This window comes from Papilio machaon, chromosome 18 (assembly GCF_912999745.1).
Source record: "Papilio machaon chromosome 18, ilPapMach1.1, whole genome shotgun sequence".
NCBI lineage: Eukaryota > Metazoa > Arthropoda > Insecta > Lepidoptera > Papilionidae > Papilio > Papilio machaon.
In genome coordinates, this window is record NC_060003.1 from 5,731,047 (window position 1) to 6,307,762 (window position 576,716).

The 576,716-nt window shown below is 33.7% G+C and overlaps 24 protein-coding genes, 1 non-coding gene and 3 pseudogenes across 31 annotated transcripts; 11 read left to right on the plus strand and 17 right to left on the minus strand.

Annotated features, from left to right (window-relative positions):
• The first annotated feature begins 1,977 nt into the window (after window positions 1-1,977).
• Window positions 1,978-42,561, plus strand: LOC106721769 (semaphorin-5B). The gene is made up of 20 exons (XM_045682194.1): window positions 1,978-2,385; window positions 17,708-17,815; window positions 21,007-21,109; window positions 31,662-31,869; window positions 32,113-32,267; window positions 32,926-33,085; window positions 34,301-34,500; window positions 34,766-34,927; window positions 35,634-35,931; window positions 36,353-36,563; window positions 37,003-37,158; window positions 37,869-38,072; window positions 38,307-38,546; window positions 38,629-38,705; window positions 38,780-38,996; window positions 39,370-39,528; window positions 39,675-39,821; window positions 40,189-40,311; window positions 41,485-41,618; window positions 41,966-42,561. Exons 2-20 carry the CDS (start codon window positions 17,722-17,724, stop codon window positions 42,185-42,187), a joined length of 3,270 nt encoding a protein of 1,089 aa, XP_045538150.1. The 5' UTR covers window positions 1,978-2,385; window positions 17,708-17,721; the 3' UTR covers window positions 42,188-42,561.
• On the plus strand, window positions 40,940-41,029 carry LOC123721995. Its single transcript, XR_006756374.1, has one exon. It is a non-coding gene; the product is annotated as a U6atac minor spliceosomal RNA (small nuclear RNA).
• A 1,815-nt stretch (window positions 42,562-44,376) lies between the features above and the next one.
• LOC106707711 lies at window positions 44,377-48,393 on the minus strand (annotated as a pseudogene).
• A 1,134-nt stretch (window positions 48,394-49,527) lies between these two features.
• On the minus strand, window positions 49,528-55,170 carry LOC123721934 (annotated as a pseudogene).
• A 3,584-nt stretch (window positions 55,171-58,754) lies between these two features.
• LOC106721771 lies at window positions 58,755-59,898 on the plus strand. Its single transcript, XM_045682237.1, has 4 exons — window positions 58,755-58,842; window positions 59,011-59,073; window positions 59,335-59,433; window positions 59,692-59,898. The coding sequence occupies exons 1-4, from the start codon at window positions 58,770-58,772 to the stop codon at window positions 59,793-59,795; spliced, it is 339 nt and encodes a 112-aa protein (XP_045538193.1). The 5' UTR covers window positions 58,755-58,769; the 3' UTR covers window positions 59,796-59,898.
• A 3,067-nt stretch (window positions 59,899-62,965) lies between these two features.
• On the minus strand, window positions 62,966-64,862 carry LOC106707709. The gene has a single exon (XM_014499117.2). The coding sequence runs from the start codon at window positions 64,694-64,696 to the stop codon at window positions 62,984-62,986; it is 1,713 nt and encodes a 570-aa protein (XP_014354603.2). The 5' UTR covers window positions 64,697-64,862; the 3' UTR covers window positions 62,966-62,983.
• A 247-nt stretch (window positions 64,863-65,109) lies between these two features.
• On the plus strand, window positions 65,110-68,146 carry LOC106707712 (mitochondrial pyruvate carrier 2). Of its 2 annotated transcripts, none has more exons than XM_014499119.2 (3): window positions 65,110-65,351; window positions 65,424-65,464; window positions 67,839-68,146. In XM_014499119.2, the coding sequence occupies exons 1-3, from the start codon at window positions 65,267-65,269 to the stop codon at window positions 68,058-68,060; spliced, it is 348 nt and encodes a 115-aa protein (XP_014354605.2). In that variant the 5' UTR covers window positions 65,110-65,266; the 3' UTR covers window positions 68,061-68,146. The 2 variants fall into 2 exon arrangements, with proteins under 2 accessions (XP_014354605.2, XP_014354604.2); XM_014499118.2 differs by lacking the exon at window positions 67,839-68,146 and adding an exon at window positions 66,049-66,338 and having other exon boundaries at window positions 65,117-65,351.
• An 865-nt stretch (window positions 68,147-69,011) lies between these two features.
• Window positions 69,012-76,941, minus strand: LOC106721772 (septin-interacting protein 1). The gene is made up of 13 exons (XM_045682143.1): window positions 76,908-76,941; window positions 76,704-76,815; window positions 76,444-76,587; window positions 75,872-76,071; window positions 75,193-75,312; window positions 74,807-74,976; window positions 74,090-74,273; window positions 73,135-73,338; window positions 72,453-72,670; window positions 72,019-72,215; window positions 71,079-71,297; window positions 70,165-70,328; window positions 69,012-69,457 (listed from the first exon to the last, which is right to left on the minus strand). Exons 2-13 carry the CDS (start codon window positions 76,807-76,809, stop codon window positions 69,059-69,061), a joined length of 2,325 nt encoding a protein of 774 aa, XP_045538099.1. The 5' UTR covers window positions 76,810-76,815; window positions 76,908-76,941; the 3' UTR covers window positions 69,012-69,058.
• A 466-nt stretch (window positions 76,942-77,407) lies between these two features.
• Window positions 77,408-89,918, plus strand: LOC106707695 (FHF complex subunit HOOK interacting protein 2A-like). The gene is made up of 13 exons (XM_045682145.1): window positions 77,408-77,546; window positions 77,632-77,772; window positions 78,241-78,462; window positions 79,058-79,480; window positions 80,835-81,028; window positions 81,883-81,988; window positions 82,123-82,285; window positions 82,894-83,015; window positions 83,698-83,852; window positions 85,475-85,600; window positions 88,402-88,492; window positions 88,955-89,523; window positions 89,767-89,918. The coding sequence occupies exons 1-13, from the start codon at window positions 77,502-77,504 to the stop codon at window positions 89,876-89,878; spliced, it is 2,469 nt and encodes an 822-aa protein (XP_045538101.1). The 5' UTR covers window positions 77,408-77,501; the 3' UTR covers window positions 89,879-89,918.
• Window positions 89,919-94,676: 4,758 nt separating this feature from the next.
• LOC106707713 (phosphatidylinositol 4-kinase type 2-alpha) lies at window positions 94,677-107,437 on the minus strand. 2 transcript variants are annotated; one of them, XM_014499121.2, is made up of 11 exons: window positions 107,090-107,437; window positions 102,235-102,353; window positions 100,250-100,450; window positions 99,918-100,043; window positions 99,460-99,557; window positions 98,995-99,136; window positions 98,174-98,322; window positions 97,312-97,387; window positions 96,906-97,045; window positions 96,397-96,499; window positions 94,677-94,883 (listed from the first exon to the last, which is right to left on the minus strand). In XM_014499121.2, exons 1-10 carry the CDS (start codon window positions 107,313-107,315, stop codon window positions 96,412-96,414), a joined length of 1,365 nt encoding a protein of 454 aa, XP_014354607.1. In that variant the 5' UTR covers window positions 107,316-107,437; the 3' UTR covers window positions 94,677-94,883; window positions 96,397-96,411. The 2 variants fall into 2 exon arrangements, with proteins under 2 accessions (XP_014354607.1, XP_014354608.1); XM_014499122.2 differs by lacking the exon at window positions 107,090-107,437 and adding an exon at window positions 106,636-106,722.
• A 3,966-nt stretch (window positions 107,438-111,403) lies between these two features.
• Window positions 111,404-112,487, minus strand: LOC106707714 (hornerin). Its single transcript, XM_014499123.2, has one exon. It carries the CDS (start codon window positions 112,434-112,436, stop codon window positions 111,474-111,476), a length of 963 nt encoding a protein of 320 aa, XP_014354609.2. The 5' UTR covers window positions 112,437-112,487; the 3' UTR covers window positions 111,404-111,473.
• A 2,635-nt stretch (window positions 112,488-115,122) lies between these two features.
• On the minus strand, window positions 115,123-116,368 carry LOC123721936 (stress protein DDR48-like). Its single transcript, XM_045682247.1, has one exon. The coding sequence runs from the start codon at window positions 116,281-116,283 to the stop codon at window positions 115,207-115,209; it is 1,077 nt and encodes a 358-aa protein (XP_045538203.1). The 5' UTR covers window positions 116,284-116,368; the 3' UTR covers window positions 115,123-115,206.
• Window positions 116,369-118,892: 2,524 nt separating this feature from the next.
• LOC106707715 lies at window positions 118,893-119,957 on the plus strand. The gene has a single exon (XM_014499124.2). The coding sequence runs from the start codon at window positions 119,080-119,082 to the stop codon at window positions 119,941-119,943; it is 864 nt and encodes a 287-aa protein (XP_014354610.2). The 5' UTR covers window positions 118,893-119,079; the 3' UTR covers window positions 119,944-119,957.
• A 7,146-nt stretch (window positions 119,958-127,103) lies between these two features.
• On the minus strand, window positions 127,104-152,729 carry LOC106721775. The gene is made up of 9 exons (XM_045682290.1): window positions 152,475-152,729; window positions 150,836-150,985; window positions 148,800-148,873; window positions 141,749-141,809; window positions 136,007-137,100; window positions 129,505-129,619; window positions 128,626-128,747; window positions 127,679-127,759; window positions 127,104-127,190 (listed from the first exon to the last, which is right to left on the minus strand). The coding sequence occupies exons 3-8, from the start codon at window positions 148,846-148,848 to the stop codon at window positions 127,680-127,682; spliced, it is 1,521 nt and encodes a 506-aa protein (XP_045538246.1). The 5' UTR covers window positions 148,849-148,873; window positions 150,836-150,985; window positions 152,475-152,729; the 3' UTR covers window positions 127,104-127,190; window position 127,679.
• A 1,439-nt stretch (window positions 152,730-154,168) lies between these two features.
• Window positions 154,169-157,824, minus strand: LOC106713396 (polycomb group RING finger protein 3). Its single transcript, XM_045682289.1, has 5 exons — window positions 157,602-157,824; window positions 157,033-157,185; window positions 156,236-156,378; window positions 155,618-155,761; window positions 154,169-154,610 (listed from the first exon to the last, which is right to left on the minus strand). Exons 1-5 carry the CDS (start codon window positions 157,711-157,713, stop codon window positions 154,485-154,487), a joined length of 678 nt encoding a protein of 225 aa, XP_045538245.1. The 5' UTR covers window positions 157,714-157,824; the 3' UTR covers window positions 154,169-154,484.
• Window positions 157,825-158,378: 554 nt separating this feature from the next.
• On the minus strand, window positions 158,379-163,694 carry LOC106721776 (zinc finger protein 660). The gene is made up of 8 exons (XM_045682331.1): window positions 163,423-163,694; window positions 163,042-163,327; window positions 161,429-161,524; window positions 160,760-160,925; window positions 160,172-160,296; window positions 159,731-159,850; window positions 159,459-159,600; window positions 158,379-158,828 (listed from the first exon to the last, which is right to left on the minus strand). Exons 1-8 carry the CDS (start codon window positions 163,552-163,554, stop codon window positions 158,459-158,461), a joined length of 1,437 nt encoding a protein of 478 aa, XP_045538287.1. The 5' UTR covers window positions 163,555-163,694; the 3' UTR covers window positions 158,379-158,458.
• A 264-nt stretch (window positions 163,695-163,958) lies between these two features.
• On the plus strand, window positions 163,959-169,499 carry LOC106707416 (protein phosphatase methylesterase 1). Its single transcript, XM_045682188.1, has 10 exons — window positions 163,959-164,195; window positions 164,335-164,536; window positions 164,926-165,035; window positions 166,174-166,331; window positions 166,791-166,881; window positions 166,963-167,028; window positions 167,274-167,693; window positions 168,491-168,648; window positions 169,198-169,262; window positions 169,372-169,499. The coding sequence occupies exons 1-10, from the start codon at window positions 164,122-164,124 to the stop codon at window positions 169,468-169,470; spliced, it is 1,443 nt and encodes a 480-aa protein (XP_045538144.1). The 5' UTR covers window positions 163,959-164,121; the 3' UTR covers window positions 169,471-169,499.
• Window positions 169,500-174,244: 4,745 nt separating this feature from the next.
• On the minus strand, window positions 174,245-243,640 carry LOC106721778 (calcium uptake protein 3, mitochondrial). Of its 4 annotated transcripts, XM_045682219.1 has the most exons (11): window positions 243,359-243,637; window positions 179,646-179,787; window positions 179,266-179,376; window positions 179,126-179,173; window positions 178,753-178,835; window positions 178,029-178,094; window positions 177,372-177,446; window positions 176,329-176,505; window positions 175,591-175,933; window positions 174,739-174,896; window positions 174,245-174,420 (listed from the first exon to the last, which is right to left on the minus strand). In XM_045682219.1, the coding sequence occupies exons 1-11, from the start codon at window positions 243,632-243,634 to the stop codon at window positions 174,349-174,351; spliced, it is 1,551 nt and encodes a 516-aa protein (XP_045538175.1). In that variant the 5' UTR covers window positions 243,635-243,637; the 3' UTR covers window positions 174,245-174,348. The 4 variants fall into 4 exon arrangements, with proteins under 4 accessions (XP_045538175.1, XP_045538176.1, XP_045538177.1 ...); XM_045682220.1 differs by lacking the exon at window positions 178,029-178,094 and having other exon boundaries at window positions 243,359-243,640; XM_045682221.1 differs by lacking the exon at window positions 177,372-177,446 and having other exon boundaries at window positions 174,246-174,420.
• Window positions 243,641-245,887: 2,247 nt separating this feature from the next.
• LOC106707691 lies at window positions 245,888-247,868 on the minus strand. The gene is made up of 2 exons (XM_014499093.2): window positions 247,520-247,868; window positions 245,888-246,802 (listed from the first exon to the last, which is right to left on the minus strand). The coding sequence occupies exons 1-2, from the start codon at window positions 247,784-247,786 to the stop codon at window positions 246,209-246,211; spliced, it is 861 nt and encodes a 286-aa protein (XP_014354579.2). The 5' UTR covers window positions 247,787-247,868; the 3' UTR covers window positions 245,888-246,208.
• A 2,666-nt stretch (window positions 247,869-250,534) lies between these two features.
• On the minus strand, window positions 250,535-374,229 carry LOC106707687 (fibroblast growth factor 10). Its single transcript, XM_045682223.1, has 3 exons — window positions 373,977-374,229; window positions 273,884-273,987; window positions 250,535-253,407 (listed from the first exon to the last, which is right to left on the minus strand). The coding sequence occupies exons 1-3, from the start codon at window positions 374,227-374,229 to the stop codon at window positions 252,907-252,909; spliced, it is 858 nt and encodes a 285-aa protein (XP_045538179.1). The 3' UTR covers window positions 250,535-252,906.
• Window positions 374,230-429,818: 55,589 nt separating this feature from the next.
• LOC106707719 (MYG1 exonuclease) lies at window positions 429,819-433,023 on the plus strand. The gene is made up of 4 exons (XM_045682210.1): window positions 429,819-430,024; window positions 430,191-430,441; window positions 430,978-431,544; window positions 432,838-433,023. Exons 1-4 carry the CDS (start codon window positions 429,926-429,928, stop codon window positions 433,001-433,003), a joined length of 1,083 nt encoding a protein of 360 aa, XP_045538166.1. The 5' UTR covers window positions 429,819-429,925; the 3' UTR covers window positions 433,004-433,023.
• A 138-nt stretch (window positions 433,024-433,161) lies between these two features.
• On the minus strand, window positions 433,162-439,329 carry LOC106721779 (tRNA pseudouridine synthase A). Of its 2 annotated transcripts, none has more exons than XM_045682171.1 (8): window positions 439,190-439,329; window positions 438,699-438,764; window positions 437,615-437,843; window positions 437,080-437,246; window positions 435,773-436,046; window positions 435,148-435,247; window positions 434,128-434,283; window positions 433,162-433,593 (listed from the first exon to the last, which is right to left on the minus strand). In XM_045682171.1, the coding sequence occupies exons 2-8, from the start codon at window positions 438,736-438,738 to the stop codon at window positions 433,168-433,170; spliced, it is 1,392 nt and encodes a 463-aa protein (XP_045538127.1). In that variant the 5' UTR covers window positions 438,739-438,764; window positions 439,190-439,329; the 3' UTR covers window positions 433,162-433,167. The 2 variants fall into 2 exon arrangements, with proteins under 2 accessions (XP_045538127.1, XP_045538126.1); XM_045682170.1 differs by having other exon boundaries at window positions 439,112-439,329.
• Window positions 439,330-439,534: 205 nt separating this feature from the next.
• Window positions 439,535-440,392, plus strand: LOC106707705 (protein tipE). The gene has a single exon (XM_014499110.2). It carries the CDS (start codon window positions 439,564-439,566, stop codon window positions 440,308-440,310), a length of 747 nt encoding a protein of 248 aa, XP_014354596.1. The 5' UTR covers window positions 439,535-439,563; the 3' UTR covers window positions 440,311-440,392.
• A 4,743-nt stretch (window positions 440,393-445,135) lies between these two features.
• LOC106721780 lies at window positions 445,136-450,583 on the minus strand. Its single transcript, XM_045682275.1, has 6 exons — window positions 450,207-450,583; window positions 449,805-449,918; window positions 448,111-448,282; window positions 447,291-447,572; window positions 446,619-446,775; window positions 445,136-445,618 (listed from the first exon to the last, which is right to left on the minus strand). Exons 1-6 carry the CDS (start codon window positions 450,312-450,314, stop codon window positions 445,141-445,143), a joined length of 1,311 nt encoding a protein of 436 aa, XP_045538231.1. The 5' UTR covers window positions 450,315-450,583; the 3' UTR covers window positions 445,136-445,140.
• A 1,121-nt stretch (window positions 450,584-451,704) lies between these two features.
• Window positions 451,705-468,660, plus strand: LOC106721781 (actin-interacting protein 1). The gene is made up of 13 exons (XM_045682276.1): window positions 451,705-451,720; window positions 451,835-452,047; window positions 457,564-457,711; window positions 458,260-458,440; window positions 459,106-459,225; window positions 459,800-459,958; window positions 461,081-461,288; window positions 462,183-462,311; window positions 464,704-464,810; window positions 465,491-465,593; window positions 466,837-467,009; window positions 467,589-467,739; window positions 468,496-468,660. The coding sequence occupies exons 1-13, from the start codon at window positions 451,705-451,707 to the stop codon at window positions 468,603-468,605; spliced, it is 1,818 nt and encodes a 605-aa protein (XP_045538232.1). The 3' UTR covers window positions 468,606-468,660.
• Window positions 468,661-470,955: 2,295 nt separating this feature from the next.
• On the minus strand, window positions 470,956-474,104 carry LOC106707694 (protein tramtrack, beta isoform). The gene is made up of 5 exons (XM_014499096.2): window positions 473,720-474,104; window positions 472,644-472,784; window positions 472,136-472,312; window positions 471,593-471,896; window positions 470,956-471,305 (listed from the first exon to the last, which is right to left on the minus strand). The coding sequence occupies exons 1-5, from the start codon at window positions 473,768-473,770 to the stop codon at window positions 471,043-471,045; spliced, it is 936 nt and encodes a 311-aa protein (XP_014354582.2). The 5' UTR covers window positions 473,771-474,104; the 3' UTR covers window positions 470,956-471,042.
• Window positions 474,105-476,711: 2,607 nt separating this feature from the next.
• LOC106707699 lies at window positions 476,712-481,200 on the minus strand (annotated as a pseudogene).
• Window positions 481,201-540,987: 59,787 nt separating this feature from the next.
• On the plus strand, window positions 540,988-552,690 carry LOC123721931 (chitinase A-like). Its single transcript, XM_045682112.1, has 2 exons — window positions 540,988-541,149; window positions 550,907-552,690. Exon 2 carries the CDS (start codon window positions 550,915-550,917, stop codon window positions 552,586-552,588), a length of 1,674 nt encoding a protein of 557 aa, XP_045538068.1. The 5' UTR covers window positions 540,988-541,149; window positions 550,907-550,914; the 3' UTR covers window positions 552,589-552,690.
• The last annotated feature ends 24,026 nt before the right edge of the window (window positions 552,691-576,716 follow it).

Below are 576,716 nucleotides of genomic sequence, written 5' to 3' on the forward strand. Positions count from 1 at the left end.
CATATTTAAAACTAAACGTTATAATTTTTCTTGCAAAAAATTAATTTTGAACAAAAGACCAACTGGTGTTGAAAAAGGAAATAATAGTAAATATTTATGTACTACTTACCTATATATGTTAATAGACACATCTTACGTAACACTCGTAAATCCAAATTATCAAAATTAAAGAAAAAATGTATGTCTCATTATCTGCATGTACCGTTTTTAATGAAGCTTATTGCACTACTGGAGCTGGACACTATTGCGTAACCGTAGGATAAAGCATTATGCGAATCCATCCTACGAAACAGTTACATCGAAAGATATGTCTTTAAGTTTCGTTTTCTTTTTGAATTTTTCTTTTAGCGCCTTGGCTGCGCGTATAACCTAAGCTTAGACTGTGCCTATGAAATCAAGTTTTTTCTGACTTTTTAAACAAACAAAAGTATTATTAAGGATATGTTTTGGCATCAATTACAGAACTTTTATTCGTAGATTTGTTGTTAACGTTGCGAAAGTTGAGTTTAAAAGTATGTCGTTGTTAATCGATGCCCGTATACGTTTTAAATCTGGCAACCCTGGTAGGCGAGAATATTACGAAAATCCAAATGAAACGAACGACCATATGTTCGTAATATAACGAAGTATTATTTTTATATCTGTACCAATCTTTTTATTATCTCAAGGTAAAGTAAAATAATACAATAAAATTGTCTGTTTAGTATTTCATTTTTGACATATATATTCAAATTAGCTGTCGCCCGCGACCACGTCCGCGCGGAATTAAAAAAAAACTTAATAAGTGGCCTATGTGTTCTTCCAGACTGTGGTCTTCATCTGTGCCAAATTTCATCAAGGTCCGTTGAGCCATTCCGAAGATACCTTCAAACAAACATCAAAACATTCGCATTTATAATATTAGTAAGATTAAATAATTGAAACAGACTTTAAAAAGTGTAGATTCCGTTTCAAATTGATAGTGTTCACTGCTTGTTTATTAAAGAAGTCCGTTTATGGCAGCTTTTTCTACTTCGAAGTATAGAGAATGGTGATGACATTTTTTTAATTTTCATTCATGTCACTTGAGTCATAATCGTCACATTTTACAGCCTAAAAAAGTACATAAGTAGCGAAATGACTCAGAAGTTCAGAATTAACCATGTAATGGATAGCCATATCTATCGTAACCTGGCTTAAAGTCATAACAAGGTAAGCTTTAATAAAAATAACAAAACTTAAATGAACGGTTAAGTGAGAAACAATAAAAGCTTTATACCAAGTAAGCAATAAATTTAAAAAGGTGATTTATAATCTGATTTGCGGTATTACGTGGCATTGGGTAATAATTTTGTTTACAATTTCTATCGTAAGGCAAAGGCATGGTATGGTTTGGCAGAAGGTTAGTGTTGTAACGCGGTCGCTGGCCGCAAGGACGCGGCGCGCGGGCGGAGGCAAGCTTTCCAGCAACGAGAAACGTGTCGATGTGTGCGTGTTTCTTGCCTGCATTAAGTTCGGCGGGAAACTAGAGTGTTGCCAGAATATATTTATATCTTCCGAAATTAGTTTAGAATTTTTGTTTTTCTTCATAAAAACATGTTGTTTACTTTCACTTAATTTTAACAAAAGACTTATTAACGCCGATTGTCTTTAATAAAATAAAAAATAGTTGTAAATCTTATATTTTTAATAAAGGAAAAATAATCGACTTTTTATGTCATATTGTTCCTATTAGTGTAATTTGCTTAAGGATTGAATTTAATTAATTATTCATTTTTTCGCTGGTGCTTAAAAAATTCATGTTGGTTTATTGAATTTTCAGTCTTTATTGTAAACTGTAAACCGGCAGTGTCGTCAAAAGTTTAAATAATTAAAAATACTCATAAATGAAATAAATAATTGTTCAAGATTGTATGGAAAATAAATTTATCTAGTGATAACACCGACGTCTTCTGAGATCGTCGCGCTACGGGCGGCGCATAATCATTCACGCACACTCGTGCGTCGGTCGTGTTGTGAGTTGTGTTGCTCCGCTTCGACTTAAAACTTTTGTTTTTTTTTCATCCTGCGGGCGAGTCGACCGCTTGCCTTCTACGCTTACCTGCTAGAACGTCGTATTATCTATAAACTTTAAATACATTTGTGTTATTATTTAGTGAACATCGTATAGAATTATTAAATCATAGTGTTAATGTTAGCGTTCGGTCCAGATGTTAGTTCAAACGGCAACAACCTCATTTCGTGTCAACAAACAAACATAAACAGTGATCGGAACAAGTTATAATTTCGAACAAAAACTTATGTGAATTACAATGACCTAAACTGGAAATCCAGGATGAGAATGGGTTTCGTATTCTTGTGTCAGAACGTGATTTTCGTTGCAACTTCACCCACATAACGTATATGGTAAGTAAAAAGTTTCTTGTTTTGCGAAATAACTTTTTTGTTGTACTTTTTTTGGAGTTTTTTTATGTACTTACAAGTTTCCGGATGTTTTATTACATAAAACTTTTATTTTAAGTCATTTTTTGTCATAGTAAATACAGGTTTTGTTGGTTTACGAAATGATTGCTTCTCGTTAGTTCCTGCCCACTCAAGTTTGTAATTTAATAAATTAGTTAAACAAAGTTTTACGATGGTGTAGCTACAAAGTTAGTAAGAAACTATACCTACTTATTGGGGGTATTTTTAATTTTAATAATAAAGCAGGAAGAAACATTTTTAAATATTATTCCAGTTAATTTGATCTAGGTTAAATTTTGTCAGTTTACAATATGGCTTAGGATTAAATTGACCAAGTTCAGAAATTGACTGCAACAAATACCTAATAGGAATTTCATTATCCTTCTTTCACAATGTAAAGAAAGGGACGAATTAAAGTCCTTTTTATGCAATAGTTTCTTAATAGACGTTTTATTATTTACCTATTAATATACCTGTTAAAATAATCAAGACATTTTCACAGCGAATTGGAAAATAATTGAATTACATTATATTTAATATAATATTTCTTGCAATCTAGTTCTTAGAACATAGTCCGGAAGAACACATAGGCTACTTATTAAGTTTTTTTTTATGTCGCACGGATAGAGTCGGATGCGACAGCTGGTTTTTTAATATTTGGAAAGGAATGATTTTGACATTCAAAAATAACGTCATAAAATTACGAACAGCGTATATGGTGTTAAGATCTTTCTTTATTTGTCCTCACGTACTCTTGTGGTTCACAAATTTGCATTTTAAAATGCAACCAGCCAGTGTAGAGAAACCAGTTTTATTTCTTTAAAGATTATCTTACCGACTCTAGATCATGGATACGCATAAGTAGCTAACTCCTTATTTAAACTTGTATGATTTGTCTTGCAATCGAATAGTCTCAAGTTTTAAGCGCACTTACGTCGAAAAGTGTTGTATGTGTAAAATATTTAAATAAGTTTTTAAATAAACAATATTTTTAGTATTTGTTAAATGTATGTACTTGAGTATTTAAGTTTAGTTACATGTTAAGCTTTTCTAGATAGGTATTTGGTTTATTTTTATTTTTTCGTTTTTTGGTATGTCATCTTTTTTAACCCAAATGAAATGGTATATGTATTTAACTTACTCATAGTAGTTAAAGACACTAATCTCACCCTTATTCCTAATCTAAACTAAAGGGGTTTATGAAATCATTAAACTGCTCTAAATGCAGCTTTGTCTGTCTAATTTGATCTTAACAAATTATCAACAATCAGGGTATTCTGCTTAAAAACAATTATCTCTGTCCACCCCTTAGTGTTAAAGCGTGACAGCCTATAACAATGTTTAAGCATGTAATCTGATCTGACAAATGATCAATAACAGCATCTCGAATGGGCGAGACTCGCTGCCTACCGCGTTTTTTGCCACAACACTGAACGCCGGATCTCGCTGCAAAAACACGAATCAATCATCACAATCCAAAATGGCGGACGGATAATTTTGTTTTTTATTATCTGTGATGTTGAAAAAATTATGTTCCGTGAACTCCGCTTTCGATTTAGCTTTCTTGAAATTCATTTGTTACGAATGTAAACAGATTTAATATTGAATTTGTTTAAAGCATAATATTAAGTTAGTATCCTATTCACCTTGAGTTGTTTACAAATATGTTATGATATAAATTCTTTTTGACTACCTCAATTGACGTATCGTAATTATTTTCTACCTCAGTACTTTTATGTTCATTTTCCTGCACTGTTTTTTTCAACTTAAAGGTAACGTATACAAAACTTTACGTTCGCTGTTAACGGTTCATGTTTAGCATTTTATTTGGGACATTACACAAATTAGAGGCGTTCGATGTCGATTCTCATAGTTTTAGAAACAAATGCTGAGTTCCGGTGAGATTCGAACCAGTGTAAATATTAACAGTATCAATTGTATTGTTTGTAAAATATTTTAAAGTAAAGGTGTTTACCCATTATTATATTGTATGTAACTGCGAGTCTTAACACTTATATTTATACATATTCTGTACGGGTGTGCGAGACGCGACGCGACCGCGAAGTCTTCGGATTAAATACTCGCCCTGAAGATGGACCCCCGATGGGTTCGAAACTAGTCGGTGCCGTCACCGGACGATCAAACGTGAGTTAAGCCGTTTCTTAATTAATTAATTATGATGTCTCACGAAACTTTAAACAATTTAATTATATTCTGTTCTCTTTTTAATTGAAGAGAATATAAGGGATGGCAATATGTTTGACCAATGTCACGATAGTGGAGTTCTTCGTTAAGTTTTAAATAATGATCATTAGAGGCGGCATTTGCAAAATATGATAGTTAAAGATAGCAATAGACTTCAAGATAAATATAAAAAGAATTTGCAAATGAGTATACATTTATATAACGGAGTCAAAAAGATCTATGAAATAAAGTAATGACTTAAGTCTTTAGTCTTCGTTTTTATTTAAAACTGACAAGTCAATCCGTATAATGTGACAAAAAGTGTAATCCAAGCTGGTAATTGATTACGTATTTCCAGGATTTTGTAAAATTCGGGACATATTTCTATGGCTTCTTTTATCATGAATTTGTATGTGTAATGAAGGAAGGAAATACACTTCACGAGTGATTGTAAACGGACGGAAGTATCGCAAATAACTTCGTTCAGATAAACGTTCCATTTAAATCAATAAACAACATAACTGTACATTAATTGATATTACATTTACGTGCAGGATTGTACAGAGAACGAAAGTAAAGGAGATATACAATTATATTAAACTAGCTTTTACCCGCGACTCCGTCCGCGCGGAATAAAAAAATGCACACAAGATAAAAAAGTTCCTATGTCCGTCTCCTAGTTCTAAGCTACCTCCCCAACTATTTTCAGCTAAATCAGTTCGACCGATCTTGAGTTATAAATAGTGTAACTAACACGACTTTCTTTTATATATATAGATAACAAAATGCATAAGAGGAATTGAATATTAGTTGCAGCCAAACTAATGAAACTAAAAAATGAAATAAATCGAGAAATCACAGTAAAAGATGGATTCATACATTACATGCATACAAAGTATACAAGTATAGTTACTACAACATGTAGTTACAAAGAAGCTACTATTAATACACATCTATCCTATATATATATAAAAGAAAGTCGTGTTAGTTACACTATTTATAACCCAAGAACGGCTGAATCGATTTGACTGAAAATTGGTGGGCAGGTAGCTTAGAACCAGGAAACGGACATAGGATAATTTTTACCCAGTTTTCTATTTTTTATTCCGCGCGGACGGAGTCGCGGGTAAAAGCTAGTTGCTAATAAATGAAAAAGACATGTACTCAAGTACAATCGTTATAAAAAATCTATTTGTAATTATATTATAAATAAATAATTAATTAGGCAGTAAATGTTAGTGAATTAAATGGGCTCTCGCATCGTTAGTAGAAAATTAAGTCGTAAAACATAATCTAGTCTAAGAGTTTACTTTTATGATTTGTAATAGTTAAAAACCGTTAGCTACGAAATAAGCTATTGAATTACTTAACGTAAACTTACACAAACACATGGAATACAACAATTTAAGTCAGGGGTGTCAAACTCGATTTTCCAGAGGGCCATATATTAAATTTTGAATACGTATGTGGGTTAGATTGGAAATTAAGAAAAAAACAAAACTTAATTAATGTAACATTTTATTTATTAAATTAGAATCGAATAAAGTCTAAAAACTCTAAAAAAAACATGATTCTTCTTTCTGTGACACGACTGATTTAAGTGGTCCTTATTTAGTTACAGAAACCTCCAGTAAAGGTCGCACTTAGTAGCCATACGATTCTGAATACGGAAGTAAAACCCTTGAATTTATAACCTGTCTCATAAAAAAAGAAAGGGCTCATAAAGAGGGCTGTATATTAATTAGAATATTTCGTAAATAAGCTGACAGAACCTTGTTATAGCGTCCCATGACAGTCCTTGAGCTAATTCAAAGAGGTTTTCAGGGTAAGTACACTCGACACTGGCTATGTCGCAACTCAGCGAAGCTGCTTTAAAAATACTGTTGTGACGCAGAATTTTGTAGACACAAAAGACTTTCAACACATAAAACAATAGACAGGACAACAAGAATTAAACTTTAATACATGACAAGGTACCAAGTATAGTTTGACACGACCGCATGTGATTGCTCAGTAGTAATCAGTCAATTAAATAAAGTTTAATATTGTATTTGTAGGAAAATATTTCTTATTGTGACATTGTAAAATGCATAGATAAAGCAATGGCTACCCACAGTTAAATATTTCACCTTGAACTGTAATGTAAGGGTCCACTGTGGATACCAGTTAGCTTTATTTAATAGATACCTTGGTCAGATGACCTTATTTAGCTTTGACTTAGTTTCTATATAAGGAACACTCGCGCAAGCTTCGGGGGCGGTTAATTATCCACTAAAACTAGATTTTCGTTGCATAAAACAGATAGGACAAAAGTATAAAGTGTTACAACTTAATAAGACATATAAGGTAGTTACTGTAGCACTTAGAATAGTTTAACGATTACTTAAACATATCTGTAATATCACACTAAATCTAGACTTAGTGTTTAACTCGGAGAACGGGACCACAAAATAAAACTCTTGATAGAACCTCACTGCTATATTTAAATTTTTATCTCATCATCTAATCAGTGAAATTTTCGAATAAAACACCACCGTGATTTAAAACACTAGTAGCTCCATCTATTGACTAGCTTTAACATTTGGTGTACTTCAGTCATCTACCAACTATCAGTGACAAATTAGGTCTTTGATTGGGACAGATAGAGAGTTTTTTTAGTTTAATTGGAATAACAAAATCCCTTCTATGTTATCATACAATGTAAATAGAATCATCTTCGGATAGATTATTGTGTTCAACCATATGTTAGCTTTTAGCTGATTTCTCTTGTTACATTGAAAATGCTGTCGCCTGTCATGAAATATATGAAACCAGATATAATATAAAGGAAACTGGGTTTGTGACAATTTATATATTTGCTCGTTACCAACAAGGTAAACATAAAGCCTTAACAAGCACGATACATACAGGGCCGCTCAACCCGTAGGTCGCGAATGCTTTTAGAAACGATATCGGATTTTGTTGCATTTGAAGTTTACGAAAATTGTGCAAATGGCTTCTTTTATTTGTACCATAACGGATATGCAACAACACAATTATATTTATATTAAGATATGTATTTATTTATGTAAAAAAATGTAAAATAATAAAATATTTCCTGACGTCAATTTTTTTACAAACTCCGTAATAACTGCTACTTATTTAATCTACATTTAATAATGATTCCTGTCAATTGGCGACTTCACGCCATTCTTTACACATTTTTTTAATATTTAGCGACCCTAATCTAATCACCCCTGGTATAGGAATCGACTCGTTATTGTGATTTCACCAGCAACCAATATTGATACTTGACACCTTTTTGTTATTACAGTCTTCTCTAATCGAGAACTTTTAATAATTTCAAATTATAGTTCCCAAGTCAAGTCACTGTAATATTATGTTTCAATTTACGAACAGATAGATTTATATCCGTATTTTAAAGTGTCGTCGTAAGAAATTAAAATTTTAATAATCTCATAATATTATCCTTAACTTTTAGATATAATTGTCACCGTAGCGTCTCGACCTATTCCAAGAAACAGTAGCTTTCTTATTTGCGCAAGTCTTGAGAGAGTCCATTGTTCTTGTATTTATATGTTATACTAGTTATATTTCACATATATATTTATGTCTATATATGTTATAATCGATTGTAACTTACATGTTTAAAGCACGTAAACAACTATACTGGGTTTAAACGTTAATATATGTGTATATATACAAAAATATTTTGTCTTATTTGTTTTAACAGAGATTGAGAGAGACAAATATATACTTTTAAATGTTAATATGATCCTAAAACATATAAAAAAAACTTGAGAGGTGTCAAGGGACACCCGGATGGAACGTAGTTCCTTTCTATTAATTAGTGAAGGAACCAATGTTTAAGTCTTCACAAGAAGTACATTTTATTTCTATGAATTTTCGTTATATATTGTCACGTCGTTGCCATGGTGATATAGCAAAAAGTGTCGTGACAACTTTTCGTAAGAATTTTTTCCGTCTAGCCCCCTTTCACAACGCGCGATAAGGAACTTCGTTCCAAAAGTTTTAACATATACTTTTCAGAGTGAATTTTTCTCTATGGCGAGGATTTTTTTTTCGTTTTGGTAAATTCACTGATGCTAGTTTCTGTTTCAAATTGGGAAATCTCAACGTCTATTCCCGCTATAGGACACCTCCACCTGATCTTCAGTATCTATCCACCTAGACTGCCTTAGGAATCTCTAGGAAAGAATTCGTTATTTAATAATGATCAGAATAAGTAGTTATTTTTTAATAAAATATAAAAAACCTCTGTCACTGAACTTTAACAAGAGGTTATCGATTCTTCAAATATTGACGTCGTACGTTTTCGAGTGTTCGTTATAATTACTTGCAAGTAACTGATAGTATATATCAGCTAATCAGTTGAGACTTACTACCGCTGAGTTATGTGTGCTGTTATCAAAACAGGTCAATCGAATCGATATGATATCAAACATAAATAACTTTAAAATAAATCGTTTAATCCATAAGAGATTATTTAGTTATTTTTTATATACTTCGACCTATATTTATTAACAATTGTGTTTTGCTACATATTAGAGTATGTACTAAAAATTATTCATACATATTTAACCAAGTAAGAATATTATGTATTCAAATTTATCTATCATTTACTTAAAATGTTAGAGACTGCGACTTTTATAACGACCAAAGTTAAAAAATCAATTACTTTATAAATAACTACATGTCGCCCGCGACTCTGTCCGCGCGCTATTAAAAAAACATAATTAGTAGCCTATGTGTTCTTCCAGACTATGATCTACATCTATGCCAAATTTCACAGAGATCCGTTGAGCCGTTCTTAAGATACCTTCAAACAAACATCCGTCTATGATATATGAAGTATATGGTGATCACTAACTACTAGCGACAAGAGTTTAAAGTTTTTCTATTTATAATGTATTCTTATTTTAGTTTAGTTAGTAAGTTAGGACTTAGTTTTGATGTACTATTAGAAGACATTTTAAATTATTTAGTTTATATTATATTTCATTTTAAGTTATTCCTCCCAAATAGGGTTGTTAAAAAGCAGGCGGCCGGCCGTAAAAGCTTAAGCTAAAACTTTAATGTTTATAAACACCTAATGATTGGAAAAAGGCCAGAGAGATGATGAATATATAAATATAAAATAAATCAGATTGAATAACATAGAAATATAAGAGGCGTGTACAAATTGAAAATCATTCCAGCTCCTTTAGGTCAACAGCGTGACAGAATTTAATATCAAGTTCCAAGTAGAATTTATTGAAAACACGGCGGTTATCCGCAGTGTGATTGACACAGAGGTCAGATTGGTGTTACCTGCTTGAGGTCAAACAATGTTAATCCGGGAAATGGAAACAACGGGTCGTTAGGGTCTCAGCCTGCCCACGCAAGCAAAGGATAGACCTCGCCCCTGAGGTCAGATATAACTTTAAACTTAGTCTAAGTTATTTAATTTGAAATATTCTTACTAGGTTTTAGGTAAACTTTTGTTTATAATTGTTTTGTTAAATGGAATAAAAAAAAAGATCTATTATTCTTTCATATTTTTATCATGCAGCGGTTCTGGAGATACATTCAAACAAATATCCATCCATCTATCCATCCAAACATTTATAAGTAAGATAGTAATTTATCTTTGCAAACAGTATAATAGTTACAACATCGATGCAAGAAAAAAAAATCGAGTGCATCAATAACGAAATTAGAACGTTAATATTTCTTATCACAGTTACAACCACTTCAACTGTTTTAGACTCGCCTGTAACAGAACATACGGAAGCGTATTTAAAATAATTTATTAGACTACTCTTAATTTATTACGAAATAATACGCATTAGTATATTGAATAGGATTACAAGTATCGGCTTCCTTAAGTCAACGCCTCGGTAGAGTTTCGATTTACTTTTATAGTTTACTAGTCGACAGTCGACTCCATCCTCGCGTAATTAAAAAAAATATTTTTATTACAGATTATCTTCTACATCTATGCCAAATTTCATCAAGATCCGTTCAGTTGTTCCGGAGATACCTTCTAACAAACATTCATGCATCAATATAAACTTTCGCATTTATAATATTAGTAAGATAACCAAATAAAAAAATGAGACATTTTTCGTAAAAAAAAAAATAACGAATAAGCAATTGAACAGTTTTGTTACGTTCTTGTTACCAAAACTTTTAACATTCAGTATGTATTCGCCATTAGAGTTTGAATGTAGGTCAAAATAATTTAGAACACGGAGCGCAATTACGAAGATGAGTGGTTGTACAAATACCAGTTGACCCTTGCTTCTGATTGTAGCAAATGTATTGGTCTTAGTTTACATCTAGTGTTTTAAATCCATAGACTTGTGATTGTACAGTTTTACTAGCGGATCCATTATCTTTAAAGCTAGCTTTGGTTAGTTAAACCTTTTTGTTTTTTATCCGACTGACGACTGACTTTTGATGAGTGAGTTGTCTGTTGATTTGCGTGTGTGTCCCTCGTAAAATGACAACAGACAGACAGGTTTATTGATTTTTGAAAATTTACAATCACTTGTAAAGAAATCTTCTTGAACAAGTTGACAGCGCCATCTGTCGGCTTTAACTAATGTTATTGAACGCCATTTTAGCATACACTATTTTGATTTTTTTTTTTTGTTAAATTAGATTTAACATTATTTATAACTCGATAAGTCGTAGCGGAAAGAAATTTAGATGGTTCTTAATTAGAAACCTGTTTCCTGTAGACTTGTCTGTCGTCTATGCAAACTCACAGACTAAATCATTCCGCTATATGAATTTAGTATTAAAAAAGACTAAAAACCTATCTCAGTTTTTTTATTAGGTTCCTAATGGAGAGGAAATTCCCACGATAATATTCAAATATAAAAAAATTAACGTATAAGTTTAAGAGAAGTATAAGTAAGTAGAGAAAGTTTTCGGCGAATATCCTTAAAACAACCTACAAACCGACTCAAAATGTTTGAATAAACTAAGGAAATTATAATTTTTAGTGACCGTTCAATTAACGATTAAAAAACCACGACTCTGAGTGAGCAGTAAGACTGATCGTCTTTAAAAGCTAAATATATTATATGCCTCAGGAAAACATACAGCATTGCTTATGAAGACGCATTGTATACTTAGCTTAAATTTCGCGGTCTTTCGCCGTTGACAGTTGGTATCAGCTACGGTTGGTACTACCTGTTCTGTTGCTATTTCACTCGCCAGCCAGGACGAGGCAGCCGATGTCATTTGCGGAGCTCATAGCGTTGTGTACTTTCGTACAAGGCGGTCGTCACTGTACTCAGTAATAACAAATGTTTAATAGCTAAACATTTACTAGTGTCGAAGTTCATAATTCGAATAAAGCATTCTAAAAGCTCTTTCTATTGCTTAAGAGAGTTTAAAATTTCGAAATAGTCCAAAAAGGTAGTAATGGAGCCGTAGATGAAACCACCGCCGAGATGTCGGGTAAATATTTTACGCCCGCATACAGCATAAGAAGATTCTTCGTGGCAGAGCAGCTCATCTAACAGCGATATAAAAGAAGAGGGGGGCCGACACACAAAACGCAAACAATCGGACCACCCTCACATCGATGTATCTAAACCCAGGTTAGTGGGTAGTCTTTATATGAATATAATGCTCTAATAATTTGCACGTAACAAGGGCGCAAATAGCACTAACGTTTTCTAATAAACACAGCCTCAGTCCTAAAAGAACTCTTAGATATTTTGGATTAAATTAAGCGTGAATCGGCAGACGAGGAACGCTTCGATAGATTTAAATTTATTGAAATTTAATTTGTTTACCTAGTAGGTAACTAGTACGTCACTTCTTCCTTAGTACAACGTAATTACCAACAAATTACCACATTAATGAATATGTTAACTGTCCGGGACCTTTTTGTACCTAAAAAGTAAGAGTAATACTATTTTGTTCCTTTCATCCTTATGTTTTGGCAGAACTTATGTTCATATCGCTCGAACAACAATAACAAAGAAACAAGACGCACATGTAGGTCGTTATATTAGAATTTACATTACTAACTAATTAAAAATGGCTTTACTCAGGTAGGATTATTTACATTTACATTGAATTCGTCAATAGCACATCCAAAATGGTTAAACAATACCACAAATAAATCTAAGTACCTACGAAAACTTAAAAAAAAAAAAAAAAAAAAAATAGCGGACCGTGGGCCGTGAGTCACTGCTGTATATTTTGGCTGAACTATTTTAACAATTTGTTTTCAATTAAATTCAATTGAACCTTGACCAAGGTGCAAAACACTAAATTCCTTAACATGCTTGGTCGCGGAGACCTAGCGTGAGTAGGTATGTCGTGCTAGTCTACCTAGACGACTTCCTTCCGGCCTGTAACGTAGGTGCATCACACCAGCTTTGCGGAGTATTAACTACTAATCGCCGAATTGGCGCAGCCGGGTTGGCGCCAGCGCCTGATCTGTTCTTTCCTGTAACACGCTTTTTCGCGGAGACCTAGCGTGAGTAGGAATGTCGTGCTAGTCTACCTAGACGACTTCTTTCCGGCCTATCTGTTCTTTTCCGTAACATGCTTGGTCGCGGAGACCTTGCATGAGGAGGTATATCGTGCTAGTCTAACTAGACGACTACCTTCTGGTCTATAACGACCCATACAAGTTATGTCTCAGACCGCGGAGGTTGTGAGGCACTTGTATCACCTCAACTGACGCAGCAACCATCAAATCGGTAACTTACATCGACAAAACACTTATCAAGAAGCAAGAGACAAAGATAAACTATCGCTGCTAATGAACAGTAACCTAGAAGAGATGCAGATATGTTTTACCTGCTTAATTGTTACCTTAGGCCAATTAAACCTTAATAGAGAAGATTATTTTACGAGAAAAAGACATAGATAAGTCAAATGGCTGTTAGCAATAGTTGCAAAATTATTTTGGAGCCTATCTACTACAAAAGCGTTGGATATTTCATGCTACTTTGTGAGCACTCCTTTGGAACACTCAGCACCTCTTTTTCGCAGTCTTCTAACAACATACACATCGTAACAAGTTCAAATTCTCAATACATAACCTGTAATTGCCCAACAACGGATATTTATGATTATTGAAAAAGTTATTCATGACTTAAAGCAATCTTTCCGTCAGTCAAAATAATAATAATAAATGAGTCATCATTACATACTAACCAGACTTGGTTAATTTTTAAGCCGCAAAATCGTCTGTATTCCTTTGACATTGTATACCGTCCAAGCATTATTAACGTTATTGTTTTTCTAAGAAAGAAAGCTATAACTATGATAATCATCGAATCTTTTCTTTTAATACCTATGGTACATTGCATATTGCACATTTTATTATATACTAGCTTTTACCCGCGACTCCGTCCGCGCGGTATAAAAAATATATATAAAAAATATATATATATATAAAGTTTATATATATATATATATATAGTTTAAAGTGACATAATATATTGAATCCAATTATACAAAACCTAATTACACTTAATTTAAATAAAATATGAAAACTAAAATATGTCATTAAAAGGTGTCCCTTCAGGCAAGGTTCCAAAGATACTGGCATACATATATATTACATTGGACATAGCTTTTAAGGTATAAAGTTATTGGATTATAGAAGTAGTTGTCATTTCTTGAGAACTAATATCACATAATACATCATAATTCAATGATAATATTTTATAATTAACCAAAAGAGGCTTTGGTCATTATGGAAGATATTGAACATAGCAGTTATGAAAAGTATGAATTGAAGTGAAAATAAAATAGATGATAGAGGATGATAAAGGAGGCAAATGACTAGAACATGCTAACCAACATTGATTTCTCAATTTATTATAAAAAGAGTTCAGAAAACAGATTGCCGTTAAATGCACTTAGTAGCGTACCAATTCAAGCTTAAGATTTTTTTTATATGAGAAGATTCCACAAATAAGGTATACCTTATAGTGATGAAGGAGCATCTTGCTACATATAACCATTCTTAATGAAAAATAAATGTTTTCCATAAAAATCCTTATAGTGCCTTAACTCAAAAGATTACAATTGAAATATTATATACTGTTACACTATAGTAAACATGGAGGATATGTAAAAATGTATGAAGAAGAAAGATATGTAGTGAAGAGAGATAAGAAATACAACAATATGTATGAACAAAGAGAATAATAAAGTTAAAAAAGGAAGTTTTGTTTTGGAAAGCTTAAATCAATTCAGATATAAATCAAGTATGGAATAAATAAAGTTGACGTGCAATCTTCTTTATAAGTTGTATATATATTTACAATACTTTACAGCAGCAGCAGCAGCAGGGGCCCGAACCCTAACGCACCGAAACCCATTTCAGTGACTGGATTCATTTGACTCCAACGGTATTTTCTTATTTACAACATACTATCATCTTCTTGCCACATCCAGGAAGGTATGAGGAAGCCTCAACTAACGAATATATTCAACCATGTGCTGCGACTGTCATAAACAGACAATGACAATACCAATACCTTGGATAATACAGCGTTTCACCAGCTTCGGGAGATGAGTTCAGTTTAACACTAACAAAAACAATTTGTTATTTCTTGATATTCGATGTTCTGCTGACATCGGAGAGAACATTTTGCTGTTATAAACTATCAGCCTTCGAATTAAACACTGATATTGACGTCAACAGCAAGCTGTATGAAATCTTTCTTTACACTGTGCTAAAAGTATATTATGTCACGCCATGTCAAATTCTGATAGGGCTATAATGAATCATTCAAACAAGTTTTTAAAGCCATTCTAGTTAGATTAGTTTATTTATTTGAATTTGGATCCAATCTAATAATTTGAATCGCATTCTTGCACTGACCATCTATCTAGATTCGAATCTAGAATTTAGAACTGATACTTGGTTCTGACCACTATAAGACATTGTTCAAGGTTTGTTGTATGATTATCTTTTTTTTTTTTCTTGTGTGTTTCTGAATGAATTTTTTACCACCGTGCAACACGAATAAAGACGCATCACATAGTCAATCAATGGGTCTTCAGAAACATCATTTCAAACGACAGTTTAACAATTGAAATTCTATCTAGGACTTCCTCAGTCACAATAGTCTTTAAAGAGAAATCCATCAGGAAAATAGTAACTTAACAAGACCCGACCTTAATGGTTAGGTTCTAAACGATTATAACAATATAGACTTAAGCTATCTGACCCGGTGGTCATAAGTAAAACTGGAATGGGATGGCTCACTAGCTCCCTTACTTTGTACCATTTCCTGTATCTGTGTCGTGGCTCGATGTAGGTTTTACATATATTAGTTTCCAATCAAGACTTTAAGTTATGTAGGTGGTATTTTTTATGTATAAATTAATTTTAACTCTTACTCAGATGTGTAACTTTTTTTTTCAGTTGTAACGTGTTCATTAAGCTGTTTTTTTTAGAAAAACAACCATGCAATTAATCATCATAGCGTTGTGTTTTACATGTATTTCACCAGCAGATAACAAACACATCGTCTTCATAAGCAATGCTGTATGTTTTCCTGAGGCATATAATATGACGGTTTTACATTACAATAAAACCGATATTATGTGCCGAGAAAACATACAGCATTGCCAGAAGTTCTTCCTGGTGAAGACGACTATGAGCTCCGCAAATGACATCGGCTGCCTCGTCCTGGCTGGCGAGTGAAATAGCAACAGAACAGGTAGTACCAACCGTAGCTGATACCAACTGTCAACGGCGAAAGACCGCGAAATTTAAGCTAAGTATACAATGCGTCTTCATAAGCAATGCTGTATGTTTTCTCGGCACATAATATCGGTTTTATTGTAATGTAAAACCGTCATATTATATGTAACTTGTACCTAAATCTTACTAATATTATAAATGCGAATGTTTAGATGGATGGATGAATGTTTGTTTGAATCTTTGATCTTGATGAAATTTTACACAGATGTAGAAAGAACATAGTCTGGAAGAACACATAAGCTACTTGTTACGGTTTATTTTTAATTCCGCGCAGACGGAGTCGCGGACGATAGCTAGTTGTAAATATGTCTAGATATACAAGTGCATATAATGTACATTTATAACCTTTGAGCTTATGTTTCAAGTTACAAAGGTCGTAAATAAGCTATGAAGTGTCAAGGATATCAAATAGCACACAAATGAGCATGCATTTCATAGAAATACATAATATACTAGCTTTTACCCGCGACTCCGTCCGCGCGGAATAAAAAATAGAAAACGGGGTAAAAATTATCCTATGTCCGTTTCCTGGTTCTAAGCTACCTGCCCACCAATTTTCAGTCAAATCGATTCAGCCGTTCTTGAGTTATAAATAGTGTAACTAACACGACTTTCTTTTATATATATAGATATAGATTTTATTAAGCTTTGTTCACACTATCAAATTAAATGACTCCTTTTTAATTAACTATTAGAATTTAATCGTGAATTTCATGACATTTGCATACGACCACTGTCGCTATCTCTGTTTTTTCAGAGAGAACGAAAGGGATGGCAACATTTTTCTAATACATGTGTTACAACAGTGAAGTTTTACAGTATCTTAAAGCCTATCATTTCTTCAATTTTAACTAAACAGTCAGACAGTTCAGTTAAATCGTATCTGTTTAAGCAAAACTGTACATTTCTCAGTTTCCTACACACCTGGACTGTTTAAACTGGTTAAAACTAGTTAAAACTAGGTGTGTAACTGTCTTACTGTTGGTTTCTGAGACCACAATCCCAATATAACATATCGTCATCCGTGTCATCTATATATATAAAAGAAAGTCGTGTTAGTTACACTATTTATAACTCAAGAACGGCTGAATCGATTTGACTGAAAATTGGTGGGCAGGTAGCTTAGAACCAGGAAAGGGACATAGGATAATTTATACCCCGATTTCTATTTTTTATTCCGCGCGGACGGAGTCGCGGGTAAAAGCTAGTCTTTGATAAAACAGAGATAACGATATGTTTTTAAGGATTTTGGTATCACAAACCCACGATTAACGTACTTAATTACATTAGATTTTAATTTTTCTTGTGTTTTCTTTACAGATATAATTACAAAGATGTTTATATACAAAGTGGCGATACTGATCGTACTCGGTGCTCTCATCAAAGGTGATTTGCCCGAAGATGACTTCAGGATAATAAACCGACAAGGTGAGCCTTACTTTATACACTTTATAGTCCACTAATACTATGCTACGCAATACTTCGCTCCAATATATCAGAATATGTCCTATTGTTTTACGCAAAGCTCATAAAGATTTTTATGGTGACGCAAAATATAATCTATTGTTAAAGTAACAATTTTTTTTGTTTTAAAGAACACAGGAAATTAAAAAATAATTTGCAACACCTACGATGTTTAAACTCTGCTATAAACTTTTTGACTTTATTTGTAACTAGCCTTTACCCGCGACTCCGTCCGCGCGGAATAAAAAATAGATAACGGGGTAAAAATTATCCTCTGTCCGTTTCCTGGTTCTAAGCTACCTGCCCACCAATTTTCAGTCAAATCGATTCAGCCGTTCTTGAGTTATAAATAGTGTAACTAACACGACTTTCTTTTATATGTATAGATGCATGTAGCATTTTAATCTAGTTTAAGTAACTTGTGATTAGCTAAGTAAATTACAACTTTTAACTCTCTCTTTCATTACCTTATACCTAAAGAGTACGACCTCTCTTTTTGGCTATTTCTTGGTGTGTCTCCACATTGTGAGATTCTTAGTGATGTGGATGGCATTATGCAAAGCAATACTATGCATAGTTATAAAATTTGAATAACATTTGTATTGTAATAATTGTTTATTATTTTGAAATTACTTTAATAAGGTTCTCAATTCTACTATTTTTTTATTACCTTTTCTTATGGCGTTAACAATTTTCAATTTAACAAATAGCGTCCGACATTGACCAATATTTCGTTTAAGATTTCATCATTGGGGTCGTCATTTCAATTGCTATCAGAGGCCGAACGCCCAAAATAACCGATCGTTTATTGCAATTATTCTTTCTATAAGTGTTTCGGTACAATAGTTAAATATAACACAACACAAAATAGAATTAAAAAAAAAACTTGATTTCAAAAGTAAGTTATCCGTACAATTTTAACGGTTAACAGTAAAATTTTTGACATGAAATGCGACCGTATTTGTTGCATTAGAAATTTGAATATCGTCTTTTTGCAAAATTTCTAACAATTAAATAAAATAAATAGTAACTTAGAATACATGAAGCGGAAGTAACCTAATCACGTACGACCAAGTTTACAAGTAGATCTCACATGTCAATAGAGGACAGCCCATAAGTTATGTCAACAATTTATACTAGGAAACATTACAATATTTATTTAAAGAGCGTCGGTGGCTCAGGGGTTAAGCACTTGACTTGCAATCTGCAGGTCCTCGGTTCGAATCCCGCCATGTACCAACATGTTTTTCGAGTTTCGATTTACATATGTATATTTATCCGACCTTCTTACGGTGAAGGAAAACATCGTGATGCACCTGCGCATATCTGAGAAGAAATTCAAAGATATGTGTGAAGTCAACCAACCCGCAATTGGCCAGCGTGGTTGACTATGGCCTAGTCACCCCTAAGTTAGGGTAGGCTCCGAGCCCCTCAGTGGGGACGTATAGTGAGCTGATAATGAAGATGATGATGACCACATTTATAGTAAAATATTATTTATACGTCTGTATGTAATAACTTATATTTGCGACTTATGATCACGCTAAAATTTGACATTGATGTAACATAGCCTGGAATAATACCTCGGCTACTAAATAAGTTTCGTTTCAATTACGCGCGAACGGAGTCGCGTGTGACAGCTAGTAATATGGTGCTCCCACATTGCCGTTATAAAATGTTTGTAAACATTTTATAACACCAAAACATTTACTAACAAATGTTAACAATTGTTGCACTTTGTTAGAAACTGTTACATGTTATAAGTGCTCCTACATTGATGGAAAATGTTTAAACATTTTATAACATCTAGTATTGGCTCGCAGTTTGGTTTCGCCTTCTGAGGGCTGAGGACGTCTACACGAAAATGGAAGAAGATTTGCTCATTGGAATAGCTTTTATTTTTTGTTTAAAAAAGAAGAAAAAGCGCTCTTATTGGATGCGCCAAACGCTAAAAGCTAGAGGAAAATATAGTGCCACAGACTATCTCAAGGATTTAGGTATTGATGGTTGCTTAAAAGATTTTTAAAAATTTTTTGTTATAAAATGTTTACTAACATTACTAAACATTTTCTAACATGAAAATTTATTTGTGATTAAATGTTTGCTAACAAATGTTTACTAACGTTATTAAACATTTTCTAACGGCAATGTGGGAGCACCATTACTTTAATATTTTCTAGTGTGTAGGTAAAAGACATTTTTCTGTGAAAATATCAAATCAAATGAATTCGCTCTAAATGTAAGCGTAAAAATTTCAAATTGATGTCACAGACGGCCATTAAAATACGGACTAGAGGCCGAGCGTTTTACCAATGATGATAAATGACCATAAAGTTGGACGTACAAACACACAGGCGTCGCTATTTAGCAATACATTAGCTTTAATGTGTTTGCGTTCGCGTTTTCACTGGTTTTGTTTGTAAAAAACAAAAGACAAATGGCTTTAATTAAGGAACAACACCGTCCGCGTCGCTCAGTCAATATGCTTAACATAGAAATTAAATGTACTTTTACGTGCGTCATTTCTCAGATAGCAGGCGTAATGGTCCTACTATAGTCGGACTTTATGCTCTTGATAGTAGATAATTTATAGTGATATCACATTCTAAATGTCCTTCGCCTAATTGCACACGCAAATAGTGCTGGGTTTACATTATTCCAGTCCAGCAAAATCAGCGCTGTATTGACACTAGAAAAATTAAAATCCACACTGGTACCTAGGGCATACCAGTGCGACTACATTCCAGTTGTCATTCAGCGCTGGACTGGAACAATATAAACATCGCATTGTTAAATAATTACTATAGTAAAAGCTTTCATCAGAACGCGATTTAAATGTTATAGTTCAAAAAGCATATAAAAGGTAGACGTATATTTTTCTTTATAGTTTTGTGTATATATCAAAAAATATCCATAATTGTTAAGTAAAATTGCTACGATAGAAAGAGTGCGAAAACATGACGTGTAAAGTTTATCTTTCATTTATTACAATACAAGTAAAAATAAAAAGATAACAATGATGAGTACATTACCAAAAAGATATAATAAAAAGATCAAGTAACTGTTTACGAAAGTAACAAGGAATATTTGCCTCGATATTATGTAACTTATCGGTATATTTCTTTACGTTTATTGATAAAGGTTTTATTTTGCAGACCTGCTGGCGACGGACAGCGATATATTCGAAGATAAAGAAGCGAGTGCGTTCTCTCAACTGCTATTCGACGTTGCGAGAGATCAGGTCATCGTTGGGGCCAGGTTAGTAACCAAATTATGTCATACAAATTAATAAAATTCTGCGACTTTATTTCTGCTACTTTGTCTGACTGTAAATTACGTAAAGATTTTATGTGTATGTACAATGAATGTCCATAATACTATTTAAAAACTTCCTATAAGTGACATATCGAATCTTCCAAGAAGTTTCGAAGGTATATAGTTTGGCTATTTTTTTTTTCAACTAGTCTAGTCTTGTCAACAAGTCTTCAACTAATAAATAAATAAATAAAAATAAAATAAAATAACTTTTATTTCGGACCAGTTACACAGTTAGGAGAGAATTCTTTACAATGTTCAAAGTTATAACCAAAATATAGAGAGTTATGAAACGTTTATAGTAAAACCTAGCTATGTTACAAATATGAATGTTATATTTTCTATTGGTCGTTAGTTCAGTTGGTATCACAAATTTTTATATCAACCACAATCTGACCCAGAAACTCGAGTTAGCCGCAGCTAGCTGGTATTGATTACACACGGGCCTCATTTTATCGTTTGTACTAATTAGATCAAGTATCACGTTTTATTCCGCGGTTTCACTTATATCCTAAGGGTAGTAGTGTAATTTTCAATTATCTATAACTAGCTTTTACCCGCGACTCAGTTCGTGCGGAATAAAAAAAAATGCACACAGGATAAAAAAGTTCCTATGTCCGTCTCCTAGTTCTAAGCTACCTCCCCATCAATTTTCAGCTAAATCAGTTCGACCTATCTTGAGTTATAAATAGTATAACTAACACGACTTTATTTTATATAAATAGATTTTTTTTCCATAATAACTAGGCCGTGTATTATACTTGAAAATTCGATCACAGGTTAGTAAGATTAGTGTGTTTTAAAAAAAAAATGTTTCTTTTTTAAATGGTGGCTACCATGTGCTGAAGTTGAATTTTTTATTAAAGAATATTAGGTATATATGCCTTGAACTATGTCATAGACAAATAGATTATCTAAAAAGTTTTTCCAAATTGATTTTGTTTTTCAAAATTGCCAATGAAAATTTAGGAGAAATAAAAAGTAAATAAGCAGGCGTTAATCTTTGCACTTTAGCGGCGACACTTAAGTGCTGCCGTCTATATTTCGCACCCGTATTCCACTGGTGTAGACAGAAACTACGGATATCCGTACACTTACCACACCTTTCTTGATTATATTTCATACCTATCAGTATCTAGCACTTTTATTAACTTTCTTCGCCACAGGCGATGTATATTATATAAATCTCACAAAGGAAGTGGTCCATCAAATAATATGCCCACGGGGATAGGAACAACCCATGTATGATATATTAAAATTCACATAAGAGCGTGAGAACTATGTTATATATGTCCAATCGCTTCAGTATAAGGGAAAATTTCACCATAATCACTACCTCAAAATACTTCTGCGATATAGTTGAAAAGGTTGTTGCCATATTTATGTAAAAGCAAATGAAAAAAAAAAACGAAATTTTTATTTATAATGTTGACGGAGAACTAGTGTTTTTAATATAAAATAAATGAAGTTTAACAAAAATTATTCGCCATTTGTTCATATATAAAATGAAATTCAAAATAATAATTACGATACAACAACTTCATATCTATCATAAAGTAATTTAAATTTTGATAACTTAAGTAAACAGCCTAATAGCCCTGCATACAAATACCTGAGTCATTCACCTGCTCAGTTGATACCAAATAACGTTATCACTGCAGGTTGGTGACGGAATATTAGGACTGTAATGCACTATCATACCAACATTCAAATATCAACCTTATTCAATTGTAATAGTTTATTTAATACAAGAGTTCATATATAAACCGTTAAATACTAAATAAATACGATAATGATCTTACTACTCATAGATATAAGGGTGCTATTTGCATTACTATGTAATATATTGCGTAAACCTTTCGATAGTATATAGATTAAGATTTAAACTTTGTATCAATATTTAAACTTTGAATCATTATTTAAACTTTAAAAGTCATGTTTGACTACTGTAAAATTTGTTTGAATAGCCCATTTTGATATGTCAATTTATTTCGATGTATCCAAAATCCATACAACACTACTAGTATACTTTAACTAAATCTTGAAGTCAATTTTGATTATTATTTAAGCTTTAAACATTGCCAAATAACATTAAAAAACCTTGTTAGTTTTCTCCATTCAAAGCTCTGAAGCAAATCTCAAGTTTTCTGAAAACTTTCTCTTTTAAGAAACACTTTTTACTCGGAACGTCTAATGTTATTAACACTATAGTTAACTTTTTAATAACTAAATAACGTCTTAATTTTACATTTATTACATAAAATAGTCTGTATGAAAACGCAAATCAAATTAGTTGCGTATCAAAATGGGTACAGTCACTAGCCTGCGTTTGCTCAATAAATGCCTTTCCACACTTGCAGGTAAACGAACTCATAACAAGGTTTAATTTGACGGCACGCGTCTGTTGGGCCCAACATTACCTTACGCGTGTTTGAAACAGTGGACCTAGCACGAATATTTGTGACAATCGCTATCGCCAATTAAGTCAAATTGTATGAGATTTTTGTACTTTAAGATATACATACAAGATAGTCATTAGCTCACTATACGTCCTCACTGAAGGGCTCTTAGCTTATCCTAAATAAGGGGTGACTAGGTATTAATCGACCACTCTGACTCAAGGCAGGTTGGTTGACTTCACACATATTTTTGAATTTATTCGCAAATACGTGCAGGTTGCATTACGATGGTTTCTTTCGCCGTAATAATGTTGGATAAATGTACATATTTAAATCGAAAAACATTGTGCTGCAAACATTTTAGTGCAAATTTTTCGATTGCAATACGATGTCGTTTGTCACAAATATTCGTGCTGGGTCCACAGATGTTGATTACTTTGATTGTCACGTCTCGTAACATAATGATTGCGATAAGTTGTTTGTGTGTGTGAATGTCCACTTTACATTTTGTTGATGATGTTATTAACTAAACGAATTTAAAAGTCAATATTATTGATCTTAGTAGGCGTGTCTTTTCTGTGACGTTAATAAGGTGACGACGAAATGTACGTAAAGTAAAACGAAAACATTATTTAAGCCATAAAAACTTAAAGAAATCTAGATTTGTTAAACAGATCACAGAAGCTCATGTAGCTGAACTGTTAAAAAACAAGTGTAAAAAAATCCCCCTTCGAAGCCAGACACAAGCTAGTTGTACTTATAAAACATGTATTGTAGTAGACACGTCTTTCTTATATTAGTGGGCGATCGGCTTTTGCGGTTAATGGTTATATTATTTTACAACCGCCTCCGTACTGAACACGTGTGCCGTTATTAAGTGTTGCCAGCGCCCAGTTTGGTGGAACAAGGCCTTTAAATTAGAAAACAACCGTGAGAATCTACTTTAAAAAAATCATTTCATGGAGACTGAGAACGATGGGTGAATAAGATAATGTCTTTTAAGTACTGTTTTGGTAGTGGCAACATACCTTATGTTATGAAAATGAATGTTCTAACACTGCGAATTGATTTTGTCAGATTGTCAAAATGTCAAAATTCTAGAGTGTAATTTAAAAGACCGTCACGTTTGTTACGTGAATGAGACGATAGAAGAAATCTTGTCTCTTTTCTATTTAAGTAAATAACTATGGATAAAAATTCGATTGGAACTAATCTATCTATCTATATATATAAAAGAAAGTCGTGTTAGTTACACTATTTATAACTCAAGATCGGTCGAATTGATTTAGCTGAAAATTGATGGGGAGGTAGCTTAGAACTAGGAGACGGACATAGGAACTTTTTTATCTTGTGTGCATTTTTTTTTACTCCGCGCAGACGAAGTCGCGGGTAAAAGCTAGTCTCTTATAATTTTAAATCGATCTATCGTGATCATATTTAAATATCATATCATTGAAATTAGAAGTAAATTGTATTTTATAACAATAATGACCAATATAATGTCAGTCTAGGTGGTCGTGTCATTCTCGGCATCAAATTATTCTATTACCCACGCAGATTCCAGCGAAGTAGCGGTAAGTGTGTGGCAGGCGAGCATATAGTCCAAGAGCCTAGGGTTCTCAGACGTTACTTATTTAACTTAGAAACAAAACGTACTACTTTTGGTAGTGACCTCCGACGCAAAAATAAGTCCTAAGAAATGGGCTATTTTTTAGGAAATGACTTCATTGTAAATAGTAATTTTTTTACTTGTTTATGTTTTAATAATATTACCCGGATCGATGATTTTTTTAAAATTAACTTGCATTTATGTACCAATTGTGACGTCATGTAGTTTTAAGACCAAGGGAGATTTTAATTCTTACTGAGTGTACGAACTCTCTTACTGTGTTAACGAAAAATTTGTCACTTGTTTTTAATAATCTGTAATTTGTCAGATGCTGAATTAACGTAGATATTTTTGTCGTGTTTTAATACTTGTAAAATAAGTAAGATTTGACGACCCTGGTATCTTTGTATTATGTTCGCTAATGCGTCTGCTCAGCACAATCCGATACCTAGTACTTATATTAATTTCACACGAAGGTTGAAGCAGAGCAGTAGTCAGTACAGTAGACAGTGCATTTCTACTATTGGTTGAACGTTTTGACAGTAAGTGTGCAATCAAACTTGCAGTACTGTCTGTACTGCCGCACTATTCTACCCTCCTGAGAACGTAACATTAGGATGGAATATGCACTAGAGCTGTAATTCTGCCGTCACTACTTACAGACAGTCGTTCTGATGGTAATAAGGAAGGCATTAGTATAAATTACCTATAAACTTGAAATTAACACGGGTAAAATGTGTCATTGACAAGCTATTACGATTACCGTAATGGTGTGGTCAGGGGGATTTATATGTTTTACTTATAGGGTAGAAGTAAGATTTCTCATTATTTGCGCTTTATTAAACAGTTATGCAAATACATTTACTGGAAACATGCTAAGTACTAAAACGAATTTTCCTTCTTTAAGACAAAATATACCTATTTTTTGGGGGGTTAAAAGTACTAATAACTCTAGCTAGAAAATGAAGTTGTTGAAACTTACTATGTAACGTTTATTATTTCAGCTTTAGTACTTTTAGTGTAATTGATAATGTAATCTTAGTTTTGAAGTTAAAATCTTTAAGCTTACTTTAGTAAGTGATCGTGGCTATGAGCTCGATGTCGGTGGTTTCTATCAATTATTGACCGTAGCAAATGTGAAATGCCGCTTCGAAAGCTGCCTCACAGCTTATAACTTTGAAACGTTAACCGAAGGCTTACACTAGCGAAACACTTGTGCAAAATTTTTATCTAAGAGTGGGATGACATTCTCAATTCCTACCAACTGTTTCTATGATTAAAGTCATCATCACCATTCATGTACTATTCTTCCATGCATCTCTATCAGACGTTATATCTGAATTCATTCCCTTCTTATGCATATCCTCTTGTAGCCATCACTTCAATCTCTACTTTCTTATTTATTTGAACTTCCTCTCTCCGCATATGTTCATACCACGTTAACCTTTTACTTATCAATTTCTCCTTCACTGAAGCTACTTTCAAACTTCCTCTTATAAACACATTCTTTAACTAATATTTAAACGGCTAAACACTCACGTATTTGTCAATCAGCTCAGTGGACGACGGGCCGCTTCCGTGAAATATCAGTTCCACTCACCCTGATGAAGGGCCACCGATGGGCTCGAAATTTACATATTAGTTTGTGATAATGTCTCACGAATTTTTTGCGGTTTTTCTGCAGAGGAAATCAATGGTTACATTTTACTATTGAAGTTATAAAAGTGTTACTTCAACAATAAAAATATTGTCCACAATTTTCGTAGCTTAGTCTTCCTTCTATAATTTACTGAAATAAATAAATCACTTTTGCACTAAATGTTAGCCTTCTTGTTATTTATTCTAGTACGTGTTTAAACACTAAACCGATGTTCTACGTGCGTCGACTGTAAACACGTGTGTTTTAACAACTGGCAATACGCAGTTTGTTTTATGTTTTAAATTATGCTATTGTAAATGTTATAGCTTGTAATAGCATTATTTATTGAGGGTTTCTAAGACCATAATCCCCATTTACAAACAATAAGGATATTGTTATCCCTGTTATATTAAATATTAAGTCACGGATGGCGATGTGTTTTATATTTTGGTCTCAGAAACCAACGGTTAGTGGTTTGAACGTCGAATTCGACTCTCAGGCAATACAAAATTTTATGACATTTTTGAAATCCGGTGCCTAAATAAACCTTACGTAAAAAATTGTCTTAAACCCCTTCGCACACTTTAGAAACAAATATTGTATCCTTGCGTCGCGAATATCACGGGTTCCGTACACAACGTTCAATCGTCATCGGCAGTTGTCTATTCGGTCACGAGGACTTTTTCGCGACAATATTGACAAACAGGTTGCGAGCTATAGTGACGAAAGAACAAAACTTCAACCACGCATGCATATGTATGAAATTTTATATCATTGTATCGCGTAAGTTGCTTAACGACTCAAGTTACCAAGATTCGAAAATTTACATTGCCTTGTGTATGTGTGCGAAGATCTTTACTGTGTAAGAAAACATCGTGATATAACCTGTACATTTAAATCTAAAAGGAATTTCGATTTTAGATTAACTAGTTCGATCCAGCATGGTTGACTAAAGCCTAGTTACCACTCATTTATGGTAGACTGGAGCCCCTCAGTAGGAATGTATAGAGTTGACGAAAATACCTTTGCTTCTTCCGATTGTTAATAGAAAAAATTCATAACCAATCAACAACACAACCACATTTGAAGGTACTGAAGTATATTATACTTGTTTATACAGATTTTACTCCCACGTTTTATTTGAATTTGGATCTTTCACTTTTAAAGTGTGAAATTTACTCGATTGCGTTTCGTATCCATGTGAAAATGCGGCACACATCAATAGAGAATGAACTTTACATCAATAGCCCTTTGTGTAATGTTTGACCATTGTAAAAATGTATTTGAACAAGTGCCCTCCGATCAAAGGTCTTTGTAACTTGGTAGTGTGTGATGTGTACTAACCCTAATGTGTTTTACGATTATCTAATAATTTTAAAGCTCTGACTGTTTGTTTCGGCCACCAAAATATCCGCTTAAAACATACTACTTAATCATAAGACTATTTTTAAAACATCATGGATAAAGGCAGACAATATTAATCTAAAAAAAAGATTAAGATGCACATAATGTCAAGCCTCAAATGTCAAGGTCAAGCCTTCCATAAAATGTAACTGACTAGTTTTAAATCTAAACTTCCTAGAATTTCTTACATTCATCTATTCTAGCATGTAACGGGTGCATGTCTGTCTAGATTGTATCAGATCTCGATCGCTTCTCCGGTTTCAAAAGCGACCGCAAACAAAATCTTGAAACTGTCACTTCGCTTCACAGGATTTGTACATGTTACAGTTAGTTCGTGGACTTCGTCAGTTGTTAATCTGACTAGTCAGTATTAGAGTAACGGAAAATTCTAAACTTGTACAATCATATTTTGCCATTTTTTTAAATAACAAGGACGTCGTGAAATTGTAAACTTATATTTTACTGCCTTGTTAACAGTTAAGTTTGGAGAATTTATAAAATGAACTAGCTGTCGCCCGCGACTCCGTCCGCGCGCAGTTAAAAAAAAATGAAAAATAGATGTTGGCCGATTCCCAGACCTACTGAATATGCTCACAAAATTTCATGAGAATCGGTCAAGCCGTTTCGGAGGAGTACGGGAACGAAAACTGTGACACGAGAATTTTATATATTACGAGTAGATATAAGTTCGTTTGTGAAAAAGAAAAATCTTACGTTTTTAAGTACCTAGTGATATATCAAACTGCCGATGTTTACAAAGTGACGGTGACATGATTTATAGTCTGGTACATCAGGCTAGTCAGGGTCCACCTACATACAGTTATGACGGGCTAATAATAGTCGGGCACGGAACGGGAGTACGATACCCTGAACATTCCCTCAGAACCTTATACGGTATTGGAATTAACGGGATATACGTTTGATGTTTTTACTACTACATCGATAAATCTGTAACATAATTAATTAAGACTAACGGTAAGACTATACCTAGTAATTAGGAGATCTGCAGTTCGTCCGATATTAATAAAAAAAATTATTACATGCGTACGTACGTTTCTTCTGTAATCTGACCCTTACTAATCTGACGTGTGAACATTTGCCCACTTTTGGTAAGAAATTAGAATTTCTGAAGAGTAGAATTATTCTTAAAAATGCAGAATTATACATATTTTACTAATATTACAAATGCGACTGTTTAGAAATTAGATGGATGGATGTTTGTTACAAAGTATCTCCAGAACGGTTCAACGGATCTGGTATAGTGTAGAAGAACTCATATGTTACTTTTTTTTTAATCCTCTGCGGATGAAATGAATTGAAACTATACAATTGTGGTACCCCTGTCTCCTAGTCAACCTTCCTTTTAAGGTTAAATCTTTACCCCTACTATTAAAACATTGGCATACCTTTATCGATATGTTAGTGTTCAACTTCCTAGTATACGTCTAAGGACGACCGTACAAGGTAAACTTCAAGCAGTCGGCGCGGCGTATTGTAGCATTTTTAAGGGCGACAGCAAACTACAGTTCGTAGCAAATGTAATCATGTTGAACGCTTGAAACTGTCCGTGTATGGTAGCCATTATGAATATGTTCATTCATTCGCAATTCGCGCGTAATAAAGAATGAAATCTGAGACCTCGCAGTGCAATCATGTCCTATTCAAATATGTAATGTATTTAAATTATACATTACTTAACGCTACTGGTTAAGGTAAGCTTCCACTGTAACTTGATCAGACCACGAAGTTTATAACTATGTAAATGAATTAAGTATAATTTTGTTTTTCCTATTTAATTGTTCAATGCAAGATTGCTATATAAAAATATAATTTAATATAATATCCTTTTATATTATATTTAAGATAGTTGATTACATTAAATATATTATTTTATAAATAAATGACATAAATGTAAAAAAAAAAAGTATCACATTTGACTTGATTTGATTTTTTTGTATGTAGGTATATATTCCATTGAGTCGAAAATAACTGCTATTTCAGGCTGTCTACAACTAAAAAAATTCAATTTGATACAGACAAAATTGCAGGCTCCATCTAGTCTTAAACATGTTCTAGAAATGTTCCATAAACTTTCGTGCTACTTTCTAGTATTTTGCATTAGAGTTATAAACACTATCGACATTCATATTATCTAATCAAGCGGCAATAATATCCACAGCACTACTGATTAACAATTCAATTAAGACGTGTCTAAGTCTTAACCTACTATATTTAATTGTTTACTTAAGTTAGAAGAGAGTGCGTACTTAGTGAAACTTGAGTTATGTTTATACACACAAATAAACCTTATATATTTAGGATAGTTCTTTAACTTATTTCAACAAAACATATTAAACTTACTATTTTTACCATTGAGGGTAAAACTTTTATAAACTTTGAATTTTATATTTATTTATATGAAATTAACAGCCTAAAAAATAAGTTTAAAGCTTCTTACTGTAAAAATGAGTACACTTGCATACAAATTTTCACCTCCAGTTTCAACCCCATACAACTATTTTTTCACGTTAAAAAAGTAGCCTATGTCTTTTCTTAAGCTCCAGAAGTCCAGACTATCTCAGGACCAAATTTTATTTAAATCGGTTCAGTAGTTTTAACGTGAAAGTAAGACAGACAGAGTTACTTTCGCATTCTTAATATTAAAGTAATAGTTACACTATTTATTATTTTTGTCTGTTATATTAGAAACTTTAATATAACATGAAATGAATTTAGTACAGTGGACAGAAAAAGTTGAATTTTTCATATGATTTTTTAACATCAACTTTAAAAATCACGTATTTACGTTACTATATAAACGCTACGCATTCTTACTAGTCAGATGTTGAATAGATAGTATCTATTAACTTTCAGAGATAAGATTAAAAAGCGTAACCATGAAATCAATAATATTATCTCGCCAGATTGACGTATTAACGCACATCGACCAACAAGTAATATATGTTCCGCTAAAACATGTTCCACTTGGAACAAGTTACGACATTATAAACGGAACACATTCAGGTTTAGTTACTTACAGATTAGACTCTGCACTTAATATGTCAATTTATTGACAGCGTTAATATGTTAAAATCTCGTCGAAAGATACATCATCTTAAATACGACTTAGTAAAAAGTAGTTACATTACAAGTATTTTTATTTAAAAAAATAAATTCGATAGCATGCAAAAGTATTGCTGCGATTTTGGTATTAAGAAAAATGCGGCCACACTGTTGGAGGGTAGTTGGACATAATATCTCGCGCACGAACAATAGCGGGAAGCGAGTGAATCATCAGTCAGAACTGTAAGAACCACCGTCGTGAGCGGACGTCTAGCGTGGGTATTTCTAAGCTAGACTTCCTGGGTATTACTAGCATATAAACTATAACATTTGTAAACTATGCTTTTCTATATAATATTTGAATGATGATACTTGTTACAGAGATACATTATACCGATTATCACTACGAGGACTAAGACCTCTAGAACGTTCGGAATGGCCCGCAGCTCCAGACAAGACGAGGTTGTGCCAAGTGAAGGGGCAGACAGAAGAAGATTGTCACAATTATATCAAAGTTCTTCTGTCGTACGGTCACAAACTATTCGCTTGTGGAACCAATGCCTTCAGTCCGATGTGCAGTTGGAGAGAGGTAAATGTACAATTATATCTATGTACATCTAAAGCTAATATTGGTTTTTGAGATGATTAGAACACTAAAGATGTTAGACCTATCCTAGGTCTTAACATGGAGAAAAAAGGGTTGTTATGTAGTCGGTTTTTTTTGCTATATGGTCCATGAAAAAGCTTTCAATCAATTTAACTATAACACTGCCAATTCTAAAAGACCACTTCCGAGATTATAAATCATAGCACTTAATTACCCGTAAACTAGATCGAGGAGATAAGGAACGTGTCAGAATGGCTGCCGGGTGTAGTGCTCTGTCCTCACAGTCCACACTCCAATGTCACCGCATTGTTGGCCAGCAACGGGGAGTACTACGCCGGCACGCCCACTGACTTTGCTAGCTCCGATACTACTGTATCCAGGTATTGTACATTGCTTTATTGCGAGCCTTCAACTCTAGGGTCAGGTAACTCTGAGGTTACCATGAAGCGAATCGGACGATATTCATGCATTTCATCTGATATTAGTCTTAGGCCTACACTTAGGTATCCTCCATTGAGCGTTAAATAATGTTAACTTACCATACCATTTACAGATACTTTGTCAACTTTTACTTAATAAAGATTAACGAGAAGAGTGTACCTACTTTCCTTCAGCAAGAAGGAAGTTTTTCAAAAAAACCACCAAGTCAGGCGAAACGCCTAAGTACAACTACATCTTAACTATATTTTCCCGAGATCGTGGTACTTCTCTGCTTCAATAAACACATTCACAAAGCGTTTGTGTCCAAAAGAAAAAAAGAAGTAATTTCTTTATGTAACTCTATTCATTCCAAACACTTAAGAAAACTTTCCTTACAAACGCAACACTCACTTTCTTGTGACCTTTTACTTTTTTCTTGTATTATTAAAGTTTAGAATTCGAAACACGTTTTGTGTACGTGAAAAGTCTCGTCTATCGATTGTTTACGAAATAATTACCTTACATAATTGCGATTACATTTTAAAAATAATTAAGTTCGAGGTTAGATTGTCGTAAAGTGTAGTCTCTCTTAGTGTAATCTATGTTTCCTTCAATCAGGAGTCGCGGTGCAGCTGCTGTTGACACGGGAATGCTGCGTACAACCCAGTACGACTTAAACTGGTTGAACGAACCTCATTTTGTGGGCAGTTTCGAGGACGATTACTACGTCTACTTCGTGTTCAGAGAGGTCGCTGTTGAACATTTGAATTGCGGCAAGGTGAGCCATATGAATATATTTTAAATTAATTATGCATCGACTGACATTTTAAGAGTTTTCGTAATAATTTGAAAGCATATATAAACTATCTTATAACTCAATAAAATTGCAGATTAAATAGTAAATATTGTATAACATGGAATAAGTTCTTTGAATGATTGGATTGTACCATTCATTCACCACAACTAAATAAGGTATATAGCTTTTTCCCAATAACTTAATAATACAAATTTAATATTGATTGTTTTAAAAGAAAATATTTAATTGAACGTAAATTTCGTTTTTACGAACATTAAATCATGTCAATAGTAAATTAACATTAATGTAAAAAAGTCCAGACTTAATTACGACCAAGTAATAAAATAAAACAGTTTATTGACATTTAAATGGTGATAAATTATTATTAGTTATATTAATATCCTACATTAAAACATTAATACTTTTAAATCAAATTGTTTCTTTCAATTACCATAACATAATATTAGAAAACGATTTATTCAATCTTAATTAATCGGAAACACATTATTCACAGTTTAAAATACTTTGATTTATTTATTGTTGGAACGAAGTTCCTTATCGCGCGTTGTGAAAAGGGGCTAGACGGAAAAAATTCTTACGAAAAGTTGTCACGACACTTTTTGCTATAGTTAATATGTTAACGACGAATGAGCGCTACTTCACCATGGCAACGACGTGACAATATATAACGAAAATTCATAGAAATAAAATGTACTTCTTGTGAAGACTTAAGTTTTTTATTCATAGAATAAACATTGGTTCCTTCACTAATTAATCGAAAGGAACTTCGTTCCATCCGGGTGTCCCTTGACACTTCTCAAGTTTTTATTTATTTCTAATTATTTATTGCAAATTAGCAACCCGTTTACAAATCAGTTAGTCCCATAAATAAACAACTAAGGTATAAATAATTTAGTTGTACAAACGTTAGTTGCCACTGTCTAAAATATTTTGACAACCCTGCCCTTGACATACCTGAGATACTACTTACCTCATTATATAAAACAATAGACAGTGTTCAATGAAATTTTATCATATACTATCTATTTTTTATTCCGCGCGGACGAAGTCGCGGGTAAAAGCTAGTTACAAATAAAAACTTCATTAATTCATCAAAAGCTTTAATCGTTCACAAAATTTGAAATAACTAATTCGGCAAAACATTCAATCATATTACACCTCATCATTCATTCACAGACGATATATTCAAGAATAGCTCGAGTATGTAAGAACGACTCAGGCGGGCACCGCGTCATGAGACACAACTGGAGCACGTTCCTCAAGGCACGACTGACGTGTCCAGTGCCCGGGGACATCCCCTTCTACTACGACGAGGTGCAGAGTGTAGAATATATACCACAGGAAAAAATATTAGTCGCTACATTTACTACTCTTACGTAAGTGAAAACTTGGATCTCATATTTTCTATAACTTTCATATCTTTTACCATTGTGACCACTTGTAGACTAAACTACTGAACCAATTTTGACGATTTAGGTGTTATTCTATTTTGAATCTTCTGCACTTTGTCATAAATAACATATCATCTTAAAGCACATGTTGTAGACGTAGACTAAATATCAAGTAGTCAAAATCGAGTTCGAAACTAGTGAGTTGTTTTTTTTATTAATAAATATATTTTTATATTGTTATTCCTTACAGTAACAGCATAACTGGTAGTGCTGTGTGCATCTACAATATGTCGGACGTACGAGCAGCGTTCGAGGGTCCTTACAAGGTGCAGACCTCGCCCTCCGCCGCCTGGGAGCCGCGCGCGCCTTCACACGAGTCCAGGGAACACTTCAGATGCGCAACTGATACCAGGTCTGTCTTTCTTTTTCTCTTTCTCTCTCACTCACTGTCACTCTCAATTTGTATCTCTCACTTTTCGATTCGGAAGCACTGTCATGCCTCTAGCTTTAATCTCTGTTTTGAATAATACTCTCAACTACAGCAATTATTTATTCTTGGTAATTAGCTTTTAGATTCTCCTGCCTCCTTTTTTTATATTACAAGTTGGCAAACGAGCAAGCGGCCATATGAAATAGCGCCCGCACTTCGCCATTTCGGCGAATTCCCATAGACATCCACAATTGCAGATATGTTGCCTACCCTCAATCGACGTTAGAGGAGACGCACAAAAACATAATATTTATCCTTCCTATGCATTTCGTCCTATATTAAATCCACCTCCCCTTCCCATCCTTTCCTTATAAGAAAAGGGGTGGGAAGGGAAAGAGGACTAAAATTAGGCCTCTGGCACCACACTCATCAGACTGTACTTGGAATTACTTCCACTTGACGCCTGTCTTCTGTGAGGTCGTGATATTTCACTGAGCGAGGCCAATTCGTGCAACACATGTTGTTGTTGCTGGCGTCTACCACTGTTAAAACTTTATACTTTTCCATAAAACGGCACATAATATGGGACTTTCTTACGTACTAAGACAAAACATATAAGCCCACGTGTACAATATTACCAGTAGGATAAGAACGTTGTTAAGCATAAAATATATTCATTTTCCTACAGAACACATGAAACAATGGAATTCCAAAGGTACCAATTGATGTACGAATCTATACGTCCTATATCCGGCGAGCCAGTCTACAAAGTGACGTCACAGCGCTTCACTCACGTCACCGTTGACGTCACCAAGACAAAACAGATGGAGAAACAATTGGTCGTGTTTGTTGCTACGCAGAACAGTGACGTCATAAAGTTGGCCATATTGCCCAGATACGAAGGCGCATGTTTGGTAGAAATATGGAAACTGAAAGATGCAAATGGCGCTATAGATATATTGACAATGCAGTTTGTTAAAGATACGGTAAGTAAAGTTATACGTAATATGGAAACTGTAAAAAAGTGTTTCACAGAAAAATATTGCTTTATATCTTATTTAATCTTACTAATATTAATGCGAATGTTTGGATGGATGGATTGATGCTCAATAAATTTTGATGAAATCTATATATATAAAAGAAAGTTGTGTTAGTTACACCATTTATAACTCAAGAACGGCTGAATCGATTTGACTGAAAATTGGTGGGCAGGTAGCTTAGAACCAGGAATAGGACATAGGATAATTTTTACCCCGTTTTCTATTTATTATTCCGCGCGGACGGAGTCGCGGGTAAAACCTAGTAGGTACTAATTGGCAATTTTTTCGAATTCTAAATAGATTATAAATATATCACTGTATCAGAGAAGACCTGTTCGGTTGTAAATTTGAGTATGAATTTGTCCAGATGTCGGTGTACATCGGTAGTGAGAGTGGAGTGTTGCGTGTGGGCAGCGAGCGCTGTGCCCGCTACCGCAGTAGGTCTGGCTGTGTGGCCGCCACAGACCCGCACTGCGGCTGGGACGACGCCCGCGAGCTCTGCGTACGCGCAGCACCACATATACACGACTCTTACTTCACACAGACCACTGCCACCTGCCCCACTGTTGACACCCCTGGTGAGTACTTGTACTGTCTTCCGTTATTTTTATTTTTTTTAATATAGGATAAATAACTTCCACAATACCAGAGGAAATGCCTTACCAGAGTTGTGGTTAAAAAGTTGAAAGAAGGAGTTTGTTTGTGCATTTTACTGGCCTTTATACGTAATTGAAGTTAGACTTTGTAACTTTAACAACATAACTCACGCCTGTAACCCAGAGAGATAGGCAGAGACCACAGACTTCCATTTGTCGCGGTCCTTACACACCTGTTTCGCTTCTTTTACATTAGAAATAGTTTCTGTTCTGTAACTTGTCGGATTAAACGCACCATATCTGAAGTTATTCAAAATAACTACTTACTTCATTCATATAAATCAAGTATCTAAAAATAGTCAAATATTTATTTACCTGTCAACGTAGTCTGTGATCGATAAGTGACATAATTTATGACCAGTGGACGGTGGCTGGTCATCATGGTCGGGATGGGAGCGATGCATGCAGGAGGGCACACCGGCTGCTGCATATGCAGACGACCAGCCCGACATGTGTCTGTGTCGTACACGTCGCTGCGACAATCCAAAGCCAGCTAATGGTGGACAGCCATGTGAAGGTAAACATTAATAAGCCAGGAAATGTATGCTAAGAAAGTGATAAAAAGTAATTTTTAAAGGATCTAAAAAAATCATCTTACTTAATATTATAAACTAGCTTTTACCCGCGACTCCGTCCGCGCGAAATAAAAAAAAATAATAGAAAACGGGGTAAAAATTATCCTATGTCCTATTCCTGGTTCTAAGCTATCTGCCCACCAATTTTCAGTCAAATCGATTCAGCCGTTCTTGAGTTATAAGTGGTGTAACTAACACAACTTTCTTTTATATATATATAGATGTGAAAGTTTGGATGTATGGATGGATGGTTGTATATAAGAAGGTATCACCAGAACAATTCCATGGACGCAATTTAGCATAGATATAGGACACAGTCTGGAAGAACACCTAGGCTACTAATTATTTTATTAATACCACGCGGACGGAGTCGCGGGCAAAAGCTAGTATACTACTGCTACTAAGTTACTGTTATATTCAATTAGGAGGAACAATATTAATGGGACTGCAAATTAATGGTCTTATAGTGAGTGAATGCTTGGCCTCGTAAAGGACGGAGTCAAATATGAAAAACTGAACGCCAATCTTTGCTAGTCTCAGAGACACCTCAAGGAGAAGTATGGATTGGGAACTATCACTAGATTAAGAAAGGGAGTGTTTCGCTGATAAAAATATGAAGGAGCGTTGATGTATAGCCCGCAAACACTTGCAGGCGCGAGTATATCAGTGGCGAACTGCACGACTCACGGCGGCTGGTCGCCATGGTCGGGCTGGTCTGAGTGCAGCGCCTCCTGCGGCATCGCCGTCAAGTCCCGCCGCCGCGCCTGCACCGCGCCCGAGCCCAAGCACGGCGGCCGAGTCTGCGTCGGCGTAGACTCACAGGACGTCTACTGCGGGAACCTGCCTCCGTGTCCAGGTACTGTGCCTACAAATCTCAATTTCAATTGTAACTTTGCATACTCATTAAACTCACAAGTCTGTAATCAGGTCACAATTGTAACGATTTCAGGTGATTTCTAAATTACCACCTATTACGATAAAAAAATATGGGATGTCAATATATTTTTCATAACTTCTGCTGCCAATCTTAAGATACTATTAATTCATTCTAGCTTCTACTAACATATTTAATTTATTAAAATATCTCTAGACCCAGCACTGGCTCCTGTTGACGGTGGATGGTCACCCTGGGGGTCGTGGTCGGCGTGCAGTGGTAGCGGGTGCGGGCCCAATGCTGGGACCCGCGAGCGGCGGCGGCAGTGCACGGACCCCATACCGCAGCACGGCGGCGCTGACTGCGAGGGTCAAGCCACTGAGAAGCAATTATGTGACCTCAGGCAATGCGAAGTGAGGAAGGCCACCGCGTGGACCCCCTGGGTGCAAATACCTAGTAAGTTTGATTAAATAACTTCGAAATTTCAGAAAACTGTTGATTTTTTTTAAGTATGCTAAATGCGTGCATTTTGTTGCAGGCAACATTTCTGACGGCAGCTACACGGAGAAACGTTTTAAATTCTTATGCAAAGCGCCTTCACCTGAACAAATAAAAGTAATTTATAAACTTTAAAATGAAATTATATTTGGATCCTTCAAGTCGGATATTTTAAACGCTTTTAATTCTAGCTGTCACTGGCCCGTGAAGAAGAGAGGTATTGTAACGCTCTGGGCACCTGCAGCAGCACCCCCCTGGAGGAGGAGGGGTGGGAGGCTTGGGGTCCTTGGGGGTCGTGCTCGGCGGCGTGCGGGGGCGGGCAGCAGGGCCGAGCGCGCCGCTGTCGCCGCCCGCCCTGCGCCGGCGCAGCGGACATGTTGCGCGCCTGTAACACGCACGCTTGCACAGGTAATACATTGCAACTAATTCTTTCCGATATCGGTACAGATTCGTGGGGGGTTTTTCTGCGTTGGATTCGCGATACGCCTTGCATACTAGTATATCTTATTTTATAATCTGTCGAATCTGCAATTTTTACAATTAACTAGCTTTTACCCGCGACTCCGTCCGCGCGGAATAAAAAATAGAAAACGGGGTAAAAATTATCCTATGTCCATTTCCTGGTTCTAAGCTACCTGCCCACCAATTTTCAGTCAAATCGATTTCGACCGATCTTGAGTTATAAATAGTGTAACTAACACGACTTTCTTTTATATATATAGATTATCACCGTGCATAAAACTGTTTATAATCGTTCGCATTCACACATGACATGTAATAGGTGAGTGGTCGTGCTGGAGCGAGTGGAGCGCGTGCAGCGGGGAGTGCGCGCGGGGCGCGGCGGGTCACCGCACGCGCACGCGCATGTGTCTGTCGGCGGCGGGCTGCGCTGACGCCGGCGCAGCGCTCGAGCGCCGCGTCTGCGTCAACACCTGCCCAGGTATGTCATCCTGGTACTTGTTGCAAAACTACACGACAATAACTCCCAGTTTCCAAGCTTCAAACATTATTTAATTTAAAATGAGAGAAGAAAGGTTGTTTAGTAGCGTTAATTTGATCGAATAATAAAGGTAATTGTAATTTCAGAATCAGAGAGTGGTTGGGGGTCTTGGGGGTCGTGGGGGGCGTGTTCTGGTGGCGAGCGGGTGCGCCAGCGCAGCTGCGAGGCGGGCGCGTGCAGCGGCGCGCAGGTGCAAGTCGCGAGATGCTCCGATGATACAGAACTGGATAATGGTACGTTTACTATTTGGTCCTTCGAGTCGGATTTATCAAATGTTTTACAGTATATTCATCCTAATGTAATGTAGCTTGAATGCTCTTTGCAACTTTGAAGTATTAGATGATATACTATTTAGATTTCCTGGAATGTAATTTATAAAATAAATAAAATAAAAACTAGACATACGCCTATAAATAGTATCTAATTGTCCCACTCAGTCATTAATTAATCACTAGAAAACTCTTGAGTACACCGGATACAAGTTTGCTTTTTTATTTGTATAGATAAAAAATTGCATTGTTTTGTAACTTTGGCCATTCATTGCCTTCTAAAATTCTTGTATTTGAAGGAAGGTTTAAAAGTAGAATTATTCTATTTCAGAATTGTACGCAATGCCGGCGTACAGTCAGAACGTAGAGATGGCCTCATTTGTGACAGGATCCGGGAACGAGTCCTTGAGCGTTGGTGCTATTGTAGGCTGTGTGGTGGCCGCATTCGCTATGGGTCAGACTATTTCAAAATTAACTAATGTCATTCATGTTTAAATTAGTAACCATTGGTTTCTGAGAACAAAGTCTTTGTTTGAAACATATCGTTATCACTGTTTTATCAAAAATCATAGGAATGACGATACGTTTTATAAAGAAATGTTGGTCTAAGAAACCCACTTTAAGTGGTTCGATCGAAATGTTTACTAAAATCTGAAAAATGAGATTTGAAAAAGTAATTTCATTTACTCCCGATAGATGGTGTTGTAAATAATCCAAGCTATCTCATAATTTTATTTTTGGACAGGAAACAGGACGTTATAATTCTACATTTTCAAGCAAATTTTTTCATCCTCAGTATTATATTATATCTATCTTTTTTGAATTGAAGAAAAAAATTTTGTTAAATTTTTCTCCTCTTTTGTGTCGGTAGATGGCGCTGTAAAATTTAAATTTGAAAAACTAAAAAAAGGAATTTAATTGTTTTATTTTAGCCAAAATATAATGAATTTCATAAGTAATTTTTTCCTCATAAATATAAAAATTCCGGAACATAAAAACAAAATATTACAAAAAGTTCTAACACACGCTATTAAAGTTTTTTCAGTTGTTTGAATAAAAGTAAAGTGCGCCATTCGCCAATTGTGTCTATTGAAAGGAGAGACGGTTAGCACTCCCCTTGACAAGGATGGAACACATAAAATGGTTAAGGCACTACTTGACCACATTTTTTTCTTTACAAAAAGAACCATTATTTCAGAAAATTTGATTACAAAATTTATTTTTTTCTCTTTACTGTCTTAAAGCCATTGCTTCATAGTCGGAATAAATATTAATTGAAATGTTGTCTTAAAACTTTCTCGCCTTCTATTATAATCATTGTGAATTTGAAAGACATTATGCCAGGATAGTAGTACAGTAGCGCTGGCTTGACATAAACTGTTTTGGGCGCTACTGTCCTACTGTACTGGCGTAATACAAACCAGATTAATCGCTGGTTTTATGTAAGTTCTATTTTAACGAGTCCAACAGGCGACATAATTGAAAAAATTCTAAAGTATTAGAATTAAAAAAGATAAAAATTAAATAATTCTTTCGTCATTTAACCTGTATTACTTTCTTGTTAAATATTAAAATATGTTTAAAAATTGTATATTTTTTAAGTTATAAAATTTTTTTTATTGTAAAGGTTGCCTGGTGTGCTTGGCGGGGGTGATATTCTGGCACCGGCGGGGGGGTGCTGGTCGCGGGCGGGTCCCCTCCAGCCCGCACTACATCACCGCCAAGCAGAATAGCTACGTCACTGTACCACTCAAGGACGTCGTAAGTACCGACATTACGTCACCCACATCATTGCAGGGTTACCAGAAATGACAAAAAAAAGAAATTTTACAAAAATATCTAAAGTGATTACTTTAATTTTGTATAGTCGAGTAAATAACACACATAAAAAAAAATTCAGTCGAATTGATAACCTCCTTCTTTTTGAAGTCGGCTAAAAATATAGACAAAGAACTGCTTGTGAGCGTGAAAAAAGAAAGGCGATTTAAAGTAAGAATACGAAATAAGTGCAAAGAGTACTATAATTTCAAGCTGCATTATATTAATAGTAAAGTATTTCTAGATCTAGGATATTATGAATCATCTTAACACACTTAACCTTTCCACAGCCGCGCAAAGCTAAACGCCAACCATCGTTCACTGGTATGAGCGGACCGAGCGTGCTCCTCTCAAAGAGCAACAACATACCCGCCAACAATCACAACACAGGGCTCGCGACACCAAAACTATATCCAAAAGCAATCGCAAATGAATACGACTCGGGCACATTACGGAGACATTCCAACCAACCGAAGAATAACCTCGATATTGAAGAAGATAAGTTCTACTGAACAGAACAAATTGCTGTCGAAAGGTTAACCTTTTTATTGGTACAAAATATGTTTGAAATGACAGCAATAGCTTTCTTGTTTCTCGAATGAATAAATATAAAGGCTTTTAATCGGATTCGATTAAATCAGATCCCATTTTCGAGAATTTTGACTTTATTGTGGTCTTAATTTTGATTTTAACTCTATTGTGCTCCTCTTCGGAAGTTGGTTCTTTGAACCCAGTGAAAACAAATATGACAGGCTAAATATGTTAGGCTAAAGGACTCCGATATCCATTGCCTTAATAAATTAAAAAAAAAAAACAAATATGACAACTAGTGTCTAGTGTGACATATGTCAATCTGACAGCTGTCAAAAATACTTTGTTTTAGAACATAATGAATCAATTGACGATTGTTTTGTTAAGTTTTAGTGTTGAAATCAATTAATATTTTAGCAAACCTATTTCGGTCTTGAAGTTTAAAATTATAAGTGACCATCTAGTCGGTTTGTATTGATTGAAAAAAATAATATTTTTGTACTGTTTTTGTATCGTAATATTGTAAGATATGTGATTGGTCGCTTTTAGGTTAGAAATCTTAGTTTTAGTTCGTCCAGTGCCATTGTAACTAAGATTGTAACATATATTTTATATGTATTTTTTATAACATTATATATAATTTAAATAACGATACATAATAATAATAATATAAACAAGAACAAATACAAGTGCCATGTAAATAATAGAATTTTTTATAATTTTTCCAGTATTTAGTATCAGCATCCCAAGTGCATATAAATGTTTTAAACGTGCTAAGATAATATGAAATTTCAAATGTTTATGTTATGTTAAGATAGTTGAACATATTTCAACATAAATATTGACTCATGTTGAGTCTTTGTGTGTGTGATTGGTATTTTTATATGCTTTTTATTAAATAGGATTATGACGTGTATGTGTTGTATTTTTTCTAACTTCTATATACACAGAATTTATAATAATGAAATTTATATTTTGAAAAATATGTATGACTAAGCTGGCTTTGATCTAAGCGCAGATGATAAAATTTTAAAAAAAGGACTTTTGCAGTCAGTAGATTTCATAATTTTTATTTTTTTATAAATTTAAAATTAAAAATATTTGATACGAATGTTAAATAAATATTTCGAATTCCCGGTGATGTGATAAGATATAATGTGCCTTATAGTGAAGAAGTTAAAGTATCTTTTGCATTGTATATTTATATGGATTTTAAACATTTGAACATTACCTCTCTGAAAATTGTAAAATTAAGTTATAATTTCACAAAATAACTTCAGAGAGGTAAAGTTAAAATAACTCGTGTATTTGTAAGAGGCTTTCTGTTTAACTCACCGATAAAAAAATTGTAAGTTATGTTCTTGTGATCTGTTAGTTATATTTTATGTTTAAATTACTGATGAAATTCATTTCTAAATATATTTTATTTGTACACTTGAAAATTGTTTTATATACTGTACTGTTGTTTTTTGAAACTAACGACGTAAATAAAGACTGCCATTTTAAGTTTTCTTTTATTTGGTTTATTTCACTTATATTAAATACTAGCTTTTACCCGCGACTCCGTCCGCGCGGAATAAAAAAAAAATAGAAAACGGGGTAAAAATTATCCTATGTCCGTTTCCTGGTTCTAAGCTACATGCCCACCAATTTTCAGTCAAATCGATTCAGCCGTTCTTGAGTTATAAATGGTGTAACTAACACAACTTTCTTTTATATATATAAGATAGATATAGAAGATAGATATATAACTTCTCCTTCTCACACTTATCTGTAAAAAATTGATAGAGGAGGGGACTAATCCTGGACTAAACCTACTTCTGTGGGTAGGAGATAGCTTTTGACCGCGACTCTGTCCGCGCGGTATTAAAAGAAAAATTATGTGTATTCTTCCAGACTATGATCTACATCTGTTTCAAATTTCATCAAGATCCTTTGAGCTGTTCCGAAGATACTTTCAAACATCCATCCATCTAAACATTCGTATTTAAATATTAATAAGATGTATATTAATATATATTTTTAAATAACTGAAACAGGAAGGAAATCTCCACAAAAGGGTAATTAAATAAGTACAAGTAAAATAAATTTTTATGTACGATTTTATTATGAACAAAAACAATATGTAAAAAAATATTCTTACAAAATTCACATTTCTTATAACATCTTTTTCTTTTCAATTTTTTTTCCAGTACATAATTTTATTACATAAATGGTACCAAACATGACTACAAGTACCAACACTAGTAGATCTAAATACATTTTCTGGTACCAGGGCACTAGCAGGGCGACGGAGCGGTAGTGAGGGGCGCCGTTGGTACGTACCACGTGCTCCACCCAGTGTACCAATAACTTACCAGGCGGTACGGGACGGTGATGGTAAACGAATGATAGCTCCTTCATTTTCTGACGGTATCTGTATAAAATAAAATTAATTTAAAACTGTTGCTGTGATTCATTAAAATAATAAAAAGACATAATTATAGTGTTTATCATACTAATATTATAAATGTAAATGTTTGGATGGATGGATATTTGTTATTACTAATCTCCAAAACGGCTTAATGGATTTCGCTGAAAATTGGCACAGATTTAGAACATAGTGCAGAAGAAGACATGGGCTATTTACTAAGCTTTTTAATTCTGCACGGACGAAGTCTCAAGCAAAAGCTAGTTATGCTGGCCTGACATTAACTGTTTAGGCTCACTTGCGCCAGTTGTTTTTTGCATTATTCCAGTTATACAGTACTGGAATTATGTAAGAGATTAAACTTGACAAGAAGTAATCATAAGGCTGAACCCTATTGTACGTACTTAGGATTTTCCATCATTTCCTGTATCGCATTCTTAAGATCTATATGACAATTCTCTGATAGCATCACTTTGAGACTGATTCCACGTCTAACAGCTTGATCTACATTGAAGTTTTGATCAAAGAACACTGGTATTCCAATAGACGGCACTCCGAAATGTACTGCCTCAGTTGTCGAGAGTAGACCTCCATGTGTTATGAAGAGAACGCAGTTAGGATGAGCTGGATATAATTCAAAATCGTTATTGTTTCCACCACACAGTCAATATTCGATCCGAAAATAATTTAAAATACTTTATATGAAACTGAAAAACTTACCCAAGATACTTGTTTGCGGTGCCCATTTCAAAATGTGTACATTCTTAGGTAAGTTTGGCAATGCCTCTTCGAACTTCCATATTACAGTCTGTTTCAATTCACCAAACATTTTCAACAAATTATTTTTAATATTATCTGGTAAATCCTTGCTCTTCAAATTCGATCCTAAACTGAAGTATATAACTCCATTCTTCGCGTTGTCCATTATTAATTTTAAGTCCTGATAACAAAGGAATTTTAAGAATCTTAGGATGATTTTAACAAATAATTCCTGTCAAAATAATCAGCGTTTCACTGCTTAATTGGAGATTGCGAAATTGAAAACACCAAAGACTTTATTTGGCAAATAAGCTCTAATTAGCTTATTCAAGACTTCTCGGACATTATGTAACAAGCCCTTAGTATTTTTTTCATCAGACCATTCCTTAAGAAAGCCAAAAACACCTCTCTGATTCGTATTAATTATATTGTCATCCCTTACAATCTCTTTCATAAAACAGAGACAACTTAATGTATGAAAAACATTAACTTGTTCTACAAGTCAGGTCTACACTGTCTTAACTCTACCTCTGGTAATGGTGTGACGTCATCAATATGGTAGCCGGCGATGGGCACATAGTTCTGTGGCAGTCTCACCGCCTGTCCGAGGGACACGTGTGAGTTGCCAAGGATCATAGCAGCGGAGTATTTAAACTCATTGTATGGCTGTAAGTGTCCACCGCGCTTCGCGACTATAGACTTAAAGATACTTTCGTATACGTCGCTTTCGATTTTTTCGTAGAATCTGGATAGAAAGGTTAAGCAATTTATTGATAGTAGTGTAACAGTGGTGAAGCAAATCGTGTGTATTAAATAAATGATCATCTTAAGCCCGCTGTACACCTTCAGTTTTCATACAGTCGAATTGTACAGTTAAAACTGATGGTTTTTAAGCGGGCTTTGTTTGTGCTTCACCAGCTAATTGTACATTAGATTTCTTTCTTTTCTCAGAATACTGAGATTACAATGTTTTATAAAACTAGAAACCCATAAAATTATGTGACTTTAAATAAATTTCCGGTAAAATAGCAAAACCACACAGAAGACAGGCGTGAAGTTGACGTAATTCCGCGATTCGCCTGAAGAGTGTGTTACCGGAGGCCTAATTTTAGTCCACGTTCCCTCCCACTCTTTTCTTATAAGTAAATGATGAGAAGGGGAAGTGGATTAGGCAGAGGCTTAGGTGGTCAGAAAGTGAAAATTTCCTCTTTCTGTGCGTTTCTTCATCCGTCGATTAAAGGTAGGTAACGCATCTGCAATTGCAGATGTCTATGGGCAGCGGTCGCTTCACTCTTTCGGCGAATTCAGACGGCTGTATGCTCAAGTATAAAAAAAGTACTTACAGAAAATACTTCACTCGATGCATTATCTGAAACCATAGCGCAAAGACACGCTGTGTGAAGGTGAAGGGTGGTACATCACTGAACTGTATGTTGGCGGAGTACGCGGGATTACTCGGCTCGTCTATCAGACTCAGGCTTACGAAGTTTGGCTCGTAGGGTAACGACCAGATTAGAGGACAGTTGAACACAGCAGCAACACTGCAAGTTAAGGGATTGAGTAAAATACTTACGAGTTATTTATGTATTAGTGAAAACTGAAACCCGAACTATACATAAACTAGCATATAAATACCCTTAAAATAAACTTTTAGAACCAACGGGTTTCGATAAACAGTTGGTCCTAAAAGCTCTTTTAAAGAATATTATTTTGTTGCTCTAAGTTAAGCAACAATATTTTGAATTAAAGATTCGTTTATAACCCGCTATATATTTCGTTGAACATCCACTCAGCGATCACCACGTCAAAGCGTTCAGATGCGTCGTTGAGGAGTTTCTGTACTGCCGCATTCTCAAACGTCTTCTTTGTAACATTCACCGCCATGTGGAAGAGCAGATCCTGATCCATTTCCACTTCATGCTTCATCAGAGCTTCTATGTCTATTGCCCGTGCTATAATAAAATGAGACAAAATTTCATTTTATAATATTGGTATCTTACTAATATTATAAATGCGAATGTTTGGATGGATGTTTGTTTGAAGGTTTCTCCGAAACGGCTCATCTTGATGGAATTTGGCACAGATGTAGAACATAGTCTGGGAGATCACATAAGCTACTTATTATTTTTTTTTAATCCCGTGCGGAAGGAGTCGCGGTCAACAACTAGTTTTTTTAATATGTTATAAATTAATCTACAGTATTTTTACTACAAGTGATTCAAAAGTGGAAACATAACGTGAGTAAAAAGTTTTAAACTACCCACCATTCAGTGCATGAACATTGTCAGCAACGCTTATCTGTCGAAGATTCGGGTTCGAATTTTTCTTCGGAAATGGTGTTATATAGGTGACCTTAAATACAAAAATTTTATATGATAATATTATGTGATATTAAACTTTCTTGACTATAATTGAAAAAAGTTATAGCAATGAAAAAGAAGTTATGGCGAGCGAGATTTGAACTCGCTCTTTTCATTATTTCTTTTAGAATAGCATCTCTCATGTCCACTATATGTTTTGTGGCGATGTGATATATCCTATGACATTCCGGGGAAGAAGCCGAATCGAATGACACCTCAGTTGTCAAAATTAGATCAGTCATTTAGACTCTAGGTCGTTACAATGACATTTACAAACCTACATACGCAAGAAAAACATTACAATCTTTCTCAGTCGGGTAAAACAAATCGTTGGACTCGTGAGGCATAACTCTGATACACGTTATGTTAGATTAACCCAATATATAATTGTAATAATACTAGTAAATACCTCATGACCGGCGTGGAGCAAATGCCTGACATATCCATCCCCGAGGTTGCAGTGACTGCCCGCAGGAAACGGGAATACCACCAGGATTTTAAAAGCATCACAAAATGTCAGACACAAACCAATAGATATAACAATTAGATTTATTAAAGTCACCATTTTATAGAAGCGTCTAGAAGATTTATCAAGAAATTTCTAATTATTTAAAATGATTCGTATAATCGTTTCGATCAACCAACACATACGTTTAGATTATTTTAACAACTTAAAAAATAAACTTAAACATTAAAAACTGTTATAAAAATGAAACTGTAAAAATAAATTTAATTTAAAAACTATAAATATTGCACCATAAGATGTCCGCACTCTGTGTGACATAACATCTTGACTAAACAACTTTAAGATCAGATCAAAATGACCTCGAAATGTCTACATGTTAACCCATTATCAATTAAACCACAGAGTTGTTTAAGTTATACAAATGCTAATGATTTCATAATGAAAGAAAATATAAAGTAAATTTTTATGACGATAGGTCGAATCTAAGTTATGTTAGTACTCGTACATTAACAATTCATGATGTGATAAAAAAATCACAAACAAACATGCGATTAAACTCGTTACTAATTAGTTACTTATAACCAAAATGCTATGTGATATTGAAGGAAAAGCAAAGGTTTATGCCAGATTCAGCCAGAATAATGTACGTAAAAATGCTGCTCGAAATTGGCATTTAAAAAGCTATCATATAAAAAAAGTTTTCGATTAAAATTTCATTCATAACTCTGTGGTAACATTATCTGATGTATTTTACAAAGAAATACGTTAATTAAAGTACACAATAGCGAGAGAAGCATTGTTTGAGTTACAAACAGGCTCATTTGACATCCGATACGTAGACTTATTATTTAACAGATAAAATGTTATCTACACTTTACGTAATACCAGATTATTCTTGACGTATGTAATTAGAGATCTCCTTTAAATTATTCCGTTGATATTTGCCTTCGAGAACTTGATTTAATTGCGGAAAATGAGAGATGGACTAATCGTGGACTAAACCTACTTCTGTGGGTAAAAGATAGCTTTTGACCGCGACTCCGTCCGCGCGGTATTAAAAGAAAAATTATGTGAGTTCTTCCAGACTATGATCTACATCTGTTCCAAATTTCATCAAGATCCGTTGAGCTGTTCCGAATATACTTTCAAACACCCATCCATCTAAACTTTCGTATTTAAATATTAGTAAAATGTATATTTTTAAATAACTGAAACAGGAAGGAAATATCCACAAAAGGGTAAATAAAAAAGTCCAAGTAAATTTTTATGTATGATTTTATTATGAACAAAAACAATATGTAAAAAAAATATTCTTACAAAGAAGCAACACAAAATTCACATTTCTTATAACATCTTTTTCTTTTCAATTTTCTTTCCAGCACACAATTTTATTACATAAATCGTACCAAACATGACTACAAGTACCAACACTAGTAGATCTAAATACATTTTCTGGTACCAGGGCACTAGCAGGGCGACGGAGCGGTAGTGAGGGGCGCCGTTGGTACGTACCACGTGCTCCACCCAGTGTACCAATAACTTACCAGGCGGTACGGGACGGTGATGGTAAACGAATGATAGCTCCTTCATTTTCTGACGGTATCTGTATAAAATAAAATTAATTAAAAACGAAAAACGAAAAACGAAAAGAGATTAAAAATTGTTGCTGTGATTAATTAAAATAATAAAAAAGACAATTATAGTGTTTATCATACTAATATTATAAATGCAAAAATATGGTTGGATGGATATTTGTAACTACTAATCTCCAAAACGGTTTTACAGATTTTCATGAAATTCGGCACAGATAGAGAACATAGTGCAGAAGAAGACATTGGCTATTTACTAAGTTTTTTAATTCTGCACAGACGAAGTCTCAGGCAAAAGCTAGTTTATAATATATTTCCTAAAGTATTGCTGGCCTGACATTAACTATTAAGGCTCACTGGCGCCAGTTATTTTTTACATTATTCCAGTTGTATGCTAGTGCGGATTTGAGCGCTACTGTTCTACAGTACTGGAATTATGTAAGACATTAAACTTGACAAGAAGTAATCATAAGGCTGAACCCTATTGTACGTACTTAGGATTTTCCATCATTTCCTGTATCGCATTCTTAAGATCTATATGACAATTCTCTGATAGCATCACTTTGAGACTGATTCCACGTCTAACAGCTTGGTCTACGTTGAAGTTTTGATCAAAGAACACTGGTATTCCGATCGATGGTACTCCGAAATGTACTGCCTCAGTTGTCGAGAGTAGACCTCCGTGTGTTATGAAGAGAACGCAGTTAGGATGAGCTGGATATAATTCAAAATCATTATTGTTTCCATCACACAATCAATATTTGATCCAAAAATACTTTATATGAAACTGAAAAACTTACCCAAAATACTTGTTTGCGGTGCCCATTGCAAAATGTGTACATTCTTAGGTAAGTTTGGTAAGGCCTCTTCAAACTTCCATATTACAGTCTGTTTCAATTCACCAAACATTTTCAACAGATTATTTTTAATATTATCAGGTAAATCCTTGCTCTTCAAATTCGATCCTAAACTGAAGTATATAACTCCATTCTTCGCGTTGTCCATTATTAATTTTAAGTCCTGATAACAAAGGAATTTTAAGAATCTTAGGATGATTTTAACAAATAATTCCTGTCAAAATAATCAGCGTTTCACTGCTTAATTGGAGATTGCGAAATTGAAAACGCCAAAGACTTTATTTGGCAAATAAGCTCTAATTAGCTTATTCAAGACTTCTCGGACATTATGTAACAAGCCCTTAGTATTTCATTTCATCAGACCATTCCTTAAGAAAGCCAAAAACACCTTTCTAATTCGTATTAATTATATTGTCATCCCTTACAATCTCTTTTATAAAACAAAGACAACATAATGTGTCAAAAACATTAACACTTTGTTCTACAAGTCAGGTCTATACTGTCTTAACTCTACCTCTGGTAATGGTGTGACGTCATCAATATGGTAGCCGGCGATGGGCACATAGTTCTGTGGCAGTCTCACCGCCTGTCCGAGGGACACGTGTGAGTTGCCAAGGATCATAGCAGCGGAGTATTTAAACTCGTTGTATGGCTGTAAGTGTCCACCGCGCTTCGCGACTATAGACTTAAAAATACTTTCGTATACGTCGCTTTCGATTTTTTCGTAGAATCTGGATAGAAAGGTTAAGCAATTCATTGATAGAAGTGTAACAGTGATGAAGTAAATCGTGTATATTAAATAAATGGTCGTCTTAAGCCCGCTATACACATTCAGTTATCATACAGTCGAATTGTACAGTTAAAATTGATGGTTTTTAAGCGGGCTTTATTTGTGCTTGACCAGCTGATTGTACATTAGATTTATTTATTTTCTCAGAATACTGAGAATACATTTCTGATAAAATAAAAGGACCACACAGAAGACAGGCGTGAAGCAGAAGTAATATAACGTTTCGCCTGATCAGTGTGTTGCCCACGTTTCCTTCCCACCCTTTTCTTAGGAGTAAATGATGAGAAGGGGAAGTGAATTAGGCGGGGACTTAGGTGGACAGAAAGTGAAAATGTCCTCTTTTTGTGTGTCCCCTTATCCGTCGATTAAAGGACGGCAACGCATCTGCAATTGCAGATGTCTATGGGCAGCGGTCGCTTCACTATTTCGGCGAATTCAGATGGCTGTATGCTCAAGTATAAAAAAGTACTTACAGAAAATATTTCACTCGATGCATTATCTGAAACCATAGCGCGAAGACACGCTGTGTGAAGGTGAAGGGTGGTACATCACTGAACTGTATATTGGCGGAGTACGCGGGATTACTCGGCTCGTCTATCAGACTCAGGCTTACGAAGTTTGGCTCGTAGGGTAACGACCAGATTAGAGGACAGTTGAACACAGCTGCGACACTGCAAGTTAAGGATCGAGTAAAATACTTACGAGTTACTTATATGTGTCAAAATGAAAACTTGAAGGATTTAAAATCTTACTAATATTATAAATGCGAATGTTTGGATGTATGGATGGATGGGTGAATGTTAGAAGGATCACGCTGAAATTGGGCAAAGACATAGTCCGGAAGAACAAATTGGCTACTTATTAAGTTTTTTATTAAATTCCGCGCGGATGGAGTCGCGGGCAACAGCTAGTAATCTAATAAATATATTACATCGGTATAAACTATCAATAAGCTACTAAATAAAAATAAATCTACAAGACAAAAAGGAAAAGATTGATAAAAGTTATTTCTGTTATAATCAAAAACCTTTGGAGAGATTTTAGAACCAACTGCTTATGAAACCCTCTTAAGATAGGCCATATTATTTTGATGATCCACAGCTCAATTTCAAGATTTGTAACATATTTTGAACTAAAGATTCGTTTATAACCCGCTATATATTTCGTTGAACATCCACTCAGCGATCACCACGTCAAAGCGTTCAGATGCGTCGTTGAAGAGTTTCTGTACTGCTGCATTCTCAAACGTCTTCTTGGTAACGTTCACAGACATGTGGAAGAGCAGGTCCTGATCCATTTCCATTTCATGCTTCATCAGAGCTTCTATGTCTAATGCCTGTGCTATAAATAAATTGAGACAATAGTTTTATTTTTAAAAATTGTTATTTTTTAATCTTATATATAAAATATATAACGTTTCGGAGGAGTTCAAGTTCGAACAAAGGGTTCGAACTTGAACTCCTCCGAAACGGCTCGACCGATTCTCATGAAATTTTGTGAGCATATTCAGTAGGTATGAGAATCGGCCAACATTTATTTTTCATACCCCCCCCCCCTTTAGTTTTTTTTAACTGCGCGCGGACGGAGTCGCGGGTGACAGCTAGTATATTATAAATTAACGTATAATATTTTTGTACAAGTCATTAACATTGGAAACGTAACGTGAGTAAAAAGTTATAAACTACCCACCATTCAGTGCATGAACATTGTCAGCAACGCTTATCTGTCGAAGATTCGGGTTCGAATTTTTCTTCGGAAATGGTGTTATGTAGGTGACCTTAAATACAAACATTTTATATGATAATATGAGATATTAAACTTTCTTGACTATAATTGAAGAAAAAAAATTAGCAATGAAAAAGTTATGGCGAGTGAGATTTGAACTCGTTCTTTTCTTTATTTCTTTTAGAATAGCATCTCTCATGTCCACTATATGTGTTTTGTGCCGTTGTCATACACCCTATGACACTCCGGGGAAGAAGCCGAATCGAATGACACCTCAATAGTCAAAATTGAATCAGTCGTTTAGACTCTAGGCCGTTACAATAGAATTTACAAACCTACATACGCACGAAGAACATTACAATCTTTCTCAGACGGGTAAAACAAATCGTTGGAATCGTGAGGCATAACTCTGATACAGGCATAGGAGGGCATTAACTCGTTAATCCGTTAATCAACGAAGTTAACATTTTGCTTAAAGAATTAACTTTTAAGTAAATCTCAAAAAGTGTTAACGCTTTGTTAACTTTCATTAATTCAGTCCGTTAATCGTTACATAAGGCACTTGGAGACGTGCTGTAATTTTGTTTAAACTAGCGACCCGCCCCGGCTTCGCACGGGTGCAATGCAAAATATACCTACTACAGAATAAATGCACAATTTATTTAAGGTACTTAAATGGATAAGGATTAATGCTGTATTGTTTAAAATCACTTCGTAAAAGAATAAAAATGGTTATGCTGGGTTATCCCTAAGAGATAGACATATACCATCGCGGACTTTTTTGTTGAACTTTTTAAGGTGAACAATACTGTAGTACATTATTTTGGTCTATCTCGTAGGGTTCAGCCAGCGTTTGCAATATAAGCGCAAAAAAACGTGCTTATTTACGACATCACATTAGAAAACTTTAAATTTATCAGTGTTTCTCTACTATATTATGCATTTATTATACATACAAACCTTCCTTAAGAATCACTCTATCTATTAAAAAAAACCGCGTCAAAATCCGTTGCGTAGTTTTAAAGATCTAAGCATACATACGGACATACAGCGAAAGCGACTTTGTTTTATACTATGTATTGATGATGATGATAACGCGGCATGCCACGCTCGTAAGGTTAGCTATGTTCGGCGTCTGTTAGTGAGTCGAATTGTGAACGAACGAGTTGGTAATGGATATATGTGAAGTTCGTGTGCAAATGTGATGCATAAGAGCGTCCGTGAAAGACGTGAACAACTGGACAAAACCAATAGAAGGTTTGGAAACACTTTACTGCATTTATACTTTTACAATTTGTCTAATACTTGAGATACAAATGCCACTAACAGTTTCCAGGTTCTATTGCAATCAAAATAATCAAGCGTGAAAAGATAATGTATTTGATAAATAAAATTAATACGTATATTATAGTGAAACTAAAAAGTGAAACAAGTGTCGCCACAAAAAGTAATTTCAATTTACACAAGTATGTTCATTTCGTGCATATTGTGTTATGAAGAGGTCGAAATAAATAAATGTGTGTTTAAATCATTTTTTCTACTTGTTTTACTTATTTTTCTCAGCTTCAAAAGCAGTACAATTTTGGTATGGTTAACCTTTAACGATTAACTTTAACTTGAGTCCAATTTTCGAGAATTTAACGATTTAACGATTATCGAAGTTAACTTTTGGATTAACTGTGCTCACCTGTGGATACAGGTTATGTAAGACTAACCCAGTATATATCATATTTATGATTGTAATAATACTAGTAAATACCTCATGACCGGCGTTGAGCAAATGCCTGACATATCCATCCCCAAGGCTACAGTGACTGCCCGCAGGAAACGGGAATACTACCAGGATTTTAAACGCATCACAAAATGTCAGACACAAACTAATAGAGAGAACAATTAGACTAATTAAAGTCACCATTTTATAGAAGCGTCTAAACGATTTATCAAGAAATTTCTAATTATCTAAAATGATTCGTGTAATCGTTTCGATAAACCAATACATACGTTTAGATTATTTTAACAACTTAAAATAAATTTAGACATTCAAAACTGTTATAAAAATGAAACTATACAATAAATGTAATTTCTAAAAAACGATTATTACGTTTCTTATTTTAGTAATATATAAAATTAAAAACTACAAATATTGTTACTTAGTTTATTTAGCGCCTACTAGTTTAGTTTATCTACTACTCTGTATAGGTCCCGTCACGAGTTAATAGCGCTGGACAAAAATAGTGGGGCAGTTTGCTCACATGTACAATCGCGCTCATTATAATTAAGCAATTTTTTTTGGTCGGGCCTGGTTGTGATGTGCCTAGCTGGATTGAATAAAGAGTTTTTCATTGTAAACATTTATTATATTTATAAAATTGTGAAACGATTTTGCATGTTAGTTTACAGCTATTCGAACATTTAAATAAAATTATGGAACTTAATTTAAAAAAACACATTTTTTAAAAGAACACTGAATAATTTAATGGTTGTCTTTCGGTTTACACCAGGAACTACACCATTATCGGTTAATCATCCGATAATGGTGTAATTCCTTCCAAGAAATCATCTTCGAATAAAGTTTTACTAGAAGGATGAGGTTGCCTGCCGGAAGTGCTGCTAGAGGGCATTACATAGCTGTCATCAGAACCTTAACTGTCATCTTCTTCATCTTCATCTTGACTATCTGAGCTGTCGTCGTAAACGCGAATAATAAAATGTTCTGTTTCACTGCCAATAATGTGGTCACTTCTTATATATGTACTCTTCTTCTATCGATTTTATTTTGTTGCAAAGTACCTCCCACACGTTTGCTCCCATCATATTAATCTTTTCCTTTACGAGCTCTTTAGCAATATTAATGTTCCATTTGACATTTTTGCTGCCAACGTACTGTTTTATAATAGACCATGCCTTTTCAATAGGATTAAGATCTGGATGATACGAGGAAGTCTCAAACAGTTGTGACCTTCTTCAGCCAAGATTTTATCGATGGGGAATGTTTTGAAATGTATTTTGTTTGCTTTTATAAGCTTATATAACTCTGTATTCTATCCCTTTATCTAAAAGCCAGGCTTGCATATCAGCTTTCTTAGAATTTGATGTGGGTGCAAGGTCGTATTGTTTGTTGTGGTATGACGCATTGTCAATTACCACTTCAGAATTTGGAGACATTAGCTGAGTGCGTATCCATTTTTCATAAATGCAGAATTCTCTGCTTTTGTCACAATTTGTCTCACTGTCGCCACTGATGTTTTTGTGGCAAACGCTGTACGTTTATAAATTTGATTTAAATTATTTATAACATGTTGTAATTTACTAACACTATGTATAAGATTTATGGACTTCTCGTTGACTTTTAAATATTTTTTAATATTTCATCTATCAACAATTTTTTCAGTTGCGCTCAGTCTATTGCCAATCACATGTAACGAAATGGCAATAGATTTTAAAAAAAATTGTATGACAATATATGTTGCAGCTTTTTTTGATTTTATAAGTTTGAGGTCGGCTCCTAAATCAATTGATTCTTTTTTGAGGAAAAAAATCACGTCGTATACCATTTTTCTTGTTCGTTAGCGTTTTGGCATTTTTAATATAAACTATTAAAACAAAACAAATACCAAAAAACGAGTAAATGACAACACCAATCGATCGAAAAAAAACACCATGTACACGACTGTACTCGGGGAGAGTCAAGACGTGCGCAGGGAAGCGGGACGAAGGAACGCGACTGACTACCCAATACGATGCGCCCGCGTCGGCCGCCCCCGCTTCCCGCCTCATTCTTCTTATCTGTAACAACCAAAAATCGACTTCTGCGCATTCTGTTGATTTGTAATCTCAGATTAAACATACTCTTTTGATGTTAACTCTGACCTGTTTAGTTTTTTATGTATCATGTTTGAATTACTTTAAATTTGGAATATCCGTTTTGTTTGGTCAGATTGAATTGTCATTATTATAAATTCCGTTAAAATCGCTTTATGAAAGAACATGTCTAGTTATCTGACTTAACTAATTTATCTTTATTAATATTTCATAATGATCTCGTTTCATCAAAATTAAACTCAAAATGTTTAATTTGAAATAAATAATTTTAACAATTTATAATCAGTCCTACAAACTAATTATATTACAGACATACAAAATAATTTTGTTCGAAGTTTCGCTAGCCTGTATGACATGAGTGACATCTCGACTAAACAACTTTAAGATCAGATCAAAATGATCTTGAAATGTCTACATGTTAACTCATCAATTCAACCACAGAGTTGTTTATGTAATACAAATGCTAAATGATTTCATAAGGACCGCAAATAATTGAATTAATTAAATTTTTTGTATGTTATCACATACAAAAAACGCGTTTAAATATAATTAGTTACTCAAAACCAGAGTGCTATGTATGCCTATTTATAATTGAAGGAAAAGCGAAAGGTTTATGCCAGAATCAGCCAAGATAACGTATAAAATGCTTCTCTAAATTTTCTTTTAAAAAGCTATCATATAAAAAATGTTTTTGATTAAAATTTCATTCATAACTCTGTGGTAACATTATCCGATGTATTTTACAAAGAAATACGTTAATTAAAGTACACAATAGCGAGAGAAGCATTGTTTGAGTTACAAACAGGCTAATTTGACATCCGATATGTACTTATTATTTAACAGATAAAATGTTATCTACACATTACGTAATACCAGATTATTCTTTTGTAATTAGAGATCTCCTTTAAATTATTCCGTTGATATTTGCCTTCGAGAACATTCTTAATTTAAGTGCGGAAAATGAGAGATGGACGAATCTTGGACTAAACCTACTTCTGTGATTCTATGGATAAGGGATAAATCATGTCGCATCTTAAAATTCCGGTGATATCGTGAAGAACTTCAGTAGAAATAATACCATGAAGGAAGATCTTAAAAACACCCGGTGCTGATATGAGAACGCAACCCGGACGTTTTATGACAATTTGCCCTTCCCGAAGTAAGGACCTCTTTAATAATAATAATAATAATTTTTATTTCAAGACTACAAATGTTATGCTCATAATTTTGTTATTGAAAACACTTATTAACTATGTTAGTAACAATATAATTGGATACTACATACAATTATTCACCGCCATGTGGAGCTTCAGGCAGTGACTTACATATTCACAATCTAGCCTACAGGCAATCATGTTGAGGATGTTGTTCGGACTGGCTCGCATCCTACGCACCAGGGATGCGCATTTTTTCCGCATTGTGCCATAAAAGCAGTCTTTAAGTCTTGTTCTCTGAGCTTGCATTGCACGGAGCCTCAAACTTTTGCGCCATAAAACCTTACTTATTAGTCGCTAACCTAGAACCTGGAATTATCGTCAACAAATTAAGTAGCCTTTTAATTTTCTGATTTTTATTAATACCGGTAGCTTTGCTTACTAATATGAGTGGCATTATCAATAGGATTCAATATATCAGCAATATTGTCCCGTTCAAATTAATGAAGTCCATATCTCGAGTGGGCAAATAAATTCGATATACAGCTTAATATAACAACTTCAGTTTTCGTTATAAAAGAATCGACATTATTGGAGTAACTTCATTCGAAATTAGGAACCCACTGGAAAAATGAAGTCGGCAGTCATTTTCTGCATTTTCGTAGCTGGATGCAATGCTTGGATGGACAGACCACAGGCATTCGGTAAGTATTGTTTTTAGTTTTTCTGTTTAAAAGAAAAACGTTTGAAGAAACTTATTGTTGAATTCGGATTTAAAGCAACGAAAGGCATGTGATTTCCAATTCCCTTACTACAAGATTTCTTCTATAATTGTCAATCATGTTTTTCTTTTATAATTTCTACTTTTTCAGGTTCACAAAGGTGCGTTAACATGTGGGATGAAGGCTGCATCAACGGTCAATTGCCAGGATCTGGTAATGATTAAATATAATGCCATTAAAATAATAAATTTTAACCATAAACTATGAAATAAATGGTGGCTGTTTAAACGCATCATCCTCTAAAAATACCTTTGTCTGTTTCAAATACAGATATAAAATGTTTTTGAAGATGCAAGACTCACGGTAACAGGAATTTAACACTATTGCTTGTGACTCCCTGTCGCCTAAACGATTTTACCCACGTCGGTAAGATTTTTTTTTATTGATTACCACTTCATTTAATAATCTGTACAGGAGGCGATGATGACTACCTTAACGGTGGATTCAATCCAGGCAAACGCTGCATTAACATGTGGGACGAAGGATGTATCAATGGTCCACTCGGAGGTTCTGGTGAGCGTTTAACATATTTACTTGGAGTTAACTCTACATGCTTGTAACAAACGATATGAATCGTATCCTATCTGTCTTAGGACAAAGGGATATTGTTGTTCTTCGCAGCATCTGGTGTGAAATCGCGAGTCGAATAAAGTTTGCATGGCACTGTATTAGTTTTGTAGAAACTATTGTAATGATTTCAATACCACAAACATGATATACTATCTAATAATAAATTATGCAATATTCCCATTACAATTGTATTTTTTACAGGCAGCGACGACGACTATCTAAACGGCGGATTTACCCCCGGCAAGAGATCTCTGTACGAACGCCTTCAAAAACTGCGAAAGTATCAAAAACATCAAAATGTTTGAATCCATTTTTAATTATTTCAACTATTTATTTAAATCACCATTAATAATTTACAATCTAGTCTCATCATAATGCTTCTGTGCCCTGTTTATTTTATAAATACATTGTTTTCTCTTCAATTCGTATTATTTTAATTCAAATGCCGTTAAATTAAGGTTTATATATGATGCGGGTTTTTAAAAAATTGCGTAAAAAAACGTATTCTTTAACAAAAACAATAAAAGCAATTGCAATAATAATTTATTAAAATCTGTTCATTTGACAGTTCTGGATATTAGTGCGTTAAAATTTTTAATCTGTAGTATTATAATTATTTAGCACACGGTCAAGTGAATTGGCTTTGCCTCAAATATTGCCAAGGTCAGTGACATCTAGCGAAATTGTACACTACAAAAAAGTTATTAACCTCGTAACTCGTTATCGAAGAAATGCAATTGCTAGTGCATAAGATGTAAATACAGGTTATGAAATAAAAACAAAATATAACTATCAAACTTTATTAGTATGACATAAAACTGTGCCTTACGCACCGCAGTTAAAAATAATATATAAAAATAGTCAATATCGTTTTAATTTCGCAATACAATAGCAACTTTCAATTACTTATTAATCTAATAATTTATTTCCACCCATATTAATGCTAAAAACCAAAGACTAACATATTTCTAATCTCCGACTTACAGTCAAGGGAAAATATTTTTTTAATTGTCCTCTATTGATAAATATTATGAAATAAGTGACAGATATAGACAATACGTATATAAAAATACTTATAAATCTGCCTATACCCTTTCCCTGACTTCAAGCCCACTAAAACTATATTAATATTACAAATTACTGGACGTTAAACACATCAACTTTTAGGCTTTCAATTGCTTGGCAAGTTAAAGTTAAGTTACAACTATGTAAAGGTCAAATTACAACAGTCGAGTTAAAAAATAATTTTTTATTAGTATACTATACAACATGGCAACCCACAAGGTAAAGTTTGTTAACAAATTATTTACCACAACTTTTAAGTTATTCTACAATATTTTCTGGAACTAACATTATCTTTTAACAATTACTCACATGACATATTCATGGGTAACTCAACAAAAGTTGATGACCTGCAAATCAACTCACGGTTCACATGTGTGAACCAGATCAGTGAACCGGCTCCCAGCTCCACTCAATTTTTACTTGCATAGAATGATGATTTATATATCGATACTCACTAGGTGGCTCCTCGACACACATAGACATAGTACATCGCGCTGAACCGTGAGCTGCCAATTTAGTTGTTGAGACGCAACTCAACGGTTCAAGTCTAATTGATCTGAACTTTGGAACCGGTTCAGAGCTAATTTACACAAGTCTAGTGAGGCAAAATTGTGTATGTGATATGGATAGGAAAAACAATAAGATAAATAATTATGAATGAAAAAATAAAAAAGATGTATTTGGATTTTAAGAAAAGATATACAACTAAAAGCTGGATGAAGAAGGTATAAAAAATACATAAAATAATAGTTTTTTTTAATGGCAATACCCGTAACCAACAATCATGAAATTAAATAAATTTCTGCTCATACTGATGGGTCATGGGATGAGTATTTTATTTAATACAGACAAGAATTATTAGGCATTAAATACATTTTCTTTAATTCATAATGTTAATAAAGAGCCTTATACGTATATACAAATAAAAAAAAGGTTAATTGATTTTGTGGCAATTAAGGTCAACTGATCACAGCAAGTAAATGCATACTAATAGTTTAATATAATAGTAAAAGAACTTTGTCAAAATTGTCTGATAATCGGTAGGCAGAATTATACATAGTTATTTTGCGATACAAAATATTTGGTGGTCATTTTTATGAATAATAATGTCGCCCGCGACTCCGTCCGCGCGCAGTTAAAAAAAAAAAAATGAAAAATAGATGTTGGCCGATTCTCAGACCTACTGAATATGCTCACAAAATTTCATGAGAATCGGTCAAGCCGTTTCGGAGGAGTACGGGAACGAAAACTGTGACACGAGAATTTTATATATTAGATTTAATTGTTTTCAAATATGCATCGTCAGAATGGCGTATCAAGTAAATTAAAACTTCGTGTAAGCAATGTAACTCTGTTGCGTAATTTGACACCATTAAAGTGAACAATATAAACAAATTTATGTTGGCATTTGTTGACTCATATTGATGAACAATCACAGTGAGCGTAACTACGTACTGTTTCTATGAATACGTTTTGTTACATTTATAAAAGACAAAACAGTCTTATGGCATAATATTTTATTTGCTATAGAAGAATAGATCTTGATGGACAAAAATAGAGGCAAAAATGGCAAATCACTGGGCAAAACATTTGATAATTAATAAACCAAAATATTTTATAAAATGGCAAATGCTTACAGACATTTTGACAAAGATTTATCAAACGGTGGGACATGAAGCATTGTACTTTAATTAGGAAAAACTTACAATATAAATTCGGGCAAAGTAAAAAACACAAAAAAAGGCTAAAACACAATTATTATAAAATAAAGCATAATTTAATCTAAATCTATACTGGGTGTTAAAATAACATCTAATTTTGACCGGAAAAGAGTAACAACTCATAAGAAAAGTTACTTTATTCTTGCACGGATTGATTTATTTCCCCTCTGAATATTAATAGTGGATTTAATAAACCCCCCTCATTTCATCTATTAAATTTTTTCATCATTATAGATATGATTAGCATTTCAAAGCCAAAACAGTAGTTCATCAAGGAACTCTATTGTTTACTATAACTAAATCTACACATGGGTTTCCGAGACACAAATCTCCGTGTAAAACATATTGTTTTCTCTGTTTAATAAAAAGATTTTGTTCTCAGAAATCAATGATTACACTATCAATTTATTGACAGCAAAAATCTCATTTTAATAAATATTTAATGTTTTTCAATTCAACTGAAAGTTTTTTATAATGCTATCACAGGTCTAATATATACATACTGATGTATAAAAATCATTTTTTTTCTGTAAAATTCAATTGACACATTGTAATCTATTCAACCTATGTAAAACTAGAGATCTGATTTATAATCTATATAAGTACCTATGATTCAAAGAATTTTCGTTTTTAAAATATATCTAATAATAAAAATATTTATTAAACATGTATTATAAATAATGGTTAGTGACTAATGTCATCTAATTTTAATTAATTTGTCCATGCCAGTGTTCTTGGCTAAATTGTGGCATATCCATTGGCACTTTATTGTAAGCTATGTTCATATTTGGTGCCGGAGTAACTGGCGCCTTTTGAACATTCGCTTGCCTGAATTTAGTTGAATATTTATAGAAATCGGACATCTCAAATGGTTTCGTTTCCTCTCTATATGGTATACATTTACCCTGTTCTATAACAGTCATGTTTTTCGGTGATTCTAAGGAGACTGCACTAGGAGATAAGACCGGAGGACTGTGCGGAATCAAATGAGGACTCTGCATTGCCGAATGCCTACCTGATGCGATCATTACTTCATAGGTCTGTGAATTGCCAAGACTGGGTGTGCGTTTCAAACTAGATGTCTTCTTTAAAAGTGGCATTTCGGGTTTTGTTGGTGAATCCAGAGACGTCTCATACCATTGTTTTTCTTTAACTTTACCATCGGCTTGCGAGAGTGGTGAAAATTTATTCATACTTACAGAATCAAAGTTACCTTGAGAGTAGCCTGACATTTGGCTAACGGGACTTAAAGCATCGGGGTAATTTTTTCGATCTTCAAAACCATAATCATCTGTAGATACTTGCAGTTGCATGTGAATCGGATTTCTTATAACATTACGTTCTCGTAATGGTAGAGAATTTGGCACAGTTGCTAATCGTTCAACAGGGTGCATTCGTTCCGCTGGTTGTTCCTGCATATCATGTTGAGATCTGTGTTGATACACAGGACCTGGTGGTCTGTATGCATCGGACATGTTTTCTAAATGTTGATTGTAGTCACTATGTGACGTAAGGTGATATGTTTGCGTCCTTTGTAATGTGTTCCGGCGTACACCGTCGTTTCGTCTTTTCGATTGCATTTGCATTTGATGCTGGTACGCCAATGCACCTAAATGTTGACTTTGAGCCTTCAAATGAGATGCATATTGATAAAGTAGTGGTGTATTTCGTACACCATTTTGCTGGGGAACCGGTTGAGGAGCAATTGTGCCATGAGTGTAGTGTGTGGTGATGTCTGGATGACTTGAACTGAAATGTGTCTCTCGTAATCTTGTGGCATTGTGACCCTCAATAGGATTATTGTAATACATGCGGTTTGTATACTCAGTTGTCATAGTATGGTGTCTGTAGACAGGACCTTGCTGCAACTCATTCTGTATGTTTTCAGACGGAGCTGAGTCATGGCGGCCTGCTAGCGCAGGATAGGTGTGTGAAGTGTGTATTGAAAATGTTTCAGGATACCGCTCTTGCGGTGGCGACGGAAAGAAATTCGAACAACTAGTTTCGGGACGACGCAATTGTCTAGAATGCGAGCTTTTAGACATGCCAGATATTGACGGTGTTGATAACCTATGACACATATTTTTACGAACATTTGGATCACACTCAAGTGTACGATCTGCCGGCCCAGTTCGAATCCGTCGTGATGAGGTATCCGATCCATCCTGAACGTCAGTGCCGTCTGTGGACCTTTCTGTACTTCGAACGCTACCCAAACGTTCTCTTTGTGGCACTTCAGGACTTAGAGGCGCTTCCGGTGGCATAACACCTGTTAATTGAACTTCTTGAACACATAATTTGTACAATTCCTCATTTTTTGATAGGAGCATTTGTTCCAATTCTTTCTTTCGAGCTTGCAACTTCAAAAGTTTGTCCTGCTTATCAGAATGTAAATCACTCCCCATTGTGCTGGTACCCATATTCACAACACTACACAACACATTAATAAAACTGAAAAGTTAATCTAAGTAAAGTAAAGTTTTACTTATAAGAATAAAAAAGAAACATAAACAAAGAAAATAATTAAGTTAAAACTTTATTGACACCTTACATGGTTCACGCCAAAGCAAAGATTATAGCATTCACGCTTTTGGCCACTTTTGAGTTTTTATTGAGTGTTGCCAAGTGCTAAAAAACACTAATTGATTCACTAGAAAAACAAAGCCCTAACATTACTCTGCAGCTCTGCACATATATTGCTATTAAACATAGGGGCAACTAGCCATATTAATGGGCAGAAATTAAAAATTAACTTTTGAAATAGAGATCTTAATCTGTCGCATTTATAATTTTAAGCATAAATTGACATTGTTTTGACGTTGTCATGTTGACATGAGACAAGACAAATCAAAATGATAGAAAAACTGACAAATTGGAAAGTGCCAACCAGTGGCAATACAAATTTTAATTTTAATGACTTCTATTATATCTTAGTAACTGATACCATTCCTGATAGTTGAACATTAAATTTACAGCAATATACTGTGACAATGTCGAAAATATATAAAACTTTGATATCGGCTACAGACAAATTTGTCCCAGCTAAACTTCGTCCGCTATGGAATCATGAAGCTGGTAAGAATGTTTAAGGTTCTTCTCTTTATATGATTTCTTAGATATTTTTTAACATTTGTCATTTTCTTGCAGGTCCTAAAACCATATTCTTTTGGGCTCCAGCATTTAAATGGGTATGTATGTCAATATATTAGACGTTTCAAGGTCAGCCTATATTTATTTAGACCTTGTCTAAGGGCAATGATAAGTTATCTACGTTGTTAGAATACAACGTAACAAATGTTATAAATTATATTAAAAATAGCTGTATTTTTGTTAATTAAGTTTTGGTATATTGAAAATTCTCAACAGCACCAAGTTTATTTTTATGATAAGGAATTGATATTTGACCTTCAGTATATTTTCAAAAATCGTTTTAATTATGAATTTTTATTCATGAACTATTGGAAAAACAATTTTTATCTTTATTTATAACTATTTTAAATTTACAAATTTCAGTGTTAAGACAATTCTAATTCATTCATCCAGTTACTATGTAACCACCATAGTGGACCACACTTAAAGGAGTTTTTCAAGAATTTATCAAACTATAGTGACATTTCTGCAAATTAATTGAAGGACATTATGAATGTAGAAATTGATTTTAAAGTATCATGAAAATTTTTATCATTTCCATAACTTCACAGCATGTGTTCAACAAGTTTCCATCGATTCAGGTGCTGTGGATAACATCCTGACATCATATTCATCCTTCCAGGGCTTGGTGATAGCAGGTTTGGGTGATCTAACTCGACCTGTTGAGACATTGTCCATACCTCAGTCCGCATCACTAGCGGCGACAGGAATTATTTGGTCGCGTTATTCACTTGTTATAACACCGAAAAACTACAGCTTGTTTGCGGTCAATGTATTTGTTGCTATAACTAGCCTTTATCAAATCGGTAGAGCTTATAAACACCAATCTACAGAGAAAAAGGAATAGATTTCCTCTAATTTATCAGGTCATGGTTTAGATTACTGGGAATCATTTGTAGTTGAAACAAATAGGTAATTTAGTTATTTTATGACTAGATTTTTATGCGAACGATACAATTTATAGAAGTGAAACAAAAAGATTTGAAAATATTATTGCTAATTTCAATATATAGTTTAGTAATGTTTAAAAAAATCGTAAAATGTTATAATGGTGCTCTTTTCTTTATAAGTGTTAAGTTTCAAATAGAACAACTGTGATACAGTATGTTTAATGATAAATGTACATAACATACATATTGACATTTTTAATCTGTGATGTATAAAAGAAAAATAAATCAGCCAATTTTATTGACACTGGCTGTTTAATTTTCTTGTTCTATTAAACAGATTAAAAAAATGACCAGCATCCAGTATAGTACATGTAGGCACGTTGAGCAGAGTTGTCTTGGTCATGGCGTGCCAAATTAAATGCCGAGTACTATGTTGGAAGTATATTAAAAAACACAACTGTTCACATTATCACGGGTATTGTAAATGATGTTAGAAAAAAAATTAAAGTAATATTGTTAAAATTAAATTGTCTATTTTTATATGTACGCCTTTTTATAGTTAAAACAATATACGAATCTATTTTTATCATGTTATCCTTTCTTTTCTTTTTTTCATCTTCTCACTATCCATCTTTCGTCTTATATGTTATTTTTTATTATTAATAAATTATTATAATTTATTTATGGTAATTAAAAGGTATTCAAGTTCAACAAAGAAGGTAATTATTGCATATAAATAATGGTTTGCATGTGTTTTAATTTATGACTTATTTGAATGCAACATGCTTCGTAACTAATATGATATATTCTATTGAATTTATAATGCATGGAAAATAACATTAAGACGCATGGAATATTATGCAACTGATCTCAATAGATAGCGCAAAATACCCACTAGTCGTGTTGCGGAAAATGGAGGCAATGCAACTAAGTTAATAATAAAGCTATGCATTCTTTAGTGTTTATATTATTCTGTATTGGTTTTGTTATATACTTCTTTATATTCTAACCGAAATAATGGAATAACGTGTGATTTTTTTTTAAATTATGTTGCAGTTTTTTTTTTGCTTTTACGTAGTGTATTTTAGTAGTAGTCAGTTTACTAATATATACTTTTTTAATATTGGTACTAGAAAAATTATTTATTTTGATAAGTTGTATGGCTTGATTTATGTTTTTTAAAGGTGTATCGCTTTTTGTAGTGCTTATAGCTTATAGTTTTTTTTACTAGAATTCAAATATTAGACGTATGATAAAAATAAAAATCTATATTCGAGTAAAATTTTTTTATAAAATCAGTTATTTCGCTGGCCCCAAAATTTAAGAATCTCTGAAATGTTTGTAATCTTTACAAACGTATTTTTTACTTATCTCACTTATTTGAACAGAACTTTACAAGATTGAAACTGTAAAGATAAAAATTTATACAAACAAAAAAGTCTAGACAATCTGTATAGATAAAACGTCTGATATCTGAATTGAAAAAAAAAATAGATAGTACATATATTTTTTTATTTTCCAGGCTCTCGTGGCTGCATCTATAGACGATTACAGACGTCCATTAGATAAGGTCTCTACCACACAATCGGCTACGCTATCCGCAACAGGTCTTATCTGGACCCGTTATTGTCTAGTTATTAGACCTATTAACTATTCACTGTCTATATGTAACTTCGCTTTAGGATTAGCGAATGGCATACAATGTTTTAGGGCCTACCGATACCAGAATTATTTGAAAGCTTGAAAGTTGATAATTCTAAATCAGGGATTCCCAAAGCATTGCTAATTCTCACTCTGATTTCTTCTATTGACCTAAGTCAAAATTAAAAATGATAATAACTAGCTTTTACCCGCGACTCCGTCCGCGCGGAATAAAAATGATCCTATATCCGTTTCCTGGTTCTAAGCTACCTGCCCACCAACTTTCAGTCAAATCGATTCAGCCGTTCTTGAGTTATAAATAGTGTAACTAACACGACTTTCTTTTATATATATAGATTGGGGGGGTCTGAGGTCATGGTTCATTTTGGAAAAGGGGTCACTTGTCCAAAATAGTTTGGGGATCCCTGATCTAGATCAAACTATAAAACTCCACTATTATATCGAATATAGTAAATATTAAAATGCTTATGTATAATTTTAAGAGGCTACATTTGAAAACATAATAAAAAAAAATATTATAGATTTTTTTTTGTTTTGTTATAAAAAAAATACTTTTATTATTTGTAGTATTATATATATACTATCCGAATTTCAAGTATACATTGTTTTATGCAGTATTTTATCAAGAAAAAACATGTATAAAAACACACTCCACTATTTCACAAGTGCCATTAAAAACCGAATTTATCTTAGATTAAGTTTATTTTAATTAATCTAAATAATAATAATAAAAAAATATTATTGTATTTAATAAATACTTGCCTGTTAAAGTTCAAATTAGTTTAAGAAAAAAAAAAACTCCACTTACCATTATACAATTAATTTTAATAAATTGTTATGTATTATTTTTTGTTTTTTTTTATTATTAAATAATTATTCGTCTACAATAACATAATACCTGAGCGTGGAATAACAAAAATATTTGTGTAGTCAAAAAAAATGTTTTTTTTTAATGTTTTTTTTTAATAAATAAGTTCGGTTATCGAATCTAAAGAAATTATTTTGATGTTTTTTTTTATTCTACATATTTCGATTATTAATTTAATCAATAAAATAGTTTACAATTAATAATTTACATATTTATTCTTCAACCATATTCAATAATCTGTCCATACCAATCGGTCCAAAAGATCTGCCACCATCTTCCGAGTACATAATAACATTTCTTATAACATAACATTGCATCGCTCCAATCTTGTACAATGGTCTTCCTTCTCTGGTCTTCCCCGGTATGGGTACAAAAGTTATCCCCTTTTCTATACACCTAGTTTCTAGAAGTTCAGAGAAACTCTTATGTGGGTTGGTAACGGCTAATATCTCGTTGATCTTTGACACTTCTTTGGTATCAGGAAGGGTAAAGCGAGGAGGAGGGGGAGGCTCCACGGTGTCAATGTCAGTACTTCTGTTCATCATATCTAACGCTTTACGGAAAGCGTCACGAACAGCTGGCTCTTTTAAAACCTCTTCGGGGAACATTTTCTGGAAAAATTTACATTTTATTTTTTACCTTAATTATCTTACATATAATAGATAAAGTTATATATACCAATATATATTAAAAGTATTTAAAAAAGCAAATAAAAAAAATGAAACTTATTATTGTAATTTAGTATAAGAAATATGTGCAAAAAATAGTACAGACCAAGAGTTTGGAGATGTCGTTTATCATAATAATAAAAAAAGTAAATAAAGCAGTATCAAGAGGTAAAGATGATAACACAAGAGAGGGATGACTGAAAATTGTTCCATCGACAAGGACACCATAGTTCATAGATTTCCAAAAACAATCTAAATCAGGGATCCTCAAACTATTTTAGACATACTTTTCCAAAGCCAAATTACCTAATTTTAAGATCAATTATTGTTATTATTATTATTTTTTATTCTGACTTAGATCAAAAGAATTGATATCTATTATTTATTTATTTATTTATTATTATTACATAAAAAGAACAAACCTAGCCTGAGGACAGAGTGTGAATTAGCAATGCTTTAAGTTCGATATCAACCACTTTGGGAATTCCTGATCTAAACTATGGTATAAATACTAATATATTTCAAAATATTAGCAGATGTTTGAAATTAATGTACCAATATTTTTGTAACTATTCCAAATAAGCTTCAATGCTTATGTTTTAAATAGTACACTTGATTGCTATAGTGTGTGGTGTGAGGTGCGAGCTGACCTTGAAGTTGGTGTAAGAGTTGAGTACAGTGGCGTGCGGCGGCGCAGTGTTGAGCCACGCGGCGAGCGCGGCCAGCCAGCGCGGCAACAGCGCGCGTGCAGCCAGCGCCGCCACGCCCCCCGCACCCGCCACCTCCACCCACTGCACGCACCACGACCACGCGGCTGACACACAACATTCACTTATATTATATATATAACTAGTTTTTACCCGCGACTTCGTCCGCGCGGAATAAAAAATGCACACAAGATAAAAAAAGTTCCTATGTCCGTCTCCTAGTTCTAAGCTACCTCCCCATCAATTTTCAGCTAAATCAGTTCGACCGATCTTGAATTATAAATAGTGTAACTAACACAACTTTCTTTTATATATATAGACTAGTTTTTACCCGAGACTGTCCGCGCGGAATAAAAAATAGAAAACGGGGTAAAAATTATCCTATGTCTGTTTCCTGGTTCTAAGCTACCTGCCCACCAATTTTCAGTCAAATCGATTCAGCCGTTCTTGAGTTATAAATAATGTAACTAACACGACTTTCTTTTATATATATATATATATATATATAGATATAAGGCTTGAAAATATTGATATAGAGTAATATATCATTACTAATTGTCGCCCGTGACTTCATCTGCATGGAATTCAAAATAGTAGCCTATGTGTTCTTCCAGACTATGTTCGACTATATTCCTTGAGTCTAATATCTTCTAACATCCATCATAATTAAATTAGTAAGATTTTATAAGCAACCAAGATACATTTTAGGCTCAGTACTTTCGTGTCACTAAATTTAACAATATCTTCTCCTTTCTCAAGTATAATGCATATATTTTACTGAACTAGCAAAGCAACTGAACTTGTTAAGTCATAAAGTTGTTCATTGAAAATCACTTTCAACAAGAATGGTGACTTACTATTCTCTCTGCCGACCAGTTCAATGGGTGCATGCTGCAGACAGTGTTCCAGTTTGGGCAGCACGTGATGCTGCAGCAGGGGGCGAAGCGCCGGGCCCCAGGCGCCGCGCCATGCTGACAGCAGCTCTCGGGCAGACCCATCAGCTGGATGCCATGCTGACAGCGCAGCCGCCAGACGAGACCGGATCAGAGGATATGTGCTCGTGTTCAACTCACTACCTGAAAATGTCACCAAATAACAGATGTAATAACTGATTCTAACTCTTTGAGTCAGTTTGGTATAGTCATATTCAATGGAAATTTGAAATTAAATTTACACACGACATTAATTTTGAATTTAATTATATATCCTGTGAATATTACCTTACTCTTTTTACCTACAATCTGGGTGCGATCAAACAGTAAGGTGTTCTGAGATATCTTCATCATCAGCTCACTATATGTCCTCACTGAGGAGCTCGGAGCCTACTCAAAGTTAGGAGTGACTAGGCCATAGTCAACCACGCTGGCCCAATGCGGTTTGGTTGACTACATATATATCATTAAATTTCTTCTCAGATATGTGCAGCATCACAATGTTTTCTTTCACAGTAATAACGTTGGAAATGCACATATGTAAATCGAAAAACACTTTGATACATGGCAGGATTCAAACCCAGGACCTGCAGATTTTGTTTGAATGTATCTCTAGAACGGCTCAACGGATCTTGATGAAATTTGGCACATTTCTAGAACATAGTCTGGAATAACACATAGGACATATTATGTTTTTTTTAATACCACGCGGACAGAGTCGCGGGCGACAGCTAGATTTTTAACAAAAGCGTTATATCAGAGAAATTTCACAGTAAGGCTCTATTTCCTTTAAAATAATAGAAGCAAGATTTGAGCCTTGAAGAAAATTGTATATAAATAGTGGAAAAAGGGTTTAATCAGTTACCGGCTAGCTGATGCCAAGGTAGGACCCAGTGGTGCAGCGGCTGGGTGTCCCCTGTGGGGTCCCAGGCTCGCACAGCGGCCAGCAGGCGCGGCACCACACTGCGAGCTGCACACGTCTGCAGGATCCACTCGGGGCACGCCGCTGCCCACCGCTCGAACACCGCCAACATCGGCTCCGGTCTTCGGGGGTTCCACACCCTGCAAGTATACACAAATATTAAATCTTTACCTCATTCTTCTTATTTCATACAATATTTATAAACTAGCAGTTGCCCACGACTTCATGCACACAAAATTAAAAAATGTCACCCGGGGAAAGTGTAACTTCCCAACAATGAATTTCGAAGCCTATTCAATACAAACAAACAATCAAATAGATAGAGAATAGTGTAGATAACTTTAAAAAATAAAAACTGAAAAATTCGTCAAACTAACTCAGCTGCAGACGTAATCCTTGGTATAAAGTGTTGCCAGAGCAGACTGTTGTACGCTGGTTCTGTTAACAACTTCTTCCACTTGAGGAACGCTGGTACAGGCTCGTCAGGACACTGCAGCGGCTCCCACTGAGCCAGCAGTGCACTGATCAATGGACTCACTATAGTCCCACCTATTGTACCCAAACCGAACATTTCGTATTCCAAAGGAAATGATTCCTAGAAACAAAATTAACATAATATAGTATAGCATTATTCAAATATCTTGGCATTTTAAAGTCATCTGTGCGCTGCGCATCCCTCCCTTTGCGCAACAACTTGTACTTGTAGTACGATGTTCTGAGCAGTTAAGATATTTGGAAAATACAATACTAAACAAGTAGTATATAAATTTCACTTAGCAATGCGTCTAATGGACTAGAGTGGCAATACTATCTTAGACTATAAGAGTATATGCAGAAGCCTTAAAAACAAACTTAAAAAATATCTTAAGCATTTAAAAAACAAAATTTACGTTTAGAAGGTCAAAGTACAAAGAAATTAAAATAATCCTCGAACCAATTATTAACTTCGACCAATAGATTTTATTTTCTATATAGTTTACTTTTTTATCTACCCTCAACTCTTATAAAAACAGTCGACGTGTAAAATCTCTGATTTCTAATGAAATTATGAAGACATACCATCAAATCTTCTAAAACTTCATAACATTTCTCCAGAGATAGATCAGGTTTGTTCAACTCTTCTATCCTGTGAGTGATGGCTTGCACTTTTTCTATCACCACATCCTGCTCTTGTAACTTTATGTTGCAATCTTCCAAGTCTCTTTCTAGTACTACTATTTCATCTTCTGCCGCTTGAAGTTCACGAGCATTTTGGATGATGTCCTATAAATATTACTACAATATATACGATTTCACATACGTTACACAAAAATAACTATAAACAAACCAGAATATACTATCTTTTGCTAACTAAGTAAAACCAACAATATATAATCCCATTTTTTCTATATTTAAGCCCTCAATTTACATCAAATGCTAAGTTGAAGCCGCAAGCGCAGACCGTTTGTACGGGTTTCCACGAATTAATAATAATAATATCCCATTACTATTTATGGCACTACTGAACCATACCATACTAAATTGAAGTCAAACACTTGATCTGGTCATGTTCTTCTGGAAATATTGCTTACTGAAGGAGGTTTTTACCTCATTTCCTGCTTTTTTTTATATTACAAGGTGGTAAACGAGAGCCACATGAATTCGCCGAAATGGCGAAGCGACCGCTGCCCATAGACATTCGCAATTGCATATGCGTTGCCTTCCTCCTACGACGAAAGAGGAGACGCACAAAAAGAGAATATTTAACCTTCCTATACATCTCCATCAAATCCACTTCCCCTTCCTATCCTTTCCTTATAAGAAAAGGGGTGGCAAGGAAAAGAGAATTAAGATTAGTCCTCCGGTACCACACTCATCAGACTGTAGTTGGAATTACTTCCACTTGACGCCTATCTTCTGTGTGGTTGTGGTATTTCACTGAGCGAGGACAATTCCTGCAACTGATGTTGTTGTTGCTGGCGTCTATCACTGTTAAATGTTAGATTCTAATAGCATGCCACTAGATTATAGCTACCTGTTCGCAGCTATCAACGACGAGCTGTAAGTTGTGTGTGAGCTGGGGAGCGGCAAAGTGTCTCAGCTGACGGCGTGGCTCATGCTCGTAGCGAGGTGCGGCGGCCGCCAGCGCGTGGTATCCACTCAGTACACGCTTCTGCTTACCCGTCATATCTATCACTGGTACACGAGCCAGCTCGCTACTGTGTACCAATATGTATAACGTCACATAAGTATCAGTGGAATAAACTAAAATGCCTGAGTATTCTTACATACCCAGAGTAAAGCACCATCACGCTAACCATGTTGATAGTATGATTCAAAATGTAAAAAAAATTAAAATTGTAAACGTTAAAATTAAATGTAAAAATGTAACTGTAAAAATTTATAAAGATGTAAAAAGTCTCCGACCAAAAATGTCAGGGGAAAGAGAGAGCGACACAACGCTGTAAAAAAAAAAAACTAAAATGCCTATCTGTCGTACTCACTTATACCTAGAATCCTTTTGTGACCAATTAACCTCTCTGAGTGCGGTAGCTAGACTTTAAGGATGTTAGAAGATCATATAAAAGGTCAATGGAAAAGAATAATAAAAGCAGAACCTAAAAAATTAACTCCTTAAAAATTTATAATTCTTTTGCAGTTTCTCTATGGTTAATACTCATATAATGCATGCATTAGAAAAATTATTGTTCTTCTCTCCAAAGACGCTGATAATGAAATATTTTAGAAGTACCTGCCAATAGTATGCATCGTAGGTTTACCCTCTTGTATCACATCTGCTGAATCTCTGTAGAAGTAACGTCCCTTGTGCGACTTCTTCCAGTTGTAATTCTTCTCTGAGGTCCCCTTCTCTTGATCTTCTTTCTCTTTAAGCCGTTTTTCCTCTTCTTTTTTAGCTTTTTGCTTAAAAAAATAAAGTAATTCTAAGTTAGATTAAATAATATTTATTTTATCTATATCAAAAAATACTAAAACCTAACTTAGACCTAGGATTTAACACCCCAATATGTTACTATTCCCTTAATAAACACATACCACAAGAATTGAAAAAAAATATATACATATGCTATTTCACCCAAGTAATAGAATTGAATCTTAAAATGTAACATTTCTACTTACAGTTGATTTTTCAGGTCCATAAGCTCCAATAGCACCGCGCCCTTTCCTTACAGTCGCCTCCACTGGTGCAGAAATACCTTGAAGTTCTTTACCAAGACCTTTACCCGGTTGATAACCCATCTGTAGAGAAATTATTAATACAATTTTTGGTTAAACTCTAAAGTTTATGTACCGTCAAGTTGGGGGTTGCAACTTTTATGGCGAATAGAGTTATATCTAAGGACTTACTAGCCAAACTTAAAAGTTGCGGTACTTCACAGTTTAGTTATTGAATAAATATAATAAAGATTCTTTAATGCATCAACAACATCAGTATCGCCTTGGCTCCTTAATTAGGTTCACCTGTATTTAAGGAGCCAATGACCTCCCTTTCTATTGCATCATATAAAATAGACAATGAGTATAACAAATGTAGCATATCTAAATCTAATAAAATCTCTTATAATAGGTCAGATTTTCCACTACTTTTGACGTAACTTTGACAGTTTTATTTAAAAAATGGACAAAGGCTTTACAGTCTCACGTCATGTATTTTACTTAAGTAAATTTCAAAAATACTCTATTTAAATTGATTAAAGTTTTTTAAACCAAATATCCTATTAATTTTGATTTGATTTTTTTTTTTGTCAAAAGTATTTTGTCAAAGGTATTTTGGTTTAATGAAAGATACTCTTATTACCTGTAGGAGTAGTTTAGCACCAATGCCCTTAGTATGTTTTTCCCATGCTCCAACACTGCCACCAAGGTTGGCTGGTTTCAGTCCTTGACCTTGTCTTCTTATTCCAGCAGTGTCAGTAGGTAATGGTTCATCATTTGCTTCTTCATCAGAACTATCAACTATCAATGGTCTGGATGTTGATGCTTCTTTAGATTCTAATTCTGTGAAATGAACCAGATATATTTATGCCATAAAATTAAATTAAGGAATGAATTTCACTTTAAAAAGTCTAAGCAACATGGTAACTATTAAAAATTTTCAGTAATTTTTAATTAAGGTTATAATGTTTTTGTTACAAATTATGTTAAAACATAAACAAGTGTAATTCTGTTTTTAGGAAATAAACTAGCTTTTGCCTGCGACTCCATCCACGGAATTAAAAAAAGATCTCTATAAGTAGCCTATGTGTTCTTCCAGAGTATGTTCATTTGCAATAAATTTCATCAAGGTCCATTGAGCCAATCTGGAGATACCTTCAAACAAATATCCATCCATCAAAAATTCGCATTTATAGTGTCTTAATTTGAAGTTACCTTTATTTGGATCTTTCTTTTTTCCTGCTTGCTGTACCCCACCAGCCACAAACCCAATAGGTGCTGTAAAATCTTTTTGTTTACGAGACCTTTGCCTTATATTGTCTTCATTGTCTTCTTCATCACTGTCCTTTGCCCAAACACCTAAAAATGCCAATGTTATGTTTATTACTGAAATCTATATCTATACAGAAAACAAATAACTTTGAAACTTTTTATGATAAAATTATATCAAAAAATGTTGTATCTTATTGACTTACCATAAATTTGATGCTCTTTTTTAGCTTTTCTCTGTCTATTCGGATTGAATTCATTGTCCAGATCATAATCAGTTATTTCGAAACGTATTACTTCGTCGTCAGACATCTTGCACTATATTTTAAAAACAATAACAAGATCAAGAAGTGTTCATTAAAATATATATTTTATTTTCTAAAACATAATGGTAGTGTGTCCACACGTACAGGTCAGTTACTTAATCTTAATTTATAACTACTTGGAGTATAAATAATGAATACTAAAATACTAAATATTTAGTGACGTTAGACTAGTTATTATTAATAAAATTTAATTCAATGTCATTCACAATTACAAACAACACTTGGTAAAACTCTAGCAAAATTTTAATTAATTGTTATGTATCGTGTATCCTATACTGTCATTTTTTAACATTGACAATACAACAAACAACAATCAACAATGACATTTTGATAAAATCAAAGCGAAGACTATCGATACATACTGCCACGGGCCCCAGCGCATTAACATGGATTTTGTCCAGATAAATATGTATTCTCATTAATCTATTCTCTTTAAAGAAACTTTAAATATTATTTTATTTTACTTTATTGTAAATATTAAACTGTGAATAAAATAAATAGAAATCATAAAAGTATTTCTTATTGGATACTGGATGTACGTTCCATTCTACCATTTTGTCAAGTTTGTGTTCTTCGATTTTGACGTAATAAAGTAAAATGCTGTGAACCAAAACATTTATTAAATTTATTCATCTAATAAACAGTTAATTGTATGTAATGTAAATTGCAACAGCTAAGATGCTTAGCAGATTTTCCGATGTTTTACAAACCGCTGCGGACGTAGTAAGTTTCATTGTTGTTGAAAATAAAAGTAATTTAATTTTCTATCGCCGAAAGGACTAATACCCTAATTTTTTGCTCATATTAGCTTGCGCCACCGGCTTCTAGATTAGAGGACTTTCAATACCATTGGAAAATGATAATTCATTTCTATCAGAATTACGACGATTGCAATAAAATCCATATAGAAGATACAAGGATTCCTCATCATTTCCATCAGATGTTGCAGGTTTGCTTATTATTTGTACTTCATGGTCATTTCCATTGTTTGATCGACATTCGCGACCTTCATCTTTTACCTAGTTTATTATGCAACATAAATTACATCTTAAAATATTTGTGGTAAATATTTCCTAACATAAGTATTGGCAAATATGTCATAGTGAATGTTTTATAACATTAAATACTAACCACATCTCTGCAACCCAAAGTAATTTTTTATGATAAGTTGTTATTCTAAACATGTCTTTGTAACTATTTACTCTCATTTAAGGTAACTCTAAGCTCAGAATAGTTTTATTCTTAACAACACAGTAAATATATTATTACCAAAGTTAGACATATTGTCTTTTAACCACATCCAACACTTTTCATGCCATTAGATTTTTTCATATACCAATTTTTTATAACATGATAAAGTATACTTACCCCTAGTTTATGTGAATTAAGTTGTGGTAACAAAAGCATTTATTTCTAGCTTATAGTAGATGAAGAGAAGGAACAGCAAGGTGGTACTGTTGGTCCATGCTTAGAGGCTGTAGTGCAGAGATCAATATGCTGGTTGGATGCTCTAACAGCACTTGCAGCGGCCGACAGACCACCTGGGGCAAGGTCACTAGCCTTGACCACTGGGACTGCGTTACTCAGACGGACAAGACAACCTTGTGTTAATAGTGCACATGTGTTTAGGCCTTTACAGGTGGGTCACATTGGATTACTTGTGTATGGTAGTTTTATAATTGTATAAGATTTATTTTATACTAAATGATTCAACTTCATAAGCGTGGAATAAAAAAAATTGTAACCTATGTCTTCTTCCAGACTATGTTCTACATCTATCCCAAATTTCAGCTAGATCCATTCTCCTGTTGTGGAGAAACCTTCTAACAAACATTCATCCATCCATTTAAACTTTCTCATCTATATATATAAAAGAAAGTCGTGTTAGTTACACTATTTATAACTCAAGAACGGCTGAAATGATTTGACTGAAAATTGGTGTGCAGGTAGCTTAGAACCAGGAAACGGACATAGGATAATTTTTACCCCGTTTTCTATTTTTTATTCCGCGCGGACGGAGTCGCGGGTAAAAGGTAGTTTATAATATTAGTATGATAACTTTATTTTGTTTTTATTATATAGTTAAAAACCTTATTTAGACTGATACATTAGACTCTTTTAATTTCTTCCTTATTGAATTCAGATTTTTATTTCCTTTATATTTCTAGTGCTAAGGAAAAATCTATAATAGTATTAAAAACCAATAAATATTTATTATTTAATCTAATTTACAGAGGATGTTAATACAATGCAATGAAAATCCTGCTTCGCCTACAGAAAGAGAAGAAGTAGAACTATTACTGACTCTTTGTGGACTTGTCAGGAAAGAGCCCGGTCTTGCTAATATTTTTACAACACCATTTGTAGAAGATAAATCAAGTTTATTAAGCATACCTGAAGATATACAAAAACTTATACCGTTGAAAAGCAAAGTGCAAATGCCAAAAAAGAATCCGTTATTTGAAGTTGAAATGATGCCAAATCCTATGAGAAATATATCTATAGTTCGAAATAATTCTAAAGAAGATAGTGCGGTTACGAAATCTAATAGTTCTATTGCCGATGATAATGCATCATGTAAAAGTCAGAAAACGGTGTACGAGGATAATGATAAATTTCTATTGATTGATCTGTTGCTGTCTTATTTGAATAGTGCTGTAAGTATATAAGATTATATGTTATTGTACATAAAGATAATTGCTTGATGTTAAGTGACAAACCATAGACATCTAACATACTAGAGAAGAGATGATAAACCTTTATATATCAAAGTGCCATTTTTCTAAAGTAATTTTTAATTAAATCATAGGTCTGTCATATATAAATCTTAACTTTGTTATTACCTATTTTAATTATTTAGTTTATCACTAATTTTTGTCCGCAGGGAATAAAAATACTTGATATTGTCTATGTGTTCTCCCAGACTATGTTCTATATCTACGCCAAATTTCATCAAGACCAATTGAGCTGCTCTGGTGATACCTTTTAACAAACATCTATACATCCAACTAAACATTTTAGTGTAATATTTTTTCATATAAAACAAGTTATATCAATTGAAGAATAGTAGTGTATTTCCGTTTGTTTCACATCAAAGTTACATGTTATATGTGAACCTTATCTTATCTTTTGTCATTAAATTTACAAGTTTTGTAACTTGATAACAAACAGTTTATATTTCAGTATTATGAAAATATATCGTAATTTCTTACAAATAACTGTTAGATATGGTTTTATTTATGTATTATAATTTCACTGTGATTTCTAAGCAACTTTGAAAACCAGTATGTTGTTTAATTTGTATTTAATAAAATATTAATATATTAAATGAGAAAGTTTGTGTAACCAAATGGCTTACCAGATCTCTAGAATATGTAGAACATAGTCTGGAAGAATGCATAGGCTTACTAAGTTTTTTTTTTTAATTCCATAGTCTCGGGCAAAAGATAGTAGGGTTATAGAGTTAGATTGGTAGTCCAGATTCCAATAATTTATCCTTGTTGACCTGCGTTTCTTCTTAAACTTGTGAACTCATAATTTTATCCCTCCATCGTAGAACTCTGAAGGGTTTTCCGTAGGCCCCAGGTCTCTGGACCACTTTGCAATGCCCTGGTCTAAGTTGATTTATTAAACGTAGCTTTTGCCCGCGACTCCGTCCGCCCAGAATTAAAAAAAACTTAATAAGTAGCCTATGTATTCTTCCAGACTATGTCCTACGTCTGTGCCAAATTTCATCAAAATCCGTTTAGCCGCTCCAGAGATAACTTCAAACAAAAATCCATCCATCCAAACATGCGCATCTTAATATTATAAATGCGAATGTTTAGATGGATAGATTTTTGTTTGAAGTTATCTCTGGAACGGTTCAACGGATCTTAATAAAATTGGCCACAGATATAGAACATAGTTTGGAAGAACACATAGGCTACTTATTACATTTTTTTAATTCTGTGCGGACGGAGTCTAAGGCGACAGCTAGTTTATAAATTGTAAGATTGTGAGATGTTTTAGGACAACCAAGTGGTCTTGCGAGCATGTGAGGGTATAATGATAGTTTCATCACTGCCGGAGGATGATATAGCCAACTTGGTGACAAGCTGCAGCCCAGTTTGTGAGACGATCATAGACAAACTGGCTGAGAAGTACAAGAGTATACCGCCACACGTTGATCCTAATGATGTAGACCATTTGAATATAACTTGGGCGTGAGTTTTTCTATATTTCATTGTATTTTTTTATCAATAAAACAATATCTATGGACGTATAATTCACAATTTTAGTGGCTTTTGTCCTTCGAGTCAGATTTTAACTTTTAGGTGATGTTCTTAAAATTAATCTTGGATAAGTATATGTATAATCTTGATAAAGGTATAGGTGTAAGGCAAACCTTTAATTGACAGAGGGGACGCACAGAAAGAAGACATTTCCAATGTCTTACCCTTTGTAAGGCCCCCATTACTTCTTAACAAGAAAAGGGTGGGATGGGGAAGAGGTTTAAAATTAGACCTCCGGCAAACACAATTATAAGACTGTACATGCAATTACTTCTGTATGGTCGTGGTTTTCCATCGGGTGGTATCCATTCGTGCAACAGATGTTGTTGTTGCTGGCGTCTATCACTGCTATTTTTTTAGCCGACTTCAAAAAGAAGGAGGTTATCAATTCGACTGATTTTTTTTAATGTGTTACTGCGAATCTCCGCCCCTGGTGGTCCGATTTTGATAAAAATTATTTTAATCGAAAGGAAGTGCTTGCAGATGGGTCCCTTTTTTTTTTTTTTAAATAACTAGAAGACTAGTAGATTTGGAATATAGCTTCAAAATTTGTTGCGAAAATTAGGGACATTTTTGCTTTCAGCGCTTACGTAGGCTAAACTATAGGACCTACATAAAAATGATGTATGGCGAATTGTAGCTCTTTAAATGTGCTAAATAAAAGTCCGCGATAGCATATATCTATCTTTTTCACAATAACCATTTTTAGTTATTAAGTTAAAATCTGGGAATTACTTTTAATTTTCAAAGATATGTGAATTTGACATAGTTTTGTTACTTGTCAGGTATGTAGCGCAAGATTTTGGTGACAAAGGTTACAATAAATTCAATGGCTACCGTGAACTGACAAGTTTCTTCTCGTGGCTCGACTACTGTGATACATTGATGAAGGTAAATTATGTATTCTTGATATAATTTGATAATATTAAATATATTAATTGACTATATACTTTGATAACTGTTCAGTTTTCTAACAGTGAGAGATGTTTCGTGAAGATGTATAGATAGTTTTTTTTTCGTTTCAGGAATGTCATCCATCTATCGCAGCACATTTGTCTAGAACATTCCGTGCGCAGTTCCTGGAGGCTGCAGGTGAGCTGGCACTGGGCAGTGCTCGCAGCGCCACATTGGCGGCCGCACTGCTCGCTAAGTGTCTACGTGTCGTTGATTCACAGGAATTAATCAATGGTAAGTGTATTTGTCTAGATTCATCTTACTAATATTATAAATGTGAATGTTTAGATGGATGGATGTTTGAATGTATCTCCAGAACGGTTCAACAGATCTTGATGAAATTTGGCACAGATTTAGAACATAGTCTGGAATAACACATAGGCTACTTATACGTTTTTTTTTAATTTCGCGCGGAAGAATTCGCGGGCTACAGCTAGTTTAATCCGGAATTACGAACAATGCTCGTCATTCACAGAGCGAGATAAACTTATGTATTTCCTATATATTTGTCTCTCTTCGAATCTTAACAGAGGTAGACGACAGCAACATCTGTTGCACCATACAGAAGACGAGCTTCAAGTGGAAGTGATTCCTCATACAGTCTAATGATTGTGCATACTGGAGTACTAATTTTAGTAATATTTCCCTTCCCCCACCACTTTCTTATAAGGAAAGAATGGGAAGGGGAAGTGGATTTAACAGAGCTGGGAAGACACATAAGTAGAGAAAATATCCTTTTTCTATGCGTAATGAAAGATACGCATTTGAAATTACAGATATCTATGGGCAATTTCGCTATTTTGGCGAATTTAGTTGATAGAAGTTAAGGCGTGTTGTTACAGAGTTCTCTAACTGGTTGGTTGGTGAAGGTGAGATGTTGGAATGGCCGCTGTTGTTGTCTCTCATTAACAACTGTTTAAGTGAAGATCATGATCTTACTTTGGAAACATTGAGATTTTTCGAGGTAACTCTTTAAGTAGTTAAAAAATATACTATGATAAGATATAATATGCTTTATATTTGTACAAATATGTTCGTTATTACTTCAAAAGCTTGTTAGACAGAGGTCTCTAGCTCTATGTGTATGTTATGTTAACAGTTTATCACAACTGTCATTGTAAAATTTTAAAAAAATCTAGAAATTGTAGCCTATGTCATCCAGGTATAGTGTAGCTTCTTAACATCAATATCACAGCTCACTATAAGTCCCCACTGAGGGGCTGGGTGTCTACCCTAAGTTAGGTGTGACTAGGTCATAGTCAACCACAGCCCAGTGCTGGTTGACTTCACACATATCATTGAATTTCTTCTCAGATATGTGCAGCATCACGATGTTTTCCTTCAACGTAAGAACGACGGATAAATGTACATATGTAAATCGAAACTCGAAAAACAATGGTACATGACGGGATTCGAACCTATGACCTGCAGATTGCAATTCAAGTGCTTAACCCCTGAGCCACCGACGCTCTAACTCTAGCTTTCCAACAGTGATAGAATTTTTTCATATCGTTACAGTAGTTTCAGAGCTTATTACAAACAAACAAACAAACAGATAATCAAAATTTTTATTTTGTATAATATCACTATAGACTATAAATAAAAATAATAGAGTAAATTTAATTTAAAAATTATATTTTTTCCAGACAATAATAGAGAAAGGAACAGAGCACAGTATCAACAGATTGGTACTTTCCCGTGTGTGTTCAAGAGGATACTATTCACCTCAGCCTCTTCTGGAAGATGACGAGAGAGATAGACTGAATGATCTGTCATTGTCTAGGGAGAGGGAGAGGAATAGGTAGGAATTATTTTAGAACAATAGTAATTTCTATAAAGTAGTTAGTGTGTACTTATGTTAGAATTAGGCGCATTTGGGCGACAGCTCAAGGCGCTGGGCGGAAAAAGGCGCCTGACGACTGCGAATTACACTGTCTTACCCTGTTAACCCTCCCCTCTACCACCAAAAGTGGGCAAAAAGTGGAAGCTATAGAAATGTCTTCCAAGACTTCTCTGTCTCATATAACCGTGTTAACTCCCCCCCCCCTCCTCCCTCCAAAGTACGCAAAAAATGGGTGCCATAGAAATGTCTTCCAAGGCGCTGACATTGACTTTTTATTTCAAATAATTGTAATTGTAAGTTGTGTTTTTCAATCGGAAAGATTTTTTTATGATTATCCATTGAGTTCGTTTTTACTCAGTTACAAGCTGCTTAAGAAGTGGAAATCTTATTTACTATTATAAATGTGAAAGTTTGGATGTATGGATGAATGTTTGTTAGCAGTTATCGAAAGAATGGCTCATCGGATCTGGATGAAATTTGGCATTCAGAATATAGTCTGGAAGAAAACATAGGCTACTAATTAAGTTTATTTTTAATTCGTTTCGGACAGTCACGGGGTACACCTAGTGCTAAATTAAATGCTTATAAAGGGTGTCTCAGTAAGAGTGCACTTTTTCATTTTAAAATAAAAACAAGTATTTTATGACAGAGTTGTGATATTTTTATTGTATTGTAAAGAAGACATGTTCCGATTAAATATGGAATAAAAAATCTGGCAAATGACCACCACGGCTCCGATGACAGGCCATTACTCTTTTCATGAATTTTTCCATGACTTTTGCACAGATATGTGGCTGTATCTCACCGACGACGATGACGAGACGACATTGGTTGCGCCGTCCTGCTGAAACCACATGTTGTCCAGATTCATACCGTTCATTTGAGGCCACAAGGAGTCCGTAATCATATTCCTGTAACGAATGCCGTTCACAGTCACTGCAATTTCGGCCTCATTTTCAAAAAAGTAAGGTCCAATCACGCCGCCTGACCAAAATCTGCACCAGACAGTTACTCGTTGTGGGGTGCATTTGTTTCTCATGGATTGCATGAGAATTTTATGAGTCCCAAATTCGACAATTTTGTGTATTCACTAAGCCATTCATGGATCCATATGGATCATCGGAGAAAATGACTTTTTTCGAAAAATTGTGAAATTTTAAGTTGTTGAGAACGATGTTGTATTGATGTTTTCGGATTTTCGGCGACACTCTCGTTTACAGCAGCAATGTTTTCAGAGACCGACCGGTACGTTGCGCAAAGGATTCTTATTATCATATCAATTTTTTGATCACTCTTCGAATGGTTGACGCATTAGGTGCACTTTCTCGGCTGTAATTTTTCCTCTTTTTTGTAATAAGTTTTCACAATTATAACGCGTTGTTCTTTCGAAAAGCGCACCTTTTTTAATAATCGGAATAAACAGAGGTGACAACTGTAAAGTTTCAGACTCGCCACTTGCACGAAAAAAAATATATTCCAATTTTAAAAAGTGCACTCTTACTGAGACACCCTATAGAAAGAGCTCAAAGTTAGTCGCACTAATGAAAAACGGATTTTAGTCAATAGACGTTGTATTTCAGGGAGGCGATGAAACAACTCCAGCATGAAGACCACGTCAATGAGCAGATCAATGACATCCTGCAGCATGAGGGAGTTGACACAAAAGAACAACCCGAGATGGAGAACATTCACAGAGTTATTAATAGGTAAGATAAATCTAATATATAAAATTCTCGTGTCACAGTTTTCGTCACCGTACTCCTCCGAAACGGCTTGACCGATTCTCATGAAATTTTGTGAGCATATTCAGTAGGTCTGAGAATCGGACAACATCTATTTTTCATTTTTTTTTTAACTGCGCGCGGACTGAGTCGCGGGCGACAGCTAGTCTATCTATATATATAAAAGAAAGTCGTGTTAGTTACACTATTTATAACTCAAGATGGGTCGAACTGATTTAGCTGAAAATTGATGGGGAAGTAGCTTAGAACTAGGAGACAGACATAGGAACTTTTTTATCTTGTGTGCATTTTTTTTTTATTCCGCGCGGACGGAGTCGCGGGTAAAAGTTAGTTTAAAATAACGTTATATTGAATATTATTGCTATCTCTGTTTGTTTCACTAAAAATAAGAGAGATAGCAATATTTTCATACAAGTTATAATAAAGAATATTAACCGTTACAACTTTTATCTGTGCTCGCATTTTTTTTTACCTTTCAGCTCGACTCCTAAGCGTAATAGCGTGATGTTTAACACATTTTATTCGTTTTTTACTTTTTGATATTTACGCTTTAAAATATACATTGTATATGGTATTGTTTCCGAAATGTCATTTTTGACAGCTGTCATTAAAAAACGTAATGAAAGGATCGTAAGTCGAGTTACTCGATTTTCACGATTAATCGATTAGGAAATTTTTTACCTAATTAACAGTAAAAAAAGATATAAAATTTGTTACGGAACTCGGACGTCATATATATATGTTGTGTTTAAATTTTTCTAACTTAATGTATTAAATTATAGCTAGTTTTATTATTAAAATTCGGATCACAAAAAAAATCAATATCATTTTTCTTTTTACTAATATTATAAATGCGAATGTTTGGATGGATGGATAGATGGATGTTCGAAGGTAGGCTGTAACGGGTCAAGACATCTTGATGTAATTTGGCATAGATCATAGTCTGGAAAAACACATAGGCTACTTATTTTTTTTTTTAATTCCGCGCAGACAGAGTCGCGAATAACTAGTATAAAATAAAAATACATCTAAATATATGTATGTATGTAAGATAGAAAAAAATACAAATAATTTGAGAAACCTCTTCTTTTTGCTTCTTCCGTTAAAAAAATTCATCCGTAAATATATTGAATAATTTACTGTATAAATCACAAAATGTAAATTTGTACTAGCTTTAAAACTACTAACTTTAAAATAACATTAATTAGCAATTAACTGCTTAACAAAACTTTTTTACAACTTCTAGGCGTCTTGAACTACTAAAACTACGAATAGAAGAAATAATGGCGGACGAAAATACACAAAACACCACAGATAATATTACCATAGAATAAATATTTCATAGATTAAACAGAGGCTATAATTTAAAAAAAACTTTAAAATACTTTTTTTTATTGTGGTTCGGGGCAAAAAATTAACAAATAATTATTTAGGGTTATATCGTTTGTAAATAATATTTTACAGGATTTTCTTGCTCATATTTTTGTATAACATTGAATTTAAAAAAAAAAGTTAAATGTATGTTATTTATAAGATAATAATATAATCATTTATAGGTAGTTAATTTACGTAATTTACGTAAAACTTTTTTTTTTGTGATATGTGAAGGCATTTGCCTTATACAGTAAGAAAATATTGGCCATTTAGTTATTAATAAAATTTAATTTTTAGTACAAAATAATTATTTATAGAGTTTGATAAAATTTATGTTCTTAAGCCTATTGAAAATAACATATTACGTATAAAAATATTGGGGGTAAGAATCAAAACTGATTTGTGATGAATTTTTGAGGTATATTTTTTTTTATAAAAAAAGAAAACTAATTTACAGTGATTTTTGTTATTATTTGTATGTTCTCTTTACAAATAAAGTTTTTATGTTTCTTTTATTTTTTATGCACTTTTTTTTTAGAAAAAACTAACTTTAAAAGTTTATAGTTTAATTATTTGCCACAATTCGCTTATTATTATTGAAACGTAATATAATACTAATTAGAAGGTAACATATCACAGATTTATAAAAAAATTATAATATTTAACACATAACGAAAGTTTCTTGTTTTTTACTTTTGCTTGTTTTTTTTTTTCATTTTACATTATTTATTAATATAAATTGACTTTTATGATGATCTTTGCTAAGCCATTATGATGGAATATAAATGCGTTTATTATGCAATCTAATTTTTGTACGTTAATAAATTGTAAATGAACTTGAGATGGATTGCAAATGAACTTCAGATGAATTTCAAATGAACTCGAGATGGATTTCAAATAAACTTGAGATGGATTGCATACCAACTTGAGACGGATTGCAAATGAACTTCAGATGAATTTCAAATGAACTCGAGATGGATTTCAAATAAACTTGAGATGGATTGCATATCAACTTGAGACGGATTGCAAATGAACTTCAGATGAATTTCAAATGAACTTGAGATGGATTTCAAATAAACTTGAGATGGATTGCATACCAACTTGAGACGGATTGCAAATGAACTTTAGATGAATTGCATATGAATTATTACTAAATCTAAATGAATCTTACTAATCTATTTTTAACCTACAAAATATGTAGAAATATCAAAGATCATCATAATGTCACAAAATTACTTATTACAAATGTCATAAATGTAAATTCAGAGTCACAAAAACATAGCAATCTTTTTTGGAATTTGCTATTTTGATAGTGTTAAGTATTTGTATATATGAAGATATTAAACAGTTTGTCTGTAAGTCTGTAGTTTGATTGTCCCGTACATTTTCAGTTTCCTGTTGCTGTTGCCGCGCGCTGTGCTGTCGGATCCCGTCGGCGCTGACTACGAGCATTACATACACGACGCTCAGAGACATTATCAGGTATCTTACTAATATTATAAATGCGAATGTTTGGATGGATGGATGGATATTTGATCGGTTTCTTACATCTTCGGAACGGATCGATTCATGAAATTTGGCATATATGTAGAGTATAGTCTGGAAGAACACAGTTACATAAATACCAATATTTTTTATTTAATTCCGCGAGGACGAAGTCGCGAGCGATAGCTAGTAGTATATACAGCCCGGCTTTGCTTAGGTATAAAGCCTATGTTACTTGATGATAGAAGAGCTTATCATAGGGTAAAGAATTTTTAAAATCAGTTTAGTAGTTTTTGAGTTTTTACGCTACAAATTATCAGTTAGTTTTTTTTCTTAAAAATATTTTTAGTGATATTAAATAGAAGTAAGAACGGAAGAGGAAAATGGTTAGTTTTAAGATTATATAAAACTAAAAAAATGGATAAAAGAGTCACATATTTTAATAAAATTTATTTTTAGCTCTGGCTAGAAATAACATCAACATTCAGTTGGCCAACGGAACATAATATAGATAATACTGCAAGTTCCACACACAGCTATGATAGCAGGCCTGAGGCCGACATACATCTAGACGAGGCATTCAGACCTCTGCATCGGACCATAGATAATAAGGAGCCTTGGCTCAGAGACAACGGCGATACCAGAGACAAGACGGAATGTTTCTCACAAAAACTAGTCATTCGTTCACGAGATCTAACTTCATCGGTGACGGAAGAAGATTTCGATGAAGGTCCCTTCTTTAGAATGCTTTTTAAACTTCTCTCGGAAATGCATCTTCGACCATATCAAGTGAATTTGCACCTTACGTCTATAATATCAAAGTTGGCTTTGATGCCGTATCCATATTTACATGAGTATTTATTAAATCCTATGTTACCTACCGCTAAAAAGACACAGACACTGTTCAAGACTTTACAAGATCTAGCTAAAAAGTTGACTATGGAGATCCCTCGGATAAAGAATTATAAAAAAGTAATTGAAAATACCAGACTTCAACTGATGAGTGAGGATCCTAGTTATGATGAGAGGTTTGTTTTTTTTTTGTTTTCTATCTTAACGTGACTTCACATTGTCATAGACAATTTTTTTAATGAAATATATTTAGAAAATTTGACATCCAGTTATTGGCTAAAAACTATTCAAAAAATCATATTTTTGAAAACTAATGAATTGAAAACTGAATAATTCAATCCATAGTGACTTTTCTTAGATCAGATGTGTTGCCAGTTACGAATAAATAACAGATAAGAAAAAAAACTTTTTTTTTCCAGCGGTGACCACAACCAACTAGTTGAAAGTTTAATAGTTCTAGAAGAGTTCTGCAAAGAACTGGCCGCTATCGCCTTCGTCAAATACCAGCATGGCATGCATATGCATAGATGAAAGTGTTACCATCATAAAATATAATCGAATATTTATTTATTGAAATAAAAAATGCATTAAAAAGTACATTATAGTTATTTGCAAGTCGAAATTTTTGCTTATAAAAGTATTATCGTTAGAGCTTTTTGTATATTTTTATAAATATTAATGACTGCTTTTAAATTATTAAAATTACGTGAAAAAAAATCATAAAGTTTTCTTGTAAAAATTTTGACATAAATTTGCATAAAATTGCTATAAAAAACAGTGTAATTTTAATATTAAATATTTATGAAAGATATATTTACGTAATTTATGTCTAATTGTAAAGTTTGTTGTAATTCAAATCAGAAAATATTTATTAAATGGATGCTTTAATTTGAGAAAATTAAAATTGCTTTGTTCACTCATTATGTTTCTTTATTTATTTTTTACTTGGCAAAAACTGTGTAAAGTCGAACCTAGATAAGCGAGAGTCAGTCTCCTGACTGTCTCCGTAAGCGAGAGAACTCAGAAACTTTTTAAAGCGAGAAAAATATCACCGTCTCTTTAACTGTCACTTGTACAGGTTAAATTATATTTGTTATTGTTTTAATTTATTTAAATTTTAATATTTATTAATAATTAAATTATCTAGTAAAGTAATGTAAATAATTCCTTATGAATGTGTGTTAAAAATTACGAAAAAGTTATGATGTAGTTAACAGATTTTTTCTTATTGGCTATTACAAATCTGAAATATGTTTTTCAAGAATTTGTAATCATGTTAGGCTGTGTATATTTATCTTTTTAGAAATAAAACACATGTAGTAATTTTCTAGTCTAAACCAATTGATTTTTTTTGTTAAATCCTGTACATATGTTATTTTTTCTTTAAAAATATGACAACGTAATAAATATGGCAACATTATTTTACTATCTGTGCTTTTTATGTGGATTATTAAGTTGAAAAAGTAATGCTAAAGGTTTATTTTATTTTATTGTAAAGTTTAGCCTGTTTTCATCTTAAACAGCTTTTTTCAACTCTATATTGGTTTTTAATTTTTATATATTAATATAAAATATAAATAAATGCATTTATAATTTAATCTAATTTAAGTAACATCAATAGAGAAGTTATTTTGCACAAAAATGTTTATTGTTCACAGTTTAATATAAAATTGTCTATGTTTTATCCGTTGAATAAAAATATACGAAATAATAAGTTGTTTGATTTAAAAAAAATCTGTGGTCAATTAGATTTTTTTTTTATTTCCAGAGATGGTGCTCTAATCGCGAAATATTTGAAACCTTATTTTATTGGATAATTAAATAATACAACATTAAAATGCAATGATGATTATATTTTCTCAAAATTAAATAATGTATTATAAACACGTATTCATTAACCTTTAAACAAAAAAAACTGTTAAAACTATTTACAAACATGGAATTCTTTACGAGTGTCTCACTTCACGGGAACAAAATGATTATATTTGACGCCATTTATAAATAAAAAACAAGTTCATTTAAAAAAAAATTAAAAAATAAATATACGATGGTATCTTAGATTAGGTCTTGAATGTCAAACTAAATCTGTCACAAATTTCGAATCGATTTCTTATAATCGAATAGTCTATTTTCCCATTTTAAAATGAATCAATAATGTTTTATCTGACTTAACACATTCAATGCCAACGATTCAAGTTTATTACTTAAAAGTCAGCAGTGAACGTGTTAAAAATATTTGTAAAATGGCGTTAACATAATAATTTCCTTCTCCAAGCCTCCTGCACTCAAATCACAGAACGTACCTACATAAATATAGTATATAACATATCTATATACTTAAAGTTATTTAAAACTAGCTTACATTAGTTTTAAATAACTCTCGTAAAATTGTTACTACTTGTTAACTATAACAGTCGAACCTGGATAAGTGAGAAACTTTTATAAGCGAGAGAGAGATTTTGTCAGTGGTAGATCCCACAACAACAACATCTGTTGCACGAATTGTCCTCGCTCAGTGAAATACCACGACCTCACAGAAGACAGGCATCAAGTGGAAGTAATTCCAAGTACAGTCTGATGAGTGTGGTGCCGGAGGACTCATTTTAGTCCTCTTTCCTTTCCCACCCCTTTTCCTATTAAGTAAGGATGGGAAGGGGAAATGGATTTGGCGGAAAAGTGGATGCAAAGGAAAGGGAAATTCTCTTTCTGTGCGTCCCCTTCTCCGTTGATTAAAGGTAGGCAACGCATCTGCATTTACGGATGTCTATGGGCAACGGTCGCTTCGCTTTTGTGGTGAATTCAGGTGACCGTTTGATCGTTTGCCATCTTTTCATATAAAAAAAGGTATTTTCCGGCTCCATAAGCGAGAAACTTAGGTTACAGAGAGACTAAGCCAGAGAAATATTGTGGTTCTTTAACATCTCACGTATACATGTTCGACTGTATTTACTTTAAACAACATTATATTTTTTTAATTACCAGAATAAATACAGATTGTACTAACTATCAGAAGTTTATAAAAAGACTGATCAGGAATATAAAAAAAAATATATTATATTTTCAGATATGGAACTAATTACTTTGAGTAGCAATAAAATAAAGAAACCAATTGAACCGCACCAAGATCAGAATTTTCAATATTCTTGGTTAGACTTTACATAAAATTTTACCCATTGAAAAACATTAGGCACTTGAATTCAATTTAATGTCTAAAAGTAAGAGTTCATTGTCATTTTTACAGTAAGAAATAGTAGCGAACAAAATCGACAACCCAATTCCGGGCTGCAGTAACTTGATAAATATCGGTTAAAATGACTTAATATTCTGTCCCTTTTATTATAACCGGTTTTAATTATTTTGTAATTTTATTCAAATTTAATAAATGTATCTAAAATGGATGTTTATTTATGAAGTTATCGTAACATTGACTAAATGAAAGGAACTTATGTTAATTTTTCCTATTTATAGAAAACTTGAAATATGTTGATTTCTTATATTTAACTTTAATTATAATATGATTTTTGATATATTAGTTATTTTACTAGAAAATCCCTTTTTTAACCAAATAAAAGTAACTTCGAGAATAATTAAAAATGGGAACATATAACTGATTTAAAATAAAATATAATATATGATTGAATAAGTGAAAATTTTGTACTTTTTTATATTTTCAAGTGAGACTGATGATGTTATATTAAAAAAAAATTAAGAATCCATCGAAAGTTAAGTCGGAATAGTTTATCTATTGAAAAATCTTAATTTCATACATCTACAAAATTTCAGAATTATTCTGTAACAATTTATTATAAACCAGAAAAGAAATACTAAAAGCAAGAAAAAAAGTAATTCTGTCAACAATTTAACATACTTTTGTATGTTTAAAATTGGAAAAAAAATATTATTAATATATATTTTTTTCAAAGGAACTTAAAGTATCAGGGAATTAATAATTATTTTCAATATCTAAATTCTTTTAAATTAAAAAATTCAAGCAATAATCCTTATTTCCTTTGCAAATACTAATCTGAGATGTTTTTTTTTATTTAAATTAATTTTAGGAAAAATTCAATAGGATTAGGATATACAAAATATGTTTTTCAAAAAATGCAGTTTTGAAAACATAATAAAATATCACAATAAAAGTTGTTAATTTTGGCTAAGCATTTAAATATTTCTAACATCGTAAAAGACAACAATCATTATTTTTAACTGAGATTTTTATAGTATTTTAGGAAAATAAACAAAAAAAATCGTATTACAAATTGATTAAATTTAACAAAAAGTTATACTTTATTATTATTTTTTTTTTAAATTAAATAATTTAGAAAATGATTTCCGGCTAGATTAAACAAGCATTTAATAGACGTTAAGCCAATTATCCTATAATTAATTTTAAATACATAAATTAAGACACAATAAGCAATATTTTTATACATTATAAAATACGATAACATAAAATGCCCAGTAAATTAAAAATTGTCAAATTATTATTTAACATAATTTATTTTATTTTGTCTAAGAAATTAACTGTGTCAATGTTTTTTAATTACTAATTTTAAAATTTTCTGTTATTAATTATTTTTATAAATGAATTTAAAATTAAGAATAATTTTAATATTTATTTCACATCATTTTTTAATTAACTTTATTAAGTTTTTAAAGACTGAGAAAAAAAACGTATATTAAATTTGCAGATTTAACTTTCGTAAGAAAGACGTAATAATTATTTTTTTTTAAAGGAATTATAGAAAATAGTTAGGAAAGTGATTATAAAAAAATGTTTTTTTATTTAATTAGTAAACAGATAAGTAAATAAATAAAAACATCTCAGACTGGGATATTCAACACACGACTAGCTCCGACCAAACTGCAGTATTACTGTCACAGTGTAGTGCACCAACAGACAAATCAGTGTTCAAATTTAATAGATTTTTCATATATTTTTTTTAATTACTCTTCATAATAATAACATTTACAAATTGATTTTTCATATTTAATGTTGATTATTATCTATTATTTAATTTATTAGAAAAATTTGATGTCACAAGTCGTTTCATGTCAATTTAATTAGATTTACTTACATATAAATGTAATAAACATAGTTTAAAAAAGGAATAAAATTATGAGAAAAAAAAAACCACATACAGAAAAAATGGAGAAACTACTCCTTTTTGAATTCTGCAAAATACCTAAAAAAATACCTAAATCAATATCGACTCAGTAAAAGATAAATGAATCATTTATCAATACATTAATTATACAAAATATTACTAAAAATAAATATTTTTTTTATTATTCCATGAAAATAAATAATTTGTACATCAATTTGTTTATATTATTAATATAAGTCGTCATTAAATATTCAGATGTAATAAAACATTGTAATTCTGACATGTCTGCCGGCACACTACACTGTGCTTCCGCATGATAAATAATAATTTGAAAATGTACTAATCTACAATTACATACATACATACATACAATTATTTTACTATTTATAGCAGCGTCACCACGAACACATCGCCGTACATTTTGTCTGGAAACAAAATTTAAAATAATTTAACAAAATAAACTCCTATAACTTAAAATACAGTCAAATCTGGATAAGCGAGAGTGGATGAGATATTTTTCTCGCTCCTAGAGGTTACTCTCTAACATGAGTTTCTCGCTCCTAGTGGTTACTCTCCAACATGAGTTTCTCGCTCCTAGTGGTTACTCTCCAACATGAGTTTCTCGCTCCTAGAGGTTACTCTCCAACATGAATTTCTCGCTCCTAGAGGTTACTCTCCAACATGAATTTCTCGCTCCTAGAGGTTACTCTCCAACATGAATTTCTCGCTCCTAGAGGTTACTCTCCAACATGAGTTTCTCGCTCCTAGAGGTTTCTCTCCAACATGAGTTTCTCGCTCCTAGAGGTTACTCTCCAACATGAGTTTCTCGCTCCTAGAGGTTTCTCTCCAACATGAGTTTCTCGCTCCTAGAGGTTACTCTCCAACATGAGTTTCTCGCTCCTAGAGGTTACTCTCCAACATGAGTTTCTCGCTCCTAGAGGTTTCTCTCCAACATGAGTTTCTCGCTCCTAGAGGTTACTCTCCAACATGAGTTTCTCGCTCCTAGAGGTTTCTCTCCAACATGAGTTTCTCGCTCCTAGAGGTTACTCTCCAACATGAGTTTCTCGCTCCTAGAGGTTACTCTCCAACATGAGTTTCTCGCTCCTAGAGGTTACTCTCCAACATGAATTTCTCGCTCCTAGAGGTTACTCTCCAACATGAATTTCTCGCTCCTAGAGGTTACTCTCCAACATGAGTTTCTCGCTCCTAGAGGTTTCTCTCCAACATGAGTTTCTCGCTCCTAGAGGTTACTCTCCAACATGAGTTTCTCGCTCCTAGAGGTTTCTCTCCAACATGAGTTTCTCGCTCCTAGAGGTTACTCTCCAACATGAGTTTCTCGCTCCTAGAGGTTACTCTCCAACATGAGTTTCTCGCTCCTAGAGGTTTCTCTCCAACATGAGTTTCTCGCTCCTAGAGGTTACTCTCCAACATGAGTTTCTCGCTCCTAGAGGTTTCTCTCCAACATGAGTTTCTCGCTCCTAGAGGTTACTCTCCAACATGAGTTTCTCGCTCCTAGAGGTTACTCTCCAACATGAGTTTCTCGCTTCTAAAGGTTTCTCTCTAACATGAGTTTCTCGCTTCTAGAGGTTTCTCTCCAACTTGAGTTTCTCGCTCCTAGAGGTTTCTCTCTAACATGAGTCTCGCTCCTAGAGGTTTCTCTCCAACATGAGTTTCTCGCTTCTAGAGGTTTCTCGCTTATCCAGGTTCAACTGTATTTATATAACAAAAAATAAAATCTTGTATGGAAAAAAGTTCGTAAACAGGTATATCTTTTAACAACAATTAAACTAGAGTTTGACCACGATGCCATGTAAAATTTAATGTGAGACCATTATTATCTCACTTGTCAAGGTAATAAAGGGGTAAAAAGGAAGCAAAACAAATCTAAAAAAATGAAGATAACATGTTTCAGATGTGTCTCAGCCAGTGTAAACTCACCAGTTTGTGTCGTGTTCACCACCAGGAGAAGAACGGCGACTTGTGTTGGAAGCGCTGCTGGAAAGAATCGAAGAAACGAGACGACGTCGTGCCGCTTTTGGACCTGAAATTATAAATAAATCATTTAAATTAAATATTTAATGAGTTATTGCTACACCCAGAGTCCTTTAAGGGGTACTATTAAGTAATCTACTTAATAGTACCCCTTAAGAGAGATTAAATACTGATTTAAGTCAGATTATAAACCGATTGATCGTTAAACTGTGAATTGAAGTTGAAATTGTTGAGTTAATGAGTAGTGAAATTGTTGAGTTAATGAGTAGTGAAATTGTTGAATTAATGAGTAGTCAAATTGTTGAGTTAATGAGTAAGATTAATAAGATTTTAAGATTTTTAAAATCTTAAAATCTTCTCTACAGTAACTGAAAAATTAATTGAGATTTTAAGTTGTTGAGTTTATCGGTTGTTTATTTTATGAGTTAATGAGTTGTTGAGTTTATGTGTAGTACCTCTCAACGATGACGGCTGGCATCTGCACGAGCTGGACTGGGCTCTTGTTGTCTTTGAGAGCCTGCGTCAGATTGAGAACTTGTCCGCGCATCACCGACATCTGTCGCTCGAACAGCCCCTTGTCGAAACCTTTGTCTTGCTGCAATACACCTTTTATATAATACTAGCTTTTACCCGCGACTCCGTCCGCGCGGAATAAAAAAATAGAAAATGGGGTAAAAATTATCCTATGTCCGTTTCCTGGTTCTAAGCTACCTGCCCACCAATTTTCAGTCAAATCGATTCAGCCGTTCTTGAGTTATAAATAGTGTAACTAACACGACTTTCTTTTATATATATAAAGATTAGTTAGAATTTCCTAAAGTAATGGAGGATTTTGCTAAAATAGTTTCGATGGTGACTTACTTTGAATAACAAATGCAGTTCATCGCATAATTCTTGTACGAAATTCATATCGGAGAGCAGCGGCAGCACCAGTTCTCTGTATACAATGTATTTATTATACAATACATCATCATCAGCTCAATATACATCCCCACTGAGGGGATCGGAGCCTACCCTAAGTTAGGAGTGACTAGGACATAGTCAACCACAGTCAAGTGCGGGTTGACTTCACACATATCATTGAATTTCTTCTCAGATATGTGCAGCATCACGATGTTTTCCTTCATCGTAAGAACATCGGATAAATGTACATAAGTAAATCGAAAAATACATTGGTACATGGCGGGATTCGAACCCAGGACCTGCAGATTGCAAGTCAAGTTTAACCCCTGAACCACTGATGATTCAACCTCATACAATACATACATTTAAAAAAATGTACAAAGCAATTTCTTAAGGTAAGTAAAAGATGAGTAAAGAATTACGTATCTGAAGTCTTTGGTGGACAAAACATTAAGTATTGTTACTTAGAAACGTCAGCTTTTACTTAATTTCGACTTAAACGTGCCAGTTAATGTTACAAACAGTTAATTAACATCTCTGAGTTCCTCTAGAGGTCTTTAAATTGCATACTTTGGACTCAATACACCGTCTGTTGGTATGATTGTAAAGTTTTACTAAATTTTGTTAACAAATGGACTGGAATACTGTTTATATAAAGTTTAGATGGATGGATGGATGGATGTTTGTTTGAAAATATCTCCGGAACGATTCAACGGATCTTGATGAAATTTGACACAGATGTAGAACATAGTCTGAAAGAACACATAGGCTATATATACGTTTTTTTTTAATTTAAAGACACCTAGGTATATAAACATACTTGGTCTCCTGGCTGAAGGGTCTTTTGGCCTGTGGTAGCCAGGCCCAATGGTAAGGATAGGCACGCCATGAGTCTGGATGCTTGAAGGGAAAAGCCAGACCGTTGTCAATGGCCGCGATACGCACCTCCACATTACCACCTGACCATTCCTGAAAATATAATAAGTTTATTTAATTACTGTATTTAACAGATTCAGTGTTCAGTGTAATATCAAGTAAAATATGTATATATGTGGTGATAATTTTTATCTGTCTGTCTGTGTGTGTGTCCGCAAGACTGCGTTTATTCCAGATAATCTTAGGAACCGCTGAACAGATTTTGATGGGACTTGGACGGATTTTTTTTTATTTTTCCGTGCTGACGAAGTCACGGGTATTAGTTAGTTTTAATAGTGTGATCAGACAATTGCTCATATTTTAATTTGAAATACGTATACTAATAAAAAAGTTAGATGTATGTATATTTGTTAACTATTTTGGATGGACGAATGAATGGTGTAATCAGAACGACTGAACAAGACTAAACGACGACTGAACTAAATTACATATAAGGACATTTGATCTCGTAAAAAATGTACAGTTTCTGTGGAACATTTTGATCCCCTTCCCACCTTTTTCTTATAAAGAAAGGATGGGAAGCGGATTCAACAGAGGAGAGGACGCATAAGAAAAGAGTAAATCTTGTTACTGTGCGTCTTCTTTCATCGATTAAAGGTAAGTAACACATTTAAAATTGTGGAAGTCTATGGACAGCAGTCATTTCGCTATTTTGGCGAATTCAAATGGCTGCTTGGTGGTTTTTTTTTCAATGTTCATATTCACCGTAGGGTCCGTCATGTTGATAGGGTCTGAGTTGGTGTTGGCGCTGGGTGCGTCGTATTTGATGAGCCAGTTGTCGTTGCCGCGGTCCGTATTCCGTATTATATAATCCAGCACAACCAGACGCTCGAACTGTAGCTGGAATCTATCATATACATATATCTTACTAATATTATAAATGCGAATGTTTGGATGTTTGAAGATGTCTTCGGAGACTCAACAAATTTTAATGAAATTTGGCACAGATGTAGAACATAATCTAGACCAGGGATCCTCAAATTATTCTGGACAAGTGACCCCTTTTCCAAAATGAACTGTTACCTCAAACCCCCCATGGCCAAATTACCTAATTTTTAGATCAATTATTATTATTTATTCTGATTTAGGTTAAAAGACAGAGTGAGAATTAGCAATGCTTTAAGTCCGATATTATTAAAAAAATATATTATAATAAAATATGTAACTGACTTCCTCATGAGATGCGGCGGCGGCGGCTCCTGCTCGAAGCGACGCAGCCAGTAGTCAGCATCCTTGTAGCCCTCCACAAACAACTGGAATGAACCAACCTGCACACACAAACATATCCTACATTTTTATATATATATACCATTCACTGCCATCAAAATAAACATTTAAATCGTAAAGTAACAATAAGGACAATGTTTTTGTTTGCAATAGTGTGAATGTGAAACAAAGTTGTAAGCTCTCTTGACTCTAATGAAATGAGTATGTAGACCATTGAAAAGACTCAGTAGAACTTGTGATAAAATTAGCACGAAGGCTTATTGATTGAAGACCACAAGAAGACCATTACAGACTTGTTAATAGACCATTATAAACTTGTTAATAGACCATTGAAAAGACTTGTAAATAGACAACTACTAAGACCCATTAGTGGACCTCTAAAAGACCTATAAACGACGTACCTTAGGCGGCAGTCCCATCCTGTTGAAGCGCAGATTGGGGAACTGCTCTGTGATGGCGCGCTTCAGTCGCGACCTCTCGCGGTCTATTCGCAAGTAGTTGAATGTTTCCGATACAAGTTTAACTACCTGCAACAACATTACACTCTATTAAAACAACGCCAACAGAGTTTATAAATTTCTATTTTTTTTTCTTTCAAAACTTGGTGAAGATACTTTTTAATTATTTTGTTACAATCAAACTGATACGTAGCTAATACTCCTGTTAGTTTGATAACATTTCAACTTAAATAAACAATGATTAACTACAAATCAATTATTTTATATCTTCTCACCCTAGTCTTAGGCACGACTTTGAGTCCAATCTTGGAGTCGACCAGACTGGCGCCCGCTTCAGATAGATATCCCTGGTTGGGGATGAGACAGGAGCGGCCGAAGCAGCAAGGACAGCACAACTTGTGCATCCATTTCGTCCATTTAGGGTTCAGTCTGCCGTACGGCTCTTCGTCTTTTGGCTTGAATACGCCTATTATTTTCTTTGAAAAAAAAAACAATTATAAATGGCTACTGTTATTAATAACAACATATTTTAGTTCACTTAAAATCACTTCATCATTGTTATAAAGACCCTAAATGGTAAATAAGCATCCCCATAATATGCAAATATCTCTCAAATTAAACTTAAAGCGTCTCCCTTTGTGACAGTGGACGACTCTGAGTATGGAATTTATTTAAATAAATAAATGTCTCTTTCCCACCAAATGTAAAATCTAAACTTAAAGATTTTACAACCCCGAGAAAGATAATAATCTTAGCTCTATACCATTCAAGTTCGTAGATCATATCCACTGTACATACGATATTACGTACTTAATAATTAGTAAAAGCTGTCTACCAACATAGTAAGTTGTTAATTAAACTATGAGTTTTCACTGACAAAACAACAGTATTATCTCAGAACAATAAATATGACAATGTTTTTCTTTGATTGCAACAGTGGGAACCCACACTAAAATTTCTCCATATAATTCAACTAGCTTTTACCCGCGACTCAGTCCGCGCGGAAAAAAAATGATGAAAACGGGGTAAAAATTATTCTATGTCCGTTTCCTGGTTCTGCTACCTGCCCACCAATTTTCAGTCAAATCGATTCAGCCGTTCTTGAGTTATAAATGGTGTAACTAACACAACTTTCTTTTATATATATAGATATAGATTTACTCTAAGATTCTGACAGGCTCTTAAAACTTAGTTTCACAAACGTTATTTCAAACAAAGTAAGTTTTTTCCAGCCAGTGTTCAAGACAGTAAAGCAGGAGAAAGAAATAAACGACATAATTAAAATATTTATGGCCAGTGAGTCAAGAAACATCTGTTACGTTTGCCTCATTTTACGATAAAAGAAAGTAATCACAATCTCATTAGTACATATATTTTTACATTCTGCCAGTAATACTATAATTTAAAAAACAGGTTTGTTACAAAACATGTGTAAAATTTCGAAAAATATTGTAATTAGCTTTAAATCTGTTATAACTGGTTTTGTGGAATTTCAAAACTCGTTATTTACGCACATTGTATTACTATAAATGTATAAGGTCATTGAGTACTCTTGTACTGAACTGAGATAAGAAATACATATTAAGTTATATAGTAACTTCTGGTTACTATATACAGAAGTATATAAGTACTAACTGTCGTCCGCGACTCCGTCCGCGCAAGATTAAAAACGTACATAATTAGAGGCCTACGTGTTCTACCAGACTATGTTCTACATCAATACCAAATTTCATCAAGATCTGTTTAGCCATTGGAGATACCTTCAAACAAACATCCATCCATTCATCTAAACATCTTCTTAGATATAAAATTCTCGTGACATGGGGTTCGAATTTGAACTCCTCCGAAACGGCTTGACTGATTCTCATGAAATTTTGTGAGCATATTCAGTAGGTCTGAGAATCGGCCAACATCTATTTTTCATACCACCCCCCATTTATTTTTTTTAACTGCGCGCGAACGGAGTCGCGAGCGACAGCTAGTCTAATATATAAAATTCTCGTGTCGCGGTGTTTGTGGTTAAACTCCTCCGAAACGACTTGACCGATTTTCATGAAATTTTGTGAGCATATTCAGTAGGTCTGAGAATCGGTCAACAACTATTTTTCATACCGCTATTAAGTTTTATTTAACTGCGCGCTGACGGAGTCGCGGGCGACAGCTAGTATATTTATATACAGAAAATGTTAACTTTGGTGGAATACATAGATTAATTAATTATAACAATTAATAAAATGAATCAAATATATAAAATACTCACACCACCAGGATTCTTAACAAAGTAAGAGCCACTGGAGCCCTGGTATATCCTCTCAGGGTAAATGCCATTGTCGATGGCCACCTCCGCCTGCCACACCAGCTCACTGAACTGTGGGTCATCTGGAAACCAATAAGTACAAGTTAAAAATAAATTCATAAACATTAGTGTGGAATTAAAACAAACTTTTACTAGGAAAATAAAGATATTCAAATATAATACTGGTTATAGAATGGACGTTATACTTTTCTACAAATATTTTAAACAAAACGGCATATAATTAACTGTACTATTTGTCACAAGTGTAAAAAAAGACATCCTGTACCAGTAGTACATCATTTTGGCATATAGTTTGGTTCATAAAGTTTTGTTTCCTAATAAATATGTTAAATGTCTTGGTACAAAAATGAGAATTCTTCTAATTCTGTGATATAAAATAGATTTAGCTTTGCAAAAATACTTTAAATATTAGTATTGCTGGACATACGAATGTGACAAATATAAATAAAGGCAGTTGTTTTTTTTTTTCTGAAAATCTCCAGTAATGGAATCTCGAATACTGTTACTCTTCATTTAAGTATCACTATGACCATAGACCATTAACATATAGAGCAGTGGTAAATCGAAAATTTGCTTTAGATATAGAAAATAGTAATTCTGCGCACACGGAGTCGCGAGCAAAAGCTAGTTTTACAATAAATCAATGTGACATCTATTAATTTCAACTACTCTCATAAATGTTACATTACAAAAACATCAAGATATCAAAACACGATATAATTCATTTACTAATGAATTACGTGATATTTTAAATTATCATTAATTAAAAAACCTTATCATTAATTAAAATGTCATTATTAAACACAATACAAAAGTCGGTACTATACATGTACTAAAACATGACTGGAATACTGTTAAGTCCCTTTTTGTATCAGGGGGAAAACCTTCGTAAAGCACCCCGCCCCTTGGGGGAGAGACATAGATATGTGAGAATCCCATTCAGAGTCCTGGGATCTCCAACGTAATACACCGGGATCATGCTGTAATGTCCTAGCTAAGTATATCTTCTTAAGCCCTAATAATCTACACCTACAATGTCATGTCTGAACACATCATGTGCACCATACTTTTTAAACTTTAACAATGTCAAATAAAACTTTTCAAGTATCAATAAAACCTTTTATACATATACATTTCTACAGTGCTATCCAAACTTTAATCTCGCACGCAATTTCGTGACACTGCGCAGTAGTTGATATTTTCCTCGATCCGAAGTTGGCCCATCATATAACTGCACTTGCTACTAACCAAGCCTTCGTAAAGTTTTATCCTAATAGTACTGCACTTGAACCCAATGTCATTGTCAGTATTATTATTAGAAACATAAATGATTTGCCATCAGTATAATGAGTTTTACTTTATTCATAACATCAATGTCAATGCTATTAATAATTTTTCTTTATAGTAAACAAGTACACAATCTTATTGCAAGTAAATCAGAAACATTTACAGTATGCTTTATAAAGAATTAAAACTAGTGAATTTTATAATCTATATCTATAAAAGAAAGTCATGATAGTTACACTATTTATAACTCAAGATCGGTCGAACTGATTTAGCTGAAAATTGATGGGGAGGTAGCTTAGAACTAGGAGACGGACATAGGAACTTTTTTATCTTGTGTGCATTTTTTTTATTCCATGCGGACGAAGTCGCGGGTAAAAGCTAGTTTATAATAACATCAATACAAGTGAAAATAGATCTAAAGAAATACTTAACCAATAAACAATATATATGTGCGTAGGATTATGTATTCAAGGGCAATTGCATACTTTACTAGTCTGTAGGAAAACTTATGTTATCTTTTACCCTTATACAAAGGTCAGCCATGATTATTTCTCTAATAAGGAAAAAACTAGAATATAACAGATAAATTTGGTTATAAGTATGATAAATAATATGTAAGCTTATTTACACTTTTACGAACCAAAGTTACTCTGCTTTTAGTTTGCACTCTGCCACAACACCATTATCCATATAACATGTTTTTAGTGAAAATAGACTAGATAATACTACAGTCAAAACCGTTTATGGCGACATCGTTTAGAACAACATACCGGTTAAATTGACCAAAATCAAAGGTCCTGGCTGAATGTTATATACATATCTTTCCTATTAATACCTGTCACCGGTTGTTACAACTATCGGTTTTTACGACTCAATATGAGTAGTCCCTTCGATGTCGTTATAACAGATTTTGACTGTACTTATGTAGTTAGCATCAAACTGTACTAAAACCTATATTTTCTATATTGAAATTATATATATACAAATATCTACATATATAAAAGAAAGTCGTGTTAGTTACACTTTTTATAACTCAAGATCGGTCGAACTGATTTAGCTGAAAATTGATGGGGAGGTAGCTTAGAACTAGGAGACGGACATAGGAACTTTTTTATCTTGTGTGCATTTTTTTTTATTCCGCGCGGACGGAGTCGCGGGTAAAAACTAGTATTTGATAATTGTAGTTTGTTAAAAGAATCGTAGCTTTGCTATTACACTAAAAAAGTTAACCCGAAACATTTATCAGTTGTTTGTTGAAGAGAATTTCATTTGCATATGCACTTGTTTGGCCTTATCAGAAGTGGGTCTATGAAATTTGCATATTTCCACCATATCTCGATTATGTAACCAAAGTTACACATGTGTTGGTACAAAATACTGTCATGTAGTTTAGAGTAGAGTTAGATAGGTGCTTAATCTTTTAAAGGGTTATTTTCACTTGGGACTAATAAATGAATTAACACATTCAATGCAACCAAATTTCATTGGAGTCCATTTTAATACAAAAAATTGTGACATGAATATAGTATATTAAGGTGGAGGAAAACTAAAGAAAGTATGGATGGATTGTGTGAAAGCGGATATGCTTAAGAAGGGGGTGAATTCAGATATGACGGCTGATAGAGATGTATGGAAGAGTATTACATACTTTGCCAACCCTCCACTGGGATAAGGGCAGGTTGACGATGATGTTGGAACACATTTTAAAATAAATCTTATCATCCCTCTCATACTGTTAGCAAAATAGAGTAATAACAATATGCTTTTATTAATTACTGGCTTTTACCCGCGACTCCGTCCGCGCGGAAAAAAATAGAAAACGGGGAAAATTGCCCTATGTCCGTTTCCTGGTTCTAAGCTACCTGCCCACCAATTCTGTCAATTCGATTCAGCCGTTCTTGAGTTATAAATAGTGTAACTAACACGACTTTCCTTTATATATATAGATATAGTTTTTCTGTATTAGAAACTCTTGGTAACATTTTATTTCATGTAATGAACAAAATTTTGAGTTTAAATGTAAATACACATATCATGAGTACAGAATATCTTTATAGAAAACAAAATTTAAGAAATTAACCACAATGTTAAATACATAAGTATATACACAAATGGTTAATTAACGTTAAGAATAAACAGTATAGATTTCCCAGATAAGATATAAATTAACAATTTGCATTAAAAACAAACATGCTAAAAGTTAAATCTACATTTTATTTAATCTATTTTAATATTTTAACAGATATTGTATGAAATATCAATATTTATCTACTATGTGCTAATAGCTTAATTATGAGTGTACTTACTGTGAAAAAATTAAAGGTTTCGGGTTTGAATCTAACATAAACCGAAGCCTAGTTGGTATAGTAAAATAAAAATTATAAATTTATGTCTATATACTTTGATAACTTTATTATAAAAGATTAAAACACTAAGAGTGGCGGTACACTAGTAGTCTTTATATTCTGCAATTCTATGTCTAATGCAGATTTTGTGTATTGAACAACTATATCAACCGGATGAATAAAATTACATCTTATATCTAAACCCTATATAAGATGTAACTGTTCGACTTCTTTAGAGTGGTCTCTATAATAAAGTGGCATATAAAAACAGAAAATATAACTTTATCGAGTTTGGTATTTTATTGGATAACATTATCCTAAATTTCTATCTTTTATTATCTCATATCATATAATTGAAGGATATAATAATATTTATATGAAATTCATATGTAAATCAATAAAATATTTTATAATGCAGATAAGGTAATGTAGTTTACCTCATGAAATTTTATGTCTATATGACTAATAAAAATCTCTATCTACATGATTTTTTGCTGAATCATTTAGTTGTTTTATTTTGGTTATATATGGACATTATACATATAACTTACAAAGTTGTAATCTTAAAAAGAAACATTAAGATAAAAAGTAAATGCTACTGGTATGGTATGGTAACATATGGATCATTATTTCTCATACTTATTCTTTGAGGAATTGTTTTATTTCAAAATTAAATTATAAAACATACATAATAGATGGTAATAAAACTTACCACAACTAAAAGTAAAGTCCATTAGTGTTTAAAAAAATTAAAGAGCAGTAAACAGTTTTCACACAATTGTTATGCTTGACTGAAAATTGACGTTAAAAAATTTCGCCTTGCACCTACATTCAGGCAGGTAATATTTTCAGCTGCTACACAATTGATAAAGGTATGAAGTTGACGCAAATCAATAGCAACTACAAATAATATTTTGAATTCAAGCAATTAAACCGTCTGTTTAAATAATTTCTACAATCAACTACGTTTGTATGAACGTAATTGTGTACGTATACATTTGTGTTTAATTTCGTTATCTATATCAATCGAAGCCTCACAACTGCGTAAATGAAGTCGAACAAATGGACGTAAGATTATCAATATCTTTTGTAATACCAACGTAAAACATTGAAACATTTTATGATCGTCAATGCGAGTATTGGTATAAAGTTTTCAAGGTAATTACCTGGAAAATGGTTAAATGATACTTCGAAGTCGCCACGGCCGCTCAAGAGCGGCTGCGACTCCCGGTTCAAGCCTGGGGAATCCACGTTGCCCTCGAAGCCGACCTCTGGCACTAAACAAATGTCCTCGGCACTGCTGGACAATGATACCACGCCGTCATCAGGAGGCGTAATTGTTGAATTTGGTTTGTCGAAATCGAGATTCAACAGAGTCTCTTCCGTACTCATGAGTAATGTTAAACAGTGGTCCTCCACCGAGCCTCATCTATTTCACGTTGTAAAATTCTTTGTTCCACAATCATTTACACAAACACTTTTTCGATTCATTCATCTAGGGCCATAGAGCATAGAGTAAAATAATTTGATTGACAGCAAAGATGACATTGTAATACCATAAACAAGTCTTTGCTTTCTAGATGTATTTAGTCGCAATGGATACAGGTTTCGAGCAAAAAGCTGTTCATACATAAACCTTAATTAAAATACTAAAGTGAACTTTTATTTATTAACTATTGATAAAAATTATATATTATTTTTTTAATTCAATTAAGCTTATATGAGTATTAAAGATAACATTAAACTAAACGAACAAGTGGAAAAATGGTTTAAGTTTTGGATAATTAAAATCCAAGATTTCAGACAAGAGATTCTTGCATGATAGTTTAACCACTTTATTTGCAGTTGTTTTTATCGAATTTCGAATTAAAACGATGAAAAGAACTGAGAAAATGTTTAATTTAAATGAACATACAATTAAAAATAATTTTAGTTGTAAAATTTCGGGTCATCGTAATTTATGTTAAGGTCTTTACTGCCTCGGCGAGATATAAATTCCCATGGACAAATTTCACTTAAAATGATGTGGAAATCTGAAAGGAAATCTACATTAAATCTTCTTCTAATATATAAAATTCTCGTGTCACAGTTTTCGTTCCCGTACTCCTCCGAAACGGCTTGACCGATTCTCATGAAATTTTGTGAGCATATTCAGTAGGTCTGAGAATCGGCCAACATCTATTTTTCATTTTTTTTTTTAACTGCGCGCAGAGGGAGTCGCGGGCGACAGCTAGTATGTTATAAGATTTTCATTGACCATTTCAACATTATTTAAGAAATATGAAGATGATTCATACCTGTATTGTATCTACAATTGTGCTTTTTAGTGTCACATTGATTTTTAAAGGTTACAACATTCCCCGTTTTATAATTGCACGCACAAACTGGTGTGGAAGTTTCTTGCCGGGTACATTTTAGTTGAGAACATGCTAAAGCCTTTTGACTGTCGATATTCTTCAACAATTCGTCGTCCACGTCTATTGGAAGCGGTGACAACATTCCTAAGCCTTTTCTAAACGAAAATTCGGTATCTTGTTCAGCTGCTAAAGATTCTGGACGTAAATTATCTGTGGCCAGTATCATTTCTTTTAACGATTCTATTTGCTCTATGGTGTCATCACTTGGTCGGATCTTTTTTGATCGAAGTGCTGCATCTCCTTTCAATATTAATATGAATACTGCAACAATAAATAAATAGTATCTAGCTCTAGGCTAAAGTTCAGAAAATTATACCACTACTGTATCGTAAATTATCTTTACTAAATCTACGTAATAGTCTCTCATAAGTCTAAGACAACGAAGAAAACATATTAACTGGTTTTAAATAAAAATAATAACGCTTTTTAAATTTAGAAGATAAAAAGAAAACTATAAAACATCGAAAGTATAAATAACTTACCATACATATATAAGTAAATCACTTTATTATTTGCCATTTTTGCAATAATATTACTTGATAATAAATGTACACGACATAAAATGTAAAACACATTGAAAATAATGGTTAACTCTTTAAATAAATGCCGGCATCGGATACGGATGTTAAGATTGTAACTTGATTGATTTTTTACGCCGCTCTACTTTGAAATGATTTACTGCATGTTTTTTTTATAAATCTACTTACCACAATCTAATATCTAGTTAGAATATAATTATATGATTTATTACGAAGAAAAAATAGACAAATCTTGTTGGTAATTTGTTTTCCTTTATTCTTTTACAAATAATAATATATGTAGATAGCAATTTTTTTGAGAATATAATTATATGATTTATTACGAAGAAAAAATAGACAAATCTTGTTGGTAATTTGTTTTCCTTTATTCTTTTACAAATAATAATATATGTAGATAGCAATTTTTTTGTTGTGGCAGAGATTCCGTAGTGGAAGACTACGGTTTTTAGTAACATTACATAACATATTCGTTCAATTTACTTATGATTCTTTGTAACATTTCGGTGCCCATTCAAGCCAGTAGCAGGCCAATGTCAAAGCCAATAAGTAAATAATGTGTTTTTTTCATATTGAAGATCTTTTGTTGGTTATTTTTTGCATTGGAAGTAGGTTACGACACTGACATACATGAGATTTGTTTCATTTAAAAAAACTAATAGTCAAGGCATGATTTTTTTTTCTTTTTTATAAATAACTACACTTATTCTTACTAGCAACTGTTGGCTATGGTTTTCGATTTAAAAAAATAATCAATTAAATTATGTTTCAAACGCCACTCAAAACTAATCATAAATTAACTCATGTTTGTTGTTATATTGCTAATCGTAAAATTCCGACATATTATACTTTAAGAAATTACATTGTAAGATATATTACTTGGTTGGAAGAGGCCAATCGATTGAAATAAATTAAATCACAATGCCCTTCAAATCTAATAGATGCATCCGTCCGTCCTAATTCTTAAGATTAGAAGAGGTTTCGCTTTATTACCTACTAGCAATTGCTCGCGACTTTGTCCGCGTGGAATTAAAAAAATCTAGTAATAACTAGTCTAGGATAGTGTTGCTTCCTAACAGTGAAAGATTTTTTAAATCGGTCAAGTAGTTTCAGAGCCTATTCAATGCATACAAACAAATCTTTCTTTTTTATTATATTAGTATATAATAAGTTTTTTAATAAATCTGCTAGATTCATTTATGTGAACGCATTCTATATAAGGTGGCGCAGTGGAATGAGACTGGACTGATAATTTAGATATCTGGGTTCGAATCCCGCCATACATATACATATCATAAGTTTTTACGGAATAAATATCTAGAGGAAACTACTCATATCAGCGACGAAATTCAAAGATATGCAAATCAGTGAGCCAGCGTGCTTGACTAAAGCCTTGACTAAATCATCCGAGATTGTGAGCTCATTTAGACAAGCCGGAATCGTATGAACAACGCTCGGCAGTTGCTTCAGAGCGAAACAAACTTATGTATTTCCTGTATTAATTATAATCCTGTATACATTATGATTTTGCCGGAATCGTAGTGTTGGTTGTACGATTCCGGCTTATGTCTAAATGATCCGTTAGCATATTCTCGAGCCCCTCGAAGATTGTTTTGTGATCATTTAAACTTTTTGTGTTCTATTTGCCTTCTTTATTATCATCTTTTTCTAAAGTGGGCAAAATTAATTCTATATTTTTCCGCAACATGGCGAGTATTTTATTTCTTGTTAAGCTTTATTATAAAAAAACATACCGTTACAAATGTAATTAGAAATATCTATAGATCTAGAAATTTGTACAAGTTCAGTTATTAAGCAAGAAATACCAAAAAGTGAAACTCAAGGCGGCTACAGTCTAGTGAGCTAACTATTATGTCCTAAAATAACGTTAGTTGAAAACCTATTGGATAGCAAGCATTACACTTATTTCAACTTTTTAAAGAATATGTCACAACAAAGCTAAAGTCTATTGTTGTGAACCAAATTATAATGAAGTTATTTGCAAGTTCATTCACCGTGGACCGAAAATATAATTATTTTTAATAGCAGTGGAATTGTGACTTTTTTTTTGTTGACGATTTCGTAATTTGAAATTAATTTTGTAACGGTCGTTTGTCGATGACTGTACGCAAAGCGGAAGGTCTTTTGATTTTTTAATAATAGATAAATAGTTATTCGATAAATTAAGTAATTATAAACTGCAATTATCGATTTCTTTTTTATGTTAAAATTTTATTCAGTCCTAACTTGTAGATGTACAATTTCAATCAATTTAGGTGGGGATTTTGGCGGTATTTTAATTGACTACTAGCAAAATATTTTATTTTAGTTCTCAAATTAATGTTTTTTTTTAGTTGACAGATCGATCTTTTTTAGTCACCAAGAACAAATGACTCGCTTCGTCTTCAATTCCTTTAGTTATTACATATCTATTACCCTAAACACTGCCTTTTTTTAAATAAATAAAAATATATCATTTTATACGTAATTTATATATTTATGCACTGTAAAAAACAGCTTTCGTATATCAAACATAACAAAATTATCAATTGAAATAAATAGTTAACAGATATTTACAAGTTTTAAAGGTAGGTCGTTCATTCTTTGTCGTCATCATCATCTCCATCGTCACTGTACGCGTACTCCTTCTCGTGCTCCGTGCCGCCTTTCTTACCGTAGTCCTCACCATGCTCGTAATGACTCTCATCACCTTCCTCAGCAGAGTGACCCTCGTGATCATCATCAACATGACCCTTAGCATAATATCCACCTTTTCCAAAATCACCCTTGTCGTAGCCAGACTCACCCTGTCCACCCTTCTTGTGACCGCTCGCCTCGGACCCGTGATGTTTGTTCTCGTAGCCGTGTTTCTTGAAGTGACCACTTTTGTCCGCTACGTCGTAGAAGTCGTGGTCCTTCTTGAACTCGTCCTTGTTGAACACTTTGTGGTAGCCGGTCACCTCCTCACCCTTGCTGAAGTGCTTCTTGTGTCCGTGGTCTCCCCCTTTGTATCCCTTGCTCGCTTCGTAATGCTTGCCGTGAGCGTCGGCCTCGTCGTGGTAGACTTTCTTCTTGCCATCCCCTTCCTCGTAGAATCCCTCACCGTGCTCCTTGCCGTAGCTGCCGGACTGACCCTTCTCGTGGTGACCTTTTGTGCTGAAACCTTTGCTGCCCTTTTCACCGTGCGCAGCGTGATGTTCTTCTCCATAGTTACTGCCGGCTCCTTTCTCGTATCCGATTCCATGGCCTCCGTTGTATTCGGCTGATTCCTCATCTGAGCCTTCGTCATCTTCTGCGTCTATAACTGCGATAGGTTTAGCGGCTATGTAAGGTAAGGGTGCCGGCACCAGGTCGTAAGCCTCGAGGGCTTTAATGGGTTGGGCGAGGGGCAGGGGTGCGAATAGCTGTGGCTGCTCGTAGCCATGAGCTCCCAGCTGGACGAGGTTGCCGGGACCGCCATTGTCACTCCTGTAGATATAGCTGGTAGCTGCCGGTGCAAAGCCCACCTGCACCGCTGCAGCGGACGCCAGAGCGAATACAACACCAGCGATCGTCTTCATTTTGAGATGTGTTCAGCTCAGCAAACTGTTTCGTTATACTTTACTCAGCCCGTTGCCCAATATTTATATTTGCTCGAAGCACGAAGGAAGGACCGTGAGTGTTTTGTGCTACCTTTCTTGTAGCCATGTACCAGATTACTTATTAACGAGGTTATAGGTGACAAAGACATTGTTAATGAAAAAATTACCATTGTGAAACCGCGGCGCGCCTCGACCACAGCCAAATCAGCGTGAAATGTTTTTTTTTCTTACTCGTTTGCATTATTAATATTTAAATTGTTTGAAGTTATCATTCAATATTTACGTATGTTTTCTTATGATGTGTTTGGAAAAAAGCAATAGAAAATGCGCCTCCTTAAGATGTTACATAAAACGTATATGTTATTTACTACGAATACATAACGTATGAGTAGATATACTAATATTATAAAGAGGAAAGATTTAATTGTTTGCATTGAATAGGTTCCGAAACTACTGAACTGATTTGAAAAATTCTTTTTCTTTTGGGAAGCTACACTATCTCCGGGTGACATAGGCTATATATATTACTAAATGTTTTTAATTCCGTGCGAATGAAAATGGCCATCGGCCACTTTGTTATAAGAATAAAATTGACTATTTCGTGATTTTGTCAGACATCTGATACCTACTGAAATTTATAGTAGTCCTCGTAATTTAATCTACGAGTATGTACAAAATTAGGTAATTTTACAGGTAATTTTAAATTAGGTATTTTAAAGGTATAGGTATACCTTGTTAAAATAATTACGGGGTGGTTGAAATCAGCGCGGCCTTCAGTGACAAGCTAGAGGCAGCATCAGCTGAGCCTCTTACATAAGCGAAGAACTATTTTTTTTCTCTATAATTCATATCTTTTGTAAGCGTAATTTGTTTTGTTTTATAGATAATAAACTGTATTTTATTATTTTGTTTATTTTTCTTATTTACTATAATAACTTAAAATGTTTTAACATAGTTTTGTGAGCGTATAAACTGGTCGAAAGTCTGGAATTCAAATGCGCGTTCATAACTGGTAACAGTGTGGTATGAAGTTATGAAGAATGAATAATTAATTATTATATTTTCATTAATTATTTAATCAAAGAGCGGCGCGGGCGGTGGCTCAGAGGTTAAACACTTGACTTGTAATCTGCACGTCCTGACTTCGAATCCCGCCATTTACCAATGTGGGATATACCAGGAAAACATTGGAATGCAACCTGCATATATCTGAGAAGAAATTCAAAGATATGCGTGAAGTCAACCAACCCGCAATTGGCCAGAGTGGTTGACTAAGCAAACCCCTAAGTTAGTGTAGACTCGGCCCATCAGTGGGGATGAATTGTGAGCTGATAATTATTAATTATTTTTTTTAATAGTTGCTTATATTATATTACCTACTAGCTTTTACCCGCGACTCCGTTCGCGCGGAATAAAAAAAATAATAGAAAACGGGGTAAAAATTATCCTATGTCCGTTTCCTGGTTCTAAGCTACCTGCCCACCAATTTTCAGTCAAATCGATTCAGCCGTTCTTGAGTTATAAATGGTTTAACTAACACACCTTTCTTTTATATATATAGATATAGATGTTTAGTTACTACCAAAACATTTTATATATATACTAGCGATCGCCCGCAGCTACGTCAGCGCAGAATTTAAAAGAAATCAGCAGATAATATTCAGACATAATTTTTAATAAAAATTGGTTTCGCTATAGTTAAATTATATATTATTATTTTAATGGTTTAGAAATAGGTTAAGTAATTACTTAGTTAATTCATTTCATTGTAAAAATACTTAAATAATTATTTAAATAACAACATAACATCTTCAAAAAATGGCACATCGAAAAAAAAAACACTTTCAGACATGGAAAATTAAATACTGTAATAGAAACTTGGAACTCGAATTTCAACAAATTCAAGACATAATTTGGAACTTCAAGGATCTTTACTTTTTACATTGGTTTACTACTAGCCCGAGGAGAATCAAGATCTGCGGTTAACAGTCGTATAGTTTTGTGTTTTATAAATAAAAAAAAATAAAATAACTTATTTCGGACCAGTTACATCCATATAGTGTTAGTGCAAAATAAAAATAAAACAGCCGATCCTACGACTATGTTAGTAAAATAAGATATCTTTATCTCAACTCGTTTATTACTCCTTTACTACCACTGATTACGAGTATATAATCCGGCTGTACTAACACAGTCTCTACATAACCTTTGGAATTTTAGCTATAGCATAAATGGTACAATTTCCTTCACTTTTCACAGCGCTTCACTCCTTTGACCTATGTGAATGGCAAAATATTTCCTTTTTTGTAACTATGTTGAACTATACTTAAAGTTTACAAAACAAATAGGAATGTATGAACAAAGTTATGCATGTGAATCGGACGTTAGTTCTTGATATGGTAATTATAGTGCTCTAAGTTTTTTTTTTACCTTTTTTACGTAGCTATTAATTTATTTTTGTACCATAAATATTTAGTTGTAGTATTATTACAAAAATGTTAATATTATAAATAAAATATTGAAGCTGAATCAATAAAAACTTCATATAAGATGGCGTATGAGTGTCATTGACCTATCAGTATAATAAATAAAATAACAATATTAAAGAACAACTTAAGGTTTTTTTTAAAGTATAAATTAATAAAAAATTAAATACATTTGGTTACATGCCTTATCTTTATATCTACACGTACATATTTACAAAACTCTACTATAAGTCAACAAAACTATAACAAATAGTAATATTCTTTCAGTGCTTGACTTCGTAGCCGTAGCTCTGGCCCTTGACTGCGTCGCCCTTTGCGCCATTATCCTCGTTTCCATGCTGCTCAGATTTTCCTCCTGTCTCGGCTGAATGCCCGGCATCGTGGTCTGCACCAGATTGCTTATCGAAGTGTCCTTCCTTACCTGAACCTGATTCCGTATGTCCTGAATCATGGGATTCTCCCTTTTTATTCCCTCCGTCATTTGTTTCATGGTGCTCGTACCCTTTGCTGAACTTGTTGAAGTCTCCCTTGTGTCCTTCACCATCATAAAAGTCATGGTCTTTCTTGAATTCGTCCTTATCAAAGACCTTGTGAAAGCCTTCGACTTTCTCTCCTTTGCTGTGCCCTTCCTTGTGTCCATGATCTCCCCCTTTTTCTCCGTGACCTTCTGCGTAATGTTTACCATATTTATTGGCTTCATCGTAATCTTTCCCATGACCACCCTTTCCTGTTGCGTAGAAGCTTTTGTAATTCTTATTGTGGTAATCTCCGGCGCCTCCTTTGCCATAATAATTTTCTGTGCCATAACCTTTGTATCCTTTATCACCATAAGCATGATGATCATTAGCTCCATAGCTGTCACCTCCGCCATATCCTTGATAGAGTCCATCTTTGTAATGTTTTAAGCCGTGTAGATATTTCTCAAAATTATTTTTATAGTCTTCATAGCTATCATAATTCTTCGGATATTCATCATCGGCTATGCCGTCAATGTGGCCTGCGTTTTCCTCATGTTTCTCGACAACAGGTATGACGTGCGCTTCCTTGCGTGACTCCTCTTTGCTGTCATCTGCTTCACCCTCCGAGGCGGCCTCTTTATCGTGAGCCGCGAACACTTTCGGATGATCGTAGAACTTCGATAGTTGTTCTAATATCTCATCCTCGTCCATTTTGATGACACTTGCAAGGCCATCGTTCTGTTTTTTGTAGATGTATCCGGTTGCCGCCGGTTGAAGGTCAGATCCTGTAGTGCGGACCATGACCATCCTTTCGACAGTCTCCCGCATCTCCATGCAGGAGGCGACGGTTACTATTAGCAGTAAGGAAATGCGCCGCATCATGTCGGCTTCTTTGACGGTAATGACGATCGAAGGCTGGACTAACTTTTATATAGCGAGTAGTTGTGCCTGTTTAGTTGACATTCGTAAATGACCCGATTCTATAGCACTCTCGAGATTGAGCAACGCTCTTCTGTGTCAATGATAATGAAAAACCCTGTGTTATTTATACGGTGCATTGCCTTTGATTGATTGTCACAAAAAAGCGCGCGTGCGCGAATTTAAGTTGTCTCAATTATTAAGCCGAATAATAGCTAATGAATTTTGAATATGTTTTTTTAATTTTAACTTTTAAAATAAATATTGAACAATGAAATATTGAGTTAAACCAAGTCTCTGCTCCGTGTAATGGAAAATGTTATTCTTCGAAAAATTGCAAAATATAGAGTGTTGCGGAACAATATAAATATATTACAATTATTATAAGTAAATATATTTCTCGATCGTACCATTCTACCCAGCTCGTATTCAACAAGGTGTTGAAATTTCGCATTCACTTAATTTCTTCATTGAATAAATAATACACGTTAAAGGCAATATATAGGGGTGTATTTAAAAGTGTACAATTTTTACATATAATATCTTAACACAATGCTTACATGTTATTTTTTTTCACTAATCTATTACTTATATTTGGTTTTTTAAGACTCACATAATAAACTGACAACACACTTTCAAATCTTTGGAATATTCATTTTCAATATTTTTCCAAGCAAGTTCCAAGCAAATTATTTAAAGTTCCTAAAATTAGAGAAATTTTTTACTTTACCATGTATCCTACCACTATTAGAATACTTTCTATAATTACTTTTGCTGTTTTCTATTTGGTTTTCGGAATTCATAGTCGCTTCTCGATCCTTATACAAACTGTTTGTGCGTTCGTCTTGCGCATTCATGACCATATAGCCGTCTTGTTGATCTATTATATCAGGACTCATTCTGTAGAATACTGCATATGGACTATTTGTTACGTCAATATTTTCATCAGCTATATGTTCCATTAATCCTTGTTCGATAGGCGTACGTTTTAACGAAATCACATTGTCTAGTCCTGTATAATATTTGTTCTTTTTACCATACAAGTCTGTTTCTTCATTGACATTGGTGTCTCTTTTCCTTCCAGTCTTCTGCTGTATTTTGTCCGTTAGTTTACCGCCTTTGTCGTAAACTCTTCTTATTGTTGGTGAATTTTCATCATTGGTTGTTGATTTTTGAATGGCTTTATTTATTTTTAATTGAGGTTGTATTTTATGTGTGAATCCTGACAAGCGTTTCCCAGATGGAGAATTTCTTGAACGTTGATTAATATTAATTATATTCTGACTTTCACTATATGACGTTATATAATTATCTTTACGATCATACATTTTACCGTTTGTATTCCTATAAACACTTTCTTCTAATATATCAGTCGTTGGTTTCTTTGTTGCACTTATATTTTTATTGTCTTCAAGAAATGAATTCTCATGTGACAGCATATGTTTCGTATTGACAGCATCTTTAATTATCTCTTCACGTAGATTTGCAGGCATTGTGAACTTTTGTACATTACGTATTTCTTCACCGTTTATATTTGAAATTATAGGATTTGTGAAACCAGTTTTAACGACTCTAAAATGTGTGTCGACGGAACGTTCATTCATGAGCTTTTGAAATTTAGGGTTTCCATTGGTGATAAAGTATTTCTTGTGTCCATTCAGCTTGGGTCTTGGGTACGATATGTCTTCGTGAGTAGAAGGTAAGAAGCTTGCAACATTTTCAATCTCATCGTAGATATAGTTTGTGAGAACTTGCGGAAAATAGTTGAAGTAGAAGAACAAACTGATACATTTTAATGTGACTCTCATCTTGTTGGTCCGCAGAATGGCTGGAGCAGTAAATTGGTTTTACTATTTTATAAAATGTTTTGTTTGCGAACACGTTGTTTGTTTACGAAGCGGATTATAAACAAGTACACATTGTGTTCAAATATATTATTCATCGAATATTATTAACGTTTGTTTATGTTGATGACTTTAGGTATTAATTTTTTTCGTAATCCTGCACATTATAATGGTTCTTTTTCAAAGTTAAATTCCCAAATATTCAATAAAATAATAAACAAACTAGGTATATTTTAACTTTATGATAGATATTTCATGGCCTGCAGGTCTTTTGTCTAATAAAACATTCTTTATTTGATGGGTTATATTGCTATAGGCGGGATTTTTGCTCAAATATTAATACCCTATAATTTTCTTCACTTCACACCAATTTTCAGTCGAATGCTAACACCTAGGTAGGGTTTGCGCCTGCTAAAATATAACAGCACTATTCTGTACATTGCCAACCCCGAATTTTCCATTCACTAATGAATACTTAATCTATCTCTTGCTAAGCAAAACTGTAAGGGGCAAAAAATAATTTCATGTAGTTTGAATCTTTTTATTTATGCAGTATTTATATCTGTGAAATTGTCCTCAGGACTGACGTTTTACATTTTAGTGTTGTAGTTTAATATTTTTGTTTTTCTCCAATCAAAGATTTAAAAACAAGAAATGAAGCAACTAAATAAAGAGCAAAACTATTAGTTTAAAAATAGCAAAGGCGACGGAACCCTAATACTTACGATGTATCTCATGACAATAGTGATTCAACATAGTTATAAAAATATTGTTTAATACTCAGCGTGTATTTGTACCGAGACTACATTGTCACCGCAATGACAGATTTTAAAAACATTCCTTGTTTATAATATACTTTGAATCAATACTTTCCCACTAGTCGTAACACGGCCATAGCAACTTACAGAACGTAGCAATGAAAGTTATAATTCTCGTCTACATCGCGCTATTCTGCCTCCTTAAGTGCCGAGCACGACTGCTAGCAAGGACCACGGAAAGAGCCATTGTAGCTAAAAATGACGATTTCAAAACTGTCTCTATAACCAAACACTGTCTCCACGACCACGAAAAACTTCATCGGAAAAGCCGCTCCTACATCGATTACACCGTAGATCAAACGAACAACGTTAAACGATCCGTAGAGAAAGGAAAAATACCATTAGTAAAAAAACCAATACCAATGTACGTCGAAATTAACTACGAAGATGATTATCAAACAAGACAAGTGCGTTGGCCAGAAAAATACAGAGATTCGAGTGAGAACGAAGATGAAGACTTTAATGTGGACGATTACGAATTCGACGTTAATCATGACGAATTCGCATCGCGACGAAAACCTCTTGTACCGAGAATGAAACCGGATAAAAACTATGGTGAAGTTAAAACGGCAACAATGTCTGAAACTAAATCTACACCGGCTGAAATAAAAGGTAACGAAAGGACACCAACACCGTCCACTAAGAACAAACGTGAAGACAAAGTGAGTGATAAAGCTACGAATAAATCTAAACTAGAGGATTACTATGATGAATTGACATCGAAAATTCCAGGAAAATTGATGAAACTTGTTTATTCTCAGGAAGATTTAGGCGATGACACGGATGCGAGCGGCGAACGGGAGCGAAGAGGTTCTATTAGAACAATCAGATCCCCCTGGGATATAGGCATTTACATGGATAAATTAGGAGAAAAGACTTCGCTAATAGTAGACAAAGTTCTCAGTATCCTGCCGATGTTCCCACAACTTCCAACACGGAAAAATGATAGATTGAAAAAATAATGCACCAGTGAATATCTTTCACGAATGATTAATTCCTTATTTTTTTGTCATTGTTTACTTATTATCGACTTCTTTCAACAAAAAGGCTGAATTTGAAATATGTTTGCTATAAATGTAACATTTAGGGATCATTTTTATTTTAATTTCTACCTATATCCTATTTTATGTATGTTTAATACTTTTTAATTTGTCAAATAAATAATAAAATACATTAAGGTTTCATTTACTTCGTCGTCTTTGAATATTTTCCCCTAAAATTGTCAACATACTCATAATGTAGTACCAAGAAATAAAATTACGAATGGTGTATACCATCACATTAGAGTTAGATTCTTCACACTTAACACTGTCGTCTTAAAAGGAATCAGTGGGTCTAGCAAGAATATCTGTGGCAATCGCCATCATATCGACATGATTTGTATTTTTGTACCAGCGCCACTATCAGGCGTAAAATACACCAAAAACATCATACTAATTTTGATATAATTGTTCTTGACGATACGAAAGCCATTGTCAGAAATATTCGTGCTAGGCCCACAGTTGAGATTTAATTTATCTCATATCCTTTCACTTTGTAAATGTTTGTTACTCAAGTTAAATAGCGTGGCAGTTAAACATAAGGGTACAACGTTTCTCAAGCGAGCCACGCTTTTAGAGCAGCTGGTCAGATTACTAAGTAAAAAAATCAATTGTTTTAAATACTCAAGCGCAAGTCACTATAAGATAATTATATTCAGGAAAGTCTATATGTCAAATTTTATCGCGGTTGTCAATGTCAATGTGACGTTATTTTCTTGCAATTTTGTGACTGCCTTTTCCTCATGTAATGTGCATATTTTTAAATAATTGAATTGTAGACTTATCTCCATGTAATTAAAGTTAAGTTTAAAAGCCACGCTCAAGTAAATCCCGAAAACCAGAGACTACTTATTATTTGAAGAGTTTAATTGAGTTTGTTCGAACATTTGGTTCCAAAAGTATGAAAAAAATAAAAGACGAAAAATCCTTTTATAAACATATTTTCATGTGAAAAATAATAAAATGTACAATAACAATGTCCACAAGAGTAAAGAAAGTAAAAACAAAACGTATAAATTCTTTTATCACCATGTTATTATGAAAAAATGTGTAAAATTACAAAATACGTCACAACAGACCTAAGGCTAATAATTTAAAAGTTTTTACTACTAGTAGCACACATCGAAATGTAAACCAAGCGATTGGTTTCTGAGATTACCAAATTTCACTTTTTAAACAGCATATTTTCTAAAGTATCAACATAATCTGCATTATTCACAAGTGCAACATTTTTGGCGACATGTCTGAACCGACTTAATGCATTTGGTATTTCCTTGTAATCATCTCTTCGTGTTTCAGAATGTGTTTCATGTGCATTCATAAACTGTTCAAATTCACTTAAAGTTGTAACATTTTCGTTTTCATTTTCTTCTACTTTATTTTCGTTATTGTAATTGGCCACTAATGCTAAAAGTAGTTCCCCAGCTTCTTGGTATTCATCTTTTTCCTCAGTTATTAGGTTATTTCTATTCATATCTTGCCTTTTCCTTAAAACCAAAGTACCATTGGTTCTATTATTCGATCCGAATTTCGTAACAAACATGTTGACAATACTTTTAAATTCCTTATGACTGTCGGAATCTTTTTTAATAGCTTTTGCTGTTAAACTTTTAATAATTTGTTCGGCCTCCATAATATATTTTGCTTCAGTTGTATCAGGTGTCGTTGTTTCTGTACTACTTACTGGTATGTAATAGTTTTCTAAACGTCTAACTCGTTTCGCATCACGTTTAGCTGTTAGTTCCTTATCAAAATCTTTTCCCCAACGAACATCCTCCATTAATTTGGGATCATCTTCAATATTTCTATCAAAATAATCATTTAAGATAAATGAAAAGAAAGCTTGGTCACCGAATACAGGATTGTCAGGGTCACTACCGTATTTCGAACTTAGATAAGTGATTCGTTTATTACCAAATGTATCGCTTGTTAAACGTAAAGGTACAATTTCTTCTGTATAATACGGATCTCTGTACATTTCTAGTTCGGAATCCTCTTCGTGTACAGGTTCATATGTCTGTGAGTTATAAACCCAACTAGGCTTGATAGGACGTGGAGAAGTCAATTTTTGTTTGGATAATTTAGGATGTACCGTTTTTGATGGTGGAGTGTTGGTCTTCGATTTTGTTTGATTGAACTGTTTCACTGTGGTATTACTTGTAACCTGTTTATTTGCTTTCGTTGTAGATTTTTTGACGTGTGGTTCAGTTTTTTTCTTTAAATAAATTATTGATTGTGGCGCTTCAGTAAATGGTATGATTGATTTGCGTACATCTTTGTTTTTCTTCACCGTTTTTTGGTACAACTTGGTTTGTCCGCTTCTTTTTCGTTGATTTTCTTTTCTTGTTGTTCTACTAGATGTAGGAGAAGACGGTGAGCTGATGCTTTTAGTTGATAAAGTCGCGGATACCGTTGAATTGATAACTCTGACAAGATCGTGTGTTATGCTAGGTCTAGTCGAGGTTTCCGTCTGTGTGATCGTTACAAATGTCCGTTTTAAGTTGTAAGATAATTTTCCTTGCATTATTAACAACAGCAGAAAGACAACACGTAGCATAGCTACATGAGGCCCGCGTCCGGTGACGATGGCTACTGATTCTGCTAACAATGTCATTGTTATTTGTTTATATTAAACATATTAAAATTGTTTACATTACTTATTCAAACAAGATTTGTTTTATTAATACAAGTTATGTCTTGATCTCTGAATCAGTTTATTGATGAATCGGATCATTGAAACTGTCGGTTGTGTTAAACATCGGTTGATAACATTTACGTTGGACGTTTGTAAAGTGTATACGAAATATAGTAACCATGAATACAACCAAAGAGAGACGTAGTTTTCGCTGTAATCCAAGAAAAATTCATAAATTTAAAATGCAGTTGACGAAATACAAAGAATACTTTCAGGTAAACTTTATTATAAACTTTGAAAGATTCTGTTGTAATAGGAACGAATTACTTCATCTTCGCAAGAACTTAGCTAACATTCGAATGGATTTTGTCTCACAAATAGACAAACCATTAGAAAACCAACAACGATTTCCCATAACCATATTCCAAAACTCTAACAAATGCTTTAAATTCTCAAGAAAAAAATATTGCAGAATCAATACATAGTATAAAACAAAGTCGCTTTCGCTGTATGTCCGTATGTATGCTTAGATCTTTAAAACCGGATTTTGACGCGGTTTTTTTTAATAGATAGAGTGATTCTTAAGGAAGGTTTGTATGTATAATAAATGCATAATATAGTAGAGAAACACTGATAAATTTAAAGTTTTCTAATGTGATGTCGTAAATAAGCACGTTTTTTTGCGCTTATATTGCAAACGCTGGCTGAACCCTACGAGATAGACCAAAATAATGTACTACAGTATTGTTCACCTTAAAAAGTTCAACAAAAAAGTCCGCGATGGTATATGTCTATCTCTTAGGGATAACCCAGCATAACCATTTTTATTCTTTTACGAAGTGATTTTAAACAATACAGCATTAATCCTTATCCATTTAAGTACCTTAAATAAATTGTGCATTTATTCTGTAGTAGGTATATTTTGCATTGCACCCGTGCGAAGCCGGGGCGGGTCGCTAGTAAAAAATAAAACATAAAAAACGGACAAATTCAATTTTATTCCAAATAGAATCTCAAGATGTTACAAAAATAATTTGCATCTCTTTGTACAGACCAAGCCTCGTTGAATCGTTAACATTTCATATACAATTAGTCGACAAACCTCACTCGATACGGGATCATAAAATTGTTATATATACCGAAGTCGAACCGGGATAAGGGAAAAACCGTCCGTTTTCCGATCATGACGGACAACTCGATAAGCGAGAAATTCGGGTTAAAGATAAACCTCTATAAGAGTGAAAAATATCGCGGTTTCTTTAACTTTCGCTTATCCAGGATTCGAACCTGTATTATTCAGTACAAATGTTACTAAAATAAGTAACAAATTTATGATCACCGATATAAATCTATGACTTTATTATATTAAAAAAATATAGATAAGCCCTTAAAAAATATCAAAAATCACAAAATTCGTGTATAAGAAAAATTTCTCTAATTCAAAATCTAGAAAATTAACTAGTCTTAATTACATTTAATAACGCAATCGAGGGATAAAATTTTGGTAAGTTTTGCCTTAAAATATATTTTTCAAATTCTTAAAAAAACATAAAAAAAAGGTTATCTCTAGAATTTAGTCAATTTTGTATTCTATAAGGGCTTAACATACAGTCAAAACCGTTTATAGCGACATCGTTTAGAACAACATACCGGTTAAATTGACCAAAATCAAAGGTCCTGGCTGAATGTTATATACATATCTTTCCTATTAATACCTGTCACCGGTTGTTACAACTATCGGTTTTTACGACTCAATATGAGTAGTCCCTTCGATGTCGTTATAACAGATTTTGACTGTATTTCTTTGATATTTTTCAAAAATATTTATACGCATGCATTTACAGCAATTGCTGTCAAGTGCTATAGAGACAAAAAAAGGACAATCACGTGGTCCATTCAGTGTCAACACTTAACCTACAAAAAAAACTATATTTCATATCTATAACAATTCTAGAAATGTATTGGACGAGAATATTGCTCTTATTTTGTAATTATTTGATAATGTGAGCATTTTTGTATACTTATAGTACATAAATATATCCTCCACCTTGAAAATTATAGATAAAATATTTTTTAATCCGCCTCCAGAAGGACCAGAAAATTTTTTCATCCGTCCATTCAGCCTCGTAACGCCCACTGCTGGGCGTAGACCTCCCCCAAATATAGCCACGATGTCCTTATTTTTTGTTTTTTTTTTTCCATTGTGGTGTATATTTTTTTTTTAGAAATTACAAATAAAAATCAATAATAGACACAGAATTGAGTCGCCATTTTTATTTGAGCCTGATTTACTAAGCATTTTTATATCAGTCTTATAAAAAATATATATTTCCAGTTAAATAACATTTAATCGTCCAAATACATTTCCAGACATTTCAAGTCACATTAAAACCCATTTTTAATGTCAAAAGAAACTAATCACAATATCACTTAATCTGTAATTAGGCTAAGTTTCATATTTTTTTTATTTTATAGCATTGACTGTCAAAATGGGTTTATAACTTTGTGACAGATTTAAACACCCTGTGGTTTTTAATTGTAAAACACCCTGTGGTGTTCAATTAAAAACACCCTGTGGTGTTCAATTAAAAACACCCTGTGGTGTTCAATTAAAAACACCCTGTGGTGTTCAATTAAAAACACTCTGTGGTGTTCAATTAAATATAAGCGTGGATTTTGGGTATTTTCTAGCAATTTCGATATCGTCATTCATAATACATAAAAGAATTATGTTATTAAAAATAATATATCATTCGTTGGTTATAATATTACTTCATTTAATCGAATAATAAACTATTATTTTACTTTAAAAAAGAAAGCCATATTCTTAAGACATTTAACAATCATGATTTTGAGATTCTTTTGCATTTTTTGCATATTTCGGAACGTACTAATATTTTTTTTATATAATAATTAACAAAATTTAGAAGATGAATATTTTAAGCTGTAAAATATTGTGATTGAAAAAAAATATGAGGTAAAATATTGCACATGCGATTGACAGTAAAAATGGCGCCAAAATGATAAATCAAAATGGCGATTAATGTTCATAATTATGCATTAAAGTTAACCAATATTAATTGGAAATAAACCATTTCTTTACAATATTTATAGAAATTAGTTTTTAAAAATAAAATCATTATTTGTTAGTGAAAACAAACAAACATACAAAAACACAATTTTATATACTACTAGCTTTTACCCGCGACTCCGTCCGCGCGGAATAAAAAATAGAAAACGGGGTAAAAATTATCCTATGTCCGTTTCCTGGTTCTAAGCTACCTGCCCACCAATTTTCAGTCAAATCGATTCAGCCGTTCTTGAGTTATAAATAGTGTAACTAACACGACTTTCTTTTATATATCAATACATAGTATAAATCAAAGTCGCTTTCGCTGTATGTCCGTATGTATGCTTAGATCTTTAAAACTACGCAACGGATTTTGACGCGGTTTTTTTTAATAGATAGAGTGATTCTTAAGGAAGGTTTGTATGTATAATAAATGCATAATATAGTAGAGAAACACTGATAAATTTAAAGGTTTCTAATGTGAACGCTGTGAACGTTGTGTATAAGGACATTCTGTAGTAGGTATATTTTGCATTGCACCCGTGCGAAGCCGGGGCGGGTCGCTAGTATAGTATATATACAGAGATCCTAATATTTTTTCATGTCCCTTTCAAAAATTTATTACTTTCATTAAACCCTTTGTTACATTTCTTTTTCAATTTGTGAACGGACCTCAGAAAAGTCAAACTAGACTTTAGAAATCACGTTATTCAAATCTCACACTTATATACATCAAAATAAAGTATATTTATGAATGACGATACATTGTGACGTCACCTCAGATCAACTCTGGGCAACTAATCTTTAACTAATTTAACCTAAAACTAAGAGGCTCCCAACAATTAGACTAGACACAAAAGGCACGAACTCACAACAAAATAAATATAAACTAAATCGCTTCGTTTCCTTATATATTTGGTATTTAATATACTATGCTATACGAACACATAGCGACGTTACATAATTACGTCATTTCACAAACTTTTTTAATTTCAACTATATTTCTGAATAAATTAAAAATGAAAATAAAAAATACATTTTATTTAAAAAATAAAAACGCATTATAATTTTAAATTTAAATGCAGAAAAATGTTTAATTTATTAATAAATCTGATTTAAATGTTGAAAAAAAAATACCTTGAATAATCAAATTTTCGATAAAGCATACCAATGCAATATGAACTTTAACTATATTGATTTAAAGAACATTTTACAATGTTAAGTATAGAAATAAATAATAATAAAATGAATTAGAGGTCAAGGAAGCACAAATATCTTACGCTACATAGAATATTAAACCTTACGACTGTAGACATAAGGACGGGAGCCCCTTATTATTTACTAGGCGATTGTTTTTTAGAAAAATATTTATATATATCTAAATTTTAAATTTGAGAGCTTACGGTCAGTATTGAAGTTCAAACTGGACCTGGAAGTTATACACCTGGAGAAGTTTCAGACCACCTGGAAATATTAATGATGTGTTATTTTGGTCTGGACTAAGTTTTCCTCGATACAAGGTTTTGAAAATTTCATCTGTATGTATAGTTCTTTTCAAACATCTTAGCGGCCCAAGGTCATCGGTAGGGTAAAATTGTTAAGAGCCGCTAAGATATTTGAAAACTATTGTACTTCTTACAATTTTCCCTTTTTTAATTGTTTCTTTATACAAGTTAGGCAAATCAGAACATTTCCATGTGCATTTCTAATGAAAACCCGTGAACTTGCACATTATTATGACGTCATAGAAAATTGTAAACAGCTATTCAGCAAATTATATTTGATCAGATAATATTTTTAAACAATTACCAAATTCAAAAAGTACTCATTTGTGTTAGTTTTTTTTTGAAAGACACAATAACTAGCCTAAGAAATGACGTCATATAACGACTGAAAGTACATTCAAATATGATCTGTATGTGTATGAGATAAGGTGTCATATTGTGTGTCACCTCAGGAGTCATGTACGGACTGGTTGGCGAGAGAGCCGTCCCAAGCCGCCTCCTTGTGTAGCGCTGCTTGACGCTTTTTCTCTGAAATACAAGATAAAATCAATATTAATGACAATCTTTTACAAGTTTTTTTTATATTACAAGGTAGCAAACGAGCAAGCGGCCACATGAATTCGCCGAAATGGCAAAGCTACCGCTGCCCATAGACATTCGCAATTACAGATGCCTACCCTCAATCGACGAAGGAAGAGACGCAAAAAAAATTAATATTTAACCTTCCTATGCATCTCCTCCTCCATCAAATCGACCTCCCTTTCCCATCCTTTCCATATAAGAAAAAGGGTGGGAAGGGAAAGAGGACTAAAATTAGTCCTCCGGCACCACACTCATCAGACTGTACTTGGAATTACTTCCACTTCACACTAGTCTTCTGTGTAGTTGTATTACACTGAGTGAGGCCAATTCATGCAACAGATGTTGTTGTTGCTGGTTTCTACCACTGTTAAAGTTTATCGTCAGATGGCAACAGTGCTATTGTTAAATTAATTCGAATAAAAAAAACTTTAATGAAAACCACTTAGTTCCTTCGTACACAAGGCGATTTGAATCGTTGACGCGAATCGTCTATTCTGACCAAGTACAGTCGTTGCGACTACATGTTAATTGTAAAGATTTGCTCCGCCATCTTAAGTCGCGACAACTTTACTCACGACGATCATGATAAACAGTTTGCGAGCGACTAACTTTGGCGACAACGAATAGAAACCTCTATAACATTGTATCGCGTAAGTCGCCAGGTTTCTAAGATTTATAGGTACATTGTTTGTGTACGAAGGACTTTAGTGTCTACAAAACTGTGTGTGTACATTCTTAGTGTGGTAAATTTACACTTAGAGCCTTTATTAAGGCCAATCGTCGAGTCTGAGTGTTGTTGTGTCAATGTGTACCTCTGGCGATGGTGATGAGCCGGCGCTCCTCAGCGCGCTCCTGCCGCGCAGTGCTGAGCCTCACACCCAGCGCGCCCGACACCAGTCGCCGCGCCAGCGCAGTACACGTCTCCGGACGCTGTCTGCAATTACATCACAACATGACACTACCAACATTGGTATATACATACACCTTGTAAGACTTACAGTTGGTTTCTGACACCAAAATCTCTACAAAACATCATCATCTCTGTCATTATCTTTAACAAAGCATATCGACGCTGGAAAGCATAAACGCTGTAACCCTTGAAATCGCGAATATGTTTTTCACACGTTAATAATTTCAACCATTATCAAACGATAATGATTTTATTATAGGTTAGCACAAACTACACAACATTGCTAAATACCGCATGCTTGTAGGCGTATCAGCTCACGAGTTATCATTTTTTGGCTCTCCTGTAAAGTTCATACTTTCGGGGTTACAGCGTTTACGCTTTCCAGCGTCGATATATAACAGGATGTTTTAAACGGGAATTTCAGTCTCAGAAATCCACAGTTAATGTACATTCATTTAGTAATCCTACTTAGGGGTTAACCGCACGCTAATTTGGATATTAGGTATGATACTAAATTGAATCTAAAGTGTTTAAAGATTTATCTTCTTCTCCACTTAAATCGAACACTTAGCATATTTTAAAGATTTGTATTGAGAAATTAATTGAAATTAACTCACGTATGATCGCCCGGTGACATGTCAATTAATTAAGCCGTTCTTAATTAATTTATTACAATGTCTCACGTAAATTTAAACAATTTAATTATCATTGAGATGTAAAAAAAGTACTTGGTTTTATTGAAATCTGGAAACACGATAGTTATAAATCTATATAATCTTACCTATACGGTTGAAGGAATTCCGCGCATTTCTTGGCCTTATTTCTAGATTCAAGTGTGGCGGCGTGTAGAGGACGACACCGAGCTAGTGAGCGCTGCGTTGATAGAACTTCAGCAGCTGGAAGGATAGACATTTACTCTATATTATTTGTCGTGCCAATGTTTTTATTATTGTCTTTTAACAGTGATAGACGCCAGCAAATAACATCCATTGCACGAATGGATCGACTCACCCGGTGAATTACCACGACCACACAAAAAAACAGGTATCAAGTGATCATTTACTTTCATATAAAGCAAGAAAAATTGTTCACTAGTTATCGCCTGCGACTCCGTCCTCAAGGAATTTAAAAAAAAAACTTAATAGCCTATGTGTTCTTCCAGACTATGTTCTACATATATGCCACATTTCACCGATATCTGTTGGGCCGTCCATCCAAACATTCGCATTTATAATATTAGTAAGCATCAAATGTTGTGAAAAATACTTGTTTTTTTATAAGAGAAGGGGGCACACGAGCAGCGGGAACACCAAGGTGTTCATCGACGCCCATGGACATCTGCAATACCAGAGGGATCGCAGATTCGTTGCCAGCCTTTGAGATGGTAATACGCTCGCTTCTTGAAGGACCCTAAGTCTTAGACTCGTTGACGAACATTTACATTATTTAGATATGATGTACTCCAACTTTACTGTACAGTACAGCAAACATACGGTATTGGAACATGACACACCATGTTTTAATGCAAACCGGTCGACATCCGTCGCAACGGCAATGACCCCCGCATTCGACAAACATGCGACATTTGGCGATACTCCAAATCCGAATACGCAAGTATTGTGGGTATTATTAGAGGTAAGGGATAAAATAATAATATACTTGAATTATACAAGAAACTGGGATTTAATGGTATTTAATCTTACTAATATAAATGCGAATGTTTGGATGGATGAATGTTTATTTAAAGATATCTCTGTAACGACTCAATGGGTCTAGATGAAATCGCAGATTTAGAACATAGTTAGGAAGTACACAAAGGCTACTTATTAAGTATTTTTAATTCCGAACAGACAGAATCGTGGGCGACAGCTAGTGATTAAAATTTCGTTATTAATATGCAACTAAATTGTAATCCATGTAAACAATTCGAATCAAAAGAGCCTCCTTACACTGCTTTCTCGACGATACCCAATGTATAATAATTCATCACTAGCTGTCGCCCGCGACTCCGTCTGCGCGGAATTAAAAAAAAACGTAATAAATAGCCTATGTGTTCTTCCAGACTTTGTACTACACCAGTGTCAAATTTCATTAAGATCCGTTGAGCCGTTGCGGAGATATCTTCAAACATTCATCCATCCATCTAAACATTCGCATTTATAATATTAGTAAGATTAAAGAAGATTTTCAATATACATAATCAATCCTCATAATTAATATCATATAGACAGAAGTAAGACAATACAAAAATCACAAACTGCACAGCCTACTTCCCCGCAGTTCAACGTCCGCGCTGACGCAACAAGAAAGTGGGCCAAAGCACTCGCTGCTATTATGGTCACATCATTTTATAACTTGCATCACTTAACAGATAGATTATTCGATATAAAGGGTGCTGTTATATCCATGACATAAACTAAGAAAAGACTGAAGAGATTGTAAGCGTCTTTGTCTAATTAAGAAAACGTCTATTTCGTAGCAGGAAAAGGACAACAGAGATAGTTAACCGTTTATATATTGCATTAAGGTTAAAAATTAATACATCATCATCATCATCATCATCAGCTCACTATACGTCCCCACCGAGGGGCTCGGAGCCTACCTCAAGTTAGGGGTGACAAGGCCATAGTCAACCACGCTGACCAAGTGCGGGTTGGTTGACTTCACACATATTATTAAATTTCTTCTCAGATATGTGCAGGTTGCATCACGATGTTTTCCTTCACCGTAAGAATGTCGGATAAATGTACATATGTAAATCGAAAAACACATTGGTATATGGCGGGATTCTAACCCAGGACCTGCAAATTGCAAGTCAAGTGCTTAACCCCTGAGCCACCGACACTCTCAAAAAATTAATACGCTTATTTGAAATTAGATTAACCAGTTGCTCATAAAGTACCATTTACTTCATAATAAGTGGTAATTTCGAATCACAACGACCCAAATATGGCGGTCAAGACGACAGAAAATGATTAACCAAAGAACAAAGAGAATTAAATGACAAAATACTATAATTATACATTCAGGATTTGTGTTATAAAAATTCTGGTCCTTTCAAATACAATATGTATAGGTAGATAGTTGGATCATAAATACAATAATGCAGCAACCCACTTTCCAGCTGTAGGTTTAAGGAAGTCCATTCGAGTGCAACATTAGGTAACATGATGTAACGATGCTCGGATAACTTCAGCAAATCGACCATAACCGTTGCATGTTACCGTAATCCCTAAGAGGGTCAGCAGTATTGCATAACATCGACCTTTTGCCAATCATTTGCTCACTTCCATAATAGTTATTGTTAAATTACCTCACATGCATACATTTATGGCAGTTTGGTAAAAAAATTGTTTAATTTCGATTAAAATCCGTGTTTTTTGTCTAATTAATCTTACTTACATTAAAATAAATGCGAAAGTTTAGATGGATGGATGGATGTTTGTGTGAAGGTACCTCCGGAACGGCTCAACGGATCTTGATGAAATTTGGCACATATAAAGGAACTTAGTCTGTAGAAACACATAGGCTACATAGTCCGTTTTTTTTAATTCCGCGCGGACGGAGTCGCGGGCTACAGCTATTTAATCATATTTACAATATGATATCGATCTATGTGTATGAAAATAGTTACATTTCTTATGATTCATATATGTGACTCTTTTCATTGTGTGGCTTCATATTCTTTAGTAATAATAAAGAAGAAAAATATTACTGTTCGTTTGTTTGCATTATCCCCGGATGATGGCTATATTTATTACTACATTTTTTTATTCCGAAAAGACGAAGTCGCATGAAACTGCTATGAGTTATTACTATGACTAGCTCCTGTAGCATAATGATTTATTCAGAAAGGAAAATAATCAGAACCGGAAGAATTAATAGAACATTGACATTTCTGAATAACAAAAAAAAAATTCTCGTCACAGAAAACTCCTCCAAAAGTCTAATAAAAATTAATTTGAACCTTAATTTCCTCTACCTACTACCTCCTATATCTACTAGAAATTATAGATAAAAAACTATATTCACAGACGTTCACAATACTTTGAGAACTTCCTCATAGTGACAGATAGTAAAAAACATAGTAGGAAGAACAAGTAACAATCTTAAGAAATGTCAATGATAAATAATACAGCGTGTAATTATCTATTGTTATGTTTTGATTGACGCACATCTTACGATAGTTTCCTTAAACCAGTAATAAGTTGTTCAACTTATGTATGGAGTAATTTTTTTCTAGTACTAATTTCATTTCTCAAATTAAACAGTATACGTAAAATTCCGGAGTAATCATACTAATGTTATAAATGCGTTTAGATGGATGGATGGATGTTTGTTAGAAGGTATCTCCAGAACAGTTCAACGGATATTTATGAAATTTGGCATAGGTATAGAACAGTCTGGAAGAACACATAGGCTACATATTACGTATTTTTTATTTCCCGTGGACAGAGCCGCAGGCGACAACTAGTGTTAAAATAAGTTTTAATAAATCTGCCTTACACTATAAAACAGTTTAACTAATCGTTGATTTCTGAGACCAAAATGTTTAAAACATCGTCAAAATATTATATAATGCTCTCATTATATTTGAAAAACACAGAGATAATAATAATAATAATAACTGATTTATTGTAACACTCTTATACACAATTATGTGGAAGCCTTGGTTCCTGAACTAGGGCAAAGCCCTGTGTTTCAGGAGCCAATCCCTTCCCCCATTATCATCATTAAATTAATTTTACATTTAGTGATAAAAGAAAAGAAAACAATCATTTATCATTTTCAAAAAAAAAAAAACAGAAATAAAAAAAAAAGATATAACAAACTTATTTTCGAGAGATAACAATATTTTTATACAAGGATTTTGGTTTCAGAAGCCAACGATAAAATAATCAATAAATAATATATAATATAACCTGTCTGTATGTATCTATCAAACATATATTTCTCGGAATGATATATGATATGCCATTAGAATGATCTAACGAACATCAGGTTGCGAACGGCGGCAGTATGAATACGTAATGAAGAAAGCGGCAAAGTTTCAAGTTCAAGGCGATGGATTGTGTTTCGCATGAAAATATTGTTTGTGAAATGTGGAACGCGCTAACGAAAACGAAAGTGATGTGTGGTACAAGTTAATGGAGATAGGATTTTTTATTTACACAATAAGACAGTGTAAATGTTATAGAAGCCAGTTTAGTATAACCTGAAAAATTCGATCAATTTTTAGAAACAAAGAAAATTCTTCAAACTTTCTTACTCAAAATTGGTAAATGCTTACGTTGTTTCTAAGAAAAAAAATATGCAAAAATATGCATGCAGCGAATATCATTTCTAGATTAAATTAGTTACAGAACTTTGCTATCATGTGACATAAAATGCAGTGATTTCAACGTCCAGTAACATATACCAATTCCAAAAAACTTATCGGACGTTCTTACGATGAAGGAATATTGTGATTCAACCTGTACATTTTTGAGAGGAAATTCAAGATATGTGTGAAGTCAACCAACCCGCACTGGTCCAGCGTGGTTGACTATGGCCTAGTCACCCCTGACTTAGAGTATAGGACTTGGATGTTTATTACAAGGTATCTTTAGTACGGGTTAACGGATCTCGCTAAAATCTGTGATAGATATAGAACATAGTCTGGAAGAACAAATATGCTAGTAATTTTTTTTAATTCCGCACAAAATTCAGTATTCAAATGCATACTTAAAAATTTGTAATAAACTTTTAATGATGTACACGTTAAAACATGCAATTTTCCCCGCTATCGCTTATAACTTAAAGCGGGTACATGACTTGCTAGCGATATCGCTACAACGACCTGAGCGCACTTGATCTCGATCCGATCTTTACGTAACTCCAGCTCTGCAATACAATTGCCTCAGCCAATGCAATCCTTGCATAATGCCTATACCAATCTCAAAGTTGTGAAATAATTGCTTTGCGACAAAGGATTGCGCATATTAGTAGAACAAAAGACCCAGGTTCTTATAGGGTAAGATATATGTGACACGCACACAGAAGAGACATGATCTTTCTGCATTTTGCCCTTATCCCTATGGAGGGTCGGCACAGTAAGTACTACTCCTCCATACATATCTATCAGCCGTCATATCTGAATTTACCCCCCTTCTTACGCATATCCGCTTTCACACAATCCATCCATACTTTCTTTGGTCTTCTCCTACCTTTATAGCCATCCACATTCAATAGATAACTTATAATATTATATAGGAAAGTTTATATGGATGGATGGATTGTTGTATGTTTGAAAGAATCTCCATAACGGCTCTATGGATCTCGATGAAATTTGGCATTAAAGGAAAAAAAAGTTTGGAAGAACAAGGCTTTTTTATTCTGTACGGACGTAGTCGCGGCCGACAGCTTGTAATACTTAAGTATTATTAATGTTTATGCCATCTTCAACAAAACACAACAACACTATTATTTCTTTGCATAAAATCCACTAAAATTATTCGATAAAATAGATTTATATTGCAATAGTATAATAGTTATAAAATCGTAAGTCAATTTCAAAAGACAATTAGCATGTTGATATTAATGCGGTCAACGTGTTTCGCAAACTAACAATATTATTTATTACATGATACATATTAATGTGAAGCGAAAGGATTTTTTTTTTCATTATTTTATTGTTATAAAGTTAATCAAGTTTAAAGACCTTTATAATGGAAAATAATATCGATCTTAAAAGTAAACATATTGTAAAAGACAGCTTGAATATGACGTGAACAAATATGAATTAAAGTCAATGACTTGTTCTCATTGTATTAATAAACATACTAATATTATAAATGCGAATGTTTAGATGGATGGATGTTTCTTTGAAGGTATCTTCGGAACGGTTCAATGGATCTAGATGAAATTTGGCACAGATAGTAGGCAACATAGTCTAGAACGCAACTCCCAAACTATTTTGGACAAGTGACCCGTTTTCCAAAATGAACTGTTACCTCAGACTCCCACATGGCCAAATTACCTACTTTTAAGATCAATTACTATTATTTTTATTATTATTAATTCTGAATTAGACCAATAGAAGAAGACAGAGTGAGAATTAGCAATGCATTAAGTTCGATATCGACCCGTTTGGGAATCCCTGGTCTAGAAGAACAGATAGGCTTACTTATTAAGTTTTTTTTAATTTCGCGCGGACAGAGTCTCGGACGACAGCTAGTTATTAATAGGACGATCATTTAAAATACCCTCAACATAGTTAAAAAAAAAACAATTAAAAGACTCACCAATTTTAGCGCTGCTGAAGACAATAAGTGCATGCGTGTCATCAACCCATTTGATTTCAAAGCCAGTATCCTTGTATTCACTGAACAGAGAGAGAAGATCGTTCGTTTTAAACTCGCTGGGGAAGTCGTACACCTCCACGACGTGCGCGAACGTCTCGTCGTAGGGCCCGTTGAACAACGCCTGACCACGCGTCTGATACTGGTCGTAGTTATTCTTCGCTTTGGTTATATGAACCTTTCCCACTGTGGAAGTCAATTCTTCAAGAAGGGACGGATCCAAACACTCGCCGCTATCATCGTAAACAGTCTCCCAGTCGTTCTCGTCGCGTTTCAAAGACACCTTCGCCTCCAATTTCGGTTTCGTTTTCTTCTCTACAACTTTCTCCTTCTGTTCGATTTCAGTCTGTTTCACTTTTTCTTCTTCTACCGGGTCCGATATCACTAGGACGTCAGAATCGAAACTCTGTTTTATAATTCTCTTGGTACTTCTATTTATTTCTTTGGATGCTCGTTTAAGCTCGTTCTGTTCATCGTCTTCGTCCTTGCTGTAGACGTAGTCTCCGTCGATGATCCTCTGCTGAGTGTCCTCCATGGTCACGTGATCATTTGTGAACCCCTCGTCGGCGTAACTCTCGAGGTCCCTACTATCGTACTCGTAGTATGTGGGGTTGTAGAAACCCAGCTGTCCATTTGCAAAATAATCACCAATATAAAATGTCTCTCCTACTTCTACTTCGTTATAACTATTATCACTAAAGGATATTGCACTATCACTATTTGGCACTGGGCAGTCCGGGAGCGAGTCGTTGTCTTCTGGAGGCGGAGGACTGGCTATGCTGGTGTGAGACCGTTGGTTCCTGAGGTGCGGTGGAGTATACACATTACAGAAGTTCTTGTCTATAGATCGCTTGGGCGTGCCATGAGCCGACTTGTCCCTGCCACTTGGGGACTTGGGGCACTTGGGCTCCACGCTGCGGCTGCTCCTCCGTTGGGGGTCGGCCTTCGCCTCGTCAGAGGAGCTATTGTCAGCGCCACGTAACGCTCGCGGTACGTACACAGCACGGTCCGGTCGCCTCGGTTTCGCTGATCCTGACCTGTTGAACAAAATAAAATCACTTACACACTGATCACCAGTATTGATCATGGACCGGTAAATATAACCTAATTCGATGGGTCGCAGAAGATTTTGAATACCCTAAAAATAAACTTTTTGATGTGAAACATCTATAGGATCACTTGTAAACTGAATTGTTGGCGTGGCGTCACTTGCCGTGGCGACGGGTCGCCACGCCATACTGAGGTATACATTATTATTATTATTATCATTATTATCATTCTTGTCATTATTATTATTATTATCATTTACATTATTAATATTAATATTATTATTTATTTAATTATAACATTTAATATTTTATGCATATTACTTGTACACACACGATGTTTCACATCTGCCAGGCATCCCATGACGGCTCACATTTTTTTTTTAGATAAAGGGGCAAACGAGCAGCGAGAACACCAAAGTATTCATCGACGCCCATGGACATCTGCAATACCAGAGGAATCGCAGATACGTTGCCGGCCTTTGAGATGGTGATACGCTCGCTTCTTGAAGGACCCTAAGTCGTAGCGGTTTGTAAATACCGCCGAGGACAGACCAACTAGTTGCAGCACAGATGGGTTCGCTCAAACAAGGAAGTAAACAAGTCTTTACATAACAGCGTCAAGAAATAACTAACATACCGACTCTGTTTTGTAGAGCATGAAGGCAGTTTGATACTTTGTTACTGGTGAAGATTCTTAAGATATAACTCTTTAACGTTTCTATAATTAAACACATTAAAACAGTTATAACCATTAAATAAAAATATTTTTAACCATACTTTGAACAGCTAAAAGCAAACAAGATTAACAAATATTAATCTTATCGCTCCATGCGGAAATTTAGGCCCTCTGATAATGTATGGTTTAAAATAGATAGTAAATTCGCAACATCACTTTATTAGGCGTATTTTTTTTATTTTCAATTTTTGAGTGACGATAGATTAATGTCTACATATCTGTTATAAGGTATATTGTTTTTGATTAATATTTTACATTTATAAAATGGTTAACATATTTATTTTATGGTATTTATAGCGAAAATATTTTATTACAATTTGTACCGGACATAATCTTACGCCAATGGTATATAAATTTTCAATAAAATAATAAAGTAAGTAAGAAGTTGATCTTTCTGACACCATCAATGTTTAATCTATGGCCACAGGGGCAATTACGATACATTAGTGTTAATGGTTTAAAATAAATATAACATCAGATATTAGATTTTTATCTTTCAGGGACCCGCTGTGGTCTTTTGAAGATCCTGAGGGGGTGTACGATGGCGGACAATAAAGTTCACAAGTTGAAGAACAAGGATTTTGAAAGTGTCTATGACAGTCATTTCAAAGATACAGCCCGCGATCGCAATGTGTCACAGAAAGAAGAATCATGTTTTTAGAGCTTTTAGACTTTATTCGATTCTAATTTAATAAATAAAATGTTATAATAATTCAGTTCATTTTTTTTTAATCTAGCTCACCTACGAATTCAAAATTTAATCTATGTGTAGTGTATTGAAGGTAGTTATGAAAAGTAATAAATTAGTTGGCATCCGACCGCAGTGTTTTTCGCCCTCTGCAAAATTGAGTTTGACACCTCTAGTCTATGGGAAACGAAAGATTCGATTTGTTTTATATCTATCGTAGACCAGACAACGCCAAAATCCAGTATTCTCTAATAATGAACAATAGTTTAGGACATGCCTTCATTGCGTTAATGGAATTTCCCATGTGATTAGTGCGCCATAGGTGTGCCAGCGGCGTGGTCCGTGCCCACGGAGACTATTAACCACCACGTAATACCGCAACGGGGACAAGGTCGCACAACCAAATTACCAGCAACCTCTCACTCGGCACACTTTCGATCATTACAGTGACCATGACATTAAAATCATGCGGATAAAAATATTTTTGTTTTTTATTTACAACAAAAAGTCCTAGTTTTTATAGTTTAATGTTGACCTAATAATAAACGGAATGATAACACTTTTTGCTTAGTAGAAGAATATTATTGTCTCTGATTATATGCTTCTGGCGTAAAACTAAGAAATTCACCGGATGACCATTTAAACATTTATAAAGAAGATCAAGTGAGGAAAATAAATAGTGTATTACACAAATAAAAAACTTATACTCTTGAAAGGAAGTTTTCCGTATTTTGAAATAAATCATGGTGTTTGTAGTAGTAGCCGACATTTGTGCTCTGAGGTAACTCAAGAATTCTTTGTTTATTTGCTTGCTAGACTGCGTCCGGGCAGATTTGTTGCGAATCGAACAATAGATACGTTTTTTTTTTTATTTTACTTGTATGTTACGTTATTTTTTCTGTAACACTTTTTACATTCCTGTCATATTACAAATTTTCGCAAATTTTACTCTCTTAAATAAGGCATTTAAAAGCTAATTAACCAGTAACAGATTTCTTAAACTTGAATATTATAAATTTTCTAACTGCAAAGATTCAGAAAACACATTGTCAGAAATCAACGCACGTGCATTCAAAAAGAAATACGCGTAGAGCATGTGAATAATTTTTAATAGGTTTTAAAGAATTCGTTAAACAATTCGTTTATTTATTTTGTTCACATATCGAATGCAATGTTTTTTCTTTCGGTATTTACCTGAAAGAAATTCTATTGTATAAGATAGGAATAACGTTTACAATGAACATGATTCTTGAAAGAAGAGTTCCTAAAGAGAGGTCTTTGATAAAAAAAACAATAAGTTGTACCTCACTGTTTTAACCTACCCTACGCTGTTAAATCGTAGTTGTTACAATGTTATGAAAACAGAACGGAAGAAACATAAATTCTCAGTAATGAACAACATTTCATTGTAAACACCGTAAGCGCGTAATTTAAAAAAAAAGCTTAGTAACCTCTGTGTTATTCCAGACTATGTTCTACTGTTCTACTGTAGAACTTCTACATCTGTGCCAAATTTCATCAAGATATGTTGAACAGTTCTGGAGATATCTTCTATCTAAACATTCGCATCTATCTATATATATAAAAGAAAGTCGTGTTAGTTACACCATTTATAACTCAAGATCGGCTGAATCGATTTGACTGAAAATTGGTGGGCAGGTAGCTTAGAACCAGGAAAAGGACATAGGATAATTTTACCCCGTTTTCTATTTTTTATTCCGCGCGGACGGAGTCGCGAGTAAAAGCTAGTTTATAATATTAGTAAGAAAATAACTACATTCTACTATCAACAAATAAGAGCAGCAATCAAAATGCCAGAACTAGACTTGCACATAATTTAGTACTTCCTACATACATTGCGCAAGAGTACCCGGAAACATTTTGATTTCAAAAGAGTACCCACAATAGTTTAGTTGCCTGGGAAATTGCAACATTAAATGCAAAGCTAGGCATTGTGATGTTATGCAAATAATATCCGATTAAATTCATTTTTTATTAGAAGAAAAGACATAATAACTTGACAAAACATTCCAGTTTTAAAAGAAGAAAAATTGAAGACATAAGAAGGCAGAACTACTTTCTGCCTTCTTTTGTCTTCTGTCTTCATTAACGAGAATCAGAGAAGATAAAATTCTAACTCTAAACGTAAGTTATCCCTGCTGAATACTTGTACCCAAGATTTTTGCAAGATTAAAAACCCACAATCCGTCAGTACATCTTAATTCGTATCTATATGTCAATATAGAAGATGCAAAATTACCAGGAACTTGCCAAATAAAATTTGTTAACTCTTTTTTTTATAAGAGAAGGGGGCAAACGAGCAGCGGGAACACCAAGGTGTTCATCGACGCCCATGACATCTGCAATACCAGAGGGATCGCAAATGTTGCCGGCCTTTAAGAAGGTGATACGCTCGCTTCTTGAAGGACCCTAAGTCGTAGCGGTTTGGATACCAATCTGATATTCAAATAATCTATGTACATGTACTTTTAAATAAGCAACTGCAACTATTCGATGTAGACAGCAGTTTTGTTTACGATACACGATAAACGGGTCGTGTAAAAAATCCCATACAGGAAAACCGAGAACGTAATCAAAGCACCGAACAAAAACGACACAAAGTAACAATTTGTCATACCTTTCATACACTTGAAAAATGTTGAGATAACAATATGTTGTTATACAGATTTCTCGACAATGGAAACACAAAGAAACAATTCAAATGATGGCGGAATTTGTCATTACATTTTTACACTCAACGAACTTGATATTGACGTTTTAAAGTTAATAAGAGCTCTCATTATTTGCCATTGATATGCTGCTTATTTACTACCTTATCTTATCTAAAATAACTAACGACAAACAAATTTAATTAACATTTTAATGAAAATTACCATTCTAATATAACTTATTGTTTAACTTTAAATAAAGACATCATCTGTGTAAATGATTTAGAAGTAATTAAACAAAACATTGAACCTAACCATAAACTAACATTAAACAAACACTACAATTAAAATGAATGCATATTAAAATCATTGCTCAACTTACTCTATATTAACGTCATTCAATTCCAAGGTTATGATACGTCCCTTTATTACATTCACAAAACAATAATACACAATGTTCACAACACAAATAAAGAGCTGTTTCACAGACGTGCGACCACGTCCGCGGTCGGCTCGCGAATGAAATAGGAAGTGTGCACAGACCTGATCTTTTCCTGAGGCTGCCGACGCTGCGCTTGCGCAGGCCTGCACTCCGCCGCCGCGCCTGCGAAACATTTCTTACATAAGTACAAACGATTTTGTCATCGAGACTGTTGAGGATTATCGATTGCATTTTGCATCGGATTGAGACTCTGAACGTTAAAATGTGACCTCTTGATAGCGCAATATTAACGCAACAGCGGTTTGTGCCAACCGTAACAGATTGCTTAAGATTTTTCTTACTTCTTTATCTGAAATTAATGTTAATTTTATTACATGTAGATTCTATATTAAGTACTTAATTTATGTATTCACTGGTTTCTTTTACTTCAAAATTTATTTAAGTTTTCATTCAAAATTAGATTTTATATGTTATTATTTACATTTCGAGACAACACAACTGACTGACAGACATAACTTGATAATTCTTATGAATGAAATGAGAAAATATTTTAATCTTACTAATATTATAAATGCGAATGTTTAGATGGATGGATGTTTGTTTGAAGGTATCTCCGGAACGACTAAACGGATCTGGATGAAATTTGGCAAAGTTGTAGAATATAGTCTGGAAGAACACATAAGCTACTTATTACGTTTTTTTTTTAATTCCGGGCGGACAGAGTCGCGAGCGACTGCTAGTTTAATATAACAATGTCGACACCGACATAAAATTGCGCAATTGCAGAATATAGAAATACAAAAATATTTTAAACATAATTATAATATTCCACATAGTTCACACATACAGCTGTATGTAGTATGAAAATCTGCCTTAACAGTCACATTTTTACCTACTTTTCACAAAATCTATGTAATTTATTGGGTACTAGCTGTCGCATATATAATATTAGTAAGATTACTCTAAATGTTAGAAAAAGATGGATGGATGGATGTTGGTTTGTTAGAAGGTATCTTCGGAACGGCTCAACAGATCTTGATGAAATTTAGCATAGATGTAGAACATAGTCTGAGAGAACACATAGGCTACTTATTAAGTTTTTTTTTTTAATTTCCCGCGGACGGAGTCGACTTCTAATAGTAGATATGCAATATATCACTACTACCGGCTTTATCAAACATAATATATAATACGGAAGCCCTACAACCAGAATGTGGATATCAACGTAACTCGAATTCTTCTCAACCAGTTGGTATCAACCAACACGACTTACAACATTTTAGGTACCAGTTACACCAGACTACACAGATAAAATAATAGTAGCAAAGTAGTTATTTAAAAAGATAAAGCGCATTATAGTTTAGGTTATTAGGTAAGAATTTTTAGAATTATAATCCACTTATCATGGGTTTTTGAGACCGAAATTACCATTTAAAACATATTGTTAATCTCTGTTTTGTCAAAGATGACAGGGATGACAATGTATATTGTTTTATACAGAAAACTTGCTCTCAGAAACCCACTGTTAGTTAACGTTAACTTTAAATTACGTCTTATTACTTGTTTTAATTTAAACACTAAATTAATTTTAAGTGTTCATTTGTGCCATTATCAATTTTATTCACATCGATTGTTCATGACAGATATATATTTCGAAAGATTAAAACAAATCGTTACGACAAAAACAGCGTTGTATTTACGTATTTCATTATTGTTTGGATGACGTAACAATCGCACATTCACTACCGCTATATCGTGAGAATTTCTTACACTTTACTAAACGTAACTTGGTTGTGAGATAAAATCAAGCAATGCAACGAAATGAGTTACATCTCTTATGAGATCCCTTAAAACATGTAACCCTTTTCATTGAGTGGATTAACTTCTGTAGATATCATGCATAAAAGTCACGACTGTGATACGCTTAGATATTTTCATATGTTACATTTTTACTAGCTTTTAACCGCGACTCCGTCCGCGCGGAATAAAAAAAGGGAAACGGGATAAAAAGTATCCTATGTCCGTTTCCTGGTTCTATGCTATCTGCCCACCAATTTTCATTCAAATCGATTCAGCCGTTCTTGAGTTATAAATAGTGTAACTAACACGACTTTCTTTTATATATATAGATACTAGCTTTTACCCGCGACTCCGTCCGAGCGGAATAAAAAAAATAGAAAACGGGGTAAAAATTATCCTATGTCCTATTCCTGGTTCTAAGTTACCTGCCCACCAATTTTGAGTCAAATCGATTCAGCCGTTTTTGAGTTATAAATGGTGTAACTAACACAACTTTCTTTTATATATATAGATAGATAATATCAAATTAAAAACAACTGAAATATACCTAATTTATTTCTGTACAAAAAAAACATAGAAAACACATAATTTATTTTGCTTGCCATTTTCATTATCAACTCTGACATAGCTCAACCATTCTAAAAAAAATTCTTTCACTTTAAAAAAAAAATCTGAGTTATTAATTTTAGTATACATTTCTGAACTTTAAACTAACGGTAACATTAAATTTGTTCACATTTGTTGTATTGATTCTAGGAAGTAATACAATAGTCTATCATCATCACAATGATTCAGGTAGACCAAGTACGTACCTGTCTTTTTCTTAAACCATTATTATAAAAAGCTGTTCCAGGAAATATTAACTAGAACTAACACAAGCCAGAACAAAGTTCCTGTTAATTATGTCATGTTTTTTAATCATTTACGAATGACAAGATACTTAGAGACTTTCGCACTTTTTAGGTAACTAGATGTCGCGACATCGTACGCGTGGATTAAAAAATAGTAGCCTATGTGTTCTTCCAGATTATGTTCTACATATATACCAATATCATCGAGATCCATGCAGCCATTCTGGATATAACTTTAAACAAATATCCATCCATCCATTCGCATCTATCTATATATATAAAAGAAAGTCGTGTTAGTTACACTATTTATAACTCAAGAACGGCTGAATAGATTTGACTGAAAATTGGTGGGCAGGTAGCTTAGAACCAGGAAACGGACATAGGATAATTTTAACCCCGTTTTCTTTTTTTTTTTTTTTATTCCGCGCGGACGGAGTCGCGGGTAAAAGCTAGTTTATATTATTAGTATGATTGCATTGCATTGTTGTTATACAAGTGATGCCACAGTAGAGACCCAGAGGTAGACAAAGATGAAGATTATATTCCAAAAGTTATACTTTGTTCACATATGAATGTAAATACAATAAACACTATTATTTCAACTTATTTATAATAAATCTCGTTTCATAAATATCATTACTGGAGGATTTTTAAATAATCTTTAATAGTCTTAAGTCCACTTAGTGATTGATTTAATTATAAGAAATACGCTTAGCATCGATCTCTACTTAAGAAACCCTATACACTGAGGCCGACAATTACTTGATTGACTTCTTAATGTTTTCCTGAACTACGTCTGTCGAAGCATGCGGAAGCTTGTGGTCCTACATAGGGTGTGGTTAGGGATTGCAATCCGGCGTCATTTTCAGTCCGGCCGGATACGACCGGATTCCCATCAATCCGGCCGGATCCGACCGGATCCGACCGGATTGATTAAATCAAGATGATTTTCGCTTTTTAGTATAAAATAAGTAAGTTAATCAAGTGTCACACTTATATGTAGGTAGCTTATTAAAAATAAATCACAAATATATAAAATCGACTTTATTTCTTAACCAATGTTAAGACAAATAGACAACAAGAAAACAATTAAAATTTAGTAGTGTAGGTAACTAGTAATAATTTTACGACGTAACGAGTAGCTTAGTCTTTCTAGATTTCACTTTCACAGATAGATCAATTTATAAGTAACAATATTAATTATCAAGTAACTATAATATCTAATAGATACAATTAACCTTACGTAATTAACTGAAATGAGATCAAAATCATTATTAAAGTATTTGAGAATGCTAACTAACAAGTCTTATAGGTATTTATGATTATAACAGATACCATCATGATTTGATGAATCTGTCGAACGAATGAATGGCAAAAATTATCACAATAATGAGTTTAGAACTCTTTAGTTTAATCAACTTACGATGAATAATTATTTTAAGTAATAATTGTAAAAAAATATAAGTATTAAAAGAAAATCAATATTGATTTTGAAAATAAGATCGTAGAAAACAAATATTGTTAATTGTGTCAGCAGCTAAACGACTTCTAATAGAGCTGCAAATATTATATATACGCACAACGCATTTAAAGTACTCTACTCATGCAACAGCTACATTATTTTCCCACAAACTGCTAGCACCGGATCCGGTTTTCGGATCCGGTATATTGGTACCGGATCCGGTAACCATTAAATGATGCCGGATCCGCCGGATTACCGGATCCGTTTTTCCGGATTGCAATCCCTAGGTGTGGTATGGAACTTGTACGTAATCGAATTTTCTAGATTACCAACGCTTAGATGTTAAAAAAAGACTCGTATACAAACAAAAAAAAAACTTCATCTTCCTCTTTTAATTTATGATTAGACATATAATATAGTTCTTTTGCAATGCCGTCCATTGCATGGTGTCTTTTCGCATAATTTTCCTTATCTATGCATTATCGCCTTTACCTAGATAAAGCTTTTGTTCCGCTTTGCGAGGTTTTGAATCTATCATAGCAAACTACAAAAGATCTTGTAACACATTAATTAAAAAGATACTAATAATACAGGACTCTATCTTACTTTTTACTAATATTATAAATGCGAATGTTTGGTTGGATGAATGTAAGAAGATATGTCCAGAATGGCTGCATGTATCTCGATGAACTTTGGTATAGATGTAGAACAGTTTGGAAGAATACATAATCTACCTATGATCCCAGAAATATGTACGACTTTGTGGGATACGTTTGATTCACACATTTATAGGTACTGAATAACTCCTCAACGATGCAACACATTGAAATTTGGCACAGATTCAGCTTTTTTTTTATTTCTGCACAGACAAAGTCACAAGCAAAAGCTAGTTTAGTATAAGTTCCCATCGGAAATTTAGTGGATGACGAAAACACGTGCGTGACAAATAAATTTGCTCCAAAAATCTCTGTGATAGTGTTAATGAGTACTTAGAATTATTGAATCACGCGGTCACGAGTGACTTTCGGCGTGTACTGTTAAGAGTGTATTTTCCTAAAATTTTTTTTAGCTCCCACTTTAATTACTTCTGTGATCAATATCTTATTGTTTCAAATACCCATATACTTAATCTATAAATAACCTAGCGGTCGCTCGCGACTTCGCGAGTCAAGAATAAAAAATAAAAACCTAACCTATAATTTGCTTGCGTGAATCAACTAACTTCCCGTTAAGGTCCCGTCGAAATCGGTACATCCGTTCCTGAGATTACCCGAAACACACACGGCCTTACGGACACACGTATAAACAAAAAAAATTAAATTGGAGATAAGACATCCACGGAAATCTCGGATTTGGTAATAACTTCATTGAGCCGAGGGCTATAAAAAAAGAGTATAAACAATGGGGAAGATGGAAAGGGTTATATTCCAGTATCAACTCTTTCATTAGTGATTAAGTTTATGGGAATTTTAGAAGCATATATGAATATCTTAGACCCTTGTGAGGTATATGAGGGTCAAACGGTCATATTTCCACACAGAAGCTTGTTGCGGGCATTGTACTACTTTCACTACGGCCCACATAGCGCGACCCGCTTACATCAACTATACCAACCATTATGTCATACAACACGACATTGTGAAGGACGAATTTATACATATAATTAAAACTAGCTTTTACCCGCGACTCCGTCCGCGCGGAATAAAAAATAGAAAACGGGGTAAAAATTATCCTATGTCCGTTTCCTGGTTCTAAGCTACCTGCCCACCAATTTTCAGTCAAATCGATTCAGCCGTTCTTGAGTTATAAATAGTGTAACTAACACGACTTTCTTTTATATATATATAGATATAGATAGATAAGATATAATCAAAATTATACACTTTTATTTGATTACACATGACTGGTATATTTATAACAGTAGTTGAACTACTTCGTTCTCGGAGAATAAAAAAAGTTGAGTATTAACGTAAAAAGCAAAAATAATTTTATCTTCCACGGGAAATGTAATTTTTTTACACTATAAAAAAATTGTTTATGCGCTAATTTAGTTTATCAGATCAGTCAATAATGTTTAACTTTGAAAATAAGCCCCATCAGTTCGTACAATTTTAACTAGTTACATCTCCCTGGCCTTTATCCCACTCACGTCGCCTCAGCGCACAAGGTTTTATAAACCTTAAAGATTGGGCTTTATTTATTACGGCCGGCCGCCTGCCTGTCACCAACCCTACACAGGAATTGTACAATTTAAACTAGTTTATACTTTTTTATTATGCTGGAAATTATGTTTCGAGAAGCCTAAAATATAAATTTCCAAAATAAGTCTATGAGTCAGTAACTAAGATAAAATTGGTATATAAAGTAATCTGACACAAATGTAATAATTTTAAGATCACTGGGTTATAAACAAATTACGTAATCATTCAATGCTTGATTGTAACTGTAATCAAGCAATTTACATATATAAAAATTAAATCTGTCTTTCCGTACGTTTCACGTTTACATTAACAATTTAAATATATTGACAATCCTATAAAATGTGTCCAATTACATAATTATGTAAATTTCATTACAACACATTTTTGTTTTGATTTTATAAAATGAGCTTCCGCGCTCTATACGTCACATAATTAATTAATGTAAATCAATTGCAAGGCACAAATGTGACATCATACTAAAATAATAAATGCGAATGTTTAGATGGATGGATGGATGGATATATGGATGTTTGTTTGAAGGTCAGGATCTCCGGAACGGCTGAACGGATCTTGATGAAATTTGGCACAGTTGTAGAACATCTGGAGGAACACGTAGGCTACTTATTAAGTTTTTTTTAAATACCGCGCGGACGGAGACGCGGGCTACAGCTAGTTTTCCATAAAGACCGTTTTACACTAAGATTTAAATAGTCGGTACCGACAGATTCAAGCCATTCAAAGTGATCGACTTCGTCATATAAGGACCAAAGTTTGCGGTCAGTTATGGGGCAGTTTGAAAGATGAGCCATGCATCTTAGTGATGGTGATGAAAACTTACCATCGTTGTTAAGGGTCGCATCTTCGCGGTTGCCCACTGTCAGTACCATGGCTGGAAGTGCGCAAGCTTCATCACTGCAAAAGATTAATTAAATGAAATTACATTACGAAATAATCATCATCTTACTGTCGTTTCCTAGTATGCGTCGGCGCATGTTTTCGTCTTCCTAAACGATCTTTCACCTTCCACTCAATCTATTCCTTTCTAGACCTATCGTTTTTTTTCAAATGTCACGGCGGCTCATTCATCTGCGGGATGCGCAGTGCCCTTCCCACCGCATCCCGCTACGCTAAAACACACCTAAAATTGTGTTCTGCGCAGCGACCCGCGCGAAGTTGAGCAGGCTAGATATCTGAAAACTACTATACCTACTACCAATGGTAATACAATAAAATATTTTTGTCACTAACAAATCGCTAATGGCATCCGTTTGTAATTTGTCTAGGCAAATCATTGCATATCAAACAATATCATGTACTAAGTGACTTAATTAACTATCATTTTGGTGCAGCATCGACAGAGGTCGTCAAATTAAATATTGGCCGCAAAAACTTGCAGTGGTCAACAGAGCGATGTAGAAAGCAATTTGATAGATTGCAACTTCAAGAATTAGAACAACTGCACTGCTCAAGTTAGGCAATTACTTGGAGGCAACCGTGCGCGGCGTGCACAGTGCACGTAACTTTTTTTAACAGATAGGAATACTTTATGCATACTCTTCGCCCCGGAGAGGGACAGGACAAGTTAGTGATGTGGGACTCGTCCCGTCTTCCGGATGGGAAGCATACCCACTAAACCCCTCTGTTTCTCCTACGCACGGGGACGGGACCACGGGCACACTTTCGTCCGCGACTCACAGTGCACGTAATTAATACAACTATAGCAAGTATTCATTCGCGAAAGAAACGAAAGCATAGTTTAATACAGAAGAAACTCATTTTTTATCTACAAAAATACCATTAACAATAAAGATTTGAATAAGGCTTAAATTAAAAATCTCTGAACCAATATTAATTTTGTTTCTTGATAGAAAACTGTTATTAGAGTTGGTAACCTAGTCTAATTTTTCATCCATTTACCAGACAGAAAATAGATCATAATATGTTAGTAGGTGCTGTGCTTATTAGCACTTATGTTCTATTACTTACGTGCCAATATCGCGTGTACAAAATATTAACATACTAAAAAGCATAATTATTGTACCTCATTCCTTTACCATCTATCTAGATTAGTGTTTCTCAAAGTGAGATCCGAAAAGCCCTTCCCAGTCCCCTAATATAGTTACCGATAGTAATAAAAAAAATACTAAATGTTAAATACGAAAAGTAAGTACAAAAAGTTAGGTAGCGAACTGAACGAGAATTACCTGAAAAGAAATACCAATTCTAGAACCTAGAATCTAAGGTTCCGTTATATACTCTTCTTACCAAAAAGGTTCTGTAGTTAAAAAAGTTTCACAACCTCTGATCAAGAGGATACCGTTCGTTCTAATTAAAATTATAATCAACGACAAATACATAGAGTCGATAATTACCATAGATAATTAATAAAAGTTCGCGTTATTAACACCCATTTATAACAGTTATCCAATTTATTACTAATTAGATAGGATAGGGGTGCACAAATGAAAATTAATTTTATATTCGCAACGGCATTAATTAATTAGGTTATACGAAAAGCGTAAAAAGTAACGAATTTATACTCATTACAAACTTATTTAAACAGCACAACAGCGGTAATTGGACAGAAGAGAATATATTTCCTCTTCCTATCTTTTGTCTCTTCCACTTCCAATCCTTATGAGTAAAGTATGGGAAGGTGAAGAAAAGTCATCAGTTGAAACTATTTTCACTATAATATTTTTGCGCCTTACAGCTGTGAACTAAATTAACTGCCACACTAAGAGCAACACTTAGTGTAGTAATTAGTATGACATGTCCACATAAGTGACTCCCTGAGTATTAATCAACGACTCTGTGTACAGCAGTTAGTTTATAACATATGAAATGTATTATTTGTTACAACTAAATGTTTACCTTAAGATGCGCTCCCTGTAGCAGACGACAGTGCGACGCTCGTCGCTGACTCCTATTGAAAATGTGGCGAGATCGGGACGCGCGAGTCTCTCCACGCAGCGGTGGATCAGGAAACGACGGTAGTTGCTCACAGGAGGGAACACCAGCACACTAACACAATAAAGGCTAGAGTTCACAAAATTGCATGTCTTTGAATAATATATATTTTTTAATTTAAATGTTGTGATGATGGAATTTCACAATAATATCTTAAATGAAGTGCTGAAATGAGCTTCAATACTGAAACATAACTCTAATCTAAATATCTTACAAACACTTAGTAAATACCAACTTTAAATCAAAAAGTCTGCAATATTTATTCAATATTAACTTATATTAGTTTTTTATACAACCAATATTGTGTTGTTTTATTAGCAGAGCGTCGGTGGTTCAGGGGTTAAGCACTTGACTTGCAATCAGGTCCTGGGTTGGATTCCCATTATGTCCCAATGCATTTTTCGATTTTTGATTTACATATGTACATTTATTCGACGTTCTTATGGTGAAGGAAAACATCGTGATGCTGCACATATCTGAGAAGAAATTCAAAGATATGTGTGAAGTCAACCAAACCGGATTGGGCCAGCATGGTTAACTATGGCCTAGTTACCCCTAACTAAGGGTAGGCTCCGAGCCTCTCGGTGGGGACGTATAGTGAGCTGATGATGATGATTAGCAGTTACCACAGTGTTCAGATTGGGTCGCCTTATCTTAGATGTTGTTATAACTGTTCTAGACAATTTATACAGTGTTTGACATATGTAAATTGAAATACTCAGTGGAATTATCACTATCTTAGTTTTCAAAATTTAAATAAATTTTATAACTAAAGAAATATACAAAACTAAACGAAATGAAGTTTTTTATATTAGGATACTTCAGGTTTTTCAACATTTTTATGAAATTTTTTTTTCAATGTAATTATTTGTGTTACGAAATTGGGAACAGATCTTTATAAATAGAATTAACATCATCATAAAATATTTGAAGACATCTGACTCAACCAGCTGAGTATCATTTGCTAATATTACTAATGGGTATCACCTTAAAAATATTTTTGTATTGATTGAAAAAAAAGACACGATTTAAAAAAATAATTGCTTGCATCTGTGACCTAATAACGCACACAATAAAATGGAATAAGACCTACTAAATTGCTTAGATCATATTTTCTAATATAATTCAAATAATTAAGATTAGAACAAATGTGATCTTCGGTATTTTAATATGTAAACAGTAAGTGCTGCAAATTTGTTTCTACATGTGCGAAATATTTAATTAAAGTAACGGTAATATCGTCGCAGTTATCGCATAATGTTCAAAATAAGAAGCAGCGAGGGCATCGCCCCGGACTTGCAGGTGACGCTAGTTTTTTCTTACGTTCGTGAATAGCCATTAACATCCAAGGCGGCCCAGCGATTCGCTCCATTTGATCACATCCTACGTCCGGAAAGCGACATTATAACCTTGAAACTATACAAGAATATATTACGATATCGCGCAGACTTTAACACGCTTTCTGCCCAAACCTGCAGAGTTTCACAACACAAATATATATTACACCGACTGAGAATGCGATAATTTAATGAATATTGTTTACCTGTCAACTTTTTTCTCTGATATAAAACATTTCAGGTCGTCGTTGACATCTTCGACGAAGCTATCGTCCGCCAAATTAAAAAATCTTTCCACCGTTTTGGCACCCAGTTTGACGGCGAATATTTTGTTTTAAATATAAAAAATATAATACAATTTTTATAATCACGTGTAACGGGCAACTATCCACGGACCATTTTCATTTTTTCAGCAAGGACGGCACCGCACCACCTGCATAACACCGCGACGCACACACAAACAAACCATACCACAGATAAAATATGGCGCGCGCGCGATTAGTGATGGGTTAAGTTACATCTATTTCACAAACGTTATAACTTATGTTATTTTTTAAGATAAGTGATACTTTTTCGAAAATTATAAGGTTCCAAAGTGAATTATATGAATAGTTTAATTAGTAACTTTCTCGTTGGTATAATTAAAGTAATCTTAAACATTGACTCAGCGCAATTAAAATAACTCTAATATGAATTAACGCGTAAATATAACCAGCTATTATTATTTTGTGTCAACGTTATGAGATAAATAGTTATATTCCGTTTTAAAACTTCTGTATTGGAAAATGGAAACTTGAAGATCAAGATGAAAATAATAAAGTTCATACTTTTAGTATTCCTATTAAAATAAATATGATATTTCTCGTAAGCTATTAATTTAAAACAAACAAAATGTCCTGTGTGTTTAAATGTTTGGTTAACTGTATTAAGGAAGTAAAAATTAATTACAATTTTTATTATAATGTTTAATTTCAAGGAATGAAAATAAAAGTATAGGTTCAGTGTTGAAATAATATATTTTCCTTAAATTTTTAAGTATTAAATAATCTTTAGCATACATTATGCATAATTCAATTAAACTATAATGAAATTAACTAAATTATAATTAAATTACAAAATATAGTGCAGTGGATCTATTATAATATAATGGTAATTCAACAAAAACAAAATTAACAAAGTAAACAACTAAAAACAAAAATACAATGTCCGGAATTAAAAAAAAATGTCGAACATATTTCACTACAGAGAAATTAACTTAAAATATTTTTATAAAATACCTGGCTGTATATTTTGTACATAAATTATAATTAATTTCATAGATTGTACATATAATTTTACATTATATGTACATATATGATGAACATAACATGCCAAATTATATTTTTTATTATATATATAGAAATAAAATGTCTGTTAGATTAAATTTCTAATTAAAAAAATTATTGGACAAAATGGCAGTTTGGACGAAAATTGACTATTATTATATTGAATAGAAATATATTAAACTAAAATTTACATGAAACGAAATCAATATAATATTCGATTACAACATTTTATTATCTAAATGTATAAAAATTTTCATCACTTTTGGGTGATAATTAACTACTAGTATAAAATGGTATCCATATTTAGGGCATTCCATACCCCCTTGTATGTTATAATGCGATTTTAAAATCAACCAAAAGTATTTTTTTAATGATAACTATAATTCATACAAGTAAAGTCGAACCTGGATAAGCGAGAGCCCAAAGAGAGGTTTCTTTCTTATGGACGTTGTCCATCACACCGATAATGATTCTGCTTTTGGAGGTTTCTCACTTATCCAGGTTTGACTGTACAAGCAAATAATTTAAAGTAACAAGATTATTAGTAGCATATGAGTATTTGGAAATGCAGTCAAAAGTTCAACCCATGATGGTTGACAAACCCCGATAAAAGATGGCAACCAAAGAATTTAAAGTAAATAAAGCATTTTTTTCAAACCAACTCTAATATAATATTCAATTGTATTACTGAACAATTTTTCTTCATGTTAATAAATTCTAGACTCAATCAGCCTAATTAGAACATTTTTTGATTCTACAGACTTAATCGGTTCATAGTGAAAAATAATACCATTCAGCTTTTTAATTTATAGACCGATCGGACTAAAAATACATCATTCTGTATGATTAAAATCGCATTATCACATAATATTTTAAGTAACTAATACATATTTACAAATCTATCTTAGGTCTGTATTGTAGCCGTAATGGCGGGTCGCGGAACCGCCAGCGTGTTACATACACAAACTTCAGCGTATGATCTTTGCCTAATAATTCATCATTGCATAGTATATCAATCTGAAATATAAAATATTTAATTATAAATAGCTGAATCACCAAATTGAGACTCTCATTATCAGGATATGTTAAAACGGGGAAAATAAAAGATTTTTGGAACGAAGTTCCTTATCGCGCGTTGTGAAAGGGTGCTAGACGGAAAAAATTCTTACGAAAAGTTGTCACGACACTTTTTGCTATAGTAAGTATGTTAACGACGAATGAGCGCTACTTCACCATGTCAACGACGTGACAATATATAACGAAAATTCATAGAAATAAAATGTACTTCTTGTGAAGACTAAAGTTTTTTATTCATAGAATAAACATTGGTTCCTTCACTAATAGAAAGGAACTTCGTTCCATCCGGGTGTCCCTTGACACCTCTCAAGTTTTTTTTGTGTCAGGAGCTTACTACGAACTTAACAACATCTGGTTAAGGAATAGGTCGGCTCAAATGTTGCCACCACAACCACACAGAAGACAGATGTGAACTGGAAGTAATTCCATATTTCGTCTGATGAGTGTGCATTACGGAGGCTTTAATTTAATCCTTACCCACCTATTTCTTATAAAGATGGGAAGGGGATTTGACGGAAGGATGCATATGAATGCATATTTCTGTGCATCCCGTCCACCCCTAATTAAAGGTAGGCAATTGCGGATGTATACGAACTCAAATGGTCGCTTGTTAATTTACCACCTTATTAAAAAAAAACATCCTAGCACAAGTTTCAAGCATATTTAAAATAGTTATAAGAAATTTTAATAAATAAGTCTTTTAAAAGAATTTGCAAGATAATTAATAGTCCCTATCAGGAATTCATTGTAATCGAATGGGATATAGTTATATCTTACGGTGAAAGAAAACATCGTGATGCTGCACATAACTGAGAAGAAATTCAATGATATGTGTGAAGTCAACCCGCACTTGGCTGTGGTTGACTATGACCTAGTCACACCTAACTTAGGGTAGACTCCGAGCCCCTTAGTGGGGATGTATAGTGAGCTATGATAGTTATACATACTTCTCTATACTTCTCTATGCCACTCAGCACTTTCTTAGCTATAAACTTTTTGAGATGTGTTATAGTCGCTTGTGCTGAACATCTAATGAAGCTGCGCTTTAGTGTACGTAGAGATGTTGATATGCACTCCAAGCAAACATTCACCTGAAAATATATTTTTTAAACATTAATATGCTAGCTAACACACATGCATTTAAGCTTGCAAGCATTAGGCATGTGTATATAGTAACTGGCATCTCATGGGAACTATTTGTCCGAGATCATAGGTAGCCTATGTCTTCTGCAAGATTAAGTTCTAAATCTATACCAAATTTCATCAAGATCCATACAGCCGTTCTGGAGATACCTTCTAACAAACATCTATCCATCCAAACATTTGCATATATAATATTAGTAAAACAGAATTGAAGAATATGATTTATAATAAACTAGCTGTCGCCCGCGTCTTCCTCCGCGCGGAATAAAAAATAAACTTTATAAGTAGCCTATGTGTTCTTCCAGACTATGTTCTACATCTACGTCAAATGTCATCAAGATCTGTTGAGCCGTTCCGGAGATACATTCAAACATTCATCCATCTAAACAATCACATTTATAATATTAGTAAGATAAGATTACCTGTTCATCCTTTCTATGACAGTCAGTGTTATCAGGTTGTTCAGGTTCATCACCAGCGCCAGGCTTGTCTGCTGCGAGCGCTGCATCCTTTGGACACGGCAGCCCCTTCGCTCTGTAGAAATCTCTTTCACGTTTTATTTCATCTGGAATATATAATATCAATTATTAGATGTTACTGCAGCTGTAACTGATGGTGGTATTATATTTGTATGACTGAGAATAACGCAAATGTTTCTGCTAGGATGGAACTGTAACGGAATCCGTAATCTCTGAATTTTACTTTTCAGTCACATTTATTGTTCTGCATATGCAGACACCACATAAACCTAAAAACAAAAACCTTTCACAAATAGTTGTAGGAGTTAAAAATAAATGAAGATCATTGTACTGAATCAAGTACTCCCTCCACGCACAGAAATCTCCAAATAGAGCCTTGCTTTTAGGGTAGCCTTTCAGAATACTGATTAAAAAAATATTGTAAAAACTTAAGTGCGTAAATTGAGACAGGTTGATTTCTTTCAAAAAGTCTACATTTAAAATTTTGGAATGCTCGACAATGTCAAGGTGACATATTTTTGCAACTTTGTCTCTAATTTCTTTTTGTAGTCACTAATTCACCCTAATATCTCAAGCTGATGTGCTAGAGCATTGTTAATACTAAGTATCCTAATCGGTTTCCCTAAATGTCCAAGCCTATATATGGAGAAGTCAATATACTTGGTTTGTCTCTTACGTTTAACTTTCACTCTTATAATAAAATAAAATGTATTATAATAAAAAAACAAACTTGAACTCACTGTCCTGTAAATCGGGCACTAATTTATAAACAATATCCTGCATGGTCCTATCAAAGCTTATGTACTGCAGAGGATGGGACTGGTGGATCACAATGTTGCATGTTGGACATGTGTTGTTCTCTTCTAAGTGCTTCACAAGACAACTCTTGCAGACTGGAACATGGATAAAAGTAATTTTGAATATTTAAAAAAAAAATGTTAATTGTAATTTTACAGTAAAGGGGAAGCAATAGGAAAATTAAATAACTGATTTCCATAGTATAACTGTATTGTTTTTAAATTTAATTAAGTTGAAAATTATCTAACGAGTTAAGTTAGACTTTTCATATGATTAAGGAATGATTAAGCAGCAAATTATTCTAGAGACAACTGAGTAAATGCAGAGTTTGAAATAATCATGTGGACTTGATTACGTGAGAAATTTGTTTTGAATACAGCCTAAAAATAATAAAACAAAGAAAGTGCGATAAAGAATTATCATATTTTCTATCCAAGTGATAGGTGCTCTTTATTATCTTGTTATAATAGTGAAGAATATTTATAAAATAATAAATTATGAGAATACTAACACGTATGAAGACACTCGGTAACCGTAGTCGCGTCGATAAAGTATCCACGGCAAATTTTACATGTAATGTGACTATTGAGTGTTTTTAACTTAATCCTCCTTTCCATTGTCATCCTAATTTTATTAATTTGCTAACATTATGAGTTATTAACTTAAAAATAAGGAAAAACAAAAAACTAGAACTAAAACTGCTTTTAGATGACAATGCCACCAAAATGCCAATGCCATGCCAGCCACAGAGTATGTAAAAAAAAAACCACCCGTTAAAATCATAGAGTAGACTCCTGCGATATAGATAAAAAACAATTTTTGTAACTTTTTAACTGTGCGTACTGCCAATCTAGAATTTATTTTTTATTTCAGAAGAAAAGCTGTTTTTTCTTCTGTCGGGAATAGTGGAGTACTTGATTTCTTTATTTAGAAGAATACGTTTACGTACAACTCATTTCGAAATCGTGCTGTAGATTTTGGTAAATAAGTTTTTGAAATAATTACAATTCCAGCTGTGCACAAGGGTGTCAAATAGCCTTAAGAGTCTTGAGTAAAATAACTTGAGAAATTCTATACAAAACATTTATTTTCATAAAAACATTACTTAAATACTACATACACTACATGCATTTTAAAATAAATTAAATAAATACAACGTTAATAAATGTGCATTTGACTTTTATAAAACAAAATAGATTTAAAGTAACAAAAATTCAGTGAATTCAAGACACGGAAACATTGAGAAAAATATTCAACCAGATCATAATAAGTTTGTTGTGTTTGAAATTAATTGCTTTCACATTGTAGATCACTATTAAAAATATTTTTAACTAATTTTATTTTAGTATAAATGTCTACATGTCAACACTATGATCCTTCACATTTGACATTTTCATTTGGCGCCATTTGTTGGTTAAATACGTCGAAAGTTTGTTTATTTGCTTCAGGCATAACAATTAATTTATAATAATTAGACGATGGCACGGGTATTTGTTTTGCATGATCACGTTTAAAATGTCTACCTAAATGACTGGATTGTGAAAATTTCCTATCGCATATTTTGCATTTGTAATTCTTTTCACCCGTATGAACAACTTTATGTTGTTTTAACGCCGAAGACGTGTAAAATGTTTTGCCGCATTCACAATGATAATCTCTTTGACCTTTGTGTCGCTTTAAATGTACATTGTAAGCGCTGCATGTGACAAAACCTCGTTGACATTCTTTACATTTGTATCTGAAAACAGGTAATCCACAATTTTTTGAATCAGTTACATATTTTTTAAGAGCGACGGTGGCTCAGAGGTTAAGGACTTGAAGGAAGGAAACATCGTGATGCAACCTGCACGTATCTACGAAGAAATTCAAATTCCTCTAGGGACAAAGGCAGATTGGTGTTGAGTGAACTCTATGGAGCGTTGGTGGCTCAGAGGTTAAGCACTTGACTTGCAATCTGCAGGTGCTGGGTTTGAATCCCGCTATGTACCAATGTGTTTTTCGATTTTCGATTTACATATGTACATTTATCCGACGTTCTTACATTGAAGGACAACATCGCAATGCTGCACATGTCTGTGAAGAAATTCAAAGATATGTGTGAAGTCAACCAACCCACACTGGACCAGCGTGGTTGACTATAGCCTAGTCACCCCTAACTTAGGGTAGGCTCCGAGCCCATCAGTGGGGACGTATAGTGAGCTGATGCTGAGCTCTAGGGTTTTGGAAAATAAACTTACTACACTTTACGGCATAGTTGCCTGTTAATTATTAATATATGGAGGTAGTTTTTTTGAAATACCCTTTGATTACAGGTAAAAGTAGAAATAAAATAATTCCCAAGAATAAACATAATCAACAATTTTCTTACCTAACTTCCTTGTTATGAATCCTTACATGTATTGAAAGATTTCCCGATGTAGCAAATGTTTTTTCACACATATGACATGAATATGGCTTTTCACCATTATGTATCCTTTGATGTACCTTCAAATCAGCTTTAATTGGAAAACCTGAGAAGTAATCACATTACACTTACATTATGGATAACTAGATGGCACCACCAAACAATATAGAACACACTAGTGTTAGACGGTTGATGAATTGTTTATTAAATTTTAGTGTGAAAATTGGCTCATATACCTTTTCCACAGTCCTGGCATAGATATGGCTTGTCACCTTTGTGCCTCTTCATGTGTATAGATAATTGTGCACTTTGAACAAAACTCTTGAAGCATATATCACAACTATAAAGTTTCTCGCCTAAAAATAAATAGAATACTTAAATCCTTCAAACTGTTCATAGAATCAGATAAAATAAATTATATGTAGACGGGACATTGTGAATCAAATTGTACTCTAAAAAGATGTATAACTGGTACAAATTCAATTGACCCATCCAAACATATCTTGATTTTAAGCATTCAGTGACAGAGATTATGCTTAAAATATTTGAAAGAAAATGGTCATAACGTCCGCTCTATAACTAGTATTATATTTGAAGCTCTTTGTTAAAAACAGATACAACAGTGGTAACACTCAGTAAAGTTAATTAAATACAATTTTTATGATAGCAATACAGACCAGTGTGCATACGTATATGATTAACAAGTCCGGTGCGACGACTGAATTTCTTTGGGCAGTATTCACAGTGGTACGGTGTCTCTCCTGTGTGGAGTTTCTTGTGCTGATTTAGTGTGCTGTGACCTCTACAATAAAATGTTAAACTATTTTAGATCCTAACATCATAAACATAAAATGGAAAATTGCATGTGCAGATTAAGTTAGTTTCTTGTTTGTGCAAATTAGGGCAGACATACACGAACTTCGAAACGTAGCATCGACTACCACTAGCTGACAGCACACAGTCGGCGGAATTTTTTAACAGCAAACATGAAACTGAAGTCCATATATGGAAAATATCAACTAATTGTTAAATAAGTCCACATGTAAGCCCTTAGTGTAGCTTAAATATTTCCTTAATATTGCAAAGAAAAACAATCTATGTTCTTAAGGTTAATTTAGACGGGAATCATATATATATAGTTAGAACTGTACAGGGATCATATCAGTAGCTGTATAGCGTTCTCATGCGTTTGTTTCTCTCTGAAGCGACTTCCGAGCGTTGTTCGTATGATTCTAGCTTATGACTTAATGAACTTTTACTCTTACCTAAATGCAGATGGACACTTGTCACATTTATAAGGTCGCAAATCACTGTGACAGATTTTATGCGCTTTTAGGTTACTCTTTGTACTTAGGAATTTGCCACAAACTTCACACTGGTGAGGTAATTTACTCTCCGGTACATTTCTATCATCTGTTATACTTTCATTATCTGTATCAAGGAAAAATAAAGTAAAATTATTAAAGTTTAACAAACAAACAATATCTTCATATGAAAAATTCAAATAATCATGAATATCTTGATCTGGATTAAATTAAACCATATAAAAAAATCCAATTTAAATATTAAAGTTGAATAAACCAATTAACACTAATATTTAAAGTTTATAAAACCTTAAGCCCGGACCTCAAGTGTGTGTGATAACTAACTAGGGAGACGGAGTGACCCAAAGTGGGCCTTGGCCTCCGACAACAAAAGTCTCCACTTGTTTGATGTGAGTGAGATAAATCTAGGAAACTATAATATTAAATACTAACTTTTCTTTCTTTTTCCTTTTTTTTTTTTAGGTTGATCATCCCCATTTAAATCATCTGCAGAATAAAATATTTAACTAAATTAGATAAATAACTCTAATATAGATTAAATTAATTTTATGTTAAATATTGCAATGGCTTCATGCATAATATTATGTTAATTTTTATTTAAAAAAGTACCTATAGATTCTCTTTTAGACTTGATTTCTTTGAGGAGCAGATTATCATCATCAGCATCCCAACAACTGTCTTCATCTTCTAATTTGTACTCTGGTTCTGAAAATAGAAATATTAGGTCCTTACATATGAAATTGGCGTTTTTCGTACAGGCCACTTTAATCACGAATTTCTCCTCTTTGGTAAGGAATTCCAAATTCAAATTTGTACAGCTATAGACTCATGTATTTGTGGTTCGATGACCGTCATTCATTTGTTTTTTTCTTCTGTTTTTTTCTGTTTGCGTCACTCATTTTACAAAATGGAAAACTTAAAATATCGCATTATTTACGAGTACGAGTTCCGACGTGGCACTAGTGCTGCGGAAACGACTCGAAGGGTGAATGATGTGTATGGCGGTCGTGTTGCAAAAGAAAACACAGTTCGTTTTTGGTTCCAACGTTTTTGTTCTGGAAATTTCGATCTGCAGAACAAGCCCCGTGGACGGCCTGAGACTCAAGTTGATAATGAAGAGTTGAAGGCTATTGTGGAAGCGGATCCATCGCAAACCACGTCCGAGTTAGCTGCAGGCTGCGATGTTAGTGATAAAACTGTTTTAATTCACTTGAAGCAAATTGGGAAGATTAAAAAGCTTGAAACGTGGGTACCTCACGAATTGACTGAAGCAAACCGGCAAACGCGCGTCGACTGTTGCGTTACATTACTAAACCGGCACAATAATGAAGGTATTTCAAACCGAATCATTACCTGTGATGAAAAATGGGTTCTTTACGATAATCGGAAGCGCTCAGCGCAATGGTTGGATCCTGGCCAGCCAGCCAAATCCTGCCCCAAGCGAAAATTAACCCCAAAAAAGTTACTTGTAAGCGTTTGGTGGACTAGTGCCGGTATTGTTCATTACAGTTTTCTCAAATCTGGCCAGACTATTACGACTGATGTCTATTGTCAGCAATTGCAAACCATGATGGAAAAGCTAGCGGCTAAACAACCTAGGCTGGTCAATCACTCCACGCCACTACTGCTTCACGACAACGCTAGACCACACACTGCGCAACAGACGGCTACTAAATTAGAAGAGCTTCAATTGGAAAGTCTAAGACATCCTCCGTACTCCCCGGACCTTGCTCCAACAGATTACCATTTTTTTCGAAATTTGGATAACTTCTTGCAAGGGAAAAAATTCAACTCCGATGGGGCAGTCCAAATCGCCTTCAAAGATTTTATTGATTCCCGTCCGACTGGTTTTTTTAGTAAAGGGATCAATGAACTACCTATGAGATGGCAAAAGTGCATAGAAAATAATGGTTCATACTTTGATTAAATAAATATATTATATTAAAAAATATTCGACTTTTTGTTCCTCCCATACAAAACTCCAATTTCATATGTAAGGACCTAATAATTACATTATACAAAAGTGTTGTTTCAAAAACCAATCACTCTTATACTGTGACTTTAATTTTTTATAAAGAAGTTTCTTGTTTTAGGAAAGAAAGAATACTTAAGGCAGAACAAAATGCTGATTTATGGAACTTCTTACTCTTAAGTCTTCTAATTTATGGTGATTTTACTATCAATAAGAAAGCTGTTCAATAAAATATTTTTCATTTTCTTACCAAGTTTAATTCCATCATTGGTTTTTATCAGATCTTCTACAGTTTTGACTGTATTTTGTAATCCATTGACAACATCACCATTAATAGTCTTCTCGTTTAAATCCTCAACCTTGATATTACAGTCGTCAGTGACTTCTTTCCATCCATTTATAATTTGTTTATGTTTCATATGTGATCTTAATTTCTTATCACTTTCTTCACATTGTATATTGAATGTATATGCGCGTTTAAGCTGTCTAGTACAGTCTTTGCAGATTAAATTGGGTAATCCATCATCTTTACATGGCTACAAATAAAAAAAAAACATTTAAAATAAAGGCACACATAACTCGTATGAAGAGATAAAATCATCTGATAAAATTATAGTTATTTCATACGAACATTAAGTTTTGTACAATTTAAAAGCATTTCAACGTATAAAGTATTCGTTTTAGCGTAAATATTTTCGTAAATGTCGTATTTTTCTTTTTGATCCGAATCGAGGCAAATACGACATATTTTATCAAAATCCATGTTTGTTTGTGTTTGATAAATGATCTAGTCTCTTGCAGTTTTTGTATTAATCACATTATATCATAAACACTATGGTTTTTATACATCCGCATTCGAAAAACTATAAATAATAAATATCATTTATCCAATTTACTGTTGCTGTTTGACATGTTTATTTTCGAACTCTTTTGATATTGAGTGACGTATGACGTTTCTTCAAATTGATTGCGTCTCGTATAAAGCATTGCATTCATACAAATAACCATTTCATAAATCTTATTTTTTAACTTTTATGAACTTGAAATGGGATGAATTTGAAAGTGTTCAAATATTTTTACTAATCTTTACTAAATTCACTTCTAAACGTATCAAGTTCCAACTAAACATTTAAAAAATCAATGTTTTTTTAAACAGATAAGGACCTCAGTTTGACAGTGACAAAAAACGGAAATGACAAGAAAACAAAATGTCGGTGTGTTGTTGTGGTCTGGAATTTGTATCTCGTATTAACTGAATTAAAGAATATTAACATTCTGTATTATTCTCGTAGCATCAATAACTGTATTAAATTATATAAGGTTTGAGAAAATGTCCTCTCTACAAAAATCTATAATGAAAAATAAATTGCCGCCCCGTGTGCCTAGATCATCGGGAATTGCAAAGTGAGTTATTTAAATTACTTTCTGTAATGCAGTAAATCACTAAACATATATTTAATATTTTGTACCTATATCCTCACAAACCTCCTGAACCATTAACATGAATATATTCCGATAGAAAATGCTACATTTATGTTTCCAGATTAGCTCCGTTTGGCTCTTCTCGTCGTAAAGATTACTCGCCTGTTTCATGGAAGCAGTACTTCGATCGTTGCGTAGATGTAGAGACGGAGGCGGGCACCTTCAGAGTATATTTGTCGCCTGAACCTGACCATCCATCACGCCCGAGGATATTTACTCTACACGGTGGTGGATACTCTGGTCTTAGCTGGTCATTGTTTACTGTAAGTGTTTTTTTTTAAATCTAAAACTACAAACATGTTTTAATTTAATACTTTTAGTGCTACTGTAGTACTAAAAGACATAGAATGAGTGCCAAGTCTCTGATGATGATGTAGAGGACAGAGGGAAGTGGAAGAAACTGACTAAGAAATCCGACCCCACCAACATGTGGGATATGAGCTAAATAGAGAGAGAGAGAGAGAAAGAGAGAGAGTGCTACTGTAATTTTTTCTAATGAAAGTTAACTTGCCTGGCGAGTCAGCTTCAATCAATGTGTTAATTTAGTATAAATATAGGTCATATAATTATTTAATTTTGTACTTAGGGCATGACCAGTTGTATTATTTTACAGCTTTAATATTTACATGAACAATTTTTTTTTCTGTTTTAGGAAGAGATAACAAACATGATCCATTGTCAGGTAGTATCTATGGATGTAAGGGGGCATGGTGAGACTAAAGTGAAAGATCCCGATGATTTGAGTATTGAAACATTAGTAAGGTAAGCATTATAGAGGAAAATATAATGATTAGCTGTAATACAATCTACTAGCAGTTGTCCCCAATTCATCTGCATGGATTCAAAAAAAAAAGAAGTAATAAATACATGTCACCCAGGGATAGTGTAGCTTCTAAACAGTGAAATAATTTAACAAATTAGTTCAGTAGTTTTGAAGCTTATTCAATGCAAACAAACAATCAAATCTTTCCTCTTTATTATATTAATTTATATAGAAATGGCTAAAACACTCACGTATATATCTGGTGTCGTCACCGACTAGTTTCGAGCCCTTCGGGGGCTCGCTCACTGAGTGAGCCACGGCCGCTTCCGCGAAATAATACCAGTCCCACTCACCCTAATGAAGGGTCCCCGAAGGGCTCGAAACTAGTCGGTGACGATACCGGATATATATACGTGAGTGTTTTAGCCGTTTCTATACAAATTAGTGATAATGTCTCAAGAAAGTTTGAATAACTTATTAATATTATTATATATTTAACATCAACGGCATAATGCCATAACTTCCATATTCCTAAATTCATAACAATCAGAAAGTGGAAATATCATATTTAAGGCATTCCAATTTTACAGTTGTTATTTTGTTGGACATCAGCCAGGCATTCTTGTGTGTGGTAACAAAATGTTTTAAAAATACTTACAAAATAAAAATTGTATTGCTCAGTTGATTTAAAACTTTAAATTCTACTCTAATAATATATCTTACTAATATTATAAACTAGCTTTTACCCGCGACTTCGTCCGCGCGGAATAAAAAAAAATAGAAAACGGGGTAAAACTTATCCTATGTTCTTTTCCTGGTTCTAAGCTACCTGCCCACCAATTTTCAGTGAAATCGATTCAGCCGTTCTTGAGTTATAAATGGTGTAACTAACACAACTTTCTTTTATATATATATAGATGTGAATGTATGGATGGATGTTTGTTTGAAGGTATTTCCGGAAGGGATAAACGGATTATGATGAAATTTGACATAGAAGTAGAACATAGTCTGCAAGAACACATAGGCTACTAATTAAGTTTTTTTTTATTGCGCACGGACGGAGTCGCGGGCGACAGCTATCAGTTTATAACTCAATCTAAATGTCTAACAAAATAACCTACTTTTTTTTTTCTTTAGAGATGTAGAACAAGTGATACAAAAGTTATATGATGAAGAGCCACCTCCCATCATACTGTTAGGCCACTCAATGGGCGGGGCCATAGCAGTTAGAGCTGCTCATTCCCCTGTCATTGAACAGTATATACATGGAATTGCGGTTATTGATGTTGTTGAAGGTATGTTTAATCTATTTTCACTGCAAAAACAAATTGACTAATAATTTGTTGCCTCTTTATTGTTTTAATAAAGTATTTGTCACATCATTATCGTCAGCTATATGTCTCCACCGAGAGGCTCGGAGTCTACCCTAACTTAAGAGTGATTAGGCCATAGTCAACCACACTGGCCAAGTGCGGGTTGATTTTACACATATCATTGAATTTCTTCTCAGATATGTGCAGCATCACGATGTTTTCCTTCATCGTAAGAACGTCGGAAAATAGTTATTTTTGTCTAATATGTATTAATTTTAACTTTCTTTCGTGTCAGTACTTTCTCATAGAATTTCTGATATTTAACAGTGTAGTTGAAATATTCACGGAGGTAGTTTTATAACAGAAATAATTAATTTCAATTAATTTCTGAGTGATTTAACAAAATGGAATATTATAAAATAGACAAACTTGTTGTTCTAGGCACTGCAATGGAGTCTTTGGCTAGTATGCAAGGTTTTTTGAGAGGAAGGCCGACACATTTTAAGAGCATTGAACATGCCATAGAATGGTGGTATGTATTACAGGAAATCCTAGCAAATTTTACAAGAAATGATATTATATTTGTAATAATTTTTTTTTATATTATTTACAGCATTCGGAGTGGCCAAGTGAGGAACTTAGAATCTGCAAAAGTTTCAATGCCCAGTCAGATTTTGAAGTGAGTATTTGTAGTGTTACAAATATTATAAATGCGAATGTTTAGATGGATGGATGTTTGTTTGAAGGTATCTCCGGAACTGCTGAACAGATTTTGATGAAATTTGGCATGAATATATTGTAGAACATAGTCTGGAAGAAAACAGACAACTAGTTAACGATTAAGTTCGACCGATCTTAAGTTATAAATAGTGTAACTAACACGACTTTCTTTTATATATATAGATTTATAACTTCATTTTACAGCGTTCAAACTGGTAAATTAGCTATAAATGAAGTGGAAACATATAAAAAAGAGGATGCACCTCGTGCACCGGAACCTACACGTCATGGTCCTCACGCTAACTGCATCACCGAGGAGAGTGATGAAGAAAGTGATACCAGTGAAGCCAGTGAAGCTAAACTAGCTAGGACTGACTCGGAGAATGAAGATATAAAACTGACAAGAACTAACTCAACTAACTCGGAGAATGAAGATAATGCAAAGCTGGCTAGATTGGACTCGACTGACTCAGAGAATGAAGACACAAAACTAGCTAGACTGGACTCGACAAGTGATGATGCTGAAGCTAGTAATGCAAAGCTACCTAGGTCAGACTCGACGGAAAAAGATCAAAGTGCTACTTTTGCTGTTCCCAATGCTGTTGGTGATGGTGCTTCTATGAAGTAAGTGATCTGGTTTTTTTTTTAGTGTAAATAGCAGTTTTATTAGATGTTAATAGTTCAGTACAGAGAATTTTTTTCAAGACTGGAAATGAATGTAAAGTGTTTTTTATAGATAAATATCAATATACTAGCTTTTACCCGCAACTCCGTCCGCGCGGAAAAAAAATGCACACAAGAAAAAATTATCCTATGTCCGTCTCCTAGTTCTAAGCTACCTTCCCATCAATTTTCAGCTAAATCAGTTCGACCGATCTTGAGTTATAAATAGTGAAACTAACACGACTTTCTGACTATATATATATAGATTTTTTTTGCATTTCGCAAACACAAATATCCTACTAATATTATAAATGTGAATGTTTAGATGGATGGATGTTTGTTTGGAGGTATCTCCGGAATGGTTAAACGGATCTTGATGAAATTTGGCATAGATGTAGAACATAGTTTGGAAGAGCACATAGGTTACTTATTAAGTTTTTTTTTTAATTACGTGCGGACAGAGTCGCGGTTGATAGTTAGTATAAACTAAAGGTTTAACCCAATAAAAAGTTTACTCATAGTTGGTCTAAAACTGACCAGGTAATTGTAATCAGTGATTATCTTTACCTATCTTATTTTATTAATATCTTATTATCTTGCTAATATTATAAATGCGAATCTTTGGATGTATGGATGGATGGATGATTGTTAGAAAGTGTCTCCTGAATGGTTAAACGGATCTAGATGAAATTTGCTATAGATGTATAACATATAAGGTCTTCGGTCTCCATAATGGTTTCTTGGGTGACAATTTTTAGATATAAATGGCGTATTGAGTTGTCCCGCACGGAGAAGCACTGGGAGGGTTGGTTCGGAGGACTCTCCTCTGCCTTCCTGCACACGCGCTCACCTCGTCTGCTCCTGCTCGCCTCTGTTGATGGACTGGACAGGGAACTGACTGTTGGACAGATGCAGGGTAATTATGCAGGGTTAACTTCGAACTATTGCAGGAAAAACTGACTTCAAATGGACTAAAGTCGTTGAATTATACATAGTTTCTTGACTTTGTTTGAAGGTCGCCCATTGAACGAAATTAGACCATAATTCATAATTAAAGTTTTTTTTTATTTTATTAAAAATAACTTTATGCACTTCTATGCATTATTTCTTTTTTATATTACAAGGTGGCAAACGAGCAAGCGGCCATATGAATTCGCCGAAATGGCAAAACGACCGCTGCCTATAGACAACAATTGCAGATGCGTTGCCTACCCTCAATCTACGAAGGAGGAGACACACAAAAAGAGAATATTTAACCTTCCCATGTATCTCCATCAAATCCACCTCCCCTTCCTGTCCTTACCTTATAAGAAAAGGGTGGGAAGGGAAAGAATACTAAAATGAATCCTCCGGCAAGCACACTAATCAGACTGTACTCGGAATTACTTCCACTTTACGTCTGTCTTCTGTGAGGTCATTTAACTTCTGTGTCATAATTTCATGTACATTTATATAATATTTACAGGCAAGTTTCAAATGCAAGTGTTAACAAGATGCGGCCATGCTGTACATGAGGACACTCCCGGAGAGGTAAGACTAATTTTTTATTTATTAAAAAACACATTTTTAAACTCCTTTTATACCTTTCATATAAAATAACTTTAAAATAGGGGTTGCCATATATGTTGTTTTCATTCAGGTTGCCAGAGTGGTGGCTTCTTTCATCCTCCGTCATCGACTGACTACAGCCACTGAGAACGGTGAACTGATGAATCTGGTGTCCGCACCAGGTTGTTGAATTTTCTATATTATTTGTATGTGAAGTAAATACTTTATATTCTAATATATTTTATACTTCATATACAAATATATGTCTCAGATGAAATGAACAATGAAAATAAAGTTTTAAAAATAAATTATAATAGAAAAGGAACGATTTCTGAACATCTCTATCCTTTAAAAGGTAGGCAACGCTTTCTCTGCAGATATTTAATTATTTACTCATTTGCCACCTTTTATTAAATATACAGTTATCCGGTGGAAGGATTGAAAAAGGTTTCTTTTTTTCCTATTCTATTTCATGTGTCTATGTTAAATTGAATGGTATAGTATTTTTCAAATATCTTGTCAGTTCTGAACATTGTAGAAATCTGCGCAGAAAATAATTTTTAAGTATAGGGCGTTAAGGTATTCTGGGTGAGGGCACTGCGCAGATAACCTTGAGCTGGACAAAATATTGAAACTCTCTGTAATACATTTTCTTGTTATACTGTGGTTCCATCCATTCAGTCTCGTAACGCCCACTGCTGGGCATAGGCCTCCCCCAAAGATCGCTACGATGATCGGTCCTGTGCAACCCGCTTCCAGGATACTCCCGCAACCTTGACCAGATCATGAATCCATCTTGCGGGAGGCTTAGTGTGGTTCATCATCATCAGCTCACTATACGTCCCCACCGATGGGCTCGGAGCCTACCCCAAGTTAGGGGTGTTTAGGTCATAGTCAACCACACTGGCCAGGTGCGGGTTGACTTCACACATATCATTGAATTTCTTCTCAGATATGTGCAGCATCACGATGTTTTCCTTCATCCTAAGAACTTCGGATAAATGTACATATGTAAATCGAAAAACACATTGGTATATGGCGGGATTCGAACCCAGGACCTGCAGATTGCAAGTCAAGTGCTTAACCTCTGAGCCACCGACGCTCTACTGTGGTTACTTAGCTTCAATTGAACTGTTTGCCTGTTTACCACTTTTCTTCATAAAATAAATCAACATAAGTTACTTAAATTTGAGGCTATATTTGCTATCTTTTTATTAATTTAATTTATTTTTGATTGATATTTGTGAAAAATTAATTTTAACAAAGTGTAATTTGGAAAATATGATATTTTATATATTTTCTATTAAATTCATCGTTTTATCAAATATTGTAGAAAATTTAAAATTCCAATTTAACTAAAATTTGTCTTTAAACAGGGTAAAAAAAACAAATATATTTCAAAATCTTCCAAGATTTCATATTCAAGTCATCCATGTTTTTATTAATGCTGTCACATTTAATTTTAAGATACATAATTTCTATACGCAGGTTTTTGAACAGCGAATTTAGATTTCTTTTTAACTTATATTAGGACATATTCCATTGAGTAGTGCTTTATTGAGAGATAAATATTTTATGTATGAACTAATAACAAAGGTCCTAGGATAGATCCCTGGGGAATACCCATTAATAAAATAAAGAGGTAGTAGTAAAATACGTAGAATTTATTTAAATAAATTTGTTCTAGGGTTTGCTAGATTATTTTACAATAGAAAACACTAGTATTTCCCTAAAACTTATATTTGGCAAATTATATTCTTATGATTGATTTAGTCAAAGGCTTTCATCAAATCTCAAAACACGTAATAATGATTTCTTGGTTTTAAATATTAATTTTGCTAGTTCTGTTTCTAATTTGATTATCTTTGGCGACTAGTTAAATCATTTATAATCCTAGATTAGGACTTCATGAAAATAGTTTCTTAGCAAAGGCTTTAGTTGAAATGCATTTTGATAAGTTAATGTACGATAATAACAATGAAATTGTTTATGCTTTGCTTTGACCTTTTGTCCGTCCTGTTTGATTTTTTAAAATATAACTTTATCACTCGTTATTTTCTCACTACTGTTTAATCTCAAACGATCTTTATTTTATTCTCTAATATTTCTTTCCCTCATATTGCATATGCTTACACCATTATTGATTTTAATCATCCATCAGGAAATTCATATACATCTAACCTTGGTTGGGTTTTTCGTTTTCAAGCAGGTTAACTGCAGGTTGCTCTTATGTTATTGGCTGCTAGCTGACTATGCTGTGTGGGCCTCTATTTTTAAAGTAATTAAGTTATCCCATTATATTCTAGCCTTTGGAAATGTAAGAGATCCTAAATATAAGCCTAAGAATACATTCTTTTTTTTTAATATACGTATTTCGTAAATATCAAGTACTAGTTGATACCGCGTCACCGTCTGTGTGGATTAAAAGAAGACAATATTATCCCACGGAAACCGTTCATTTTTCCGACATAGAAGATAACAAACATCTATCCATACATCCATCCAAAATATTTGCAATTATAAGATGATGATAAGATTTGCATTTCTAGTCAGATTTCTTTACCTCATCAAATTTTCCTCGTTAAGGACTTTTATGTCGAAAAACCGATAGCGAACCAATTTTTCTACAGCAACACAGTTGATGTAACTTAAACCGTGTTCGAAGGGGAAACTGTTTTTTAATTGATTAACGACAGTCTCATTTCGACTTGTAAACTATTTAATTATTTTATTAATATTTTTATTATATATTTTATTCAATAAATGGAAATGTAATTTGATGTCTTAACATTTTTTTTCTTATAAATGGATATTTAAATTACAGTTCTAAGTATTTATTTCACTTGGTTAATTGTTTAATTTTAGATCTATAAAGAAATAAGTCAAAAGTGTCGAAGTAACCATGGGTATTGTTTTTTGTACGATTTTTTGGGTCAAAGTGAATCTATGGTTAGAAGAATCGTTTTAATTTCGTCTCATACATCTGTAAGTTTTTCTTTTGAGTGTACAAGCTTATTGGTAAACAAAGTTGAAGATATATTTATTTAAATATTCTCAATAAATAATTTTAAGTAATTTGTTGTTTTATTAACACCTGTGGTAATTGTTACGGTGAGTTTTCTTAGCTTAAAACTTATATAAAAATGTATCTCATTTTCTCCCTGAAAAATACAGCGACGCAAATATATGCCTACTGTCACATGACGACTCCTACGACTTTGTCTGCGTGGAATTAAAAAAAAACTTAATTAGGACCCTATGTGTTTTTCCATACTATGTTTTACAACCATGCTAAATTTCAGCGAGATCCATACACGTATTCAGAGATACCTTCTAACAAACATCCATCCATACATACATCGAAACATTCGCATTTATATTAGTAAGATAGAAGTATGGTTTGATATTTCCGTATAACCGAGACTCGGATTTCGAAACGTAGTTTCCGTGGCGATAATTTTCACCAGAAAAAGGTCTCTGATGGCCTTTTTTCGCCACAATTTTGTGCTCCGCATTAGGTATTTATAGGTGTCGGTTGCGAGTCTGTCCGCGCGGAATATAAAAAAAACTTCCTTAGTAGCCTATGTGTTGTAACTGTGCCAAATTTCATCAAGATCCGTTGAGCCGTACCGGAGATACATTAAAAAAAAAACATCCATCCATCTTTAAGATGTATCTATGGTTGCAACAATACAGTAAGTAGTTCGAGAGTGGAAACTGACGATAAATTATAGATATAAAGTTTAAATCTCTTTATTATTATCAAAACAAATATTAACAATTAATATTTAGTTATAAACATTGTGCAGAGAAACGAAAGCGTTAAATAGTTCTAATATAACTTGTGCATTGTAACATCACGTTGACTATTTAAGCATTAAGCAAACAATTTATAATTACATTCGTAAAAACATAGACAAAACTTTTAACTTGAAAATTAAACACATTGTCTATTACAAACAAAATAATATTATTCAAACAGGGTTGTTTGTTTCGTTAAAATAAACTTATTTTGGAACTACTTTGTACTATATTCATAGATAAAGTAAACAATGTATCACTGGTAACATTTTTTAAGTAACAACTGAAGTATTGTACTTAGTATTAACTAATTTAATATAACACAAGATTTAATATTATATTTGCAATAAAATTGTATTGGCCTAAAAATTACAAAATGTTTTATAAAACACATGCGAGTGACTAGAGAATTAACGTTTAGTATTTAAACACGATTAAATATTAAGTACCAAAGAAATGCCACAACATTATATAATATTGAGGTAATAATTTTAATTTACATTTTAAAATATTAACATTATAGAAAAAAAAAACAATTTCTGTGTAGAAAAAAACACAGATAATTAAAAATATTATAACAATACGTTTCGTAAAAAAGGTTTTTATCAATTCATATTTGCCTAAAGACAACTGTAAAATTACGATATTGTAGATTTAAAAGTTTGAAATAACACAATTACCTATATACTAATATTTTTTTTATTTCTCACTATCAATTGGCAATCGAGTAAGGGCAATATAATTAAAAAAAAAACTACAAATGAAGTAAGTTCAAATTAGAAAGAAAGCAAATACGAATAAAGATCCCGCTTATTCAGCCAGTTCAATTTCATATCTTTAAAAAACTCAATCCTTTGAAACAGTTTCTCTTACTTTTAACCAAAAAAAAAAAACAAGCAATTTTTCATTAGAAAAAATTAAATTATTCAATAAATAATAAAAATCTCACTATGTTACTGACAACCATTGTTAAAGCATTTAACTTTATATTTTTTGTAAATAAATGAAAAACTGGATAACAACGATAAAAGCAGATTATAAATACAACCGTTTTTAATCTTAAATTTGGTAAGCCTTATTTTTTTTTTTTAATTTAATATTTTAGGCAAAGGTTAGTACATTGAAAAAGTACGTCGAAAATTACACTATTAAAAAATAATCGAGACATTTTAAATTAAATTGTGATGACATTTTAAAATGAGATCTGCAATTTCCTTCCTTAACTTTGGCGCGAACTTTGTATTAGATCAACTAGGTACATATATTTCTAAACGGCACTCTTCATCTCTTGTTTGACGCATGTCTTGAAAGCCTCCCAACCTTCATTCTTCGCGTAAGACTGAAATATTCAATTATACAAAACATATACATCAATATAAAGAAACTTAACCTTTCGCCTTTGGTGGGTCTTTTGAGACAGTTTACGTCTTGTGACGTATCAAACGTGACTCGTTATGCACAGACTATATCTGGACAAGCTATAAGGCCGTGGTATTTTGGGCCTATTTGATTTTTGCCATTCTGGCGCTGATGGTTGCGGTTTATAGCGGTGGTGAGTATTCGAACTAATAATAGAGACAAGAATTTAACTGTCAGTCATAGCAACTGCCATTTCCTAGCAATGACCTATCCATTTATAGAGATCAGTTCTCGTTACCTTAAATCCGCGATGCAGGCGGTCCTTCATAATTGCGATGAACTCCTTATAGCTGAGCAGGCCGTCGCCGTCAGCATCGAAGATGGCGAACACGGTACGGACTAAGTGTTCAGACTGCGCCACGCCAGTACAGATCTTCACAGCGCGATGGAACTCGTCTTTATAAATTATAACAATACCCAACATTACTGAATAATTCTATTTATAACCTTCGAAGACTACTTGCAAGAATTTTCTAGATTCTAAACTAAAAGAGAAATAAGCTCCTCGTACACAAGACAAAATCATCGAAACTAAAATTGTATGGTGGCCTCGTGAGAATCGCATAGCACGCTCCGTACACACAACATTGAATATTACACCATCTTGAAAATCCCAACAACTTTTTTCACTATGATCTTGACAAAGAGGTTGCGAGCGACTGACTTTGGCGATGACAGATACAAATGTTGGCGACGCGCGTTGTGTACGAACCACTATGACATTGTATTGCGTTAGTTGCTTAAACTCGCCAGGTTCCAAAGATTTACATTGCCTTGTATACGAAGGGCCTAAGTTCTTTTGATAACTCTTATGTATTCACTATAATGAGTGTGAGGTAAAACTGCAATCTACGACCCAAATAACCATATTAAAAAACTTTCATATCCATTCACAATGAGTAAAGTAAAACGAGGATAAGTAAAAGTAGAAAAGAAACAAGAGGATTGGCTTACGACAAAAATTACTCATTTGTTTTTTACGACATTAAGTCGCTTTAAAGACTAAAATCGCAGAGTTTCGAAGACTTACGACATTGGGCTCCATATTTAGATATGTCGCAATTAACAATAGCAAAAAAAAAAGATATACCTTTGGAGATGGGATGATCCGCGAGTGTATACATCCGCATAGCTATAGTAAAGTCCTCCAAATTATTAAGAAACTGGCAGAAAGTCTTGAATTCATCAAACGTAACTCCGCGCTCATCTCTCACGCGGTCCAACAATCTATCCAGATACATATCGTATTCGTCAGTATCTAAGTATGTGTAGCGGAGTAAGATCTTAGCGAAGTCCACTTCGGATATTGTTTCGTGACCTTTGGCGAACTCGTGGAACTCAAGTTCCAGAACTTCAGTTTGTAAGTTCTCCATGAACTGCCGGAAGCCTTCGAATTTGAGATCGTTGGTGCCTTTCTTACCGAAGAAATGGACCTGAAGTACATTGGAATAGCAGACTTAAATATACGAACTCCGTCCTTCTTACAGACAAATTGACTTTCGGATGTAAGAGGAAAGTGGAATTTTTATTTTCGTTGATGATGGTAACACTTGTCTGCTTTATGCCATAAAAATTTTACTAATACCATAAATGCGAAATATTAGATGGATGAATGGAACGATGGATGAATATTTGTTTGAAGGTATCTTCGGAACAGCTGAACGGATCTTGATGAAATTTGGCACAGATGTAGAACATAGTCTGTAAGACCACATATGCTACTTATTAAGTTTATTTTTAATTGCGCCGATGGAGTTGCGGGCAAAAGCTAGTCATTAATAAATTTAATATTCTCAAATTCTGGAGATAATTTTGTGAAATGAATTACCTGTAAGAATGTATCAACGTTGTGCCTGCGCTGCAAGCCCTGGTCATCATTGACATAGGTGTCCTGAGGCACATTACCTTTGTCCTCTTTACCCTCCTTGCTTTCTTTGCTCTCCTCTCCCTGCTCACTCCCGATGCCCCTCTTGCCCTTCCAAGCGAAGCTGAAGATTTTCTCCATCTATATGAACGTTATATAACTTTCATTTTGTTTTTTACTTTTCATAATTTTGTTGGTTGCATCGAAGTAGGTTATGATTTTAGTATAATGAAATTAAGAAACGTCAAATATATTTATAGCCGACTTCAAAAAGAAGGAGGTTATCAATTCGACTGGTTTTTTTAAAAGTTTTTTTTTTGTTTGATAATAGCTTTTCTATTCAATTAGACGTTACTTAGATACCTTTAGATTTTTCATATAATTATATTGCATTATTTTTTCCACTAAGAGCATTCTTAAATTTCATGCGAAGCCAATATATTTAAAAATCAACAAACGATACATGGTAATAAATGTTAATACAAGGCACATAGATAAAATGTTACACGAAAACATTTAAATATTGTACAATAATATGAAATTTAAAGATTATGAATGTACAAAAAGAACATTTGAATAGTGAAATGATCAGAATTATGCACGGTTACATTTAGCATGGAATACGAAAAACAAATATTTCTTCAAGAAAATGGCAACATTGAACATAAATTAAAATATTTTATTACTACGAGTTATAAGTATAGTGAGAAGAATATTGAGTGGATTTCCACTGCTGAAATTTTTCATACAAATTATTTTTTATTTATTATTTTTGCACCAGGTAATTTCAATGGACATCCACACTAAAAGAAAGAATAAAACTACAACAAATTAATGATTGCATATTAATTAATCTGTAACGATAACTATTCATAGACACTGACACATAGACAAGATCGTTCTCAATTACAAAAAAAAAAGATAATTCCACACAAGATTCCACTTCATAGTTTCACAGATACACACATGACCAATTAAAATTGACCCTCAGATTACTATCGACTTACTGTAGATGGTTTATGAACATTTTCCCTTTGCTCCAGTTTGTTCTTCAATGCACTTGTAGATACTAAGGTAAGCAGCTAAGGTGAGTAAATAATATAACATATTAATATAATATTAATTACATAATAATAAATAATATATAAAAAGCGGAATATATTTTTAAGAAAAATATAATATAGCGATAAACGTAAAACTTAACATTGTTATTAACAGAAGCTTCGCACAAATATTTTTTTATTGTCAATAGGATTTGGAAAATACAGAAAGTTGTTTTTTTTAAGATGATTTGAAGGGAAAGTGATATAGGTTGTGTGTTGAAAAGTATTTTGAAACACTGAAATACTCAATATGTGAAAAACACTCAAAGTGTTATAACTGAATTTATAGGACAGGCAGAAACAATGTTTGTAACGAGCATTAAATTTTGAACATAAAAAAAAAATATTAAAAAAAATTAAAAACAATGATATCACAGATTTATACAACTTAAATTATTACTTAATTAAATTAAATCTAAAAATTGAGAGTTAAAATTATACAAAACATAATCTACAAAATCATGGCAAAAAGTATTATAGTCCAAAATATAATGTTCATTAAAAAAGTATGGATTGAGGATATTTTGAGGATATTTGCAGACATTTGCGGCAACAACTCACTGCCTCCTGACTGTGCGGGTCCAAATCTTTGCGCTCCTTCAATGAACCGCCAAGCAGACGCTGGATCTACGTTCACATCGCAATACACATGCTCAGATGATAAAATAAATAAACATAAATAAATATAAAATAAACTTGAATAAACTAAACAAGCTCTTCTACTAAAAGAGGTTTACAATACGTGCTGCTATGAAGCTATAACTAAGGACTATTTTGGTCACTTTAGAAGCTACTGACTAAATCAAACGACTAATTCAGATTTTACCAGTCAATATTATATAATCATAAGCTGTTGGCCGCGACTCCGTCCGCGCGGAATTAAGAAAAATCTTAATACCTCTATGCCAAATTCCATCCAGATTAAAGCAGGCGTTCTGGAGATACTTTCAAACAAACATTCATCCATGCATTCATCCATCTAAACATTCGCATTTATAATATTATTAAGATAAATTCCTCTAAATTATATTATGAAAAAAGTCTAAAATGCTTATAACAAAAATCGTAATCGAAATAAAAAGAACATGTTTAATGTTTGTACTAAAAAAAATATCTATGAATTACTAAAAATAATGTTCTAAAACCAATTAATAGCATGTTTATCAAAATTTTATCAAGTGGCCAGTAGTGTTTTTATATTAACCATTGTCTTCAGCTTGAACATTCTTCGTAAAGCTTTCTGTGAAGTTAATATTCTTAATTATATAAATGCAACTATACTCACGACTAGAAATTCGTTCTTATCAACTCTTTGATTGCCATCCGTGTCAAACATGTTGAAGGCTATCTGAAAACCTGACGCCGGCTCTGAAAGAAGATAATTTAGCATTTGAAATGAAAGGATAAAAAATAATATAGTCTTTTCCTTACGGAGGATGAGCACACCACTAGTCTTTCATACGTCTCTATCAGCCGTCATAACTGAATTCACTCCATTCTTACGCATTTCTTTAACACTATCTATCCATACTTTGTCCGGTCTTTCTCTTACTTTGTAGCCATCCACATTAATTAAATAAAGTAAAAAGTAAAATTAAGAAAGTAGATAAAGTGAATTTTAAGTAACCACAATAAAAAGCAAAAACAATTATACTTACTGGTCAGTATCGATAACAGGAACAGATATTCAGTATACGATATGATACCTGAAATTTAAAATAAAATATTACAGTCATCCTACACATGCCGCATCAGATAAGCTTGTTGTTTGACATGTTAGCGTACAGTGTCCACTCACCCTTGTCTCTCATGTTGCGAAACATCTGCGGTGAACCTTTCTTGAGCGGTGGTGTGTGGTCACGCAGCTGTTCAATCTCTTTCGTCGTCAACACGCGTCGCTTCAACCGAGCTGGGAGTAAACAATATCAATAATAAAGATTCTCATTTAATATACGTGAGCTTGGACGGTCTGGGTAATGTTGAATGGATCAATAAAGTTAATTACACCCAATCAAACAAATGAGTGTTGGTTTTTAGAACTTTTTTCCACTTAACCTCTCGATTATTAACTCGTACTAGAGCGACAATGATTGAACAAAATGAATGATTCGCTGCTTTTCGCGATAGTGGAAAAGGGTGCTATGTCGTTACAGTATGAGGTGTAGTGATGTGACTCACGCCTAGGCTCCTGCTCGACGACAGACTCGAGGAAATCCTGCGGCGTCATGTACAATTGACCGCCGTGTTCCGCGCTCGCGAATTTTATAAATCGCCGTTCGCGTGACGTCAGCTTCACAGACTTCGACAGCTCCTCCGGTTGCTGTAACATCACAACAACAATAATATTAAAATTAACAGTACTTTAAATTATCTGCTACCTTACACTAGTTGGAAATGGGTAGCGGTCACTTCGCTACTTTAGCGAAATCCGATGGCCGTTTGTTCGTTTGTCTTCTATAAAACAAATTGAGATTTTCCAAAATTATATAACTGGATGTGATGGTAATAAAAAAGACTAAATAATTTACACATAATAAGAGAAAAAAAATGTAAAGTGATCCTTCGTTTACATCAGAACGAGAATTATTTAGCATTTGACCTGAGACTACCCCGGGAATTCTTTATTTGATGTAACCTCCTGCATATTTCATTCTACTTAGCTTTGATGTTCCTTGAGAGATTAAAGATTTAGTCCACACTAAATATGAATTAATTTTTTATGTATCTTTTTTCTGAATTAAAAGCAAATTTAAATTACGATAGAAACATTTTAACAATTCATATAACGTATTATATTAGGTTAATAAATGTAAAACGCGCGAGTTAAAACGGCTCCTAATTTTCAAGTCCGACGATCACACGTGGTATACGGTTACGCAATAATAGGCTACCGATACAGTGCTGGGAAAAGCGGGTATTGTTACAAATAAATATTGATTTGTGATCCAGACCTTTACTTAATCCTGGCACAATTTTATGTTTAACTGTAAGATATTCTACAGACCTTCAAATTATTTCGTTTATTTTCTTTGTCTACATAATTTATTGTACTAACTGTATTATTATTACGGATCTTATTGTGTACTGTTTTTTTAACTTATTCTGTAAAAACTACCATGTTTTTACTCAGATATATTTGTAATTATAAAATAACTATAACGATAGTGTTTTATTTTGATCCTTGTTACCGTGACTGATCACTTTCGAAATATTACTCTTTTCAAATATCTTTGCGGCCCGAGGTTATCGGCGTGCTACGTAGTACCCTCCCCCTGCATTCCGCTACACCTAAAATTGTGATATGCACAGCGACTTGCGCGAAGTTCAGAGCTGCTAACATATCTGAATAGTAATATACATGTACAAAATTATGAATGTTATCACAGTTTGTGCTCTTCGATAGAGATGACGATAGCATGTTTTTTACTATTAAAATTAAAGAACCGTTGTTAAATAGTTCGCGTTTGCAATCGCTTTCTCTTACTTAATGTATTCACAACCGAATCGGAGACAAAGATAAGGTGCATTTCAAAATAGCTGTGGTGTTGAACAAAGCTCTTAGCGATTCTTTCTGTTGGAACTTTCCTTCCGAATATTATTTTTACTGTGGAATGCGGAATGTGTTTCTTCCGCGTATCGGGTGTCTAATGTGGACTTGATGTAACCCTTTTGGTGCAAGTTAATATAAGTGATGTTCCATGTATGGGTAACGCTAGGGCGCCATCAAGGCGACAGTTGAACCAGCTGTTAATGAAGTCTAAATTTATACTTTCAATTTTTAGACACACCCCTATCTGTTATGATCAGGATTTTTGAGAAAAAAATTGTTGTTTTTGACAAAAGACCACATTAAAGCCAAGGCAATTAATAGCTAAGTAACAACCGGATACATAATAAAACGAAAAATAATAAGGATTGAAAGAACTTGAACTTCATAAAGCGCTTTGAATTTGGAACAAAATTTTATAAAACTTTATAAAAGCGTTCAGATGTTATCAAAGCAATCAATAAATTGTTAAACAGAATACAAAAACAAAACGATTAGACTTAAACGACTTTAAAAACATAGCATTTCACGAGCCGTTAGCAGCAAACGTACCGCGAAACGATCCAACTATATCCCGCGGGCACTAAATAACAAAACAAATATAAATCTCTTATCGCCGTAATAAATTGCCTCAGAATGAGAATGACTATAACAGCTAGGCATTGTCCGATCTAACAGCCGTTTAGCTATAACTATGGCAATAAATTAACTTAACCATCCCCCAAAACGGCTAAATGTGACAAAATGGAACGGTAAATCTTCGGGACGGTAAGAATTACCATACGTTAGGGATGTTGTTTAGTAATTCCTTTGACAATAGCCGATTGGGGCGATAAACAATTAATATTGTTTTTTGTGCACCCCAAAGTTAAAAAATAAACAAGTAAGATTTTATTCTTTAGTACAGTTCTTTGTCCATTGATTAGATAAAGAGAAAATATAAGCCATTATCTTAGAATTAAAAATTATATGAAAATAACAAAGCAGATTACAACAAATCAGTAGCCTAAAATTATCATACGCTTTGTATAATAAACAAAGTTATCATCATCATCAGCTCACTATACGTCCCCACTGAGGGGCTCGGAACCTACCCCCAGTTAGGGGTGACTAGGACATAATCAACCACGCTGACCCAGTGCGGGTTGACTTCACATATATCATTGAATTTCTTCTCAGATATGTGCAGGTTGCATCACGATGTTTTCTTTCACTGTAAGAACGTCGGATGAATGTACATATATAAATCGAAAAACTCATTAGTACATACCGGGGTTCGAACCCAGGACCTGCAGATTGCAAGTCAAGTGCTTAACCCCTGAGCCATCGACGCTATCATACTTTGTTGGATTACATCATTATTTTCACATTATAAATTTGGTGTACTGTACGAGCATTATGCGATGCAATCTGAATTCTATAGCACTATCGTAAAATAATGATAGCGGAGAACAATTAATTAAACATCGAGGCATCCGACATTTGTGTTGAATCTCCTAAGATGCATTTAAAAATACTTAAATAAAGTCTATTATGCGTGTTAAATGTCGCTATGATACTAAACAATTTGTGGCACGTAATAAATAAAACGAGTTAGGAAATATTTGTCGCCCAACACTAAGATATTCATGCGTGTTTGCTTGATTACAAAACGATGTCACAGACTATTTTTTTTATATCATAAGGTGGAAAACTAGCGGCCACCTGAATACGCCTAAATAGCGAAGCGACCGCTGTCCATAGACATTCTCAATTGCAGATGCCTACAGAGGAGGGGACGCACAGAAAGAGGATATATCCTCTTCCTATGCGTCCCCTTGATCGTCAAATTCACTTCCCCTTCTCATCCTTTCCTAATAAGTAAAAGGTGCGAAGGGAATGTGGACTAAAGTTAGGCCTCCGGCACGCAAACTCATCAGACGAAACGTTGAATTGTTTCCACATCACGCCTGTCTTCTGTGTGGTCGTGGTATTGCACCGGTCGACCCGAACCATTCGTACACCCAACATTTTTGTTGCGGGAGATACCACTGTTAAAGACTGTCAATTGTTAATATTGTGGTCTCTGTTTTGTCAAAGACCATGAAAGGGACAATGATATGTTTGTATACAAGTCTAAAGTGGAAATAAATAATTAGAGTATTCTAGTAGAGTTTGTTTATGATTTGTTGTAATAGGTCGTTCTTTTATATCTACAACTTCTTAATAAAATGTCTATATCGTGTACTTAACACTTGGGTAACAGCTTGGGTGTTTGTGGAACTCTACGAACTAACATGTTATTTCGTATAGTCCCACAAACACCCAAGCTCCATGAAAATATTGAAAATGACAAACAATAATACACATTACGTTACTGCAGTGTTATTTTCCTCATCATGGTCAGATACTAGCTACAGGTTTAGTATATAAATACTCAGAGCTGGGCATTAACTCGTTAATCCGTTAATCGTTAATTAACGAAGTTAACATTTTGCTTAACGGATTAACTTTTAAGTTAACTTCAAAAAGTGTTAACGCTTTTGTTAACTTCCGTTAAACTCAACTTCCGTTAATAAAAGTCCGTTAATCGTTAAATTAGAAACTTGGAGACGTGCTGTCATTTTGTTTAAATTACTGTCGGCGACTCGAATGGTGAACGAACGAGTTGATAATTGATATATGTGAATTTCGCGTGCAAGTGTGATGCATCAGAGCGTCCGGGAAAGACGTGACCAACAGTACAAAATCAAAAGGAGGTTCTAAATTATATAAAAGCAAGAGTATGTAATAGCCCACATTCTGAACGCTCTTCGTCCCTTCAATACGCCACTTTTTGAACAACTGTATTAAAACACTTTTTTACTCGTGCTTTTTCTTTAGCTTTTCCAAACTCGTGCGTTCTCTTTCCCAACTGTCAAAATAATGTCTAAGAAAACCAACCACGAAGTTTTTACAAAAAAAAAATCATTGAAGTTTTTATGCTTCATGCAAATATTTCTAAAAAGAAGCTCTTAATTTGTTACAATATCAGATTTAATGATTTTATTCAATAAATTAGGTTAGGTTTCATTTTATTTCATCTCATTAAATTTAATTTTCATTTCATATCAATAAAAATAATCTACTGAAAACTTGGCTGTTTGAGCATAGTTCCCTTTGCCTACCCAAAATGGATGAAGAAAACAAAAAGTCTCTGTTTGTATTCTTTTACGGTTGGCGCCATTTTTCAAACATTTTAGTTAGTTGAGTAAAAAATTAAAGAATAAAATAATAAAAACACAATAAGTGTTTTTATTATTTTATTAAATTGCTTCATTTTTTCGCAACTGTATTAAAAATAGTTGTTTAGTACACGTGCGGAACTATCATTACAACTTGTTCCCACTGTCACCCCTCACCTTCGGCTACGCCTCGGCTCGGGTAGACATTTGTCGGAACTCTTTGCAATGACAGGCTTTCCGCTCTCGTAATGAAATATACTATAATGCATTCATATTTGTCTCTAATACTAATGTGTTATAGAATGTATAGTCAAATTACTATTTTAAACAAGTGTCGCCACAATAAGTATGAAATTAGTATATATAATTTTGGTATGGTTAACTGTTAACGATTAACTTTAACTTGCGTTAAATTTTCGAAATTTTAACGCTTTAACGATTAACGAAGTTAATTTTTTTTATTAACGAATTAACGATTAACGAAGTTAACTTTTCAATTAACTGTGCCCACCTGTGTAAATACTATATATGTATAGTGACGTATTTTTATTTTGGAGAATTGTCTGTTCCCAGAAATTAGGCATCGTACGAGATGTGTTCATAGATTTTAGAGTGTAGACTAATTTATGGTCGACACCAACAGACCTTTTCGTATATATCTAATTAACGAAATATTCAAAGATTTATGAGTTAAAGTTCAATCTGATTACAGGTTTGTGGGCAAAATTTAACTATACTAGATTATTTTCGCTGGAATTCTTATTTAATTAAAATTTTATACCTAGATAGGTTAGGTCAACAACTCTTGTTATTTAACTGTCCCACACAGTCTCTCTTATAGGAAAGTATAAATTAATACTTTGTAACTTAACTTAATTATTTGTAATTAAAAGAGGACCTCTTTTCTTTAAGTTAATACTTTTTGATGATTTTCTTTTCTTTTTCGTTTTCCTTCTCAAAATGACAAATTTATATTTATTAATTTGATAAATTGTAGAATGACTATTAATTTTACATAATAATAATAAGTAACCTACATACGAGTATGTGTTATTCCAGACTATGATTTACATCTATGCCAAATTTCATCGAGATCCGTTAAACCGTTATGGAGATACCTTCAAATAAACATCCATCCATTCATTCATCCAAACATTCGCATTTATAATATTAGTAAGAAAAAGTAAGATTTTTAGTTTATGTAAAACATTTTATTTTGTTTCTGTTTTATTTATCAGGTATGTAAATAATTTTCTTTAAATTACTTTTTTAATTTTCAAATTTAAATGAGCGTCAAGTAACAGTGCCTGCAACTTAAAGTTATCTTATCTTAGTAATATTATAAATGCGAAAGTTTAGATGGATGGATGGATGTTTGTTTGAAGGTATCTTCGGAACGACTAAACAGTTCTTGATAAAATTTGGCACAGACGTAGAACATAGTCTGGAAGAACACATAGCACACTACTTATAGGTCGCGGGCGATAGCTAGTATGTTACATGCAACATAGCGTAAAATTACACAGTTTTAATTGTTATCAATTTAACGGAAGATACGTTACGTAGTACCGATAAATTGCGCGTTCCGGCAGAACGGTGTTCAACTTAAACTTAGGCGTTTAAGTTAACTGCTGGTATCGCACTCTATAGGTTGGCATTAAATCGTCTTGTTGAATGTAGTGTGGCTATGATTTTTAATAAGGATAAAGGACTTGTTTTCAAACTTTAGATCTTTTACGCAAGTCTAGTTTTTGTCGGAATCAAGGAAATGTGTGGTAACTCATTACTTTATATATCTTTTGATTGGATAAATCGTAACATAAATCGATGGCTCCTACGTAGACTATCGTAAGTCACAGTTTTGCGATTTAGCTCCTGTTTTATGTTTTTTTAAGTAACTTGAAAAATACTTATTTCTGTGTAAATTTGAAAGTAACGTTAGAAAGAAGAACAACTGTAGATTCAGGTTGTCTATTGCATGCTCTTGTTTAATGCATCATTAACCTGCCATTATCTATCATTCTATGGAGAGTCGGCACAGTATGTAGGTACTACTCCTCCATACATCTCTATCGGCCATTCTCTTTCACACAATCCATCCATACTTCCTTCCTCTACCTTTATAACCATCCACATTCAATCTCATTACTTTTTTGTCCGTCTTTGATGCGTCCTAAATAATCTTGTTAACGTTTAAAGTTCTGTCTTGTAGAATTCATAGAATTATGGTAACACTACACGATATTTACAATTTAGGAAGAGACATTGCGAAGTGGCACGACTAGAAATATGAAAGCGTAGGTACAGAGCACAGAGTCAACAATTATAAAATGATTTAGAGCTTTGGAATTAGGTGTATTACTATTTAATACTTGATGCCACTTTCCTAATACAAATTTAACACGAGGGCACTGAGAGGCAGAGGAGTAGAAAGTGCAGTACTACTATAGGTTTGGCAGTAACTATGGGATAAAATATTAGTAGTACAGCACTGTGGTACTGCACCACCTTACCGTTCTACCCTCGTCAATAAGTTTAACTAGTTATTGCATAATTATTACCGAATGTTTCATTTACTTTGTAATAACACTAAGTATAAAGTAAGTATTTTTAAAACAGGTTAATAACAGTATTAAAAGACTGCTTACTTAAGATTTTACGCAATTGCTTTTTAATTAATTTTACGGTTATTTTTGTTAATTATAGTACTATGATAGCTAGCAATATTTTGAAATGAACATCAACATTTAAATTATTAATCTGTACTTTCTCTAATGAATAAATAAAACCAGAGATATTATATTTTATCTGTAAAACATACGAGCATAGCAGTAGCGCCATCTACGCAAATGTCATTCATCAAACTAGAAGTAGCGGACAAGCGAGCGGTGTTAGGTTACTAATATGTAACTGCATTCATAAAACTTCACTTAATAGCTGTGTAATGTACACGTATGATGGATTGGCACCTTTATTGCTATTAGTTATGTTAGTCATTTGTAATATAATTTTAACGAGTCTTGTCATGTCCAGTCTACTTTTATACCACTAGACTAGTCTATGATTAGAAATTCTTGTGTAGCCAGAAAAATATTAATATTAATAATTAGAACTTAGAACTCTGCATTAAAATATGTCACAATATAAAGAACAAGCAAAAATTATAAAATATGGCAGCCCTATATTAATAATTTTATCTAGATGTAATATGTGCGAAATTCATACTTAATTTAAAATCTCTTCGTACGTGCCCAAAATTCAGTATTATAAAACTGTTACATCGTAGGTTAAATTAACTCTGAAAATTAAAGTTTTTGTTGACAACTCTGAATGGTCACAAAATTAACTGCACTAGAATAATATAATTTCCAATTATCGTTTATCTATTTCAAGTTGGTGTACGTTTGTACAACGCATCCCGTGACAGCGGCAACATGGCGGACGAGTGTAACTTTCCCGCGTGAATCTGATGTTACAAGGCGGGAACTTTCGATTGTTGAATCAGTTGGGTGTCCAGCGATAACCTTTTGTATTGAGCTTACAATTAGATAAGAAATAAGCTGTGAGTTGTGAAGGTAAGATATTATATACTAGTATTCTGTTAATTTATTTTGAGGTTATAAGCGTTTCTTGTTTAAAGCAGGCAGGGCCGGCTTTAGCATTTCTGCCGCCCTGGGCGAGATTTTTGAGGCGCCCCTTTTCTGGTGTCTGAGGAAATCTTCCTAAAATTTACGGATACCAAATTTTAGTCTTCTTTCCCTTCCCACTATTTTCTTATAAGGAAAGGATGGGACCTTTCCCATCCTTTCCCTATGGTATTTATGAAGTGGATTTGATGGAGGAGGGAATGCACAGGAAGGTGAAATTTTCTCTGTGCGTCTCCTCCTCCGTTGATTAAAGGTAGGCAGCTCATCTGCAATTGCGGACGTCTATGGGCATAGGTCGTTTTGCCATTTCGGCGAATTCATGTGGCCGCTTGTTTGTTTGCCACCCTATAATATAAAAAAGATAGGGTACCTTAGGGGCAACCTCAGGCGCCCATTCAAATATGACTCTGGCGCCGCATTAGGCGATCGCCCCAACTTGCTCTACCCTAACGCCGCTACTAATAGCAGGCTCAACATATGCAAATACACTAGTTATTGTTTGATAAATAAAGTTTTAGAACAAATGCTTCATGTTGATATGTCGAAGACAATGGACAAATAAACTACAAAGCCTCAAGATACGGTATTAGACGCGTTGAGAGTGTGGTCGATGTTATGTACTATAACCTAAAAAATCTCGAAGTGTCGAATAAGTTTAGTATATCACACCTGGCGGAGAAACTGAGCGGTAAATCACGTGAGCCATTAGCCGCGGTTGTGAGCGGCTAATAAGAAACAAATATTTGTAAAATGGATGCGTTCAGATGTGTCGCCTTTAGATTTATGGCAGCGTTCATGAACACAGGGGTCGGATAAGTTGTCAGTACAATTATAAATTGGTTACGTTACGTTCTATATTAAATAAGAAGATAGAGATATATGCATATATATAGTCGGATTAAATTAAAAATAACTTACGTTTTATTGCCACACTTTCGGTAAGACTTCATCGTTTGACTAGATAATGGAATCTAGGAACGACTAGAGTTTAAAGGATTTGTTTTTTTTTTCATCTTTTCCTTATTATTACGGCGTGATATATTTATTAAGACATCTTAATAACACAGTTGCTATTAAAACAAGACTTTTTTTTTAATTATGCAAGTTGCCTGTAACTCGTTATATAAGTACTGCACTTGGGAACAAAATGTGTTGTTTTACACATTTAATATTGAGTTTATGAACAATTATGTGCCAGGACTGTGATACTTTACATATAGCGTTTATTGGCAACCAGTTATAAGACTAGATGCGATTAAATATAACGAGAAAAATTATTTATTATTTACACATGCTGTGATAATCTATTATTTAACATCGACTTATTAATGCTTATAGATATATTTAAGGCTACATTTCAAATATTTAATTCAATGTAGTATACGCTGCGATCGTAAGACATGCGAAACGTATTTGTTTTTTCTTATTTGGTTTTAAACGTAAGACAACGTGGTATTAATTCTAAAAGGAATTGTACACAACACAAAAACTTAAAGCATAAGACACTTAGTCGGTATAATAGTAATAAAGTATGTCAGTCGTTTGGCCGGGGGCTATAGAGTGCTGTCAGTTATGTGGGGTCCCGCAAGGGTCATTCTTGTCGCCAATATTACAGAAATTACAACTATTTAGCAACTATATTGTTATTATTGTTAATTTATACTGGTAAAGCTAGTAAGGAGAGTTTCTTGAACCTGGATGATGTTGGCAACAAAATTGAATAACTCTTTAACTTTATTTAAACTTTCGTGAGACATTTTAATAAATTTATTAAAAACAGCTTAGCTTACTTATGATCGTCCGGTGATATTCGCGGTCGCGTCAATCTCTAAATAAACACTCGCAGTGAAGATGGACCCCCGAACGGTCCGAAACTAGTCGGTGCCGTCACTAAACGATCGTACGTGAGTTAAGCCGTTCTTAATTAATTTAAAATTCGAATAGGATTTGTGATTTTTCACATAATTCATTAATTACTAGCATTTGACTCTGCAGAAATCGACGGAAAGAAAAGTTAATATTGTTTTATGTAATGTGCAAGCAGGACGTTTATAATTACTACTAATGTTTAGCTTTTAAATAACTTAACTGTACCAAACTAGTGAACGTTATAAGTTAAAGTCTTATAAGGTCGTACATCTCTATTATAAATACCCTACAAAGTTTAAGTACAAAAGGCCAGCTAATGTCGAAGTCGCGTGCATGGAAGCCCGTTACGATGAGGAATGTTTAGCAATCAAAGCGATGTGTGTACTTGCAAATTACCGTATTAGTTCGCTTAAATTGTCGCATAACTCATACCTTGATTTGACAAACGATGTAAAGTTTGAATACAAGCGGAAAAATAAAACGTACTGGTTGTAAAAAAGAAAAGGTAAGCCCATAATAATAATTAATATCACACCCTATAATGTCTATTTCTCTTACTAAGGCTACGGTTACAGTAAGTTCGAATTTTATGCCTAATTCATTTCGTTATTTTTTTCCTTCATTCCTTTCCATAGAGTTCGATTCACTCGAAAGCTCTCTTTCTCTCTCTCTCGAATCTAAGTCAATATTGTAGCCGTACAATGAATTCTATCGGCACGTTTAATTCCTAATTAATACATGAGGATGTAATTATTTGAACAAATTTATTTTATCACTCTGATATGCTAACGGAGGCTATCATGATACGCCGGTGATATAAGGTCTAAATATTAAATGAATAGTCCCGGAGGAAGGATGCTGACTCTAAATGTCCTATTATCGGAACAGGAATTATAACGTAATCCGTCTGTACATCCAGTGGTTCTTAATTTTTAATTGAGTCATTGAATAGTTCTATATTTAAAGGCACCTCGTAAATCTATAACAATATTAGCTTTTACCCGCGACTTCGTCCGCGCGAAATAAAAAAATGCACACAAGATAAAAAAGTTCCTATGTCCGTCTCCTAGTTCTAAGCTACCTCCCCATCAATTTTCAGCTAAATCAGTTCGACCTTTCTTGAGTTATAAATAGTGTAACTAACACGACTTTCTTTTATATATAACAATATTATAAATAGGAAATTGAATGTTTGCATTGAATAGGCTTCAAAACTATTGAATCAATTTGAAAAATTCTTTCACTGTTTAGAAGCTATAGTGTAACCGTTTCACATTGGCAAAATTTATTAGTTTTTTTTTGTAATTCCGCGTGAACGACGTCGCGGGCAACTGCTAGTTCCTAATATAGTATTTGGTGAAATTCTGAAAAAATAAAATCGATACAGTTTAATTTGCTTTAGTGTTAAAGGTAACAGAAATAACAGTGTGTGCCCCAACTAGTCTATGAACGTACAAAGACGTTGCAGAGTAGAGTAGAGTAGACTAACCGTGGGTTTCTGAGACCAAAATCCTCGTTGTTGTAATAAAAAAATCTGTTGTTTATTGTTATTTTAGTTTTGTCAAAGATTATGACATGGCGGTATGTTTCATACAGAGATTTTTGTTTTAGAAACCAACGGTATGTAGAGCTTTTTATATTAGGTGTACTACAGAGGTCCAAACTATGTTTAACTGCAATTGACACAGGCTCCTCTGATTTTCTCATCTACTACGACGAAAAAAACAAATTTTGTAATTAATATTTTTTTACTAGTATAACTATTTAATAGGCAAAGTTTGAGAACCACAGTATTATATCGAGTATCAGTGTAGACGCAGTGGCGGTGCCGAGTGGCGAGCTAATCATCATTTAGATAACAGCCGTGGTCATGAGCGTGATGTACGGCGTGCTTACCTGACGTGTCAAATTGTCTGCGATTGACTTAACTACGTTTAACGGTCCCTACAACCTCTTTGAAGTAAACGCCTTGAACCCTAATGAACTTGTGGTTTCACATCACCTTTATTCCAATGCTGTTGTTACTTCTGGCGCTGGTATTACTGTTGAACAAAACAGCGATGCCCTAACAAGAAAATCAACAATCCAGAGAACCTTTGATCTTGTTCTTGAATATAACCTTTTTTCGTCTTTTCTCTGTCATTATTATTTTTTTATTCGTCTTGTCATTGTCATAAAGAAGTCATCTATAGCAAAATTCTTTGATTTACAGAACTTTTATTTTTTTTATCACCTGAATTCAATATTTTAATTTATCGTAATTGTTCTTGAAGGCATTGTTGAACGTCAAACTTGAAAACCTTGCCGTAAATTAAATAGCTTCTGCACAATTCTTTTTTTATTATTGTGAAAGTATAGAAATGTATTTTGTATTACATTTACTTAATTTTTGTACGTAATTAGTACATCTGCTCCAAATATTTACAAAAACTGTGACAAAGATGTTTTAAAAGCATTACGATATTAAGCCGCTAAAAGCATGTGACTTTGTGAGAACGACTAAAGTAGATTTCCTAATCCCGAGAGAGTTTCAAGTCTTTGCGAAGAAGTTATAAATACGTCGTTTGACAGACATCAGTTTCATGTTAAGCTGGCTATAAACTTACGATTGGTGTTTAATTTTTTAAACGAGTAATAGATATATTACATAGATTAAAAATACGTTGATGATGATGATGTAATCCCGGCCGATATCGGCCACGGCGACTAAAAATACGTTATTTTATATACAAAACTACTAAACATTTTTATTATCTCATTAGATCGAAACACTTAATAAATTATTAATATTATAATGTAATAATATTGGTTGATGTTTCGTGTGATGTTAGTTTGTAGGAAGCTTTATGTCACTTCATTTCTAATCTTTGAACCCCAAAGCCGGGGGTAATCTCACAAAAACAGCGGTAAGCCGCCGGGTAATTGAAAACGACGTTCGTCCCCAATTTTGGTAAAAGTATGTGAAATATTCTTCAACCCTCAGTCCAAATATAGCAATGTAAATGTTATTTTGAGTTTCTCGTCAATTTAGATCATTACTGGTTGTTCATTATTCTTTGACACATTTTTCTTTTATTCTTTGTCGAATTGATTCACTACTCTTTGACATATTGTACTTGTTGAATTTTTCCCGCCATTACTTTCTGCTAGTCGCTAACCTATTTCACGATTTTACTACATATTTTTCCAGTTACTTGTCTAAAACTGATACTGAAAATCGATATAAAGCTGACTATTTCATGTTCACCGCCAATATTTAAAAGGCCAATCAACCAACGGAAAGTTTTGTACTACGTACTTGAAGCATTTAGCGCTTTGCTATGAATGTAGACGTTTTAAATCCATTATGTTATTGTTTTGGTTTCTAATTAGTATGTATGTATAACTGAGTTGAAACAAAGAGGCCTATGTCTGTTTGTTTGACAGTTGATATATAGACGCTATTTCTGTGAAGTTATGGGCAACGCCAATGTATGTCAGGTCAAGGTTTTAATAACTTTAGTTAAGATTTTTATATAATTTTTATATACTTGAACTTTTAAGCCCTCTATCGTCAAAATCTATAACTTATATATATAAAAGAAAGTCGTGTTAGTTACACTATTTATAACTCAAGAACGGCTGAATCGATTTGACTGAAAATTGGTGGGCAAGTAGCTTAGAACCAGGAACCGGACATAGGATAATTTTTACCCCGTTTTCATCATTTTTTTTTCTGCGCGGACGGAGTCGCGGATAAAAGCTAGTATAATATACAATCGAACCTGGAGGTTTCTCTTTAAGCCGAGTTTCTCACTTAGAAACGTCGTCTGTCAGGACCAGACAAGGACCAGGGATCCACGTTAAACGGTATAGGAATGAACACGTGTGATCGAATCGTCTGTTCCATGCATTTTTAGATAGAGGCAGATATAACAACTGGATTTAACCTTTTTATAATATTTATTTGTGTTTGTTGGAAATATTTTAGTGTCTTATGTATTATTGCATGTATCAGATGTTTTAATTCGATTAATGTACGAGTATTACATCTTAAAACCAGCTACTGTATGACTATTTTATTTTATTATATTTAATAAGCCATCGCTTAATCACAATTCCGCCTGATGTTAAATGATAATGTGGTCCAAAATGGTATATGCAAGCTTAGTAAATACCGATTCAGTCTACTCTTGAAGACCCCCACGTCACTTCCACTAAGACGATATAATGCTTAATCATACAATAGCATGGATCACGTCTGTGTGAGTTATTTGTAATCCTCTTAACCTCAATTAGCGTAGCACGCAAAATGGCTGGGTAAATAGTTTTTTTGCGTCGATCAGAGAACAAAGAGAGGCTTCGATCTAGTCACGTTGTTGGCCTTGGTTAACTGGACTTGCCTGGACAGTGCCTCTCAATTTGTATTTCTTATATGAGTCTCTTACCGTTTCTGAGACCATCGTTTAAAACATATTGTCATCTTTGTTTTGTCAAAAATAATGACAGGGATGACGATATGTTTTAAACAGATATTTTGGTGTCAGAAACCAACGATGATACGGTTTCATCATCGTTAAATCTTCTGAGATTCGATGATAGTCAGTTTTACTACTTCAACTACAAAAACAAAATCATTGTAAGGCAATATGTTTTCTTTCAATGTATTGTTGACTTTTCAATAAAGGAACAACATCTCACTTCAATAGATCTGTTTACGCATACTCTTTTTTTTTAAATAATGGCTGTAAACGCAACTGTTTCTTTTGTGATTATATGTCTAGTGTTTTGTTTTAAAATAAAACTAAGACTATGTAGATTGAGTAACATAGTTTCAGGAAGGATTATATGTAACTGCCATTGCCCATAGCATACTTGTATTACATAAATCGGCAGACAATGAGATTTCAAACAGCGATACCTGTCTAGTACAACAAAAACATATGATGCCACGATAGAACTCTATCTGGATTTAGAATCTAGAAACGTCCGTGACTCATTTTTAAAAACCTTTGCACTTTGTACTCGAAGATGACACAAGAATCATAAACGATCAACAAATACGTTAATCACTTATTCGTGATAATAATAGATCCGCAATTAAAGCGCTTCAGGCGAACTTTCACTAATCTGACACTAGGTGGCGGCACCACACAGATTTGCATCATGCACGGCCCTTGAGGTTCCCGCAAGCGCGGCCCCTGTGGTTCCGGCATCAACAAATTGGACACGCTATTGTATACCTGCGAGGTGACAGCAACTAATAATGCCACTATTTACTTTACCCAAAGTATTAATATACTTCAATTGAATAATACGTTATGATTTCATTATTAATTATAGTTGCTGTAATGAATAAGTAACTCCTTTTCTATTTTAAGCTCTATAAATCAAAATTATCGCACCTTTGCGATGGTATTTTATAATCTAGATAAAAAATAGTTTATTGTGCAGAAATTTGGTTCGTTTTTCTTCAGTTTCGCGGTCACATCTAAGATGTCGAAGAATTGAGAAAAGACGTTTTCAATGGGCGTAATAAAGCATTATTTATTCAAGGATAAAAATTAAAACTTGTTTATTTTATACAATATTAGCTTTTACCCGCGACTCCGTCCGCGCGGAATAAAAAATAGAAAACGTCCTATGTTATCCTATGTCCTTTTCCTGGTTCCACCAATTTTCAGTCAAATCGATTCAGCCGTTCTTGAGTTATAAATAGTGTAACTAACACGACTTTCTTTTATATATATAGATAGATTTCTGTAAAAGTAAAACTATTCAAAAATAAAATTTAAGACATCGTAACTTAAATTGTATGTAAAAGTTGTTCAACATGCTACTTTGTTATAAAATTTATTACTCATATAACTTAGAACAAGATTAGCATGTCTACATGTAACATAACAAAACTAATAAAAGACGCGCCATGTTGCTAACGTCAAAACAATCTCCGTACCAATGTCATGTTGTTTCTAGTTTAAATAAGGTGTTAATCAAGATTGCTGCGTCTAAATGCAGCGTTGTTCCGAGAAATCTGGGATAAGTGAGAACGGACAAACATACAAACAGACGAACAGGAGAGTAAAACGTCAAGGAGGCGGAGTACTTTGACTGGGATATGCGGAAGGTGTTATGACTAAATTAGGCGTTGAACGACGCGTGTCGCCCCTGCAACTAACTAGGGCTTTGTAAAGACACTCCTCCGACTTATTTAACATAGGTATATATTATTTCACTGTTATACAGATACAAATCAGAACAATTTTTATGTGTATTAATGATAACGGTTTTTATAACAATTTAAATAAATATGGCAACAATCAAAATTATCGAATGTCAAGCATGCGTAAACATCGAGCGGAGAAAGTGCTGCGACGCTGACATGCGCCGTCTAACGTGCAGCGGACGGGCGCTTTGTCCCCGTCAGCGCCGACAGGCTGCAAGTGGCATGCCCACTAGCGCCGTTGACTTATTTTCTTTCAGTGACGTTTTATTAGGTTTTACAAGGGGCATTTTTTTAGTATTGAATATTTATTAATGTATAAAATTAGATCGTTCTTTACAGTATACATTTTAAGGCTAAATATAGCATTCTACTCTTCCTAATACAAGTGAGTTGTTATGGAATTAAAATTTTGTATTGCTGAGAGTTTTTGTTTCTATTTAAAATATCATTGAGCAAGAAATCTGTGTTATTAAATTGTATAATCGAACCTTTGACTGCTACAAGTTTACACGATAATTATTAACTATTTCTTATAATTATATAACTTGAAAATAAAAATAAAAATTAGAATGCTAAAAAGGAATTACAGCTCATTAAGTATCTTCAAACATAACTTCAACAATTTAATTCTGGCTATAATTAATTACTATACTGAAAATTGCAAATTATCTCTTAACATATTTTGTCTGCACTTGGCGCCGCCATATTTAATTAAGTCGTTGACAGCCGAGTTCGGCGTCCATTTTAAATCACTCATATGTTGACCGTCGTTGTGACTGCACGTCGACTAGTGTTAATTATAAAGCTAAGTCGATTAGTATGCTGAAAATGATCGATAAATTAGGTTCTGAATTTTATTATACTGGTGAACAGTTCTGACTTCACATAGATAAAAGAACCAAGTTAGCGAGGTGTTACTTTTTTTGTTGGCTATACGAAAATCCCTATCATTAAGAAATAGAACAGTAGGTGATAGAGTAGTGGTTGCTTTTTTAAAGGCGAATATTCAAAGGAACTTTGTATATATATAGATTCTTGGTTGTACAATATTTAGTTGCTGAAGATAGATTCAACATAGAACACCCACGTGGCTTGAGAGATGTGCAGTACAAATGATATTGCAGAGCCTGAGGCTAACTAACGTACCATTAATTCAGAGAAAGCCTTATTATTCGAAAACCAATTATATCTGCACATCCACAATCCTTTATGATTTGAAAACTTGACAAAGATTAAAGAAGAAAATCGTAATATTATTTTGAATAACCCAAAGCAGATTTCTCTGAAATGTAGCTTTTATACGTATTATTAACATTATTTTATAAACAAGCAAGCGTCTATGAAACTGAATAGACTCTTATATCTTACTAATACTATAAATGCGAATGTTTAGATCAGGGATTCCTAAAAGGGTCGATATCGAACGTAAAGCATTGTTAATTCTTACTCTGTCTCTGTTGACCTAAGTCAGAATAAAAAAATAATAATAATAATAACAATAATTGATCTTAAAAGTAGATAATTTGGCCATGGGGGTCTGTGGTAACGGTTCATTTTGAAAAAGGGGGTCACTTGTCCAAAATAGTTTGGGGATCCCTGGTTTAGATGGATGGATGTTTTAACAAGATATCTAAAGAACGACTGCATGTATTTCGATGATATTTTTATGGATGTAGAACACAGTCTAGAAGAACACATAGGATACTAATTATTTTTTTTACGAGTAGAGTTGTGGGCGACATCTAGTAATATAATAAGTAAGTAAAGCATGTTATTGGTATTTCTTACAATTTTATATCTCTACAATATTATAAAGGTAACTAAAGATATAAAACATAATTCAAACGTGGGTAGTTTGTATAAAAATAAATTAGTAATAAAGCAATCAGTGTGCGTGTAAACTCTATTAGAAAAATTACGACATATTGATCTAGTGTTATTGGTTATCGTTACTGTGAGAGGTGATAAATCTTGAATGTCAATACGGCGCTTAGAAGCGACACCTAGCGGCCGCGGTAAGTAATCAAAATTCCGACTACCCACATACGACGCGGCGTTAAATATTTGTAAACAAACGTCAGTATATGACGACACAATGTACTTAAATTGAAAGATAAAATCTATATTTATCAAAATATAATAGAAAAACTTTATATTTCGATAAACCCAATACTTATGAATTTAAATAAATAAATTTTAATATTCACATTTTACGTTACGTTAACGTCTTTTGAGTAATATGATCTTTAAGGGCGTCACTTAGTGTGGTTTTTTAGTATAATAAAACCTACACTTAGGTAATGCTTACGTAACCAATACTCCGATTTCGTTTTATTGATGCTTTATTTACTAGGATATTCCTAGACTTTGAAGTTTCTGACTATAGACTTTACCAGAACATATCTCATATTCTGATTGGATATTTATTACACGGTTGTAATTAACTAAAAGGAATAGTGCTGTACTTTTATTGTTTCAATCTAATTTAAAGACTAAGGAATTCATTTTAAATGACGTTAAAAAATAAATACAACGGAAAAATGATGTATTATTCTTAATTAACAATTACAGTAATTTTTTTTAATATACAATCGAAAATTACAGTTATTTAATCAAAATTACAGTAGCGGTTACTTCATAGAAATGAAAAATAATTAATAGTTCATATTTCATAATGTTAATAATAGTCAGGCGACGTCCGATGTCCAAGTCGGGCAATTAAATAAGATAGCAATATCAGTTTCAATTGTCGAAAGTATAAGTTCAACATTGTATGGTAAAACGAGGGTGACCAAATTAACAAAAATTACCAACATGCAGCTTCGAGGACAAAAACAATCTTACTAATATTAACTTATATAGGAACGGCTAAAACACTCACGTACATAATGTCCGGTGTCGGCACCGACTAGTTTCGAGCCCATCAGAAGTCCTTCATCAGGGTGAGTGGGACTGGTATTAATGAAGGGACCCCGATGGGCTAGAAACTAGTCGATGCCGACACTGGACATTATGTACGTGAGTGTTTTAGCCGTTCCTATATAAGTTAATGATAATGTCTCAAGAAAGTTTGAATAACTTACTAATATTATAAATGCGAACGTCTGGATAGATGGATGGATGGATGGATCGATATTTGTTTGAACGTATCTCCGGAACGACTAAACGGATCTTGATGAAAGGCACAGATGTAGAACATAGTCTGGAAAAACACATATGCTACTAATTAAGTTTTTTCTAATTACGCGCGAACGGAGTAGCGGGCTACAGCTAGTAAGAAATAGTAATGGAGAATTAACAAAAGAAGTGCTTTGATATAAATACAAAGCTAGTTAATATATACGGCTTTAATAAACTTCATTAAAAGTACTATTACAGTAATTTCAAATTCGTAAATACATAATTCTGTAAGAATTTCGACGCACAATTTTTCATTTAAAGGTTGAAATGTGACGTGGAGTTTCTTCCCTTTACTTCAATATAAAAAGGTATCAACAAGGTTTTAATTAATTTAAAAGAACTTTCGCTGAATAGTTTCTGAGTTGTCCTAGTAAATTACAAATTTCTGTCACCTTACCGCCACCCAGTGGTGTCATCCGACGCCGTAGGAAGTGAAAGCTGTCCCAGAGGAGAGGCGAGGGAAGGGCATCTACAGGTGCCGTACTGTACCTTGGCCGGTTATTAAGCGATTTTCTTACAGATAAGCGACTAGATTACTCCGTCTAGCGTGATTATCTCACACAAGAATCTATGTTTGGTTTCATTCATAGTGTGTCACTTATACGATGGTAAATATGGAATTAAATTTAGGCATTATGGTATAGGTAAAAATACTATAAATAAGTACTTAACGATGACTATATATTTAGTTCTGGAATCGCTTCGTAAAGCACAAGAAGCGCTTTAACCGTGACGATGCAAAGGCTCCGTCTAACGGGCAAGGAGTCAACCCTGCGGGGGGCAATTATGAAAACTGATAACTGTTAAAACAGACGGTGATATTGAGTGCCGGATAAAATCTCTAGACGTCTGATTTTGATGAGGTTTGTGAAAGAAACGACTCTGTCAGTTATAAAGCAATTTAACTGAATGGTTTACAATTCTTCATCGAAGTACTTGAACCCATGAAATAGAGGAACAAGGAAAAATGGATTAACTATATATTTTATGACGTCATCGGGAAATAAATAGAAATGATTGCCAAGTTTGCAAAGCAATAATCGGTGACAAAACACTGTCATGGTCATGGGACCTTATAATGAAAACCTTCATATGTAAAACTTAACTTATTAATATTACATCATAATAGATGAACATAAAAGGCGCGTAACCGCCCAATCAACTATAAATAAGCTGATATATTTTTAAATTAACAATTAATAGACCACAGAATAGTTCGTAAACTGACAGCTGTCATTAGAGACACCATAAACAATGTGAGTTTATTGCCAAACTTTATAGCGAATCACAACGATTTCACCATAAAGAACACTTAAAAGAGTCTGTTGTGAATTTAAAATTGTTTAGGAATATAAATTGTTATACCACTTTTATACGCATTAGAGTGATCATAAAAAAAGGATTTTAATGGCTTAATACTTTGAAGAGCTTGATTTAAATTAAAAAATATTTAGGTATAAAAATCTTTTAAAAGGGTTTTAAATTTAATTTATAGAGTAAGTCAGCAAGAGTTTAGTGATTCTTTGTGCTATTATTACATGTAAATTATAATAGATCCTGGTATGTTGGCTAGATTTATGACATTTTGGTTGTTAAATAAAACGTTTGAAGTTAATTCCCATATTTAACCTAATCAGAGTTGTTTTACTTTAATAATCCATCGAGGACAATTAAACAATGTGTGGGCTTAAGTTAATTACAATGTTTTGTCATTGTTAACAACTGTTAATAAAATACAGTGCAATAAGAGTATAGCACGATTAAGTTAAATACAACAGGTTTGCTATCCTAAGCCGGCGTTACGACTTCTTCGACACGGATGTGAGAAGACCAAAGAATGTGGTTCTGGAATATCGTTTGAAATCTATAATAATATTATAAAGATATAAGATTTGATTGTTTTTTTTTTGTTTGCATTGAATAGCCTTTGAAACTTCTGAACCGATTTGATTTTTTTTAATTTTTGAGAAGCATTATACTTAATGTCCACGAGTTCCAAAATTTTCCCGGAGTAAAAAATTGCATTTGCAGCCGTTGTATTAGATGAAGTGACTTTAAAGGACGGCAAAAAATATTAAATACCACATACAATTGTTGTCACATCCATGTTCCTAGCACATGGTATAGTTAACACCAAACACTCGAGCCCGTAACTCGTCAGACGTGGGCGAGGGTATGCAGCCCCAACGCCTTCCTGACAGGTACACGAGAGAACAAAGTTATGAAGCCACGCAGCACCACTGCCTTAAGATTAAAGGGTGGAAGACCATAACATGACATACTCGTGTTCCTTGCTGTACGTAAATTTCGAATGGGCAGAATATGTTAGATGTCGAACAATCTAATGTGTAGTCACTGAATTAAAGTAAATCAGGACCAAGAAAGAGTTGATCCATGATACTATCGTCAGTTGTAAATTTATCTTCATTTTCAGAAGTTGTGCAGTTTTAACTGAGTAGAGAGAACTTTCAACACCAAACACGGAACACGTCCACAGAGAACAGAAAAAATAGTATTTGATTTTTTTTTATAATCAAATCACCAAGCAACATAACCCAGTATTCAAGTAAAAGAAATTTCAGTAAATATGATAAACACAACAGAGTCATTATCCAAGCAGGTTACAATTTGTACAATCTACCCTTTTTAATAGCTCTTGCTACTATCAGAATAAGGTTGCAAATACTTTGGCTAATCTACATAGGCCTACAAGGAGCGGGACGACGGAATTTACATTCTTGGAAATGGGCGATATGTCGGGGTTATCATTTTGGCCCCTTTAAGATGTAAAGAATGGGCCCTCATAGCAACGGTGCATAGCACCTACCGAGTTAGCCGGTCTTTTTAAACTAGTGATGTGCTTAGAAAACAAATGTCAAAGACCAGAAATGCAGGATTCTCTGTATTAAAAAGTCAATTGCATGAACGTAACTAGTACATATGTTTTGTAAAATATATTTGTTTAGAAAATGTCTTTATAACAATATTTTTTTTTATAGAAAAAGGTGGTGAAGGAACATGCACCCTCTTGAATTCGCCAAAGTAGCGTAGTGACCGTTGCCCATCGACATCTGTATTTGCAGATGCGTAACCTACCTTACAGAGAAGGACACAAAGATGGTATTTCCCCTTCTTATGCGTCCACTCCTTTGCCAAATCCACCTGTCTGTGTGGACGTGGTACTTACCACTATTATAATAAAAAAAGTTAAAAAGTTCATAGAATTATCATGAATAACTAAATAGTGGAATTAAAAAATAATTAAATATAAAATGGCTTCAGCCCAAACATACATTATAACAAAATGTGATTTAAGTTCGTTTCGCTCGTGTTCGTTAACTTGATAATTTTAGACATTAAAAAACGTAGTCTTTCACAAGACATCACTATACGTGTCGGCTACTAAAGTCATAGTTTTCCAACGTTATTTAAGTACCCATATCTCCTCCCGTGTCGAGATTAGCCTAGCCTAGCTTAGGACAGTGTCTGAACTGTCCAGTTTTAAATAACGTTAACGCAAAATGTGTCGCCAAAGACCTATATTGTGTATTCTACATCTGAGGTATTTGTATCTTAAACATTTTGGTTAAATTATTTTTTTCCACCCAAAATTTTTCTGTTCTGTTTATTGTTTAGTCACAAACTTTATGTAAGAGCTTCCAGCTTCTAATCTTTCCCTTCTTATAATCTTTATATCCGATAACAAAATGTAACACAGGTAATATATTGTTTTATATTTTGGCCTATGCCCAGCAGTGGGCAGATAAAGGCTGTGTGTACAGCCCAAATAAATGATGATATTTATTTGGGCTGTACACACGTGAAGGGATATAAAACAAATTATTTAGGTTCTTAAATAAGAAATAAAGTAATTTAAAATTTACGGCATAGTCTCGCATAGTATACACTTCTTCTTTATAAAGCTGAACACACACTAACTCAATTGGCAGTAAAACAGCAATAAAATACTAATCTTATAAATTTATCGCCAACGAGACAAAAGCTTTACGACTTTACACGAATGACTTAATCTTATCGCTGGGAAATCGATGTACGTAGGCTTTTATTTATTTTAACTAGAGAAAAGACTTTTTAACTCGCGACCTTGGAGACCAGAAAAGTTATTGGTTTAAAGAGAAAGGTCATGTGTAGAACATCAAAATGTCTTTAAATTATATTCACATTAGGCACCCAAGCTCGCATGCCACTGGTTAAGACGGAGATGTATGTGCTTTTGCTAAGGTCCAGAAATTTTCTATACCTTTGCAATTTTGACAACTTCTGTGTGTATACGCTACGACACGAGAGTGCAACAAACTGGTCTGACTCGGAGGAAAAGTCGCGGTTCGTTCTGTCAGAAAATATGAATGTACTGTCGAGCCTGGAAAAGCGAGAGTAATTGCCCGGTCCCGACGGACCTCAATAAGCGAGAAACTCGTGTTAGAGGGAACCCTCTATGCGCGAGAAACATATCTCGATCCCTTGAAGACTCGATTATTCTGGTTGGACTGGGATCTTATAACACTTTTTGACATTAACAAGGGGGCGCTAGAGCTATTGTAATTTAGTATCATATAATGTCGACCGGATCTGATATGTATGTTTGTATATATCTACACATATATATCTCTGTTATTCTGTATAGCTCACCACATTAACACCACCCACTTTAACAATATGAACTTTGATCTCTCCTTTTATAGCATTTCTACAACAATAGCTTGAAATAGCAAATATAAAATCTATTCATCCGTGTCTAATATGATAATAGGTTGTAACATCACGTTCTTAAGAGAACGATTATTATTGTTCCAGAACTTTCTAACTGAAGTTAGCTAGAGCTAGCTGCTCAGCTAGAGTTTTCTATGTACACAATGTTCCAATACATAGCCAAAAAAAATTACTATAAATAAAGTATATATTACTTTGAAACTCGTAATACCAAAATATTTAACCGAACTTAACATTTAACTGTTTATTGTTATTATTATGTTTTATGTGTTTAATTGAATACACAAGATTACAGTCTGTTGTGAATTATGTTTATATAAAAACTATCTTACTAATATTATAAATGCGAATGTTTAGATGGATGGATGCATGTTTGTTTGAAGGAACGGAACAGCTCAACGGACCTTGACGAAATTTGGCACAGATGTAGAACATAGTCAGGAAGAACACATAGACTACTTACGATTTTTTAAATTCCCCGCAGACTGAGTCATGGGCGACAGCTGGTAAATATGTATATGCTAAGAAATAACTGAACGTCATAAACATTTCGTATTGGAAAAATAATAGTTCATTGTTAACTGTCAAGGGGCGGACATAAAGAGGAATAACCACACGTCTTTTGTTGTTGTAAACATCTCAATTATTGCTGTAAGCTTACAAATTACTGTAACATGTGATATATGGTGAATTTTATTAATGGGCAACAAAAATGGAATCAAGGATTCCGTCCATTGGATCTGGGACGAAATCCTTTTTTTCTATGACCCATTAATTTCCTTTTTATATCTAAATGCCATAGAAAAAAAGAGAGTATTTAGTTCGTCGAAAGTAAATAACCAGAGAAATATGTAATTAGTGATTTTTGTATTATTCTGGAAAATTTACTGCGTTCATCGATTAATACTTGCCTACCTTTCATCAACATAGGAGAGGACGAATAGAAAGATGACGTCTTTAACCAATATTTCTAAAAAAAGAATGGTGATAATGCTCAGAATTTACTGAACTCTAAAAATCCAATGTAAATCTTCATGATCATGTTCGACGAGGATTCATCATGTAATGGGACTATTAACTATGTTGCCATACAAAGGCATTGATTACGTGGGATTTAAGCGTAGGCTGTTAAGCCAATAATTATTGTCTCTTTATAAAAAACTGAACTTTAATACATAATTTAATTTATAAACAGACATAATAATGGAGTAATTGATTAATTAAATGGAATTATTAGTTATTTTCGTGTTAATTTCTCTTTAAAAAAAAATTCACAAAATTTCACTGTCGCAATTTGTAACATATATAATTAAACAAGGATATCTGGCGTGATGACAGAGGCGCTGCTATCGCGGTTGGTACTGTCACAAAATATATCAAAACCTATTTAGGCATAGAAAATGCTATAAAAATACAAGCCAGCTCTAAAATACAACAAGGATCTTGAGACACTTTTTTGACATTGACAGGATGACGCTAGTGAGGTCGAATAATTTAGTTTGACTTATACCCACAGAGTCAGATATCCTTGTCGTTCTATAGTCTCTGTTTTGTCAAATAGAATGATGTTGTGGAGACGTCGCAGTGGAGCTCTACGGTTAGAAATATCACAAAGATAAATTTAAAGTAGGAAATAATTAAATACAGAATTGATATTTGTTACAGTGGTCGCAGGAATACACAATAAATGTCAATATTGTAATTTACTAGCGTAACTTCGTGACCGTTTTAATCAATTTAAAGTTCAAGCGATTTGAATTTATGAGTAGAAAGATTATATTTTGTAACTGGAGTTGAGGTAATCTTATTGGTAGAATTCGCTTGTAAATAAATTTTGTACTCCTTTTCGATTAAGCATTTGAGATGCGTATTAACATATCTGACTAAATAAATCGGAAAAAGTTAGTTTTTAAATTGAAGCAACAATTTAAAGTTATTAAGACCTTTTCGTATAATTACAGATAGATTAAACTACAGAATAAATAATTGCTTACATAATTAATGTAAAATTTATTAGTACGGAGCTTTAAGTGAACATAGCTCAAGCTAAAAGCTTTCTATTTATCTGTGCTCGGGAACTAATAAATATGAAGGTACTGTTAATTGTATGCATCTCATTACCGTAAGTTTCCACACCTTTATCAAAAATATTATTAACCCTTTCATTTTCTAAATAAAAAAAATTACACGACGGCTAAAATACATTTAATAATTATATCTCACCTCTTCATAATATTCAAACAATATTTTTTTTATGCTAGTAATTTGAAAGATACACAAAACCTAATCCTAAACCAGGGGTGTCGAACCTTTTTATATATTATAGACGTGACATTAAATAAATCTGACTTTGTGATTATTATGAACATTTAATAAGCACACGGATGACTTGTGTCCGTCTCTCATATTATACCTAGTTCACACTTTTTTCATAGTGCATAATTTTTGTGAAAAATGACGCGATCAAAATTATTGTGTCGCCATTGGTTCGACATCTCTGCCTTATACACAGATAATGCACGTCTTTTATCTTTGGTCGTAGAAAGCTGTGACATACCACACCTTGTGTGTTGCCTTTGATGACTTAGTTAAGTCGGGAGTTCAAATTGACCGGCGGCAAACTTAACTAAACAAGCCCGCTTACCGAACCCGACTCGTCGTGCTTAGTTAACCTGTGGCTGTTCAAAATACTGTGAAATTTAGATACATTTACTTTCTTCAACTACCTAGTTTAAAAAATTACGCTTCATATAAAACAAAAAACTGAAAGACTGACAAACCGACTGACTGATATATCAACGCACAGTCTAAACTATTTGGCTTAGAGATTTGAAATTTTGTATGGAAATTATTATGAAGACAAGTACCAAGAAAGGATATAACTCTTCTCAACCTCTAAAGTAGAAGAAAAATTATAAAAACACATTTTAATGCAAATAATATTTTGAGTTAAAAACTAAATGTTATTTTCCACATATAATAAAGGTTGTCTGAATATTTATTCATGTGACCGAAGTCACAGGCGTCAGTTTAAATTTAATGTAATTTTTTATATAATACCTGTTATTACTGTGGAATGGACAGGTGTGGAGTGTTATAGGGTGCGGTAATGAAGCAATCGGGAGCATGTTATCACCTTCACTCACCATTCATCATCCTAAACAACCAGCCGTTTGTCCTTGACGGCGCATTGCGGACAGCACTGAGTGATCAATAGAGACGCTATTGGTATAAAAGTTCTTGCAATTAGTACTTGAAAATTTTCTACTGAACAAGGCAAAATTTGTTGTTTAAGCGAAGTTTGCTATCTTAAACAATTTAGTAATGTTATATTAAATGTGAATTTTATTATACAAAAATGTTGTGATCTGTCTTCACAAAAGTATAGTCCTGTGACTATGAAATAATCCTAATAACGACGACATCAGGTAGTTGTCATTAAATACCAAAAAATGCATTAGTTTTGTTTTTGATGTGAAACATCTATAGGATCACTTGTAAACCGAATCGTTGGCGTGGCGACGCTTGCCGTGGCGACGGGTCGCCAAGCTATACTGAGAGGTGTTTAAATTTCTAACATTATCTTTGCTCTGAGCAACGCTACGGGTCGATAACCAAACGGGTCGTAAATTCCCTCCCTATATGGCACCGAACCCGGCCTGAATCCACCACAATACGACGCTTTCCGCCCTGTCGCCGGGGACTTTCCACAGGATGAAGGCACCTTAAAGGTTCAGCATGTAATCCCGATAATTGAACTGATCGGAACCTCGAACCTTTTAAATAGTTGCTTTGCATATATATTAAGCTACTAGAAAAACTTCAATATCGTGATTTAGAACTTAAATCAAATTGATGTGAAACATCTATAGGCTCACTTGTAAACCGAACTGTTATGCATATTACTTGTACACACACGATGTTTCACATCTGCCAGGCGTCCCATGACGGCTCACATTTTTTTTAAATATATTACAATTTATATTACAAATCGACTCCACGTATTCCTTTAATCTTTGCGTCTACTTTCACTGTCAATTTCCACAGAGTGTAACATCGTAAGGAAGCGGCGTCTCGGTGTCGGCCCCGGATCTGATCAGTAATTAATTTGCATCTAACATTCATAATCGACAAGAACTACACAGCATGTCCCGTGTAACGTGCGACATAACCGACACGGTATATCCGTTAATATATTACAACTAGGGCTGACAATTTTCAATATACGTAGAACTAGTTACCAATGTATAACCAATGTTGACAACCCTTGACTTGAGGCTGACGACGAAAACAAAATGACATACAATTTTTTTATAAGAGGAGAGGCAAACGAGTGGTGGGAATACCGAGTTGATCATCAACGTTCATAGACAGCTAGCGACCACCTGATTAGCTGAAATAGCGAAGCGACCGCTGCCCATAGACATCTGCCATTGCAGATGTATTGCCTACCTTTAATCGACGGAGCAGAGGACGTACAGAAACTATTTCCTCTTACTATGCGTTCCCTCCCATCCTATTCCGATTCTTTCCTTTATTAGAACAGTGTAGGAAGGACTAAAACAAGGCTTATTCTGTCAACAGATCTTTTTAGAAGGTAAAGCAATCCCTAAATTAAGTTTTCTCATATTAAAAATACACTATGGGATGTCAATATCTGTGTAATACTACTACTGTACTAAATTAATCTTCAAATTGTAGTAATAATTGTTACTTTATAAACAAGTATCTTAGTTAATACGATTTATGTTTCAGATTAATTATAACAGAAATAATTTGATTGTAACTTTACACTGCGTGTGTGGCCAATGCCATCTCAGATGAAGCGGCCATTTTTTCTATTATCTAGACTCACTAAATGCTAGGTTGGAAAATTTACGATTGGTCAAAACTTGATTTATATCCGGACTAGTTAACGCCCGCAACGCCACTTAAGTCTTGTTAAATTATGAACTAAAATTGTTTTTTATCTATTTATTTATATTTTCATTTATTTATGTAAATAAGTAGGTAATATATAAAAGAAAATTACTTATAAAAAACCTACATTACTCTAGTATTCAATGTGAATGTGTCTCTAAAGGTGGGTATAGACTAGAGCGTTTACTTGTAACAACAAGCCGCTCTATGATATGTCGAAGATGAGACAGGACAGTTATTTTTTAAAAAGCGCAGAACCGCTGACCTTATCAGGTCATCGGCTCTGCTATAGCTATAAAGGGCTGTATTTTAAACTAAAGGCAAACTTAAGGAATTTCATCAAAATGAAAACAAGTAAAACAATTAAAAATAATAATTTTTTAATCAAACAAACATAGAATCTACTTACAATGTTGTTTCTCCAAAAATCGGCAGAAAAGTGAGCTCCACGCTCAAGTTACGCCTTTTATAAACTTGTTCTGTTCACTCGCGGCAAACGTCACTTCACAAAACGAAACGTTTAAAAACTAGCTTTTAGCTATTTACAAAACAATATTCCAAAATTCAATTTATTTAAAAATAATCATAATTTAATTTAGAAACAATATTCCAAAATTCAATTTATTTAAAAATAATCATAATTTAATTTAGAATCAAGTAATTATCAGATGTTTATTAAGAAATTGAAGACAATTAATTATTAGTGATGTCAACATTGAATAATGTCAAGACTATTTACCAAGAACATCAACTTTAGATTATTTACTCACAAACATAAAACTGTTCTACATATTGGTATTGATTAAACATTTCTAATTTGTAATTAGGTAACTATTCTAAGGCAAATCAAATTAATCATCAGCAAAATAATCTTCGCGGCGACACGGCCATTCTGATGCGCGATGCGTGCTCTGCGTCGCTCCACATCTTCTGTAATAGAAATTTAAACTTTGTGAGGCCTGGCACTTCCACAGTACACTCAAGCCTATATGTAAAGGCTATAGCAGAAATTATAATATTTACTGTTCACACCGTGTGACTACAGATCAATGAAAACATTAATTTTTTTTTTATAATGATAACACAAATAGGACTTACTACTCATCTCACATGCAAACAGTAAGCTTAGCTCTGTATGTAACTGTAGGTTCATTTACAATTTTGGTCAATGTTTCTGCTCATTCCACATGACAACAGTAACAATTTCATAGATTTGTAAAGGGAAAGGATAGGTGTATGAAAGGTCGATGCTGTTTAGAACAGAGGTCCTAAGGATAATAATGGGACAGGTTGATGCTGTGCTCTGGGCGGTCTCGTACGCCGTGGTACACAGGGGACATTTTATTCTTTTAGGATAGGATTCATAAATGGCTTATTGGACGGCTCCACACGCCAATAGCATCTTTTTAGCATTTTTAATAGCATTTTTTTTTTTGTTATTATTTTTTTTTTTTTTTTGGCTTATTTGACGGCTCCACACGTCAATAGCATCTTTTTTTTTTTTTTTTTTTTTTTTATTTATTGGACAACCACGCGCCAATAGCATCTTATGATAGAATAAATTAGTTGGCTTATTGGATGACTCATCATGCCAGAAGCATCTTTGTGATAAATACTGACTACAATCAAGACGGTAATTACTTGGAAGGTTCTCACCGTTATTATTATTCATTGTTGTCATCTGCGGGCGTCAATGCAGCTGACGTGGTTTGTAGTTGTAGGGCTGCCCCGGCGCTGGAAGGCCCGGCTTGCTGATCATCTGGGGGCGACACGGCTATCTGGGTAGTTCCTCCCGGTTGTGGTGCACGCCGTAGTTGGTCATGTGCGACCTTGCGAGGCCGTCCATGGTGTCCCACTACCTTCTTCACGAGATAGCGGTCGTTTTCAAGAACCCTGTGAACTTCGTAAGGAGCGCTAAACTTTAGGTCAAGGGAAGTCTGGTTTCTGGGGTTGTTTTTGATCAAAACAAAATCGCCTCTTTGAAATCGGTGAATTCGAGCTCGGCCTTTATCGAACCTTTCTTTATCTTTGCTAGCCGTCTGCGTCATTTTTTGCTGCACATGACGTTCGAGAGCTTCAAAGTTAATTATTTCTTTGTCCAAGTCAACTAAACTTAGTAACTCTGGTGGAACACAGTTTTGACGTCGAGTCAGTAGTGCAAGTGGAGCCACGCCTGTTGTTCTGTGGACAGTGCAGTTGAGGGCAAGCTGAAGGCTTTCCAGTGCTGTGTGCCAGTCTGGAGTCTCATAGTTTTTGATCATTACGAGACCATTTTTCAATGTTGCCATCACTCGCTCCACTTGTCCGTTTGCCCTGCTAACACCTGGTGCTATGGAGTGTATTTCTATATTAAACGTGTCGCAGTAATTTTTGTACTCTCCTAAAAACTCGCGACCGCCGTCAACGATTATTTGCCTCGGAGCTCCAAAAAGGTGGATAACTTGCTTTAGAGCCGCCAGAGTGCTGTGTTGACTCTTGTCATTAGTGTAACGTAGTAGCACAAACTTAGTGAAGGCGTCCACCGTCACCACAACGTACTCTTGTTCATTAAGAGTTCCCAATTTACCCGTGATGTCCATGTGTATGACTTCAAATGGAACCACTGGCTTGGCAATGGGATGTAATTGTACCTGAGTAGCTCCCGATGTTTGCTTTGAAGTTCTGCATACAATACAGTTGTCGACGAAGTCACGGATAGTGGTGCTCATTTTATCAAAATAATAGGTTTCCCTTATTTTATGAAGGGTCTTCTCCCAGCCTGGGTGTTTGAGCGCACAATGGAAGGTATTTATCAAACTCCACTGAAAAGACTTTGGCACGACAATAAGTTTTTGTAAACCTGTGATAGCATCTAACCTCTCAAATTTAAGAACATTGCCTTCGAGGAGGTATCCGGGGACATTTTCACCATTATGCAGAGCATCTATGATGGATCGCAAGTGGGTATCACGTCTTTGTTCGATATTTACCCAATCCAGATTATTGGTCAACACGTTGACAGTCAAAGGATCTGGATTTCTACTTAGGTAATCTGCATGTTGCATCCGCTCGCCCTTCCTGTATTCTATTTCGAATTCGAAATTTTGGAGGTAGGCCCACCATCTATGAATGCGGGGTAGCAAATCCTTTTTGTGTTTTGACGCTTTGAGCGCATTACAATCGGTGATCACCTTGAACTGACGTCCATACAGGAAGTGCCGGAAATGCTTGATTGCTCGTACTACGGCTAGTGTCTCAAGCTCGTATGAGTGGTACCTACTTTCAATATCGGTCGTACGCATACTGAAGTACGCTACTACGTGTTGCCGCCCGTTAATAATTTGAACGAGTATCGCTCCGAAGCCTAGACTACTAGCGTCGGTAAATAGTTCAATGGGTTCTCCCTCTTGGAATATGGTTAGGACCGGTGTAGAAGTTAAATGACGAATTATATTTTGACGTGCCTCTTCATGAACATGAGTCCATTGCCACCTAGCGCCTTGTTTAGTCAATTCGTAAAGGGGAGCCATAGTTCGAGCAAAATCGGGTATGAAGCGGCGGAAATATCCTGCGAGCCCGTTAAATTGACGAACCTGTTTAACGTTAGTAGGTACTGGGGCCTTCAGTAAGGCTTCGACCTTTTTAGGACTGGGACGAACTTGGCCATTTTCTACTACGTTACCAAGATATTCGATAGACCGTTTAAAGAATAAACATTTGTCAATATTGATCGAAAATCCTGCGTCACGTAATGCTATGAAAACTCTCTCCAAGTATTCCAGGCCAGATGAGAAATCACGACATTTACTAATAACATCATCGATGTATACCTGAGCTACGCTATCATTATGGGCCTTGTTTGCACTACCTGGGCTCAGAAGCGGACCTAAGGCACGATTAATGCATCTCTGGTACACTGAAGGAGCGTTGCATAAACCAAATGGCATGGTTTTATATTCAAACAGACCATCTGGAGTGACAAAAGCTGTTTTCTCTATAGAGTCAGCGGCAACAGGAATCTGATGGAATCCAGATGCCATATCTAGGGTTGTATAATACTGGCCACCAGCCAACTGATCAATTTGGTCTGCGATTAAGGGGAGGGGGTAATGATCGCGAACAGTGTTTGAATTTAGCTCACGATAGTCTACGCACATGCGGTCGTCACCGTTTTTCTTTTTTACCAAGATAATCGGACTCGAATATGGAGATTTACTTTCTTGAACAATGTCATTGTCTAACAACTCTTTAACAATTTCTTTGACTTTCTCGCGCTCAACCGGGCTTAACCTGTAAGGTCTTCGTTCCACAAACTTATCTGGATTTTTCAAACGAATCTCCAATTGACCGGTATTTACACGAGTTTTTGAGTAACCGCGCGTAAAAGTCGTAGAATATTTATTGAGAAGAGTCATTAGTTGATCGATCTCTGACGTATTGCTCAAGTCGTGATTTATATCATCAAACAAACCGGCCGTCGGTCGCATGTGCATGACGCGAGGTTGAGAGCATAAAGTCGCGCTATTCTGAGTAACGATCACCGTTAATCCCGTTTTGTTCAAAATATTTGCACCTATCAAAACATCTGACGTCATATCGTAATCGGACAAAATATGAAATTCGATTTCTACGTTAATGTTATCAATAACACATACTGTTGTTAATATACTTGTGGAAACTACAGGAAAAGGACCTATTCCTCGCAAATAATTGACTACTTGTTGTCGCTTCCCAGGCAACTTATTCGCAATAGATTCGCGCATCACAGAACATTCCGCGCCACTATCAAAAACCGAATCAATAATTATGTCACCTACTCGCATACGCATAGTATTTAAGATCTGTTTATTCTTTATAAATGAATTCACATTGGAGGTTATCTGTTTTTCACGACGGTAACAAGTGTCAAACGTATGACCGGGTTTTGAACAAAACGAGCAAAACCTACTTTCATTCTGTTTAGGTACCGAAGTTGTCAAGGCATTAGGATTCTTCTCGGTTGTATGTTTTTCTGCTACTACCGACGTATTTTTATAACGACAATCACTAGAAGCATGCCCAGGCTTCTTACAAAAGTTACAATAAGGGACGTTTCGATTATCAATAGCGTATTTTAAACGTTTGGATGGTGGTTGATTGGGATTTTGATGATTAGAATTGGGACGCTTAGCACGAATAGACGAGGCAACGGAAATTAGTTCTGGCACTGAGGTAGCTCTGGCATTCATGAGTTCAATCCGAAGGCGTTCGTCACTAATTGTTCCTATCACCGCTTCTACCGCGTCACTATCATCAAGTTTATCTTTTGTAACCCGTCTCCACAAAATCCATGATCGCGATAGAAACTCGGCAATATCTTTGGTTGGATCGTAATTGTGTTCCTTAAACCTTAGCACATCCTTTGAATAACGGTTTTCGGGTTCAAAGGTAGTAATAATATTTTGACGCAGCTCATCCCACGTGGACGTTGTGACAAGCCAGTTATCAGCCCACATTTTTGCACGACCTTTTAGTAAACTAGTAACTTTCATACGGAGATCGTAGTCACTGAGCTCATAATTGGTCTTAGCTAAGGAAATATGATTACACCACTCGCGGACTCCAACGTTACCGTCCGGGTCATATGAAGGCAAAAATACATCAGTAATTTTAACTTTATCGCGCTGCTTCGACAACTTTTCACTCATATTCTGCATCATAGTTATCATATGTAAGTAAAATTCAGGAGGTACGTTACTGCCCTGTGGTTGTAGCGGCGTCACGTTGGCAGATGTATTTGGTCCACCATCGCCGTCGTCTGGTCTGGACACGGTACACGTAGGTACGCTCGGCGCCGTTGATCCATTCTGGTCTGCTCCTTCCATCGTTTCACGCAGGATAATTTTTTTTTTTTTTTCAATGCAGGTAGTCTGAAAAATAAAACAAATCGGACAGAAAGAGCGGATAAGTATCCCACTTCTGATGTCGAAGATGAGACAGGACAGTTATTTTTTAAAAAGCGCAGAACCGCTGACCTTATCAGGTCATCGGCTCTGCTATAGCTATAAAGGGCTGTATTTTAAACTAAAGGCAAACTTAAGGAATTTCATCAAAATGAAAACAAGTAAAACAATTAAAAATAATAATTTTTTAATCAAACAAACATAGAATCTACTTACAATGTTGTTTCTCCAAAAATCGGCAGAAAAGTGAGCTCCACGCTCAAGTTACGCCTTTTATAAACTTGTTCTGTTCACTCGCGGCAAACGTCACTTCACAAAACGAAACGTTTAAAAACTAGCTTTTAGCTATTTACAAAACAATATTCCAAAATTCAATTTATTTAAAAATAATCATAATTTAATTTAGAAACAATATTCCAAAATTCAATTTATTTAAAAATAATCATAATTTAATTTAGAATCAAGTAATTATCAGATGTTTATTAAGAAATTGAAGACAATTAATTATTAGTGATGTCAACATTGAATAATGTCAAGACTATTTACCAAGAACATCAACTTTAGATTATTTACTCACAAACATAAAACTGTTCTACATATTGGTATTGATTAAACATTTCTAATTTGTAATTAGGTAACTATTCTAAGGCAAATCAAATTAATCATCAGCAAAATAATCTTCGCGGCGACAGATATGTTCTAGTGTAGTGTTCACACTTTCAAGAACCAGACGTGCTTTGGAAACTATGCTTTTACCCATATTATACAATTCGTAAGAACGTTACATTACATAGAAATGATTGAGAAAATGCTCTAGTGTATATTCACCTTACGAGTTCATAAATGGTTCGTAAGTGCAGACAAACATCACAATTAAATATAGATATAGTTTTAGCGGTACAGTTTACTAATGAGTGAGGCTCGCAAACTGTTAATTAAGGGTAGGCAGAACCTTGTAAATCATCGTCTACCCACATCTGGGCGGATGACCACACACGGTTCAGTATATAGCAATTAATTAATAATAGACTGCCTATAAATTGTGCTAGAAAGAGAAAGAAAGAGAGAGCGAGACAAATAGCATTAGTACAACTTTTTTCTTCATTTGAATAAGTTGTAATACAAAGATATTCAACGTATATATCAATAGACTGGACAACGACAAATACATGATTCGTTTCCTATTGGCAGCAAGTTTAATTACCACGTCCGAATGCCAAAGAAAGAAAAAAACTTCTGCTAAATTACTCAGCTCTAATAAATAATTAAATCTTACTATCTCACTAATATTATAAATACGAATGTTTAGATGGATGGATGGATGTTTGTTTGTAGGTATCTCCATAACGGCTCAAAGGATCTGGATGAAATTTGGCACAGATGTAGAACATAATCTGGAAGAACACATTTTTTACAGCTAGTTAAACTATACGTTAGAAAATATTTCTAATGTCCACTCTATGACTGATTTTTTTTGTATCTCTTTGCGTAATATTGACTTGAATTCGAAAAAATATTGCATTTTAAAATAAACAAATGAATTATTTTGATTCTAGTCTACTAATAACAAGTTTGGACTGTCAAGAGATTTTGTGAAATAGACTTGTTACGGGTTTTGTTGGTTTAATGGGTATGCTTAGAGTTAACAACTTAATAGAGCGGTATTTATGTTGGCTCGCTCTATAATTAGGTAGAGGCCTGATGGTTATAGCTTCACCTTGAAATATATATATTTCGCCATACTTTTAAAACACGACAGCCGAATTAAGACAGAGTGGATTTTATACGATGTAATAAGGCAAAGACCACCAAGACGATGACTTTTATTTTATTTATCACGTTAACAAATAGGTAATAATTTACAAAAAAAACTTAAAATATTTATTATTTGCCATCGTTACGTGTATCTTAAATATAAAACTAGCAGTCGACCGCGACTCCGTCCGCGCGAAATTAAGAAAAATACATACTTAGTATCCTATGTGTTCTTCCACACTATGCCAAATATCATCGAGATCCGTTGAACCGTTCTGCAGATACCTTCAAACAAACATCGATCAATCCAAACATACGCATTTATAATATTAGTAAGCTTCTCGTGTCATAATGTAAGTTACCATCCTCCGAAATTTTATAAAATTTTATATACATATTCAGTAGGTCTGAGAATCAACTACTATCTATTTTTCATATTCTTATTAAGTTTTTTTAACTGCATGCGGACGAAGTCGCGGGAGACAATACAAATCACAAACCAATCTGTATGACCATATAAATTATTTGTAATTGCAACATTACAATCGATTGCCGCCGGTACCCTTTAATGTTTAAACAATTATCATCCACTTTGGCAAGCCTTTTAGATAGAACTATTTGTATAGATATCTCTTTATGGAGTTTAATGTAAAATACTAATCACCCATTTCTTGAAATTCGAACATAATTCATAAACAAAGCTGACTGTCTCTACCTATAACGTAGCAACACTACCGATCGAATAACTCTTCACTGCTCAAGATCCGTGAAGCGATAAAGTTTGCAGATGTTCAAAACGGAGACGTTAACAGTGGTAGATCCCGCAACAACAATATTTGTTGGGTGCACGAATTGGCCGGATCGACCGGTGAAATACCACGACCACACAGAAGACAGGCGTAAAGTGGAAGCAATTCCGCGTTTCGTCTGATGAGTGTGGTACCGGAGGCTTAATTTTTGTCATCTTTCCCTTCCCATCCTTTTCTTTATAGGAAAGGACGGGAAGGGGAAGTGGATTTTGTGGATGAGGGAACACATAGGAAGGAGAAATATCCTCTTTCTGTGCGTCCCCTTCTCCGTTAATTAAAGGTAGGCAACGCATCTGCCTTTGCGGATGTCTGTGGGCGACGGTCGCCTCGCTATTGCGGCGAATCCAGGTGGCCGTTTGCTCGTTTGCTACCTTATAATATAAAAAAAAAAAACGGAGACACAAACGAAAAACATTTTTTCCTCTTCCTCGTAACGTTCCTCGTAAACGGCAAATGAGTAACGATAAAAAGCATCATGTTTGAACTTAAACCTCTATCAGTTGTGGTCGCAATAAAATTTGGGAGAGCAGTAAATATCAATCATAGCTGATCAAATAGAGTGGATCACGTTACCGACTGTCGACGAGAATTGAGCTGATGTCAACCGACAAGATAGACGACTGCAGACAATCATTGCTTATTAAATATATTTACTCGCTAATAGAAACAAGAATGAAACGCACGCGGACATAGAAAACGATGCTAGAATGCCTAAACAGTCTTGTTCAGGAAAAATGAACAAAGTTCACCTCATTCGGGATCGTCCTGTACTGCTTTTTAACCAAAAGAATTTAACGATTGACTGGATGTTCACCAACTGATTAAATTTGAATTAAGCTGACTATATTTTCACGATAAATTTTATAAAAAAAAACACGAACAAGATAAATTTTACATCAAAAAAGTACAAGATGTGAAGAATGAGATAAAACAAAAGGAATAGATGTCAAAAAGAAAATGTCCAAAAAGGCTGGACGCAAATCCGAGGCCGCACCATAGTCAATAAATGAATTCGTTGAAAGTTAACGAGTATCGTTATAGGTTTAAGTTATCTAAATAAACTAAAGTGGAGATCCAAAGTAAACCTTAACCTCTTTTAATACTAACTACGATGTAAGACGTTCTAAAAATAGTTCTAAATTTAACAGAATATTTATTTTTATGTATATATGTATATGTATTTATACGTTTGTTTCACGCCAATTTCGCTATATTTTTCCCCTAAAATTATTAGCCATATAGTTATGGTGTTTTGATATATTAATCCATTTGTCCGCCCAAAATGGTATCCCATAGCTCGGTCTACACATTAACTAATGGGTGCAACAAATTGCCTTGTCAGTTGGAATGATAAATCTTCCGCTGCCGATTTGATAACAATCCATAAAACTAATTAGGCCGTGTTAGCCTGACGTGCTAATTCTCTGCCCTAATGTACTTCCTGATGTTTGTGTTTTGTGTGATGTTCCTGTTTTGATGGATGGCTTATTGTTGACGAGATATTGTCAGAAATGATTTGTGTATTCAATGGTTCAAATCGAAATTTGTTTGAGAGTGGATTTTGTGCCATCTTTAAATTAGTTGATAACATACTTTAAGCATTAAAGAGTATACGAACAGATATTACAAAGATAGACTTGATATGATGAGCTTTCTATAACATGTTTAATTTAAACAAACAACAAATATATTCTACTAGCTTTTACCCGCGACTCCGTCCGCGCGGAATAAAAAATAGAAAACGGGGTAAAAACTATCCTATGTCCGTTTCCTGGTTCTAAGCTACCTGCCCACAAATTTTCAGTCAAATCGATTCAGCCGTTATTAAGTTATAAATAGTGTAACTAACACGACTTTCTTTTATATATATAGATAGATATAAAGCAAACATCATCCATTAAAAATTTCATATCAACGGATAATTGACATTAATAAAATTAAACTATCAATTAGTTGATTTTGTAATAAATATTTTACACATAAATCTAATACAATGAAGCATATTTTGTACTATACGTCAGAACAATTTCGGTGGGTATTTGTGCACCGGAGATTTATGGGTACAATAAAAATACACCCAAAGTTCACGGACATATTTGTAATAAAAACCTGCTTTGAAACATCGCCAACTGTAAAATATGAAATTAACTCTCGAATACAGATCCCATATATCATAAATTATCTCGGATATTCCCAAAGTTTCTATAGAACCGCATTAAAATAGTAAATGGAATATATTCATCATCATTTTTCTATGTGTTCCTTCCTTAAAAGCTTCCCATAATATCTATAGACAAAAAGGACAGTAACATGTCATACATCGCTACAAAAATAGTTTTAATTTCTTTTTTTTTTCGATCGTTAAGTCCAATTTCATGGTGACCCTACACGGTTCTCGTTTGGAAGCCGTTGTACCGCCTAAGGGGCAGCCGATTAATATAAATTTGCCCATTGCTTTTTGTGACGCCTCCTCAATAGGCATCGATGTTTCGGTGTGTCAGTGTAACCGCTCGAGTGATTATTGCCTACTACATCTAACTAACATTACAACACATACACTTTAAACATAATTACACTAGTAATGAGATGGATTATACGGCTGTTGGAACGTGATACTAAAATAATCACTACGTGATATAATTTGATAGCAAAGAAGGCAAATTACAACTTAATATTGTAACGAAGGTATTTTTTAATCGAATATCTCACCTGATTGTAATTATTTATCTCGTACGAAAAACACTGAACTAATTTAAAGTATAATCATAGTTAAGCTACGTACATACTGGACAGTGACTTAATTTAGAACAAAGTTTTTTAATTAAATATCACGTCGCTTTGCCGACTCGAAGGACCAACAACCAGAAATATTTTTCGTAAATCGCATTTACTATCAAGCTGTGACTATGATATAAGATGAATGTATTTAATGTCACAGTAACAGCATTTTTGATACACGGCAAATGTTTCTAATAGTTGGTCCTTCGAGTCGGCAAAACTACTTGACTTTCGATTATTAGATTTTGTTCTTAATTGAATGACTGATGTCTAGTATCTACGTATCCAAGAAAGTAAGTTGAAATCATTAAGGAAAAAATAATAGCATCTTTTGTTTATGTTAATTCGGCTATTATGTTGGAAGGGTTTCTAAAATTACGGTCCGATTATCATGATTCTTTGGTCTGTTTGTTTTTCGCTGTTTAATATAGTCAATATCTCCAGGGCATGTTTTTGGAGATGACTTTATCAGGTAAATTGATAGGTGATTATCCCATCACGTTATAATGGTGTATACAGTAAACGTCAGCTACGCGTGTGGCTGAATTCTTTGAATTCTTGAGGTTGCGTTATTGTTTTAACGTAGAATTTTACTGGAACGATACGTGTATTAATAACATATTGTTGTCTCTTTTTTGACAAAGAGAACGAAAGGAATGACTTTATATGTTGAATGTTTTACCGCAAATCCTGATGTGCGTTTGTAAAAAAAATTCCTAGGTAATAGAGATTGTCTATTGATTTGGAATAATGTTATTTTACAGACATAAGTGTTGTAATTGTAATCATTTATGATGTAATGATATAATGACGTGTCGGTGGAGCAGTTGTTAAGCGGATGATAGGAGCGGAACGAAATCTAAAACGTCCGGTTCGATCCCCGCCATGTACCAATGTGTTTGTGTATATTGATCCGACGTTCTTACTGTGAATGAAAACATTGTGATGCAACCTGTACAAATCTGCAAAGAAATTCAAAGATATGTGTGAAGTTAACCAACAGGCACTGAGCCAGCGTGGATGACTATGGTTTAGTCACCCCTAACTTGGGTATCTCCACGAACATAAACAAGCTGACCACAACGATGTAATAATGTAACTAGAAGTTCTGATATCACAGAAAACAAAGTTTTTCAATTTCTTTCTATAACTAATGCATTTAGTTTCATAAAGTTGTACCTTTTGTGAAGATTTAACAAAAGAAATCTAGACTTAGTTTTAGAGAGCAATTTACGACTGACAGCGGTAGTGTGACACATAATTTTAGAGAAATTCGTTAAATATTAACAAACAGGTCGTTGGACTAATTCCTATGGAATCTGAAATCGACAGAAACGCATCGAATCGATACATAAATCCAATTATCCTCGTGTTCAAAGTCGTAGAAATCGATGTCCCTTCATCCACGAACATCGATTAACATTGATTTAGATCGACGGAAATCTTTGTCTTGATGTCGCATAAAATAGAAAGCATATTAAAACGATTTCTCGATGTAATTTTCTTATTTTTTTGGGGTATAATTTGCGATGACTTTCTAGTTTGTCGGCTCATTGCATTTACCTTTTTCTGCTCTTTTTTTTAGGGTATGTCTATAAATACCATTGTCAACATTACCTACGTAAACTAATTTATCTATTTAAGACGTTAAAAATGATGCAAAAATAGGATTGTCTAGGGTAAAAGGGAAGATTTAACCTAAATCACGTAACTTAGCAACTGAAAGAAACTAAATCTTTCTATATATATAAAAGAAAGTCGTGTTAGTTACACTATTTATAACTCACGATCGGTCGAACGGATTTAGCTGAAAATTGATGGGGAGGTAGTTTAGAACTAGGAGACGGACATAGCAACTTTTTTATCTTGTGTGCATTTTTTTTATTCCGGGCGGACGAAGTCTCGGGTAAAAGCTAATTTTTAATAAAATAAGTTCGTGTAGAAATCGTTGTCATATCGGACTGAACTTAGGTTAGAAGATTATCGTTCCATTTCTAACATCAATAAAAAATCTGTAGGCATTTGTTAGGAATACAAATTGACTACTTAATAAGGAAACGTATCGTTCACTTTAAATATGAAAAAAAAACTGGTAAATTATAATGAGCTCGTGTTCTTAAGTAGGCGTTTAATAGTTCCGTGCGTTATCTAACATTGAAAGCTTGCGTGCGTTGATCGAATTAAAAAATTAAGTACTGCTTACAAACTCAATTATTTTTAAGTTACAATATTTTAATTAATTATTTACTTATTAAAAATACACATTTGATTTTAGTAAAAGAGACTACGATTTACGCATTTAGTCACGTTTTAATAAGTGAGCAACGAAGTTATCAACGACGCCCAAAAATACAACACCAAACAACTATAAATGCGTTGCTGGCTTTAGAGACAAGTTTTAATATGTCCCCTTCTGTTATTACTAATGCCAATGTCACCTTGTTTACTTTAAACTCTCTACTTCCTATAAACAAGTCTAGGTCATCGCTCCACACAGCGCTTGAGCCATCGCATCAGATATGCGATTTTCCCAGCTCAGCGTGATCCGAGGCGACGGGTCGTAGTTAATTTCGTAACCGATCCAATGGCATCGCGGCGACAGCTCTGATCGATTGCTCTCATTAATTAACATTACCTCGATAACCGAGTAAACACAAATAAATATTATGGTTACCACAATTTTTAGAACAAAGGACAATCGTTGTACTATTTATAATACACTAGCTTTTACCCGCGACTCCGTCCGCGCGGAATAAAAAATAGAAAACGGGTTAAAAATTATCCTATGTCCGTTTCCTGGTTCTAAGCTACCTGCCCACCAATTTTCAGTCAAATCGATTCAGCCATTCTTGAGTTATAAATAGTGTAACTAACACGACTTTCTTTTATATATATAGATGATGTAACGTGACTTCTGGAACTTTGAAATTGGATTTAATTAATAGATTTCGTACCGTTAATTTTATGGTTGCGTACATGTCGAGTACTATGCACAGTAGACATGGTCACAGGATATTTGATGTCCAAAGAAGCTTGAAACATTTTCTTGTTTTTTTTTTCTTATCGTCAGCCAGATATTTCTACAATGATTGTTTCGAAAATAACAATGTAGTGTAGACGTTCATTCACAATTAAAAAAAGAAATTGCTATTTGGACTTTATTTTTCATCTTAACGTGTGGTAACACTAACTTATAATTGTAAGTACAAACCGGGTAAAAGGCAGCGATGGCAACATTATTCGGGATTGCCTAAACATAGACAAGTCGATTGAAATTAGGCAACACTATCAGGCATCATCTAATGTAATCTGACATTCATGCGACTTAACGAGTGACGTCATCTGACTTAAGAGCGCGGGAAATGTACAAAATGGCGGGAAAAGTTTACTCAAGACGGTCGTAGCCGAAATTGTGAAAGAGTTACTATGATAGATTATTTTAAAGATTTTAAAACCGGAATCAAAGTATACTTTCATATAAAGTTAAAAAAAAAACACCATAAAGCTTGTTTGAAGTAAAATAATTTTTAAACATATAAAGACTTTTCTTTCTATACTCGTCTCGCGAATGGATGGAGGTTTGTTAGAAGGTATCTCCAAACCGACTGCATCGATCATACTGAAATTTGGCACAGATCTAGAAAATTCTAGATATCCTAGAAGAACACATAGGCTACTAATTAAGCTTGTTTTTAATTCCGTCCGGACGGCGTAGCGGACGACAGTAAGTTTCACAATAAAAATACGTAGAGATGTAAAAATCTCAAATCGTATGAATATTTTAGCCATTTCACTTCTTCTTAACTCGAGGGGATCATTACTAAGGAGGTTATAATGCGATTGTAAGAATTCAATCACTTACCGAACGAGACCGGTGAGTTAGCACCGTCACTGGAAATCAATTACAATAAGAATAATTGGCAACCCTTTTCGTAAATACAATCGAATTGGAAATCGAGGGTCTTTGAAGGGCTTTGCAACTCAGGGCTGTCAAAACGTTATTGATATCAGCAAAGATATTGTATTAATTCATTTAAAACATTGTTTTTTTTAAATACAAGGTTGAAGTAAATAGCTGCAGAGATCTATAAAAGACTTATTACGATCGTACTTCCTATTTTTTTTCTATTATCTCAATTTTTTGACTATATAATGCATAATAGCATCTAATCTATAAGGTGAGCATTAACAAAATAGTTAGAAAGTAGTAACAAAATTGATCTAGTTTTTTAAATATCAAAATTCAACCTCAATCTAGAATCGGACTTACTCGTATATTCGGCCGCTTCGCGCGATCTAACCCATTGGCGATGGTCGACGATTCTCATAAATAAATTAGATATTGTCGCCCAACTTTTTATCTGTGGGGCCGGGACTTTTCGGGAATGTCGACCACTATTTACTAATTCATTTCGGCAGGCTCAATTCTTACATTTACATCGTACGACACGATTACGATTTTTACAAGAAATAAAAAAATCTACTATCATATTTTATCGTGTTCATTAAAAATTCATCATCAGGAAATTAAAAGGATTTCTAGCACTTCGGTGACAAGACGTTCTATACGTCGTCGATTTTTCTAAAATAATAGATATGATCTTTTTTTACCTTACAGCAATGTCGTCAGAGTGTTTGGTTCCGTATGTCGTCGTCCACATCGAACTTAAAAATTTCGTCACTTGTAAACGTCTCCATTTTTTACAGCTAACGGTATTAGACCTTTAGAGCTTATATTTAAGTACTAGCAAACTTGGAATCGATTTGGTACAGAATAAAGACTGTCTTCAATGTTATTGTGCAAACGCAGCGGGCGATTATTAAACTGACATCAGCATATAATAGGTAACATACCAAAAAATGGAAGCAAAAACCAAGTAACCAGTCTACCCATACAATAATCTTTGTCATTTCCACTTTTTTAAGTTCAGTATTATTACGACGTTTTGGTTTCCAAGCGTCGGTGGCTCAGGAGTTAAGCACTTGACTTGCAATCTGCAGTGTGTGAATTTGTGTTCGAACCCCGCCAAGTACCAAAGTGTTTTTCGATTTTAATATGTACATTTATCCGACTTTCTTATGGTGAAGGAATATATCGTGATGCTGTACATATCTGAGAAGAAATTCAAAGATACTTGTGAAGTCAACCCGCACTGTGCCAGCGTGGTTGATTATGGCCTAGTCACCTCTAACTCAGGGTAGGCTCCTAGCCCCTCCTAGTGGGGACGTAAAGTGAGCTGATGATGAATGAATGATGAATGTTTTTGAAAACTAAACATAAAATTGTTTTTTGCCGTAAATAATCACGTACCTTTGTGAAATATGCGTTTCCTTGTGTCTTGGCCAATTATAAAAGAAAAGAACAGTAAAGATCTAGTTGTTTTTAAATTAGGTTCTTTTTTTATGGCACTCATAGCTAACCAATAACTAAGATAAACAGGAAAATGTATGACACACAATTGACTACTTCATACAACGATTCAAGCGCATTTTCTCGACCACCTAAATCATCAATATGCAAAATCACGATGAAGTGGCATTGCGAGGCACAAAGAGGGATCGTGATCAAGTAATTGTACCGCAATCAGAGTCCTTTGTAGTGGCCGAGCCAAATTGTTTTATCACCGGTGCCATGACCAAATTGCCGCTAATTCGATCGGGAGCGAGCGACCATTTGATGAGGGTGCTCTTGTTTGTTTACTCTTGTCATGTGATAGCGACCAACCGCTCGATCGTCTGTTTAGAAACCATACATATATTTTAAGCAATGGACGTAAAACTTATTTGAAACTGTTTCGATGTATTTACGATGAATTGAAACTGTTTATAATGTATACAAACAATCATATGAAGGCGTCCTTTCTTCTGTGATTTATGGTATTCAAAAACCCCATCCATACAGCAATGATCGATCACAGAAAACATTTTGACGCCACGCCACCATCCTCCCGACAATCCCGCACAACGCAAGCGCCATAACAAGTTCATCAAAGCGTATTTCAATTCGACACAAGAAACACAATGACATCCGAATGACATACGAAACGTGTCCTTTGTCCCGCTGTCAAAAACAAGGCCATCGATCAAAGATCCCCCCTGCCTTCTTTCCCCCCTCAGTGAACTGTCAAAAAGTAATGATTGAGAGCGTGGGGACGTTTGACGTGCGCCGAATTTGGCGCGACATCGTCAGAGAATGCAGTTCTGGTCGACGCGGGCGCGGTGTGTCGTGTTCCCACAATAACTCTCACGTGTAATAATCATCGATCCCGAATATATCCAGACATGCCGGCTCTGTGTCACAATGTGATACTGGGGGATAAAACTACGGCCCGCAGGAACTTATTGGTTGAGCACTGAACCCAGCATGCTACAATCCGCCTGGCTTACGAATAGAGTTGCACTAAATTGTTAGCTTTCTAGTTAATTCGCAGACCTAAAAATGTCAAAGGTCAACACTAATGAATCCTTTAAGAAGGTTACCTTTATTGCAGTTAACAACTATGAAATGTAAAAAATATAATCACAGCCACTTTCAAATTTATTTGTATCGTGTAAGAACCTCTGGCGCAATGGACGTGTAATCCAATACTCTATATCGTACAAAAGAATTATTGAGTGTGAATATTTTAAAGTTAAAGTTCTCGAGGGTTTCGGGAATTACTGAGTTGTTATACAATGTTAATATAAGCTTCGTCCTTTATTTAAATATTGAACATTCGTTTATTGTGTGTACAGAAAAAAAAAACAGAATATTGTCGTCTTTTTTTTACGTTGTAACTTTAGTACCTTCCAGAGAAGAGTTATTGATGTCATAGGTTAAATGACATATCGCGAAAAAGCAACACAACGCAATTTAAAACTAGTTGGATTAAATATTCTTGAGCCTTCGGTTGTTTACTGACGGCAGTATTATCCTCATAAACTTTAACGGCAGTTCCTTCGCCACTTTATAGAACCGAAGAGAACCTAATTTTGATAAGAACTTAGCAAGAACTTGTTTTGGTTCCAGCACACAATTTAGTATCTACATTTACAAACCAAATTTAAGGTAAAACAGGATTATGTTTTCCAATCTCACTATTTTCATTATATTTCACTCCAGCTCGTTTTAACTATGATAGACTAGAGAGCTATATGCGTTTCTTATCGCTAAAGACAGTAAACATTTTGACAAGTGGTTGAGCATAGAGGTCTGAAGCACGCGATTGCCCCGCGGGCGCAGCATGTGGAGTCCCAGCATGTATGGATACTATCTCGCATAACTAACGGTGTTTAACTGTTAGAGAATTATATAATTCGTGTTTGTGTAATAACGCTACGATTAATATAAATATTCGTAACATATTTTTACCCAGTTATTTCAAAGATATTGTTTAACCAAGAAAAACTTTGTCACGTATTTAGTCACACATTTTTATAATTTGACGTTCTTACGATGAAGGAAAACATCGTCTACCTTCACATATAGGCGAAGAAATTCAGATATATGTGAAGTCAACCCGCACTGGGCCAGCGTGGTTAATTATGGCGTAATCACCTCAAAATTGGATTGGCTCTTAGCTCTTGTTGGAACGTATTTAGTCAACTTTTTAAATTATAGGTAACATATTGTTCTTCTTTATTTGCAATAACATTAACATATGTTATACTCGTACTAGTAGGAAATATAATATCTCTTGCACGATTAAACCGAGCTCTGATCTGTGTATCGGGTTCGAATCTGTATACCGGTTGTCAAAGGATACGTTGTGCTAACAATGGCAGTAGTCACGCTGCCATTTGTCAGGACAGTCACCAGCTATCCTTTATTTTATAATAGCGAAGAAAAAGCATCTTTAAGTCTATTTTTGCACCGGTGGGTAACAAAGGTAAAGTAAGAGTCAATTAAGTATAAAAGAAATAAAGGAAAAAATCAAACAAATAACTTAATTTCAGTTTGTTGAGTGCAGAATTAAAATATTCTGCCAAATAGGTGGCTTAGTTGCCTATCAAAAACTTTGCCTTTTTAATTATGGGAAAAGAAAGATAGGTGAAGATAAAGTAATATTGTAAATATGCAAATAGCTTCGTTATAAGTATTTAACATCGTAATAAACGTGTTGCTGTTTTGACACAGTTTAACAACTCAAATTTATTTTGGTCCTACTTCAAAAGTATACTGTGGCAAGAAGACGCAAAAGTTTACGTTTAACGACTGAATTTGACATATAAATAACACAAAAGCTGTTATTAGCTCTGTTTAAGGTTCTATGTCCCTTTGAATTTTTATCTCTACCAATGTTTTGGTATAGAGCACGCACAAAACTGAACTAGTTTTAGAGTCCTTGGAAATAAAGCCGATAACGGTATTGCGTACAACAGACTATATTTGCCCTTGAGAGGCCAGAACTGATCTGACCTCTGTATTGTCTGTTATATTTTGATTACTTGACAGCTAGACATCGTCTAGACATGATTGACGTAAAGGTAAAGGCTAATTTAATCAAACTAATAGAGTATTATATAGTTTTATTTAGATCAAATTAGAGATTTTGGCATATTAATACTAAAAAAAAAAGTTAAACCATATATTTTTAATACGAAGGAAACAGACGAATCTATTCCATTAAATAGGCATAGAAATAGTCTACCAAACTGAAATAGCATTCGATAATCGGTTGGTTTATTTTAAAACATTTTTTTAAAATCATGGTTTATACTAAAATTGTGATTAACTGTCTACCCAATGAGTTAACAATTGAATCATCAGTTCATCATCAGTTCTGCCTATCCTCTATGAGTAAGGTATGAGTACATTTTTGGATAGTGACCAGCCAATAATGTGTTCTAATTTAAAACACATCATATTAGTTTAAGTACTATTTTCATCGCCAGTAATATTCACAACACAATCTAACGCCGACTGTCACCAAGATTTTATGTAGGATTTTATGTTGACTTTTTGCTTACATATAACATATTAATTTGACAGCATACATTTTTTTTAATTAAGATAAATATTACATACATAATTATACTTTCCTCTCATATACCGGATGACTGGTAGAGAATGCCTTTACTCATTAAGTCCTCCTTGTACTTATAAAAGTGCTAAAGAATAAATAAATAAATAAATGAAATAAATATAAAAAATCATACATGTATTAAAAAACCTTAAAATCTTCCTTCCACAATTTTTTTCGTTCCTAATTTAGAATATTCACTCAACAACCTCATTATAGCAACTAAATAATTATAAAATCCCTAAATTGAAACTATGACAACAAAAATCGGCGAATATACATAAATAAGACAGTCCTACAGAAATCCTCGATCATGGCCACCACAGCCATAACTAATGTTTTAAATAAGAGATTTATCGTCACAAATTCGGTCGTACCATAGATAAATTATAAACAGTCTATGCGTATGGTCTATGGTCGATAAGGTGTCGATATGCCGGACCACATTACTGCAAGCGCGTGATTTATTTCACTCGCGACGATGCAGCACAATGCATCATTGTTGGGCCATACTCCTCACTATTGTCGATGGTTTTCTTTTTATTTAGTCGCCTAACAAGACTTTGTCATTCTGTTATCCTTCCGCTAGCTGAGTAGCGGAGATATTTGATTCAAACGGAGATTCTATTGAATAATGCTCTTCACGAATCGCTATCAACTGTGCAACAGATTACATCTATCTACAATATATAAAAGAAAGTCGTGTTAGTTACACTATTTAACTCATGGACGGCTGAATCGAATAGATTGAAAATTGGTGGGCAGGTAGCTTAGAACCAGGAAACGGACATAGGATAATTTTTACCCCGTTTTCTATTTTTTTATTCCGCGCGGACGGAGTCGCGGGTAAAAGCTAGTATAAATAAAATGTTAAAATACTGAATTCCCATTTGGAAAATGACTCTCGTGTTTTTTGTCTTCAAAATTGCATTTTTTTTAATTATTCTAAAATTAGTATATAATGATAATGATTTTAGTATACTTTATCTATAACAAAATTAGATATTTCTGTATATTATACATACCATGGATAATTCAAATTTTTTTTATCATTACCAAACTGTCTACATATACGGCACTAAAACCAATTTTGTGTTATCAAAATACGACTATAATAAATTACTCAGTAAGAAGGGTTGTTTTAATGTCAGTTAAAACACATTACTATTTACAAAGAAAGTTATCAAAAACGTAATACATTCTTTTTACAAATAAAATCTATTAAATCAACCTTATCAACTACTATTTATCAACAGTTTTATGAAAAAACTAGCTGTAGCTCGCGATTCCGTCCGCGTGGAAATAAAAAACCTTAATATGTTCTTCCCGTCTATTTTTTATACCTTCGCCAAATTTCATGGAAATCCATTAAGCCCTTTTGGAGATACCTTCTAACAAACATCCGTCTCCATCCATACATCCATCAAAATATTCTAAATTAATATTTTTTGTAAACTTATTTTACTATATTTCGGTTGTAAGCAAAACCAACAATTAACGTAATTCAACGTGTCAAAAATACTCTACAGTAATAAAAAGACGCGTTTAAGCTTTATTGGTATTTAAAATTTTAATTATTATGCATTATTATGTCCCATCCCTTATCCTATTTATATGTTGATATTTAAATTCAATAGCATACTTTGTACAGTAAGGAAAGTTTTCAAACAAGCATGGAAGTTTCCGAAGGTCACATTAGAGTGACGATAGGTCGTCACCGCCAAGGTACTAAAAGCGTTCGTTATGCATTCCCTATTAGGAAGAAATTTCGACCTTTAAGGCTAGACGGGCCCAAACCAAAACAAATTCCTCACTACGCAAATCTAGTTATGTTGCCTATGTACGGCATCTGCCAGGCGAGTAGGGTTACCATGAGTTTAGTGTTGACACGGACAAATATATTTTTTATGAAATCGATAATATTTAGTCGTTAATAAGTAATTTTGGTATGTATTACATTGTAATGTACAAAGGACGTTTCTAATGTATTTTCGTAACGTCAGAAACTATGAGGAGATTCTATCAAATAAGATTAACAGACATACCTATTGTGCGGTTTAGCATTCCACATAAAAATTTTCTGATTGCTTTTGTGACATAGATTTATCACAACAAAATTAACAGACTTACTTTATGTTATTATTTGTCTGGTAAGATTATCTCTTTTGATACAAAAATCATGGTGACCCTGTTGCCGACAGAGAAACACCGGCCAATCATATCGTATCTTGAGATCTTGATGGAGATTTATTAGTCGCATAGATCGAGTCCGTCGTTTGTACGACGTTTCTTCAACGTTTTCATATAAAAATACCTTTCTAGTTATAAAGAATGCATAATACTCCTGCATTCTTTAACATATAAATTTTCTTATCCTGCTTTCATTATGTCATTTTACTGGCATTTGTACGTGTATCTACTGTATTTATTAACAAAAAACACTTGAGAGGTGTCAAGGGACACCCGGATGGAACGAAATTCCTTTTATATTAATTAGTGAAGGAACCAATGTTTATTCTATGAATAAAAAACTTAAGTCTTCACAAGAAGTACATTTTATTTCTATGAATTTTCGTTATAGTTATATTGTCACGTGGTTGCCATGGTGAAGTAGCGCTCATTCGTCGTTAACATACTTACTATAGCAAAAAGTGTCGTGACAACTTTTCGTAAGAATTTTTTCCGTCTAGCCCCCTTTCACAACGCGCGATAAGGAACTTCGTTCCAATAATAAATACTAAAGCTTCTACTAAATAATAGGGAATTTAACTGTCCTTATATCGTCCATAACTACTTCATTTACCTTCAAGTTAAAAGCTTACTATTGATTATTCATTAAAAATCCTACAATCTACAAAGTCAAGGTCAGTTTTCCTCCGAAAAAGGCGGGCAACTTCTTGCTCTATTTTTCCATTAATCGCCATAAATTAAACCATTAATACATGCAGAACTGATCCAACTTACTTTTGTTTTAAGGATGGTTTTTGCTTGCGGATGGTATATAGGGTAGGTGGTACAGTGATGGACTAACGAGATGCGTATCAAACAATGCGTGTGGCGCAGGCGCAGACGCCAAACAATTTTGAACAATCGACATATGAAACGATAATCAGATCAGGGGTGACGAACATTTAGTCAAGTTCATTGTTTTTTATTGGCTTCAACGATTTAACTTTGGTAGGGTATTATTTATTACTTTATGAACATTATTTAAATGTCCATTTAACAATCAAAACTGGAGTTTAAAATATAGTATTGAAGAAGATTTATTAAGTAACCTAAAAGTTAATGTTAACTGTCCATTTTTTTAAACATAGTCTATTCCTTATTTGACATAGTCCTATTATATTTGACAAACAAAACAACGAGAACAAACCGTGTATGTAAATAATCTCGTATAAAAAATTCTCGTGTCACAATGTTAGTTACCATACTCCTCCTAAACGGCTTGACCGATTTTTATAAAATTTTATATACATATACAGTAGGTCTGAGAATCGGCTACTATCTATTTTTCATATCCCTAAGTGATAAGTGTACGAACTTAGAATTACTTCTTCTATTTATACTTTCTTCTAACCAGATGTAGAACATATTCTGGAGGAGCATATAGACTACTAATTACGTTTTTTAAAACTCTACGAGGACGGAATCGCAAACGATATCTAGTAATTATAAATCTTAATTATAACTTGCAGATATATCGTAACAATACCCGAGCATTTACCCTTATACTATTTTCCAGTATATCAAAATATACTCGTAGTTAACAAGCAATTTGTAACCCCAAGTTTCCAATCCATTGCAGCATAAAGTCAAGTGATGTTCACGGCCCAGTGATCCTGTCAGGGATATGTTTACCCTTGACGACCCCAACAGATTTGTTTCAATGACCACGGCCTATTGTAAGCGCCATTTCGCTTTTTTTACAACATCAATTTCATCGACAAATGATTATAGACTTTAAAGATACTCTAACAAAGTTGATTTTGTATTGAACAGATCTTTATCATCAGGATTCTCATGCGGTCCAACTGTGAAACAAATTATGTAGTCGCATGTATGCGCTTGATTGAAAAATTCCTTAAGCCATGGATTAAGTCGAGCATTGGCTGTGTCGGTGACATTTCTTATGGGGGTTGCACCCTTAAGATTGACATCGAACTATTACTGATTGCGGTTTGGGGAAGAAAGATGTAGTATTTATTTTCTTTTCACGTAAGAAGCTAACAGATGACGACATTTGTATAAGAAGAAAAGAGATAACTAGTAAAAAAACAATCATGATTTTTTTATTAACCTATTATTCCTGGCTCAAGAACCTACACCAATGATTCTGAAAGAGCAGCCGTTCGCTTTTCAGAGCTGCGGTGTCAAGAGTACAAGTTGTTCTAATCGCCAAGTTTCGAAAGATAGCACTATAAGATGAAGAAGATAGCTACTAAACCTTTTCCTTCTTATAGAATCTTTAAAGTGATCAATTTTTTCATGTTACGAGAAATAGAAACGCAACATAAAGTTTTAGTTTTATAAAATGCTAAGTAAGGAAGCTTGTTTGCTAAATGTGTACAAAAAAATAGTAAAAATCAAGTCAACGTGAAATAACTATGATGCTAATAATGAAACAGTGACAGACGACTCACAAAGCTCCAACAAGCTAGACGTGTCGTGGAAAGGATAAAGGATAATAATGGGAATAAAAGGATAATCCGATACGTATTATCTATCATACTAATATCATAAATGCGATATTTGGATGGATGGATGGATGGATATTTGTTTGTTTGAAGGTATCTCCAGAACGGCTCAACGGATCACGATGAAATTTGGCATACATGAAGAACATATAGGCTACTTAATAAGTTTTTTATTAAATTATTTGCGGACGGAGTCCTGGGGGGCACAGATAGTGAATTATATAGAGGAAAAACTATATTGTTTGTTTGCATTGAATATCCGAATTTACTGAACTGATTCGACAAATTATTACTAGATTTTTTTTTAATTCCGCACAGACGAAGTCGTGGGCAACTGCTAGTAAGCACAGGGTCCATAAGGACCAATTAATTCTAAATATTATATCCCTAATAATTATTTAAAAAAATAACAATTGTCACTTTCCCCGTATAATTAAACTAAAGTGGAATAGAGGGTTACTCTACCCTTCGTCAACTCGTCTGCGAATTATCCATCAAATTAGTTAAGACGCAAATTCAAGTGAATTTGACAGGCAGGGGATAAAATGGCGTACGCTTAAGGGTCTAGTGAATAGGCAATATTGTGTCGGAGTAATTGGCCGTAGTTTAATTAACTAACGAACCTGTTATTATTGAATTTATATAAATAAAAAGACATTTTACTAATCAAGTGCTAATTTCTTTGTCATTCAACAGACTAATAGAGCTAACAGACATTTTTATTTTCTTTAATTTTTGTGGACCTATATAAGTTGAATTGCTTCTATGATGATGGGCTAAAAAGACTTGTAGTCATAGCTATATACGAGTGTAGTTGTAATAATTTTTGCAAGAAAATTTAAACAATTTTACAGGTGATATTTCGAGCTTTACGATAGTACCAGCTGTCGCCCGCGACTCCGTCCGCGCGCAGTTAAAAAAAAATGGGGGGGGGGGTTATGGAAAATAGATGTTGGCCGATTCTCAAACCTACTCAATATGCTCACAAAATTTCATGAGAATCGGTCAAGCCGTTTCGGAGGAATATGGCAACGAAAACTGTGACGCGAGAATTTTATATATTAGATGTTCGTGGTTTTTGTTGTCGTGTATTTCTTTAGTCTTATCGTAGTAACAATATCCCCTTTGCATTGTATACCGACAACCAGATTAACGAACCGTTTTAATTTAATTTATGATGTTCGTGAATCAACTCTTGCGCTTTTTATTGTTGTACAAACATTTCACAATCCGTCCACACAGTTGGGTTGAATTCAACACCCTGTATATCATATATGGATGACTGAGTAAGGGACGTTCGTGTTTCGAGTTGTTAATAATGTATTTTTTTTTTAAATAACAAGCTGTAGTCAGCCGGTATTTGTTATAATTGTAAGTATAATCCTTATTTGACTTATTCTTATGGTGCATTTAATTTCGAAAAAGTTGAAAATCAATTATATAGAAACATGTATTTTGTTACAGCAATACATCGGGATTAAATTAAAAAAAACTCAATTTCCTATTCCTGTAAGTTTATGTAGTGCTCCGAAAATATCTGGATTAATTTATAGTTAGTCAAGGTAATTTTATAAAAAAATAAACAAGTAATCTCTTAAAAAAGAATAAAAACAAAACTTAAATTATGAATACAATCCAAAAGCGACAAATAGTAGGACATCTGTAAATCAGTTCCAATCACCCTTACTACGGGAATCACTGCCCGACTCGAATTAAAAAAATTATAAAAACTAACAAATGGCGGGACAAGTAACAAAACACTGAATGACCGTTGATAACATCGCCACCGGATCAGAGGTAAATCAGGCCGGGCTATTCACGTGCTAACCCTAAATCGCCGTCCAACCCCCCTAATAAACGGTGCCTTATTGTCCCCAAATGGCCATTAACAAAAGGGTGTTTCTTAGAAAAGACCACCCACGTAGTCATTGATCCAATTCTCGCTGGTCACCATGCCATAGCCATTTTTCGTTGTTTATCGCTTCATATTTTACAAATTCGTAGTGTTATAATGAGATAATTTGTTGTCGATCCCATTGTATAATATCAAATACGTCACAAATAGAATTGTTCGGATTTTGGAATACACTAATGTATCGCTTTGTACCTCCCACAAACAACAAAGGTTTTTTTTTTATTACATGCATTGAAATTATAACTGAATATAGTGATAAAGATGTTTCAAAATGCGTAGGTTTTTGGGTGTCTTCATTTTTAATAAAAAAGTGAAATTCAATAAAAAAGGTTTGCTATGTCGATGTAGATTGTCCAAGGCGTATCTATTATTAACAACAAATGTAACGACCATAAATTTTTAACGTGAGGTTTATGACACATCTTTCATCACAGTCTTCCAATTTTGAAATTTGATACGACTTATATTCGTATCAAATTTCAAAATTGGAAGACTTTTTTTTTAAAGTTTAAGAAGTTTTATTTAAAAGGTACTTTACACAATTTATCTCGCAATTACAGCACGTGTTCAACAGATTGCACTGTGACAATCGATTCAAAGGAAAAGATTAGTAAGAACTCTCGAATATGTAGTTCAAAAGGTTGAATGAATCTTAACAAAGATAAAATGGAGGTCCCATGACTATTTAGGGTGTTGACCTTTGACCTTAAATTGCACGAACGTGTTATAAAAGTGCGTTTAAATTCTCGAAGCGATAACTTACGATAATGTCGTATAATCGAAACAATACCTCCCAATACTTGGCCTGTGCCCTCATGTAATGAAGGGGTTTTGTAAACTGATCGAATGAAATTAATTTTCATATTAACTTTAGCGAGATAAATTCGTCTTGATGTTAGTAATTTTTTTGTAAGGGAACATAAATATTGTTTTCCTTTAATATACTTTACATAAAGTAGGCTAGCTATCACTTTCTTTTGGGGTCAAAGGTTTGACTGATTTTTATTCATATTAAAAAATCTGATCGACTCATAGCATTAATAATGGTTATTCTTTCTAATAAATTAAGTAGTTAATGTGTTATAGGCGTTATAAAATATTAGTCACTCGCTAATTTAGGATGTGAATAAAGTATTAAGGAATGACAGATGACGCATCAAGGAAACCACAGACAAAACTAGCACGGAGCGTTCCCATTTCGCAGATTCAGTGCGTGCGTTATCCGCAATCATAGACAATGCTGATCGCGTATACAAAATGGTTTCGCGACCACAAAGTGTTGGAATGTCGCATGCTTCTATTTTATAAGACGTAGTATATAATGTTTTATTTTTCTAAAATAATCAAACGTGTTGAGAAGTTGAGAGATGTGTAGTTTTGGACAATTTATATCTCAATTATTTTCCTTAAAGTTAGCAGCAATGTCGAATAAATTGTTACAAAATAGTAACGTGAGGTAATAAACGATTCAATTTATTTTGTATTTATAAACATTTAATAACTCAACGTTAACCAATCCACGTAATAAGTTAAAACAATGGTTAAAATTCAAAACAATGTTTATATTAACATCTCAATGTAGGTCACTTATAGGAAATCCTGCTTGGTTTCGTGGTATAGTGCCATGAAAACATTATGGCAACTCGATCGCACGAGATGCACAAAACTCTTTGGTTGCGCACACTTTTCTTCACCTGCGCTGACAAACGCGAAGTTAACCGCGAGCGTCTATAAACTTTGAATTTTATTATACCTAGATTTTTAAGGTTGAATCATCCATCACGTATTGAATTGGCGCATCGATGACTACAATGATATTCTTTTAGTATGCGACATAGGTCTAGACCACTACAGATCTCTCGCTGAATTATTTATATTGCTACACCAATAGGTGACCAATTGGTCTGTGTTTCTGTTGTTTTTAAACAAAGGAAGGAAAGAAATACAAAGCGTATTGACGCTTATTTGTATTGACAAAATGTCTAAAAAAAAACATTGTGCCGTACACGACGGGTTCGGGTCCCGCGGCACAACCTGCCTTAAACTACGTATCACAAGGCCTGGCGTAAATATTGAAAATATATGAACTGGCACTCACCTACTCGATGCCCCGTTCACCGCCTGCAGGTGCCTGGTCACTCTGTCGGTGTCAGTCGAGTCAAAAAAGTCACAGTCATACAGTCTAAAGGCGCCAGCAATGCTGCACTCCTGATGCACCCGATGCACCGCTTCCCGTAAGCGCCCTATAGACGCGTCCTTTATCGAACCGAACGCGGAACCGTAACTTAGCGACCCTGTACGCTAAATATAAGACACGTCCGATGAGCTATCCAACTGCCGACCCCTTTTTATGCTGACTCGATGCGCTCTGTCGACTCACTCTTTCCCCGCACAAGCCCCCCGCAGGCCCCGCGCCCGTCCGTAGCGGAGAGGGATTTCTAACTACCCGCTTGTGCGGGAGAATAAAAATGAGTCGACCTACCAACATAAAACCCGTATTGGTCAACCGCGAAATTCAAACAATGACGAGCTATAGTACATCTGTACCGAACAGTCCCCCGCCCCAGCCAGACGATATCTGGCTGCGTCTAAAACCGTAATTCGAAACCCAAAATTAAACGAGCTGGGGGAGAGTTGCCACTGCTCGCTTTACCACCAAGTGGCCTAATAAAATCTATGTAACCATCCAATTCGCTTTACCTGTTCCGCGAATAAATCCGTAATCCGTACCCGGTCGATCCGCGACCGTAAATGTTCCACCGACCGTATTTAAACAATGCATCCCTATGAACCCGAGTCCAAAACCGCGCGCGTGGTTACCTATTTACTCCGAAGAGAACCGACGCGAACCTGAGCGGTGGACAGTGAAACCGTACTAAGCGATGAGATGCATTGCGATGGATATGTGGAACGACTTATCGTTCCTGCGAAGATTTATTTATATGTGGTGTGGAGGAAGGGCGATCCTGATCACTTATCACCTGATGATCCGATCGATGCGGCCTGCGACGCTCCAACCGAGGCCAGTCCAAGAAGTGGAGTGGCGAGCGGGCGCCGGCCGCACCAGGCTCCTTTGCCGCAGCTTGAGGGTCGCTACAAGAGTTACGCGGCCCCCCGCCCGTGCTCGCTGGTGAACCATGAATACTTTGTCGTTCGTACCGTGGTGGAGACCTAACATCACGGCGACCTGATGTCCGCTGCATAGCTCCAGACCAATGTTCATCCGTATTTGTATTGTGAACAGGGGAAGTTACAAGTCCCCGAGTGTTTGGCGAGTGCGAGCCGTTGCGGTTCCCACACAGTAGGAGATGATGCTTACCTCCACACTGACCGCACGCACGAGTGGACTGGCAGTGCGAGACAAGGTGGTCCCCCAAGCAGCAATAACACCAAAACCGTTGGCGAGCAATACCGCGCCGAGCTTGCCAACGTAGTTCCCGGAACTTGGGGCAACCCGTAACACCGTGTCCTGTATCCCGACAATAACTGCAGTGAATGTCCTGTGCCTGTCGTACCGCTGCGTTAAACATCCGCGGCCTACTATGCGCCCAAACCGGTGGACGGTGTTCTTTACCCGCGGGCCTCGCTCTAGGAGCAACTACGAGAGGCTCTGGAGGAGGAGGAGGGACATTCTCCGTTCGACGACACTCATCCTCCAGGAATAAAATTAGGTTGTCAAAGCTGGGAAGATGAGTGGCGGAGTCCCCGCCGTATTCCAGTTCAAATCTATGTTGTAAAGCGTATGGTAATTTGGAAAGAATTATGTGCAATAATAAAAACGACCACGTGGACACAGGTAAATCCAAACCCTTGAGACCGTTGACCGCTATTAACAAAGGATTTAGAAGTCGTGTGCGCAACGACTGCGTAACCGAAATCCTAGGTAGGCCTAGAATAGCAGCAACATGACTATCTGCTAATCGCCGAACATTCTGATACCTACGATTGAGTAAGTCCCGGGCGATATCATAATTACCGTCAACAAGACCTAAATGTTGGACAAGGCCCTTGGCCTCTCCCGTTAACGACGCCAACAAATAGGCAAGCTTCTGAGCAGGGGTCAAATCCCTACGACTGTGAACAATGCTTTCAAATAAATTGTTAAAAGCAACCCACTGTTCCAAGTCACCGTTAAATTGTGGCAAATCGAGCAGCGGCAATCTACTCATGAGCGCTGGTGACGCCTCCGACTCCGCAGCAACGCGCGCGTCAGCAGCGCTTGATCCCTTAAGGCAACCAACAGCCTGAATAATTTGATCAGCCAAGTCGTCGGCCTGATCAATGTCAGCATTAATCTTCGCCATGGCATCCGCTTCTAAACCTAACTCTAGAATGCCACGGTACGCCGCATATAGATCCGCCATTTGATCGTCTAAAACCTGGTATCTAGCCATAAGGGCTTGCGCACGATCTGGCCTAGAAATATTCAAAACCGCTGAGCCGAGCCATCTCAGCACCCCTGTTATCCTAGCGGTATATTTGCCGGCCATAATAAAATAAAAATAAAAAAAAAGGACGGTAGAAAATTATCGACGCTTCCAGAAACCGCTTACTACAAATGGTCGATAAGGGAAAAAAAAAAATCTAAATGGTGGGTAGATAATTCTCCTCTTAACCAAATGTTTAAAACCCGTTACAAAGAATTACCTAATAAAATAAAAAAAAAAAAAACAAAAAAACCAACCGTAATGAAAACTGACCAACTTAAATTATCGACGGTAACATAAAAACTACCAAACGAAAAAAAAAATTACTAAATTAAATTAACCGTAATATAAAAAAAAAAAAAATTAAAAAATCACCAAATTAAATAATGCACCGTAACATAAACTACAAAAAAACCGATGCGTAAAAAAACCCTAATTTAAATATACTAGAAAAAACCGTGAAATTACTAAATCAAAATATAAAACTATAAGAAATCAATAAACGGAACCCTAATGGCCGATTAATATTACGTAGCAATCGTACAATAAAAAATGTAACGTAAACGACCCGATTAAAAACCTAATATTGTACGACGTAATATGTTATAATATTCTGTATTCCGTTGTATTCCGTTGTATTCCGTTATATTCCGTTATATTCCGCGCGAGAAGGACGTTACAATATTTCGCCAAGCAATGCAAATACGTGCCCGAAAAACACGTAACCCGAATATAACCACGCGGTTATAACCTACGTGTTAACCTAACCACGCTCTGCTACCATCGAATTGTGCCGTACACGACGGGTTCGGGTCCCGCGGCACAACCTGCCTTAAACTACGTATCACAAGGCCTGGCGTAAATATTGAAAATATATGAACTGGCACTCACCTACTCGATGCCCCGTTCACCGCCTGCAGGTGCCTGGTCACTCTGTCGGTGTCAGTCGAGTCAAAAAAGTCACAGTCATACAGTCTAAAGGCGCCAGCAATGCTGCACTCCTGATGCACCCGATGCACCGCTTCCCGTAAGCGCCCTATAGACGCGTCCTTTATCGAACCGAACGCGGAACCGTAACTTAGCGACCCTGTACGCTAAATATAAGACACGTCCGATGAGCTATCCAACTGCCGACCCCTTTTTATGCTGACTCGATGCGCTCTGTCGACTCACTCTTTCCCCGCACAAGCCCCCCGCAGGCCCCGCGCCCGTCCGTAGCGGAGAGGGATTTCTAACTACCCGCTTGTGCGGGAGAATAAAAATGAGTCGACCTACCAACATAAAACCCGTATTGGTCAACCGCGAAATTCAAACAATGACGAGCTATAGTACATCTGTACCGAACAAACATATAATGACAAAATGATAGTGATAAATAGAAAACTGTATCTGTTCGAATGTTGCATTTTTCTTTTAAATCATGCAACGTTTTTCGACAGATTTCCTGTACATTTACGAATCAATTCATTAAAGTCAGTTGCACGCGTTCGGATCGTTATTTTGTTTGTGAACGTTGACAAATGAACATCGTGAGATATGTAGAGTGCAGATTTAAGGCGTTTATACACGAGACGCTTTATTTCGCAATACGAAAGCTAGGCTATTTCAGTATTTCAATACATACGCTATATAATAAATACGCTAGTAGAAATCCTATTGCCCATAGCTGGTTATTTAAACGATTGAATTCCAATTATACCTACCAGAGGAATTACATAAATAAACTTTTAAAACAGATACTTCATTTTAGTAAATTAATTATGTTTTAAAATAGGACCTTATAATTTTGTAAACAAAATTTATAATTATCTTTTTCCCTAGTCTATGGCCGTCTAATGTCGAACTTGGGCTTTAAGTGTCATTGAAGTATGGAATGGGTGGTAGAGAAGACACTAAGATACCGCTGTAGGAATTAAGTATTCGATTGGCGAAAATCTCGCATTTCGTGTGTAATGTCTTTAAGTGGATTTAATAGATGGCGTTAGGTCTTGTGTGCATTAGTCTATGTATTTTGTCTACTTGCCTCTATCTAGCTATGGTCAGTACATTATATAAAAAAGATGCACATAAACTGGGCATATTAATGATAATTGCAACAGTGCAAGTGATTCATTCTTCATTTTTTAAGAAACTTAAAATACCAAAATAAACACTATTCTAATCACATAATGTTACAATCTCTAATAAAAAAATGAGTATCATTTAAGATTGCGTCAACCCCGTCGCTTTAAGCGCGCTAAGTGACAGTTTAAAAAGTGAAATTCCAAAGGGAAAAAATCGATTCGAAAAATCGAGAACAATTCGTCTTCTGTCCTATTAACGATTCACCACCCGGGAACTCATTACCGCATTAAACACGTGTTAAGTTGAAAGAAAAAATAACGTAAAAGCTCCTGCCGAAGCGATTCTCATGGACGCCGCGTCGATATTAATCGTTCACATTAATTTTAGGACGCGGGAATCCTTTTTAGTAATACGCCGCAACAGCACAAATAATTAAATAAAACTTCATAAGATTTAACATAAGTGAATCATACGTCAAGTAATTATACGTTTCGATATTTTGGTTATAAGGTAAATATATTCCGAAATTAGTGAAATAAAAATCATAATTGTTAAAATTAGAAATGCCCATCGTTGTCCAGGAAATTATTATGAGAAGAACCTGTAACTGTAGTAAAATAACGTGTTATTCCATCAGTATTAATTATATAGCAAGTAATACGATCGCAATATATTTATTGTAGTAGCTAGGCAAAGGCAGACAATATTATCGTCTCAGCACACATTCGTTTCGTCGACGATGTAAAGGAAAGTCTTGTAGTTAAAAGTACTACCGTCCTTGTAATGAATTGTTATAAAAAATATTTAAATATATTTTAAACATGTAAGTATTACTTAAAATATTTTTATTTCTGAACGGCGCTACAAGTCATGAACGAGATCCAATACGTTAGATTTCAGAACGCAAATATAAACGTCAAATAGTTTTTTATATCCGGAGCGGCGCAAGCGAGCTATTTATAATTATTGCCTTCAACATTTTATTTAATATATAAATGACTAAGCTTTACAGTTTACAGTGTTAAGTTTAAGTTTAAAGGACATTTTATCCTTAACTCCCTATAATTATAAGTAACGTAATGATATTCTATGCACATAAAAATAAACTGAAAGATGAGCTCGGAATGATAACTTTTCTTGTTCTGATGTGATTATTTATTATCTATTAATGTTATATTTAATAATGTTATACGTTACTGGGGGTAATTATTGATTACTCACCTTTGTTTTCAAGGCATATACAGTGTTTGTCCTGTTGTACGATCTATTCGCAACATATAAAACAATAGCACCTCCAAATACACACGCACAAGTGGTCCATGCAGTTTTGTGGACATTTTTGTAACTCACTGAACTTATATCGCGATTTAAAATTGGCAAAACGTTTAATTTTTTCAATAATTTGCTAGACGTACGACCTAGGGTGGCCATGTTGACAGAACAGCTGATTGTCGTGTGAGAGAGAAAAGTGATGGGAAAAAGAAATAGCACATCCATCGCGCATGCGCGCACCATGCTTTATTTGACAGAAAGATGTAATTTATACAAAAATCATAATAATTTTAAAACATTGCATTTGTTTTAACTATAAATACTTACGTAGTTTTGTTTCCGTATTCTTATTTCTTATAAAATTTTACTTAGTATAGTACATTTTAAGTTGCTCTTGAGGATAACTGCGAATTTTAAAATATATGTCATTTGTCAAGAACTAGGGCATCGAAACTCGGTTCAATTTTGAAAACCCGGGTTTTCGGGTCTAAGAGTATCAAAACCCGGGTAGACCGGTTTTTTCGAGCATTTCGATCTTTCCATTGAAATTTTTTAAAATACACTAATCTGCGTTTATATATCGATTTCCTACAATGAATACCAAATGTAAAGGAAAATAAAATGTCAATTTCTCGCAGGTCTGGCGCTGGCAAATTTTCAAGAGGTATATATATATTTTTTGGTTGTGCGTTTAATCAGATTAACAATTTCGTTTAGCATTTCATCACCTGTAGGCCAATAAAAACAGTTTTATCTTCATTTTCAAAGTTCTCAAAATATTTACCCGGATTAGTCAAGTACTGTAGTGTTGCTGCTTGAGTTAGTCTTCTTTTTGCGTATCGTTTGCCAATGCAGTTGCCATTTTGTGACTTAGTGGTGTCTTCATTTGATCCATTTTCTTCAAAGCAAATTTTAGGGAAACATCAGCTGTAAGTAAAGTTGCATCGCGTCGATATAGCGCCTCGATGACAGTTTTAATAACATCCAATATTTTATGGATCTCATCTATATTTCTCTAGTCATCATCAGTAAATGCAATGTCTGTTTTTAAAGCAATTAAAGCTTTTGTAATAGATATTTTCAATTTCAGAAACCGACCTAACATGGCAGAAATGCTACTCCAGCGCGTTTTCCCATCTAACAGCAGGGAGTACTCTTGTCCAAATCAGCTCTGACATGTTTTTGAAGGACGTCATCGTTTTTTGTCGATTTTTTGAAGATTTTTACCACTATTCGTACTTTTGATAGCAGTTCGTTGTATCTAAAATATGGTGAACTGAAAAACCCCATAAACGAGGATTCATTATTAAGTTCAACACCATCCTCGTCATTGTCTGTAGAATTTGTGTCGTCGTTAAATTCTACAGTTCGCAGTCTTTGAGCCAATACTGATGAAGGTAAATCTTCATCCTCGTCAAGTTCGGCAAGCTGAGCGACGTTTTCCTCGAAGCCGGCATTGTGTTTGTACATTACATCCACAATTGCCAGCTTAACAGCATGAGCGATGCATAGCTGATGGTATGACTTAAGGGACTTCCCTAATGCAACCACCCCCATATTCGTCCAACTTGGCCTAAATCAATTGTACGCATGAGACTGCAATCAAGGACCTGTAAATTCGTATGAGACCTAGATTTCGAAAACTGCTATCCCTTGCAAAATTTGGTGAATGTAAAGTGAGCCCTATATAAGTTCTATTTTTATTAGATGTCCATTCATCGAATGATATCGCACAATTGATAGGAACGTAGCAACGAAGCTACGTTTTACATAATAGTTAATAATTTATCAAAGCGTATTTTTATTACATTTACTTATTATTGCATTCGAAGTGGCTTAAACTTAATAAATTACAAAAACAAAAGTTTTAAAAAAACCCGATAAACCCGAGTTTTAATAATCAGACCCGGGTTTTTTTGTAATCCTCAGAACCGGGAAAAACCGGGTTTTTTCGGTCCGGGTATACCCGGTCTCGATGCCCTATCAAGAACATATTTAGTAAAAAAAAAAAAAATTGAGGGAAAAAATATTGCACCCTCCTGTTTTAACTGTTTACATATGCCAACTAGATAGACAATGTAGCCATCCAGAATACTGGTCAGCAAAATACATTTATTTTTAAACTATATTTGGTACCTTTTTGCATGAAAATCACAATAACTTCAGTTTATCAACATATATTGTCAACCATGTTTTTTCTGATACAAAAATCCTTTCTTTTTGTAAGTACCTTACAAACATACTTGGTTTTCATTGTTTGTTAGATGTATTAATGTAGTTCCTCCGACTCACCTAACAAGTTCACTTAATACGAGAAAATTATAGTAGCATTGAATGTGTTATAATTGTGGTCATTCAACACCATATGAAATTAACCATTTCAAATTTAAATTGATATATAGGACATACATGAAATAAAAATAATGTCTTTTAACTTATTTAGTATTTATTTATAACACTTTAAAAAAAAAAGGTTGGATCTAACATAATACATAATCCTGATTTAAACAATTTCCGAGTTCTTTACATAATAGTTTAAAAGTTTGTACATAATCTTATTACCACCTTATTCTCTTTTTGTACGTCTCCTCCTTCATCAATTGAGGGTAGGCATCGCATCAGGGTAGGTACGCATCTGCAATTGCAAAATAGCTTCGCCATTTCGCTTGTTTGCCACCTTGTTATATGTATTAAAAAACAAACGATTACCGATAAACTATTTTACGACTTAGTATCATTAATGGTAAGTTTGGTAATATTTTAATATTACTTAGGTAAAGTAATCATTCAGTTTTTGATTTATCCTTCAACAACTCTAACACTATCAATTACACTTTGGACAATATTATCCGGATCTTTATCAATCACAATTCCTTCAGCCGACACTTGAATATTTTCATTATTTGTCGAAGGGTTATGAACGGTGTCCATCTGTTGTACAGTGCTTAGCACAATCCGTTTCACTGATTCAATATTATCATAAACACCATATTCTGCTTGCCATAGTATAGTTGTTATTAATTGTTGAACATTTACACTTGTTTGGTATGATTTGAATTTTCTCAATTTATTACCGATATATTCACCAAATACTGCATATTCATCTTTCCTAACTTCTGTTGTGACAGCACTTAGTCTTGGATGTGTATTCGTTTTAAATGTAGGTGGTTTGCGATTAAATGCATAGCTTCTGACTGATTTAGGTGAGGTAGGTGATGTAACCTCCCTTTTTACCCGTCTGTACTTCAGTTTGTTCCGTTTAGGTTCATATGTCTCAATCCACTCATCTTCTAACCATTCCTCGTCAGAATTCTGTCTCTCATGCTCATTCATTGTGGTGTCAACCTCATCGTTGTTATCAATATCAGCTTCTGAGTGTTCTAAAACATCAACCTGCAATAAAAAATATTTTTATAGCAATGTATATTACTTTCTTTTAATTTATTAGATATTTTATTTAGAAATATGAAATTTATTATATGTCATAGTGGTATTGCAATTTGGTATGATACTATAGAAGTGTAACATTTCGTGTGGTTTGTCGGTTATTTGAGCAGAAGTTATAAAAAGGGTCTTGACAGACAGACTGACGGACGAAAAAGTGATTGTATAAGGGATCCTATTTTCTCTTTTCAACCCTAAAAATACAGAATATTGCTTGCAAAAGACACCTACTTGGTCATTCACTACAATAATAGTAATAAAATAGGGAAGGTAATTTTAAATCAGTGTCTATAAGCTCGATCAATGTTTAAATACAATACTGCAAGGATCAAACTAAATGATTACTCTATTTTCATTTTCATTAGGTAACATGACTTTTATTAGAAGACTATTCATATTAAAAATAACCTAAAAAGTTGTCTGAAACATTGCTGATGCTGTTCTTCGGTGTAAAAATCGTTCTAAACAAGTTCATAGGTAAAATATATCGATTGTTGGATAGTCGATCTTACTTTATATTGCAATTGATACGTTAATCGACATATCAATAGAAGAACATCATGATAACATCATTATCAATGTGATAACGAGTCAAACTTAGGTATTTACAACGTAGTACACTTTTGAGAGATTTATAAAACAGCTAGTTACATTATAGGTTTATACCTTCAGATATTTTCTTCTCTTCGGAGCTACCGTCTGATTTGTATTTTCATCATCATCAAACGTACGAAACGTTGACTCCTCGAGCGTACCGTTTTGCAGTAATTCCCACTGAATCGGATGTTTGTTAACCAAATGTGTTCTTAAGTTCGTTGTATTTCCGAAATACTTATATTGCGTATCACATAATTTACACAACACAGCCACACATCGCTTATTTTCTTCCAAACGATCGAAGAATCGCCAAACCAAAGACGATGTTTTCTTCATTGCTTAATCGATTATTAATCTTTGATCAATTTGCCGCCAAAAACTCAGATGAATATTGAACCGAAACCCGTGTCGATTATGAACCCGTATCGAATCGAAAGATTTCACAATTTCCGAGCTTGTGAAACAAGATGGCGAGTTACGAGCGAGTGAACCATCGAGCAAAGTACGACCTTCGTTCGATACAATGGCTGTCAAGCGAGATATAAGAAAATCGATGCAGCGTTATCAGTCGGCCAACGCTAACGTACCATAGACTGCACAAATTTTTTAAGTGTATAAAATTGGAAAGAACGAATTTAGATTTTCTTAAATAAATTGCATGAAAACCAGATTAAATAAGATGCCAAAACTTATTTTGCTTATTATTTTAAACGTAAATACGATAACATTGACCATTTCGATTTCTAGAGTGAGGATTATTTTTTAAAGTAATATACGAATTCCATAGAGGAAAATAGACATAGTGTCATCCCTCTCGATCTCTATAAAAAAACCGAGACAACCATGCTTTTCTACCTGACGTTGGCTAATGCACAAACTGTGCCAAAGCCAAAAATAAAAAGAAGAAGAAGAACCATGCTTTTAGCTTTATGACATTAATAAAATTGAGAACTACCCTACCGATCAAAACGGCGGTACACTTCTGATTTCCTAGAAAATGTTCTTGGAAGTCAATAAAAAGTATGTCTTACCGTGTTTGTATATTTGTCATCTAACAACCAAAATATAAATTTAGTGAAAATTGTTGTAATTTTCATTGATTATTGTGCAGTAAATTTATTATGCAACAGAATAATTAAATTCCCTGTGTTTTAATCCTACTGTTTAAGGGATTAAATAAAAATTCACTTTATTTGGTAAATGTGTATTGTATTATTTAAGAACAGAAAAGGCGAAGAAAAAGCATTTTTGACATTTATATTTACAAAATTATATATTTTTTTTCTAAGTGACATCTAACTTAAAACTTGAAACTCCTACTAATATTATAAATGCGGAATTTTAGATGGATGGATGGATAGATCTTTGTTTAAAGGTATCTCCGGAACGGCATAACGAATTTTGATGAAATTTGGCATACATGTAGAACAAAGTCTGGAAGAACAAAAAAGCTATTTATAATGTTTTTTTTTTCAGTTAATTTGTCATAATTGCAAATATGTTTTGTTTCTCTACTGCATTTTGTGATTTTATGTCACCAAGAAGATCCGTCAATGGACATATTCATGGACAGAAACAGCTCGAGATTTGTCTGTTTATGTTTTTACGTTGTTTTTTTCTCAGTTTAGCTTGTACATTACTTTTTCCAAATTATAAAAACGTGTTTTTAGGGATGTTAATCAACATTCTATTTCTCAATTATTTACTCAGCTTTTTTTATATGGAGATTTTTGTTGCTTTTTCAAAAGGTCCATCGCCCATGAACATTTGGGGTTGTCTAGTCTAATTAGTAAATATGTATCTGATTGAGAAATTAGCTGGTTATTCACGTGACACTTTTGTATTTATCCAAGACCCAATGGTATTGTATCTTTAAGTAGGCACAATATATTTTTGACTAAAAAATGAAACACCAAATAATATTTCAAGATTTGTTTTATTTATTTGTCGGTAAAAGAGGCTGTAAAAAGTTTATTGTCTAAAAGTTCCGATCATTCTTCATTTGGTAAACCTACATAAAAAGGTGAATTTTTAAATTCTACTTTAGAAAGTTAAGATTATACACATCTTTTAAAAAAATCTTTTATTGAAATTGTCCGTAATTTGTACAAACTTGCGTCAGCAGCGCGAGCATTCGATTAAAATTATTGTATAAGGTAAAGGTATAGAAATTAATTAATACTGTTTGACCCCTCTTGACGTTCCTATAGAGAATGCTGGGGTTTACGGAGCCATGTATTGGTGGGCACGGTAAATATTTTTTATTTATGAATTTATAACCAGTAAATTGTAAAGACCCGGCAAATTGCATATCAAATGCATTCACAAGGTGACGTGTTAAATTTCAACAGTTTGTAAAGTTGTCACGTTATTGAACCTCATTTCTATATTCCTTTTTTAAAATTGTACAATACAGTTTAGAAACTTGTATGATTCGAAAGTCAAAAACTGTCAGTAACTGTCACTCGAAGGGTGATCCTATAATTGGCTAATACAAACATGTATTAATATTAGACGCGGTTTCCGTCCGGAAACCGATTGTAACATCGAATACAATGAAGTCGTTTCTCGAAATCGATTTAGGTGAATTTATGTTTATCGGTTAATGTAGAACAAAACATTAGTGTTTCCATAACTCAAACAAAATATTTTATAATTAACCGTTAAGTGGGTTAGTTTTCATTTACCCGTTCAGTAAAATTTATTAATTCTAACTTAGTACCATGGCTCCGTATTCCAGACCAATCCTCGTGAATTATTTATAACAATAAATTGCGAAAATAGGACAAAGACATTGGAAATCAACAATATCCCCTCAATTGGTATATAAATCCAGATAATTAGATATATTATGGCACTTGTGTATAAATAATATATAACATTAACTTGTATTTTACATTTCGGCAGTATAAATTATGTAAACTCGCCTAATAAATTCACATGAGACCTCTTTAACATCGAACAATTTAATTTTTAATTACTTTTATTTACACAGGCAACATTTATTAAATTATTTCATTATATTCTGTTAAGATATTACCGTTAGGATCAATATTTTGAAATCATCGCATTTAAAAGGTCTTTTGCAATATGAAAATATTAGGCTCGTTTTACATCGTGTTTATCATAAAGTTCTCTTTACATTATGAATTTTAATGACATTGACAGTTCAATACGTCCAATTACTGACATTACTTACAGCGACTACAGAATATAAAACTAATAAAAACTAGATATTGTAATGGAGAACATTTTTACAATATCCAAATACTGGTGCTATTCTAATGTTAAAATCGCACGGTTTAATTTACATACAATACGATAACGAGTAAAGTATTTATGAACCCGATTGATCGATTATTTTTATTCAATCGAAAAGGACACAAATCGATACATCGATGTAATGTCACCGACGTTTTTAAGACAAAATAAATGCTTTATATTGTTAAAGATTGCATGTCATTTTCGCGTGATTCTTTTATAAAATACATACATCATAAATAAACTGCAATATCATTCAACTAACATATAGGTACATTCATAAAGCTTGTTGCACATGTTTCCGAAACCCTTGACTAAGATTCAGCGATCGATGTCGAGTAAGACGTTTTAAAAGAAATGGTAAGCGTAGGTGGAACGTTAAAAATCAATAAAATCCTCAATAAAGGAAAAATAAAAATTTCCGTTTTGATTTAAATTATCGTTGCAGATCAGAACTAAATTGTCAAATTATAGTTTGAATGTGAACTGAAGAATAAATTAAATTCGCTGAATCCTATAGAAGTTTTATCGTAAACTACGTACAAAAATGCGAGGGTTCTCTAAAACGAATGACACCGCGCTTCGAGTCCATACAATCACAATTAAAGCGTCCATACTCTATACAAAAATCATTTAAAAGCACATATCGCTACCGAACCGAGTATAATAATATAATACACAAAATTGGCTCACTAAAAGTACAAGCGTATGAAATCCTACGTATCTACATTCGGTTGGAACTAAGGGGACAAGAGAATAATAATAATTAAAAAAAAACATCAACTAAAACGTTAACAAAATACGACTTTCTCTATGGAAAATAAATAATTTACAAATTAGATACACGTTTTAAGAACTATCTACTAGTAGTCACTTCATCTCCGTTAATCGTTTATCACTAATTTATTTTTCTGAATTGCCCGAGACAAGCAGTCTTGAATTGATGTGTTATTCGAGAAAATAGCATCTATCGATAGTAACACAAAATAACGTTCCAATTTGTTTTTTTTTTTTACAGAAACAAACCAAGGCCGCTTGTCTCTGGTATTTCGAACTTATAAAAATAGCCAGCCGTCCGCCGCACAATGCCTTACCTATTCCGAAACCAACAAACCTACATTACTCAGTCATATATTTTCAGTCAATTTCTTATGAAATTAATCCCCCAATCATCCAACTAAGTACAAAACCTTTCTACGACTCCGGTTCGCGTCCACAATGCAAAGAAACAACCATAGAGGTAGTATAGTGATGTACTTTCGAACTGTTAAAAATGGTTCTGACAGTTCGAAAGTACGTCAATTTTCTTTAAATACAGAGGAAACTAGATTGAGCGGGAAAATTTAATAAATGAACCGGATAATATCTTATGGTGTCTATTATTTAATCAATTTGTTTTTATTGAAATAGAAATCTTACAGGTTTGATGTGAAAGTTGAAATGTTTTTGACATTCACATGACACCAGGGCACGTGGGCACGGACAGGAATCCTATAGCTAACCCTAACACAGTTCCTTACCAAACGATAATCTTGACACATTTCAAATTTTTTCATTCGATTAAATTTACTATTACTTTATCAATATCATCTACGTTAATAATTTCATGACAAGTAACAGTAACTAAGACAATTGGAATCTTGCCGATAAACCTACATTTTAAAGCGAACTAGGAATATAAATTGAGATAGATAATTTCAGTAGCTTTGGTAGAATAATATCATTTTGTTATTGTTACACGTTGCTGCTCAGACATCGATTTGTTCATATGATGCGATAAGATTGAGTATTTCATTACATTTAATATACAAAATAATCATAATACTCGAAGCAACCTCGGCCTTGAAGCGGCGAAACGGGTCACCGGCGCACTGATTTCAAATTTACAAACGGGATTGTCCAAATCGGGGATCGCCGCTTGGGACTGGTCGTGTGAAAAAGTTCCATCCATAACCTGTTTTGTTACTTATCATATTTACAAGTTCACATGTCATCTGCATATTAACACAAAAATTGTTTGTTTCGGATAATTCAATGATATGATGGCAAATTGACCGGGCGGTGACCGCTGTTTCGCCGCCCTGCGCTAGAGTATAAGGTCGGCTAGTGGTCCGGGGAGTGGAGTGTGTGCGGGGCGCGAGAGGCGGAACGTCGGTATTGTGCGAGCGCGACGGCGGCGCCTAGGAGCAGCGGGCTCACGCGCGGCCGACCGCCTCCTGCGCGGTCGCCGACCGAAAAAACTCTGCATCGGTGGTAGACATGGTCGACATGGTCGATTCGTCCCAAGTCACCTCCGTCGTGGTGGTCGTGCCGTTGTCGTGTTTTCTCCTACCCTTGGGATGCCGCTGCTTCTTCTTCGGATCGTTCGCTTTCTTGTGCTTGCGCTTGTGCCTCATGTTCTGCTTCTGCAGACGTTTGTGGCAATTCCTGTGGAAGGGCGGCGGGCGCTTCAGTTTGCCGCGGTGCCGGCGCGGAGGGCATTGCGACTGCCGCGGCCCATCCCAGCGCGTCGTCAGCGTGAGCGCGTACCCCGAGAGGTTTCCGAGCGGCCGACTGACGGGGATCTGCGTTCGGCGTGACCTACCGCGGTTGTCGAGCGCTAGGTATGTCTTCTTGCCGGCGCGGATCCGCGAGTACGTGTTGTAGTTGTTCTCCTCTATGTGCTCTTCGAACACGCAGTCGTCCGACAGATCCTTCTGAAACAAACGAATATTACGTTTACAAATCTTCACCCTCCATACACACATTTACGTCATCCAATAAACTGTCAAACATCATACATGACAGGATCATATCCAAAACATTACCAAGATGTCTCGTCATCTCAAATGTTTCATTTTAGATCGTGATCCGTTGCTTATCCACTAACAGTATTGCAACTGGTAAAATGTCTTCATCTCAAATATTTTGTAGAAAATCAGAACCCGTTGCAAAGCAGCAAAATATTCTAACTGGTAACCCCTATTCTCAAACAATTTATGAACTGCTATACAAGTGTATTTCCTTTATTCAGACATAAATTGTCAATTTATCTATACAATTCAGTGACCAAACATAGTACTGGAGATTAAACAGAATGAATTTGTCGCGCACAAGTCACTTATTAACGTCGGTCCGACATTCAACAGTTGTAAGCAGGCGAGCTTTCAATGTTGCCTTTCTAAACACGTCCCATTATCAATATCTAAGGAGAGTTTCAACAGAGCTATTCGTGTTTGTTGGCCACCGGCTCGATTCACCAGCTAATAGGTAGAATACATCATATCGCTGTATAAGGACCGACAATTTGAAACTTTAAATTGCTACCATCCTTTTAGGACGAACGCCGACTGTGCTAAACTATGAATACAGACAAATAAAATGAGCGAAAAAACTAAAAATGTTAGAATACGTTGCAGATAGATAATAGACAGACATAATTGACAGAGATAATTGACGGATTATATGGAACTTAAGGTCGTTAGGTTATATACTAACGAAAATATAATTAAAGATTATTTTTATAGTTTGATCCAAATCAAACTTGGACAAGATTGTTTGAACTCTGATAATTAAAAATTATTAATTTCAGATATTATTCATACAAAATACGTTCCAAATACCGTACCAACGCGTTAGTTATGTGAAGTACTTATCTTATTAGCTTCAATTGGCGTAGTAAAAGTACACGATGCATCGCCTTTGGGTACACTTCAAATTGTCCAATAATATGCCATTAGTAATTGACGCATTAAATTCTATTCTGCAGTCTATTGGTTGGCGGTACGCCGTTGGTGCAATAGTTGGATGATTTATAACTAGGGTTGCCATCTCTAAGGGTATGCGTGCATATAAAGCGCCAATGCATAATGGTAATCCGTACGTTTAATACGGATTACTGAAATAGCGGTCGTGAGATCGGATTCCGACATTCGACTATTCTCGTGAACCAGCCAAGCTATGCTAACACAAGCTTTGAGCTTATTTTGAGTGGTTACGAATTATATTGGTGAATAAAAATACTCTCCTAATAAAATAAAAAAAAAAGTGAGCCGTAATGGGACGTCTGGCAAATGTGAAACATGTATACCTCAGTATAGCATGGCGACCCGTCGCCACGGCAAGCGTCGCCACGCCAACAATTCGGTTTACAAGTGAGCCTATAGATGTTTCACATCAAAATTAACCACTTATATTGTCACAGATTCTTACGTATTCCTCGGTAGAGAGATGTCCTGATGAAAAGTCTCTGATTAAGATGACGTTAAACAATTGAGTGTCGTTTTTTTGTTGTAATTTTTCGGGTTTATGTTAACAGGTTGGCAGCCCTATTTATGACGTCAGTAATTTGTAATATCGGAAGCATCGCGTTAACCAGGGGATCGATTTATGAAATCAGTCTGCTTCGAGTCCGGCCCACGCGGAATTGCCCAGCGCTTTGATTCATGCTGAATTCATTTATGCGTTAGTTTAGTTTATAACTTTATTTAAATTAAAATATTTGTGTAATCTAATCTAAAATAAGATTTATATTAAACAGATGAGTCTTTACCTAAAATACCTTAAACGTCGAATTCTTATAGTTTTACTTGTCTAGTTGTTGAAATTCGATGGTATTCCAGATAACTCAGGAATAAAGACTCAATTAAAAGTTTCTAAATAAACTATGTACTATGTTAATAATGACAATGAATTAGTGTCAACCTACACATAAATAAAACAACAAGCCAACACAAAGTTCACGGATTCTATCAAGTAAACGCATACATTTTTAAACGGCGAGTCATAAAATTAAAAGTCACTTTATTTCACATACGCATATTGTGTTACTCGGGCGCTCACAATAATTCTAAAACTGTATAGTGTTACAGAATTAACATTATTCTTTTTTCACATCACTTCGTTGTCTCAGAATCAATATGTAACCGTGAAAGTGTTAAAATGGACAGTTTATAGTCTTTCTAGATTGAAGAAAAATGCGAACTAAAAATTTTATCATTTCAATCTTAAGTAATTGTTTTCTGAGAGTTAGTACTGTTTGAAATATCACAAAGCAACTTTCATAATTTGACAATTTATTCTATCCCGGTTTCATATAAATTAGTAGTTTGTGAAATTATGAATAATAATTAACAATCGCTAGTCAGATTAAAAAAAAACCGTTGTTTACTATTTTATGGTGACAATATAGTATTTATACAGTTGGAAGCTACTCGTAGTTCGACATTGGTATCTGAAGGGAATATATGACATGGTCTTTACCACCCATGGAGATACCTCGCGGATGGCATTAGTTGCACAGTGCAATTTCATTACGTACCGCTAGGTGGCGCTAACGCACGTCACAGACTAAAATTTCATACAACTTTTACTCAACAATTCTGTTCTTTTGGTTAGCGCCCTAATGGGGCCACACTGATCGTTGGTTTTTAAAACTAAAATCCTTAAAAAAAACATATCGTCATCCCTGTCATTATCTTTTACAAAACAAAAATAACAATAATTTATACAGAGGTTTTGGTCCCAGATACACACACAAAACACACTTCGTACACTTTGGAATACCAGGAAGTACATGCCAGGAGCTTTCGGTCTCAATCGGTAGTACTAGTATCAAACAAGTAAGCTGTACGTCATTTTTAGGTTTCGAGATTGACCGCGGTCTCACGTGGGGCTCGCACTTAGACAAGTTATGCGCTAAATTAGGCGCCGCGTGCTTCGCATTGCACCGGCTCGCGCGAGTCGTCCCCGCTGATGTCGTCCGCACCTGCTATTTCGCGACCGTACACTCGCTGCTGCAGTACGGCACCGAGCTGTGGGGGCGCGCGGCCGACAGGGAACGGGCATTCCGAATGCAAAAACGCGCGGTTAGGGCGATCGCTAGGGTACCGCAAACGACTTCGGCAAAACCGTTTTTTATTTCAAACAAGATCTTAACATTGCCGTCGTTAGTTATTTTCCAGGTGGCGATGTTCACCCGTCAAATGCTACGCGACTTTAAAACGCAAAAGGAATCCGGTAGCAGCAGTATGAATACTCGCGGCGCGGACAAGCTAGCTCCAGTGGCGCATCGACTGGCTAAGACGGAGAAGTCGACTCACGTCATGGGGCCTGCTGTCTACAACCGCCTGCCGGAGCACGTCACAGCGGCTACCAGCCTCGCGTCTTTTAAAAATAGACTAAAATCATGGCTTATTCAGAAAGCTCTGTATAGCTACGAAGAATATTTTGACTAAAAATATGCATATATACATATATATATATTAATTGTGTGCTCATTCAAAATATTTGAGTAGTGAGATTTTGTTTTATAAAATAGATATTATAGCTTTTACTTGTATGACCTGTAATTTATATATTACCAATAAAATTGTAATTGTAATTGTAATTGATACAAACGATATTTGACGTTTGTTAATTATTCCCTTGTCTTTTTCAACAATACAAAAATTGTTACAATTGTTCAACAAAAATGAAATAATTTTAGTTTATGAGCTGGTATATTTAAATCTATATGTATTCTGAATTTTGACGATGATTTTTTTATATTACAGTAGCACTAAACTAACTAAGCGTTACATTCGTAAGATTTTAAGATTAGTAGGTGTAGGCAGCTTTAGCATTAGACAGTGCAATTTCTTTACAATAGCCGCATAGGCCTCAGGCATTTTCAAGTAAACTTAACAAGATCTTTATTTAAACTATAAAGTTATTAACACGTTAACTGCGGATTGAGGCAGGATAGGCCCAAAGCGTGACTTCTCGCTGGTGCGGCAGTCAAAATCGGGTTGTTTCGCTCTGTGCGGGAGGCTCCTAGATCAGTATTTCTATGAGTACGACAGAAACAAATATATAGAAATGTTTCTCTTGCGATATCTAGCCCAATGGCGTAATTAGATAAAAATGAGGTCCCACAGGCCCCAAACGCACTGAAAAGAAATTAATTACGCCTAGTGCGGATTGAGGTCAAATCTATCTCAAAATTTGTAGGCCTCATGGCCGCACTGCACGAAGCGCGGGCGGCGCGGGCGCCGCGCATCCTAGCTTAGTGTTGTGGAAAGTTTCGATAACGTTTCGAGTTTCGAGGACGTTTTGGCAGGATTTATTAAAGATTAAGCGTAGAACTTTATTTTAAAATCCTTAACGTTTTAAACCAATAATGGTACTTCATCTGACTTATTTGAAAATGTTTATTGGAGTTATGAGAAACTATGTTGACCTCGGTAAAAATTTTACTTATACCATACAAAACCTAAATTACTGCAACTTTGAATTTTAAGGGGGTGGCCTGTGTCTATGATGAACCAAAAGTGCATAAATCGGACACAGAATGTATTTACGAGCCAGAAACACAACACTAAAAGCCAAGCTACTATTAACTAATTCTACTTAAATAGCACGATTAGTACGTCTTATACTTAATATAATATTCGCACGCACGCACATTCACCACTAACAATACTCAATTATCATCATTATTTTGTTTTGCACATGGGTGTTGCCTTAAAATGTGTGCTCAGTTGTGGATTATTCTTCACTGTTATTTTAAGCAAGTCACAGTTCCATTCGAAGTTTAGTCCATAGTGGCAATTTTTACCATTGTGTGCTGATCATCGTTTATGTACAGAGAACGTTGAATGTTTTTGCTGATGATCTAAAATATATATTTTATTCCAAGATTTCCTATCGGCAGATGTGCTGATCATTTGTTCCAAAGAGGTGGTCAAAGAAAGCGCTGCGTAGGTTGTTACGAAAAATTAAGATTGACATTGAATGGCACGCAAGCTGCTAAGAAAACTAAAAAATTTGTGACTTTTTGTGTCCAGTGTGACAAATCTTTTTGTTTACCATGTAAAACATTTTCAGTGATTAATACTCAATAAACATTTATCGTAACTACAACTCTCTTTTAATCCCATCACTAGTCGAGGCATTAATTGACCTTCCTTTCAGTGCGATTTGAGGCAGAACCGATGACAAATTTTTAATTTTACTTTATTCATTAACGAAACGTCCTAACTCCAGGCGAAGCTAGATTCATATTATGCACATATTTAAGTTCATAAGAGTGAAGTTTCAAGCAAATATCGTTTAATTTGGATTTTTTTAAAATGTTTTTCGAAAACATAATTTTGTGAGGCAGGAGAGGCCTCAATAGCACTGTAAAAAAGTTCAACTTTGCCACGAACAGGCCTCAAACGCACTGGCTGAAAGTTCCGCCAAAATGGCCTCGCAGTTAACGTGTTAAACTAATTTAATTCAGTTATTTAGGTTTACAAGATAATTTCGTATAACTCTAATGGATTTTTATTAATTCATGTCATGTCAAATACAATGATATTACGTACGCCATTTTGGTTGAGTGCGAAAAGAGCGGGAACTTTGACAGTTCTTAACATAACATTTTTATATATTTCTGGAATACCTAATATATATTAATATTAAAATGAATTAAAATCTAATATATAAAATTCTCGTGTCAAAGTTTTCGTTGCCATACTCCTCCGAAACGGCTTGACCGATTTTGATGAAATTTTGTGAGCATATTCAGTATTACAGGTCTGAGAATCGGCCAACATCTATTTTTCATTTTTTTTAACTGCGCGCGGACGGAGTCGCGGGCGACAGCTAGTTTCTTTATAAATCTAAAAAGTGTATCTAAAATGTGGAATTCCAAATTGCCAATGATTTTAAAGCAAGGTGTATTTAAACAGTTTAATCCAATTAAGCCAGTGTTGTTTCCGTCAAAATATTACAGCAGACTTTCGTTATCTTATCGCAAAACTATTAGACCCCATTTCCAATAATAGCCGTGGTCCTGCTTAGAATATTGGTCTATAAAGCGGGTAAAGTGAGAATCAAAGATAAAACTTAGTGATTAATTCATTTTAGTTATCGATAAAATCGTTCGATAATTATCGATAGTTAAGATTTTTAAGGATAAGAATTTCTTACTAATTAAATTCGGATATACGTTAATTGAAGTTTTTGGTCTTTATTTTAAGATCATTTGTTATATGTCCAACGGTAAAGATTTAAAGTAGAAACATTTTCTTAAAATACTACAGTTACCGGAAGTTTTTTTTCTTGTTTTATAATTTTTTATTAGTTTAATTAAAACATTGTATATTATTTATATAAAATCGTGCATTTAAATTGATTTTAAATGAAATGAAATATAAACTACAGTTAACTATTTTATTTATATTTTATCTTATAAAAGGCAAAAGATTCCATGCTTACGTACTTTATTACATATTAAGTATTAATCAAAATTTGAATTACATGCAATGTAAAATTTACAATCCCCAATATATTCAAAGAGTTACAGAGATATGTAAATTTTGCTACTCATAAAGCTTACATAAATGTCGTGTGATAAATTCCGCGAGCCGTGGGTCAGGTGTGAACCTACTGGTAAGTCGATAATAAAGATAGATTATCGATAACCTACGGCAAAGCACAGCACGTCACTAGTGGTTAGGGATGGGTTATCGTTGTCGATATCTTTATGCGTTCAGAACAATCAATAGAAGTTGTTTTAATTGTAAAATATACGAAATATAGCAATAGGATTTGAATGACTGTTTTAACAGTGTTAAATCTCGTCACCTGAAAATAAGGTGTGAATTAAAGATAACTATTTGTTAAAGAAGAAAGAACTCTACTCATTATCCCTCTGTTTTAAGCTCATTCAATGTAGTTTAAGTCCACCAAATTGATTTATCATTCGTCATTTCAGTAGTCACTTCTGAGAGCTACCCCTAACAATGAATTTAGCTTCGATTCGTATGAATTTATATTCCTAAATCAAATACGATACCAATAAGTTACCAAAATAAAAGAAGCACTCAAACAGTTGGAGATATTTTACCATCAATATTTACATCGGAACACGACAGAAATCTGTTACAATTACTACTTACCATCTAAATTAGTGTGGTAGTGTTTAATTTACGGGTTTCCCGCGTCGTTTGCTCGGTAATAAATACGTCAATTACGACGACACTCCCCGGACAGATTTACCGCGGCTGACAGTCCGCGACATTCGAAAATATTGTCATACACAACTCTTGTGAAGTATCAAAAAGATGTAGACGCTCTATAGAATTTATATGGTTCAGATAGTGCGGTTTTTTATTCTTAAATATAAAGTTAGAGTTAGATAATTAAGTCATTGTTAAGGATTTGTGAGTGCTTTTTATTTGCTTAACGATTTAAAATAATTGAAAGAATTAATAAACTGCGGCTGATATTTGTATTTTTTTGTTGTTCAAATACATATTGTCATAGTAATCTAATGCTAAAAGGTGCAATAAAGTAATTTGTCGTGTCTACAAGCTTCTTAATCAATGTAAACTAGTGATGGGAAAGGACCATTCTAAGTCGCAGTCCATATTATTTACGATATCATGTAATTACTGATGACGACGCCATGGGTTGCCGCAATTAAAACGTCTATTAAAATTTCTGTTTTATAACGGTTTGTAATATGATGTGTTGTTATTATTTCTTTTTATAAAATGTTCGTTTTTTTACTTACGAGTCAAAAAAAAAACTGTAGCCGAAAATATTAGAAAACTAACAAACTGTAACTAATCCATTGCACTTTAATTAAAAATAAAAACGTCTAATTAGTTTCAGTACGCAACTGACAGAAAGTAAAAATAAAAATCCCTTTCAACTAAGTATTTTTTTAGCCAGAGACAAGCATAAAAATTGATGATGCATCAAACAGTGGCTGTATGCAGAACATCATTTGCCTTTTGAGTTTTGTAATTTAAAAAAATCATTCTATGGCGGACGCCAATCTAAACTCGCCATCTTTGTTTCCCAGAAATGAGTTATGGGAGATGGATGTTGCATAATTCCAGGTATTGTATACTTCTGTCAAAGTTCCCGCCAAAAAGGGTTACTTGAGAATTCCCGGCATATTTTATTTAGTCTAGCTGTCGTCTGCGAATCTAGTGTGAATATACGAGGGCGATATTCCAATCAGGATATAGGCGAAATTCTTTGGTTTTATTTATTTATTATTTAATTGCTGATTGTTATCGATGGGAAGGTATTCGGCAAGATAAGTTACGAGTTTCTTTGGCCTATTTTTCGAAGGCGTTTGATCGCAGTTTTTAGTTAACAGGATAATTCGTTGTTTTTGTATCTGCTTATGAATTATTAAGACAATATGAGTTGATGAGTTTGCCTTTAAATTCATAGACTTTGATTATGTTATTAAATTTTATAAGAATAATTTTTTTGCACCTTGAGTGTTGTATTATAATAGATTAAGATCAAAAATAAAATAACTTAAAATTAAATAGCAAGCAAAAAAGGCGTTATTTTTATAGCGTTCCGTGAGATATGTTAGTTGTCTTAACTAGTGATTATCTTGGTTATATTCCTGATTAGCGAATATGTTAATAGCAGTAATTTGTAAAACTAATAATAAGCCGATTTCGATTTAATAATGGGTGTTCTGTGTTTTTGCCGCCCGTCTCGTCAGTTGCTCTTGAATTATTTATCGGTTGCCAGTGTTTCGGCAAGAATACTTGGTGTTTGTTTAATGGTATTATATTATGTTTGTTTCGTCAATAATCCGATACATATCGATGATCGAATCGTTTTTTTTTCTAGATTAACAAGCAGCGGCTTTGAACGCTATTAACTTTTTGCTTCACTGCACGTTACATTGTTAACGTCTTGTAAATAATAAATACGCATTTATAATGTCGGATTTGTAATTTTTGAGTGACTTGATTTGTGTTGTTGGCTTTTTATTCTTTTTGTCAAAGAATAAACTTTGGCTTAGTTTTTTTTACTTTTAAAAAATTGCGATAGTTGCTAATGCTTTGTGAATACAAATTCCCGGTACATAGCAGTATATCAAAAAGTGCAGATTATATTTGCTATTTAATTAAATGCGATTAATTTAAAAATGAAAACTACTCTACAATTGTCTTGGCTTTAATTTGTTTTTTCCGTTGGGTGCTCAGTCTGCGTTCAGTTTTTGCCATTGACACTAACTGTCAAGCGAAAGTTTGTTATTTTAAAATCAAGAAAATCTCACTTAGACGTGTCAATAAAAACAACACGGTCAATTTCAGACTGACAAGTTTTTATAACCACTTTTTCGTCACACATAATTTGAAATGCTGTATCGCCATGTATTATTTTTTCCACTCTAGGACAAAAGGCGTAAAACAAAAATAAAAGGATTATATGGAGATAAAAGTTTACGATCGGATAGTGTCATTGTTGCCGCTAACGCGTCGCCTTTATGGGAATTTAAAATCTCTGGTAATATTATGTCGCGGCGAGACACCAGCGCCCTCTAGTGTGAAGTTATTATAATGTAGTTATCGTGTTCGCATCGCTTCACTAAACAAAAAAAAAAACTTTAAAACGTAAACGTCACATCATTATATCATTGCAGGTTAAGTGACAGAACGACCAGCGTACATATTTTGGCTGTAAGTTTTTTTTTTACGAATTAGTTACGAGAAAAATTGGGATATTTGTCCCCCATATACAACACGACATGTTACAATTTCAATATTAGCTGTCGTCCGCGCGGATTTAGAAAAAAAATAATTTGCCTATGTGTTCTTCCAGACTTTGTTTTATATCTATGCTAAATTTCATCGGGATCTATACAACCTTTTTTGGAGATAGCTTGTAACATACATACATACATACATACATCCGAATAATTGCATTTATAATATTAGTAAAATTATTTAGTTATTAATTCAACATGACAATAAAGGTTTGAATTAAACAACATGCGATCTAATAACGAAAAAGGTACAATAATATTAGTAAATATACGGAAATTATATTTATTATTTACTTATTACAACAACATATAGTACACATAATATGAACTAACTAAACTCAAATTTTCTTATCGACAAGTATGACCTTTTTTTAATAAATTATAGTGACGGGTCTTAACGCTCCCGCTTTATATATCGCTTTAAAGTATCTCAGAGCCCACACTGAACCCGATAGTCGAAAATTCGATATCATTATTAATCATTAATAAATTTATAACGAATAATAATCTCCTAATCTGAGCCCAGTGCAGTCGTAAAGCGGTGCCTTTCGTCCTTTCTAAGAGAATTCCTTACGTCAATAAAACCATCGTAAAATATCAGATCAACGATATTTGTATAAAGTACTACATTCAGCGTTTCAAGTTTTATTTCTTTTAAGGTAAAAATAATATTTGATGATCTGAAATCGAATAATTATAGTAGCAGGAATCGATTTGATTTTTCTATGAATATCTAATTGTCAATGGCTTTGATCCGATTGGAATGTGTCGAAGTGTTCTAAATTTAAATTTAGTTGTTTTTTTTTAATTTTGTATTTTTTTTTAAATTTAAAATAAAAATAGGAATGTAAAATGATTATATAGGATTTATAGAGTTAACAAAAAACCTATTTTCAGCCATTAAATTCCAAATGTCAATATAAAGAGTCACATAAATTAATGTTGAGCAACTAGAAAAAGTAGAAAGATGGCATAGGACAAAAATCAAGGTGCCATAAATAATAGATCATATTAAAACATAAAATAGGGTAAACAATCGTAAATAAAAATTACAATGAAAACACACAATGCGGTCGTTAATTCACATATAAATTATGTCTATTTTGTGAACCGTTTTACACTTTTTTTTTCTACCGCCATAATTTTTTTGTGATGGCAAGACACGGGCGGCGCCTGTGGCGCGGCGAAACCCTTTAGTCTGAATTTAATTTTTTTTTACTTGAAATGTTTTTTTTTTCTATCCATTCAAATCGATATCATTCCCGGCGTTAAAATATTTAAGAGTAGGCGTTATTAATACTATTCGAATTATTATCTTAAGCGCTTTATTACATTACAGATTCTTACTTTCATGACTTATGAAATTGAACTATATTATATTTTATCTGTTGAATAAGAGAAGTAACTGGCTAGTTTGATTCGATATGAATAATATAAACAAAAAATAAAAACATATTCCAAATTTCTTATCCAAATAAGTGGAGCTAAAGAATAATTTATGTAATAAATGGGTTACCTCAAAAACAGCAATAAAAAAAAAACTAAAAGCGAAAACACTGGCATTTAATAAACAGTTATGACAGCAGAAAGAATAAAAAAACCTTGCTTTGGTATTCTGTGAGAGATTAGATTGTGATAATTGAGTGTAGAGGTGAATTGAGAGTTACTAGACAGTCGGAAGCTAATTCTGACCGTAATGCTCGGACATATTCCCACGGGAGACCGTTAAATAGTGCTTAGGATACACAACAATTAAGTAAAGTTTAATTAGCTAATTTTCTTTGCATTCAATTATTAAGTGGTTCCTATATTTTCTGAAGTAAAGCTACGTAGACTTCGTAAAGGACATATGTACATATAAGCAAGGAGTATTTTTTTTAATACTGGCGACGAAAAAAAGATCTGCCATTAAAAAAACTAATAATTGCTTTGCAAGCTATGTTACCCTTGTATACAAATATATACAAGGGTAATATAATCACGGCACTACAAAATGTCGACAATTCATTATTTATATCACCAGTGTAGCACTTCCCTTGAGTAAAGTACGTTCCGTAATTCATTTAGGTGTAGGAGACGATGACGTAACTGGAAGATTATGTATGATGGATGGATGGTCTCGGTGGATGAATATCCCACGAACCAGTCAATGGACGGAGCTAGACGATAATCGAAGCTACTGTCATAATAAAGGGTATATGCTTCCGCACTTAGCATCGATTGAAGATTTATTGACCTGGGATGAGACTGGATGTGAGACTATTTTGTTAACTAGATATATGATAGACAATAACTAGATAGGATGTGTATTATTAAATGCCTAACTGTCGCGTCTACAGACATTGAGTGATCACTGAGTGAGCCTCTTTGGGTACATTTTGTTTGAGATATCGACAGTAAGCAAATGTGCGAAAATAGGTAAGCAAAACTAAATAAATTTGTGTTATCAAGATTTTAATTTAAGAACTAAGGGTTTCATTATTTAAATTTTAATGCCAGATTTATTTTTGTTCAAAGTAGTCTAGACAAATCGACGAAAAGTATTCATCCATATCTTTTAAAAAAAATCTTGGCTGAATCCTGCCATTTGTCTTGTCTAAATAAAACAAAATGAATTATAGATAATAAAAATTTATTCTATTACAGAAAGTATTCATGATTATCATTTAATAAGTAAAAGAGCAGTCCTTTTAAGGATATACAAGTTGCTGTCACTTCATAAAGATTTAGAATAACAACAGTATGTACGACAAAAGATTCAGATTAAAAACTTTTTAGAATACTTGAATTTGACAAATTAGATCCTTTTTATAATCTGTTGTTAGCTGTCAACTAACTGTAAATGTCCAGTACTGAGAGGAAAGGATAACGGATCATTTATTATTCAACAATTATAATGGGCCACTCGCTCTATCTTGTTAAAACCAAGACGTTCTTAAATAGGAACACCCAAGCAGTCGCATTATTCTAAAAAAAATCTTTATTTAACCATAGATTTTTCAATGTTGTGACGATTCGTATAAAGAACGTATAATTTATTAGCATATTTAAATTTAGATATTCTTGGAATAAAAATACCGAGATTTTTTTTGAAGAATAGAATAGACTTTCAAAACTTACGATTAAAGATTAAAAAGTATTTTGTTAAATACATATTTATGAGGTTATCTGTCAAAATTTTATTTATAATGCGAAAGTTTTATTATATTAAAACAAAGGGAACGTGTTAGCTAACCTTAACACAATTCGTTTGTTCGTAATGTTTTTTTAACGTTTTATTTTTAATACAGTATTCGTACCTCTATAAATCAGGGAGATCACAAATAGAAAGCGGCCGTAGGCAATAAATTTTTGGTTTTAAATCGATCTAAATCTCTGGAATCCTATATCAATCTGCCATGAATAATAACCTAACTCTATCTGGAGCGTATAAATGCCTCGCATTCCTTGTTATTTTGGTGTTGTATTGTTTTAAGAAAACTTACGACATAAATAAAAAAGCAACGCCCGTCACCTATAGATTCACTCTAGTGGTCATAGATTATGAATTTCGATGCTTTTTGGCAAAGAATATCAACGTTTGTGTTTATAAATGGCCAGTGGTTGTGTAACAAATTTAGATCTTTTGTTATTATTATTTCAACAAATATTTAAAAATAATTTTTACTCTAAACTTTTGATAGTCACTCGTTATTCTACACTAGCTTATGTCCGCGTCGTTTTACTTCAGGATATATTATATGGGTGCCCAATTTCAATGAGATGCCTTGAATCGTTGAGGAGTTATCGAGTAAATATGTGAATCTAACGTATCCAACCGGAACCGTACACATTTCCCGGATTATAGGTAAACATTCAACAAATAAGAAATATGTTTAAAACTGTATACGAGCCATCCATTCTTCAATGGCAGTAGGCGAGCTTAGTGACTAAGGATAACACAGCATCACTTGCACCCTATCTCTGGGCCACACATCTCTATGACAAATCGATCCTCGCTCTAATGAATCGGAAATTCCCTGATTAATGGTGTCACTTCACCCTTATCTTCAAACTGTAAGTGTAGCGCCCACTTTAATGGGATCACCCCAACATCTATGTAACACGACCAATTTCAAATGCACATCACTTTGTTTTATAATGATAATATAAAAGAGGTTTTAAATTTAGGCGTATAACCAACACAATCTTCGTTGATACAATTAGTAGGTGTCAAAATAAAATTTTGAATTACAGGGTCACTTCTACTTCCATTTGATTACGTTAACTTTTAAAGGGCTTCGAAATTATTTATCTCTTTGGTGCAATAAAATAAAACAACGAACTTTCTTAATGCCTTTAAATTTAATGTAATTTCGATGCATTGTCACCTCCTGAAAGTTTAAATAATTTTTTTAAGAATGAGGTTTCATTTGATTTGATTTTTCCCCTTACTTATTGTAGAGTTAAGGTTTCTGAGACCAAAATACCTGTTTAATACATATTGCTATGAATGTTTTGTAAATATGTATGACGATATGTTTTCAGAAACCAACTATTATTCTGTTTAGGACTAATTATTTATGTATAAATTATTTAATTTATTATCTGTAACAATAATTTGATATCAGTTATATTTTTATATCAAATATATCGGAATGCCAGTTCTTATATAATAAGATGACAAACGATCAAGTGGCCACTTAATTTCACATAAACAGCGAAGCCTTCATTGCCCATAGACATCCATAATTACAGACGAGTTGCCTATATAACATTCACAACTTTTATTAACGGCTTTATATTCTTACTAGAAATAAAAAGTTTTATACGGTCTTATCTATTTTGTGTTTCGCATTATATTTGTTTTGTTCAGTTGCAACCCCAGTTTTCTCGTAGTTTAATCTTATGTAGTAAATTATTATCGCTGATTTAATGGTATATGAAAAACAGTGATATTTCCCGAAGAAACAATAACAACTAAGTTTAATATCACGTTCTGCGTAGACGAAAACAAAGTCGTTTATTCTAAATCTAATTTTCTTTATTGCCTTTCGTCTGGGGACTGCATCCGACATAGATAAATGATGTGTAAACCTACTTTATATCTCCCTCCTTTAAAGGATATGTTTCCAAAGCTTCGAATAGATTATTTTCCGCATATAGAAGTGGGACGAGTGTTATTCTTTGATAATTATTATTCTTTGATATTTTACTTTTTATATTTTGAAAGAGGTTTTATAACTTTATATAGTTTTTTTTGGAATTGTCAAAAGTTGCCATGATTCTTATTAAATCAGGGACATATTCTGTATGTATGTTATTGTTCTCTTTGATCAGAGAAGAATTAATATACGCTTATGACATAAAGGTCTATGTTACCGGGTCATAAAATTAAAAAATACACGCATTTGAAGATACCATATGTTTAATTCGTAACAAATTGTTCTTATTTTCACAAAATTGAACGATGTTGTAAACAAGATTTCTAAGTGTATTATTACTTACGGAAGTTTAATCAGTTTGACAAATTGAGAATTTCCATCATTATATGCGACTTCTAATTGATAAAAAGTGTTCGAAGCGTGGAGTTGATCAGGTATGTTGTTTTTTTATATTACGAAGTCTCTAGGCATAAGAAATTGATATTTCAATATTCCAAAACCAACATCTCCGGTCCCCAAATAACTGTTGTTTTTTCTAAACTTTTATAGCCCTTCCCGTAAGTCTGGAGATGCTTATCGAGTCTTGTTTGTGATTTTGTTTATACTTGTGTTTAATTTGTCGCCCTTATATTAGGTTATATTGATAGCTAATTAACTATGGAAAGAGATTTATGTTTAAAAAAATTAATTATATTACAAAATTCTTTATTACTGTGCCTAATTTAATAGTTAAGTTATCCTGCAAACATGGCAAGTTACTATGAAGGACTTAACAACAAAATCCAAGTAAAATTTAAATAAAATGTTACAAGACGTATTTATGTAAATCTAAAATGAATACAAAATGTTTCAAATGTGAACACATGTATTACACACAAAACAATGCTTAAATAAACAACAACACTTTCAAAATGTCCATTCTCAAATTTCTTAAGCATTTATCACAACATAGGAATCGTATAAAAGTAATTTTTTATCAAATAAATCGCATTTCCTTACACAGTCACAATAATATTGACATCGTTTTCTATTCACACGTAATGGTGATCTTAGTGGTCATGTGGGCAGATGGTAAGCAATTACGTCTTGTTACCATCCCGACGTAATAATGTAGAAAAAAAAAAACCTTTTATTATTCCCAAATAAAGATAAGAATAACACACAAGTTCAACTCTAGGCGCGCGTGGGCGATGTAATATAAATAATTTAATGGAAACGAAGTTAAAAAGCCTCCGCCATATTGTATTAGCTTCACTTTACGCCTATTAACAGAAGGGGCGATACATCATCAACGTGTCTTGGGTAAGGGTTGCCAGCAAAAACTACAACATTAAGACATAAATTCGTTAAAAGGAAACAATTCGGATCAAACATGCTACTTAGTTCTAAACTCTATATTTTTTATTTTAGGGCGGTTTATTTATTCCTTTTTAGTAAAAATGTCAAGAATCTTTATTTTTATTAAAGATTATTGAAACGATCTTTACCTGACAAATCATTTCGAAATTGCTAGAAAACTGCAGATTTAAATATCTAGGATTCTAAGATTTAGATTAATAAATTCTGAATGGTCTGTGTTAATGAAATATTACAAGTTATAACATTTCGGTATTGTACTAAAATGTCCAATGAGATTTTTTGTCGTTATGATTGCGTCCGCCAAAATTTTGACAGCTTGACATCGTGCCACCCACAGACAAGTGTTACAAACACAGATTATAACAGATCGTGTGTCAAACAATTCAATTAACAATGCCCTTACGCATTGTAAGAAATCCATTCAAATAAACATTTCGTTAGAAAAAATTCAAGCGATTTTGAGTCTTGTGGATTTGTATTGATCATTTGATAGTTGATTGTTGCTGGCCTTTGAATATAAAGAAACGGACTAAGCAAAGATCTGCCGTAGTAATTTAATTTTGTCACTTTCATGAAGAATAAGGTAAAGATTCATATTTGTGCATATCAAGCTGACAATACGCCTTAATGAATGCATAGGTACTGTTGAAAAAACTTATTAAGATTTTTGTCAGATCCTGTCTTTTAAAAGTCAAAGATTTGATAGTCGATCATTGTTAGTTTGGTGGCAGTTGTTTATTGTTGCGGCAAAGAATAAAATAGGTCATTTATTGTGACGGCTGTGTTCGTTTGTAAGGGTTGGTTAATACTGATTTCGTATCATCATCAATCAAAGTGACGGATCGGTATCCTGTCGTGGTGAAAGTTTAGTGTTGTGCTTCGGTTCTTTGAAGTTTTGTTGTATTGAGAGTCTTTGATCAATCGTAAAAAATTGGTGTTAAGAAATGCTTTATAATATTTATTATGATGAATGTAAATTTAAGAGGTTTTATTAATAGGGTCTTTTGATAGTTAACTTGGTCAGCGTTAGTTCTGGGCTATTTTATATTTAAATGGCCGAAATCAATATTCGATCTTTGAGACCGATCCGTAAATTCTTTTAATTATTTCGTATGAAAGGTACTACAAAAGTTATTCGACACATTGAATCCCTCTCAACTATAGATGCTGTAATGATTTGTTAAATTTGAACCAAATACATTAATAATGCCGCGGAAATGCAAATATGGTTCAAGATCAAATATTGACTTCGACTGTTCTATGAAAAAGCACTTTTCAAATTGGAATTCTCAATATTACTTAATATTATAAATGCGAATGTTTAGATGTATGGATGGATGGATGTTTGTTAGAAGGTATCTTCAGAAGGTCTCAATGGATCTAGATGAAATTTGGCATAGACATAGAACGTAGTCTGGAAGAATACATAGACTACTTATTAATTTTTTTATTCCGCGCAGACGGAGTCGTGGGCGACAGCTAGTAATGAATAAAATGATTAATAAAATAGTTCCGAGTATATAACTAGAACTGTAAGCTAATGAAGCCGTTATACGATTAGTGTTGCCAGATCTTAATCAGCAGCCGTTGGGATGTATTAAAACTAACGATATGGCTTCCGTGTACGTTATTGTGACCATACATCATACAATTCATGGACTTATAATTGAAGTTATAATTTAATCATGTTACTAAATTTTATAATCTGTGTAACATCAGTCTCGGTAAATATTTTTCTTTTAAAAAGACGAATTATTGTAAAATAATGTTATTAATTAATTTTTTGTCATAATAAAATAGAATAGTCAACGTCAGCTCTAACTTCAAGATTTATTTTAATCTATGTTTCTTTTAATTTCAATTCAATCATGTCCTAAATAATTTGGTGGTATGTACACTGTAGTACAAGAGTTGAGCGTTGATAGGCAGTGCGCAGGCGGCGGCTGCGTACTTTCGATCATCGACTGTAAGCTAACGGATCGCATATGGACTAACTCTAACGTAGACATGTTTCATAGGCATTTTATAGCGAATCCTAAACTTGTTAAAGGACAAATCAAATTAATATAAATTGTCAATATAAGAGTACTTATTTATATGGAAAAGGTAAAATAAGTAGAAAAATATTGTAATAGTGAGGGCATTATTTCGTCGTCAGCTCGTGTACCCACCAAGGAGCTCGGAAACTACCCAAATTAAGGGTGTCTAGGCCATGGTCTATCGCGCTGGCTCAATGTCGGTTGGTTGACTCAACACATATCTTAAATTCATAAGAACGTCGGATTAATGTACTTATGAAAATGGAAAATCGAAAAACACATTGTTATGTACATGGCGAGTGATCGAATTTAACCGGTAGATTTTGGTCCGGTACAGTCAAGCGCTTTACAACTGCGCGACCGACGCTGTTCTTTAGTCGACTTCCAAAAGAAGGAGGTTATCAATACGTCTGATTTTTTTAAAATCATAATAATATTATAAATGTGAATGTTTAGATGGATGGATGGATGTTTGTTTGAAGTTATCTTTAGAACGGTTCAATAGATGTTGACGAAATTTAGCACAGAGGTACAAAACACTTGGAAGAACATATAGGCTACTTATTACGTTTTTTACTCAATTCCGCGCAGACGGAGTCGCGGGCGACAGTTAGTATAATACAATACAGTGCCAAAAAAGACTTGTAAGCAATAGTTTGTATTGCAATTTAACGATACATATCACATATCAGGATATGTCATGATTCGGTTCCGTGCAGGAATGCGGGATACGCGTCAATCTAGCTCACAGCGTTATGTGTCAAATTCATTGGAACTGGAAATAGTTCAATTGCTACAAATGTTTGTATGACACAACTTTGTAGTCCGTGTCACGTATCATTCAAACATCCTGTACACATGTCAATCTTTATGTCAATTCTTGGTAATATTGACAACGTAGATCGGTTATTTTTGTTACGTAACATTTCTTGTATTGCATTAGTACTTGTGCCCGCAACTTTGTCCTCGTAAAATTGTGTCTTTGGGTATTATTTACATATTGTTATTTACCACATATTTACAATATTTATATCGAATCAACGGCTTAAAAATATTTCAAGTTTCTAGCTCTAAAAAATGACAATACCTACTTTTATCCCTCCTTCGATCCCAACAAAAGTAGACAATATTCTTCCTCAAGCTTTAGAATATCTGCGTACTACCAAATTTCGTTTTAATCGGTTCAGTACTTTTGGTATTCAAAAATTTACTTCCATCTTGTATGGTAAATTAAGTATTGACTTGATGACACTAGACCAATTTTGTTGAAAAAATGTTATTATTTCTACAAGCGGCGTAGTATGTTGGACTTTAAGAAATTGAAAAAAAAAAAGAAAAATTTCGTTAATAAATGTTGTTGCTTGTACGCAAGCAGTTTTTTTTATATTTTCTATTTTTAGTTATGGGAATCTTACGAAAGAAAAGATAACGCCCATACGATTGTTCTCATGTGACATTTAAATGTGCCCTCTGACCGTTAAGTTGCACGCATTCTGTAATATATTGCTAAGGAATGTCAAGCTCTATCGCCTATCTCTATTGTCTATTATTTTTATTGCAATCACAACTTACTACATTTCATTTAGGATTAGGTGGTAGCAAGTAATTTACACCGTTTAAAATTATAAATTACGTTTAAAAGAAATTATAAATAAACAAAAAACAATGTTAACCAAATGAAATAAACTTTGTTTTTGTAATATAACAAATAAAAAACATTGCATTATGTTAGTTGAAAATAACTTCTGTGTAATCAGTTTTTTTTATCTGGATTCGCCGAAATAGCGAAGCAACCACCTTCTCACTTCCTTCTCCTTCCCTCCTTCCTTCTCACCCATTCCTTATAGGAAAAGGATAGTAAGGGAAAGAGGACTAAAACTATGCCTCCAGCACTAAATCTCATCAGACGAAACGCGGAATTGCTTCGAATTGACTCCTGTATTCTCTGTGGTCATGGTATTGCATTGGGCGAGCCTACCAATTCGTGAAACTGTTCTTGCACGATTACAAAGATGTCAAACTTTACCAAAGACGTTAACAAAACCTTATTTTATTCCAAGTTGTGTATATAATGTATGTGGATGTGTGAACTCACATTAGCGTAGTGGAAGCCGCAGGCGTCCATGCAGAGGTAGAGGCAGGTGGAGACCCCCTGGATCGTCAGGAGGCCGACCTTGTATGTCGCACGCTGAAGTATCGCTGGAACAAAACGCCACATCTTACTATCTTCACGATTTTACATCAATATAAGGCGGCAATCAAGTAAGCAGCTCACCTGAAGACCATGCACGGATATTCGTGAGAACGATTTCCTGACGTCGCGTCGTCGACAAACTTTGTACTAAAAATTATGCAGCGCTTCTACCGGGTGTAAAGCACACCAACAAATCTCATACATTGTTAGACATATTTTGTCGATTACGTTACGAAAGCGCGGGTTGCAAATATTCGTGCTAGGTCCTCAGATGTCAACATCTGCAATATCATAATGTCCATAATTTGCTCTCATGTCCACAATGTGCGAGGATTTTCGCAAACAAAATTGGCTACATAAGCCACATGCGAGCACACCAACGTCAAAACCGGAGTTGAAGACAGTCGCCGTGGCCGATATCGGCCGGGATTACATCATCATCATCATCATAATGTGTTACAGATGGATTGCCTTGCTTTGCTGTACATAGGAGAGGAAGTAAAGGAAATTTCTTTGTTCTAATTATTCCCTGTTGTGTCGAATCCATACCCTTCCTGTAATTTTCTTGTATGAAAAAGATAATGAGGGAAGTTGGACTTTTATTTGGACGTTACAATCATGACAATATACCGACTGTTGCATTCAAAGTTAACGTTTAAATCACGGACATTGCACTATTTCACATGAGATAAAGTGAAAATGAAAATATTAAGTAAAAAGAAAATTCCTACATTATATGCGATCGAACGCGAGAAAATTTATAACTAAATACAAAAGTTTATAGCCGCAATATTCCTATTTTCCTGTCCAGTCATTTGACATCTGTAAATACCGTTGAAATGTCTTATAGTTAATACATGTGTCAAGTCCTGTACCGGTCACATAAAACACACCGTGAAAGGAGCGTCCAACCATCATTCACTCACTAGTCATTCACTTACAAGACATTAAATAAATAGACACTAATTCCATTCATTCCTTTAGTTCAGGGATGGCGAACCAATGGCACAAGATGCAATATTTTGGCCACGTCACTGTTAACTTTACTTACTAAAAAAAATTGTTAAGATATTATATTGAGGAGCGAACGAGAGTGATCGTTGTACCTTCGTGTTATATATCTGTCACCAGCAAATTGTCTACGCCATTCATTTTATAAATTGCCGAAACAAAACACATCAATTTGTGATGATAAATGCAAATTACAAACAAACGACTTCAACAATTTTCCTGTGACATATCCAACCAGTTAAATGGTATAAACAGTAACCTTATATCGCGTGGACACAAATTTAACCGTTTGAGGTTAACTTTAAGTGTCCTATTTTATGATTTCCTGTGCAAATGGTACATAAACAGTGTTACGGTTAACTGAATGAATGAACGAAATTTAACTTTAATGTTGTTCGCTTTGTGTATTATAATATTAGAATATTATGTGGTTTAGTTACAAAAGATATATTTTAGAAGCAATTGCCTAGGCTTTCTAATACAGGAGTGTTATCTGCGCAGACCTAGATGTCAATTATTAGGGGTTTTTATGTTCAGTAGCGACCATTACCATTTTATGTTGATCGTATGGGTAGTGCCATATCTTTTACTGGAAATAATCTGATACGGTTTGCTGGTCCAATGATTTTACCTATTATAATGCTTTGCGTCGGTGACTCAGTAGTTAAGCGCTTGACTTGCAATCTGCAGGTCCTGGGTTCGAATCCCGCCATGTAACAATGTGTTTTTCGATTCTCGATTTACATATGTACATTTAACCGACGTTTTTACGGTAAAGGAAAACATCGTGATGCAACCTGCACATATCTGAGAAGAAATTCAATGATATGTGTGAAGTCAACCAACCAATATGGGCCAGCAAGGTTGACTATGGCCTAGTCACCCCTAACTTGGGGTAGGTTCCGAACTTCTCCTTGGGGACGTATAGTGAGCTGATGATGAATGCTTTGCAAGAAGACAGTTAAAATTTGCAATAGTTTATTTGATCACTGATTATATTTGAACAAAGACAAATGAAATGCAAAACATTATCAAATGGTCATAGCACATATTTTTGCAAAGACCATATTAAATAAACGGTTCGCCAGTTTGTATCCAGATTTACTGGTTACATAGTAACGACACTTATTGGCTCCAGGAAGAGAAACCGACAATACTCGGTTTGGATTCTACCGTTTGGAACATTGCTATAATCTGACATTTGTATTGTACAGTGGCGCCACCGTTGTTCGTACTTTTGCAACTTAATTTGTATACACAGTTTATTCTATACGTTAAGAAAGGAGTTTTGTACATGTTTTTGCTATTAATTTTTGGAAGGTTTATAAATTTAAAAGTAAAAAAAAATTGCTTTCGATTTAAAATAATCAACCGATTAAAAAAACGCTTTTAATCTTATAAATCTTTTCTTTTGACTCAACATTATAAGTACGCGAATACGCTTTCTCGTATGTACTTAAATACAATTTGAATTGCATACAGACCTCTAATTCGACACGGTACTCTCTGTTACTCCGTCCTTATAAGGCGGGCTTGATTTAAACGTACATTGGATTGTCAGCTGTAAGTAACATGCACTGTTTCTAATTCCAAGCTTTGTTAGCACAGATTATGCAAACATTTTTGCTTATTTTAAAAGCTTTTTCACTACGATTCCATATCTATATGTACATATTTATTTTGACGTAATTTTTGCGTTTTAAAAATGTCCAAATGCAATAGATATTTTTACTTTTAGCCTTAACTTTATAATAATATCCAAAGCAGAATAAAAATAATAATTTTATGGCTTAATCTGCTGCTTAGATTTCAATTGTTTGAAAAACTGGATAAATTAAGTTTTCTATTTTGAAAAATTTGTTTAAACCTCATGGTCTAAACAATTTTTTTAATGTGGCTCTATGGCTGTAATGTTATTTACATTAAGTATTATAAGATAATAAAAAATACAACAATATAGTTATTTGGAATGATTTATTTGATAGTGTGTAGATGCCCTTAATGGATAAGGAACGCTCTGTCGGCGCCCCGGGCGATGTTCGGACGCGGAACGATCGCGCGACGAGGGTCAACACAATTTTATAAACCTCATGGATAGTCTCGTTTAATACGAATTTAATGTAATATTACATTTAACAAATATACATAGAAAATAATTTATCACTATTTGAATGTATTTGTCTGAATATGTCTTAAAAAAATTGATATAATACTTTTTGGGATTTCAAGTTAAAGCAAAAATTTGATGTTCAAAGCAGGCGATAAAATCAAATAGTAATATAAAAATACTGATCTAAAATATGCATAAATAAACTGATCAAGAAACATTTTAAACTGTTTTCGGTAGTGAATTATATCAAACTACGCGACTCCGTCCGCAAGGAATTTAAAAAAACATAATAAGTGGCCTATGTGTTCTTCCAGACTATATTCTACGTTTGAGTCAAATTTAACAAGTTCCATTGAGCCGTTCCGTAGAAACCTTCAAAAAAACATCCATCTAAACTTTCGCATTTACAATATTAGTATGATTAGTGAAATTTATCCTATAAGCATTGTACTAGGGATGCACCATGTACGCGATAAGAGATGTATCGATGAGCAGCGTTAATTCTCGCTAAGGAGCTGTGAATGAGGCGCTGCAATTTGCCGACACCCGACTGACTACACATAATGAGACCCCATTGATGGCTAGTGATGTGACACAGGTATTGATTTTGAAGCTTGCTATAGGTTTTATTTTGATATTATCTTTGTGTTGAAAAAGTTAATTTGTATATGAATTTATTCGGATAGGTATCTAGTAACTAACTTATCTATTAATTAATGAACGAGAGTTAAGTAAAATTACTGTTATAGTAAAGGGAAAATTAAAATTTAATAGAATGATAGTATTTTTATTATTATTTTTATGTCGTATTTCTCCTTTATTTAAAATGTAGTTGTCGAAATTTTTCCTTTAAATAAATTAAAAATAAATGAATAACATATAAAAATATTTAACGATTAACCACATTATTATGAAAAATTAAATTATTTTTTATTCTCAATTCTATAGACACAGAAAACTATAAATATATCGACAACTGCTCGAAGGTTTTGCAGCACATCCCTATATTTTACGTGCGAAGTCAAGGCACAAGACGTAAATAGCACTAATCAGTGTAGCTAAGTGAAAATAGAATAGTGTTTAGAAGACAGTTTAATGTGAACTAGTTGTGATTACATCGCGTTAGAACTTCTCCAAGTGCCAATAATGATAGATTGCTATAGAGAAGGTAACTAACCATATCATGTTAAAAACAGCGCGTACTGTACTCTAAGTGAGAATTGTAATCGCATGTTATTGACATCACCTTCAGGCCTTTTGCTCACATTTTTTCTTCTACTAGTTGTGTACCATCGTCCACAGGTTTAATGTATTAAAAAGTTTATAAAACTTAGTAGATAGATAAAGATGATATCAGTCCATTAAAATATATCCTATAAACCCTTTATTACGAAGATTAAAGTTTGATCTTTGACTTTAATAATATTTATAACCTACAGGAGCTATTAAAAGTCAGAAGTACTAATTAAAAACTAAATATCACAACGTTTATCGCAGAGACAGCCATAAAGCACGGCTCGCTAGATGGCGTCAGTTATGCAAGATTATAATAGTGATCAGTCACGCTATGACCACACACGCGGGCGGTCGTGTGCGCTGAAGTTTAATTGTTATAATTTATCTAATTGACGCTTCAACTGTGAGGTTTATGCATTAAATAATATTGTACAATCTCGAAAGGTGTCCGAAGGAATTATTGCGTAAATAGAAATTTTGATTTGTTTATGTTTATTTTACAGAGTACAATTTGTGTAAGGATGACATCAAAATATATTTATTGATCAGATATTAAGATTCTTTAATTGTTTAGATGATAAATTGACCTAAGACATTGTATGTAGTAACTGCAATAAGTATTTTTAGTACGCATACTTTCAACCTGTCAAAATCTGTATTAATGATATCAAGCTCGAATTTAACGAATAAGTGCTGTCAAATTTGGCGCCTAGCAACAAGCAAACTGTTATTTATATGTTAAGTAACATTTTGATCGATCGATTAATATTTAAACATACTTACGTATAGTTTCTTTTTAATTTAATAGACTCCATAATCCAGTTGAAAGCACGTCAGTGTGTCATCATACATAATCTACTGACGGATAAACTTAATGTGACCGGAGAAATTTATCATAAAAATAATAAAGTGGAAGATAAACTTGTGGCCAGTGTATAAATAACAATTATGGTGAAAGTTGGTAGCTGTCAAAAAATTTGGTCCGGTTCTGAGCCACTGTGGGGCCGGCTCAACGATTAGATTCGAAATATTTGGCCTTCTCTGTCACTCTGTCTAAATTTAATTCGTTTATCATAAACGGATGAGGATTTACTATCCTTGTTACTTGACTTTCTTTTATGTTCGACGCGTTAAGACTTAGCTTCACTCTACATAGATTATTATACGGTTTGTTGGTTCCCAGTAGATACGTAATTTTTTTAATAGGAGCTTTGATCATATATTTCCAGTTTAGGTCAAAGACTCAGCATTTAGGACGTATCCCAGACTAGGTAATCTTGGAGACAAAGTCTCAGTACACACATTTGTTTGAAAAATGACAAGAGCAGAGGTGATTAGCCCCAATTTTGGTCAGTAACAGATATCACATTTTATAGCAACACTAAAAAATAAGTGTATTTGTTTCCTCTTCTATTTAATTTGATCATGCTTTTGAAGCCACTTCGATACATAATCATACTATAATTACACCTATGATTATAAAATTTAGAGGTCATTGTCATTTTCTCGTTGCTATGATAAAAAAAAATATCAGAACAAATACAAACTTCAGTTTAATAACAAAAAAATCGTGTTACATAGATCCGTTTCAAAGAGTTTTATTTTAGACACCTAGGCATTTAGAAATAACACACAATACCGTTTTATCATTTCACGGTCTTTACAAAGCCGGATTTTCTTATTTTTTATAGTAGAAGGCAAACAAGCTAGCGGCCACGTGATTTCGCTACAATAGCAAAATAACCTCTGTAACAAGTTAAAAGGAAGCAGATGGGTTGCCAATTATTAGACAGAGGAGTGGAGGTACGGGATGTATTCTTTTATACATCCCCTTTCCGGTCTTGTGTCCATTGGAATTTGAGAAATGTCTCGTCTCCATCCTTTCCTTATAAGAACCGTAATAATCTGAAACGGTCCTCAATCCTGTCACCATTACTATCTCATATCTGACGTCTTGTTGACGTCCATTTTACTTGCATGAGCATTTCCGAGCAATCTGTTTCATGAATCTGAACGTAATTCAGTATGTCATCGTATAATATTGATTCTATCTGAAATATTTACGTCTATATTTTAAAATTGTTTTAATTGAATACTGGTCTAGCGGTTCATAAACATAAGATTTATTAGTGGCAGTTAGGTAAGTTTGGACTCAAAATAGTTAATGTAATTTGCCTAGCCAGACCTTAATGTATGCTTAGTATAAGAAATCTATACTGAAGGAATATTTAAGTGATCATTAAACGATTCTTTAGTGCAGCAATGAGTTTATAAATTTCAATTTCACACATTTACAACTTCTTTCCAGTCAACAGCCTTGAAATGATTCTGAAATTAGTTGCCAACATTATAGGAAATAAGATCCTCTTGTACCGCGGTTTCGACGTAGACAATCCACGTGATATCTCATCACCACATGGCGAGGTCAACGCTCGGCCTTGTGCGGCGAATTTCGCGCATGCGGTGACGTCATTACCCGACACGACGTGCGCCCGCGCACGTATGTCACGCCCGCAGTGACGTGCGTGACGATTGTCGATAGAATTATAGGTTCGATTTTACTACCATCAAAATAGTAATGTCTATTAGGAAAAAAACTGTAGTACCTCTTGGATTTTAGGGAGAACAAAATGTCTGCTAAAGATTAACATCACTGTGCTGCACTCTTCTAGTCAGAATCGAAATTTTGAAATGGTTCATCGGTGATGTAGCCATTTTACTTGTAGCTATCCTGACTGACAGTGGGCATTAATTGTTACTGTGTGTCTCTTTCTCCTCCTTGTTCTCCTCCTCCTTGTCTCTTCCTAATTCTTGTCAGTCGCGATCTCTTTCTTCATCTTTCGTTTTGACCATCTCTCGTAGGATGATTCTCCACTTTGATCCGTTCTCAGCGATGTTACTGTGTCACGGCAGTGGATACCCACAACTATTATGAGACAAGTTTTATCATTTGCGTGTTGGAAAATTTGTTGGTTCTTACAATAACAATAGCAATAAACTGCAAACAACTAGCAAAGTACTATGCTAACGGCGGGCGTGAAAGTTCAACGTACGGAAATAAATTGTTGATTTACAATAAGGAAATTGATAAGACAATGATTGCCATAATTAATAATGCACAAGGTCAGGTGTCAATGTGCACTGGACGCTGCAGATTTTCGTTGGTTAGTTGTGGATTCCACTGCTGAAGTACAAATAAAAACATATTCCTTTATCTCTCATTTAGACTGGAAAAAAATGACTCGTGATTATCTTTTTTTGCGATCGTCTTAGCATAAAAATCTTACGGTAACCGCGAAAATTATCTTTCTGTCAGCAAAGGAACAGATCAGAAATCAGGTTACTTTTGATTACTTAATTTATTACCAAGCGTGAATATTCTTGTTATGTGTTGACTTGATGAATGTCAGTGTTACTTTAGATGCAGACGTCTTAAAAATAATACGCCACGTTTTACGAGGGAAGCGAACGTTCGAAGGTGAATGACCGTTACAGTTTTATTGACTATTTCTTTTTACAGCAAATATAGTGCCACTTTACGCTTCCGTGATACTGCCAGCCCCCTTATGATTATTGCCTTTGGAGTCGTATAATTTTTTATAGACGAGGATTATCTATTTATAAGATATGATTTTAAAAATGGAACTGGTAGACTAAACATTCTAACTTTAAATTTCTACAACCGATTCACTCTGCTTCTGATTCCTAGAAAAAAAAAACAGAATTAACATGCCTATGAATGAATAGGCGATGGGCACCTAGGCCTACATTCCATATGTCCAGCCTGTATTCTAGACTTTGCCATATGTTAACAATTTAATTGTTGATTTTGTTGTATTGTGACTATGTACTTGGTTTCTATTCATCAATAATTGTGTACTGAGACAATGGTTTGAGTAATAGAGTCTCCGTTGTCGTTAGGCAAACAATTCTCAGGCGGTCGAGGTCGTCGCGTTTTGAAGCAGAGCTAATGAATCGTTACCAATTGCAATTTCTTGGGAAAATCTATTCGTCGCACGAAACTGGGGGCTTGAAACTTAACCGGAGAACTGCATTGCACGTGGATTTACTGTTTATTTTTTTTTTGTATTTTATAATTTAAATATACACTGAAGCTGTTTTCATCGCTAGTCTTGAAGAAGTGGAAAAACTTTCTATTAATTTAAACACATATAATAGAATATGAGGTAATGAGGATTTAAATCAATTGTGAAAATCAGTAACGTAAAATTAATTACGAGTAACAAAATTACTATAATACTTCAAAAATAAATAGTTGGTAGTTCATTTTACGCAACTAAATTAAATATTTCACATATCGATAAAATAACAAGGCCATCACTATTGCAAATTTACAAAGCATTTCTTATCAATTATGGTTATTTCTTATGAGTTCGGAGATGAAAAATCTTTGATAAAAGTTAAAAAATAATCTCTGCTTCTCTACGTTTCCGTTAATGAACAAACGATGACCGCATTATCGCCTAATTAAGATAATTTGGGGTCGGCAGTGTTAATGATAATTTAAAACTACATTGTTGCGAAATCAATAAATTTATGGGAATTCAGTTTTGAATCAGTCTAGTGTAGTAGAAATCAGAATTTGTGTCCTTGTAAAGTTATATTTTTCGCGAAATTAAGAATAAAACTACTGATTGATAAATACAAATAAAGAATTGCTATTATTGTCCTCTAATAAGGTTGTTCATTTTATATGTTTTATACCGAGAGATATATTCTCCAAAAAATATTAAATTAGGTGTTACCACGGTACCTACCTTTGTAGCTTTAGCATATCAAGAAGTTACAATAGATTAATCTAAATTGATGGTGTTATGTTTACTTTTAAACTTCACTTTCTTACTTTGACCAAATTCTACATGTTTCAGTAAAAAGTATTTCTTCTAGTTAGAGAGCGTGCGGTTACATTCCAAGGAAACTAGATGTCGCTAATTGGTTATAGATAATTTATACTATAAAGATAAATTAACCGTTTTAGTGATCCTTGTAAATTTTTTAACAAAGAAAGTGGTTGTTATGTTTATTTTCTTTTAATTGTATAACTAAATTATAAATTTTTGCGACAAGTATGAAACGATTTGTAAAATTTGTGGTAAACAAAATAATAATTCTACTTTATGGTAATCATGAGGAAATGTATTTAAACAATACCTCCATGTGATTGGGGTTTTTCTTTTTGCTGATTTTCTTAGGAATCTTGCATTTAATAGAAATTTTATTTTTATCATGTAATCATGTGTTTTGAGGTAATCCTCAGAACACATTGTTAAGGATAATATTGACATTCGTTCATTGTTACTGCTAACATTTTTTACTTTGAAAATTTCTACAGAACCCAAGAATTGTCGCAACTTTTGCTCTTTACAATTTTTTTTAAATGTCGGTTCAATTAGTGAGTATCGGTGTTTTAGATCATACGTCTTGCTGAGGGCCAATCAATGCGAGTAAGAGACGTGGGTTATTAATAAAGCTTATACTGCGTATAAAATATCGACAACGAGTAAAACACTAATGATTTTTTATACAACACTAAAGATGTGCCGCGTCTTTTATTAAATATCTTTTCTCAAAGAATTTCTTAGTTTTTGCCCTGAAGCGATGATGTTTTCCTTGTTGTTGATGAATTTACACTGCGGAAACAAAACAACTAAATAAGAACAATAACAACAATACCTTTCTGTACAAGCATTTCGAAACTTGGAAACCCAAGTTTAAAAAATAAAAGTGAAAATTAATGTGAATAGTCAATTTAACTTAATAATTTAAAAAGACGATGAGTTAAATAAAAAAAAGAAATTAAATAGTATAAAAATGAAAACTTAGTTTCACTTTTCAACTTAAAGTTACAAATAATTCATGAAGCGATCTCTAAGCTTAGTTATTACGTAGGCATTTATGTTAACGATCTGAGGAGCGTTAATCGAATGAGATACGACTAATTTTTATAATCAATAAAAACCTCTTAATCCGTTAAAGGAAAGTTAAAGAGCGTTTATTTCTCTACTTGGTACGGGTTTATCAATGAACGCGATGGTAAGAAGATTTGTAATAATAAAATCGAAATATCAGTTTCATCTATCGATATATCACGTTCACAACACTATTGTGAATAAAAGCTTTAAGTGTTGCCAATTTTTAAATTCAATATTATTCAAATTAAAATATGACTATTTTAAAATGTAAAGAATAGAAACTTTTAGGAATTTTCTATCTTCGTTAATATTTGCAAAAAAAAATCATGGCTGTTGTAAATTGTTTTAAATTATAACCCAGGGATAATGTGTGAAATCAGGAGCACAGACTATTAAATTTATGAAGAAAAAAAGTTTAATAATTAGCAACGTAAAATGAAATTAAAAAAAAAAAAGTTTGATATTAACTTACTACATCATAATCAAATTAACACAACAAGGGGCGTGAAGTGACTCGTAACAAAATCAATCACACGCACTCAAGGGTCGCTCGGGTCCTCCAATTATTGTTATTAATTTGACAGTGTTGACAGTACGATGACAGTTCGTTGACAGCGCGCGACGGACACGGATTAATTTGACAGCTCGCCCCCCACAGCGGGAAACACCGTCCAAATGTCAACGGTTGCCAGTAATGTTTAATTTTTTAATAAATGTATGATTTTTGTAAGTTACTTTATTGTTTTAATAATTATAAATACTAATATTTAGATGGATAGATGTGCTCAACGGATCTTGATGAAATTTGGCACAGATGTAGAAGATAGTCACATAGTAGTTAATTGTTTTTCTCTTTATAACTCGTTGTAATATTTAAAATTCTATTTACAAAATTCTTTTCACAAATAATTTTTATTGCTAAATTATTTACTGCCAATGTATTTATTACTTCAATTATAATATTGGAAGTGCACATTTAAATTGGCTCTTGGTATGATATTTATGTGTTTATTGTAATACTGAATGTGAAGTTACAATAGCTTGTAGTAATAATTTTAAGGCGCTGTAATATTTACAATTTCTGATCACGCTTCCAATATATTCTAGGCAATAAGATATTGCTTATAGAATATTAATATTTATGTACATTTACGTATTGTATGATCACGCAGTAGTTTTTAATTTTAATATAATTTTTAAGGATGTACGGATATCAAAGACGTCAGGTAATATGCAAGCAACAATTGCCAAATAGTTCAATGTTCATCATTTTGAACTTGAGGTTTGGTATCTTATTAATTCAAATCTGTCTTTAGATTTCTTATGAACGTGAAATATATATCAAACCGATAGCTTATATTTCTAACTTTACGATAGAATAGAAATAAAGTTTTTTAAGTGCGGAAAATAAATGATTGGTGATAATGCTACTCTGAATATGTTACGAGATACCTAATTTTTTTTTATATTACAAGGTGGCAAAGGAGCAAGCGGCCACATGAATTCGCCGAAATGGCGAAGCGACCGCTGCCCATAGACATTCGCAATTGCAGATGCATTGCCTACCAATCGACGAAGGAGGCCAAGCACAAAAAGAGAATATTTAACCTTCCTATGCATCTCCTCCATCAAATCCACCTCCCCTTCCCATTCTTTCCTTATAAGAAAAGGGTGGGAAGGGAAAGAGGACTAAAATTAGGCCTCCGGCACCACACTCATCAGACTGTACGCGGAATTACTTCCACTTCACGCCTGTCTTCTGTGTGGTCGTGGTATTCCACCGGGCGAGCCGGACAATTCGTGCAACTGATGTTGTTGTTGCTGGCGTCTGTGACGACATAGTGACTTTATTAAAGCATAAATTAATAAATATTACTAATAAAATTGGTGATCCGTGTCAAAAAAGTAAGATAAATTTGTTGTAAGATTTATTAATGAACAAAATAAGCGAGACGAATTCAATATTATTATTTCAAGGTTTGACGCACTAATGCTTCACAATTAATTTTATAGCCCTTACTATGACGTGATCTCTAACATAGAATAGGGTTGTCATGATAAAAAAATTGTTCTCGAAATACTCATCAGTAACACGTGTTCACTTTCACAAAATATAATAATAGCATACATATTACGTAATTAAGTTCGAAAATAAAGGAATAATAAGGAAGGAGGAACGCTTATGGCTTTATAGGTTATGTACATCCGAACAAATGACTGTGGGTTCGAACCCGACTATTGCTGTAACCCATACCATAACATATAACCCGCTTAGACTTTAATTAGAATTGTTACATCAATAATTATTATGTTAATATAAATATGCAGATATTTATTTAAAAAAAGTAGGTACTTCGAAAGCACAAGAAGATAAGTTTATTAACAGAATAACTTATTAATCGAAGCTTGAACACTTTCGCCAAGTTATCTTGTGAAAGCTCGCTGCTTTTATTACAGTAATAAAGCGGTTAGCGTTTAATTTTTTTGTAATCTTTAATCGATAACTATAAAAAAAATATATTTCGTAACAACCGCGCAATTCGTCAAGATCCTTAAACTTTACCGCTGGTTTCCACTGCGGTATCATCTGTACGATAAAATATTGAAAATAAGCGATAGCAGTATCTTTTTTATGTGTACCTCTTCAGTGGAAACCTACGTTAAGGATCCTTGAACTTAACAACTTAATTTTTAGAAGTCCGCCGGGCAAGGATGTTTTATCAGTCGTCATTATCTACGTAATGGGCACGGCCTGGAGATTCATAAATTGTTTGTGACGCTTACATCTTTATAAATTAAGATTTCCATGTAGATACGTGTATAATATTTTATATTATTTATGCGACCGCCGCGCCCTCTCTTTGTGATGCACCGAAATTTATCAGATGTTTAGATACAATTTAAACTATGAAATTGTCACCCTCTTGTCATGTAGGGTAGGGCTGGAACTACAAAAAACTAGCTGTCAACTGCGACATTGTCCGCGCGGATTAAAAAAAACAACTTTGTAACCTATTTGTTCTTCCACTCTGTATTCTACATCTACGCCAAGTTAGAGCTAAATCCGTTGAGTTGATCTGGAGATACCTTCTAACAGACGTTCAAACATCCATCTAAACTTTCGCGTTTGTAATATTGTTTATGAACAGAAAGTTTTTTTTATTATTTAAAAAAAGTCTATGTGGCAACATTTTCTTTATGTTTTTTTTTCTTATCTGTGATTGTGTGTGCGTGCAATGGCGCCACGAAGATTGTAATGTCGAAGTTTAAAATGTTTGTAATAAAAGCTTTCTAATATAAACAACAAGTTTATGTTATATAAATAAAGGGTTTATGTACTATATAAATATTAAGTAAGATAATATGAAGGATTTGAAAGAAAAAGTAATTCAACAACTTGAAATACTACAATTCAATACACTATTCTGAATTTATACATTTATGTTTTATGTAAATCGGCAAAAAAAAAAAACAACAAAAACAAGTTTACAGTTATTAAAATGTTGTAAAGCTTGATTGTAAAAACTATATTGTATACACTTACTACGTCGTAATTTGAAAATAGAACAGTTGTTTATAATAAACTGAAACTACAGATGACATTTGCTCAGTTTTTATCATAAAGAAATCGTTGCCAACATTTAAATAATGTTCAAAAGAGTGTCAGATCAATTAAAATAAAAAATACGACCATTAAAATCGCTAAACGTTTTAATACTGGCTCATTCTTAGTCGGAACGGGTTTAAGGGCTAATAAACAAACTTTAAACTTCGATCAATAACATCAGAAGTTAGTAACAAATTCCACGATTATGCAACGATGTCCTAAAATTAACTAATCCGGTGATAAAATATTTTATAATATGGACATGGACTTTAATCCGTTGACAACCCTGGCCATTAATAACAACTTTGACTAAAGAGAAATGGACTAGGCGAATAGCCGTTGAAGTATATAAATAAATAAATAGATGAAGTTAATAACAATCATACATATAAATAATAATAGGGCATAATACAAAAATTTACACACGTACCCAAAACGCACAAAACCAAGCATGTCTACGACTGCGTGCGCTTGTTAGGTCCAGTCATTAAAAGTCAAAGTTGAAAACCTTGGCTATTAATAAAGGTAATCCTAACGCGATTGTCGGTGACTGTACCGTGAACTGAACGACTGTACATCCCTACACTATTGTATGGGGATGAAGTTGTTAACATTTGATTACTTTGTCGTGCCGACTTAATTCCAATGAATTTAGAATTAACTTTATTAAGATTTTTTTGACTTGGATGGTATTACTACGTTTTTTGTCAATGGTTATATTAGCGCTTAGACATGGGTAACTTAACTAAAATTTATGACCTGCAGATCAGATCACTGCACACATGTGTAAAGCAGATCAGTGAATCGGCTCGCAGCTCAGCTCAATTTGTACCTGGATAGAGTTATGATTTGGGATACGAGCTGCAAACTGTTAGTTTCACATAGTTATAGTACATCGCGATGAACTGTGCGCTGATACTTTACTTGTTGAGTCGCAGCTCACAGGTTCAAGAAGTTTTGTACCGATTCAGTGCTGATTTACATACAGTAACTAGCGTTTGAACTCGGATCACACTTGATGTGGTCGAAAGATGGATTTAAGGAGACAGTTTAAAATATTTAGTAAACTAATTGTAAGTTTAAGAATAACTACAAAAATACAGTCGAATTGATAACCTCCTTCTTTTTGAAGTTGGCTAACAAAACACAAAAGCTCGCAAACATAGTAATTGTTAGAAACAGCATTATAAATTTTAAAATAGATCGTATACTAGTAATTGTTATTGTACGCGAATCGCTTGCGGAATTATTGTATTCCATTTACTTAAGTGGGTTATTTATTAAAATTAGAATGGGTTCATGTACCGTAAACTGCAAAATATCTTATCGATATTTTGATCGGATGTTGTTACTTCAACTTTAAGTTATTGGGCATTTCAGAATAACTGTTTAATTATCTTTTCTTATTATTTTATTCAAATAGCTGATATATTTTTAATGAATATCATCATGGTTAAAAGGAAATATGTTTTTAAAGAAACACTTTTTAAATAATTCTATTTTTTTATTTTAATAATAATTTTAAAGTGGTCACTAAAGTAACTGTAAATGAAACGTATTTTCTAACGCTTTTCAACTCTGTAAATGTTGAAAATTGATACTCTTTATAGTGTTGGTCATTAGATCTGTCGATATCGATAGTAACGGTACGGCCGTGATTCTATCACGACCGGCGTGTTTGAACTGTTTGTGAGAACAACACTATCTTGTTTCGTGATTAATTTCGGTGCAATTTTATTGATTGTTAAATTTTTAAGGTCGAGGTGATGGTGTAGGGTGACCAATATTTATACAGATACAATATGATACAGAGAGTATTCTTCATTAAGAAAAAATTTAATAATTTTTTTTTATTTTACGATTAACTTAGCTATGCATTTAGGCTCGTGTAGTAACTTTTAATACTAATCTCGTACGTATAGATCTTTTTGTATGCTTTATTTTTTCTTTAAAAATAAGAAATAGTAAAATTAAAGATCTTTTACTATGACAATTAAAAGAGACAAGAATAATGAATGTGAACATTTTTTTCTTAATAGTTTGTTACCCTACAACAGATATAATTTCATTATCGACATTTATCTGGTTCTGTTTTAACAGACAACATTGAAAACTGTATCTATAAAACTATCAGAGAACTAAGCCTCTTTTAACTTTATTGAAAAGTTTTCCAATCGACAATTCACGGGATTAGGAAAGAAAATAAAAGATCGACAAGATTGAATAATCTATGTAAATCGTCATAGAGTAATGGATCAAATACTCAGGCTGTTTAATCTATGATATTCGTCAAAGAGCAGTTATGTATTTGTTACAATTTACAATGTATCAAAGTAATGTTGAGTTACTATTTATTTATTTCATGTAACATTAGGTACACATATTGGGAAAATATTACATTAGTTTTTTTTTAGGAGTAGGAAAAACCATTCCGTAGTGCTTATACGGTTTACATAATCCCCATCCGAAGTTTTAATTCGAAGATAAAATTAAAAATTAATGTTAATTTTATACATTAAGAAATATTCTCAGATCGTGTAAAAGAATTTTAATTATAAAACAAACATTAAAGAATAATTAATCAATACGATTGATTAACAAATAATAATTCAGAATCGGTGTCAAAATGTTTATCGTCCGTTACCATGGAAACGAAAGAGTAAATGACAAGGAACTGATTTATGACAATTTACGACTAGTGATAATGTAAAGTGGTACAGAACAAAACATCGTGCGTCCAACGCCACCATAATTAGTTTATGAATTATTTAATTTAGTGGTTCCGTAGTTTATAATACGGACACGTGCTGGAGTGTGCGAGAGTATACTGCGTGTTGACGTTATTGATACTTGGATTTGTATTTTAAAGTACTGAATGTTATTGAAGAGTTTTTAAAATCTACTTCAGGTAGAATCTTTTTCATTAATACGTACAAGAATAAAAATGTTTAAAAGAATACGGAATTAAATCTTCGTACCTCATGTGTCATATGTTCCGTGGCGAGGAACATAGTTAAAAAGCTTTTTATAAGTCAAGTATTATGCATTGTTGTTCGTGCTACACCGTGTGAAGGTATTTTTGCTAATTTTAAGAGGCAGCCGCTCGCCCCCTGTTACCTAACCTACCACTTTTATAATGTATTAATTAGCCATCCACACCTTCAAGTCTGCGCCAAATGAATTGAATTTATAACTTGAACCCTCATAAATTAAATAGGAAGACAAATTATCCCCGACTTTAGTACATATATCTCTATAAAATTTAAATATAACATATCTTACTAATATTATAAATGTGAAAGTTTAGATGGATGGATGTTTGTTTGTTTGAAGGTATCTCCGAAATGGATCAACGGATCTTGATGAATTTTGACACAGATATAGAACACAGTGTGGAAGAACACGTAGGCTATTTATTAAGTTTTTTTTTATTTCCGCGCATATGGAGTCGCGGTAATTTGTGTGAATGCATGACCTAGGAATGTTAGTTTTAACAAAATTTCATAAATTCTTTTGATACATGTTTAAGACAGATTATGCAAAAATTGATTAAAGTAAGACATAAATAATAACTGATCTCACTACTTTCGCTGACATAAAGCTTTTAAATAATAAATTACTTGACATCGAATTTTCTCTATAATACGCCACTAATACGTTACAAATTGCTACGATCCTATAAGACTCCGATTTCCAATAAGGTTGTAACTTGATCAGGAATAGATTCGCGTACGTAATGTATCATTGATCTTAAGTCCGCTACGCACGCTTGGCAAACATCGGCAAACAGGAAACAACAAACATGAACGTGTGGATTCAGTGATCGGCATCTCTGTAGTTTTTTCTACACAAATTAAAGGATGTTCGCCAAATGGTGGGATGCCTATTTGTGTTCGGTGTTTGGCAATTGTTTGATGATTGTGGCTTTTTGTAACAAACACCAAACGCCTGAAGCGGCCATTATACTCATAATCAGCCACCGAATATAAACGTGCGTAACGCTGTCTATCCAACTGTTTTCATCTGACATTACGCAACCCGTAATTGCTGTCCAAAAATCGAAAAGTCCTTGCAATAGTGTGGTAACTCTATTTTTGGACAAAAAATATTTTGTCATTTGAACTCTATTTTAAATCTTTAAATTTTAAACACCTTTAAATCATGAAATTTTGGATGGATTTCTTTTAATATAGGAATACTTCTCCCTAAAATGACTCTCCTGAAAAATTGAATTTTTTATTACATCAATACATAGTATAAAACAAAGTCGCTTTCGCTGTATGTCCGTATGTATGCTTAGATCTTTAAAACTACGCAACGGATTTTGACGCGGTTTTTTTTTAATAGATAGAGTGATTCTTAAGGAAGGTTTGTATGTATAATAAATGCATAATATAGTAGAGAAACACTGATAAATTTAAAGTTTTCTAATGTGATGTCGTAAATAAGCACGTTTTTTTGCGCTTATATTGCAAACGCTGGCTGAACCCTACGAGATAGACCAAAATAATGTACTACAGTATTGTTCACCTTAAAAAGTTCAACAAAAAAGTCCGCGATGGTATATGTCTATCTCTTAGGGATAACCCAGCATAACCATTTTTATTCTTTTACGAAGTGATTTTAAACAATACAGCATTAATCCTTATCCATTTAAGTACCTTAAATAAATTGTGCATTTATTCTGTAGTAGGTATACAGTCAAAACCGTTTATAGCGACATCGTTTAGAACAACATACCGGTTAAATTGACCAAAATCAAAGGTCCTGGCTGAATATTACATATCTTTCCTATTAATACCTGTCACCGGTTGTTACAACTATCGGTTCTTACGACTCAATATGAGTAGTCCCTTCGATGTCGTTATAACAGATTTTGACTGTATTTTGCATTGCACCCGTGCGAAGCCGGGGCGGGTCGCTAGTAATATATAAGACTTAAGTAGTCGAAATTTTAAGTAAGTCTGTCGTATACTATGCTCCCAGTTGGTAATAGGTTTTTGTGTGTACATGACCTTACTTCCATTGGCTTATGTTCGTATTGATTACGCCATAACTTACAGTATAAGACGATGGCCAACGTCAGGATAAGCTATGCGAAATATTGCCCTATGATTTAGCGTGTAATCAAATGGGCGTAAAATGTTTTTTTACTTGAGTCTCGTAAAGTGTAACAGGATACCATGTTATAAAATGTTAATCTAATTGTTATTGAATTTAAAAACGTCACTGGAATTTGAAACAAAATTTACTTTATGATAAAAAATATTTTTGTTTTTTTTATGTACATGTTACTGTTAAAGGAATAATCTCCAGTCAATCTTAAGATTTACCAACTAAACTTGTATGTACTACATTATATTTAAGCTTAGAGTTATTATTAAGAGAAAAAATTCAAACTGCCATATTTAAAAAAGCGGTAAATTGTCAAAATTTAAAAACACATTGGTACATTACGGGATACGTACCCAGGACCTGCAGTTTGCAAGTCAATTAACCCCTGAGCCACCGATGCTCTTATCACAAGAAACAAATTACAACCACTATCAGATATTGAGATATTTTAAACAAAGAAACACACAAACTCTCACCTCTTCTTGTTCCTTGTTATAACGCCATAGGGGTTCTAAGAAATCCTTTTGTTAAGATTTTACAGTTGAAAACATAACGCCTCTGTACAAAGCACGTTTACGGAAGTTCTAACTCGATTTGTTTACGACTGCTAATAATATGTTTGTTTAATAGTGGGATTACATTGTATAAAGTTAGACATAGAATTATTATTTTACATCTCTTATAGTGACAGAATGTTGATATTTATTAACCGTGGAATTCCATTGGCTTAACACTTGTATTGAAACATATTGTTTGTTTTTAGCCGACTTCAAAAAGAAGGAGGTTATCAATTCGACTGTATTTTTTTTATGTGTGTTACCGCGAAACTCCGCCCCTGGTGGTCCGATTTTGATAAAAATTATTTTAATCGAAAGGAAGTGCTTGCAGATAGGTCCCATTTTTCATTTTTTTTAAATAACTAGAAAACTAGTAGATTTTGAATTTAGCTTCAAAATGTGTTGCGAAAATTAGGGACATTTTTTATATAGTGTAATCTCATGGTAAGATTGACTCATTTGATTTGAAATTATTCGAAGAACTGTAAACAGAAAATAACACTAATTTATGTACAACTAGCTTTTACCCGCGACTCCGTCCGCGCGGAATAAAAAATAGAAAACGGGGTAAAAATTATCCTATGTCCGTTTCCTGGTTCTAAGCTGCCCACCAATTTTCAGTCAAATCGATTCAGCCGTTCTTGAGTTATAAATAGTGTAACTAACACGACTTTCTTTTATATATATAGATATAGATTATAATTTTAATAATTGTTCTAATTGTTCCAATATATTTATTATAATTTATCTGTTCACGGAAATTTCTAGTTATTAATTAAAGGGTAATAGTTTATACAGTTAGGTCAACTTTCCTTATTGGAAGTAACTCTTCGCACTTTAAACCTGAAAGTTTGTAATACCTAATTAACCTATAGGTTATTTTGACTGTAGGACATTTCCACGGTGTTATTAAATCCGCTTAGCACCCTTTTTCACTAGCACGATGAGCTACATGATTTTGATCTTTAGTTACTTCAATGAACAATTTGTTGTACACTTTTGTGTCCGCGACTGACATAACGCAGTCGCGCAGTTAATAACCCGGTGGAAATGGGGTTTAATATCATTCGGTTAGAAGTTTAATTACAAGTTCTTAGTTTTAATGGGACGCGATATCATTTTGTGGGATCGCAGAGCGTCCGAGTCGCGCCATTCAGAGACCTTCCGTAGAATTAGCATACCTAAGTATCCAATTGAACTCTTATCAATGGTTCGCGATCGACTATTTAACCCCTTAACCTTGGCCAGTTATCTGATTTATTTAATTGTTTTTTGTACATTATAATTATTTTACTACAACGTAAATGTTAAGTTTTAATATAGAAATAGAACGCACATATTTACGTAGTCTTATATCATGTTTTTTTAGATATAAATATGTGAGAATTGCCTTATTTTCTACCTTGTCTCTTTTTAATTGGTCCAAACTTATCATCCAAAGTGATAACACTGTGAATATTAAGTCAAATAAGATAAAAACGTTTCAAAATTATAAACGACTAGCTGTAGCCGGCGACACCGTCCGCGCAGAATTAAAAAAAAAGTTATAAGTAGCCTATGTGTTTTACCAGACCATGTTCTATATCTATGCCAAATTTCATCAAGATCCGTTGAGCCGTTCCGGAGATACCTTTAAACAAACATCCATCCATCTATACATTTGCATTTATAATATTAGTAAGATTTACGCTAATTGTGACTGCTGTAATTAATTGGAAAAACGTGGTTGAAATTCGAGTTCTTCGTGAGATTTGAAACAATAGTTGAGTTCAACAAGGAAGTGTTTATAAACAGTTCAATGTAGGCGTAATGAAATCCGCGAGCTCCCTCTGGTGGTGAGGAGTGCAGAGAGGGCACGCGTTTGTCAGGACAGATAGGTCATCTTAACTGGCCGTTACCCGGACTCAATTATACGAGAATAACGGGATATTACATTAAATTAAATATAAAAGAGCTTGTTTATAAATCAAAATAACGTAAAATATATTAATTATTATTAGCAATATTTATAAGAAAGTAACATATGATGTTTGTTTTTTTTAGCCCACCTCAAAAAGAAGGAGGTTATCAATTCGACTGTATTTTTTTTTGTGTGTTACTGCGAATCTCCGCCCCTGGTGGTCCGATTTTGTTGAAAAATATTTTAATCGAAAGGAAGTGCTTGCAGATGGGTCCCATTTTTTTTTCTTTTAAGACTAGTAGATTTTTTTACTTCAGAAGCACCGACAAATACTTTTTATGCACAATTTACATAAAATTACGTTGTAATAAAGCTTAAAATTCTATCATTTAGCCATTCTGGTTACATCATTTCATTCATAGATCGTAAGAGTATTTGGCTTGCTATTGCCACAATGCATTATTATATCTAAACAAAACAAATAGTCATAATTTGTTTATCAATCTTACGCAAGCCCAGCGGTGGGTCTTTACAAAGTTTTGTGTATAAAAGATATTATTGTTCTTTAGTTATTAATGCTGTATTGTCTTTATTACGTAAATTCTTTGGAATGCTGTGATTGTCTTCGTCATTGTATATATACACTAGCTGTCGCCCGCGACTCCGTCCGCGCGCAGTTAAAAAAGGGGGGGGGTTATGAAAAATAGATGTTGGCCGATTCTCAGACCTACTGAATATGCTCACAAAATTTCATGAGAATCGGTCAAGCCGTTTCGGAGGAGTACGGGAACGAAAACTGTGACACGAGAATTTTATATATATTAGATTTATAAAAAAGAAACCTACAAGCTTTTCTGAGTGAGGAAAAATGAAACTAACTTGCGCCACGGTTCTGGCAATATTTAAAAAGTGACATAGATCCTTGTCAGGCTGTAGCTGTCTTGTCAGATCAGGAAAATCCTCAGTAGATTTTAAATATGGACTGACAGACCTAGTAACTATAGTAACGCCTCTCACACTCACGAATAAGTATTATGCTATAGTAAGTATAGGTATAGGGCTATTTAACTACGAAACGTATTTTACTACAACAGTGAAGTCGCAGGCAATGTTACGAGTCATAACACTAACTTGTCAGATGTTATCAACTTTGACATGTAACCATCGCTTTGAATGACTAAAAAAGAATGACTCAATTATATGACGTTTGAGTCATTGAGAGTTAGGGACAGGAGGGAGTAAGACATGTAAATTCTTACACAAGTTTTAATCGGGTGTAGTTATCTAAATATATTGTAGATAACTCTATGTATAAGTGGGGAATGACTAGGGCTGTCAATTAACAATAAACATAGAATACCTAAACAAAAAAAATAGTGACAACCCAAGCATCTTGACACATTAATGTCAAACCAGTAGGTCGAATATGCAACACGCAAGCCAGAAGAAGTATCAAACCTTTTTAGTCGAGTTACTAGACAGCCTTAGGTACGACAGATAAAGAAAATATTTCAAGAGCTTTTTCTAAAAAAAAAACAACTTATAATTAAGTACAAGTTTAATTGGTTTATTGAATGTATCTGTAATCTGTTGTTCAAATCAGGACAGTCCTGATTAATTTCAAACTTATGGACACTTTATGTGCTCGTAATTATGAAGTTATAGTAATTTCTTACGGTGTCCGAGTTCCGTCTAGATTCCAGATGTTTGTTTCAGATATCTGTAGTAGGTGATGGAGCGTTGTTCAGTTAGTACGGAATATAGATAAAGGTCTAACAATTTGCCGCCGAGTGGAAATAACGAGGGAAAGCCTGGAGTTATCGCCTGTAATAAATTTAACTAGATGTAAATAACTGTTAAGTAATTAGAAAGCAAAATGGATTAATACTTAGGCGCCTATCTTTAGGTTATAAAGTTAAGGTACTAGTAGGACATCTTTCTGTTAAGAAATGAAATAAAGAATTATAACACAAGTTTTTTTTATGGTAGTTGCGTCAATTGAACATAGTCAAAACAGCTCTTTATTAATTTTGATTGTTATTTTCTGCTTTCTGTGTAACTTTTTTCCACAAAACAATTGACAATATATCTCTTACTCAATTGCAATTTTCTGACATAAAAATTAAGACTGTTAAATTTGACTCTCTTTGGAAAACACCTGATTTCACATTCAATGAAAAATTGCTGGCGGATTATAACCTTCAGAATTAACAACATCTGTTCGTAGTAGCATAACATGAAGTGTTATATTTCTCGTTAACAAGATAAGATAGAAATCTATTAGAAAATTATAATATAGGATAGTTAATTTAACTCAATGCCCGTACTAAACCAATTCACTTCCTCGATCGCGTTAAGGTCACGTATTGATTAGTTTAAATGAAGTTTCCAGCGACCGTGTTACAACGTGTGGTTACCCTACATAAACTAGATAATTTTATATCAAGGAAATTAACACTTAAAACAGTATTTTAAATTGATTATTATAAAATACTGCATTACTATTTTCATTCCCAAGTAGGGTTAGCATAAACATTCAGGTATATAAAGCAAGGCTTTATAAACTTTAATGCGCCGACCGTACGTGAGTGGGATAAGACATAACATACTAATATTATAAATGCGAATGTTTAGATGGATGGATGTTTGAAGTTATCTTCAGAATGGCTCAACAGATCTTGAAGTTGGAAGTTCAACTTGAATGAAGTTGAACTTGAATGACTTGAATCTTGGCATAGATGTAGAACATAGTCTGAAAGAACACTAATCAATTTTTTTGCTACAAAATGCAAAAATATTTAATATCTCTATTTAATTTAAGATACATAACAAAACGTACAGACCATGATTCAGAATTACATACTCGGTTATGAAAATCGTCGGTAATAATCTAAAAACCGATAGGTAATACGTTAGTTTCGGTACTATACCGAGATATAAGGTTATTGTCACCATAACGAATATGTCGTTTTATCCGATGCGCGTTTAAGCGTTTACTAGCATATCAAAAACTAGGATCTCAATACTCTCCGCAATTAAAGTCGTCACTCATTAAGATCATTAAAATTATTAAAGTGCGGTGAACGGCCCCTTGTCTATTAAACAATGTGAAATGATTGTTATTTTATATCCCTAATTGTGATGAAAAGAATTTTAACGAATAATAAATTGATGCTTTAGTATACTTATTATTAGAAATATGTTACCCGCATTTTAATATGTAACTAGCTATGACGTCACGAGTTACAGAATTATAAATAGATCTGTATTTATCAAATAGTCAACGTAGATTATGTTGATAGTTTTTTCAAATTTGATTTTTCTCATGAAGAAACTTATGGGTTAAATGAAGTCAATGGAAAATAGTGTATAGAACGATTGTTGTTATTTTAGTATCAAGGAATTAAGAACGAAAATGTTGTTTAAAGATGTCAATGTTCAGATTTTGACTAATTAAGCTTAAGAGCTATAAACAAAGGTTAAAATTATAGATATAAAAAATTTTCATCTAAGATAAATGATTAATTAATCGCCTTATCAGTGTAAGTACTATCTTTATAATAATGCAACTAAATCGACTCTTACTATACTGTTTCCATTCGTTAATCGCTTGTCAATATGCAAATTAATCTATACCGTTAAGCGAGACAAATGTATAGATTGATATCGTTTAATTAACAAACGATACTCACCTCTGTGTTCACTATCAGTATCTAATTTCACCGGATATCTCGGCCGAGAGATAACTAGACGATTTGTTCAGACGATGCCAACACGGATACGATATTCTAAGAAATAACGTAATACAGTGGAATCTCTATAACTCGAACCTCGTTAAGTCGAAATCCTCAGTAAGTCGAAAAAAATTGCCATTCCCTTCCGCTGGACCCCTAAATACGCGGTATCTCGAATTATTTAGACTTTGTAACTCGAACAAAATGTTATTTCCCTAAGAAGTATTGATAATACATATTTATACTCTATAACTCGAATTTCAAAAAGGAGACTCCGTAAGTCGTAGTTAGTAAAATATAATGACGTCTTACTTAGAATTCCCCGAAATATTTTCTATTTTTTATTCTGCGCGGACAGAGTCGCGGGTAAAAGTTAGTATACTATAAAACTTAAGTTGAATTGTAATTCAAATTCGACTCTACAAATCGAAAAATACACTTAGAAATCGCGCCTCTGTAAGTCGAAATTTCAGCAGTTAAGTCATATGCATCTCGAAGTTCTTGTTAAGTTGAAAACTCGTTAACTCGAATTTTTTTGCATTTCCCCTGACATTCGAGTTATAGAGATTCCACTGTAAATAGTTTAATTAGCCAACTATAACGTTTAAAGTGAAAACTCGTAAGAAGAGTAACAGTAAACTTATGTAATAAACTGTAAAAAATCTGTGTATAAAACATATTGTCATTATTTTTTTAAACGAGAATATGAGTCTCAGAAACCCACTATAAGTAAATTAACGTGAATTTAAATAAATCATCTTAGATTACATCACAAATACGCATCGTAACCGATCTATAATCAAAGCATTTAGTTACCGTCGCCAGGGGAGAATTACCATTATGGTAAGTAAGCAATTATGACATTAATGTCTTTATTACTAACGCCTATAATGCTATAAATCGAGTGTTGATGTTTCAGGCGCTGAACACCATCACTCAACTTCCGCGAACCTTTATGCAAAACGATACGCAGTGTCGACGCACTTTGTATGGCCACGAAACAGGCGCAGCGGATTAAAATAAAAAAAATAATTATCATATACAGATTATTGAGCCAGAATGATTAGAATCTATTATACTGGGACTCAATAAATGAAACCTGACTTATCGGTCTATTTGTTTTAGTGACAAGAAGTCACAATGGACGAAACATCTTAACGCAAAAAATACCGACATAAAGAAGAAAAAGGCAAAAGCGATTTCACTTTATTCAATTTCAAATTATTTGAACAATCATGTTGATAATATCATAAATATTGCTAGTAAATAAATTAAATATCTAACGAGATAATGCACTGGAGTGTTAAATGTAAGTAATGGAAATTGGAATATTATTCAAAGCTCTGAATAAAGCCGCATTCGTTGACTGAACTATAAGATAATGTAAGCGACAAATCGCAAGCTTACAATTTCTCTATTATTCAAATATTACTGTTGTGAGTATATGGTCCTAGATATAAAGCTTATTCAGCATAAACCGTTAGATGTACTAGATAATAATGTAAGGCGAAAATGTTTCTGTTTAACAGTTTTTAAATGAAAAAAGTGCTTTAAAAACTTTAGATGTGAAGTTATTTTTGACGAGAAAAAATTCTGTGTTCGGTTTAAAAATATAAAACATAAAAAACAGATTAAAGTTAGAATCTATAAGTACTTTGTAAATACTGTTTCTTTGCAAAGTAATCTCGGAAAAAAAAGGAAAATAAAAAGATATCTTTGTTTTTTTTTATTCTAAAGTGACTACCGCAGTTTTCGTGGCCATAATATCACACTTGATTGAGCTGACGCCGTCAAAGCTTTCAACCTGTATAAGGAGCGATTTTTCGAGTGGACGATAAATGAAGAGGTTTGCGTAATATGAGTAATTTTTATGGGAATCGCCGGAGCTGGGAGTTTCACGCTTCACCAACTTAATAATGCCGTTTAACTTCGATCACTTCCCGAGTAAAGTTATGCATCAATTAAAATATTGTAAGATGCAAGAATGATGTGTTCTTCACAAGAAATAAATAACCACGTTGACGTCAACAATATAAACCAGTGGTAGTCAAAGGGTTAAAAACATGTTTAACTAAACAGTGTATAACAGTTTTTTTTTTGTAGTAATACAGTAAGATCTTATGCATAAAATACTTAGACAATGTTTCAATTATATTTAAGCTTAAACTTGTATCAACGCCTTTATCGCACGTTGATATTAGACATCCAGAATACATGATTATTGAAATATGATTATGGATCGGCTTTAGATTTTAAATCAATAAACCTTATCTATATTTTTAGTCTGTTCTCACATTTTTAGCCGACTTCAAAAAGAAGGAGGTTATCAATTCGACTGTATTTTTTTTATGTGTGTTACTGCGAATCTCCGCCCCTGGTGGTCCGATTTTGATAAAAAAACATTTTAATCGAAAGGAAGTGCTTGCAGATGGGTCCCATTTTTTTGTTTTATTAAAATAACTAGAAGACTGGTAGATTTTGAATTTAGCTTCAAAATTTATTGCGAAAGTTAGGGACAATTTTGCTTTCAGCGCTTATAAACAGAAAGATCGATAAACAGAGAAAATATTAGACATTCAAGTTTTAAGATCGGATCAGCGGCAAGCCTGTTACTGGCAATCTGGTGGGTTTCGATCACTAGAATTGGCTGAATGCCCACTTAATCCAACCCATGTCCTCGTCATGACCATCTGTGGTCACATTTGTACTGTAACTCGCTTATCAATACTGCAGATCTGTTGTGATAAACAAATGTACAATCGCAAGCGAAAGTGACTACGAAATGGCATTTAGAAATATGGTTATGTATTCTAACATTATTTCCCAATACTTTTGCAATTGTTCGTAACAGAGTAACTACAAGGAATTTATTCCTGCCATTACTTTATCTATTATCTATATATATATATATATATATATATATATATATATATATATAAAAGAAAGTCGTGTTAGTTACACTATTTATAACTCAAGAACGGCTGAATCGATTTGACTGAAAATTGGTGAGCAGGTAGCTTAGAACCAGGAAACGGACATAGGATAATTTTTTACCCCGTTTTATATATTTTTTTTTATACCGCGCGGACGGAGTCGCGGGTAAAAGCTAGTTTAATATAAAACGGGTCGTTCAATTTTTGAAACCCGTGAAATAATCTTGTAAATGTTAAAAACTATTATATGAGATTATCCCAAGACACTTAAGTTAACCATTTTATCTTCTTCTTTTTTTTAAACATACTAGCTGTCGCCAGTGACTCCAAATGCACGGAGTTTAAAATAACTTAATTAATAGGCTATGTGTTCTTCCTTGTTCTACATATATGCCTAAATTCGGCAAGATCAGTTTAGTTGTTCTGAATATACCTAATAACAAACATCCATACATCCATACATGTAAATATTCGTATTTATAATATTAGTAAAATTGTATATACATGTATTTGGATATCAAAGAGTGCATATTTGTAATTCAGTCTGAAAACTATATTTAAATTTATCAAGAATGTGTAAGTTAGCCGGATCTGAGTAATTGGACTAAATATCTTTATAGTTGGGTGTTGAATTCACCCTTTTTTATAAGGAAAGGATGGGAAGGGGAGGTGGATTTGATGGAGGAGGAGATGCATAGGAAGGTTAAATATTCTCTTTTTGTGCGTCTCCTCCTTCGTCGATTGAGGGTAGGCAACGCATCTGCAATTGCGAATGTCTATGGGCAGCGGTCGCTTCGCCATTTCGGCGAATTCATGTGGCCGCTTGCTCGTTTGCCACCTTGTAATATAAAAAAATACTTAAATGGCAAGAAGTGTATAAATATATTTGTTATTTCTTCTAAGTTATCTTTAACACGTTATCATTGTTTAAATTAACACGTTCACGAAATTTTACAGCGATCAAACAATCTGTGCCCTCGAAAAAAAAACAACACAAAAAACGTAGCTTAATCATTTTCTTGTCAAATTTCTCACTTATTTATATAGGTAGAGTTAGACGGCGTATTTTTAAAGCGTTAAAGAAACGCAAATAAGGTGCGCTAGAACAAAATACGAAACAGTAGGTGACCCAGGACGAGGATTTAAACTCGCCTTTATAGCGGATATAATATTTAAACCAGTTTAATACAAGCATTTTATGCGACAAAAATATTATATAGAGCTGCTATGGCATTGAATAAATCTCTTAGTTCTACTAAATAAACTATTCGTTTAGATTAAGACAAGTTTCGTACGTTAGCAGCTAAAGCGCCGTGTTCGTAAAACGCTCGTTACATGAAAAATACAATGTGAATGAGCACTTAGCGTTATGAATAGCAAATAACAATTTATTGAGTGACCTAAACGATCCTATGGTACAAGACAATGTTTGCTTAGCGTGCCGGCCTACGGATTTATATTGAGTTAACACGCAACGCATAAAGTTGATTTATTGCTAAGGGCCGAACACTGTACGGACCCGTTTGATAACTCGACCCGGTAGTCTCGGTTATACAAATTAGATTTAACACAAGTTATTGTTCTTGACTTTGTCCGCTTGAAATTAAAAAAAATAACAGAATTTTAATTTAATTAGTTAAATGTTTCCGGGATAAAAGATAGATACGTTATTCCAGACAGTATTCTATCTTTGATCGTCGATGGCTCAGGGGTTAAGCACTTGACTTACAATCTGCAGGTCTTAGGTTCGAATCCCGCTATGTACCAATGTGTTTTTACGATTTACATATGTACATTTATCCGACGTTCGTATGGTTAATGCAACCTGCATATATGTGTGAAATCCCGGGAGAAAAAGATGGCGACGCTGCTCGCCATCCGTTACGTTAGTCTCCGGAAATGGCGAAAAGTGGATTGCGGAGGTTCATTTGGCCATACCAAATGGAGGTCCGTGATCTCTGCCTACACCTCTGGGTTACACGTGTGAGTCTAGATCTGTTTAGCCGTTCTGTAATTAAAGTTTTTAGAACTAATTACCATAAAATAAAATTCATGTTTGCAATATTTCTACAAGTTATGATATGATTATAGCCATTTTGTAAAAATAATCTAGTTTTTCTTATATATTTAATTATACTTAAAACTATTCCTTACTAAATCAGAATTAATAAGGAGCTGGAAAGTTTTACTTGTAGCAACAGAAATATAGGAAAAAAGACATATTTGCATTCGTTCCATAACATTAACATTTTAATATACCTTATCTCCGATCTTCATTCTAATGAATGAAGATCGTACTTACATCAGTAATCTGATGTATTATTTAACATATTTGTCACAGAACGATTGTAAATCCCGCCCGTGTGTTATATGCCTAGACAAATACTAAAAAAAAAACTCGAAAAAATCGCATATCGGTTGAATTCATTTATAAAGTGAGGTGGCTTTTTTGACACCTTGTAAAGGTGGATACTTCATTGGTTGTCATTTTTGTTCATCAATAAAAAGTAGTGGGCACTGACAAATTGTCGAAATATAACATGTCACTTTATGAAGTAACTAGCTATCGCCCGCTACTTCGTCTGCGCGGAATGAAAAAATAAAATGCCAAACTTCATGGAGATCCGTTGAGCCGTCTGTCTATCCATCCATCTAAACATTCGCATTTATAATATTAGTAAGATTCGTTGTATGTAACTTGTCCAGGCAAATTACAAAATGCAGAAATTTACGATTTGTCTGACATATCCATTAATAGATTTCCAAGATGTGTGAAATAAATTAACATGTCGTCAGCTTCGCGAAAAGGGCGTAATGCCTTGCAAGTTACAGGCTTGTCAAACCGAGCAATTAAGTCGACGTATAATGTCGTCTGAACCCACGCATGACATCTCATTTCCCTCCAATCCACGCATTCGATAAATAAAAATATATAACCTCAACCTTTTTCACTTATTATTTACGTTAGTTTATGTTGAATTAAACACATAGTCAACCTTAACCTTTTTGATCTTTCGTTCTTTTCCGTTTAGATTTAAAAGCACACAAATTAATTTTTTTTTGACAAAATGACATAATTATGTAAGTTTTAATATTAACTCAGTTAATTATTCTTTTGTTAAGTAAAGTAAACTAATTTCACGTAAGTTATGCTAAGTTTTAACGCTGTATTTAATTGCTCTAAAGTCAGCGTAACACCAACAAACACGTAACATATTCAGAAATAGCCGTGGAATTCAAACAAACGTTGAAAATAGCTTGTAACTAGCGTAACATTTCAGGTGCACCTAGGTTTAAGCTTTGTTGACTAGCAAAGACTTTTATTACGTGCGAATAGGGTAATATAATACAAAATATAAATAAAATATTAATATGCATACAAGCTGTCGCCCGCGACTCCGTCCGTCGTTACAACAAACTTAATTAGCCTATGTGTTCTTCTAGGGTAAGTTCTACATCTATGCCTTTCAACGAGATCCATGGAGCCGTAATTAGTCAGATTAATGCACAAAGAAAACTTATTTTTATTAATATAAAGATCTCTTATTCTCTGACACTAGGAAAGTAGGCAGGGTTTATGAGTGGGGACAATTTCGCGAATTGCACAACTTTAATCCATTTTCTTCATCATCCATTTTCTTTTCAAATTCAGCAGGTTTTATAATAGAAAGAAAAATATGGACGAATAATGACTTGTTGATAAATTAAACCAAATATCGCATGTTTCGTGACTTTGTAAACTGACAGGTTTGTAATTAAAGAACACACAAGCTTACCTATTCTTTGTTGTAATGCGGTATCCCTTTCAATTCGGTTGATCTCTTATTTTGTATGCACACCCATCCCAAACAAGAAGCCGTGTTGTTTTTGTTTATTTTTACGTAATTATCATCACAAAAAGAAGATCGTGTTAGCATATCACCGACGACCAGTCGGCATGAAAAACGTGGAATTAGTTTGGTGAAAAGGAAAAGGTTGTTGCGGATTTGAGACGGAAACTAAATAAGATTTTGTCTTGGAATAATTTTTAAAAGGCTTACAGTTCTCAAATTATAAAAATAGTTTGTCTTTAGAATTACTAAAATATACATCTTAGCTTTATAATTAACATTACTTAAGTTATTTGTACTTCATTCGTATAAGTAATAGACATCCCAGCGCCGACGTAACTGTCACCGAAAAATATTGTTTCCAAAAAAGTTATAATAATATATTTGTTAAACGGTTTCACTATGATTTTAGTACGAAAGTTAGAAGTGAGTTATCCGCTAAATTATAGCGCAAATATTTAATAACAGTTATCGCACGTGACTTCCTTTATGCGGTATTAAAAAATAACTTAATTAGTAGACTAAGAGTTCTTCCAGCCAGTGTATCTATACTTATCTAAGTGTAATAAACTTACAGTGTAAATAAGCCTAATTACCAACCTATTTATAAACGTAAACCGCTTTTCACTTGGGCCACACATACCGCTTGCAAAAAAGCCGCCACTAATCAAAACATCTGACAGTCATCTCACTCGCCGACGAGCCAGGGCGGGTCGCTTCAGTGTCGGGAGATTAGCGCTTTTTTGCTTCCCTCCCAGTGTGTCCACGACTTAATACCGTCATGATTGGTACACGATCACAATTGCAATTTAATCCCATCAACAATGAATCATATATTTATTTATTATATATATTTGCATGGATCGATATCATATGACTAGCTATCGCCCGCGACTCCGTCCGCGTGTAATTAAAAAAATACATAATAAGTCGTCTATGTGTTCTTCCAGACTGTGATCTATATCTGTGCCAAATTTCACCAAAATACCTTTGAGCCTTTCTGGAGATACTTTCAAACAAACATCCATCCTAACATTCGCATTTATAATATTAATAAAATATACAAACAAATTATACGCTAATTTAGAAATTACACGCTTGGTTATCTGTCTGTGATCTACGCTTATAACATAAGGTTAAGAGCCTAATATTAATACACGAGGTGGATATTATCTTATCAAGGTTTCAAGATTTGTCATCCACTCACAGAACACATGAACGGAGTCATCTTTTAAGTAATTAATGGGTAAACGCAATTTTAAATAGAGGAGATCGCGATGTCTAATAGTTTTACTAATGTTGTAATTCCTTGAAGACAAACCAAAACTGTAACAAAATTACACCGAAGTAAAGACCATAATTTTTTTATACCTATACTTAGGGTTGCCAGGTCGCCAAACCTACTAGCCGGACAGACCAGCCAGTTTGGCCGGACATTTAGGTAGAAAGGTCAAGCCTAACAAAAGCCGGATAACTCGGACTTTTAGCCGGACACGCAATCAAAAAGCCTACCTATGTCCAGATTTATCCGGATGCCTGGCAACGCTACCTATACTTAACTTAAACTGTACAGATTTAGAACAAAGAATATATTAGAAAGGAAAACGTACGACCACTTTGAAGCATTGCTGTTATTGAAAAATACCTGATCTTTGAACCCGGGGCTTAAAAGTTAGGCAATATATTACCTAAGTTATTAATGTCTTAATTAATATTTATAAAAAAATATGTATTTAACATGTCTCGTTATAATTTTGGTGTGGCGGTAATCCGTAGTAATTTTTCGCTTCACCGACAATCGCTTTAAGTTCTTATAGTTTTAAATTGATTTCCTGATTGTGATAAAGTATCATTCAATTATATGGAGATTATAAATTATTGCGCACTTTTTTTTTATTACTTACAGATGTTTCGTCACTGGAAATAGATTAGACTTTAATTTTATTACATTTAAATATAGAAAGTAATTTAAATCTCACAAAAAAGTCACCAAACTTAAACAACATTGAATGAAAATCTACGTCAAATTTAGTGAAGCTATAAAACTGTGGTAGTTTCATTACAAAACAGCACATTACGGTGATATTGCCATCCCTTTCATATTCATTGAGAAAAATAGAGAATGAAAATAACATTTGAAAATAACGGTTACAATGTGCACAGAATAAAAGAATAAATAGACGTAAAAGCTCAAATAAAGTATCACAAAATGTTTCTGCTATTAAAAAACAATAAAACCGAATGCAGCTCTATAGCTTTTAACTTGAGATGGATTTAGCACTGCTGGGGTTACTTACGTGTGACGTCAAGCGGCGGGATTGATGTTTTATTATTAGATTTTTTTATACTTTTCCAAAAAAACTGTTGAACTGATTTCAAAAATTATTTTACCTTTAGAAAACTCTACAACATACTTACTCAAATTGAATCTCATTTTAAATTCGTATTTCAATAAAAGATTTATAATCTATTCCTTGGTCGTTTTGAACTTTTTTTATTTTTAACTTACTTTTACCCGCGACTCCGTCCGCGCGGAATAAAAAATAGAAAACGGGGTAAAAATTATCCTATGTCCGTTTCCTGGTTCTAAGCTACCTGCCCACCAATTTTCAGTCAAATCGATTCAGCCGTTCTTGAGTTATAAATAGTGTAACTAACACGACTTTCTTTTATATAGATTATCCTATTATTTTGCATAAATGTATACATGTTCGTATACAACAATTTTTCCCGAGTCATTGGTCGATCAGTGTTCACATTACAAGAGATGCCACATCTAATCGCGGAAGGGGAAATGAAGACCCACTCTATGCTCAAGTTACTGATGTGATTGATGCTTAATGAATAACACCATTCAATAAATGTAAAGCTATATTACATATTCAGTTACAAATAGAGAATATTCAACGAATGATCTAGAATTCTAGGATATAGTAAGATTTTTATGTTAACTTTGATTTGAAAAACTTAGTAGCCTATGTATTCTTCTAGACTGTGTTCTCCAATTAGACTAAATTTTAATCAAGATCCATGCAGCTGTTCGTGAGATAAACTGTAATAAACATCCATCCATCCATCGATCCATCTAAATATACGCATCACCCAAAAATATATATAACGGTTAAATCTATCTATATATATAAAAGAAAGTCGTGTTAGTTACACTATTTATAACTTAAGAACGGCTGAATCGATTTGACTGAAAATTGGTGGGCAGCTTAGAACCAGGAAACGGACATAGGATAATTTTTACCCCGTTTTCTATTTTTATTCCGCGCGGACGGAGTCGCGGGCGACAGCTAGTATTTTATAAAATAATCTTAATAATATTATAAATGCGAATGTTTGGATGGATGTTTGAAGGTATCTCGGGAACGGCTCAACGAATATTAATGAAATTTGGCACAGATGTAGAGCATAGTCTGGAAGAACACATAGGCTACTTTTCAATCGCGGGCGACAGCTAGTATTATTATACAGCAAAACAAACAATACCTAAATCTTTTAATATTTTTATTTAAAATACTTTACTAATACAAAAAACTACAATACATATTTATGTTACAATTAACTTTGTCTTTTTAATTTGTAAAGATATAATATTTAATTCCCACAATAAAAGTGATTAAATCTAAAAACATATTCAGGTTGATGTTGTATTTGTTAGAGAGAATGTTGTCTTTACAACATTATACACTACCAGATCTGATTTCGAATTAACAGTGACCAGTGAAAGATATAAAACAGTCAAGTTTATGTTACGAACCTTTGACTTTAAAGAGACAGGAATTGTCAAGGGCGAGTAATCTCCTCTGTGAAATTAAAATGAACAATAAGTTTTAAACTTCCTTGTTTGTTTGCTAGTTTTTTGTCAGTAATACGTCTGAGCATATGTGTTTGTCATCTATACTTCCGCAAATAACAAAATTTATTTAGTACAACGACGCAAGCATTTGCTTAGTCCATTTTTCTATAGTCAAAGTTCCGAACAGTGGAGGCATTCCTAGTTAAAATTGTCGTCACAAAACGACTCGTTAAACTGATCGCCATTTAGTTTAACGTCTGAATTAAGTTTATCACTTAAATAAAAGCTGGTTCCAGTTTTAACTTGAATATGGGTTCAGTTACGGGATGGAGAGTTAAGGATAAAATTTTACTATTCCGCGGTTAGCCTTTGAAGTGAACAAATTTCTATTTGTCGGAACATTAAATAAAATTCTCTCTCTACACTAACTGCGCTCCACGGACTTACACGTCATTGTCTCTTATTTTAAACGCTGAACATTTTTGTAATTTGCTTTAGACTTAATTAATTAAATGAGTGAAAAAAATCTATACGTATTATAATAATAAAAATGTATGTATGTAATTTCGGAAAAAAAATCATATTTCGTATACATGTTGTATTTTAGTTGCGAATAACGAAAAACCAATTAAATTTTTGTCTATATGTGTACCCGCAAAGTGGCGTTTGTACCGGATAATAACCAGAATAGCTGGACCAATTTTGACGGGATTTGACGTGAAGAATAGCTGATGCATATGAGCATATTATAAGATACTTTTTAATTCCGCGCTGATGAAGTCGCGGGCGAATCATGGTTCAAATAATTTATTGACAACCGATTTATATATTAACAATTATCATGTTATACTATAAGATATTAGGGTTGTTAACAGCCAATTGATTTTTAAACTTTGATAGTCATGGGAACAAATTAAAAACCATACAAATATACCGTTATTATCACACTCATTATTAGTACTTTAGTAAATAAAAGAGCCTGTTATTATAAATATGAACACTTACACATTAATGGTAAATATCGTCCTGTTCTATTTGCGCCTGCGCAGCTATTGATTGAGTTTTATAGTTTTAGATCAATTTGATTTTTTATCGTTGTTATAATGTGATTTAACGACTAAAATCTATTATTTACTATTTTACTATTTTACTATCTATATATATAAAAGAAAGTCGTGTTAGTTACACTATTTATAACTCAAGAACGACTGAATCCATTTGACTGAAAATTGGTGGGCAGGTAGCTTAGAACCAGGAAACGGACATAGGATAGTTTTTACCCCGTGTTCTATTATTTATTCCGCGCGGACGGAGTCGCGGGTAAAAGCTAGTTTTTAATAGTCTTAAAAAATGTATTGATTAATGTATAATACTTGTTCATATATTTATTTGTTATTGTAAATGATCATAAAGTAACACTTTTTTAAACTATAGTAATGTTTAAAGTTTTGGTTCTTAGTAAGATAAAATTCAGAAAAGGTGTCATTAGATGTTTTCGATTGCAATCTCCATCCACCTTGTTTTGGTTAAAAGGCGTGAGAGCGCTTCAGATAAAGTTACGCACAAAGTTCATCGACATGTGAATGGCATTCACTTATGCTAGTTTCACATGAGGACAGAACAGAAGTAGAGTAGTAGATATTACAGTACCGTTATTTTTTAACGTACAATTACGGTTAAAACAGTACTGAGGTCGTTGTAACAAAACATTAGCAGTACCGCGCTGTTTACTACTCTACTTTACTGTTCTGCCTTCGTGTGAAACTAGCATTAGTAGCGTATAGCAGTGCGGAGGCTGTAAGACAAAAGCATATCAATTAATAGACTCGGCACCCGAACTAACGATACTGCAGCGGATCGCTACATGCGCCCTCTATCGACGCCTCGTATGCGGTATCAGAACAAACTACTATAGAGTCGATTGACATTTTTTTTATTTTTATAAAATAATTATAATATTTAACATCATACAAGTACGTCCTAAAGTAGGGATAAACAAAAAAAACAAGACTAAAATAGCCGTAACCTAAAATAATATGGGCTCAAGGGTTTTTTTTGAAGGAAGTTCCTTATCGCGCGTTGTGAAAGGGGGCTAGACGGAAAAAATTCTTATGAAAAGTTGTCACGACACTTTTTGCTATAGTAAGTATGTTAACGACGAATGAGCGCTACTTCACCATGGCAACGACGTGACAATATATAACGAAAATTCATAGAAATAAAATGTACTTCTTGTGAAGACTTAAGTTTTTTATTCATAGAATAAACATTGGTTCCTTCACTAATTAATCGAAAGGAACTTCGTTCCATCCGGGTGTCCCTTGACACCTCTCAAGTTTTGTTTTTTACCTCAATCTCAAAGTAGAGGTATTTAAGGTAAAGTAGAGAGATTGTATGATGACATCGTAAGTTTTTAAAGAAATAACAATTCTAGTAAATATAAAATTGTGTTACCATTCCTTTCTGTGAACAAAATCTCTGTATAAAACATGTTTTAAGAAACCCACGATTAATCATACACTTACTGACTTGTGTTTGTAATTATGAATTTAAAACCACAACTAGAATATAAGTTGTAACACTAATACCACTAATTAGTGAACAAGACACAGATGAATAAGCATTTTGTCGCCAGCATTAATAAAATAATCCTACAAATTATACGTTCTTGTAATAAAGAGAATTATAGTCAGTGAGTTCTGAAACGTAGAACAGAAAATAACACATCTTAGCTATATTTATTATGATGATTGTCATGATTTACTACCAGACGTTCAACATCAAATGCGACTGGTTTACGTTAATTAAATTCTAAATGATACTGTAATTTTTCATACGGTAATAGTAAAGATTACAGGATCCAGTGGTTAAGTTTATTCATGACACATTTATTTAGTTTTCAAAATAGAACAGAAAAGACACTGACTGATAATGTAGTTTTAATTTTTTTACCTGTCTTAGTATTTTTTATACTATGTGCAATTCAAATGTCTAAATCTCTGATGACAGATTTTTACATTAAATTGTTTTTTTTTTTTACTAAAACATCTTGCTCATATAAATTGTTATTAGTTGGTTTGTTGGTATGTTCTAAAAGTTTAAATATGTTTTTGAGGGCAATTCTGCAAGTTATCTACTGGTATTAAGACACAAAATCAATAAAGTTTAATGCAATAATTTTACAGCTTATTTCAATGTTTAATTTAAATAAAACTTACTTGATTGAAATAAGAACCTCATTTCTATTTTACATGATAGTGCGAAAACATAACACTTAAACAGTAATATAAGTTTACAATCTATATAATATTAATTTAAGTAAACGACTCCATAGTTCCCCTGTTCCATCTCCGTTCGAACAATTAGGTGATACAATTGCGGCGTCGGCGCCTCGGCTCGCAAATTGTGTGTCGTTATCGCTAAGGAGAGTTGTTATGGCGCGATTAGTAACACCCAGGACCTAGCCCTAGGGCTCCCGCCCTAACGAGGGACACTTTACTTAGGTCTTATGTAGTTCTATAGATAATGTCATAGATATTCATGCCTTCCTAGTATGTTTGGATTAAAGACAAGAGATGAAAACTTTTATGAGATTCATGTGTTCCTTGTCTTTTGGAATGAAAGCGAGTAAGGGAAATTCTGAGATGAGAATAAAGGGTGCGACCATCTAAGTAATTTAATCAGTGGTTATTGCGTTATTTCGGCGAATTGAGGCAGCCGCTTGCTCGTTTGCCACCTTATGATGTTAAAAAATTCAGGTAAAAATTACACAAGAATAGAAATAAGTAGAGATTTGTTTTTAGAAGACATTGTTTTTACATAATTCACTAACGTCAGTATTGTGTGGTATTTTACGACCTGACCACTGGAACCGCAATAGAAACAAATGTATCAGTTTAAATAAAATGTGGTGAGAATTGCAATAATACCATATTACATGCTCTGGTGTCTAACCTTTCTATTCTGTTTATAAAATGTGTACAGTTTATTCCAACTTCAAACTGAGAATATGTAAAAAAAAATAATTTACCGAAAGCCATTTGAAAATTAAAAATAAGGGTGATAAGAGATTTTAGAAATCTCCTTACAACAATTAACTAATTTATCCCAAGTAAAGGCTTCCGGAGGCATTTCGTTTCACTTTTGTACTCCGGATTATCAAAAGATTATAAATCTATGGTAAAATTATTTAAAGAAATTAGCGCAAAGGAGTTATTACTACAGACTTTTCAATGCAGTTTCACATTAAAGTCCCTTGTTATAAGTAAGCATTATCAATGTGGATGACCGTATTAATAGTCCTTGGTACATTCCAACAGTGAGGACAATGAACGTCAAACAGTTGATATATTCATTATTAATTCCAACAAAAACAACTGCCGACCGCCGCAGACATTTTAACAGATCAATGTTTTTACAACTTTATCACATCAATCGTTGGCAGAACGCCAAACGTGTCATTTTCGTTGATTAAAAAAAACGAAGAGGGAAAAATACGAACAAATTCATCTGATTATCTGGTAACTTATGCTACTTAGCTTAGTAAGAACATCGGATAAATGGACATATGTAAATCGAAAATCGAAAAACACATTGGTACATGGCGGGATTCGAACCCAGGACCTGCAGATTGCAAGTCAAATGCCACGAGCCACCGACGCCTAATAATTATATCTATTTCTAGTCTAGATTTGGTGTATTTGATACTTAATATAGAAATATAGTTGTCAATATTTTTTTTTATATTATTTTCACTTCTGTTTCTGCATTTGATTCCGTTTCCGTTTCTGCTAAAATTTACTTTTGACATCTGTTTCCGTTTCTGGTTCCGTTAAGACTTCCGTTGCATCACTAATTAAGATATATAGAATTGAAAAGTATACAGTAAAGTTATATAGAGTACTAGCTTTTACCCGCGACTTCGTCCGCGCAGAATAAAAAAAGTGCACACAAGATAAAAAGTTCCTATGTCCGTCTCCTAGTTTTAATTTTCAGCTAAATCAGTTCGACCGATCTTGAGTTATAAATAGTGTAACTAACACGACTTTCTTTTATATATATAGATAATAGAGGGCTAAACTTTTCTAGTATTACTGTTGAATCGTGGTAGTCATTCCGCGAATTCTTCGTCTAGTAACTGATGCTTTTTCGCCAAATAGACCTGTTTTTATCTATCTCAGATTAATGTATGGATGACTTCATTCAACAAAATAATACGCTCTAGTTTTCAATTAGCAATGCTACTAGAAAGCTCTAGTATAGAGCATTTGAAGAATACAAAAACACGCCGATTTAGTAACATCTATAAAATTAATAAAATTGCAGTGTCTGTGTGTAATATTGAAAATCGTACTTTTTAATTTTTGTCTGTCTGTCCTCAAGTCGGCGTTTGTTCCGGGTGATCTCCGAAACGGTTGATCCGATTTTAACGGGACTTTAATGTAAAGTAGTTAATGTATTTGTGAATATTATAGACTACTCACTTTTTATTCCATGTCGACGAAGTCGCGGTAGACTCCTAGTATTAAATTCCCAGTGATTTACTTCTGCTATATCAATATATAAATGACAATAAATATTATATAAAAGGCCTAGTGACGTCAACTCTAAGGTGGTCTGCTATAACGATCCTAATTTATACAATAAATTACATTTAAACTCATTTTAAATGTAATAATGTATGCCAGAGGTGGATTGAGGAATTTATTGACATTACTTTTGGCATAGAAACTTACAGTAATAGTTTAGCTATTTATAATGTTTACGTACGGCCCTGTGCATTATAAACTCGTGTTTAATACTACAATGAAATTGTTATACGTGCTTGTTTATCGAAACAGCTTACATATTGGTTTGTTAGTGATTGTTCTGATTCGAATTGTACGCTGAGTGCTTTAAGAATTGTACCCTTTTTTAAGTAGCTGTCTTAAGAAAATTGCCCGGGAAGATTTATTTTATTTGGCAACGAGCGGTCGTTCGTTCATAAGTGAAACTTGAAGATAGATAAATAAAAACAAAACTACTAAAAAAGACTTTTTGAACACAATATTCCGCATTCTCAACGAATACTCGAGACTCGAATGTCTGGTGTACGAAAATAGAGCGTGAAATGATCAATGGTACGAATGGAGACGTGACCGAGTGTGATATACATTGTTTGTTTTCTTAATGTCCCTGTAGACAAATCGCATTGATAGAGATTAATGAACTCTATACAGAACGTAGTGCAAGCAAAAAAAATATACGCGGCAGTGAACGTGGTACAAATGATTTAGAGATCTTCAATTGTTTTCTTAAAAAGCATAATTCAAAGGCCAACAGCTTAACAATAAACGAATTTAAGTGAACTATGTATTATTAAAGCCTAGCTGGTCTGTGGGGAAATAAAAAAGTTTATTACTAGCCTATGTGTTCTTGCCAGACTATGTTCTACATCTGACAAATTTTAGTAGGTTCCGTTTAGATGTTCTGGAGATATCTAATAACAAACATCCATCCATACATCTTAGCATTCGCATTTATAATATTAGTAAGATAAAATTAATACGACTTCTAAAGAAAGCTGTGTTTGGTTAAGCTGAACGACATATTATAATTGTGGGTTTCTTAGAACAAAATTCCCGTTTAAAACATATCGTGATCGATCGATCGTTAAGAATAAAATGAAATGGAAATAATTTGAAAACTATGTAACAAACATTAGAAATAGTTATAAATAATCCCACGTCCTTGTTTAGCTTCATTTATATAATTCCAAACATAATGAGTTCATAGCGTTTGCCTACGTATTTTTCCTCAAAATAAAAACAGCGTTTTTTCGCGGCGATTTGCCAGACACAACAGAGCCGAGAAAAGCAAAGATATAAAGAAAATCATAAAATATCTTACGTAAACATGGAAATATATAAATACTACAATTTATGAATCAAAATCATTCTTGAAGTATCAACGAACGGAAACGTTATTGTGCCAGAATTGGTCTTTCATTAATGTGGCATTTAAAAAACTTACTACTTTTTAATAATGATTGTTATTATATCGGAACTTTACCAAATAATTTTTGACAGCTATTGACAGATAAAAAATGACTGCATTTCTTCTTGAATTTTTTTATAATTAATATATTCAGCCTTATTCATATTATCGCCTCTGAATGATTTTATTGACCTCAACGTGGTTGTATGTTTCACCATAAATATGTATCACCACAATGCTTTCGGTATAAGTACTTTATTTCTTACTATCTTTTACCCGCGACTTCGTCCGCGCGGAATAAAAAAAATGCACACAAGATAAAAAAAAGTCCCTATGTCCGTCTCCTAGTTCTAAGCTACCTCCCCATCAATTTTCAGCTAAATCAGTTCGACCTATCTTGAGTTATAAATAGTGTAACTAACACAACTTTCTTTTATTTATATAGATATAGATTAGTAAACATCGCATTTCACAAGCCTACGCATAATAATGTTACATTAACTATGATTTGTCAAAAATCCACACCGGCCGCTAGTATTATTATAAAAGTGTTGACGTACGTTTAAGCTAAAATGTATTTGAAACAATGTCTCAATTTTTACAGTAAGGCCCTTATTATTAATACCTATCATTTACAAATATCATTGCCAGGCGTCCGGATAAAGCCGGACATAGGTAGGCTTTTTGATTGCGTGTCCGTCCAAAATAAACGGTTTTCCGGGTTTTGTTAGACTTTTTACATTTCCTAAACGAGAGTGTACCTATTAATACTGAGACAAAATCCTAAATAATATAGGGTGTCCGACCTTTCTACCCAAATGTCCGGCCAAACTGGCTGGTCTGTCCGGCTAGTAGGTTTGGCGACCTGGCAACCCTATTTACAAACAAGGTGAGATCTTATCCATTCATTTACATTAGTATTTTACATTAATAAACTCCTTGTAAAAAGCGCATTAAGTAATACAAGTGCAAAATTATTTTCTCATGCAAATTACGATCAAAGAACGCCATTATGTTAATTCTATTAGCTTTTAAATTGCAAATTATCTTCGAATAATATTACAAGGACCACACACTGGTCGATGTAAGGAGGTTTGAATTTCGAGTAACTTTGTAAAGGCCCTAATTATGATCAATATGATATTGGCCATTAAATAACAACTTATGTAAGACCTTAAACGAGCAGATTAAAAATTTTGGAAGAGCAAATAATTTTACTTTCCTTATAAATTGAATTTATGACTAAGTAATTATTATTTTGTTTACAGTCTTGAAAACTGATCATAAGATCATTTAATTTCATGTTATAATACCCTTAAGGTTAGTAAAAGAGTTGGTATTTTCTTATCGTCTTTAGAGCGTAAGTACATGATCAGAGTGTCCAGTTAACCATTGGTTTCTGAGACCAAAATTTCTGTATAAAACGTGTCATCCCTATTGACAAAACAGAGATATTAAATGAGGATTTTGGTTTCAGAAACCTACAGTATGTTCAATTAGTTCACATAAATTATTAAATTGTTTTTATCTTATTCTCATAAACATTGTTTTAGTATTGGCAACATTTAAATTAGTAGAATTTTTTCCTATGCTGGCAACAATTGTCACTCTTGGACATAAGTATTTGCAACCATAACGCACGCTACCTTTTATAATGCGTGCATTAATTAACTGTTCAATAAATAGTTAAATCAAACCACACTTGTTTATTTCAACACAGTAAATGATTGACGTATATCCAGTCGAATTAGTTCTCTTAAGACTGAAGTTCAGTTACCGTATTTTTTTTTACTTGGTCCCACTTTTTAAATATACTAAACCTGATGTTAAGTGGTGATCGGTGATCGATAGGTGCAAGTGAGTTTAGTAAGTACCTATAATTTTGACATTTTTTATAGGACAATCTGATCTATTTTTGTCAAATCTTAAACAGTTACCACTGAGATAGTTATCTGTTATTTGCTGCTATGAAACATCTCATAGATATTGTAATATCTTGTAGAACAGTGATATTTGTGAATAGAGACGATCGTAAATCCGCTGATGTCGGAGTGAGGCCGCCAGCCGACGCTAAATGTCACGTTGAAACACTTATAGCGCATTATTTTAGTACACGAACACAAGCCGACGACTAACACAAATCTAACCAACACCTATTTGTTCGTGAACTAAATTTTGACATGCGAAATGAAGACATGTCACTGTTTTAGGTCTATCTTCTTCAATTCTCTAACTTTCTCCTAATTGTCTCTAACTTTCTCCTCTAAAATACCACCTAAAAATATGATACTCTTTCAATAATTGGTAGACAACTGGTATAATACGAGATAATATAAGTGTATCACTATTTGTAACGTTTCATTACTGCTGTATAGAGGGATAGACCTTAGTACATGTGCTATTTCTAACGAAATAAAATGAAATATTTAAGAATGTATTCTTTAAATTATTATAAAACCTTTATAAAAGTTGCAAGTCATTTTTACAATCTGAATGTAAAAAATCAACATCTATTACCATTGTTTATTTTAAACTTTTAATATATACAAGAAAACGCACCGTCCGTCCGTGAACCTAACAATCCACGGCCTCTAAGTTTACAAGATCGTGGATCGAACCCGGAAAGTATTTTTATAAATGGCGAGAAGAGGTAATTTACAGAACGTTTAGTTGATGTTATTAATCGGCTTTCAAACTTTAGCTACGAGCTCAGACTAAAACGTCAGGTATATTTAGGGAGAATAATATGTTGCTATCCTTCTCATTCTTTTTGCAAAGATAGAGATAGCTATAGTATATTTGTTTTAACAAGAAATTGATGGTTAGACTAAAGTATGAGGGGGAATTACAAAATATATTTTACCATAGCTTTTCAATAAATGATTCACGAACTTACCTGTAACAAAGTAAAATTAATTAGTTATTATTCTATATTAGTTAAAAGTGACAAAACAATACCGTACGATCTTAATCTTACATCTATATCTTTGAAATATACATATTAATAAAATGGCATGTCTGTATGTAATGTCGAAAAAAATGTTTCATACACATGAAGTATTTGCGTAGTTAATAAAAAAAAAATTTGTGTGTACGTCTGCAATTATGTATGTCCCGCAAGGCCGCGTTTGTTTTTGGTAGCTTATACAGCTTATTTAATTCGGTGCAGACGAAGTCACGGGCTACTCCTAGTCTAATATGCCTGAATACTTTAATTCGTTTCTTTATTTTCTAGTAAATAATAACGAGCAATATCGATAGTCGTCGATTAATTTTTAACGAGAATCGAATCTAGGAACTAATCTACATTACAACCGTTAAACCATTATCTACCTATACATAACAGTCACAGGAATAGTTTTGTATTAGTATAAACAAATTGAACACAGTAAAAATTTGTATACAAGGACTGTACGAAGCAATGTTAGGGCGGTAACCATGGTAAGGAACATGAGTCTAAGTAAGTAATGTAGGGACTTTCCTATGTCTAAATTATACAGTACTCATTGTTGGGACCACGTTGTGTATGCAACGCCCATTAGATCTACATAATCATAAAGGGTGGACATACACGGAATTCATGTCGGTATTGTCCATTTCAATGTTTTTGATTCAAGGTCAGCTGCGTGCTTTATACGTTCAACATTGGGTAAACAGCAGTTGACATTTTTAACCCAGTAATTGCAGTCGTTGGACGTCCGCGAACGGCTTGTAACTATCTGTCTCCGATTGAAACAGTCCGTGTATGTAGGTCCTTATTAAAACGATGTGAAAGTGAAGGAAGTTACGCCTCTGTTATTCATATTCTATGACCGGAATATATGTAACCGTTGCTGTGAATAATTCGATATTTGAAATGTTACGACATTTATTGCCTTTCTTCATAGAATCTAAGGGCAAATATTGCCTTTATGTACTTTGTTACGTATGTCCAAGGAGTCTAGACTTTTGGTCCGCTGTTTTCACACACGCATGTGTATTTTATATGTAGAATTACTACACAATAAATAGAACATAACCTATTTAAAGTAAAAGTTTAAACAATTTAATTAAAAAACAAATACATTTATAACTGTATACTGATTATATTATTATATTACTAGCTTTTACCCGCGACTCCGTCCGCGCGGAATAAAAAATATAAAACGGGGTAAAAATTATCCTATGTCCGTTTCCTGGTTCTAAGCTACCTGCCCACCAATTTTCAGTCAAATCGATTCAGCCGTTCTTGAGTTATAAATAGTGTAACTAACACGACTTTCTTTTATATATATAGATGTATCTGGATTGTATAACATACATATCAATTGTATAATATTATGCGTACATCTGACATTAGTTAAAACATCCGCAATACATTCGTGATGTCAATGACCTTTTATCAAGATTAGTGGAAATGTAATTGTTTTAAATTTTATATACACACTGGAGTAGATAATAGAGATAAGAATGATCTGGTGAATATTCGTTGATGATTCTATGCGTATTGAATTACAACATTATTACATAATATTACATTGAATCGTAACTAGGCAATGCCTCTTACTAAATCTAACCTAAGTTTTTTTTATATTATAAGGTGGCAAACGAGAAAGCTGCCACCCGATTCGAGCGAAGAGACCACTGCTCATAGACACCCGCAATTGCAGATGGGTTGCCTACGCTTAATCGAATGAGCAGGAGGAGTACATTTCCCCTTCCTATGCGTCCCGTCGTCCGTCAAATCCACTGCCCCTTCCCATCCTTATAAGAAAAGGGTAGGAAGGGACAGTAGAATAAGATAAGACCTTCGGCACCACACTCATCAGACGCTGAATTGCTCCCAGTTCACGCCAGTCTTTTGTGCAGTCGTGATATTTCACTTCTCGAACCGATGATATGTTGCTGGCGTCTATTGTTAAAATACACCATACTCAGATTTTTTTTATTTTTACGTTTAATTTTGTCGTTCTCAGAAACTAAGCGATTCTTCGTCAGTCGTCTTTACAAAGTCATTCAGCAATCTAAAGATTTTTAAAACAATAAAGTGGAGAGATCTGAATATTTCATGAGGTTATAGCGTTGTAAATATAACTAAATTGACGTCGCAGATCATTTAAAGCTAGTTTATTGTACTGAACATTCCAGTATATTTTTTTTAAATGGTTGATCTATTTTTCATTTCTGTGAAGATTTTTTACTTTATGAACAAGTTTTCAAGATCGCGACTTCGTTCTTGTGAGAGTTAAATTTTCTAAAATCCCGTATTGAATTAAAGTATTTATTAATTTTCTAAATTACATTTCTACTAACTTTTTCTTTTATCTGTAATTTTATCTGTAACTGAAACAACACTTTCATTTTTAATATCTTTTTAAATTTGATTCAAGATTTTAAAATTGTTTTAGTTGTTCTAAATATTTTCATACTATCTTCCCGGCTGTTTACCTCTTCAAGGCCGCAGTTCTATGAGCCAAAAATAATTTGATACGTGTTCTTACGAGTATTATGACTCAGTGGACAGTTGGTTCACTTCAACTGATTTCGGATAAATATACAAGTTCTTAAGTAAAAAAAAAATAATTATTAAGATAAACGCTAGTTATTTCAACTGTTGTTTGTCTTTTAGTATTTTTTTTAGTCTGGAAGAACACATAGGCTATAAGTTCTATTAAGTTTTTTTTTTTAATTTCGCGCGGATAGAGTCGCAGGCGACAGCTAGTAAAGAATAGTTAAGGCATTTACGATTCTTACTTAAGTAGAGCAATGTATCATTATTGGTAATTATATAAGTTTAACACACTCTCACCTTAGATTCCATCAAATTGAGATTGCAGAAAGACCACCCAAACGTTTGAGTTAAAAATAGACACTTGTACAACAATATGTTACTATTTTATTTGCACTTTATTTTTCCGATAGTTTTAAAACTTTTGTAAACCAATTTGTTCATACGATAGATGGCGTGTTTGGACAGGTTAGTGTTACAGTGAAAGGTGTTCGACACACACATAAGCGGAGCGTTTTAATTTCACAAGATGACGCGTTTTGTATATAACTATATTTAGTGATTATTTTGCTTTTCCGTAGCCTATCATCTATCATGTCGCATTTGACATTAACTTTGAAATAGGTGACAAGAATTATACGCCAACAGTTTCCGGATCAAATTCTAAAAGGAAATTGATTTATACACATATTTTGTGTCACATGTTGTAATTATACTAGGAAATATGTACAGTGTAGGTTAAAAAAAATTTTGTTTAAATCAAATATAGCGTGAAAAAATACATGTGTCGATTATGTATAAAATAACATTTATGACTTTAAAATTACTATTTACTTGTATTTTTTTAAAGATCTTACTAATGTTATAAATGCGAATGTAATATTATTATGTAGATGGATGGATGTTTGTTTTAAGATATCTCCGGAACGGCTCAACGTTCCTTAATGAAATTTGGCACAGATGGAGGACATAGTCTTTTTAAAAAAAAATTAATTCCGCGCTGGCGGAGTCGAGGGCGACAGCTAGTAAAAGATAAATAGCGAGTAGATGGCAATGGATTTACAATATATGGCAACACATATTTAAATTTTTTCGCGACACAACATTTAACAGCTATTGACGTTTTATTATAAATATTAATAGTACTAACCACAAAACTAAATGCTTAAAAAGATAAATAGAGAGTCATGTACGGGCTTATATTGTCAACAAAATTAATGAACTGATTTTGTCCCTATTATTTAAAAAAAACGCTGTGCACGCCTCGCTATTGCACTATACCCTCAGCCTTTGTAATGCAATACTATATGAAGCCAGACGCAACACGTCGAGTTCACTAGATCGGTTCACATTTTGCTCATCAATAGAAATAAGCGTAAAAGACAGTATAGAATTTTATTCAGACCATATAGTTTACCTAACTGGCAGGTTACACTGCAACACTAAGAAAAACAAATAAAAAAGTTTCCCTTTTTCGCTCGAGGATTTTTGTGGCGCTAACGTCGCATCGCGTCATTTATTCTTGGTGAAAATTTTTATTACAAAAAAACTATTATTTACTTTAAATAATTACCTAAAGGTTTATTATTAATAAAATATTGATTAAAAATCTGTTAAAATACTTGTTTTAAAAAACATGTTTATTTATATTTTATTAACAAATGGTGTTCGTAAAATATTATATTTAATTTACGAGACAATTTTACGACGTTTTTAAATAAGTTTTACATTTATCAAACATATAAAAAAATATTGCATCGATTTGTGTTAGAAATAATTTATAGCTTATATGAAAATTAGTTACAATATCTATATATATAAAAGAAAGTTGTGTTAGTTACACCATTTATAACTCAAGAACGGCTGAATCGATTTGACTGAAAATTGGTGGGCAGGTAGCTTAGATCCAGGAATAGGACATAGGATAATTTTTACCCCGTTTTTTTGTTTTTTATTCCGCGCGGACGGAGTCGCGGGTAAAAGCTAGTTAATACTATTAATAACTCTGTAATAGGTTTGTTTAAGCTAACAATATCGATGATTTACTTTTATCGATAAGCGTTGTGTTTATAACACTGCAACCATCACTTTGGTACATTACTTAGTTCATTTAATTCCAAGGATAAAAAGACCCTAAACACAATAGTATAGAATTCAAAATTGCACAACAGTGTAATCTATGGTAGTCCGCAAAGACTTATTATCTTGGCCTTTGCCACCAATCAACTTAAGTCTGCTATTACGAAACAAAACTGTAACTTCCGAGTGATAAATCAAGCGGCACATTGCTGGGTTATTAAGATAAGAAGATCGATTCGTTAGTTGCCGAAAAGCATTGTATATAGTGAATGGCGATAAAGCCGGCAGCGGAATACCGATCGTAGGTTATCGCAAGCGCATATTATGTAGAGACAAGTCATCAGTCAAAATAATATATGCGAATGTTATATGTTGAGTTTGTGGTTGCACCATTTATTGCTATGTATTTCTTAATATCTTAAGTCCTTGTTTCCACTGTAGACAAACATGTTGCAAAACATGTTATGTCTATTTTTTGAAATGCAGTCAGGACTTCATTCTATAGACAAATGAAAGCTATGTTAAGGTCTCTTGCTTGAAAGTTTTCGTCTCCTTTCAACTTGTATAGTCCTCAAGCTTTCAGTTTTAAAGTACAAAAATAAGCAACAAGTAAGAAACTTTTGTTTACATCAGTGATGTGAATGAGGTCACAGCGCACGTGTGAACTCACCCTAAGATGTGTTTAGTATCTAGTCTTGTTTACACTAGGCAATTTGTTTAATAACTTTTAATGCCTCTTCAGATCTAACGATGTAAGATGTTTTATTGATTTAATAAATGAGTTCTTTTATGTATTATTAAGACATTATTTTTTTTACTATTAATATCATGATGTTTTTGATAATAATTTCATTGTTTCTTTATATTATGTACACTTCTATGTAATTATATAACAAACACTTTGTGATTTGATAAAGTAAATAAGTTAAATTATTACTTTTTTTTCAATTTCAATTAACATTCAGAATATGTATATAAGTAACTAAAGCATTCTTTAAAAAAAATTACAGTAAAGAACTCTTTTGAAAACAATTTGCCGACTCTAAATACTGCCCCAATCTGAGCTAAATTGTAAATAATTGAAATCTGTTTGAATAGTATGGTATTTGTTCAGCAAATCTGCCCACGATCCCACAACTGTTACGATACACCTGTAGCGTGGGAGTGGGACAACTGTGATAGTTGCACGCGAACAAAACATAACAAATACCCGCTTGAATTATTTCATTCCGCAATCTTACATAATTATTGGCGAAATTAATTAAATGGCATATCTTAATTAAACTGTTATTTGAAAGCGTAAGCTGTTTCAAGTTGTGAAAATTGTTAATACTTGCAACCAAAACTTTCAGTCCAAAGTAGTCAGTCAGTTTCAGTCCAAGACTTTCTTAAGAAATTATTCGCATGTTTATTATTTGTACTGTATGACTAACTTTGTGATTTCTATAGCAATGTAACATATAAGCGAAAATATTTGATGGTTTGCATTGAATAGCCTCGCTTTTGGGAAGTTACACTATCGTTAGGTGACATAGGATATATTTATTACTAGGGACGAAGTCGTTGGCAACTGCTAATAATATTTAAACAAATAATACGAAATCTAAAAAAAAATAACACAAATCCCAAGACTACAATAATAACCATACAAAAGTAAATTCACTTCAACCAACTAAATCTATAAACGTAAATTAAACATAGTATAATGCATAAAAATTCACAGACAAGCCGTATTTGTGAACTTCACTGCACATTATTACACACGAAGCGACAAAATAATATTCATATTAACATTAAATTACATCAGTAACTACCGGAACGAAGTCGCGATGCACGGACGGAGGGACTCTAATGTGTAACTACATATACTAGATATATACAACATATAACTAGTAAGTATGTCCCTCTATTAACTTGAATGCCATTTACAGCTTTCAGTATATTCAATGTAAAAAATTTTCCTTGAATTTAACGTTTAAAATTGTTAAATCGGAGTATGTAAATGTGTGTATGTAGTTCGGAAATGGTTGGAAAAACGGTCACAGCTGTTCTGTAAACGGGTTATATGCGTATGAACGGACAACAGATAAGCCGTCCAAAAGTACCTCAGTAAATGTTAACTTAATTCAATATTCAACGCAAACAAAGCTACTTTTGCGCGAACACGACCGCTGTAAAATCTAAGTACCCATAAAACGCACAACAAAACTGTGTATAACTGATATGAAGGGATATTTGGGGGCGCGGAATGCGAAAGTTTTAAGGGCAACAACATACAGCCTCGCTTTACAGTTAGTGAGGGTAGACCAACAAGGAACGCGCTTTTACATTCATGAGATACCCGCGTTTTGTACAGACCAACTAACCAGCAGACATATCAACGTAAAATTTTCGTTTTTCTAATACTTTTATTAGAAAAACGAAAATTTTACGTTGATAATAAATTATAAATAAATAATAAATTGGGCGTCATAGCTGGCTTAAGAACTTAATGTTTAACCTTTAAGTGTACTATTAATGAGTGTCACTCATTTATGTAAAATAACTCAAATATTAAAGTATTAAATATTCCTAATCAAATATTACAAGAGGATTTAACCGTTAATAGATCCTCGACGCGTTCAATAAATCTAAGTGGGCAATCGAGACGAGTGGGTATAGAGTGCAGTCCTTAACACTAATCCATTGCTGCTTTCGTACTTAATAGTATCCTTTAGTTGAATACGAAGAGTCATTCTATTGTAAACAGGCAATAAAATCAACGTCACGACTATTGGTCTAGTGTTTTGTTAGGGATTTACTTTGCAACACATACATTTTTACATCGAATTACACCACCCTCTTTAAAAAAGGGCGTTTTAGGCTACAACTAGTTTCATAAATAGGGCTAAAATGGAAATTCCTATAAAGGATTCCATTCCGTTTGATTTGTGCATGCATCTTCATGTACCATTAAAATACAGTACATGTAATATGTCGCTGCTGTCAGTTTACTATTCAAGTGCATAGCCAATAGACTGCTCTGGTGTCGAAGATTTGATTATCTAATTTATACTCTATTGCGATTAGTTTAAGAGTTAATTTCGCTTCACATTGCAAATAAATTTATTATAAAATTTACATAAAATATCATAGTTGTAGATATTAAGACTGTTCATATAAATTAACAAGGCCAGATAACAGCCTTTATGGTGGCAACATCCGCTACCTCAATAAGTCATTATGAAAGTCAAATATCTCTCTATGGAACTGGAAATAGTCGCCGTTCGCTTTCCATACAAAACCAGCGTAACTAGATATTAAATATGCTACATTAATCTAGTACAATAAGGGAAGTGTAATTAATTTTCTGAAGTGAGAATCTATCGATAAGGTATAATCCTATTCAAATTTTATGGCGGCTCGCAATTTTAAACGTGACGCTGCGCACAAAATGTTAGGTAATAAGGTTCTCAAAATATCTTGGCGGCTCGGAAATTCACAGAATCGCTGCGCAGAACACAATGTTATGTGTAGCGGGTCGTAAAACAGCCTATATCATCAAAAAGTGTTGTGGGGGAAATCTCTATGCGCGTTTTACCACGAGCATTGGCACCCACCTTCGAAAACATGCGTTAACCTAAGTATGAGCCGCTATAAAGTCAACCCAACAAAGGAAAGGAGTAATATTTCTATGACCGAAAAGAGCTAACTCTTTGAGGCTTGAATTTTATATTACGCGGTGCCTCTGTCGTTTAACTACTCTATGTCAAAGTTTCTGTTAGAAGTCAACAGATAAAATATTCAATTATGTGTTCAGGTACTTTCGCCTCACAGCCCAAGGGTTCAGTGACATTTGAATTTGTAAATTCAGCACGAATTAAACAGGGGTGCTTACAGGCTCGTTTTATTTCTCAGTCCCAAATTGCGGCTAAACACACGTTAGCACGCACCCACGTCGGCGCGTGTTTGTTTTAAACTAGGACTGTTCATGATAGTTTCAAAATATCGATTTTATTATAGTTTTTATATCAAAATGTGAAACATAAAAAACTGTTTCTAAAATACACACTTAAAATGTTGTTTAACTTTTTTTTCTCGCTTAAATGAAACCTACCTACCTACTTAGAACGACGAAAGCTCATCACAAATTTTAAGTTTAATTCATTGGATTATTTTTTACTGAGATAATTATTCTTTTATCAAATTTTACAAAGATATTAGCGCATTTAAAATGTCGATAATTCGATAACTCAATATCAAGACATCAACAGCCCTAGTTTTAAACGTTCCAAATTCAAATGCATGTTGGTTTTAGTCACGTGATTGGCGGTCATCATTTCCCGCGCACAGTCATTATACGAGATGAAGTTATCAAAAATTTCGTGAGAGGAAATTGCACTTCGGGTTTTCGCTTTCGCCGGTTGTTTGCTGGTTTAATGTATAATTTTATCATGGATTATTAAGATGTCTGTTGCAGTGGCGTGAGCTTGTAACCATTATGTCGACGGTGAATATCATTAAATCAATTTGGACTTCATATTTTGTCTGCAAAGGGTCAGCTTTACTTTGCACATCCTTTGTCAAAAAACCTAAAAGATAAAAATGCATTTTAGAATAAAGTAAGTTTGGTGTTCACCATTAGCAATGATTATATTAAAGCGCTATTAAAAGTGCTTAATTTTGACTACTTAGAAATCCTAAGTTCCATTTTCAATCAAAAAATCTATGATCTTTCGTTACACTGTGATTTTAAGACAAGCTATAAAGAAATAAAACCGTTGCTATCTCTACTTTTTCAAAGAGATTGAAAGGGATGTATAAATGTTTTAGGACAGTTGTTTCGGAGGTGGAATGCCATGATAATTACTGGCTACGCATATCAGAACTACATTCCAATTTCCCATTCATACATATAAAAATTATATCTGTTAATGTAAATTCCTTCAGTAAATTTAAGTACGTTTGCTTTGAAATATCTCTCGAATCATTGACGGTATAAATTTATTACGTACCGGATAATTTTTTCAAAGAATTTTAATGTGTTCAAATAATATGTCCTATCACACTTTCTCATCTTTGAAGTTTTGTTTCTTTAGTCGGCCGCTGGGTGAATTGGTGCGCTTTACTTAGTTATTATTTGAATTACATGGATTTTACTTAAATAAAACTAAATAAGAGTATTATAAAAGTGGAAACATAGCCGATATCTTCAGCATGTAAATCTTTAAACTTTTATTTATTATGCCGAAGAAATGTAAAATAATTTGCAAACTTAAAAGCCCTCTAGCGGCTAAACGAAGCAACTTTGGATAGAGGTAATTTGGGTTAAATCGTCATGTTTTCGAATAAGGAATCCGTGGAACATTATACACAACTTTCCCGGACATAGTCCTTTATAACCACGTTGTCGTCCATAATATGAATAACCGGCGATCAGAGTTAAAAAACGTTTTTAACAAAAGAGTGTCTAATTTTTTGGAGTAATATAAAAATCGTATAATTTAAAAGGTCTTTAAAGTTAATAAAGTAATAATAATAATACATAGATGACACATTTTTGTGCTATAAGCACAACTATTCATATCGAAATTGTTTCATAGAAATTTTCATTTTAATTCTATGTTCATTTAAATGTACGCTTTTATATTATTTGTTTAGGTATATTTTTTTGTATGAGAAGGGGTCAAACGAGCGGCGGGAACACCAAGGTGATCATCGACGCCCATGGACATCCGCAACACCAGAGGAACTTCAGATGCGTTGCCGGCCTTTAAGAAATATATATGCTCGCTTCTTGAAGGAATATTCTGTATGTATAATTGTAAGGTCTATTACTGTGGGTTTCTAAGACCAAAATCCTAGTTTAAACATATCGTCATCTCTGTTTCGTTAAAGATAATGACAAGGATGACTATATGTTTTATACAAATATTTTGGTCTCAGAAACCAACGGTAAGCTGTTTATTTATTTATTACATGAAACACATATAAATAAGACTATTTAAATTAGAACACAGTTGGTGTTATACTACAAGACAAGGCCGGGATAGCGTGACCGCGGCGGTCTCGATCTGGTAACTTTGACTGTACAGAAACGGACTAGACAAAGAGCCGCCATTGCACTATAAAATTTCTGCGATTTTGTGCTTGTGCTGTAGTATGCTTAAACACAGATGTACATTATTCTAACACTTATGTCATAAGAACGCACACTGACTCAAAAAATTAACACACTTAACACGCAAAAGTGGTTAGAACTTGTTCTTTTTTGACAGAGGTATGCGCGTGTTTGATAGGTCCTGTCCCTTAATATTCAAAGACCTGTAACATCGATTGGTATTTGTGCTCCCGAGCGCTAACGGTTCTCCCCCGACCATAAACAACCTTAAACAGATTTTAATTTCTAATTGAAATCGGGGGTTGGTTAGCATAACATAGATACGACTAGATTTTCGCGCGCTTATAATCAATATAAAAAAATGTCCTGTTACAAAATTAAGTTTAAAATGTTTTATTTTATTTTTATATACGCTCTCTAGGTGTAAGTATTTCAATACCAGAAGATAGGAAAACAAAGATTACTTAAGTTTTTTTACAAAAATTTATTAATATTATTTAATGTGTGAACGTTTCTAGAGCAGCAATCTCTTCTAATATTTAAAAATAAATCGTTTGGAATCATCGTATCCATGCTAAGCTTTTGTTAATAGGTGTATCGTATTAAATCAAATGAAATGAAAATATTTATATTTATTAGTTTGATATAACTATCTGGGGTGAATTATATTGTTAATGTCCCATAAAGTGGGGATTTAGTCGTATTGTACGTTTGTTTGGGCTGAATGGGCCACCCGGAAGCCTCCTTACTGAAGAGTTATTGATCCTTGTGGGTAGGATTCGAAATTATATAGCTAAGAGGTCCTTAAAGGACCACCACAGATAGAATTATAGTATATTTAATTTAATTTTTTTATAGTGAAAAACAAATGTCAGAATGGAAAAAAAATTGTTGACATGAACTTTAAATGTTGCTAATATTCTATGAGGTTACGAAACTGGTTTTTAAGTGATATGACTACATTAATGTAGTAATATAATGTAACTCAGAGACCGTATACATACAGAGAACAGCTGATGCTAAGCAGATCAATATAAGTGCCACGAACTTACCTGGAAAAAAAAAGCAAACAGTAAATATAAATTTTTCGAAAACAGAAATGATAGTGACAAATAAAAGTTGTGAAAGCCAGGATTAAATCTTATGATAATTTTCGTTCTTTTCTTAATAGGAATTATTTCTTATAATAAAGGGAACGAGACGATACGTCCTATTTAGATTTTAAAATAGTAGAATAACTGTCAGCCTGCAGCTCCGTCCTCGCGGAATTTTATTAATAAAAAAACTTAATTAGTAACCCATGTATTCTTTTAGACTATGTTCTACATCTGTGCCAAATTTCATCAAGATCCGTAGAGTCTTTCTCGAGATACCTTCTAAGACACATCCGTGTATCCATCCATCTAAACTTTGAAATTTAAAATATTAGTAAAATTACTAACATATTTGTTAAATTAACTACATAAAAATAATACTGTTTGGAAATTACTTTAAGTTAAAGTTTAAAGTTGTAATATTATAAACATTATAATTCCTTAATCCAATTTTATCCCACCTAATTCGACTTCCAAACAAATTATGTATCTTTAAATGCTCGTAAAAATATCGATGTTAATTCGTGTGATGTGATCCATTACGTTACGTTTGGGTGTTGGAAATCATTTATAACAATTAGTTTGACGCGCCAACGACAGAGCCGGTGCTGGACGCAATCCGTCTCTGTCCTTGCGACTTATCGACAAATATTAAAAAACGTAGGTACGTAAAGTATTCAGGGTTGACAAAATGAACAAAAAAAAGCTAGATAATTATTTAGTTTATAGTATTAGTAAGCTTCCATTGCAGAACTAACTGCACAAGAACATGTTATTTTATCTTAGTTTTTTTCAACAACGAGAGGGATTCAATCAGTTGCCTTTAAATGCATTACTATTGTCAAATATACTAAGTCCGGGATTACACTGTCTAATTTACTCTAACGTAATAAAACAGTCTCGGCTCCATCGTAATATTTCTTTTAAGTATTATGAGATTAAAGACACTAGTAAATAGATCAACTTCACAAGCAGAGTCGTTATATGGTCATTAAATTAAAGGCGGATTAAGCAGTCCCTTAGTATAGATTTCTCATACTTAATATTCACTAATGGACTATCAGAGGTAATTTCACGATGATGATGCCGATGATGTCGATAACTGAAAGGGTTAATATTCCTTATTTATAATTGGCACAACTTGTGGCAGCCCTATAAATTAGGTCCGATGTTGTATTTATTCAGATGTCTCTTCTAATCAGAAGGGGAGTGATATGTCAGGGCGACGCAGTTTTTATGCAGATTTGCATGTCCGATAGTGGATTTATTTGCCGGGACATTTAGCGAGCATAATAATATGCATATTCTTTTTTGTTGTCGCTTCTTAGTTGACGTGTGTCCGCGGCTGAGGATCGTAAGTCAATAAATTGGAGGTAAGCTCGTTTGATTAGTATGAAATTTTTATTACAACGGTCGAGTGGCTACAGTACAATGCTACAGTAAACAAAAAATGTCAACCGAGTTTATGATAAAGTCAAGAATTAATCGGATATTGAAGACCATCAAAATATCAAGAGTCAAACTTTTAGCACATTTCAAGGGTCGTTTATCAGCGGCTCATTGCCTGAGGCCGGCACTGGCCAGCGCTGACCGAGCCTAATGAGCGGTACCTGTGCACACTGAGCGCAGATAACAGATTTGTTAATGAACAAGCTTTGGAAACTTGTGGTACGACGTAAGAGGAATAATTAAAAGTTACTAAGCGTTAGATTCGACTGCCGAAAATTAAATTGACACATGTTATTGTTAACTCAGAATTTTCATTAAGAGACAAATGACGATGTGTTGTTATTGAAGTGCTTCGACGAAATAAATCAACAGTAAATTCATTAAACATAAGTTGAATGTGTCAGTAGCAAATTAGCATTGAGCGCAAAAAGTGAGGTCATTACAAAAATTGATAAAACCACAAGTAACCAGTAATAACCGGAATCTATCACAGTAAAATGAAATACAAAAATAATGCATTGAATGAATAGTAGAGTGGAATTTGCTTTGTTGAATTATTAAGTTCAAATGATGTAATATCACAATCTTAAAAATGGTCATCAAATATTTAGTTTAGAAGTATTAAGAAGGAGCTTGTGGTGCGGTTCATTTGACGTAAGTTCTTAAAATTGGATTTAAATATTAAATTATTACTAACTATAAATTGAAATAAAATTATTGAAAATATTAAGTCGCATTTTTTGGGCATGTCCATATTATACTGTCTTTGAAAGTTATTATTAGAAAATTTGTTTGCGGAGTCACGAGTGGTTTATAGCCTTAACGTGAAGTGGCGATAAGGCCTGAGCCTTTGCCTTTTTATTTCACTGCCATACTCTGATTTGGATAGTGTATTGTTTGACAACTGTAATTAAACATATTTATAAATTCAGGGGAATATTATCAGTCTGGAATAGCTTAATCTAGACATTGTTTCCACTTCTACGTGACGTTTTAAAAATGGGGATTCGTACCATTCTGTTGTTGACTTGACACACTATTTCTTTTTATCACTTCCAGAATTTTTGTGTTATTCGTAAATAGGTCGTAAAGACATTTAGAATTATTTTTTTTTGTTAAAAAAAAAATTCTCTACTATCTTACTTATAAATGCGAATGTTTAGATGGATGGATGTATGGATGTTTATTTGAAGGTATCTCCGGAACGGTGCAAAGGATCTTGGCACAGATATAGAACATAGTCTGGAAGAACACATATGCCACTTATTACATTTTCGCTTAATTCCGCGCGGAGTCGCGGGCTACAGCTAGTTTAGTAATAAAGTTATTATTGATTGCTTTACTATTCATGACCCAATAATGATGCAAACACACGTCTAGGCTTTAAGTCATATGTGAATTAATTGATCATATAAAAAAAATACTTGAAAAGGAAGGAAAAGGCACATGATAGGATTTTAAATTTAATTTTGAAAAGGATGAAGTAAAAAAATAAAATAGTGAAATCAAACATTCTAGTAAACGTCAAGAAAGAAAGTACCTATACTGTAACGGATTGATTTTTATAATAAAGGAAACAAAAATTTAAACTTATTCTAAAATTAAAAATATAATAATTATAATAAAAAAGTACATACATAATTTAATAGAGGTCCTTTACAATTTCGAAAACAAAACCTTTACTCGAAACGACTAAATTCATAAAAAGAATTCAAAAAAGATCCATCTTATTTGCGTAACACGAAACCATTAAGTTTTACAAATAAGTTATTCTTAAAATTATATCAATTACAAGACAACAATCAAATTAAGTTAAAGAATAACATACGGAGAAGCATTTACGACCGTTTAGTACTTTATTGCATTTGATAAATACATCTACATCGTAAGCTTGCGTGTGGTCAAAACCTAAAACAAAACAATCCAAAATAATGTAATCTCAATTAAGAAGAATATAATAAAGACTTAAAATCCATTAAAATACTCGAAAAACACTTAAACAATCCGATTAAAAGCATTTAAAGTTAATAAAATCGATTCTCGAAAACGATTTTTGTATATTAAATTCGAAAATCGACTCCCGTGTCGATTTTTCTGTGTTGCTATTTATATTGTTTTATGCGACATTTTAAAATATTCACGAACATAAAAAATCAATTAATTCGCCATTAAAGTACCATCAGTGGGATCGTTTGAAAGTATACCGACCGTCGCAAGGATCTGTTGAATTGATAATTTTTTATTACTTATTTATACTCGTTCCCAAAGTTATACCGAACCCCATCAAAATACGACGCGTACATAAAAATTTTACTACTGCCTAATCTAAAATTTCGCCTGGATTCGCTCTTGTAAGTAATAGGATTGGATAAAGCTAGCCATACAAGGTATTTGGTTTTTAATTTGAAACGGTTTTAAGGTATACTTTTTTTTAAATTATTTTAGATGATCATTCAAATAGTACCTATAGGTCGCCAGCCGAGATGTTAATTTTAAAATTATTCTTTCGCTTTATGTAATACTAGCTGTCGTGCGTGACTCCGTACGCGGGGAATTGAAATGATACATAATAAATAGCCTATATGTTCTTTCAGACTATGTTCTACATCTATGCCAAATTTTATTAAGATCCGCAGTTCCGGAGATAGCTTCAAACAAACATCCATCTAAACTTTCACATTTATAATATTAGTAAGATGTTATATGTTGTAATTGTGCACAATAGTGAAATATGGATTTGCTTTAATCCCATTCTTCATAATTATATCTTTTGGAAATGACCAATTTTTTTTTAATCTATCGAAACTGCTTTCATTAAAACTTCAAGGCACATGAACAGCTAGCTTTATTTAAGAGATATGAAAAATTTACGAGGACAGAAAAGGATGGGCTTCAACAAATTTAAAGCGTTATATAGATTATTGAGTGGCCATTACTGGTTTACTGTTGCGCCGGAGTGATCATCGGTGATTAACAGCTTTTATTGCTGGAAAAATCTGATAATACAAGAGACGCACGCTCGTTATTTGTGGGAATATCTTCTCATGTTTACGTTATAAATTAAAGCTTCTATGAATGTACCGAACACTGTTCTGGAAATGATTGAACGGGGTGGTTAATTAGACGTATTTAAGGACTAGGACTAGGTAAAATTTAAATTTAACAAAATAAGGGCTGGAAATCGCAAATTCGTTGATATTGAATTTCGTGTATAGAGATACTAGATGTCGCCCGCGACTCCATCCGGGCAGTATTAAGAAAAAAGCATAATAAGTAGCCTATGTGTTCTTCCAGACTATGATCTAAATCTATGTCATGTCATGTCAATTTTATCAAGATCCGTTGAGCCGTTCTGGAGATACCTTCTAACAAACATCCATCCATCCATACATCTAAACATTCGCATTTATAATATTAGTAAGATGTATATAACATTCTATTTTAAACAAAAGATGTGAAAAACTTCGGTGATTAGTGATTTTGTTTAAGAAAGAGGCCTTTTAAAAAAAATCTATAAATAAAAATAGGCAATATAGTTCATGGTTAATACATGAAAAATATAACGGGAATCATTAAAAACCTCATTAACCCACATACTGTTATTCACAGTACACGTCATGTCTTACTCGTGTTTTGTCAACATGTGAAATACGACCGCCTCGTTTCACGACTTCCGGTCGACTGGCAACGGTTTTGTTAGCAGTATACTGTGACAGTTTAACTATAAGCAAGTGATACTACTGGTGTCAGTAGACTGTGATCAATTGATAATTAGTGTTGTTGAACAGTAGTATAGAGTATGAAGAAATTTTAATAGCTTGAAACATCACTGATAGACATATGGACAGACCTTCTAACCATATATAGTATGCGTTCTTATGCCCATGTAGGTATATGTAGTGACTCCTTTCCGAAAACTAAGTAATAATTAAGCCTCACATTAAGTATCACGTAAGTTATCTTACTAATATTATAAATGCGAAAATTTTGATGAATGGATGGATGGATGTTTGATAGAAGGTCCGAAACGGCTGAACGGATCTTGAAGAAATTTGATACAAAGGTAGAACGTAGTCTTGAAGAACTTAAGTGTTCTATTATTTATTAAGTTTATTATTTATTGCTATTTATTAAGTTTTTTTTATTCCGCGCGGACAGAGTTGCAGGCGAAAGCTATTATGAAATACTTGAGTGATAAATTGTAAATTTAAATCTAGTTAAAACCGTTAATAAAAATAATGAATGATTTTATTCAGTAAAAGTTGTCACTACTGCGTGGCCGTTTTTCTTGTTCTTAAATGTTGGCAACACGTTTTCAATGACCATTAATGAACGCAAACATGCAAATTCATTGATAAAACAGTTTAGATAATAAGTGCGACCGGTTTCTGGGTTAAAATAACAAACCGATAACGTGTTTCGTAATCGATTTTTTTATCGATTTCATTCGATTGAAACGTCTCATTAAATTTCCACTAGTAGTCATGCGAATTTTATATCTAGAATCGATACAGACGAATAATCGATATTATATGATGCCGCTGATAATTTTTAAGCCATTTTATATTTACAAGATCTTCCGAAACTTTTCATACTTTAAAAATTTCTCATTCCTACAAGCAAAGTTCAACTAATGACAGTGCTAACACTTTTGTTTATCTGTGACATAATACGAATACAAATCTACCTCAATAAAAAAATTGTCTTATTATATTAATCAAAATAATATTTCAAACTAAGGTCACCTTAAATAATCTAAACACAAGACCACCGCGTAGTCTAATTAAGATGTAGATTTATAGTCTTTACACAACATGGCGACAGAATAATAAAAATATATAGCCAATTTAAATCTAAAAACATCCGCGAGTCCTTAAATATTTTTTACTTTTATATTTAATCATAACATAATGTAAACCACTTAAATCAAGTTTCTAATGTTATTTTTAAATTCTACGAAATTGTTTATGAAATTAAAAAAGCGCGCGTTTTAGAGTAAATTAATTAACAAAATGGCGTACATTTTTACACATGAAACATGGCGTGGGGTCGTAACACTCATTTATCTTTCTACTGCGTTTACAAACTTACAATTTATTTATAGTAAGGTATTAACAACCTGTTTTATAAACATTTGCTAGCTTCCTTAAAATCTTGTTCATCTCTGACTATCAGCAGGTGTCGAACGTATTAAAATAAATCCTACACGTAAAGTTCTTAGCCTTTGATCAAAGGTAGGATAGATTATTTTCTACCTAATTACTTTACTTGAATTATCCTTGGTTATTAAACTTATTAGACATACTTGAATTGAAGAACACGACAATGTTATGAAAATGGTCATAAATTAAAATTAACTCATTCTCCACTTATTTAAATACTTATACTGGCAAATGATTACTTATAAAGTACACATTTAATAACCATCAATTTTATGAAGACCTCAATACATTATTTCCTCGCCCGCCAATCGCGTGATAAAGTGTTATTAATAAAAATTATATAAATCAATACAGGTAACATATTTTCTTCGATCCTGATATATTCGGGCAATACCATCAAAAAAGGCGGCTGGACCGATTCATTAAAAAAAAAAAAACATTAACGATTATTGATTTATGATTTAAATCTGGCTGATGATAAACGTGACCATAGCTACCAAATATAAAAGAAAAAAGTATTCATTATTAAAACATTGGTTCCAAATTTAAATTGTCTATGGAACAAATTAGCTGAGAAATCGAGCATGCGTTGCAAATTTAAAAAGGTAATAAATAATTGGCAGCGCAAGCTAATTTTGTCTCTATGACGTAAGTGCAAGTGCTATATTTGCATGCATGCACTTGTGATTTATGCTCACGAATCCGAGATTACGAATCACCTTGATCGAGTTTTGATGCGAGTTTGCTTATGCAATGAGGACAATGAACTCGGTCCCTCTTTGACGATGTCGACGTGATATAGTGACGGGGAAATGTAAACTTGGACATTACAAATAAATAATTATTTTTCACATTACATTTGTGCATTATTTACATCTTTTCAATGTTATCGTTGCATTTCATTGGTATTACTTTTGTCTAAGAATTCCGTACAAATCTTAATGACGTTTTGTCGTTTTCCGGAAAAAAAAATCCCAAATAATACGTTAGTTTCGAAAAACACTGCTCAAACTTCTGATTACATTAGCTTTTTTTTTGTAAAAAGGGGGGATTTTAATTAAGAAACATTACATTAGATTATATTTTAGATAAATCTACTCGTATATCCATCCTTATAAAGTCCCATATGGCAAGGGAAGGGACAGTTAGGACATTACGAGTAAGAAAATCTCTCCTTAGGGATGTAATATGCCCCAGTGCGTTTTGTTATGAATTCCCTTTAGGCACTTGAATGGATTTAATTGATAATGGATTAGTAACAACCCTATTTTATCCTCATGTATTTAAAATATCCTAATTAGTATGTAATGTATTATACTCGTAGATTACTTTAAAGAGATTTTGTGATTATAATTTGTTCCATTAGTAGAATAATACAATAAATTTTAGTGATGTGCTAAGAATTAGTGAGGATATCTTAATGTTTTTTTTTTGTTATTCAAGTTTTTTAAACTTGAATGTTATTAATTAATTCACAGAACACTAATATAACTCTCATACATTAACAATACAAGATAAAATCTAGAACTTAATTGAAATGTTGGAATATATAAACTCCTATACTTTTCGTTTCTATACGACATTAACCTAAGTTTATATGAATCTAATTAAGGCTAGGCAAAAATCATCATCATCATCAGCTCACTATAAGTCCCCACTGAGGGGCTCGGAGCCTACCCTAAGTTGGGGGTGACTAGGCCATAGTCAACCACGCTGGACAAGTGCGGGTTGACTTCACACATATCTTTAAATTTCTTCTCAGATATGTGGAGGTTGCATCACGATGTTTTCCTTCATCGTAAGAACGTCGGATAAATGTACATATGTAAATCGAAACTCGAAAAACACATTGGTACATTGTGGGATTTGAACTCAGGACCTGCAGATTGCAAGTCAAGTGCTTAACCCCCGAGCAACCGACGCACCTAGGCTAGGCAAAAACAGTGTAAGCTTTTTTTAACTTGTGAAGTCTCAGTAAAATAATATTTCCTACATCAGTTATTCAGTAGATACTTATTATGTACGATTAAATCTCGATATTCAATTTTTCTTTCATATAGCTGTAGTCCGCGACATTGTCTGCGCGGAATTTTAAAAAAAACTTATTTAGTAGCCTATGTGTTCTTCCAGACTATGTTAAATATCTATGCAAAATTTCAGTGTTAGCGTTTAGTAGTTGTGGAGATACCTTGTAACAAACATCCATCCATACATCCATCTAAATATTCGCATTTATAATATTAGTAACATAACCAATGCACATCACTGGTCATGTTAATTTTTAAATATTGATCATCTGGACATAATCAAGTCTAGTATAAAATGTTTTCTACACTAATGCACCGTCTGTTTGTCTGTTTGTTTAAGATTGTTGTTTTTGATAAAGATAAATTACGACGTTATAATAACACTTGATTACAATAACACAATTATTTTAGGAAAACTTTAGTTAACATTTGACAATACGCATAATAATGTACACCTATTTTGGATTTGTACGGACGATTATTTTTTTTAAATTATAATATTACTAGCTGTCGCTCGCGATTCCGTCCGCGCGCAGTTAAAAAAAAACTTAATAGCGGTATGAAAAATAGATGTCCGATTCTCAGACCTACTGAATATGCACACAAAATTTCATGAGAATCGGTCAAGCCGTTTCGGAGGAGTTTAACCACAAACACCGCGACACATACTCGTATATATTAGAAGAGGAAATATATAGTCTGTTATTCAAAAATAATGTACCTACCTAATGGTGGAAGAATTTTTGTAATCTGTCCAATAGTTTTTGAGTATATTCGTTATAAAAATACAATATTTTGTATCTTTAATAAAACAGTAATATGAATATGTTTTAAATGAGGATTTTGGTCTTAGAAACCCTATGTTAGGTAAGTAATTATTCTATTAGTTGAAATAAATACATCTTATCAAAATAAATTATAAATTTTAACACATTATTATGCACATTTACACACGATCTGAATTTACATTCAATGTAAATTGACTATTAAATTACACTATTGTCGGTAACTTGGGTAATTATGTACACTTTAAAAAAAATATAATGTTGAAATTTCATTTGAACATTTTAATATGCAGTTACTGAGGTAAATAAATCTCAGTTATTGATATTTATAAATAAATAAAAATATTTTCAGTTAGCTAACTAAATCTTAATCTTTACGGTTTAGATGGATGGATAGATGAATGTTTGTTTGAAGGTATCTCCGGAACGGCTCAATGGTTCTTGATCAAATTTGGTATGGTTGTAGAACATAGTCTGGAAAAACACATAGACAATTAATTTTTTTTTTTTAATCTTTGTCGCGGGCGACATCTAGCATACTACATACACCAAATTAATACGAAATCTAGCATTAATAATGAATGTCATTCAGTGTATGGGAAATAAAGTTAACGATGCATAATTTGAACCGACTGGCCTACAGTAATCTGTCTGCGAATCAGCACCCGTTACCTGTCAATTGTGGAGTCATTGGGTCGTAACAGTTTGGACGAGACCGGAATTTACGTTCGTCAGTAAAGCTTTTAGCACACATCACAAGAAAGCAAAAAGGAAGCGAAAATGTAACACAAATGAATACGAAGTTTGATTTATATTTAACTAGGTGTCGCCCGCGACTCCGTCCGAGCGGAATTTAAAAAAAAAACTTAGTGAGCCTATGTGTTCTTCCAGACTATGACTATTTATAACAAATTTCAGCAAGATTCATGAAGCCGTTCTGGAGATACCTTCAATCAAACATCCATTCATCCATCCATGTAAACATTCGCATTTATAATATTAGTAAGATTGTCTGCTGAACAGATTGAACACAGTTGCATATGGCTTATGATTCGCTTTCACGATTGTGTGTTACAGGCATTACATTAGATTATATTAGAAACTATCTCTCTTGTCATCAAAGGATAATAGCTTAGTTGTATTTTTGTTATCTAACGGTTAAATAATTAATTAATAATACAATAATTGGAACTTGCATAAAATTCGTTAATTAAAAATAAAAAAAATTACATACAAGCTGAAAAGATACATGTCTTCATACGAACATTCTCTTATCTGCCATGTTGAGTACTGTTGTTTATTACATTGGCGGTCGGTCGCGACTTCGTCAACGTAAAATTAAGAAAAGTAGCCTATAGCATTCCTGCGTGCATCAGTTACCTTCCCGTCCAAGTCCCGTCAAGATCGGTCCAGTCGTTCCGGAGACTATGCGGAACAAACGCGGGTTTTCGGAAAAAAAAATAGAAATTTAATTTTTCGTTATCCGCTACGCAAATACATCGTGTATTTGAAATATATATTTTTGTGATATTTCATACAGACAGTACAATTTTATTAATATTTATAGATAACGAACAACTCTATAATTATGTTGTACAGTTGCTTTAATAATTATTATTTGGCTTTAATTGTATTCGACTTTACTTTGTTTTTTGCGTAAGATTTATTTATTTATTTTTTCGAAACCCTTCTATAAATCATCGTAAATTTAAATCGTATTGACATAAAGTAAACACAAAAAATGACTTTAAAGTAAGAAAAAACTGCATAATGTAATCCTAGGTTTTTTTAATATAAATAACATTAAGTATGCAGTAGGTTGTCGAGAGCAAAGAGCCGCCGGTATATTAAACTGAGGTCTTATTTACCTTGATCAACTGACAGCTACCATTGTGAGTCTGCAATCTCGGAAACTGTTTCCATTGTTCGTCTGAATTGTTAAGTTATTAAACTTTAAATCAAAAAAAATATCCGTCGTGTCGTGACTGTTGATTTAACCAATATGGTTATACTATACACAGAGATTACCGAGCATACTCCACATTAGGATCCACTAGGCCTTAGTCAACCCGGTCCAGTGTTAGTTGGTTGACTTTACACATATCTCTGAAATTCTTCGCAAATGTGTGCAGGTTCCATCACGATGTTAAGACTCGTAAGACCTTCATTGTGACTCATGTCTAAAACATGTCTACGAGAAATTAAAAATAATACGTAAACAACAGTAAAGGACCGTTAATTAATGCAATATTTAAGTTTGTTTTGTCAAGACAAACATAATGGTTCTATTGTCGTGACGTATGGGACAATGTAAATAAATGAGACATGTCGGCCATTCCGTAAACATTCTTCATCAGGGCTGCGACCACCAAAAGCCAGAAGGAATTACCATAAGAAAAGAGTTCCATCTCATAATAGATCACATAAGAGATGTAACTCTTTTAGTTGGATGGGTCAAATCAAGGTCTATCATTGTATTTCTTTCATACAACCAAATCGAAATATAATCGATTTATAAAATAAAAATAATTCAATTTAAATCACTTTCAATTGAATGAAAACACTGGCTGGTAATACAGATTAACAAAAAATCGAAAATCACATATTTTTATAGTCAAATACACTACTTAATATTTGCATGCATAATATTATTGTTGAATATTTTTAACCATTTTTTCTCTACATGTCAACAAAAAGCTCAGTTTCCATACGTTTTTTTAATCATACAACTGTCAAAGGAAAGAATTCATATATTTTGATGCAAATCAGCGCTATCTGGTATGCAACATTGTTTATATTTATCTTCATCCCGTCATTTACATATAGGGTGGACAGTTTAAAAGACACATCAAAAGGTTGTTGATTTTTAAAATGTTAAATTATATTTATACATTTTAAATGTTAAATACGTGATGAATCTTGTATTCATTTATTCGATTATTAAAGTTTTTTCATACTAATATTGTATATTCTATACAGTGGTGATGTTTACCTTTAGTTCTCTATAATCTTTGAAAGAAGTAAACTCGTTTTTTACTCTTTTAAATATTCGGAAAATATTTCGTCCAGAAATGTTTTAATTTAAAACTGAACTCGTTACGTTGGTCAACAATGTTTTCGCGCCTTAGCGCCTAGGTTTTTGGGGCATTGTACAATTTATCACAAAGTTCTAGTCCTTCCGGACAATGGTGAATAAATCCCAGCCTACGGTCAGCCATGATGGATTTTATTGCTCTTGTAAATTCAACTTAACTTTGATTTAACGCCGCTTTCCACGGTTAGCGATAAACCTGTTGATATTTACTGCGAGCATTCAAAATGTTTACAATAAACAAATCGAATGACAAAGTGACAAATACTTGTCATAAAATATAAATTCTACCAATTTCTACCGTAGCTTTGATAGTAATTTCAATGGTAAAACTATTTATATTATTAACTGTTAGTCTCAGAATCATTAAATGTTAAGCAATGATCATTAAGTGATACTTAGCGTAGCTTTAATTAAACACAGGAACTGTTTAAGTAAAGAAATGATTATTCATGTTAGCAACATCTAATTGATTAGACTTATCTAATATTATAAATGCATATGTATTGATGTATGGATGGATGGATTGATAGATTGACAAAATTTGGCATAGATGTAGAACGTAACCTGAACGAACACAGGCTATTAATTAAGTTTTTTTAATACAGCACGAGATGAGTCACGGGCTATAGCTAGTTCTATTATATATCTTGGCAGTTCAATGTCATCGGTGCGTTGAGCAGTGCTCTATCTCCGCAACATGCTACGCGCATACTCGCGCGAAGTTGAGAGCCGCCAAGATATCTGAAAACAACTGTACTACAATTGTCAGCGCAGTGGAATTCTGAGGTTATAATCCAACGTCCAAAGTCAACAAACTTTTATTAGCGTGAAGAATAATCTACGAATTAATAAGCTGGTACATATTTGAACAATATTGTTGACAATATCTGATGTAGCGCTTCCAAGGAAACGTCGGCCCTCGGGTTATATGACCCCTTAATAAATGCGAGAAGGTCACGAAACTAGCGATTTCTAACGAAAAGTTATAGAAACTAACCCTAAAATTAATACTCACATTGAGAGTCGTTTTGTGGAATTTATAATTTTAGTTATTGTGTCCTTATTTTTTGTAATATTTTAAAGTTTTTTTTAAATACATTTTTTCATTATTATTTCATAAGATAACTACTTTATTAAAAAATACCTAGTGTACACATTCACACATTTAATAAAAACAAGAACATCTCAGCTTTAAGATTACAGTTTTCAGAAATATTCACGAAAGATTTATCTACAGATATTTATTTCTAAATCAAATACAATCTTTGCTGCACAATTATTTTACAAATGAATTTATCGCTTACTCTATACGTTTCGTGGCCCAACATTTATAGGTCCTATATACATTGACCTGCCTCAACATTTTCTCACTTGACACTTTATTTGACGTCAAAGGCAAGTGGGTTACGTGTAGGCAAGGTTATTAGGTTACTGTCCGTACACAAACAACATAACTACGATGTTATCAAGCCATCAATTATATAATAACTTAACGTGGATTGTAACTTGAACATAACTTAGAAAGTAAAACAACTTATATCATTGTTTGTTTTACTCTTGAAATAATTCAATTTGTGTACAAAACTCAACTTGTACTAATACTACTAAAGTTAGACTATTAAGTGATATTTTTGGAACGAAGTTCCTTATCGCGCGTTGTGAAAGGGGGCTAGACGGAAAAAATTCTTACGAAAAGTTGTCACGACACTTTTTGCTATAGTAAGTATGTTAACGACGAATGAGCGCTACTTCACCATGGCAACGACGTGACAATATATAACGAAAATTCATAGAAATAAAATGTACTTCTTGTGTACTTAAGTTTTTTATTCATAGAATAAACATTGGTTTCTTCACTAATTAATAGAAAGGAACTTCGTTCCATCCGGGTGTCCCTTGACACCTCTCAAGTTTTTTTTAATTATTAAACTATGAAACTAGTAGGTTATTAATGTTATGTAAAATGTAAAAAAATAATGGTTATGAAAAATATTCTATGTATCTTAATCTAAGTGAGTGTCCAAGGAACCGCGATATTATTCTGGCATATAAACTTCTGTTTCCAACCCTAGTTTCTCGCTTATGGAGGACAATGACTCTCGCGTATAAAGGTTTTTCGCTTATTCAGGTTTGACTGTACATAAATTTAATCAAATTCAATGTTTAAAAAAATACAATAATTGTTTGTACGTATTTCTAAAGTATGTTATCCACAGAATTGCCACCTGTGCATACACAGACTAAAAATAAACAGATTTATGTCTACATATTTTTACTTCCTTTTAATTTTATTTATTTCGTTCTAACTCAAATTCAAAATTGCCAGCATGTACAGTCAACGCTTCTTCTTTATGATAGTAAGAAACAAAGAAGTAATTGGATCACTTCCACAAACCACAACCTTAATCTAAATTCCATAACAACAAAGTCCCAACTTTTGAACAAAAAATTTAGAGAGATTTACATATCTAATTTTATCGACATAAATTATTACATCCCTAGTACTTTCACCTTTTTATTACATCCCTAGTACTTTTACCTTTTTAACGTGTTATTTTTTAAAATTCTTCCCACTTACAATCAAAACAATCTAGTCACTATTTTCTTTGCCGTCTTCAAAGTTTAATATTGAAGACCTTATTTTTAAAACATCTTATTCAGATGAATATACTACCGCCTTTTATTCTCAGAACAATTTCTTCTGTATTTCAAAACACCGATTTCCTTATTTATCGTCGTCAGTACGTAAAACAATGGTACAGTCGTGTAAAACACAAATCGACAGCGTATCGACTTCTGGGGAAAATGTCCGTGTTCATTGTTTCAATGCTGCAATCATTCAGGCACAAATCGACATTGTCAGGCGCTAGTACCTCAACGCCATCTCTTGGGCAAAAAATATACGTTTTCATTTCGTGCAATTTGTGATAATAAAAAAAAGATTGACGATTTTCAACTTCTATTGTCATTAAGGAATAAAATATTTTGGGAGGAAGGAAGGAATAATCTTTAACATAACGCTAAGGTTCCCAAGATTTTTTTTCGTTCGATAGATATTTTAACTATTAATTTAAAATGTGTGTAACATCGTAAAGTTTTATTACCTATTAACATAAATTTCGTATAGCAAAAAAATAAAAGCATCAACATAGAGGCGCCACAATCGCGAGCAAACCGCATGATTTACCGCGCGTTTCTCTGACGGAAACATCGCGGTGACTACGTATTTGACTTTGTGCTCGTGACACGAGACGTGATAAATTCGCGTCAAACACGCGGCAAATGTCTTCCGGTACCAAACCTTGGCATTCACAGTTCAAGACTTCATATGTTAGAGATAGTTTAATGTTCAACAAGAATGTCACATTAAGATTCATGTAAAGTTAGAAATATGTGTTTGGGGAATTTCTTTTATTACACTCTAAAGAGACGAGAGCATCATAAATTATTACAAAACTAAACTAATTAAATTTGGAATGTGTTTTAAAATTTGCATGGCGTTATAATATGCGAGGACTTCGTAAAACTGTTTTGTTTCTATGTACATTTCGTTTAGTTCATGTCTTCGTAGTAGTAAGTCCAGTTATTTGTGGGCTAATGATTATCTTTTCACTTAACAGATTTATTACAGAAAAAAGCGGAGGAAAAATACCTTTGGCATCGCGCCCTTCAACAGAATTCCTGTGTTATTTCTTTGATCGTAGATTTCAGATCGATTAATCTTAAAGTATTACATCTATTCCAGGGTCGGACACTCATAACACAGTACTTACTCATCGAGTACGAATTCCGATACCGGACACCAACTACTCGTAAGTCTCAAACCGCGTTCGCAGAACACTTCCGCGTTATATTCGCTACCATATTACACGTGTAATATGACTCTTTTTACTCGATAAAATTAGAAATCACTTTCTACATATGTAGATATATTTCGTCGTTCAATGGTAAGAGTCTTTTTTGATACATCCTTTCCTCTGTCCGGTAACCTTGAACATGTTTCAATCAACAGGGGAATAGTTGAAAACCTCAAACTCTGTCAACGTTACTACCAATCGGTCACTCAGTACTTTCGCTAAAGATTTCATTGTGTGAAAGAATATAGTTTACCATTTTATTGCTTCTATCCACTTAAAGGTTCATAATCTCCCAGGCCTTATTAGAAACGCGTGAGATCGACGCACAAGATTTCACAAACATTAAAGTTTTGGCTTATTTTTTACGCCCTAATTAAAATTAAATATAACATATGCTAAATAATACAAAATTATTTCTAAAAATACAAAACACGAGTAATTAAACATTATAAATAGGACAAAACTTAAAGTAATTCCTCACACATCTTTGCTATCTAAGTTTTGTACACTATACCTAGTTTAGATTTAAGATAGGTATATATATATATGTAATCATTGTTTTCTTTCTTTTTAGTCTTTTTTTAAAATTGTATGTTGATTAAGAAGGTGCCTACAAACTACGGAAGTGGTTTGGCGAGATAGTTATGTAAATATATTATTGTCAACATATTATAAATAAATAAAAAATTAAATAAAAATAAAGTACTATCTAACTATCCACTTAAAGGTTTGGATTAAATTAACTTAAGTTATTAGTGAAATCGTAAATCTTTTTAATTATTAACTTAAATTGATTTTTCAATGTTGAACCATAAAACTAAAACGCATACGCAGACATCATAAATAAATCACTTTGTCATAACTGACTTAAACATTTAGAAAATATAATATATGAAGGAGTCGTAAAACGTGTCAAAATGACGTAAATCCGCTAACATTTTCACAATAAGCCCATAAAATGAAGGTAGTCGTAAGTTTATACGATATGAGAATATATTAACATAATCCAAATACAAGTTATTATGTAGGTGTTGAATTAGTTACGTAATATTAGTTTAATGTAAAATACAAGTGTGTGGCAGGTCTAACACTCGAAGTAACAGCCCGAGCTGAGGCTCCTGATGGAGCCCTCGAGCTTACTCTTAAATGAGGTTTAGGCTAAGAGCCATCTTTGCCCGGCCACCACAACCCCGGTGTAGCTCTTCAAGGCAAATAGGGTCAGACAAAAAAAGGGTCTAACACTTGGACTTAGTTGTTTTCCTTTCATTTCATACACACATATCTTTCACCTTTTGAAGTTAAATCCTCCTTTAACGTACACTTTATTAGTAATTCAAGTAATTATTGTTAGGTCTAGGAATGTTCTTATGACTACGTCCATTTTTATCTTTTATTTATGCAAATTTTGCAAAGCGACAGTATAAAATTGTTAATTCCGAAAAAAAAAAACATTTGTACCAGTTCTTTCACCGATATCTTTTCTCGCAGCGAATTATCTTTAAATATAGACATTCCTTTTTTATTTAACTACGTTTTAAGCGAAGCACGGATTAATAGAAGTTCACATTTAGTTAAGTTTACATTTAATTTTAAATTGACAAAATTAAAACATTTCTCACTATCAAACTGGTGGGAATTCAATCAAAAAAAGTAATATTATAATTTTAAGAATTCTTATCTAAGTTCTGTGCATACAATGAGATTGGGATGTTGCAAGCAAGGGAATGTTTTTGTTACTATGATAATGTCTACTCGTTTATCTACGACCTTAATCACTTTCTGTAGACAAGAGCTTAGAGCAACGCCACTGTATCTTTCACCTGTTTATTAAACAGGACAGAAATAGCGCTGGAGTGCTACATATTTTACTTATTTTATATAGGAAATATGAATAAGTGGCTAAATATATATTCGGTAATGAACACCGGCTGTAATCGTCTTCTCTTTTCTAATAAATAAGGGAAAATGGAAGTAAGTTTGGAGATGGGATGTACTTACAGGAAATATTATATTTCTGTACATCATGTCTATAAGCATTGGTCACTTTTATGTTACCATAGATGTCGCCCGCGACCCCGTCTGCGCGGATTTAAAAAAACGTAAGTAGTCTGTGTTCTTCCAGACTATGCTCTACATCTGTGCCAAATTTCATCAAGATCCGTTAAGTCGTTTCGGAGATATCTTCAAACAAACATCCATCCATCCATCCAACTAAACATTCGCATTTATAACATTAGTAAGATTTGCTTTTTTATCACCCTCTAATATGAAAAAAGTTTATTTTTAGAACAATGATCAGATCATTTGAGAAATGTAGTAGAATATAGAAAAAATGGGACATCTCATATGATATCAGCTATCCATCATCTTGACATCCCATTATCAACTTAATCAGCTCATTTTAAAGTGAACACGTACAAAATGTGTATCACAAAAAAAATATGATTTGATGTAAGGGGGTAATAATTTTTTACTGTTATATCCAGGACTACTTTAATATACTCAAAATATGAATCCTGGTATACTTAAAATAGCGAACTAGCGGCCACCTGAAATCAGTAAAAGACAAGTGCGCATGATTCAGATCTCTGCAAGAAACTAGAAGGTTGCTTATGAGTTTGCCTTTAATAAGAGGGGACGTACAGAACAGGGAAACCATCCATTTCTCCTTCCATTAATTCCTAATAAGAAAAGGATGGGAGGACGAAGGGGAAGGGGACTATTAAAATTAATTTACAAATATGACCCACAATTATTACGTTAAATATGTGAAAAGACAAACAAGTGACGAAATGGCAAAGGCGTAGAACTTTACATTTGCCACTCATCCGTCATAGTGTCTAGTGGAGTAAATATGCCAGATAGATGGCGTTGCTGTGCGCCACGTGTGCCACATAAGGCCATCCCAAATGGGATAAACAGTACCACAATAGGGTTACCATTAACATTGCAACCCTAGGAGTCAAGACTAACTAGTGTTGTTCACTAATTATTAGGTATTTTTTAACCACCTTCTATTAGACCTCATAAAATTTAAGACAATAAAATGGCAATGATCGCATTCTTTCAACGTTGAAATAAATTTGTTTCTAAAAGTTCAATTAATTCAAAAGTTATTTATTGTAGCGGAGCAATTTGATACCTCAAGTTCCGTCTAAATTAAGCAATTGTGCATAATATATTAAATAATTTACTTCCGCAATAAAACTTTATATCCCAATAGATAAGATTAGTATTTTCATGAATGGCAACCCTATCGTAAATCGCGACGCGGCAACAGATTATCGCGAGGCAAACACAAGATAACGTGATGGATTGCTAATGCAACTAGGCCGACCGGTCCAAATGAACCTGCTGTTAGTGTGATAGAAATATGTATAGAGAATGCAGGAAGAAGTCCAAAAAGACATATTGATAAGATGAAGTCCCTAAGAAGCCTAATTTTAGACCACGTTCCCTTCCTACCCTACTTTTATAAAGGATAGGAATAGGAAGTGGATTTAACGGAGGAACATAGGAAGAGGATATATAATGTTTCTCGATTTAAGGTAGATAACGCATCTAAAATTGGGGATGTCTATGGGCAGCGGTTTCCTATTTAGGCGGACTCTGGTGATCGCTTGCTCGTTTGCCACCTTATGATATATAAAAAAGTCCAAAAAGATATATTTATAAGCGTAATTCGGATAGGAAAGAAACTAGAAGTTAATTAAACGCAGAGAGCTCCTGTCTTTCTTTCATTCGATATATTAGGAATTAGAATAGTATTTTACAATTGCTGTCCAACAATTCCAATTGAAATATACAACGAGTATTACTAACACTTTCTAACAGCGAAAGTCTACCTGCCTTCAATTAAATGCAAGTTCGTGGATTGAGTAACTATCTGATGCTATCTGTGAGTGCCAATAGATGGCAATTAAGGGCCGTTTATTATATACCTAGTCTTGCATTCAAGCCAATTTACACACGACAAAACTTGACTACAAGTCCACCAAGTTACACAGAGAAGTCAAATAGTAATACAATCTGAATACAAAGATTAAATTTATTGATCTATTTAACCACTGGTTAAAAGTTTCACAAAAAAAGCAAAGAATTTCTAAAGTTCAATTTCCCGCCATAAGTCGTAAACGTCAAACGCTACATTATGGCGCCATATTTGGCGCGATGCGTTCGGAAAGCGGGCGGGCGTTTGAAACACAATGCGTGGAAATTAGCAGAAGGTCGGACGTAAATCAAATTACGAGTCTACACGTATGGTTTTCTTGGAAAACGAGTTTTGTGACATCTTTAATGTTATCTAACAAAGCTATTTACAGTCTTATTACCATAAAACGTAAAGTCGCATACACGATGAATATTTTACTTCGTATTATTTAGAGATTTCGTGACTATTGCTTCGAACTCTCAATTAAATATTTTCTCTTTCCTACAAAAAGAATATCGGTTGTCGTACAACCAATTTGAGATCTTAATGCATTACAATAAGTTCTAAATTTGGTAAAAGAAATATAGCACCTATAAGTAGACTACCAAATAAAGGCAAAAAACGTATTGTTTTAAAACGGAATCACTTAACTAATTAGTATCTTTAACCAACTATTGGACAAACATACAAATGTTTGATCACACAAAAACCAATTAAAACCTGTAGAGTCTCGATTCGAGTTACAATTTGGTTTACGGCACACGAGGTGATTGCAATCTTATAAGGGGTTATTTGAGTTGCGAATCGTTTGGTTTATTCGACCACCCAAGCGGTTCTCAGGCTGTCGTGTTAGTGATAATATTGTGCGCAAACTGATAAGAGATATCGAGTAACACCAATTTCGCCAGATTTTGTACATACGATATTCTAAATCCTTACTTATTTACTTGTTAGATAACATATACTTGCAGCTAAGATTATTAGGGATGGGGATAGAAACTTATGTCTTAAATACTTGACGAAATAAGATTTAAAGGTAATAATGTTGGACGTCATTTTAAGTTGTAACTAATATTTTAAATGAGAATGTGTAGATGGATCAATAGATCTTGATAAAATTTGGCATAGAAGTAGAACATAGTCTGGAAGAACACATAGGATACAATTTTTTTTAATTTCGCGCGGATGGATTCGTGGACGACAGCTATTTTAATTATAAATTCGGATACGAACTAAAGACAAATACTAGTATTTAGGAAAAAAAAAACGAAGTGCGAAAGTAATTTAACGGCATTAATACAAATATATTTAGTACGAGTACTAATTGATGATATATTGTGATAAATCTAATGATAATTATAAACATGAATTAGTAAGGAATATATTAATTCCTTAAGAGTTTGCGATGTTTCCCACGAGAGATGGTAAATGTGAGAGCTAGGTGGTCGGACATCGTAACGTAATTACTACGTCATCGCTTGACTTGCACAGAGTATACCACACACAGAATGTTTATTAATTTTGCACATGAACTTAATTGATTCCTTAACGGCATATCTAAAGGTGGCAAACGAGCAAACGGCCACCTGGATTCGCCGAAATAGCGAGACGACCGTTGCCCATAGACATCCGCAAATGCAAAGGTGTTGCCTACCTTTAATTAACGGAAAAGGGGACGCACAGAAAGAGGAAATTTCTGCTTCCTATGCGTACCCTCTTCCGTCAAATCCACTTCCCCTTCCCATCCTTTCCTAATAAGAAAAGTGTGGAAAGGGAAAGAGGACTAAAATTAGGCCGCCGGCACCACACTCATCAGACGAAACGCGGAATTGCTTCCACTTCACGCCTGTCCTCTGTGTGGTCGTGATTTCACCGGTCGACCATTTCACCATTCGTGCACCCAAAAAACATTGTTGTTGCGGGATCTACCACTGTTAAGATGGCCTTCCTGAAATACTACGCTGCAAATTTTATTTTTAATTTCCGCGCGGTCGGAGTCTCGGGCGTCACCTAGTATTTTCAATAAAAGTATAAAACAGTTTTAAAGGCCGTACCATCCATTATATCAAGATTATAGAATAAATATTAAATAATCTGAGGCCAGAAATAAATAAATTATTAACTCTGCCTATCCAACATTAATATCCTATTCAAATAACACCAACAGCTTCGTATATAATTGCACGAGTTTGTCATCAATCATTCAGTTTGTGGGCCGTTATGGCAATCAAATGCAATCTAATGGTAATTGATGTTTATGACACTTATTGGTATTACACACTGATGGCACATCGACCTTCATCAGTGACCTTGAGCACAGTTAGCGACGCCTCAACGCCATTTAAATAACGTATTGTACCTTGTATATTTAGATATCCAAGATTTCCTATATCTGCAGAGGAAGAAAAGAAAGTGCTTCTAAAAAATTCTTAAGAATTCTACTGCATTTAGGTCGATTACTAGCATCGTTCTTTATAATCTAACTTTATTTAATATAGCTATCGCCCGCGACATTGTCCGCAAGGAATTAAAAAAAAACTTATTAAGTAATCCTATGTGTTCTTCTAGACAATGTTCTACAACTATGCCAAATCTCTTTAACAGTTCAGGAAATACCTTCTAACAAACATCCATCCATCTAAACTTTTGCATTTATAATATTAAAGTAAGATTTATTCATGCGTGTACAAAAATCTGTCTTTTTATCCAATGTCTAATTTTATTTTGACTGTGAGATATATTTAATTTGATGCGGGAATACCAAATAAATGATGTCATAATATTATTAATGATACAAACTATCATCACATCGTTACGTCACCTATATCGTTCTAATGAAATGATAGGAATGTGTGAAAAATAAAGTTAATCGTTTCTCCGGCCCATAAAGCGCGCTGGCAAAACTTATTGACATCGCGCCACCAGTTTTTGCGACAACGATTTATGTGCAGCACTGTACCGACGCAATTGAAGCACTCTTTCATAATATGACTTATGTTTGCAACAATTAAAGAAAATCAAATGTACAGTCGCGATCGAAATACATTTGAGACAACGTGTAAGTAAAAAAATAAACTTTTGTCTGGTTGGTTTTAAAATTTAAAAAATGCGTATTATTAATGTTAGTATTCCTCATTAAACTGGATCTTTGTAAAAATAATTTTTGTATTCTAATTAATGTATACAAAATCTTACGAATATTATAAATGCGAATGTTTGGATGGATCGCCAGAACAGCTCAATAGATCTTGATGAAATTTGGCACAGATGTAGATGATAGTCTGGAAAAACACATAGGCTACTTATTATGTTTTTTTTTATTTCCGCGCGGACGGAGTCGCGGGCGACAGCTAGTCATTAAATAAATATACAAAACATTCACAAAAATAATAATAAAACAAAAAACAGAAGTTCCCAAAAAGCATTCAACAAAGAAGCCATTTAATTTATAGAATTTTAAGATAAGTTATCAACACAAGTCATAAATCAAAATTAATTGGATGAAAATGTAAAATAAAAAATGTTTATTCCCATTACGTAAACGTAATGAATCGATAAAACAGTCAAAGTATAAATAATTAGCAATAAACGAACATTAGCGGTTTTTTTTATAGTTTATTTCCGGTTACAAATAAAAACCGAATACTACAAATTATCTAGTAACTAAATCTACTACGATTATTAATAGTATTTAAGAAGTTAATAAAAGATCACTATGGAATGTCTTTGAGGTAATTAGTGAGTAATATTAATAGATTATTTTGTATATTAAATCGATGATTTTTGTTAATTGGTAACTATTGAATGGTTAATTAGTGTGGGTAGATTATTCCAGTATGCGTGTAAACACTTGTAATGTATGACCACTTGTGATTACTTAATTAGAAAAACATGATTAGAGATTAGAGTAATAAAGACCTGATTTTATTATACTAAAGCCAACGATGAATATAAAATACTAGTTGTTGCCCATGACTCTGTCTGTGTGTAATTAAAATACTGTAATGGGTAGCCTCTGTGTTCTTCCAGACAATGTTTTACATCTAAAGTACGATGACAAATGCAACTGTCACTGATACAAAAAAGGGTGACCCGCTACAATAATGATAAAGACAATTTGATATTGAATAAAAAAATGTAATCTCGACTAACTTTTAATTGTAAAAACTCGATTCTACTACATCACTATTTATTTGGGACTAAAAACCTGCAACACTGAAAATGTCATTTTACTGACTGGAATTAATAATCTTACTTTATGTCAAATCTCTTTAGCCGTTCTGGAGATACCTTCTAACAAACATCCATACATCCATCTACAGGTTCGTATTTATAATATTATTAAGATAGTTTTTTAGAAATCGGTCTCGGCTTCGTTTGGTTACCCAATGACAGGAAAAAACAGCAACTAGGTTATTCAGTAAAATTGAAACGTTTGAAACAAAAAATATATATTTTTCCTGTTGCCATTTGTGCACGACTGTACTTTCCAGTTAGTACTTTTAATAATATCTAGTTTGTGGTACAATTATAAATCACTGAGCTGTTATAAAAAGTGGTCACCAAATTGATAGTATCAGCTTGTTACTAGATCTGCACTATCTTTGTGGCGAGTTTGAATCGTTCTTTTTATTAATACTCGTAGAATATTCTTTTCGAAAATAATATCCCTATTAAACAATAAGCTAAAAGACAGAACCCAGAGTCTTTAAGTGGTCTTCTTAGTGTAGATTTACTGAGGAAGGTCTTCCTCAGTGACTAATTAGCGACTCTAAATAAAGTAAGACAGATAACTTACAAAATATAAATCTTAAATTCCGTACCAAATTTTCTTTATTCCTTCATATTTTCTGGTACGGAATGGGAATTATAGTAAGAGGTGTTCAAATGTTATCGTACTCATTAGTACTACTCAGGTACGGACCGGTTTACTTTGTCTACGGAGATTTATGTCACTTCAATTAAGTTTTTTCTTCAAATAATATTGCGCGATGTTTGTTAATCGATATGGAAATGTTGCTTAAATTAATGTACACATCCTTATAATTTAATAATCATCGACTACGAATATGTCCACGCAAATAAAAAAAGCTTTACATGTAGCCTACGTGTTCTGCCAGGCTATGTTCTACATTTGCTGTCGCACGCAACTCTGTTCGCGCGGAATTAAAAAATTAAAGCTAATAGGCCTATGTGTTCTTCCAGACTATGATCTACAACCATGCTAAATTTCATCAAGAACCATTGAGCCGTTTCACAGATACCTTCAAACAAACATCCGTCCATCCATTCATCCATCCATCTAAACATTCGCATTTATAATATTATATTAGGGTAAAAGCCGGATAGTTGCCTCGAACGGATACATGCCTCAGTTTCAAATGCTCTATGTTAGACGTATTGACTGTGTTTCTTTTTGATCATAATTAAAAGCGTCCCCCTCGCAGGCCTTAGTGCCGCATAAGCCGTTGAAATAGGGGTATGTGTTTTGTCCGTGTGAGAAAACATCTTCCGCGGCGATACATTGACGAGCGCCAGAATTATATTGGTAAGTAATCTCTGTTAAATATTTTTATAACTGATTGCGATTTCAGTCAAAAATACATTTTTTTGAGTTCATTATAGTTTAAATTGCACTGTTTATTAGGTTTTATTGTTAAATATGTTTTATATATTTCGTAAATAAAAAGGGCAAGTATCCGTATCGAATCGGATAGTTGCCCTACTGTCTTTGGCGGATTGTTGCCCTGCGGCAACTATCTAACTATACATTGTTAACAAGCAAAAACAGATTTTTTTCTTACTTATTTTTTTCATTTTCTTTTACTATTTTTTCTTGGTGATTTTTTATTTGATTTAACCATAGTTAATCTAAAATAAAATAAATACTCAACAGCAAAATGCCGAAATAGGTGTGAGGCAAGCTGAGGGCTTATCAATTCAAAGAGCGAAGGGTCTAAGCAGAGCCAAATTTTTTGATCTGCTCATAACCGTCTTAACTGATAACGATTTGCTAGATAAGCCGGATCGAATTTTCAATATGGATGAAAGCGGTGTCCAACTCAACAATAACCCAGGTAAGGTAGTGGCCAAGAAAGGTACTAGAACAGTGAAATCACTTACTTCCGGTGAAAAAGGAGAAACAATTACCATTGTTGCGAACCGAAATAAATAATAACATTACATTTTTATTTTGGACACTTATTTACTATTTTGGAGTCAATTATTGTTATAATTTTATAATTATAATTTAACTTTAAATAATACTTAATAAAAAATTGTATTTAATAATAAAAACTGATTATTTAAATTAACATAAGTTCATTTTTATTTGAAAATAAAAACAGACGGGCATCTATCCTCACATTGGGCAAGTATCCCCCCAACCGTTTTTTAACGTTAGGCTAGTATCCGCTATAGTTGGCAACTATCCTCTTTTTTAGAGGTCATATTAAAGTGGATTTTCTTAAAATTTATAATATTTATAATGTTTTTATAGTTAGGGTATGTTAGAAGATTAATGAACTATGTTGGAGAATACACTTTGAATAAAAAATGTATTGGTACACATTTTTTAAAGGAGATTTTTAAAAAGTGTGGCAACTATCCGGCTTTTACTAGTAAGATTTCTATACGATCCGTTGGACCGTTCAGGAGATACCTTCAAACAAACATCCATCCATTCATCCATCCATCAAATTATTTATAGTATTAGTAAGAAGTAAGATAATAGATTGATTTTTAGCCTAAAAAATCTCATAATAAATCAGTTTAATTAATTACAATTGATGTTATAGATACTAGATTTAAATTCTTTCTTAATATGTAACCAAGGTCTTATTTGCATATAAATCAAAGGCAACAGGGTCACAGTTGCGCCACCTATCGTATAAAAACGACTAACACTAATCAATCATGACTATATCAATTAGGTAGACCAAGACGTGACCTAAATTAGGTCTTGTCATATTTTAATTATATTGAACACCATTTAATACAATGTTTACCTTGAAAATATACTTTTACAGATGTAATTAAATTATAAACAAATAGGTATTTATTATTACATATTTTTTAGGACTTATGGGAGTCTTCCTAAAAACATAAACGCGAATGTTTGGCTGGTTGTTTGTTACAAGGTATCTTCAAAACAGCTGCATGGATATCACTTGAATTTGGCATAGATGTAGAACATATCCTAAATGAATACATAAGCTACTAATTTTAAAAAATCTTTGTTTTTTTTTTAATTCCGCGCGTATGGAGTCGCGAGCGACAGCTAGTTATAAATTGATTCGTAATCTTAAAGTTACTATTACTTTAATTATTAAATGTTAATAAAGATATATTGATTTTAACGAAATAAATTAGAAATTCTTAATGTCAGGGGTATTCAACGTTATTCAGGTTATTTACACATCTTGAAAATTGTACTAAGCGTCGGCAATTGCACAGACAGAGGTGATCAACTGTTTTACTTGAGGTTATGAGATCTTTTGGCTGTATATTATATGAAACCTTATGATCGACGTAGAAAATACAAGTAATAGAAAGCACTATTGTACTTTAACGACGTAAAAAGGAAATTACAAAATTATAGAATGCAACAACGATAAAATTTACACGCTAAGTCCTTACCACTATTTATTAGTACTAATAATTTATAAAAAAAGGTCAAAATATATTTTATTTCCTGTTTTAAACTCTTTCTCTTGGTTAATTGATCACTGTCACTTATAAAAATTCGCACTATATGAAGGTAAGAAAGTAAAGGAATTCGTAGCTTTTCTAGGGTTAAAATTAATTCTTAGTAGGTATGTACGTTATTTCAAATCACTTATAATCCCACACATAAAACATATTAAAAAGCTATAGTTAATACAAAATCGATGAGCGGACGAATTTTTTTAGCCTTGTAAAAAGTAACAACTGCTTAAAGGTTTAGAACCTCTGATCCGCGCAATGCAATTGACATGTCTGCCAGCCGGCTTACGTCCGCCGCGTAATCTTTTGTTATTCATAACTAATGTGATTTTTAAATAAACCTCTTACAGAAAAATGGAAAATGGCGGTTGTCTATGTTACATCGTATTAAAAATCTATATATATAAAAGTAAGTCGTGTTAGTTACACTATTTATAACTCAAGATCGGTCGAACTGATTTAGCTGAAAATTGATGGGGAGGTAGCTTAGAACTAGGAAACGGACATAGGATAATTTTTACCCCGTTTTCTATTTTTTATTTCGCGCGGACGGAGTCGCGGGTAAAAGCTAGTTATTAATAACTAGACAGATAAAAAAACTCATGAGATTTGTTTTTAATTTATCTTGCAATCATTTTACATGATTTTATTTCCTACGTCCTAGAGATCAGTTTTTAAAAAGTAAAAAAAAAAATTAAAATTCGAAGGTGTCAAATCTTTAATCACATTTTGCGCTCCATCGATTATTCATACATATATTATTGTGTATAACACCGTGTAAGTTTTAAAATTCCATTCCACGTGATAATGTCAATTAAACAAACTATACATAAAGTTAACAGTAGGTGACTTAATGACATACGACATGCCCAATGATTCGTTGAAAATTGTTTCGAACGACATGTAATGTTTAAGCATACATTAAGTATACTTGAAGAATACATGCATACGATTAGTCCGGTGGCATTGTATTAAGACCTGTCGATATGCCATTGTCTCGGTGAAAGTTGCTTTGAAAAGGCAAGCTTTCTTACAAGTTCATTTATGATTGATATACATGTTTTGAGTAGCATTTAGATGCTTAATGGAATCTTTTTCGAAACCAGTTCTGTACTTATTTAAGCGGACTATATTAAATATAAGATTATCTAAACATTTGTCGGTAATCTTAAACTTTATAATTGTCGTAAAACGAAGGAAGTTCTAATTTAATTTAACATAAATAGATACTCTTAACACGGTTGATAACATTTTGTAAGGTTTTTTTACTACAAGGCCATGTACTTTACGATGTTATACGATGTGACGATGTGCTTGCGCGATGTTATAAAGTAAGTTTATATGTCCATTTTATTTTGAAAATTAAATAATTATATATATAAAAGAAAGTCGTGTTAGTTACACTATTTATAACTCAAGAACGGCTGAATCGATTTGACTGAAAATTGGTGGTACCTGCCCAGCTTAGAACCAGGAAACGGACATAGGAAAATTTTTACCCCGTTTTCTATTTTTTATTCCGCGCGGACGTAGTCGCGGGTAAAAGCTAGTTTATTATAAAAAAAATTAACCAATTAACTTTGAGTATACTACAACAAAATTAAATAAATGAATTTTAATTACATCATATTGTTTTTTTCTTTTGTTATATTATCCTCAGCACTTTAACGGTCGGCAATAAATCAAGGATACTTCCTGACTGATCCCTAAGGAATACGTCTATTAACAATGACTGTAAATTAAAATGTCCAATGTTAATTTGTGATCCTACTTAGTAATAAACCGTCTCTTCTAATTAAAGGATCAAGAATTTCAAATCATTAATCCCCTTTATTATCAACACAATACATTTTATCTACTGTTATTTAAACGAGTTGCTTTCTGAACGGCCGAAATCAAGAGATCGGATTTTACATTTCTTATCCGCGTTATTTTCGATTAACATATTAATTCATTCAGTTTAAATTGTTTTAACGCAGGGTGCAAATCGAGTCTAATACGTTCCTCAAACCATATTTTACAATGAACCGACAAAGACTGTTCCCGCCTATTTGAGAGAGTAATGTATGACTTGTCCGTAAGGCGGCGTTACTGCGCCGATGACCTAGTATTACGATTTTTGGAATTTAGAATATTTTTCCCGCCATAAAAAGCATATAGAAATAAGACAGTTGTCAACACTGCCCGTCAATAAATGTTGCCAGCTGGTGTACTATCGAAACAAATATTTTTAGTCAATGATATAATATCATAATCAATTATTTTTATCCATGATTTAAAATTAATTAGTTTTCTTTTTCAAATTCTATTATGCTATGGCTGGTAAAAATAATTACCTAATTTTATAAAAAACAAGCAAGTTTTTTTGTATTTGGGATACAAAAAGCTTAATAATATTACAAAAAGTTATGACTACCTAAAAAGTTCGTATTCTTCAAAGACAAAAGAAAGACACAAAAATGTCTATATTAGTTTCCTACCAAGCAACAATTGTGTAGGTAGGACACCCTTTGCTAATGTAGACAAGACCCAACCCGCCCACGCTATGATTACTAGACATTCGTTAGCTCCTGCCAACTGACAGCAGTCAGCGACGTCCGTTTCCTGCCACTTCCTGCCAACTACTGACGCACCTAATCAACCTCGTAGGTAACAAGGCAGGGGACTATCGCCTTTATAGATTTTACTTAGATAAACTATTTTACTGTATACTTGTTGTTGGAAATAAGTTGTTGGTTATATTTAATTAAATCAAATGGTTTGTAAACATTTGTAAGAGATTCTATACGGGACTCATATATTAGACTACTATCCTTCGGTTTCTGAGACCAAAATATTCGTTTAAAACTTATTGTTATCTTTGTTTTGTCAAAGATAAAAACAGGAATGATGATATGTTTCATTCAGAGGTCTCAGAAACCCACATTAAATCAGCTAATAATTCTGATAACTTACAAATTATTTGAAGTTGAAATAACTGTATCGTATGTTTATGAATCCATATTATTATTTTTTCTTATATCAACGGCACATTTTCATCGGACAGATCTTAAAAAATACCGCATCTTACCGTGTCTTTCTTGCAACAAATTAATCAGATCATTAAAATGGTATCCCGAAGTTCGCAAAAGAATAATGCATTGTAAAATAATACAAAAGGCAGTCAATAAAACATGAGATTGTAACGGCGATGCACTGAGCCAATTCGCAAGGTCGAGTCGGGAGCGAGTCAAAGCGGCTGCCGCACCGGATTCCCTCATCCCTTAAGCGGTACACGTTACTACGGTAACTAGAACGAAATTCACTTTCCAAGACGATAAACGAGCTTAATAGAATAGAATAGTGGAATTAAATATGTATGAAAAATTTATATTTAGAGCTCATAAAATTATTAGCTCATTAGCTAGCATGAGCTCATTTAATTATCAGTACGTTTAATGACCCTTGACGTATCCAAAGGGCTACTGAACCACTACATTTCAGTTCTAGTGTGCGGTCTACATCTTAGTCATTGATGTTGCTGACATAACAATTCTTAGATAATTCTAGAACTTAAATAAACAAATGGTAGTGGATAAAGCGAGTATCTTTTTGCTCGACAATTCGGCGATACATCATTTCGGGTAAGTGAGGGAACGCGGGCACGGAGAAGCTAAGCGACCAGTTTGCGCGTGTTCATGCACCTGTGCCAACACGCGAACATTATTCGGTACACTTGAGCATATAGCTGTGGATTTATTTGACGGTTGAAAGCAGTTTTTGGGTGGTCAAAATCTAGAGTAATCAAGTATTGTCCATACTATAGTATACTTTAGTAGCATGTCTTTTAAGCCGTTTTATTTACTGGCTACTTATTGTGAACAGCAGTAACAAAATTTGTTACATCTATAAAAAGATTAGTATGTAATAAAATGAAATCTTTTCTCTGTTTGAAACGAATGATAATAGAATTATTTACTGCACCGAGACACTTTTACGATGCGAAATTGCGAAATTAAATTTGTTTATTATTTTTATCTTTAAATAATTACAACTCAAAGTTGTTTTACATGGAATAATAGAGAGATTTAGCCAAGGCAAGTTGGATCATACGATAGTAAAGAAATGTTATTGGTTTTAAATTTAAACAGCAAGAATCTAGAGACACAATAATTACGTCTTACAAATAATTTTCTGTTATTTTTTCGTAGCATCTTGCGACGGATGTTCATGGGTGGTTATGTAATAGCGGATAAACCGTATAATTCTTTGAACTTTTTTTTTACAATAACAACTTCATTATGTCCATCACAACAGTCTTTGTTTATCAGACTTGTTATTCCAGTCGACAATAAATAAAAAAAACAAAGACAGTACAGTACCCGTGGCATTGACGCAACTAAAACGCCAGACTGTGTCGATAATCGATTCAATCGACTAAATTAATCAATCTCTCGATTGCAGAATAAATCGTCTTAATTCCCAGATCCCGATAACGATGCATCGATTACATTTTTAAATTGACAGCAATCAGCTGCAATGATTCGAATGAATCGAATAAAATCGAGATCGTTCAACCCAAATAGAGTTGATAACCTACAGCTTACAAAATAACTCGCTATTTAATTAAGGACAAAACAATGCGGTGATATGATTAAAGAGGGCAAATAATAAACAAACGCAACAATTGAACTTATCCAAAATCGTAATCTACTTTATGCGTTTAGAAATAAGAGTTGTTTTTCAGATAATAGTGTTTAATTAACTGCAATTACAAATTTGGTTGTTTTTAAAACAAAACAATTTAATGAAAAAGTTATTGAATGAATATAGAATTCTTTTAATTAAAATATAAACATTTTTATGATGTGTTTTAATTATACATTTAAAATGAATCATATTTTATTTAAATCATAAATGTAGAAACATTAAAAAACACAGAATGCTTTTTCACACTCGTAAAATGATTTACTTTTTACAAGTGTGAAAAAGTAGCTGTTCCAGAGCGGCTTCATCCGCTACAAATTTAATAAATTTTATAGGGCTTTTTATTACGAAAATAATTATTCAAAAATATGCTGTGATTGCTAAGATCCTACCTTACAAAGAAATGTGTGTACGCTTTATTATAACAAGGACTAGCTGTCACCCGCGTCTCCGTCTGCGTAGAATTAATAAAAAAACTTAATTTGTAGCTCATCTGTTCTTGAAACTATGTTCTATTTAACCTTCGGAGAGACATCCATACATCCACTAAAATATTTGCATTTATAATATTTCATATATGTACAAGACGGATTGCAATAATTATTTCACTATTAGAATGCTACATGAACACAGTGTGTATTAAATATTGGTACAAAATGTTAAATAAATGCTCATCCATGCGAAGCTAGGACCGGCTAGACTTTAATAAAGCTCGTTACAAAAGTTCCGAGTTGTTAATTACTACATGCTATAACTTTCAATGTCGGAAGTATGTAAGCACATTTTTCTCTTGCTTAGCACCTGACAACTAATACGACAAGCTATTTACGACCTGTCATTGCGACGGCGGTAGCTTTTATTTACAGAGGTACGGATACATTTGGAAATGGAACAGATAGCGGTTCTTTGACGTTACACATTTAAGATCTCATATTGACAGCATTTAATCAAATCTATATGTATAAAAGAAAGTCGTGTTAGTTACACTGTTTATAACTCAAAATCGGTCGAACTGATTTAGCTGAAAATTGATGGGGAGGTAGCTTAGAACTAGGAGACGGACATAGCAACTTTTTTATTTTGTGTGCATTTTTTTATTCCGCGCGGACGGAGTCGCGGGTAAAAGCTAGTGCTGTATATTAAAAAAAGCATCGCGAAAAATAAACTTGTGATCTAATGTTTGAAATAGTGGCGTCTGCTTTTGACCATAATTATATTATAATTAATGTCAATTTTGTCACGTAATTTCTATTACCAACAAATATTTGCATTTAAACCTTAGTAAATATTATAAATGTGAATGTTTAGATGGATAGATGGATGTTTTTTTGAAGGTATCTCTAGAACGGCAACATGGATCTCGATGAAATTTAACATAGAGGTAGAGGCTAATCTGGAACACATAGGCAACTAATGAAGTTTTATTTTAATTCCGCCCGGACGGAGTCGCGAGCATCAACTAGTATTTTCTATAAATCATCATCTACATTTTTAATAACACAGGCAAAAGTACTTTTCAAAACCAAATTATTCGATTCCCTTTACGATAGCGTGGTGCCGATTGTAAGCCTTGACTTTGCCGAATAAAACTTGTTTGCAAATTGCAACGATCGTATCAATTCCAAAATGCCAAAGGAAAGCTGATAAGGTCATTATAATATTACCATACGCCCTTTTATTGATTTCGGCCATAATTGTTGATAGATAAAGATAATTTTCATTTTTAATTTCTTTTTTTTTGTGTTGAGACTGGCAGCTAAATGATTTATAAAAAACCAAATTCTAAAGACATTTAAAGAATTTTCCTTTTAAAAAATCTCCGTTTGTCTTACGCGTATATGCCTTATACACGCTTATAACAAAACACGATATGCCAAATTAGTCAATATATAAAATAGCCCAGAGCTAAATTGCAACTAAGTAGATTTAACATAAAAGAAACGAAATTATTAAAACAAAAAATAACAAAGTAAGGGTTGTACGAGCCTCAATCGATAGCTTTATCGATATATCTGAATTTCCAATTATGAAAATTGTTGATAAATATTCCATCAACTTGCACCAATCAGAATAATGGAGTTATTTTACAAGGAAGCCACGAAGTAGTTAGCAGGTGTAAATTGCTGTATTAAAACAGCGTTGCGATCAATCTGGCTGTCGCTACCGACGAACACCATGCATATTTATCGACAAGTTTGCACGACGCAGAATTTATAGCACATCACTAAATGCCGCGTTATTTTATTCTGGTATTTAACACATTCAATATTAAAGCAAAAGTAGTTAGAATTCCTTCAAAGCATTTTAACTAGTTGTCGCCCGCGACTCTGTCCTCGCGGAATAAAGAACAATCTTAATTAGTAGCTTATGTGACCTTCTAGATCTAGATTATGCTCTACATCTATGCCATATTTAATTGAGATCCATTGCGCTATTTTGGAGATACCTTCTAACATCCATCCATCCATCTAAATTATCATCATCTATCTATATATATAAAAGAAAGTCGTGTTAGTTACACTATTTATAACTCAAGAACGGCTGAATCGATTTGACTGAAAATTGGTGGGCAGGTAGCTTAGAACCAGGAGAGGACATAGGATAATTTTTACCCCGTTTTCTATTTTTTATTCCGCGCAGACGGAGTCGCGGGTAAAAGCTAGTTTATAATATTAGTAAGATTTCATTTCAAATATTATTTCAATATAGTTTTTAATAAAATGTCGAAAATTTTACGATAATAATTTTGTGAATTATTTATTCGTTTCGATTACTTCTATATGTTGATTTTCTTATAAGAAATATAGAATCAAAACATTTTCTTTAATACATTATTAATTTTAATATTCAAACAAATTATATTAAGACGTTTTAATACAAAGATTGTTTAATTTAGGTATGTATATTCAATAGCCTCGCATTACTAACATGTACTTTGAAGGTATAAAATAATTTTCCTTGTTTTACTTTATCGAGGATACCTTTCTCTTAGTAAAAAGTTAAATAACTCTATAACATCGTGGTTTAAATCAAACATAATAACTACGCGGTGTATATTAACTTAATGGCGGCTATTATATAAATTTCCTTTGATAATATTTATTTGTAATTTAGCAATCGTTAAATTAAACGTTATAAGTGTTTATTGGGTTTTTTTATTGAGGTTTATCAATTTTATTACTGGTTACTATAATAGTTATGTAAATCCTCGTATGACGTAACCGGAATAAAATCTTTTTACGCATAATTTCTATTTAATGTGTTGTAATTAAGATATTAAGGGCTTGATTTAGTTAACAAAAATGGTTTGTACTAGTATATCCAAATTGAGTAAACACTACATTTGTATCATTTTAAAAAACTTTGGTTCTGAGATAACGTGTTTCATGGAAATTTTTCGGTAGTGCGAACTTACTGTTTAAGCAGAATTTAAGTTGGATAAAATTTTATAGAAAACTAGCTTTTACCCGCGACTCCGTCCGCGCAAAATAAAAAAATGCACACAAAATAAAAAGTTCCTATGTCTGTCTCCTAGTTCTAAGCTACCTCCCCATCAATTTTCAGCTAAATCAGTTCGACCGATCTTGAGTTATAAATAGTAAAACTAACACGACTTTCTTTTATATATATAGATTAAAAGGAAAGGAGAAAGATTTTAACAAGCAAAATATATTTCAACAAATATAAAGAAAGACTTTACTAGTCATCTTTCTTACATCAATAAATCCCAATCAAGTATGAATATCCGTCAATTTATTTTAACACGTCATGTGAAGTACAAAAAGCTTTCATGTTTAGTGTTATAATAAAAAAAATAATGATAACCGAAAACGTAACGTGTTAATAACGAACGTATAACCATCGTGGTACATCACTAGTAATGATGGTGGGCCGGTTTCGCCGGCGGCTAACGAGGCGGGCATTTTTGGACATCCCCTTTACGAAGTAATGATATCGGTCTTGACTTGTGTCACTTTAGCATTGCCCCGAATTGGCATATACAAATTTCTTCAACGTTAAATATATAAATAGGAATATAATGTATGTATGTGTGTATCAAATGAACTTTATTGAATAATTAACCAAGTAAAATCCAGATATATCCAGAAAACTAACAGAAGTAAAAGAGTAGGTATAGAAAATTGGCTGAATTAAAACTTGATTGATATTTTCATTAAAAACAGAAACAAAAACAACTAATAATATATCCATAAATAATGTGAACTCAACACAAAATATTGAGGCATATATTATCGTAAAAAACTGGTATCTATACTTCGAGTTCCGGTTCGCAACAGCAAAAGTGGTATTAAAAACCGGACGTCATGTAATAGTAAGGCCAGTCCGGTTTAACTTAACCGTTATTAACTGCGGTCACGTATTCGCCATTTTTAAGTGTCACTACAATATCTGGAGCAACAGATATACTCGTAGCTAATTGTATATATGTGTAATAATGTACTGCCGCGTTTAACGATACTTAATCGTCACAAAGGAAGGGCCTTGGTTTAAATTAACAATAAGAAAAATTTCGAACATAATTCTTTAAAGCATCAAATCATACATTTAGTCAAGTTCTTTTGATACATTCTTCACCAGTAGCAGATTGAATCTGAGATCCGAAATTCACTTGTTCGTACCTTCAATATAAAAATTATCAGTGGTCAGCATCATAGTATTTACGTACTGCTGTTCCATAATAAATCCGTCTGTGTCTTGATGCGGACCTCCGATTGCTATTTATAGGGGTTAATCTGACATCTGTGGTGTGGGTCGAACAATTGCAAGGCGCGACTTTCACACTCTTCGCATTTTAGGAACCTTTACCTCTGGTTTACTGTGCATAATCGCTCTCAAAGATCGTATGCGTCTCGACTCGAGTACTTTCTTTTACAAATGCCAGATGACGCCACTAAATTTATGTTGACTGTCAATATTTATTGTCCTACGCTCACACCTACGTAATTGTAAATAAATTATGTCAGAACATATTTTTATTAAAGCAAAGTCTTTGCATAATCGCGATAAATTGAAAAACGATTGAACGTAATTTTATACGGTTTTCACTAATAGACAAAGTGATTTGGTGGAAGGTTTTATTGTATGATTTTTTAGGTTTCATATAAATTGGCTGAAATACGACAAAAAATTAAATGAAATTGGAGGAATAATCTGCTATTTTACCCTGGAATTTTATGTTGATCGAAATCTGTAATAGCTTTACAAGTGAACCCTTTCCTTCCCTTTCTATTATCAAGATTCAGAAAGTGTTCCAATAAAATTGCAAACGATCTTCCCAAAAATTCTCGTCTTCATATTTTTATATTTACTCGTGTATTCCTACGTCTAGATCGTTGACCTATAATTTAGTGTGTAGCCCCACACTGCCGGGTGCTCCTAGTGCCAAGAAATCGAAACATGAGTATTATGACTCTACTAATAGAACAAAAATGACTTTTGTATTAAACCGTTGACGATATCGCGAAATTCATGATTCGCCCACACTTTCTTGCAATGATCCAGAGTTTTACAAGAATAAAAGAAAATGGAGATATGGCGTCAAATCTTACAACACAACGCAAAAGCAACGCCGTTCCACTCATTTGATCTTTCTTGCTAATCCTATTTTAATCCTAATCCTATTGGTACTAAAAATAGCATGTTTAAGAAAATAATTTCTTTAGGAATACTTTTATAATGTATGTAATATCAAATGCTAAGTGATAATATACAAAATTTATTTTACAAATCTAAAAAGAAACGTTTTAATCGACGCTACTTTTGATCTTGTACATCACGTGTAATTTCGTAACCGCCTAACAATCAACAGAATTAAACAAACGAAGCAAAGTACACCATTGTTAGAGTATCGCAATCGTTACTCGTTACTGACGGTATCGATAAAATGCAATTAGTTCACAAAAGACCTGCCATCATAGCCGACGCCACTGAGATATCAAATACAATAATTGATAGAATCAAAATCGATTCAGTAACGCTCTAAGAATCGTAGTCCGGTTAAAGGTGGCTGATAGCTTTATTTATACTAATTACTAATTGAACGTTCACTTGTTATTTAACCGTTAATCGTTAACTGTAAGCTTCCACTGGCGAAGTACTGGTACAAATTGCATAAGCATATTCACTAGACCAGGGATAGAGAACCATTGGTACGCTTGCCATTAACGCTACGCTACGGAATGAAAGTGGAATACCTCTGCTACATGCAACATTTTTTTAGACAAATGGCACGTTGATAGTTAAAGATTTGCCATCCATGCCTTAGACAATTTTGGCAGTGGAAATTCATATTAAGTCAAAGGGGGATTTTTATGCTGATAAGCTTTATTAAGACGCCGATGACCTTTTAACAGATATGTTAAGTATACATGCATGATAATGCATGTATACTTAGAAAAAATCGGAAAATTGTTCTAACCACCTCATTCCGAGTAGTCACTAAGGTAGACTCTGAGTGTCAATTTAATATAAAAAGACTACACTACAGGACTGCTACCATTATAGAATGCGGCAGTTTCCATTCTTATTCTGTAATTTCGGAAAGTAAATTACCAATTAGTTTACCAATCATAACTGGTCCACTGTTAACGATGAAATTACTACGGGGAAGTGTTGAGAACTGTGTAATCATGACTGAAATTACTCGCGTTTAAAATACACAGCGTGAGAATTTTTTGGCACAAATATAGGTGGTCAAGTTCGACCTGCTATTGCTACAGTTAATAAGTTAAGATTCAATGTACCATATCTTGGACAAATTGAAGAAATTGATTCTTGCAAACATGACTGTGTTTAAAAAAACAGATGTTTATTGTGTTTTCTATAATCATACTGGCAGTTTCATCTTCATTTAAGATTTTTCCAACAATTTTACATTCACAATGTTTTTTTATATCATTGTCGCTGCCAATAGACATCCGCAATGCGTTGCCTTTAATCGTAAGAAGAGGAGAGGAGGCACAGAAAGAGGATATGTCCTCTTCCTGTGCGTCCCCGTCCGCACCGCATCTCTCATCCGTCAAATCTATTTCCCCTTCTCACCCTTTTCTTATAAGGAAAGGATGGGAAGGGGAAATAGATAGAGTGCTTCCCATCCTTTCCTTATAAGAAAAGGGTGGGAAGGAAACGTGGATTAATATTAGGCTATGTCGTCGTCGTCCGTGATAATAGTTCTAGAACAAATAAACTTGAATAACTTCCTTCTTCCTTTTCCTTTTTTTTGTATAAATCTAGGTATTTAAGCAATGTTGTGTTACACAAATTACACAAGTAATACGCGGGAGGTCTATATTTGCTAATCTTAAAGAACTCGTAGGTGGTCATAAAAATTTTGATTAACATTGATACTCGCATTTAAATTAAACTGAATGTAAAACTCAGAGTTCGTCGAATCCGTACGACGGTTTGATTGTAATCTGTATTCCAAACTTTTTTGTTAGGGTTCCGTTTAAAACTTTTCATTCGTCTCTAACATTGAAGATAAATGAAGAGAAGAAATAAAGAACATGTTTCTTTCGTGTAAATTGCATCGCAACTAGATCAAAAATCACCGATTTGTTCAAGTTATGACAACTTCAAGGATACAAGAAATTGATTACGTGTTAATTAATCTCCGAACAGCAGTTTAATTCCTGGTGATAATAAAAATACATTCAGAAAATCACTTGTTCAAGTATAAAACGGTCTTGCAAACTTTACGTGTCCCTAAAACTGACCAGAATTTATCAACTGTGTACGTTGCAGACTCACTCGTACTTTAAGAGGGCCATCAAAACCCTGTTTTACAACTTCTTAATTCCGCTCACCGGATAAAGATATCCAACCGTGGATTTCTGAGACCAAATCCCCGTTTAAAACATATTGTAATCTCTGTTTTTTTTTCAAAGATAATGACAGGAATGAAAATATGTTTTATACACATATAATATTAAGAGTTTTAGTCGTAAATGTCAGATAAAATTCCTAATATTACAATAATATTATGGAAAACCATCAAATGTAAGTTCTCAGAGAGAGTCATTCTTTAAACAAAGTAAATAAAAAGTCAAAATTAAGCTATCCAAATATAGGCCTTGCAATTAAATTTTATAATGAGAAAATAGAATGAGAGATAGAAAAAAAAAACAAATCAATTCTCCAGTAATAGGATATTCAATGCTTAGAGGCGTTCCACATTACAGTACAATCGTTATTTATATCTAAAATTCATATCAATGAATATACTTAATAGATACATCAGAGGCAAAAAGCTAATTTCCATGACATGGAATTGGGCAGCGGTATGTTACAGCTTTTATAGACTGATTAACTTATGTGACCCGGTACATAAATGAAACTAAAATATTAAACCTCATTAACGTCCTTTATATCAAAAGAAGTGTCACAAGAATCTTGTCGTGCCGTAGCTGTCTTGTCTTATGTGTTAATTTATATACCATGCAGGTTTTAGATATATTTATGACAGAACTTAACCCTTAAACAGCGCTTTTCTTACCGGGCCACATAAGTTTGTCGGACTATACGATAGCCATCGAGTACGACCACTGCTAGTAATAGCCGGGGGCAGTCTATAGACTCATTATCACGATTTGACAGCTCATGGGAGCATCGCCCAACGAAATATGTAATTAGAGTCTGGATTAAGACCGTTTCGTATTGTTTGTGGCTGTTAACGTATTATTTAGGTGTCTATTAGGTATCGTTCCGTCTACTCTTCTGGTTTGTATGATTTATGTCATTGTGAACGTAATTTGCGATACGGTGATCTTTGATTCTAATTAAGTATAATTAACGAATATAGCCAACATTGTAAAAATACTCTGCCTAATCGCTATTTACTGTAAAAGTATGACTTTAAAATTGTCTTTTAATCCATAACCAGATTTCACAGAAGTCGAACTGTCACTGTTAATCTGCGACGAAATTAATAGAGCACAGAGAAAGCGTTTAACCGACTGTGTTCCGACACTAATCGGAAGAATGTCCCATTTAGAACATTTCGAAATGTTACGCTTTTAAACTATCGGTTGCCGTTAATTTGTGGGAACTATCGCCGTCAAAAATTTTAACCTAAATCGATGTATTTTTCATTAAAACGACTACGGACTTCATGTAAATTATAACCTACCAAATTTCCAAAAATATTGTGATTTGATATCTAACAAAACAATTAGAATCAACCAAAAAATATTAGAGGAAAGTATAGGTAATTTTAAGCTGTATTTAGATTACAGACAAAACATAAATTCAATTAAACTCCGCAAAGCTTATGTTTCAGTAAAACATAAATAACACATAGCGAAATGTCAATATCAAGGTCCGTGTGAGTTCGGGCGCTTGCACCAGCCACGTCTAAATGCCGTCTGCCACAAATAACCATCAACGATGTTATTAACGCTACATAATGCTATTAAGACGTGTGAAAAAACATTCGCTAATTTTCCACATGTTGTTAAACAAGACAAAAAATTAAATAGAGCACATAATTGATGTCTTATTGCCATATAGTTGTTTAATGATTAATTGAACAGTTCCTTAGATATTACGTTTAATGAATTTCAGTGTAGAAGTTAGGCCTCGGGCACGAAACTTGTCGCAGATTTCTTAACCGCGACCTTAGTCTTGGATTATTTACTGTAAGCTGTGTTAATGATGATCTTCAAAAATACTTGAAGATCAATCTTAAGAAGTCCATTTTGAACACAACGTTTAACGTTTTAAGTGTGAGCAAGGGAGTAAATGTGAAGTGAAGCGTAGTAAAAAAAGACTTACTGTAAACGCCTTTGTCTTCTGTAGTACCGTTGACGGTGCCATCGGGCAACAGCTGGAGATATCGATTCTTGAGGAACATCTGTATGGTGCGCGAGGTGCCGGTGATGTGGCTGAGGTTGGCGGAGCGCTGCGCGCGCGGCTCGGCGGGGGCGGGCGCGGGGCCGGGCGCGGGGACAGGCGCGGGCGCGGCGGCGCACGTCGCCAGGGCCAGCGCCGCCACCAGCAGCCGCAGGGGGCGCGTCCGCGAGCGCATGACGCGCCGCGCCCATGGCAGACGCGCGGGCGCCGTCACTGCTCAGCGCCCCGCGAGGCCCGCATGCTTGCCGCCACGCATGCACGTCGACACGCGCTCGATACGGCACGGGCCTTACGCAGTCCCTTGCCGCACGCTCCTTTCGCACATCATAAGTCTCATAAGAATCACTCAATCACTGCCAGATATCGATTCAAGGCCGCGCACGTGAGGCATGTTAGACGTATTGCACCATGCGAGTTGGATTTGCGACAGCCCCGCGTATCTCGGCTTACTGTTAGCCGCAAACGAACTGAGGTTGCGCCGGCGCCGTCTCACGCTCTGCAACAAACAATTGGTTTCATGTTAATAATAGAATAGAATATCTATTCGCAAAATGTTTAGATTGAAAACCGATAGGACTGCGAGTAGGTGTCGGCTTGCAATCACAATCGATAATTGGACACAAAGATATTGTTTCGAAACATATTTGTAATACAACTGTAGGCGGGGAAATAATAGCGAAGGTAAGTATTGTGATAAATGCCATTCACCAGTTGGAAAAAGTCTAACAAAATGGTCCCCACAACGAATATAAAAAAGAACCAACAATACTTAACACAAGTGATGTTAAAAACAAAGACATCAAATAGATAAAGAGGACTAAAGAATTTAGTCATTAACCAACCGTTGACAACGTACGCGACGAATGACAAGACATGAACATAAGATCTTAACAAAGCTGTATTTTTGATAGTGAATAGCTCATTTCATTACGTTTATCTACTAACATACTCGTAGTAGATATTGGACGTAATAGAATCGACTAATATTTTACTTAAGCTCTCTAAACGATAATTGTTTGAGAAATGAGAAAAGATCATCGAGCATTAATCAGTTAACTATCCGACCCGATTGTACCCGAGGTTCTCAATTTCTTGAAGATTCTTACTGAGAGCTTAGAGCTTGTTTTGTAAGTTCTACTAACTTTCAGCTGGTCTTGGACTTGTTCTGCTATTGTTATAATAGTTACCTTGTATGATAGAACTTAAAACTTATTATGTATTTTTTATTAAGTATATTGCTAATTTTCGAATAGATACGTAATCATCATCATCTTTCTGTCTACTCAAAATGGATTCATCAAATTACATTTGACTGTTTGTACCAATATGTTTGTCAAACCTTCATGGTTTCTGTAACCGTTATTTGTGACAAACTATTAAAATGGTGTGTTGATAATAAAATTAAAGATAGTGCTTTTGTGTTTACTTTTCTAAAAACGCTTTTATCATTTGAATAAACAAATGACGAGAGACGAAGAATGGTTTGCTTTATATTCGGGTCACGGTAGACAACTTTATAATTAATTGTGTAAATTTTAAAATAATACACAATAATTTAGTACCATTTGCAGGGAAACATTAAAACATTGATGACAGACTCGTTTTTATCAAGGGAAAAAAATTTAAAACTAAAGACAGCAGCAGCTTTTTAAAGGGAATTTTTTCCAGTAGGAGTAACGATTTCGGTAAAGAAATTACAACAGATCGGACTAGATGTTCTTTGATCACTTATTTATCATCCTACACCGCTTTGTTAGCACCAAAAATAGGACACTTAATCATAAATTATAGCTAAGTACATAATATGAGAAAAAAAAAATACAATCGACTTCTCGAGTTCATCAATTTTATTATGGTTTTCTATATTGTCTATGCTATTAAAATTCTTTATCGTATTCTATTTGACCTTTGTCTATGATCATCTTAATTTGTAAGGTGAATAAAGAACATGGTTTGTTACTGGATAAACATGAAGCATTTGATTTACTTATCTACCAAACAGCGTGACCCCTGCTCGTACAAATTGATATGTCATTTTGTTCTGTAAGATTTTGTATAAAATTTTATAATGGTGGTGTTAAACTGGTTGGATTTAATAGCTTTGCTGGTTTCACACTAAAGCGAAGTGTCATAGAGCAGTAGAATAGTGCACTTCGAGACAAAGTAACGTTCGATTAGCAATATCGGTATTCGATAAGACATAAATGTATGGAACAGAATATTAAATGACAATTCTACTAGCGATACTTCTAATTGTGTTGACTGGCTTTCATTTGAGAGTCAATTTACATTTAGACAATAGCAGTACTGAACTGTCCTACTGTTCTACCTCATTGTGTTGCCCTTGTATGAAACTAACATAAGGCCGTCGAGTTCAAAGGGCAGGGATCATAAGTCTTACGCTTACTTTAAACCTAAAATATGTACGCGTGTTTAAGAAAAATTTGCTGGTATGCTGTAATGTCTATAGTGGTTTTTGTATTATTAAGTATGTTGTCTATTATTGTGTTTTGTTTGAATTGAAAGTTCATTGTTTTTTTTTCACAGCTAATTCTTCTTTTATTAGCAAGACATTATAATGTTATTTGCAAGAAGAGTCCAGTCAATTTATCTATCTCTCCCCCTATTTTTTCGTTTACTTAGCAAAATTCTTCTTTTACATCTTACTAATATTAAAAATGCAAAAGTTTAGATGGATGGATGGATGTTTGAAGGTATCTCCGGAACTACGGATCTTGATGAAATTTGGTACAGATGTAAAAAATAGTCTGGAAGAACACATAGGCTACTTATTACTTTTTTAATTCCGTGCGAAAATAAAAACTCATTAAGAAGTACTGTAGTTTATATACGCTATAGAAAAAAAAAGATGGATATATCGACATAAATAGAGATTACTTTCAGATACTTAATATAAAGAAATCTAAATAAAAGAACTCGTAGAAATGTAGTATAAATAAAATAACTGACCAAAATAACCAGACAACTCAATCAAGTGAACTCTGTAGTGTTATAACTAATAAATCAAACAAGATTAAAACTAAATAGATAAATACAGTAGTTCTGTGTAATGTTTATGAATCTGGTAACACCGTTACAACATAAAAAGAAACAATTTTTGGTTTCGCGGCCACAGAGTTAAGACCAAATAAAGCCGAAGTCAAACATTAGTTCGTGCTATACGATTATGCACTTTACTGCTTAAGAATAAAGACGTAGATGTTTGATTAAGTTGTTCTCTTAAGTAAACTGTGAATAGATAGGAAACTTGAGTGTAGCTGTGAAGCGGCTTCTATTTCAATAAAACGGAATGAACTGTACTAACTACCAAGTTTAAACTTCGCTTTATTTTTTATTACATTTGTTTAAGAATTCAATGAGGTTCAGGAATGTACTTTATAGTTATCAAAAAGTGTCAAAGAATAATTAACATCTGAGAGAATTTATTATTTCATCTAACCTAAAGGGACCTGTATGTTCCAGATAAACTCAATAGCTAATGTGCTGATTTGATAAATTCTACCATTGTTAAAAAGCTCCTCTATCAGCAAATAAGCCATTATGTATTTGAAATAGCAGTTGCACACGACTTCGTCACCGAAAGAATTTTACAAATCGGATCAGTAATTTCGAATTCTATTCAATGCAAACAAACATACAATCAAGTCTTTCGCCTTTATATTATTTTAGATAAATAGACTACTAGATTTCATAATAATTTCACTCAAAATAACTGACATTTATCACACTTTTTAATGCGGAACCAACAAATCTAAACGTATTACTTTTTGATGCATCATAAAACGAAGAGCTTTAGTATTGAGTTCTCAGTCAGATTTCGTAACCGAAACGCATAGGATTATGAGTGGAGTATTGGTCGCACGATAACGGATAGCGGGGCTTTTTAGGCCACTGTCAGACTATCTTTAACTGCTAGGAACAAATCGATTAAGCCACCGTAAGTGTGTGAAGTGCTTACTGTTAACGATTTCTTTTATAGCGCCCGAAAGTACGGTCGGCAGTTTGAAGTATGCAACGATAATGTTTTTAAAATTTCATTAACACCATTCATGTTGTATGGTTCAATATTTAGGTAGTTAAAATTTAAAGATCTATTCATTGATATACATATATAGACTTAATAAACCGAATTCATAGAGCCAAAAATGCATCGTTTTATAGACGCATTAGTTTAAAAAAAAAGAAACTTTCCATACCTGAATTATCATATTATTAATACCAAAGTCAAAGCAAAAACTAAAGTAACACCTTTCGATAAAAAATATATAATGACTAGAAAAAATTAAAAAAAAAACTGCTATTGCCGATCGTACTTTTATAGTATATCAAAACTTCAATTAAGAATATAATGATGGCAAAGTGTTAAACAAGCGTCATATCTTTCAAAACGTAGCGGCTTTCGTAGAAGCAACAGCTCGTTAATTTGTATTTGATAATGCGAACAATTCTGACACCTGGTGATGGGTACAGTCGCATTTGTTCGCGGTGTTCCACATTAAAAGCTACAATTGCATGAAGGTTTTGTACGCTTTGAAGGTACTGTATATATTGTAAGTATAGCGTATTTTACACTAAAAATATTGAAATCGTAGTACATTGAGCGTCATTTTCTCAGGAGCGTTTGACTTGTAATCTCCAAGTCCTGGTTGCAGTTATGTTGGCTGATGACTACGATACAGTATATACACATTTTTTCTAAATTTAAGAAGGGGAGGAGTTTAAGTTAATTACGAGAAGTAAGGCATTATGTAAGTGGTACACTGCGAACGTAGGCGACTGTACACTTCAATAAAGACGCTGATTATTATATTATTGCGTATGCATTAAGAAATACCGCATAACTTAGCCAATGAAATTTTACGAACATGTTAATGGTACAATAAAACTATGATATTGCTAAGGTGTATTTATCATTGTATGTATGACAGTGTAGTTCTTGTTGCGTGGTTGAATGATTAGTAATAGACGGTATCAGGCTATGGTCAACTACTGTTGAAAGGAGACAAAGGATGGAGAAAGGCAATAAGGATTACATTCACTGTGAAAACCAAATTGTTGATTATTTGATCAAAGTAGTATTTTGTTTGTCATGTCTATATTTTCGAGTCAATTTCAGAACGTTTTTAAAACCAAATCTGTATATGATTTGAATTTCGAATGTTTGGTACTTATTCAGGTGTTTTCTGTATGTATTCAGTAATATTGGTTGACAACGCATTCCTACAGACAATACAACCGTACACAATTAACGTTCGAAAGTTCCATCACTAGATTTATAACAAATTTTTACACATTTATCCTCTTGATTGGTTCTGTAGAAAAAACATTCTTAAAAAGATAAACAAACACAGATAATAAACAATAAGAACGTCATTATTATACGTATCGTCTCTGTTTCCATTCAATTATAAAGGTAAAAGGTCAATTGAATATTTCACGCGATTACTCAGTTCTTTATAGAAAAAGTACGGTTTGTTGTCCATCTTTTACTTTAATTACAATACGTTTCAGATAAATAGCTGTGACGTCATATCGGATATGCAACCGTGACTTGATCGTTTTCTCCAACTCTCACGCTTTTAGACGTTTTATGTCTAGGAATTCCCTTAGTGAAGATTTTTTATCCTACATCTACAATAAGGATCTCCTTAGTGACAGTTAACGATTGCAAAATAAACAGAAACGGATAGAACTACTGTTACGTATACGTCCGATTTTATTTTTAGAACCACAGATAAAATATGGAGCGGAATAAACCATAGACATTTATTCTGTCAGCAACCGTTGATTCGAAGAAAGCAATTTCGGTAAAGTTCAAAATGAATCTGGCAATAAAATGAAATGGAAATGAAATTAACTTTATGATGACGCGGTATCAATAAACAGCTGTCGAGTGAGTATTTTAAGAATTTTAGCGGGAAACCATAGATATTTCAAGTTCCGTATAAGCATTTTTTTAATGTAAAAGTGGCCAGTGTTCAAATTTCCTGTTAATTTTATTTTCAAATTTGTGACCAAATAAACGTTAATTTCATTTTATAAAGGACTTAATTTTTAATCACAGTTAATTAAGACAAGCAGAAATTACTTGTAATAAATCTAACCAAGCTTATCCACCGAAGCAATACATCTGAGCTCTTAAAAAATACTTTAATATCAAAAATAAATAATATAAATAACAAAGGGAATCAAAGGGCGAAAAGTTGAGGAAGACATATATCTTAAACATAAAGCTGATCATGGACGACTCAATAAAATGCCGGTAGGAATTCTCACTAAATTAATATAGTAAACATCTTGAAAAATAAGGCAACTAATAGCTATGTTCACGTTATAAATTAATATAAATGGACTGAAATGTCTTGTCTTTGAGCTTGTAAAGGATTATTAGTTTAACGAAAATAAATTTAAAACCAAGAGTTAAAAATATATTTCAGATAGAAAGTAAAAGTCTCCTTGGTATTTGCCTTTTTACATATTACATTTAGATACCAAAAGGTCATGTAAATACCAGAATTTTGGACGTGACATAAACCACTATAAACAATTGACGATCATAAATAAAAAAAGTTTTATTTAAAACCAGTCTTTATAAAATTTAAGGGAAGATAAAGAATTTAAAATCTAATTAAGCCAAGATATCACGAAATTATAGTTGGATAATTTGATCATCGTACTCATGGATGGATGGACGTTTGTTGTTCCAAAACGGCTCAACGGATCTTGATGAAAGATGGCTACTTATGTTTTTTCTTTTTAATCCGCGCGGACGAAGTCGCAGGCAACAGCTAGTTATTATAAACAAAGGAGAAATACATTGCAAAAACTACATGCATAATGTCACATAATCCTGTTCCTGTCACTTAATATTCCTCAAACTAGTTCATTGCGTGCGAAGTAATTAAATTTGTAAATACACGAATTAACATAAATGCTTCTAATATAATTCTGATATGAATTAAATAGCTGATAAAATCAACGTCTGGACGTTGTCTGCCTGAAACCTGATCTCTTAATATTTGCAATGCAAATAATTACGCCGTTTTTATATATTGTCAATGAATTAATTGAAACTAGCAGACTTTTATATTAAAGATATGATTGGGTATTAATCTGATCGTGTATTCCCATTGCTGAAACATCAGTACAAAACGTAAAGTTTTTTTTATATAGAACTAGCTTTTTCCCGCGACTCCGTCCGCGCGGAATAAAAAAAAAGAATAAGAAAACGGGGTAAAAATTATCCTATGTCCTATTCCTGGTTCTAAGCTACCTGCCCACCAATTTTCAGTTAAATCGATTCAGCCTTTTTGAGTTATAAATGGTGTAACTAACACGACTTTCTTTTATATATATAGATATAATTAGTTGACTTCTGGAAGGCAAGTGAAATTTTTATGCGTTTCGTATGATAAATGAACGTGCCAGAGGTCAAATTATTCGCCACTTTCTACCCTTTTCTTTAACGGAAAGAGGAAATATCTTCTTTCTGTGCGTACTCTGTCGATTAAATGGAGACTACGTAATTACAGATATCTATGCGTAGCGGTCATTTCACGAATTTAACGAATTCGGGCAGCCAAAGCTTGGTACCTTATAATAAAAAAATAAATGTGAAGAGAGAATGTAAAAGAAGATAGAAATACTTTAAAAAAGTTATAAAACGTATAAATACCATATAATTGTTGCATTTCTTTTTAAATATTTTAAACAAAATGGCAATCAAAGATACACAACCTTTAATATTACTATCTAACTAATATTATAAATGCGAATGACACATAGGTCACTTATTAATTTTTAATACTGCGCGTACAGAGTCGTGGGCAAAAGCTATATTGTAAAAAAATAATAACCAAATACGGTGAAAAATTCATGAAATCAAATGAAATGTAAATAAAAAGATCAATTTTAAACTATGGTTACTCTATAATTAGTACAAAAGCAGTGTCTAGTCTGAATAGTTACTTAATTTTGTAATACCACCATAAAACAGCTAGAGGTCGACAATACGATGTAAAGAATGTTGATTAAGACTGGATTTATAAATAAAAGCTTGTAAAAATACGCCAATATGTTAATTTATTCTTATTTATGGTAAATGAATCTAATAGATTATGCACGATTTATATGTTGCGTGTTTTAATATACATATAGTTTGAAAATTAGTTAATAAAGATACGAGATAAAAGCTTTTATGAGCGTGCATGAGGTAGGTAGAGATTACAAATTGTCTTCTTACGTAGACCATCGCTCTATAACATCTTCATTTCAACAACACGCATATACAAGACCTACTGTTTGATTGGAGGAAAGTTCGTAAACAACATTATAGTCGAATAATTTTTATTTAGTCGACATCACAGGAGACCGAAGAGCTGGCAGCTACCTCGGACAAAGAATTAGTCTAGCCATTCAAAGGGGGAACGCTGCCAGTATCTTCGGAACCTTGCCTAAAGGGACACCTTTTAATGACATATTTTAGTTTTTAGCCGACTTCAAAAAGAAGGAGGTTATCAATTCGACTGAATTTTTTTTTAATGTATTATATTTAATCTAATATTTCTATTTCAAAACATTGTTTAGTATTTTTCTTTCTTTAAATTTATGTACCACAAGTGACATAAAAAAAAAGTAAACTTAATATTGCCATACCTTTTCTCAATGAAATAAAACTTTTATATCTATGAAAATAAAATTCAAATTTAAAATGAACTAATTTCTAAACTGTCAAAAAGACTACTCTGCTGAACGTCGAATTCCGTCTCCGGCTAACGCCATCTAGTGAATTTCTACTACTTATGTTACGTCACTGAGCTGAATAAGTTTAATTTTTCTATTCTCTTCTAAATTTAAGAATATTGTTAATCGTCTAACAATCTCTATCATGGTCAGTCTCCGGTCGTTTGCAGGTGACGGATTCTTGAACTCAATCCAATTGGGCCATAACGACTGCACATCCAACTGATAAAATACGGCACATTTAATAAATACAAACGATACTCTATTATATTCCTAAGCTAAATTTAAAGTTTTTTTTTATTATTATTAGGTGGCAAATAAGCATGAAGCTTTTTTTCTTTGCTATCTGTTTTTCCATTCTTTTAAGATTTATTTATATGCTCGTTTCGTTTCCAAACTTACTAATATTATAAATGCGAAATTTTAGATGGATGGATGTTTGTTAGAAGGTACGAATATCTCAGGAGCGGCTCACTGAATCTAGATGAAATTTGGCACAGATGTATAATATAGTCTGGAAGAAGACATAGGTTACTTATTACTTATAGTAAATTTATATACTAGTATCTTCATTACCTTATTGTCAACTTCTTACAAAGAAGTAAAACTCGACGATTATTCGGTCCTAACTTGAAAATCCTTTTAAGACAAATTTATTAGGGTGTTTGTTGTTGAAACAACTTCATTTAGCGTCGATTTACGATCTTGCCACCTTGTCTCTTATGTCAATGAGAAAAGACGAACAATATTTTAATATACTACTAGGGTTTTAGTATTAAAAAGAATATTTAAAACGTAATGGTTAACTGCTTTTGGTATTTGTATAACGCTACCAAATTTAATTTTACGTTGCAAACTTTTTATTATATGCTATTATGCTTACATTATTATTTATTATGCTTGCTTACTTTATTATGATATGTATACGCTATTCCTATTCTGTTATGTTTTACAATTTCACTTCTATTCTTTATCTCTGTATTTGTAATTTCTCCTTCACCTCCTCCTTTCTCAACAACATCAATACACTTATGTATTCTTTTATACCTTTTCTCCTGCTATATAAAATACCTAAACCAATTAATTTATACAATTACCTTTTTATTAATTGAAAAAAAAAACCGAGAGTGTTTTTCTTCCCTTTCTATTTTTACGATGTAATTTAAATGAACACCCTCTATTTTTTATTAATCAATTTCCATCTCATCTAAAATCTGGCGGGAAGTTTTTTAAATATCGAATAGATCACATCAAATAAAGTAACTTAATGTGCAGTTGAAATCATTGATTTCGTCGATGGCTGGTCTTCCATGAACAGTTTTCCCATGTTATTTAGTTATCTCCAAGCAAGACTTGTACCTGTCGATTAAATTATTAGTTGAGAAAAACATTAGCTTGTACTTCGAATCCGTTATTTATCAATCTCTTATCTATAATAATATACATTGTTCGTATCAAATACCGAATCTACCAGGGCCCCGACCCACCCAGCAGAGCTGTCATGTGCCTACGTCTACTTGTAAGAAGCCCGCATCCTCGCAATCCGGAGACTCCCCAGAATGTTCGTATCAACGACCATGGCTAGAGCAGAGCCTGCCTATAGTAACGGAAGATTCCACAGCAACGATAAAAATATGTAGAGCATACGTGATATGTAGCAGGAAGTCTAAAAGATTGGGGCGCACGTAACACACACACACACACCTATGAAGATCGTGTAAATGCTCAAGCTTGGTCAGGCATCTAAGAACATATATAAGGCGAAATACACATCAAATAAACCTCTTCCGTTACCAGCATTAGGTGGTTTTATTTCCCCGTGCTCCGCATTGGGGGTGCACCGTTGATTATTGCCGGTGCACCTCCCGTGCGAGTTGTTCTGTATATCCGCAGTCAGTCCCCTACCCGGGGCCGATTTAGGATGTACATACATAATTGGACGTCTGGCTGTCTGTTACAGTTCCAATACCGTTGCGTATATATGTTGAAAGATACGGAGATACGGTTTAGTTATGTAATGAGTTTTACTCCATACTTTTTTGGGTTAACATCTTCTTAATTCAACTTGAAGTTACCAACGCCCTATTTTAAGTTAAAGGAGTTATAATGGCTCTTGATACTTAATTATTTCACAACATTAATACGTTGTCCCCAAAACAACAAGATACTAAACGATATACGAGTATAATAGTGCATCGCACTTGCATTAGAACAAAATGAACAATGGAATGTTGGAACGGTTCGATTGCTTTGAATGAATGAAAACAGTTTAGGAACGAACTAAAAAGGAATGGAAAGAGGGTAATTGATTGGCACTGACAGGGGTCAACTGAGGTTTGCGTACAGAGTGGTTAAAAGGAAAGGGATAGAGTTTAACGTACGCGGAAGTATGTAATCCATCAGGGATTAATGTGACTTTTAGAAGTCTATTTACTTTGCTAATTTACACTTACTTTAATAGAAGAACAATCTTCTTTATAATGATAAAGAACACAGATACATTAAATGTAATATTATGTACGTTTCTGATGTTAGAGTATCATCATCTCCCACTCTCGTGGTGTCAGCGCACAATGTTTTATAAACCTTAAAGATTTAGCTTAACTTTTTACTTCAGCCTGTCACCAACCCTCCTTGGCAATATCTTAAAATTAAATAGAGGATTAATATTTCTGATATTAGAAGATGTTGCAAATAAATTAAATGAATTTGTACTGCAATATTTTTCAACAATGACTTGGTACAGAGACATACATGTAGCTAATGTTTGGTTTAACCAAAATATGCAACTATTAATGTTATTTTCAAAGCTGATATGGTTAAGAGATCTCTATTAATAGTACCTTTTAAAACGGATTGAAGTAAATTAAACAAGAGACAACATGCCAGCCACCCACACGAGTCAAATCTGAATACCACGTGACATCGCAAACGTGTACCCAAACCTAGATTCTTTAAAAAAAACAATTCATTGCGCTCCGTACGATAACAAACTGAGAGGACATCGAACCCGTGACGTAATGTCCGAAATAGCTACAAACCCGGCAATTAGGAAGACGGGAATACGTCGCTGTGGCACTTTTTAGTCGGCGAACTTTTGGCAGCTTCCACGCGTCGGTTATAGACTTGTAGGCGAAAAGCTTTTGATCTCCATCGGCGTTTGCTTCCCGAAATCGGAGAATGGATATGTTAATATTTCTTCTAGGAATGAACGCTTTATTATGACATCCAACGTCATAAACAAATTAATAAAAAAATAAAATGCAACTTAACACATTAGGTGGAAAAACTAATGAGTTCTTTTAAGTAATCACAATTTTAAATTGTAATTTGTATCAAAATTATATGAAAAGAGAGTGAAATAAAAGTGGTTGTGGAAATGAACATGCAAAAAAATTAACCATGTGTTGACTTTTTTTTTTTGTTAATATTATCTTAGTTTAATACTGTTAAATACTTCACTGTTATGTAACTATGACACTTGACTTAATGGTAAAAAGTAATTAGTAACAAATGAATGAAGAATTAGTTTTTGGAACGAAGTTCCATATCGCGCGTTGTGAAAGGGGGCTAGACGGAAAAAATTCTTACGAAAAGTTGTCACGACACTTTTTGCTATAGTAAGTATGTTAACGGCGAATGAGCGCTACTTCACCATGGCAACGACGTGACAATATATAACGAAAATTCATAGAAATAAAATGTACTTCTTGTGAACACTTAAGTTTTTTATTCATAGAATAAACATTGGTTCCTTCACTAATTAATAGAAAGGAACTTCGTTCCATCCGGGTGTCCCTTGACACCTCTCAAGTTTTTTTTTATTGTTTGAAATCACGGTTACATAATGTTTACTTATTTGGTTTTAATATTTTGAATACAACATCAAAAACATTTCATTCAAAAAACTATATTTAAATCAAAGTTATTTTTATTAACGTAGCAATAAACGATTAGAATACAGAATTTACAATGCCATATAATATCTATACAAAAGTGGAAATGGACCTTAAAATATGACGTCACATGCGTAAAGTGCATTTACAAATATACGACTGCAGCTAGCGTTACGAAATCCCGCGCGGTTGTATCGTTAAAAAACAGGTTGGAGATGCAAATAACTGACGGTTATGCTAGTTTCACAAGAGGGCGGAACAGTGATGTAGAGTAGTAGACGGTTCAGTACTGCCATTATCTGAGATCACACGTGGAAACAGCTAAACAACGTAACATACGATTAGCAATATCACTAGTACAATAAATATTTTTTTCACTATGTACAAGATTAAATACGTCACAGCATGTGACACATCAAAATATACCGTCGGGTCCATAAAATTTTCACTGCTTTAATTTTAATTTTGTCTATTGTCCTGTTTCTACAGTACGTATACGTTCAAACACAATAGCAGTACTGCACTGTCTACTGCCATGACACACTTTTCAGCTCTCGTATGAAACTAGCATTAGTCCCAAATTGAGAGGCGGTAGTGACATCGGACAATGCATAACTCCGGTCTGCCAGCGACGGATTTAGCTGCGATATTTTGCGGCCGCCCGCACCGACAATCGCCCCGAAGTCCCGAACTGTTCCGAATGAGTAGGGTTACCAGGATAGTACGCAAATCAGGACATATGAAGTGTGTCAATAGTTGCAACCTTTTTCCACTGAATTACGTAGATTTCAAAATATTTGCGAAAACTGACATTATCATGACGATTTTACGCTTTATTTCACAATTTCCGCAGTTACTTTTTCTACGAAATGAGTTGTCATTTTTTTCTCTTCATTTCCAACAGTATATAAAATGCATTTATTTCAACATTCGTTTTTTATGTTGTCGTAATAAAAATGGTAATAAACCAATCCATTTCGACAATATTTAATGTATTTTAAATCTCACATTTCTACACAGAATCTAAAAAGCATGGCAACCCTTTAAAAAACGCCTATAACAATTACATCGCCTTGTGCTGTTGATTTGATCAATGAAATCCTATCCTATTATTAACATCGATCAAGTTCAACATAAATTATCTCTCATGAAACATCTCTGACTAATTGTTGCTATTAATTACGTACCGTAAGAGAAGCATTGATATTTTTATTTTGGCAACAGTTATTTAACTCCGAATTCATTATATGTAATTGGCTATAGGTTTACCTATAGTTTCATTCATAAACCGTGGACTTCTACGGACGTTGGACCGATCTGCTTATCGCCCAATCGGTCCAATGGGAAATAATCCTATGAGGCCGATTGAGTCCATTGAATAAGAAAATTAGTCCGATTTATTTTATAGATTCAATCGGGACGCTTGATCTGTAGATCGATCTACGGGAAACATCCGTGAACATATCATCCTTCGCAGACCTATATGTAAATATTGAAAAGGAAACACACGTCACTATATTTTTAGCAGACTTCAAAAAGAACATATTATATGCGAACAAGCAATTTAAACGCAAATATTTTTAAGATATATTGACGAAGTTACTAAGTAGTATAACTAAAAACATGAATACTTAATGGACAATTAAAAAGCTGTAAATGTTACGAATTTAGGTAATAAATAAAATCAATATACTAGCGTATTTGGATAAAATAAAAGTAAAACATAGAGTAAAATATTTCTTTAGAGTTGTGACAAGAACTTGTTAATTTAGTAAATTCTATCTTGAATTAAAATAGTTACGATATTTTTTTAACTCCTACTTATTTATTCCAACTTCGCTCTAAAGTCGCTTATCTCTCGATCATTTCAATTGAGGATACGATCGTGTACTACGCTTAGTAAACTTCTTTTACAAGTGTACCGGGTTCTAGTGGAAACTCTTAATTATATATAAACTATTTTAAGCTAAAACGCGAAGTTAAACCAAAATATTTCTGGTGTAATACTTAATCTCGCATAAGTATAGAACATTAGCCACCTCTTTATTTCAACATCACTTCACTTTATCTCTAAAAAAATGAAGTCAAATATCGTAATGGCCGTCTTGTTAGACATTCAATCGAAACGAAGGATAGAATAAGAACACTTATATCAGTATCTATTGGAAAATTTCGCCTATTCATTGATTTAACACAATTGCTTGAATTGATCCAATAAACTGAATTCGCAATCGAATTGAAACAGACTACAAACTACTGTTACGGTTAGGGTAAAGGCGAGATAGATGCCTCAGTGGGATAGATGCCTCATTTTCATAAAACCTAACTTCCCAAACTCGCGACTAAAAATCAATAGTATAACTAAGAGCCGCAGGTACCCTGCACCTTAGTTAGCAATGGGCCGTGGTGCGGTGAAGATGCATTTCGCTTATTTGTGGATATATGTCCGCGGCGAACTTAACAAACACGTCAAAGTTTTAAAGGTAAGTATTTGCTGTTGTATATCTTTATAAGTAGTTATTAATTCCGTTATATTTTTTATTACGTCAATATATTGATCCATCAAGTATGCATCTATATGGAAATAGTGGCTCTTTTGTTTTTTATTTATTTAAAAACTACTTGGGCATCTATCCCTATCAAAAAGGATAGATGCCCTGATTTTCCGCGGTATAGGTGCCCCTAGGGGCATCTATCCCTCCATTCATCAAGTTGTACTGAATGCACTTTGAACATATTTTTATGTTCTATTATATTTTATATGTGTTTATGTATATTTATATTTAGACTTTTTACTGATTGTAGCAGAACTATGCCACGAAAATACAAAAGAAAGGAAGGAGTCCGAGCTCGAGTATGTTCTTGGACTAGAGAACAATTACAGTCAGCTTTCGAGGAATTGGACAAAAATACAAATTAAGGGGAAGAAAACTAAAGGTTGCTTGCCGGTAAAGAGAACTAAAAGAGATGAACAGCATAAGCCTAAAGATACAAACAAAGATAACTGCACAGAATGTTTTAAAAATTATAAACATACGAAGTCTCAATACGAACAGCATACATTCTTCAGAAATTATTGCTCAAGATGCGGAAAACTAAAAGCTCTATCCGGTTAAGTATCATTTCAGTAGAATTACAAGATGAAGATTTTTTTGTGTATTTTAATTTTTTTAAGTAAAGGCTTTTATGAATACGCGTGTTGAAACTTAATAATTAATAAGTTATAATAAGAATTTAGAATTTCTGTTTTTGTTGAACAAATGATGTTAGAAATTTATTATGATAATTTTATTTGATCTCATAATTAGAATTAAATTGTAAAGATGACAATTAAAAGATTTTAAAAACTGCAAGATGCTTTTCATTATAAATAAAAAAGACAAAGACACAAATAAAATGTTTTTAATATTATAATTTTACAGTATGAAGGGCATGTATCCCGCGCCGCAGGCATCTATCCTTGTTAGTATTTTCATGGTGGGGCAACTATCCATACGGGAAGGCATCTATCCTCAAAAATCGAGGTCCACAAAAAGCTAAAATCTGCAAAATCTGTCATTTATAGGCTTAAAAAGACAAATCATAGTAAAAGATAAAGAATTAAACTAGCTATATTAATAAACACTATTTATATAAAATTAATATTTTTTAAATTAGGAGTATATTCCAAACTATCCCGCCTTTACCCTATACAAGATGAAGTCACTTTCAGACTTGTTTTTAGAGATATTTTTCAAACTAATTGTGGTTTATAGGTTTATTGCACCAGTTATTAGATGGCACGTTAGAATTTCAGAGCAATTGGCTGTCGTTTTGATGTAGCCGCAAGCGCTGATTGAACCTAAATTGTTACGAATTTGTCTCTACAACTTAGGTACTACCGGGGTGTAAAAAGGTTACATTGTATATGTCACCGACAAATCGTGTATGCCGACCGTTTATAATTTACCCCAGCAAATCGTAGAAAGTTGCCAAATTGTATATCGATGAGCGTCGGTGATGCTTTTGTTTAGCACTTGACCGAGTCGGCCCATAATCTAAAAATTTCCTATTAAATTTCCACCGTGTACCAATGTGGTTTTCTATTTAGGAATATCATATGTACATTAATCCGACGTTTTTACTGTGAAGAACAAAACATATCGGCGCATAAATTCAAAAATCAGAAGTCAACCAACTCGCACTGCTCTAATATGGTGCTCCACTATGGCCAAGACCCCCTCTAACTTGGGTAGACTATGAGAGATCGTGAGCAGACGACGATGATATGGAATGGATTCATAAACAAACCTTTACAAGATGTCGAATTTTAATCGAATTTAACACATCAGTTTGTGTCTTAGTTCAATGCAATGCCTACTGCCTATTTATTTTCCACGGCAAAATACAAAAGAACGTACACGATTTTCCGGTGACATGTCCAATTTGATAAGAATGAGTGGTTTGTATGGCAAAGATGTTGATGTGTCGGGTCACATATTAATCAGGATTGACTAATCCAGGCGATGAACTCACAGTCTAAGCGTTGTTATTAATGTTAAAGCTAGTACGTGTCTTAAATGACGAACTATTAACAGCTGCAGATATAGCTGTGAGTGGTTATACTCTAGACTTGTTTAGTGGCTACAAGTGACTAGCTAACCGTTAATCTACAATAAAGGGCTTCCATTAAACTAAAGTTAAACACGACTAAGAGTCGATACACATTAGTAGAAAACTATCTTACTAATATTATAAATGCAAAAGTTTAAATGGAAGGATGTTTGTTTGAAGGTATCTCCGGAACGGTTCAAAAGATCTTGACAATAGTTGGCATAGATGTAGAACGTAGCCTGGAAGAACACATAGGCTACTTATTAAGTTTTTTTTAAATCCGCACGGAGTCACAAGCGATAGCTAGTTTCTATTAATAAGTATTAACTTATAGAATTAAAGAACATAATTTAAGAACATACAATTATACATAGAATTAAAGAACATACTTTATACATAAATTGTACAATAATTGTTGCGTCGAGAGTCTTTGTACTTTTATAAAACATTTATTAAATAATTATCTTTTTGACATCTATTTGTTTTAATGTTTTGTTTTTTCTTGTACATTTTTCATACAAAATTTATCTTGTTCGTGTTTTATATAAAAATGATCGTGAAAATATAGCTTAATTCCAAATTATTCAGTTCGCGAACATTTAAATTGAAAGAGAAATCGTATCAGTTCATTAATGTTTTAACTGAAATTGAATCTTTAACAAGTCTTGTCAATTTCGAGGAAACTTGTCAGCGAATGATAAATGGTACCATAAACGTCTTCAGTGAGAAAGGGCCAAGTCACTTTCATCTCACAACAGATGGGTTACAAAATGATTAGATTTATCTTGGCTGTTCAGGACAAATAAAATTTGTGCGTATAAGATGTCTGTTTAATTAAGGAACACAAAATATTTATGCGAATCATCAATCGACCAATTTAGTTTGTGATAATTTTAATGTCTGTTTCTGTAATTAGTTAATCTCCTTAACCTGCAAAATAACAAGCTTAATTAACTTGAAATGTAACTTGTTTGAAAGATAAAGGTGCGAATTGAAATAACTATTTTAGAAGATTTTTGAAGAATCGAAAAAGATATTTTGTGACTCAAATATAAACTAAGATGGGAAAAGAAGACAAAGATTGTCTTTTCATGTTTTGTAAACTTAACAAAGTAGTATTTTAAATTATCAGATGAGGTGTAGAAGACCTTGTTGATTCAGCAAACGGGCCATTGTTCAGTTTTGTCACGTCTGTTACGATTGTTGTGTTACAATGTTGCAGATAGGTCAGGTGGCACTGTAATAGCCTTTTACTGGGTCATTATCAAGAACTCCTTACGTTTATGTCTCACTAGCTGTAGCCCGCAACTCTGTCCGCGCGGAATCAACATAATACTCAATTAGTAGCTTAAGTGTTCTTCCAGACTATGGTATACATCTATACCAAATTTAAACAAGAACCGTTTAGCTATTCCGGAGATTCCTTCAAACATTGGCATTTATAATATTAGTAAGATTACTAAGACACAATTTTTTTTGCCAGTATCAAACGTTTCCCTTTAAATCATGTGCCCATTTTCGAAGTTCTTTTAAAAGCTTACGACACAATGGTTTGTAATTGATTATCATTTTTATATACAATGCATAACTTAAACAAAAAGAATCATAAAAGACAGAAACTGACGAATTTCAGCAAAAAAAAACTATGGTGCAAATATTTAGATTAGAATGAAATAAATATGTACAAAATAATTAGTTTCAGTGACATATGATTTAAGATGTGTGATATTTTATATTGATAAAAAGACATAGTATAGTAACAAATAATTTTAAAATAGAAATCAAACTAATACATTTGTTAATTCGAGAATACACAGGTTCTTCCAAAAAATACACCTAAAACACTTATGAGTAATGCCTCGGAAACACGCAAATGGAAAATTTAGATGACATTTCAATACAAAACTTTTCGTTTTTTTCGAGTTTTTGTCGAGTGTAAATTGTTATTAGTAATGTAACCTGCCAGTCTGTTTATTTGAATGGCGGTAATATATTCCAGCGTAAGTATTCCGATTTCAACTGTACTACGAGTAATAAAATTTACTGCATAGTCTTTAGTTAAACTTGTATTTTTAGACAGGACTTGAAGTTTTTTACTATTTTTCATAATAGATTTGTTGCAATTCCTTTAACGAGATTCTTTTATTTCTTTAAAAAAACAAATACGAGTATAAAGCTATGACTTATTTATTAACTGACGCCACTAGGAGTTTAAAACAGACCGTGTCTAATAAAATTCTATACTCTTACATCTATAAAGAGCAATCGTTAATTCAACGTGTTAACAGATGAATGGATTCATACTTCTTCGATTGAACAGACCGAAGTGCCGTTTTATAACATTTCTAATTTATTTCAATTCAAAAATTTATCAGTAAAAGATTTTTTTTTCTTTCACCGACTTTGAGAAAGTTTATGTATTTAGGAATTATTTTTCACATGACAGATGTCGAATCTATTCTGACCTAACCACCTTGATCGTTTTAAAGAGTGTGATACTAGATTCGTATTACCTTGTAGATAACAACTATATTAAGTAATCGTGAATTTCCTACTCTCTGATATAACCAATCATGTTCAACAAATTTGTTACAACAGTAGAAATTAACGGTAATTTAATAATGTGTATTTATACAGTATGTCAACCTTTTTTTGGGTGTTTGAACTGTTGTTTTATTTAGTCTGTGGCGTAGACATGTCGCAGAGTTACGTCACATTTGAGCCGGGCTATCGGTAGTCGTTTGGCAGACAACCGTACCGATCAGTGCCCAACTATTTCAGTTGGCTGATGTTTACACCTGTATTAAAGAGCGTAGCGACCCCAACAAACGAAGACATATTTGGGTATGAAAGCATGAGGTACAGGAACAAAAAATTGCATCCAATTTCATTGCATGCATTCAGCTGAGTGACACTGACCTCTAATGGCTGTAGAACGCGAGTTATCGTGTTGGTAGAAATGGGGGTCTTTCCTTAATTTCACACTGAATCAGGTTAACGCAGTGATTCTCAACCACTGTGCCGCGGCACTTTTGTGTGCCGCCAAAATTTGCAAATATATAATAATGTTAATATTATTTAATTATATCATTTAAAAAGAAAAATATTTTTAACATGAATATATACATCAATCAATGGCAGAAAAATAGTTGAAAAAAAAAAACAATTAGCGTCTAGAAATGTCATATAGATACAATTCATTTTATACAGTTGATAAACTATTTATGCAAGTTGTAGTAAGTAAATAATTTTTATCTTTTTCTATGTGCGCCGCCAAATTTTTAAATCGTTAAATATGTGCCGTAACAAAAAAAGGTTGAGAATCACTGGGTTAACGTTTTACTGAAAACTTTAGTTCTAAAGACTCCCAAAGCAGTCTCTTCTTCTAATATAATTTGGTACATATTTGACCTCAGGTTAAAAATAACATTTTCTGATACATATCGTGAGATAAATAAGCAAATAATCTAACGATGTCTTTTTTTACTCTGATAAAAGTAAAATCTTCTTTATTATAATTTAATGTCTGACAGCATTTAGCAAAAAGATATTAAGAAGATTAGATATGACAGACATAAGAATTTTTAATATAACTGACGAGCTAAAACCAGATAGGGAATTTATTGCTTAACGCCATTAACATACAGTTTTGGGTAAGTGTTAGCACCACATTACATTTAGCATAAAAACATCGTTAGGAATGGTCACTCTAAAACTTGTTAGGCTTTTGAAAGATCGAAAAATATTTTATCAATATTTATTTTCAATCGTAACAAGATTTTAAAATTTTTTTCAAAATAAAAAACAAAACTGTTCTTATATCCTACCAGTATTATTTATTTTAATTTTTAATTATTTATCAACTGTCGCCATTTTTTAATTAAAAATTCAAAATAGCTGAATCACTATTATAAAATCAATGCTCAAATTAATAAAGTTAATTAGACAAAAAATTTATTAGACTTCAATTTATTTCTATCCAATAAATCTTTCTTTCTTTTAACTTAGTTTCTAAACTGCAGAATTATTATAATTTATTAATTTTTGGTTTATAAACTATGAAAATTAAAATAAAAAAGATATCAAATAAGTGTTAGATAGGACGTAAAATAAACCAACCTACATTTAAAAAAATATCAACGTTACCTTGCTATTGTACTATCTATCGCACAGCAAGCGATTATAATCTATATGTACAAGGAATACGGGCTAATATTATTTGATGCAGTATTTTTTTGTTATCGTCCAGCCTCGCATAGAAAGTCTAGAATGCCTACCACGAATGTAGCACGACAAACCTGTATCGTAACGAAAATTGATTAAACACGAATTTTGTACAATGTTTTTATGCGTGTGAATGAGCAATTAATTTGAAAATAAAATTCAAACACAATTTTTTTTTAATTTTTTAGAATTGCCAAAACGATTTATTTTTTTACAGTTTTTTTGTGTAACAGATTATAAAACTTACATTTGTGAAAAATCTATATCTATATATATAAAAGAAAGTCGTGTTATTGACACTATTTATAACTCAAGATAGTTCTAACTGATTTAGCTGAAAATTGATGGGGAGATAGCTTAGAACTAGGAGATGGACATAGGAACTTTTTTATCATGTGTGCATTTTTTTATTCCGCGCGGACGGAGTCGCGGGTAAAAGCTAGTATTATATATTTTTAAACAGTTTCCAAACTTGCTTTGTAGAAAACTTATAGAAAACTTTGTAGAAACTTGTAAAACGTAAAAAAAAAACAATAACAATTTCGCAAAACAATTCAAGGTTTGCAAAAAAGTTTATGAAACAGCATATCGTAAAGTGTGCTAATAGAAGAAGAAGCACCTACCAACATTCACACATTAAAATGACAATTTTAGGCGCCGATGAAATGATAGCGATTTGATAAAATATCATTACGATAAGATTACTTGTATTTAGAAAGTATTGGTCTACATAATTGACATAATAAGTTATGCCAGATTAAAAATGAAATTGGGGAAAAAAAGCAAAAAAAATAGAAAAATCATTAATCAAATTAAACCAGCTATTTTGTTGTTGTTTCTATTTTGGTAAAAAGAATGACGACTTCTTAAAAAACAATCTAAAACAAAACGTACTAAAAAGTAACAAAATAATGTCATGGAAACCTTCGAAATTAAGAAAGTTCTCTTTTTTCTTGTAACATGTCTATATTGTATAATTATTGTTATTTTGGAGTCGGTGTCGGCCGAAGTAAATAAGTGACATTTTATATTTGACATGTCTTAAACCTAATAACGTTTATGTTACTCCTTCTTTTTGAAGTCGGCTAAAAAAATTAGATGACGTCTTGTTTTTATTTTTTAATGTTTTCCACACTAAAAAAGTAGTGTTCATATTCGTATAAACAATTATATCCTTGTCGTGTCGTTCACGTCGCGGTATCGTATCATATAAAAGCTTACAAACAGGTCAACATTCGCGTTTAATTGTACCGTTCAGTTAATGAAAAACTCGTGTATACTTTTTTTTTATTTATTTATTGAAATTTCAGTATTGTCTTTAATACACGTGGTGAGAGCGAGACGGATATATATTCCATCTCCCTCTCCGTCTTGAATTGAACGATCAAATAAATCGAAATAAATTAATCCAATCAATATTGAGCTGTAACATGAACAGCTTAGAGCTTATTTTACAAGGAATACCTAGCATTTTTTTACGCATAGTGTAAAACTTCTGAGCAAATAATAACGTACAATTTTTTTCATACTTTTTATAGGAAGTATAAAAAAATAATCAAAGGCTATATTGAATGAGATAAGTAATGATAATCGAAGCACAAAAAACTACGTAATCGATGAACAAAAAAAAAACCTAATACACTAAAACTACAAACGTCATAAGGAATGTTCTACGTCAAATTAAACAAAAATTCCTTCAAAATCTAATATATAAAATTCTCGTGTCACAGTTTTCGTCACCGTACTCCTCCGAAACGGATTGACCGATTCTCATGAAATTTTGTGAGCATATTCAGTAGGTCTGAGAATCGGCCAACATCTATTTTTCATTTTGTTTTTTTTTTAACTGCGCGCGAACGGAGTCGCGGGCGACAGCTAGTAACTTTATATTATACATCATGTTATAAAATCCTTAACTGTCAAGTCTATTTCAAAAACCTGTCAAATATATTACAATAATATTTTGTAAAAATAAATCATTTTTAAATTGATAAAAATCAAGTTTTTCCAGTTATAGAATTTACTATCGTAACATATATGAAAACATTTGATTACAAATCATATATTCAAGACATTCTTGGAATTATTTAAGTAACAAAAAATGAATACGTTCGTATAGAATAGAATCACGATTAATTGGCACATAGTGAATGGTCATTGACAGATTAAAAAGAACCGAACCTAAAGCTGGTAAAATTATTTAATTACAAGTATTACCACTAATTTTTTTTTAGTTTATTAAGTAAAAGGAACACTGTTTATTTCCGAACTTACAAACTTTTATCCCCTTAATAACCAAAAAAAAAATGACAAGGAAACTTAGCAGTAAAACAGTCCTTTTACAACTGTCGTAATATTTAACTACATTCCTCTTTTCTCTTTTTCTTTCGAAGAGAATTACGATTGTGAAGATTTACCGTTACTATCTAATTACAGTATTACAACTTGATAGATCAAATTTATTAATACTAAATACGCACAATACACAGATACATTCGGATACGCTACTGAGTTCCCACAACCAATGTAACATGTGTGTGTGTACATTATGCCTGGTTTACATTTTGCCAGTACAGTCTATTAGAGGTAGGCAACGCATCTGAAATTGCGGATGACTATAGGCAGCGGTCACTTTACTATTTCGGCGAACTCTGGTGGCCGCTATCACGTTTGCTACGTTATGAGACAAAAAAAAACAATAAGACAATATCTTTCAAAATCAGCGCTGGCATATAACTGGCATAACGTAAACATTAATAGGCGCCAGTAAGCTAATACAGTCCATGCCAGGCCAGCGTTACTGTCCTACTGTACTGGAATAATGTAAACCTAGCATCAATATTAAATCTATTCGCAGCTCTTACCTTACGGTAGAGATAAGTGGATGTAAAATTTTTAGGCAAATAATCTTACCACACTCACGTTAGGTTTCCACGGTCGAAAAGAATTTAAAAAATATATTTTGTCTCTGTTTTATTTAAAGAAAATAATATGACGATATATTTTAGTGCAAGTAAAAAACTACGCCAGAAATTATTGGATTTGGAATTTACTTGTATTCTTTCCTAGGGACTTAATAAATCAGAAAAGCCGTTTCCGAGGAATATGGTAACTAACATTGTGACACGAGAATTTTACATAAGCAAAAGAATTTTTGAAATAGGTCCCGTTATTTTTGAATGAAGTATAGTAAATGAATAATTACTATATTATTAATTGAAGGAAGTAGAGAGAACTCATTAATGTTCCAATCTCCCCACTTCCAACACTAATGTGTCTAAGACATTGAATAGTGAATACTGCGTCTTACAAATTGCTTCGCTAAGCAACATGTTGCAAGACTTGTCACTTATAATGCCTCATATATAAACAACTGATCAAGAATTCTCCAGCTACTGTTCAATGTTTCTTTTTATATTTTAAGGTGAAGAGCAAGCGGTCATTTGAATTCGCCGAAATAGGGAAGTGACTGCTGCTCATAGACATCTACGATCTACATCTAAATCAACCCCTGTTCAATGGTAAATATTATAAAGTTCGAAAAAATCTGCTATGAATAAATTTAGGACATAACGCATTTTTGTTTTCAATCTATATATATAAAAGAAAGTTGTGTTAGTTACACCATTTATAACTCAAGAACGGCTGAATCGATTTGACTGAAAATTGGTGGGGCAGGTAGCTTAGAACCAGGAAACGGACATAGGATAATTTTTACCCAGTTTTCATTTTTTTTATGCCGCGCGGACGAAGTCGCGGGTAAAAGCTAGTTTAACATAATTAGTATCTTTATTTTTTTATTAGAGAAGGGGGTAAACACCGCACACAGCACCGAGGTGATCAACGACACCCATGGACATCCGCAACACCAGAGGAATTGCAGATGCGTTGCCTACTTTAAAGGAAATGATAACACTTAATTGGAACTATATTTGTTAATAAAGAATCATAATATACATCAGTACATCAATTATATTAGAAAAAAACTAACTAGATGTTGACTTTCTCTTGTTAGACCTGTCATCGTTGATTCCATTAGATAAGGAACAAGTTGGTATTAACGTAATGGTGCACTTCCATTGCATTTCAGATCTGATGAGAGGGATAAAAACATCGTAATACGTTGCAGAGAAATAATAACTTAGATTTTGTTACCTTGTTAAATGTCCTCATTAAATCAATACTTAAAATATAGACTTGTTAATTAGGCATTAAAAGGCTTACCGTGGGTTTCTGACGACAAAATATAAATTTAAAACATATTGTTATCTCTGTGTTTTACTTGCTATTTAATAAAAAAAGAAATCCGCTTCGTCCAAATTGATGAAATACTCAAGAAGCACGGTATTAAGAGCACCCGAAGGACCGAGAGACATGTGTCAGGACCGCGCCGAATGGAGGTCCGTGGTCTCTGCCTGCCCCTCTGGGTTACGGGCTTGATTATGTTCTTGTGGCTCTTTTAATACAATGCAAGTTATTAATAAATAAGTTATGGTAACAAAATATAACTTTAATATCTTCGAAGTCGGTAATGCAGAACATAGTAATAGAGTCAAGGGTGTACGGAGAATTATCAAAACAGGTTGCCAATTAAAAAGTTTACATTAATTGGTCAAGGTAGGGAACGAAAGAAATCTTTCTGTTACCAATGAACGGTTTTTAGTGCGTTTTCGGAATATCGGTGATTAACCGCTCCATGCTTTGGTCGTTTAACGGGAAAGTTAAATTTGTAATTTTAATTATAAATTATTTAAAATTTCCAATGTTTTATTCATAAGAAATACTAGACTTAACGTCGCCAGTCGGCCCTGAACCTTCTGTATCTATTTAATATTTAATTGCGTATTATAATTTATTTTTCAATTGTCGTATAATAGTAAATAGTCTAAATTGCTTGACCTAAATAGATATTTTTTAGGGTGGTATCAATTCATATTCGTCAGTCGAACTTATCGTCCCTTACAACACCGTCGTAGCAACCAAGTCGACCAAAATTGGCGGTTTTCACATTTTAATGCCATTAGATGTAGCTGCTCATTCCGCGTCTAACCATTGGTCACATGATAATTGAAAGGTAAAGAAATATAATAAAAAAATTAAAATAGAGTGAATCAACAAAAACTAAAGAAATAATTATTTATTAACCGCTAAATAGCGTATTTAATAAAAAAATTACTAAAAAAAATCGATAGATTTTTTTTAGTAATTTTTTTAAAAAATCGATAGATTTTTTTTATATAGACAGTTTATTTCGTCTCCTGTAAAGTAGATAAAAATGACTTATGCGGTGTTGTTAGCTAAGGGACGTTACTTAATTCTTCCAATTATAATTGTAGCTTAATTTAATGTTTTATTTATTATTTCTTCAAGCCATTCATAGCATTCTGATAATATATAATGATCATAAATCAAAATGCTTTGGTATTACCGAATGACGAATATAAAACTTCCGTTTGGTTTCGTCAATACAGTTATACGGTTTTTACCGCAATAACATATAATTCAGTCACACATACACGTTAAGCGTAGCTTAAGCGAGGCGATAGCTAACGAGCTATGTTTTATAAGAATCAGTAGCAGAATGTTAAATTAAATAAATGAAAAACCTAAAATGGCTTACACTATAATTATCTAAGAATGTATATACAATCAATCAGGTGTGCAAAATTATTTAGGGTACAAACAAAATTTTTATCATTTGCGCAAAATTGATTGCGCTATCACATTTTGTGTGCGTAAGATTTTATCAGTCACTGACATATATACTGATTGAAATACTTTAATACGCTTAACGTTCGTAACGAGGCCACTGGGTTTGCATTGCTAAAATGGAAAGTGCATTTAACTTTGCGCTTAGACGTAATTCAAGGGTGCATTTCAAAATGGCAAGGTTATAACGAACTACTATTAGATTAAAACAAGTGAATACTATTCATATTGAGGTAGTTAAGGATTCAATTTTGAAGACTATATTTGTTTAAAATATTGACACGGCAAAGGTGACATTATACTGGTCTTTTGTCGATGGACATAGGATTCTAGACTAAACAAATAATACAGTTTTAAACTTAGGCTTTGTCAAATATTTAAATTGATGACGTTGTAGATGGTTGCAGTGTTATATTTTTTGAACCATAAATAATTAGAATTGACAACATAACATAAATATCAGCAGTACCGGTAGGGCGGGAATTGGCGACCGCCCAGGCCGCTGGACAGAAAAGGGATGCCACAAGTTTGTGAATTACACAGTCTCGCGTAACCCTGTTAACCACAAAGACATGGGAAAAAGGGGTCGCTGTAGATCTCCCCAGGGTGCTAGGAGTATTAAAACAGCACTGCATGTAAGCAGAATTAACCTATCGACAAATCAATCACTATCCCATACTATATAATATTAAAATCAAGCGAAGTTGTTAAAAATAGTAACATTTCTCTATATTGATTCTTACTTCTTACTAATATTATAAATACGAATGTTTAGATTGATGGATGGATGTTTGTTTGAAGGTATCTCCAGAACGGTTCAACAGATCTTGATGAAATTTGGCATAGATGTAGAGTATAGTCTGGAAGAACACATAGGCTATTTCTAAAGTTTTTTTTTAATGCCGCGTAGACAGAATCACGTGCGACAGCTAGTAGATTATAAATTATAGCAAACTATACAGCGTACATCAAGTTTGCTAGCACCTTTGTTGAAATAAAACTTTATGCAAGTCTAAAATTGATCAATTTAGAAACTAGACTTCAATTTTGTTGTTCAATATTACGTTGTTTCATATGCGTTCTCTCGTAGTGTGTGCATGTGAGCTTGCAGCGACTCCATTCCAAACGCGCCCATTCTAACAGTTGACAGTACATACAGGACAATATTACGTCTTGTGATAACAAATTCGAAAAAAAAACTATAGATGTTGAAAAATTTTATCGACTTACATTGATTTTATTATTAAATAGAACAATTTAATGTTAAACTAGTGAACGTATTTACAAATACACTCATTTTAAAAGTAACATAGTCTTCAAACTTATTTCGAGTATCTTATTTCAACTTTAAAATAAAATTTCGTAACAAAAATATAATCTAACAACTTCTGAACATGGTCAAAAAGATCGAAAAGAAAGTTAAAGATAAAAATGTTGAAATCGTAGGTTATACGTAAAATAACAAATCTTTTTAATGAGCTGGTCGCTTTCCGTTAATCTCCATTCGTACGCTATCACATTTCAACGTAAATAATAAATTATTCCGCTATGCAAATGTACTAAGGTACCGCGTTCATTGTAAGTGCCAACCTTATGAGATCTGATAGCGCAATGACCTTGTATTCAGAACCAGCTATCATACAGGTTCTAATACTTCTTTCTATCTTAGATTTAACATTAAGATTTAACAAATCCAATTTGTTAACCACTTAGGAGTCAAGTAAGTATTGTCATTGATGACAAATGCAACTTGGATATTCAATTTGCAATGAGGAAGTAAAATTCACATTGATATTTTGAACAGTTACATTTCAAAGATCATGTCAAAATTATAATAATTTACTCATATCTTAGCTTAGCTTAGGATAAGATCCATCTATACATAAGTTACCATTTAATATTGAAATAAATTGGCTATAAAATCTCAGTGATGTAACCATGGGTTTTCACTGCAGAAACATTTGTATAAAACATAGTTTTATCCCGTTCATTTTCCTTGAAAAAAAAATTAGATAATAACATGTTTTGTACAGTTGTTATGGTAGTGGAAACTCAGGGTAAGAAGATTCAAAGCCGTGTCAAATGATCAGTGAATTGATTAGAACAGTAGTGATACTTGGCCTCATAATACAACAAATAGAATAGTGTTAAATAAAAGATAAATAAAGTTCCAAGAATATGTCTATAGACGAAAATATTAACTAGTTGTGCTTCGTATATTATAGTAGTACATCGCCTACAAGTATTATTCTTGTATACCGTTAATTTTCTTTTTGCTTGCCTCCTAAGGGTCGTAGCGTGATGTTAAACAGATTAAACCTTCTCTAATAATTTGGCTATAAAATGCGAAGAGAAATTACAAATCCGAATAGTACTTATTTATTTAATACGGCTCAAACAAACAAACTCTGTATTGTATGTAAACTAGCGATCACACGCGACTTTGTTAGCGAAGAAAAGTAAAGTAACCAACTAGTAGATTTTCGTTAAGCAATGTAAATTCCTTCATGTTCGCGAAATTTGTTTTTTATATAACATTCAGACACTTCAATTTTATCAATTGTATAGATAAGAAATTGTTTAGATGACAGGCATTATTTCACAATGTTTTCTGTGCCGTGTAAATATTTTTACATCTGTAGGAATAGTTTTTGGCATACCACAATTTAAATAGAACTTTTTCTTTTACCACTGACGACTGACATGCGAATATACTGCCGTGTGTTTTCACTACTTACACGTGGACTGAATAGTCGGAATATATTTGGATCGTTGAACAGTTGGTATAAGAAGCAATATTTTCTTTATTTTAAAAATAGTCTCTTGCCGGTTTTCAGATAAATGTTGTGCCAGACCGGACGTAAGATATGCGGGTATACGATAAACTGTCCCACACGCGATTGTGTGGCACGTGCTTAAAGAATTTAATTGGAAGGTGCAATTCGTGCGCTTTTGAATTTATTACGAAAGTTATCTCGTAATCTACTTGTAATGAGACCCTATTACGGCTTTGTAATTACATTCTTCAAACTTGATCCTGAGAAAAAGGCACTTATTGCGTACGTCGGTGGCGCAGTGCTTTAACATTGGACTCGTCAGTCTACAAGATTACCCGCCTTATATCAATGTCTTTTGGGGGAAAGACTGGGTTATTTGAGCTGAGCAAGTGCGACTGCGAAGGTCCCGAGATCTCTAATGAAACACACAGGCCTCTCTACACTAAGCTTCTGCATCATACAAAATACTTCCTCGTACCTTCACAAAGCCGTCACACGTATAGTTTAGGCTCAATGTCCTTCTACACGTGTATGAGATGACGACGACGGTAATTTTACTTTTCTGCTACCAGTGAATAATTAGAAAGATTCAAAAGCTTATCATTGAAGCAAACTTGACCTAGATGGTTGCATCTTCCTTGCTACGTGCGCCGCAGCTCGGCCGATTCGATATTAGGTCGCCGTTGTTTTATATAACAATTGGATAATGGCACTCAGACGATAGCCACGCTCGCTACTGTTTTAGACACAGCGCAATGTACCCATTCACTTTCAGCTAGACATATAGTTAGGTATTCTTTGAATTTTGTACAAATACAAGTGATCTATAGAAATATAGAAAATAAAAACTTGAGAAGTGTCAAGGGACACCCGGATGGAACGAAGTTCCTTTCGATTAATTAGTGAAAGAACCAATGTTTATTCTATGAATAAAAAACTTAAGTCTTCACAAGAAGTACATTTTATTTCTACGAATTTTCGTTATATATTGTCACGTCGTTGCCATGGTGAAGTAGCGCTCATTCGTCGTTAACATATTTACTATAGCAAAAAGTGTCGTGACAACTTTTCGTAAGAATTTTTTCAGTCTAGCCCCCTTTCACAACGCGCGATAAGGAACTTCGTTCCAATAACTTCTTTCGGAAGTCGTCGATCCTTAGGCCAATATAAATAACCTAAATATCTTTTATTTATTAAGAAGTATTTACAGCTTGAATTACGGAAGTCTAACTTTACCAGTCTTGTTGATCTTAATGTAAATTTTTACAGTCAGTAATTTTTTTTTTTTTATGAAAGACAAATACGTTTAATATTACTACTTTTTCTGCTATATGTGTTATTTGTATAAGGTTTATTATTTTTTAATACGAAACATGGCAATGAAGTCGTTGAAATTTAGCGTAACTAAATTTTGTCAAATGTTGCATGCGTTAAAATATAAATTACGTGATAATCGTGTCTGGTAATCGTTTGAACCAGATGAAAACAATTATTTCGAATGTTACACGTGTACCAGTGTAGTTTTCTATAAGCTGAACATTAATGAAATCAAGCGGTTCAGTAAATGCTGAATAAATAACGACGTAATTTTGAAGTTCGCGATGAAATGAATTTTCAGAAACAAAATGTAATTCCTTTATTTATCTCAAAATGACAGAGATAACAAAATATTTTGTTGCAGATCGGCAGATACATGTTGTTACTGATACAATAAATTGGACTGTCTGTATGTAATATTGAAAAAATCATATTTCGTATACACAAGATGTATTTGCGTGACAGAAATAACAATTTTTAAAAATTTTGTTCATTCCGGGTAATCTCCGGAACGGCTGCACCGATTTTGACGGGACTTGGATGGAATACTTATTTAAAAATTCTGCGCTGATGAAGTCGCAGGCGAACGCTAGTAAATAAATAAATTCTTGCAACTATGTTTGAGAAAATGTTGTGCAAACGTGATGACATGTCTCAACTGTTTGTGTTATTACTTTAAATGTATAGATAATAAATTGGCTATAAAATAAATACAAGCAAGTATTATAAACTAAATAAAAGGAACGACACAAATAGTATAAAGCCAGCTACACACCTTCAATTTTGAAAGTACAGTTTTAACTGAACGTTCGGACTGTTCACGTGACGTTAGTACGTGTGTAGCCAACATTATAAACGCCAGAATAACTATTAATTTATATAGTTATTAGTTTTTCTTACACATGTAAATTTTTAATTCACAGTCTGAATGTTCGGTTAGGACTTCTTGAGGTGCCTCTCCAAGTTCATCATAAGTAACACTTAGAACTGTGCAATTAAAATTATAGGTGTGTAACTGGCCTTAGTAGACTTATCTTTAAGTGCGGCCATAATATCCGGTCAACTGTTTTTATGCGATAAAGTAACGACGCCAAATAATATACGTAATAGGTAATCACTTAAGTTTAACTAGTTGAACCTTACTTCCGTTAGAATGTTAAAAGTCTAACTGTGGGTTTCTGAAAGAAAATTCCTTGTTTAAATCATATTGTCAGAGATAACAATAGTCAAAGATAATGACAGAGATGACGGTATGTTATATACAGAGATTTTGGTCTCAGAAAACATCGATAAATCAATAAAATACTGGAAAAATAATTCCAGTAAAAAATATTTGAAATTAGCTATTTCTTCTAATCGTTTTTATAAATAGTAATTATCAAAACAATAAACAAAAAACGTTATAAAATCTTGTATGTGTTTTATCTTGTTTGTTATTTTTTTTAATTAAATAAAATTTTACTAGTTGTGAACAGATTTTCGCTTTGCTTCATATCATATCAAAAAATTTTTCCGTAATGACGTTATTTTCCGGAAATATTAATTTCCAGTAACATTTTCCACTTATCATCAGTATTCGTGTTGATAGTGGAACATAAACCGCAAATTAAAAGCAGGTTCTCAATTAAAATAACACGAAAAAAAAAATTATTTGAATGAATCAAATTTCTTAAGGCAATGGTTGCTGGCGCGTGCCGTCTTACCAAAAAAAAAAACTCGATTGTCCTGCTAATTTAAGATGCCCCTTACGTATCGTATAACTTACTGACTTGTAGTACTGGTTATAAATGAGTTCGGTTATGGTATTAAGGAAATCAAACATGTTGGCTGCTCGGAACAACGCACGAGTTAATGCGCAAAACACAACTTTAGGTGTAACACGCCCCGTTGGATTCAAGAAAGGTACACCGCGGAGCTCACCTTGAGCCGCCAAAAAGATTGACGCTGGTAATGCTATCTTTTTAAAGGTGTAAAACAGGAAAATGGAGACATCTTGGAAAGTCTTACACTCGATATTGTCAGAAACATGCGTAAATACATAAATAAAACTCGTTACGACTCACTGGAAACACGTTCTTGTACCTGTAGTATTTGTAATAAAACGGATTTTAAAGTGTGAATTATTTCTGTAATTGATTTATACAAATCAATTTTTTTTTAATTTCTTAGAAATATCAAATAGATTAGTTTACTTTTAAATAAGTAAAACTACAGAATGAAAATGTATCATTTAGTTAAATAAATTGAAGATTAAATCTTAATTTTATACATGTAATTTAAATTAGTGTAAATAAACCTGATGTTATTCGACCTTGTGGGTTAAATTCCACCAAAACTTGTGCAACTTGGCACCCGTTGCATATCTTAACGCTGTAAGCCCAATTATCTCAAGGAAGGATTTAAAGGAACTCCGAGATGACTTTCTAAGTTTCAATTATAATTATTTGTATATAATATATATATTTCATTTTTTTTATGGGAGAAGAGGACAAACGAGCAACGGACCCTAAAGTTATTTGATCCGACGCCCATGGACATCCGCAACGCCAGAATCGCAGATTCATTGTCGGCCTTTAAGGAAGGTATACGCTCTTTTCTTGAAGGTCCCTAAGTCATAACTGTTTGAAAATACCTCCGAGGACAGAGTATTCAACAACGTAATCTCTGTAGGATATATTTGTAGGTACTATACGAGTAGAGTTCAATGTATTTGTTAAGCCTCTAGTTTCTGAACTGTCTTTATTTAATAGGAAAAATATTGATAACTTAGTTAAAGTTTATTTAAAATCCTAAAAAACATCACAAAATATAAAAGTTTTAATGTAAAATGGAATAAATATATTTTGCATTCTTTTAACAATTAAATGACTTATATCTTATTATTAACTAGCTTTTACCCGCGACTCCGTCCGCGCGGAATAAAAAGTAGAAAACGGGGTAAAAATTATCCTATGTCCGTTTCCTGGTTCTAAGCTACCTGCCCACCAATTTTCAGTCAAATCGATTCAGCCGTTCTTGAGTTATAAATAGTGTAACTAACACGACTTTCTCTTATATATATATATAGATTAATATTATTTTTATGTTCAATTAAGACGCCAAGGAATATTTAAATACTTACGAATTCATCCTACAACATTTCTCAGAAACATCATTTTGTATGAACATCATAAATTCCAAGAAACACTTACATTTCCAAATAGACTATTCATAAAGTTATTAATGTTTCAAAACCGGTTGCTGAGACCTATTTACTTTCCCCCTTATTTTCGTATTTCGTTCTAAGTATAAAGTGCTGTAGGAATATAGACCAAATTACTAAGAACCTTATCAAACAAAACCTTTAGTTTCTATACGAATGTTAGTAAACATTCTTCAGTATATCGGATAATTCATTACTGTAGTTGTTAAGTAGCACAGAATTTGCATCAAAATATTAAATAAAACAGCAGTTAAATAAAACAGAAGAACTATTAGTGCCATTTCCACTAAGCTGCTAGACGCGCGCGACCTCATTTTATATGTGTCGCGGTTGGCTCAGTGGAAATAGGACATGTGACCTCTGCGGAAAAGGTAAAGACACTTAGATGAATGAATACAATAGCAACAATTATTTAAAGGCGGCTAAAAAAGTAATGAGATTGAATGTGGATGGCTATAAAGGTAGAGGAAGACCAAAGAAAGTATGGATGGATTGTGTGAAAGAGGATATGCGTAAGAAGGGGGTAAATTCAGATATGACGGCTGATAGAGATGTATGGAGGAGTAGTACATACTGTGCCGACCCTCAATAGGGATAAGGGTTGATGATGATCTAAAGACGGCTAAACATCTTCAGTTTTAACTGAAAAGACCAGCTGTACACTTAAAACTGAAAATGTGTAATAGAACTACGCAGATAATACTAAAATGTGTAAGTATTTACAAAATGCACAACATTTGTGCGACCTGGTTCATGGCTACACGCGCGACAAAAGTTGTGACGTCATCAGTCGAAGGTCATTCAGTTGCTATGCTAATACACATTAATGTTTGTTTTTTTATTATATTATAAGGTGTCAAACTAGCAAGCGGCCACCTGAATTTGCCGAAATAATGAAGCGACCGCAGTCCATAGACAATTTCAGATGCGTTGCCTGCCTGAATTCTTTATTCACACGATAAATCAGAACGAAAAAGTAACGTAAACATTTAAAAATCAATTTAAGTCAAGCAAAAACAATAAAATTTAAAGTCCGCCTTTAAGACTAAAGAAACTAGAATACACATGAGTAAGGCTTGTAGAAAAAAGCGTCGGTGGCCGTTTTAAAAAAAAACTAATAGATGCAAATCTCTCAAACAAATTAAAGTTATCCAAACCTGTTTTAACGTAATACTAGAATTGTGGGTGTATGATTCTACAGTTGTAACTGAAAAAAAAAACAGCTTCGCATCTCATTGGAAGGCAAATTTCGTTTCTAAAATATTTTTTTAATTGCCACTATTTTTTAAAAGCCACGTGTAACTGCTAGTATAAAATAAGTTATAATTGTTGGTAGGTTAAAAATGACTAAATCTAATTCTTTCAACTTAACGTTATACGTTAATGAGTAAACAACTTAGCCTTTACTAGATGTCTGCTAGATGACCGACGTTCTACTATTTAAAAAGTTTATTCAAATATTCCAACAACAAATAGCAACAATAACAGCCCGACGACACGACGAAAGACCTAGGGAGAGGTGGATGGATTGCATGGAAGGTGGACATGATCAAGAAGAGAGTAACGGCTGAGATGCCGGGAGATATATCGACGGACGAAAACTATTGCGCCGACCCTACAGTTAATGGTATAAAGGGAGGAACCGAACAGTTAATCAGAGACTGCTCAGCACTGTACTGGCAGACTTCTCTTCCACATTCATATATCTACGAATCCTCGTAAATTTCAGGTAATCTTCTCTCTATAGAGTAATACCAAAATCTAACCATTTAATGGATCATTTCCTCTAAATTAACAAGAATTTAATGTTTATTTATGTCTCGTAAAGTCTTACATTCGATTTGATATCTAACTGTCGTGGTAAAGTACTAGCAATTAGAACAACAGCAACATGTAGAGCGACGGTAATTGATAAGTTATTGCTCATATAAATTACGTTCATTACACTGCGACTAACACATGGCGCTTTTCAATAGACAAATTAATCGATGCTATAGTTATATTTAGACAGGAAAAGTACAAATTCATATCATATCCTAGAATACAAGTTTTCAACCACTTTTAAGATTGCTTTCTTCGATTTACATAGTCATTTTTGAACATAAGTACTTGGTCATTTTTGACAGTAATTGTTTCATTGTGACCTTTTGATTTACCATTCAATTCTAATCATGCCCTAAATGTCGTAGGTGTTCAAATAGTTATATTTTTGGTTAACACTTTGAACAGAAAACTAACTATTTTGCTTACTTGTAAGTTCGGATATTTGGACATACTCAAGAAAGACATCATCAAGACCGTAAATTCGTAATATACATTTTTCTACCAACATAAACATAAATAAAACAATCAAATATTAAATTCTAAATCATAAAAATCTCAATAAAATAAAGCTAGATAAAAATAGACAAGTACAGTTAAGTCGATAGGACTTTACTCCCAGCGCCCAAACGCGATAATATATCAATGTAATCGTCCTTCATAACACGATAAAGATTAGGGTATGAGCTGATATACATATTAACATAGTAAGAACTGTGATAAATCTCTTAAATTTTTATCTAATAAGTTTTAATTGATTTATTGTCCCTATCATGAATAATATGCGTAAGTGGTACAAATCGTGAACTATCAATATTTCTGATAAGTGAGGAAATTATTAGGTCGTTCGGAAAGTCAGTTGGTTTTTTCTCGACTTAGGATTCGTGTATTTTTGACGAAGACGCACCACGACCTGGATGGTCGGTTAGAGCTGGTTGGAGCTTTATTAAACATAGAAACAAACATAGAAAATAGAAATAAAAACGAAATAACTTTACAAACAACCCAATAGTTTATTTATTGCAAAATAAATATAACTAACAAAAATTAGAAAAGTGAAATAAAAGCGCCTAATAAAAAAGACGAAATTTCCTTTAAATGTTACTAAAATTGTTGATGACTGTTTTACTTGCTATCTCTTTCTTTCTACTCTACATTTATATTTTCCTTCTTTGTCATATAACGAAATCTTGGTTAACGTGACCTTGTCCTTAAATATTATTTATATAGGGACCACGCAGAAGACGAGCTTAATGTGGTGTATGAGTATAAGTAAGGAGTAAGTAAGAGGCCTGATTTTAATCCTCTTTCCCTTCTCATCCTTCATTTTAAAAGGATGGGAATGAGATGGGGATATATCGGAGGAGGGAATCATAGTAAGGGGAAATATTAGGCAATGCAATCTGCCGTTGCGGATGTCTATAGGCAGCAGTCCCTTCTCTATTTTAGGTCATTTACCACCTTATGATATAAAAAGTGATGCTGTCTTTAAATATTCTTCTTTACATTCCAATACACATTTGAAGTTTCTTTTTTAAAGGAAATTACATAAACCAGTAACAGGCGGCAGTGATGAGAAATCATTGCTAATCTTAAACTAGTTGCAAATCAAGCGAGTTATCTCGGGCGACGATTAGACTGGTCATGTGTACTATTTACGAAGGTTAAAAATAAACACAACTGGTGACGTCACAAATCCCGCGCCGCCCGACCTGTCCCGATCTGATCGGCCCTTACGTAATGAAATTGCAATAAAACGATTCACTGACACTATATTTAACGCACCGATTTACTCTTGTGATCGAATAGAGTTCAAATCGATTGTACTAAGATAACCGCATTGTCCTCTCGATAGGACTGTAGATGACGAGAAATTCTGTGTATGTTTGGAAATATGCCTATATGTCCATTGTAGCCTAAACGGCTGTACTGATTTTAACACGTGAAGTCATATATATCTTTCGCCTGATAGTTATAATGCTTATAGTGGGTCGGGGTTTTTAATATCTTATCTCTTTCTAACATATGATCAATGTTCTAGATGCCATCTAAGGTTCTGAAGTCGTTAGTCAGCTTAGGGATTTTTCTCGTAGGGATTACAACTTAGAAATGCTAAATAGGTTAAGTGCAAATCGATGCGATCTTGACGTTCCATTTCCTGTTCTCAACACCGCAACTTTATTGCGGTCATTTTCATTAACGTTATTAATAAACGATTATTTTAAAATATTTTCTTGCTAATTTGGAAGACGGCACGTGTTTTTTTTCATGCATTAAATTAAACTACAAAAAATTTAGATCTTTAAATTTGCTAACAAATGTTCATTTAATTACTCAATCTAATTAACCAATTACATATATAACAGCGTAATGGAGGTATTTTTAATCTTTAATTACTTCATAATGTCCGCAATTTTTTTAACTTCCTGTCGTATTTAACCTTACAATTTCACTGGCGTAACACCTTGTATTGATAAATATGTTATCCCTTTCGTTCTGTCTGATAAAACAGAGACAACAATATTAATACATAATATGGAACATAACATATAAAAGCCTTTCACAAATAAAATTTCAATGTACCTCAGTTCAAGTTAACTTATGCAATAAAAAAGAAATGTCAACGGCACAGTTCAATGTTAAGTTACACTTTAGAGGGCAACTTGTCTTAAATAACGCGAAAATGAAACCGGAACGCGCTCTACCGCGATCTCTGAGTTCATCGGCTCTCCGGGGTCCATAAATTAACAAATTGCTACCGTCCCCAAGCCAGAAATGGACCCCAAAGTCAATTTACAAAGACAATTTGGCTTGTACTAAATAAGTCAACTAACTAAACTAAAATGTTTGCGAGAATAATGAAGTTAAAAAAAATCGTAAACAAAATTAAGACGTGAAACCTCCATAAAGGAATATTTATAGATTATTGTTGCAGACATTAAATTAAAAATGTCTACAAACTAACCATTTTCTATTATTATAGCAAGGTGTCTAATATAAATAATTTCAATACAAAACTGGATCAACATCAAAGGTTTATTCGATTGATATTTAGACATACCTGTTGGTTTAAATCAAATAAAGAGCCGTGGATAAGGAAAACTATGCCAATACCAAAGCTGACGAAAGATCAAACAGAAAACATTACGCCTTATGAACAATTCTGGCTAAAGTTAAGTCATTACGAATTTACATAAAAAATAAATTATACTTTATTTTTTCTTATTTTTCATTAACTTGCCTTTGTTTCTACATCATATATCTCTATCGATCGTCATATCTCAATTGAATTCTGATGCATATCCTCTTTCACATAATCCATACATACATTTTTTGGTCTTCCTGTACCTGTAGTCGTACACATTCAATCTCATGTAATTTAATATTTATTATTTAAACCAATTTTTTACATTAAAACTTATGTAAATTACTTTACGAAATAAACATAAAGTATGCCTCAGTATGTCAAAATACAGCATTTGAAGATTAACGAATTGGTAACTTTAAATTTATATGAAGTGAACTTCCAAATATATAGGTATAAAATGTTATCATATACATTCAGATCATATTTACGTATGTTAAAGTGAAGTAATTATATTATTTAAAATGTCCGTACTTTAATGACGCTTTCACTCTTCCACTGAGAAAATAATTGTTTAAATTAAAACCGTTGATTTCTACCAAAAGACAACATTCTTGACATCTCTGTTCTTTAAAGAGAATGAGAGGGACAGAAATGTGTTTTACACGAATGTTTAGTTAGTGGAAACCGACGGTTAAAACCTTAAGTTATTTAGTATTGCATATGTAGGGCTTAAAACAAACAGCTTAGCCTAGTCTCACAAAGTACGTAATTCCTTATCGGGTCCGTTTGACCTTTTGCAAACTAGAGTCGTTTCTACGACTATTTCGATTGATTTCTCACTTGTATGCAAGTATAACATTTAAAAGCAGTTAAAAGAAAGCTACAACTACATAAACTCAAATTGATAAAACTATCGTGGTGTTTAGGTGATTAGGTAGAGTAATGACAATTTTTTTCCATTTAGTAAGCCTTTTATTTTCTCTAAATTTTGTTTAAATATTTACTTATATTATAGACAGGAAAGATTTGTATGTTTGTAACGAACAAACTCAAAAACTACTGAACCGATTTCAAAAAATATTTGACCATTAAAATGCTGCATTATTACAAATTTCAAATTTTTTAAGTAATAGCAAAATATGTAGAAATCACAATTAGCTCTTTTACTATTTGTCTCAACAATAGAAGCCCACGGTTAGTGTATTAATTAATTATGTATAGCAGACAATATGACGTCATGTTCATTTATTTTATGACACATCATTAAGTGGTTTATTTATGTTTGTGAGATCTTCTATTTCCAAATGTGTTGTACCATATGTTGGTGTCGATTGGTTACAATTACATCATTCTGGTACGCGTATGGAAGTCGTTATAAGCAATTATTCTAGCAACTATGCTTAATTAATATAATAAAGTATATACATATAAAAGTTTATAATAACCGTACGGAAGCCTAATTTTAGTCCACGTTCACTTCCCACCCTTTTCTTTTAAGGAAATTTAGAGACGTGGATTTTGCGGAGAAAGGGACGCATAGGAAGGGAAAATATCCTCTTTCCGTGTGCCCTTTCCTCTGTTGATTAAAGGTAGGCAACGCATCTGCAGTTGCAGATGTCTATGGGCAGTATTCGCTTCGCTATTAGGCGAATTCAAGTAGCCACATGCAAAAAGAAAGATCTCATATAGATTTATTAGTTATTCTTACCCGACTATGTAAGGTCACTTACTTATTAGACTACGGGTGAGGTAGCCTTTTTGGTGTACTGACTAGATCGGCTCGGCTGTGGATGACCCTTTGTACGTATGTGCAAAAAGGCAGGGATTGTTGAGAAGTGGCAGTGGCTTGTGTACCGGGTCACTAATACATAACGACTACGACCAGCCTGTAAAGACTGAAACAAGGAACTCAAGACAATAATTCCTCCTGTATCCTAAACTTTTAGAAGATTTTAACAAGTGATTATTCGATTAGTGTTAGTACCCTGGTAGGTATAGTCAGTCGGGTTAATACAGTTAACTATCACTCTCAGAGTACCAATTAAACGAGTCTTAGTGTAATTAGAATACTATACAAAGCTAATAACAGTAGTTAATTAAAACAGTAATTTAATGTCAATCGTTTCGATAACGAAGTGCGGACAAGAATGACAGTACAGTTTCGAGGCGTGGCGCTAGTGTCCCACTTTTCGGACACGTGTACAGGTGAATTTCCCTAATCGTCGAATTATTCCGCTTATCTGTTCATACACAACTGTAACGGGCCCTTAGACATTTTAACGATCGTCCGTGTAACTTTCCATACGAAACGAGTCGTCAAAGTTTGAGTTTTCTACTATATGCATTCTACAAGTCTAATGCCACTAAAATGTCGCTTTAAATATTTGTCGGTCAACGATTATTTAATAGAATTTAACGGTTAATTTATAAAGTAATTCGGGTTAAAATTATGTTCTTATCTATTTTTAATTTATTACATGTAGACATTTGTCAACAAACGGACAGATGTTGATTTTAGACGATTTGAAACGTGAAAAATAAGCTATTTTACATTTCATGTATAATTAACACAACTTGAAAATCAACTTTACATATATGTAAAGTAATCTGATCAACGTAGAAGTGAATTTATCGTAAAACAAGCGTGTCAAGTGAGTTGAAGGTTTCGTATCAATTAATTTTGTAGGTTATATAAGTAATTACAAGTGTATTAACTGAAATGACTTTAGTGGAAATTCACCACGATTTTTTTACATAAATATTTAACAAGAATAACTTAAGTCGTATGTAATATTTTGTATTCGATAGTTTAGCTTCGGACATACAAATATACTAGTGTCACCAACCAATTTTCCTTGAAACTGTGATTAGATTTATGTCCAATACAACAAGTCCTGTTTTGATATTTCTCAATGCACGTGTGCTTTACCACTGCTATGTGATAATTCGTTTTATACAAAGGTACAATAACATATTTTAATCTTTTTTAAAGAGAATGACAGTGTTTATTACATATTTTAGTACTAGTGATTCCAGTGAAATTAATGACAATGATAGAATAATGAAACGAAAGTAAAAAAATGTAAATCAAGTTAGAACATTGTATCGATATTGTCAAGTAATAGTTTCAAACAATTAGTCGCCATACATTTGTCGCGTGATTTCGCAAGAGATGTGAACGACCGGTAGGCTGTTTTTAGAGCGTAGTTTGAAGCGTCATTTTAGGTCTCCGCTCCCTAAATTAAGGTTAATTGACTTTTCGTCTAACGTTATTGATTTTTGTATGTTTGTTTGTGGACTGCGAGGTGATTTAATACAGACTGCGAGTGTTCTCACACTTGGGAATAAACTTTCTTACCTTTTCTTTGATACTGTTAAAAATTTTGTAACATAAAAAGAGGTTTGTATTATGATATATGTATTTTAGTTTAATTTATTATATTAACTAAAAAGTTAAATTATCGTATCACTAAGTAGGTTTTAATGTGTTGAAGTTTTTTTCACTTTCGGAAGTTAAAAACCATTGCAGATTAATTAACTTTTTTGCTTCTAGAAATTTCTGTAATAACACGCAAACCAACGTTTTCTCTTTATATGCAGTCAATGTCACAAATTATATTTTTCGTTTTGATTTGTTCAAATATTTAAATTTTTTGTACGACATTAAGGTTTCATTACGCGAACACTCGATCGTATGCTAATAATAAACTCATTTGTCCTTACGCACAAACCAATTAAGGTGAGGTGATTTATTTTTTCTAAGCGCTGATAACCTAGCAACTGACAAGAACGAACGATCGTAGATTGTACGAGTAATCCCATATAGCTTGTACTAGTATGTGTTCTTTGAATTTTTACGTACTACGTGAGTTTTCACTGCATACCATCACTATGGAAATATATTGTTATTTCTATTTATTTAAAGAAAACAAAGGATACCATATGCTTTTGTACACAAAGCATACTTATTTTAATATACACACACACACAAAAGTGCCCCATAAAAGAATCAGCTTCAAGCAGTCGGCTTGTTCAAGTTCAACGTATTAGGAGAATTGTCACAGCTAAAAAATAAAAAGTTATATCGTGTAAAGCCGACCTTAAATGTAGTTACAGTCACAGACTAACGCACATCGTAGACATTTTAATAGTATTTGAACCTTTCTATGCGTAAGAAGAAGCAACGTTATCAGGAGCACAGATTTGTTGCGATAACTTTACGAAGGATACAATGTACGATAGCGTACCGATACTTTTTCTTATCTGTTCTTATCTATACCAAAAACAGCGGAAATATGTCTCCATCATTCTTACTAATAACTTCTCTTAAATCAAAACATTTCGTATTCAATGCGCTTCTAATTACAATGTGCGTGAACCGCCGCCATATTGTAATCTTATAGTTAACTAGCTTTTTCCCACGACTCCGTCCGCGCAGAATAAAAAAAAAAAAAAAAAAAAAACGGGGTAAAAATTATCCTATGTCCTATTCCTGGTTCTAAGCTACCTGCCCACCAATTTTCAGTCAAATCGATTCAGCCGTTCTTGAGTTATAAATGGTGTAACTAACACAACTTTCTTTTATATATATAGATATATATATATATATATATATATATATATATATATATATATATATAGATAGATAAGTAAATTAATAAACTTCGATCTTAAAATTAGGTAGAGTAAGTTTAATCTAAACCTTCATGGCCTTTGAATAATTAAAAACTGGAAATTATATTTTATTTACGTAATAACAACTTCTTTAATTTACCATTGAATGCCAATAGTCATTTAAAATATAAAAATCGAGACTTAACACTCCATTTTCAACAGTAAGTATAATTTTATTATTACTATCTTAAAAATATAATTGTCCACCGTATTTGAGGTTAATTTATGACAATTTACCAATCAAATACGTAATAAGGTCAAGAAACAAAAGCGGTATATTTCATGTGACATTTTTTATCTTTACAGCACGCATGGCACCGCTCGTGCGTTCACCCACACATACACAACCCAGCTACTAAAGCTACATGTATATGTGTGTGTGATGAAATGCGTGCGTTATGCGCGTGCGCAGTAACAACGTTATACCGAACAATTTATGGTTTTCTCAAACACCCTGTACAGATAAGAGTGTCTCCATTCACCGCATTTGAGTAAAGTTTGCGCAAAGAGGTCATCGGAAGGTCACACCTGTATGACCTTGGGCAGAACTTCGTGTGACTGTTGGCTACTTGCGAATACATTCTGAATCAAATGACGACTGATAGCTGTTATAACTCGAATCGTAAACTGAACACCGGTTTATAAACTGTAAGGCGATCGATACAACCTCTTATGACCGTAAAATGCACAACTTGATAATCTTATCGTGGGTTTCGACTGTTGAAACATACATAGTAAAATAAGTGCTTACTTCAGTTGTTTTTCAGTGATGATGAGTTAATTTTATCTGTGAAAATCCACTATTATACCTAGATGACGGTTCGGGATTTTATTTTACAACTCTTGAGTCATTCAACCTTCAATAAAAAATATGTTAACTGAGGAAATGCTATAAACGGTTTTTACGATGAACTTTGAACACTAGCTAAAATTCCACTCTATAAAACAAATACAATTTCATTTCTGAAATGTAATGAAATTTTTTTCATATTTTAAACATAATCTACAAAAATACCTATAAAAACTAGGCAAAATTAAGTCCGTTTATTTCACAAATCAAACTTAAAGTAAATTCATAATGTAAAACAAAATTTTTGTAGTCATAAGAACGGCACAGTTTATTTGCACGAAGTGTACCGCCTACAGAATTTCTATTGTCAAAACATTTCGTCTCGCCTTCCTGTTGCGTGTATTATATTTTTAGTCGTAAGAGATTTTCTCGCGAGGTCATAACGAGTGAAGACCGCGCCAGAGAATTACGTAACGGTCACAAGGAATTGCGTACGCGCAATGCGTATCGCTTTTACTTATTAATTTGTTCATGCAAATATAAAGTTCATAGTTAACCATGAAATGACGTAGCATTTGTATTTAATCAAACACTAGCTGTCGCCTGCGACTCCGTCCGCGTGATATAAAAAAAAACCTTATATGTAGCCTATATGTTCTTCTAGACTATGTTCTATACTTGTGCCAAATTCCATCGAGATCCCTTCCTATACGTGAGAGAGGATACCTTTCAAACAAACATCCATCCATCCATCCATCCATCCATCTAAACATTTATAATATTAGTAAGATTATTATTGTCTCCATTTTCAAAAAGAACCAGAGCAATGACATCTATTCATTCACGTGACGACGGAAACCCGGTTACAATAAAAATCTGTTGAACAATTCTTCTTGAAACTAAAAAAAAATGCTTTATTTAATTTTAATCACCAAACATATTCAAATACTCTTTTCAATATAAACAAAAAAAATCATTAAAATCTGTAGACGTCAAATTAATAATTTATAAAAAAAAATATTTCGGACAAGTTACATTCATAGTGTTAGTGCAAAAAAACAACAGATCCTACAAATATGTTAGTAAAAATTATACAGTAACAAGCGATATCTAGTGTTAAAAACTCAACAAAGAAAGTATAACAATATCAGAAGCCGGATACTATTACATCCAAGTCTTCAGAGTATGTCGCGTGTCATTGAGGGTCAATCGGAAGCTGAATAATAAAGCTGAGGAAAGGCGTACAAAAGCAGCCAAAGGAAGCAGGCGTGTGCCAACCATTCATACACAATGACAATATAATTGGAAAGAAATTGCTCTGAAGAAAGACCCTGACCTGCGGAAGATGGCAACAATGACCTTCGATAGATAGACTGTATGATTATGATCCGGTATTATCCGATATTTTTCGGTTTTATCCGAGTTTTAGGATAATAACATCTGAAAATAAAGCTATAAACGACAATTATACTATTCGAAACGAACTTAAATTATGTTCTACATCAAAGTAGACACCACATAATACTTTGTTAATATTGATGCTTGGATAACAGTGATGGTTCAGTGCTATCGCATCTTTTCTCGCCTTATATCTTTATAACACTTGATGATGCAATACCACCACTTCGAATGTCTACATCGACTTTATGGAAAGGAGTGAAGTGAGTCAAGAATATGAAGGCGGTCTAAGATTTTATGTAATGTTAAGATATTCCCAAGTAGGGTTGGTGACATTTGGTCTTTAAGGTTTATAAAACTTTGTGCGCCAACACGACGTGAGTGGGATAAGGCCAGGGAGATGATGATATCTTTTTTTATTATTGGAACGAAGTTCCTTATCGCGCGTTGTGAAAGGGGGCTAGACGGAAGAAATTCTTACGAAAAGTTGTCACGACACTTTTTGCTATATCACCATGGCGACGACGTGACAATATATAACGAAAATTCATAGAAATAAAATGTACTTCTTCTGAAGACTTAAGTTTTTTATTCATAGAATAAACATTGGTTCCTTCACTAATTAATAGAAAGGAACTTCGTTCCATCCGGGTGTCCCTTGACACATCTCTAGTTTTTTTTTATAAAATATAATGGCAAGCAATGAATTTAATTCAATCTATTAAAAATTTCCTTATTTTTGCAATTAGTGGGATTCTAAAATTGATGCGTATTTTTCATAAACAGTACAACCTTCATAATATATGCAAAGCAGAAAAACCAATCATGCAATGTTGCAAAATGGCTGCCATTTTAAAAGGATTATAAGTTTTAAATTCAATAAAATTTACAAATAAGACCCATGTTTATAGACATTCGACTTATCGACTTATAACTTTGTATGCTTACGTTATATTATTATTGAGAGATAGCCTTGGGAATAAGAATTACGACTTGACAACTGAGAGGGCAACCTTAACCCCATCATTAGATAATTATTTTTTAATATTCAAGATACTCGTATCATAAGTAAACACAAGTTTTAATACAAAATCTTTTTTTCTGTCTTTATTCAACAAAACAAATTTCTAAAAGTGCACACTTCAGTACTTTCTCTAGGCTATACACACATGGAATTATCTATTTCGGACATGCAAATCCACTGAAGCGAACGCAAAACAAATATATAATCATTTGCCTACGTGACTTCAGTCATGAACTTACGCGATTAATCACGTTACGTGAACCAGAAACGTCACACTTTACGTACATTACGTTACTAGATCTAGACAACACCAATGTTGGTTGACGCATGTCCAACTAATTTTACAAATTTTTTACAATATGGTGCAACAAACATATCTGAAGTAAACAACGCCAAAGTTTCGTCCAACAAATTTAACAATTCAATTGGATGTGTCACATTAATTTGGCAAAGTCGATAACGCTTCCACTTAACGGTTACACCAAAGAAAAAGTCAGACTGAAGTATGAATTAAACAGTCACGAATAATAAATAAGTACTTTCACATTATCCTAATTCCGTCAAGTTTCGAAATCTTGGTTACGACAAACGATGTAGTGTGGCCTATCATGAATATTGAATTCAAAAGATTGATATATGTCACCAAATGACTACTCCAGCTGAAAATTTACTATGAGAAAGAAAGCGTGAAAAGTAGGGTGACCATGTCAAAAAATCTAGGACATTGGTAATATAATTTTATTTTTAAATTAGTTTTAACATTTTGCGGCACATAGTATTCGAATCACAAATAAAATGACAAAAAAAAAACAATAATTGTCATTCAGTGGTAAAAGTTAAAGATTTGAGGAATAATGTCTGGTTTACATTATTCCAGTACAGTAGGACAGTAGCGATGGTCTTGCATGTATGTATGAATCACTGGCTCCAGTTAGTATTTTCTTAATGTTTAACCAAGCATAAGGTTAAGATGTAGGAGGAAGTTAAATGAGTAATGTATAAGCAAAAGTCTGATTCATATTGAGATGTATTTATCATTATAAGTCTACGAGTGTTTAGGCACGTATGAGACCCCAAAATGTCCATACATACAGATAAATAAATACATGTTATATACAATCTATACACATTAATAAAAATTAGATTGTATGTATGTAATAATGTACAGATAATGTATTTGCTTTGCTAATAGCTAAAAAACATTTTTTTTAATTTTTGTCTGTATGTGTCCGCAAGGCCGAGTTTGTTCCGGGTAATCTCCGGAACGACTGAACCGATTTAGACGGGTCTTTGACGGGAAGGTAGCTGATGCTGACTTTTTTAATCTGCGCTGAAGAAGTCTTTAATTTATTTCATGTTATTGTTGATAATTTTCAATATAGTTTAAGGCAATGGCTATGTTTAATGTTATAAATTATCACATGTGAAAATCAACAAGAAACAAAAAGAGGTTAAGAATAAATTTTCCTATTACGGTGAAAGTAATATAAGCTTTTCTAGCGAATATCGTACGTTGTAAAAGTTGTAAGATTAATATTAAACGATCTGAGAAAAATCTGACTTTCGAATTTATTAAGTGGCAATACTTTAAAAAACGAAAAAACGTTCGGAAAGTCGAAATAAAGTTTTGTCGAGGTTACGGATTACGGTTCAACGATTTATTTAATCAAGTGTAAGTAATAGAAATGAAACATATAGAGTTTTTTTTCTTATAATAAGAAGCATTAATAGTTAAAGAAATATGATCACGAAAACAATTTTGTACTTTATAATTTTAACGCCATGTACAACTCTCACATAAAAAAATCAATAATCAAAAAGGCACAAAATTCTAAATTCAAACAGTTCGACAATGGCGCCGAATGACGTCACAAATCGGGAGTCAATTAAGAGTTTAAATTATGACATTAAAGCACGTGGCGCAAAGTATTAATGCATTAAGTTAACACGATACAAGATTGCTGGCCATTAGCTGCCTTGCTCTGATATAAAGTGAATATATTTGCCATTTTTTTTTTCAAACGCAGCATTGGTACCGAACGTGTTAAAACTTACAATGTGTTTTCAAAACACTTTAACCCGATTTAGATTATTCCAGTCCAGCGATCATTGTTTGCGCTGGATTTCTACTTGAAAAATAATAATCCACACCGTAACACACATACTGTACATTCCAATGTTGGTTTAGTGCTTCCTAGTTTTAAACCAGTCAATCGCTGGACTGGAATAATGTAAACCAGGCATTATACAAAAAAAAATTCTCTCGCTCATTTAAAAAAATAGTATTAACATATTTACATGTGTAACAGCAGTGGAAACCCATGGTTATATCAATATTAATCACATTAAAGAAAAGCGACATAACTACCTGTAACCCATGCATTTAAGAAAACGAAAGATACGCTTGGATCATAACAAATGGAAATTAATAATCTCTGTCTACCTATTTGGGTTAAGGGCGTGATTATAAAGACGTATATATGTATATGAAAATGCTATATTACGCAGCAAGTACACCAAATACTAACTCATATGCGCCTTTGATAAGGCATATAGCGAAAGTTGTAAAACTTGTTTCAGTATGAACGATATAACATACTTATAACAAAAATTATTGTTAAATCGATCACTTTATGACCAATACTTAGATGTTAACGAGTATATACATTCTTATTACGTTCTTTTTTATATGCTTAAAGCACAGAACTTCTGTACAACAGTCATATTATCAAATTTATTTCGCATTTATGTCAATTCGAATTTGAATCCAACACCCCAGTTAAAAATGGCAGTCGCAAAACCAATGAGGTATCGGCATTAACTCGACTAGGGAATATTATTTTTAAAATCTGTCAATATTCTTAAACGATTTAAAATAATATAAGCAGATGTATTTCTAAATTATTGTTTATGACATTTATTTAAGTTATTTTTCTCTTAGTTCAAATATTTATTCGGCGTCACGAAGCGACTAGCCAACTAGTACTGTAAGAACAGTCATAACCTCGTAACATTCATAACAGCAGACTTTATCGTTCAACTACCTAGCCGTGCGTTACTGCACAGATAATAAACATATTTATTAATGGGGCAAAAACTTACGTGTGTTAAAAATCTCGATTCACTCTCGAAACGCCGGTTGACACGATATATCGTATATTTTTCTGTTTCGTTTTTAAAACCGCGCACAGTTCACCAACAATTCTCACTTTCGTATCGTTTCCAATAAGATCGTATTCACTTGTGGTTTTAATGTAACTGAATTCTCAACACTCGCAAACACACTTCGAAGGTAACGGATATTAGTATTACCAACAGACCTGAAATTATCACACAAATGATATTTTATTAACACTGGCACATCACTAAATACCACGTAAAATATCACAGTCGGAACACGGCGGCTTGACGTTTAATTGCAACTAATCTTAAATCATTATCAACGCGAAACCCGCTCTCCTAAGCCTACGAATTCTTAAATAAATAACTACAGCGATAAACGAGTTTAAAGAAATTTCGCTTTATAATTATCAGATTTCTGTCGTCATGCGGGACGTAAACTTTTTTCCGACTAAAAAGTTTTTGGCCTGGAGCGTTTTGTAAGAGAGGAGCGATGGTCAAGTCGTATGTACACTGAAATCAGTCCAAATCCGCCACCGGTCGCACGTAACACCGCGTGGAAACTTTACACCGAACGAAAATTTTCACTGCACTCGCACGACATTTTCCTAGCGGCCTTCGTCCGTTGCATTGTTATGCAACTGCAGATCGTGCCGGCACTTTTTCAAATCGCGCGTAAAACTAGCGCGAAAAATCATAACCTCAAAAAAAATTCGCGAACATCTAAACCGCGGCCACCGTGTTTCCGATTGTGATATTTTAATATATTTTTTGTTAACACGTTTCGAACACTTGATTATGTTAGCGAATGTTTTATCGGGAACGTTTTCGGGTGCGCGTCGTGGTGTGAGCTCGAAGCGACATAACATGTCCGACCCGGGCGGGATCTCGCGCGGTACTGGCGGCACTCGCTTGCCGCTATTCGGATATCTCGACTCGACCACCGATACAGTGTCTTCGAAAAAGCTTCCACACCTCGATAGCGCGAACCGACTAACAAAAACCAGACGAATTACTACGGACTTCCCAAAAAAATTTTTATGTTTACTTGCCCTTTCACTTGCTTACGCGATTGCACAAGAGGACTTCTAAACGTTCAAACAAATTCGATAAGATTCATTTTGTAATTGAAAAGTGTTACCCATCTGCCTTATACGTACTTAACTAATATACCTAATCTAAACAATTTAATGTTCCTACTCACCCACTTTGAGTTCCTTCCGTAAACACGTTCTATAACACTAACTAAATGTGTAAAACTCATAAATTAATTATAATCATGCATAGGAATGCGCCATAGATATGAAGTGAAAACATCAAAACAAACATGGTAGAGCCACTGAAAATCCTAGTGAACGTTTAGAAGCTCTCGCGCTGGGACATGCATTTTTTTATGGAATATTCACAATGGATAATAAAGATATTACGGATTATCTTTTAATAAAATACGATCATTACCTACTTAGCTCTTTCTTATTGTACAACAGCCACTATGGACATCGTCTGTTTGTAATTTCTCTAGTCGGTAATGGGCTCATGTTAAAAAAAAATTGTATCGCCTTAAACTTTTTGAAACAAACAGTCAATTAAAAGCAAATAAATCTAGATAACAAATTTATATCGTATCTAATAATATTTATAGTTTATTTTTATTTATAGATATCATTTATCATTTGGTCTTTGTAAATGTTAAATTCGATCAGAATTACACTTGTCAAAATATAATCGATTTTTAATCGATTCTAAAATAAAATAATAATTTTACACCTTAATGAGGTCAAATTCCAAATTAAGTAGTCACTAATAGTTGAGATTTTAGTAAAAAAAAAACAGTAGTAGATATTGTTATATAAAAACGTAACGTTGTGTAATAAATGTCACATAAAATGGGAACAATTTTCATTATAAAGTGACCATAAATTCGGCTTAATCACGAAAACTGTTCTTTTTTCAAATAGTTGAAATCTTGGCCTCAATTTGTTTGAAATGTTTTTAATTTTATATTCTGAGGAATAATTTTACAATAGCAATAATCTTACATCTTGTACATTACATAAAAAGAGAATTCGAATATTTTTTTTACCTTTTTAACATAATTAAAATCCACAACACAAACACAAAATTATTCCAGATTCATCCACTTTATGAAAAATCAAAACAAAAAACTGAAAAAAAATGTGAAAACATATTTTACCACCGGAGGCACTTTTCTTTAACTTAACAAACACTTAACTTAAGTCATTCATTGCGTAAAAGAGCACTTCCTCTGACGTCATTATCATTAGGTCCTCGATTATGTTACTTTGAATCATTATGGTACAGCGAACTGTAATAGCCAGCAAGTTCATTGTAACAATCAAAATCAGTAATGAGCTTTTAAGAAGAATTATTTTGACATGCAATTTCACGTTTACATTTTTCCTTAAGAGTCAGTTATTACGAAAAATGTAGTTAAACGAATACGTTCGTGTTGATGTTTCATTCATTCTTGAATCAAATCTTAGCTACTAGCCGCCTAACTTCGACCGCGCGCGATCAGTTAAGTGGCGCGGCTAGCCGCTAAGTAAAAAAAAGGCTTTAAACAGATGAAAACCGATAAATGCGTATCAAAATCATACGAAATCAATTTTTACTTCCGCTATCTTGCAGTTACGGGATTAGTTATTTACTTAACTTTGTCTTTAACTTAAAATCAACTTAGATGATGACGTAACACACATACGTACGTAACGACCATGTGCTAATCAACGCAGTGACGAAACGTTTAAGTTCAAAGTTTAAATAAACACAAGCGTCTCCTACGAGAGTCTTCATAAAACTACAGTTGCAAGATGAAAAAAAAATTAGATATAACGTTTTAATAAAAATAATTATATTCATAAATGTCTACGAAGATGGTATATTTTGGTCATAATAATATTATTCTTCGAACGATGCGGCTAGTTAGCGACTTTTCGAAAGGTTAGCTTAGCACGAATCATTGTGACAATCGCCTTCGTATCGTCATCTTCAATTATGTCAAAATTAATATGAGATTTCTGGTATACTTTACGCCCGATAGGGGGCGCTATACTGAGTTTAATACAAATGTTGTCGATCATGTTACGATGGCCATTGTCACAAATATTCGTGCTAGGCCCATTGTAGTCGATACGATATCATTACTTATTAGTATTCAACGGTATGTCAAAACAATTTAGGCAAGTAAAAGAATACCGTAAATATAAAGTAAAATCAGCAGTGAAATTTCAAAGATTTTAAACCTTATATTAATTCGATTTTTATCACATGTAATTCAGGAAATTCAATTTGAAACTGTTCGTCTTTTGACAGATACAAAATAATACAAATACAGATCAATACAAAACAATGTTGCAAGATAATTTGATGAAACTTTTATTAGTTTAATGCTATGAACATTAAAGAGACAATGAAAATTACTTAAACTAAAATCGGTAGCGCAATTAAATGCCTGTTAATTGATGTTCATTACTGATTTCTGCAGCAAGATGCCTTCGCCATACAACAGCGAGCAACTCAATGATGCGACAGTTGCCAAGCGGAATAAGGTTGCGAAACACAAATTTTAAAGTATCGATAAATTTTAATTTTAACTTTTTCAGATTGTGAAAACTCACCTGGTCTTCCTTGAGTTCAAATTGACCTATTTGGGAATAACTGTTATATATTTTTAAGTAGGAAAAGCCCATTTATGAAGTAATTGTTTTTCGTATATTCTTGTCTTAATAATTCGTCATAGTTTATAAAGCTGATCCCAGGGGTGTAATAGAGCATGATATTATTTTAAGGGCAAGAATGACACAAGACATAAGTCGGGAGATGTCACTGCAAAAAAACTTCCGCAGTCCTATGTCCTAGTTCTATAAAACAGTTTTACAATGGTCTTCTTCTTCTTCTTCTTCTTGTGCCTCTCCACTATTGGAGGTTGGCCGTCAGCTTAGCGAAATTCTTCCTATCTTGCGCCAAGCGAAACAAGTCTTCAACGTTTACAATGGTACACATACAAATTTAAATTGTTTCATAAAAATCAGATTTTAAATAACTTAAACAAAATCGATATCGATATGTGTACGTAATAATTTATTCGATATCGACAATGTGCACAAACACCACTAGACATGTTTTATCAGTTTCCAAACTTGGTTCTGTAGCCGAAGATGCTCCATTGGAAAACTAAGCACGTATCAATTTGTTTTTACATGTGTAGCGTTGAAAGAAAAATATTTCGGGACTCTTGTTTTGTTAATGGTCGGTATATCTTATTAAAGTTGGGTTATATGTACTTACATATGGATATTTTATGAGGGAACAGACGATTGCATCGAATGGAATTCTGTCCTTATAAAAATCATGTAACTAACTTAAGTATATGTTTTGGTTCGTAATCTATACCATTATTATCAAGAGGACAGACTTGTTCGTTTGCATTGAACAAGCTTTGAAACTTCTTAATCGATTTGAAAAATTTTTTCATTGTTAGAAAGATACACGATCTACGTGACATAGATTATATCTTACTAGGTTTGTTTTTAATTTCGCGCGGATGAAGTCGCGGGCAAATGCTGATAGTATCATAAGGAGACTGTTCGTAAGCGAGACTCTGCCTCAAGTTGACCTATAATGAAATCATTTTTCCGAAGTTTAATTTAGAAAACACCAGAAACAAAACTTTTATTTTTGTCAATTTTTAAGCCCTAAAACATAGACGATGTTATACATTTTTTAAAAGTGATTAATCTTTAGGTATCTTTATTAACTGAGGTTTATAAATAAAAGTACTACAACATGTTCTTCTATTTACAAAAAACATGCTTAATTTTTATTTATTTATAACGACAGAAACCTCTACGAGCACACCTGAATATTTTCCACTGCCGAATCCCTTGTACCTATAAAAAGGTATACTGATGATTGTTGCGTTCAACTAGCTCTATCTGTTGAAAAAGTTTTGTAAACTTCAGATGAAATAATGAAAATATTTTAATTGCATAAATAACCTCATTTATACAATGTATAATGTATTTTGAAATAATTGTTAATTTAAAAAAAAAATTGTTCGAAATCAATGGAAATATAAATTTTTTGCGAACAAATAGCGCCATCTAGTTTCAACACTGGCGTAATCGCCAGAGAGTACTATCAAAGAGCAATTTACGTTTGAATAAAGTTAAGTCACAAATTTTAAAAATATGGATGAAATGAATGCTGATACTGTGCATTACTTCAAAGCATCTTATTTATATGAAATTTATGAACTTCAAGAAAGATAATTGTTATTATTTTGTATTTTCCATACTCTGTACTTATACGAAGAATCTTACTCTTTGCTTTGACGTGTGTAGACGTCAGATCAGGGACAAGTCAACTCCTAACCTAAAAAGCCACAGCAGTCTTTTTTAGTTTTAGTTTTTAGTCTAAAATATTTATTATACAAAATGTTTTTGCTTTGTAGTGATGTTTAAAAATATATTTCATAATATAAGCAATTTAGTAAATTATTCATCGAAGTCAAAATACAGTATTATCAAACGTTTTAATTCAATAAACATGAAGGTTCGTAGTCTTTTAGTCCAAAAAACCATGTTTTATTAGATAAAACATTAACTTTATAGAATTCAAAACAACTCTTCACAGAATATTACTGTGTTCTCACAAGTTTTTCACACCTATAATTATTAATCACAATTAGAACTTACTTTTTAACACATCGTATTTACAGATCGGCACACACGATGGTGTTTTTCATTGCGACGAGGTTTTAGCCTGCTGCATGTTAAAATTGTTACCTAACTTCAAAGATGCTGAAATAGTACGTACAAGAGATATGGAGAAGCTAAACACGTGTGACATAGTTGTGGATGTTGGTGCTGTTTTTGACCATGAGAAACAACGCTATGATCATCATCAGAGAGAATTTAATGAAACATTAAGCACTGTGAGACCAGAACTAGGTGATAAGTATAAAATCAAGTAAGTTATATCTTATTATTATAGCTAATACTGTTTAGCTGCTCACAATCCACATATGAAGGACACATGCTCAAGCACGACAGATATGATCTCCTCCAACTCATCGTGATGGGAAAAGTTGCCGGCAAAAGGAGTGTTGGTAATCGGAAGAAATCGTGGTTGCGCAACATCAGAGAGTAGACTGGAATTGCGAGTGCCGTCCAAGTGATTCTCCTCTCAATGGATAAACAGAAATATGGAACTGACCTCCAAACTTTGCAATTCTGAGAGGCACCTCAAGAAGAATATGTGGATTAAAATGTAACATAATTTTAATGCACATAACACATACATTGTGAAAACCAAAATTCGCAGATCCCAGATAAGCTAAGCTAGAAACAATACTAAATTACATAGAGTTACAAAGACTGATAATTATATAATCCACTTTTACTGTATTACCATAGTGCAGTAATAAATTAAACATAGATTTGTTATTAAGTTCATAGAAATTTAATTACAAATGAATTAAAAGATAATCTTTACTCTTATTTCAGGTTAAGTTCTGCAGGTCTTGTTTATGCATTCTATGGTGAAAAAGTAATTCGTACTCTCCAACCTAAGGATGCACCTTTAAGCGATGATAACTTAAAAGTTATCTTTAAAAAGGTCTACGAAAACTTGATAGAAGAAATAGACGGCATTGACAATGGTGTACCAATGACAGTTGAAGAACCAAAATACAAAATTCGTACACATTTAAGTGCTCGTGTTGGCAGACTTAATCCAGAATGGAACAGTAAACAAACAGTTGATATGAATGAAGTTTTTAAAGAAGCAATGAATATGGTTAGAGAAGAATTTACGTTTATGGTTAATTATTCAATATCAGTATGGTTGCCAGCTCGTGATTATGTTAAATCTGCATTAGAGAGTAGATTTGAGGTACACAAATCCGGAGAGATCTTGGAGTTCAAAGAGAGGTTCCCTTGGAAAGAACATTTATTTGATTTGGAAACTGAAATGGGTTTAGAACATCAAACTAAATATGTCATATTTAATGATAAACCTAACTCGTGGAGAGTGCAAGCAGTTTCTGTGGATCCACTTAGCTTTTTACTAAGGTTAGTGTAATCATTTATTTATAGACTTGTATAAATAGTGTCGGTTTTGTTTTGACATCTATATATATAAAAGAAAGTCGTGTTAGTTACACTATTTATAACTCAAGAACGGCTGAATCGATTTGACTGATAATTAGTGGGCAGGTAGCTTAGAACCAGGAAACGGACATAGGATAATTTTTACCCCGTTTTCTATTTTTTATTCCGCGCGGACGGAGTCGCGGGTAAAAGCTAGTTTAATATAAGACCATTTTCGAAATGTCAAAAGTGTGGTGTGACACAAAAATAAACCAGTGTCATGAAAAGATTTCCCAAATTTCAAAATGTTAATAAAATTAAAATCTAAGTAAATTTAAACATTTGAATTTTTTTTATTTAAATTAAAGACAATTTTTTGTTCTATTTCATAAAATTATAATAATTTTAAAAATTATTTAAATATAATAAACATATTAATAATCTTTACTACTAATATATAGAACTAAACTATAAACATATGAAAAGAGCTTGTATTTGGTTAACTTATTATGAAAATATTATAATATAAATGGCAATACTGGGGAAATTTACCACGAACAAGGCCAAACACGCCTTGTTTTTGTGCTCCTAAGGCTACATCTATAGGTCTATGAATTTATGAATGTTCTTCGTGTTTCTCTACTGAAATACACCTACTTCTCATTTTCTTTTAAAAAATTCAGTACAATACATTTTTAAAGGTGTTATAGCTTTGAACTCTCAATTAAAATGCTTTGGTATTAAATACAGTAGTAACATAACCTTATCAATTTGGCTAGATTTTATTATTAGACGGTAGCAGTGAAATACATCACTTATTTATTTAAAGGGATTTTTTTATAAATACTAGTATTATAAAGAGAAAAGATTTGATTGTTTGTTTGCATTGAATAGGTTCTGAAGCTACTGTAATTACTTTATTTTACTGTAAATTTAAAAAATTCTCTCAATTTTGGGTAGCTACGCTATCCCTGGGCGACATTGGCTATGTTTATAACTAATTTTTTTTAACAGAGGAAATTGAGGGTAACTGCTAGTTTTTTAAATTAACGTATTATAAATGAAAAATATATTTGAAACTAGCTTTTACCCGCGACTCCGTCCGCGCGGAATAAAAAATAGAAAACGGGGTAAAAATGATCCTATGTCCGTTCTAAGCTACCTGCCCACCAATTTTCAGTCAAATCGATTCAGCCGTTCTTGAGTTATAAATAGTGTAACTAACACGACTTTCTTTTATATATAAAGATGACAAAGTCTTTTTTTTTATTACAGGAAGCCACTCCACAAAGACTGGTGGGGTGTCAGAGATGAAATACTGAGTAAAGTGTCAGGTATAGACGGTTGTATCTTTTGTCATAGTACCGGGTTCATCGGTGGCAATGTGTCAAGAGATGGTGCTTTGAAGATGGCTATTGCTAGTTTGGAAGCCAACGAATAATATATATAATAAATTATTACTATACATAATCTTTGTATAATTTTTTTTCTTCTCTATATGAGTCTTTTGATATAATGAGACAGATGTATAATAAATAAAAGCCTTTTAAAGTTATACTTTAATAATAAGGTAAGATAAAGCTTATATACTATGTCATAGTTTACTTAATTATTTTTTTCATCAATGACATTAATTTTATCATCATCTTTCACTTCATCAACATTCATCTCAACTGAATCACCATTTTCTTTATCAACTACATCACCGTTTTCTTTATCAACTTCATCACCATTTTCTTTAGCAACTTCACCATTTACTTTGTCAAAGTCATCGTTCTCCTTCTCATCTTCATCATCAGACTCTTGTTCGTTTTCCATCTCCTTTTCACTAGGAACATCATCAGATGGCTCGTAGTTGTGTTTGTTCAGTTTCTCAAGCCAAAATGCCATAGATTTATCTTCAATTTCACCTTTGACTATGTTAGGATATATTTTTTCCCTTTTAAATGTCTGAACCGAATCCTCTTCAGCTTCCCAAGTGAGACTGTCATGGCTGTCTTTGAATTTTGCGTCATATCTTTCATAGTGTACCTGAGAAAGTTATTTTTATTCATTACGATTTTTCTTTTCATGTATTACTGCGGTAAGTTTATAATCTGTATCATATTGATCCCTTTCTTTCTTGTAACAAAAATGAGATAGCAATTTTTTTTATGTCTAGACTCCTGTCCAAATTTATAAAATTAATATAATTACAGTGTCTGAATTGATTGAATGTGGATAGCTGAAAAGGTAGAGGAAGACCAAAGAATGTATGGATTGTGTGAAAGAGGATATGCGTAAGAAGGGGGTAAATTCAGATATAACGGCTGATAGAGATGTATGGAGGAGTTGATAATACTGTGCCGACCCTCCATGAGGATAAGGGCAGGTTGATAATGGACTTATAAAAAACTCAAACTTTGATCTCAAGGTTAGAAAACAGAATATTGATTTAAACTACTGAACCTTTTTCCTCCAAAAAGCATAAAGACACAAATTAGCAGAATTTGGTTTAATGCAAAAAAAATTAATTCAACTCGCAATTATTAATTTGTTCACTATATGAGTGTTTGTTTGTCTTACCTTATCCAGAACTAGTCCTAGACCAGGCGCAGTTGGGATCATGACTTTATCTTTGCCGAATGCCTTTTCTAATGTAGAGATGTCTGTGTGTCCTCGCACAACTGCAATCATCAGACCGACCATCTTCCTGATTTGGTGGAGCATAAAACTTTGGCCCTGTATCAATATTAAGTTGAATTTACTAAAAGTTTAAGTGACTATGCTGCATTTTTGGTGGAAAAAGCCCTTAACATGTTTTTTTGCATTATTTATTTTTTGGTTATAAGTGCTACAAAAATAAAATTTGATTCTAATATTAATCATAGTATTCATCATCAGCTCAGTATACGTCCCCACTGAGGAGCTCGGAGTCTACCCTAAGTTAGGAGTGACTAGGACATAGTCAACTACGCTGGTCCAGTGCGGGTTGACTTCACACATATCATTGAATTTCTTCTCAGATATGTGCAGCATCACGATGTTTTCCTTCATCGTAAGAACGTCGGATAAATGTACATATGTAATACGAGAATCGAAACATATTGGTACATGGCGGGATTCGAACCCAAGACCTGCAGATTGCAAGTCAAGTGCTTAACCCCTGAGCCACCGATAATATACTAGTATTGTAAAACGAAATTTTGGATGGATGGATATTTGTTACAAGGTATCTATTGAAAGGCTTAAGGGATCTCGGTTAAATAATCTGAAAGAACACATAGGCTACTTACGAAGCTTTTTTTATATTTTGTCAGACCGGGACGTGGGCAAAAGCTAACATTAAATAAGCATACTAGATATAATAAATATTTGTAAAGGTTTTTGTCACAGTTAGTTAGAATTTAAGAGTAACTAATATTGAGTTACTGAGACCAAAATCTCCCTTTAAAATTTAAATATTGTTCTCTGTTTCGTCAAAGATAATTTTCTTTGGTCTTAAAAACCCACAATTAATTGAGTGTTTACACTTTCAGTACTAACTATTTGCCTGACGATTTCACAGGAAAAGTCATAGAGATGTGTTAATTTGTATGAACTTACCTTCACCAATAACTCGGCAAACTCCCATTCAGAATCAACAAACACTCTATCCAGAGTGAAGCTCATCATATATCTGGATGCGGAAGGATCTTGGTAATGTCTGAAATGAAGATTTATTTTTAGGTGTTTTATTTTAAACTATAAGTTGCCCGCGACTTTGTCTCTCCGGAATTTAAAAACTATTAATAAATAAAGCCTTTGTTACTCGCAGATATTGTAACTTTCAAACACACAAACTATTTCAAATTGGTTTAGTAGTTTCAGAGCTTATTGAATGCAAATCAACAATCTTTCCTCTTTATATTATTAGCATAAATTTGGAAGTTTTATTTTTGTTTCTTGCTAACACATGAGTTATTTATAAATCTAGATTTTTGTTGATAGGGCTAGGATTTTAGTTAAATGTTAAAAAGTTTGTGTTCATTAAAATACTGTCGCCCGCGACTCCATCCGCGCGGAATTTAAAAAAAACTTAATAAGTTGCCTATGTGTTCGACTGACTATGTTCTACATCCATACCAAAATTCAGCAAGATCCGTGCAGCCGTTGTTGAGATACCTTCAAACAAACATCCATCCATCCAAACATTCGCATTTATAATATTAGTAAGGTTAAGTCTACTTACTTCTTTTCTGTAAAGTTGTGATAACTTTTCGTTCCTATATAAAAAGCCAATACATCATTAACTGCTTTCAATTTGTCCTCCGTTATTCTGTATAACTTCTTCTCCTCATCATTAACAAAATCAGATTCAAAAGCATATGTTGGAAGAGTATAGCTATATGTTCGTGCGTTGCATTTGATCTTAGAGTTGAACTTATTTGTGACTCTTTTCACACCAAATACTTTAATGTTTTCCGGTAAACGTTTATTGATTTCCTCTATGTCAATTTCCAGAGCTATAATAAAAATAAATAATTTGTTAATTACTTTATTCCAATCATCTATATATATATATATATATAAAAGAAAGTCGTGTTAATTACACTATTTATAACTCAAGGTTGGTCGAACTGATTTAGCTGAAAATTGATGGGAAGGTATGCATTTTTTTTATTCCGCGCGGACGGAGTCGCGGGTAAAAGCTAGTAGATAATAAATTTAAAATCAGACCAATATTTTAGACATTCTAACATTATTAGTATACAAAAGATATCAAGACACATTTAAACCCCAGAAAATTAATGTCAGATCATATCCCTACCGAGACGCTCAAATACTACCAAAGTTAATGGTGACTAAATCATTATCAATCATGCTGACCCAGTGCGGGTTGTTTGACTTGGTCAATATTACAGTGTAAACTCTTTATAACGATATCCTTTATAACTGCAGTGTTTCTGCCCCCATGGCAAAGAAACATACAGATGAGCAAAGGCCCTATCTGTTCTGCATTGCAACGCTTAGTTATAATTTGTTCATTATTATTTTTTTTTTATGTACATTACTTTTCGTGTCCTTAGTTTTAATTATATTAGTGATCTTTAGGTTTTATTTTCTTTTAATGTTTTAATTGTATAATAAGTGTTGTAATGTCTTTGAACGGATTAAATGGCTTATTATTATTATTATTATAACAATAAACTCCCTGTAACGTTGAAGTGAGTCAAACTTGGTTGGTTTGCATTAAAACCCACATATTGAAACACTCTTTATAGCGATACGCCATTCCTATTACAAAGAAATGTGTTCATATTTGTAGACAGTAAATATTTATTATCGGTATTATTGTTTATGTTATGTTATCTTGTTAATTTGGTGTTTTTTTTTTGTTCACTCCATATAACGACAACTCTCTATAACGACAAAAATGTTCAGTCCCTTGAGTTTCGTTATTAAAGAGTTTACACTGTATTTACAAAAAAACTGGCTTTTTAAACTCCTTGAACAATCTCCTATAATTAAAAACTGCTTAAATTAATAAATACTTACGTAACTTAAGTGAGACAACTTGTCGTGCTGCGGAAACACCTTTGTCAGTTCTGGAACTCCTCTGGAATTGGGCATTTTGTTGGTTAACAAAGTCCTCCTCCGTTATATACTTTGCCTCAAACAGTGCCTTCATCAGATCCTCTTCAATAGTCCTCACTCCAGGATTCCTAAGTACAATCAAATATATTTTTTTAATTTCGGATTATCATCTTTATTAAGGACTAGCTTTTACCCGCGACTCCGTCCGCGCGGAATAGAAAATGGGGTAAAAATTATCCTATGTCCGTTTCCTGGTTCTAAGCTACCTGCCCACCAATTTTCAGTCAAATCGATTCAGCCGTTCTTGAGTTATAAATAGTGTAACTAACACGTCTTTCTTTTATATATATAGATATAGATTCTTTTTTTTTTAATCTTGTCTTGATTTAAATAATATTTCTTTTTTTTATCTTTACATCTACAATTGAGTTGCAGTTTTCTTATTAATATTTTTTCCATAGATATCTAGATTTTTTTAACATCTTCCAGTGCTTACCGTTGCATACCATAGTAATCAACTCCGCAATAACCTAACAGCATTGCCATTTTCTTCCTTTTTATTCTTTCAAATGGAGCATCACACGGTTTCTTTCCATCTGTCTCACCATCTTCTTTTTTATCCTTAATTTCATCTTCCCATTGACGCTTATTACGTTGCATATAACGCGTGAATTTTTTATCACGGACAAGTTTATCGGCTTCAGTTTGTGTTGCCGCCTCAATTTCTAAAAAGTGACCAAACAGTAAATTAAAAGAAAAAAACACAATTTGAACATAAATTAACAACGGATTGTACCCCTATGACACTGGGAACTCAAATCAAATGACCCTCATTTGTCACACATTGAAACTGGTTTAAGCTAGTGGAGGTCACAATAGACCTACTCCATTCAAACCCACATACATAAAAATGTATATGGGAAAAAAACTTTACCCTCCTATGTCAGTCAAGTAAAAATACAACAACACAAAGTTAACAATCATTCTGTATTCATGTAGCGAGGCTGCTCGAAGCACTAATTTGCAATGAGTGCCAAAATAAAAAAAAATATGATGATTTTTCTTTAAGACAGCATTTTCTTCTCTGTGCACTTGGATTTTTTTTTATTAGTAGCCTTTGTATTCATCCAGATTATGATTTTCATCTATGGCAAATTTCATCAAGATCCCTTTAGCCGTTCTGACGATAACTTCTAACAATTATCCATCCATCCATACATGTAAACATTGACATTTATAATATTAGTAAGAATATCTGACCGGATAGACAGTCTTGTCTTAACTATGAATATTGAATTCAAATGTTTAGCATTTTTAATTCTTCTTTTATACGAACCTTCTTCAACACAATAATAAACACAACTAACAAAGATTTTGTGAATTTTGTTACATCAACACATGATGTGATGACCAAAGGAAATAGTGATTAATTTTTTTGTACTGTTCTATAATTAACAATATCATAATTATAATATAATAGATAGTTGCAAAGTTTTAACCAAATGGAAACAAAAAGCAATATTGTTCTTCCAAAATAAAAATTAGTGGCTACTTACTACTACTCTAACAAAATGACTTACCAATAACATTTTTAGGGTCTGTTTGAGTTGCTGCCTCCATTCCTGTTACAGCTCTTATTTGGAAGCCTAAAAATAAATAATTTAATTAATAAAAATTTCAAATATCTAGACTTCCTGTGGAATAAATCTGCTTAACAGAAAATCTAACAAGCTAGTGAAAGAGCTTCAGGTAATTTCATAGACTTGAGAGAATTATTGATTTTGTATCGCACATGTTACCAATCTTTCTAAAATTGCGAAGTGACCCCTGCCCATAGACATTAGCAATGTATGTATGAGGTTATGTTTTGAATGAAGTCAAATAATAATGTGCAATAAACTTCTTTCTATATAAATAATAATGGACAAATTAGTAAAATTAAATAATCTTATGATGTTATAGACAGACACGATTAATAATTATGCTTTAATACCTGATCTTGCTATGGTATGTCGCGGCAGAGTCTGTCTTACGGTACATACAAACGAAGTTAATAATCTTAAGGACATACCTACAACAACATTAAAGAGCAGACACTTTAAAGTTACTTTTGTCAGTAATATTTGTTTTATTTCGAAAATAAATCTATAAACTTCCTGACATTGTTATCTCTCCCTTGATTTTCTTTATGTCAAAAATTCAACTGTCATTTCTGGTCGTGTCATGTCAATCTTGTTACCGATTCCTACATAAGATTGCCAGTAAATTGTTACTTTTTTTACAAAATAAGGTTAATTTCTACAAAAAAAATCCTGAAAATGTGGGTATATTTTATATAAAACTTTTTAAGCTTCAATCTTAGCATCGAAAATACTATATTTCCCTAGTTAATTTTTGTGACAACTGTATTTATAATGTCTCGATGCGCATGTGTGGATTCAGCGCATGCCTAAAGGTTACATTAATGTAGAATGCGATATTCATTCACAATGGGTTGAGGCAGTGATAAAAATGAGAGGCGGAAGCTCAGAAAGATTGGTTGTGCGTGCTTCTCGCAGAAGAGGAGAAACACGCGCAAAACTAACAAAGTACATTACCGTTGTGTTAGCTGCTATTCTCAGTGGCGGAGGTTCTGCTCTCCTATTCTTAGTGCCATTGTACGCTGACCCAGCTTTGAGTGCCCTAGCGGCCGACTTTGACCCAGTGCCCGCGGAATGTGTGACAGAGAGGCGTGATGACCGACTCGGACTGGATAACTGCACTTGGGCGTCTTGCAGAGAAGGTTGCACCAGCGACGCCTACAAATGTATTCAATTGCATGTGAAATATAAAGCGTACAGCGAAGAATGGCGGCCCGCCGTACTCTACGTGAATATAAAGGGTTGCGGGTATCCTCCGGTGGTCGATTGCGACAATTTTACAATTAATTATGGATACGTCGGAGCCAGATATCCTTGTTTCTGGTCGAGAGCGGACAATACTGTGGTCGTACCTCGCTGGTCAAGGGGAGAACAAGTGGCTATCGTGACGAGGACCTTGGCATTGCCGTTGTTTCTTTCTGGGTGCGCGGGTATCGGTCTCTGCGCCCTGCATTGTGAATGCAGACCGCGCCGTCGCCGCCGCCCGCCGCGCCGCCCTCCCCGACTACCGACGCTCTCGCCAGACGAAACATCGGTTTATAGATTAGGTTAGTTTTGCTAAAAATCTTCCAATTTCGAGTGTTTACCTACCTTATGGCACAAAGATAAATTAACTACTAGATATTTCATTGTACATTCTATAGTAAGTAAATGAGTGTAAATAATAAAATGGAGTTTTATTTAGCCATTTAATGACTCAAAATTCTAAGTCAAGATCCTTCCATTTGAGTACTCCTTCCTTCCTTTTCTTTATCCCGTAGAGGACCACTACAAAATAATTTAGCACTACTTAATCTATATCTATATATATAAAAGAAAGTTGTGTTAGTTACACCATTTATAACTCAAGAACGGCTGAATCGATTTGACTGAAAATTGGTGGGCAGGTAGCTTAGAACCAGGAATAGGACATAGGATAATTTTTACCCCGTTTTTTTATTATTTTTATTCCGCGCGGACGGAGTCGCGGGTAAAAGCTAGTCTATATATATAAAAGAAAGTCGTGTTAGTTACACCATTTATAACTCAAGAACGGCTGAATCGATTTGACTGAAAATTGGTGGGCAGGTAGCTTAGAACCTGGAAAGGGACATAGGGTAATTTTTACCCCGTTTTCTATTTTTTATTCCTCGCGGACGGAGTCGCGGGTAAAAGCTAGTATATATATAAAAGAAAGTCGTGTTAGTTACACCATTTATAACTCAAGAACGGCTGAATCGATTTGGCTGAAAATTGGTGGGCATGAAGCTTAGAACCAGGAATTGGACATAGGATAATTTTTACCCCTTTTTTTTTATTCCGCGTGGACGGAGTCGCGGGTAAAAGCTAGTTTTATATAAATAAAAATAATATTCAAAGTTTGTACAAGGTTTACCCTCAAGGGTGTACAATAACAATAGGAAAAGTAAGTTTGTATGGGAATATGTAAGATTTATGCGAATTTTTTGTAAGTTTAATATTTTTATTGTATTAAGTAAAAAAATAATTAGCTTGAATCATTAAAAATACCACCAGAAGACAGTTTTTCACGCGATCGAAATTGTGAGCACAGCTAGTGAGTGGGCAATATTATAAAAACGAGCAACATTGTGTTCTAAAAACATTAACGTTCAGAAACAAGAGGACGATATAATGCATTATGTTTGTTCGTGCTACCGAGAATCACGAACACAAATTTCTAGTGTAATTTATTCAAACAATAGCTTTTGTTAAAATACAGAGCATAAATCTCATCTGTTTTATGCTCTAAAAAGAAATTGTATTATTCTTTTCATATCAGCCAGTGTTTAACATGTTATATGAAAAAAACGGTCATGGTCTTTGAAAAAAAAAAATGCTATAGAATCCATTGAATAAGTCGCGAAGATAACCTTGTAATGAAGTATCATTAAGGTCATAAACCACTTTCACGAATGGCTCTTAAGGTCAAACATCACTTGAAACCATCGATCCGCCTCTTGCAATATAGGCTAATGTAACTAGCTGATATTTCCCTTATAAATACATAGTCCGAATCAAGAATTCAACTTTTTAAACAAACGTTACATCCAGTAGAGGAAACCCATTTTACTATTTTATATATTCTCCAGCAATGTGAAATTTATGCTTGAAAATATTCTAGGATTTTCGAATTTTAGTGTTAACATTATTAGTGTATGACTTGATCTGGAAAAATATAAAATACTAGTTTTTACCCGCGACTTCGTCCGCGCGGAATAAAAAAAAATGCACACAAGATAAAAAAGTTCCTATGTCCGTCTCCTAATTCTAAGCTACTTCCCCATCAATTTTCAGCTAAATCAGTTCGACTGATCTTGAGTTATAAATAGTGTAACTAACACGACTTTCTTTTATATATATAGATATTTAAATAAATAGCATGATACAAGTAAAATAAAACAACTCCAATAAAAGTAAATAGTTTTATTTCAAGGTTTATAATGCGTCTTTATATCTTTAGAGTACAAAATTATGTTTTCGTTTCAGTCCAATACCATTCGTATTAGTTCTGAACATTCAGTCTTCATGCGTACTTTTCACACGTCCACTTTCTAACAAGTTAAAAACAAAAAAGACCACATCTGTCATTATTTTGAATGAAATGTCAAATTTGTGTCAAAAAGGCAAAGGCCATTGAAACATAGAGCCATAATAATTTTCTGCCATAACTGTTGCGATAAAGCTTTTAATTTTACCTCTTGATTATTATTTATATTGATGGAATAAATAGAAGTACACTGGCAGTATTATTTAACATTACATTATAATATGATTACATCAATTTACCTATTCTAAGAACAATCCTATTCGGAAGCACTGGCTATATAGAAACAGTAGATTTCGGCACTTTATATAACTTCCTTACAAAAACAATTAGCTATACGACTGTGGCGTGACTTGATATTAGGAGAACAGAATAAAACATTATAGTAGAATTTAAAACGGAGCGTTTACACATATTTCATTTAATTTACATTTTGTACAAAAGGATATAAAATTTAATATAAAATCGAAGCCACAGCCACACAAATTGGACAACAAAATATTCTTGGCTACATCTATTTCAAGGTAAATGCTTTTTTAAAGGCACCGCTTACTGAAGTTTCGTCTATACAAATGGTCTGGTCACAAAATATTTTACGGCGCATCGGTAAACAATCTCATCATCAGATCAATGACAAACACAAAATAAATGGTAACTTTACATAAAAAACTGTGAGAACACACCTCGACAACATAAACGCGCATAACTTAGCTGAAATAAAAAAAAAACAAGACAGTCTAATAAAATAAAAAAAAGTTAACTGCGACACCTTCAACCCGTTTTTAAGTCACTAAAATAGGTGTCGCAACAAATTAATGGAATAGAATCTTTTAAGTTAAAAAAAAAAATAGTAAAAGACGAAAAAATAAATCGGAAATCACTCGAAAAATTCCATTCCATTTTACAATTCTGCTAAAATATATACACTATATTAAAAAAATAAATTAAAACAAACATCTTTATTCACAACCTCTCCCTTATCCAAAACAGCTTATTTCATGTCATAAATTCTTCAAGGAATTCTCTAAATTTCATTCCATTTGCTATTTCAGATATTATTAACTACATTGTTATAATATTAAGGTGATTGATAAAAAAAATAAAAGAAACTGTCGAACTAAAATTTGCTGTACAACAAACAGCCAAAAATAAAATTAATTTGATTAAAAAAGTAGATAGACCATAGACTAAAAATTTGACATAACAATGTTATGGTGTTGCCATATTATAAATATTGCCGAAACATTGGCAGAGTTTCATGTAAAAATGTAAAAGTGAGGTTATATTCTTATGGAATGATCTCAATCTCAAAAGAATTAATTAAAATCACCTTAATATCGTTCACTCAATCATAAATGCTAAAGAGGAAATTATTGCTCAAACAATAATTTCGACAATTCAACTAAGAGCGAATACGCAATTTTCCTTCAAACAAATTAAAACTTCATTTATATTCTTTGACATTAGATACAAAATGTACGGCACAGCCATTTAACGTAATTTAATTTTTTTTTCTGTCATATTTAATTTAATCAATTTCACCATTACCCTGTTGAACTATTTATATATATTAAATATCTGTTATGAATAAAAAAAATGGAAAAAACTTGAAGGTAATGTTAATAGTCAAAGAAATATATTTTGTACCTAGAGGAATCTCCACGAGATTTTCTTGAGGCATATGGTGAAAATGTACCTAAGTAATTTGTTTCTATCTATTCTACGATTATATTGTTATATAATCTATACAATTTACGCAATAACTAGATAGTTTATTAGTAAGATTAATACAAAAAGAAATTTCAGTCATATTAAAGGCCAAGCCGTTATTGATATATTTTTTACACCTTATTATACATGGTGTTTTTATTGCTATTATAGTAACATTATCTATTAGAGGGAAAAATGCTGCACAAGAAATATTTTTTTTAATACTTTAATAATGGCATCACTTTTCCCTCTCTACAAAACGTTAGATTAACTATTGCATTGATAATGTGTCACAAATGTATCTATAAATAACAACTGACTTCAGAAAAATTAGTGTTGTGACTCAGTCTGATTTATTTAATTTAATTTAAAAAGAATTTCTAGAAATTGTAACCGAAAACTACTGTACAAAAGTTAAGATGTAAAAAAAAAGAAAACGGATTAATATTCAACATAAGTAAATAGTAAATTAATATATTATGTACAAGAAAAAAATTACATTACGTCATTCCTAAAATATATTAAATAAAGACGAGTTTTTTTTTTTAAATTGAGTCACATCACTAGAATTAAATTTCAAATGTGTTTATGTTCTGTAGTAAATTATAATTGCTAAGTAAAAGTTAAAGACAATTTATCGTTGCATTAATTAATCTGACGAATAAATTATCACGCAATAATATTTTTTTATCAGCATAATATCGGAATAAGGCAATTTACCCTAATACAGTTCAAAGAATTATCGTCTACATCGTTTCTACGTCCATATTCATGAATACTTGAGCAATACATTGTCTCAACAATACATTAAATATTGCTTTTTTTAAACACCAATGAAATAGATTTCTGTTTTTTTTTTTTTAAACACAACTTTCGGAATAGACATCTGAATACATTTATTATCTGTTGAAAATTACTTGCAAGATTGATCTGTCACATCTATGAGTAACCAGAGATATTTTTTTTAATCTACATTAAAATTTAAATCAAAAGAATTTTCAGCTTAGAGCCTATAAAATTAATTTTAATTTATTAAATGTAGAAATCCATTTCATTGGATATATTAACCAACTATATAGGAACATTAAATTCATGAATGTGGATTTAAGTATATTTATAAGAAAGTGATCAAAGAACAACTTGGGACATTTGCGAGGCTAACCGATAACGTTTCCTTTCCAACTCTATATTATTATCTAAGCCACGTTTAACAGCTACATTAGAAGGTGTTACCGTATCTAAGCTGGCTTCAATTAATCTTGAAGATCGACAGAATCTGTAATCCGCTGGATTATTAACTCTCTGACAGGTCATATCAATAGCTGTTGGTAGACGATAGTAATCTTGTATATTGACATTCGGTGCTGGATTATTATCTGAAAGATCTAGAACAGAATAAGCATTGTCTAACCTTCTTTCTGTCACTGATCGATGTCTGTAATCTATGTTGATGGAACTTGATGTACTGCAGGAACTGGTCGCTGGTGACACTTGACAGTTCGGGGAATGGCAAGGTGTCAGGTTGGGCGAAGTCCTAGCGCTGCCGTAGCCCTGATCTATCTCGGAATCACCGTTACCATCACGCGACTTCAATATTTGCATCATCCTGGAACAAAATGATCTTTAATTATCTTTTTTTTATCTATAAAAGGGGGAATATTATTTGAGGTATATCAGAATATTCGCTTCTTTGTTATAACCAGTAGAAAGGATATCAACCAAAAGGGATATCAACTTTCTAACGCTCTAATAATGCGTCTTTTCGGCCTTTGATCATCATTTAATAACTTAAAAAAAATTGATCCTTCGAGCAGGATTAAATGAATTTAATAATTTCATACATTCATTTAAGTTACAAGCTAAAGCCATAATATTTCTTTGTAATAAATATGTGTTGGCGCAATCAATATCCATAACGAACACTAAGCACTGGTAGGGCTGCCATCTTGCAAATCAAGCATTTCGGTTTGAATCGTCATAAGGCGAACACGTGCTCGGTGGACGTTACTATTTTTTTTTTATATTAAAAAATGGCAAACGAGCAAACGGCCACATGAATTCGCCGAAATGGCGAAGCGACCGCTACCCATAGTCATCGGAAATTGCAGATGTGTTGCCTACCCTCAACGACGAAGGAGGAGACGCACAAAAAGAGAATATTTAACCTTTCTATGCATCTCCTCCTCCATCAAATCCACCTCCCTTACCCATCCTTTCCTTATAAGAAAAGGGTGGGAAGGGAAAGAGGACTAAAATTTGATCTCCGACACTATACTCATCAGACTGTACTTGGAATTACTTCCAATTCACGCCTGTCTTCTGTGTGGTCGTGGTATTTCACTGAGCGAGGACAATTCGTGCAACTGATGTTGTTGCTGGCGTCTACCACTATCATATACTATACGTAACTCCAATTCTATCTTAACAATCCTAAATTACGTTACTAAAGACATTCACTGTATCATCTAGAATTATAGATTTAGTAATTACAACAATAGTTATTTTATTAAAATACCCGCAAGTCCCTTCCCGCTCAAAGATGTCAGATAACCTTGATGATAGTCGAGAGACATCATATGGATTATAAAGTTTTCATGTTAACTTACCTCTGCAGTAAACGTGCAATAGGAGCTACACTGGTGGGTTTCCTGCCGGTGGCTGTAGCGAGCCAGCCCGGCCATGCACACAGGCCGAGGTCTGCTCGCGCACATGCAACACATGCGCAGCCCACGTCAACTGACTCTACCACTTTCAAACGCACATCTGAGAACAATAGATTAACAAATAATATCTGTAAAAACTTAGAATTTCACTTCTTCAACATTAATCGTTAGTATCTGAGACAGAAATTCCCATTAAAATTCATCCATTCAGTCTCGTAACGCCCACTGCTGGGCATAGGCCTCCCCCAAAGATCGCCACGATGATACTCCCGTAACCTTGTCCAAATCATTGGTCCATCTTACGGGAGGCCTGCCCGTGGCCGCCATTCCAGTACTTTGCGGCCCCATCGGCCGTCCGTTCTGCGGGCAATATGGCTGGCCCATCCCCACTTAAGTTTAACAATTCTTCCCATTTAAAACATACTGTTCTCAGTTTTGTCGAACATAATGACAAGGATATGTTTTATATATGATCTCGGAAACCAACGGTAAGTCTCCTTAACTCTTATTCACTGGTAAATTTATGCATTTTATATAATTAACCTGTATGTAATAAAGTTTTCTTTAATAATATTAAGCTGATAACCACTTTTGAAGGAAAAAGTAATAACTCACCAGACAATGTTAAATCTAAATACGCTTCAAGCAGTTTGGCACCGTCTCGCTTGAAGCGCCTCACAAACTTGGGATGTCTAGTGGTCAGGTCACTATCTGTGATGACATACTGCGCTAGTAGCGCTGCAAAAGTGACAGGAGTGGGGGCGAGCAACCTCCACCGTACATGCTGACCAACCATCCACTCCAGTTGTCTGAACGTCTTGCCGCAGAGCTGGACACCACTCACTTTGGATAATGTTTTCAATGTTGGTGCCCGGCTGAATTTCTCTTCACTCTTTGCTGTAAGAGAAATTTATTTAAGATAAAAAATACACGTAATGTAACGTATAGGTGGAAGGGTATTGTAAAACTTTACGACATATAACCAAAGAGGTGGTTGGGGTCAGAATTTGTTAAAAAATATCACCTGTTTAATGGACAACCCCTAAGGTGACAAAAGGTCATGAAAAAGAAATAAATAAAGGTCTATTGCACACCAGTCTTTAATGCTATTTGGATCATATTGACCTAATCCAGGTCACACAAATTCAAGACTCTTGTGGCAACCTTATACATTCACATCTATAAAACAGCGTTATTAAATATTTCTCTATAAATGGATAGGCGATTGTTTGGAAATGACAACTTTTGCCTCGTTCCGATTTAAGCGCATCTCTTGATGTTACGTGACAGTTAGTTCTATTTACATTTTTAGTTCGAATACACACTACCATTACAAACCGCTATCATCAACGCCAAAAAAGGCGGAAATCAAAGAGGCACAAAATTTTTCATCTTATAGCCAGTCTATTTGTAGAGGTCTGTGAATATTACCCACCTGCTAAACTGAGACAGGCTAGCGCGACGTGTGTGAGTCTATCAGAGCGCAGTCTGTGAGCGTCCATGAAAAGGTCCAGTTGTGCAACAGCTGAGTGTAGTGTTGCTAACGTCAGACCGAGCTTCTTTGTGACGTCACGCAGTTGCTGCACTAGAGCGCCACGGAATTCCAACTGAAATAAAAACAATTATAATTAATATATATACTAAAATGTATGAGTTTTTTTTCTATAATATAACAATTGAAGTACAAAAAAGTATTAAAAAATAGTAAAATATTTTATATTATTTCATAATAATTAAATATATTTAATAGTTTTTATTTACTTTCATTTAAAATAAAAAGCTAAATTTATATAGGTTTTGGTTTGCGACAATAAATTTCAATAACACAAGCAAAAGGACTTATTTTACACATAAATTGAAGAAATATTTCAGACTAAAGAGATGTAAAATAATAACAAATCATCATATATTTATTAGTGCAAAATATAGGCCTATAAAAAAATAAAGCTGTAACTTAAAAAAGAAAAAATATTGTGCAATTTGTAAAATGCAACATAACATATTGCACAATTCACAATAAGAATCACAATATGAAATAACAAAATATTTGAAACTATTGCATCAATTATATTCGAGAATTTAAGATAGAAGTGTCATGGACTAAACAAACAGGAAATTTGAAAGTAATTTAATAAGACAGTTTATGGTTGAACTTAGCCGCTATTTCCACTAGTACAAGGAAACATTTTTCATTCATATATTTTAATCTATGTATGTTTATATGTGCCTTTTCCGATTTGACCATGAGGCCTAGCATGAAAATTTGAGTGAGAGTGTTGATTACATCAACTAAATTTGTATTAGATTTGCCTATTGGGCATAAAATATTATGTCAAATCTCATACAAATTATGACAATTTTGTAGCCTGTTCCGTACTACTTCACCGCCTTAACAATTGAATGAATATAAATGAGTGAGTATTATTTTAAATTGTATTTATCTCCAGTATTATAGAGGTAAAGTAAGTACAGATTTTTTTAAGGTTTAAGGAGAAGTTTAAGTACGAGTGTAGAGTACACCAGCAGAGGTAGGCCCAGGAAAAGATGGATGGATTGCATGAAAGGTGACAGGAGGAAAGCAGTGATAACTGTGTTGACTATAAATTGATTTGGAGGATGGAAACTTGCACCAACCCATCATAAGTGGAAAAAGGACAGGTAAGTAATGAGTTCTAAATTAAAGTGTGTAAGTGACTTACACGGAAACCAAACTTTTTTTCAATCTTTTGTTAATAAATTAATCTGTTGATAATAGTTTAATTTATTTACATATAGTGCATATAAGGTTTTTATCCCCTTTATCATCCTTCCTGTTTTAATGGAGTAAATTAAATTAATTATTATATATAATTATAATTATATTATTATAAAAAAAAAGTGTTTATTATATGAAAAAAGTGTCCCATAAAATGATAAAGAATATCAGTGTTGTTAATTATATTTAAATGTATTTAATTCCAGATAATAAAAGGTTAATACCGTTTTATGTTGAAACCATTATTGCAAAATTTACATTTGTACAATGTGTTTGAATGTAATTTTCCATACAATAACTTTACATAGCTGTAAATGGAATAATTTATATGCTGATATAATTTAATAAATCATTGTAATAATTATGCAACTTACTTGTGGAGATTGGAGGTGAATTATTGGTTTCTGTGCCTCTTGTTCAAGTAGATTTTTCCATATGTCGTCTCTGTACTCGCAATAATATTCGTCATCAGGATCCACAAGCATTGGCTAAAATAAAATGAAAATTAATACATTTCTTTTTATAATAAATTTTCTAACAAAAAAGGTTAAGTTAGCATATGTTAAAAAATTATTGATTACACGATGTTTAAAACACGGAACAAAGGAAATTTTTCTACTAAGGCGCAATTGTCACATGGATTTAAGTATGATACTGGAAAATCATTGTCATAAAATTAAAATTATTTTCAGCCAGTAACAACAAATGTTACATGAATTAAAATTATAAGAACAATGCTATATCGCGTATCAATTAATAATGTTAACACAACTTACACTTATTTCAATCTTCACCTCAGGTTTCTCGGGTTTTATCACAGTATCATTTGAGGTTTGGCTCCTCACACTCGACAAATTAAGCTTCGACATGTTTAAGGACTCCATTGCTCAAGGAATTGCTTAAGCTTTAAAAATACCCACTAAAAACTGAGCTGAAATTAACACGTCGACTTTTTATATGACAGTCACCACGTGGAAACAAATGTCAAAAAACTCTGGGCATCATCTCGATTTTAGTGAATAATGAAAAAGCTCTATTTGATGTGCTTCGATCACTTGTTTCATGCTATTCAGTCATAAAATTGGACAAGATATTGCACATGGAATTATACAGTTCGACTACATCATGATGCAATTCCCGCAGCATTTTGACAATGACACAGATAGAGAAATAATTTAACTGACAGTTCTGCTCAGCTGCCAAAGAGTAAAATTTTACCATACCGTAATGGTTATGCCAAAAACAATGCTCAGTTATAAAATTAAAAAGCTCTCTAACGTTTTTATGGAAAAATTAGTGAAATTTAATAAATCTTATCTGGCTATGTTTTCGAAATTTCGGGCGAAAGAATGTTACACATTTGAAGGCATAAAATAACAGCCTTCATAATTATTATGAACAAAATGGTTATGACCATATATGGTCATTCGCGCTTTATTCTATGGTTTTACCAACATTTCAGCATCAGATAGTAGTGATGTCTCAGGTTGATTTTACATTTATCGATGCTACTTTGTTAAGATACGAACGAAATTTGAATAAACATTTTTGGCTACGCAGAAATCCACCGCGAAAATCGTGGGTCTCACAAAACCTTATTCATAACTTAGATCTATGTGCGAGGATAACATGCTATTTAATTACAAGTACCATATACTGTTTATTTTCCTAAAAACTTATCAACCATTAAATACGCCAAAATCTCTCTCGCCATAACTCTTTGCAAAAATCTTCGCGGCCCGAAGTCATCAGCGTTCTGTGTAGTGCCATCCTTTCGTAACCCATCACACTTAAAATTGTATTTTGCGCAGCTACTCGCTCGAACTTAAGAGCCGCCAAGATATATGAAAACATTTATACTGCGGACGAAAATAACACTACCATGGTTTAAATGCCTGGTTAACATTATGTTACGCAGTATAGATGTGTCGCTAGCCTGGTATGAACTGTTTTGGCTCACTGGCGCAGTTAGTGGTACATTATGCCAGTAGTACATTTGCGCTGAGTTTTAGCGCTACTCTCCTACTGTACTGGCATTGATTAAAACCAGTCATAATTTACTACAGTCCTAAGCGAGAAAGTTAAGAACATCGATACAAACTCCAAACGGTCACAACTCACAACACTAATTCTTATCTTTACGTCACGTCATTTTCGGTAGGCTATGGAGTAATAGCGGCTGATTTTGTTTTTCTAGTTAAATTAAAAAGTACTGATTTATACTTAGTTAAGCTTAGACAGTTTAGTGAACATTGATTTAATAATAAAGTTATAATGTCTTATTCAAACAGTGAGTAATACTTTATACTTTTCCAATTGTCGGTAGGAATGGTGTTGCACGAGAAACGAGTTTTCCTAATTTTGTTTGTTGCAAAAAACTGATTGAGTGTTCCGGTGTTTGCAGAATATACTTTTGCTGCCTTGCCGAGGACACAGCGAGGTACGCCGCTGGTTTTAGGCGGAGACCCAAAGGGAAAGAATTTCCTTTACACCAACGGGAATTCAGTTATAATACGTGATATCGAGAACCCGGCCATCTCAGATGTGTATACGGAACATTCGTGTCAAGTTAATGTCGCTAAATATTCGCCGAGCGGCTTCTATATTGCTTCCGGAGGTAATTATTATGAAATAGCTATAAATATATTTCCATTTTTGGTCTTTGCCTGTGACTCATTCAATTTATCTTACTAATTTACCACACTAATGACCAGTTTATTTTGTAGATGTTTTTTTTTGTGATGTAAGCTTATTAATTCAAATGTATATCAAATTTATGTGATAATTGTAAAACTGGCCTAAATGTTTAAGCTCAGGGTATTTACACCTATCAAATATTATAAACATAATATTGCAACTAAATTTAAGTTCAGTAGCGTTCATACAAACTACATTGAAGATATAAAAAAAAATATCTGTAATAAGAAATGTATTATTTTTCTGCAACAAAACTAGCTGTTTATTTTGTTAACACTGTAAATACTGTTTGTATAGGTTTCTCACTTATCTAGGTTAGACTGTATTAGCGACAATTTAACAATTTTACTTATATTTAAGGAGTGGTCAAGATATGTTGTCATTGGTATGTGTTTATGGCCATTTGTAGTGAAATGCACGATAAACTTTTAATCTTACATTTTTGACATAATCTATAGATAAAATTATTTACCAATTGGATTTTTAAACAATTTTATATTTTCTGAAATTATTGATCATTATTTCTCTTTTTAAGTGTAAGTTCCTCCCAAGTAGGGTTGGCGAAAGGCAGACGGCTTATAAAATATAAAAAAATGTCTTATGGTGACCATTTGCTGTCTTATATTAGATCTTAAAAGCCTTCAGATTAAAGTGAAAAGTCAATCTTGATGTCGAATTTAAAGTTACTGCATATAATAATTATAAGTTGTCTGCATCAGTTTTTCCATCCAAGTATGACATGCTAGGACAGCTAGTAAGGACCATCTTTAGACCACATCATCACTTAACATCATGTGGGAATGTAGTCATGTGCTAGCTTATTCAATATAAAAAAAAAATTGTACAGTTTGTAACTTACATGTGAGGGCAAAATTTTTATTGTCACTTAATCTGTACATTTTTCAGTTTTGTTTACACACTTACGTTTTAACTGCATAGTGTGAGTGTTCAGTTAAAACTAAATATGTATAGCGGGCTTTAAAGGTTAGCAAATTTAATTTTTCATCTGCAACTTCTTTCCATCTATTTGGCAGTAGACATACATGTATTTGCAGAAATACATACATTTAGGTACATAGTATGAATTACTTACCGTGAGTTTATGACACCAAAACCTCTGTACAAAACATACATCACGGCTAATTAATTAGAACCGTTAATTACTCGTTCTTATCATACACATCTGTTAATAGCAGTTAAGAGCATTAGACGTGAAGGTGATGTAAATGGGGTTTTTGCGCACCTAATTGTTTATTTATAATTTTAATAACAGATTTAAATATATTATGAATACGCCCATACATATTTCTTCTATAAAATGTTATCGAATCCTTAGTTGTTCGATTTTAATGCTTAATTGCAACTATATCGGTATTCATTAAGTATACAGTTAGTCGGGCATCGGGCACAATTTGCTACGCTTGCGGTCTTTCACCCGACCGCAAAAAAACATGCTACAGTTTTAAAGATAAATTTACACGGCTAACAAAAGAGTAATCTTACAATCTTACGAATATTATAAATGCGGATGTTTAGATGGATGTTGGTACAACGGATCTTGATTAAATTTGGCACCGATGTAGAACATAGTCTGGAAGAACACATAGGTTATTAATAAAGATTTTTTTTTTAATTCCTCGCGAACGGAGTCGCAAGCTACGGCTAGTATCAGTTTAACTGGCTTACATTATCAGAGTTAATTCGTTAAATAGTGAGTTAATGAATAAAATTGATTAAATGTGTATTTATTTTAATATCTTGATCCAAACTAGTTTCGCGTGTCGGTACTTAAAAAAAGATAAAAACGAAATGAAATTACGATGAAACTTAGAAAGTTGTTCGACAGTGGAAAAGCACTGTAATTAATTACGTATACTAAATTTAAATGTGGATTTTTATTTAATTGAAAACGATTTTTTTCGTTTAATACTTAAAAGTTTTATACATCGTCTGAGATTCGACTCGTGATCTCCAGGTTCGTAGGCGGACCGGCTATCCATTTGACTATCGCGACACATTTAGTTTAGGAATTAGTTATTCATTGCTTAAGACTAGTTGGTATGTTGGATAACAGCCAGATTAATTCCTAATTTTGTGAGGTTGGTAATTTAATGTGTAAGTTATGAATATTACCAAGAGTTACTATTAATATTACTATTGTTAATTTAAGTAGTGACTACGAGAGCCTATTACTATTTAAGTAACTGCTATTAGACTGTGAGTTGAAATATTTCTATGAATAATTTTTACGCAAATTTTCCCTTATTTGCATAAAGGATTTACGCTACATAATTCTGGTTGAATTACAATAGGTTATGGTCAATGATTTGAAATTTAAATTAATATTCCTTTTGTAAACTTCGTTACGATTAGTGATGCAACGGAAGTGTCTTACCGGAACCAGAAACGGAAACAGATGTCAAAAATAAATTTTAGCAGAAACGGAAACGGAAACGGATGCGGAAACAGAAGTGTAAATAATAAAAAAAAACATATTTACAAAAAAATTTTTTTTGGAAAATCAGTTTGTATTCGTTTTTAATTTATTAAGGCATTGGATATATTAGGTCCTTACATATGAAATTGGCGTTTTGTATGGGAGGAACAAAAAGTCGAATATTTTTTAATATAATATATTTAATTAATCAAAGTATGAACCATTATTTTCTATGCACTTTTGCCATCTCATAGGTAGTTCATTGATCCCTTTACTAAAAAAAACCAGTCGGACGGGAATCAATAAAATCTTTGAAGGCGATTTGGACTGCCCCATCGGAGTTGAATTTTTTCCCTTGCAAGAAGTTATCCAAATTTCGAAAAAAATGGTAATCTGTTGGAGCAAGGTCCGGGGAGTACGGAGGATGTCTTAGACTTTCCAATTGAAGCTCTTCTAATTTAGTAGCCGTCTGTTGCGCAGTGTGTGGTCTAGCGTTGTTGTGAAGCAGCAGTGGCGTGGAGCGATTGACCAGCCTAGGTTGTTTAGCCGCTAGCTTTTCCATCATGGTTTGCAATTGCTGACAATAGACATCAGCCGTAATAGTCTGGCCAGATTTGAGAAAACTGTAATGAACAATACCGGCACTAGTCCACCAAACGCTTACAAGTAACTTTTTTGGGGTTAATTTTCGCTTGGGGCAGGATTTGGCTGGCTGGCCAGGATCCAACCATTGCGCTGAGCGCTTCCGATTATCGTAAAGAACCCATTTTTCATCACAGGTAATGATTCGGTTTAAAATACCTTCATTATTGTGCCGGTTTAGTAATGTAACGCAACAGTCGACGCGCGTTTGCCGGTTTGCTTCAGTCAATTCGTGAGGTACCCACCTTTCAAGCTTTTTAATCTTCCCAATTTGCTTCAAGTGAATTAAAACAGTTTTATCACTAACATCGCAGCCTGCAGCTAACTCGGACGTGGTTTGCGATGGATCCGCTTCCACAATAGCCTTCAACTCTTCATTATCAACTTGAGTCTCAGGCCGTCCACGGGGCTTGTTCTGCAGATCGAAATTTCCAGAACGAAAACGTTGGAACCAAAAACGAACTGTGTTTTCTTTTGCAACACGACCGCCATACACATCATTCACCCTTCGAGTCGTTTCCGCAGCACTAGTGCCACGGCGGAACTCGTACTCGTAAATAATGCGATACTTTAAGTTTTCCATTTTGTAAAATGAGTGACGCAAACAGAAAAAAACAGAAGAAAAAAAACAAATGAATGACGGTAATCGAACCACAAATACATGAGTCTATAGCTGTACAAATTTGAATTTGGAATTCCTTACCAAAGAGGAGAAATTCGTGATTAAAGTGGCCAGTACGAAAAACGCCAATTTCATATGTAAGGACCTAATATAAACTTAGTGATGCTGCCTGCACATATCTGAGAAAAAATTCAATGATATGTGTGAAGTCAACCCGCTCTGGGCCTGTGTGGTTGACTATGGCCTAATCACCCCTAATTTGGGGTACGCTCCGAGCCCCTCAGTGGGGATGTATAGTGAGCTGATGATAATAATGATGATTATATATTGCACAGTTATCACTTATTCAAAAGCACATTTAATAACTCCTAAGTATGAAATAGTCACATTTTGCCAGTTGTCAAATTTTATATGGACAACAACTAGACAGTTAACTCCAGCAAGAGAAGCTGATTGTCTCAAACAGCAGCAGAAAATATTACGCGTTTAAATTCAAGAAAAAGTACGTAAGCAAACAAATGCGACAAGTGCCGAAAGGCCGCGCACGGACTGCGCGTCTCGCGCCGCGGATTTGGATCTCTCAGGTGTCGTAAAGTTCCGTTTTATCTCCGTTATAAAAGTTGCGGAAACAGAAACAGAAACGGATGTTGAAAAGGGTGCGGAACTTCCGCACTTGCGGAAACGGAAACAGACATCCGTTGCATCACTAGTTACGATCCAATGCCGAAATAAAATAAACAGTGAAACATGGCGGTGATTGTAATATTTAACTTTTTCTGATAATTAAGAGATAAAATTATATGATATTGTAAAATAAGGGTAGCTTTTTTAATAGGTTATGTTGATAATTAAACGTTCAGTGGACTTAGCACGAACATTTTTGACAATCGTCAACGTATCCTCATCGAGAAAAATTTGTGTAGAGCCCGAGGCGTAAAGTATGTAAACAATCTTATACTAATTTTGACATCATTGTCGATGATTGTACTAAGTGGTAGGCTCACTGTCCAGTTAGTTTATAGTCAAAGGTTTGATGCAAAGTATAAATTTTCTCTTATGCGTAGTAACAACGTAATCTGATTGTATATTTCAAGAGTTCACATAATGCTCAGATGCGAGCGGCTATCATAGAATCTAAGCGGTTAAAATTGGCATAGTTTCTCGCTCTAGTTGGCATTGTGCCGAGCTACGTTTGTACGCTCGATGTGTGTGTGTGTTTGTATGATGCTTGTCAAATTAATCCTTTGCCATTTATATTAAAACTAGCTGTCGCCCGCGGCACTGTCCGCGCGGCATTAAATAAAAAACTTAAAAAGTAAGCATATGTGTTCTTCCAGACTTTAGGCTTCTTCGATCAAGACCAGATATAGAGTTCTACGCTCATATAAGAAATAAGCCAAGTCAAGGAGGTACATTAAAAAAAAACTTGAGAGGTGTCAAGGGACACCCGGATGGAACGAAGTCCCTTTCGATTAATTAGTGAAGGAACCAATGTTTATTCTAATAAAAAACTTAAGTCTTCACAAGAAGTAAATTTTATTTCTATGAATTTTCGTTATATATTGTCACGTCGTTGCCATGGTGAAATAGCGCTCATTCGTCGTTAACATACTTACTATAGCAAAAAGTGTCGTGACAACTTTTCGTAAGATTTTTTTCCGTCTAGCCCCCTTTCACAACGCGCGATAAGGAACTTCGTTCCAATAAACCTCCAAATAATAACTTTGTATTCCAGATGCTTCTGGCAAGGTGCGTATTTGGGACACAGTCAACAAGGAGCATATCCTCAAGAATGAGTTCCAGCCTATCGGAGGACCTATCAAGGATATCGCATGGAGTGCTGACAGTCAGCGTATGGTCGTTGTTGGAGAAGGACGCGAGAAGTAAATCCATATTTTAATTTAATTTTGAAGAAGTAAACTTGCAAGAGCATGTTTTCAAACATGAATAAAAGCGTTAGACAACTCCGTATACTAAAAAGTAATATAACAAGCAAGTTAAATTTCCCACAAAATTTTTACTTTAAAGAGCTGTTAGCCATGTCGTATAATATTGTCATGTACAACTTTTTGTAAAATTTACATTATTCCAGTAATTCTGTGCTGGATTCGATCAATGGAATAGTGTAAATTGGACATTATAAATATTTTTTTTAATAGAAAAGATATTGTAGTTGATAAAGACAGTACTATTATTATACTTTAAAATTGTCTACTCAATAATTCATGTCCTACTTGAATTTGGAATATTTTTTCTTTTAAATATTATGTGTGGTTTACATTATGCCAGTACAGTAGGACAATAACGCTCAGTAAGCGCTGGCATACAACTGGTATAAATACAAACTAGGACCAGTGAGACAAAACATTCCATCTAGCTACTGTCCTACTGTACTGGCATGATGTAAACCAGATATTAATATCAATTTTAGATTCGGTCATGTATTCATGGCGGAGACTGGTACTTCTGTGGGCGAGATCAGCGGCCAGTCGAAGCCAATAAATTCGGTGGACTTCAGACCCTCGCGTCCATTCCGTATCGTGACCGCCTCGGAAGATAACACTATTGCTGTGTTTGAAGGTCCCCCCTTCAAATTCAAATGCACTAAACAGGTAACGTTGATATGTTTTGTTCGTAACAGTTACAGTGAGTTTTCACCTTAAAATGCTTATAGTTTTTTTTTTTTTTATATAAATAAAAGCTGGCATATGTGTATTAACTTTAAAAATAAGTTGTTCGTTGGTTTTAACGTAATATGGCAACATTGTTCGTAACGTAATAGACAGAATTTGAATTTAAATTTGTGCAGCGCCATCATCGCGCGTTAAGTAAAATGACAGATGTCACACAAACTGACATGTCGATGAAGATACGAATACTTACTGTCAATTTTTGTTGGTACTCCGAAATTTATTGTTGTTACAGAAATCGATGGGTCCTATGTATAAAGGCCAATGTAACAAATTGATGATTTTTACTATTTTATGTTAAAAACTACCTCTTAGTCTAGTTAACAATATGCACTAAACACAAATACACATTTACATGTGTAAACATGTTTTTTTTGTTAAAGTAATAGGGCCTATGCGGCATCTTTCTTATATGGTTGAAACTTTGAGAGCCTCTCTTGTAATTTTGTCAATTTGTATATTAGCTCTTATTTTTAGAAGCTATCTAAATATGTTATTTTTTTTTAAGAATATTAGGAATGGCAATATGTGTGTTTCCTTTCCTGAAAGTAGAAGGCTTGTGTTCATGTTTGCGTGTTTGTTCGTAGGAGCACACTCGCTTCGCGCAGGCAGTACGTTACAGTCCCGACGGTGGACTGTTCGCTTCAGCTGGATTTGATGGCAAGATATATCTCTATGATGGTGCTACCTCTGAACTTAAGGGAGAGGTATTTTATAATAAAACTACCTGTCAACCGCGACTTCGTTCGCGCGGGATTAAAAAAAAAACTTAATGAATAGTTAATGTGTCCTTCCTGCCTATGTTCTACATCTGTGCCAAATTTCATCAAGATTCGCGACTCTGGAGATACTTTCAAACAAACATCCATCCATCCAAACATTCGCATTTATAATATTAGTAAGATTTAAAAGAGGTAAACGTCAGCAACATCTGTTGTATGAATCACCCGCTGCAATATCACGACCATAGAGAAGACAAGCCTCAAGTGGAAGCAATTAACATACAGTCTCATGAGAGTGTTGCCGGAGATCTAATTTTACTTTTCTTTCTCTACCCACCCTCTTCTTATTAGGAAAGGGAAGGGAAAGTGGATTTATTTTGGGGGAAAATGCATACGAAAAAATATTCTCTTACCTTGCGTTCTATGGACAGGGAAGCGATTCGACATTTTTAATCAAAACGTTATAAAAAAGTTTTTTTTAAAGCTTTTATTAGTTGTAAACGACATATAAAGTAATATAATATGATATTTATTATATTTTCTTTATATGTTTCCATAGATCGGGTCGCACAAGGGAGGTGTGTACGGAATCTCTTGGTCTCCGGACGGAAAACGGCTGCTTTCTTGCTCTGGTGATAAGACTTGTGCCGTCTGGGATATTGAAACAATGCAGCGTTCCATCACCTTCAATATGGGCAATGCTGTTGAAAATCAACAGGTTAGTTTTTTTAGGTGACAAGAGCAAGTCATCATCATCATCAGGTATACATCCCAATTGAAGAGCTCGCAGCCTACCCTAAGTTAGTGACTAGGACATAGTCAACCACTGGCACAAGTGCGGGTTGACTTCACACATATCATTGAATTTCTTCTCAGATATGTGCAGCATCACGATGTTTTCCTTCATCGTAAGAACGTCGGACAAATGTACATATTTAAATCGAAAAATAATTGGTAAATGGCGGGATTCGAACTCAAGCCTGCAGATTGCAAGTCAAGTGCTTAACCCCTGAGCCACCAACACTTTTAAATCAATCTTTAATTGTAATAATAAGAGCAAGTGTCTAAAATCCTTGAAAAAAGTTTTCGTTGCTAGAAGTTTGTTTGTTACTTACAGTTAATTGATAGATGACGCACAAAAAGGATGTTTCCCCTTCCCATTCATCCCCTGTCATATCTTCTCATCCTTTATTAGATTAGAAAAGGAAAGCAAGAGAATCTTAAATGGATAGTGAAAGTTTCTTTCGAGACATTTTTCTTTAGTAAATTTATTTGAAAACTAGCTTTTACCCGCGACTCCGTCCGCGCGGAATAAAGAAAATGCACACAAGATAAAAAAGTTCCTATGTCCATCTCCTAGTTCTAAGTTACCTCCCCATCAATTTTCAACTAAATCAGTTTGACCGATCTTGAGTTATAAATAGTGTAACTAACACGACTTTCTTTTATATAATACTAGCTTCTACCCGCGACTCCGTCCGCGCGGAATAAAGAAAATGCACACAAGATAAAAAAGTTCCTATGTCCATCTCCTAGTTCTAAGTTACCTCCCCATCAATTTTCAACTAAATCAGTTTGACCGATCTTGAGTTATAAATAGTGTAACTAACACGACTTTCTTTTATATAATACTAGCTTCTACCCGCGACTCCGTCCGCGCGGTATAAAAAAAATAGAAAACGGGGTAAAAATTATCCTATGTCCGTCTCCTAGTTCTAAGCTACCTCCCCATCAATTTTCAACTAAATCAGTTCGACTGATCTTGAGTTATAAATAGTGTAACTAACACAACTTTCTTTTATATATATAAACTAATATTATATAATACAAATTTCCTCAGGTATCGTGTCTTTGGCAAGGTAAGTACCTGATCTCAGTATCCCTGTCCGGAGTCATCAACTACCTGGACATGGAGAACCCGGACAAGCCGCTCCGTGTGCTGATGGGACACAACAAACCCATCACCTGCCTCGCTCTGGAGACCAGCACCAGCACCGTGTACACCGCCAGCCATGATGGATGTGTTACTTCCTGGAATACTGCCACCGGTTAGTATATTCCTTTATTATGTTTACTTTAGTTTAATTTTTCAAATTTAGTTAGTTTTTAGGGACCACTTTTGACGGAAAATAAAAAATAAAATTATATTAGTCTCTGTGCTATTATTTTATGCTTTAAGATTTTTTTTATTAAGTTAAAAGTAAATTACGAAGGGACCTAAAATATAAAATTTTTGTTTTTGTTTTTACGTATAAAAATAAAATGCTCAAAAAACAGTTAATCGCTTTTTTTCTTGAAATTAAGATTTTCGAGTTATTTAGTTTTCTACTTACGGAGATGATATATGTCAAATTTCAGTTATATACGTTTAGCCGTTCAAAAGATATCTTGTAACAAACATCCATCTTTCATCCGGCTTTATATAGTTTTTTTTAATTCTTCGCTGACGAAGTCGCAGTAGACCGATAATCTTACTCATCATCATCAACCTGCCCTTATCCCTATGGAGGGTCGGCACAGTATGTACTACTCCATCCATCTCTATCAGTCGTTATATCTGAATTTACCCCTTCTTACGCATATCCTCTTTCACACAATCCATCCATACTTTCTTTGGTCTTCTTCTACCTTTGTATCCATCCACATTCAATCTCATTACTTTATTATTTATATCATCATTCCTCCGCAAAACATGTCCAAACCACGCTAACCTTCTGCTCCTCAATTTCTCGATAATCTTACTAATATTATAAATGCGAATGTTTACATGTATGGATGGATGTTGAAAGGTATCTCCAGAACGGCTCAACGGCTCAAATATACTATTTAGCACAGACGGAGTCACGGGCGACAATTAGTGGAAAAAAACCTATTTTTTTAATAGTTTAAACGATGAGTTTTCACTGAACTTTTGTTGGAATACATGTTTTGTTGTTTGTCAGGTGAAGGTCGTCATATCGGAGGAACTGGACATGGTAACCAGGTGAATGGTATGAGTGTTGGTAAAAACGGTAGTCTGCTCACCTGCGGTATTGATGACTCCCTGCGCTATGCTGTACCCGCTAACGAAGGTAGGTTTACATTCACACTGCATCATCAGCTCACTATATATCCTCACACAGCGACTCGAAGCCTACCCTTAACTTAGGGGTGACTAAGCCTTATATCTTTGAATTTCTTAGCAGATATGTGCAGCATCACGATGTTTTTTCTTCATCGTAAGAATGTCGGATGTACATATGTAAATCGAAAAACATATTTTTACATGGCGGGATTCGAACCCAGGACTTGCAGATTGCAAGTTAACCATTGAACCAGTGATGCTCTCACACTGCATAATATGTAACAATACACGATAATAGCAAATTTAACGAAAATACGCAATAGTTTGTACCTTTGCGTATATACACGTAATCTTATGACAGTTGGAAAATATGTTCGTCATATTTTGACCAATATATAGCTTGAAATAATGTTGCCATTATCATAATTTCTTAATTAAAAAAAAAAAAGATTACGCATGATATTAAGACATGTAGGTTAATTTGCCAACATGTTTGTATATATCGATTTAAATAGTAAGGTATTAATACGACAACTCAGGTCTTAAGTTGCAAATCAATAGCTTAGAGTTGCAATATGGACAACTTTCGGAAGAAGTTAAGATTTTTTTCTCACTGGTAACCCTTAGAACTTGTGTTCCTCCTTGTTAATGTCAAAAAAACTGCCATAAGTTCCTTCTGGGACCTATATTCAAATATATCTGAACCGGAGAGAGGCTTTGCTATTGGTTTTGTCAGAATTTATAAAACCTACTTAGTAATAGAAGATGACATAATAAATGACACAAAAGCTACAGTACAAAGTAGATTTTGTTATATATTAGGTCCTTACATATGAAATTGGCGTTTTTCGTACTAGCCACTTTAATCACGAATTTCTCCTCTTTGGTAAGGAATTCCAAATTCAAATTTGTACAGCTATAGACTCATGTATTTGTGGTTCGATGACCGTCATTCATTTGATTTTTTTCTTCTGTTTTTTTCTGTTTGCGTCACTCATTTTACAAAATGGAAAACTTAAAATATCGCATTATTTACGAGTACGAGTTCCGCCGTGGCACTAGTGCTGCGGAAACGACTCGAAGGGTGAATGATGTGTATGGCGGTCGTGTTGCAAAAGCAAACACAGTTCGTTTTTGGTTCCAACGTTTTCGTTCTGGAAATTTCGATCTGCAGAACAAGCCCCGTGGACGGCCTGAGACTCGAGTTGATAATGAAGAGTTGAAGGCTATTGTGGAAGCGGATCCATCGCAAACCACGTCCGAGTTAGCTGCAGGCTGCGATGTTAGTGATAAAACTGTTTTAATTCACTTGAAGCAAATTGGGAAGATTAAAAAGCTTGAAAGGTGGGTACCTCACGAATTGACTGAAGCAAACCGGCAAACGCGCGTCGACTGTTGCGTTACATTACTAAACCGGCACAATAATGAAGGTATTTTAAACCGAATCATTACCTGTGATGAAAAATGGGTTCTTTACGATAATCGGAAGCGCTCAGCGCAATGGTTGGATCCTGGCCAGCCAGCCAAATCCTGCCCCAAGCGAAAATTAACCCCAAAAAAGTTACTTGTAAGCGTTTGGTGGACTAGTGCCGGTATTGTTCATTACAGTTTTCTCAAATCTGGCCAGACTATTACGGCTGATGTCTATTGTCAGCAATTGCAAACCATGATGGAAAAGCTAGCGGCTAAACAACCTAGGCTGGTCAATCGCTCCACGCCACTGCTGCTTCACGACAACGCTAGACCACACACTGCGCAACAGACGGCTACTAAATTAGAAGAGCTTCAATTGGAAAGTCTAAGACATCCTCCGTACTCCCCGGACCTTGCTCCATCAGATTACGATTTTTTTCGAAATTTGGATAACTTCTTGCAAGGGAAAAAATTCAACTCCGATGGGGCAGTCCAAATCGCCTTCAAAGATTTTATTGATTCCCGTCCGACTGGTTTTTTTAGTAAACGGATCAATAAACTACCTATGAGATGGCAAAAGTGCATAGAAAATAATGGTTCATACTTTGATTAATTAAATATATTATATTAAAAAATATTCGACTTTTTGTTCCTCCCATACAAAACGCCAATTTCATATGTAAGGACCTAATATTTAACGTTGATAGGAGGGCGTTACTGAGCTGTTATAATTATTTCTTAAAAGTCTATATGTTGAAAATAAATTTTCTCGATTATATGGCATATTATTGGCAAACAGATCTGCAGAAAATAAGCAAAAAGCATATACTAGAAGAGTAACATCTAACGTGTAACTTTAACTTTATTTAACTTCTTACTTTCAATCTGTTAACCTTTACACTAGCATAATATATTAGTTATTTTTATTGTAACTTGTAAGCAGAACTAAATAAAAGGCTATTTTATTTATTTTATTTTATATGTAGGTGATGCTCCTACATATACTGACAGTGTGGTAACACTGGGCTCTCAGCCACGTGCCATGGACCATGTCATAGAGGATGACCTCACTGTTGTCGCTACTGTCAAAGAGGTAAACTAGTCTACTAGCTGTCTCCTACGACTTCGTTCACGCGGAATTAAAAAAAAAAACTTAATAAGTAACGGATATGTTTTTTCAGACTATGTTCTATATCTGTGTCAAATTTCATCAAGATCTGTTGAGCCGTTTGGAGATATCATCTAACAAACATTCATCCATCCATACATTTGCATTTATAATATTAGTAAGATGGTCTATGTTACAGCCGGTTTTAACTGACGTTACTAAAAATTCAGAACCCTATATATTTGTACATAGGTGGTGGTGAAATTGTAAGATTATTAACTAACAAGCTGGAACTTTGTCAGTTTCCAAATTAAAAAAAACTCAAGTTTTATAAGTAGCCTACGTCTTCTTTCAGACTAAGGACTAAGACATCTAGGTCAAATTTCAGCGTGATGCATTTATTCTAACTGAAGATATGTAGTAAAAAATCCATCCATCCATTTAAGCTTTCGCATTTATAATATAAGTAAAAAGTAAGATGTTTTATCTTAAATTTTTTATAACTCGTATAATGTTTTTCGTATTTATGTGGGTTTGTATTTAAATTCCCTTGTTACTTATACTGATTTTGAGTGAGTTGTCATTCATATTGTTTTCAAAGTCTGTGTGTTTTTTTAGGCTTTTTAATTAAAAAAATAATCTAATATAGGTTATATTTATTACAGTTAATAGTTTTGATGGGTAACAACAAGCAATCAACTTTGCCGGTGAACTACGAGCCGACTTGTGTCGCTATTGATCCAAAATTGAAGCATATCGCTGTTGGTGGTGAGTTATATATTAAATAAGATGAAATGTATGTCGAGGGGTGAAAGCCTATTTGTTTTAAGCGACATTTTTTGCAATATTGACATATATCTTAATATATATAAATCTCGTGTCACAATGTTTGTCCTCAATGGACTCCTAAACTACTTAACCGATTATAATAAAATTCGCACACCATGTGCAGTTCGATCCAACTTGAGAGATAGGATAGTTTAAATCTCAAATTATAGTCGCAATTTTAATTTATTGCTAATTATTTGTCTGTTATTATTTGACAGTCACAATTATCTGTTAACTCCAAATGATTCTAACAGATGTCGATACCTTTCGACTGGGTTGAGTAAGTAATCAATAGATGGCGCTGCTATGGTAAATCTACGAACGTGTCATATAAGCTACATTTATTTTTATATATTTTTCATACCCCAATTAAGTTTTTTTTAACTGCGCGCGGACGGAGTCGCGGGCGACAGCTAGTATATATATATATAAATATATATATTCAGAATCAGGAAATTTTTCTAATTCTGAATATATATATAAGTCAATATCGCAAAAAATGTCGCTTAAAACAAATAGTCTTTCACCCCTCGATGTGATTTGTAATTTAAAAGTAAAAAAAAACCGATAGTGACAGTATTTAAACTAGAAGTTGTCACTTTTGCCGGTAGATGTCGCTTATAATTTAAATAAAAAACAGCGCCATCTATCTACAGTAATAAAGATACAATTAAATTATTTAATTTCATGTTTGTAATCAAACCAATTTAGAGTTGAATGTTTAAAATATTGAAAGTCAATAGATGGCGCTTGATGGTCTTATAGAAAACTAGTTGTCTCCCGCGACTCTGTTCCTCAGTATAAAAAAAAAAACTTAGTAAGTAGCCTATGTGTTTTATATCTGTGCCAAATTTCATGGAGATCCGTTGCACCTTTCTGGAGATACATTCTAATATTCATCCATCCCTCCATCCAAACATCCAAACTCTCGAATTTGAGAATTTGTAATTTTTTACAGAACAAAACGTGCTGACGGCTCTATTTCATAGTAATATTAAAAATGTTGCAATTACACGCAAAACTAGAAAATAGAGTGATAACTTTTTGTTAAAAAAAAAATGGTTCTCTGGTTTTGGACAATATTTAAGATCAAATACAATATGATTTAAATGTTTAATATATTAACCTCTTTGGTAACAATTTGTTTAAATTCACTAACGTTTTACAATATTTTCGTGTCCAGGTGGTAACAACAAAGTGCACATTTACTCATTGGACAAGCGGTCATTGCTGCCACGTTCAGAGCTGACACACCTTGGAGCTGTCACCAGCGTTGCCTACAGTCCTGACTCCAGATACCTTGTCGCTGCAGATGTCAATCGCAAGCTCATATTATATGATGTTGAAGGATATACTGTATGTATCTTTTTAGATATATATAAAAGTACTAGCTGTCGCCCGCGACTCCGTCGGCGCGCAGTTAAGAAAAAAAATTAAATGGGGGGGGGGTTATAAAAAATAGATGACCGATTCTCAGACTTACTGAATAAGCTCACAAAATTTCATGAGAATCGGTCAAGCTGTTTCGGAGGAGTACGGGAACGAAAACTGTGACACGAGAATTTTATATATTAGATGTATATTTTTTGTCTAGAAGTGTGCTGGAGGTCTAATTTTTAGTCCTCTTCTCCTTCCCTTCCTTTTCTTATAAGGAAAACCTGTTCCCGCTGCTCATTTACCCCCTTCTTTTATAAAAAAAGGTAAGGATGGGTAGGGGAAATATTTACTTTCTGTACCTCTCCACAGTCGATTTAAGGTAGACAATGTAAAATTACGGATGTCTATTACACATCGATCACTTCGCTATTTCGGCGAATTCAGGTTGATAGTTTGCTAGTTTAAAAAAAACAAATAGAGCATTGTCTGTAGAAGTAACAGTGGGATTTCACTGATATGATAATTGTATTTAATATAGTTGTCTATGCATTGTTTCAGTTGGCACACAACAAGGAGTGGGGTTTCCACACTGCGCGTGTCAACTGTGTGGCCTGGTCTCCGGACTCGAAACGCGTTGCGTCCGGATCTCTGGACACCAGCATCATTGTGTGGAGTGTTGATACACCAGCTAAACACACAGTTATCAAAAGTAATATAATCTATATCTATATATATAAAAGAAAGTTGTGTTAGTTACACTATTTATAACTCAAGAATGGCTGAATCGGTTTGACTGAAAATTGGTGGGCAGGTAGCTTAGAACCAGGAAACGGATATAGGATAATTTTTACCCCGTTTTCTATTTTTTTTTATTCCGCGCGGACGGAGTCGCGGGTAAAAGCTAGTATACTATAATTCTGTCCTTTTCCTAATTAGAAATGACATAGAATAGAAAACTAGGTGTTTCCTTCGAATCTGTTTACTCGGTATTAAAAAAAAAACTTAGTAAGTAGACTGTGTGTTCTATATCTGTGCCAAATTTCATCGAAATCTATAGGACCTTTCTGGGGAAACCATCTATCCCTCCATCAATACATTCAAACTTTCGTTTTTTTTAAAGAGCAAAACGTCCTGACGGCCAAAAAAGAAGAAGGTTATCAATTTGACTATTTTTTTATATGTTACCGCGAAGCTCCACCCCTGGTGGTCCGATTTTGATAAAAATTATTTTAATCGAAAGGATATGCTTGTAGATGGGTCCCATTTTTTTTTAAATATCTATAAGACTAATATATTTTGAATATAGCTTCAAAATTTGTTGCGAAAATTAGGGACATTTTTGCTTTAGGCGCTTATTCATACTAATATCAAAAATGTTGCAATTTCATGCAAAAGGTTTTGGACAATATTTAAGTTTTACAATTTAAATGCAAATATGTAAAAGTTGTATAACTTAACCTTTCAGATGCTCATCCTCAGAGTCAGATCACAGGTCTGGCCTGGTTAGACGACGAGACTGTTGTCTCCGTGGGACAGGATGGCAACACTCGCGTCTGGAACGTGCCCAAGGCCTAGGCCGGGCAGAGGCAAGACCTAGGCCTGGCAGAGGCGAGACCTTTGCCTTGCAGAGGCGAGACCTAGGACTGGCAGAGGCAGACCTAGGCCTGGCAGACGCGAGACCTAGGACTGGCAGAGGCGAGACCTAGGACTGGCAGAGGCGAGACCTAGGCCTGGCAGACGCGAGACCTAGGCCTGGCAGAGGCAAGACCTAGGCCTGGCAGAGGCGAGACCTAGCCCTGGCCCGAGGCAATATGCTCCGCTGGGAACATTTACTTTTCACATACCTTTCTAAAAGGTATTACTTATAAACTTACGTAAAATATTTTTAAATGTATTATAACAATGCAATTTATTGAATTTAATTGAAATATTTTTTATGTACATGTTCATAAGTTTACACTGACATATGTCAGCTAGCTGTCAAATTTTGACACAAAATGGCGCGTTTTGACAATTGACAGTTGTCAATGTTCCCAGTGGTAAGTGAATTATTAATTGATAAAATATAATTTAACTCAGAGAATTTTATTAGGTATTATTAAGGAACTAACCGTATTTATTTTGTTCGCTTAATTTAAGCCTTAAAATGTTTGATGCTCAGTTTGTTTAGTAATATTGTTACTTAACAAGTCACTAAAAATGCATTTTTTTTTATATTTTAATTAACGTAATGTAATTTTTTTTATACTTTAATAGAGACTGACTTGAGTTTTCTGCCGTTTACGTAAATGGGAGTTTTTTTTCAAATGTGCTTTGAAATATAAGTTTTTGAAGTACTGCGGTTACTCAAGTTTGTCGATTTAATATTTTTAGTAATTAATTTTTTAATGTCAATGAGATTTCAACCTCAATTATTCTTATTCTATATTGCTTATTTATTATTGGGTTGCCAGTGTATAATTTTTTTTTAATTATCTGATTAAAGTAGGTTTAACTGGTAACCCTGATTTCATAGACTTGTAAAATTGCTACATATTTATGGTCGTATTTGAAAAGCAGTTCCTAATATTGTTTGTCATTTACTGTAGCATTTTTTTTCGTCTTAGAATTTTTATACCTGGCAATGTTTGAAAGATCTTTTTTTTATCTCTTTCCAATTGTTCTCAGTAAATTTATAGATTTTTGCCTGTTCGAGTATTTATCAAGAGCTAATTTTAGAAATGTTTTAAAACAGTATTTTTGTACTATCTAATTTTGTGATGAATTTTGTCTGTCGTTTTTTTTTAAATGTAATTTGTACTAAAACGAAGTATTGATAAATAAATTGTGTACACACTTGTAGATCTTTTATTTGATTTCCTTAGTTACTGCGCGTAATTAAAAAAAAACTTAGTAGCTTATGTGTTCTTCCAGACTATGTTCTACATCTATGCCAAATTTCATCTAGATCCGTTGAGCCGTTCTGAAGATATTTTCAAACAAACTTCCATCCATACATCTATACATCCAAAAATTCGCATTTATTATATTAGTAAGATGTTAAAACTTTTAAGATGTTCCAGGGAAAGTATAAGAAAATAAATCTTACAATTTCAGTGCATATAATTAATTTATTCTTAATTAAATTGTCTTTTATAATGTCTTTTTTTTCTCTAAAATTAGTATAAAAGATTAAATAACGTAAAATATAATATTTGAACAATATAACAATCACAAACATTGACTAGAAAACATTAAAAATATATAGAAAACGTTAAAGTATTGTCTTTTGGTATTTTTTTAAATTAATATGAATAGGACACAACAAAACATTTATTAAAATTATTTTTAAAATGCATCATATAACTGTCATATTTGGCGGGAAATTAAAAGTAAATGGTATTAACAATGTATTGAAGAACTAAACGTCAATTACTAATGTCGAAATACTGGTACAAAAATATATCGTTCTCTTCTTTTTTTTTTATCTGCGTAAACTATATTTTTGGACTTGTATTTCGATGGTAAATATATAATACATTTAAAAACAAAATATGTCTTCAGAATATGCAGCAAATATCTTATTTCTTAGTAAAAAATTCAACAGTGGAAAAAAGTCAACAATGAAAATAATAACATTTCTAACCTAAAATTTTTATGTCAACCTTCACGTGTAGTTAATTTAAAGTATGAAATAAATAATAATATTTCACTTAAAAAATAAATATATGGACGGAATTTAATGTAGATTTGAGGAAAAAAGTTGTAAATGTCGAATTAATTATTATATTATGAATAAATAAAAAGTATACTTTTATTTTCTCAACATTACACAAGGTTTACTTTTGCCTATAAATTTAAAATTATTGTTTCAAAATTTGTATAAATAGTTAGCATTATTTATTTAAACTATCTAATTCAATGTCTTTTAAATCTTTTATAATAACATAAAAATTAAAATTGAATTTCAAAACTATAGTTTGCAAAGGTGTAATGTCATGAGTAGAGATATCAAATTGACCTTGTTACCGCATTATCCGTCCAGTCGACTTGTGGTTGTCGTTGTGCGATGAGCTCTCGTTGTCGATGGCATGTTCGGGGCGTGTCTGTACGCGACGTGTTTCCTCAACGCGTCACGTGAGCGGGACACGTGACTGCAAGCACGGCACGCGTGCCGTCTACCTGCGTGGGTCTCCATATGCACGCGTAGATTGTACTGATTGCTCAGACGTTTGTTGCATACTCCGCATACTGAAGTGTTGGACCGCCATTTACGTTCAAATGGCTCAAGTGATTCTGAAGATATAAGTTATTCTATATTTGTTATAAACACACTATAAACATGTACAGTCAGTTGTATAAATATGTATTTATTTACAAAGTTTCAGTAAATTTTCCTTCGGTCTCAAAAATATGTATGCAGCTGACTGTACAGTCGTCGGCTTTTAAATTGGCACGTCAATAACAAGTGTACTCTTTTGTGCGACGTGCCAACTTTATACCTATTCAAGTTTATGATAGCCTTAGTAATTCAATTCATAGAAAATAGACTCTACTTTTTGATAGTTGAAATAATCACTTACCTGTCAAATTTGGTATTAATGGCGGAGTCATAGCTGTGATTGGATTAGTAATTTTATGTGTACTGTACAAATTCTGCACTATCTGGTCCAATTTACTTAATCTGTCCTTTTCCGTTCTGCTGTATTCTCCAATATATTCCGCTAATTTACCATCATTCTGGGAGTTTTCGTAATGATTTGGAGAATTACTTGTCGAGTTGTTTGTTGTACTGCAATCTTGAATATCTTTTACGGTTTCGAGGTTGGCGTAAGTACTACTTTGTCCTGTGACTAGTTCCGAGTCTTTAGAAGTAAAAGTTGAGTTCTGGAACATATGATATTAGTTCTGAACCGTGAACTAACCGAAAATAAAATAGGAAGAAGGTATATTTTTAAAGAGCCTATAAATCGGCACGCTATTTAGTTTTTTTTTTTTCAGTAATTTTTGTGACGAAGTGAGATAAATTGTATTGTAGAAATAGTGTTTTCCGGGAAATATTTTAGAGTATATTATTCTATTTGTATTTTAAATAGCTTTAAAAAGTTTCTAACTCGTAAACTTACCGTATTAGCATCAGTTAGTCCGGATACCTTCAGAGTTTGCGCCAGTCGGAGCAACGAAGGTAGATTCTGCTTAGAAGCTGTTACTTCGCCGGTATACATAAAAGTAAGTAAGAGCCTTAATTCTATTGCTTCACAACCTAATACTACTACCAATGTGTTGTTTTCCGTTTCGATATCCTGAAATGATAAAAAAAAGATAAAAACGGGAATGTAAAAAAGACTTTTTTGATAATGCACTGTACTCTGCTAGTAAAGCTCTTCCATTTGATACCCATGTTGGAATGATTGTACAAAAATATGTGATCCGCCATTTTGTAACGGCCTAGATTTTTCATGGTACAATGTATTGTTGTAAAACGTTGTAAAATTCAATTCAAAACACTAACTAAAAAATTAAATATGAATTGCTTAAAGTAAGAATATTAAAAAATATTTTTTAATGTTTCCCAGTTTCGATTGCTATATATTATATTGAGGATCTTTAATCGTATGACATTTAAATACGTACTTTGAATAACTTATCGAAGTATTGACTGCATGAGGCCAGTATAAGACGGTGGGCTTTCACTGAAGTGCCATTGGCACTTAGCGTCACATCGCTGAAGGCTCCACTGTTCAGCACACGACCCAGGGATCCGATTATGCTGCTCTATATAGTACAATACTGTTAATAAATGTTTAAGATTTAATAGCTTGAGTTTTGTTAGCCAGGGCCTTCTTTATCCGGATGTATAAAGGGTGTGGCTGGCACGGGCAAGTCCCTTTATAGCAGCCATTGAACTTTTACTACTATTAGGGACTCCAGATTTTGGCAACAGGGGCGCCCAATATGGTTAAGTCATCTCTGTTGTTAGTATATATTTGAATTAAGATAGAAAATAATGTAAAATATGCTATGTTATGTATTTATTTTATCTACAATGTTACTGTAACGAGTTGTTAAGATGTATTTGATAATCAATTAATTGATAAATGTATTAGATATTCATGAAATATTCCTCAATCCTAGGTATCGTATTTATTAAGTTACTAACCGCAAAGTTATAGTGTCGCCTACAATTATAAATCGAACCAACGATCGCGTGGAAATGGCATTTGTTTAAATTTTGTGCGTTTTAACAAAAAAAAAAAACGATCTATTTGGTGGTGGTTCATAAAATTTCTTAAACATCCAAATAGGATCTTAATACAGTTTAAATAATGTTCGTTTTTTAATCCATATCAGATAGACAGGGTTGTAAATTACAATAATAATGTGAATGTAATGACTTAGGAAGTAGAACATTTTTTTTATTAGATAGGATTTTTTTTAAAGTTATTTTTAATTAAAGCTCATATGCTCATATGAATTAAATTTAGTTGTTACTTGTATAATTTCAAGGTAATAGGTTAAAGCAGCTAATATAAAACATAAAAATGAGGAAATTTTAAACAAAACTATGTAGTTGTATTTTACACAAGTGTATAAAATGCATTCTGTATAATAAAGCGTTGTTAATGAAAGTTATGTTCATAAAAAAGTAAAAGTGTATGTACCTTTTTCTGTAGTGTATTTTTTTTAAGAAAAAACAATTACTTACCTACCTGATGGTTGTGCCAGCGTAAAGAAAACTGTTGACTTTCATCCTCATCCATATTTAAAAAAAAACAATCGCAAAATATCCCGCGCTGGTTGTGATAACACACTCACTGTGATCCGGATCGATGCCCGCGCCGTTAGCTAAGACAATAATATTGTTAACAGAATCCAGGCTGCTTTATTTCGGTCGGTACGCCTGGAAAACCTGTAGCCACCTATTTCTGGAGCTGATCTTATTTATAAATCCAATGACATTCAGTGACGCGCCACACATACCAAAAGCCATCCAAAAACAGATTTAGTTCGCTCGACGCCGATGATTGGCATCATTGTTTAACTGTTTGCACCAGTTATCGATTGTTAAACCAATTGACGTCCGATTCAGTACTGGCCGAACGAAATGCACTAGCTTGCGTACGGCACGTGACCTAATTTTATTAAAAAAAAACAACAGCCGCCGCTTCAATAGAGCGGGAAGTTCAATTTTAATTTCATAACCTATTTATAAACTGTCATAATTAAATCACACATTCCTTTACAATTTAAACATAATATTCTTTTATAATAAAAATACATTTAATTTTTAATTAAAAGTAAAAGAAAGTAAATTATAAATCAAAAGATTTAAAATCAATGAGTCAGATGATTTGGCTCCACTTCTTATGACTTTTGTCACAAAAAAAAAAACAGAATAAAAAAAAACAAAATTGGCGCTAAACCATTTGATTTCTGCGATCTGATATAAAACCAAAAATGGATAAGTTGAATAAATTCACAGCGTTTCAAAAAAATCCTGATTTCTTTGATATTGTTATTTCTTCAATTGAAAAGGAGTTATCTAATATGAAGAAACTGGTAAACAATATGAATCAAATGAGAGGTAAATACATAATTTAAATATAACTTCTGTAACCTACTCTTAGACTGCTTTTAGTGTTGGCTATTGTTTTCGTCAGTCTTTGAATCTATATGTGGATTAATTACATAATTTTTTATAATTTCAAATAAATGGCAAAAAAATAATTGTTGAATAATGTTGAAGACCGTTTTGAAGATTTAAACCTAGGCTTGTGTGACATATTTGGGATTTTTTTATAAATGATGGTGAATGATAAAATTTGTCAATTATTTTATTTAATGAATAATAATTCTTTTGTAGTTATATAATGTTGGTTAGTGAGAATATTATTATTTTATTTTTCAGTAGAGTTGGCTTATATGGAGTGCGACCTAATGACAATCATAGATGTGAAAACTTGGGAGAATATCACCGAGTTCGTAGGTATAGCGCCGTTAAAAAATTAATATTAATGTCTACTAACTTTTTAAAATAAATGCTAAATTACTAATTTTTATTTTGTCAAAACTTTCATACATCTAAGTATTAATTCGTCATCATCATCATCATCTCTATTCTATTTTGGAATATTGAGCTAGAAAATAATATTTTTTTAATATTATAACCAAAGTCTATTATGTACGTTGGCCGTGACTTATCTACACTTGTCGGTAATTGACCCTACAAGCTCCGCCGCTTAAATGAGGCTTAGCTCGGATTAGCTTGATTAATAAATGGACTGAAAATGAAGCTTGCAAAGCCGATAATGCTAATAAATATACTTATGTTATTCCCATAGCATTCTCTACAACTTTACATCATTATACAGAGATAATCTTTTTTAGTTCAACTCTCTAAGTCTCCACTGAGCGGCACGGAGCCTACCCTAAGTTGGGGGAGACAAGGTCATAGTCAACCACACTGAGCCATGTTGGGTTGGTTGACTTCACATATCGTTGAATTTCTTTGCAGGCATGTGCAGGTTGCATCACGATGTTTTCCTTCATCGTAAGAATGACGGTTAAATGGACATATGTACATCGAAAAACACATTTACACATGGCGAGATTCGTTTCCAAGACCTGGAGATTACAAATCGAGGGCTTAACTGGAAATGCATTTACGCACCCCTACGCCGGGCTGTGCAATGGCGTAGGGAGTGTGGGACTCGCCGGCCGCAGAAGGCGACCGGAATACCCACTAAAACCAGACTGCCCTCTGACGCGTTACGGCGGGGCCACGGGAAACGCGTTAGCTTACTTCCGTGACCCCGCCTGCGTTTGGCCCTAAGGGGCCCTCAATTTTGAGGCGTGGGGAGAAGGGCAGCAGCAAATTGCCGCCTCCTTCTCCCCACTCTTCTGCGCCGGAGCGGGGGCGCTAGGGGATCCCCTTCGCGCTCCCGCTCCCTCTCCTCCTTCTGCGATATGACAGTTTCGCAGAAGGAGGAGACCGCGTTCCAAGACCTCTCACTTCCCAACATGGCGCGCACGACGCCGGGAAGTGAGAGGTCGCCGCCTATCGCCGCCACCAGGGTGCGGCGCTCTTCTGTCCAAGCGCAGCACACTTCAAGTGTGTGCTGCGCCGTATCCTCATCGGCGCCGCACCCGTGGCAGCGCATCGTCTCTTCCCTTCCGATCCGACACAGGTACCGTCCGAAACAGCCATGTCCGGACAGCACCTGTGTCAGTCGGAAGGTAAGGGAGCCGTGGCTCCTCCCACACCACTCCGGGAGCTGTGGGCGTATGGCCTCTATGGTGCGCACGCCATATTGGGCGTGCGCTAGGCCACTCGTCCAGAGCTCCACGGTCGTCTTTCTCCTCGCCTCCCGGGCGCGGGAGAGCTCCTCTGGAAGGGCTTAACCCCTGACCAACGCTCCAATTATGATTTTAATCATCGACAATTTAAAAAAGTACATGCAATGAAGAAAATATATATTTTTAATAAAGATGGCGTTACTCTTAATCTTAAAACAAAAGATGACGATGTACAAACCTAAGTTCTGAAAATGTGTTATCATCGCGCACATTATTGAACATTATTAAATTTCAATTTATCGTCAGTGAAAATGCAGCTTAAAAGATTTAGAAGAATTTAACTTACGTAAGAAGTCTCGACATATGTGTAACAACGAAACAAAAAAAAAACTAATATCCCTAGGAATAAAATTTAATCATCTGAGAACATCTCACAATAGTTTTGCTTTCACTTTATACTGCGATTTCAAATAATACAATTTACGTAGAATCCATGATATAAGTACTAATCCTACTGATAACAGCAGAGCTAGATCCAAGTACATCTTCTGGTACCAAGGAATCAGGAGAGCTGGTGAACGAAGGTGCAGAGCTCCTCTGGTGGCAATCACGTGTTCCACCCAGTGGACCAGGACTTTACCTGGCGGTGCCAAACGATGGTGGTAGATGAAGGACGCTTCTTTCATACGTTCTCGGTACCTGATGGATAAATACATTAGATATGAAATTAATGGTAGGCGGATTAGGATTTCTTGTGCGTCTCTAACAATATTCATTACAATAATAGACAAGGGTGTTGCCAGCTGATTATTTAGGAGGGTGGTGTAGCAAATGATCTAGCGGGAAGCAGTAGCCGATGAAAAAAGATGGCGGATAGAAGTAATTTTTTTTTGTATTCCAAAGATAATGCCTATCAACTTGAGTTGAATTTTATTTGTGAAAAACTGACATTCGTAGTTTTTGATTTTAGTATTTATTCAGAAATGTGCCCTACTTCCCCTTGGCGACGCCATGATGGTAGGGTATGCAGTGCCTGACATATTTCTTTCGCGTCTACCGCATTTACATCTACATGTACACGATATCAATACCTCCTTTCTTTAGTATATCTCTTAGTAATACTTACATAGGATTATTAAGCATTTCATGTATGGCAAGCTTTAGATCGTGAGCCAAATTATCAGTAAGATCAACCTTGACTCCAATTCCTCTACTAACGGATTTGTCAGCATTGTATAAATGATCGTAGAACACGGGTATCGAAATGAGCGGTACTCCGAAATGAATAGCCTCGTTCATTGATAGTAGACCACCATGACTGATCAGTAGGATACAGTTTGGATGAGCTGGAATTAAAGTAAGATCCATTATCTTATCTTGGCTGTATCCAACATAATATTTTGATAGTTATTAGTAAGGTTTTTTAGAGATAGTAGTTTGCGAAATAACTAAGCAGATCTTCTGTCTATATAATAATAACTATCTTTAATTGACGGAGGAGGGGACGTATAGGAAGAGAATATTACCCTTTCGTATGCGTCCCGTCCTTCATCAAATCCACTGCCTCTTTCCATCCTATTCTTTTAAGGAGAAGGAGGACTAAAATTAGGATTCCAGCACCATACTCATGAGACGAAACGTGGGATTGCTTTCACTTCATGCCTGTCTTCTGTGACGTTTATTAAACATTTCTTAACAATATTGAATATACCCTATGGGTAGGGTTATTTTAGTATTCTAATACTTTAGACTAGATTTTTTAAAATGCTTCGATTAATTGATATTTGAGTTTAGATGTAATTCACGATAGAGAAGAGAAAAATATTTACATAAAATGCTTAACTGCGGTGCCCATTTTAAGATGTGGACATTTTGCGGTAAATTTGGTATTGGTTCCTCAAACTTCCATATGATGGTTTGGTTCAAGCCATTGAATATTTTCAATAAGGCTTGTTTTATTGAATCTGGAAGATCTTTGCTTTTCAAATTTGATCCCATACTGAAATATATGACGCCATTTGTTGCTTCGTCCATGATTTTTTTCAAATCCTGTACGTAAACAAAAAGTTAAAAGTTATTTTTTATGAAATATATATTTTTTATTTTTGGGCGTGTTTAATTTTGAAGAAATTTACTTTTTTTTAGTGTCCCAATTTTTGAATGGATAGAAAAATATTAAGTTACTTTGTTATTTTTATAAAAGCTAGTACCAATAATAAAGACTAGTCTAAAATTAAAAGGAACACCAAACTAACTACTAGCATTTCATAAAATAGAAATTGTGTCAGATAAATGCACAAGTTGTATTCGGCAGGGTAGTCACAAACTTACTTTAGGCAATACCGGTACAACTTCATCAATATGTTGACCACCGATAGGTATATAGTTCTGTGGCAACCTTATTGCCTGTCCCATAGATACGTGATAATTGCCAAAGATTAGAGAAGCATTGAGACGTAACTCTTCGTAAGGTGGTAGAGTTTTATTTTTTCTTGTTAATATTGGTTTGAAGGTGTTATCGAATACTTCTTTTTCAATGTGTCGATGATAGCTAGAATAACAAATAAATAGCTTTAATAATTTTCAGGAGTTACATTGTGCAAAAAAACTGATAAACCACATTGTTTTTTTTTTTTTGAAAATGATTAAAATATGGCCAAGTTTATGGTTCACAAGCAATTGGCATTGTAAAATAAATGTCAAAATGTTATTTATCGGTTTGTTCCGACGCTCCTCAATTAGTGTAGTTCTATTCGTAGTGTTTTCAACCACAGTATACCAAAAAAGAAAATTAAAAATATTCACAATGAACAACATGAATTAATCTTGTTCTGTAAATTCGGTGTACACCTGTCATCTGTATGTTAGTCTGTTTTTATTGTCTGTGTGTTATTTGTAGATCTGGTGATACATTAATTAATAATAGCGTAGGTAGGCCTTCTGCGAGATGGACATATGAACTGGTTAAGGTTGCGGGAGTGCACTAGATGCGGGCGGCACAGGACCGGGCGTTGTGGTAATCAATGGGGGAGGCCTACGTACAGTGGACGAACCCAGGCTGATTATGATGAGGATGATGAAATAAATAAAATAAATAAGTATATTGAAAGAACTTACAAATAATTTCTCCATATCTTCGAAATTTGGAATTTCAATACCTTGAAGCGCTGCCAAAATGTGAAAGGTGGTATATCTCTCATTTCGATATTAGCGGTATAAGCGGGGTTGGTTGCTTCGTCAATCAAACCCAACGAGACAAAACTAGGTTCGTAAGGAAAGAACCAAATGTACGGGCAGTTAAATGCGGCTGCCACTCTGAAAAGATTTTGTGTACATATCAAATAAGTCTTTATTGGTAGTTTTTTCTTAACTTCCTATCGATTTCTAGTGGAACATTTTTTCACTTATATCAAGAACAACTTTCATATATAGTCCAGCCTAGTTAAGGGAGAGTCCAAGGGGCCACGATATTTTTTCACTAATAGAGGTTCCTCTCTAACTCGAGTTTCTCCCTTAAGGATGTCGTCCATCTGTACCAGACAATAACGTTCACGTTTAGAGGTTTTTAACTTATACAGTTCTAACTTATCCAGGTTCTAAAAAAATGGCCAACGTGTGTGGACTTGGACGTTATACCGTTTATTTCATTTTGGCGTTGGATTTAATTGAATTTGTTAATATTTACCCGCTAAACACTTCATTGAACGTCCACTGAGCTATCACCAAATCAAAGTTCTCAGTCGGATCATTGAGCAGTTTCGATACGTTGTTATTTTTTAATGTATTCTGCGTAAGGTTCATCATCATGTTGAAGACGATCTCTTGATCCATTTCGATGTGTCTAGTCATTAGGTTTTTTATATTTATCAATGCATCTAGAATATGAAAAGTAATATTTAAATTATGTATTATTATATTTTTAATTCATACCATTATTCTCTTATTTCCTATATCATTTTTCATAAAAATATAAATAAATAGACTAAGATATTCCTCCCAAGTAGGGTTGGCGACAGGCAGGCGGTCGGCCGTAAAAAATTAAGCAAAAACCTTAAGGTATGTAAAAACTTGTGTGCCGACCCTACGTGAGTGGGAAAAGGCCAGGGAGATGATGATAAATAAATAAACTAATACAACATATAAAAATAGTCTATCACCAGCTGCGGACTTTTATGACTCAAGCAACTAGTAGTCAGGGCTGCAGAAAAAGGAATCTATTTTCAACGCACGCGGTTTCAAAATTTTGTAACAGGCTAGTTACTATTATTTCAATGATTTTAAAACAAATATGTATTGAAACTATATACTCTGTGTATGTACATATTATGTACTTACTATTTAATATTTTTTATTGTAAAAATTACAAATAACAAACATACCATTAATATGTCCGATATTATCTATGACAGGTATGTATCGTAAATTTGGAACGGTTTTGTTTTCAGGAAATGGCGTGATGTAAGTTACCTGAAATAACTTATTTGATTAAAAATAATACAGATACACGACACTTAAGTTATAAGTATAAAAAGGTAATGGTTGCATTATTAGAAATGTTTTTATAGTAACTTAAGTTATTTGTCAGGTTTATAATTAAAATTTCTATTTGATTATTTTTAGACAGTATTCCAAGTAGGTTATATTATTTTTCAACACTAATGGAATAATTATGACTAAATATTTCATTAATTTCTGATTAATAAATAAATGACTTAAATACATACCTCATGTCCAGCGTTAAGCAAGTGATTGACTACCCCATTACCAAGTATCCTATGGCTTCCTGCAGGGATTGGGAACACGGCCAGGATCTTGTATCCTCCACATTGTATACCAAATAGTAACAAACAAATATAAGTTAAGATAACTTTGTATAAAAGTTTCATTATTGATTTGAATGAATATAACTAATAAATATTTATTTAATTTAACATTTACAATATATTCGAAATTAAAAACTGAAATAAGTTAAAGGTAAATATTAACAATCGACGTCTGAAGTATCCATAAACAGAAATTGACCTCACTCAAACTCAAATTGACTTGACTCAAACCGTATCTAAATAATACTTTACAATACGTTCGTACAAGCCAAGTAGGGTAAATAAAACAGTGTTTACCTAACGACAAAATATATTTGTAATGAAGGCTCACTTGGTCTTTATTCAAGCGTTTTAATATGTACATTTATAATTAATAGGAATTTGTTATTCATGTTTTTGCGTTTTTTTTTGCATTGTTAAAAAGGTAAAGTATACAGCTGTGCGGAAACGTAGCAAAAGACGAAAACGAAGCGAAAATAGAACGAAGAGTTTGAGTCACGTCACGTTAGATTTGGGTTTGTATAAGATTTGTCGTTGTACTTTATGCCCGATAGGAACGCTGTTCAAGTCTAATAGAAATTTCGTCGATGACGTTTTGACTTTCTCGCATGTGTTCCTGTATTCTACCTTTTTAATGGTTCGCTGGAACAAACCAAATTCAAGCTGATTTCATATGAAATATGAATTCGCTTCGGATCCGTTTCACTTTTGCGGCAATCTGTTAAAAACTTAAAGACTTTTTATCAAGGGCTTGTTTATGTGTACACTTGAATTTGGCAGTAATAAGATCTTTATTTCATAAATTTATACCGGTTCAAATAAAGTGTCTCCTTTTTAATTTTACCTATCTCTGAAATTAAAAACCAATTAAGTTACGTCTTATCAATTTAAGTATAAATTATTATTAAGGTCAGTGAAAATTTTATGACTCTATTTGTTTATTATATGTAATACGACAATTTTAATTAGTCCAGTTTTTTTTATATTCTAGTATCGATATCTTACTTGTTTTATTTGGAGTGTTTTTGCAGCGTAATAACCGCATTTTTAGAGCCGAATAAAGCCGGTTTCACATCTTTAGTTTCAACAATACAGTTTAACAGTCAGACTGTTAAGCTAACTGTGGGTTTCTGAGATCAACATCTCCGTTTAAAACATATTGTTATCTCTATTTCGTCAAAGATAATGACAATTTAAAATTACATTTTTTTTTTAGTAATTTTGATGTCAGAAACCGTGGTAAATCAGTTACGTGTATAGGCAAAATTGTAACTGTCAGGTTAACTGTTCAGTTAAAACTGAAGAAACTGAACTTGAAGGTATTTACGTATCTGGCTTTATACCTATATAAATACAACGTAAAAATATATGTAGTATACGCTTAAAAACATTAATATAGAAAATATACTAAAATATAAATAATCTCAGGCGCTACAGCCGCGGTGGGGGCCAGTAAATTTCTCCACGTCGGGAATTTGGACTTTATGTTTCCAGCTATTAACGCCGATATTCTTAAGCTCGCGTTCGACGTAATCTAGCCATCTTATATTTGGCCTACCACGTGCCCTACGTCTATCCAGCTTACTCTCCAACAGGCGTTTAGAACCTCTGCAGTCATCCATTCGTGCGGACACGTTCTGTCCACCGCATTCGTCCGAATCAAATATGAAATATGAAGATTCCTTTTAATATTTCTCTGTACCTTATCCAGGCCTAAATCTAAACAAGTATAGAATGAGTGTAATCTGAGTTCATCAGCAAATATTTACTGAATGCCGTCGTTCGGCACCCCAGAGAGTTAAAGCATTTATATCGCATCTCTTCGGTTAGATTGTACGTACAGGGACTACACATTGTTACGAAAACTGTGGCACAAAAAATGGCTCTTATGGTGAGGGTAAGGAAGCAAAGGGTTATATGCTATTTAAGCGCGTTCCCTCCTCTGTCGAGTAATGGCAACGCACCTGCAAATGCTGATTTAATGGGCAGTGGTCACTTCGTTATTTTGGTAAATTCAGGTAGCCGCTTGTTCGTTTAGCATTTTGTACTATAAATATATATAGAATTTTTTATGTGTATATCGTTTATAGTTAACTTTATTTCACAGCGTGTCCTTAAATAATTTAATTAATATAAATGCAAATTAAAAAGAACTGATAACATTTTGAACGTCCTGTGTCATTCACCTTTTATCTGCTATGTGACTTGAATTTTTAATGTAAGTTGATAATATGTAACCGGAATATGAAGTGTTGTATTCGTTTTTCAGCGATAGTTTTATTGTGGCACACTTTTTTTTTGCTGTAATTATTAGTTCTTTCTTTTTTTTCTTCTCATTGTTTTTTTAAATTACCTAATTTTATATTTTATTTAAGTTGGTAATTCTTAACGTCGGTGTGTCACTCTAGATACTCAAAGATAAGTAGAGTGAAAGAAATTGAAGTAATATCGCAGTAGTTGCTTGTTTGTGGATAAACATTAACTGCGCTACACAATTTCTGAGATGAGTTGCGCATTTCAAGTATTTTTGCTTCATTTTTTAACAAATTGTATAATTTATAATACCTTTTTTAATACAATAGTACCCATAACAATATTCTATGTAATAATATTGTCTAAATTGAATGAGGAATATATATGTAACGAGAGAATCTCAGATATGATTGTTGATAAAGATGTATGAAATAGTAGTACTGCGCCAACAGACCGGTAGGGTAAAGGTTGGGGAGATGATGATGAATTGTCTTGATATACAGAAAGTATTATAAGCTAAGCCCTTTTTGTATCAAAAGGTGGCAAACGAGCAAACGGTCACCTGGATTCGCTGAAATAGCGAGGCGACCGTTGCCCATGGACATCCACAAATGCAGATGCGTTGCCTACCTTTAATCAACGGAGAAAGGGATACACAGAAAGAGGATATTTTGCCTTTCCTATGTGTCCCCTCTAAGTCCAAATACACTTCCCCTTTCCATTCTTTCATAAAAAGAAAAAAGTCTCAAGGAAAAAAGTTCTAAAATTAGGCATCTAGCAACACTCATCAGACGAAACGTGGAATTGCTTCCACATCACGTCTGTCTTCTGTGTGATTGGGGCATTTCACCGGCCGACCCGGCCCATTCGTGCACCCAACAAATATTGTTGTTGCGTTATCTACCACTGTTCAAAGCCCTCTTTTTTCCCTTCACTTCATGTTTAACTACACAAATGTTAAACATAAAGTCCTGAAGTTTAGAAGTTTTCTGACAATTTAAGGAATTAACATTTTTAAAGCTGATGACTTCAACCGTGACAAATACTTTTAAATATCCCACGTCATTTTGGCAATGCAACGTGGGGTTCAAGCGAATGTGTTTTTAAACCTATAATTGTTCAATTCCAAATATTATTTTCCAGTCATACACATTATAAATACACGAAGAACTTTAAATTTTCCTTGTGAGAGTTCATTCCGCAGTAATGCGGAATTTGTCGTGGCTCCACAATGAATAGTGCCCCGTACGTAATTGATGTAGCAAACTTCCCGGCAATTTTATGATAGTGCCTTTGTGTAATTTAATAGAGCTCAAGTTACATATATTATTGTTATTTTATATCGTTTTTAAAATGTTTTAAATTAAGATAAATACTCTTAAGCTAGTTTTAAGAAGTTTACAGTTCTAAAGTTTTCTTATGTATGGAAAACAGATAAATAGATGTTTAGTCACATATGTAACCCACTTTGTGAGTGGCCAATAACATTAAGATTGGCCAATAAGATTAAGAAAAAACTTATTTTACAATTACTTTAGTTTTTTACTATATTATTTTAAATAACAGAGTTAAAATGCGATGATAAGTCTTTGAGTAATGTCTTAAAAATACGTTCATTGTTTGCTCTAGCTTATTATATTAAAATTCTTTAAAGTTTAAACCTTTAAGCGATGAAAGATTAAAGAAGGTAAATCAAATAATAATCGAGTTCTCACGAGTGGAGGCGAATTGGCTTTTGGGATCTCAATATTTTTCTTTGCTTAGGACCTCAATTTGCCAAGTTTTATCCAAGCCTGTAAGTGGGGTAAGAAATCAAATAGATTATATTGAATTCTTATGATCGTAGTAAATAAATATAAATAAATACTTAACCTTTCTTTGCCCTTGAAACTTGTACACACATATATATATATATATATATATATATATACGAATAATTCAATGTAATAACTTTGTAAACCAAAATATCTATTATTAATAAAAAATTAGGTTCATATATGTTGCCATCTATACGATGTTTCTTGTTAAATCACTGAGCTGGGTCCTCGCGATACAGGCTGCGCCTAGTGCGAGGATCCTGGATAATTCACTGTATTTTTGGATGTCAATAAATAATTTTTCATATTTTTTCTTTTCATTTTACACACACACATATATATATATATCGTATCGTCATCGTCATCATCGTATATATATCGTCATCGTATATATATATATATATGTGTGTGTGTAAAATGAAAAGAAAAAATATGAAAAATTATTTATTGACATCCAAAAATACAGTGAATTATCCAGGATCCTCGCACTAGGCGCAGCCTGTATCGCGAGGACCCAGCTCAGTGATTTAACAAGAAACATCGTATAGATGGCAACATATATGAACCTAATTTTTTATTAATAATAGATATTTTGGTTTACAAAGTTATTACATTGAATTATTCGTTGGTTTTAATGCAAATGACTCACTTTTTATATCATAAGGTGGCAAACGAGCAAACGACCACATGATTCGCTAAAATAGCGAAGCGACGACTGCCCATAGACATCCGCAATTACAGATGCGTTGCCAACCTTTAATTAATGGAGAAGGGGACGCACAGAAAGAGAAGATTTTGCCCTTACTATGCGTCTACCACTGTTAAAAACTGTTGAAAGTCTTATGTTTAACTTGGCTTAAGTTATTGACCGTTGGTTTCTGAGACAAAAATATCTATATAAAACATAACGTAATCCCTCTCATTTGACAAAACAGAGATGTTTTAAACGGTGATTTACGTCTCAGAAACCTAAGGTAATAAGGTAAATATCTTCGAATAGAATTACCTCAAGTTATAATATCAACCAACCGTTTTATTTAAATTTAACTTAAAGTTGATCAAAGTTTAAAAAAGAAGATAGGCCACGGATTAGATTAACGTAGTAAACTTTATTACTTTCATAATGGAACTTACTTAGTTCATATTATGTATACAAAATTGCCTTTACATAAACTTATTGATTAAATTAAACGAATGATAAAAACGTAAGTTTTAATCGGTTTACAAGAAAATTGTTGGCCTGATTCGATTTGCGACTGACTGATTTTCAATAATTATTTTGTTTGCAGAAACAAATAGTATACATTTATGTAATATTTAAGTTAAAATTAAAAGGGAAATCATAAAACAGACGAATTTTCTTAGTAAACATGTATTGGTGCGGGAATTGCGTCTGAGTATCTTCTACTATGTTATTTATTATGCACTTATTTTTTGCCTTGTTATGATTGACCGGACTAGTGGTCGCTATCGACCACACCTGGTATGTAGATGTGTTCTTTGTAATATTGTTTATATCAACACACCGATCGTAGAGGGAGTTGTGAAGATCGGTTAAGTCCCGTAACGCTTCTACCAGACCACAGGTTGTTGTTTAGCAAGCAAAAAAAAAATGTAACAAGAGAAAAAAGGAAATAAAATGAACTCACTATTGTAATTTAGCACATGGAATATGTGTGAAAAAGAGTATAAAAAAAGAGGACCAAAAGTCTATAGATGTCGTTTGTTCTAATAAAATAAAAAGAAGTACAAGTTAAAGGTTAGGTTAATCGATAAAATGCAACGTATCTTAGCTTTCTTAGCGCTGTCTAGACTAGTTTTATGCATTATACGATGGGCCAGCTAATTGCAGCTTGGAACGGGAATACTTCCGCTCGATTACGTTGGAGCTTTTGAACTTAATTGAACGTAAATGTTTAATTTTATAATTGGATATAACGAAAAAATCCTTGTTTTTTTTTTTAAATAGAACAATTGTTCTCTAAAAGACTGTCGTTCTAGAAAGAACCTATGTTTTTTTTTTTTTTTAAATGTGTTCTTCTATACTATGTTTTATCCGTGCCAATATTTATCGAGATCCGTTGAGCAGTTCTGAAGATACCTTCTAACAAACATCCATTCATCCATCCATACATCTAAAATTTCGCATTAATAATAGTAAGATACGCTTTATAAAATAGTTGGTTTACTCATTAAGTAAAAAAGTAGAAAATTGTTTACGAGCTGAAGCTTTCGATAGCTATAATTATATATTCACATTAAAAATAAATAATTTTTTTGATTGAAGAAAAATGATTAAACGTCAAAAAAAAATAATGTACGAAAAAGGTTGCGCGGTGCGCACTGGCCACTCGAACCCGTGGCCAGTGTTGCCGCAACAAAAATCTTTCACTATATTATTAAAACATTTTAGTTAAGCAGTGTACACAGTATTGTAAACATCTTCGTTCTATTGCATACATATTTAATGCAAACTATTTCAGTACAGGCTTAGTATAGGTAATCCATAGCATAGAAAATGTATTCAAATCCCAATAGACTCAGTAACAAAGAGAGATATTTAACATTTAATTTCACTGTGGTTGCATAAACGTGGGAGTTAATAGTAAACATACCTAGTCATGTTTTTATCTTATATTAATATTAAAAATGCGAATGTTTAAATGTATGGATGTTAGAAGATATCTGCAAAACAACTGCATAGACCTCGATATAATTTGGTATCCCACGTTTACTCGATAATTTTGCAACGGTTTCAAACGTCTTATTGAAAGGCATGCATAATACATAGTCTCAAGTGACAATAATTTAAAAAAGGGGGGTGTAAAGTATAAAATAATCAGATGAAGTCGTGGGCAAAAGCTAGTTTTATTCATAATTTCGAGAACTATAAAATGTAATCGTTGTACCAAAAATTCTAAACATGTATAATTAATTAGAAAACAAATGACAAAAGCTGTTTTTTGAGATCGAAAACATTAATTGTTTATCATACTAATATTATAAATGCTAATGTTTGTTTGAAGGTATCTTCCGAACTTCTTAGAACATAGGCTACTTACTTATTATGTTTTTTTTTTATTCCGCGCAAACGGTGTCTCAGGTGACAGCTAGTCTTTAATAATTATAAAATTCTGTGTAATTTCAATATGTATTATGTACGTAATTTATCCAGTTAAGTTAACGACCAGGTTTTAACATTTATCCAAATCCTGGTGGAGCTGGGTTATTTCCGGCAATTCTCAGAGCGTCCGTAAATTGCATTCCCTTGTCTGCCTCGGTTTCTGTTTGATGGTAACATTTAATTAATACAAAAGAAAAAAATATCGAGATAATGTTATCGTGGTTTTTATAATGAAAACTGGTATCTCTTGGGTTTTCATAGTAGAATGGATGTGAGAATTATTTTTTCATAACTTAAAGGATGATATTTTTTCATTACATTCTTTTTTATCTAATATATAAAATTTTCGTGTCACAGTTTTCGTTCCCGTACTCCTCCGAAACGGCTTGACCGATTCTCATGAAATTTTGTGAGCATATTCAGTAGGTCTGAGAATCGGCCAACATCTATTTTTCATAACCCCCCCCCCCATTTTTTAATTGCGCGCGGACGGAGTCGCGGGCGACAGCTAGTTATTATATATTTTTTTTAATTCAAATGGATTATCAAGTACTGATCTCCTCCATAAATGGATAGGTCATTGCTTGAAAATGACAGCGTTTGCTACGTTCCGACTCAAACGCTAACCGTTGATGTGACTGACGGTTAATTCTATCTTTATTATTAGTTCGAATCTTCATCACCACTATAAACCGCAACCGTCAGCGCTAATATGGCTAAAATCAAATAGGCACTAAATACTACGGTTATAGAGCCTGTCCATGAATAGAGGTCAGTAAAGTAGATGTGTAAATTCGACACCAAAAATTAACATTTCCGTAAAAAAAAAATTGTTAAAATATTAAAATCTAAAATCTTTTTTTTCAGATCGAAGTCATTGTTGATTATTTTCTTATTTGAATCGTACTATAACTAAGTAAAAAAAAAATTACGATATAGGTTAACTTACAAGAAGGGATATTTATCTTGAGTTACATTTAGAATCTACTCTAAATGAAAGTCAGGGTACATCTCTTAACAAATCTCAGATGTCCAATTACCAAAGTTACGCACTCACACGTTACAAACCAACTTCGGTAACTGTTCGGTGTGGAGTGAAATTTAGGCGATTCAAAGTGTTGCCATAATTAACATGTCCTCTTACGGGATCAATTTATTTTTTCTTGACGTCTTTATAGTGACGTTTACGATTCAACTCTGTTTATACTAGATAAAAATGTATGTATATGTATGTATGTAATGTTTCATTTTACTTGTTTAAGTCATAGTATACACTCTGAGTAATAATTAGAATTGAAGAACATCTAACACTTCATATTTGGTAAAGCTTTTAGGTAGTCTCAATAGAACATACATGATAGACAAAAACTTCAAACCTTCAGATAAAACTAAGTCGCAGACACAGAAAGAAACGATATTTAATATTATTTTTTATTAACTTTGACATTTAAGTCATTTTTGATTGAAACATACACAAACATCGAAGTGCCATGTTATAGCATTTAGCGTAATATTTTTTTTTTATTATGTTGAGATAAGATGGCAAACGAGCAAGCGATCACCTCAAAACGAAGAAATAGCTAAGCGAACGCTGCCCATAGACATCAGCGACTGCAGATGCGTTGCCTCCCTTTAATCGCACAGAAAATCATATGTAAAGCATGTCCTGTTTTAAATCCTCATAATACTCGAGATCAATTGAGAAGCGTTTGATTGATTATATTTTAACATTTTTTCTTATGGTTCTAAACTATGAACTTGGCCTTATTTTTACACTGTTGCAAAAAAAATCAATGTGATTTTTGTTCCGACGCTCCTCAATTAATATTAAAACTTCTTTTATCTCAATCAAAATGTAGCGTCTGCAGGAAAAGTTTAATGATCGAGTTCGACAGATCACTTGAACTTTTAGAGACGTTAGTGATGCCTCTATTACAGGCTAGTTAATGTTAAGGATAACTCATTTTGTTAATATCAAGTTTTTTGATACGTAATTTCGTAAGTACCTTTTAGTTACTATTTTTATTTTAATTTCTTTGAACAGTTGAACAAAACAAAAAAGAAATTGCTACAAATAAAAAAAGAAAATTGTTCGGAAAATAAGAAATGGAAAATAACTTAAGTAGAAGTTAGACAAAACAAGTTAATTCTCAATCTTATTAAAAACTAGCTTTTACCCGCGACTCCGTCCGCGCGGAATAAAAAATAGAAAACGGGGTAAAAATTATCCTATGTCCTATTCCTGGTTCTAAGCTACATGCCCACCAATTTTCAGTCAAATCGATTCAGCCGTTCTTGAGTTATAAATGGTGTAACTAACACGACTTTCTTTTATATATATAGATAAACTATTTGTAAACTAGTTGTATAAAGGACATTCGTAACATATTCTTACCTAACTTTTCATATTCGTGTAGAGACAATCAAAGTGTTCCTGCAGTACAGTTTCCTACAGTACTTAACTTTAGTAATGTACGCCCGATATTGAAATTCTATTCAACTTGCTCAGAAATTGGACTTGAACTTTGTGCAAGTGAACGATTGCTTAATTGTAAGTTGAGGAATGCAATTTCCAAGTTGCCGTTCTTCATTGAATACTATTCACCTTTATAAGTCTGTTAAAATTAGGTTAAATTGTTCTTTTATTAATCGTATGTAGCCCTCTATGATCCCTAGACTTTAGTTTCTTTACAACCGAGCGTATCACCGTCTTAAAGGCCGGCAACGCATTTGCGATCCCTCTGGTATTGCAGATGTCCATGGGCGACGGTGAACACCTTGGTGTTCCCGCTGCTCGTTTGCCCCCTTCTCTTATATAAAAAAACCTGTGTTACCCTAGGAGTGTAGCCCAGCGTTGCCCTAGCCTTCTACTACATATCACCTATATCACCTAGACTTAAGCTTCCGCAATTCGTCGTTTAGTACGTATTTAGCGTAAATTAATTCCTATACTTAATTGAAAAATAGAAAAGATATGTTTATTTGTTCTGGATGAAACTCAAAAACAATTTGACTAATTTATTTTAGCCAGTAATTTTTTTTTTACTTGTTAAGTTTTTGTACGAAATGGAATTGCTTTTTATAAGTCTTTGTTAGTATAACAATTGATTCTTTCCTAGAAAAAAAAGAAACAACATTTCATTACGATTCATAGTGTATTATTGAGTTCAATTCAATACAAGAATACATTCGGCACATTACCTGTGAATAGGAAAACTAGACGCCAAGACTATTCGAGTGGAACAATGAAAAGTTCACACCACCATCTGTGTTGTTTGTAAGGTAACCAAATATTTAGAATCATGTGGAAATTCTAAACTATGAAACTTCAAGTTTTGTATTTCGTAAGGTATTGTTAGTTAAAAATAATTTGTTTTGTTAACAATCTTTTTTTAAAATAAGAATTAGTATTAAAATTGGAATGATTAATAAGCGTTTTATAATATACTAGCTTTCACCCGCGACTCCGTCCGCGAAGAATAAAAAATAGAAAACGGGGTAAAAATTATCCTATATCCGTTTCCTGGTTCTAAGCTACCTGCCCACCAATTTTCAGTCAAATCGATTCAGCCATTCTTGTGTTATAAATAGTGTAACTAACACGACTTTCTTTTATATATAGGTATATATAGATTGGTCTAGATTAAAATCTAGGGTATCCACCTTAAGCATATGAATATAAGAGATCCATTTTATATATTAAGATTATGTGTGTTTGTTTGCATTATGACTGTTCAATTTACGTCCATAAGTTTTTCTTCCTACAACATCTTACAATTATAATGGTCACCCTACACTTACTTAATACAAAGAGGTTGCAGGACTGGTATTATGAAGAGCAGCATTCGTTGGTTATGCATTGTGCTAATGCACTACCTCTCGCTATTATTCTAAGAAAATTTTATTCACAAAACAAACTAAAACTGCACCAAGATGATATTATTTTAGGCCCTACGTATACAAAACAACGTAAATCGACACTCAGTGCACACAACTTTAGTAAAATTACTACACTATTTCTACTCCTATAACTAGTAATCGGACTGAAGTCGTCCATCGCTGGACGTAGGATTCTACCAAACATTGTCACAATGATTGGTGCTGTGCCCACACAGAATACTCCCGCAATCTTGACTAGATCAAGGTATATCTTGCGGGAGTCCTACCTGTCTTTAAATCACATGTTAACGAACTTTATTACTAATAGTTTAAAGAAAGAAAAATACTACAAAACATCTATTTCCTGGTTAGGTTGTACTTTTATATTTCTGTGTTTTATACTAAATAATTTCATAACTGCAACACAACGCATTCAGTGATATATTACCCAATTACCTCTGTACACTCGCTGTAAATTCTACAAAAATATAAGCTCCGCCAGACTTTACGATTCGGACTTTAGTGTTTGTTGTAATACAGGTTAATGCTAAAATATAATATTATTTTTCTGTTTATTTGATTCAAGTCTATTAAAGATGATAAGCATAACCATTGTTTAATGCATCTGAGCTAAGGCGTGAACAAATATAAAATCCCATTTTAAAAGATCAAAAGAAAATTTTACGTGCACGTTATAAGTACTTTAGGTATTAAATCAAAATACTAAACCAGTTTTCTCCAGTTTTAATTTAATGAACACACATCGTACAAATTGAAACATTTATTCCTAATTTATTTTGTTCGTATTAAAATAAATTTGCTTAAACGTATGATTATAATGAAAGTTATAATGAGATGACTCTCAAAATTTCACGCGCAGAGTAAAAGGATAACGGCATTTTAATTGGATTAAATCTCTTTATGGATGTACCTTTTGTACGGGCATTCTGATTTATTATAATAAAGCTTGGAGAAAATATAAAGCTTCCTAAATCCAGATAGAATGATAACCTGGTGGAGATAGAATGCTTAATCCGAATGACTTATGGATACGGTATACCAGTTTAAATTTTCATTAATTTTTACAGCTATAGTTTGCTCTACACCGAACTACTATGTGAGTGTAGTCGTTGTTAATTTGTTTATAATTTCTTAAATTAAGATGTCAATTAATCAATTTGTTTATATTTTATAAAATAAATAATCTTATCTTAAGAGACGATGGCAAGAGACCGGACGGTATGAGTTTGATTCCATAGAAGATGGGTCGGGTGCTGGTATGGGATGCTACCTGTTCAGACACGCTGGCCCCATCCCATCTTCATGGAACCTACAACAAAGCTGGTGTGGCTTGTGAAGCGGCTGAAAAAGCTAACAAATACAGGGGTCTAGGCTCCCAATATGAATTTGTCCCATTCGGTGTCGAGACTCTTGGTCCGTGGGGTCCTAACACTAGAAGGCTTTTTAAGGAAACAGCAAAAAGGTTAGTCGACATCACAGAAGACCGAAGAGCTGGCAGCTACCTGGGACAAAGAATTAGTCTAGCCATTCAAAGGGGGAATGGAACTTTGCCTAAAGGGACACCTTTTAATGACATATTTTAGTTTTTATATTATATTTAAATTAAATCTTATCCTAATATAATGTCTGTTCCTTTAAATTCGTATAGAACATGAATGTTTATCTTTTTATTAGGAGTCTGACAAAGCTTGTGCAACAATTTACTCTGACGCTAGTCAATAAGCTTCGTATTGTTCACAGTTTGAGTCAATCCGGAGTGACGACAACACAGCAAACTTTCAGGATTAAACAAACTCGGTGGCCAAACTCACTAAACTTTTAATCCGAGTGAAGAGTCAACTTGACTTTAGCACTGTGACTTTGAATGAAAAAGTCATGTCTTTTTGGTTCATTCTTTTTCGAAAACTAAAGAATATACTGTTTTTTTTGGGTGGAATTTTCTTTAAAGTCTTTTTATTCCTTCTTTGGATCACAGAAGTAAAAGTTTTTTTTTTAATTTTTATTTTATTATCAATATACAATTTAACAATAAAAAAATTACAAATAATTAACGCTATATACACCGCAGTGGTTTGTCACTAGCGCTAAAGTGATTACACTATATAAAGAGTGGTGGATTTTTCGTGGGTTTCTAAGAACAAAATCCCTGTTTAAACCATGTTATCTTTTTGTTTTTTATGACATGTTTTACAGAGATTTTGGTCTTCCACGACCAGATGCCGGTGTGATTAGGAAAAAGGAAATAACAAAAACAGTTGACCAGCGATAAACAATTCTAAACCTGTGTAGATATCGGAATTTAGTTTAACTATTCCGAGATTAAATTGCAATACAACCGGAGTCAGATTGGAGTATTGTCAGACTGCACGTGTGTCCGATAGTTTTAAGTATTTTAACTATTAGTTTGTTGAAATATTTTATTTAAGTGTTAATGTAAATATGCACTGTTGGCTATTTTGTATAATTTTAGGCATTCGCGGAAATAGTAGGTTAATACTTTGGCTCATAGAAATAACAGTCGCGTAGGACCAATATCTTGCGACTATTCCTTTAGTGGAAAACGAAACTTTTATCAAGTCATTTTCTAGATCGTAGCCAAGTACAAGTTCATTATATTTAAAACGATGTTCTTGGAAAATATTCAAAGCTTGCAGTTACACAAAAAGGATCAATTACCAGATGAAAACTTTATTTGTAGCAAAGTTTTAGAGCGATAGCGAAGTATAATGAGTGGAATAAGTTGGACGTATTGCTAGGGTTGCCAACTATCAAAAAATAAATGTATATAAATGTATCAACCCTGGAATTCTTGACATACGAAAAAACTTCCTTATCATCCTTTCTTCCATGCACATACATTCTTCGGACGAAACGCAGAAATACTTCTAGTCGTGGTATTGCACTAGTTGAGTGGGACATTCGTATCGCTAATGCTGCGCTAAAGGTAAGTACTTAACAAAAGGTGGCAACCCTAAGTATCGCGGTAAAGGCGAACAGCTAAGTTAAAGTTTTTATTTAGAAAGTAGCAGTGAATGTGGGAAGTGAGTAATGAGGCAAAACGCTTTATGCAATACTTTGTTGAGTATTTATTAAGCTAAAAGTAACACTTTTGAGTTACCGTGTTACTTTTGTTTCACTATACTTTATAAACGTACTATAATAGTTACGGAAATATTTTTGTATGTAATACGAGAAAATATGACCGTGAAATTTCACTGCTGTGACAGTTGATAAATATTGTTGTCTCCTGTTTTTTCAAAGTGGATGAAATGGATGACAATATGGGACGATTACAAGTCTCGAGACAATCGATACATGTGTTGGTTGGATTAGATTCGATTCCGCTAAATATTGTGATAAAATAAAGATTAATTTATGGTTGGTTTCTGAGACCAAACTCTCTGTATAAAATATATCGTCATCTCTGTCATTATCTTTGACAAAAGAGAGATAACAATATGATTTGAACGGGGATTTTGGTCTCAGAAACCCAACTTTAAATGTAGAATTTTATTAAAAAGCAAGTTTACAAAAATGTAAACTAGATGGCGTTAATACCAATCTCAATATTTTTTATTTGACTATTTATTATTGCTAAAGGAACTAGTAATGATTTGGTTGGTCGATTTATTTACATCGAAAACATTTCTGTTCAATTTTAATTAATACACAATTCTGATGAAATGAAATAAATGTTCAATTATAAAATTTCTGTAAATTTTAAAACCATATGAATAAAATCTCACGCTCGGCGTAAAAGGATAACCGTTTTTATAATTGGGTACAATCCCCAAAAATTAATATACTTTGGGAAGGGTTCTGATTTATTGTTCTTGTGATGAGTTTAATTTGGCAAACAATATATTTCAGTTTATAATCAGATTGTTTTGAGAATGTATGGATGGATCTTGGTTACCAGATGATTCCAAAACGACTAAACGGATTCAGGTGAAATTTAGTACAGATAGATAGCAGTTGGTAGCATTTTATCCTAGATAATGAACAGTTACCATTGGATAGATTGTTTTTTTCCTTTTCATATACACAGCAACGAAATGTTCTTTTTTTTCATTTAACGTGGTCAAAGTAAGACAGCAGCTAAGAATATAGAAAATTACAAAATTATATCGAAATTTATAGAACAGTTTCATATTTAGTTTTAGTCTGAAAGTAGCACCGGTAGTAAAAAAATTGAGAAGTAAAAGGTTAGCGTGGTATGGGCATGTTATGAGGAGGGAAGAATCGCATGTGGCAAAGAGAACGTTAAGTATGAGTGTGGAGGTACACCGGTAGAAGTAGGAAGAAATGGGTGGATTACGTGAAAGATGACATGATCAAGAAGAGGGTGACAATGGAGATGACGGCAGAAAGATTCATTTAGAGGACGGAAACCTGGTGCACCGACCCTACGTAGGTGGGACAAGGTCAAGGAGATGATGAGTTTCATATTTAGTATAAGATAAATACGAGTATATAAGAGATATTAATAATATTAGTTAAATTTAATTACTTGAAAACTCTGTTTTCAAAGATCGCAAGCGCTGCATGGAGGTACTACAAATAAGACTGTTTATCTGCATTAAGTCTGTAGGGAATTTGCCGAGATGCAATAACAAATCCTGATATAACGCCGCTTTTACCTGCGCCGACTTTAATTTTACGAGGTCGATGGACTTTACCGTGCAGTGTAATAAATTATCGTATTAAAGTAATAGAATTTCTTCTTTACTTTCATTATTGTTGTTTTTTATAAATTCCCGCTTAAGTATTATGTAGCGGTAGTACTTTAGTTACGTCAATGGCTCAGGGGTTTTTTTATTTTATTTATTTTTTATTTTATAAAATCACATCTACAGACGCTTGGTCCGTACTCTTTTCTGCACAGGTTTTAGTTATCTTTTTTTTTATGTGGCTCAGGGGTTAAGGCACGTGACTTGCAATTTGCAGGTCCTGGGTTCGAATCTCGCCATGTACCAATGTACCAATGTGTTTTTGATTTGCGATTTACTTATGTACACTTATCCGATATGAACGACGATGCTACCTACATGGTATCGTAGAAAAAATTCAATGATATGTGTGAAGTCAAGCCGCAGGCCAGCGTGTAAGGTAGGCTCCGAGATCCTCAATAGGGACGTGTAGTGAGCCGATGATGATTAGTACTCTAGTTCGTGGCGGTGAGGCATTAGTAACCGTGGGTGGCTTGGTCCCCCACGGTGAAGGGAAGAGGAAGCCAGGGCCGGTCCGTGTTTAAGAACTGGCCGAAATGGTCGCTAAAATTAAAACTTTACAATGTAGTGGTACATTTACGAAATAAATTGAATGTTTATTAACAATTCGACAAGTTACTTATTAGATGCGATATAATTCTTAATATCTTTTCATAGATGGGAATTCGGGTGGAACTAAAATACTCTTTTGTATAGTCACTTCTCATATAACTTTAAGTAACTTTAAGTAGCAAGGCTGTGGTATTTTGCATATAAACAGTTATTGATATTTTTTATATAATTATGACAAAGGTTTTGTTACTCAATAATTCATAATTAAATAATAAACTTTGTCAAACCGCTATGACTTAAGGTCCTTCAAGAAGCGAGCGTATCACCATCTCAAAGGCCGGCAACGCAACTGCGGTTCCTCTGGTATTGCAGATGTCAATGGCTGTCGATGAACACCTTGGTGTTCCTGCTGCTCGTTTGCCTCGTTATATAAAAAAAATGTATTATAATTTTACCTTTGGAACTAACTTAAAACTGACAAAGAACTCTTTTTAAAGTGCATCTTTCTCAAGCCTTTGTATTTTATCTGAACTTTTTCCGAGTACAGTAACGATTTTATTAAAAAATACGACATCAAAGTAATTGTGAATAAAAAATACAATTTTTTCGAGGTGCGCGAAAATTAAATTTTCCCGAAAAAAAATTTCATCACAAACGCGTCACTTGCACGTGACAACGGCGGAGAGAACAAATAGTTGTAAAAGAATACGTGACGTAAATCAATGCTGCTACAGAATAAAGAGCTACGACGTAGCCACGTAGCACTCGTCGTAGACTGGTCTAAATAAATTGTTTTGTAACTTTAATTGCAGGGTATAATGCAATTTGATATGGTTTTTGCTTGAATAAGATGGGAAAAGTATTTAACGATAAACGTCTATTGCATTGTGACTTCGCATCGATGTGTTCAGTTCGAATTTTACCCTAAGTGTTACTGAGTTACTCAGTCATTTTATGTTTCTTACCCGACTAACTATGCAGGGAAATATTTTTTGCTTGTCTGTATATTTCTATCTATGTAAGTTTGTATTTATGACGAATTTACAATGATGTTTTATAGCCTAAAATATTTAATCTATTTTAATGAATCACTCAATTACTATTCTTTCTTTAGAAATACAGTCAGCTTAGTTTTTTTTCTTTTATAATTACAAAATAATATTTTCTCTGTAGTATCAGAAGTGTACTGTGAGTCTCTAATATGGGCTATATTGAAAGTTCGAAGTAAAGTTCAAACCGTTTGACATGAACTTATCAAACGTTAAAAGTTATTCGTAGTTCAAAGTGAAGAACCGACGATATAACTCTAGGTTTTAGTGCTCCGATTAGCAGATTAATTAGCGTCTGGTGATGCGGGCCGCTTATCTCCTGGACCCTTATTACGTGGACGTTAAAAGATTTACATTCGACACAGATATTATTACGTTACATTCTCAAATTGTAGTGTTAATTTTTTTTCAAACTCTTACCACACAGTAATCTTACTAATATTATAAATGCGAATGTTTAGATGGATGGATGAATGTTAATTTAAAGGTATCTCCGGAATTGCTGAACGGATCTTGATGTAATTTGGCACAGATGTAGAATACAGTCTGGAAGAATACATAAGTTACTTGTTAAGTGTTTTTTAATTCCGCGCGGACGGAGTCGCGGGCGACAGCTAGTGGTAAATAAAATTAATATGGAAGTTAACATAGTAAGAGACTTCATAATGTCAAATAACTTTTCTGGATAAACAAAACATTTTTTTTAGATTTAAAAGATTATTAAATTGTACCATTAACCATTTTTCTAAAGTTACTTCTATATTATGATATAATTTCATGAAAGGTTATAATATTTTTATAGATTTTTCAATTAACAGCAATAAATGAAAATTCTGTAATTAAACTTTACAACTTCCAGCCAATGCTAACGACCACACAGAAACTTTCTCCACATTAATTGATCTATTCAAAGTAAAAATCGACAACTAGAAATTGTACACTTAAAAAAAACCCTGAAAGAAAATAACATTTTAAAGATTTCCAAACGAACGTAAAACCCGAATACACAGATTTTTAACCATTTATTCGCTCAATAATTCATTCATTCATTTATTCATTCAAGTCTTGTTCGTCATTAAATTTTTCCAATATGTAATTTAATCTAAACATGAATAATAGAATAATTTAAAATATTTCTCTCATATAAAAATCAACGTCTATAATATTTTATTTTGGGTATCTTCAATGTTTTACAAATTTAATAATATCGATACAGAAGTATTTCCATAGGAGGCTATAAAATGTGCTTCGGTATGACGTGAGGGACCTTGGACCCCATCTGAAGAATGCCACGTGACAGTATAGACATTTATAGCCTTTGACATATTTTTATTGCTTGACCTTTTGCATAGTATATGTACAATATAGATTTAGATTCGTGATTGAATTTCAATAGAATTTCTTGTTTATGGTAACATAGTTTTTATTTTTTTAGTTTCAACATTTTTAACGAATGATTTACAAAGAGATTTTTTGTTTTTAAATGCTGTCAAACAAGCTGCCATCTGATTTCGCCGAAATAGCGATGCGACCGCTGCTTATTGACATCTGTGATTGCTTTTAATCGACGGAGGAGAGGGCGGACGGAAAGAGGATATTGCCCCTTCCTAAGCATCCCTTTCTTTGCCAAAGAGCCTTCGAACCTAGTTACTCTTAAATGAGGTTTAGGCTAAGCACCGTCCGCGCTCGGCCATCTCAAGCCCGTTGAAACTATAAATAACGAGTCACAAAAAAAAAGGGAACGTGGACTAAAACTATAATCAAAATAAGTACGTTATCAAATAATAGCAGCATCATAATATAATAAACGTTCAGGAAGTCATCAAGCTTATCCTCCGGATGGGGCGTGGGTGTTGGAGCCGGGGCGATAGAGGGCGGTAGAGGGCGGCAGGGGGATGATTACCGCCGCCAAGATAAGTCACGGACTTGTTTTAAGTCACGTTAACCTGTCCCCACATCAGTGTCTAAATACACTTAATGTTAATGGATTTTTTTAATGGATACAATTTCTGTTGATGGATTATTTTTTATTAATATTTGTCTGATAAATATTTTACATGTAATCGATTAAAATATCATTAATCTATGTTATTTTCAGTTTTTAGGTGGAAAAGAGACCGAAATTAAATCGAATATAAAAAAATGTATACCTAAAATATATCACTGAAAAATGTCAATTACTGTAAATTTTAAAATGAAAAAACATATATTTTTTATTTCTATGTTTTAAAGTTAGTGTATAACATAGTAGTGTTTAAATTGATACATAACTTAGTAATTAAGTTATTCTCAACAACGTACAGCGCCGTTTAATAGAGAACAAGGTTAGCTAATTAATTTTGGGTTACGCAGCGTTCGAGTTAAACTACGGAACAAACGTTAAGTTAAACATTTAGCCTACAAGGTGCGGTTACTTGTTCTACATTATAACGTTAGGTAAAGTTATATTTTAATATTATTAATCTAATGTTTGGACATATGGATATATAGTTCTTTGTTACTGTAATTACAGATTAGCTAAACAAACCTAGATAATTTGTACGGTACAAGGATTACACTCTAGAAACTTCTACGTTTTTTTTTCAATTTCACGCAGAATAACTCGCGGGCGAAAGCTTTTATCTTATGAAATGTTTGAAAACAATATTTATAAGGTTGTTCCTTTTTGCTTTTATAAACAATTGAACAGAATATGAAATTGGCAGGGTATTTGTCAAACATGGATTTAACTCTAAAAGTCTACATATATTTATGATAATATTTTTATAATTTAATATTGTACTAGCTTTTACCCGCGACTCCGTCCGCGCGGAATAAAAAATAGAAAACGGGGTAAAAATTATCCTATGTCCGTTTCCTGGTTCTAAGCTATCTGCCCACCAATTTTCAGTCAAATCGATTCAACCGTTCTTGAGTTATAAATAGTGTAACTAACACGACTCTCTTTTGTATATATAGATGTAAAGTTAAATTAAATTATGAAAATTTGTTTTGTTTTTTTTTGTTTTATTCTGTTCTGTTCTGTTCTCTTCTCTTTCCTTCTATTATCTTCTCATCCATCGACGTTACTTGCAGACGGCTAGATGATTTTTAATAGCTACGTTTTACCTGAAAATAAAACGTTTATTAAACATACTTACCTAATTCGAAGCCTAATAAACATGAGAGTAGCGTTCGTTTTCGTATTGTGCTCATAGTGTACTTCCGGTCCATCCCTTCTCCTATCCCCTTCCCTCGTTTCTAGTCAACTTCATATCCGTACGACTGCAGCGCCACCAAAGGCAGCTGAGTTATTAGACTCAATATTTCTTCATTGCGTCTCTTTGCCACCAGGTAGGATTTAAAAATATTAGGCTTCGAATTAGGTAAGTATGTTTAATAAACGTTTTATTTTCAGGTAAAACGTAGCTATTAAACAGTACTGTACCGTCATTCGAAGCCTAATAAACATGAGAGACGTGTTTATTATCGCCTGGTGGTGGCGCGAAATAATACGCCAATGTGATTGCTAGAAGTAATTCTGTTGTTTTATTGTGTTACGTACTTATTTGTGTATAAGAAAATAAATAAAAACTTGAATTTTACATTTGATTTATTGAGAACAAGCTATTGATCCCTAAGATACATACGTCGATCGAGCGATTGACGAGAACATCGGAAGATGCAAACATATTATAAATGTAAGTTAAACATACAAGACTAGCTCGTTTAAAGTAAATAGATAATAATCAATCATCAGTTGGTACAAATAATTTTGAGACTGTATTGGAATTAATCATGCTGTTTGTGATATCTTTGCGATAGAATTTCTTGAACGTATTAGCCGATTTCCAATTTCCGCGCACCAAAATATCGTCAAGTGGGAAATTCTCGACCCAGTTTTTCGAGGCCACAGCCGACCTAAAACTTCCAGCGGTAGCTTTAATGCCAGCTTCTTGCAGAAGTTTCTTCACCCATCCTGCTATAATTGTTCTAGATGCAGGTCGAGGTCTTCCAGTAAGGGCAATGAATAGACTATCAGAGTTAGCTACTCCTCTTTTCTCCTGAGAGAGATGGATAAGGTGTTTAACCCAGTGAACAGGACAAAGACGTACATTGTCTTTGTTCGAAATTAATTTCCAAGACGATTGCTGTTGAGTACTAGAGTCGGTCTTTGAACCGTTTAAAAATAATACCATCCTCCTCAGTTATATAATGTTGTGGTGAGATCTTTAAAAGCGTTAAGTCGTGCACCCGTCTCCCCGAACAAAGCAGAAGTATTGCTGCTGTGCACTTTGAGGCTTCATACAAGCTAGAAGTATTAGCATCCTTGGTATTCAAAAACTGTTCCATTATGCTAGTATCCCAGATAGGTGGCTTCTGAGGTCTTTGTTTTGCCAAGGCGATAGCTTTCAGAACATGTCGCACTAAGGTGTGGGAATTTAATCTTTCTTGATTATCGGGATTAGAGAAAGTGACAACAACAGATTTATGTACCCGAATTGTACTTAAGGAAAAACCGTCTTTCTGGTGAAGATCAGCGAGAAACCTAGCTAAATCAGATGCTGTAGGATTGTTTATGCTGATTTTTTGAGCTCGAGCCCAAGATAACCATCTGGCCCAGGCTGGCTTGTATGTTTTTAAGGTAGATCTACGCCAGCTAGCCGATAATAAATCCTTCTGATCCTTAGTCCAACCTGTCAACTGTTTGCTCCACCCCCACATTTCCATATCTCGAGGTTCATCTCCGACACTTTCGGTGGAGGGAGCCCCGTTGTTGTATCTATCAGGACTTGTGACAGGTTCTTGATCGTGAACGGAGCGTCCTGAGCACGACTTTTCAAGTCTGGCCTCCAATAAGCGCCCTCCCAGCGGGGCACAATTATCAAATAGGACCCTATTGCTTTGTTCAGATGAGCTAGGACTCTGGGAATGAGATGCGGGGGTGGAAACAGCCATGCCAGGTGAAAATTCCATTCCATACCCAGAGCATCGTAATAGGTCGCTTGTTTGTCGGTCCTGTCTAGTGTGCAGTATGTCTGCACTACGTGTGCGTCTCGTGACGCGAAGAGGTCGACTGTTGGCGTGCCCCATTTTTTGAACACGATCTGAGTTAAAGGTGGTAGTAAGTGCCACTCTGGTGTTATCTGCCGACGGGACAGCCGATCCGCATAACAGTTGTAGCTCCCCGGGATATGATACACGGATATTCGAATGTTGTAAAGGTCCAAAATTTGATACACCTTTTTGGTGAGTTTTGTCAAAGCTACAGATTTCGTCCCGCCTTCGTTGCGAAGATAAGCTATTACTGAACTGTTGTCGGACTGTATTAAAAGACCCTTGGAAGCTAGGGACTTTCCACGAAGATTGAGAACGTTCAGGATCGCTAACATTTCCTTCTGGTTGCAGTGCAACCGTTGTTGAGAATGAGTCCAACATCCCTGCAGCTTTTGGTTGTCCAATATGGCTCCCCAACCCAGATCGCTCGCGTCTGTAGTAAGGTAATGACGGGGAGCGGGAATATGTAATTGCGAGTGAGTTCGACAATTGCGCTGCCACCATATTAGCTCTAGTATGACTTGAGCTGGTAAGGGTAGAGTTTTTATACGGGGACAAGCTAACATTTTGTTGGCCAGCGCTTGCAACGCGCGATAATGGAGACGTCCCCTCTTGACAACGAAACATGCGAAATTCATCATTCCAATAATCTTTTGTAAATCTAACAAAGTTGTCCTTTTCTTGGCTAGTAAATTTGCAGCGAGACTCTCTATTTTTGTCGTTAATCTGTCTGGAAGGTATTTCAAGTTCTGCCAAGGGTCCCAAATCAAACCTAGAAACTCCAGAGCCTTCCGCGGTGTGAGCACCGACTTCTCTGTGTTTATTTCCCAACCTAGGGACCGCAGCAGACTTATAGTGACGACAATGTGTTTCTGCAGAGTGGCTGCGTCCTGATTTACCAAGAAGAAGTCGTCGAGATATACAAGAATGCGCACACCGCAATTTCGTAGGCACTGAGCTATCCAGTTGGTCAGGCACGCAAACGCCTTCGGCGCGGAACTCAGGCCGAATGGCAGGCAGGTTATTTGCCATAATTTGTTGGCATAAATCAGCCGAAGGAAACGTCTGTGGGCTTGTGCAACCGGTAGGTGAAAATAAGCCTGGCGCAAGTCTATTTTGGCCATCCAGTCGTTTTCTTGTATAAAATCTGGCACGCGCTGGACATTTACAAGCCGAAACTTGCCGGCGTGAACAAAGTTGTTTAACCTTTTCAGATTGAAGATTGGCCTTGAGGTGCCGTCGCTTTTTGGACGTAAGAAAATTGTGGATATGAAGCTGGGTGTTACCCGTGCTTCTTCTAGCACACCTTCTAGAACCAGCTTCTTTATAATTTTTGACATTTCCGGGGACACGTTTGTTTGGTGTTGAAAATTGGGAGTGTGCAAAGGAGGCTTCTGTTTGAATGGGATGCGGTACCCCGTAACCATTTTGAGTATATGAGGCGGCGCCCCAAGATACTCCCATTGATCGACGTAAACATGAAGCTGCCCTGCACGGAAAAGATGACTCGGCGAGTCAGGTCCTTTTCCTTGGCTGATCTCTCCTATCCCGTCGGGATGAGGGAGAGGTTGCATAATTTCCTTTACGAGTGGAGTGATCTCCCAGTCGCTTACCATTTCGTCCCCTTGAAGAGTTGTTGAAAGTACCAGGTTTCTTTTGTGGTGCAGGAAAATTATTCTTCGGATACCCTTTAGATGTTGATGGTTTTTGTGGGCCCCGCGAAGAATGCGGATCGATCTGCAGGGCAGGTTTGCGATCCTTGATTTTTGGCCAAAAAGCTTTGTTCACTCCACCAGCTTTTTCTATAACAGAGCTAAATTTTTCTGCATTAAACAAGGTCGAGCAAGAAGGGGGGATTTTACGAAAGGCATTTTTATAAAAGGGATCCTTGACGTTTGCTAAAATGCCCTCGCGGCGATGTTGGATGAGTTCAGCCCGATGGCCACATACTAATTGGAGTACATCACAGGAAGCCTTACAAAAAATGCCTTCAGTAAAAATTTCGTTAATCTTTGTGTAAATTTCTGTATAATTTAACGAATCTGACAGTTGAGCCCAAATTAAAAAATTTCGCATTTCAGATTGTAACACGTCACGTTGTTTGAGAAGTGCGTATGTGATACCGGCAAAAGCTTTTTCCATATTGGCAGAAAATTTTGAATTATCGTAACGCTTTACCTCCTCATTGGGCTCCAGAGAAGTAAAACCAGGATTATGTAAACATGATTTTTGAACGTCCGCATAACGAACATTATTCCAGTCCTCCTGGTCAAAAAGTTGTAACTCGAACAGCTGCTTAAGCATTTCATCTGGTGTATGAGGAATAGCGGGTTCCTTAATTTTAGTTCCTACAGTTAAATTTAATTCCGGTTCCATGACGGGAATATCTTGATTAGACTCATGCGTATTCGCTTCATTGCCACCGGAAACATCTTCGAAAAGCTCGCCACTTGCATCCAGATCAATTTGATCGTCACAATCACATATTGATTGTGATCGTGGCCTTGTAGCAACATCATTTCCGGATACGGAAGTTTCTTTCGGAATAATTTGCTTTTGGAGAGAAGTGACAGTTTTAATTAAATCCATAATTAACTTACGGTCTTGCTTTGATCCTGACTTCCTCCGTTTTTTCTTGCTCTTCCTTTTAGGTTTGCATTTATAGTCTGACGAATAACTGGAAGTATTCGACGAAGTTGAAGCGCTCGACGAACTGGATGAGCTAGATGAGCTTCTCGATCGCTTTCGCTTTCTTTTCTTCTTTTTTTCATCAACCGACTTGGCCAGTTGTTTAGAGTCCCTTCTTCGCTCCCTCCGATCCTCATTATTATCGCCTTCTCCTCCCTGGCTCCGATCTTCCCCTTTGGATGGACACTCCTCCATGATAACTACAAAAAAAAAATATTGAATATAACAATTTTAAATTATCGAACGGCAAGGCCGTTAAGCTGCTTTAACATGAATTAAAAAGTTTATTGTACTTACTATTTTCTTGAAAAATAATTACCGCAAATAAAACCTTACGTATTGAAGTACACTACAAACACAGTCGAGACGGCTCACAGCACGTACGTGGCTAGACACGACCGCCTCTGGCGAGAAACGAAACGCCAATGAAGAAATATTGAGTCTAATAACTCAGCTGCCTTTGGTGGCGCTGCAGTCGTACGGATATGAAGTTGACTAGAAACGAGGGAAGGGGATAGGAGAAGGGATGGACCGGAAGTACACTATGAGCACAATACGAAAACGAACGCTACTCTCATGTTTATTAGGCTTCGAATGACGGTACAGTACTGTTTAATAGCAAGTTATTATGTTGACAAATACTGTAATCTAATGGTTATAATTTAAATTTTTCGTTAAACAATTAACGTTAAGAAATAATATCAGTTTTATTTGAACACCAAACAGTCGTGTTTGTAACAAACATAAATTGGTTAACCGTAGAATATCACTGCAGTCAAAATGTTATTAATACGAGTACATACTGTCTATGTATTATCAAAGAGATTGAAAGGGACAGCAATATGTATTAGTAGTAGCTAATGTAAAACAAATGAAAAAAAATGTTTTTTTTTTAATCGAAGTCTGATAGAATTTCAAATACATGAAATTATTTCCTTAATAAACTAAGACAGTAGTCATTCCATAAAGTTGAAAAGACAATCGCCTAAGGAATTCGGAGTTATCAGTTATAACTTATTAATAAATATTTCTCGATTGCTCAAACTGCGTTCAATAAGTTATCAAAGTTAAGGCGAAGCAATAACTTAATCCTGAACTTTTGTGGTTTAAGTTGAGCTGAGTTCGAGTTAGATTGATTATAACCGGCGATCGACTGACGGTATAATGGTTCCGGTTAGTTTTTAATTCAATGTGTTTTTGATGATTTGATGTATTCTATATTTTATAATATGTTTATTCAACAGCCAGTTTCAGCTCAGCTCAGCTCAGCACAAAAAAAAAAACAGCGATACCTATTTAAAATGTTTTGGTGATTGTTTTCCAAAAAAAAAAAAAATACTTATGTTATTTAAAATGCTTTCTGAAATTTGAATAGTTACTTTCAGTTGCTTTACCCTTTTTCCCCTTTCGTAATTTTTGTGTTAACGTTACAAAGTTGTAGTATAATCGAATTATATATTTTTTCCCGCCTTTTTGTGTACCGTACTTAACGCCACCTGGTGTTACATTTAACCGAAGTTAGCGTGTAAGACCGCGGGTCTGTGGCAACTTTGTTAATTGGCTCACCTGCTGTTTCTTAACCGTACTGTAGTGATTACGTATACCTTTGTATCAAAATGTGTTTGTATAACTTTAAAAAATATATTTACTTAAATAAAGAATAAGTAAGACTTACAGTGATTAATTTATTTTTTAAAGAAGGTAGTTTTTATTTTTTAAATCTATAAATATAAAAGAAAGTCGTGTTAGTTACACTATTTATAACTCAAGATCGGTCGAACTGATTTAGCTGAAAATTGATGGGGAGGTAGCTTAGAACTAGGAGACGGATATAGGAACTTTTTTATCTTGTGTCCTTTTTTTATTCCGCGCGGACGGAGTCGCGGGTAAAAGCTAGTAACTTATAAAATCTATAATATTACTGAAATTAGGGAAAATCAAAACTCCCTTTTTATCTATCAAATTTTGGTAACTGAGGAAATGTAATTTGTATTAACATTTGCGTATCGATTAATCATACTTCATACTAATATTATAAATGCGAATGTTTAGATGGATGGATGGATGTTTGTTTGAAGATATCTCTAGAATGGCTCAACGGATCTCGATGAAATTTGGCATAAATGTAGAACATAGTCTGGAAGAACACATAGGCTACTTATTAGGTTTTTTCTTTTTAATTCCCAGAGGACGGAGTCATAGTAGACGGACAGTAATTTGTATTATTAGCAAAAAATAAGCAATTTATTCCAAAACAGCATTTTGTTACCAATTAATCTTGACGTAGTTAAATTTGAAGTCATGGTAACCCGAAATTAATTGCCTAACCCGAGCGGTGGAACCGTTATTATAGAGGGCAAGTTGCCGCTAACTTCGGCTAGCAAGAGTTAAACTTTCTCATATTATTTGTGGCATACCACTTAGTTAAAAGGCTAATATGAAAGCTAAATTTTTTGCCTTTTAACTACAAAAAGTAGTCAGGATGATTATATACAGACAAGTAAATAAAAGTTAACATTATACGGAATATATAACGCAGTATAATGGGACATTATTGTGAGTTTTGATTGTAAAGATACTTGCAGTGAAACATGTCAACCCTAACAATAACTTTGAAAAAACATCTAACTAATATTATAAATGTGAATGTTTAGATGGATGTTTGTTTGAAGGGATCTCTAGAATACCTCAACGGATAAGGATGAAATTTGGCGTAATTAAGTTTTTTTTTAGTTCCGAGCGAAAGTAGCCCCGGGCGGAACGTGGTAGACATTATTTTGTCAATACTAACGTCGTGGTCGTGGTAATAGAAACCCATATTAAAACGAAACGTCTAAAGAATTAAAATCCAAAATATGTTACGAAAACGAGTTAACAAATAGGAAAATATAAAAATGTGTAATAGAATTAATTCAACGTTAATCAAAGAAATTTGTAAACGTTTAATAAATAAATAATAATCCTTCCATTTCTATGAATTATGAGGTTCATCGTAGATCTGTTTCTTTGTATTTATACATAAGCAAATAGCGACTGGCGATGTTACTTCAATTTCTTCCGCTATTCTTAACTCAGTATACACTGATACTTACAGACAAAAATAATACAGAGCAAGATTAATGTTAAAGGCATAATATCTGTTGCCCGCGACTTCGTTCGCGTGAAATTAAAAAAAAAACTTAATTACTAGCATATATGTCCTTCCAGTCTATGTTTGTACATAGACTGGAATGTCTGAATCTTCATCTATGCTAAATTGTATCGAGATCCGTTGATCATTTCTGGATATACTTTCTAAATCAATTCATCCGTACATCTAAACCTTCGAATTTATAATATTAGTAAGAAAAGATAGAGTTACGCCTCTCATACTTTTTTTATTTGAAGAAGATATCAATTTGTTTTAGTACAACGGTTTAACATTAGAAAACTTCGCTTAAATTACCAATACATGGAAACATAAAAACATATTTGTCATTCTACGTAGCCGTGTGTATATTTATCCAGCAATCTAACTAAAGGGATGCGATGTGAAATGCTCCGACGCCCAGGGGAGCGGCGGCCTCGGAAATCGGGAAATATTGGGTCGGTAAAGTGCGATTGCAGTAATTCCTACTTATCCAAGCTGTATTATTCTCTGCAAAGTGAAAAACAGGAAACGGAAATGAGCCGTTTGTTAAGCTTATACTGTTTGGTTACGTTATTAAATAACGTGTTATTTAGTAGAAGTATTTCTTACGAGTTAAACGTTTTATTAAAATAACAATTAACACCAAAAGGAGATTTTGGGCGATTCGATAGCACTGATAGTGTTAATGTTAAAGCTTGGCTGCTAGAGGAAATAAGTATACCAATATTTTTTTGTGACTGGGGAGTCACTGTTTACCTTGAGGAGGCATTTACAGTTTCACCGGGCTTGAGGTGGCCGGGCGCAGATGGCGCTTAGCCTAAACCTCGTTTAAGAGTAACTAGGCTCGAGGGCTCCCTCAGGAGCCTCGGCTTGGGCTGTTACTTCATTATTATTACCGGATTGAGATGTCACTGAGCTCTTAGGTCGCTTCGGTGGACGCTCCATGGAGTAACTGGGCTCAAGGACCCCCGAAAGGGGATAAGGCCCCCGAGAGGGGAAAGTATACCAATAATTTTAGTTGATGTTTAAATACAGGGTGACGTGTACAAGGTCGTACAGGGCCCGGAGTAAAGGATGCAAGGATGCAGGGGTACAAACTATTGATGTAACCTTCTATTCTAACAATAGAAAATGCTTGAAGAAAATGCGCAACTCATCTCAGAAATTGTGTAGCGCAGTTAATGTTTATCCACAAACAAGCAACTACTGCGATATTACTTCAATTTCTTTCTCTCTACTTATCTTTGAGTATCTATCTACAGTGACACACGGTTTCGTAGAATGTTGAACATTTAAAAAAATATATGTGTAAATGCAATACTAAAACTCAAGGTTAATTTATCAAAGTACTAGACTGCGACTCTGTTCACGCGGAGTTAAAAAAACTAAATTAGTAGCGTATGTGTTCTTTCACATTATGTTCTACATCTATGCCGAATTTCACCGAGATCCGTTAAACCGTGTTAGAGATACTTTCTAACAGACATTCAAACTTTCACATTGATAATATTAGTAAGATGTTTAACTTAACAGTTAATTAGGACACGGAAGATGGAACGAGGAATAAAGAGAAAACATTGTAACCTTTTCAGTTACTTTATAGTTAGTCTTCTGGTAAGTATGATTATAAGAGGCCAATAGAGATCGGATAAGAGTTTGCTATCGTTTGCGATTTAAAAATAACACTATACTAGCTGTCGTCAACGACTCCGTCCGCGCGGAATTAAAGAAAAAAACAAGTAACCTATGTGTTCTTCCAGGCCAAGTTCCAAATTTATACCAAATTTCACCGAGATCCGATGAGCTTTTCTGGAGATACCTTTAAATAAACATCCATCCATCTAAACATTCGCATTTATAATATTAGTATTAGTATTATAGGTATTCGAAAATCTAAGATACTGTATGTAGATGTGAAATATACAATCTAACCAAAGGGATGCGATATAAACGCTGTAATTCCCAAGAGCGCTGAGTTGCCTCGGTTCTTACTGAATGTAGGCTGGTTAGTTGAGATTAGAGTAATTTTTAGGGTCAGGGTTAGATACACCATTGGATAAGGTTAAAGGAAAAATTGGAATGTATTTTTTATTTAATTTCTGTATTTATTATTGAGAAATAGCTTTTCTAATAACAGCTGTTATGTGATTGATATATTTAAAAAAAGCTTGTTTAAAACACATTGCTATCCCATAAGAGTTTTAAGGCAGAATATCACAGACACGTGGTTTTATAGCCAGGGTTGATACTCCGTTTATGTCAATACATAGTTGTATTGTTCACTGATTATGTACCAGCAGTTGCCCGCGATGTTATGCGCGCGGAATTAAAACAATCTATTATATTATTTAAAAAAAAAAAACAATAAAATGGGACCCACCTGCAAGCATTTCCTTTCGATTAAAATATTTTTTATCAAAATCGGACCACCAGGGACGGAGATTCGCGGTAACACACATAAAAAAAAAAAATTCAGTCGAATTGATAACCTCCTTCTTTTTGAAGTCGGCTAAAAATACAGCCTTAGTTACCCAGGTATAGTGTAGCTTTCTAACAATGAGAGAATCAAATAGATTCAGAGCCTATTCAATGAAAACAATCAAATCTTTCCTTTTTAAAAAAATAAAAGAGATATGAAATTTGTTTTTTTTTTTATAAGAGAAGGGAGTAAACGAGCAGCAGGAACATCAAGGTGTTCGTCGACGCTCGTGGACATCTGCAATACCAGAGGAATCGCAGATGCGTTGCCGGCCTTTGAGATGATGATATGCTCGCAGTATGTATGAGGCAAATACGTGTGAAAGTGCTGTAAATAGGTAGTAAATAATAGTTCGTATATTACTTCGCTCTGTTGACACGAATAACCTTTTAGTATAATTAATATGCATGTAGGGAATACTGAAACTACAAATAGTCGTTAACGTTGTATAGTTTATTTCAATATCCATAATCATCAGTAAACATAAATACAGATTTAAATTCGATAGTAATAATAAATAAAAGCCTTACTTTATTAAAGCTTTATTTAAATACATAACTTTATTGGATTAATGGATCTAACTATCCATTTTATTTCAAATAAAATGAAAATCTTGGTAATATATTTGTGTACTATTTCGGCAATAGTTATATCAATTTTAAAAATAAGACTTCACTGATCGTGGCAATTTAATTAATAAACTAAGTACACTAGTATTAGAACATATCGTTGTCTCTGTCTTATCAACCGAATTGTGAAGGATATTATATACTACTAGCTTTACCCGCGACTCCGTCCGCGCGGAATAAAAAAAATGCACACAAGATAAAAAAGTTCCTATGTCCGTCTCCTAGTTCTAAGCTACCTCCCCATCAATTTTCAGCTAAATCAGTTCGACCGATCTTGAGTTATACCTATAAATAGTGTTACTAACACGACTTTCTTTTATATATACCTATATAGATATAGAAGCTTTTACCCGCGACTCCGTCCGCGCGGAATAAAAAATAGAAAACGGGGTAAAAATTATCCTATGTCCGTTTCCTGGTTCTAAGCTACCTGCCCACCAATTTTCAGTCAAATCGATTCAGCCGTTCTTGAGTTATAAATAGTGTAACTAACACGACTTTCTTTTATATATATAGATATATATATATGATTATTTTTTAATTACCAAAAAAATTTTAGCGTTACCAATTACCATTACTGATGATATTTGTGAAATCAAAAATGAATCTATAAAAAATATTGAATCCATGTTTTTACAGGATTTTCCTAAGTTTAACGGAAGTAACTTAGGCAATTTTTTTATATGCGCTGACAAAATTGCAGACGATAGCTTTTGTTTTAAACAAGGTTTTGAACAGTGGAAACCCACATACGTTGTTTATGCTTAATTTAAGCTGTGCAAAGTGCATGCAAAGTGTTTGTTTGTGCAAGTCATGAACGGCGGGGAAGTGTTGTGACAGCGGCGTCAAAGCGGCTTGCCCTCATTGGAGGCTTCTGCGCTCAAGATAAACGCCTCAACTTAATGTTATTAGTCACATAAGTTGTTTAGCTTATACTGAATGTGTGGTAGGTAATAGGTACTACATTTGCTATATTATTACAACCTTTTATTTAGCCCCACCTGTAAATTAAATTTGATGCAATTCCCCATTACTGATTGATTTGAAAGTGTGCAACTGTAATTTTAAAAAACCTACTAATTTTCCTTAAATCAAGTTTTCGAGATATCCAAGTCGGAAAACAATCGGACAGCAATTAACTTTACTTATCATTGTCTGAGAGTTCGCGTTTTGAACTTGTGTTCAAAGTCAAACTGAGAGAAGATAAGACTACATTGAAATGCTGCAGATGTTATCTATACCTATTCTACTCCGAGCACACTGCCCGCATCGAAGACATCTGTTCAATTTGTAATCTAAAGACAAAGCTTTCTTTTCAACTTAAATTTTAAGTTTTTATTTTGTAACTCCGTATTTCCACTAAAACATATTAAACTGAAAGCTTCAAGTTGAACACATAAAGCCTAAGCATAAAAAACTTAGACAGTGTTTCAACTATTAGTTAGCTTTAACATATGTCAACAGTTTTATCTCACAGACTTAGGTTAAATACAGGTTTCCGAAATGCGATCTTGGCAAATGAATAACAGAGTACTTATATCGGAAGCAGTTTTGATGATACACGTTATAGGGGTTTAAAGTGCACTTTATAACCACGTTAACGTCCATAATAACCAGCGGTCAAACGGTTAAAACATGTGTTTAACTAAAACGTATCAAACTGTATTTTTAAGTAGTAAGGTTAGTCTTTGTTCTTAGTTGTTAGTTAATCCAGCTAAAATTTTATTGACATTTCATATTATTTAGTAATTATAATAATAATTACTTACATATTGACTAGTAAACTTATAATATCTGTGTAGCATAAATGAAAGTTGGAAAAATAATGGTGCTTTGTGTAGAGTAAATGCTATTAAATTACCAAAGGCGCTCATTATAAAATGGCTCGCAAGTTTGCAACATCAGTTATCTCCGGAGCGCTTCTATTCAGGGAATTTAAGAATTAAACACTGATTTATAAATGTTGAAAATTTAATAACGTTTACTTGCGTTTCTATTTAATCAATTAATAACATCGTAGTAGACATGTAGTAGACACTACTACGAATAGAGCGACATTTACGACAAATTTGGTTCATCCATATATACTGTAGTTCACAATGGTATAGATAACTTACAAACAAATATGCTTACTTACCCACGATCCTACTCTTGTCAGTTGGGCAAATATACAAGTAATTCCTTAATCACTTTTTGTTTTCTTCTACATCTTCACTCACTCACTCTTCGATTATTTTACGATTGAGTATTTTTTACTGGTAATAGCACAAAACAAAGTTTTAATAAATATTACAAAGTTAAGATACTTAGTAGGTTTTTTTAATACCTTGCGCACGAAGTCGCGAGCAAAAGCTCGTCGATGGCTCCTATATAAATAATAATCATATCCCACAATTTTGCAATTCAAACCATGTTCGGTTTTTTTAAATTAAAAATACTAAATTTGTTGTCTTGTTAATTTTAAAGTAACGTTAGAAAGAAGAACTTAAGGCTTTGGTTGTATAACGTACAGTTCATATTTGATGCGTAGTAAGTAATCTTATTAATTTAAACGTTCTGTTTTGCAAAATTTGCATTTCAAACATATGATACTTTACGTAAGAGCCATCGCAGTTGGTTATTATTTCATTTCTAGCTTAGTTTAAGCACGATTTTGATTACTATTGGACTGCTTTACGTTGTATGTTCCCAATTAGAGATCTAATAACAGATGAAACATGTTCATTGGTCTGGCGACGGGATCCAGTTAATCAAGTATAGTCCACGGCTGACTGATCAAAAGGCAATCGTATGCCTCGCAATTAGATGCAGACATGTCAATAATTAGCTAATAAAGATATATCTTTGGTCTAAATATACGTAGAATTAAAGTTAAGTTAAAGGGAAATTACAATCCATTTATCCGCTAGTCGTTTCATTTAAGGTAGGCAACACATCAATTATTTTAACTTATTGTAGGTGAATACGGTCAGTGGTCGCTTGGTTAAAAGTGGAAACTTTTATTGTTGGAGGTCAAGTCTCACTGGGGGTCGTTGCCTCACTGATTTAGAAAGCTAAGAGAAATCAGGTGACTTCTTGCTTGCTTGAACTCTATAAATATTACCGATATAACCTGATTGGAATAAATCAAACTACATTATGATAGCTTACTAGCGTCCTACTGTTAATGTCTTAAAAGTGTCACAGGGTCCTTTTCGTACTGTATAGTCCGACAAGCCTATTTAAAGAGGTGGGCGCCACACTGTCAACGTCAAAAATGACACGAGATCCGCTCTTTGCACTGTACATGTCATGTATTTTTTTCTTTTATGCCATTTTGTATGTTTAAGAAGGTTTTATATTTATTTTGACACAACCAACTACTATATCAACGCCTCTTCCACTGGAGCGGGTACCCTTGTTTAACTATAGTTATCATGACATATTTCTTTTGTTTTACGCCATTTTTTTGACAGAACTTATAGCGATTGCTTTGCCTCTGTCATCGGCCCAAATATACTTGTTTAATAATTTACATATTTTAAAAGTAATACTGCAAAAATAACAATTTTAATAGCGAATATAAATACTTTCTTAAAATTTTTAATTATTAATTTTAATGATTAAAAAATTAACTTTGACGTTTCCTACTTTATTAATTTAATATTATAAGTGATAAAACAATTCGTTTAACCTCGTGTTTATGCCAACAGTACAAAATTCTATCAACAGATCGCAACAAATTATCGGATAACGTTTTCACAGCGCTACTTGTTTGTTAATTTGTTAATAAATAATACGATTTTAATAATTACTGCTTTTGTTTTTGTTAAATTATTGACAATCAATTTAATATAGCGAAGATAATTTGAAATAATTTTGCTGTTTTGTTTATTTATATATGTTAAGTTGACGTTTTTTTTTCTAAATTAAATTTGTATCTTGCAACTTTCATATTATTTCTAATTAACACTTTAACTCATGTACAATGTTTAGCCACCAAATACGTGCTTTGATTAGTAATTAGTGATTATGTAATCAGAACAAATTTATATTCAATCATATACGTGATAAACTGTTCAATTAATGATCTTTATTTTTTTAAATAAATAGTTAATTTCAAACATATGTAATCATTAAACTTTGTAGAAAAGTACATTTTAGTTTAAATCATTTTAAAAACTACTATCATTTTATAGCTTACTTTGTTTTATAAGAGACGAGCTTTTACCCGCGACTCCGTCCGCGCGGAATGAAAAAAATGCACACAAGATAAAAATGTTCCTATGTCCGTCTCCTAGTTCTAAGCTACCTCCCCATCAATTTTCAGCTAAATCAGTTCGACCGATCTTGAGTTATAAATAGTGTAACTAACACGACTTTCTTTTATATATATAGATGAGCGGGAACATCGAGGTGATCATTGATGCTCATAGACCTCCGCGACACCAGAGGAACTGTAGATGAGTTGCCGGCCCTTGAGAAACAGATAAGTTCGCTACTTGAAGAACCTTGAGTCGTACTGACTTAGAAATACCGCCGAGGAATACTTAGCTAGAATTAGGTTTTGCACTTACTTGATTATTTACTTTCTGATAACATTCTTTATTTGAAAATACTATTTTATAAAACTGTAATCTATTTAGTTAACTTTTTAAACAAATTGACAACCTTTTTCATTCAGTGTTAAAAAAAAAATTATGTTAATGTGTTTATTTATTTTTTAACAGTACTAAAACAAACTTAATATTTTCCGCTGTCGCCCGCAACTTAGTTAGCGTAAAAAAAACAGTACTAACAGTGACAATAGCCAACGTAACGTCATCTTCAATCATGTCAAAACTAGTATGAGATTTTTGGTGTACTTTACGCCCGGTACTTACGGTACTTACGCACTTTTTAGGGGTAGGGTGCTAATGTTAGGCGATCCGCTGCTCGTTTGTCCCCTTATCCTATTCTAGCTATCGACCGCGACTCCGTCCGCGCAGAATTAAAAAAAACTTAATAAGTCGTCTATATGTTCTACAGACTATGTTCTACGTCTGTACTAAATTTCATCACGATCCGTTTAGCTGTTATGGAGATACCTTCAAACAGACATCCATCCATCCATCCAAACATCGGCATTGATATTAATTAGTAAGATAAAATATATCATGTTTACGTAAAATGTTTTTTTTTATATTGCATACTCGTACAGACATTTTCGTCGTTCTGCTTAAAGATGGAATAATGATATGTATGTAGCTGTCAGTGGGAAACAATCTATAAAGCTGATGTTTTAAACATAAGTATTTCTAAGATAAGTCCCAACTTTTATAAATCTTCAGCGAACTTTAAACAAACTTGTACGGAAAAATTTGAAAGCTAGCTTTTATGTTCACATCATAGCGCACTCTCGCTAAACTTAGATTGCCTCTGAACTTACACGATATTATCATGATTACTTATTTTAAGAAATATGTACTTAAGTTACCTTTTTACCTCAGTAATGTGAGCGTGATGAACTTTTAAGTACAAATTATCCTATCGTACTAATATTATAAATTCGATTTGGATGGATTGATGTTTGTTTGAAGTTATCTCCGGAAATACTCAACCGATCTTTATGAAATTTGGCACAGATGTAGAACATAGTCAGAAAGAATAAATAGACTACTTATTATTTTTTTTAATTCCTCGCGCCGACAGTAAGTTTATAACATTAGTAAGATGTGTGCTAGTTTAACTTAAAAGTAAATTAGGATACGGGGATTTCCAAAATTTACATAGAAAAAATGAATCAAAAAAATAAAATAAAATACAGAATTAAACAGAAAAAAAATTCGATACCCGAATTAATGTTTAACAGAAACCGATGTTTATTCCTACAAAGCATTGAAGTCGGATTAATATTGTATTCGTGGCACAAAGACAAAATACCTCAATGGATGCATCGGCTAATTAATCTGCCTCAGAGTTGCTTAACGGCTAATCCGACCCGGTCATGTTCAGTACACCTAGGTCACCGAGATGTTATGATTTCACATGACTGAAAATAAACGGTATTTTGATATAAAGGAAATTCGATTAATGAATAATTTTAAAGCTATATTAAATAGAAACTGTTTACTTAAAAGTCTACATTCAAAATTAAATACACGTCTTACTAATATTATAAATCTGACTGTTTAGATGGATGGATATTTGTTAGAAGGTATCTACAGAACGGCTCAACGGATCTCGATGTAATTTGGCGTAGATGTAGGACATAGTCTGGAAGAATACATAAGCTACTTAGTAAGTTTTATTTAATTCCGCGCGGACGGAATCGCAGGCGACTGCTAGTAGATAAATTTACTACTAACGATAACGCTCAGACAAGAAGACATTTGCATTCAAAATTTTTATATTTACTTAGGCATGACATTGTTTAGTCTGTTTTAGTATTATACGTGGTATTTGAAAATAAATTAAAAAAATCGCAGAATTGCATTATATAAAACAAACTAACTCAATCTAAAGTTTATGTTTAATATATAACTATGAAGAAATAAGGTACAGATTGGTAATTTAAATGTCCAAAAATCATATCCCTTTTGACCCAATTGATTGAAATATTTAATAAAAAAAGATAATATTAATTCAACATTTTCCACCATCTGTTCTAGTTTCGTATGCTAGATAATGTTCCGTTCAGCAAACTAAAGCCTAGAGATAAGAATGTCCTGAATGGCTGCCAGACAAACTCGGAGGCTGAGATCTTGGAGCAATTATCCCGGCCTTGGTACAATGGAGGCTAAACAGAGCGCATGATACAACAATGAAGTTATTCATTCGCTTATACAACGGGTTAAGTTTATGTTAAGTTCAAGTTGTAGTTAAGTGAAATAAACGCCTATTGTAGTAGAACTAATTGTTGTGAACGGCTTTAGAAACTTCTAGATTCTTCAGATGTTTATATAATTTTATGTTCACCAAACGTTTGTTAACTTTGTCATTTTATTATCGTACTAAAAATATTTTAATTGAAAGCAATTAGTATAGCGTTTGAGTTGAAATAATAATTTACTATTTGATATGTTGTTTCAAAATAGTTTATTAATTAATTTTCGATGATTCGTTTTTTTTTTAATTAATTGCCGATTGTGTTCAATTAATTCACAATAAATTGGGTACATTAACTTAATCGTTATTGTCCATTTTTTGTATAAACTAGGAATTCTACAAACGATTTTAGTTGGTTGTAATTAACGAATATAAAGTTAGGTAACCGCCTTTTGAACCGCGAAGCGATAGTAAATTTTAATTGGGGAACTTCAATGAATTGCTGTTGCTGGAAACTTGTTATTACTCTGAGATAGCGCCGGAACATAAACACATGTAATAATGTTACTTCTACAACTTAAATACATGTCATTTTTTGATGTTTTATATTTGTATACTAAAAAAATCAAACGCTACAGTTAGCCTCTTTGTATACAAGGTAAGATAAATCTTCAAAAGTTATGTATCCCTACGTCGCGTGTATCGCGTTGCGCGTGACCCGTACACACATTGAATCGTCGACGTGAGTAGTTTATTCGGCTTCCCGTTTAAAAAACAATGATAATATTTTTGGACTGGATACAGACCAATGAATATCAGTGTAGGTACACATGTTATATACATTGTGATTGAGACCTGCGGCTTAGACGACTGAACCTATTTTGAAGTGTCGTTTCTTTCGATCCGTATTCTTCTTTGGATTGTTTTTATTAATAATAAAAAATTGGATGCAGTTCTTAGTTTTTTTTATTAATTTACGTTTAAGATATATCAGTTATAATTGACAGGTTTGAATTTTGTATCACAATTGCCCTAGTTTATATAAATATAGTGAAGAACAGTTCGCAAGTACTATAACATAACGAGGTAGAGGTTTCGAGGAGTTTCGTATAAGGGATGCGGGGTAAACTTCTAAATTACCGGAGCGCTGGATAACACAATTAATCTAAACTTAGTTCGCGCCTTAACTGCAATTTAGTTAAACACTATCGCTTCCTTATTGGCATGTGGTTTAAGAACGACGGTATTTTGATTGTAGGTTAACTAATCAAACATTAGTTAGGAATTGAATTTTTATTTAAATGATTGCTATATACTAGATATAAGAATGTTAAATGAGCAGTATTTGAATAATTATCCATCCATCCATCCATTTAGAATCGTTACGCCCACTATTGTGCATAGGTCTCCCCGTAAAATCGCCACGATGATCGGTCGTATGAAACCCGCATCCAGGATACTCCCGCAACCTCGACCATTGAATAATTATAATAATAGTAAATTAACTGAAATATTATGTTAAGTAGTATAATAGCATTGACAATTTGACGGTTCATAATATGACGTTAATATATAATCTGTTCCTTGGTCATAATCTGGAACAAGTGGATGTTTTTAAATTAAATTATATTACAACTCTTGTATGTTATTTGAGGTTAGATTAATAGAGTATTCGAAAACGTGACTTTGTTAACGAAAGCTTTGACAATACACGCTCGTAGAAATGTCACGCTAATCATTTCGTTTGATGCGACAGACACGATTGCTTCTTCCAATTAGAGTCTACTTATTTGTCAATTAAATGTCAAATCTCTTGTAAGATGATATCATTGGAATATCAAATAAATAAAACATATCTTGTATTAATTGATTTTATCATTATTATTTTATTTTGCAATAGATTGATAGTAGACAAAGTTAGTTATATCTTTAATAGTCAATGATCAATGTCTTGACCCCTAAATCGTTAAAGGGTTAATAGCTATGAACAACCAACCAACCTTAATAAACGAGATACTAAATACGATAATCAATCTAAACTCCTTGTATAAATTGAACGGAAACAATTAATTTGAAAGTTATTGCGGTCACTTAAGTTACAGGCGCTTAGTCATGAATCGATTTAAATGTAATAAATCCTTTTGGGTAAGCGCCTGCGTATAAGAAATAGTTAATTGTAGTGTATACATGCGTGCCTAGAAACGTGAAGTGATTTAAACGATAACTACGGCAACTTGACAGCTTTAACAAAGTTGTACCTGGCCCAATTAACAAACTTCTCACTCGAGGAGTTTTGCTGTGCTCGCTGCGAACGTAAACAAAACTGCTGAAGTACTGTGTTAAATTCTCTAATGCAATTCGAGAGTTTAGTCCAATTTAAAGTTGTTTTAAATGCTTGCGTTATTACATTTCCGGGCTGTAATTGGTAAAAGCGTGATTTTGCTAATCAATTTTGACAGTAATTCGTTGATATAAATGTCCGCAAGTGGTTAGTGTTATACCATGCAAACGAGCAGTATGGCAATTAAATTATATCTATCGATATTAACCTGTGGCTTTATAATTAATATAACTGTATGCTTAGAGGTTTTATTGTCTTACCGCTGATTATACAAATCATAGCGAGTATGCTTCTATCTCACAATATTGCCATCTCACATATTTTCTTACATAAAACAGTGAGAGAAATAATGTTTTATTGCACACGTTGTAAAATTTTTCTTAACTTTAAATTTATGTTTTCTTGTTAATGTAACATTTAAGTGATAACTTTATTATGTAAAATATTAATTTCCAAACGAACAAACTTTAAAATACCAATTTAAAATAACCAATGACGTAAACCGTCAGATTTATATGGACGATTTAAAAGATACATGTTGCCTTGCTACATTTGGCTTTTGTTTAACGCTCCAACTATATGGATTGGATTATTCGTTACATTTGTTTTATTTACCTTTTATAACACCCTTTATATGTTAAAACACTACAATTTTTATGCTTTTTTAAACGATTATAGCTTAGTTTTCCTAGGATATTTCACGCATTGATCTAAAATTCATTTTCCCCCAATTCACCCCCAACTCACTATACGTCCCCAGTGAGGAGCTCGGAGCCTACCCTAAGTAAGGGGTGACTAGGCCATAGTCAACCACGCTGGCCAAGTGCGGGTTGGTTGATTTCACACATATCATTGAATTTCTTCTCAGATACGTTCCCTCAATTAAAAACAATAAATTAAATTAGAGGGCCTAAAATGGGTGCGTCATTTCCACATAAATTTTTTGGATAAGCTTGATTCTCTGGCCTTGCGGAAGGAGGCAAGTTTAAGGATAGTGTTCCGAAGAACTATATGCAAATATTCCTGCCGCCGAGTTCCGTCATCGGACGAAAAGACAGACCGAAGGGTACCATTCATCACACCTGGATGGCATTTCTCACGTTGTGGAACGATTAGTTCTAGGCGGTATTTACCAACCTGTTCAAATTAAGGTCCTTCAAGTAACGAGCAATGCACCTGCAGTTCATCTGGTGTTAGATATCTATGGGCTTCGATAATCACATCGTAATGATAAAAAACGCATGTTACATAATACTAAATACTTAAAGAATTTATTTATTTACCTTTTTAGAAGCATTAAAATATTACAATGTATTTTTTTCTTATGTTATGAGTTCCAATAAGTCTAATATATCAGGGATCAAAAGCAATTTGTACGCGACAGTACCGCTTAGCTTAATGGTTCAGACAATTAATACAAATAGGCCGTTCAATTTCATCGACTACGACAATAATTCTGTTTATATTGTTGTACTGATGATACCTGTATTCAATATTGAATACCAATACAATACAATATTTAATATTGGATACATTTTGACGTTTTATTGCCATCGAATGTAATATCTTTTTCTTGTAATTTTAGCTACATTTCTTGTTTAACGATCGAAACGATATCTTTTTACTAATATTATAAACTAGCTTTTACCCGCGACTCCGTCCGCGCGGAATAAAAAAAATGCACACAAGATAAAAAAAAGTTCCTATGTCCGTCTCCTAGTTCTAAGCTACCTCCCCATCAATTTTCAGCTAAATCAGTTCGACCAATTTGAGTTATAAATAGTGTAACTAACACGACTTTCTTTTATAAATATAGATAGATGCAAATGTGTAGACGGATTGATGGATGGATGGATGTTTGTTAGAAGGTATCTTCAAAACGGCTGCATCTTGCTAAAATTTGGCATAGATGTAGAACATAGTCTGGAAGAAGTACACAGGGATTATTTATAATGATATATTATTTTAATAATATTTTGTAGACATATGATAGCAATTTCTTTTTGATAGAAGTCCGATATATAACATTGATGACGTCATTCCTATACATGTATTTTATACTAGACTGATCACTTTTTTAAAGGCAAATAAACAAACGTCAAAGTAAACAAAAAAACGAATTTGTTTTACAACAAAAGTGACAAACGGCCAGGGTCCCGTCCGATTGCTCCCGTGAGTTCCGATTTGTACCCAAAATTGTTACAATTTGTTACGTATTTCTGAATTTTTACGTAGCCTACAGCATGTTTTAAAAATGTAAAGTATAAGCACGAGTATGTTTTAAAACATAAAACGTGTGCTAAAATATTTTATAATCATAGTATCACCCCATAGAATATTAATGCAAAAATACTGTTACGATAGTTTATAAGTTGCTGGAAATTATGGTTAAGACTTTTCAAGCAAATTTAGCTAATATTATTTTATAATTATAGATGTCCGAATAAAGATTTTTAAATGATTTATGTATTCACGAACACAATAAATCTAGCAACAAGGAGACATGTTTAAAAAATAGCGAAGAAACTCAAGGAAAATTGGAAATTTCGCCAACAATATCGACAACAAACAACTCTATTACCAGTAATAGCTCTACGAAAACGCTCACAAAGACCTCATAACTTTTACACTTAAATTTGAATCGAATAGCCTTTGATTATTAAATGACAGGACCTGCCAAGATTGCCCATTCTCGGCAAATAAAAACGACCAATAATCTCTAATCTCTCTTGGTTGTGTGCTTTATTTGTGGGTGTATATTTTTTAGTTTGTGTGCATTTATAATTTATTCGTAGAAATATGTACATGTGTGATTGTCATATTCACCTCACCCGATGCGAAAAGACGTAGAACTCATTTAGTGCAAGGGCGTGCGGCTGTTTGCCTTGTCCATTTCTATATAGTCAAAACTACTAGATATTGGTTTATTTGAAGCGGCATACACTCTACATTGAACATGAAAGTCTATGAATACAACACGTGCTTATCGTCAATTATTATGGCATTGTTCGATGTTTTACCAATGTTTTTATATTTGAAGAGTAAAATTCAAATACAATTACGTACACAATGTTTAACAAAATCAAAAAATTGACAGTTAAATTAAAAGTAAATTAAATATTAATTAAGTTAATCTCTTTGTACATTGGCAGATTAAAAGTGGGCCTAACATCAGTATTTGTTACAATCACCATAGTCAATTATAATAAAGTTAGTATGCACACATTTAAATACAAGTTTTCTCGATGACAATACTTTGGCGATTGTAACAAATACATAACTTGTCGTGCTTTATATATTTTTTTTAAAATAACATCAAATACACACTGAGTAATAAAAAAATAAAAATAAATATATTTGAACTTTGTACACGATAAATATAGTAAGAATGTGAACTAATCTAGTACGGATACTGTATAAATTGAAAACATCAGCACGGCAGCGAAAAATGCTTTATTCCATTGTTGAATACTAAAACTTAGTTATATATTTTCACTAAAAATATAATCTAATATCGTACATCAAATTTTGAACCATTCCCGTGTGATTCTTTTTAATTTTCGTCTATATTTTTACTTTACAAAAAAGGCAAAGGTCTTGGTGGGCAGTCTGTCACCTCTTTGGCAGAATATTTAATTCTGCACTGAACAGATACATTCGAATGTCTGTTATAAAACAGCAAATAACATTAATATAACAGTATAACTTGTCCGTATGTGGAAAGATCGTTCCATCTTCCTCATGCGAGTGAGAACTTAGCGTCAAGTTGACAAATACCCGATGCGAGTGTAACGAGAAAACTTTTTTGATCAGCCCATCCCACCTTAATGTCTTATGACAACTTTCATCGGATGAACACTTCGTAAGCTTGGGTACTTTATATAGGTATAAAACACTAGCTGTCTTATAATAGTAAATTAAAAAAAAACTTAATTAGTAGCCTATGTGTTCTTCCAGACTGTGATCCACATATGTGCCAAATTTCAGCTAGATGCAGCCGTTCTTTAGATACCGTCTAACAAACTATCCATCCATCTTAATATTGGCATTTATAATATTAGTAAGATTATTTCTAATAAATAAAAATTTTGAACATGTTATTAAGGAACCAGAAAAAAGTTCAACCCATTACGTACTTTAATGTGGTAAACAGGAAAAATTTCATTGCTAAAATCGAATCAGCCGTTTTCGAGACCACGATGTACAAACGCAGACTTGCGGACAGTTAGACAGAAATGTTAAAAAAATGTGTTTTTGTTTGTAACTTAAATCATTTGCCAAAAATGTATTATTCTATACAATTTTAAAGATTTAATTAAGAAATAAGATTTATCAATCTATACGTTAATAAAATTGAAGTGTCTATGTTTTATGTTTTCTAAAAGAAGTCACTTGATTTACCGTTACTTTTAACGAAAAACCGATCATTAAAATTTTTGCCCCTTTATTTGTCTGTCCGCAAATCCGCCTTTGTTCCGAGTACATAGGCTATTTTTTAAAAATTCTACACTGACGAAGTCACAAGCAAAAGTTAGTGTATGATATAATTATTATTCTATATGCCCATCAAGTGTTCAAAGCGTAACATATCCATTTCTATAGCTAGCGGTTCCCACAGGAATTAATTTTGCATCAAATTGCATTAGCTCGTCTGTGAGCGCAGTTCCCTTTAATATTACTAGTTTGCTCTTGCGGTCACTTTGGAGGAAAATTAGAGGTATATTACAAATTTTTATTTGCATTTCATAATAAAATATGATAGTAGTATTACAGGTTTATACAGTCGGGGACGTTTATTTCCTACCCATCGGTGTTAGCCATTTAGCTTAATGAAGTCAGATCGAAAACTTGTCGTACTAACAATACATATGTACTAAATTACAACTCTTAAGGTGTCTGTTTGCTGCTAATATTTAATCCTAACTGGATAGCGTGTGTAGTTCTCTGATTGTACTTATATGATTACTAGCATTTACCCGCGACTCCGTCCGCGCGGAATAAATAAAAAATAGAAAACGGGGTAAAAATTATCCTATGTCCGTTTCCTGGTTCTAAGCTACCTGCCCACCTATTTTCAGTCAAATCGATTCAGCCGTTCTTGAGTTATAAATAGTGTAACTAACACGACTTTCTTTTATATATATAGATAGTGAATCGGGGTTACTAAACTATTGTGTTATGAGTTCTTCGCTTTATAGTCACAAAGGAGCCTTCACTTCGTCGTTCCGGAGGATCGATCATTGTGAGCTTGCATTCAATTACGCGATCTCATTCTGAAGTTAACCGCACAATGAATCGAGAGCTTTATTCAAGGGCAATGTAGCAGCGCTAAAATGACGCATTTCATATTATTATTAAATATGTAATTAATATTATTATATGGGAAATTTACTCGTGATAAAATAATTAATTTCGATAAAAAAAGTTAAATGACTAATTAATATAATAAAATCACAGATTTATTAAATTACAGATGAATGTGTAACGGACATAAATACATGCATCTTATATATAAAATTATTGTGTCACGATGTTAGTTACCATAGTTCTCCGAAACGGTTGTACGGATTTTTATAAGATTTAGTATCCATATTGAGTACGTAGTATATGTAGTACTATTTATTTTTCGTACCCCTATTAAGTTTTTTTAACTACGCGCGGATGACAGCTAGTAACTGTATATTAATATCAGTCAGCGAAAAACTTTTCTTTAGTATAGAGAAGCAATGTCAAACAAACAAATCGATATGATGCAAGTTTATAATATTCAATAAAGAAATTGCCCATTCAAATTAAGCCAATTTAAGGTAGTGAAGCATCGTATAATTATTCAAATAATTCATAGAGTAGAAAATTGGTAAGAATATTCAGAACATAGGAAGGGAAATATCTCCTCTCTGTGCGTTACCTCCTCCGTCGATTAAAGGTAGGTAAAGCATCTGTAATTATGGATGTTTATGGGCAGCGGTCACTTCGCTATTTCGGCGAATTCAAGTAGACGCTCGTTCGTATGCCACCTTATGAAATAAATAATACCACCAACACCATTTTAATATGTGCACCCTGAAATCCCTCATCGATCCCGCATTTGAAAAAGATATTCAACTTCAAATGTCCTGTAATGGAGTTTTCACGGTTTTTCACCGAATATCACAAATTACCTGAGACTGAATTAGTTTGATTAATATTAGCATTTTGCTGAAAACCACAAAAACTGCATTTTTAGACCTTGCATATATTTTTTTCCAAATACGAGATCGACGGGGTCTTTTCAAGGTTGACATATAATGTTGTTTGTTAACATTTCTACCACTTTTCTGCTTTATGTGAATAATTGAACGTTTAACTTTTGAATGTTTAATTTGACCGGTTTAAAATAATACACAAATCATCAATTAAAAAACAAACGGGTACATTAATTACTCAAATTTAGTACAATCTTCAAGCTTGACACATTTGTTTGTTATCGGATCCCTCACAGTTGGTTCCTCGCAATAACATTGAGAGTAATCGCAAATTTTTCCTTTGAGATCGATTTCGGGGTTCGGGTTATCGCAAGTGGCCTCCGGTGTTACGTAGTCGCAATCACGAACGTAAGCCCTTGTTCCCTCTTCACACTCTCTGACACCTGAAAACACACAAATTAACTTAATATAGTCCTACAGATTTACCTGGCCCAGTGAAAGAGGTGTTGATAGAAAACACAAATTTAAGCTCAGTGACAAAGGATATAATAAAAAGATAAGATAGTTGCAGTTCGAAAAGAAACCTATGGCTAATGTGTTATTGTGATTAAGAGTAATTTACACCTACTTAGTTTACTGAGACTAGTTTGTCGGTCTTTAATTCATTATTTTTGGTACAAAGTACGTGCGACGTGTTTGTATTGTATTATCTGTTCATCAAGGTATGCATTTACTCTATATAGTATTGTCTTTGGCTTGTCTTAGTACAGTCGGACAAGTTGAATAATGAAATACTGATGCGTAAAGTACGTTTTAAAAAAAGAGGTTAATGCTGATAGCACATGACGGTAAAAGAAGATAAAAAAATGTATACTCGAATAAATTTAGTATACTTACATATCCCTTGAATGTATTGACATCCTCGATAGTCTCTTAAAGGTTCTGAACAAACCATGTTAATGGCCACGAGTAAAACAAAAAAAGCAACAGTCTTCATCTTTTTCTCTTAGTAATAGGAAGTCAAGTTGAATAATGAACTGTGTAAAATAAAACTGTATGCACAGCCTTAAATAGGTTGCATGAGAAGAAATATAAACACTTTTTAATAGACAAAACAATTATAAAACCATCTAACAGTTATCATTGTATCAAATTAATTTAATAAATATTATTAAGATTATTATATTTAGTTTCTATCACCTTCTGTTGTTTGGAGACAAAAAAAAAAAATTTTTAAGTAAGACTTAAAGTAAAACTAAAAAAAATAATTTTAATAAAGTTTAGTTGCTGGCATTTTAGCGCTCCTAATGAAAAGGATGAAGACGTCGGTCATTTGCAGTATTCGCTGCAAGAATTGTGAAGAGACTTGGAAATTTAAATGAACTTCAATGGAAATTGAGTAGACAATGGCCAAAAGGTTTTCAAATGATTCAAAAACGTGTAAATATCGATTTGATATTAAGAGATTTAGTGCCTGTTTCACAATGTCTAAGTAAGTTTAATCAGTAGTTTATAAGCTACTTGGAACTTATTTTCAAATAAATTCATCGTTGTCTTTAATCTCTAAATAAGCTGAGAAAAGCAAACTATTTGAACAGGAAGTGTGTCAGTTAGTTATCCGGCACTTTACTTGGACATTGTTAAAGGGGTCCTTGTAATCAAAAATTATATAAAAATCCAACCTTTATACAATCGATTAAGTTTTAAGGATGCAAAAAAATAATCAAAAAAACTTGAGAGGTGTCAAGGGACACCCGGATGGAAAGAAGTTCCTATGAATTTTCGTTATATATTGTCACGTCGTTGCCATAGTTACTATAGCAAAAAGTGTCGTGACAACTTTTCGTAAGAATTTTTTTCGTCTAGCCCCCTTTTTTTTTTTTTTTTTTTTTTTTTTTTTTAAAGTCTGGAAATGCATTTACGCACCCCCTACGCCGGGCTGTGCAATGGCGTAGGGGAGTGTGGGACTCGCCGGCCGCAGAAGGCGACCGGAATACCCACTAAAACCAGACTGCCCTCTCACGCGTTACGGCGGGGCCACGGGAAACGCGTTAGCTTACTTCCGTGACCCCGCCTGCGTTTGGCCTCTACGGGCCCTCAAATCTAAGGCGTGGGGAGAAGGGCAGCAGCGGCAAATTGCCGCCTCCTTCTCCCCACTCTTCTCTGCCGGAGCGGGGGCGCTAGGGGATCCCCTTCGCGTTCCCGCTCCTTCTCCTCCTTCTGCGACATGACTGTTTCGCAGAAGGAGGAGACCGCGTTCCAAGACCTCTCACTTCCCAACATGGCGCGTACAACGCCGGGAAGTGAGAGGTCGCCGCCTATCGCCGCCACCAGGGTGCGGCGCTCTTCTGTCCAGGCGCAGCACACTTCAAGTGTGTGCTGCGCCGTATCCTCATCGGCGCCGCACCCGTGGCAGCGCATCGTCTCTTCCCTTCCGATCCGACACAGGTACCGTCCGAAACAGCCATGTCCGGACAGCACCTGTGTCAGTCGGAAGGTAAGGGAGCCGTGGCTCCTCCCACACCACTCCGGGAGCTGTGGGCGTATGGCCTCTATGGTGCGCACGCCATATTGGGCGTGCGCTAGGCCACTCGCCCAGAGCTCCACGGTCGTCTTTCTCCTCGCCTCCCGGGCGCGGGAGAGCTCCTCTGGAGCCGGGGCTTCGCCCCGAGCTCTTTGTGTTGCCCGCGCCCAGTAGGCTTCGGCCAGCACGCCCGCCTCTATTTCCCACGGAGGGGTGCCGGCCAAAACGCAGGCCGCCGCGTGGCCTACCGTGCGGTAGGCCCGACACGCACGCGCCGCAATTATGCGTTGCGGCCTGCGGAGGAGGGCCCTGTTTGGTGCGTTGAGGGCATTTGCCCACATCGGTGCACCGTACAGGGCCATGCTTTTGACGACCGTGGTGTACAGCAGTCTCGTATGTACACCCGGACCTCTAAGGTTAGGGAGGAGCCTCGACAGGGCTGAGGCCGCTCCCACGAGCCGGGGGGCCAGCGCTCGGAAATGATCGCCGAAGCGCCAGCCCCCGTCGAGGACAAGACCCAGATATTTCATCCGGGCCCTGACCCCGACTTCCTCTTCGTTGACCCGGAGGGTGGCCCCCGCAGGAATCCTCCACCTAGGCCCTTTAAAATAAAGGGCCTCGGTCTTGCTGAGGGCCACTCGGAGGCCTAGCGCCTCGATCCTCCGGGTCAACAACATGGCTCCGGCCTCAGCCCTCCTTTTAAGCCGGCTCCAGGTAGTGTCCCAGACGGCTACCAGCGTGTCATCTGCATAGCAGATGACCGCCATCCGGGACAGCACCTCTCCGCGGATGGCCCAATCGAATCCGATGTTCCACAGGAGGGGCCCTAACACGGACCCCTGTGGAACACCGGAGGCCATCCGCCTTTCCTCACGGCCAGTTCTCCCCATGTAGGACACTACCCGCCCTTGCAGGTAGTGTCCTACGACTCTCCGCAGGTAGAGGGGCACTCCGTGATACCGTAGCGCCTCCTCTATTACCGCGAAGGGGAGGGAGCCGAAGGCGTTGGCGATGTCTAATGACACCGCTATGGCTCCCTGCCCCTTTTGGGCCGCTTCGTCAGTGAACCTCTTCAGGGCGGCGAGGGCGTCCATGGTGGATCGTCCTGACCGGAACCCGAATTGGTTCACCGAGAGCTGCGGCCCGTCCCTCGCTAGGTGCTGGATGATCCGGGAAGCTATCACGCGCTCCAGCAACTTCCCGACCTCATCCAGCATCACCAGCGGGCGGTATCCCGACGGAGAGTCCGCGGGGCGGCCATCTTTCCTTATGAGGACTAGCCGCCCCTCCTTCCACACCTCAGGGAAGTGCCCCGCTGCCAAGCAATCGTTGTAGAGGCAGCGTAGGCGGTCCCCGAGGTGCTTCAAGGCGATGGGGAGAACCTTCCCGGGCACCCCATCCGGTCCCGGGGCCTTCCGCGGGCCTTGGAGCCGGCGGGCCGCCCCTAGCATTTCCTCCTCCGTTATCAGAGGAGGATTAGGGGCGGCGTCATCCTCGTTGTCAGCCCTCTGCTGCGCCATGCGCGGTGGCTCAAATGGGGGGCTGTCTGGAAACAGCCCCTCTACCACCGCGCTGAGGACGGCCGGCTCCATGGCCTCCGTGGGGGGCGCCGTTTTGAGTTTGGCCCGTACCATCCGGTACGGGCGCCCCCACGGGTCCGCGTCTAGGGCCGCCAAGAACTCAGAGTAGGCGGCGTCCTTGGCGGCCCCAATGGCGGCTGAGAGCGCCTTCTTTGCTGAACGTGATTCAACAAGAAGGCGCTCCAGCTCGCCCGGTTCCTGGTGCCGACGTCTTCGGCACCGGGAGAGAGCACGGCGGGCGGCGTTGCTGGTGGCATGTAGGGCCGCGAGGTCCCGCGACCACCAGTACACCCCCTTTCACAACGCGCGATAAGGCGCAATAACTTCGTTCCAACAAACTTGATGTTAAAAACCTCATTTAAGAGAAAAATAAATAATACAGGAAGAACTAATCAATTTGATTAAAAAAGAAAAGTTAAATATACATTCTAATGATAACATTCCTCATAAGTCTACTGTCGAAACAATTGTGTTAAAATGAATTGTTATCTCCGGTGTTTTACTTTTGTTTTCACAATGGAAAACCACACTAAAAGTGGATACAAGTGTACTGTTATGAACAGTTGACTATAGGGAGTAACTGCTTCTCTTGCAAAAACCCCCTAGCTGTCATTGGGGCGTCGTTGACGTCACAAAGTATATAAAATGTCCGACTCGCGGCAATCGTGAGCGCAATTCAGTTCAATTCAATTCAATTCAACGCAGTGCAGTCTACAGAGCAGTCGATAGAGTAGTTTAGTAAGTTTCCAATAAAGTAGTAAGTGTATCAATCGTGTGTTGTATTTCTTTTTAAAAAAAGGACCCACGGACGCCATCCTTACAGTACGTCATAAATAATTACTGTTACAGAAATTTCTCCTTCCGCGTTTAAAGCTTGCTACACACCTTCTGTTTTAAATGCACTATTATATGTAATACACGACTTAGGGTCCCTCGCATCTACAGCAACCTATAGTGTTGCGGAAGTTCATTGGTGTCGATGATCACTGCGATGTTTCCACAGCTCGTTTGCTCCCTTCTTTTATAAAAATACCTGAAGAATAGCTGTCAAATTTGTAGGTGAAATTTAATTGTGAGTTAAACTGCACAATTGTCTATGTTGATACACGTACGATTTAACTGAACAGTACGACTGTGCAGTTAAAACTGAAGGTATGTAGTGGGCTTAAAGTAATTGTTTTGTCTGTATTTGGTGCATAAACTGTAATCTAAACATGTTATTCAATTATATTATTATCTTTATCTAAAAAGGAAAATGTAAACAATGAAACGCCATTTTTCCTGGTGTAATATTGTTCGACTTCATTTTATTAAACAATGTTGTTAAAAGTAACGGTAACCAGATCTAACACTTGTTAATGCAAATATACCGCTACTACGAATTTCCACATCGAGGTGATCTGTTGAAGTGAAGGGAGTCCATAATATGAAGGTGGTCATAGAGAAGATTTTATGTAATGTTAAGATATTCCCAAGTAGGGTTGGTGACAGGCAGGCGTAAAGAATGAAGCCAAATCTTTAAGGTTTATGAAACCTAGTGCGCCGACCTCACGTGAGTGGGATAAGACCAGGGAGATGATGAATCTTGTAAAAAGAAAACGTCAACATTTAAGTAACTGATGTATTTATTAAACGTAATAAAGTTTACAAGTGGTCGTCCATTGTTAAAAATTCGACAATAATAATCAAACAGCTCTTGCCTCCGTGTTAAGTAAATAAATAAAAAAAGAAAAAAAAAATGTTTTAACTGTCATCATCAACTTCCCTTATCTCTATAGAGGTTCGGCACAGTATGTACTACTCCTCCATACATCTCTATCAGCTGTCATATCTGAATTTACCCACTTCTTACGCATATCCTCTTTCACACAATCTATCCATACTTTCTTTGGTCTTCCTCTACCTTTATAGCCATCCACATTCAATCTCATTCCTTTTTAACTGTCAATAAAAATAAAAAAAATAAAATTAAAAAAGCAACTCACTATTGTATTTATATATTAATTTTCTAAGGCGACTTCTTAGTTATTTCTGGAAATAAAAAGGACCGGAATAGGTATAAATGAAGCAATAAAATATCGTAATGTATGCGACCGGTTGACTAACGAACCAGGAAAACTTTTTCGTTTATTTTTGTTTTGTGTTTGGGCTCTGAGGTTCAAGAAGGAAACATTTTGACGGGAATTTAGCTGAATTTCTTATCGTTGTGTAGACAAATTTGTATGAGATTTTTACAAAGCCTCTATCGGGCGTTAAATTAATTAAGAAATTTGGGAGTACAAAATTAAATTAGGATTACGGTGAATCAAATTCTGGATGCTGAATTCGAGCTCAAAATTTTTCATTGAGAAAGGTTTCGAAACTTTGGAAACACATAAACATCTTAATAATAGTTAAAGTTCACCGTATATCAAATAGAAGTTTGCGCTCGTGAGTTTCTTAATTACTTTAACGTCCGATAGAGGCGCTGTACAATTATCGATAAGGCGATACGAAATGCAGTGAAATTTCCATTAAAATGTTTCCTACTTGAGCCTCTGTATTTGTTAGAATACATCCTTTCCTATATTTCGGCACGCTACAATAACGCAACGTATTACAAGCTTTAAGCTCATAAGCTTACTTTACGTGGAAGCTAGTGTGCTTTATTGTTACAGTAAGGCCACATATGCTTTTGTTAAATCTACTAAAAAGCTTTATGAAAACAACAGTTTACTTAATTCAAGATCCCTGTATGCATGATAAAAATATAGCCTTATTTTAATAGTTATAAAGATTTGATTTGGTGTATTCGCAGTAAATTAGTATGGATAGATAATCCTGCTCCTTCGTTGATTCTATTACAACGTGTGGTTTGTATTTTTATTATAACTTGACCACTTAAGTTTGAGAACGCCGACTATATAAAATGAATAACATGATTTTTTTAACCCTATTACTCTGATACAAATAAATATGGCTCTTGTCTTTTAAATGGACTGAAATCGCCGCTTATTAACACAATATACACCTACATATCATATAAATAAATAGATGATGGAAAGTCAATAGAATCAGATAGTAAAGTCAAATTATAAGGATAGAATCAAAGCTACTTAGCATTTACACTGACAATTTTTATTCTATCAACCTTTTTCACATTATTAAAAATACATATTGTGGCACTTTTTATGTAAAATATAATGTAACAGCTGTTTTTTGTCGATTTATCTGCAAATAGTATCTTTCATTGAAGTCAACAATTGTTATTACTCGAAACGTATTGGTCATAACATGACTAAGTAATTGAGGAAAAATTTCACTTACAATTGTTAAATTTTAAATTGCTGTGAGTGACGAATTTTTTGTGACCGATTTATACCAATGTGGAAGTTGGAATTAGTGAAACCATAAATTATGTAGATACCAGAAGATGGAGGCAAAGTGTTTTATTTACTTTGTTACTTTTCTCATTGGGGTTTTTATTGGGAGAGCTCATTTCATTGGGGCTGGTAAATTAATTATTGTTTGTGTTTTATGGACCTCTCAATTTATTCAACGGTGGGAAGTAAATTTATGAAAATGTTATTTTTCTGTGAATAAACAAAAGGACCTGATTATTTATTTTTTGATTTTAGAACGTTTAAGAAAAGAGGTAAATGTGTTATGTTCTAATAACATAAAGTTAAGTTACCAGTTACATTAATGCACTTAGTAAAATGCGAACAGTTGCGATATTTTATCTGAAACCAAAGATTTTTTTCCATTTAAAAAATCTCTACTGTTGTATACACTAAAACTGTCCGAGGACAAAATTATATTCATTCTAGTATCAAATAGTGTACTGTCTGATGGAGTAAATACTAAATAATTAACTAGGCGATTTAGAACTAATTTTTTTTACAGAATGTTAAGACTATACAAAGAGCCGCCTATTAAGGTTAATTAAGACATAAGCCGGAATCATTCACACAGTTCGAACTGTCCGGTGATGACGTTGTAGCTGTATAACGCTCTCATGTATTTCAATACGTTTGTCTTGCTCTGAAGTGACTACCGTTGTTCGTACGATTCCGCCTTATGTCTAAATGAATCTTTAGTTATTCTTACTATCTTACTAATATTATGCATTTATAATGTTTAAATGGATGGATGGATTTTTGTTACAAGGTATCTCTTGACCGGCTGCTTGGATCTCGATGAAATTTGGTTATAAAACAGTTAGGAAGAACACGTAGGCTACTAGTTAAGATATTTTTTAATTCCGTGCGGACGGAGTTGCTGGCGACAGCTAGTAAGTCATATTCAACATAAAGTCTATTTCAGTAGGAATTTCAAAAGATGGTTTTCTATTGTTGTAGAAGGTATATTGCAATACTCAGAGTATTTTAATCAGCTTACCTTCAGCGCATTGTTCAGAACTTTCTTTACATAGTTTGTAACAAGTTGCCAGTACTTTTGCAAACTTGTCTTTGTTTTTATAAAATCAATTAGATTAGTAACAAAATTGTCGTAATCTTCTTGGTACTTTAGTCAAGTACGTAAAAATATTAAAGTAATTAATAAGGTTTGTAACTGGTAAGTATTTCTCAATTTTTTTCTCGGAGTTCGCGAAATGTTTTATTTTAAAAAGCAAGCACCTTACTTAGCATATTTAAATTGCGAAACACTTATTCCAACTTCTAAAAAATGATGTTGAAACATCAAGTAATCCGGCTTAATTTTCCGAGTGAAAAATACTGAACGAATCATAATACTTATCAATTCACATATTTAGGCTACAGGAGGCCACAATGGAATTGACAGACATACAAACATGTATACAAAAAATGTTCACAAAAAGCAAGATTGTGGGATAAGATTTGTTACATCGAAACAACAATAATTTGAAATATAACTAAATTATCTTTGTAATGTCTTATAAAATTTAATATTAGTTTGCGATTGATTTTATTATGGGTACCTCATGACACTTATTACGGCCGGAGTCGATGCGGCGGCTGATCAAAAAACTTTTCTCGTTACAGTCATATTGCTGTCCGCAAATTCAGACTTTCCGATGCCAAATTTTACCAAGATGTGTACTAAAAAGACTTATACATCAATATTATTTTTTTTTATTAGTTGACCTTATCTATATGTTAAAGATATCAGTAGGCCTAGCATGAAAAATTGTGACAATCGCTTTCGTAAACTCATCGTCATTTATGTCAAAATTTGTATGAGATTTTATCGAAGACGATACGCTACGAATATTCGTGCTAGACTCACTAAACCAATGAGAGAGGCGCTGCTATCGCAGATGATTCTATTAAAATATATAAAAAAAACCTACTTAGACATAGAAAATAACATAAAAGAAATACATGAAATCTTTTTATTTATTTATTTATTTATTTATTCCTTTATTGCATGTTACAATATTTCTTGTTTAGAACTTACATGTAACACCCTGTAAGGGCATAGCAATATACAGGTGCATATGTAGGTACCAGAGTGTTTTACAATAATAATTAAATTCTTTTAATCATTTTCCAGTTTACATAAATAGTAATTTCAAAATCTACAATATAAAGAGGGTTTTGTGATATTTTTTGACGTTGACAGTGCGCCCCTCTGTGCCCCTAGTGTGCTGTCATAATTTAGTTTGACCTTTTTCCTCTATTTCTGATAGTCTTGTAACTTGAGGGTAAATTTAACGATATATTTAGATCTGTGGTAATCATCCAAACGTTAAAATTAAACTAGTGTAAGTGTAGCCTAGATTTAGTATCTATTTTTAATAATCAGTTATTAAAGTATACATTTTATTCCTAAAAAAAAAAACATTTTTCTTTGCCAATACTGTATACACATTAAAGATGAAAAAAATGCGGAGATTTACTACAGATGCATAGTCGGATATAAGATTTCAATGTCTTCCGAGTTTATATTTGTATTATTTCGTCTAATTTGTATACATAGCGTAATGTAATAATCTGCACGTGTAAACACGCGTACGCTACGGTATTGTTTAGTGATTTGCATACGGGAACGCGTTTCCATCATCATTCGATAAATGGAGCACGTCAATATTAGAAAATAGAAATTAAAAAATCATCAAAATGTCTGTAACTCATGTGATACTTTTGAGGAAATCGAATCTAATACATAAGATTCACTATCGATATACTAAACATTGTCTGTCTGCATGTTCGTTTGTTTGTAAACCCGAACATACAGACAAACTAATACTAATATCGTAGATGTTTTTCTACACAGTGTTCTACATCTGTACCAATGTATCAATTTTATCTAGATCTATGCAGCCGTTCTGTAGATACCTTTTAACTCACATCCATATATCCAAACATTCACATCTTATCTATATATATAAAAGAAAGTCGTGTTAGTTACACTATTTATAACTCAAGAACGGCTGAATCGATTTGACTGAAAACCAGGAAACGGACATAGGATAATGTTTACCACGTTTTCTATTTTTTATTTCGCGCGGACAGAGTCGCGGGTAAAAGCTAGTTTTTAACATTAGTAAGATAACTTTGAACCCCAAGACAAGAACTCAAAGGCCTTACATTTCGTAATACCACATGACCTTATTTGAAATATAAAGTATATACTCGTATATCTCAAGTTAAGTTTGTAGAAGTATAACAATGGAAACACACAACACAATCGAGGGCGTATAGAATCTGTGTCACAATACGTGATGTCGTCTTCCTGAATAAGTAATGTTCGAAATCAAATTAATAACTATGTGTTTATTTTTGATATATTTCTATATTAATTATATAGAAATTATAAGTAACCTATGTGTTCTTCCAGACTATGTTCAACATGTGCCAAATTTCATCAAGATCCATTCAGCTGTTCCGGAGATACATTCAAACAAACATCTATCCATCCATTCATTTAAACTTCGGCTTGATCTTTGAAATACTCAATTGAACTTTGATTCGACTTAATTAGTGTAAAATTCAATGATTTCTGACTTACCTTATCGTTTTTAAGTTAGAGAAAAAATTTAAATAAGGAAAGCTTTACATTTAACGTAGACTTGATTTGTATTCAGTATCTGAATACAAAAACAATAACCTTTTGAATAGAGAATATTAATTTGTGTTATTGAAGTCAATTTGGATTTATTACAAGTAGTGTTTTGTTGTGACCAGAGACCAAGGGCTTGTCTATTTAAAAAAAAATGAGATGTCACTCAATGTGTATTCTTTCCTAAAATTGCAGTCTGTTTTTGAATTAACTATTGCTTTAAAAAAAAGAAGGGTGCATGTGAAAGATCGCGTGGAATGATTCAGCCTGTATGAATTGAGATTAGTTAGGGCCATGGATGATAGTGACACGACGTGAGCATTTACTTCTTATGATGGTTACTAAGATTTTATTGTTGGGTGACGCTATGATGCCCTCAAGTTTCCCTTAACATGTTTTGGGTAAGAGACCTGGGGTACGGGTGTTTTTTATTTCTTTATAAGATTTAAAATTTCTACAACTTACAGTTATTTCTAAATCTGTTATCACAATTAATAACACTATTTCTTATTATTAATTAAACATTAAAATAATAAAATTAAATTTCCTAAAAATACAGTTAAAATACAATAAATTTCAGTAAATAAAGATTAAAATTTAATTAATATTTATGATATCTAAAATCAGATCTTAGTATTTCTTGGATAGTTCGCTTTGCTCCATAATCTAGTGTTGGTACATTTTACTTCCGGAACACAATCGAGCTTTTGTCGCCGTATAATTACGGAAGAGAATCGGGCAGCGTGTTCCGTGTTGGTATTATCAGTGCCGTTCTATGACAGTGCCTTCGCGCCGCCACAACCGTGCCTCGCATGTTAACACGGACGGACAAAGACCCGTGCTATAAAGACGCCACGGTTACACGGTACACGAATTGTGTGATATTAATAAAAAAAAAATGTTTGATTAATAAATCCTTAAATTGTTTTCCGCAGACGAACGACTTTCATATATCTTTTATAATGAGAGTAAATGTTTTTTCTAAAGATGTAAGCTGAAGCAACAGAAACATTGTGGCTTCCGATTTGTAGTAAATTCCTTGTAATGAGTCTGAGTACATAAGTACAACGTTTGTTTAATTTAATAAGAGTTTAGGAAAGTATATATTTTTTTTATATCAAAAGGTGGCAAACGAGTAAACGACCACCTGAATTCGTCGAAATAGCGAGGCGACCGTTGCCCATAGACATCCGCAAATGCTTAAGCATTATTTAACTCATATATGACTCTTGAAATATTTAATTGTAGAGTATGGTTTAAAAAAAATACTAATAAATATAGCCTATGTCATCCGGGGATAGTGTAACTTCTCAACAATGAAATTTTTTTTTCAAATTGGTTCAGTAGTTTCGCAGATTATTTAATACAAACAAACAATCAAATTTTTCATTTATATTATATACGTAAGGTATCCCCTTTTTTTAGTTGTTTTTATGTACGTTTGTAGTGAATTCTGAGTCAGAGTTTAAACACTAATGTGGTAATTAATTAATAATGAAATGACGGTTAGTTTGCAAATTACTGTCAAACTGTCAAACCGTCATTCCTTTCGTAGCTTTTTTATCGAGTTGAAACAAGATGTATTCAACAATTTTTTTACTTAATATTGGTAAAATACCAAAGTTTTTTTTTAATAAAGTTCATGAATCTTTTTGATCTATGTTAGTATCAGCAAAACGCGGTACACTTAGTTCAATAAAAGTTTAGAAAAAACCTTAATAAACAAAAACTGCTTACAAAGAAAACATGTCAATTACGTAGATTCGTAGAGTACATTTACAGTTCATCGGCACAAAGTAAAAAGAAAGAGCGAATAACATAAAATTTTCGCAAATTGAATGTCAACAATCTTACAGTACAATGAAGCCGACGAAGTTTTCCTTTCGTAAGCAAATTCCTTAACTCGCGTACCCCATAAAACAGGGACGTGCTAAGCTTCAGATGGCGTAAATGTGAGCGCAATAATAATGTTAGCCCTTGGGACTGATTCACCGGAGGTTTTCCTGGACGATGCTATTGTGTTCATAGCATTAGCGTTGGGTGGGTCAGCGCAACCGCATGTGCGCTTTGGTACGCGCAGTCGGACTTATTGGGTTCGTTTTTGTGTACCACGCGCGGACCGTCTAGTGAAGTAACAACGATAATCGATTTTGAAGAGTATCGATATAACATCGGTTAGAGCACACTAAGGTATATTTTCTCTGTACAATATTTTTAAATTTAACTTGCATCTGCGATGTACGAAATTTAAATGAAAAGAATTTTCGATTCGATTTTTAAAATCGTAACTTTTATTGTTAACCGTTACAATTTACCGTTGCGTGTCCCTTTGCAAATCGAGAGCGGACGATTCTAATCGTTTGCTGTTAATTGCATGTTGTTTAATTGATATTGAACTCTAAGTTAAGGTGATAAGGTGCATATATTAATATTGAAAGGATAAAGTTATGTTGGTTTAAGTACATGCGTTCAATGATCTAATGAATAAAGGCGTATACTGACCTCAAACAATTTATTTTGTATGCAGACTTAATGTAACGTATGCCTGTTTTTATTTGTAATGTCAATAATAATAACTAGCAGTTGCCCGCGACTGCGTTCGCGCACATTTAATAAATCTAGTAAATTTAAAATAAATATAGTTTATGTCATCCAAGAATAGTGTAACTTCCCAACATTGAAAGAATTTTTAAATCAGTTCAGTAGCTTCGGAGCCTATACAAATCTTTCCACTATATGATACAAGCTGTCGCCCGTGACTCCGACCGCACGAAATTTAAAAAAATTAATTAGTAGCCTATGTGTTCTTCCAGACTGTATTCTACATCTATACCAAATTTCATCGAGATCCATGCAACCATTCTGTATACAAACATCCATCCAAATGGATGGATGGATGTTTGTATACAAGAGATACCTTGTATACAAACATCCATCCATCTAAACATAATATTAGTAACATTAGTGTAGATAAACAACACCATTATGTACAAAGAGTATAATTGAATACTAGTAGAAACACATCTAGTTAATTAAATTATTAATTTAATTACAATTAATTAATCAATCAATACGCTCAATTAATTAAATTATTAATTTTATTAATTGAGCGTAAATATTTAAATATTACAATTAAAAATAACTAATTAATGTAAGGAGTTTGTTTCTATTATTAATTCATCGATTAAAATCATTATTAAAGTAAAAATAATAACGTAATAAGAATTGTTTTAATCTATTATTATAGTATATTTTATATTATCGATTTCACTTTTCACTCGATGAAGTGCATTCCAAAGTGTACGATTGACTATTTTTGAAGACAAATAAACAATGGGTTGATTTCTTGTGTGGCTCAAATGAGTTTTGTTCCTTTGTTTCATTACAAACGTATGTTTGTAGGCTTGTCTTACTATTATTATAAATACGAATGTTTAGATGTATGGATAGATGGATGGATGTTTGTTTGAATGTATCTTCGGAACGGCTCAACGGATCTTGATGAAATTTGGCACAGATTTAGAACATAGTCTGGAAGAATACATAGATTACTTATTGTGTTTTTTTTTAACTCCGCGCGGACAGAGACGCGGGCTACAGCTAGTTTTATACATTTATGAAACGCAATAATAGAAAATAATGTCTATCCTAAGATTATTTTGTTTACTTTTTATGAGATGGTATATTGAAATGGATCGATCGCCCTTTACACAATAGATAGGGTTTTTGAGTGTTGTTTCGAGCCTAAGATCAGTAAAAATTTTGTATTAATATTTTTGTACAAAAAAAGTTTTGTGTGTCCTTGATAGTAGTCCTTGGTAGATAATTTTCTAGAACATTTCGCAGACCTAATAGATTATTACTTTCTATTAGACCGGTTTGTAAAACTTGTTGATTTTGTATATTTAGATAAGATTTATTCGGTCACACTATGTCTGTTTAAGAAACGTGTTTTGAAGATTTTTGATTTTATTTATAAATATTTAAGGTAAGATTATTTCAATTTTCTTTTGACAAACATAGCTACTTTATCGATTTGACCGACTTCTAAATAGAAGAAAGTGTCGGAATAAAGACTTTATGTTAGACATTTTAGAAATTCTAACTAATATTATAAATGCGAAAGTTTAGATGGATGGATGGGTGGCTTGTTTTTAGAAGGTATCCCCGGAACGGCTTAACGGATCTTAATGAAATTTGGCAAAGATGTAGATCATAGTCTGGAAGAACATACAAGCTACTTAACGTGTTTTTTTTTAATTATGCGAGGACGGAGTCGCGGGCGACAACTAATAAATAGCATATTTTCACTTGTATCTTAGGGAATGAGTAGCGATAATGGATTTCTTTGTAGCACAAAGTTGGCTCACGTTTTTCGGTTTTTTTGTCATAAATAAAATTTTGTATTTTATAATAGGAATCAATTCATTGGTAGTAAATTTAAACGTTGAATATATTCGAATATGTGGACTGTTCAAAAATTCCGAACTCTAGTTTCGGAGCTAACTGATTGTTGTTTTAGAGCTGTCCGATCTGAAATTGTCGGGTCTATCTATTCGATAGTTTAATATCACCCTGATGAAGAGCCCCCGTAGGGCTCGAAACTAGTCGGTGACGACACCGGATATATATACGTGAGTGTTTTAGCCGTTTCTATATAAGTTAGTGATAGTTTAATATGTTTACCCTCGTGAGCCAGTTGTGACTCGGACTGATAGAGTTATGAATATTTTAAATGTTTTCAATTCTAAAATAATTCAGTGATAAAATAAAGTCAAAAATTTATTCGTAAATGTTTGATTTAAAATAATTAAAAAGTCCCAGGTCACAATTTTTTATTTCTAATTTATTTATCTTATTTTTGCAACCAATATTAAGCATTTGAAATTCGATTGTCTTTATTAGGGGTAAGAATAAAAACAAGGACTCTCAGTTTAATTATTCCTATAATGTATGCAAAAAATTATAAATTCAGACAATGCAGACTTAATTGAAAATCACATTACCGTGTCACACAATAAGACAAAGCGTATATAAACAATATACAACTATAATCATACAGCTTCGATTGTAATTCGACATTCCCTCATGAGATATTGAATTGTAATATCCTTTGCGCTTAAGGTGTGTTTCCACTATTATAAAAAACATATTTTATTCCATTTTCAAATTTCTTTTATAACGTTTTAATTTTATTTTATAATATTGAATAGGGATTCATTATTTGTTGTTTCAAAATTTAAATAAAAACTCGTCTTTATTTAATACTAGCTTTTACCCGCGACTCCGTCCGTGCGGAATAAAAAATAGAAAACGGGGTAAAAATTATCCTATGTCCGTTTTCTGGTTCTAAGCTACCTGCCCACCAATTTTCAGTCAAATCGATTCAGCCGTTCTTGAGTTATAAAATAAATAGTGTAACTAACACGACTTTCTTTTATATATATAGATAAAGAAAATAAATGCGGTCTTCCACTGTTAAAAGATTTTAATAAAATCTTAATAGTATTTCTTTTTAAATTATTACTATTTTTTTTTAAGTTTTGCAGTATAAATACCACAAATAAAAAATTAAACTTTTTTCTAAATTTCCTAAAAAAATATTTCAATACATACTTACGCTAAGTCGCAGGTAACAGATAAGTCAGACAGTCCCTAATCGTGGTTTTCTAATACTAAAATCCCCACTTAAAACATATTTGTATCTGTTTTGCCAAAGGTAATGACAGGGATGACAACGTTTTGTACAAATATTTTGGTCTCAGAAACCAACCGTAAATCTTACATAAAGTTTAACAATGCTACGGTCTGGTAAAGGTCCGTAAAGTAATCCTCGACATTCAACGACATTTGAAGACAACTATAAATTATTTACAAAACCCACATAATGGGCTTGCAAATTAAATAATTGTTTGCGAGTTTTGTGACCTACTGCCTCCTATACATTGTTTGAAAATACAAAATAAGCAGTCAGAAGACATATAAATGAGATCCGTGTTTTTATCTAATAAATTTACTATAACATATATTTTATAATGTTTGGAGTACTTAACTACGTTATTAGTTTGATTATTAAGTTTTTAAAAGATTTTTTTTTTTAATATAAAAACGTTCAGGCATTTTTTATCTTAGGGTCCGTTCGCACAGACCGGAGCTGAGTGCAGAGTTGGTTATCTGTCGCAAAGTTAATTGAACTTCATATGAAATTCATTGAAACAAGATTTAATTTTACTTTACACGACTTTTTTTATTAAGAAAACATAATAGTATAAAAATAAATTTTATTTGCAATAAAAAATCTGGCCTGATCTGTGTGAACGGACTCTTATAAATTTCTTTGTTTTTAATTTTGATCCTCAATTGATCGTTTTAACTGTTCCTTGCTTATTCGTAATCATTAACGCAACAAAGTTCCAACAGAATGGATTGTTGAAAAATGCATATAATACAAAAAAAACAATCAAAATACGAATTTCTACAGACAATACAGGAACACTATCAAAAAATATTTATAAACATATTAACGCGTTGTTGTTAATTAAAAAAAAAAATCAGTTCCGACATTAAACTTATTGAATCTTAAAAAACGTTTTAAAAGAAATTTGATACCATATCTGTGTAAAAAAGGCTATAAACAAAGCGAGATAAAGCCACACGTCTTTGCGAAGCTAACGCCCCCATTCGGGAGGTCAATGACATGAACTTGAAAAAAAAAGATGTCGCCCATCGCTTACGCATTGTGTGCAAATGTCAGGCAAAAACTCCGCAGCCCAGATTCTTGGGGTCTTTTATCATTCTATTGTATGACGTTTGCAATTCTTATAAGAGATACATCTTTATAGGTTAGTTGGTATATAACAGTAAACAGATATCATCTAAGGAGGATCCATTTTTATTATGCCTTAATATGATATATACGAAATTATATAACTCTTTGGATTACAAGAGTTTTTATAAATGTACATAATTTAAATATTTATTAATATTTTTGCAAATAACAATTAATTGTTATTTACAATATTAATTTCACTAATAATTATAAATGCGAATGTTTAGATGTATGGATGGATATGTGTTACAAGGTATCTCCAGAACAGCTCAACAGATCTTGATGAAATTTTGCATAGGTGTAGAACATAGTCTGGAAGAACACATAGGCTACTTATTACATTTTTTTATATCCGCTCTGTCACGGGTAACATCTAATAAACTATATTTGTACAGCAAATTTTCAATTAGAAATTACGTACTTAAAAAAAAATTAAGCATAAGCTTACTTAACTATTACAAATAAAGATTGTTTTTAAAACACTTTCGTGTGATATTACTCATAATAATCAGACATTATTTGATCGTAAGTCCAGTTGTTAAATTATTTATTTTAATTATTTACCAAATAAGAATTAAATTAAATTAAATATATCTATACTTAGACATGATATTCGACCACTCATATTTAATTGTTAAATTTAGGTGTTCTTAGAATAAAACAATATAACAGTGAGTCTAAAATCTCAGTCGTATTGTTAGTTATATTATATATAATTTAGCTTTTCTAGACCATTGAATCCAGCCTCGGACGGACAATTGGATTACGTTAAAGTTGCATTGCAGTACCATTAGTTAGTTCGACATCGTAAATCTGTACCAGTTCGGTAATAACTGTAAACATTACTAAATATATGAAACATCATTTAAAAATGCATATAAAAAGTGTACCGTTTTATTTGTTAAAAGTGTAATGTAATATGTAAGCATTATCATAATGCATCGGTGATAAAATTTGCATTTGTATACGAGTACCGTATTTAATGTTAACTAAAAAGACGTTGTAATTTTATGTAAAATTATGTTTACATATTTATGAGAATTGCATTATATTATTATTATTCATTAAATTAAAACGTTTGAGTTAACGAGTTTAAGATCAACTTGACTTAAGTAACAACAATAATCCTCCTCCGGTAGCGAAGATAGACAGAAGCGAACTTCCATTTGGCACGGTGCTGACACACCTCTCGCGTTTCTTCCACATAATCTACCCATATATCATCATCAGTTTTAAATGCTCTTAATACTGGACTTTTTGACAAAGTAAATACAGTAGAAATTAAATACAATTAAACCTGGATAAGGAAGATATCTCTATAAGCATGAAACTCGGGTTAGTCCTCTACCTTTATAAGCATGAAAAATATAGATATTAGTGTGTTAAATTTATTTCATTGTAACCGTGGTTTTCTACTGAAAAAACATCCCTACAAAACAAATGAATGTTACGATATAATTATAATTTTATGGTATTTTAATTTTTTATTATATAATTAATTAATTATTTATTAGGGCGACCATCAATGTCGTAAATTTGTATTACAATTTTGCCATCCCTATCATTTTTTTAAAATAAAACAGAGACAGAAATAGCGTACAAATTGCCATTATTGTGGTCTTCGACTGTCTTGACATGTATTAACATATATTGTCGTCCCTTAAATTCTCTTTAAAAATATAAATACAGCAATAGAATTACAAATTGACGGTTATCAGCCGTCTACCTAAACTGATAAATGTAACCAAACAAAAGATTAATTACACAACGTTATTGATAACATGCCTTGACAAATAAATCATTTATAAAACAGTGAAATATAAATGACACATTTCCTTCAAGTTCCTTAATAACGATAACTTAATCTTATCATTGTTTTTTAGTAGAAAATCTATTTAATCAATACGATGTGACTACCTAAATTATAGACTTGCGCTATAGATGTTTTTGACTACGGACATATTAAACATTAATAAAAAACAAATGAAAGTTTGTTGGTGTTGTCGTTGTTGGCAGCCAATCTTACTCTTACTATCTAACTTATATTATAAACTAGCTTTTACCAGCGATTCCGTCCGCGCGGAATAAAAAAAAATGCACACAAGATAAAAAAAGTTCCTATGTCCGTCTCCTAGCTCTAAGCTACATCAATTTTCAGCTAAATCAGTTCGCTCGATCTTGAGTTATAAATAGTGTAACTAACACGACTTTCTTTTATATATATAGATGCGAATGTTTAGATGGATAGATAGATGGATGTATGATTTTCACGAAATTTGGCAAACGTTGTAGAACATAGTCTGGAAGAACACATAGGCTACTTGTAAAGTTTTTTTAATGCCGCGCGGACAGAGTCGCGGGCGATAGCTAGTGAAATATAATTTTACAAATTATCGCATAAGATCAAAATAAATATAACAATTCGCTAATGCAATTTGCAGTGTCTAATATACCGAAGCAAATTAAAGATTTTCGGTATTCGATTACCTGGCGAAAATATACATGTTGTAGCATTTCGGTTTAAACATTAAATATTGTTAAAAATTGTTCGTTACACGTATTTATATCAAAGGAATATAATTGAGTTGTTTGTTACATTATACAGGAATCCGCGTAAAATCCGCCCCTATCAATTATGAAGTGTGTATCTACAGACCAACATAACCATAGCATGTCAAGGTGTACCCTAAATATTCTAGAATCTAGACGAATCTAGTACTGTCAATCGTTCTCAATGACATACTGGTTAGTTCACGTAACCATAGAGATGAAACAAATAAGGGTACAAAGCGTAAATAGATTTTTAAAATTACAATTAAAACCGGTTACAACGACGTTAAAGGAACCGCAATTAATTGTTATATCTGATAGACGTTATAATTGATATTATACTTACAGTGAAGATTTAAAGCGTTCGGATGGGATTTAGGGCTTCGGTGATAATAACCGATAGATTAAATCCAGCCCTGTATGACGTATTTACTGTTAAATTCTATAAGACTTATTACTGATGACGATCAGCTCAGAATACGTCCCTACTGAGGAGCTCGGAGTCTACCCTAAGTTAGGGGTGACTAGGCCATAGTCAACCACTGGCCAAGTGCGGGTTGACTTCACATATATCATTGAATTTCTTCTCAGATATGTGCTGGTTGCATCACGATGTTTTCCTTTAACGTAGGAACGTCGGATAGGAAAAACGAAAATCACATTGATATCTGGCGTGATTCGAACCCAGGACCTGTAGATTACAAGTCAAGTTAACCCCTGTGACAACGATGCTATATAAGTCCATAAGAGTTATATTATGTAAAAATTGTTGTAAGATAAATTTAAATCATTCGAAATAAAATTAAAAACATAAAATTTTAAATCCAGAAAATTATACAGCGAAAAGGTTAGTTAATTTCAATTAACTCCTTATGTTCCCATAAATGTAATTATTAAATATTATCTTGATGTTGCAATACCCTTTTCGAGTGCATCAACCCCATGTAATGATGGTGCATCGAACCCAGTAACCGGTCAGTCAGGAATCCAAATATATACCCCACTCTATGCACTACACATGTACATTAAATAATTCTTAAGAAGAGTACAAAATACAGAGAAGGATGGGATTTAATTATACCATCTCACTAATACAATATATGTTGTCAACTGGATGAAATTTGTAACTGAACAACACTTTTAAATAACACATAGATAACAAACTCAGATTATTTTAAATTCTAGGCAGACGTATTTGGACAGCTAGTATCAAATAAAGTTGAAATATCAAGCTTATTGTATTACAAAATATTCTAAAATGTCCTTAACACTATCGTCTTTCAGTGAGAAGTTTAAGCAAATTATTTTATGCAAGATTTTCCACTTTAGATCTTTTCCTTGTGTAGTTAAATATGGCAACTTCTACCCCTTGAAGAGATAATCATTTAGTGCCAATAACTTTATGAATAAAAAGGTATAGGAAGATCGAAGTAAATGTGCATTGTGTAAATTAAGGTATGCGTATGAAAGCAGTTCACATGTAATAGCTGATATAGATAAATGGAAGAATACAAGTGCAGACCCTCATCATCAACCTGCCCTTATCCTTATGGAGGGTCGGCACAGTGTGTACTCCTCCATACATCTCTATCAGCCGTCATATTTGAATTTACCCACGTCTTACACATATCCTCTTTCACACAATCCATCCATACTTTCTTTGGTCTTCCTCTACCTTTATAGCATTCAGTGCAGACCCTCTGTAGCGAAAATTGCAAACTGATGATGCGCAATGTCCTCATTTTAATTGAAAGGAAATACTGACAGTATTCATTACTTGATGTATGACTGAAGTATTATTCAACTATTGTTCTTAATAAAGGAGAAAGAATGTGGATTATTCGATATATTCCTTATTAGATTTCCATTGTTTTATTACTTCTTATATTTGCTTCGTAATCTATACGAATAAATAGACCATTATTTTAGACTATCACAAGACAAGCTATATATAATACACTATCGGTAAAGTTATTTGTCATTGTCCGTTATAAATTCGATCTAAAAAACTGGATTTAGTTTCCAGTTCGTCAGATTAGTTTGGTGTGATCATATCGCTTTTATTATAACAACTTAAGGTTAGTTAGACTCTAATTATTTGTTTTTAATTATTAACGGTTCAATTTTGATTTTATAAATACATATAAAAAGTTAAGGCAGTTATTGTGACATTTTAACATAGTTTTTATTCGCAGTTTACGTAGCCTCTTATCTCAAAGATAATGGTAGAGTTGTGATTCATAGCTTCGTAACGGACACGGCCAATTAGTGTCGCGCGAAAACTTCCTAAATAACAACATTAGCTAAAACAATTAAATACAACATCTGTCGCCTTGACCGCTTTCATAACTTAACCGGGATAAAAAACTGTGCTAATGATCTTTATAACACGTCTTAAAATCACTCCAGTATCGACATTCCGTGTGACGGCGCAGGCTCCGCCGTTAGCGGTTGGCCTACTATACCCGCAATATATAAAAGATACCTCGCACATGCAAGTTCAGTTTTGTATCACCGCTTCAGCCGAAGTCTGCGTTTAGTATTTAATTTAAATTATTTTTTTTTTAGAATCGGACATGAGGCATCATATGCTGAAACTACTCACCGGAGTGAGCTTACTCGCTTTTGCCAAATGTGGTCCACCTGGAAAGCCATCCCTGGGCTGGGGCGAACGAACCTTCGCAATAGTTGAAGTTAATCAAGCGGCGACAGCTTACAATCAGCTCGTCACCAGAAAAGATAGTGCTGACGTCACAGTAACATGGAACGTGTGGTCTGGAGATCCAGCTGATACCGCCAGAGTCCTACTGGATGGAGATGAATACTGGTCAGGAGCATCAGGAGCGGCGACTACGGCTACATTCAAAGTGACGAAAGGTGGCAGATATCAGATGCAAGTTGAACTCTGCAACTCTGACGGATGTTCTTCCAGTGAGCCTACAGAGATCGTCGTAGCTGATACTGACGGGAGCCATCTACCTCCATTGATGTACACCCTTGGAGAGAAGAATAAGCCATTCAAACAGACTTCAGGAAAAGTTGTCGGAGCGTACTTCGTTGAATGGGGTGTTTACCCAAGAAAATTCCCAGTCGATCGTGTACCTATTCCTAATCTGACGCATCTTTTGTACGGTTTCATTCCTATTTGCGGAGGCGACGGCATCAACGACAGTTTAAAGGAGATCGAAGGCAGTTTCCAAGCTCTTCAACGATCATGCAGCGGCCGCGAAGATTTCAAAGTTTCTATTCACGACCCGTGGGCCGCTCTTCAGAAGCCACAGAAGGGACTGTCTTCCTGGAATGAACCATACAAAGGCAACTTTGGTCAGTTGATGTCTCTCAAACAAGCCAGGCCTGAACTTAAAATTCTACCTTCCATCGGAGGCTGGACTCTTGCCGATCCCTTCTTCTTCTTCACCGACAAAGAGAAGAGAGGTCGCTTCGTTGATTCTGTGAAAGATTTTCTTCTAACCTGGAAGTTCTTCGACGGTGTTGATATCGATTGGGAATTCCCTGGCGGTAAGGGAGCTAACCCTGACCTAGGAAGCCCTAAGGACGGAGATGTTTACGTTGAATTAATGAAGGAATTGCGTGAAATGTTGAACGACCTATCTGAAGAGACCGGTAAGAAATACGAGCTGACTTCCGCTATTAGTGCTGGATGGGATAAGATTCAAGTGGTCGATTACAGCGAGGCTCAGAAATACATGGATCACATCTTCCTCATGAGTTATGATTTCAAAGGCGCCTGGTCTAACGACACCCTCGGTCATCAGACACCGCTTTACGCTCCTGCTTGGAACCCCAAGGAAACTTATACCACTGACTTTGGTGTGAAATATTTGCTTGCTCAAGGCGTCAACCCTAAGAAGATTGTGGTGGGTGTAGCTATGTACGGACGAGGCTGGACCGGGGTTCACAACTATGAAAATAACAATCCATTCACTGGCAACGCGACTGGACCTGTCAAAGGTACTTGGCAAGACGGTGTAGTTGATTATAGAGAAATAGCAAATGAAATCGCTATGGGCAAATGGGAGTTCCATTACGATAACGTTGCTGAAGCTCCTTACGTGTTCAGGCCATCGACCGGTGACCTAATAACGTACGATAATCCCCGATCGACTATTGCGAAAGGCAAGTATGTAAGAAACAATAAGCTGGGCGGTTTGTTCGCGTGGGAGATTGATGCAGACAATGGTGAACTATTAAACGCCATGAACATGGGTCTCGGAAACAGTCAGGCGTGAACCGATATGAACTGTAGTCCTATTGGCGTGAATGTGATTGTTATTGTAAGATTATTTTTAAGGAAAAGGTCTCAAAATGTAGAAAATAATTGTACGATTGGTTGTAAATTTAATTTAAATTACAAAAGTATGAAAATTTAAAATGATTTTTATTTGAAATTCACACAAACTATTTAAGGAAGATGGGTATGTATTAAAAATTTATTTATTTTAAATGTTTCTGCCAACTTATACTATATAAATTTTTAATATTTATCTAAAAATAATATCTTATATATATAAAATTCTCGTGTCACAATGTTAGTTACCATCTCCTCCGAAACGACTTAAATTGAAAATTTTAAACAGTGTGAACATGCCTTTACTTTAATTTGTTTACGCCTGCAAACTTGTTCTCCCGTTTGTTGCCAAGATCATTGAACTTGCTACGAATGCATCCAATGTACATAAGTGTTATGTAAGCATTGAAAACTTGTTTAATCAATACTAGCAAACATTTTAAAAACTTATGGTTAAAGCGTCAGACAAAATACAATTAAGTACATGAGTATATAAAAATTTATAAAATTGAAAAAAAAATAACAATGATAGTTTATCTCATGTTGTGATAATAACTTAGAACTGCTATTAATAGTCCACTAAAGGATTAGTGGTAACATTTGAAGCGGCTACTTACTTCAAATATTCAATATTTTCTAAAGCGAGCGTACCTCTTTTATAAAGGGTGGCAGCCGCAGCTTTGCCGCCTTATTTTAAAAACAATATTAAGTTTTGGTACTTATGTTATTTTAAATATTATATTTACAATTTTTTTTAGAATTACTAGTGTTTTTAGTAATTACGTGTCTGAGATATTACTAAACTAAATAAACACATTGAAGTTGTTTCCTTAAGTTCAAAGACCTCATATAAACAATGATTTTAATATAACGTAACGAGTTTTAGATAGCGGATTGAACTTGTCCCACAATATCTAAGTAACGGCAGATTTGTTTGTAGTAAAACTGTTCTGTTTTCACTGCCGAAACATATATAAAAAACATATCATTATCTCTTTTTATTCTCTTTGAGGAAACGGAGATAACAATAATTTATAATACAGGTTTTTCTGCAGTGAACACTCGCGGATGAAGAGTTGTTTAGCTTACCGTGGGTTTCCTAGACCAACGTCTCAGTTAAAAGCATATTGTTATCTCTGTTTTGTCAAAGATAACGACAACGCTAATAGCTTAATTGTTAAGAAGTCAGAATCAACACACAAAGTCGTGAGTTTGATCCGTAATAATTGTCGTGCTCAATTTTATCACCACACATGTAAAGTTGGTGAAAAATAAATAGAATCCATTAAGGCAATGCATCCGTAACACACTATCTTGTTGGAAATGTGGTCGCTAAAACTATCTAAAAGCCTTATACGTTTACCAACTTCTATTAAAAATAAAACACTCGACCAACATATGAAAGTAAATGCAAATAACACTATACTCAAACTGTTTACTGATTATGTGCTAATACTGAGTCGCAAACATTAATGCCTAGTTACCATCCATGTCTAAAGATTTGCTCATTATAAGTACTTTTTGAGTGCATGCTGTTGTATTATAAATTCTTGATATATGAAACATGTTTACATCGGGAAAAGTTCTAACGATAATTATATTCTCTGTATAAAATGACATTAAAGATCACGATATGTTACATTGCCGATATAAAAAAAGGCGCTAATACTGTATTAAAGTGTGCATAATTATAATTTATATGATATACAGATGTAACGGATTCTAATATAACAGGCATTTTTAAGTAAATCCTAGTATATAACTCTTACATAAGTTATTTTATAACTACCGTGCAGCGCCTACTGATAAAATTTCATTTGCTCACTTTATGCAATTTTAAATCATTGCTATTTTTTTTCAAATGCGAATTGATGTAAGTCGTTGAAAAATTCTCTATACAGTGTTTTATTAAAGGAAAAAATATTTAAATACAAAGGCTATTCTTAAAATGCAAAATTAATCATACATTTGTCATATGCATAAAATTTAACATAAGAGTACTTTCAAATGAATCACGCTTTCACAGAAACAAACAACCGATTGTAGGAGGAAAAGGGGCAAGCTATTGTGTACCAGCCGATATTTATTGCACAGATATGTCGAGCAACTACAATTACTGGAAATAAACTATGCAAATACTTGGAATTGTGAATTTGCTGTACATTAAAGGTAATGATTAGATATTCTTTAGTTGATACCAATGTGAGGATTGCGTGAAAAGTGAATTGATAAAGAAGCGAGTGATGACTGATAAATGTTCGTAACGATGAGTAAGTTGATATAATATTTGTGGACAGCTCTATATAAATGCATTGGTGAGAGGGAAGAAGTTATGGCCTAAGTTAAGGATGACTAGGCCTTAGTCAACTTGGCCTAGTGACTTCACACTTCAGATGATTGTATACATATTTGATTACTTAAACAATGTATTTTTAAACACAAATAGTAATACAAGATTGAGAATGCCTATGTCCAACAGTGCGCAGGCTGTTGATGATGATGGTCGAGAGGAAACTGAGAATTCGGGACGTCTTAATATTATTCCTATAAACTATTATAATTTATTAGTAACTAGCTGCCGCCCGCGACTCCGTCCGCGTGGTATTAAAAAACTTAATAAGTAGTGTCCCCTTCTCCGTTGATTAAAGGTAGGCAACGCGTCTGCATTTGTGGATGTGGGTAATGGTCGCCTCGCTATTTCGGCGCATTCAGGTGGCCGTTTGCTCGTTTGCCGCCTTTTGACATAAAAAAATAAATATGTATTCTTACAGACTATGTTCTACAGATGTATTTGGCTGAAGTATTTGATGAAATTTGGCACATCTGTGCCAAATTTCATCAAGATTCGTTAAGCCGTTCCGGAGATATCTTCAAACATCCATCCATCTAAAGTTTCGCATTTGTAATATCAGTAAGATAATTTATATGGGTCTTATTGCATTAGTATTGTCTAAATATAATTGTTATTTAGCATCGGAAAAAAAGGATAAAGAAATCAATATTATTTAATGAATAGTTCGTTATATTGTAACTGATTTATGTTTAACATTGACGAGGGTAAGATATAAATTTAGGACCGCACTCAGGGTTTGGAAAATTTAAGATTTTGTATTGAATTATTTGTATTACCGTTGTTGATTTTGATAATTTCTTCAATAGCAAAGAATGAAAAAACTGTTGGTGAATTAAATTACAATTTTTTTTAATCCGTGCATACGGAGTCGCGGGCGACAACTAGTATTTACATGGTAAATGTCAAATCAGTAAAATTCAGATCTTTTCCTTTTGAATCTAATAAAATTACATTAGTTTATCATGGAATTAATTTAACTAAGTAAAAATATTTAATAAATCTTTTAAAGTACGCTAAAATAAGACGTCACCGACTACTTTAAACTTATCAAGTTAATGCAAGTTTTTTTCCACCTTCTGGTATAAAAATTTCATTTCTATATAGAAGCGATGTTTAAAGAAACGAGACACAGATATACGTCGCGACAAGCATTTCAAGTTTTTTTCTTCACATGAGTAACATATGTATGTACAGTCTCCATTGTTCACTGTGTTGCAGTTGTAGAAAAAACGTCTTGCATCTTGCAACGAAATAAACTCCGCCATGAAGTTCACTGCCGCCCGTGATATTTGTGCTAATGCACTGGCGGTCACCTGCAACTTCGTCAGGATGTAATAAAAAACTAGCTTATAATATGCCCGCAGAATCAGCTAACTTCCCGTTAAAGTCCCGTCAAAATCGTGCCAGTTTTTTCTGAGACTACCCCGAACAAACGCCGATTTACAGACATGCAGACAGGCAAAAATTTTAAAATCTGGATTTTGATATTATACACTAATACGCTAATTTTATAATAATAAATATATTATCCTGCCTTACCTTTGAGAAAAGAGATTATAATATGTATTAATAAAAGTGTCACTATAGTTGATAGACACAGTTACAAATTATATATGAAGTGTATGTTTTGAACAAATAAAAACAAGTCTGTACTGTTTACTCATATTGACTAACTATTTCATAATATGGAATACACTACGCTATTGTAACAATATTAAGACCTTTAACGTTTCAAGTCGTACAAGACATTCAAACGATGTTTAATTTAGAAGTGAAACACCAACAACTCACCTCACTGTACTTAATAAAACGTTAAACAAACTTGAATTGACCTTGATAATGTAATGTACTGGATTCTCAGTTTTACTTTGACAGTTTAAAAGCTTGTATAGTACGTGAATCGATTATTATGAAGATCGTGGTTTGTTTTTTAATTTTAATTTTTATTAATATGGTATTCGCAGGCACTGACTCACTGTTTAGACTTCTGTTTGGACGATGTACATATTTTATTTGTTTATAAATACATATTAATTGGTCAAAAAAACAAAATATATAGTAGAACATCTAAATTTAATATTTATTAATGTGATGGAAAGACAAGGTTTTTCTTCATAAATATAAGGGCCAACTTATTTATTATTAAACATTATGACATCACACCTTGACCTTAGAAAATCATTGACTATGTGTGTAGATGTCAAGCACACTAGTCAAGTAAGTGAGGTAAATATTCAAATGTGGTGAATAATCATTATAGTCTTGTTTAATGATTCCTTTTTTGAAAAATTAAAAAGAAGGAAGTTCTCTAAAGATTAATAACTAAAAATTAAATGAATAAATTAGGAATAACATTTGTATTAGCAGATAATATTTATGAATTTGTGGCCATCATAAGGGGGGAATTTGCCATATTCGTCACGCTTGGCAGGCGGGTCGGCGATCGCAGTGCTTCTCTACCGTTTTTGTAAGGGATGCTGCTGCCCGTCCTCCGGTGGTCTGGATGCATTTTAACGACGATACCCGGGTCAAGTGATGTGATCCGCAGGAGAACCAAAGTAACCGACATTGCCCGAAGAATTGTAAACCTTAAGTGGCGATGGGCCGGTCTTATTGCCCGCAGAACGGACGGCCGATGGGGCGCAAAGTACTGGAATGGCGGCCACGTATAGGTCGACGCAGCTTGGGCAGGCCTCCCGCAAGATGGACCGATGATCTGGTTAAGGTTGCGGGAGTATCCTGGATGTGGGTTGCATAGGACCAATCATCGTGGTAATTTTTGGGGAAGGCCTATGCCCAACAATGGGCGTTACGTTGAATGGATGGATTTAAGAATTTATTTTCGTTGATACGATAACATTTCATATGTCTCGTTTCTAACTTGGCCGTTTGTCATTTAGTTTTGACATCAAATCACTTATTCTACTTAACTTGTTGAGTGGTTGAGCGTAAATATATAAGAAAATCTTATTGTATGTTACTATAATATTTAGGTTAGTTCATTAAGACACTAGCTGTCGCACGCGAATCCGTGCGCGCGGAATCAAAAAAAATCTTAGTAGCCTATGTGTTCTTCCAGACTGTGTTCTACATCTGTGCCTAATTTCATCAAAATCCGTTGAGCCGTTCCAGAGATACCTACAAACAAACCTCCATCTAAACTTTCGCTTTTATAATTTCATTATCATTTAACAAATAAAACGAAAAATAAAATATTGTTATGTAGATAGACAAGGAAAACATATCCAAATAGGAACATAGAGTATATATTTTACTAGGCAAACATAATTGTTTGTTTATTTTTACTTGCTGTGCATATAAAACGTGATCATATGACCTTAGATATAAGCGTCCTATTTATATTTCATCGACCAGTGGTACTCCGACTTTGGATAAAACTTGTTGTGTTAAGTAAAATTAAAATGAAGTCGCAAATTGCTTTATTATTTTTGTTTGTGATTAGTACAGCGTTGGCAGATACTGTACTTTATCCGCGTGGTTGTATTTATATAAATGGAAAATGTAAGTATTTTTTAATTATTTAAAGTACTTTTAGATTTTCTATATAGACGTATATGGTTTTATAAACTTTAAATGTTTTTGGTTTATATTTTTACGGCCGGCCGCCTTCCTGTCACCTAGACTGTGAGGGTTAAATATTTATTTTTTAATTAGATAAAAAAATAAATAATATATCATCAAAATTAAATTATCTCAGACTTGATTATTAATTATTTTAGATTTTTGATAATTTACTAATATTTTTATGTTACCAATTAAGATCTAGTATTGTAGCTTATGGTCTCGATGGGTTTTGTAGATATGCTTCCTATCGGGAAAGGAATACCACGTTTCTATCGAGTCCCTCTCTGGGGTGCAGGGTATATATAAAGCATTTCTCTCTGAAAAAAGGCTTGTGCCTTATATTTGTTTATGACAATAGTCCATTGGCGGGATTCTTACAATCTCAAATCCTTTCCTTTTCTTCTATTTTCTTCTCTAGAAATACATCACAATGTTACTTACCGTACTCCTTGGTAACTGTGTGACCGATTTTTATAAAATTATATTGGATCGGCTATTATCTATTTTAAATACCTCTAAGTGATAAGGGTTGTCCACCCCTATTTTTTTTTTATACAAAAAATTAATTAGAAATTCCCTTATATAGTAAAATAACGTTTGTCGGCTCAGCTAGTTTTGTATAAAGTTGTTTTTGGTACGTACGACCATTTATCACTAGTAATAAAATTTCTGAACTTTTAACCGGTTTCAATCATGTCAATTAAAGTCACTAGAATATCTCGTTTACACTCAATAATAATAATATAATTATCTATAGTCTGATTTTTATGTTTGTATTCATAGTTCACTCCTTGCACTGCTATAATATATACTATAATTATATTTGTATTCTTATTAACTAGTGTATATATATATATATATATATATATATATATAAATTATGTGCGTATATGTTCCGTGGAATACAAAGTTTCTTGAGAGATTGTTACGATTTTTTGAGACAACTTTCAGATGTTTAGCTGATATGGGACAGTAACTACGGTCCGCTAAAAACAACATCTAAGAGACTGACTTCAGTTCTAGTCACCGATAGTATTTGTTATTATTAAATATCATATTTTTCTAGGTCATAGAGAATGTGAAGAAGGTACCCGTGCGTATACGACTGGCTGCGGTCATTTAACAAAGGAGGCGACCTGTGAGGAACCGAACCCGAAACCGGACCCTCATGGCATCATCTGTGACTACTCAGCATGTTACTGCGAGCCCCCTACTGTTCGCCATTCGAAGTCTAAGAAGTGTGTGCCAATCGAAGAGTGTGATAAAGAAGAGCAAAACGTAAAACAATAAGTCAAAACTGCGATTTATATTACTTGATACTTGAGCAAATTAAAAAAATATCATTCTTGTATGTATTTTGTTTTCTATTTGATTAGTATGTCATTTCTATTTCTACTTATATATTAATCTTTCTGTACGAGCAATTAAGGCGTGTTGTACGTTTTTAATTTTCAAAAATTTATCTTCGTTTTGTGGAGAACACAATATTGTAATCTTAGTCGTTAGTTTGGTTAGAAATAAATATGGCGATCTGATCTAGATAAACTGTTATTATTATTTCTTAATGGATTTACATCGTTACTTAACAATGGGCATATCAATGTATAAATGATGGTTTTTCAGTTTAATTGTACTTCCATTAAGACGCAGGATACGTTAGTGATACAGATTAATGATAAGATTTAATTCCTAATAGTTTTAAATTAAGAAATAAAATAAAAATATAGCTATTGTATACAACTATTTACTATCAAATGTTATCGGCAAGTATTATCCTTAAAATGCCAGACAACATTTTAATCATACTAATTTTACACGTTGGTAATATTGCTATTTATGTCTCAAAGGCGCTAAAATTTCCATGGACATTTTCGAAATATCAGGAGGAGACAACGTACAATAGAATGGATCACAAAAAAGGATAAGTGTTTTTATTTATTTATTTATTTAAGCTTTATTATCCACTTAACAATAAAATAAATATAAAACAGATTATGTAAAACTAGCTTGTGTGTTTTGTTATGTGGCCCCTTATTGGGTAAAAGCCTCCTCCATCCTCTTCCATCTTTCTCTGTCCTTGGCCAAATGCATCCAACTTGTTCCAGCAGTCATTATGATATCATCGGCCCATCTTTTCTTTTGTCTCCCCACACTTCGTTTTCCTTTTGGGCCCACCCATTTAGTAGTTCGGTAAGTCCATCTCTCATCTTTATATCGGGATAAGTGTCCTGCCCAGTTCCACTTCTGCTTCAAACTATAATTAAGGGCATCAGTCAATTTAGTTTTCTTGCGAATGGTTGTGTTCCTCGTTTTGTGTATTTTTCGAATTTTAAGTATACTTCGTTCCATTGCATGTTGACATGAAGTTATTTTATTCTTTACTTTTTCAGTGAAGGTCCACGTCTGGCTAGCGTAGGTTAGGCTCGGGAGGATACAAGAATCCATTATTGTCTTTTTTATATTTGTGCTGTAATTCCCTTTTAGGATTTCTTTTTGAGCCCAGTATTTCTTCCAAGCTATGCTTACTCGTCTTTCTATTTCGTTTTCGTTACTATTTGCCTCGAAGGACACCAGTTTACCTAGGTATACATACTCATCTGTATATTCTATTGGGTTTCCATCAACTTTGATTTCTTTCTTTAGACTGTTTGTTAATATTTTTGTTTTGGATGCGTTCATGTGCAACCCGACGTTTTTGCTTTCAGAGTTTAGTCTTCGAAGCATTGATTCTAAGCCTGTCGTGGATTCACTAAAGAGAACGATATCATCTGCAAAACTAAGGTGTGTTAATTTGTTGTTTTGAATCCATATGCCTTCATTTTTCCAATCAATATTTTTGAAAACGTCCTCAAGTACAGCTATAAATAGCTTTGGGGACAACGGGTCTCCCTGCCGCACTCCTCTTCCAATAGTGAATTCCTCCCCTTGTTTTTCTAGTTTTACTGTACTTGTGCTCTTGGAATATATGTTTTTTATAATATTGACGTATGTTTTGTTTACGTTGTTGTTTCTTAAAGCAGTCCATATTGATGTGTGTAGTATACTGTCGAACGCTTTGGAGTAGTCCACGAAGGCTATGTAGAGTGGTTTATTGAATTCTTTGAATTTCTCTTTAATTTGTTCAACAGTGTGAATATGGTCTATCGTTGAGTAGTGGGATCGGAAACCCGCTTGTTCTATTGGTTGGTTCCTGTCAATATTTGGTGCAATTCTTCTTAATATGATTGATGAAAAGAGTTTATAAATTGAGGATAGCAAGCTAATGGGCCGGTAGTTGCCGATGTCTAGCGGGTTCCCCTTTTTGTATAATAGTATTATGTTTGACTTACTCCATTGCGATGGCACTTGTTCGTTTTCCATTACTAAGTTGAAAAGTTGCGCTAAGTATGGAGTCAGAACTGGTGCCCCGATTTTTAACATTTCGTTTGTGATGTGATCCTCGCCTGGGCTCTTTTCGGGTTTTAGCCGGTTAATTTGGGCCCTGATTTCAGATTCTGTTATTGGGTCTATAAGTGTTTCATCTATATTTTCACCAGTTACATCATTAATATTTTCCTTATCATCTTGTGGTCCCTGACATAGTGGTTTAGCATAGAGTGAGGTATAAAAAGCCGTTGCACATTTGATAATACTTTCTCTATCTCGGTTTTCGCCTTTGTCACTGTTCAAACCTTGTATCCAGTTCTTATGCGTGGATAATTCTTTATAGGCTCTTTTTGAGCTTCGGAATATAAACATATTTTTCTCTATTATTTTCCTTCTGTGGTTGGCATAATCTTGCTTGATTGATCTGTTTGTTAGTTTAAACAGTTTCTTTAGTTCCTCTCTCATTTCTTTAGACTTTTTCTTCGTGTGCATGAGTTCAGTTCTTCTACGGATTAGATTTTGTGTGTGTTCGCTAATGATTCTTTCTTTCTGTTTATTGTTTCCTTCCTTTTTCAGACTTTTTGTGATTGCTTCTTCCAGTTGGTCACTAAGGGATTGTACGATCTTAATTTTCTTTAATGGTTCTTGTAGTTTTTGTAAGTTCTTTTTCAGGTTTTGTACGTAGTTGGTTTTGTCTTTACTGGACTTCAATTTGTTTGGTAGGTTTGTAAATGTTCTACGACTTAGTTTAGGTTTTTGATAGTTTAGGGTGCATCTTACGATTCTGTGGTCAGACGGGAAGTTTAATTTATTTAGAACTTCTACATTTGTTATGGACTTTGGGTTGGGGCTCAATATAAAGTCAATTTCGTTTTTTGTTTGATGGTCTGGTGATATCCATGTCCACTTTCTGGAGCGTTTCTTCTTAAAGTATGTGTTCATAACTGCCAGCTTGTTCTCCTGCGCATATTGTATAAGGCGTTCACCCCTGGCGTTTCGTATGCCATAGCCATATTTTCCCATTACAAGATTTTCATGTGGTTTTGGTTGTCCAATTTTGGCATTGAAATCGCCTATAATTAGTCTGTTTCTATCAGCGAGTTCTTGTGCTCTTGATAAGTCATTATAGAATTTTGTGATTTCTTCCTCGCTTGAACTTTCAGTGGGAGAGTATACTTGAATCAGCGATAGTGGTCCCTGTTTGAAGTTCAGTTTTAGGAGAGCCACTCTTTCTGAAATTCCTAGAAAGCTTGATATATTTCTCGTTAGTGATTTCTTTATTAAAAAGCCTACTCCATGAAGTCCCCGTGTCTCTCCTATATAACAAAATATATATTCTTTGTGTTCTTCGATGGAATAACCCATTTTTTTCACCTCTGCTAGCCCTATTATATCCCAGTTTATTTTATTTATGGCATAATTTAGTTCTAAAATTCTTTCTTTACTTGATAAGGATCTCACATTGAATGTGCATATTTTAAGGCCTTGTTTACTTTTGTTTGTGTAATATTTCTTATTTCCATTGATATTTGTATTATATTGTTTGTTTATACTTGATGGAGGGTAGTGGTCTCTTTGCCCCGCGGTGACCAGCCGGCTTGGGGTGATATTTTCAGAAGTTGGTTTGAATAATGTTATGATTTTTGTTATAGTTTTGTTCCGGGATAAGTGTTAGTAATCTATATATATAAAAGAAAGTTGTGTTAGTTACACTATTTATAACTCAAGAACGGCTGAATCGATTTGAATGAAAATTGGTGGGCAGGTAGCTTAGAACCAGGAAACGGACATAGGATAATTTTTACCCCGTTTTCTATTTTTTATTCCATGCGGACGGAGTCGCGGGTAAAAGCTAGTAGAAAATAAAAACAAGTATAATCTCTACTTTTAGAATTTTGGAAGTTCGTAGTCCATATATTCCTTTTCGATTGAAAACATTCAAGTATTTAAGTACCAATGAACCTCGTGGCTATCATTGCTGCATGAAGGGATTCAGATTTAAAAAAATCTTTTTTAAAAGACAAATTTTAATTACATCCCTTGGAAAGCGACGTTCGAATGAAAATAAAGTGGGATAAAGACACGATTATAAGAGAGGCAGTAGCAACGCTTTCGGCTTTAAATAAAGTGCCAAAAGTAAGCATTGACGGGAGAGACGGCCGATGAATTATGTAAAAGCGTGGCGGGCTTTGATAAAAACTAACAAAAGAGTTCGTACGGCAAAGGGTGCGTCTTCATTGAACTGGAAAAAGTCGAAATAACTTTTTCATATATTGTCAATTTCCTTCCACATAATTCGTCTTTGTACTTTCGTTTCTTATCTTTAAAACCATATTGCTCTTTATCATTTCTACAAGCACAAAGAAAGTTGAAAAAACTATGATATCTAAATCTAAATAAACGTGAAAATTATCAAATTCTTGTATATTTCGACTACAGGAAATGTTAATAATTAACTCTTTGATTTTTACATTCATTCATTCTTTGTTTGTGAAAACGCACCCTAAATTAATGACCACCCATTAAATTCATAGATTTGTTCCGCTGTAGGTTACTCATAATTTTGTATGGAAGACAAGTACCTACATATTAAGTCGACCTTCCATAGAGAAAGCAGAATGATAGTTCACGTTTTTTATTTTAGACGATTACAGTTTTTTTATTCATGGTAACAATTTTATCTACGTAACTTTTTAATAGTCAGCATAATTTTGTTCCAAACATCTTTGATACGTCTCATATGATTGCTCTTAAAACACTAAATCATAAAGATAAGGTAGGCTGATAAATTATATTTCAAAGTTAATTTTTAATTAACCTTCCCACTCACATTGTCGGTAATCGCAAAGCATAATTGTTTTCCTTCCCACGTAGCGTTCCTTTAATATTTACTTACACGCAGGTGGAGTGAATAAGTAATTCATTTCCTACAACTAAATCGTTCGTGAAATGGATCCCGCGGCCGGGTCGCATCACTCGGATGGAGTCACGGTGAACCAATAAACTGCTTTACCCCTACCATCGATTTACGTGTCGATTACATTGAAAATAAAACAGACAGATTAGAAACAATCGCCGAACTCATAATAGAACTTTAATACCAATTCAAAAATTATTTTTACTTTGTAAGAGACGGAACAGAAAGAATTTAAGATTGCCATCTGAATAGATTAGGTTCTTTTTCAGTACCTTTTTGATTTAAAGCTTTGATTAAATTAAAATAATAATTAAAATACCATTTGTAACTTTTGAATTGTAGCCTTTTGGCCAATATTCATTGAATAATAGTATCTGAATAAAATTCATAAATCAATATTCAATAATGTCACTTGTTTATTACTCTTCTATCGAATGAATAGTCGACACGGAAAACTTGGCTCCATGCGTGTAGGAATCAATTGAGAGGAAAATTGTTCTTGTTATGAGCGAGCTGACGACCTCTACTACTGGTTTCTATTCATTTTCGAGTTTTTAAATAATTTTTATAAAATCTATCTATTCAACCTTATTCTACATTATTTTAAAAGTCATATTTAACAAGGCCTTTGAATTAAACAACAACAAAAACAGCGTTTGTGCCCTTCTTTCCAGTTCTGTATGTGTTCTTTTTGATAAAATAAATATTTTCACATTTGCGTTCTTTCTTACCTTTATATTTTTGTTCTATTTAGTATTGAAATAATTTTCGAATTCCATCAGGTATTCTACTTTCTTATTTCTAATCAGTCCATTAGTTCGTAATTAATCCGTCAGGTGGCGATTAATCGTAAAATGGTAACAAATGGTAGGGGAACGGATGCCGGATCGGATCTTTTTGCGTGACCAAGCTTGTATAAAATGAGACAAGACATTTTAATAGTTGGGTTTATTCATGACCTTTATTGTAGAATAGGAAGTAATTGTTAATAGTTGCATGGTTTTATAGTTTTCCCTAAGGTTATTTCAGGGTTGAGAATGAGATTAGGAAAATATGATCATTATTTTATAGTTTATTTTGTTTTAAAATGAAATCTAATGACTTTTTTTATAATATTAGGTTGCAAACAAGCAAGTGGCCACCTTTCGCTACAATAGCGAAGTAACCGCTGGTTATACACATCTGCAAAAAGTTGAAAGGTTGTTGTTGTTTACTTTAATTGTGGAATTTTTTTATAAAACAAACATACTCCTATCTTCGTCTTTTCTGATAATTGGTAATATTTATGTGTAGTCTTCGTCGTTTATCAAGTCTTTGTATTTTGAACTCTGGTTCTTGACTTATTATAATTATGCGACTGTAACAATAACAAGGTTTGTGTATAAAATGAGCTGAGGATAATTACAGTATGAATTGTATTTCGATATATTAAAGTTGTGTCTATTTACTTCTACTGTGTTATAAGATGCAGTATTATTCTTTTACTATCCTGTTTGTGATATTTCTGGTATCCGGAGAGGATGTGCATCCACGTGGATGTATTTATATTGATGGAGTTTGTAAGTAAAATCTTAATTCAATTGTTTTATTTATAGCCAGGCTTTTAGAGTTTTTTATACTTCTGAGTGTGTACACTAATAAATGTGTACGTAAGTTTACACGTTACTTTATACGGAAGAGTTTAAACCTATAGTTACCTAGGTCTTTGATACTTAAAGTACTTCAAAAGAATTGTTTTTTTAGGAGAATATGTCTATCTATTTTGTATTGTACTCTATCTTATATTAATAAAAACACAAGCCAAATGTCGTTGCCTAAATTTGTAACTACTTAATAAATTAATAATTCATGATATAAACACCTGCGAACGTTTGAGAGTTCGCGGCTTGATCGAGCCTCCCAGGCTAATCCATTAAACCAGCTCACAACTTAAAGCACCGGAGTGACGTTAACTTAAGTTGTATTAAGTAAGTCATAAGCTGAAGTTACAGTATTAATGTTCATATTTCCTAACCCACTTTGTATTGAGTATGTTTTTTATAATGAACTATCGACCCGCCCCGGCTTCGCTGTACTTTGCTCCTTAACTTTACGTGTTATTCAGGTCAAGAGGATTGCGAAGTGGGCACCCACGCGTACACAACTGGATGTAGTCATTTGACTCCGGAGCCCACGTGCGCTGAGCCCCGCCCAAAGCCGAGGAAGGGTCGTATTTGTGACTACTCCGCCTGTTACTGTGACCCCCCAACTGTCCGTGACCCAAAGACTATGAAATGCGTTCAACTACATGAATGTGACCATGATTAAGTTCAAATACGACCTATCAAATTAAGAGTAACATTTCTAAATTTCAATTTACTAAATTTCATCGAGATTTATGCTGCTGTTTTGGAGATCTATCCAAATATTCGCTTTTATAATATTAGTATGACAGGCTGTTTACCGTTGTTTCGCTAATTTAATTTAATTTAAAATGAAATTTAATTTAAATTACTTGTTAATAATAAAATTGAATGAACATTGTTTTAATTATGTTTGACTTTAGACACAATGAACTCATGTTTATCTCTTTAACTTAGCTTTCTTTATTTGGTCGAATATTTCGCAAGTTATTTATCTTAAATATTCCTTAAGATACACAACTGGGTAAATACGAGCACGAGTGCTATTCACTGCACTTCTATAACTTACAAAGACATACAACAAATCCGCTGCACTCTAAAGTTTGCGAACACGACTTATGTAAGAAACCAACGAATGTCGATGCATGTACAGTCAACTTCGTTGGCGATGTTCTTGTTATGGCAAAATTACCTTGTAATTACCAACTAATTAAACTGCGCCCCTTCTTTCAAATAGACAATTAGGGTTCTAAAGATGTTTTCATCAAATTAGAAACTGTATATTGTACCTTTATTATCTCAAAGCATACAAGACGTTCGCTTTTAAGATGGCACACTGCTAACGACTTCGACTGTACAACATAAAGACATCAAAAACTTCTAACAAAAATAAATATCACTATACGCAGTAGAAAATCAATGTTGAATGGATGTGAAAGTGACAAATGAATTATTTATTAAACACGTTCCGAATTCGGGGAAACATTTGCGGACGAAATAAGAATTGGCCGTGTAAAGGAATCCCTTTCAATAATTGAATTGTGGTTTCGTAGATAAAAATGTGTTATGTTTTCTGAAAGCTTTCTATTTTATTCGCAGAAAACGTACAAATCACGAAATAGTTGAATTCAATTCATTTTATCTCTCTTTTGATATACTTGGTCTTAATAATTACTGAATTACCAATACGGACTTAGCCATCACTAAGGCGTAACCGCTCCTAGCAAGTAAGGCTCGAGCCTTCTTTGTGGATGTGTACGAGCTGACGACGAATAACTACATAAAATTAACATAAATAATATACTTAGCAGACGACATAGTTGGCAATAAAGTAAAATATCGTTACCATGTTTAATTGTTTGTATAATGTTATAAAAAATTGTCTTCGCTTGGATTTCGCTTCGCTTTTCCGGCAGTGTGCTAAAGGTTTTACAATACAGATCCTGCTTGTCATCATCAACGAAGAACTAATAACTCAACTGACAAACTTTAAAGTTATGATTTCACTAGAGGTTTCAGTAATGCAATCTTTCTAAGTTCATCTTTTAAGTTGCTCTCTAGTGAGTCTCTTTTGTTGTAACGTGTGTATTACAAGATTACAACAATATTGCTATCCTTTACACTATCTTTCAACAAAAAGAGATAAAAATAATGTGTTACTTATATGTAGGTATGCTTATACGTAGTAGGTGAATGTTTGGATGGATGGATGGATAGATTTTTTGTTTGTTTGAAGGTATCTCCGGAACGGCTTAATAGATCTTGATGAAATTTGGCATAGACGTAGAGCATAGTCTGGAAGAACACATAGTCTATTAATAAAGATTTTTTTAATTTGGCGCGGACAGAGTCGTGTGCGACAGCTAGTGACGTTTAATCAAGGTTCACATATTTTACAATATAGAAAATATTTTATAGCTTTTGATATTTGAACTGATTGCTGAAAAGCAAAAGTGGTTGGTTCAACCGACACTGGTTGAAATTCAGTGTCGGTTGAACCAACCACTTTTGCCGTCTCTTACATTCCATTATTCTATTTGTTTTGTATCATTTTGTACTTTTTGGTGGTATTATAAATGTCATTTAACTATTTCTTTACATTTTCTTAGTTCGATGGATTTATATGAATTATTTATCGTCTTCGAATCGTCTTATAAAGGTAAGGGGGACAAGGAATTTATAACAAACAACAAACACAAGTTCGTGTCAACTTCTAAATATTCAACGGAATACGATTTCTTTTGAATTTCTCAACATTCGTATTATAAATATATTTTGTCTCATTTTTCTTAAGGGGTCTAGTAGGGACGCCAAACGCTGTTAACCCGACCGTTAAGGATTTGCCTCCTATGATTCCAGAAAGAATAAATTTAATCATGCCTCTTTGTAAAATGAAACAACAAACTGTTTTGTTTACAATTGTTGTAACTGTTTTATTCATGTTTAACTCATCTGTTATTAATATTATTTATAGTGTTACGGAGCTAAATCTTCACTCATATTTTCTTCGCTTCCCGGGAGAGTGTAAGAAAGTTTGACAATGTTGAAACGTGAACGAAACTTTTGGATTAAATCTAATTTCACCTGCACGGAACAAACATTAAACAGCCGATGGCTCCCAAAAGAGGTGGCTGTTTACGCTTATTATGTAAGATGTTATACATAAATACAAAAGAACTAGTTTAAAACTTTCTTTCTGTAATGATTTTACCTAACATATTGTTAGCTTGTGTTATAACCAAAGACATTAAAATTATATTACGAACTAAACAGTTATCATCAACTTATTACCTCTACGGATCATTTTAATTAGACACACAGGGTTAATTTACAAATATGACGATGGGAACTACTTTCGATGTCAGCTCTACAAGTTATTTGTCTGAATAACTTCGTTTTCCTCCAAACGAAATTATGTTTTTTCTATGCCGTAAGTCTTTTAACCAAATTATTCGAAGCTTATCGTAAAAAGACTTGTTCAAACTCATCTTTGACTTATTTAAAATAATTTTTTTGGTAAATGTTATATTAAACGTACATATCTTAGACATGATGGATTTGACGGTTGTTTGGTAAAAATTCTGTCTTATTATCGTTAAAGATCGCCTGCGGTAGACATGTATTTATCTATATATATAAAAGAAAGTTGTGTTAGTTACACCATTTATAACTCAAGAACGGCTGAATCGATTTGACTGAAAATTGGTGAGCAGGTAGCTTAGAACCAGGAATAGGACATAGGATAATTTTTACCCCGTTTTCATTTTTTTTTATTCCGCGCGGACGGAGTCGCGGGTAAAAGCTAGTTTGAGATAATTCTGGAAGTGCTTCTTGCTTTTTATATAAGATGTAGATCAATCGAAAAGTTTTCTTCCAAATATTATTTTTACATCAAATGGATGTTTTACATTTACATACACTAATGGTCTACCATTGGTAAAAATAAGACCATCTTAATTTTTACTAATAATATAAATACGAAAGTTTTGATGGATGCATGGATGTTTGTTAGAAGATATCTCCGGAACGGTTCAACGGATCTCGATGAAATGGCACAGATGTAGAACAAAGTCTGGAAGAACACATAGGTTACTAAGTTTTTTTAATAGTATGTTTTTAAAAATTTTCTATATTCAAAGAATTAATAAAAGTAAAGATAGATTTATAATTAGATATCGTGGATTATGGATTTTATTTAACATACGTAAGTTTTAATTGATGTACTGCGACAACTCTATTAAGCTATGTACGATCAGAGAATCTAGCCTTGTTTAACCTTAAAAGTTAGAGTCGTTTGAACTTTTTGTACTTATTGTAATCATGACGAGGAAAAATAAACTATAGTACGCAGCTTTTTATGTGTCTGTACCAAAAAAGACCAATACACGGCTAATTGCTTTTTATTATTATACCATCGTTTTCGCAATTCACTGCTTCCTGATTTTATTGTTATTAGTAAGAAGGGGCGGAGTTTGCTTCATCATAATGTACAAGGCAATTTTTCTGTAAGTGAAACACCGAGTATTACCGCAACTGTACAAAAATACAAGCAAACACGAATGGCGAAGACTGTAAATTTAATACCAATAGAAATTATTGAAAGTCTGTTTAAAGAAATATAGACAAGAACACAGTGTTTAATGTGTTTTGTGACCTAAAAACAAAAATATAACTACCGTAAACAAACAAAATAAGATAACAATACGCAACAAATATAGAAACCTAAAAAAATCATCTCATTTTCGTCGTTAGTTTTGAATATGTATTACAATTTATTTTACCAAATTTCTTTTCAACTCTATTTCAATAAACTTAAGGTACAATGTGTTACGTTGGATTTGTAAGGAACATATTTTGTGACATTCGTAACACAGTTTCGGTGATTTGTGTCGTCAAATTTCACTTCCATACAATTTTGTTAAAGCTACTTGACGTTTATCAATGTCGCGGAATGATCTCGTTAACAGCTTGACACATACGTATGAATAGAAGGTATATTTGCGGTATGCGTTTCCGTAACGTTATTGACGAAATCGTCGCTGTACAAATCTAATACAAATTTTGTCGATGACGTTTAGTTAGTTTGTTGTAAGGGCTTGATTTTCGCAATTTAACGACTCGTGTCGATGACTTTATTGTCATTAACATTGACATGATTGTAATTTCTCCCAAATGTTCGTACTAGGCTCTCTGTACAGTCGAGGACGTTTATTTCTTTTCCATTGCAGTGAACTATTAATTGACGCCCATAATGAGGTGTATTTATACAGGTTCTCATTTGCAGTTACACTTGTATAATTTTCATTTTCACTCTTAAAAAAATCAGAAAGAACTAATCAATTTTTAAGGTTCATTTTTTTATTATTGCGTATTTTTATGTGCTACTATAGTATCTAGTTTATAAAACTAACTTGTCCTATTACGTTATAAAAAGTACACAGATGTAATAAATTTGATATCGAAGATATAAAGTACCTTTAAGGATTCATGAGGAAGAAAATAGCGGGTCATATATGAAAATTGATGGAACATAGGCGGTGACCATAAATTTTAATAGGACGGATCCTATATTTTCACGTTAGCCTTATATAAGTGATCATTTGAAGGGATGAGCCGAGAAATCGACTTATCCTTAAAGATAAATTTTACCTAGAAACAAAATCAAAGATATAATGAAGGGTTTTAAAGACCGGACTTTAATGTTTTTAATTCTATTCTTTAAGCAGAGCGCCTGCTGAAATTTATTAGCAATTACTCTAATATTCAAATTTAATGCGAATTTCTTAATATTCTTATCAATTTCCTCGTAACGATGCGATGTCTGGAGGGCAAACATTAATTAATGAACTTTTATCTTGTAAGTTTTCAAGGAAACTATTACCATAATTTATATGATAAGATACGGAGACAGAGGTCTAGAATCAAAGGTTAATTTTAAGTGAACAGAACTGTTACACTTCTAGTTAATTCGTCATTAAGGAAGATTTTTAGTGAAGATTAAGTTTTCAAAATCTACACTAATAATCGTCCTTAGTGATCTGATCACTGAGTACAGTAGCTGCTGACAATGTTCAATCTAATAATAGCAAGATTAAAGATCTTGTAGGATATACGGATATCTCCTGGTACAGTTTCAAAGGAAGTTTCTGTAACCAATGTACATAAAGCCTTGCACAAAGGCCTTTGTCAGAGATCACCTTCCATTTAAATACATTTATTATTGTCACTAACGATTAATCAAATATATAATAAATTAATAGTATAGAGGTCTAATATATTTTTAAGCCTTAAATTTTAACATGGTCGTCGCAAAGGGGAGTTAGTGGTAAGGGGGTAGCTGCCCCCTTCTCTAGAGACTCTAATAATGTAAAATAAACATGTTAACTTAAGTGCTAGCCCCTCCCTTGATAATCGGTAGTCCATTCTTAAATGTTAAGATGTATTTTTGTAACATATTTTGGATTAAAATATAGGGATATGACGGAGAAGGAAATTTATGGGAAGAGGAATTATTCTTTTTCTGTAAGTCTTCTCCTCTGTCGATTAGAGGTAGGCATCTGAAATTGCGGATGTGTATGGGCAGCGGTCGTGTCGCTATTTCGGCGAATTCAGGTTGCCGCTCGCTCGTTTGCCACCTTATTAATAAACAAACTAAATAAAAAAATGTAAGACACGTATGAAAGTAAAATATGTTTAAAATTTTAAAATTAAATAATGTTATATTAAATGGCCGCTTGCTTCATACAATGTTACTCTTTACATACTTTAGAACTTAGCTCCCGGAGGAAGCATAAATAGGGGAGAGACATAACCACAGAGAAAGCCAAAGGCACGGACAGAATTTTACAATCTTTTTAAAATATCTTACATGTGCGCACACTTTAAAAGTTTATGAGAATTACATAACTTAAAAACAAACAAATAATGAAATGTCAAAGTGTATTTTATTTTTTCTAAATGTTGTTAAATATTTATTACCCTGTTCATCTTCCCTCTTTGTCTAACCGTCTAAAAACTTAAGACAATCTCTTTAATTCACATTACAAAAAAAAACGTTATATACTTGTTCCTGCATTGGATCGGATAGCGGTTTGGTGTAGACATAGCTTAGGCATTAGTCGACCTTCTGTGATGTCACAATCTGGATTTTAACATACAACTGCCTGAATGTAAGTTGACTTTATAACATCTGTGCTATTGAAGTCTCAACATATTCAAGGAATGATTCAACCTCGTCGATCAATGAACATAAAACTTTACCAATATAAATATGTTTGGAACTTTGTATGTGGGCGGTTGTGTGGCGGCTAAAGGGGGTAAAGGGGGGTTTATTTTGAATTTGGAACTTTTACCATTTGAACAGGATTTACGAGCGAACTTGCAACTTACGTAAACATGTTTTCGTTTCACTTGAGCACTACTTAATATGTATGAAGTGGGGAACAATTATTTTTGTATTGGAAGCTATTGGATACATATCTAAAAGAAAAAGCGCTATAATTTTTATTATTTTTTTAATATTTTTTATTAAAACTTGAATAAAATTGCGGCTGCAATCAACTACCATGCACACGAGACTAAACGAGACACGCAGTGTTAGGGTTGTGCCAAATATAGTGGGAGCTACCTCGTCAGCTGACGCAGGCCTGGTGGTGGATGAAAGCGTAAGTGTGCCCGTGGCCTCGCTACCATGTGTAGGAGGAACAGAGGGGTTCAGTAGGTAAGCTCCCTATCGGAGAGAGAATCCCACATTACTACCGTGTCTTTCCCTGGACGCGGAGTATGCATAAATCATTCCCCTCTGGAAAAAAGAGTCCTGCCAAATGGAAATCTAATATTTGTCTATAACTCTGGATCGCGTTCATAAGTTACAGATCAAAACAGAACAGTCAACTACATACTCATTTCTTACAATCATTTAAAAGATCAAAATTTGAATCTTTCGCAAAATAAAAACGTGAGCCGTCATGGGACGCCTGGCAGATGTGAAACATCGTGTGTGTACAAGTAATATGCATAAAATATTAAATAAATAAATAAATGACAAATTAATGAATGAATGAAGGAAGGAAGGAATGAATGAATGAAGTAATGAATGAATGTAGGAATGAATGATAGAATGAATGAATGAATGAATAATAATAATAAATATTATTAAAATAATATACATGTATACCTCAGTTTAGCTTGGCGACCCGTCGCCACGGCAAGCGTTGCCACGCCAACGATTCGGTTTACAAGTGATCCTATAGATGTTTCACATCAAAAAAACAAAAGCATTGGTTCTTTTATACATCTTACTTAGTACCTTTCGTCGTAGTAGTATCTTTCGTCTTTAACAATATATACTAAAAATAGACGTACTGTGTATTAATATGTCTTGATATTAACTGGAGCTGCACAGAAGCCGCGATGTCACGTTCTTATGAAGTAACTCCCGCAATGAAGATTGATGTACCAAAATGCGTTCCAAACTTTGCTGCGTTAGCCAAAATGTTATAAATGAACTTTTGGTGCACGTGATTTTTTAGATAAACGTGTAGCCTCACACAGTATAACTTAGCTGTTACACGAGTATGAAGTCAAAGTCATAGATTCGATTCTATTTCTTCTTTTTTTTGAAGTCGGTTAAAAATAGCACCGTCCCTGGTAAAACATAGTACATACGATTTTAATCAAATGGACAAATATTATAACAATAACTATGTATATGTCACGTGCAGAGCTAGGCATTAACTCGTTAATCCGTTAATCGTTAATTAACGAAGTTAACATTTTGCTTAACGGATTAACTTTTAAGTTAACTTCAAAAAGTGTTAACGCTTTTGTTAACTTCCGTTAAACTCAACTTCCGTTATTAAAAGTCCGTTAATCGTTAAATTAGAAACTTGTAGACGTGCTATCATTTTGTTTAAATTACGCGCCACGCCACGCTCGTAAGTTCAATTTTGTTGGGCGACTGTCGGCGACTCGAATGGTGAACGAACGAGTTGATAATTGATATATGTGAAGTTCGCGTGCAAGTGTGATGCATCAGAGCGTCCGGGAAAGACGTGACCAACAGGACAAAATCAAAAGAAGGTTCTAAATAGTGTATTTTATTACGAGTATATAAAAGCAAGAGTATGTAATAGCCCACATCCCGAACGCTCTTCGTCCCTGCAATACGCCACTTTTTGAGCAACACTTTTTTACTCGTGCTTTTTCTTTAGCTTTTCCAAACACGTGCGTTCTCTTTCCCAACTGTCAAAATAATGTCTAAGAAAAAACCAACCACGAAAATTTTACAAAAAAAAAATCATTGAAGTTTTTATGCTTCATGCAAATATTTCTAAAAAGAAGCTCCTAATTTGTTACAATATCAGATTTAATGATTTTATTCAATGAATTAGGTAGGTTTCATTTTATTTCATCTCATTAAAAATAATCTACTGAAGACTTGGCCGTTTGGGCATAGTTCCCTTTAACTACCCAGAATGGATGCAGAAAACAAAAAAATCTCTGTTTGTATTCTTTTACGGTTGGCGCCATTTTTCAAACATTTTAGTTAGTTGAGTTTATTGTGTTTTTATTAATCTGTTAAATTGCTTCATTTTTTCGCAACTGTATTAAAAATAGTTGTTTAGTACACGTGCGGAACTGTCATTACAACTTGTTCCAACTGTCAACCCTCACCTTCTGCTGCGCCTCGGCTCGGGTAGACATTTCTATTTATTTATTTATTGAACATTTCGCCTTTTCCAGGCATCGTTACATATAATTTTTTAACATACAATACAATACAAATTATAATATACAATAACAAAGAAAGAAATACATTTAATATATGTTACCTATTTATTGCCTTATGTGTGTATGCTTATTTGGGTTTATTTAGAGGTTAAATTGTTTTGGATTTTTAAAGTATTCTTCAATATTGTAAAAACATTTCTTAATTAGAAAATGTTTTAATTTTCTTTTAAATTTTATGAATTCTACTTCTTCTTTTATTTCATTTGGTAAGTGGTTAAAAATTTTTACAGCCATATAATAGGGACTTTCATTTAACATTTTAATTCTAGATTGCGGTAAATTTTAGGTAACATTTTATCTAGGTAACATTTGTCGGAACTCTTTGCAATGATAGGCTTTCTGCACTTGTAATGAAATATACTATAATGCATTCATACTTGTCTCTAATACTAATGTGTTATAGAATGTATAGTCAAATTACTATTTTAAACAAG

Coding starts and splice junctions, on each gene's coding strand:
- LOC106721769 (XM_045682194.1), top strand. CDS start 17,722: ATGTTTATATACAAAGTGGCGATACTGATCGTACTCGGTGCTCTCATC. Junction 34,501..34,765: donor GCTACATTTACTACTCTTAC/GTAAGTGAAAAC, acceptor TATTCCTTACAG/TAACAGCATAACTGGTAGTG. Junction 38,706..38,779: donor CTTCACCTGAACAAATAAAA/GTAATTTATAAA, acceptor TTTTAATTCTAG/CTGTCACTGGCCCGTGAAGA.
- LOC106721771 (XM_045682237.1), top strand. CDS start 58,770: ATGAAGTCGGCAGTCATTTTCTGCATTTTCGTAGCTGGATGCAATGCT. Junction 58,843..59,010: donor GGACAGACCACAGGCATTCG/GTAAGTATTGTT, acceptor CTACTTTTTCAG/GTTCACAAAGGTGCGTTAAC. Junction 59,434..59,691: donor TGGTCCACTCGGAGGTTCTG/GTGAGCGTTTAA, acceptor TATTTTTTACAG/GCAGCGACGACGACTATCTA.
- LOC106707709 (XM_014499117.2), bottom strand. CDS start 64,696: ATGGGTACCAGCACAATGGGGAGTGATTTACATTCTGATAAGCAGGAC.
- LOC106707712 (XM_014499118.2), top strand. CDS start 65,267: ATGTCGAAAATATATAAAACTTTGATATCGGCTACAGACAAATTTGTC. Junction 65,352..65,423: donor GCTATGGAATCATGAAGCTG/GTAAGAATGTTT, acceptor ATTTTCTTGCAG/GTCCTAAAACCATATTCTTT. Junction 65,465..66,048: donor GGGCTCCAGCATTTAAATGG/GTATGTATGTCA, acceptor TCATCCTTCCAG/GGCTTGGTGATAGCAGGTTT.
- LOC106721772 (XM_045682143.1), bottom strand. CDS start 76,809: ATGTCTGACGACGAAGTAATACGTTTCGAAATAACTGATTATGATCTG. Junction 76,588..76,703: donor AAAAGAGCATCAAATTTATG/GTAAGTCAATAA, acceptor TGGCATTTTTAG/GTGTTTGGGCAAAGGACAGT. Junction 72,216..72,452: donor AGGATTACGTCTGCAGCTGA/GTTAGTTTGACG, acceptor GTATACTTGCAG/GGTGTGGAACCCCCGAAGAC.
- LOC106707695 (XM_045682145.1), top strand. CDS start 77,502: ATGCTTAGCAGATTTTCCGATGTTTTACAAACCGCTGCGGACGTA. Junction 81,029..81,882: donor CATTTGAATATAACTTGGGC/GTGAGTTTTTCT, acceptor GTTACTTGTCAG/GTATGTAGCGCAAGATTTTG. Junction 88,493..88,954: donor ACGCTCAGAGACATTATCAG/GTATCTTACTAA, acceptor ATTTATTTTTAG/CTCTGGCTAGAAATAACATC.
- LOC106707713 (XM_014499121.2), bottom strand. CDS start 107,315: ATGAGTACGGAAGAGACTCTGTTGAATCTCGATTTCGACAAACCAAAT. Junction 102,354..107,089: donor ATCATTTAACCATTTTCCAG/GTAATTACCTTG, acceptor ATTGGTTTCCAG/ATGACCCACAGTTCAGTGAG. Junction 99,137..99,459: donor CCGCCGCATCTCATGAGGAA/GTCAGTTACATA, acceptor TGTATATGATAG/ATTCCAGCTACAGTTCGAGC.
- LOC106707714 (XM_014499123.2), bottom strand. CDS start 112,436: ATGAAGACGATCGCTGGTGTTGTATTCGCTCTGGCGTCCGCTGCAGCG.
- LOC123721936 (XM_045682247.1), bottom strand. CDS start 116,283: ATGATGCGGCGCATTTCCTTACTGCTAATAGTAACCGTCGCCTCCTGC.
- LOC106707715 (XM_014499124.2), top strand. CDS start 119,080: ATGAAAGTTATAATTCTCGTCTACATCGCGCTATTCTGCCTCCTTAAG.
- LOC106721775 (XM_045682290.1), bottom strand. CDS start 148,848: ATGGTACTGACAGTGGGCAACCGCGAAGATGCGACCCTTAACAACGAT. Junction 141,810..148,799: donor TGCGACCCTTAACAACGATG/GTAAGTTTTCAT, acceptor AATGTTTCGCAG/GCGCGGCGGCGGAGTGCAGG. Junction 129,620..136,006: donor CTTCAGCAGCGCTAAAATTG/GTGAGTCTTTTA, acceptor CTATCCTTCCAG/CTGCTGAAGTTCTATCAACG.
- LOC106713396 (XM_045682289.1), bottom strand. CDS start 157,713: ATGACAATGGAAAGGAGGATTAAGTTAAAAACACTCAATAGTCACATT. Junction 157,186..157,601: donor TACCGAGTGTCTTCATACGT/GTTAGTATTCTC, acceptor TCCATGTTCCAG/TCTGCAAGAGTTGTCTTGTG. Junction 156,379..157,032: donor AGTGCCCGATTTACAGGACA/GTGAGTTCAAGT, acceptor TATATATTCCAG/ATGAAATAAAACGTGAAAGA.
- LOC106721776 (XM_045682331.1), bottom strand. CDS start 163,554: ATGGATTTTGATAAAATATGTCGTATTTGCCTCGATTCGGATCAAAAA. Junction 161,525..163,041: donor CAATGATGGAATTAAACTTG/GTAAGAAAATGA, acceptor TTCTATTTTCAG/AACCAGAGTACAAATTAGAA. Junction 159,851..160,171: donor TCATATACGTATGCACACTG/GTCTGTATTGCT, acceptor ATTTATTTTTAG/GCGAGAAACTTTATAGTTGT.
- LOC106707416 (XM_045682188.1), top strand. CDS start 164,122: ATGTCCTCTCTACAAAAATCTATAATGAAAAATAAATTGCCGCCCCGT. Junction 164,196..164,334: donor AGATCATCGGGAATTGCAAA/GTGAGTTATTTA, acceptor TTATGTTTCCAG/ATTAGCTCCGTTTGGCTCTT. Junction 167,029..167,273: donor ATGCCCAGTCAGATTTTGAA/GTGAGTATTTGT, acceptor TTCATTTTACAG/CGTTCAAACTGGTAAATTAG.
- LOC106721778 (XM_045682219.1), bottom strand. CDS start 243,634: ATGGATGTGCTATTTCTTTTTCCCATCACTTTTCTCTCTCACACGACA. Junction 179,174..179,265: donor TCGCAACATGAGAGACAAGG/GTGAGTGGACAC, acceptor TTTAAATTTCAG/GTATCATATCGTATACTGAA. Junction 177,447..178,028: donor ACCCGCACAGTCAGGAGGCA/GTGAGTTGTTGC, acceptor TACTCACCTTAG/CTGCTTACCTTAGTATCTAC.
- LOC106707691 (XM_014499093.2), bottom strand. CDS start 247,786: ATGAAGAAAACATCGTCTTTGGTTTGGCGATTCTTCGATCGTTTGGAA. Junction 246,803..247,519: donor AGAGAAGAAAATATCTGAAG/GTATAAACCTAT, acceptor TTTTTATTGCAG/GTTGATGTTTTAGAACACTC.
- LOC106707687 (XM_045682223.1), bottom strand. CDS start 374,229: ATGCGCTCGCGGACGCGCCCCCTGCGGCTGCTGGTGGCGGCGCTGGCC. Junction 273,988..373,976: donor AGAAGACAAAGGCGTTTACA/GTAAGTCTTTTT, acceptor GTTTTGTTCCAG/CGATACTTCAGCGTGCGACA. Junction 253,408..273,883: donor GCGGCTTCCACTACGCTAAT/GTGAGTTCACAC, acceptor CGTTTGTTTCAG/AAGGATCTGTCGGACGACTG.
- LOC106707719 (XM_045682210.1), top strand. CDS start 429,926: ATGTTTAAAAATATATTTCATAATATAAGCAATTTAGTAAATTATTCA. Junction 430,025..430,190: donor TTAATTCAATAAACATGAAG/GTTCGTAGTCTT, acceptor TCGTATTTACAG/ATCGGCACACACGATGGTGT. Junction 431,545..432,837: donor CCACTTAGCTTTTTACTAAG/GTTAGTGTAATC, acceptor TTTTTATTACAG/GAAGCCACTCCACAAAGACT.
- LOC106721779 (XM_045682170.1), bottom strand. CDS start 439,187: ATGTCCTTAAGATTATTAACTTCGTTTGTATGTACCGTAAGACAGACT. Junction 437,844..438,698: donor AGACCCTAAAAATGTTATTG/GTAAGTCATTTT, acceptor GTCACTTTTTAG/AAATTGAGGCGGCAACACAA. Junction 434,284..435,147: donor TTGCCGAGTTATTGGTGAAG/GTAAGTTCATAC, acceptor ATATTGATACAG/GGCCAAAGTTTTATGCTCCA.
- LOC106707705 (XM_014499110.2), top strand. CDS start 439,564: ATGCCTAAAGGTTACATTAATGTAGAATGCGATATTCATTCACAATGG.
- LOC106721780 (XM_045682275.1), bottom strand. CDS start 450,314: ATGGAGTCCTTAAACATGTCGAAGCTTAATTTGTCGAGTGTGAGGAGC. Junction 447,573..448,110: donor AGCCTGTCTCAGTTTAGCAG/GTGGGTAATATT, acceptor TTTCTCTTACAG/CAAAGAGTGAAGAGAAATTC. Junction 445,619..446,618: donor ATTGCACGTTTACTGCAGAG/GTAAGTTAACAT, acceptor ATTTTGTTCCAG/GATGATGCAAATATTGAAGT.
- LOC106721781 (XM_045682276.1), top strand. Junction 461,289..462,182: donor TTCCTGGAATACTGCCACCG/GTTAGTATATTC, acceptor GTTGTTTGTCAG/GTGAAGGTCGTCATATCGGA. Junction 462,312..464,703: donor TGCTGTACCCGCTAACGAAG/GTAGGTTTACAT, acceptor TTTTATATGTAG/GTGATGCTCCTACATATACT.
- LOC106707694 (XM_014499096.2), bottom strand. CDS start 473,770: ATGGATGAGGATGAAAGTCAACAGTTTTCTTTACGCTGGCACAACCAT. Junction 472,785..473,719: donor TACGCTGGCACAACCATCAG/GTAGGTAAGTAA, acceptor TGTACTATATAG/AGCAGCATAATCGGATCCCT. Junction 472,313..472,643: donor ACTTCGATAAGTTATTCAAA/GTACGTATTTAA, acceptor TTATCATTTCAG/GATATCGAAACGGAAAACAA.
- LOC123721931 (XM_045682112.1), top strand. CDS start 550,915: ATGAGGCATCATATGCTGAAACTACTCACCGGAGTGAGCTTACTCGCT.